Here is a 445,101-nt window from a genome sequence, read left to right as displayed (position 1 = left end):
AACATCTGCTCTCTAAAACGGTCCTTCCACACCAAAGTCTCCAAACTCTGCTCTTTCTAACAGTCCTTATATACCGCAGTCTCCAACCTCTTCTCTCTATAATTGTCCTTCTGCACTGCAATTGCCAACCTCTGCTTTCTGTAACAGTCCTTCTGCACCTCAGATTCCAACCTCTGCTCTCTGTAACAGTCCTTATAAGCCTCAGTCTTAAACCTCTGCTGTCTGCAACAATCCTTCTGCACCCCAGTCTCCAAACTGTGCTATCTGAAACAATCCTTCTGCACCCCAGTCTCCAACCTATGCTCTCTGTAACAGGTCTTCTGCACCCCAGTCTCCAAACTCTGCTCTCTGTAACAGGCCTTCTGCACCTCAGTCTTTAACCTCTTCTCTCTGCAACGATTTTTCTGAACCTCACTCTCCAACCTCTGCTCTCTGCAACAGTCCTTCTAAACCGCAGTCTCCAACCTCTGCTCTCTGCAATGATCCTTCTGCATTCCACTCTCCAACAACTGCTCTCTGCAACAGTCCTTCTGCACCCTAGTCTCCAACCTCTGCTCTCTGTAACAATGCTTCTGCACCTCACTCTCCAACCTCTGCTCTCTGCAACGGTTCTTCTGCACCCCAGTCTCCACACTCTGTTCTCTGCAACACTCCTTCTGCACCCCAGTCTCCAAACTCTGCTCTCTGCAACAGTCCTTCTGAACCCCAGTCTCCAAACTCTTCTCTCTGCTAAAGTACTTCTGCACCCCAGTCTCCAACAACTGCTCTCTGTATCAGTCATTTTACACCCCAGGAACCAAAATCTGCTCTGGGTAACGATCCTTCTGCACCTTAGTTTCCAACCTCTGCTCTCTGCAACGATCATTCTGCACCCCAGTCTCCAACCTCTGATCTCTGTATCAGTCCTTCTGTACCACAGTCTCCAAACTCTGCTCTCTGCAAAAGTCCTGATGCACCCAATTCTCCAAACTCTGCTGTCTGCAACAGTCCTTCTGCACCCCAATCTCCAACATCTGCTCTCTGCAACGATCCTTCTTCTACCCAGTCTCCAAACTTTGCTCTCTGTAAAAGTCCTTTTGTATCGCAGTCTCCAACCTATTCTCTTTGTAACAGTCCATCTGCTCCCCAATTGCCAACCTCTGCTTTCTGTAACAGTCCTTCTACACCTCAGTCTCCAAACTCTGCTCTCTGTAGAAGTCCTTCTGCACCTCAGTCTCCACCCTTTGCTCTCTGTAATTGTATTTCTGCACCCCAGTCTCCAATCTCTGCTCTCTGTAACAATCCTTCTGCACCCCAGTATCCCAAATTTGCTCTCTGCAAAGGACCTTCTGCACCCCCTCTACAAACTCTGCTCTGTAACAATCCTTCTGTATGGCAGTCTCCAAGCACTTCTCTCTATAACGGTCCTTCTACACCCCAATTTCCAACCTCTGCTCTCTGTAACAGTTCTTCTAAGCCTCAGTCTGAAACTTCTGCTCTCTGAAAGAATCCTTCTAAACAACAGTCTCCAAACTGTGCTATTTGTAACAATCCTTCTGCACCCCAGTCTCCAACATCTGCTTTCTGTATCAGGTTTACTGCAACCCAGTCTCCAAACTCTGCTCTCTGTAACAGGCCTTCTGCAGCCCAGTCTTCAACCTCTGCTCTCTGCAAAAGTCCTTCTACACCCCAGGCTCCAACCTCTGATCTCTGCAACGATCGTTCTGCATCCCAGTCTCCAACGTCTGCTCTCTGTAAGATCCTTCTGCACCCCGTTCTCCAAACTTTGCTCTCTGTAACAGTCATTCTGCACCTCAGTCTCCAACCTTATCTTTCTGCAACGGCCCTTGTGCACCCCAGTATCCAACCTCTGTTCTCTGCAGCTGTCCTTCGGCACCCCAGGCTACAAACTCTGCTCTCTGTAACAGTCCTTCTTCATCTCACCTCTAAACAGTCCTTCTGTACTTCATCTCTGTAACTATTTTTCTGCACATCTGTCCACAAACTCTGCTCTCTGCAATCGTCCTTCTGTACCCCATTCTCTAACCTCTTCTCTCTGTAACAATCGTTTTACACCCCAGTCTCCAAACTTTGCTCTCTGCAACGATCTTTTTGCAACCCAGTCTCCAACCTCAGCTCTCTGCAAAATTCTTTCTGCACCCCAGTCTCCAACATCTGCTCTCTGAAACAGTCCTTCTTCACCTCAGTCTGAAAACTCTGCTCTGTGCAATGATCCTTCTGCACCCAAGTCTACAAACTCTGCTTTCTGTAACAGTCCTTCTTCATCTCACCTCTCAACAGTCTTTCTGTACTTCATCTGACCTCTCAACAGTCCTTCTGTACTGCAGTCTCCAAACTCTGCTCTCTGCAACGGTTCTTCTGCACCCCATTTTCCAACCTCTGTTGTCTACAAGAGTCCTTAAGCACCTCAGTCTCCAAAATCTGCTCCCTGCAACAATCCTTCTGCAACTTAGTCTCCAAATTCAGCTCTCTGTAACAGTTCTTTTGCACCTCAGTATCCAACATCTACTCTCTGAAACAGTTTTTCTCCACCCCAGTCTCCAACCTCTGCTCTCTGTAACATTCCTTCTGTACTGCTATCTCCAACCTCTGCTCTCTGTAAGGATCCTTCTGCACCCCAGTCTCCAACTTCTACATTCTGTATCAGTCCTTCTGCACCCCTGTCTCCAACCTCTGCTCTCTGTAACAGTCCTTCTGTACCTCAGTCTCCAAACTCTGCTCTCTGCAAAAGTTTTTCTGCACCCCAGTCTCCAACCTCTGCTGCCTGCAAAAGTCCTTCTACACCCCATTCTCCAACCTCTGCTCTCTGTAACAGGCCTTTGGCATCCCATTCTCCAATCTCTGCTCTCTGTAACAGTGCTTCTGCACCTCAGTCTGCAAACTCTGCTCTCTGCAACAATCCTTCTGCACCCCAGTCTTAAAACTCTGCTTACTGTATCAGTCCATCTGCACCACAATTTCCAACACCTGCTCTCTGTAAGAGTCTTTCTTCACTACAGTCTACAAACTCTGCTCTCTGCAAAAGTTTTTCTGCACCCCAATCTCCAACATCTTCTCTCTGCAACAGACCTTCTCCACCAAATCTTTAAACTCTGCCTCTCTAACAGTCTTTCTGTAACCCAGTCTCCAACCTCTGCTCTCATCAACAGTCCTTCTGCACCCCAATGTGAACCTGTGCTCTCCGCTACAGTCCTTATACACCCCAGTGTCCAGCTTCTGCTCTCTGCAACAGTCCCTCTGCAACCCAGTCTGAAAACTCTGCTCTCCTTAACAATCCTTCTGCACCCCAGTCTCCGACCTCTGTTCTTTATAACAATCCTTCTGCACCCCAGTCTTAAAATTTTGCTCTCTACAACGAACTATCTGCACCCCAGTCTCCAACCTCTGCTCTCGGTAACAGGCCTGTTGCACCCAAATGTCCCACCTCTATTTTCTGTAACAGTCCTTTTGCACCTCAGTTTCCAACCTCTGCTCTCTGCAACAGTCCTTTTGCACCTCAGTCTCCAAACTCAGCTCTCTGCATCGAGCCTTCTGCACCTCAGTTTCGAAACTCTACTCTCTGTAACAGTCCTTCTGCACCCCGGTCTCAAAGCACTGCTGTCTGCAACAGTCGTTCTGCACACCAGTCTCCAACCTCTGCTCTCTGTAACAATCCTTCTGCACCCCAGTCTCCAAACTCTGCTCTCTGCAATGATCCTTTTGCACCCCAGTCTCCAACTTCTGCTCTCTGTAACAGTCCTTCTGTACTGCAGTCTCCAAACTCTGGTCTCTGCAAAAGTCCTTCTGCACCCCAGTCTCTAATCTCTGCTGCCTGCAAAAGTCCTTCTACACCCCAGTCTCCAAACTCTGTTATCTGCAACAGTCCTTCTGCACCCCAGTCTCCAACATCTGCTCTCTGTAACAATCCTTCTGTACCTCAGTCTCCAACCTCTACTCTCTGTAACAGTCCTTCTGCATCTAAGTCTCCAAACTCTGCTCTCTGCAAAAGTCCTTCAGAACCGCTTTCTCAAATTCTTGTTCCTGCAACAGTTCTTCTACACCCCAGTCTCCAAACTCTGCTATCTGCCACAGTTCTTCTGCACCTTAGTCTCCAATCTCTGCTCTCTGCAACAAAACTTCTTCACCCCAGTCTCCAAAATCTGCTCTCTGCAACAGTCCTTCTACAGCTCAGTCTCCAACCTCTGCTCTCTGTAACAGTCCTTCTGCACCTCAGTCTCAAAAATCTGCTCTCTGTAAGGTCCTTGACTAACCCTGTCTCCAAACTCTGATCTCTGTAACCGTCCTTCTGCACCTGAGTCTCCTACCTCTGCTCTCTGTAACACTCTTCTGCGACCCAGTCTCCAAACTCTGCTCTCTGTAACAGTCCTTCTTCACAACAGTTTTTAACATCTGCTTTCTATAACAGGAATTCTGCAACCCAGTCTCGAACCTTTGCTCTCTGTAACAGGCCTTCTGAACCCCAGTCTCCAAACTCTTCTCTCTTCAACGATTCTTCTCCACCCCAGTCTCCAACCTCTGCTCTCAGCAAGAGTCCTTCTACACCCGAGTTTCCAACCTCTGCTCTCTGTAAGATCCTAATGCACTCTAGTCTCCTACCACTGCTCTCTTTAACAGTCCTTCTGCACCCCAGTCTTCAACATGTGCTCTCTGCAACAGTCCTTCTGCACCCCAGTCTCCAAAATCTTCTCTTTGTAACAATTCTTCACCATCCCACTCTCCAAATTCGGCTCTCGGCAACAGTCCTTCAGCACCCCAGTCTCTAAATTCTGCTCTCTTTAACAGTCCTTTTGCAAACCAGTCTCCAACATCTGCTCTCTTTAACAGTCCTTCTGAACCCCAGTCTCCAACCTCTGCTTTCTGTTTCAGTCCTTCAGCACGACAGTTCCAACCTCTTCTCTCTGTAACAGTCCTTCTGCACCTTAGTTTCCAAACTCTACTTCTGCAACAGTCCTACTGCACCCCAGTCTCCAACCTCTGCTCTCTGCAATAGTCATTGTGCACCCTAGTTACCAACATCTGCTCTCCGCAACAGTCCTTCTGCACCCCAGTCTCCACCTCTTCTCTCTTTAACAGTTCTTCTGTACTGCAGTCTCCAACCTCTGCTCTCTGTTACTGTCTTCCTTCACCACAAACTCCAATCTCTGCTTTCTCTATCAGTTCTTCTGATCCCCAGTCTTCAAACTCTGCTCTCTGTGAGAATCCTACTGCACATCAATCTCCAACCTCTGCTCTCTGTAAGATCCTTCTGCTCCCCAGTTTCCAAACTCTGCTCTCTGTAACATTCCTTTTCCACCCCAGTCCCCAATATCTGCTCTCTGTAAGAGTCCTTCTTCACCACAGTCTCCAACATCTGCACACTGTAATAGTCCTTCTGCACCTCAGTGTTCAAACTCTGCTATCTGTTACAGTCCTTCTATACCGCAGTTTCCAAACTCTGCTCTTGGTATTGGTCTTTCTGCACCCCAATTTGCAACCTCTGCTCTGTAGCAGTCCTTCTTCACCTCAGACTCCAAACTCTGCTCTCTGTAACAGTCCTTCTGCACCTCAGTCTCTAACCTGTGCTCTCTGTAACAGTCTTTCTTCACCTTAGTATCCAACCTCTGCTCTCTGTAAAAGTCCTTCTGCACCTCAGTATGAAACCTCTGGTCTCTGCACGATCCTTCTGCACCCCAGTCTCCAAACACTACTCTCTGTAACAGTCCTCCTGCACCTAAGTCTCCAACCTCTGCTCTCTGTAAGATCCTTCTGCAACCAAGTTTTTAAACTCTGCACTCTGTCCCAGTCCTACTGCACAACAGTCTCCAACCTCTGATCTCTGTAACAGTACCTCTGAACCCCAGTCTCCAACCTCGGCTCACTGTAACAGGCCTCTGGACCCCAGTCTCCAACCTTTTCTCTCTGCAACGATTCTTCTCAACACCAGTCTCCAACCTCTGCTCTCTGAAACAGTCCTTTTACACCAGAGTCTCCAACCTCTGCTCTCTGTAAGAACCATCTGCATTCCAGTCTTCAACCTCTGCTCTCTGCACCAGTCCTTCTGAACCACAGTCTCCAAACTTTCCTCTCTGCAATGATCCTTCTGGACCCCAGTCTCCAATGTCTGATCTCTGCATCAGTCCTTCTGCACCAGAGTCTCCAACCTCTGTTCTCTGTAAGATCTTTCTGAACTCCAGTTTCTAAACTCTGCTGTCTCTAAAATTCCTGCTCCACCCCAGGCTCCAACCTCTGCTTTCTGCAAGTGTCCTTGGGCACCCCAGTCACAATCATCTGTCCTCTGCAACAGTCCTTCTGCTCCCCAGTCTCCAATATCTGCTCTCTGTAACAGTCCTTAAGTAATGCAGACTCCAACCTCTGCTCTCTGTAAAGGTCCTTCTGCACCCTAGTCTCCAAACTCTGCTTTCTGTATCAGTCTTTCTGAACCCCAGTCTTCAACCTCTGCTCTCTGTAACAGTCGTTCTACACCTCAGTCTCCAACCTCTGGTCTCTGTAACAGTCCTTCTGCACCTCATTCTGAATCCTCTGCTCTCCAAGATCCTTCTGCAGCTCAGTCTGCAACCTGTGCTCTCTGTAACAGTCCTTCTGGACCCCAGTCTCCAATCTCTGCTCTCTGTAACAGTCCTTCTATACCGCAGTCTACAAACTTTGCTCTCTGAATGGTCCTTCTGCACCCCAATTTCCAACCTCTGCTTTCTGTAAAAGTCTTTCTGAACCTCAGTCTCCTAACTCTGCTCTCTGTAACAGTCTTTCTACACCTCAGCCTCCAACCTCTGCTCTCTGTAACAGTGTTTCTGCACCTCAGTCTGAAACCTCTGCTCTCCAAGATTCTTCTGCACCCCAGTCTCCAACCACTGCTCTCTGTAACAGTCCAACTGAACCTCAGTCTCCAACCTCTGCTCACTGTAAGATTCTTAAGAAACCCAGTCTCCAAACTCTGCTCTCTGTAACAGTCCTTCGGCAGTACAGTCTCAAACCTCTTCTCTATATAACAGTCCTTCTGCACCTCAGTCTCCAACCTCTGTCCTCTGCAACAGTCCTTCTGCTCTCCAATATCCAAACTATGGTCTCTGGAACAGTCCTTCTGTACTGAAGTCTCATAATTCTGCTCTCCGTAAAGGTCCTTTTGCACCCCAGTCTCCAACCTCTGCTTTCTTTATCAGTCCTTCTTCACAACAGTCTTCAACCTCTCCTCTCTGTAACAGTCCTTCTGCACCTCAGTCTCCAACCTCTGCTCTTTGCAAAAGTCGTCTGCACCTTATTCTCTAACCTCTGCTCTTTGAAACAGTCCTTCTGAACAACAGTCTCCAACATCTACTCTCTGCAACAGTCCTTCTGTAACCTATTCTCCAAACTCTGCTCTCTGCAACAGTTCTTCTGCAAAACAGTCTCAAATCTCTGCTCTCTGTAACAGGCCTTCTGCAAGCCAGTTTCCAACCTCTGCTCCCTGTAGCGGTCCTTCTGCACCCCAGTCTACAACATCTGCTCTCTGCAACAGTCCTTCTGCATCTTAGTCTGAAAAATCTGCTCTCTGCAACAATCCTTTGCACCTCAATCTTTAAACTCTGCTCTATGTAAGATCCTTCTGCAACGCAGTCTTTAAAATCTGCTCCCTATAACACTCCTTCTGCACCTCAGTCTCCAACCTCTGCTCTCTGTAACAGTCCTTATACATATCAGTCTGAAACCTCTGCTCTCTGCACGATCCTTCTGACCCCAGTCTTCAACCACTGCTCTCTGTAACACTCCTTCTGAACCTCAGTCTCCAAACTCTGCTCTCTGGAAGATTCTTCTGCCACCCAGACTCCTAACTCTGCTCTCTATAACAGTCCTTCTGCACCCCATTCTTCAAACTCTGCTCTCTTTAACAGGCCTTCTGCATCGCAGTCTCAAAACTCTTTTCTCTGCAACGATCATTCTACACCCCTGTCTCCAACCTCTGCTCTCTGCAACAGTCCTTCTGCACCCTAGTCTCCAACCTCTACTCTCTGTAAGATCCTTCTGCACCCCAGTTTCCAACCTCTACTCTATGTAACAGTAATTCTGAACACTAGTCTCAAAAATTTGCTCTTTGTATCAATTCTTCTGCACACCAGTCTCCAACCTCTTGTTTTCTGAAACAATCCTTCTGCACCACAGTCTGCAAACTCTGCTCTCTGTAACAGTCCTGCTGTACCGCAGTCTCCAAACTCTACTCTCTGTATCAGTCCTTTTTCACCTCAGTCTCCAACCTCTGCTCTATATTACAGTCCTTCTACACTTCATCTCCAACCTCTGCTCTCTGCAAAGCTCCTTCTGCACCCCAGTCTCCAACCTCTGCTCTCTCTAAGATAATTCTTCACCCCAGTCTCCAAAATCTGCTCTCTGTAACAATCATTCTGCACCACAGTCTCCATACTCTGCTCACTTTAACAGTCCTTCTGCACCTTAGTCTGCAAGCTCTGCTCTCTGCTATAGTCCTACTTTACCCCAGTTTAAAACCTCTGCTCTCTGCAATAGTAATTCTGCACCCCAGTCTCAAACATCTGCTCTCTACAACAGTCCTTCTCCACCCCAGTCTCCAACCTCTTCTCTTTGCAACTGTCCTTCTGCACCCCAGTCTCCAACCTCTGCTTTCTGTATCAGTTCTTCTACACCCAAGTCTCCAACCTCTGCTCTCTGTAACAGCCCTTCTGCACCCCAGTCTCCAACCTCTGCTCTCTGCAACAGTCCTTCTGCAACCCAGTATCCAAACACTGCACTCTGCAACGTTCCTTTTCCACACCAGTCTTCAACCTCTGCTCTCTGTAACAGTCCTTATGCACATCAGTCTCCAAACTCTGCTCTTTGTAAGGGTCCTTCTGCACCCCATTCTCCAACCTCTGTTTTCTGTATCAGTCCTTCTGCACCACAGTCTCCAAACTCTGCTCTCTGTATCAGTGCTTCTGCACCTCACTCTGCCACCTCTGCTCTCTGCAAGAGTCCTGCTGCACCCAAGTCTTAAACCTCTGCTCGCTGCAACAGTCCTTCTACACCCCAGTCTCCAAAATCTGCTCTCTGCAAGAGTCGTTTACCACGCAACTCTCCAACCATTTATCTCTGTAACCGTCCTTCTGTACTGCAGTCTCCAACCTGTGCTCTCTGTAACGGTTCTTGTGCACCCCAGTCTCGAAAATCTGCTTTCTGTTTCAGTCCTTCTGCACCCCGTCTCTAAACTCTGCTTTCTGTAACAGTCCTTCAGAACCTCAGACTTTAACCTCTGCTCTCTGCAACAGTCCTGCTGTGCCTCAATCACCAAACTCTTCTCTCTGCAACAGTGCTTCTGCACCTCAGTGACCGAACTCTGCTCTCTGTATAATCCTTCTGAAACCCAGTCTCCAACCTCTGCTATTTGCAATGGTCCTTCTGAACCCCAGTATCCAAACTCTGTTCTCTACAACAATTATTCTGCACCCCAGTCTCCAACTTCTGCTCTCTGTAAAAGTACTTCTGTACCACAGTCTCCCATCTCTGTTCTCTGTAAGGGTCCTTCTTCACCCCAGTCTTCAACCGTGGTTTCAGTATCAGTACATCAGGACCACATTCTCCAAACTTTCCTATCTGTAACAGTCGTTCCCCACCTCAGTCTTCAACCTCTGCTCTCTGAAACAGTCCTTCTTCACCCCAGTCATCAAGCTCTGCTTTCTGTATCAGTCCTTCTGCACCCCAGTCTCCAACTTCTGCTCTCTGTAACACTCCTTATGCACCTCAGTCTCCAACCTCTATTCTCTGCAGCAGTCCTTCTCCACCTTAGTCTAAAACCTCTGCTCTCTGTAACCGGGCTTCTGCACCCCAGTCTTCAACCTTTGCTTTCTGTAGCAGTCCTTCTGCACCTCAGTCTGAAAACTTTGCTCTCAACAACGATTCTTCTGCACCTCAGTCTCCAAGCACTGCTCTCTGTAACAGGCCTTCTGCACCCCAGTCTCCAACCTCTGCTCTCCGCAACAGTCTTTTTGAACCCCAGTCTCCAACCTATGCTGTCTGTAAGATCTTTCTGAACACCTGTCTGCAACCTATGCTCTCTGTAACAGTCCTTCTGTATCACAGTCTCCAAACTCTGGTCTCTGTAAGGGTCTTTCTGTACTTCAGTCTGCAACCTTTGCTCTCTGAAACACTCTTTATTCACCCCAGTCTCCAAACATTGCTCTCTGCAACAGTTTTTCTGCACATCAGTCTCCAACATGTTCTCTCTGTAAATGTCCTACTGCACCCCCGTCTTCAACCTCTGCTCTCTGTAAAAGTACTTCTGCATTACAGTCTCCAAAATCTGCTCTCTTTAACGATCCTTCTACACCCCAGTCTCCAAACTCTGCTCTCTGCAACGATCCTTCTGCACCCCAGTCTCCAACGTCTGCTCTCTGTAAAAGTTTTTCTGCCCCGCAGTCTCCAAAGTCTGGTCTCTCTAACCGTCCTTCTGCACCTCAGTCTCCAACCTCTGCTCTATGCAACAGTCTTTCTGCACCCAATTCTCCAACATCTGCTCTCTGCAACAGTCCTTCTACACCCCAGTCTACAACTTCTGCTCTCTGCAACAGTCTTTCTACACCCCAGTCTCCATACTCTGCTCGCCACAATGATCCTCCTGCAACCCAGTTCCAACCTCTGTTCTCTACAAAAGTTCTTCTGCACCCCAGTCTCCAACCTCTGCTCTCTGTAACAGTCCTTCTGTACCGCAGTCTCCCAACTCTGTTCTCTGTAAGCGTCTTTATGCACCCCAATATCCAACCTCTGCTTTCTCTATCAGTCGTTTTCAACCAAAGTCTTGAAACTCTGCCCGCTGTAACAGTCCTTCTGCAACTCAGTCTGCAACCTCTGCTCTCTGCAACAGTCATTCTGCACCTCAGTCTCCAACCTCTGCTCTCTGTAAGGGTCCTTCTGCACCTGAGTATCCAACATCTGCTTTCTGTATCAGTCCTTCTGCACCACAGTCTCCAAACTCTGCTCTCTGTAACAATCCTTCTGCACCTCAGTCTCCAATCTCTGCTCTCTGCAACGGTCCATCTGAACCCCAGTCTCCAAACACTTCTCTCTGTAACAGTGCTTCTGCACCTTAGTCTCCAACCTCTGCTCTCTGTAACATCCTTATGCAACCCAGTATTCACACTCTGCTCTCTGTAACAGTCCTCCAACACAACAGTGTCCAAACTCTGCTTTCTGTATCAGGCCTTCTGCACCCCAGTCTCCAACCACTGATTTCTGTGTCAGTACTTCTGCACCCGAGTCTCCAAACTCTGGTCTCTGCAACGATCCTTCTGAACCACAGTCTTCAACCTCTGTTCTCTTCAACACTTCTTCTTCACCTCAGTATGAATACTCTGCTCTCAGCAATGATTCTTCTGCACCTCAGTCTCCAAGCACTACTCTCTGTAACAGGCCTTCTGCACCCCAGTCTCCAACCTCTGCTATCCGCGACAGTCATTCTGCACCCCAGTCTCCAAACTATGCTGTCTGTAAGATCTTTCTGAACACCTGTCTCCAACCTATGCTGTCTGTAACAGTCCTTCTGTACCGCAGTCTCCAAACTCTGGTCTCTGTAAGGGTCCTTCTGTACTTCATTCTGCAACCTCTGCTCTCTGAAACACTGCTTCTGCACCCTAGTCTTCAAACTTTGCTCTCTGCAACAGTTTTTCTGCACATCAGTCTCCAACATGTACTCTCTGTCAATTTCCTACTGCACCCCCGTCTTCAACCTCTGCTCTCTGTAAAAGTACTTCTGCATTACAGTCTCCAGAATCTGCTCTCTTTAACGATTCTTCTACACCCCAGTTTCCAAACTCTGCTCTCTGCATCGATCCTTCTGCACCCCAGTCTCCAACGTCTGCTCTCTATAAAAGTCCTTCTGCACCCCAGTCTCCAACGTCTGGTCTCCCTAACCGTCCTTCTGCACCCCAGTCTCCAACTTCTGCTCTATGCAACAGTCTTTCTGCACCCAAGTCTCTAACATCTGCTCTCTGCAACAGTCCATCTACACCCCAGTCTACAACTTCTGCTCTCTGCAACAGTCCTTCTACACCTCAGTCTCTATACTCTGCTCGCCCCAACGATTCTCCTGCAACCCAGTTCTAACCTGTGTTCTCTAAAAAAGTTCTTTTGCACCCCAGTCTCCAACCTCTGCTCTCTGTAACAGTCCTTCTGTACGGCAGTCTCCAACCTCTGTTCTCTGCAACGGTCCATCTGAACCTCAGTCTCCAAACTCTTCTCTCTGTAACAGTCCTTCTTAACCCAAGTCTCCAACCTCTGCTCTCTCAAAAAGTCCTTTGGAACCCCCAGTCTCCACTCTCTGCTCTCTGTAACGATTCTTTTGCACCCAAGTCTCCAACCTCTGTTCTCTCCAACAGTCCTTCTAAACATCATTCTGAAAACTCTGCTCTCTGCAATGATCTTTCTGGACCCCAGTCTCCAAACTCTGCTCTCTGTAACACTCCTTTGGCACCTCAGTCAACAACCTCTGCTCTCTGTAAGATCCTTCTGCCACCCAGTCTCCAAACTGTGCTCTATATTACAGGCCATCTGCACCCCAGTTTTCAAGCTCTGCTCTCTGTAAGAGGCCTCCTGCACCTCAGTCTCCAACCTCTTTTCTCTGCAACGATCCTTCTGAACCACAGTCTCCAACATCTGCTCTCTGCAATAGCCTATTGCAACACAGTTTCCAACCTCTGCTCTCTGTAATATCCTTCTGCACACCTGTCTCCAACCTCTGCTCTCTTTAACAGTCCTTCTATTCCGCAGTCTCCAACCTCTATACTCTGTAACGGTCCTTCTGAACCCCAGTCTCTAAACTCTGCTTTCTGTATCCCTCGTTCTACACCCCAGGCTTCTACATCTGCTCTCTGTAACAGTCCTTCTGTATTTCAGTCTCCAACCTCTGCTCGCTGCAACAGTCCTTCTGCACCCCAGTCTCCAAACACTACACTATGCACAGTCATTCTGCACCCCAGTCTCCAACATCTGCTCTCTGCAACAGTCCTTCTCCACCTCAGTCTCCAAACTTTTCTCTCTGTAAAATCCTTCTGCACCCCAGTCTCTAACGTCTACTCTCTGCAAAAATCCTTCGGCAGCCCAGACTCCAATGTCTACTCTCTGCAATGGTCCCTATGCACCCCAGTCTCCAACCTTGTTCTCTACATCAGTTCTTCCGTACTGCAGTCTTCAACCTCTGTTCTCTATAAGGTTCCTTCTGCACCCCATTCTCCAACCTCTGATTTTTGTATCAGTCCTTCTGCACCACAGTCTCCAAACTCTGCTCTCTGTAACAGTACTTCTGCACCTCACTCTGCAACCTCTGCTGTTTGCAACAGTCCGTCTGCACCCCAGTCTCCAAAATCTGTTCTCTACAACAGTCTTTTTCCACCCCAGTCTCCAACCTCTGCTCTCGGTAACCGTCCTTCTGTATTTCAGTCTCAAACCTCTGCTCTCTGTAACGGTTTTTCTGCACCCCAGTCTCCAAACTCTGCTTTCAGTATCAGTCCTTCTGCACCCCAGTCTCTAAACTCTGCTCTCTTTAACAGTCCTTCTGCACCTCAGACTCCAACCACTGCTTTCTGCAACAGTCCTACTGCGCCCCAATCTCCAACCTCTGCTCTTTGCAACAGTCCTTCTGCACCTCAGTGTTCAAACTCTGCTCTCTGAATGATCCTTCTGAAACCCAGTCTCCAACCTCTGCTATCTGCAATGGTCCATCTGCACCCTTCTCTCTTAACTCTGTTCTCTACAACAGTAATTTTTCACCCCAGTCTCCAACCTTTGATCCATGTAACAGTCCTCCTGTACCGCAGTATCCAATCTCTGTTCTCTGTAAGGGTCCTTCTGAACCCCAGTCTCTAAAATCTGCTCTCTGCAAGAGACCTTCTGCACCCCAGTCTCCAACCTCTGCTCTCTGCAACATTTCTTCTTCACCCCAGTCTCAAAACTGTGCTCTTTGTAACTGTCCTTCTGCACCCCACTCTCCAACCTCTGCTCTGTTTAACAGTCTTTCTGTACTGTAGTCTCCAACCTCTGCTCTCTGTAACTGTCCTCTTCCACCCCAGACTCCAAACTCTGCTTTCTGTATCAGTCATTCTGCACTCAAGTCTCCAAACTCTGCTCTCTGTAACAGTCTTTATGAAACTCAGTCTTCAAATTCTGCTCTCTGCAACAGTCCTTCTGCACCCCAATCTACAATCTCTGCTGTCTGCAACAATCATTCTGCACCCCAGGCTCCAACATCTGATTTCTGTATCAGTCTTGCACCACAGTCTCCAAAATCTGCTCTCTGTTAAAGTCCTTCTGCACCTCAGTCTCCAACCTCTGCTCTCTGCAACAATCCTTCTAAACCACAGACTCCAACCTCTTTTCTCTGCAACGATCCTTCTGCACCCAAGTCTCCAATCTCTGCTCTCTGCAACAGTGCTTCTGTACCCCAGTCCCCAACCTCAGCTCTCTGAAAGATTCTTCTGCACCCAAGTCTCCAAACTCTACTCTTTGTAACAGTCCATCTGCACCCCAGTCTCCAACCTATGCTCTCTGTAATACTCCTTCTGCACTTCATTGTCTAACCTCTGCTCTCTGTAAGATCCTTCAATACCCAGTCTCCAAACTCTGCTTTCTGTAACAGTCCTTATGCACCTTAGTCTCCAACCTTTTTTCTCTTTAACAGGCCTTCTGCATCCAAATTTCCAACATCTGCTCTGTGCAACGGTCCTTCTGTAACCCAGTCTCCAAACTCTGTTCTTTGCAACAGTCCTTCAGCATCCTAGTCTCCAAACTCTGCTCCCTGTAGCAGCCGTTCTGCACCTCAGTCGCCAACCTCTTTTCTCTGCAACAGTCCTTCTGCATGCCAGTCTCTAACCTCTGCTCTCTTTAACAGTTCTATGCACCGCAATCCCCAACCTCTGCTCTCTGTAATGGTCCTTCTGCACCCCAGTCTCCAAACTCTGCTTTCTGTATCAGTCCTTCTGCACCTCAGTCTCCAACCTCTGCTCTCTGTAACAGTCTTTCTGCACCTCAGTCTTCAACTTCTGCTCTCTGCAATTGTCCTTGTGCACCTCAGTATCCAACGTCTACTCTCTGTAACAGTCCTTCTGCATCTCAGTCTCCAACCTCTACTCTCTGTAAGATACTTTTTCAAACCAATCTCCAAAATCTGCTCTCTGTAACAGTTCTTCTGCACCCCTTGTCCAAACTCTGCTCTCTGTAACAGGCGTTCTGAACCCCAGTCTCCAACATCTCCTCTCTGAAACAGTTTTTCTGTACACAAGTCTCTAACCTCTGCACTCTGCAACAGCCCTTCTGCACCCCAGTCTCCAACATCTGCTCTCTGTATTTGTCCTTCTGCACCTCAGTCTGAAAATTATGCTCTCTTCCACGATTCTTCTGGACCCCAGTCTTCAACCTCTGTTCTCTGCAACAGTCCTTCTGCATCCCAGTCTCCCACCTCTGCTCTCTGTAACAGTCCTTCTGAACCTAAGCCTCCAAATTCTGCTCTCTGCAACAGTCCTTCTGCAACCCAGTCTCTAACCTCTGCTGTCTGCAACAATCATTCTGCACCCCAGGCTCCAACATCTGATTTCTGTATAAGTATTGCACCCCAGTCTCCAAAATCTGCTCTCTGTAACAGTCCTTCTGCATCTCAGTCTCCAAACTCTGCTCTCTGAAACAGTGCTTCTGTACCCCAGTCTCCAACCTCAGTTCTCTGAAAGATCCTTCTGCACCCAAGTCTCCAAACTCTACTCTCTGTAACAGTCTTTCTGCACCCCAGGCTCCAACCTATGCTCTCTGTAACACTCCTTCTTCACGTCATTCTCCAACCTCTGCTCTCTGTAAGATCCTTCTACTACCCAGTCTCCAAACTCTGCTTCCTGTAACAGTTTTTATGCACCCCAGTCTAAAACCTTTTCTCTCTTTAACAGGACTTCTGCATCCAAACCTCAAACATCTGCTCTGTGCAACGGTCCTTCTGTACCCCAGTCTCCAAACTCTGTACTTTGCAACAGTCCTTCTGCATCCCAGTCTCCAAACTCTTCTCCCTGTAGCAGCCTTTCTGCACCTCATCGCCAACCTCTGTTCTCTGCAACAGTCCTTCTGCATGCCAGTCTCTAACCTCTGCTCTCTGTAACAGTTCGTCTGCACCGCAATCCCCAACCATTGCTCTCTGTAATGGTCCTTCTGCACCCCAGTCTCCAAACTCTGCTTTCTGTATCAGTCTTTCTGCACCTCAGTCTCCAACCTCTGCTCTCTGTAACAGGCCTTCTGCACCTCAGTCTTCAATTTTTGCTCTCTGCAATTGTCTTTCTGCACCTCAGTATCCAACGTTTACTCTCTGTAACAGTCCTTCTGCATCTCAGTCTTTAACATCTGCTCTCTGAATTTGTCCTTCTGCACCTCAGTCTGAAAACTCTGCTCTCTTTTATGATCCTTCTGCACCCCAGTCTTCAACCTCTGTACTCTGCAACAGTCCTTCTGCATCCCAGTCTCCAACCTCTGCCCTCTGCAACAGTCCTTCTGCAACCCAGTCTCCAACCTCTGTTGTCTGTAACAATCATTCTGCACCCCAGGCTCCAACATCTGATTTCTGTACCAGTCTTGCACCCCAGACTCCGAAATCTGCTCTATGTAACAGTCCTTCTGCACCTCAGTCTCAAACCTCTGCTCTCTGCAACGATCCTTGTAAACCACAGACTCCGACCTCTTCTCTCTGCAACGATCCTTCTGCACCCAAGTCTCCAATCTCTGCTCTCTGCAACAGTGCTTCTGTACCCCAGTCCCCAACCTCAGCTCTCTGAAAGATCCTTCTGCACCCAAGTCTCCAAACTCTACTCTCTGTAACAATCCTTCTGCACATCAGTCTCCAACCTCTGCTCTCAGCAACGGTTCTTATGCACCCCAGTTTCCAACTTCTGTTCTCTCCAACAGCCCTTCTGTACCACAGTCTTAAAAATCTGCTCTCTGTAACAGTTCTTCTGTACTGCAGTCTCGTACCTCTGCTCTCTGGGGTCCTCCTTGACCCCAGTCTCCCACCTGTGCTTTCGGTATTAGTCCTTCTGCACCCCAGTCTCCAAGCTCTGCTCTCTGTAACTTTCCTTCTGCACCTCAGTCTCCAACCCCTGCTCTCTGTAACAGTCCTTCTGCACCCCAGTCTCCAAACTCTGCTCTCTGAAACAGTCCTTCTGCACCTCAGTCTTCAACAACTGCTCTCTGCAACAGTCCTTCTGCACCCCAGTCTCCAAGCTCTGCTCTCTGTAACTTTCCTTCTGCACCTCAGTCTCCAACCCCTGCTCTCTGTAACAGTCCTTCTGCACCCCAGTCTCCAAACTCTGCTCTCTGAAACAGTCCTTCTGCACCTCAGTCTTCAACAACTGCTCTCTGCAACAGTCCTGCTGCACCCCAGTCTCCAAAATCTGCTCTCTGGAACAGTCCTTCTATACCCCAGTCTCCATAATCTGTTCTCTTCAACGATTCTTCTGCACCCCAGTATCTAACGTCTATTCTGCAACAGTCTTTCTGCAACCCAGTCTCCAAAATCTGCTCTCTGTAAAATCATTCTGTACCCCAGTCTCTAATCTCTGCTCTCTGAAATGGTTTTTCTGCACCCCAGTCTCAAACCTTGTTGTCAAAAACACTTCTTCTGTACAGCAGTCTTTAACCTCTGTTCTCTGTAAGGGTCCTTCTTCACCCCAGTCTCCAAACTCTGTTTTCTGTATCAGTCCTTTTGCACCACATTCTCAAAACTCTTCTGTCTGTTTCAGGCTTTCTGCACCTCAGTCTGCAATCTCTGCTCTCTGCAATAGTCCATATGCACCCCAGTCTCTAATTTCTGCTCTCTGCCACATTCCTTCTGCAACTCAGTCTCCAACATCTGCTGTCTGCAACAGTCCTTCTCCAACCCAGTCTCCAAACTCTGCTCTCTGCAACAGTCCTTCTACACCCCAGTCTTCAACCTCTGCTTTCTGTATCAGTCCTTCTGCACCAGAGTCTCCAAACTCTGCTCTCTGTAACACTCCTTCTGCACCTTACTCTGAAACTTCTGCTCTCTGCCACAATCCCTCTGCACCCCAGTCTTCAACCTCTGATCTCTATAACAGTCCTTCTGTACTGCAGTCTTCAACCTCTGCTCTCTGTAACAGTCCTTCTACACCAGAGTCTCAAAACTCTGCGTTATGTGTCAGTCATTCTGCACACCAGTCTCCAACCTCTGCTCTCTGTAAAAGTCCTTCTGCACCTCAGAATCCAACCTCTGTTCTCTGCGAAAGTACTTCTGCACCCCAATCTCCAACCTCTGCTCCCTGCAACAGTCCTTCTGCACCTCAGTGTCAAAACTCTGCTCTCTGTAGGATCCTTCTGAAACCCAGTCTCCAACCTCTGCTTTTTGCAATGGTCCTTCTGCACCTCAGACTCCAACCTCTCTTCTCTGTAGCAGTCCTTCTACACCCCTGTCTCCATACTCTGCTCGCAACAACAATCCTTCTGCACCCCAGTCTCCAAACTCTGCTCTCTGCAACGATTCTTCTGAACCCTAGTCTCAAAACTCTGCTCCCTGCAACAGTCTTCTGCACCCCAGTCACAAAAATCTGCTCTCTGCAACAGTTCTTCTGTACCTCAGTCTGAAAAATCTGCTCTCTGCAATAATCCTTCTGCACCCCAGTCTCCAAGCTCTGCTCTCTTTTACAGTTCTACTGTACCTCAGTCTCCAAACTCTGCTCTATTCAACAGTCCTTCTGCACCCAAGTCTCTAACATCTGCTCTCTGAAACAGTCCTTCTACACCCCAGTCTCCAAACTCTGCTCTCTGGAAAAGTCCTTCTACACCCCAGTCTCCATACTCTGCTCACTCCAACGATCCTTCAGCAACCCAGGCTCCAACCTCTGGTATCTACATCAGTTCTTTTGCACCCCAGTCTCCAACCTCTGCTCTCTGTAACCGTCCTTCTCTACCACAGTCTCCAACTGCTGTTCTCCATAAGGGTCCTTATGCACCCCAGTATCCAACCTCTGCTTCCTGTATCTGTGGTTTTGCACCAAAGTCTCAAAACTCTTCCCTCTCTAACAGTCCTTCTGCAAGTCAGACTGCAAACTTTGCTCTCTGCAACAGTCCTACTGCACCCCAGTCTCCATTCTCTGCTCTCTGCAACAGTCCTTTTGCACACCAGTCTCCAACCTCTGCTCTCTATAACAGTCCTTCTGTACTGCATTCTCCAACATCTGCTCTCTTTAAGGGTACTTCTACACCCGAGTCTCCAACCTCTGCTTTCTGTATCAGTCCTTCTGCACCCCAGTCTCCAACCTGTGCTCTTTGTAACTGTCCCTCTACACCTTAGTCTCCAACATTTGCTCTCTGCTACAGTCCTTCTAGACCCCAGTCTCCAACGTCTGCTGTCTCTAACAAGCTTTCTGCACCTCCGTCTACAACCTCTGCTCTCTGCAATGGTCCTGCTGCACATGAGTCTCCAACCTCTACTCTCTGTTACAGTGCTTCTACACCTGAGTCTCCAAACTCTGCTCTATGTAAGATCCTTCTGCACCCCAGTCTCCAACCTCTGCTCTCTGTAACAATCCTTCTGCACCTTATTCTCAAACCTCTGCTCTCTGTTACACTCTTTCTATACCGCAGTCTCCAACCTCTGCTCTCTGTAACAGTCCCTCTATACCCCAATTTCCAACCTCTGCTTTCTGTAATAGTCCTTCTGCACCTCAGTCACCAAACTCTGCTCTCTGTAACAGTCCTGCTGCAATTCAGCCTCAAAACTCTGCTCTCTGTAGCAGGTCTTATGCACCCCAGTCTCCAAACTCTGCTCTCTGAAACAGTCCTTCTGTACGCCAGTCTGCAACCTCTGCTCTCTGTAACGGTCCTTCTGCACCCCAGTCTCACACCTCTGCTTTCTGTATCATAATTCTTCACCCCAGTTTCTAACATCTGCTCTGTTTTACAATCCTTCTGAATCTCAGTCTCCAACCTCTCCTCTCTGAAACAGTCCTTCTGCACCCCAGTCTCCCACCTCTTCTTTCTGCAACATTCCTTCTGCACCCCAGTCTCCAAGCTGTGCTGTCTATAACAGTCCTTCTGCACCGCAGTCTCCCACCTCTTCTCTCTATAAGGATCCTTCTGCAGCCCAGTCTACACCTCTAGTCTCTTCATCGATTCTTCTGCAACTCAGTCTCCAACTTCTGCTCTCTTCAACGATCCTTCTGCACCCCAGACTCCTCCTCTGCTCCCTGCAACTGTTTTTCTGCACCTCAGTCTCAAACCTCTGCTCTCTGCAACCGTCCTTCTGAACCCCTGTCTCCAACATCTGCTCTCTGCAACGATCCTTATGAACCCCAGTCTCCAACATCTGCTCTCTGCAACAGTCCTTCTGCACCCCAGTCTCCAACGTCTCCTCTCCTTAACACTCCTTCTGCACCCCAGTCTCCAACCTCTGTTCTCTGTAAGGTCCATCTGCACCCCAGTTTCCAAACTCTGTTCTCTGTAACATTCTTCTCCAACCCAGTCTACAACCTCTGCTTTCCTCAATGGTCCTGCTGCAACCAAGTGTACAACATCTGTTCTCTGCAACAGTCCTTCTACTTTTCAGTCACAAACCTCTGCTCTCTGTAACAGTCCTTCTGTACCACAGTCTCCAACCTCTGCTCTCTCTAACGGTCCTTCTGCATCCCAGTCTCAAATCTCTGCTTTCTGTATAAGTTATTCTGAACCACGGATTCCAACCTCTGCTTTCTGTAACAGTCCTTCTGCACCTTTGACTCCAACCTCTGAACTCTGCAACCTTACTTCTGCACCCAATTCTCTACCCTCTGCTCTCTGTAACAGTCCTTCTGCACCCCATTCTCTAATCTCTGCTCTCTGCAACAGTCCTTCTGTACTACAGTCTCCAACCTCTGCTCTCTGTAACGGTTCTTCTGCACCCCAGTCTCAACCTCTGCTTTTTGTATCAGTAATTCTGCACCCCAGTCTCCAACATTTGCTCTCTGTAACATTCTTTCTGCACCTCAGTCTCCAACCTCTGCTTTCTGCGACAGTTCTTCTGCACCCCAGTTTCCAAACTCTGCTCTCAGCAACAGATCTTCTGAACCCCAGTCTCCAACATCTGCACTCTGAAACAGTTATTCTATAAACCATTCTTCAACCTCTGCTCTCTGTAACAGTTTTTTTGTATGGCAGTCTCCCAACTCTGCTCTCTGCAATGGTCCTTCTTCACTTCAGTCTCCAAACTCTGTTCTCTGTAACAGTCCTTCTGAACCCCAGTCTCAAACCTCTGCTCTCTGCAAAGATCCGTCTGCACCCCAGTCTCCAACCTATGTAATCTCCAACAGTCCTTCTGCAACTCAGTCTGAAAACTCGGTTCTCTGCAATGATCCTTCTGCACCCCAGTTTCCAAACTCTGCTCTGTGTAACAGTCTTGTTCAACCTCAGTCTCCAACCTCTGCTCTCAGTAAGATCCTTCTGCAACCCTGTCTCCAAACTCTGCTCTCTGTAGCAGTCCTTCTGCACCCCAGTCTCCAACCTCTGCTCTCTGCCACAGTCTTTCTAAACCCCAGTTTCCAACCTCTGCTCTCTGAAACAGACCTTCTGCACCCCAGTATCCAAATTCTGTTCTCTGTAACAATCCTTCTGCACCTCAGTTCCCAAACTCTGACCTCTGCAATGGTCCTTCTGCACCCCAGTCTCTAGCCTCTGCTCTCTGCAACGATCCTTCTGCACCCCAGTCTCCAACATCTGCTCTCTGCAACAGTCCTTCTGTGCATCAGTCTGAAAACTCTGATCTCTGCAGAAATCCTTGTGCACCACAATCTCTAAACTCTGCTTTCTGTAACAGTCCTTCTGCAACTCAGTCTCTAACCTCTGCTCTCTGTAACAGTCCTTCTGAACCCCAGTCTCCAACCTCTGCTCTCTGTAAGATCCTTCTACACCCCAGTTTCCAAACTCTACTCTCTGTAAAATTCCTTCTCCACCCCTGTCTCTAACCTCTGCTCTCTGCAACGGTCCTTATGCACAAAAGTCTCCAACCTCTGGTCTTGGCAACAGTCCTTCTGCACCAAAGTATCCAAACTCTGCTCTGGGTATCATTTCTTCTGCCCCTCAGTCTCCAACCTCTGGTTTATGTAAGATCTTTTTGCAACAAAGTCTCGGAACTCTGCTCTCTGTAACAGTCCTTATGCACCCCAGTCTCAAACCTCTGCTCTGTGAAACAGTTCATCTGCAACGCAGTCTCCAACCTCTGCACTCTGAAAAATCCTTCTGCACCCCAGTCTCCAAACTCTGATCTCTGTAAAAGTCCTTCTTCACCCCAGTCTCCAACCTCTGCTCTCTGTAACAATTTTTCTGCACCTCAGTCTCCAAGATCTGCTCTCTGCAACGGTCCTTCTGCACCACATTCTCTAACCTCTGTTGTCTGCAAGAGTCTTTCAGCATGTCAGTCTATAACCTCTGCTCCCTGCAAAAATCCTTCTGCACCCCAGTCTCCAACTTCTGCTCTTTGCAACAGTTCTTCTGCACCCCAGTCTTTAACATCTACTCTCTGAAACAGTCCTTCTGCATCCCATTCTCCAACCTCTGCTTTCTATATCAGTCCTTAAGCACCCCAATCTCCAAACTCTGCTCTCTATAACAGTCCTTCTGTATCTCAGTCTCCAACATCTGCTCTCTATTACAGTCCTTCTGCACCCCAGTCTCCAAACTCTTCTCTCTGCAACAGTTCTTCTTCACTCCAGTCTTCAACCTCTGCTCTGAGTAACAGTCCTTCTGAATCCCAGTCTTCAAAATCTGCTCTCTGCAACCGTTCTTTTGCACCCAAGTCTCCAACCTCTGCTCTCTGCAAAGATCCTTTTGCAAACCAATCTCCAACCTCTGCTCTCTGCAATAATCCTACTGCACCCCAGTCGTCAACCTCTGCTCTCTGTAACAATCCTTCTGCACCACAGTCTCCAAACTCTGCTCTACGTAATATTCTTCTGCAACCCAGTCTCCAAACTCTGCTCTCTGTAACAGCCCTTCTGTACCCAGTCTCCAACCTCTGCTCTCTATTACAGGCCTTCTGCACCCCAGTCTCCAAACTCTGCTCTCTCTATCAGTCCTTCTGCACCCCAGTCTTCAAAGTCTGCTCTCTGTAACAGTCTTTCTGTATCTCAGTCTCTTACCTCTGCTCTCTACAACATTTCTTCTGCACACCAGTCTCCAACATCTACACTCTGAAACAGTTCTTCTCCACTCCAGTCTCCAAACTCTGCTCTCTGTAACAGTCCTCCTGTATTGCAGTCTCCAAACTCTGATCTCTATAATGGTCCTTCTGCACCTCAGTCTCCAACCTATGTTTTCTGTATCAGTCTTTCGGTACCGCAGTCTCCAACCTCTGCTATCTGCAACAGTCCTTTTGCACCTCCGTCTCCAAATTCTACTCTCTGCAAAAGTCCTTCTGCACCCAAGTCTCAAACAACTGCTCCCTCCAACAATCCTTCTTAACCCCAGTTTCCAAGCTCTGCTATCTGCAACAGTCCTTCTGTACCCCAGACTACAAACTCTGCTCTCCGTAACAGTCCTTCTGCACCTCATTCTGGAAACTCTGCTGTCTGCAATGATCCTTCTGCACCCCAGTCTCCAACCAATGCGCTCTGCTCTACGTAAGATCCTTCTGCAACCCAATCTCCAAATTCTGCTCTCTGTAACAGCCCTTCTGCACCACAGTCTCCAAAGTCTGTTCTCTATAACAATCCTTCTGCACCCCAGTCTCCATCCTCTTCTCTCTGTGACAGTCCTTCTGAATTTCAGTCTCCTACATCTGCTCTCTGCAACAGTCCTTCAGCACCCCAGTCTCCAAATTCTTGTCCCTGCAACAGTCCTTCTACACCCCAGTCCCCAACCTCTGCTATCTGCAAGAGGCCTTCTGCACTCCAGTCTCCAAATTGTGCTCTCTGTAACAATCCTTCTGTGCCTCAGTCTCCAACCTCTACTTTCTGCAAAAGTCCTTCTGCACCTCAGTCTCCAACCTCTGCTCTCAGTAACAGTCCTTCTGTACCGCAGTCTTGAACCTCTGTTATCCGTAAGGGTCCTTATGCACCCCAGTATCCAACCTCTGCTATCTGTATCAGTCGTTTTTCACCACTGTCTCCAAACTCTGCCCTCTGTAACAGTCCTTCTGCAACTCAGTCTGCAAACTCTGCTCTCTGCAACAGTCCTTCTGCACCACAGTCTCCATCCTCTGCTCTCTGCAACAGTCCTTTTGCAACCCAGTCTCCAACATTTGCTCTCTGCAACAGTCCTTCTCAACCCCAGTCTCCAACCGCTGCTCTCTGTAACAGTCCTTCTGTACTGCATTCTCCAACCTCTGCTCTCTGTAAGGGTACTTCTGCATCCGAGTTTCCAACCTCTGCTTTCTGTATCAGTTCTTCTGCACCCCAGTCTCTAACCTCTGCTCTCTGTAACAATCCTTCTGCACCACAGTCTCCAACCTCTACTCTCTGCAACGGTCTTTCTGCACCTGAGTCTCCAAACACTACTCTCTGTAACAGTGCTTCTGCACCTCAATCTCCAACCTCTGTTCTCTGTAAGATCCTTCTGCAACCCAGTCTCTAAACTCTGCTCTCTGTAACATTCCTTCTGCACCTCAGTCTCCAAACTCTGCTCTCTGTAAAAGGCCTTCTGCACCCCAGTCTCCGACCTCTGATCTTTGCAACAATCCCTCTGCACCCTAGTCTCCAACCTCTGCTCGCTGCAACAGTCCATGTGCACCCCAATCTCCTACATATGCTCTCTGCAACAGTTTTTCTGTACCTCAGTCTGAAAACTTTGCTCTCTGCAATAATCCTTCTGCACCTGAGTCTCAAATTTTTGCTCTCTGTAACAGTCCTTCTGTACCTCAGTCACCAACTTCTGCTCTGTATCAGTCCTGCACCCCTGTCTCCCACATCTGCTCTCTGTAACTGTCCTTCTTCACCTCAGTCTTCGACCTCTGCTCTTTGTAACAGTCCTTCTGCATCTCAGTCTGGAAACTCTGCTGTCTGCAACGATCCTTCTGCACCCCAGTCTCCAACTTCTGTTGTCTGCAACGATCCTTCTGAAACTCAGTCTCCAATCTCTACTCTCTGTAACAGTCCTTCTGCATCTCAGTCTCCAACATCTGCTCTCTGTAAAATCCTTCTGCATCCAAGTCTCTAAACTCTGCCATCTGTAACAGTCATTCTGGAGCCCTTCTCTAAACTCTGCTCTTCATAACAGGCGTTCTGCACCCAAGTCTCCAACCTCTGCTCTCTTTAAGAGTCCTGCTGCACCTCGGTGTTAAACTCTGCTCTCTGTAAGATCCTTCTGCAACCTTGTCTAAAAACTCTGCTCTCTGTAACAGTCCTTCTGCACCTCAGTCTCCAACCACTGTTCTTTGCAACACTCCTTCTGCACTCCAGTTGCCAACCTCTGCTCTCTGTAACAGTCGTTCTGTACCGCATTCTCCAAACTCTGCTCTCTGTAATTGTCCTTCTGCACCCCAGTCTCCAACCTCTGCTTTCTGTATCAGTCCTTCTGCTCCCCAGTCTACAAACTCTGATTTCTGTAACAGTCCTTCAGAACCTCATATCCAAACTCTGCTATCTGCAACAGTCTTTGTGTACCCCAGTCTCAAACCTCTGCTATCTGCAACATTCCTTCTGTAATCCAGTCTGCAATGTGTGCTCTGTGTAAGAGTCCTTCTGCAGCCAAGTCTCCACCTCTGCTCTCTGAAACGATCTTTCTGTACCTCAGTCTTAAACCTCTGCTCTCTGCAACAATTCTTCTGTACCCCAGTATCCAACCTCTTTCTCTAAAACAGTCCTTCTCCACCTCAGTCTTCAACCTCTGCTCTCTGCAAGAGTCCTTCTGCACCCCAGTCTCCAACATCTGCTCTCTAAACAATCTTTCTGCACCCCGGTCTCTAACATCTGCTCTCTGCAGAAGTCATTGGCACCCGAGTGTCCAAACTCTGCTTTAGGAACGATCTTTCTGCACCTCATTCTCTAACCTCTGCTCTCTGAAAGATCCTTCTGCACCCCAGTTTCCAAAATCTGCTCTCTGTAATATTCCTTCTCCATGCCATTCTCCAACCTCTGCTTTCTGCAACGGTCCTGTTGCACCCCAGTCTCAAACCTCTGTATTCCACAACAGTCCTTCTGCTACCCAGTTTCCAAACTCTGCTCTCTGTAATAGTCCTTCTGTACTACAGTCTCCAAACTCTGCTCTCTGTAAAGGTCCTTTTTCACGCCAGTCTCCAAACTCTGCTTTCTTTATCCGTCCTTCTGCACCTCAGTCTCCAAACTCTGCTCTCTTCAAAAGTCCTTCTGCACCCCATTCTCAAACTTCTGCTCTCTGCAACAGTCCTTCTGAACAACAGTCTTCAAAATCTGCTCTCTGAAAAAGTCCTTGTGTACCTAGTCTCCAACCTCTGCTTTCTGCAAAAGTCCTTCTGTACTGCAGTCTCCAACATCTGCTCTCTGCAACAGTCCTTCTGCACCTCAGTCTCAAACCTCTGCTATCTGTAAGATCCTTTTAAACCCAGTCTCAAAATTCTGTGCTCTGTAACAGTCCTTTTGCACCCCAGTCTCAAAACTCTGCTCTCCGTAACAGGCCTTCTGCACCCCAGTCTCCAAACTCTGCTCTCTGTAGCAGTCCTTCTGCACCCCATTCTCCAACTTCTGCTCTCTGTAACGATCCTTCTGCACCCCAGTCTCCAAAATCTGCTCTCTGCAACAGTCCTTCTTCACCTCAGTCTGAAAATTTTGCTCTCTTCAACAATCCTTCTGCACCCCAGACTCCAACATCTGCTCTCTTTAAGATCCTTCTGCAACACAGTCTCCCAACTCTGCCCTCTTTAACAGTCCTTCTGCACCCCTTTTCCAAACTCTCCTCTCTGTAACATGCCTTCTGCACCCCAGTCTCCAACCTCTTTTCTCTTTAACATTCCTGCTGCACCTAGGTCTACAATCTCTGCTTTTTCTAAGATCCTTCTGCAACCTTGTCTAATAACTCTGCTCTCTGTAACAGTTATTCTGCATGCCAGATTCCAACCTCTGCTGTCTGTAATAGGCCTTGTGCACCCCAATCTCCAACCTCTACTCTCTGTAACAGTCTTTTTGCACCTCAGTATCCAACCACTGCTCTCCTCAACAGTCCGTCTGCACCCCTGTCTCCAACCTCTCTTTAGAATCCTTCTGCATCCCATTTTTCAAACTCTGCTCTCTGTAACATTTCTTTTCCACCACAGTCTACAACCTCTGGATACTGCACCGGTCCTGTGGCACCCCAGTCTCCAAACTCTATTCTCTGCAACAGTTCTTCTGCTCCCCAGTCTCAAACCTCTGCTTTCTGTATCAGTCCTTCTGCACCACAGTTTCCAACCTCTGCTCTCTGCAACCTTACTTTTGCACTCCATTCTCTAACCTCTGCTCTCTACTACAGTTCTTCTGAACCACAGTCTATAACATCTGCTCTCTGCAACAGTCTTTCTGTACCCTAGTCTCCAAACACTGCTCTGTGTAACATTCCTTCTGTATTGCAGCCTGCCACCTCTGCTCTTTGTAACGGTCCTTCTGCACCCCAGTCTTCAACCTCTGCTTTTTTATTAGTAATTATGCACCCCAGTCTCCAACATTTGCTCTCTGTAACATTCTTTCTGCAACTCAGTCTCCTACTTCTGTGATCTGGGACAGTTCTTCTGCAACACAGTCTCCAAACTCTGCTCTATGCAACAGTTCTTCTGCACCCCAGTCTCCAACATCTGCACTCTGAAACGGTTCTTCTCCACTCCAGTCTCAGAACTCTTCTCTCTGTATTGCAGTCTCCAAACTCTGCTCGCTGTAATGGTCCTTCTGCACCCCAGTCTCCAACCTCTGCTTTCTATATCAGTCTTATGCACCCCAGTCTCCAACATCTGCTATCTGCAACAGTCCTTCTGAACATAAGTCTCCAACACCTGCTCCCTGCAACAGTCCTGCTTCACCCCAGTCTCCAACATCTGTTCTGTGTAACAGTCCTTCTGCACCCCAGTGTCCAACCTCTGCTCTCTGAAATGATCCTTTTGCATCCCAGTCTCCAACATCTGCTCTCTGCAACAGTCCTTCTGCACCCAAGTCTCCAACATCTGCTCTCTGCAACAGTCCTTCTGCGCCTCAGTCTGGAAACTCTGCTGTCTGCAACGATCCTTCTGCACCCCAGTCTCCAACCTCTGCTCTCTTTAATAGTCTTGCTGCACCTCGGTCTACAATCTCTGCTCTCTGTAAGATCCTTCTGCAACCTTGTCTAAAAACTCTGCTCTCTGTAACAGTTATTCCGCACCCCAGATTCCAACCTCTACTCTCTGTAACAGTCTTTGTACCTCAGTCTCCATCCTCTGATCTCTGCAACGATCCTTTGCAACCCAGTCTCAAATGTCTCCTCTACTCAACAGTCCTTCTGCACCCCTGTCTCAAACCTCTGCTCTCTGTAAGATTCTTCTGCATCCCAGTTTTCAAACTCTGCTCTAGTAGCATTACTTTTCCACCACAGTCTTCAACCTTTTGATTCCACAGCGGTCCTGCTGCACCCCAGTCTCCAAACTCTTTTCTCGGCAACAGTTCTTCTGCTCCCCAGTCTCTAAATTCTGCTCTCTGTAACAGTCCTTCTGTACCGCAGTCTTCAACCTCTGCTCTCTGTAATGTTCCTTCTGCACCCCAGTCTCAAACCTCTACTTTCTTTATCAGTCCTTCTGCACCACTGTTTCCAACTTCTGCTCTCTGTAACAGTCCTTCTGCATGTCAGTCTCCAACCTCTGCTTTCTGCAACCTTACTTCTACACCCCATTCTCTAACCTCTGCTCTCTACTACAGTTCTTCTGAACCACAGTCTAAAACATCTGCTCTCTGCAACAGTCCTTCTGTACCCTAGTCTCCAAAATCTGCTCTCTGTAACGGTTCTTCTGCACCAGAGTCTCCAGTCTCTGCTCTCTGTAACAGTCTTTCTGCATCTCAGTCTCCAAATTCCGCTCTCTGCAACAGTCCTTCTGCACCCCAGTGTCCAACCTCTGCTCTCTGCAACGATCCTTCTGCACCCAAGTCTTAAACCTTTTCTCTTTTTAACAGTCCTTCTGCACCCCAGTGTCCAACCTCTGCTCTCTGCAATGATCCTTCTGCACCCAAGTCTCCAACATCTCTCAGCAACAGTCCTTCTGCCTATCAGTCTGGAAACTCTGCTGTCTGCAACGATCCTTGTGCACCCCAGTCTCCAAAATTTGCTGTCTTTAACAGTCTTTGTGCACCTTGGTCTACAATCTCTGCTTTCTGTAAGATCCTTCTGCAATCTTGTCTAAAAACTCTGCTCTCTGTAACAGTTATTCGGCACCCCAGTATCAAACCTCTGTTCTCTACAATGATCCTTCTGCACTCCAGTCTCCAAACCCTGCTCTCTGCAACAGTCTTTCTGCACGTCAGTCTCCAACATCTGCTCTCTGTAAGATTTTTCTGCAAACCAGTCTCCAAACTCTGACATCTGTAACAGTCCTTCTGGAGCCGTTCTCCAAACTCTGCTCTCCGTAAAAGGCTTTCTGCACCCCAGTCTCCAACCTCTGCTCTCTGTAACACTCCTGCTGCACCTCGGTCTACAATCTCTGCTCTCTGTAAGATCCTTTTCTACCTTATCTATCAACTCTGCTCTCTGTAACAGTTCTTCTGCACCCCAGTCTCCAAACTCTGCTCTCTGTAACAGGCCTTTTACATCCCAATCTCCAAACTCTACTCTCTGCAACGATCCTTCTGCACCCCAGTCTCCAACTTCTACTCTCCTCAACAGTCCTTCTGCACCCCTGTCTCCAACCTGTGCTCTCTGTAAGGTCCTCCTGCACCCCAGTTTCTAAACTCTGCTCTCTGTAACATTCCTTTTCCAACCCAGTCTCAAATATCTGCTTTCTTCAACGGTCCTGCTGCAACCCAGTCTCCAACCTCTGTTCTCTGCAACAGTCCTTCTACTCCCCAGTCTCCAACCTCTGCTCTCTGTAACAGTCCTTATGTACCGCAGTCTTCAACCTCTGCTCTCTGTAACAGTCCTTCTGCAACCCAGTCTCCAACCTCTGATTTTTGAATCAGTCCTTCTGAATACCAACCTCCAACCTCTGCTCTCTGTATCTATCCTTCTGCACTCAGTCTCCAACCTGTGCTTTCTGCAACAGTCCTTCTGCACACCAGTTTACAACCTTTGCTCTTTGTAACAGTCCTTCTATACCGCAGTCTTCAACCTATGCTTTCTGCAACAGTCCTTCTTCACACCAGTTTCCAACCTCTGCTCTCTGTAACGGTCCTTCTGCACCAGAGTCTCAAAACTCTGCTTTCTGTATCAGTCTTTCTGCAACAAGGTTTCCAAACTCTGCTCTCTGTAACAGTCCTTCTGCACCTCTGTCTCCAACCTCTGAACTCTGCAACCTTAATTCTGCTCCCCATTCTCTAACCTCTTCTCTCTGCAACAGTCCTTCTTAACCACAGTCTCCAACTTCTGCTCTCTATAACGGTCCTTCTGCACCCCAGACTCAACCTCTGCATTCTCTATCAGTAATTATGCACCCCAGTCTCCAAACTTCGCTATCTGTAACATTCTTTCTGCACCTCAGTGTCCAACCTCTGCTCTCTGCGACAGTTCTTCTGCACCCCAGTCTTCGAACTCTGCTCTCTACATCAGTTCTTCTGCACACCAGTATCCATCATCTGCACTCTGAAACACTTCTTCTCCACCGCTGTCTCCAACCTCTTCTCTCTGTAACAGTCCTCCTGTATTGCAGTCTCCAAAGTCTCTTCTCTGCAACAGTTCTTCTGTACCTCAGTCTGAAAACTCTGCTCTCTGCAATGACCGTTCTGGATCCCAGTCTCCTACCTCTGCTCTCTGTAACAGTCCTTCTGCACCGCAGTCTCCCAACTCTTCTCTCTGTAAGATCCTTCTGAAACCCAATCTTTAAACTCTGCACTCTGTAACAGTCCTTTTGCACAACAGTCTCCAACCTCTGCTCTCTGTACCAGGACTTCTGCCACCCAGTCTCCAAACTCTGCTCCCTGTAACAGGCCTTCTGCACCCCAGTCTCCAATATCTTCTCTCTGCAACGATTTTTCTCCACCCCAGTCTCCAGATTCTGCTCTCTGCAACAGTCCTTTGCAACCCAGTCTCCAAACTCTGCTCTCTGAAAGATCCATCTGAACCCCAGTCTCCAACCTCTGCTCTCTGTAACAGTCCTTCTGCACCACAGTCTCCAAACTCTGCTCTCTGTAACAGTCCGTCTGCACCTCAGTCTCCAACCTCTGCTCTGTGTAACAGTCCTTCTGCACCCCAGTCTCTAAAATCTGCTCTCGGCCACAGTCCTTCTGCACCCCAGTCTTAAACATCTGCTCTCTGGAACAGTCCTTCTGCACCCCAGTCTCAAAACTTCGCTCTCTGCAACGATTATTCTGGACCCCAGTCTCCAACGTCTGCTCTCTGCAACAGTCCTGCTGCAACACAGTCTCCAACTTCTTCTCTTTGTAAGATCCTTATGCACTCCAGTTTCCAAACTCTGTTCTCTGTAACATTCCTTCTCCACCGGACTCTCCAACCTCTATCCTCTGCAACAGTCCATCTGCTCCCCAGTCTCCAAGATCTGCTCTCTGTAACAGTCCTTCGGTACCGCAGTCTCCAAACTCTGCTCTTTGTAACGGTCCTTCTACACCCCAGTCTCCATCTCTGCTTTCTGTAACAGTCTGTCTGAACCATAGTCTCCAACCTTTGTTCTCTGTATCTATCCTTCTGCACCTCAGTCTCGAACCTGTGCTCTATGTAAGAGTCCTTCTGCACCCCAATCTCCAACCTCTGCTCTTGGTAACAGTCCTATACTGCAGTCTCCAACCTCTGCTCTCTGTAAAGGTCCTTCTGCACCCCAATTTCCAAACTCTGCTTACTGTAACAGTCCTTCTGATCCTGAGTCTCCAAACTCTGCTCTCTGTAACAGTGCTTCTACACCTCAGTCTCCAACCTCTGCTCTCTGTAACAGTCCACCTGCACCTCAGTCGCCAACCTCTGCTCTCTGTAAGATTCTTCAGCAACCCAGTCTCCAAACTCTGCTCTCTATAACAGTCCTTCTGCACCCGAGTTTCCAACATCTCCTCTCTGTAATAGGCCTCCTGCATGCCAGTCTCCAAACTCTGCTCTCTGTTGCAGACCTTCTGCACCCCAGTCTCCAACCTCTGCTGTCATCAATGATCCTAATGCACCCCAGTCTCCTACCTCTCATCTTTGAAACAGTCCTTCTGCACCTCAGTCTCAAACTTCTACTCTCTGTAAGATCCTTCGGCACTCCTGTCTCTAAGTCTCCTTCTTGCAACGATCCATCTGCACCACAGTCACCAACCTCTGCTCTATGTAACAGGACTTCTGCACCTCAGTATCCAACCTCTGTTCGATGTAACAGTCTTTCTGCACCCCAGTCTCCAAACACTGCTCTCTGCAAAAGTCCTTCTGTACTGCAGTCTCCAACCTCTGCTCTCTGTAACGGTCTTTCTGCACCCCAGACTCCAACCTCTGCTTTCTGTATCAGTCCTTCTGCACTCCAGTATCCAACTTCTGCTTTTTTTAACAGTCTTTCTGCACCTCAGTCTCCAATCTCTGTTCTCTGCAACAATGTTTCTGCACCCCAGTCTCTAACCTCTGCTCTCTGCAACGATCCTCTGGACCCTAGTCTCCAAACTCTACTCTCTGCAACAGTTTTTCTGCACCACAGTCTCCAACCACTGCTCTCTGTAAGATCTTTCTGCACTCCAGTTTACAAAATCTGCTCTCTCTAACATTCCTTCTCCATCGCAGTCTCTAACCTCTGCTTTCTGCGAGGGTCCTGCGGCACCACAGTCTCCAACCTCTGTCCTCTGTAACAGTCCATCTGAACCCCAGTTTCCAACCTCTGCTCTCTGTAACAGTTCTTCTGTACCGCAGTCTCCAAACTCTGCTCTCTGTAACAGGCCTTCTGCATCCCAGTCTCCAAACTCTTCTCTCTGCAACGATCCTTCTGCACAGCAGTGTCAAACCTCTGCTCCTTGCAACAGTTCAACTGCACCCCAGTCTCAAACCTCTGCTCTTCGTAAGATCCTTCTGCACCCCAGTCTCCAACCTCTGCTCTCTGCAACAGTCCATTTGCACCCCAGTCTTTACTGTCTGCTCTCTGTAAGATCCCTCTAAACCCTAGTATCAAACCTCTGCTCTCTGTAACAGTCCTTCTGCACCGCAGTCTCCAAACTCTGCTCTTTGTAACAGTCCTTCTGCACCCCAGTCTCAAACATCTGCTATCTGCAACAGTCATTCTGCACTCCATTCTTTAACATCTGCTCTCTGCAACAGTTCTTCTGTACCTCAGTCTGAAAACTCTGCTCTCTGCAACGACCTTTCTGCATCCCAGTCTCCTAGCTCTGCTCTCTGTAACAGTCCTTCTACACCTCATTTTCCCAACTCTGCCCTCTGTTTCATCCTTGTGCAACTTAGTCTTTATACTCTGCACTCTGTAACAGTCCTGCTGCACAACAGGCTCCAACCCCTGCTCTCTGTACCAGGACTTCTGCCACTCAGTGTCCAAACTCTGCTCTCTGTAACAGGCCTTCTGCACCCCAGTCTCCAACCTCTTCTTTCTGAAACGATTCTTCTCCACCACAGTCTCCAGATTCTGCTTTCTGCAACAGTCCTTTGCACCCCAGTCTCCAGACTCTGTTCTCTGAATGATCCATCTGAACCCCAGTCTCCAACCTCTGCTTTCTCTTACACTCCTTCTGCACACCAGTCTCCAAACTCTGCTCCCTGTAACAATCCCTCTGCACCTCAGTCTCCAAACTCTGCTCTGTGTAACAGTCCTTCTGCACCCCAGTCTCTAAAATTTGCTCTCGGCCACAGTCCTTCTGCACCCCAGTTTTCAACATCTGCTCTCTGGAATAGTCCTTCTGCACCCCAGTCTCAAAACTCTGCTCTCTGCAACGATCCTTCTGGACCCCAGTCTCCAACGTCTGCTCTCTGCAACAGTCCTGCTGCAACACAGTCTCCAACCTCTTCTCTTTGTAAGATCCTTCTGCACTCCAGTTTCCAAACTCTGTTCTCTGTAACATTCCTTCTTCACCCAAGTCTCCAACCTCTGTCCTCTGCAACAGTCCTTCTGCACCCCAGTCTCCAAGATCTGCTCTCTGTAACAGTCCTTCGGTACCGCAGTCTCCAAACTCTGCTCTTTGTAACGGTCCTTCTACACCCCAGTCTCCAACCTCTGTTTTCTGTAACAGTCTGTCTGAACCATAGTCTCCAACCTCTGTTCTCTGTATCTATCCTTCTGCACCTCAGTCTCCAACCTGTGCTCTATGTAAGTGTCCTTCTGCACCCCAATCTCCAACCTCTGTTCTCGGTAACAGTCCTATACCGCAGTCTCCAACCTCTGCTCTCTGTAAAGGTCCTTCAGCACCCCAATTTCCAAACTCTGCTTCCTGTAAAAGTCCTTCTGCACCTGAGTCTCCAAACTCTCCTCTCTGTAACAGTCCTTCTATACCTCAGTCTCCAATTTCTGCTCTCTGTAACAGTCCTTCTGCACCTCAGTCGCAAACCTCTGCTCTCTGTAAGATCCTTCAGTAACCCAGTCTCCAAACTCTGCTGTCCATAACAGTCCTTCTGCACCCGAGTTTCCAACATCTCCTCTCTGTAATAGGCCTTCTGCACGCCAGTGTCCAAACTCTGCTCTCTGTAGCAGACCTTCTGCACCCCAGTCTGCAACCTCTGCTCTCAGCAATGATCTTACTGCACCCCAGTCTCCAACTTCTCATCTTTGAAACAGTCCTTCTGCACCTCAGTCTCAAATATCTACTCTCTGTAAGATCCTTCTGCACCCCTGTCTCCAAGTCTCCTCCTTGCAATGATCCATCTGCACCACAGTCACCAACCTCTGCTCTATGTAACAGGACTTCTGCACCTCAGTATCCAACCTCTGCTTGATGTAACAGTCTTTCTGCACCCCAGTCTCCAAACACTGCTCTCTGCAAAAGTCCTTCTGTACTGCAGTCTCCAACCTCTGCTCTGTAACGGTCTTTCTGCACCCCAGATTCCAAACTCTGCTTTCTGTATTAGTCCTTCTGCACTCCAGTATCCAACTTCTGCTCTTTCTAAGAGTCCTTCTGTACCTCAGTCTCCAATCTCTGCTCTCTCCAACAGTCATTCTGCACTCCAGTCTTCAACCTCTTCTCTCTGCAACAATCCTTCTGCACCCCAGTCTCCAACCTCTGCTCTCTGAAACAGTGTTTCTGCACCCCAGTCTCAAACCTCTGCTCTCTACAACGATCCTCTGGACCCTAGTATCCAAACTCTACTCTCTGCAACAGTCCTTCTGCACCAGTCTTCAACCGCTTTCTCTGTAAGATCTTTCTGCACTCCAGATTACAAATTCTGCTCTCTCTAACATTCCTTCTCCATCGCAGTCTCTAACCTCTGCTTTCTGCGAGGGTCCTGCGGCACCCCTGTCTCCAACCTCTGTCCTCTGTAACAGTCCATCTGAACCCCAGTATCCAATCTCTGCTCTCTGTAACAGTCCTTCTGTAACGCAGTCTCCAAACTCTGCTCTCTGTAACAGGCCTTCTGCATCCCAGTCTCCAAACTCTTCTCTCTGCAACGATCTTTCTGCACAGCAGTGTCAAACCTCTGCTCCTTGCAACAGTTCATCTGCACCCCAGTCTCAAACCTCTGCTCTTTGTAAGATCCTTCTGCACCCCAGTCTCCAACCTCTGCTCTCCGCAACAGTCCATTTTCACCCCAGTCTTCAACCTCTGCTCTCTGTAAGATCAATCTAAACCATAGTATCTAAACTCTGCTCTGTAACAGTCCTTCTGCACCTCAGTCTCCAAACTCTGCTCTTTGTAACAGTCCTTCTGAACCTCAGTCTCCAACATCTGCTCTCTGCAACAGTCCATCTGCACTTCAGTCTCAAACATCTGGTCTCTGCAACAGTCCTTCTACACCCTAGCTTCCAACCTCTGCTTTCTGCAACAGTCCTTCTGCACCCCAGTCTCCAAACTCTGCTCTCTGCAACGATCTTTGTAGACCCCAGTCTACAACCTCTGGTCTCTGCAACAGTCCTTTTGCACCCCAGTCTCCAACCTGTGCGCTCTGTAATAGTTTTACTATACCGCAGTCTCCAAACTCTGGTCTCTGTAATGGTTTTTATTCACCACAATTTCCAACCTCTAGTTTCTGTAACAGTCTTTCTGCACCTAAGTCTCCAAACTCTGCTCTCTGTAGCAGGCCTTCTGCACCCCAGTCTTCAAAATCTGCTCTCTCCAAGGATCCTTCTGCACCCCAGTCTCCAACCTCTGCTCTTTGTAACGATCCTTCTACACCCAAGTCTCCATCTCTGCTTTCTGTATAAGTCTGTCTGAACCCCAGTCTCCAACCTCTGTTCTCTGTATCTATCCTTCTGCACCTTAGTTTCTAACCTGTGCTCTATGTAAGAGTCCTTCTGCACCCCAGTCTCCAACCTCTGCTCTCGGTAACAGACCTATACAACAGTCTCCAACCTCTCCTCTTTATAACAGGCCTTCTGCACGCCAGTCTCCAAACTCTTCTCTCTGTAGCAGGCCTTCTGCACCCCAATCTCCAAAATCTGCACTGTGCAATGATCCTTCTGCACCCCAGTCTACTAACTCTGATCTCCACAACAGTCCTTATGAACCTCAGTCTCCAAATTCCTCTCTCTGTAAGATCCATCTTCACCCCTGTATCCAACCTCTGCTCTCTGCAACAGTCCTTCTGCACCTCAGTCTCCAAATTCCTCTCTCTGTAAGATCCATCTTCACCCCTGTATCCAACCTCTGCTCTCTGCAACAGTCCTTCTGCATCCAAGGCTCCAACCTCTTCTCTCTGTAACAGGACTTCCGTACCTCAGTCTCAAACCTCTGCTCTCTGCAACATTCCTTCTGCAACCCAGTCTCCATCCACTGCTCTCTAGAACAGTCCTTCTGTAGCAGGCCTTCTGCACCCCAATCTCCAAAATCTGCACTGTGCAATGATCCTTCTGCACCCCAGTCTACTAACTCTGATCTCCACAACAGTCCTTATGCACCCAGTCTCCAAGCTCTGCTCTCTGCAACAGTCCTTCTGCACCCCAGTCTCAATCCTCTGCTCTCTGCAACAGTTTTTCTGCACCCCAGTCTCCAACCTCTACTCTCTGTAACAGTCGTTCTGCACTTCATTTGCTAACTTCTGCTCTCTGTAGTATCCTTCTAAAACCAAGTCTCCAAAATCTGCTCTCTTTAACAGTCCTTCTGAACACCAGTCTCCAACCTCTGCTCTCTGCAACCATCCCTCTTAACCCCAGTCTCCAACCTCTGCTCTTAGCAAAAGTCCTTCTGCACCCAAGTCTCCAACAACTGCTCTCTGCAACAGTTCTTCTGCACCTCAGTCTGAAAACTCTGCTGTATTCAACGAACTTTCTGCACCCCAGTCTTCTACCTCTGCTGCCTGTAACAGTCCTTCTGCACCTCATTCTCCCAACTCTGCTCTCTGTAAAATACTTCTGCAACCCAGTCTTTGAACTCTGCACTATGCAACCGTCCTTCTGCAAAACAGTCTCCAATCTCTGCTCTCGGTAACAGGACTTTTGCAAGCCAGTCTCCAATCTCTGCTCTCTGAAACAGGACTTCTGCACCCCATTCTCCAACCTCTTCTCTCTGCAACAATTCTTCTCCACCCCAGTCTCTAACCTCTGTTCTCTGTAACAGTCCTTCTGCACCCCAGTCTCCAACATAGGCTCTCTGCAACAGTCCTTCTGCAGCCCAGTCTCCAACCTCTTCTCTCTGCAACAGTCCTTCTGCAGCCCAATCTCCAACGTCTGCTCTCTGCAACAGTCCTTCTGAACCTCAGTCTCCTAACTCTGCTCTCTGTAACAGTCCTTCTGCACTCCAGTCTCCAACCTCTGCTCTCCTCAACAGTCCTTCTGCACCCCAGTCTCCTACCTCTGCTCTGTGCAACTGTACTTCTGCACCCAAGTCTTCAAACTCTGCTCTCTGCTACAGTCTTTCTGGACCCCAGTCTTCAACCTCTGCTCTCTGGAAGAGTCTTTCTGCACCACACTCTCCAACCTCTTCTCTCTGTAAGATCCTTCTTCACTCCAGTTTCCAAACTCTGCTCTCTGTAACATTCATTCTCCAAACCAGACTTTACCTCTGCTTTCTGCAAGTGTCCTGCAGCACCCAAGTTTCCAACCTCTGTCCTCTGCAACAGTCCTTCGGCTCCCCAGTCTCCAACATCTGCTTTCTGTATCAGTCCTTCTGAACACCAGTCTCAAAACTCTGCTCTCTGTGTCTATCCTTCTGCACCTCAGTCTTTAAACTGTGCTCTCTGTAACGTTCCTTCTACACCCCAGTCTCCAACCTCTGCTCTCTGTAACAGTTTTTCTATACCGCAGTCACCAAAGTCTGGTCTTTGTAATGGTCCTTCTGCACCCCAATTTCCAACATCTGCTTTCTGTAACAGTCCTTCTGCAACTCAGTCTGCAAACTCTGCTCTTTCTAACAGTACTTCTACACCTCAGTCTGACACCTCTCCTCTCTGCATGGTCCTTCTGCACCTCCGTCTCCAACCACTGCTCTCTGTAACAGTCCACCTCCACCTCAGTCTCCAAACTCTTCTCTCTGTAAGATCCTTAAGCAACCCAGTCTCCAAACTCTGCTCTCTATAACTGTCCTTCTACACCCTAGTCTCCAACCTCTCCTCTCGGTAACAGTCCATCTGCAACTCAGTCTTCAAATTCTGCTATCAGGAAGATGCTTCTGCACCCCTGTATCCAACCTCTGCTCTCTGTAACAGTCCTTCTGCACCTGAGTCCCCATCCTCTGCGCTCTGCAACAGGACTTCCGCACATCAGTCTCAAACCTCTGCTCTCTGCAACAGTCCTTTTCCACCCCAGTCTCGAACCTCTGCTCTCTACAACAATCCTTATGCACACTAGTTACCAACATCTGCTATCTGCAACAGTCCTTCTGCACCTCAGTCTTAAAACTCTGCTCTTTGCAATGACCCTTCTGCACCCCTGTCTCCTACCTCGGCTCTCTGTAACAGTACTTCAGGACCTCAGTCCCCCAACTCTGCTCTCTGTAAGATCCTTCTGCAACCCAGTCTTTAAACTCTGCACTTTGTACCTGTCATTCTGCACAACAGTCTCCAACTTCTGCTCTCTGTAACAGGACTTCTGCACTCCAGTCTCCAACCTCTTCTCTCTGCAACGAATCTTCTTCACCCCAGTCTCCAACATCTGCTCTCTGCAACAGTCCTTTTGAAACCCAGTCTCCAAACTCTGCTCTCTGTAAGATCCATCTGAAACCCAGTCTCCAACCCATGTTCTCTGTAACAGTCCTACTACACCCAAGTCTCCAAACTCTGCTCTCTATAACAGTCCTTCTGCACCTCAGTCTCCAACCTCTGCTATCTGCAACATTTTTTCTGCACCCCAGTCTACAACATCTACTCTCTGCAACACTCCTTCTGCACTCCAGTCTCCAAACTCCACTCTCTGCAATGATCCTTCTGGACCCCAGTCTCTAACGTCTGCTCTCTGCAACAGTCCTTCTGCACCACAGTCTCCAAGCTCTGCTCTCTGTAAGATCCTTCTGACTCCAGTTTCCAAACTCTGCTCTCTATAACATTCCTTCTCCACCCCAGTCTCCAAAATCTGTTCTCTGTATCTATCCTTCTGCACCTTACTCTCCAACCTATGCTCTATGTAAGAGTCCTTCTGCACCCCAGTCTCCATCCTCTGCTCTAGGTAACAGTCCTATACCGCAGTCTCCAAACTCTGCTCTTGTAACGGTCCTTCTGCACCTTAATTTCCAAACTCTGCTTCCTGTAACAGTTTTTCTGCACCTGAGTCTCCAAAATCTGCTCTCTGTAACCGTCCTTCTACACCCCAGTCTCAACCACTGCTCTCTGTAAAAGTCCACCTTTACCTCAGTCTGAAACCTCTGCTCACCACGATTCTTCTGCACCCCAGTATACAACCACTGCTCTCTGTAACAGTCCACCTGCAGCTCAGTCTCAAACCACTGCTCTCTGTTAGATACTTCAGCAACCCAGTCTCCAAACACTGTTCTCTATAACAGTCCTTCTGCACCCCAGTCTCCAACCTCTCCTCTCTGTAACAGGCCTTCTGCACACCAGTCTCAAAACTCTGCTCTCTGTAACAGGCCTTCTGCACCCAGTCTCCAACTTCTGCTCTCTGCAATGATCCTACTGCGCCTCAGTCTCCAACCTCTGATCTCTGCAACAGTCCTTCTGCAACTCAGTCTCCAACTTCTGTACTCTGTAAGATCCTTCTGCACCCCTGTCTCCTAGCTCTGCTTATTTCAACGATCATTCTGCACCGCAGTGTCCAACCTCTGCTCTATGTAACAGGATTTTGCACCTCAGTCTCCAACCTTGGCTCTCTGCAACATTCCTTCTGCAGCCCAGTCTCCATCCTCTGCTGTCTGCAACAGTCCTTCTGCACCCCTGTCTCTAACCTCTGATCTCTGCAACAGTCCCTCTTCACCCCAGTCTCCAAACTCTGCTCTCTATAACAATCCTTTTGCACCTCTGTCTCCAAACTATGTTCTCTGCAACGGTCCTTCTGCACCTCAGTCTCCAACCTCTACTCTCTGTAACAGTCCTTCTGCACTTAACTCTGCAACCTCTGTTCTCTGTAGGATGCTTCTAAAACCCAGTCTAAAAACTCTGCTCTCTGTATCTATCCTTCTGCACCTCAGACTCCAACCTCTGCTCACGGTAACAGTTCATCTGCACCTCAGTCTGACAACTCTGCTCTCTGCATGATCCTTCTGCACCCCAGTCTTTAGGCACTGCTCTCTGTAACAGTCCACCTGCACCTCAGTCTCCAACCTCTGCTCTCTGTAAGATCCTTCAGGAACTCAGTCTCCAAACTCTGCTCTCTATAACAGTCCTTCTGCACCCCAGTCTCAAAACTCTGCTCTCTGCAACGATCCTTCTGCACCCCAGTCTCCAATTTCTGCTCTCTGCAATGATCCTACTGCACCCCAGTCTCCAACCTCTGATCTCTTCAACAGTCCTTTTGCAACTCTGTCTCCAACTTCTTCTCCCTGTAAGATCTTTCTGAACCCCTGTCTCTAAGCTCTGCTTATTGCAACGATCCTTCTGCACCCCAGTGTCCAACCTCTGCTCTATGTAACAAAATTTTGCACCTCAGTCTCCAACCTCTGCTCTCTCTAAGAGTCCTTCTGCAACTCAGTCTCCAACATGTGCTCCCTGCAACATTTTTTTCTGCAGCCCAGTCTCCATCCTCTGCTCTCTGCAATATTCCTTCTGCACCCCAGTCTCCAAACTCTGCTCTCTGTAACAATCCTTCTGCACCTCAGTCTCCAAACTCTGTTCTCTGCAATAGTCCTTCTGCACCTCAGTCTCCAACCTCTACTCTCTGTAACAGTCCTTCTGCACTTCACTCTCCAAACTCTGCTCTCTGTAGGATCCGTCTAATACCCAGTCTCAAACCTCTGCTCTCTGTATCTATTATTCTGCACCTCAGTCTCCAACTTCTGCTCTCTGTTATAGCTTTTCTATACCGCAGTCTCTAAACTCTGGTCTCTGCTACCATCCTTCTGCATGCCAATTTCCAACCACTTCTTTCTGTAACAGTCCTTCTGCACCTCAGTTTCCAAACTCTAATCTCTGTAATAGTCCTTCTACACCTCAGTCTCAAACCCCTGCTCTTTGTAACAGTCCTTCTGCAACTCAGTCTGACACCTCTGCTCTCTGCACGATCATTCTGCACCCCAGTCTCCAAACACTGTTCTCTATAACAGTCCTTCTGAACACCAGTCTCAAAACTCTGCTCTCTGTATCTATCTTTCTGCACCTCAGTCTCCAACCTGTGCTCTTTGTAACATTCCTTCTACACCCCAGTCTCCAACCTCTGCTCTCTGTAACAGTTTTTCTATACCGCAGTCTCCAAACTCTTGTCTTTGTAACGGTCCTTCTGCACCCCAACTTCCAACCTCTGCTTTCTGTAACAGTCCTTCTGCATCTCAGTCTCCAAACTCTGCTCTTTCTAACAGTACTTCTACACCTCAGTCTCCAACCTCTGCTCTCTGAAACAGTCCTTCTGCACCTCAGTCTGACACCTCTCCTCTCTGCATGGTCCTTCTGCACCTCAGTCTCCAACCACTGGTCTCTGTAACAGTCCACCTGCACTTCAGTCTCCAAACTCTTCTCTCCGTAAGATCCTTCAGCAACCCAGTCTCCAAACTCTGCTCTCTATAACAGTCGTTCTGCACCCCAGTCTCCAACCTCTCCTCTCTGTAACAGGCCTTCTGGACACCAGGCTCCCAACTCTGCTCTCTGTAGCAGGCCTTCTGTAACCCTGTCTTCATAATGTGCTCTCTGCAACGATCCTTCTGCACCCCAGTCTCCAACCTCTAATCTCTGCAACAGTCCATCTGCACCTCAGTCTCCAAATTTTGCTCTCTGTAAGATGCTTCTGCACCCCTCTATCCAACCTCTACTCTCTATAACAATCCTTCCGCACCCAGTCTCCAACCTCTGCTCTCTGTAACAGGACTTCCGCACCTCAGTCTCAGACCTCTGCTCTCTGCAACAGTCCTTTTCCACCCTAGTCTAAAACCTCTGCTCTCTACAACAGTCCTTCTGCACACTAGTTACCAACATCTGCTCTCTGCACCAGTCTTTCTGCACTTCAGTCTCTCAACTCTGCTCTCTGTAAGATCCTTCTGCAACTCAGGCTTTAAATTCTGCACTTTGTACCTGTCCTTCTGCACAACAGTCTCCAACTTCTGCTCTCTGTAACAGGACTTCTGCAACCCAGTCTCCTACCTCTGCTCTCTGTAACAGGCTTTCTGCACCCCAGTCTTCAACCTCTTCTCTCTTAAACGATTCTTCTCCAACCCAATCTCCAACACCTGCTGTCTGCAACAGTCGTTTTGAACCCCAGTCTCCAAACTCTGCTCTCTGTAAGATCCATCTGAACCCCAGTCTCCAACCTATGCTCTCTGTAACAGTCCTTCTACACCCAAGTCTCAAAACTCTGCTCTCTGTAACAGTCCTTCTGCACCTCAGTCTCCAACCTCTGCTCTCTGTAACAGTCCTTCTGCACCCCAGTCTCTAAAATCTGCTCTCTGCAACATTCCTTCTGCACCCCAGTCTTCAATATCTGCTCTCTGCCACACTCCTTCTGCACCCAAGTCTCCAAACTCCGCTCTCTGCAAGGATCCTTCTGGACTCCAGTCTCCAACCTCTGATATCTGCAACAGTCCTTCTGTACCTCAGTCTCCAAATTCTTCTCTCTGTAAGATCTTTCTGCAACCCTGCATCCAGCCTTTGCTCTCTGTAACAGTCCTTCTGCACCCCAGTCTCCAACCTCTGCTCTCCGCAAGAGTCATTCTGCACCCCAGTCTCAAAACTCAGCTCTCTGCAACAGTCCTTCTGCACCTTAGTTACCAACATCTGCTCTCTACTACAGTACTTCTGTACCCCAGTCTTCTACCACTGCTCTCTGTAATAGTCCTCCGTTACTGCAGTATCAAACCCCTGCTCTCTCTAACGGTCTTTCTGCACCCCAGACTCCAATCGCTGCTTTCTGTATCAGTCCTTCCATACCTCAGTTTCCAAGCTCTGCTCTCTGTAAGAGTCCTTCTGCAACTCAGTCTCCAACCTCTGCTCTCTGCAACAGTCCTTCTGCACCTCAATCTCCAAACTCTGTACTCTGCAACATTACTTCTGCACCTCAGTCTCCAACATATACTCTCTGTATCAGTCTTTCTGCACCTGATTCTTCAACCTCTGCTCTCTGTAGAATCCTTCTCCAACCCAGTCTCTAACCTTTGCTTTCTGTAACCATACTTCTGCACCCCAGTCTCCAAACTCTGTTCTTTCCAAGGATCCTTCTACACCTCTCAAACCTCTGCTCTCTGCAAAGATTCTTCTGAACCACAGTCTCCAACCTCTGCTCTCTGCAACAGTCCTTCTGCACACCAGTCTCCAACATCTGCTCTCTGCAACACTCCTTAAGCAACTCAGTCTAAAAACTCTGCTCTCTGCAACGATCCTTCTGCACCTCAGTCTACTACCTCTGCTCTCTGTAATACACTTCTGACAACCAGTCTCCAAACTCTGCTCTCTATAAAAGTCCTTATGCAGAATAGTTTCCAAGTTCTGCTCTCTGTAACAGGAATTTTGCAACCCAGTCTCGAACCTCTGCTCTCTGTAACAGGTCTTCAGAACCCCAGTCTCCAACCTCTTCTCTCTGCAATGATTTTTCTCCACGCCAGTATCTAACCTCTGCTCTCTGTAACAGTCCTTCTGCACCTCAGTCTCCAAACTCTGCTCTCTGTAACAGTCCATCTGCACCTCAGTCTCTAAAATCTGCTCTCTGAAACGATCCTTCTGGACCCCAATCTCCAACTTCTGCTCTCTGCAACAGTCCTTCTGCACCACAGTCTCCAGATTCTGCTCTCTGTAAGATCCTTCTGAACTCCAGTTTCCAAACTCTGCTCTCTGTAACATTCCTTCTCCATCCCAGTCTCCAACTTTGGTACTCTGCAACAGTCCTGCTGCTCCCCAGTCTCCGAGATCTGCTCTGTGTAACAGTCCTTCTGTACCGCAGTCTCCAAACTCTGCTCTCCGTAATGGTCCTTCTACACCAGAATTTCCAACCTCTGCTTTTTGTAACAGTAGTGGGCGGCTCCGGGTGGGGACACGGAGCCCCAGGGGGTGAGGCGCGCAGACTTGGTTCTTTACGGCGGGCCTCCAGTCGGTCTCGCGAGAGCGCCGGCTCATATCTCGCGATAAGTGGGCGCAGGCGGAGCGGAGGGAGATCCGAGCAGCGGCGGCAAGCGCGAGCAGGCGACTGAGGTGAGCGGTGGCGGGCTAGGCGCGGGGTCGCGGGCTCAGGATCCTGGGGGCTGGGCGGCGGGGCGGAGAGGGCCCTGGCCCGGGGCTGACCGCAGTCGGCGCGAGTGCCGCCCCCTACGTCCCAGCGGTCTGGAGACCCCACGTCCCTTTCGCACCGCTAGAGATTGGGACGCATCCCCTGCTGTCCTAGCAGGGTCCGTCGTTCTGTTGGGGTCTGCGCGTAGCCCTGTTCTGGAGACCCCTGGTCTACCCTCACCACCTGTCCTTGCCCCTGTCATGACGGGGTCTGTAAGCGCTTTGCCTGAGAGACCCCCGCCTGCACTCGCCCCCTAGCCGCTCTTAGTGATCTGGGCCAGTCAAGTTGCAGCTGTGGCTCCTCTGAGCATCCATTGGCATGAGGCCCCTAGGGAGCTAGAGACTGCGCGTGGAGAGAAGTGGTGACTGCTGTCCCCCTGAGCCGCCCCAGCTGTCTGCACTGGCCAAGCAGGCATCTTGTTGGCTTCTGGAGGCACCGTGTGCCCAGAGTCCAGCTCTTTGGGGTAGTGACGGGGATAGTGTGTGTTTAGAGAAGGCAGGATTCACCAGGGGATCAAGGCAGTGAGTTTTCTTGGACACTTCTTACTTTTAGTTTTATTTTTTTGATATTGGAGATTGAACCTAAGAGCGCTTTACCACTAAGGTACATCCCCAGCCATTTTCATTTTTTGAGATAGGGTTTCGCTAAATTGCTGAGGGTCTTGTTAAGTTGCCTAGGCTGGCCTCTGCATTTGCAGTCCTCCAAATGATTGGGATTACAGGCTTGCACCACTTTGCCTGGATCTTGGTCACTTATTTAAATTTTTTCTGCCATTTCTCTTTTGAGGCTGGAAGGGTAGTATGCTCCTGACTCCCATATCAGGGGCTGTCCAGAGGTGTTGGGGGTTCCACCTTCAGGTGGCTGGAAGGTTTTGAGCCTCAGGTGTGTATGGTGTGGATGGAGTAGCCTGGTTCCAGGAAGTTGAAAATACAGTGTTCTTTTCATTTTAGTATATTAATGGGTCAGTTCTCAGGGGATGGTGTTTGGAGAAGAGGATGGAAAGTGTGGCTCTGGTCTGAACTTGGAAAATAGATTTGGGCTTGGAGGGTAGAGCCTGTTTCCTGCCTGGGTTTACCAGGCTCACAGCACTGAAAGCGCAGATCGACTCCATTCTCAAGGTTCTTTTAAGTCAGAAACTTGGAGACAAGCTAAGTTATTGTTATTATTTTTTTTTCTTCTGGAGACAGGGTCTTGCTTTGTTGTCCAGGCTGGCCTCAAACTTGAGATAGTCCTTCCTCAGTCTCCTAAGTAGCTAAGATTATGAGCACCCAATCAAAAAAAAATGTTTTTAAAGGGGTTTGTGTGTATTTTCATTCTGATACCAAAGGGAAATGAACTAGCACTGCCCCTTCCTAAGGGGAGAAATAGTATGTGCCTGTGGGGGGAGTTCAAGCCTCTTGGCCATAAATGTACGTGGGATGTTCCACACCTTTTGGCTGGTGGCAGCTGGCATGACATGTAGGAAGCACAGGTGTTGAGGAAGCAGTTCTTTTACACATGAGCTTGTGGAATGCATGCTACCTTCAGACTAATCAGACCCAGCTTCTGATCTCTTCTGTACCTTTTTTTTTTTTTTTTGGTACTGGGGCTCATTACCACTGAGCCACTTCACCAGCCCTTTTTATTTTTTATTTTGAGACAGGGTCTTGATAAGTTGCTTAGGGCTTGCTAAGTTGCAGGGGCTGGCTTTGAACTTGTGATGTTCCTGCCTCAGCTTCCCCAGCCTCTGGGATTATAGGTGTGTGCCACCGCACCCAGCCGTTCTGTACTTTTTTTTTTTTTTTTTTTTAAAGATACCTCCTCTCCCAAGTTTACTGCAGCATTATTTATTGAGGATTTTCTTTTTAATATTTACTTTTTAGTTTTCGGCGGACACAACATCTTTGTTGGTATGTGGTGCTGAGGATCGAACCCGGGCCGCACGCATGCCAGGCGAGCGCGCTACTGCTTGAGCCACATCCCCAGCCCCTGTATCTTTTTTTAAATTATTTTTTCCACAATAGTTTTATTCTATTTATTTATTTTTATGTGGTGCTGAGGATCGAACCTAGGGCCTCACACATGGTAAGTAGGCGCTCTACCACTAAGCTACAACCCCAACCCCAGTCTTGTTCTGTACCTTTCCGAAGCTTCAGTTTCATCATCTGTAAAATTTCTAAGAAGACTGAATACACCAACTTGTTTTGAAGATTGAGCTGTTGTTTTCTAATGTATAAGCAGAGTGCTGGTCAAATGTGAGGTGACGGTTGCACAGTCTACCATTTGGGTACATGTGGGATGCCTCCTCTCTGGGACTTGGTTGGAGGGAGTGATGGCACTTACTGCTGTTGCTGTTAATATGAAATCACACTTGTGTTCCTGTGCCCACCATTGCCTTTATCATGCTGTTGCATGCTTTGTTTCTGATTTCCCAGAGGCTACTGGGCTGCTAAGCATCTTCTCTAGAGAGCTGGCTGTCCATTTGTTTTGTTGGCCAGTATTCAAATAGTGACTTGGTGACTGTTTTTTTTCCTCCAGTTCTGAGCATTGAACTCATGGGCTTGCGCATGCGAGGCGAGCACTTTGCTACTGAACTATATCCCCAGCTCTTTTTATTTTGAGACAGGATCTCACTAAATTGCTGAGGCTGGCCTCAGACTTGTGATTCTCCAATCTCAACCTCTTGAGTCATTGAGATGACTGAGCCTGGGGTTTACATGCTTTTATGCCTCTTTTCCTCTTGGTAAATTGGTGGCGTGTACTCTCTGTTTCCTTTGAAGAAAGTGGTTGTGGGCTCTGAGAAGGCATTAGGGCTGTCTAGAAGCATTGCTGATGGTGGCATCTGATGATCTGTGGAAAGGCTGACTCTGACTTTTTTTGTTCTCCCAGAAGGAAAGTGACCATGGAAGACCTGGGGGAGAACACCACTGTCTTGTCTACCCTGAGATCTCTGAACAACTTCATTTCTCAGCGAGTAGAGGGAGGATCCGGTCTGGATGTGTCTACCTGTGCCCCAGGTTCTTTGCAGATGCAGTACCAGCAGAGCATGCAGGTGAAAGGCTGGGTGGGGTCTCTGTTAAAGACACCTAGGCTCAGGTGGGGCCTGTTCAAGTTCTACACAATTGAGGTAGGTGAGTATTAGGTAGGCTTAGAGGCCAGTTGTGGTCTTCCAGATCTCATCCTGGGCATTTATCATTTGGGGTGCTAGTTGGAGACCAGGACCTGCCCTGAACTGTCATGGTTAAAGGCCTGCCTCATAAGCACTCCAAGAGTGGACATGTACATAGCTGTGGGTTCATACTGATATATTCATGGATGCCAAAAAGCCAGTCTATTCATTTAATTGAGGACAAAACCCAACTGCGTAGGAGCATGGGTGCCAGAATTATGAGCATACTGTCCCCTTGAAGATGTAACATAGAGAGGCTGTATTGTAAACACAGGCACCTGGTCGCCTAGTCAGCCTAGTGAGAAAGCCAGGGCAATAAGCGGAGGGACTGGATATTCTGTTTTAGCCTATAGGGGGCAATTTGCAGATCCTGTGATTTTTGCAGTTTTCTCTGATTCCAAGTTCTTGAGAATGCTCACTATGGATATAGTTGCAAAGGGTTCAGGTCTCCTGAAGGACTTCAGGCCCTAGAGAATCATGGGCTTAGTCCTATTCTGGGCTGGGACATCTGGGCCCCCAAGGAAAGAAGTGGTGTCTTGGCCTTGCCTGAGCCCTGTCACTGCACCATTGCTGTACCATCCTCCTCTCGGTCTTCTCTGCTTGTGTCTATCTTTCTCTTGTCCACTCTGCATGTGCTCTGGATTCTGTGACCCATGTCAACTGAACCAGGTAAGGCTCATGTACTGATTGGCAAAAAGGATGGTGTTTGTGTGGTTTATTCAGTGATGGGATTACTGTTAGTTAGAGCACTGAGCTGCACACTGCCCTTTCTTGGGTCATTATTCTGAGATTAGACCTATTATACTTTTTGTGGTTTAAAAAAAAAAAAATTTGTGTAACCTGGGAATTGAACTCAGGGAGCACTCTCTCACTGAGCACATCTAGCCCCCTCCAGGCGCCGCCCCCCCCGCCCCCCCCCCCCCCCGTTTTTTAAATTTTGAGACAAGGTCTCACTAAGTTAATGAGGCTGGCCTTGAACTTGGAGGTTCTCTTATCTCAACCTCCTGAGTCACTGGGATTATAGGTGTGTACCACCACTTTTATGAAGAGGCAGTGTTAATAGGTGGTTATTATCTTTGATTTCTGGCAAAATAAATTGGTAACTTTGGTCTTAAAAAATGCTATGATTTTAAAAAGTGGTATAATGTTATTGATGCAAATGTCTGGGAAATTTAGCTTGTCAAAATCCATGGGAAAATGTATGCCAGATATCGAGGCGCACGCCTGTAATCCCAGTGGCTCAGGAGGCTGAGATAGGAGGACCGTGAGTTCAAAGCCAGCTTCACGGTGGCAAGGCGCTTAGCAACTCAGTGAGATCCTGTCTCTAAATAAAATACAAAATAGGGCTGGAGATGTGGCTCAGTGCCTGAGTGCCTCTGAGTTCAATAATCCCTGATATAAAAAAAAAAAAAAAGGAAAATCATGGGATTTTTTAATCAGAATTGGACCTTGGAGGTCCCCATTGTTTACTGTTACAGACTTCCTCAGGTAGGGATCAGTGATCAGTCTGTACCCAAGTAAGGTAGGTAGGAATCATGATTACAGACCTGTCTGGGACCTGACTCTGGTCATGTCCTGCCCTGGATGCCAGGCATGGTTCTTTTTCTTCCTTTCAAGGCTCCCTGAGTTGTAGTGAGGGACCTGAGGACAATCTGGGGAATTTGGAGGCAAAGATAGATGGGGTGTCTTGTCTGCCAGGTGCCTGCCCCTCTTTTTAGCCCTTGTTTTAGTTGGGAGTGTTTAGTTGGGAGTGTATTAGAAAACTTCAGTGTTGTTTAAACACAAAGGAAAGTTTTAAGTTGTTCTTGACACATAGCCGGCGGGCAAGTATGGTGCCCTTGGTCCCTGTGTGGTGACATCCCTATAGACGAAGAGATTCTGGCTTTCTGAGACAGAGTTAAGAATGAGAAGGCTAGTGAGTATGAAGAATGAGCTTAGGAACCTCCAAATATCAACAGGTCAGAGTTACAATGAGGTGAAATGTAATAAGAATAAAGAAAGAACCCAGGTGGGAGGGCCAGGGGAGGAGCATTGCTTTAGCCAGGGCCCTCACCCTGTGGGCACTGTTGGCATGGGGCTGGGCACTTTTTTTTTTTGCAGAACTTTCCTGGGCACTGTCAGATGTTTAGCAACAATCCTGGGCTTCTGCCCTTGTGTATCGGTGGGCAGCAGCACTACTAATTCCATTCTGTAACAATCAGAAGTGTCTCCAGACAGTGCTAAGTGTCCCCTGGGGCAAGTTTGCCCCTGTAGGGGACCATGCTAGCCCAGTGGTTTACAGACTTTAATGTGTATGTGAGCCTCCTGAGAATGTGTCTAGAAGTGATTCTGATTCAGCTCAAGGGTCTGTGTAGGTTAAATGTTTGGGAGGTTCCAGGCAGCAAGGCTTTGGTCCCAGTGAAAACAGTGACTCTGAGAGACTGTGGGCATGTCCTCTGGGGCCCTTTGAGGCTTGAATCACCTGCAAGTACTTATCTCTTGTGGGCCTACTTCTAAAGTAGCCCCCAAATTCTGGCCCCATCGTAGACTCTAACCTTCTGGTTACTCAATTGAATGCTAACTTGGTGTTGTTGCAGTGGGATTTTGAAGATCTAATTAATGTTGTCAATCAATCAGTGGACCTTAAGTTGGGGAGGTTCCCTGGGTTTCTGATCTAATCACATGAGCCCCTTAAAAAGATTGAGTCCAGATGTTAGAGTCAGAAGAGTTGGACTCAGTAGGGGAGGGAGTAGGGCATGTGGTGAGGGGGGTGGGCAGCTTCCAGGTACTGACAGATAGCTGAGAAGTGGATCTTGTCTTTCACTGGTGGGCTAGCTAGGGGTTCCTGCCAACTGCCTTAATTTTAGTCTTAAGAGACCTTTATCAGAGAACCCAGCCACATGTCTGCACTTCTGATCTACAGAGCCCACCGCCTGTTAATGAGTGGTGTTTTTAGCTGTCCAGTTTGTGGCAGTTTATTATACAGCTATAGAAAATGAACACACCTTCTTTCCTAGAACAAGCTCACCCAATGTCATCTTAAAATGTGTCTCCTTCTGATTCTCTTAATCTTTCCTTGCTTGTTGCCTCTCACCCACTTCCCACCTGGGGACCAAGACCTTGCTGGAGTGGCACTTGGGGTGCATTGAGCGGAGCAACTTGCCTTGTTTGACGTGGCTGCTGAGGATTTTCTTTATCTTTGGGTACGACCTTCTCAGTTGGAGGAAAGAGCAGAGCAGATCCGTTCGAAGTCCTACCTCATCCAGGTGGAGCGGGAGAAGATGCAGATGGAGATGAGTCACAAGAGGGCTCGAGTGGAGCTGGAGCGGGCAGCCAACACCAGCGCCAGGAACTACGAGGTGGGTCCAGGTGGGCAGTGTTTGTCCAATCAGCCTCTGGGGACAATAGGCTGGATGCATGCTTACCAGGCTGTAAGAAGTCAGGAACCAGCCAGGGCCAACTGAGGCACTCTGCATGGGGATTGCCAGGTTGTTCCTCTGAGGATACCTATGGTGGGTCCATGTTAGCTGTGCTGGAGAAGGGTGGCTTGATATGGGGAGAGCCACAAAGTGGGAAGTCTCTGGCTGTGTTTACTGCTCAGTGAGGCCACAGTGCCAACAAATCTGCTGGGTGTCTTGGTTTCCTCTGTTCTCTGGAGAAATTGGAATGCAGATCTGGCAGATCTACCAAGTGGTGCAGGGGTGACAGGCTTAGAACATTACTGAGTTGCTTGAATTGTCTCACCAGGGTGGTTGTAGGACCTCAGGAAAGTGCCCTACTCTCGCTGCTGTGCTTGCTCTTGGCTTCCCAGGACAGCAGGAAAGTGCAGCCTTGCAACTCCAGGAAGGCTCAGTCCAAGAACCTTCTGTCGGCATCGCTTTGATTAACAGTCCTTTGCCAGGTTTTCACTAAGTGCTGATCAGTTGTGAAAAGGCTGCCAAGATTCAGCCAATGCCACAGACCAGGGAATCTCTCAGGCCTTCCTTCCTTTCTTTTCTGGCCCCCACTTGCCGTGTATACATGTACTCACAGTTTCCTGTCCCTGTGTAGATCTCCTCCAGGGTGTAATGCAAATTGGACTGTTAGAGCCAGGAATGTAGATTCCTGCCTTGGTGTGCTGTCTGGGCTCATGAGCCAAGACTTTGAAGTGCCATTTGTTGAGTGGACAGACAATACCAGGGGCCCTTGGACTGTATGAATATGCAGTGCTAATGGAAATGGTCCTGGCTCTCAGGCAGAAGGATGGGCCCTGGAACTATTGGAGTTTCTCTGGGCAAAATGCCTTGAAGGTAGGGCCTGTGTGCCTGCCCTGGATCTCCAATGTCTGGCACATTTGGTGGTGCCTTGTGAGTACCTAAGAGCATTTGAGTGAGGAGTTGCAGCAGGGTCTGTTAAAGCTCAGGGGCACAGAGTGACAAACTTGGGAACTTGAGAAGCTTTTCATGACCACAGACATGCTGAGGGGCCCCGGGAGCCATGGAAATTAGTCGTTTTCAGATTGTCCCTGGAGTCTTGGCTTCTACATTGTTTTTTCAGGGGCTGCCAGGTTGCTGGTAGGTGAGTGTGGAGGACAGGCACTCCTCTTCCTGAAAATGGTGGTAAGACCTAGGGTCTGAAAGCCTACCTGGGCTCCTCATCTGTGTTTGACTGGCAGTGCAGTAGTGATGTGTGGGAGGGCCCTGGGCTGACAGAGCAGTTTCTTTATTTTGGGGGGCTAGGATCAGGCCCATGTAGAACTCATGTGCTCTACCACTGAGCTATACCTCCAAGTCCCCTAATGGAAGATTCTTATTCTGTCTAGCAAAAGGGTCCCCTGGCTATTTTAGAGGCTGCACTTGAAGTTGCATCCCCTTGAGTCCCCTTGTGGTGGAGATTGGCCGTCTTTCCATAAAGCTTCAGCCCTATGTGTGTGCTTTTATTAAACCTATGTGTGTGCTTTTTGGGCTGGAATGTCCTAGGAAAGGGTGGCATAAGCGTTTACTCTGAGTAGGACCTGGGGGAAGTTCCTGGTGGTCCTAGGAGGGAGCTGGTGCTGGCAGCTTCCTGCTGAATCAGGCTGGTTGAGCTAGAAGGCAGGGTGCTGGGTGGGTGGCACTCACCATCTTTCTTCTTGGGATCTGATTCCTACTATCTGGTCCTTTTTCAGGGTCTGAAGGTGAACCCTTCAGGCCCTCATGAGTTGTCACAGTGGCATGTGTCCTAGTTCTATCCCTTCCTCACCAGCATAAGCAACATGGCCTCCCTGAGGGTAATGATATGTGGTATCTTTGAAGGGCCACGTGATCAGATACACTTGTGGCAGATCTAGCTCCCCTGTAAATGGTTCCGTTTGCAGGCTGACTTCCACCTGTCCCTGCTCCAGTCATTGGCTCGTTGGGAAGTGCAGACTCATTTTAATGATGGCCTGAGTGTAGTTCGACAAGATCTGCTGGTGCTGCAAAAGCTCAGCTTTTTTCCAAGGTCGATTCTGAATTTTACATTTTCCATGCTCCATCTCATCCCTGCTCATCACTGAGCAGTCAGTTTAATGAGTGTGTGGTGTCATCCATGCTGAGTGCCCTCCAAGGGCCCTGGTTTCTTTCAGTGGGAACTGTTATGCTACTGTGGCAGAAGCACTGGCACTGCCATCCCAGTCCCAGGTTTTCACCTGGTTTTGCTGGGGACTTGGCTGATGGTTCTGTCTGGCTATTCTGTGGGCCTGAATGGCCTAAGTCGGGTCTGGAGTGTCCTTGTCCTGATACTCCTTTGGGATTTCAACTCTCTCTGGCCATGATCTTCCTTCTCCATAGCGTGAGGTTGACCGCAACCAGGAGCTCCTGGCGCGTATTCGGCAGCTTCAGGAGCGGGAGGCTGAGGCCGAGGAGAAGATGCAAGAGCAACTGGAGCGCCATAAGCTGTGCAAACAGAGCCTGGACGCTGCCAGCCAGCAGTTGCAGGAAAAGGAGGATGGCCTGGCTACAGCCAGCGAGGTAAGCATGGGCCTGCATGCAGGCCCTGGGGTTTGCGTTCTTGCCTTCAGCCATTTTCCAAGGGAAAAGAACAAGTGACCTCCCAACTTCACCTAGTAGCAAAGAGGCATCCTTTAAACTATGCTCCTCACATGTGCACCTGTAGTTTTTGCAAGGTCATAATCAGAGTAAATAAATTAATTTTCCATTCTGTGATTTTCAATTAGTAAGTGGAGCCCTTTTTTGTTCTTTGTAAATATGAATTTTAATGGTTGGCTAATCCATTTTTGTCCTTTTTCCAGTGTTTGGTTTCCTTGTGTTTGCCCCGATAGCTCCCTGACAGGCAGTTTTGTGCATGCACCCTGTTTATTTCTGTTATGTTTTGTTTGGACAGACCCGAGGAATAGGGTGGCAGACCCAGTCATAGCTCTGTGGTGGTTGTTGCTAGTTGCTGGGTTGTGTTGATAACCACCACGGAGTATCTAGTATTGCTGTAGCTTTCACTGTTCGTAGATGGTGGTATATTCTGGAAATACTTTTTTCTTTTTTTCCAGAAGATGTAAGTAGGTGCCTCTGGATTTGCATTTCTTTGATTATCAGCGAAGTCTTTTAGCATCTCTCAGCATCAGAGACTGCCTTTGAACCAGGATGTATATGAACTGTAGTCTCAGGGACAGCTATGTATGTTGTAGAGACAGCCTGAGCGTTAGTGCTGGTGGGTACTGGACTCCTCTGACCTTCCTTGTCCCTCTTCTGTGGTGTTCAAGATCACAGGTGCCGAGAGGAAACAGATGAGAACCGCCTGAGGAGGGGGGAAACACCATGTTGCATCATTGGTATTCTGTCTCCATGTGGCTTTCTCCACTTGATAGATCCTCAGGAGCGGGCTGTAGGTTATTTTTGCCTTGGCAGCACTGGGGAGCATGTTAAGGTTGTTCCCACATCTGTCTTCTGAAGTGAGTGTTGGCAGGAGAGGAGATGTGATCAGCTTCCAGAGAAGCTGGCTCCTGCTTCTGGAGAAGTGGGCTCTCTGTGGGCCCTGGGATCTGCGTTTTGGGCTGTGTCGCTGTTCTGTGGTCAAAGGGAGCTATACATACACTTCAGTGAAGGGTAGAAGAGGTGGTCCTGAGTGGGGCCATGTCCTCAGAGAAGCCCTCTCTCATCACTCAGTTCAAAGTCATAGGTCTTCCCCGTTGACTGCCATCTCCTATCACAGTGCCCCAGTTTATGTTACTTGCCACTCTGAAGTTCTCCGTTTTATCTGTTTACTTGCTGATGGTCTGACTTTCCCCAGGATGTTTGTCCTCCATCAGGGCAGGCTGGCTCTGGTGTAGTGCTTAGTGCTCAGTGCATGTTTACTGAACTCAGCAGGCCATTGATGGATGTGTGTGTGTGTTTTTAAAATATATATATATTTAAATATATATATTTAGTTGTTGATGGATCTTTATTTTATTTATATGTGATGCTAAGAATCAAACCCAGTGCCTCACACATGCTAGGCAAGCACTCTACAATGGAGCCACAACCCCAGCCCAGTGGATGTGTTTTTAATATCTCCATTTCTTTTTTCTTTTTCTTTCTTTTTTTGGTATGGGGGTTTAACCTTAGGGCATCCCTAGCTCTTTTTATTTTTTATTTTGAGACTGGGTCTCACTTGTTTAGGGCCTTGCTAAATTGCTGAGGCTGGCCTTGAACTTTTGATCCTTCTGTCTCAGCTTCCTGAGTTGCTCTGATTATAGGCGTGAGCCACCATGCCTGGCACCTCTGTTGTTTTTTGAGTCCCACTGTGGTGCTCACTCTTGTGATAAAGTGAACCATACAGATTGTTGAGTATGGGGTGCCCCATGTGTGTCCCCTAGAGGGTCATGCTTTGAATAGCACCAGTGTGTTTCCCTGGGTCCTGGGTTGGGTACAGTTCTCAGGAAAAAGAAAGGAGTGCTGTGGCTTCTCTGCAGAGGATGCCACCTCGGGAGACCCCTTGCCCCCTACAGTTCTACCCAGTGTGACTTACTGTGGTGAGGTTGCTGGACCCACTGTCTTGCCCTCTGTGTGGGCTCCCTAGGGTGGAATTTAGGCTGTGTTAGTTTGCATGACAAGGAACAGGGCTGGTTTTTTGTGTTGGCTTGACCAGCATGCTCTTTCCCTCAGGAAGGGGTTGGTGGTGGATGAGGTGATGTCAGAGCAAAGAGTGGTGGTTCCTTCACATGCCTATTCTGTGGTGTCAGGTGGACTTGTCCCTCCTGGAAGCTGCTGGATGGGCCCTGCTGGTTTTGCTCTGGGACTGTCTCTTTCTGAGTACTGTAGCCAACCCAGCTGGTTCTAAACCACCTTGCTGGCCTGGGAGTGCTGCATCCTTACTGATGGTTGGAATTGTGGTGTGAGGATGGGTAGAGGAAGAATTCTGGGTTGAGAGCATAATGAGAGCCAAAGAGTGGAGGGAAGGCTAAGGTGGATGCATGGTGTAGGGACACTGTGGGCCTAGGATAAGGGGTATAGAGGCCACCAGGCCTGAGAGGCTAGGCCCATTCTGGCTAGTGGCAGCTTTGCTCTGGGAGTCCCAGGACTAGCTTTCCTCGAGGGCCTGGTTGTAACCCAGATCTGTCTGTCAGCTTGTGGGGACTATGACCCAGGGTTCTGGCCTGCAATACTTCTGAGAGTGTCTGTCTCATTTACCCAGGTGTAGGCTCCGCAGGGGTGGGCTCTGTTCCCACCCCATGGTAACAGGCAGGAAGTGATGGCTCTTCCTTTCACTGTAACTTGCCGGGAAGTTACGTTTGCATCCATGAGCCACCTGGAATCCCCTCTCCTTTCAGACCATCAATGTGTTAAAGGGTCGTGTCTCAGAGCTGCAATGGAGTTTGATGGACCAGGAGGTGCAGGTGAAGCGCTTGGAGTCTGAGAAGCAGGAGCTGAAGGAGCAGCTTGAACTGCAGCTCAGGTGAGGGAAAAGGAGCTTGGGGATGCGGGGCTTTGCCTCTGTGTCTGTGCCAGGCCCTGGATGCTTTTCTCACCACAGGCTGCAGGAGGGACTGACACAAGGCCTCTGAAACTGGGATTCTGAGTGCTAGGATAGGGGGTGTTTTAAATGTTTTTGAGCCAGGATGAGGGCAGCAGCTCCTCCTTCTCAGGGTGGCACACCTTTTCAGAGCAGGCTTCCAGAGAAGATCTTATGCTGAGCTAGGTTTTGAAGAACATGCAAGACGTCCCTTGAGTTTGTGTGGGCTGTTGATGGGAAAGGACATTTTAGGTTTGGGGGACATGGTAAGCAAGATAGATGTGGGAAAATCAAGAGGATGGTGTGGTCAGGAGGCTTTGGGTTCTCTCCTGAGGAGTTGACCCTTCCCTTACCAGCTGTAATCTGAGTTTTTTGCTTCTTGGGGAGAGGGGTGATCAGGTCTGAGTGGGTCCTTTCTGTGGTTGCATCAGGTCTGGTGATCACTGGTGGAGGGTGAGCAGTGTGTGGAGAACTGTGGGGTGCTGTCAGTGGCCGATGTTCATCCACGGCAGCACCATCCAGATGAGAGCCACTGCAGGGGCTACTCCAGGACCTGGGTGTACCCTTGTAGTGGCCTTGTTTGTGCCAGGAGCTTAGGCTGAGAGTATTCTTAAGGTGTTCCTTCATGTCATGCACTCTTCTCTGAACAGGAAATGTCAGGAAGTTAATCAGAAAATTCAGGAACTTCAGGCTAGCCAAGAAGCAAGAACAGACCAAGAACAGAAGATTAAGGTGGGTTGCTCTGTGTCAACCTTGTGTGTGTCCTGCAGGCATCTCAGGGGTGGTCTTAGCCCCTCTGCCACCCACTATTTGCAGGCCTTTCTGAGCTGAAGATGCCCTCAGTGGATGTTAGCCACTGTCCTATCTTCTAGGTACTGTGCTGGCTGCCAGGAGGCCAAGGTGAGTGAAATAACCATTTCTTTGTTTGTATGTGGTGCTGAGGATCGAACCCGGGTCGCACGCATACCAGGCGAGCGCGCTACCTCTTGAGCCACATCCCCAGCCCTGAAATAACCATTTCTGCTCCCAGGAAGCTTGTGTCCTAGTGAAGAAAGGCCCACTAGAAACACAAGGAAAAAGTGACATTGGAGATGGTACAAAGTAGACCTACAAAAGTTGAAACCCTGCCCATAGTCACATACTGGAGAGTCACTGAAATGGGTCCCCAAGCCAGGTCCATCTGATGGGAGCTCAGGCCACATGTTTCACTGTGGAGGGTGTTGCCAGAAAGATGATGCCTTGAGATCCCTTCCATGGCCTCTTGTTGCCTTTGGAGTAACAACCAGGCCCTTCAGGAGACCCGTGGCCATGGCTCCCTACAGCTTTCCACTGTGCCTGCTTGGGCAGGTTGTGCGCTTTGCTCCTGCTCTCCTTGGCTGCCAGCCTGCTTGGCACCCCCACTTGCCCCCCACAACTCACCTTCTTGGTTAGCTTCTCCTGAACCTTGTCCTTCCCTCTATGACCCTTAGCCCACCTCTCAGTCTTTGCTTGCCTGATTTGTATTCTGTGTCACTCTGCCTCTGCCTCTTGACTTAGCCCCTTACAGAGCTGGACTCTGTGACACTTATTATTATTTTTTTTGTCGGTGTAGGAGGGATTGAACTCAGGCACTTGACCACTGAGCCACATCCCCTGCCCTATTTTGTATTTTATTTAGAGACAGGGTCTTACTGAGTTGCTTAGCACCTCACTAAATTGCTGAGGCTGGCTTTGAACTTGCAGTCATCCTGCCTTAGCCTCGTGAGTGGCTGGGATTATAGGCATGCACCGCTGTGCTTGGCTTTAGTGGCACTTATTGATAGACCAATTTGGATATTGTTTGTACTCAGCCTGTTTGGTGATTGTCACTAAATGCCAGTGTGCTTCTGTTGAGTCCTAAGGTGACAGACGTTGCAAAGAAGTCTGTTCTTGCAGTTGAAATGGACTCAGTTGCTGCAGGAGTGCTGCTGGTGCAGAAGTGACTTCATGTAATGAGAACGTTATGTCCTTGCTGAGTGTCTTTGGTCCAGGTGTGCCAGTGGTTCCTTCTGGATAAATAAGTCTGGGAGGAACCAGATGGATGGATGCATTTATGTGGTGTGGATGGATGCTGGCACAAATGGGCAGGGCTAGAGGTGGCTGAAGAGGACACAGCCAGAATCACATCAGGTGCAATCTCAGGAGGGATCTGGGGTTGGGGCCTAATCCAGGGAGATTGCCGAGGTTCTGGTACTGTTATAACTTAGCAGAGGAACTTTGTGGTTCCTATGAGTAGACTTTATTTTTTAGAAAAGTTTTAGGTTCACAGCCAAATGGAAGAGAATATAAGAGGATTTCCAGACCCCTTGTCTCCCACCATCATCTCCCCGCAGTTAGCACCCGCTTCAAAGTGGATCATTACCACAGTTGACTAAGCCGCATTGACTCCTCATCACCTACTCCACAGGCTAAACTGGAGTTCACCCTTGGGGGCCACATTCTGAACAGATGCACCCTGACATGTGTCCCCCATTGTAGTGTCTTGCAGCCCTCCGAGCACCACTTGCTTTTCCTCCTCCCCCTGAGGACCACTGCTATCTCACTGCCCCATCCTTCTCTTCTCTCCAGAGTGTCCTGCAGGCGGAAGCCACCACATGTGCCTTTTCAGACTGGCTTCTCACTTAGCTGAGACTTGCGTTTCCTAGGTGTCCCCTGGCTGCTCACTCTTCTTTCTTTTCTTTCTCTCTGCCTGCCTCTGTCAGGACCTGGAGCAGAAACTGTGTCTGCAGGAGCAGGATGCTGCCTTGGTGCGGAGCATTAAGTCTGAGCTCCTGCGGCTTCCCAGGATGGAGCGGGAGCTAAAGCGGCTGCGGGAAGACAATGCACACCTGCGGTGAGGAGCTGGGATGAGGCCCAGCTGCTTCCAGATGCGACTGGGGTTCATGGGGTGGGTTTGTCCCCTGTATATGTGGCTGTGGGAGTGACAGTTTCTGGCCTTGCAGGGAGATGAGGGAGACCAACGGGCTGCTCACAGAGGAGCTGGAGGGACTTCAGAGGAGGCTGGGCCGCCAGGAGAAGATGCAGGAAACTCTGGTTGACTTAGAACTGGAGAAGGAGGTAAGGGTTCAAGTGGGCAAGCCATGCCTATGGGACTGTCCTTAGCCTTCTCCAGAGGACTCTGGCCATTTCCATCTTGTGCAATAGCTGGTTACCTGTAATGTACTTATTGTCATGGCAGTGTGGTAGGAAGAACAATGGCCCTCAAGGGGTCCATGTCCTAATTCCAGAACCTATGAATGCATTTGACAAGGTTGAATCTGCTAATCAGCTGGCCTGCAGTGGGGGAGGATCCTGGTTGTCAGGTGGGCTGCATGGTCTAAGGAAGTAGGAGAGGAAGACCTGCCTGCCATTGCCAGCTGTGAGGGTAAAGGCAACAGGTGTGGGCAGCCCTAGAAGCTGGAAAAGACAATAGATGGATTCTCTTGGGAGCCCCTAGAAGGAATGCAGCTGGCCCACACATGAATTTTAGCTCAGTGAGAACTAAGTGGGATTTTAGGCTTAAGTATTGTAGGAAACTATGTTGAAGCCACTGAGTTTATGCAGTTTAACTCAAGGCTATAGAGGACTGGCACAGAGGGTGTGCCAGCAAGGAAATGGCACACGGTGCCTACATGTGAGGACGTGATGGAGAGCCATGCTGGGTGTTTTCTTCTGATCTGTCATTGTAACTTACCAGTGACGCTGTGTGGGAAAATGCCATTGCTGTACAGTATTGGAAAGTCACCTTGTGGTTGGAGGAGGAAATGGAGGGTCAGTGTCCAGTGAGTTTGGACCAGAGCTAAGGATTCCTGGCTCCTGCCTGGAGTTTTTGTCCTTTTTACTGCTTCTCCTGAGTCACTCTGTTGCTATTCTACCCTGGTTTGTCTGATATGCTCCACGCCACTGTTCCAACCATCTTAACCATCTTTGGCCGCCCTGAATTACACTGGCTACTTCCTGACCTGGGGAGCACTCTTTGTCCTTTTTTGGAGCTTCAAGACAGCTCAGAGCCATTTGGGGCCACGGAGCCCTCTGAGCAGCTGCTGCGGCTGTTTGCCATCAGTGGGGCCTTCCAGGGCAGCTCCTCCTCAGAGGTAGCTTCTGTAGGAGTGTATTGGAAAGACAACTGTCAGCCAATTGCTCTTCTCTTTTTTCTCCGGACATAGTTATTTTTGAAATTGTTTTAAGATTTCGGGGTTTAGAATTACATTGCTTGTAGTTTGAAGTCCTGCTGTGGATGCTTGCTGGCTCTTTGACTCTGGGCCAGTTCCTTAACCTGTTTGTCTCTTCATCTGCAGAGTGAGGAATAGTGACAGTGTCTGCCTCATGTCAAGTGTTCAGAGCAGGGCCTGGTGCATAGTAACTTGACCAGCACTGGCTGTAGGAAAGTTAATAACCAAGCATGTGCTTGGTACATAGAGGAGATCTGGAAATACTCGAATGAATGGTTTGTAGTAGCACTCAGCTGGTTATGGGAGGAGGTGACAGGAGGTCAAATCCAAGTGGTTCTTCCTTCAATTGCTTCAATTCCAGAAGGGCAACTTTCTGGGCTTTGGGCCAGCATTGAACAGGCGCATTCTCTTGGGGCTTGCTGGTCCTAGTCTGCCATAGGATTGGGGAAAATTTGTCTGTTAGACTGAGTCCATCTGTCTGGGGCTTGGCATCCTGAGAGGTACTTGGGAGAGGGGAGAGGTGAGTCCTTAGGGTTCAGCTGCCCAGATCTGCACCCTGGGCATAAGAGACTGCAAAACCTTTGCACCCTCATGTTCCTTGTAGCTTGCTGGATTCACACTTGGATATACAGGTCCAGGAAGGAATGAGCTGTATGCCGCATAGCTTCAACAGCTGGGAATAATACCTGATTGCTTTGGTGCATCCTTGGAGCAGCCACACATCTGAGCTCAGAGATAAGGGGCAGATCCTTCCCTAAGATTGGGGGCTTAGTGTCTGTGTCATAGTGTTTTTGTGCCAGTTGTCTGACCCATGGTGATAGGAGACCTGCCTATACTGTTTTTCAGAGGCTGCTGGCGAAGCTGCAAAGCTGGGAGAATCTGGACCACACCATGGGCTTAGACCTCAGGTAGGTGGGCGCTGTCCCCCATCCCTACCTCTCTGGGTAGTTGGCTTCTGTATTGACAAGGCAGCCCTGCCTCTTTGTTCAGAGTCCTTTCCAAATAGGGGTAGGAGCTTTGGACTCACCCTGCCTGTGTTTAGTGAGGCATTTCACAGTGGTAGGGAAAGGGAACTGATGGACTCTTCTTGTCTAAGTCTCAGTAATGCCTTCATTGAAAACCAGATGTCCTTGAGCAGAGCAGGGGCAACTGTCCGATTGCCTTGCATTGTCAGACTTTGTTAGAGGACTCTGTACATGCCCAGGAAGTAATTGCTTTGGGAGAAATAATTTCTTTTGTGTGATTGTAACCTGAGAGGTTGGGGATGAACTGGATTTAGGGTTAAGCCATGATAGTGGATGTTGTCCTACTCGGGCCCCTGGAGCAGCCTCTGTAACTTGTCTGTGCCAAGCTCATTGCCAGTGGGTGGGTGGAGGGATTCAGAATGGGCTGCATGTTGGAGCTGCTGGCCATCATGTTCTGACACATACAAAGGGCAGAGCTGTTCCTGTTACCAGTCCCATCTGTCTTCTGTCCCGTCTTTCTGGGTACCACTGCTCATCTGATACAGCACTGGCTTTGTGGTCCTCTGCCTGTTAGCTGCTGTGGCCCTCTGCAGATTGATTGCCTCCCAGCCTTGGTCCAGCTCCCCCTTCTCAGTTCTCAATGTGTTCTAAGTCTCAGGGAGAGTGTGGATTGATCCTTTTGAATGAGTCATTGGACCCCAGAACACAGGCCTGTGAAGTTTAAGGAGCCGTTTGTTTTATTTGCTCAGGGGATTGTAAAACTTGCAGTTTCCTGGTGTCTTTCCTGCTGCTCTGGGAAAGTGAGGACTGAGACTTACTGAGCTGTCCTTTGCTATAATTATACATCGACTGCTGGCTCTGGAATCTGCCACCTTCTGATTGGCAATGTTGGCTTCAGTTCTGTTCCTTGACAATGCCTCTTGATTTTCTTTTTGTCTTGAGAAGTCACAGAGGACAGACCAGGCTGCTGTTTCCTCTTGAACTCCACCTGCAGAATCTGGGCTCATGGAGAGCTGGCCCAGCAGGGCTGATGCTGTTTGTTTCCTCCTGTTCTCTGAACTTGCTAGGTATCCAAATGGGTCTTGGAGCTTCTCTGATCACCCGACACATCTCCATTTCTTACATTTCTTGTAAGGGAGATAAGAAGCCCCTTGTGCCTGATTGGCTCTGTTGGAGAGGTCTGCCAGCAGCTTCTAGCATCAGTCAGATACGTAGAACTGATGTGTCTGGCTGCCATTCTGACCAGAATGGCACCAACTTCTCTGTCCAGATTGGAATGTCCAGCTGCTCCTTGAACCATTTGGACCCATCCCTTCTGTCTGGGGACCCTGTTTTGTGGCTGGCATGAGGGCGGGCTGGTTCTTGGGAGGCCACATGCTATGTGTGTTGTTCTTCCTATTGTCCCAAGTCCCTGGCGGTGGTGCCTGTTGCCATCCTGGGGCTGGGCAGGAAGAAGGAGTGGGCACTGCGGGCACTGTGTGTCCCCATCTAGGGCAAGTGGATCTGACCTTTGCCCCTTAGCTAGTGAGACCCTTACCAGGGGCCACACCACTCTAGGCCCCTCTTATCATGGCTGAAAATGAGCACAGTATTTCTCCCACTCAGTGCTTGTGAAGTAGAGCCAAATCGCATCCCTAGGACATGCCTCAAGGTGTTACTGTCCTTTTGGAAGGCAGAGGGGTGCCATCCTTACTGTGGTGGACCCTTGGGCTCCTGAGGTTCCCTTGCTGGGGGACATCTGTGACGGGCAGGTCTTTCTCCTGCTTCATGTGTTGTGCCTGGTTCTCTTTGGGCTGTTGTGGGGGCCTGGTATCTTGGAAGCCTCTGTGCTACTTGCTTACATTCCTGCCCCCCCACCCCCCCACTGCCACCCAGCTGTCTGAGCACCCACCTTCTTGGGGCAGGCTTTGAGCTCAGGTGATTTGAGGGCCATGGTTATGCTTGTCCTGTAGGTCTGGCATACAGATCAGCTGCATTAGATGAGGCCCTTCATCAGAGTCACCTAGAGCTTGGGCCCTGGGGTGCAATTCAGTGTCAGAAAGGTGCCGTTAGCATGCATGAGGTGTTGGGATTGATCCTCAGCACCAAAAAAGAAGAGAATAATTTCTCCACTTAAACTGGATGTGGTGATGAATACCTGTAGTCTATTACTCGAGAGGCTAAGGCAGCAGGATCTCTTGAACCCCTGAGTTTGAGGCCAGCCTGGGCAGCATAGTGAGACCCTGTGTTAAAAAAAAAAAATCATCTGGAGTTTGGAGAAAGTAGATTCCTGGGCTAAGCTCAGATCTAGTAGGTCAGCATCCCCAAAGGCTGGACTTAATATTGGGGTGACCTTGAGAACTGCCATGATGAGGATTTTGGCTTTTTTTCTTTTCTGGGGAAGCAGGTTTTGGGCAGTAATTAGGGCTTTCTTTGTAGGGTGGGTGATTCGGCAGAGCTTTGTACTTCCTGAGATTGAAGCTGGTGTCGGGAATGGGCACCAGGGGAGCAGGGAACAGTTGAAGCCCAGTGCTCTGACTTGGGGTCTTTGCAGGAGCAGTTGCATATTTGCATGTTTACACATTTGTGCAAAGACACACGACTCAGTACCAGTTTAGGGACCCACCACTTGAAATCCATCCAGGGACCTGAGATGGTCAGCCAGCTGTCACTGAGGAAGACTGTGTGGGAGTGGGTTTTGGTCTCTGACATTTAGGCTGAGGCTCTGCCATGATTTTGGGGCGTGTTTGTCGCTGGCTCTATGGGTTCCAGCCACCACTAGGTGGCACTACCCCCTTGGTGATCTGACTTTCCTCTCCGAGCCTTGTGGGTACCCTTTGCAGCCTGTCCTTGGGCCATTTGCCCTCCTATACAGACTTTTTCATTAATACCAGGGGTCTGACTGACCAGGGTGCAAGGATTCTTTTGTCCCAGTTTCTGCCATTTCTGGGGTGCGTTGAGGGGGCAGGCAGCAGCTCTCCCCTGTCAAGTGCCTGCCATGTCCTTGATGAGTCTCTCTAGGGGTCTTGAGCCCTCTGGGGTCTGTGTGCTTCTGGTGCTGAAAGCAGGTACTATCAGTGTGGGTGCTCTTCTGAAAACTGAGGTCTGGCTTTCCTGAGATTGTCAGGGGATGTGTGGCTTTAGACTCTGGCTTAACATCAAGTTCTCTATAATGTGACAGTGATCACCTTCCCAGTTTGGGATTTTTTATGTCTGAGAAGGCCAGGGCTGGGACTGGGGCTGTAGCTCAGTGACAGCGCTTGCCTTGCATGTGTGAGGCACTGGGGTTGTCAATCCTTAGCACCACATAAAAATAAATAAAGGCATGCTGTCTATCTACAACTACAAAAATATAATAAAATGAAATAAAGTAAGATAAATAAAGCCCAGAGATATTAGGAGAGATGGTTGGGTGAGTTGGATGAGTTGGCTGGGGTGGGTCTTTTGGCACAAACCATGAGGAAGACACTTTGGGCTGAGGTACTGTGTCTGTCATATGAGGATGTATCCAGTGCACAGGATCACATGGGCTAGGTGCAGATTAGGCTTCCTGAGAGTCCCAGGGAGGGAGGAAATGGCAATGTGTGTGTGATGCTGTGGCATGGGGTGACAGGGACCTGTGACCCAGCAGGGATGGAGAGCATTGGTGCTAGGAAGCATGTAAGCATGATATCCTCATCCTGAGGGGCTTTGAGAGTTTACTGAAGGATTCAGCACAGTGTGGGGTGGCGACATGATGAACTTGGTCTTTCAAGAGCTCTGTCTGTCTAGGGAATGACTTGAAGTACGGAAAGTGCACAGTTGGAGGCGGTGGTGACCAGGAAGGACTGCCTGGGGCCCTGATGGAATCGTAGAGACGGGCTGGTAGGAAAGATAGAGTGGAGTCCATCCTAGGAACCCAAGGGTGCTACTTTTTAGAAAATGATTTGAATAAGATTAATTAATAAATTATTTTAATAGAAAAATCCTATTGACACATTTCAAGATGAACAGAAGTATTTGTGAAAATTTAACAATTATGATTGAAACTCTCAGCCAGCTAGGAAAAGAAGGGAAATTCCATAAGCAGATAAAAGCCATTTGTGAAAAACAACAATGAATATAATATTGATAGACTGACCACTGCCCTGACATGGGGACGAGGCAGAGCTGTCATTGTACTGAATGTCCTCGCTGTGCAATCAGGTAAGAGAAAGAAAAGGTTAGACAAGCTGGATAGAACAAATGAAACTGTCTCCATTTGGAGACAACATAATTATTTATCTCAGAAGTCTTGAGGAGTGAATAAAAAAGTATCTAGGGCCAGGCAGAGGGAGGCTGAGGCAGGAGGGTTGCAAGTTCAAGGCCATTCTCAGCAATTTAGTGAGACCATTTCTCAAACAAACAAACATACAAACAAAAACTCTGGAGGTTCAGCTCAGAGGTAAAAGCACCCCTGGGTTCAATCTCCTGTATTACTCCTGCCCCTCAAAAAAGTACCTGGACCAATTAGAGAGGTTAAGAGGGTCATAGAATGCAGGAACAATATACAAAAATAGATTATATTTCTGTGTACTAGCAGCAAACCATTAGAAATACTGTTTGTGTTGTACTGTTTACAATAACATCAGAACCCAGTGGTGCATGCCTATAATCTCAGCTACTCCAGAGGCTGAGGCAAGAGGATCACAGTTTTGAGGCCAGCCTAGGCAATGTAGCAAGACCCTGTATTTAAAAAAAAGAGTGAGGGGTAGAGGGGGGCACTGCGGTTGTAGCTCAGTGGTAGAGCACTTGCCTAGCATGTAGAAGGCCCAGGGTTCCATCCTCAGCACTGCAAAACAAACAATCTACATGTAAAATACTTAGGGATAAATTTAACAAAATGTTTAAGATCTGCACTCTGGAACCCATAAGATGCAGCTGACAGTAATTAAAGATGACCTAATAATATAGGGAAATGGAGAGAAACCATAAGAGGAAAAAATAAACTCCCTGTGCTCTCAGCACAGCACTCCGATACCAGCTGTGGTTTTCCACACAGCAAGCTGTCCTCCATGGACACCAGTGAGTGGCTGCAGTTCAGTTCAGACACTGTCTACTTGGAGTTAGTGTCAGATTCCCCCAGGTAAAAGGCTAAGGAACCTTCAGTTGTGCAGCTGTCTGGAAGCTCTGTGGTTTTTGGGGGGCCTTCCTCTGTAGGCATAATCGATGGCATCATTGACCATTGTGGCCAGCTACCTCCTGCTGCTCTCTCCTTTGTGGAGGGTGAGTGCCAGCTTGACATCCTGCCTTGCTCTATCTTTTTCTTTTTTTTTTAAGAGAGAGTGAGAGAGGAGAGAGAGAGAGAGAATTTTTTAATATTTATTTTTTAGTTTTCGGCGGACACAACATCTTTGTTTGTATGTGGTGCTGAGGATCGAACCCGGGCCGCACGCATGCCAGGCGAGTGTGCTACCACTTGAGCCACATCCCCAGCCCCTGCCTTGCTCTTTCTGGTGAAGTGCCTCATCCTGAAGTTTCCTAGGGCAGCCCGTGGCCAGCTGTCTCATTAGCATACAAAGGACCATTATCCCTCTGGAGATTTCAAGGGTTTTAGGAACTTAAGTCAGGAGACAGTGAGAAAGACCAAATATGTTCCACAGCATCATGGAGTGATCATGTTTGTATTAGAAGAGCCAATATTGTTAAGATGGAAGTTCTCTTGAATTAATCCTTGTATTCAGCACAGTCTCAATAAACTGATTTCTAAAATTCATATCAAAACATTCAGGACCTAGACTAGCTGTAACAATTTCAAAAAAAGGTAGAGGGCTTATATTGGCCAATTTCAAGGCTAGCTATAAATGTAGTGTGTTAAAAGAGTATCGTATTGGTAACTCAGTGGAACAGAGTGGAAAATTCAGAAATAATTCTAGAATGCAGTATCAGTAGATTTTTGTGGAAATTGTAAAATAAATTTAGTGGGAGGTGCCAGGCTCTGGTGCACACCTGTAATCACAGTGACTGAGGAGGCTGAGGCAGGAGGATTGTGTGTTCAAAGCCAGCTTCAGCAACTTAGTGAGGCCGTAAGCAACTCAGTGAGACCAGTCTCTAAATAAAATACAAAAAAGGACTGGGGGTGTGGCTTAGTGGTTAGGTGCCCATGGGTTCCATCCCTGGTTCAAAAAAAAAAAAAGAATTTTGTGGGAGAACAATAATCTTTTCAACAAATGGTTGTAGAACAATAGTGTGTCTGTGGTGTGAGCCTGAACACTCACCTCACACTGAACACAGGATTTAACTCAAAGTGGGCCACATACCTATGCATTAAAGCTAGAACTTCTGTATTTGGCAAAGAGTTCTTAGGACATACAGAGCATGAATTATACATGAAAAAATTCGATAAATTAGACTTCATTAAAATTTAAAAACCTCTCAAAACACACAAGAAAGTAAAAAAAGCAGATCATGGACTAGGAGAAAATATTTGTAATACGTGTACCCAACAGAAGACTTGTATCCAGAACATACAAATATTACTTATGAATCTATAAGATGACCAGATTAAAAAGGGCCAAAGAGTTTGAACAGATGCTTTACATGAGAAGATATATGCATGGTAAATAAGGACAGTGAGAAGACGCTCAGCATCATTTGTCATTAGGGGAATACAAATTACTCATGTTGAAATACCACTACGTACCCAACAGTCTGCCCAAAAATAGAAACACTGGCCCTCCCAGCTGTCGGTAGCGATGGGGAACAACCAGACCTTGTAAACATTGCTTTTGGAACTAGGAGATGGTACAACCATTTTGGAAATGTTTTGGGAGCATTTTTACAATTAGAACATGACCCAGTGATTTTACTTTTAGATATTTACCCAAAAGAAATGAAAGCATGACTTCGCGAAGGCTTGTACAAGGATGTCCTAGGAGCTTTGTCCTGCCTGTCGGTAGGAGAGAGGAGAGTGTACCATGGGCTGCCCACACAGTGGAAGGCCACCCAACAGTGAGGAGTGCAGAAGCATGTGTGAGCCTCTGGCTGATAGAAGGAACTTCAGCTTGGACTGTACGACTGCATTTACTTGTAGTGTTAGAAAGGGCAACGCTGACCTGTAGTGACCGGAAGCAGGCCAGATTTCTCTTGAGATCACAGGGAGTCTTAGGGTGCTGGGAATACTCTAGCGTGAGGGAGGTGCTGCCTGCATGGGCATGTGCAAGTCAGGACTTGCGGTGCTGCAGCTTTAAAATGGGTATAAGAGAGGCCTTGAAGAAGCTGATTTGTATGTTGGAAAGCCTTTGGGGATTACTTGGACTGGACTGGAGAGAAGATGGAGCTGCTGTTTAGAGTCAGCCTTGTTTTGGGAAGGAGTCTGTCCCTTAGCTTGTTGAAGGCCATGGCAGCCTGAACCTCCTGGGCGGCTTTTAGTGCCAGGCTTCCTCAGTCTGTCTGGGTCTTTGGGGCTTAGGGCACTAGTGCTGTGGAAGTGGCATTGGATGAGTAGTGGCAATGTGGAGTCCAGGCGTCGGCTGCAGAAAGGCAATTTTGCATGATTGCCTAAAATCAAAAACAGTCATGTGGCAAATGTGAGTGGCTAAAATGAGTAGTATGGCGTGGTCTTCATCCGTCACCTCCACCAGGGGAGCTCATCCTGGGGTGGCTGTCCTTGCCAGCTTCCTAGCCCTGGGACATTGTGTTCTAATGTTCACGGATGCCAATCACACAACAGTAGAAGGGACAGTTTCCCTGTCCATCTTTCCAGGTAATGCCTGATAACTTTCTCATCTGTCTTTCTAGAAGCATGCGAAGGTGCAGCTTGCTGTTTGTGCATTTCTTTTTAGGTGGGGCTTTTTCTGTTTTGTTGTGCATCTGTTTTTCACCTAGTTTTTGTATTTTAGTGCCTGCAGTGAGGAGCTACCCAGGATTCCATAGTATGAATGGACTCTTATTACCTTCAGTCCTCTGTTGAGGAGACAGTAAGGTTGTTTCCAGTTTTTCCCCAATCAGCAGCGCTGTGTTGGTTGGATGAATTCTTAAAAGCAGAATTTTTAGTTCAAAACATATGCACATTTGAAATTGATAGCTCGTGCCAAATTGCCCTTCAAAACTGCTGTACATTTCAATCATCATATGTGAGTCTCATTGCTTAATTGGGGTAATGTGCTTTGGAAGGTTCTAGCAGATTCGGAGCAAGTCACAACAAAGTGAGATGAGCAGGCATCTTCAGTGGCTTGGCTTTTTAAAAAATTGATTTAGCGATTCTTATTGAGAGAAGAGCCTTATTAAATAGGCATGGAGTGGGGCTGGGGATGTGGCTCAAGTGGTAGCGCGCTTGCCTGGCATGTGTGCGATGCTGGGTTCGATCCTCAGCACCACATACAAATAAAGATGTTGTGTCTGCAGAAAAGCTAAAAAAAATAAATATTAAAAAAAAAATTCTCTCTCTCTTAAAAAAAAAAAAGGGCTGGGGATGTGGCTCAAGCAGTAGAGTGCTCGCCTGGCATGCATGCAGCCTGGGTTCAATCCTCAGCACCACATACAAACAAAGATGTTGTGTCCGCCAAAAATTTAAAAAAAAAATATTAAAATTCTCTCTCTCTCTTTCAAAAAAAAAGGGCATGGAGCGAGCATCGGGTCCCTTTGTAGTCAAGTCTCTGCTTTACAGAGAGAACAATTTGCCTGTGGCCAAGATACCTCTGTGGTTTGGCTCCTGGCCCTGTCCCTTTGTGCCTGAGCCTGGCCTTTTTTCAGATCCGCTGGTGGGCATCATACCTGTTAGGTGCATGGGGCTTGCTGGGAACCCAGGAGGGTGTGGAGGTTGATGGTGTAGGGGGATGGAGAGCAGGAGGTCTATGTCAGCTCTGAAGCCTGGCAGCTGTGACCACCTGAAACTGCTGACCCGTCACCAGGAGTCAGTGGAGAACCTCCAAGTGCTGACCTGGACATTTTCCCAAAACATTTGTAGCCTGGCCAGATGTCAGGTTTTGGGGACCTGCTTCCCTGATGTGCGAGACCAATTAGAAGGACAGCAAGGGGGAGTGCGTGGTCTCCTTCTAAGGAAGGAGCTAATTGACCCGCCGGGATGCTGTCGTTACCCTGATTTGTGTGTTCATGGTACATAATTACCAGGGCTTTGGGTTGATTAGTGCAAGGAGCTCTGTTGGTGCTTGGGAAGGTGGGTGAGCTGTCAGGTGTCTTGGCCCTTTGTCACTGGTCTTGGCTTGGTTTTCTTTGAGGCTCAGAATCAGAAAAAGAGGAAAGAAACATTCGACTCCTGGGTGCTTGTGGCCCTTTCCCCTGCTTTTCTTTTGGGCTCTCTCTTCTTAAAGTTAAGAGTCCTTAACTGTGAGCTTTTCCTGTCAAGCCCACAAAATAGTGAGGGAGGGACCTTCAGGCCCCTTGTCTGTAATGGGCTCATCCCACACCCAGGAGCCCCAGAACTGAGGGCCTCTTGAGCTAGTCGACAGCTCCTCACAGGCTCAGGCACCTTAAAGGTCAGCCTGTTCTCCTGTGGTAGAACTGGTTGCTTGCTGCTTTCTGTTTGGCTTTCTTTAAGTGCTGTCCTTTTAGCTGTTTGGGATTGAAAGGTAGGCCTTGTCTTCTGAGCCTTGGTGTGTGCATACAGCAGGCATTCACTGGTGTTGGGAGAGGGAGAGGGGTGTTCATATGTTAGGCGTGGTACAGGCTGGAACCCTCATCTCCCAGTGGGAAGCAGAGCAAGGGGAGCCCCAGGGAGGCAGCCCATCTGCTTCTTTGCCCCTTGTGAAGTTTGGGTGCCTGTTCTCGTGACATTGGTGGCCACCCTGATGTGCTGATGGCTTCAAGAGGAGAAAGACAGGCCATGGCTATTTTATTCAGGTTAAGTTGGGCAGGCTGGGATGGGGCTGTCCCCTCTGCTTGTACTACACCCTGAACAGATGTGGTGGCAGGGTGGAACATGGAAGAGAAGCTTTCCAGGAGAGACGCCTCCTGTGGCCCAGACAGTTGTGCACTCTGCAGGGCGAGTTTCTGACCTGGAATTGCTTTATACTTCTTGTTTTGTTCCTGGTGCCCTAAGCTCTTTCTGGGGCTTTCCTCCACATTTCGAAGATAGGGCTCTTCTACTGTGTCTCCTTTTAAATTGAGATAATAAAATCTAAAGCCAGATGGTAAAAGGATTTAGCTCTTGGAGGCTGTGATGATTCCCAGGGGATTGTATTGGAGGTACAGTGGCATTTCAGGTGTCCAGGTTCGTTTTGCCTCAGCAGGCCTGCTGGGTCCTGCCACTTGTTGGCTCTTCCTTGTCAGCTGCAGGGTCCTAAGACTTCTCTCTGCCCCAGGAAAACACGGAGAGCCTTGGAACCCAGCATGAGAAAGGGTCAGTTCATTCAGAGAAGCTGTGTGTGGGGGGTGGTGGTGGTGGTGGTTGCAGTTGACAGAAAGTTGAAGCCAGCTGAGCACAGGCTGTGCCCAGGTAGCTTCCAGATGACATGTGGCCTTTAGAGGGCCAGTGTCTTGGGCAGGTGTGTTTAGGCCTGGCTTTCCCCTTAAGCCTTGAGGCTGTGAGGGTCACCCTGGATCACAGGGCCCTGAGCCATGGTGTCTTTCCTCACAACATGCCATCACTTGCATCAGAAACTACAAGTCCTGCTCTTGCTGTCCTGCCTGTCCCAGCTTCCCATGCTGTCCTGCCTGGCCAGAGCACATGTTCCCTTGCTGTTGAACCTCCCAGACCTGGTGCCCAGGTCCCCTGCCTCCTGAGCCCTGCATTGTTCTGCCTGGGAATCAAGTTCTGGTCCTTCTGAGACAGGTGGGAGGTGTAGCAGGGGTTGGAGGGTGGCTGGCCACTGTGTACACTGTGGAAAGCTGGTGCTGTGGAGCAGGCTGTCCTTCAAGAAGAGTCTGTTGTTCAGACATATCGGGGAGTAGGTTTGTACTAACAGCTGTGAAATGAAATGATTATTTAAATGGCAGGCACAGGGCTGTCTGAGAGGTTGCAGGGCATTGGTGGTCTTTCTTGTTCTCTACATTTTCCTTTGTGATGTTTCCATTGGATCTGGGTGCAGAGCTCTGAGCTGCCCCTGAAGCCCGAGTTCCCATGTACATTTTGAACACCTGCAAAATGCCTTGTTCTGCATAAGCTCTGCAGCCTGAAATGCTGCTGGTATCTTAGGAAGGAAGTCTAGGCCTTCTGTGTGTAGGCTCTTGCCAGGCAGTGGGGCCTGCTGAGGCCATGGAGCTCTTATCTGATGAGGATCCCTGAGGGATGAAAAGGAGGAGGATGAGGTGAATGTGGTACCTGACTACAGGGATGGTGGGAAACAGCATGGGCAGGTGTGGAGTGATTTGGGTGGAATAGGGTGCTGTCCACGGGTCAGGTCAGTGGCGCTGAGTCAGCATCATGCATGGCCTGAGTGAAGCTTTACTCTCATTGAGACCTTCTGCTTCCCATCATGCTGACCAGCGGGAACATTGAGATATACAGAGGCTTTGAAGGCTTTGTTGTCAGTGACCATAGTGGAGTTCTCTGTCTTATTCTTCCTAGTGCCATTGGACTCTGGTTTAAAGTACTTTGCATTCCTGAGGAGGTCAAGCCATACTGTGTTGGGTTCTTTTTATGGCCTGGATGTGTCTATGTGTAGATCACTTGCTTTAGTGAGCTTTCTCTCATTGTAACAAATACCTGAGATAATCAACCTACCAAGAGAAAAGGTTTATCTTGGTTCATAGTTTTATAGGTTCCAGTCTCCAATAATTGGCCCTGTTGTTTTGGGCCTGAGGCGAGGCAGCACATCATGGTGGGAGCCTGTGATGGAGTGAAACCACTTATGTCATTGCCTAGAAGCAAAGGAGAGGAAAAGGAAGAGACTAAGATCCTACAGTCCTCTTCAAGAGCATGCTCCCAGTGCGCTAAGGACCTCCTAATGGACCCTGCCTCTAAAGGTTCCACACCCCTGCATGTAGTGCCACACTGAGGTCCATGCCCTTAACAGAGCTCTTTCAGGGGACATTTAAGATCCAAACTATAGCACTGCCCTTCCTTGTATCTGCATTGAGTTCTTTTTTGGGCCTGGATATATGTCTGTATAGGTAGCCATGCATTCATCTTGGCATTGTGGACTCAGGATGTGGGGGTCCTTGGGGTGGCACTCTCAAATTGCCACTTGTGATGATTTCTGGTGCATCTGTAGAGGCACAGATGTGGCATGACCCTTCCTCCCCACTTTCTGCTGGCCATGCTATGGATAGTACCCGGGGCCTGTGCATGCAAGGCAAGTGCTTGATCACTGGGCTGCACCCCATCCCTAGAGGCATGCTTTCTGAGGCACTGAGACAGAGGTACCCAGATTGAACTGAGCCTACCCTCCCTTCTGGGGCCTTTGTGGGGTAGTTCTGACAGGCTCTTTGTCATAATAACTCAGATGGCACCCAGACAGAACTGAACCAAAATTGCACTTCACCCACATGGACAAGGATGTGGTGCTGTGGACAAGTGCAAATTCCTGTTGAAGAAGAAAAGAGGGGCTAATTCAGTGGTCCCAGAAGACCTGAGAACACAGGGGTCTGTAGCAGACCTCTTGTGTTGTGTTCTGTGCTGTTTCTGCCTTGACTTTTGCTGCCTGTGCTCCCTGTCCTTGCAGAGGATGCTCTAGTCTAAAGGAAGACTGTGCCTGAAAAGCCACCTAACTCACAGTCTGTGGAGGTCAGGTTCATGGTGTGTGCATTGATTACCATTTTCAGTGCCAGTGTGTGATGTGGCAGGTTCGTGGGGTAAGTCCTGTAGCCTCAGCACTGTGGGACCGGGTCTGGAAGGCACAGTTGCCTTCAGGTCTGGACCCCTTTGTTCAGGTTCTTGCCCAGCATGATGTTGGGATGTGTGCAGATGAGTGGTGGGTTAGCTTGGGTCTTCTGTTGAGAGACAGGGCTGCAGCTGAAGAGGCCATCCTGCAGGACCAGGACTCAGGAGCAGGAAGTCCTGGGAGGTCCTGCAGCCTGTGGTGTATCTAGAAGATGGATTGAGAACTTTTTTGATTATTGTGCAGATTTTGTTTTCTTTCGGGAGTAGAGTCTCCCAACTTTGGGGATACTGTTTTGACACAGATCTCTTCTTAGGTGTTCTGTGAGGAGTCTTAGTTGAGAGGGAAGTGTGTTGGGGTACCATCAAGCTGATACCGTACAGGTGTGCTCTGGCCCAGAGGGATGCTGCAGGGAGGAATGTGGAGGGAAGACCTGTCTCTTGTCTTCAACTTGCACACACCACAGTGTATCTGTCCTTAGTCTGTGCGCACTGGCATCCTATGGTCTCTCTGTTCTCCTGGTGGCTGGGGTATTGGAGCAGTTACTCTGTTACTTGGAGTTAGAGAGGGGCAAGAGCCTGGAGGGAGCCAGAGGGTCTGACAGACAGGTGGTCATGAGAGCCTGTGACTGTCAGCCTTGCTGCGAATGTCATACAGTGGGCAAGAGGGAAATCCTCTGTGGCGGGGTGAGTCAGTGTCTGCCTCGTGGACAGTGGCTATCTTACAGCCTGGGAGAAGGCCCAGCATTTGTGGCCTGCACTCTGGACCCAGGGGGAAGTACTCATGGATGTTGAAAGTACCTTGGTTGCTCTTGGGCCTTCTGGAAAGCATATATGTGTCCTGCTATTTGGGGACAGCAGAGTGTCTGGTATTTATTTGCTCAGTAATAGGAGTGATGGGAGGCCTGTGAAGGAGCTGGGGTTGGCGAGAGCAGATACCCTGGGCAGACTTGGAGGGTTTGTTGTGGGAGTGTGCTTTGGGCCTGAGGAGAGGCCTTGACTTACCTGCCTCTGGCTTGGGTTCTGGTTTCTGGACTGTAGGAGGAAGATGGCATCTAAGCATGTGGCATGCGTCAGGTGTCTACAGAGTGATTGGTAGGTGGTGGCTGTTGTGTTTGTTGGTGACTGTCTCCTGTTGGGGTGAGAATAGCCCTGGCAGCAAGGTGCCCTGGGGACATTCCTGAACCCAGCACCTCAGAAAGTCTCTATATCTCCTTGAATGGACTTTCTTTGTGCATATGTTCAGTCTGAAGAGGAATCTCCTTCCCTGTCCTGCTATTTACCTGCATTGTTGAAAATGAGAGATGCCAAAGGTCAGGGTGGACCAGGTAGAGTGAGTGGGCCAAAGCGGGGGCTATAACTGTGACTTTGGAGGTTAAGCAGGAGGGGCTGAGACCCTGAATGGTGTCTGTGTCCATCTAGCACCTGAGTCTGTTAACCTCCTGGGGAAACTTGGCATGCTGACATCCAGCTCCTCTGGGGCTCTAGGGTGAATTTGAGGGGCAACCTCTTGCATTTATGTATGTACCTGAGACTTGGTGAACACTTCCCACTGTCTACTGCTACCAGAGGTGGAGGGGTTCCTGCAGGCACAAGGGAGCCCCAGAGTGCCTGTGGAATTACCAGGCTGGATCCTGTCTGCCTCAGGCTCTCCACTTCCCTGCCAGGTCCTCCTGTGCGGATCCTGTTCCCACACACAGGTGCTAGTATGGTGGGGGTGGGTGTCTGTGGGGACAGTGGGGTTTGCCTTCAGATTGATGGTCAGGATTGCATCGTGATGTCTCACATGATGCTTGACCTTCTTTTGTCCATAATAGAGTGTTTCTTGAGATCCAGGATGCGGCAGGCCTTGTCCTAGATGCTGGAGATGCAGCTGCAAGTCAGGGTTTGTTTCTGAGCAAATATCAGTTGGTGCCTCCCAGTAGGGGTGATGTTTGAATGCCAGGTGGGCGTTACAGGCAGGGTAAGTGGCTTAAGAGACTTGTATGTTTGGGAAATGTTATGTAGTTCCAAATGGTTGTAACCACAGTGCATGTGGGGGTGTATAAGCAGCTCAGGAAGCAGGCAGGGATCCATCAGGAAGGTACTGTGGGTGGTGCAGGGAGTTCAGACAAGTGCAGGTGATGGGGATTGACAGAAGGTTCTGGCCAGGGAATCTCATGCATGATGTTTGGACAGAGGCCCTTCCCTGGCTTCTCAGAGTGAGACCTTGCTGCTTGGCAAGGCCCTGTTTTGGATGTCCTAGGTTGTTTGACTCACTACAGATGCAGCAGTCCTGTGGCCATGGGAAGACAGGTAGTGCAGTCAGAGGGCTTGGTGGCAAGAGCAGTGTGTTAGTCGGTGGTGGTGAGGCCTGAAGAGTCGAGGTGGGGCTGTTCCGGGCTTTTTGTACTTCTGCATGATTCTGACGCTGACTGTCTTATTTCTTCTCCTGCTCCCTTGTGACCACAGATTCTGTTGGTAGCGCTGTGATTTTGGAAACCTCACTTATTTTCCTATTTTTTGAGCATTTGTTTGGGTTCCTGCCACTTGCCAGGCTTTGGGCAGCCCTGGGGATGTGGTCATGAGCACAGCATGGTCCCACATAGCAGGAGAAATAGCTTTTCTAAGTGCCAAGAATGAGGGGGCTCCTCTTGAGGCACATGAGTGGAGGAAACTGCGGGAGAGCTTACTTGGTTGGGGATAAACCAAGCGAGATCTGTTGTGTCTTTGCTAGGTTTGACGTTGGTGGGATTGGAGACCAGGCATTTTCTCTGGTCTGGAAGCAGGTGTTTTACAGAACACTCACGTGGTGTTCACTTGCCAGCAGATGAGCACTGTTCCCAGTGGTGGTTGCTCTAGAGAAATGTTGTGTAGCCCATTTCTAATTAGTGTCTACTTGCTTGATGGACTAGGCGGGGCCAGCTCTGATACCTCTACTTGACAGGGGAGGAACCAGAGGTTCTGAAAGGGACCAACTGGCCCAAGGTCATCCAAGTGACTCTGTTGCACCCTTGCTGGGTTGCTTGGCTGGTTTGGAGCATGGTGGGCTCTGCCCTCAGTAACCTCCATCCATCTGCTGGCTGCATGGTGCTGTGCAGCTGGTCCTGTGTCTTTGTGGCTGATCAGCCCAAAGCTGGCATGTTCAGACTCCTGCTGGGGGCCGCCCATTCAGTTAGCCTGAGCAGAACTCAGCTCACTGTGGCAGGAAGCCCACCAGCTGATGGCAGCTCTCGAAGACCTGCGGGCTCAGCAGCACCTTGGCAGGGAGGGCCTGCCAGCCTACGGCAGGGCTGGCCCACCAGCCTTCACTTGGAGGTGAGGGCCTCCCGGCAGGGCCTGGGCTTGTACCTCTGTGCAGGAGGCTGCACGGTCGAGCAAGAGTCAGTACTCGGGAGAGGAAGCGTTTAACTTCCGAGGCAGCAACACAATACTGTCTTGTTCGCAGAGGCGGCTGAGGTAGAAGATTAGCAATTAATTTTTTATTATGTGCACACTCCTCTTCAGTTCCATGGAATCAACAGCCCTCGCACAAGCAAGGAGGGGCAGGCTTCCACCTCGGTTAATTTTTCAGTGAGCTTCTGTATGTCTGCCTCTGAGCTGATAGGAATTGTTTACGAGTCTATGTGGAAGACATTTAGACACGCAATTCTCTGTATTCCCATTTGCCCCTTCTAGTTTTTACTTTTTTTGTATTGCTAGAGTTTATTGCACTTTGGTCTCAGGAGTATTTTGTCTTTTATTGGGATTGCAATTACAAAATGCAGGTATCAACCATCTTTTAGAATAGACAAGTCGTAGCATGTTTGTTTCAGAGTAGTTTCCTGTGAATCAAAGCTTCTCTCCCCCCTTTTTTTTTATTGCCTTAAAAGAAAATTAGAGTTAAGAAGGGAGTCACTGGTAGCTATTGCTTGTATTTCTTACTGTTGGGGTATTTTTATTGTTTACTGCAGCTTAGCTGCAATGATGTAGATATCCCAGTAGGGGTTGCTACTAAGTCATCTGCAAATGACCAAAGCTTGCTTGATTCTTTGGGTACAAAGACTTCATGATAGAAGATGTACTTTCCCTTGTTTCATCCATTTAGTAGATTTGGTTTTCTTTTTGTATTTTTGTAACTTAACAGTTGGTAGCTGTGATGGGATGGGTTTAGGGCAGAAGCTGGCGAGTTTTTGTCTATCAGACTAGTTTTCAAGATTGTGTGGAAATAGAATCTCTACAGCTCTGCACTTGTAGTACAAATGGGACCACCAGCCGTCCTTCTTTTCCCAACTAACGACTTTTGCCTGGGAGGCGGGACTTCAGGCACTGAAACTCGGTGGCCTAGGACAAAACAGGATCATTGGTTTTCCTAGTTTGAAAGCCACAGTAGAGAGTGTGTGAATGGATGTGGCTGTAAAATTTTATGTTTTTGCTTGCTGGGGATTGAACCCATGTGTGCTTTACCATTGAACTACATTCCCAGCTCTGTTTTAAATTTTTTTTTTTTTTTTGGGTACTTGGGATTGAGTTTAGGGACAGTTGACCACTGAGCCACATCTTTGTGTTTTGTTTAGAGACAGGGTCTCACTGAGTTGCTTAGCACCTCCCTGTTGTTGAGGCTGCCTTTGAATTAGCGATGCTTCTTTCTTAGTCCCCCGAGCTGCGGAGATTATAGGCATGTGCCACTGCACCCTGCACTTTTTAAAAAAATTTTGAGATAGGTTCTCACTAAGTTGTTCAGACTTACTTTGAACCTCCTGCCTCAGCTTCCTGAGTAACTGACTTTACAGGTATGGCTGTGTGCCTAGTACTAAAACTTTATTTTCAAAACAGTGGGGACTGGAGGTATAGCTCTGTGGTAGAGTGCTTTCCTATCATGTGCAAGACCCTGGATTTGATCCCCAGTACTGCAAAATAAGGAAAACTAGAACTCAAAATAGTCCATGGGAAGGTATGGCCTGAGGGCCCGAGCCTGCTGATTTTTTTCTTTCATTCTCTTGGCTGGGGAGAATCTGCTGTCAGGGTATGTCCTTGCCTGAGAGTAGATTCAGAGGGGTCCAGTGTCGGGGGTGGGGGGGCACTAGCCCCTAGCACCTGCTCTGGCTGGAATCTTGACCTGCAGCAGAAGTCTCATGCAGGGACCTGGAGTTATCTGAACACCAGTTATTTGTCACCTTACCATGAAGAATTCTGAAGGGCAAAACCCTTGTCCAGACTTGAGTCAGGCTCATTTCTGTCATGTCTTTTTCTGATAGCTAAGTTCTTAGGAATTGGTCTGATGACCAAATTCATTCTATTCAACAAATATTTGTTGAGAGCTTACAGTGTGATGTGGAGTTTGAGATGCAATAGAGAAGAGGAATTTGTGGTTCCTACATTGGCAGCCCATGCAGCACTGCGATGCCGGGCTCTAGGAGCTGAGAGTGGGAGGCCCTTGAGGGCTCTGGGCCTGGAGAGCCCTCTGGGAAGGAGAAGTTTCTCCTAAGAGGGGGTGGGCTCTTGGAGCTGGGGTGTGGAGTGTCTGTCTCACGCCAGTGGGTTGACAGTGGGTCTCTGGGGTGCATGTCCAGTTGTGAGCAGGGGCTGGCCGGGAGCTCCTGCTGCTGTTGGTGAGACTCTTCCCCACATGCTGGGCAGATGGTCCTGGGTCTCTTCTGGAGGGTGCAAGCCATACCATTTCCCCGTCTCTTCCTTGCAGGCCACCTAAGCTCTGTGGCTAAGGGTTGGGGAGAGGAGTTCCAGTCTTCCTGTCTCTCCTGGGTGAATGATGAGCTTCACATTTGTCTGTACAGTAAGAATTGCTTTTGTTTCCATCAAAAACATGAACCACTGTTTGCAGCGTTTCCATTTACTGACAACCCTTGCCAAATTAATTTTATTTAATTATCTCCCAGGGCTAAGCTTGAATACATTTTGTGTTAAATTCACAGTTTTTCCCTTTTCTAAACGAAATGGACTTAATATCCTTGTTAAAATCTGATTAAAACTAAAATTGAGTTTTTTGAAGTCTGATTATCCCATGAAATGGAATTTTTAAACCTAATTATGGGTGGATTTGCATATACTTTTCAGCACCATTGAAAAGAGATTTGAAATAAATTTATTAATGACATCCTTTTCTCCTGTTTCCTTGGGGCATGACGTTAGTTGGGAGCACGAGGGAGGCTGGGAGAAAGACTGCTTTTCTCCCCACCCTTCCTTGGGAAGAATTGTTTTTAAACTTGATTCCTGGAGAATCATTTCCTGAAGAGGTTGAGCTTGTTTTCTCTCTCTTGGCTGCTCTGCCCGTTGATGGTGTCTCTGGACTCTTTCCTGCTTCCCTGTGTTGAGAGCTTTAATTAAGGAGAGAAAGGGTACCTGATCTCTAGAGCCTCTCTCCAGCCCCAGATTGGGACTATAATTAACACCCTGCCTCTACCCTCATTCTGGATCACATTTGGATTATTAAATAAAACTGAGCTCATTCCTGTGCCATTGTGTGTGATGAACACGGGATTTCCAGGGTCACAGATGGTTATTTGCTGTGTCACATTTGGAGTCATAGCGCCTGCTCTGCTTTCCTATTGCTAAGTTAGGAGCAGATGGCGCAGCTTTACCTGCCCTCAGTTTGTCCCTTGCTGTGGTTCTTTTGTCTGGAATTATGTGGAGACGGGATCTTGGTGCATGTCCTCATCCAGGTGCTCGGTGTTTCCTACAGCACCTGCCAGTGTGGCCGCCTGGACCCATGCTTTCTCCTCCTCACAATGAGTGGATGTACCATCATATTTTAATTCCTTCTTTTGCTCTTCTGATAAAGCTTCTGTGAACATTTATGTACATGTCCTTGTACACGTTTTCCTATCTTTCAAAAGTCACCTAGGAGCGGGACTCCTGGGTGATTTGGTCATTGTATTTTAACTGTGGTAGAAGTTGCCTAACCCTTTTCCAGAGTGACTGTGCTCTTCTGTCTTCCGCCAGCGCCTATGAGTCCATGGTCCCCACCCTGGGCCTGTCCTCTCCCGTCTTCAGCTGTTCTGTGGGAGGGAGGTGCGTTGCACTGTGGTGTTTCTCCTGGGCCCTGTGACTGGTGGTGCCAGTCATCTGAGTGTTCTATGACATCTTGCGTCTTTGGGGATGTGGCTTCCAGAGGCTTTGGCCTGTGTCTGGTTGGTGGTGGTGCAGTACATTCCTGAATGGTGGCTCCTGTCTGGGGTGTAGGGAGCGCTTTCTCTTAGGCTGCAGCTTGCCTTTTCATTTGCTTAGTGTCTTTTGAAGAGTAAAAGGTTTTAATTTCATTCAGTTGGATGTATCAGCTCATTTCTTTTATGGTTTCTGCTTTTTGTGTCTGTTAAACTCAAGCTTCTAGAGGCTTTCTAGGTTTAGCTTTTATGTTGGTTTTGAGTTAATTTTTGTGTGCAATGTGATGACAGTTGAGGGTCACTTTTTTCAATCCAGATGTCTATTACCTCTTTGAATTATGCTACCTGATAGAAGCTAGTGAGCCACATGTCCGTGGGTCTGTCAGCAACCTATTCTTTCTATTGGTCCTCGTGTCTGTCCTTTGCTGGGTCTTGTCATAACTGTAACTTAATAGTAATTTAAAAAATAAGCATGTTAACTTTTGGAGGAAGCCCCCCACCTTTTTTTCTTCTCTGTAAAAATGGTTTTAGTGTTGTGTGTGATGGCGTACACTTGTAATCCCAGTGGCTCAGGAGGCTGAGGCAGGAGGATTGCAGGTTCAGAGCCAGCCTCAGCAATTTAGCAAGGCCCTTAGCAAGTTTGCAAAAACCTGTCTCAAAATCTAAAGGGCTGGGGATGTGTCTCAGTGGTAAAGCCCCAGGGTTCAATCTCTAGTACCCATCCCCCTCCCCCCAAAATTGATTTTGGCCATTTTAGGGATTTTTGCATTTTCATATAAATCATCTTTTTAAAAAATTATTTATTTTATTAGCTATGTATGACAGAATGCATTTTGATTCATTGTACATAATTGGAACACAACTTTTCATTTCTCAGGTTGTACACTATGTGTGCAGTTATACATGTACCTAGGGTAGAGATGTTGATCTCATTCCACTATCTTTTCTGCCCCCATGCCACCTCCTCTCCCCTTTGCCTAATCAAAGTTCCTCCATTTTTTCCATGCCACCCCCCATTTTGGATCAGCATTCACCTTATCAGAGAGAATATTTAACTTTTGGTTTGTTGGGATTGGCTTACTTCGCTTAGCATGATATTCTCCAACTCCATCCATTTACCCACAAATGCCATAATTTTATTCTCTTAATTTAATGCTGAATAATGTTGTGTATATATTCCACATTTTCTTTATCCATTCATCTATTGAAGAGCATCTAGGTTGGTTCCACAGTTTAGCTATTGTGAATTGAGCTGCTATAAACATTGATCTGGTTGCGTTACTATAGTATGCTGATTTTAAGTCCTTTAAGTATAGACCGAGGAATGGGATAGCTGGGTCAAATGGTGGTTTCATTCCAAGTTTTCTAAGGAATATCCATACTGCTTTCCAGAGTTGCACCAATCTGCAGTCCCACCAACCAAGTTGAGGGTACCTTTTCCCCTACATCCTTGCCAACACTTATTATTGCTTGTATTCTTTTTATTTTATTTTTTTTTGGTTGTTGTTTGTATTCTTAATGACTATCATTCTGACTGGCATGAGATGAAATCTTAGAGTAGTTTTGATTTGCTTTTCTCTAATTACTAGAGATGTTGAACATTTTTTCATATATTTATTGATTGAATGTATATCTTCTTTTGAGAAGTGTCTGTTCAGCTCCTAAGTCCATTTATTTTTTTAAATTTATTTTTATTTATTTTTTATTGGTTATTCAAAACATTACAAAGATTGCAGAATCACATTGGTTACACATCCACATTTTTACATAATGCCATAATAGTAACTGTTGTATTCTGCTACCTTTCCTATCCTCTGCTATCCCCCTTCCCCTCCCGTCCCATCTTCTCTCTCTACCCCATCTACTATAATTCATTTCTCTCCTTGTTTATTTTCCCATTCCCCTCACAACCTCTTATATGTAATTTTGTATAACAATGAGGATCTCCTTCCATTTCCATGCAATTTCCCTTTTCTCTCCCTTTCCCTCCCACCTCATGACTCTATTTAATGTTAATCAGGTTTTTCTCCTGCTCTCCCTCCCTGCTCTGTTCTTGGTTGCTCTCATTATATCAAAGAAGACATTTGGCATTTGTTTTTTAGGGATTGGCTAGCTTCACTTAGCATAATCTGCTCTAAAGCCATCCATTTCCCTGCAAATTCCATGATTTTATAATTTTTTAGTGCTGCGTAGTACTCCATTGTGTATAAATGCCACATTTTTTTAATCCATTCATCTATTGAAGGGCATTGGGGTTGGTTCCACAGTCTAGCTATTGTGAATTGTGCTGCCTAAGCCCATTTATTGATTGGGTTGTTTGTTTGGTGTTAAGTTTTTTGAGTTCTTTATATATTCTGGAGATTAGTGCTCTATCTTTTTTTTTTTTTTACCATTTTAACCATTTTTTAAAATTTATATATGACAGTGGAATACATTACACATCTAGAGCCCAATTTTTCATATCTCTGGTTGTATACAAAGTATATTCACACCAAGTCATGTCTTCATATGTGTACTTTGTATAATAATGATCATCACATTCCACCATCATTTCTAACCCCATGCCCCCTCCCTTCCCCTCCAGCCCCTCTGCCCTATTTAGAGTTTGTTTATTTCTCCCATGCTCCCTTTCCCTATCCCACTATGAATCAGCCTCCTTATGTTAAAGAAAATATTCGGCATTTGGTTTTGGCGAGGATGTGGGGAAAAAGGTACACTCATGCACTGCTGGTGGGATTGCAAATTGGTGCAGCCAATATGGAAAGCAGTATAAAGATTTCTTGGAAAATTGGGAATGGAACCACCATTTGACCCAGCTATCCCTCTCCTTGGACTATACCAAAGGACTTAAAAACAGCATACTACAGGGACACAGCTACATCAATGTTTATAGCAGCACAATTCACAATAACTAAACTGTGGAGCCAATCTAGATGCCCTTCAATAGATGAGTGGATAAAAAAAATGTGGCAAATATACACAATGGAATATTACTCAGCAATAAAAGAATAAAATAATGGTATTTGCAGGTAAATGGATGGAGTTAGAGAAGATTAATGCTCCATCTGATGTGCCTGTGGTAAAAATTTGCTCCCAAAATGTAGACTCTCTCTTCACCTCATTGATTATTTCTTTTGCTGAGAAGAAGCTTTTCAGTTTGAGTCCATCCCATTTATTATTTCTTGATTTTATTTCTTGTACTTTAGGAGTCTTGTTAAGAAATTCGGGGCCTAATCTAACATGATGAAGATTTAGGCTTACTTTTTCCTCTATTAGGTGGAGGGTCTCTGGTCTTAATTCCCAGATCCTTGATCCACTTTGAGTTGAATTTTCTGCATGGTGAGAGATAGGGGTTTAGTTTCATTTTGCTGCATATGGATTTCCAGTTCTCCCAGCACCATTTGTTGAAGAGGCTATATTTTCTCCTATGTATGTTTTTGGCAACTTTGTCTAGTATGAGATAACTGTATTTATGTGGGTTTGTATCTGTGTCTTTTGTTCTGCACCATTGGTATACATATCTATTTTGGTGTCAATACCATGCTGTTTTTGCTACTATAGCTTTGTAGTATAGTTTAAGGCCTAGAATTGTGATGCCTCCTGCTTCACTCTTCTTGCTAAGTATTGCTTTGGCTATTCTGGATCTCTTATTTTTCCAAATGAATCTCATGATTGCTTTTTCTATTTTTTAAAGAATGACATTGGGATTTTAATTGGAATCATATTGAATCTGTATAGTGCTTTGGGTAGTGTGGCCATTTTGACAATATTAATTTTGCTTATTCAAAAGCATGGGAGATCTTTACATCTTCTAAAATCTTCTTCAGTTTCTTTAGTGTTATGTAGTTTTCATTGTAGAGGTCTTTCACCTCTTTTGTTAAGTTGATTTCCAAGAATTTTTTTTTTTTTGAGGCTATTGTGAATGGGGTAGATTTCCTAATTTCTCTTTCTGAGAATTCATCACTGATGTATAGAAATACCTTTGATTTATGGGTATTGATTTCATATCCTGCTACTTTGCTGAATTAATTTATAAATCAGTTTTTAATATTTTTTTCTGCATGTTTTTTTCTTGCCCTGTGTACTCACCAAGACCTCAGTAGAAGGGCTGGGGTATAACTCAGTAGACAGCAACACTTTGCACACACAAGGCCCTGGGTTTGATCTCCAGCTCCACAAGAAAAAAGGCCTCCAGTGCAGTTTTAACCAGAAGTGGTGCTTTTTGTTTTGTCAGGGAAATGCTTAGTTTTTTTTTTTTTTTTTTTAAATCAAGTATGATGTTAGTTGCAGAGTTCTGATAGATGTTCTTTTTCAGATTGAAGATGATGCCTTCCTCATTTTTTTTTTACTATGGTAAAATTTACATATAACAAAATATACTGTTTTAACCATTTTTAAGTTTAGTGGCATTAAGAACATTCACATTGGGCTGGGGATGTGGCTCAAGCGGTAGCGCGCTCGCCTGGCATGCATGCGGCCCGGGTTCGATTCTCAGCACCACATACAAACAAAGATGTTGTGTCTGCCGATAACTAAAAAATAAAAATATTAAAAAAAATGTTTAAAAAAAAAAAGAACATTCACATTGTTGTGCTACCATCACTATCATCTATCGTCAGAATTCTTTTCATCTTACAAAATGGAAATTCTAAACACATTAGACTTATTTCCCAGCTCTGTGCCAACTCCTGTTCTATTGTCTGTCACTATGATTTTGATGGCTCTAGTGACCTCACAGAAGTGGAATTATAGTATTTGTCCTTTGTGTCTGGCTTATTTCATTTAGCAGCACACCCTCAAGGTTCATATACATTGTAACATGTGTCAGAATTTCTTTCCTTTTAAAGGCTGAATAACTTATTGTATGGACATACCACATTTATCTGACTATTATCTGTCCATGGGCACTTGGGTTGCTTCCATATTTTAGCTGTTAGGAATAATGATCTGACATGGGTTTGCAAATACCTCTTCAAGATCCTACGTTGAATTTTGGGTGCATGCCCAAAAGTGGAATTGAGAGATGATATAGTAATTCTACTTTTATTTATCTTAGGAACCACAATTATATTTGCTACAGTGTTCAGCTGTGATATAAGGCTTCAGAAATACTCCCACCCAGGCCCAAGTGCCCTTGAACCATGTGGCAGGAAGACTTGGGCCAGCAGTGTATCTGTACTTAGATGGTAGTAGAAGTCTCCTGTGAGTGGAGTGGAGGACACCTTGCCATGTTTGGGAATGAAGTCCCAGTCCCACCCGTGTCCTGGGATTAAAGGTGGCATCTGCTTTAAAGAAACCAGTTTCAGGAATCTTGAAGTATAGGACTGAGAATATATTTGGTGGTAGAGTCTGTGCTTAGTATGCTCAAGGCACTGGGTTTTGTCCTTAGTGTCATAAAACAAACCTAAACAAAAACAGCACAGAAATCTTGAAGCATGTGGATAACTTCAGCCGATGCTCTTGTGTTGCCAGAGGCAGCTCTCCTGTTTTAGCATGATATTCAGTACCGCCTTTAAACAGATACAAATGAGGTTGTTTAAATTTCCTTGTAAATTTTTATTTGTATTTATATTTATTTAATTTTGAAACAGGGTCTCACTGTATTGCCCTGCCTGGCCCTGAAGTTCTGGGCTGTGTTCCTCCCTCCTCACCCTCTCGAGTGCTGGGACTACAGGTGTGCCACTGTGCCTGGCTTCCTCTTTAAATTTTTGAATTGAGATGATAATTCCAAGCAGTGAAAAAGAAAAATCCTGTGATCCTAAGTTTATAATTCGACAAGTGTTGAAAACATGCCACCTGGAAGCCACATCCTCAGGCAGTGTGCAGAGCATTCCCTTACTCCTTCCTGTTCCTTCCGGGCAGTTCCTGTTTCCAGGTGATGTGGCCGTCCTGATTTCTGTACCTTGGATTAGTTTTGTCTGTCAAGATGGCACTCTGTTCATCCTGTAATTGCTGCCTTCTTTTGCCTGGGGCTGGGCCTAGGCCAAGGCCTGGGGGTGGGGTGGGGCGGCTGCTCCCAGTGTGGGGTTTCAGAGATGTCCAAGTCAGTACCTGGCATCTCTCTTGCATCAGCCTCCTCCTGGCTGTGCTCTTGTTCCATATAAGACTTTTGAAATTCAGCCCCATTTTGGGGTGTATGGGTGGTTCATTCTTCTTTGTTGTTGAATAGCCATCTATTGTATGAATACGCTTATCTTTCTTAGCCCTCAGTCCATTTTTGCATTGTTTCTGTTTGTTGGCTGTTGTGAATCTGGCTGCTGTTCATTTGCATCCAGATATGTACACGGTGTCTTCATTTCTCCTGAGTCAGCAGATAGGAGTAAAGTTGCCAGACCATTTAGTAATAAGCTTGGGTCCAACTCTATAAGCAGCTGCCAAACTGTTTTCATTGAAACTGTGTGATTTTATGCTTTTCCTGTAGTGTATGAGATCCAATGACAGTGTTTTTCATCAGTATTTGGTGTGGTTGTTTAGTTTTTAATTTAATTATTCCCGTGGTTTGAAATGCTAGCTATTTTGAATTTTAATTCACGCTTCCCTGATGATTGGTTCCTTAGTGACTGTGTTGAGCTCCTTTTCCTGTGCTTATTGACTTTGCGTATGTTCTGTGGAAAATACCTGTGTCTTTATAAAGTTATTATTATTATTTTTTCCTGGTCCTGGGGATGGAACCCAAGACTTTGTCCATGCTAGGTAGGCGTTCTACCACTGAGCTATATCCCCAGTCTTTTTTAAAAATTATATTTTGAGTGTGCATGTACGAATATGATGTAATGAAGCCCACTATTAAGTATAATTATAATGTACCAATAAAAATTTAAAAAGTAAAATTATATTTAGAGATAGGGTCTTGCTACGTTGCTCAGGCTGGCCTTGAACTTGTGACCCTTTTTCTCAGCTTCCCAAGTAGATGGCATCATAGGTGTGCACTACCATGCCCGTCTTTTGTATTTTTATTGAGTTGCTTTATTTTTGTTATTGATTCCTTTGTGGTCTTTATCTGGGTACAAGTCCTTTACGAAGTATTTGTCTTGGCAACACTCTCACTTGAGTGGTTTGCCTTTTCATTTTCTTAATTTTTAATTCTTGTTGAAATATAATATATAATCTGTAGAATGGACACTAAAGGTATGTGGTTTAGTAGTCTCTAGTGTGTTTATAAGGCTGTACAACTGTAACTGCAGTCTGATTCTATGATATCACTTTCATGATACCCAAAGTTACCTCATCCCTGGGCAGCTGCTGACCTGTTTTTGTCTGCACGCACTTGCCTGTGGTGGGTATTTCATAGGAGTGCAGTCATATAACATGTGGCCTTTGTGGATGGCTCCTTTCACTCAGCGTGGTGTTTCCAGGTTCTTCCACATTGTGGTGTGCGTCAGGCCTTCGTTTCTTGTCCTGGCTGAATGATAGCCATGTTGTGGATAAACCATATTTGGTTCATCCATTCAAAAGCTATGGATGTCTGGTTGCTTTGTTTTTTGGCTGTTTTGACCAATGCTGCTGTGAACATTCATGTACAAGTCTTGTAGGAACATATATTTTCAGTTCTCTTGAGTATATCCCTAGGAGTGAAATCGCTGGGTCATCATGTGGAAACTGCGTATTTAACTGCCAAACTCTTTTCCACAGTGGCTGCACCATTTTACATTCCTTCCTGCAGTACATGACAGTTCCAGTTTCTCCTCATCAACATTTGTTTTTATCTGCTTTTTGATTACAGTTATCTGAATGGACATGAGTGGTACCTCACTGTGGTTGTAGTTTGTATTTTTACAGCCTAACTGAGTGGATATTTCAGTGGCTACATTTGACAGAGATGCCACCATTACAGAGTTAGTTTAAAAAAATAAACTAGCAGCCACAGCCACAAACCCCAGGGAAGGTACAGAGTTGATCTCCAGAGTTGCCACAAAAATTTCAGGACATCCAAAGAACCAAGAAAGTATAATTTGTATATAGAGAGGGGAAAACAGTGAGTAGAAATATAATATCAATGAAAAGAAAGTATAAAAAGAAACCAAGTACAAATTCTGTAGTTAAAATATATACAACCTGACATGAAAATTCCATAGACAAACTTAAAAGCAGATACAAGCCTCAGAGAGAAAGGAATTAGCAAATTAGAAGGTAGATGAGTTGAGATTATCCAGTATGAGGAACATAAAGAAAAAAATGAAGACTAGAGAAAAGATACCTTTGCTAGTTTGGTTCAGCACAGGATTGGAGGTGCTGTCCAAGGCCTTTGTGCAAAGTAAGACACTGGAAGACGGCTGGACTGGAAAGGAAGAAGGAAACTCCATTTGTAGATGACCTGAATTTACACACACACACACACACACACACACACACACACACACACACACACGTTTTAACTAATAATTTGAGTAGAGTTGTAGGGTATAAGATTCTTTTTTCTTCTGTGGTACTAGGGATTGATTGAACCCAGAGGCATTTTACCACTGAGCCATATCCCCAGTCCTTTTAATTTTTTATTCTGAGACAGGGTATCACCAAATTGCTTAAGACCTTGCAAAATTGATAAGGCTGATCTTGAATTTGCAATCCTCCCGCCTCAGTCTCCCAGGTTGCTGGGATTACAAGTATGTGCTCCTGCACCCAGCATACAAGATTTGTATTTTAAAATAAGTTGTATTTCTGTTCACTAGCAATGAACAGTCCGCTAACAGTTGTTATCCTTGGAGATTTCTAAATTGCCTTTTTTGTTTTCTCTTTGGGTCCTGGGAATTGAACCCAGGGCCTCACAAATGCTAGGTAAGTGCTCTGCCACAGAGTTATATCCCCAACCCTTGTTCTTATTTTATTTTCTTGTTTTTTGGGAGAGGGTACTGGGGATTGAACTCAGGGGCATTTGACCACTGAGCCACATCCCCAGCCCTATATTGTATTTTATTTAGAGACAGGGTCTCACTGAGTTGTTTAGTGCCCTATTTGGTATTTTATTTAGAGATACGATCTCACTGAGTTGCTTAGTGCCCCACTGTTGCTGAGGCTGGCTTTGAACTCACGATCCTCCTGGCTCAACCTCCCAAATCTCGGGGATAATGGGTGTGCACCACCACACTCAGCTTTATTTTATTTTGAAACAAGCTATCAACTGAATTTCCTGGGCTGACCTCAAACTTGTAATTCTCCTGCCTCAGCCTCTGGAAGTTTAGTATTACAGGTGTATAACTGCCCAGTCTCTTAATTCCCTTTTGATTTTTGTTTCAGAAGCCATAGGGATTTCCTCAGTAATTGTGTTGTTCATATTACATAGTCATATCAGGTATTTCACATTTGAAAATTATTATTACAAAGTTAACCAGACAGTAAGTATCTATTTAATCTATGGATAGTTTTTATTTGACTCTGATGATTGACTGAAAGCTCATTGTAAATGATAGACTAAGGTCTATCACATTATAGATGTGTTTCAAAATGAATATTAGATTTCCTGAAATGACCATCTTTGAGGCTCTGGTGCACCTTGGGCCATTGAAGCTCTGCCTCAACCTGCACCTCCTGCTGGCTCAGAGACTGTGGGTGAGCAAGAGCCATTACAGGCCCTCCTGAGCATGTGCACAGCCTCAGTGTGTGTCTTTGGCCCCTAGGATTCCGGGAGCATACTGGAGCTTTTGCCATCTCCTGTGCACATCTCATTTCCCAACTTTTTCTTTTAAGCTTTTGTTGGTTTTTTGTTTGTTTGTTTGTTTGTTTTTGGTACTGGGCAGTTATACACCTGTAACACTGAGCCACATCCCAGCCCTGTTTTTTTTTTAAATTTATTTTTTAGTTATAGGTGAACACAATATCTTTATTTTATATTTATGTGGTGCTGAGGATTGAACCCAGTGCCTCATGCATGTTAAGCGAGCGCTCTACCACTGAGCCACAACCCTAGCCCTGCCAGCCCTGTTTTGTATTTTATTTAGAGACAGGATCTTACTGAGTTGCTAAGTGCCTTGCCATTGCTGAGGCTGGCTTTGAACTTGCCATCCTCCCATCTCAGTCTCCTGAGTTGCTGGGATTACAGGCGTGTGCCACCACACCTGGCTTTATGTACTTTTTGTTTGCAACTGCTGTTGTTCATCACCTGCCGCCTCTCTCCCTTGTCTTGTCCCCTCTGTCCTCTGAGCTGGTAGCCCTACATTGAGTCCAGTGAGAGAAAATGAAGATGAGCTGTCAGTGGGGTCTCTCACAAGTTAGGGGCTGCTCTCCTTTGGGAATGATGTTCTGAGTGATGCCAATCCTGAGCCCTTGTCCTGGAAATGAGGGCTGTGGTTTTTCTAGGCTGCCTTGGGGATCTGGACTGGGTGCTGGGACTGGACTGAACTAGGATACCATGAAGCTGTGTTCTCAAAAAAAAAAAAAAAAAAAAAAAGAAGCTGTGTTCTCAGGCTTCAGCTGACTTTTTTGACTTTTTTGGTATTCCTTGAATTGCTGTAAGCCTTTGGTTAGTTTGCAGAGTTTTAAAAGGTTGGTTCTGTCAGTTTTAGTCATTTAAATTTTTTTAAAAAATTTATTCTATGGAGGGGTGAATGATCATAATAAGCTCCTACTGTGAAATTTTTTTAAGGTCTTTAAAAACATTTATTTATTTATTTATTTATTTATTTATTAGTTGTAGTCAGACATAATACCTTTGTTTTATTTATTTATTTTTATGTGGTGCTGGGGATCAAACCTAGTGCCTCACATGTGCTAGGCGAGTGCTCTACCCCTGAGCCACCACCGCAGCTCTTAATTTATTTTTGAGATGGGGTCTTGCTGAGCTGCAGAGGTTTTCACTAAGTTGCTGAGTCTGGCTTTGAATTTGTGATCCTCCTGCCTCAGCTTCCTGTAACTGGGATTATAGGTGTGTGTCACTGCGCCTGGCAGTGGTTGGTGTTTTTTTTTTTTTCTTTCTTATTTTTAAAAATTTTTATTATTGGTTATTCTAAACATTACATAGTTCTTGACATATCATATTTCATACATTTGATTCAAGTAGATTATGAACTCCCGTTTTTACCCCTTATACAGATTGTAGAATCACATCGGTTACACATCCACTGTTTTACATATTGCCATACTAGTGTCTGATGTGTTCTGTTGCCTTTCCTATTCTCTACTATCCCCCCTCCCCTCCCCTCCCTTCCCATCTTCTCTCTCTCTACCCCATCTACTGTAATTCATTTCTCCCCCTTGTTTTTTTTTCCCTTTCCCCTCACTTCCTCTTATATGTAATTTTGTATAACAATGAGGGTCTCCTTCCATTTCCATGCAATTTCCCTTCTCTCTCCCTTTCCCTCCCACCTCTCGTCCCTGTTTAATATTAATCTTTTCCTCCTGCTCTTCCTCCCTGCTCTGTTCTTAGTTGTTCTCCTTATATCAAAGAAGACATTTGGCGTTTGTTTTTTAGGGATTGGCTAGCTTCACTTAGCATAATCTGCTCTAATGCCATCCATTTCCCTGCGTGGTTGGTGTTATTTGAGAAGTAAAAATATTTGATTTTGATAAAATCCAGTTTATTGTTGTTATTATTTTGTGATAGTGATTTCTGTGCTTTAGGGACTTAACTTTTCATGATTGCAAAGTTAATTTCTTATGTTTTCTTCTCAAAGCTTTACTTTTTCATCTTTTATACACAGTTTATGATCCATCTTATTTATGGCCCAAGGCTAGGGTAAGGCTCATTTCTTCTCTCCACTTTTATCAATTTTTGGCATTAGTTTTGAGAAGTTACTCCTTTTGAATAGCAGTGAGTATTTTTGTCACTATTGTCAGGTAAACCTGCTGTATGCGCTGGTCCCTTTCTGAAGCCTGTCTCATTGCAACAGTGTGTGTTTGTCTTTAGACCCCTCTGTTTCTGTCGAGGTTGCTGGAGCTTTAGCTGTTTTGAAAGCTGCTGGTGTAAGACTCCTAATTTTTTTCCCCCTTTAAGATTGTTCAACTGTTAGATTCCTTTGCTTTTCTGTGTACATTTAGAAATAGGTCATTGATAGCTACAAAACATTGTTGCAGTTTTTATTAAATTCTTAGGCCAGTTTGGAGAGAATTGACATTGTAATCTTGATCCTTCCAATTTGTGGTTATGGTATACCTCTCTATTTGTTTCACTTTTCTCAGAAATCTTTTGTAATTTAAAATATAATGGTCTTACAATGATCTTGTGGGTTCTGCTTATCTGTTTATTTATAAGGTGTCAAATATTTTACTTATTAATTAATGAGGAAGCTAGTATGGTCTTAGGAGTGGTCCAAAGAGAATTATAGGTACTGCTTATTTATCATCAGATAGGGCGTGATGAAGCTAATTTATGAATATTTGCCAAACTGGGGTCACCGGTCCAATATCCTCAGGCCTATAATCATTTGCATTGTGCAATATAGAATTTACCAAATTGTAAAATAGCTTTTAAAGGTGATGAAAGTTAGAAATAACCATGTGCAAGTTAGACAAGAGACCAACTCATCTTTTTCCCTCCATATGAGTTTTTCACTTTGCCTGCTTCTGTGTGGTTATAAGTCTTGGGAAAGATTATTCTAGGTCACAAAAGAAGGCTGGTAGATAGGAAATGTAAGTCTAAATCTCAGTAGATCTGACCTTAGTATTTATGTAGGTATACTAAGAATATTAATATAGCATATAGGCCTTTTATTTGGTTTTGAAAAATCCTAGGTCTGTGCAGTTGGTCAGTTGCCAAATTGACCTGTGGAAAGCTTTATAGGAATCTTGGCTTGGATTGTTAAAAGCCACTGTTTGGGCTCTCAAGGCTAGGGACCTTACCTCAGTTCAGCTGCCATTTCTGTACATTTGAGTGAATTACCCTGTTGGTTGTCTCCCAAATATCTGAAGGTTTCTGGTCTTCCAGAATGTGCCCTTACCTCCTGTGAGGCTGGAACCCTGGAAGAAGGCACTGGGGCAGTTTTTCCTGGGGGGTAGTGGTGTCAAGGCTGTCTCAATGCAGCCATCTTGGACCCTCAGAAGCAGCCTGCTGTGCTTCCTTGAGCAAGTGTTGTTCTCAGTGGCACTCAAGGGAAGGCAGTGGTTCTTGTTCAAGCTGTCCAAATAGTCATGCTGCCACGGAAAGTGGGGGGCAGTGGGGGGACTTGGAAGGGCTCCTAAATTCTGGACTGTAAGTAAGGGTCAGATACCACTTAGAATGTCTCCCTTTATTTTTATCAAAGCTGAATTCACTAATTCGTTGTAGGTTAAAAAGCTTTAGAAGAAAGCATAATTGCTCCCTTATGTATCCAGAAAATAGAACATAAAACCAACATCCACAAATGACCTCAATAAAATTTCCCTCTTTAGTTCATTCCGTTCTGTATAATTAATTCTTACTCGGTTACATCTTGGGTTAACAGTCTCCTAAAACCGTGTGCTTCTGGACTAAAAAGAGCTCAGAAGTCTTATCTCAGTTTGCTGATGTGTCTGGAAATAGTCTAGTGTTGCTTCTGCAGCCTGTGCCCTGTGTCACTTGTCCGAGGCCTGTGGTATCCCTTGCCTGAATGAGCCTCTGCATGTGCCCTTCTCTGTTGAGCATGGGAGCCCTGGTCTGCTGTTAACACCGAACTTCCAGGCAAGTGTTGTTAGAGCGAAGCAGAAGATGTCCAGAGATGATAGACTTACTGCCAATGGTAATTTATTACCGATAGTTTTCAAATGTGAAATGTCTGATATGGTTTTATAATAATAATAATACGAGTGACGAGGAAATTGAGTTGTTTCTGTGGCATCCAAAACAAAGATAAAAAAGGCAATTAAAAAATTAGACATAATATCACTAAGGATACTGATTAAGCCTGTTTCAAAGAAGTTCATGGTTGTTAATGTCTGATTCATCGAAATGGATGAACATAATTTTTGTAGTGAAAACAGTCTTGAGGTACAACAAACACAGAATACTGAGACAAAAATTCCAGGAACATGTGAAAGGCTATCAAACGAGGAGATTCAGCAAGCTGGGGGAGTCCCCAGCTCCCCTACCCCACTTTTTTTCATGGAACATCAGAGCCTCATCTGAAAGGCTGCCCTCCTTGACCCCCAGCCTATATGATGCTAGATTCTGATTAAAGGAAGATAATAGCTTAAATTGCACCTTTACCTTTGAGCTTGTGGTCTTTGACATGGAAAAACTTAACTGGATTATTTCCTGAGAATTTTGCTTAGTGCTTTCCCTGAGATTCAAATGGATCCCCGGATGTGAAGGTAATCACGGACCTCTGGGACTCCCAGCTGAAGTGCTATTCTGGAATATGCACTGATAACATTTTGCCTGTGCCAGTCCAGCCTTGAGAAGGCTGATGTCTCTTCTGATCTTATGACTCTTGTAACACCACTCACTTAGCAATCGTTTTTCTCATATCTTCTTATGAAGAGATCTTGCATACCTTTCAGTAAATTTAACCCTAAGTATTTTGCATTGCCAATGCTATTTTGAATAGAAGTTTATAAATGTTGCTTTAGGATATTAACTGCTAATAGATGAGAAACGATTTTTTAAAAATAATTTCTATGAAAGCAATAGTGATGTTTGCAGATATAGACAATTTTGCATCTTTTTGATCTTTATGTCTTTTGTTTTCTTTCTTTCTTTTTTTTCCCCCTTCTTCATGGTGCTGGGGATTAAACCCAGGGCCTCATGCATGCTGGACTGGTGATCTACCACTGAGCTGTATCCCCAGCCCTGTTTCCCTGTTCTTAATGTAACCCACTGTTCAGGACATACCAGCATTAGGCTGAGTGGTAGTGGTTCTTGGTGGTGAACTTGGTGGGTGCGTTCCCTGCTTCACTGTTGTATGTTTTATGGATCCTTTTTTTTTTTTTAAATATAGAAAATTTTAAAAAGACAATAGATATTTTTAAAGTTAAGAAAATAAGAATGACAGAATGACCTGTCTGGGCTGGGGTTGTGGCACACTGGTAGACCACTTGCCTTGCATGTGTGAGGCACTGGGTTTGATCCTCAGCACCACATAAAAACAAATAAAACAAAATAAAGGTATTGTGCCCATCTACAACCCCCCCCAAAAAAAGAATGATCTGCCATTCCAACATATAGGAAATCTTCCATAACAACTTAAAATACAATAGTGTGCTGTCAGATTTTTTTCCCCCCTAGGACCAATTAAAAAAAAACATTATAGGAAGGTATAATATAGAAGTAGATATTTCTTAATCTAACTTCCAGGTCTGCTGGACAGAAGTAACCTGCTTTAATGGTTCCTTTGCCTTCCTGACTTCATGTTTAACTGAGATTTTAATGTGTACATCTGGATTGCCAGATGTAATGGCCATCCACTTTTCTGTCCGGATACTGGCCATTGTGTCTTCTCTTTATCGTAATAATTATCTCTAGACATTGTCAGCTTTACTAGATTTTTTTCAAACAACTGAATTTTGACTTTGTGAATGCTCTCCATTGTATTTTTAAAATTTCCTTTGGTTTTAACCTGTGTTTCCTCTGCTTGGGTTATTTTGTATACTTTTTAGGTAATTGTGGGATTCATTGAGAACTGGAAGGACCAGAGCCTTGGAAGAAGGAATGATCTAGCCCCTGTTTCATGAATTCCTCAGCTTTGTCAGGTTCAGGTTCAGGTTCAGTGTGGGCCCTTCCTTGGGTGGTCTTCACATAAGCCTAAGGAATAGGCTTACTGGTGTTAGAAATACCAAGGTGCTGCAAGAAGTTTAACATGTGCTAGGGGGTGGTTAAGGCGACTTTACTTCTGCCAGAAGGGCATGCCACTGAAGCTGGCTAGCAAGTACACTTGGATAGGCAGTCTGCCTGCTTGTATCTTTGATGCAGTGTTCCCCCTTGCCCTATCAGGAGGAGCTCGAGGTTACAATCTCTGTACTTGACTAATTTTAAAATTAGGGTGGGCAAAGGAAAGGGCTGTAGATAAAAATGGCTACAGTTGGATATTTACATCCTAGTTATGGCTAAATACTATGTTCTGAAAATGGATCATTGAACTTTCTCATACTGGTACAATGTGAAATTGTGCTGTCAGATTTTTTTTTCCCCTAGGACCAATTTGGGGGGCAGAGAAGGGTATGGGAGAAACTAAGGTAAACATGGTGGATTGGATATACACATCTGTTTCTCATCTTCCTGAAACCTAATCCACAACAGTAAAGAGAGTTTGTTGTAAAAGGCAAAAGCTCAGTTGGGCATGGTAGCACATGCCTGTAATCCCAGTGACTTGGGAGGCTGAGGCAGGAGAATACAAGTTCAAGGCCAGCCTGAGAAACAGTGAGATACTATCTCAATATAAAGACAAAAGGACTAGGAATGTAACTCAGCACCCCTGAGTTCAATCCCCTGTACCCCAAAACAAATAAGAGCAAAATCTCATGTGAATAGGGAAAAAGAAAAGAAAGCAACAGTGTCTGTCCTTTGGAAGGTAGAATATGTATTAGAAGAGTTGGCAATGGACTTGAGAAAACCAAGTGCTAATTTGGGGGAGGTGAGAGCCAACTTGATTTATGCCGCTGAGTTTTCCCACAGCTCAGGAGCTGCAGCATCCCACCCCTCCAGACCACAATGATGAATAAGAATGATTTGTGACAGACTTGGTCAGCTGAAAGGTGGGCAGCGCCCCAGGGCTCTCACCAGCTCAGTGCCCTGGCCAGGCTACTCTGCCCAGCCCAATGAAGACTGGAAGGTCCTGGGCAGAGGGTGATGCTGCTGTCCCTGTGACAGTGCTCTTGAGGGTGGCCTGCTTCCTGGAGGTTGGGGGAGGAGGCGAACTGCATGTGACTGATGCTGAGGTACCAGCCCTTGTCCTGCTTGGTCCAGAGCCTTGGGAGATAGATTCTTGTCCACTGAGCAAGAGATTAGACAACGTGGCCATGTCAAGAAGGAGTACGCAGTGGTGCTGAGACCTCTCAGCTCTCATGTGGGGAACTCTGCTGGATCCGTGCCTGGAGAGGTGCGCCCAGGTAAAGGAACTTAGAGGAAATGGAAATTACGCAAGGACAAAGCTTGAAGGAAAAAACCTTTTGTAAATATCCCCCGAGAAATAAAAGAAGGTATTTTAACAGGCAAAGAATTCTCTGAAAGAAGAACATTAGGTGAACCAGGAGAGCCCTGGGAAATCAACACTGAACAGATGTGGGAAGAAAATCAACGTACGTGTTGGGAAGCTGAGGAAATTTCCCAGAAAGAAAAGCAAAAGGATGAAGTGAGAAAAACAGAAGGTGAGGGTCGATCCAGGTGGACCACGTTCAGATAGTACAGCAGAGAAATGGGAAGCACTTGACCTTGGAACAGTTCCAATATTCCCCAATATTCCCTAGAACTCAGGGCTGAAGACTGAAGGGGCCTGTCAGTGGATGAGAGTCGGCAATGCAGGCCATCACCAAGACACGTGTTGTGAGGCTGTGACTGCTGGGCAAAGCCCCTCTGCTGAGTTCTCAGAGGATGAGAGTAGAACACAGATTTATCTGGAGTCAGCATGGGCTTCACCCTGTCAGCAGCATCTGAGTCTAGTAGAGACTAGAGCAATGTCTTTAGGAGCTTGTAGGAAAAGAATTTTCATCTTTTTTTTTTTTTTTAAGCAATGTGGTTTTGCTAAGTTGCCCAGGTTGTCCTTGAACTTGAGACCCTTTTGTCTGGGCCTCTCCAGTGCTGGGACTATGGACGCATGCCACAGTGCCTGGCACTCAACCTAGATTAACAGTCAGTGGGAGAGCAGATTTATAAAGTCTCAAAAAAGTATCTCCCTCATATCCTTTTCCAGAAAGCTCCTATTGGAAGAGTGAGTAGCTGGTGAAGAGGAAGGGCTTGCGTGCAGGGGACAGGACCTTCCTAACCATGGGAGTAAGAACCTGAGATGCTGCCCATGCCCCTGGCAGAGGGTCTTCAGTCCTCCTTGGGGCAGCTTGAGGCTGAAACCGATAGACAACCTGGCATCTCTGACATCTTGGGAGCAGATTTGATAGTTCACAGAGCTCAGGGGGGCATTGGTAGTAACTACACAGACCAGCACATGAAAAACCTTCATTAGTTTTGGAGAAGACACAAAGTAGTGCAGGAAGTGGAAATAATCACACTTTGCTACATGGCCTCTGTGGGAGTGGATTGATTCTAGAACCAGACAAGAAATCTCCAGTCTTGGGGTTTAGCTGTGTCATTGACAACAGTGATTGGGGGGGGGGTGTTCCCATGGTTTGAGGACAGTGGTGAGGAGCAAGAGCTAAGTCCTGTTCATCCTGGGAAGTTGGAGGTGATGCTTCAAGAAAGCTGCAGTGCAGTCTGAGAGGAGAAGTCATTCCCAGTGGGCTTGGCTTAGGGGACTCCAGTGTGTGCTGCGAGGGCAGGGAACTGGTACAGGAGATACAGGGCAGCAGGGGCTACTGTTCTCTGATAGACCTAGTAGGCTGACTCTTTACTGTGTCACTTGGGTAGAAATGTCTCTACAAATGGGAGGAAAGGAGAGTCTACTGCCAGTGTTGGGGTGCCAGCAGGGGCTGCTATTGCAGCCAGAGGTGTACATTTAGGTGTCTGCTCTCCTGGGTCCTCCTGTGTGCACAGACTATTGAACAAGTGTTTCTGTGAGTTGCCTGGTACTGCAGCCTGTGTCCCTCTGACCTGGCCCTGCAGGGCCATGAGGGTCAAATGCAGCATAGTGAGCAACTGCAGGTGCCTGTCAATGCCCTGAGCTTGGTGGTGCCAACTTAGTCCTCCCTGCTACCCGTGAAGGTAGGCTTTGCTGATGTCAGACTCAGCAAGCAAATGCAGCAAGGAGAATTTGCAGCCATCCTAAGGATACAGCTTACCACGCCAAGGTTGAGGCTGGGTCCTGAATGCACTGCCCACCAGGGTCAAGGAACTGTGCCTTTAGTTTGTAGTTGTCATGTGGGGAATGACAGCCATCTCAGGCTGTGTGAATTAACAAGACAATTCTTGTGAGGTTTGGGTACCTGGTGCTGAGTGGTGCTGAGTAAATGGAATCATGCAAAATACCTCATGTGGCCTTTTTTTGCTTTTGTGTCTTGAGGAGACAAAGAGCTTCCTGAGAACTCCTGGCCTTGAGCTGTGCAGTGCAGTAAGCAGATGATTCTGGCTCAGCATTGCTGGAAAGTCTGCAGGATGCTGCCCTTCACAGCCTTCTTGAGGCCTAAGTTATTTGTTTTCTAGAACATCTGATGCTGGGGAGACAACTACATGAAGCCAGGCCCACAAATTTACCATGATTCACTCTCAGGGTAAGCAGGTGGGCAGCTGGGTTCAGGCATGTTGCACCCTCACGCACCTGTTCACCTGGGACATACGAGATATCCCTTCTCCCTCTGCAGCCCCCACCTCTGAGCCCAAGTAGTGTGATGTTCACACCCCATTGCTTTCCACCTTTTGTTAACCTGAGGCCTCCAGGTAACTGGAGAGAAGCAGATCAGGACCTCTGAAGCCTCCTCTGGCCTCTTCTACCCGTCCTTCACTATCCCATGAAGCTGGGATGGTTTTGTAGGACCTTGGTAAGGGTTGTTTCTGCTTCACAGGTTAGTGGGTTGGTGAGAGCAGCCTTCACAGTTAGGTCATACTCTGCCTCAGTAGCCACCAATGATGTGCCACCCAGAGACTCGGTTGTCTCATCTATTCAGCAGCCATGGGACCCCTGTCCTTCCTGCTTGAGGGTTGTATGAGGCACTATGTGGCCGGTGGTGTTTGTAACATGCCAGTAACTGAGAACTCTAAGGATGTGCTTTGGGATTTAGTTGAGTTTCAGACCCTGGAGGTACCTAGAGGTGCCTTGGACCCTACACCCTGTAGGTTTCCACAGGAGTTGGGAGCTGCCCAGTGGTTTTCTGTGTCCTGAAAAAAATATCTGTCTTGCTTTCATCTGCCTTATATTTGGCAGTTCCCCTTGGATTTGAGGAAAGCAGTGCCTGTTTTCTTTGAAAAAGGCCAGTTTGATATACAAAGGGCACTGCCGCAGGGGTGCCCCTGGGTGAGTTCCATGACTGTGCTCACTCGGCCCAGGCTCAGCATGGAGAGTGGCTGCAGTGGATCTAAGAACCCAGGTTCCGTTGACTTGTCTGCTGCATTTCCTCTGGTCTCACACTGTGTGTGGCATGTGCCCTTTACAGTGTGATGGGTGGGTTCTGTTCTTTCACTGGAGCCCTTGGAAGTGCCACAGCAGTGGAGCCCAGACCAGGCAAACCTGGTAACTGCTCACTTCAGCTGCAGTGCCTTTCTGCCGTGTTCATGTGTCATTGAAGCATTTCCCCCTGTAACCAGGAGGTGCTCTTGGGGGCAAAGTGACCACATGTGTGCATGCGCATGCGCATGTGTCTGCACTTTGGTTCCAGTGTCCTGGAAGGCAGACTGGCCTTTTGGCTTTCTGCTTAGGAGCCTGGTTTGCTCTTGCTGTTGCCTCTTGGCTGCGTGGGCCCAGGCTGGTTGTCAAAGCTCATCTGTACAATGGGGACAGAGAGAGCTCTGGCCTCAGGAGGCCCAGTGAATGTCCTACTTGCTGTTTCTTTTCAAGTGAGTGTTGGGATTCTTAGAGTCTTCTCTGTAGTTTTCTTTTCCCCTGAAAGTACAGCAGCGAGCTACACGGGGTCCCATGGAGGCACCGTTGAGTTCTGCCTGTCTTGGCAAATTATCTGTCTTCCAACAGTGATCTTGGAAATGCTAAAAAAAGGAAGCTGTTCTGCTGTTGAGCGCCTGTGTGACTGTCTGCCATGGCCACGGGCAGCCGTTCTCCTGTGGTCTCTGCTGGGGCTTGGCTCCATTGCTGTGCCCAGCCAGTTCCCTGGTCTTGTACCTGATCCCCCTCCTCTGTCTGCCTATCACCCGGTTGATTCTGTCCCTTCAACTTCTCTCAGGTCACTGCTCCTGGCCCTCCCCTAGTGCTGTCGCACCATTTATAAACCCTTCTCAGTGCAGAGCCCACCTGGTAATTCCTATCTCCCTCTGGGACTTGCAGCTCTCTCGGCACTCCAGCACCGAGGGGCCTTGAGGAGAAGCACTGGACCTGCAGTTCTGTGCAGAGCCATTTCGTGGTCCTCACTCATCCTGCAGTGAAGTCCTCATTTCATAGCCTCGCTGCCCGCACCTGCCCTCTTCTCCATTGCTGGGTGTTTGAGTTGTTTTCTTTTCCCTGCTACTAGTAGCACTTGGGTGAACCTGGGTGCTCATCTCCTTTTACAAAACCTCCAGAATATGGCCGCAGAGGTGAGCAGTCTAAGCATCTATCCATTTAGAATCAAATCTGGAATTCTGACTGCAGCCCCCCCCCCCATGTGCTCTGTGCCCTCTGCCTCTCCCTGCCCCAGGCCTGCTGTCTAAGCCTTCCCAGGGTCCCCCTTTTGTGGCTCTGCCTCAGGACTTTGGTCTCGCTACACCTTCTGCCTGGAGTCTTGTTCTCTTGCATCATTCATATAATCAGAGGGAACAGAGTCTTAGGCAGCTTTTGTTTTTGGAGAGAATCACAAATCAGGATGTGGCATCCTAGTTCATTACTCTCATTTAAAGATGCATAAACCAAAGTTCAGGAAGGTTAAGTAAGTAGCCCAGGGCCACACAGCAAGCTCAGGGCCAGCCTGCAATCACAGTTAAGCTCTGCCTGTATGTGGCTTTTGCTTTTCCACAGTTCTGAGACCTTTTCTCTCCTTTTATTACTCAGTGAGTTCAAAGAGAGCATCTTGCTAATGATGGCTTCTTTCTGAGTTTCTGTATCCGGTAAAGTCCTTTGTTCACACATTGCTTTGATTGTTTCCCCAGCAGCCAGATTGACTTGATTTTTAACTCACTGTTCTCCCTGATCTCCTGCCTCTCCCTGAAAGAAATCCTCAGAGGTAGAATAGTTGGGCCTCAGGTATTCGAGGAAGGCTTTCCTAATGCTTAATGTTAAAGGCACGGTGAGAGTGGGACTGTCAGGAACCATGCGCTGGGATCTCTGAAGTCACAGTGTGATTGGTGTCCCCAACTGGCTCCCAAGCTTACTTCCAACCACAGTTGTATTGCCCAGAGTGAATCACCACTGTATGGGGTGTCTTGTTTCACTTTGCACCTTGGATACTGTTGTCGGTAGTAGATGGGCTCCTATTCTGAGCTCTTGTGGCTTACCTTGGCACTTCAGCCCCACGAGCTGAGCTTGCCCCTGATGTGGAGGGAGGGTTCTGCTGTTCTACTGACCCCAGTCTCCAGCAGCTCTGGCCATTTCTGTGCGGGTACTTTGTGCAGCACTGCTCAGGTAGGTGTCAAGGATGTTCTCCAGGGCCACGTTGTGGGGATCCTCGGCTCAGGTGAAGGGAGAATCTGATCTTCTGCCCAGACCTTTCTCCCAGCCTTGCTGCACTGGCCGCATAGCAGTGTGTTGACACTGTGTAGTCTCAGGCCACCAGTGCTGTCCTGGAAGCCCAGCCTGCTGTGAGCAGTTGCGCAAGGCCTCTGTCCCTGCTCCTGTTCTGAGCTCCTCGCTGAAATTGTGTTTGGGGCTGTTATCCAGCTGCTATCTGAATGTTTAAAGCATTCAGAGGATCAACTTTTCCAAAGAGTGAGGGAAGTGGGAGAGAAATTACAGCATTTGTTTGAGAGGTTCTAAGAGCTTTTTTTAGCAGGAACAGTTCAAAGCACGCCTCTTGTTAATCAGAGGAGTGTTCCAGCATCCCTGCGGTGGTCACACTGGCTTAATTGGGACCCAGGCTGCTTTGAAGTCCTTTTAATCCTTCCTGAGCCGGGAGAAAGAATTCGAAGGCAGCAACTGTAAATTTGAAATTTCTTCATTTTATTTACATGTGTCTGGGGACCCACAAGGCTCATTTGCCTGAAGCAGTTAAGCCGCATTGCTGGCTTTGGACAGCTGATGAGATCTGGACCTTACGAGGCAGGGGGTGGGAGGCCAGTACCTGGCAGAGGAGCTGCAAAACCACAGCTGAGTGAGGACACAGTTGCAGGGTCCCCCTTCCTGCTCCGTCTTGTCGCTGTGCGCCTCCCTGTGGTCCCCAGAGTCACTCTGTCTTGCCCTGCCTCCAACAGCCAGCCCTAGTCTGCTGCACCTCCTCAGGGTTGGGAGTTTGCCACCTCACAGAGCCCTTATCTCCACCCCGTTCCATCCTGCAGAGCTGAAATCCACACATTTGTAATTTTGTGCCAAGGCTAAAGGTGTTGGTTCATTGTGAAGTCACCTGGGTACAGAATTTGCTCTTCCCAAGGTCATGTGCCCACTCCATGTTGCCGCCCGCTGCTCATGGTCTAGTTCTTCCAGCTCCACAGAGGTGGCATCCAGGTGGTGGGGTGGAGGGAGGTGGACCCAATGGTGGCAGCGCTCTCCTGGCTTTTCCAGGCAGTGTCACTCCTGAGCCATCTGAGTTGATGGTTTCTCAGTCAGACCTGAGTCTGTAGCATTCCCTGAGCCTGCCAGTGTGGCGCTGCACGTTTGCATACTGTGAACCACACAGGTGTGGGTGTGGCTCTCTGAGTGTGTGCAGTTCCCCTTGAGACAACACATTTTCTCTCTCCAAGAAGTTCTTTGGGTGGAATTCTCCTGTCACCCTGCAGCTACAACTCAATTTCACTTGACCTGGAGCCTCTGAAAATTCTTCCCCCTGAGCTTGCACTGCTCACTTCTGTGTTGCTTAGTCTGTGGAAGGTGTTACCTTTTCAGACATGGTTCCTGACCGCCTGTGAGCATTGCACACCTCACTCTTGTTACCTGTCCTCTTCCCCCGCTGGTCTTCCTTGGGAATGTAGTGCACATTGGGTTCGTCACAGTGACTGCCTGCCTGCCTCAACAGGTGGGAAGTCTCCAGGTCTGTGTATGTGTGTCAGAGAGTTCTTCAGGGCTTGGGACTAGACCACCATGTGGCAGTGCTCGCTGGATTTGTTGAGTGAGATTGCCTCAGATGCAGGATGCCCAAGTCTGTCCATAGGTGCTGCTGGTGAATCAGGGTTGTCCTTCCCATTATATTCTAAGAGTTGATTCTCCCCGCCCTCTGGCCCCCCTGCAGGGGTTTTACTTCTCGCTTACAGTCCACCTGTTCTTTCTACTTCTCTGTGAGGTTTTAGACTCTGGTTCTGTCATCAAACAGATTTACTCTCTCTGTTTTGTTATTAGAACCAATAAACCTGTCATCTATCAGTGCCCAAGCAACTGGTAGAGGTTTGTAGGGGTGGTGTTGGACACTGTCTGAGAGACAGAGATCATCACAAAGGCTCACAGAGGGCTGGATGTCCCTAATTTGGTAGTCAGGTTGGGAGACATGATCCTATTTCACGGACTAGGAAGCTGGGGCTGGGATGGGAATTGAACTTGAGCCTGGCTGACTCCAGGGCATAGTCTCACTGCTAAGCCTGGCTCTCTTTTGACATCCATTTTCCAGAGGAGGGGTTGAGACTTGGAGAGGTCTGCTGATTGGTTGGAGGCCATGTAGTTGATAGCCAGTGGAGTTAGACTTTGAGCACTGGCCTGGTTTCTGAATCTAAGATGTTAGCTCTGTTCCACCGCCCTCCCCCTTTTTTTTAATGCTTCTGAGGTTTGTGGAGTCTGTTTTTTGAAAACGAGTGTAATCTGTGTGTGTGTTGTTCTCTATATGATTCCTGTGGTCCAGATGCTGCAGTATGGGGCAGGTGTGTGTGGGTGGCAGAGTTGTAGCTCTGGACACATGGCTGACACATGGCTCTCACCAATATACTCTGTTCTCAATTCTGGAAAATTCAGATAGATCCTGCAGCACCATAATTCTCATACCAGTGAGTCATTCTTAATTTTTCTTTTTCTTTTGTGTTTTTTGGTACTAAGGATTGAACTTGGGCAGTCAACCATTGAGCCACATCTCCAGCCCTATTTTGTATTTTATTTAGAGACAGGGTCTTGCTGAGTTGCTTAGAACCTTGCTTTTGCTGAGGCTGGCTTTGAGCTCATGATCCTCCTGCCTCAGCCTCCCAAGCTGCTGGAATTACAGGTGTATGCCACTGTGCTTGGCCCCATTCTTAACTTTTTAAAAGTTTGAAATGTATTTCATATGGAAAAGTCTGTCTTCAAAGGCCCCAGGTAGTCATCTATGTGCCTACACTCAAGCTAGGGGCAAGAGGTGTGGCCTCCACCCACCACCACACTGGCATCTGTTTTAGGGTGGCCATTGCTATTGTCATTACATACTTTGTGAAGGCTGCTTCAGTGTAACAGAAGTCTTATTTCTTTGAATTTGAAGGTGGATCCTTTGCAAAGTCTTAAAGACAAATTCTTGAAACATTGATGTTGAATCAGACAAATTGACTATGAAAGACTAAGAGGAAAAGTTGTAAAATCTAGGAAGACTATAGGTGTCCACTTCAAAGGAACCAACCTAAAAGTCATGAGTTACTTGTTGTGTGTGTGCTTTATGAAAAAATATAAGGTAAAGCTCTAGTTGACCTGTATTTGAAGAAGACATTTGTAGCATAGGGAATACTTGTGTATTTTTATGTTTTAAGTTAAGATGTTTGAAACACATGTATCATTCCATTCCCCTCTTAACCAAGCACCTTTTGGGATCAGTTGCCAGGCTTAATTATTTTAGGTAGGAGGCCTTTCACTAATACATCATTGTCCTGTTTATGGTATTACCTATACACAGCTGAACATTTTTAAGAAATGATATCATTGTTTTGTTGTAAATGGTCATAGTTAGATTTCTATGCATTAATTTGCTGTGGGAATAATTTGTTTTCTTTTTACAAAATTTTCATTTAGCACCTGATTCTGCAGTACAAGATTACAGTGCTGAGCTTTGAGAAATTATTTATTGAATAGCTTTTATATGTTTCCTTAGCACAAAATATTTTATACATTTTAAAGGTATCTAGAGGTAAATCTCTCAGGCCATTCTTGTCCTCTTCTGCTGGAAGCCATTGTTATTTCTTCTTCATCCTCGAGTATAATTCAGTTACAACAATGTGTATTTTTTCTTTCATACAAATGACAGCATAGAACACTTACATTCTGTTTTTTTGTGTTTTTATTTAGCAGTGCATTTTGGAGATCTTTCATTTTAATATGTAGAAAGATTCTGCATTCTTTTGATTTTACACAGATACTGTTGTATGGGTGGGTGAAGTTTATTTAATCAGTAACCCTGGACTTAGAATCCAGTGGTCCGAGTTCTCACTTCTCAGAGCTGAGCTGCATGGTATTGCTCTGGAAAGGTATCATGATTTTTCCTTCATTTCACATACGTTTCTGGAAGCCTGTGATTGCGCCAGTGAAAACAAACAAACAAAATGTAAACTGTCTCTTCTTTTAGGGAGCTTTCATTGTAATTGAGGGAGAATGATGATAACCTGACAGGCAGAGTGGGTATCTGATGGTGGTGGGCTGCGGAAGGGATGCAGGGAGAAGCTGGGGGGTGGGGTCCACAGTTTCAGATAGGATGCTTGGGAGATCCAGCTGAAAACTTGGTGTCCTGTGACCTAGAGGTGGATGAAGGAGTGGGGTGTGTGGGTATCTAGGGGAAAGTATTCTGGAAAAGGGACATGAAGGTCCTGAGGCCGAGTGTGACCGTGCTGTTGGCTTTGGAAGGCAGCAAGTCTGAGAAGCAGCAGCTTGCCGCTCCCTCCTTCTCAGATAGTTGATGTGATTTTGTTTCCATTTGAAAATCCTTTTGAGGTGTGAGGGAGGGCCTTCCAGCCTTTGTTGCTGGGGGCCTTTGATCTTGGATGGGCCTGGAGGGAGGCATGGCAGGCCACTGTGCCTGAGAGAGCAACCAGCTCTGAACCGTCCACAGGGCTGGAGTGACCTTCTGTGCTGGAGGGAAATGGGTGCTCTGGAAGATTTGTCAGTGGCCTTGTCTATCAAGGCCTGGATGGTACAGAGCAACCCTGTACTCAAAGGGTGAGGTGGGCTAATGCCCTTTGTTGAGTCTCCTGAAGTCTGGGTAGCTATGACCTCAACACCAGACTGGGACCTCCTACTCAGGGAGGCAGTGACCACAGCCCCTGCAGGTGGCTCTGCCAGAGATGGCCCAGGGTGAAGCCACTGCACTGCTTAGAGTTAGTCTCTCCTCCCCAGGAAAGCAGTAGTTCCTCTCCTCAGTCCTGGGCACCCCATATCAGCCACATCAATGTCAGATCGGGGTGACCTGCATCCCTTTTCCCAAGCAGTTATGTTATATTATTGAGAAAAGTCTGGGCTGCCTGCAGGGGTTCGCAGCCCTCAGTTCTTGCCATTTCCTTGATTTTTAGCAAAAGTATTTGCTGTCTAATATTTTCCGTTCATTCCTGTTTTGGCATCCTTTTTGCAAAAACAAAAAGCCTATCTTGTTTGTGTTGTGTTCCCTCCTTTCTGTTTGGGCCCTGGCTGAAGCCCAGCCCCAGCAATATGGTGGTTATGCCCTGCGGGTTCCTATTTTTTGGAAAAAATATATAATAATAACACCTCGGGAGAAAGCTCAAGGCTTCTCATTTGGTTTTGTGGCTGTTGGTGCTTGATTCACTTTAGGCTTCGGTATCCTTTGGATCTGGTGTCTATCAGACTTGGGGGAACTGGCACTTAGGCTTCCAAAAGTGCTGTGGCATCTGCTATAGGACCCCAAAATAGCTGTGGCTGCAACTGCCTTTGCCTCAGGGGTAGAGCAGTGGGCATGATCCCCCAGCCCTCTTCTATTCTGCACACAGCTGAGTTTGCGTCAAAATTCAGCTGCAGATGGAACAAAAAGACTTTTTCCCTGAAAGCCCCCGTTAGGATGTGAAAGGCTTCGCAGCTGAAACTAGAGTTTTCCGCAGCAGGTGTCACAGCCTGGGCTGCAGTTGGAACTGTCACTTTCTTGTCATCTCTGTGTCGGAGGCTCCCGAGGCCTCAAATGCCTCCCACTTTGTAGTTGTGAAGTGCAAGTTTCAGAATGGACTGTCGGTGTTATTTTTAGGCCATAATGGCACTTGGCGTGACTCCTTCTAGTTACAAGCACTTAGCTAATCCCTGGAGCGCCCTGGGTAAGCATCTCTGAGTAGCTTTAACCACACACAGGTCAGGAGGCTTCCGGAAAATAAACACTCTTCCTGCCAGTTGGAGGTGTGTGGGCCCCTGGTCTTTGGTTTGAGATGCATGACGGCTGTGACTGTGCAGAAATCCTCCATGATCCACAGCTCAACGTGGACTCACCTCCTTACGTGGAGCTCAGGACAGGCGACAGGAGGCCAAGTTCTTCGCTCTCTTCTCCCAGCCCTGAGCTTGTTCTGAATCCAGGGCTTCTCGTGGTTTGTCTCCCTTCTTTTCTGTGTGCCCTTTTCTCTGCGCCCCTGTCTGGGCTTCTGCTGGGCTGAGCAGTGTGCACTTGGCACCCCCTATCGGCCAGGCTCCCTGCTCCCCAGCCTGGGAGCTTCTGGCGTCTTTCCTCACCTTCTGAGCCTGCTGTGGCTTTTCCTTCGTTTTTTGTTTGTACTCATACGTGTAGTACATGAATTCTCATTGTAAGCAGTTCACAGAGGCGCATGAAGTTAAAGACCCCTCAGCCTCAATCACTAGGCCCTGCTTGACATGGAAGTAAACTCCAGATAAACTTGAGGTGAAGCTCTCTAAGGGTGTTCCATACATCTTACTTATTTTCTGTGTACTTAGAAACATGAAGTTGTGCTTGTGGATTGGGTGTCTAGATGGAGTCACGCTGGGCCTGAGCCATTTCCTGAGTGTCTGTGCTACTGGCCCACTTGGGTGTGTCTTCTGCCGGAGCAGCCTCTCAATGTGGCTGGGCTGCTGTGACAAATTCACAGATGGGGCTTGGAGCAGGAGTTTATTCCTGTTTTTCTGGAGGCTGGTGTTCCGCCTCTGGTGAGGGCCCTTCCCACCTTGCAGATTGCTGCCTGTGCTGTGTCCTTGCATGGCCAGGAGAGAGAGACTGAGCAGTCTCTTGGTGTGTCTATCAGGATGCTGACCCCAGTGTGAGGCCCTCACTGTTCTGACCTCACCTAACCCTTATCACCTCCCCAAGGTCCCATCTCCAAATCCCATCCTGTGGGAATAGGGCTTCTGCATAGGAACTTCAGGAGGACAGAGTTCAGTCCTGAGTGTCTAAACCATGGTGAGGGTGGCTTACTTGTACCTTGCACTGCTAGGGCCCTGCCCATGGGGACCCCGGATACTCTGTGGCCCAGGGTGAGTGTCTCCCCCTATATAGTGTCTTCAGTGTTGGCCTGAGAAATGGCAGTAAGAAAGGCCACTGCTGTGGAGGGTGGCCAGCAGCACTCTCCTTGTAGCTTGTTGCAGGTTCTTCCTTGCATGGACAGCTGCTTTGCTGTAGCCAGAGTAATGGCCTCCATGATCCCTGCAGGGGCTCTTCATATCCACTTAGTGAGGTGGAGGGATACTTTGGGGGACAGAGCCATGGGTTGGCTCATACCACATGGCCCCATAAGCCCTGTGCTTGCTGTGGTGGGTGGAGAGGAAAGCAAGATGTGTCCTTGGCCTTGGGCTTGTGTGCCACCTACCATGCCATGTTGGGAGCTCTTGCTGTGCACTCCACATGTGTGTCATGCTACTCGTAAAGCTACCAAGAGTTCTGGGATATGTTCTTCTGTGTACTAGTCAGAAGATGTGGCTCACCTTGAGTTTAAGCTCATGGACCAAGTGGACTGTGGAAAGCCAGATGGCATCTCTGAATTTCCATTTCCTCATTGAAATATGGAAACATAAAGAATAGGACTGCTTTGCATCCACTGGGATAGTGAATCTGGAATAGTTCTGAGAATCATGCAGTAGCACGCGTGTGGGGCTGTGCCATTACTACTCTTGCTCTATTTTTTAAAAATATTTATTTTTTTTTAGCTTTAGGTGACACAATATCTTTATTTTATTTTTATTTATTTTTTTATGGATACAACACAATGCCTTTATTTTTATATGGTGTTGAGGATCGAACCCGGGTCCGCCTGTGTTAGGCGAACACTGTACCGCTGAGCCATAATCCCAGCCCCTTTATTTTATTTTTATGTGGTGCTGAAGGATCAAACCCAGTGCCTTATACATGCCAGGTGAGCGCGCTACTACTTGAGCCATGTCCCCAGCCCCTCATTACTACTCTTAACTCTGTGTGCATGCAGCTGTTTTGGAGGAAAAGCAAAGATAGGAGCTGTTGTGCATCATTTCCATGCCAGGAACTGGGCAGCACTTTGTGAATATCATTTCCTTGGCATGGTGACACCATTATGTGTCACCCTGTTTTTATAGGTGAAATAAAGCCAAGGCTTATGAAGGTAGCCTGCTGCTATTGCATGGCTGGTGGTGGGCTGTGGCTGGACTCGGGCTGTGGTTAGTGCTCTCTGCCTCACTCATGGGTCACATGATAGACTACTCATCCTGGTCTCTAAATGGCATGGTTTTGGACCTCTATTCCAGATGTGGAATTAGGCCCACTTCTGGGGACAGATGGAACTGAATGTGTGTTCTTTATCCCTCAGGACTCCAGAGGACCTCTCCAGATTTGTTGTTGAGCTGCAACAGCGAGAACTTGCCCTGAAGGAGAAGAACAGTGCCATTGCCAGCAGGTAGACCAGGTGTCTGTGGGGATGCATGTGTTCTGGGCACTTGGGCTTAGGCAGAGGGGTGCTCTCCTGTCTCACTGGGTAAAGTAGTCCATTTTCATTGCTATAGCAGTGTACCTGAGGCTGGGTACTTTTTAGAGAAAGAGGTATGCTTATAATTTTGGAGATCGAAAGGCCTGGCTTGGCTCTGGTGGGGACCTCATGGGTGGTAGGGCATATGTGTAATGGGGGAGCACTTTGCCACACAAGAAACCAGGAAGAGCATTGGGTGTGCTCCTTCTATGACAGCCCTCATGAGAACTTGCCAAGGGGTCCTGACAACTACCTTGATCCTTTCTGAGGACAGTACATGTGTAACCTGAAGACCTTCTGCTATGCTCTAACCCTAATACCGCTGCTCTGAGAAGTCCTGGGGAATAACTCAAACCACATGTGAGATGTGGCATTTGCGGGTGGCTTTTAGTTTGAGATGGTGGGGGATTGGAAGCTCCAAGTTCCCATAGTATGGTAGTGTGACTCCACTTGGGGTACTGTGACTGTTCTGACAACATGTACCTCTGGTTTCCTGGTGGCTTGGCTTTTTGACTTGGGGGTCCCTGCTTGGATCAGGACTATTCTCATCTTTCTAGCAGTGTGTGGGCTTGGAATGACCTTGTCATAGTGTAGAAACCTGGCCCCTGGGGATGCAAGTGTGTAGACTTGTGCCCTCATGAAAGACCTACAGAGTATGCCAACCATCTGAGGCCTTTGTAAGTGACAAAAATCTCGGCCAACTGGCTTGAGCATCGAGCACATTCTTTCTTAGCCCCAAAGGAGGCCCAGAGATGGGTGGCTACAGGACCTCATCCCAGGGCCTGGTGTTGGGTTTTTTCCTCCTGACACCAAATTTGTGTTCTTTTCTGCTTCTCCAGTCTTGACACCACCTCAGTGTCTTATGATTCAGTTCAGTTTCAACATTTCTTAGAGTTTGCAGGTTTATGCAGATGCCAGTCCTTTTATCTAGTTCCCAGGTTACCTACTCTGTCCAATTACAAATTCAGGGAGCTCCATGATCCCCTCTTTAGTTTTTTTTTTCTTTGTTCTTTTTAGATATATATGACAGTAGAATGCATTTTGACATATTATACATACATAGAGTCTGACTTATTCCAGTGGCTTGCTAGAGCTCAGGAAAGTGCCTTATTTACTATCCTGATCCAGGTCAGGCAGAGCCACATGGGAGGGTGCATGGGGCAGGAGTCAGGTGCTGAGCTTCCTTGCTTTCACCAGCTGTGCCCCTTCTGTGGTCACCAACCTAGAAGCTCCCGAATCTTGCTGTTTAAGAGTTTCCTCAACCCAGTCTTTAGTCCTCCTCTCCAGGCTGGTGAGTGGGGCTGAGAGTTCTCAGCTCTAATCACTGGTCTTTCTGTGCTCATCCCCATCCTAGTTAAGTAGGGGCCTGTCCTAGTCACCTTATTAGTAGAAACCCAAATCCTTACTAAGAAAGGACTTCCTGCCACCCAGAAGATCCCAAGAGTTTTAGAAAGATCCCAAGAGTTTTGCCAGAAACTGAGTCAAAGGCCAGAATAACGGGTTGCTCTGCTTTTTATGGTCCGTTTGTTTGCCAGCTGTCTGGTCAGGCTGGTTTCTCTTATGGCCTTGAAGTTCCTGCCCAGGTTTGGGTGTCAGGAGACAGAAAGGTGAGGCCTCTTTCTTGGGTCTTTTTGGAACAAGGAAATCTTTCTAGGACTGCTATCCAGCAGATGCCCCTCACTGGCCAAAACTGGGCTGTGTGCCTGTCCTAGACCAGTCAGTGATAGAAAAGATGGAGTTCCACCATGAGCTAGGAGTTGTCTGGTTTGTGCTTACATCTAGCGGGTGTAAAACCACATGGGACTGGGCTCCTGCCTTGAGCAGAGCCACAGGGAGAAGTTGCAGCAGTGACCATGGTGTGAGGCCTGGGTGTCCTGGTGGACTGACTGCTTGGCAGGTGAGTCTGTGAGGAGAGCCTGGAGCTAGCCTCTTCACCATTGATTATTAAACCTCAGTCTTGTCCTCCTGTGCAGATGTGTTTTAATAATTTATTAGTAGCCAGAAGGAAGGGTTTCTTATTTTGGGGACTGATGTCACTTTGAAAATCAGCTTTTAGAAGCATTTGGTTATGTTGGACATAATAACATCAATTACTTTAAAAAGCTCAAATGATAAAGATTGCCTTTTGCTTTCAAAGCTACTGTCAGATGAAACAGGCATGAAAAGTGATTTGGAATTAAAGCTTTAACACTTTGCTCTTCCATCTTCTTCATTTCATTCCACGAAGCAGAATGGACTGTTAAGGGAAGGGCACTCGCTGGCATCCTTCTCCTGCCAGCCACGAGGCACTTTTCTACTTTGACCAGTAGCCACAAGTTCACGTATCTACCCAGAGAGCCATGAAAGGTGGGGAGGCATCTGCATATAGCACAACACCACCTCTGTTTGTGGATGTGAATGGGGATTTTCTTTTCGATCAGTTTGGGATGGTGTCTGTGTCTCAGGAAGCAGCTTGTGCCATAGGTAGGTGGTCTGCAGACTTCTGGCCCACTGTCCACCTCCCAGGAGGTGCCCTAAGTTCCTCTGAGAGTCAGTGCACCCTGTGGAGATGTGAGCCTCAGGGCACCCTGTGGAAGTGCCCAGTGCTCCATGCTTATCTGTAGAGTGAGTGCTGTGTTGCCTTTGTGGTGGTGTTTCAGGGAAGGGACATGAGGCCCCACAGCTGTCCCAGCCTTGCTTGGAATGTTTTTTGAGGATTGACTTATTTTTGTGGGTTGGCCTTTTATGCTGCGGCTTCACGTGGGACATGTGATATGGCCCCTAGCCCAGTGTTAGCTATGAATGGGGCTGGCGAGCACCTTGTTGCCTGGCTTGATCTGTGTGCCAAGAACCATGCTGTTGGGATGGATGGGGAGAAGGATGTGGGTAGCCATCAGGTGTTGAGGCTGCCACTCTGATGGGGGTGACCTGGGACCTCTGGTACTCAGGAGATAGAACTGAGACCCTACATGCTGAGACTTGTGTACTGGGGCTGAGAGGTCCTGCCTTTTTGTTTATTCGCAGATCATAAAGCAAAGGTGGCAGGGTGGCACTGGCCTTGGTTGTTGAGATGGATTCCTCCAGCTTTGGCCTCTGCCCTCATGTTCTGAGCTGACTGTGTTAGCCTTAGGTGGAAGGTGTCCATTGTATTTATGGAGACCTTGTAAGACTGGTATGTTTCCATGGATCTCTTAAAGGCAATTTGATAAAAATTCAGATGGTGAGAAGGAGGTAATGTGGTAGAGTCAGACAGATGCCAGGCAAGTGCCCAGCAGGTGGTCATAGGTTCTGGAAAGGGCTTTTTGGGGTGTGCTTTGTCTCCTTGCGTGATGTGTAGTCATTGCAGAGCCGACACATGGTCCACCTGAGACTACAGTGTCATGGGGTGTGATTGTGTCCACATGCTTCCCATGGCTGTGCAGACCAGTGGCCTGGGCTCCCGTCGTCATGCAGGTGTTCTTACCCACTCTTGCCACCAAGCCATCGATTGTGTCCTCCTTGTGAATTGAACATTTATTCCTCTCATTTTAGTAGCTTTTTAATATGCCATTTTGTGGCTACCCTGTACTTCATGGGCCCACTGCTGGGTGTTTTTCTTCTTCCTCCTTATCTGCCCCCTTTCTGGATTTTAATTGCTGCTGTCATAGACTTTTTAAAAAATATATTTATTTATTTTTTTTAGTTTTAGATGGACACAGTATCTTTATTTTATTTATTTATATTTGGTGCTGGGGATTGAATCCAGTGCCTCCCATATGCTAGGCAAGTGCTCTATCCCTGAGCTACAATCCCAGCCCTGTCATAGACTTTTGTAGCATGGTCCTTAATTCTTTATGATGAATTCCTGCAGTGGGACAGTTGGTGCCATGCAGATCTCCAGGAGCTTGGCCTTCAGAAGACAAATGTTGCGCATCACCCCATGCGTTGCTCTGCCAAGAGCAGCAGAAACCCTTCATTCCTGAGCAGCACTCACCTGGGTGTCTTAGTTTTCCTCCTTTGCCGATCTGACAGAAGACTGCTACTTCCTGTGTGTGCTGTCTCAGTAACGTGGTGTCTGTCACTGCGAAGCTGGAAATCAGAGAGTGAGTCAGCGGGTCCTCCAGGTCCCTCTCCTACCTGAGGTTTCACTGTGCTGCGGTAGTTCAGGCTTCTGTTGGCCTCTCGGTAGTTATGTAATAGACTTTGGCCTGTTTCCGGGCAGAGCTGTGACTCTCCCAATAGGAAGAATTCTGAGTAGGGTCGGCCACTAAGCACGGCTCTGACCTGAGCTCTGTATGAATGAGGTGTAGGGACATTGAACATCCTGCACTAATGGATGCTGAGGGAAGATCAAATGATGTTGTACCCCAGAGCCACCTGCTGGCCGCCAGCCAGCTAGGAATGAGAAAGTATTTCTAGCATTGAGCCACATGTGGCTTCTGGCTGCTGTACTGGTACAGCACGATTCTGAACTCTACACTGGACTGAAATCATTATTACTATTTTTTTTTTGTGGTGATGGGCATATAACCTAGGGCTTCTGTTTGCTGCCACTGAGTTACACCCCCAGTCCTTTTTTATTTTTTATTTAGAGAGAGGGTTTCCCTAAGTTGCCCATGCTGGCCTTGAACTTGCAGTCCTCCTGCTTTAGCCTGTTGACTTCTGGGATTGCAGGTGTGCACCACCGTGGAATTCTGTCTCTTAGTGTTCTGAGTCCACAGAGCTGGGGTCTGGAAAGCTTGATGGTGGGGCTTGTGCTTCCTTTTGATCATGTCTGCCATGGAAGGGACAGGAAGCTTTATGAGTCCTTCTACATGGCAGGAGGTGGGAAGGTGCTACTTTGAGTAGATGTGGATTTACTCCGGTGCACTTCCTTATCTCAAAAGGGAGTGTCTGTCTGTAGGGCTGTTCTGAGGGCTGTGTACCTGGTGCCTCATGGCTGTCAGTGATCATGTGGCAAAGAAAGGTCCTTTGGCTGGCTGTGCAGCCAGGGGTTGAGGTAGATTCTTACTCTGCAGAGCAAGGGCAACATGTTCATACACACCTCATAAGGCTTTTGTGCTCTGGCAGTAGGAAGTGCTTTAAGGAGATCTGAGTGTTCATTTCCATGTGAGTCCTGTCATGAACCACCAGTCCAGGCCCACTCTGTTTTTCTTTTCTTCTCCATCTTTGGACACGTTGCTCAGGGGCCCTACAATCATGGATGTGAATGGGTCTCCAGGGCCTGTCTCAGAACCCTCTTCCTCTTTGGGTGGAATCTGATTATAGTGAAGGAGCCTTGCTCTTTTTGCTGTCCTTGTCTTGGTTTTGGTTCTTGGAGTCTGATAACATCCTTCCTAGTTATGGGGCTGGGGACAGGTGAGTCATTTAGAATGAGTGGTCAGGTCTGGATGCATCCTCTGCTTACTGTCCTTGCACAGAGCTCCCCAAGGGCTATCCTGGAGCACCCTCTGCCCTTGCTGGGGCTTGCTAGTGTCCAGGGGTCCCAGGGGCCCAGACCTGACTACATACCCCCTGGCTCTGCTGGCGAGCAGGAGGCTGACTGTGGCCATGCTAGTCATTGTTCAGACCCTGAAGGGTGACAGGTTGCTGTGCTCTGGAGAATGTTGAACCACTAAGATTGGGAAATTTGTGCAGGAATTCTAGGGATCTTGCTACTTGGGGGTTCTCTCCTTTCCTAGAAATGACGGTTATGGTTTGAAGAGGGGTGGTGGAGGGAACAGGGCCTCTCAGGGCCTGCCACAGTCCACGGTTCTGCTTCCTGTCTGTAATCATGATGATGACGAGGGTGATTATGAGAGCAATCAGTATCGATGGCATTTGCCTGAACGAAGTCTGTGCCAAGTGCTTCCCGTGCAGCATCTGACTTGAACCTTAAAGACAGCTCTGGAGCAGTCACGTTGATAAACCCCGGCTTGCAGATGTGACACTTGAATGTTGGGTTGATGTGCTAGGAAGTAGTGGAGACAAGACTTGAACACAAGCCCGTTTTCTCCAGAGCTCATGTCTCAGGTCCCTGAGCAGCACCCATATACCATCCAGACCCTTTTTACTTGAGGGTGGGACCCAGGTTCCTGAACACTGTTCAGATAGGCTGCCCAGGTTCCTGAACAGCACCTGGCATGTACCATCCAGGCCCTTGTGACTTGTTTCTCTACCTCACTGGGGCCTGGGGTGATGAATCCTGTGCACTCAGTGTTGTCCAGCTGGGCTGAAGCCTTGGTCACCTTCCTCAATTCTGATTTAAGGCAGAGCTGGCTCTAAGGCCAAGTGGAGAGAAGCAACCGAGGATGGTGGACACAGGGAGCTGGTACCTGCCTATCTGTTTTGGCCACTCCAGCTAGCTGGGTCAGGCACTTGGGGCTCAAGAGCCTTTGTCCCATCAGCCATCAAGTATTGCCTGCTCTGCCCCAGACTTGCACTCACTGGGATGGCTGCAGTTTGGAAGGTCATGTCTTTCTGCCTCTGTAGAAGAGCCTTTAATTGTAGTTACCAGGGTGACTAGGCTGGAAGCACCTGTATTGCTGTCCCTCCTAGGTGTCCATAGAGCCTCCTGATCCTGGGATGGGCTGAGCTGGTATACTTGCTTTGGGGCCACCTTCCCCTGGGGCCACCTCCCTGCCCCTCCCTGGGGCCTGGGCCCAGGCAGCATGTGGAGGAGATGTGTTCTTATGTAGCAGAGAGACTAGAGTAAATCAGTGGAAGGTTGTCATCCCCTCCACATCGCAGACTACCTGACTAGGCACTGGTTTCTGTGTTGCCTCCTGAGAGTAAGTTAAGGTCATCATAGTCATAATACTGTTCCCCCCTGCCCCACCCAGTGGTACTTACTGGAAATAGAATTCCCAGAGCTCTATTGCTGAGATACATCTCCAGTCCTTTTTATTTTTATTTGAGATAGGCTCTTACTGAGTCACCAAGGCTAGTCTTGAATTTGCGATCCTCCTGCCTCAGCCTCTTGAGTAGCTAGGATTATAGGCGTGCCCGGCTTATAGTCATAATTCTTTTTTTTTTTTTTTTTTTTTTTTTTTTAGAGAGAGAGAGAGAGAGAGAGAGAGAGAGAGAGAGAATTTTTTATTCATTTCTTAGTTCTCGGCAGACACAACATCTTTGTTGGTATGTGGTGCTGAGGATCGAACCCGGGCCGCACGCATGCCAGGCGAGCGTGCTACTGCTTGAGCCATGTCCCCAGCCCCAAATCTTTTTTTTTTTAAATATTTTATTTACATTTTAGTTTTCAGCAGACACAACATCTTTGTATGTGGTGCTGAGGATTGAACCCGGCCGCACCCATGCCAGAAGAACACGCTACCGCTTGAGCCACATCCCTAGCCGCAGCCATAATTCTTAATATGGCTCTTCAACTATTCTTTGTTCAAAGTAGTTAAGCCATCCTTTTAAACTGTCTTGTAGTTTAATGAGACCATGTCACCTTTGTCAGTCGATGTCTCCATGAGTTATGATGCTCTCAAGCTGTTCAGAGTCAGCAAAGCCAGTGATAGGCACATGAGATTCAGAGTGCTGGGCTGCATGCTCTGAGCATTGAGTGGGGGTCACGTTGTACCTGCGGTGATGGTGAGCAGTTCCCACTGACTCCACACATGGGCTGCCTGTGTTCGAATCTTAGCACTTTGTCCTTGGACAATTTAATCAGCCTTTCCCTGCCTCTCAGAATGGCGATGGTGAGGGTGGCTCTGGTGGGGTTGTGAGGGTGAAGTTCCCTCTACAGGATACAGCCTGGGGCTTGGTGCAGCAGGCAAGCTGTTGGCTCATTGCTATGGTAGTCTTTTGCTGTCTTCAGTGTTTGAGGAACCGAGTGTTTGGGGTATAGAACTGGGAGTACCCAGTGGGTGGCACAGGCAACAAGGTACATCAATGTGTGTGGCCAGCAGCAGTGTCAGGTTGGGTGATGGGTACATATCAGGTGGGGAGGGTAGGAATTCCTTTGGGAGATATGGTGGGTGAGAACAGAGTCAGTGATGGCGTGGCCTGGAGTGCCTCCCACAGCTGCTGCCTGCCAGGTCTCATGCTCATCAAACCAGTTTCTGTCTTGGCACAGGCTAGCACTTTGGATCGTCAAGGACATAGACAAGAGGCCTTCATGGTGTCCATTTGGCTTTTGATAGCACTTAATGTAAATTGACTTCTGCAGAAGGTGTTAGGCTAGCTTGTCTCTGACGGGTTGTTTTCATGTGTCCTCAAAGATACTCCCCTGCCCCCCAACCATACCTGTTTTAGAGACACAGTGGTACTTGCTCCCCATGGGCTCTGTACCAGTTCTTGATGGTGCCAGGCCAAGCTCTTACATGAGATGCTGGTCTTGAGTCCCAACTATTGAGCCAGAGACCTGCTGTGAACCCAGGGAGGACCACCCAAGAAGCCTACACCTCCCCTCTCCAGGATGTGGCAAGGAAATGACTCAGCAGACAGGGCTTTCTCTCCACCTGTGACTTGGCGTGCTGATAGCCATCCCTGTGCTGACTGTTGCCAGGCGCCTCCTAGAGTCTGGAGATTAAGCCTGGCTGGCTCTCTCTCCTGTTGCTTCAGTGCAGGTGCTGGGAATATGATCCCTTTTGTATTTTTGATACTTAGCACAGGCTGGCCCCTGCTCAGTTGCTTCTGAATGAAGGAAGAGTCATTGACTTATGCTCCTGCCCTAGAGAGATGCTATCCCACACCCTTGGTTTCTATGTTGCTACCTTTATCTATAGTGGCCCAGTCACCACAGGCCCCTGGCACCCTATCCCTGGTGTCTGCCCTGATGGTCCAGTCCCCACAGGCCTCCAGCATTTAATCTTTCCAGGTCTGGGGCCCATGGTTCCCTCTGTTGGCACTGATAGCCAGGTCCCCTCAGGCCACTGGCATCCCATCCTTCCTGAGGTTCATGGGTTCTCCGTCTCGTGGAAGCACATGCTCCTGGAGAATGAAGCACATGCTCCTGAAGAATGTACGCTAGGCTTCTGTCACCACTTTTCTTTGGAATGACAAGAATCTGTGACTCTGTTTTCTATATTTGCCCTCTCTACCACTTACTTTCCATGCAACTGTCTGAGGGAACCTTTATTTTTATTTTTTTGAGAGAGTGAGAGGAGAGAGAGAGAATTTTTAATATTTATCTTTTAGTTCTCGGCGGACACAGCATCTTTGTTGGTATGTGGTGCTGAGGATCGAACCTGGACCGCAGGCATGCCAGGCGAGCGCGCTACCGCTTGAGCCACATCCCCAGCCCCTGAGGGACCCTTTAAAAGTCAAGGTGTGTTATCCCCACAACTAAGCCCTTCTCTGGCTCCCAGGGCTCTTAGTGGGGAGCACAGGTTCTGCGTGGGCACACTACCTCCTGGCACTGCCGACCCCTCTCATTCCCCATTTCTTCCACACTGCTCTCCTTACTCTCTGGACACGTGCCCCACCTTGACTCTGCCTTCCCAACCTGTCTCCCCTAATTATACTTACGCTCTTTAGCTCTTAGCTTTTTATTTCCTCTGTGACCTTTGCAGATCTCATCTAGACGACGCTTTTCATTAGAATGTATGTTATGTAATTAAGTTTGCCTTCCTTTTATGTTTGTCTAACCTGCCTCCCTTGGACTAGGGCCATTCCTGAGTCATCTTACTCACTGTGACTCTGGTGAGAATGTAGTCCTGGCCCATGGTCCATATTCAGTGCAGAGTGAGCCATTGAGATGACAAAAGTGAATGGTCTGACTGTTCTTCCTGACGTATGGGCCTTGAACTTTGTCCCTTCCTTGACTATTCTGGCCTTTCTCCCATCCCCACCCAAGCCATCAGGAAGTCATTTGGGTTCTGTTGGTGGAGGGGTACACTACCTGCCCTGCAGCCCTTTGTCAGCTTCTGGTGGCCTCCTCCTGAGCTGCTCTGTGCTCAGCAGAGGGTCCTGCAATAGCAGCAGCAGCAGCAGCAGCAGCAGCAGCAGCAGCAGCAGCAGCAAGGGGGCTCATAGGTCATCCCCCTCTCACTCCCTAGGCCGACAGCCATGACACATCCTCTGATTCTTCATGGCACTGTGACCTCTGCCCTCACCTGCTGGTCCCTTCAGCTTTTCTGATTCTGTCTGTAGTTATATTGGTCTAGAGTGTGCTGACCCTGTCCCTGCCTTGGGGCTTCTGCCCTGGCTCACTTTCTTGGGGGTCTCTGCTCAGGCATTAGCTTGTTGGAGACCCATGTGTGTATTTTCCCAGTTAGAATGGGAACTCGGGGTGTGCAGCACTGTGCTCACTGGGCCCCTGTGCCTAATCCATGCCCAAGAGAGATTTGTTGGGTGACTAAATGAACATCTACTCTTCTCCCAGGGGTCCCATAGCTCTATGAGAGTGAGGGTGACCCTTTGGGTTCCTGTATGGCCGACCTTGTTAAAGTGGCTGTGGGCTGTGGGGTCATCCACTCTTCTCCTCCTGCTTTGCCCACTCTTCCTCCTCCCAGCTGCTGGATGGCCTGTTCTGGTCAGCAGCTGAGGTTGTTTGTGGGTTGGCACCTTGTGTCTCCTGTGGCTGGCCTGCACTGGCCTCTGTGGCTCCTTTCCTTTTTGTAGCATCTCTCAACTCTCAGCTACCCACTGCCTGTTTGCTCCAGCCTGTTTGTTCCTCTGGTGGCTGGTGAATGGTTAGAACTACTAGCGTGGTGTCCTGCTTGAGAATGTGCTTTCCTGCTTTACTTTGTGCTTTGGTGACGAGTTGTCTCATTTCCCCTCAGATGCACCTGGGAAACTGCTTCTGCTCTGGTCTGTGGCTGTGCCCAAGAGGAAGGGCCCAGTGTCCTGTTTCCTAAGGGCTTTGCTGTCCACTTGGCCTCTTGGAATTTTGGGGGAAAGACATGAAACAAAATAGAAAGTAGCATCAGAGGTGAAGATAGCAACTGGGCGACTTGGCCCTGGTCTCGCCTCGTGCAGTGCCAAAGCTCATGTGACATCTGATGGTTCTGAGTTGGCTGTCTTATGGGGAAGCACCTACTGCTGTTAGCTTTAGCTAGGGTCTTCTAGAACTGCCAGTTCCTGGGGTGCAGTCAGGCTTGGAGGCCCAGGTTGTGTAAAGATGTGAGGGCCACTCCTGGGAGTGAGGCTTGGGCTCTGGTGCTGCCCACTTCCTGGTAGTAGACTCTGTGATCCCTTCCTAGGAAGCTGAGGGAGCTCCAGCAGGCGGTGGAGACCTGTGTGATCCTTCTCTGTCCTGCTCCTTTCCTGGCCCTTGTCATTGGCGCTGCAGTAGGTAAGACCAGGGCTGTATTTGCCTAGTCTATTTTGCACCTGGGCTGACTGATGCTAGGCCTGTCTCCCAGGAGCTACCTGGACAGTGACTGATTTGCTTGCTCCGTGTGGCAGTGTTAGCTTCCCAGGTCAGATTGCTCTGGGACCAGTGGCGGCCTCGAGTGCAGAATGCAGCTCGGGCTTAGTGGTGCCCAGCCTGATGAACTAGCCAGGTTTGGGACTCAGGTGAGGGCCCTGCAGGCCCTGTCTTTCCCAGGATGGGGTTAGAGTGTGGCCATTGAGCACGGCACCTGGCCTCCTTCAGGAACTCAGTGATGCAGCTTTTGTCAGTCTCAGTACACCCTTGGGAGAGTCATCTTTTCTGGTTGGTTTCCTCTGCTGTAGGACAGACCCAGTGACCGACTGTCCCCATGCCTGCTGTCTTGCATCACACACATTTATATTGTCTCCTTAGCATATTGAGTGTCCCATGGCTGCATTGCTCAAGGGAACATGAGGAGCAGCCACACCTGTGTGGTCCCACCTGGTGGCTGTGGCAGGGCTGCTGCCTCCCAACATCCAGACTGCAAGGTGCTGCACACCCTGGGTTCCTGGCCTGTCACTGTAGTCTGCCTGTCCTCTTGATTCTCTAGCCCCTCTCTTCTTGCTGAAGGCTTTTGGCAAGAAAAGAGAGCCCAGTAGCACTATCCCACTAGCTGGCTGTGTGGCGGAGGTGGACCTTCCTTAGGCCTCAATGTGGAGCAGTTTGGAAGAGTGCTGGCACCTGCTTGCAGTGCTCAGATTGGACGTGAGATGGTGCCTGCAGCATTCGAAGCTACTTCTGTTCTCTACCAGCAAGAGCCTCTTTCCATGGCCTCCCAGCAAGGGGGTTGGTATCAAGCCTCTACATTTTGTCAATTGGAGGGAGCAGAAAGTCCTCGAGGTGAGTGGACCTCTGTCTTACGGGCCTCCCTGGGATTATTCTCACTGCCATCCTGTGCTGTGCCTTCTTGGTCCTCTAGTGCTTTCTTGGTCAGTGCTAGTCAAGTGCAGGGTGGGGGCAACATGGACCTGGGGCTTATGTTGCCTACTCTTTAGGTAGGAGGGGCTGTGACCCTGTATAGTGGCAAGCCTCTCCTTGACTTCGTCATAGGTTCTATCTGAGTTGTCTTCCTGTTACAGCCTGTAGCTGTCTGTTTCTAAACGTGAGATCAAGCCCAGGTCCCATCTAAGAGAGAGTCAAGCTAATCCCAGGCTCCAGAGCAAAATGTAGGCTCATCAACACCCTTGGCGGGATTCATGTCCATGTGGCCTGGCCCATGGACAAGCCCTACCGGTGGTTTGGCACTGGGGATGGGGTCTGTTTGGATGAGCTGTGAGGTCGAGGCTTATCCTGGGTTGGCCTCCGTAGGGGTGGAGGTCAGCTGTGGGCTGGGGTTGGGCCCTGTGTATGATGGGTGGATGCACGTGCTTCTTTTCAGGGCAGGGGCACTGCCCTCCTGTGACTGGGTAGGTTCCACTCTCTGTCGTCCTGGGAGCAGAGGTGGCCAGGGTTCCTGAGCCTGCCACCTCAGCCAGCTCCTGTTCTGTCTCCTTGGCAAGGCAAAATGCCATTAATATTTCACACTCAGACTGTTGCTTTGCATGTTTTGCATTTCCATATTTAAAATGGCATTTACATATTCATGGCTTTTTAAATAAGTTCTTATTGTTAAGGGATGTGGAAGTGGATAAAATGTGAAACTCCCCCTTTTATTCAAGCACTGGAAAAAATTCATCCCATAGCGCAGTCACTTTCAAAGTGGTTAGTTCTGTTGCAGTTGCCATAGAAAATTATCCTGGGAGCCATTGTGTCCTGCCCTGCTCAAGTGCAGAGGCTGGTGGTGCCCCCAATGTTCCCCACCTGCAGCTGGGCTCTAAGACTTGTCAAGCCTCAGGGCTTCTCCTGGTGTGGACCTTGCCCCCTGCTTGGACTTAGGGATAGGAGTTGCCCATGCCACCCCTTTCCCTTCTTTTGGACAAAAAAGTCCAAGGCAGATAAAGCTTATCATTTTGAAAGTGGTGATGCCAACACTTCCTTTCTCCTCCTGGTGGTTGTTGTTAGAGGTGCTTCTGTCACCAGTTGTCCCTGCACTGGCTACAGACCCCCCTTGCTCTGCTGCCACCAGCTGGGGCTTTGAAAGATCAGGCAGCCTTCATGCCATGATCCTCTTTTTTAGAAGGGAGAGGAACCTGCTCCCCTCTCCCTGCAGCATCCTTCTGAGGGCCATGGGTCAGGACAGGCTGGGGCTTCTCAAGCAGCTGCTAGTATTATCTCTGGGTGCCAACCAAGCCTTGCCCTTTGGTGTTTGCCAGGTGAGGAGCTTGACATTTGTGGATTGCCTCCAGCTTGGATCTTGTGTGGGTCAAGCACAAGTCAGGGAGTGACTAGGTACCTCAGGACAGAAGCTGAGAGGCCTTGAACCTGCAGAAACATGTTGCGGTCTCCTGGCTGGTGGGTGGAGCATGGCAAGAGGTAGGTGCTTTAGAGTTTGAGCAATGGATGTCAAACCAGAAGAGTCCTCAGAGAACCCAGAGGACAGACCAAAGCACAGGGAAGAGACTCCACCTACATCATGGATGTAATCAGACCTGGAATGCAGATTTTCCCTGATCTCTAGACTGATTTTATTTATTTTTTAAACATGAAGTTATTTTTTGTTGTCTCAAATATTAACCCACAACACCTTGGAGGCCATAGAAAACAAAAAGGTAAGTTTGTCTGTGTTAAAAATTTAAAGAAGCTGCAGCAAGAAGCACTACGTGCAAAGTGAAAAATCAAGCTGTGTAGTCTGTTTTTGAAATTGTCTTCAGCTCTTTCAGCTGCAGTTATAACCATAAGATAGGTTTGCTGTGTCTTTGGGGACCATTGGAATATAGGGCACAGTGCTGGGCTCTTGAAGGACCCCCATGGAGCAGTGTTACCTTCTCACCACCAGAAGCTAGTAAGTGCTGCTGGTTTTTGTCTCATGTGGCCTACAGTGCTAGGGTGGGGATAGGGAGTTGGCTTCCTCCAGGCACTAGGTGTCTGGTACACTAGGGGATAAACACTGGCTTCCAAGCTGCTGTCACATCCTCTGAGCAGAGAACCTGGTACTGGCTTGTCCTACAGCACCCCTTTCCATCCTGCCTGGATGTGCAGGCATGCTTCCTTACCTGGCTCGTAGGGTTCTCGGGAATCTGACCTCCCAGGGCCAGGACCCCAGTGGGCCAGACAAGAGGAGGCAGCCATGCTGGTCAAAGATAGAAGGAGTGCCTCCGTGCTGGGCCTGGGACAGGCAGCTCACCCTGCTTGGCAGCCTTGGATGCAGACCTCTGCCTGGAGGCAAGATTGTCCCTTGTGACCCAGGATGTCTGGAGCTGAGGCTGGAGCAGGGTGGGTCAGAGGCAGGCACATTATGGGGTGGGGTGCTGCCGTGGTGGTTCACAGGCTAGGGCCATCATGTGGGAGAAATCAGCTGTCTTTAGAGGTGCTGCGTGCTCCAGGTTCCTGGAACCTTTCTTCTTGAGATCCTGTTTGGATGTGGCTCCTGGTCCTCTCTCGATCTGCATAGCACTGACCATGCTCTCCTGCAGATAGGCTAAGCCAGATCGTTCTTCCCCTGCTGCTTGGTTCCTTCTGTACTGCAGTGTTGACTTTGAGAGTCCGGGGGCTGGGCCTGCCATGACTGGGCTCTAGGGCTTCTTTCTGAATGTGGAACCTGAGATGAGAAGTGCTTCTGGACACTTTGCTGCTGCTTCATCTGGAAAACCAGGTCAAGCCTGTTGAGGAAGGGAGGGTCGCGGAGGCTGCTGGCACCAAGTAGTGCTCAGGGAATAGCAGCTGTTGTTACCAGAGGAGCAGGTGTGTAGTCCTTGCCACTGGTCCCAGGCTGGCTCTGGATCCCACTTGTCTCTCTTGGCCTTAGTTTCCCTGCGTGCAACAAAGGTTTCATCCCAGCCTCTGTTGGTTTCTTTGAAGGTTAAGAGCAGCTCTGTAGGAGGTATGGGTCACATCAGTATTGGCATTCAGCTGGATCAGTGACTAGGGTGGGTTTTTTGGAGTGGAGGTAGGGCCAGCTGCACAGCTGCCGTGCCAGAAGACTAGCTATGGACAAGACCTTCCCGATCTCATGCTACAGACTTTATGTGTCTATGTCCCCTCCATGTGATGTTCTTTCCTTCAGTTTTGTCAGTAAAATCTTTTTTTTTTTTTCACCCTCTGCTTGCTGGAGCCTCCTTCTCTTGTCCCATGTGCTTAGGATCTGCCCGCACACACATCTGTGGCTGGGCTTTGCAGTCAGTATGTGCCTGGTCGCTAGAAATGTCAGGTAGCGTGGGGTGCAATAGGACAGACTTGTCCAGTGTGCCTGAGGGGAAGAGTGCTTTCCCCTGGGGAGGAGATGTCCCCTTTTTTGGAACTTGTGCAAAACTCAGCCCCTTCTGACTGACTGTAAAACTTTAAAAAAAAAAAATTAAGTTGTGGTGTGTTTCTGCCCGGTCCCATGACAGCTACTGCATCTTTGGTTGCTCTGCGCATTGATCTCAGCCTCAAGCTTCTGGGTACTGTGGCCTGGGGTTAGAGCACAGCATGGGGTGTGGTCCTGGGCTCTCAGCTGTGTGACATAGGTCTCCTGTTGCTCTGTGATCAGGAACCAGCAACAGTATCTGACTCAAAGAAACTTAAAGGACAGCTGGCATCATAAATGTGGTCATCATGGCCTCGGGTGGCTGCCCTCATGCACTGCTTGCCTGGCTTGCCTTGAGCAGTGGTACCCTGGAAGCACAGGCCAGAGCAGTTTCTGGGGTGACTTGAGGGTGTGGATGCCCTGGGTCTTCTTACATTTGCACAGTACTATGGTGCCAAGGGCATTATCCACCAGTAGTTAGTGCCTCTTGTGAGCCTTGGTCAAGTTCCCTGGTAACTGAGCTTCATAAATCCTGAGCCAGAGAGCTTCCTCCTCAGCTGTGATGCTCACCGCTGCTAGCTCTTTCCATGAACAAGCCCAGGAAAACACTTGTATTGATTCTCAGTGTATGAGTGTAAGTGGCCATTCTCTGATGTTGTCATGCAGTTAAGTAAGCTTTCCTTCTTTATTTGGGAAAGCATAAAACCAGTCTTGTGGCATCAACCCTGGGAGGCGTTAGAGGTGGGACATGATGGGCTGATAGAGTTGGACCCAGCCCCTCCGCTCAGTGCTTGTCTTGTGGCCTCCCATTCCCGTATCCCTGCTCAGGGCCTGCCTGTTTGTCTGTCTGTGGGTGGACTAGATGTGAGGGCAGTGTCAGGACTGGCACAGGGCTCCTGTTGGTGCCAAGTACTTCAAGGGGGTCTCTGGATCCTGTTGTGAAACTGGAGAAAGAATAGGAGCACATGTTTATTAGGTCCCCCAGGGTATCAGCAGCTCATACATGACCATACTGGGGTCCTTGTACTAGTTCTATGGGCCAGATAGCAAGCCTCTCGTTCCACAGTGGTCTCCCCAATGTCATGGGGCTGCTTCCTGCTGGTGTCCAAATGCAGGGCTGTCTATTTCCTAAGCCTGTACTCGCCCTCTTCACGTTGCCTCTTACAGGTGGTGCTTTTTCAAGCTTGCTTAGTGATGGGTCACTTCTTTGGGTCATGAGAACAGTTTTTATGGCCTGTTTAAAATACTGGGGCCAAGAAACACAGTCGAGCAGTCAGTAGAAAAAGTGGCATTGATGTAGCCATGACTGTGACTTTGGCCCATGCGCTAGTGAGTGCCAGCTGTCTGTGTGCACATCACTGCAGGGGCAGGGAACGAGGCTCCAGCTGGAGTAGAGAGCATGACTGTCACCAGAGGGTGGCCTTTGCTTGGGAGGGTAGGCAAGAGGACTCGTTGGGGACTGGAGAGGTAGACTTGTGGGTCCTCTTCTTGACTGCGCTTTCCAGAATTCAGAGCTTCGCAGGTCCCACTTACTTGCTGGAGGATTACATGAGGCAATGCCATGAGGATGTTTGGGGTCCAGAGCCAGGACTCTGTGACCTTCCTCTTTGTAAGGAGTGCATACGGGTCCTCTTCAGAGTGAGTTGGTGGGTGAAGACGCAGTATGGACCCTGAGCCCATAGACACCCTCATTCCCCTTCACCGGTGTTGCTGTGTTGGCCTCAGGGCCTTGACGCTAAACAGTTATTGAAAACAAAGAGGCTTTATTTGTGGGGGTCACATCAACAACATTTACCGTTTTTAGAAATAAAAATAAAACACTTATAATAATATTTGTTAAGTTTATAACTTCATTAAAAACAATTTATTACTTGAGAATATTCACTGTTTTGAGAAATGTGTTTTCTTAAAATGCTTCAAGGTTCAGAGAAAAAAAAATGCCCTTGTTTTATATTTTTGTACCTTTCCTCAGAGTTTGCTTGAAGGGAAGGCAGGGGATTGTCCACACCCGGTTTGCCGTGGTGGTCTGCCTTGTTGAAGGCTGTTAAGAAATTCTGGCCTCCTACGGATGTGCAGGTGGCTGACCCAGTACCCATGCCATCAAATGACCCTCCCACTTTGGTAGTGCTTAGCTTTGTCCTCATGTAGACTGACGACTGCCAAAGGGAGGGCCACTGTCCCTCACACCTAAAGCAGATCACACTTTTCTCTGATGTGCCTATTTAAACTTCTGACCTGAGTTAGAAGGGATTTTGTGGTGTCCCTCCATCTGGAATTCAAGGTCACCAGTCTTTTGGCATCTGGAAGATGACCTCCCTGGCTTTTCTGAGAAGGCACTTCTGCTGTCCAGGAGAAAAGGCCCATAAGGCAGTGCCTGGGTGGCTGGAGGTGGGTGGCTCAGTCTATAGGAACAGGGTGGCTTTTCTTTAGAAGATCTTATTCCAGGGGAGCAGTGGGCCAGGCTCCCGGATGTGAGGGTCACCCCCTCCGATTTCTGTGGAGTCCAGGACTTGGGTAGCCTCAGGTGCTCTCTGGGGCACAGTGGGGCCATCTGTGAGTCATAGGTTAGTCTTCTCTAGAGCTGCAGAATGCACACCGTCTTAGAGGTGACTGGCACTGCTTACATGGCAGATTTTTGTTGTTGTTGTGGTAGAGAAGCAAATTTCCTACTGCTTTTCAAATATTTCCATCTTAGAATCAAATAAGAAATTAAAGTCATCATCATCAAGTTCAGGAACAAGGCAAGGATGTCCCCTCTCACCACTCCAGTTCTGTAGCTCACTGGAAGTCCCAGCTAATATAGTAAGACAGGAAAAGGAAGTAAAAGGTGTGAGGTTGGGAAGGAAGACATAAAACTGTCATTGTTCACAGGTGACATGATTGTCTATGCAGAGAACCCCAGAGAATCAACAACAATCACCAAACTTCATGCAACTAACAAGTGCTTCAGATTGCAGCATAGCGATCCAGGCTGTCACACGTGGGGCTGACGCGCACAGGTCTGCTGCTTTCCTGGATGCCAGCAGGAGCTATTGGGGTTTGATATGAGAAACAATACCATGTGCGTTAGCACCAGACACACTGGATACAAATACATACAAGGTCTATATGAGGAGAACTTAAAAACTCTGATGAAAATAAGTCAAAGATCTAAGTAGTTGGAGAGAATTTTATGTTTTGCAAGGGAAGATTAAATACTGTGAAGCCATCAGTTCTTCACAAGTTGATCTATAGATTCCAAATCCCAGTGAGTTATTTTGTGAGAGACTCTAAAGCTTGTGTGGCAAGCAGGAGGCTCAGAATGGGCCACATGTCCCTGAAGAAGAATGAGGCTGGAGGACTGACACTATCCGACTGCAAGACTGGGCATGGAGCCAGTGTTTGTACTGGTGAAAGAACAAACCAGAACAGGTTAGAGAGCCCAGAAATAGACCCTCGCTAGTACAGTCAACTTTGGCAGCAGAGCAAAGGCAACTCAGAGAAAGAGCAGTCCTTTTAACATATGGTGTTGGAACAACTGGACACGACAGGAAGAAAACCTAGGCATAGACCTTCCACCTTTCACAGAAGCTAGCTCAAAATGGATCAAAGACTTAAATGTGAAACACAAAACTCTAAAACTTCTAGAAGGTAACGGGAGGAAATCTGGCTATTTGGTGATGATGTTATATGTGTGTGTGTGTGTGTATGTATTTGTAGGTGGTCACAATACCATTATTTTATTCACTTATCTTTATGTGGTGCTGAGGATCGAACCCAGTGCCTCACATGTGCAAGGCAAGCGCTCTACCACTGAGCTACAACCTCAGCCCTGAGGATGATTTTTAATATACAACACCAGAGGCACCATCCATGAAACAAATAATTGATAAGCTAGACTTCATCAAAACTAAAAATTTCTGCTCTGCAGAAGGCACTGTTAAGAGAATAAAAAGTCACAAGCTGGGAGAAAATATTTGCAAAAGATATGTCTCATAAAGGAACATTAGCTAAACTACATGAAGAACTCTTAACCAGAAATCTAGCTAAACAATGGGTGAAAGATCTGAATAGACACCTCACCAAAGAAAATACACAGATGGTAAATAAGCACATGAAATAACTCTGAGCATCACATGTCATCAGGACATTGCAGATTAAAATGAGATACCACTGTATGGTGATTAAAATGGCTAAAATCCAGAACACTGACCAAACCAAATGCTGGGAAGGATGTAAATAAACAGGAACATTTTATTGGTGGGAATAGAGCTTTGGAAGACAGTGGCCATTTTTTTTTTAAACAAAACTAAACATCATTTATATGATTCAGCAGTTGCACCCTATGGAATTTATTCAAATCAGTTGAAAACTTATGTCCATATACAAGCTGGCACCCAAGTGCTTATAGTAGCTTTATTCATAACTGCCAAAACCTGGAGGCAATCAAGATGTCCTTCAGTAGGTGAATGGATAAATAAACTGTGGCACACCCAGATAATGGAATATTGTTCAGTGCTAAAAGGAAATGAGCCATCAAGCCATGAAAAGACATGGAGGAGTTTTAAATGCATATTGCTAAGTAAAGAAGAGAATCTGAAAAGGCCATCCACTCTGTGGTCCCCACTGTGTGGTCCCCACTGTGCGGCAGTCTGGGAAAAGCAGAACTGTGGAGACAGGAAAAGATCAGTGGTTGTCAGGTTGAAGGGAAGGAAGGGTGAATGAGGGGAGCACAGAGGATTTTTAGGGCAGCAAAACTACTCTGTGTACTCTAATGGTGGATGCATGTTTTATATACTTGCCCAAGCCCATAGAGTATATAACACAAGGTGAACCCCAGTGTAAGCTGTTGCTGGGACGTTAGTAACAGTATATCTGTTTTGGCTCCCTATCTGTAATAAATATAGGCCACTAAGGCAAGGTGTTGATACTGGAGGAAAGCAGCTAGAGGTGAAGGGGACCCCAATTCCTATTCAGTTGTTTCGTAACCCTAAAATTTCTCTAAATAATAATGTTTACTAATGTAAAACAAAATTAACCAGTTTCCAGGTAAGACAGAGCTAGAGAAAGAGCTACCCAGGGGTCAGATTCTTGAAACAGATGCCCATATGTCCTTTCTCCTATCTGTGAGACTCCCCTGGCATCATGAGGAGTGAGAAGGCTGTGCTGAGCGCCAGGGGTCGTGTGGTTGGTTCTGATGCTGACACTCATCGGCACCGGCAGACTCTTCCCCAGAATTGCTCTAGACACAGTGACCATCCTGACCAGGACCTTCGACCTGCGGGTCCCTGGGCCGTGTGGGTGGCAGTGCTGGCTTCTGTGAATGCCAGTGCCTTCTCAGGGGAAGCAGATTTGTTTTGTGGCCCGAGGTACTGAGGTGAGGAGCTGTCTTTGCCGCATTCCTGGCCCCATGATGCCACTAGTGCTAGGGTGAAGGGCACCACCTGGGGCCTTTAAGGAGATGGGCGGCACAGGAGGGTATCCAAGAGGCCCTACAGTTCCCCAGCCTGCAGCCTAGCTGTGCAGGCAGGGAGGTTCAGACCAGTCTCTGGGTGGCACATTTGTGGGAACACTTGGAACCTCAGCAAGAATGTGGCTGTGCCTGGACAACTGTCTCCAGGGGTCAGCTCAGTAGGGAGGAGGAAGTGGCACTATGAATTTTAAATTTATTTAAATTCCTCATTCCTTCCATTTAGTACCCTTTTTGTCCGCTTCTGTTGGAGCGCCAGGGATGTTTAGTATCCTCTCATTTCTATGCTCTGCTAATTTTACTGCCTTTCCATATTTTCTTGCTATAAATTTAACAGATTTTATTGTGTTTAAACCATTTTAATATAGCCTCTCATAAAGGGCTAGAGCTGTGAGGGGCTTGTGAGTTGCCAGACCTGGGAACTCTTGTCTGTTTCTAAGTCTTTGGTCTAGGTTATCTGAGGAGAATTCTAGAAATACCCCTTGCCTGAGTGTCTACTATGATGCATGTCCACAAGTGCTTGGCTGGTTGTGAGGACCCAAAGGGAGCTGCTGTCCTCCTCTCCTGTCAGTAGCTCCAGGTTCAGGAGGAGCCATCAGACACATGGGTGTGTTTGGAAACTGTGGCGTTTCAGAGAGGGAGTCATCAGTTTGTGGGACACAGGTCTCTTTTTGAAGACATCCGGATCACAAGACAGAACTGCCTCTGGAGTCGCTTCTTAGTTCCAGACTCCCCAGTCTACTCACTCACTGACCTCTGAAGAATTCTTGGGGGAGGCTGTTAGAGAATGGAAGGGTTCTAGGTTTGGAGAGCTGGCCTGATGCCCTGTGGAACTGGGCAAGTCCCTCTCTGGCCCCATGAAGTACTGGCACAGTTGCACAGCCCAGGCCAGAGCTGATGGCCTGTCAGTGGACTCTGTTGCTCAACCCAGCCAGTTGCCTGCCTGGCTGCCCAAGTGGGGCCTTTTGTTTTCATTCTGTGATCTATCTTAAGCATCTGTGACTTTTTATGATTTACTGTATAAGGTACCTTAGTGTTAATTTAACAATAACTTCAAAAGTTTGTTTTCCGAGACTAAATGTGACCTTCCAGGGTTCTGTGCTACATTTGGCATTCCAGCACTCTGGCACCAAGGATGCCACAGTGGGCGGTGTTGCCCATACAGGGCTGCTTCCACCTGCACTTAGTTTTCCTCCTCTCTGTTCTGGCAGTTCAGGTTTCATTGCTGTCTGTCAGGCCCTTTTCCAGAGGAGTCCTGAGCTTTGCTGGCAGAGGCAGGAGTTTGCATCTTCTGGGAACTGGAGTGAGTGTAAGAAACAGGATGCCAGAGGTGGGCTGAGCCCTTACCAGTCATATCACCCACCAAGCTGAAGTCTGCCCGCTGCTTGGCCTGTAGCAGTCAATGGCCATGGTTGGCCTTGGGAAGCTCAATCAAGACACATATACCCATGTGCCTTCTACCCTAAGGGAGCAGAGCCACCAACAACAGGAAACCATGGAGGAGGGAGGGTGTCTGCTTTGTGAGTAGGGGCACAGTGCTGGGTCTCACAGACAGAGTCTGAGGTAGTCTTGGAGACCAGTCAGCGGGGTGATGAGCAGGTCCCTTGGGGTCTTAGTAGGAGCTTCTGTTCCTCAGCTCCCCTGGAGCCCTATCCTCAGACAGTGAGAAGGTGCTTCTGGGGTGGGCAGGTCACTGCCAGGCAGCATCTCCTGTGCTCTTGGTGCCTGCTTACCTGTCAGCCATCCTGGGACTTGCCTTCCCCTAGTGAGACATTTTGTTCACTTGCTGCTGAGCCCCAAAAGAATGGCTTTCCAGACTTGTCAGGGCTGCCCTGGCAGCATGTCCCATGGGCGCTGTGAGTCCCTCTATGCCCGTTGACCTGCCTCCTGCCTGTCTAACCTCTGACAGTGGAGGATGTGTTGAGCACCGTCGTTGTCTCTAGACAGGACCCTGGGGGAGGCTGTCAGCCGAGCCCAGGCTGCAGATCCCGCTTCTCGGATCTGCATTTTTTTTCCTGATCCCAGGCAGAGCCGGAGCCCGCGAGTCCAGCAATGCATCTCTTTTGCTTGTCTTCCTCTCAGTAGGAGGTCGAGGGTTGCCTGCCACCTTCCTCACAGTGGCCTCTGGAGGGACAGATTGCCACATGTCCTCCCTTCATGAGAGCAGTTGCCTGGGCTGGTATTCAGAGGGTTTTGTGAGGTCCTTCAATATCGTTGTCACTGGCAGGTGAGGGATTCAAACGCACAAAGGCAGCGATGTTGCCAGGCAGCCGTGGGTGTCGCTGGGGAGCCTTTTGGAGCCTTTGGAAACAGCACTTGACCTGTCTGCGTGACATGGTCTCATGGAGAGGAACCTTTTCCTTCCCCTCCTGTTATAGCACACCAGCTTTCTATAGAGCCGGGTACCTGGTTCTTCCCCTGTGGCAGGTGACCACCTCTTTCCTGCCCTCCCCACCTCCTGGCCAACCCCAGCCTGGCATCTCCAGCAGCTCAGGTGTCTCTGGCAGCTTGCAGTGCCTCTGAGGGTTCTGCTAGTATTGTTGCCTTGATGCTGCTCCAGTCCTGGTTCTTTAAGACTGATGAGCTGAGGCCAGGCTCTGGGTCTGGAGAGAAGGCCAGTCCAAGACCCTTCTATAGGGGTCCCTCGTCTTGATCTCCACTGTGGCCTTCTCTTGAAGCTTGGCAGAGTGGGGTTGGCATGCTGTCCTGATCTGGTCAGGTTGTTGGTGCTGGGCAACTTGCTCTCTCAGAGGGAGACCAGCACCTCCTGGTTTCCCTTTCCTAGTGGCCTTTTTTCTGGACTTAGTCCTCCCTGACCAATGGGAGGAAAGAGTGAGGCTGGAGTAGAGCAATGCAGTGTCCATACTCCTGGGCCCTGGGGAAGTCAGGTGTGACCAGAGGGTCTGCAGGGAGTTCAGGTGGATCTGGATCTGGGCAACTCCAGCTGCTGCTGGTCCTGCTTGCTGAGTTGGGAGAACAGGGGGCTGCAGAAGCTGGTAGACTGGCCCATGCAAAGAGAGTTGATTTCAGTGTCCATACAAGGTGGCTAGCTGCATCTGACCTGGTGCCCATGCCAGGGACCCTGCAGTAGATGAGGTGCTAAGCCAGACCTTCAGCCCTCTCTGACAGAGGGTGATCATGTTTTGTTGGCTCTTGCTGGTCTGAGGGAGGCATGCCTGGTGCTCTGTCTGCCAAGGCCCTCCTGATTAGGCAGCTCCCTTCACAGGTGTTTGCCTCGTGGAATCAGGCTGTCCAGGGCTGAAGGGTCATTTTCTTAGAAACAGCCTTCAGGTCTTGTGCTGTTGTGATTTTTCAGCTGATGCGCAGCTTGTTTTACGAGTGCTGAGCTGCCTGGTGTTCTGTCATGGCTTGGCCTCTTAGCCGCCCAGTACAGGGAGCCATGTGGGCGACTGCCAGGTTTAAACAGAGCCGTTGGTGTGATGAGAGGTGCTTGAGCAACTAATGACAAAAGCAGTTTAGTGACAGAAACATGAAATAATTCTCTGGGACCAGAGAAGTATGAAGACTATGTGGAATGGTGTGATCAGCCTCAGGAAGGCCACATGGATTGGGAAGTCATGAGTGTAGCGGCTGCCATGGCTGGTGTGGGCACTCACTATGGGCCAGCCAAGCCAGACTCCAGCTTATCACAAACTGGAGTTTATCACAGATGTGTTGTGATGATGGGTGTGACCCAAACCCTTTGTTCATTGAGTGCTGCTGCGGGTCAGCACCTCATCTTCATGTGTTCCAAGAGGGAGGCCCAGTCTGTCTCTCACAAGTTGGAGACTCTAGCCTGAGGTTAGAGCCTGTTCAGACTGGCTCTCAGACTGTCCATTTTTACCTCTGTCACTATTTTCTCTCTGTCCTGCAATATGCACACATGGGTAGTGGATTCTTGGGGACCCAGTGTCCCCCAGATTTTGTCATTCCCAGGGGTCTTTTACCTGACCCTAGCTCTAGAAATTGGAACTGAAACTCACAGTGACCAGCGAGCCCTCCCGCACTCTCTCAGTGTGGCATGGGCTTCACTGGGTGTGAAGGTGTTGATCCGGGTGTCTCCTGTGCACCTCAGACCTTGCAGCTCAAGGCTGCAATTACTCCTTCTAGACTGTGACCGTGACCACGAACTCTTTGCCTTCTCCCTTCTTAAGCTAGACCCCTGAGTGTCATTTCTCTGCCCTTCCTCAGCACTTACTAGCACTGAGTGGGGCTTGGCCTGTCTTTCCAGTCTTTGCCCCTGACCTTTGCTAGGTCACCTGGCTCTCTCCTCCTGCTTACCTCCACACCATAGACAGAGTGGCTTTTTTAAAGGCTGACTCTCCATCGCTTTCAGGTTGGAGTGCTAGATTCTTGACAAACATCTCAGAACTTCCTCCTCTTCTGCTGTCTGCCACCCCCCATCCCCCACTGCATGCCCCAGGTGCCTTAACCACAGGCGTTATCCTGCAGCTGCACTGGATACCTCCTCTTGCTCCTGATGGCTGCAGAACTGTCTGCCTCCTGTTGCAGTAGGCATGCCTGGTGAGGGTGGGGACAGCCCTGCCCTGTTGCTCCATCAGGCACAAAGAGCCAGGGCCCCACTCATCAGTACCGAGTGAACCTCTGCTGGGACAAACATGACAGGCCCATGGCCTGCTGTCTATTGGGCAGTTCCTAGAGAGGTGATGGGATCTTCTTCAGGAGCACTTGGGTATGATTGTCCAGTGTGTGTTTTCTTTCCAGGGCCAGGCCCTTGGCGTGAAGTGTCTGATAACTGGCTCTAAAGCGTTAACACTCACATTGACTGCTAATTCACCATTGTTTGAAGCACTCTGTTAGGTACAGAGCCGCTGTGCCCCACAGTGTGGAGTGGGCCATGGTCTTGAGGTCTGTTTCTGAGGAAGCCCAACTCAAGCGGAATCAGTGGGTTGTTGAGCACCCGCCTTGAAACTGCTGATGATGGCCTGAAAGAACCCGAGCAATTGCTGGGTCACTTTCTTGCACAGGAGCTGGTTAAACTGCACATTTAGCCCTGTGAGTGGTGAGGGCATCCAGTCCTGAGAAACCTCCCTGAGATTCTTATGCCTTGCATCTTGTGCCTCAGGTTTTTAGAAGAGTCCTGGAGGTTCCCCCATCCTGGCCCAGGGTCCCACCCAGGAGGTGTCAGGCACAGTTCTGCATCTGTTCTGGGGACACTTGGTGTAGTGTGTGCATGCTGTGTCTGGTGGCCTGGTCTGCTGGGCCAGGATGCTCCATTTGCCCTGTTCCTCCCCTGGCTGGAGAGGGGAGCAGGCCCCGCTGTGGTGCAGCTGGACCTTTGGGTCCTAGGACTTGTGCTCAGAGGGGTGGGGCTATTCCCAGGAATTGTACCCAGTGAGAAGGAATCCACATCTGGTCCCTTGGCAGGTGTCTGAGAGCACTGGTGTGTTTATTTGAAAATGGAATTTGAAGCTGCATATTTCTTGATCTTTTAGGTTAAGTCTTTTTTCTTTGACCAGTGACCCTGGAGCCTCTGGGTGGTAGAAGTTTCCAGTTGGTGGTATGCTCTGTAAGCCCTTGTGGGTATCCATTCTTGGTTTCCAGCATACTTCCGTCACCATTCTGCTAGGTCTCTACAGGAATCTAGCCATGCAGGTACCATCCATACTTCCTGGGTGAGGACCCTGAGGTACTAGCCCTGCCATGAAGCAGTGAAGGCCATGGCTGAGCCTGTGCTTTTGTGTCCACTGCTTCCTCTGCCCGTCGGCAGCCCCACTTGTGGACAACAGCTCAGGAGGATCTACCCTTGTCCTGGGACTTGCTGACCGCCGCCTGCTTTTCTCATCCACAGTGTTGTAAATGTCAGGCGGCAAAGGGACGACAGGCCCCACACTAATTGGCTGCTCTCTTAGAAGCTGGGAGCTGGCTCACATTTAAGTAGATGCTTTGAGCTGGCTTTACAGGTAGTCTATTTTCTTGAGATTGTAAAGCTGGACAAATGTCAGGAGTCTTTTTCAATATTGTCTTGTGTTTTTCAAAAGACCCCAGGAGGCCATTATTAGAGATGAAAGTGGCCTCAGTCCAGTCTTGAGAGTGTTCTAGAGAACTTGTGCTGGTTGGCCTCTGGACTCCTCCTGAGTGTGCTTCCTCTTCCATGGAACAAGATGGCCAGCAGCTAGTTATTGTCCAAGCTTGGGAATATTCATCAATCTCGAGCCTTCATGACAGGGTAGATGCTTCTTAGGGTAGAGGAATCCAGTGAGCCAAACTAGTCCCTTGGCTTATCCAGGAGGATGAAAACACATAAATATTCAGAGGATATTTGAAACTCCATGTCAAAAATCTTGTCCTAAAAATACAGGTGGCACCTCATTTCACAAGCTGGGGAGGGCATAATTGCCTGGCTTTCTGAAATGTTGCCAAGTGTCACATGGTGCCAGTGGACAGAGTGAAGGGCTGTCACAGGATGTCTTGGGTTTGGTGCTCACCAGAGGGTCCAGCCCAGGGTAGGTTATGCCTCCTCCCTTCCACTGATCTGTAGGAATCCCTGTGCCGCACTGTGTAGGTGACTGCCCTCTTCAAGTTGAGCATTTGCTGAGAGCACTAAGGGACACCTGGCTGACTATGGAGGTAACCTTTTCTGAGTTGGGCCCCCTTGAGGTTCCTTATAGCCCTGCATCTTTCCTCTCTTCAGCCTGCTCCTGTTCAGTCTTGGTTTCCCATGTGGGCACCCTGCCCCTGGTTTGTGGTCTAGGCCACTGGGCGGGTTCTAGGCATTGCTTTGTCCTGACTTTCCAGCCAGGTGCCTTTCCTGTGGCAGGCTCTTCTGTGTCAGGAGTTCTCAGGTGCCTGTGAGGACTAGATAGGCTGTGCATGTGGTATGCTTGCTTGGCTGTGTGCCTGGCTTACAGGAAGCACCTGGGACTGGCTTGACGGTTATACCTGCCTTCCTCAGGGACCCCCATAGCCCTTGGCCTGCTCACCCTTGACCTGACATGCAAGTGGGTGTTCCTATTCCTCCCAGGGTGCTGGTTCACCTGTCTGGGCCTGTACTCACCCCTGCCTCTCTTTTCTCAAGTTCCAGGGGGTCCTTGTGTGCCTTCCTCACTGGGGATGCCTCTGGTGCAATGCCACCTGTGGGGTTCAGAGATACCCTCCCTTGCTCTTGTGTCTGCTATGGTGCCCATGCCAGATGGAATGAATGCGGGTGTCTTGAGTGAGGGGTGGGTGTGGTGCTTCCCTGACTGATGTTGCTCCCCCGACTGATGTTGCTCCTGCCAGGTGGGCCCTGGGCGGCCTGTTGCATGGTGATGTGGTTGGGCTGGATTGCGCTGGGGGAGGGGGGAGGCCCTGGAGCCTCCTGCCCTGCAGAGGGCCTTCTGCTTTTCAAACCTTCAGTGCCACTTGTTTCTGGTTGGTCCTAGGGCACTTCTATGTGCCCCTTAAGGCCACAAACCCTCCCACTGGTGCTGCTTGAGTCTTTGAATTCCTGTCACTCTTCGACCCCTCCACTATGGTGGTTGGTGCTGTCAGCCCTGGGGTGCCTGATCTTCCCTGGGGTTCTCAAACTGAACCCACATTCACATGCCCACCTCTGATGTCTTCCCCATTTTTGTTTGACTGTTTTGCTGAAGTCACAAGGCCTTTGGAGCCCTGGTTCCTAGACTTGGAAGAGCAAGAGGAGCATTGGTGGTGGCTTGGGGTTTTTCTTTCAGAACTGGCCCGAGGGGTTTTGTGGCCTGCCCAGAATAACAGTGTATACATTGCCCGTGGTTCTGTTTCCAGCTGCATCGAGGGAGTGAATCTCACTCCCACATGGCTTCAGAGCAGATGGCATTGGTTACCATCACTGTAGCCCCTGTGTGGTCCCAGGCTCATCTACCTATACCCTGGCGCAGAAGCCCTCAGGTCATGGTGGGGTTTCTGTCTGTTTTCTGATATCTTTGTGTGAGATGGACGGTGCAGACCCTCTAGGGACTACCCTGGTGGGATGGACATGCTGCCATTTTGTCTGAGTGATGGCGTCATGATTTGACAGGGTGGGCTGAAGGAGGCCACAGCAGTGGGAGCTGAATGAGAAGCTGAGGATAGGAACTGGCACCGGGTTAGGTTTAAATACTCAGCTCTTAGGGGCAGAAAGCCAGGTCCCAGAATTGCCAGGCTGTTGGACTTGCCCAGGATTTGGGGTGATGTGGTCTGAACTAGTGGGGCTTCCTATTGGCTCCTGGGAATTTGTGCTTGGACTGCCCACCCCACTATAGACTGCATCTGGGGTCTCTGCCCACCCTGCCTCTTTTCCCCCCTGAGCCTGAACATGCCTTAGTGCCTTAATGGAAGGCCTCATGGGGGCAGTGACTTTTTGGAAGTAACTAAAAGCTCTTGCCAGAGAGACAAAGGGTACTGACTAATTGGTGGCTTTATTTATTCATCTCTAGGCCTGAATGGTAAACAGCTTTGATTCTTGGCTCAGCAGGAACAGGTTGGGAGGCCTCGGCTGATTGATTCCTCACCTGCAGGGGTGCATGCAGGAGGGGGGTATCGATTTGGTACCGTCTGCCAAACCCACTCTGAAGTAGGCTTAATTGCCTCAAGACCAGCTTCCTTGTACCGAGTTCCCATCAGTCTTTGCGTGGAGTTGTCACTCGCTGAGGTTTCTGCCCCTCCCTGGGATTGAAGTTTCTGTCCATGCGTCCTTGGAGGAGCCAGACTCCTCCTGGGTGCTGTCCTGTTCCTTAGTCCTGAAAGTCCAGGGTATGATTGTCACTCCTCTGGTTGTCAAGAGAAAAAGGTACAACTGTGTCCACCTTACACAGCTACAAAGCATGCTGGGACAGCCTCAGCCACAGGCAGAATCTAGGACTGCGCAGTGCCCCCGCCCTTCTGCCCTTGCCTGGTTTCCTTTGCCACCAGCTTCCTGCAGTGGCCACGAGGCTTTCTGGAGTTCATGTGTGTTGGGTTTTGTTTCACCTGCTGGGCTGGCTAAGCTCTCTTGCTACCCTATGAACCAGTTTCAGCATAGGGGGCTGACACCATACCCATTCATCTCCCCCCACCATTTTTTTTTTGTAGTTGTAGATGGACAGATGTCTTTATTTTATTTGTTTATTTTTATGCGATGCTGAGGATCGAACCCAGTGCCTTATACGTGCTTGGCAAGCGCTCTGCCACTGAGCTGCAGCCCCAGCCCCTCATCCATCTTTTCAGGTGCTCAGCCATGTGGCCCACCATTCTCACCAGAGTGTAGGGTGCCTGCGTAGCATGGCTTGAGACAGGAGCTGCCCACCCAGTGGTGGGTGGATATGCAGCTCTGGATCTGGATGTCTGATTTCTGCTTTGAGTGAGCATCTGCATCTTCCCTTGTGCAGGTGGGATCAGCATGTCCCCCACTCCACCTCTGCTTGTTCCCATTGATGGCGCTGCTCCTTGGCAGTCTGCATCCATGCCTCTTTCCTCAGGTACCAAGTGGTTTGCCTCATCCTTGGGTGAGTCCAGGGCCATGCTCTATCTCCCTCCATCTAACAAGGCAGGCCAGGACCAATTCCCTGGCTTGTGGTTCTAGGACTCAGTGATTAGACATTTTAAGTGACAGTTGTCAAAGAGCTAGAAAACCTTTTTAAGCCATCTTGTGTAAAACGCAGTGAGGCATGTGAGTAGCAAGTCCCAGTGGATAGCTCTTTGACTCAGGACAGTGCCCGTGTACCCTCCACCTGTGAGCAAGGTACGCTGCTGGCCCTGCTGTTTGTGCAGATGTGGCACTGCTCTGGCTTCTCCTGGTCTTGTTTTCTTATGGGTGAGCTGGGCTCAGGAGGCCGCTGTGTTTGAGGTGGAACTTTAACCTAGGGGTGCAGGCTGGGAACTTGGAGAAACACGAATGTCCCTCTCCTGACCTGTCATCATGCCAATGAAAACAGAAGGAAGCTAAGTTGAAGCTAAATGTGCATATATTTCTTCTCTATTTCTTGCTTATTTAGCTTAAAATTAAACCCATAGAAGTCAATCCTTATCCTGCATTTATATGTATGAGACTGTCCCTATTTCTCTGGTCTCACCCAGGACAGTCTTTTAATGCCTGGGGATATCTTGACTTTCCCTATCTTCTCCTGTGATCTGTGGCTCACCTGCTGCTCCCTTGGGTGTCCATCTGTGCCAGTCTGGCTGCCTGCTGCTAGGGTCGTGCTTACCCAGCCTGTGCTGGGTGTGGGAGTGAGCAGAGGACAAGCCACAGGGTCCAGTGAGGGAGGTGGCCAGAGACAACCCTTGTGCTTTTGGAAAATGCCACTTTTGATGTCCTTTTCCCTAAGTGGCCTCCCTGTGCTGTCCTTTTGCAACGGGGGGTCTAGTGCTGGTGGCTGACGTCCTTGGGTCTGGGATGGCCTCCTGCCGACGACAGTTCTAGGACTGTCCTAATACCCAGCGTAATCCTGTGCCTCCTCCTTCCACATTGAGCTCGGAGATGCTTATCCTGAAAAGCAAGAAGATCAATGCTTCTGCTAATGAGCTGCCCGCGTGGAGCTGTGAAGCTTTGCCAGCCCCTGTCAGGGAGGGTCCAGGCAGGAGAGTGAGTGCTCCTTGGCTTCGAGGGCTAAACGGAGTGTGGTATGTCCACAGCTTCCCCTTGTCCCTGCTGCTTTCTGCTGGGGCTGCTGGGGTCCTGAGCATGGCGTGCTTTGTGCCGACTAAGCTGTGGGTCAAGAGCAAGGCTCGAGGTGGGAGGGCGGATGCCACATGTGGGCCTCGCCCTCTTAACTGAGGTGAAAACAGGGAGCTAGTCAGCCAGTGGGGACAAATTTATCAGGAGACTCACAGCTGAAAGGGCCCTCAGGGACAGTTAGTCCAGGTCCATTCTGAGAATGGAGTCTGTGGTCTCTGGAGTGTCCATGGAGCTGGGGCATGATTGCTCCTGCAGGAGTCCTACTGTCACCATTGTCACGCTTGCTCTTGAAGCCCCCAGAACCCTGTGTCCTGTGGCTGCATAGTCTTTGTGGGCAGCTCGTGACCTCATGTCCCAGTGAGACTGAAGTGCCAATGACAGGCTGTTCTGTCTTCCTGGCTCAGCCTCCTCAGGCTGGCTTCTGTGTCTGGCACATCACAGGTGAACTGCAGTACCTGTGAGTGGGAGAGGGCTGCTCTGTCCTTGGTCATTTGCATGCAGAGGCATTGGCAGGCGGCACCTCCCTGCCACTGGACCTGGTCTCCATTGTGCTTGGAGGCCGCTTCTGTTCCACCTCTGTTGCTTCAGGCCCGCCTCTCCTGGCACAGGCTCCTTGACAAATCTCTTGAAATGATGATGCCAGATGACAGTTGGGTTTCAAAGAAGCTTGGTGTTGTGTTGTTGGGAACCAAAGCACAAAGACATGGTTCCTGGGTTGTAAAGCTCTAAGGTGGGGAGTGTGAGCATTTGGGGACGTGGCCTGGGAGCCTGCTAGTGCCCGCCCTGCATGTGCCTCCTCCCTGCCTTGAGGAACAACTCCACCCCTGCCCCGCAGGGCCTCAGGGATGGCAGTGTTGCATGGCAGTGCTCTCCCACTGCCCTGACGCTGTGATCCTCAGGCTCAGGGTTTCTTGGAGAGGGATTGAGGCTAGTGCAGAGGTCTGTCTGTCTGGAGCACTGCCTTTCTTATCAGTCTAGGAGGAGTTGTTCTGAGCAAGGGAGTGGTGCTGTTGGAATCGTTCCTCATTGAAGCGTGGTTGGGTGCGCTAGCCAGGGGCTTGTTGGGGTGGGTGGTAGCCAGTGGGGAATAAGTGGGAGAGCAGTGATTTGGGGCCAGAGAGTGTATAAGGAATGGTCGCAAGTGGCCCCTGTGGACTTGGGAAGGGCAGTCTGAGAGGACAGGGCCTTGGGTAGGGGCAGGGACATGAGAACATGAGGTGCCTCTAGGCCCTCAGGGAGCTGACAGCACAGGGCAAAGACCTTGGGAAGGAGAGGCTGGTTTTGAAGGCAAGTCTGAGTCCTGCACCCTGGCTCCTCTCAGGATGCAAGGCAGCCCTGGGGATCTAGGAGCCCCCGGCCAGGGCACTTGGAGGGAGAGTTTGACCTAAGGCTTTAGAATCCTGGACGCCAGTGAGGAAGGAGTGTTAGAGAATGTCCCTCAATGGGAGTAAGTCTGATGTTTCCCCATGATTAGATTGAGGTGTGTTTTTGGATAGAAATCATGAAAGGGATGTTGTGGCCTTCTCAGTGTGCCACATACACAAGAGAGCATGTCGCAGTCTCCGAGTCTCTTGGTGGAGGCAGTGTCTCCTGGGAGTCAATTGTAAGGTTAGGGCTTTATTTCTTTGTATTTAGTAAGTATCTTGGGAGAACTTCTTTGAGACTGTATCCTGTTTCTTCTTTTTTGGGGTACTGGAGTTTGAACCCAGGTGTTCTCTACCATGGAGCTACATTTTCCACTTTTTTGTTTCGAGCCTGACCTTGAACTTTGTGATTATCATCCTCATTCAGCCTCCCCAGTGGGGTGGCTGGGATTACAGGGGTGGCCCCGACTCCTAGAAATATCTTGTTTCATCTCAAAATTTCCTCCACCAGTTTTAGGCATCCATGGTGGATTTCACCCTCAGTAATTAACACTGGAATGTTACAGTGGTGGTTTTCTATTTGTTCATTTCTTCTTCATTTCTTAGTTGGCATTCCTTGAGGAAGAAGGTTGTCCTCCTATTTATCTGTTTGCTAAGCACTGATGCCATGCTGCGTCTGGAACCAGTCCTGTGGCTGCAGGTTGATGTGTGCCCTGTGAGCTCCCCTCCTTAGTTTTGAGTACTTTCTTAATTTCTGGAACATGAGATGCCCTATACTGTATTATTATTTTCCCTCTCCCTTTCTTGGGTTGAACCACCTTTACAAAGATCCCTGATTCCTTTTGCTGACAAGGGATGTTTTCAACCAAGATCCAGGTGCTTGTGGCCCTGGATCTTGGTGGGCTCTTGTTGGACATGAGTGTGCTTCTTGTGCCTGCAGCCCTGTTTGTGTCTGCATCTGCTTCTGCCTTATGCGCGTGAGGAGGCTGGAACACATCCTGGTTCCTGTTTCTCCTCCAGTGTCACTGACCGTCCTTACTTTCCCTCTTCCTTATTTGCAGTTTCAGTCCTTGATCCTGAGAAGCTAGGCTGTCGTTACACACTAGATGTTTCTTATTTGTCCAACTCTGGCGTATACAGGCTTTGCAGAATTGCTAATCTATAACTTGGGAGAAACAAGTTATTGACTAGTGTGGTGTTTGTGTGCCTCCGCCTGACGGCACGGGCTGCCGGGCTTCCCTTTCTGCCCGCTCCGTGTCCTCTTACTCATTGGGCAGAGCCTTAGGTTCCTCATTTAGAGTTTGACTTTCACTGAGTCTTTTCCATTTGGTTTCTGTTTTAAGACACACAGAGAAATGGTGGGTGTCCCTGATCTGTACTTCTGGGGGTTCACCTCTGTTGGCGTGAGCCCGCACCTCAGAGCCAGCAGCTCCTTAGCCCCAGCGTGCCTTTGAAGCCCACCTCACTCCCCCTTTGGCACCCGCTGAGGCACTGTCTATTCCTCATGCTTTGTGTTTCTTACAGTGGCTTATAGGTGGTGTCATGGAATAGAGTCCTTGGGGCCTGGCTGCTGTCACTTGACACAGCACTGAGAGGTCCATCCTGGGGTTGCATAACCCAGCCATGTCCTCCTTTATCGCTGCATGTGTGCTTCTTGCTGTGTGGGATGTGTGTCTTTCTCAGTGGAAGGACATCTGACTTGTCCTTGTCATTTTCCTGAGTAGCTACTTAGGAGTGGGATTGCCAGGTCAGGCACATTTTAACTTCAGGAGAAACTGCAGACGGATTGCAGGCACTGCCGTGCCCTTCTGCATTTGTGCTATGGTGGGAGTGCGGCTCTCGCACCCCCACTCCACCTCGCTCTCACGTGCTCTCCTCTGGGTTGCTCTGCCAGTCGTGGCCGTGGCCAGGTGTGTGCTGCCTGAGGGTGTCCAGGTGCGTGGCCCCTCCCTGGCTGGCGTGCTCTCCTGCAGTGGTTTCTCTGGCATTCCTTGTGCGGTAGCCCGTTTTCTCGTGGGATCCCTACGTCGTGCTCCAGTCTCAGGTGCCAGGGTTTGGTTCCGTTTCCTCTCCGTGTACGTCAACCACCTCGCCTTCCTTGGCGGTCGATTTCATTTATTTCACTTTTCATGAGACGTTAGGGGACATTGTCTGGAGTTTGCAGAGGTGTCAGCTGCTGACTGGGCAGAGTAGTTACTGGGCAGCAATGGTTCCAGATGTTCCCGGTACAGGGAGGTGTTGGCATCTGAGATGGTGCGTCAGGAGCCAGTCCGTGGAGAAGGAGGCTTGTGGGGATACTGGCTCTGAATCTGAGCCTTGGCAGAGGCTGCTGGCTGGATGTCTCTGAGCCCATGTCTTCTTCCTCAGCACAGTGACACTACTGAGCAGCGTGGCATGAGATGCATACTATGGGTCTCTGAATATGTCTCCCTGTTGACGTCTCTCCCCTGTTCCTTTCTTGTTCTCTCATTTATTGTTCCTCCAAGCACAGCCTTTCTGCTCCCCACAGGCTTCAGACTGAAAGGCTCTTCTGCTCTCTCTACTATGCTGTTTCCTGTTCAGTTTTTCTTTCCTTTAGTTGTGCACAGGACTTGAGGGAACGGGATGAAAGAAGAAACTCAGGGGCCTAGTGTGCAGTTTGGAGAAATGTTTACTTGTTCCACGAGTCCCTCAGTTGTGTTGGAAATCTTGTTTGTGGGAGACAGGTGTGGAGGGTCCGGTGACATCCTGGTGTCTCACCGGGGCATTGTGGACTGCTATGGCCTGGCGGCTCATGTCAGGTGGTGTGTCATGGTACCGAAACAGAATTTATTGATCAAGGAAACCCACATCATGGAATCTTAAAGTGTCTTAAAATTTCAAAACGATGTATCCTGTGAGATGAATTTCCATTTGGGCCAAGCAGAAGACACTTGAGACCAAAAGCCACACCTGTCCTGAGGACAGAAGAGGCACTTCCTGGGCTGTGTGTCTGAGCTGGTGCTGGGGCCTGCTTTAGTCAGCGTGGTGCTGGCTTCAGAGGGACATACTGTCAGATTGTATCGCTGAAGTAGAGGTTCATAGGAAGGGAGGTGACAGTCCTTCTGTCCCAAGAGTCACTCTTGAGAGGTACACAGGGACACTGGAGCACGAGGTCAGACTGCAGTCCTTTGTTGTACCCATTCATGAGGCACTGGGGTGCAACTACAGGGGAGGACGGCATGGTCAGCCTTGTAGTCTGGCAGCTGAAGGAGGCTTTAGGAATCTTTAAAGCCTTGGTATATGGGAACAAGGTGGGCCTTAAGCTTCCGTGTCACTTTGATAAAATGTGCAACAACAAGGAGAGGAGGAAGTCTTAGGAAATTTGGTTGAGTCTTAATGCACAGAAATGTCTGTCGCAGCTGATGAGCCCAGCTTGGACTGCCCCTGGGGCTGGAAAGGTGTGTGGACTCCTGACATCCTTGCCCGTGATGCTCTGGGCATCGTGGATTTCATGGCTGAGCTGTGCCCATGTTTGTACCCTGTTAATGGCCTGACCTCTGCCTGTGGGACCAAGGGTGGATATTATTGCCAACTGTGGGACTTTTCTAGTGTGTGCTCAGAAAGTTCCCACATGGATTCAGAGGATAATTAGTATCCTGTAAGATATGAATCTTAATTCCTAAATTACATATTTAGCAGATGGTCCAAAATAGCACTTGTAATGGCAACATTCAATTAGTGAGTTTAAAAAATGTATATTATTGCAACATTCTCCATGGGTTTTATTTAGAGGTTTCTAAATATAGTGCTATAAAAACACAGAAGTGTTTAAAACTATTTAGACCCACACAGCCGCAGTGGGCTCTGTGCTAAACTTCCCGTGTTAACCAGAGGATCATAGAGAAGCCTCCGGTTTATTCCTGAGAAGCTGAAGTAAAAACACTGTGTAGGCGGTCAGCAGTGTCCCCAGCTCCCTCAGGCCTTTTGCCTTGGTGCCTATGAGTTCTGACCTTTGTGCAGTCCTGGGACCCTGTTTCCTGGCTCCTGCTGTGGTTGATTGTTGTGGGGCCTGCCAGGGCAGTGCTGTTCCCTCTGTGGCAAAGTCGGGTGCATCTTATCTGTGTGGTGTGCCCTTGGGATCATAGTCTGCAGCTGACTTCGTGGGCCTGGGGGGCTGTCTCTAGACTTCTCAGTCCAGGAGGGATATAAAATGGGCCTGAAAGGCAAGGCCTGCCCTCTGGTGGGAGTCAAAGAAGTGAGACAGAGGACTGAGTGTGGACACATCAGGAGTGGCTGGGAGCCTCAGGGGTGCCTGCCCCGTGGTGGTTCTGCATCTCCCAGGAGCTCAGCGACATGTGCCGTTGGAAACAGGAATGGAATTTGGTCAAGCCCGATTCCTGGAGATCACGGGGATCAACTCCTGGCAGCCGCTCTTGGGAGCATCTGTCCCTAGGAAGGAGACACTGGGGCTGAGCAGTCCCTGTGGTGTCATTGTTGTTCCCAGCCTGAAAGGAGACCCAGTTCTCCTAGTTCTCCGATGCCACCCTGCTAGCCCTGGTCTTGCCGTGCAGGCCTTCCTGGTAATCAAGTGCGCATAGAGGAGGCTTTGTGCAGCCCTTTCTGGCTCTGTATGTTTAAACAAAGAGCTTTTTAGACCTAAACACAGATGTTCATTTGAAAATGAAAAATCAAATTAAGCGGAACCAGCCTTTGAAAGTTAATGCCCTGTAGCAAGTAAAACAAAGGAGAAGACACTGTGTGTAAATTTCACTTAAATAACTTCTTATCTTAAATAAAGTTTTAAACTAAAAAGTGTCATTTGAAAGCCGCTCATCATCCCCCTGTCCTCCAATGGAACATCTGTGCTCATTCTGACGCGATGAAAGACAGGAATTAGATGAGCCGCTGGAGTGCTCTCCACCATAATTGCCCCTCGCTCCTCTTGGAGACACAATGCGGGATGAAATGCCAATTAAGCTGGTGTACTGATGAGGTGCAGGCTGAATAGGGAGCAGGGCTCACGCGAGTCCCACCGAATGGATCTGCTGTGGCCCCAAGTTCCGTCTCCGTAGAAATGTCATCATACATAATGAAAATCTCCAATGCTTGCCTGTATTTTAAAATGATCTACTTTGGAGTTCTGTCAGCATGTCTTAAAATAGGTGTTTTCTGCCCACCTGGATGGGTGTTTTGTCCCTCTAAGCATCTCAAGGACCCGATCCAGGGGAGGGCTGCAGGGCTGCTGAAGGTGCAGCCCAGGCAGTTCCAGCTGTATCTCCAGGCCCCAGGCACCAACTGCAGGTCTGGGCAGCCAAGAAGCTGTGTTCTGCCCATGTTCTGCCCTCTCCTCACCCTACCCCAGCGCCTTCTAGCGAGAGCATAAAGAGAACCACAGAGAGGAGTTCTCAACTAAAGGGCTGGTGGTGTAGTTCAGTGGTAGGGAGTGTGTTTAGCACATTCCAGGCCCTGGGATCGAGCCCTACCACTGCAAAATAAAACAAGGAAAATTGTGGAAGAAGTATTTTGGGTGTCCAGAAAGCGTAAGATGAGGAAGGATAACTGGGGCAGAGAACATCTGGGCAAGCAGTGTCTGAGCAGAGGCCTGGTCAGCCCAGGACTGTTCTAGCAGCACCCAGACTGTGGGTGATGAGGTGGGTGGGACTTGGGGCTCTGTGGCTCAGGTGCTCAGCCATGTGCAGATTGGAATCGTGTGATTGACTTAGTTTACTTAAGAGGAGGAATCTAGAGAAGCAGTTTTGGGGGGTTGAGGAGCAAGAAGCTCATTGGTGAATGTGGACATGGTGTCACAGTGAGAGACTGTTGGTACTTCAGAAGGTTGTGCTGGAGGGACAGAGGCTACCCCTGTAGTGGCTAGAGAGTCCTCAGTGTCAGTCCATTCTGCTCCAGGCGTGCTGTCTCTCCTGACTGTCCCAGCTGCCTCTTGCCAGGCTTCTTATCACCAGTCACTGCCAACCAGTGGGAGCTCCTAACTCTGACTTGTCCCTTCATGTGAAGACTCAACACCTGCCTGGAAAGAACACATGACTTCCCTGCAGCTCGAGGGGAGGGGTGTGGGCCCAGCATTGTTCACAGCTTTATGGTGCCTTGCTATCCTTGAGACTTTCCATACCAGCCATTGAATATGGTGGTCTGTGCATGGGACCCTTTCTCATCTTTGTGACTTCCCACAGGTACCCCCAGTGCCAGCCCTCTGTGAAGATGCACAGCTGTGGGCATTGGCTGCAATTCTCTTTAGATTAAGGGCTTTGTCCTGACTCTAGACCTTACCCAGGACCTGTACCCTGCTGGAGCTTGGGTGGGGGTCTCCATCAAGACCCCTGTTGTGGGGTAACTAGCTCCCCAGCTGAGAGAGAGCCTGTCTTCAAATAGAGAAGTCCTGATTGAAATACTTCCTGTCAACTCATGGGGCTAGCTGTTTTTTGTTTTGTTTTGTTTTGTTTTTTTTTTGGTACTGGGAATTGAATCCAGGGCTGCTTTACCAATGAACTATACCTCCAGTCCTTTAAAAAATTTTTTTGAGACAGGGTCTCAATAAATTGCCTAAGGTGGCCTTGAATTTAGAATCCTCCTGCCTCAGCCTCCTGAGTTGCTAGGATTACAGGCCTGTGCCACTGTGTCTGGCTATAGTGTTTCATTAACTGCAAAAGGAGATTAAAGTGACTCTTTCTCTTTTTGTTTTGGCTGAGGCTCTAAAGGCTACAAATAAGGAGTCCATATTCTAGAACATGGTGCCAAATGTCTTGTGCAGGACTTGCCAAGGGCGCCACTTGAAGACCAGTTTGCCTTCCTGGCTGTGGTCTGAGCTGGAGGGGGAGGGGAGTATTCCCCCTTAGAGTGGAACCCAGCACTTCATCCTCAGGAGCTTTAAACTGGGGGCAGGGGCAACTCTGGAGAACCCATGTAGCTGGGCAGGTGTTCCCAGGAGGGTTAAAGTTGGGAGTGAAGCAGTGAGTATGTTGGGGGAGCCTGGAAGGGAGGGAGGGGGTGTGAGTGAATGCCTTCACCTTGGGAGCATCCAAAAAATAGTGCCTATGGGGACAAAGAGGGAGGGGGCAATGGGGAACGTAGACCCTGTGGGGGAGGGTCCTTGCTTTCACCCAGGTGTGCTGGTCTGGTGGAGGCAAGCTGGAGGTGTTCCAGAGCTGAGGGCCCTGTTCCCAGAGCCAGGCCAAGAAGGGGCTGGCCCTGTTGTGGGGGTGGGCCTTCTACCCTTGCTGTTGGGAAGACCCCGCCTGCCTCCTCTTTCAGGACCCTTGCTGCCTGTCTCATAGGTTTGCTCACTTTGTCAGTAACTTGCTCCTTGTTGCCAGAGACCTCCTCTCCCTGTCTGATCACTGCCATACCCAGTGAGTCAGAGACCTGTGGGTGGTTTCAGAGATGGTGAGGCCTGCCCAGTCTGCAGGGGCAGAATTGGCTTTCCACCACCAGATGGCCTTTCTGAAGGGTCCGTCCCTCTTGTGCCCAGCACCTGGGGAAAGGCAAGGCTCTGTCCTTAGGCAGTGACCCAGGCTCCAGACTGAATGCACATAGTCCTTTACTGTCTGGGAGGTGATTGGTCCCTTTGCCATTCTCCAGGTGGTTCCATAACCCAGGGATCAAACCTTGCCATTTGCATCCAGTATTGGAAGCAGAGGCAGCCACAGGCCTGGCCTACTGGGAGCTGAGATGATTTATGTGACCTGAGCTCGGGTAATTAAAGTGGGATTTGGCAGTGACGTCTTTCACAGAGGAGGCATTAGGGGTGTCAGAATGAGACATGTCAGCACAAAACAGTTATGTTTTCAGGTTAAGAATTTAACAAAGAGTAAAGAGCTGGCTGCAGGGAGGGTTCTCCACAGAGAGCCCGTCTGTGGCTGTCCTTAATGCTTGCATTTCATTCTCTTGTGTGTGAGTCCCAGCCCCTTTCCTTGGGGAGAACGCAGTTTCTGCGTCGCCAAGCGCCATAGCTGCCTCCTGGAGGCACTGGTGTGTTTGATATGTGGATTGAGGATCTAAAGCAACAGGCTCCTTCACGTGCCAGACCTACCCTCTGGTCTGTTGGCACTTCAACTATGATGGGCTCTACTCTGAGGCCAGGGAGGCAGGGTGTAAGCTGCCATCCTGTTTGTCTCATCTGCCTTCTGGAGCCTGTGGGATGTGACTTGGGTCAGCTGACTCTACCACTGCTAGGTGGGACTCCGAGTGTGCCTCTGGGTGGGAGTTGGCTGTTCTCTGTCCTGCCTTTGTCCTGGTTTCCGAAGTGGAGAATTGGCCTGCATTGGTTTCAGTTGGGGTTTCTGGTAGTCAAGTCACAGTAACTGTAATAACAGGTATCACCTGTCCTACTCTCCTGGGAAGCTCTGGTGGCTGCCATCTGATTGTAGCTGGTTTTGCTCAGGCAGCCGAAGCACACACTTCTTACTTTGGTGGGGTGATTTCACATGCTGGCTGCATGTTTAGAGTTTGCTCCATTCCTGTGGGTTCTGTTTCCTCCCTCTGAAAGGATGCGGATGTTTGGTGGCATGTGGACAGATTTAGGAGTGTGTGGTGATCTCCCCTGGCCTTTCTCTTCTTCCACCATATTCCCAGGTCCTGGGCACCATCTGTGAGACTGTCAATCTGTCTGGGCATGTAGTGCTTTTGGCTGTCCGATAGTGCCACAGGAATCCTGGGCAGGAGGGCCAGGACCTGCTGTCAGTGTGGCAGCCTGAAGCTTACTGCTGCTGTCTTCTTATTGGTCCCTCGGAATCTGGTCTAAATGTTCTCTCTCTGGGGTTCATAACTCCTGAGAGAGTACTGGAGCCATGGAGCCCATTTAGGGATCTCCAGATCCTCTTGGTGGTGCTCTGTGCCCAAGTGCCCATCTACCTCTACTGTCTTGCTGCACTGTGAGTACCATGGGAGGTGACCAGCCTTCTGACCTCTCAAACAGAAACATCCTTCAAACATTGCTGTCTTCCATCTGCTGAGGCAACACCACAGACATGCCCCTGCCCTCACTGAGCATGTGCTGTAGTAGAGAGCCAGCACTGAGCAAGGCTTTACAGGGTTTGTCCTCAAGCCCAGGTGTGTGTGTGACATAAGCTACAGCTGGGGGCCCAGCGTGGTTGGGTGATCTCCCAAGAAGGTATGGGAAAGTCGCGTGCAGAAGTATGAGTCAGCGCGTCCCTTTGTGGGGTTTTGAGGGCAGGATGGAGAAGAGTGTTCCAGGGACAGGGATCAGTAGCACAAGAGGCCCTAGGCAGGAGAGTGTGACTGAGTCAGGGGTAGCTGTGCAAATGAGATCGAGCATCTGACCCAGGTGCTGGCTACTTCATGGAAATATGAGGTTGTCTCCTCCAAGGTGAGGAGCCGATGTCCTGGAAGGAGGCACAGCTCTGTAATCTGCTTGGTACACCAGTCTTCCTCTGTAAGGAGGAGTCCCCTGGCCACATCCTCTCAGCCTAACCTTTGGATTGAGAAATGAACAGGTGAAAATACCATCTTTGGAAATTGTCCCTGGAATAAAAAGTGTACATAATGGTGCTAGCTGTGGTGGTGAAGGCGGCAGTGCTGAGGGTGATAGTGATGGTAGCCATGATGGTGAGGGGTTATGGTGGTGAGGATGAAAATGGTGGTGACTATGGTGAGGGTGGTAGTGGTGGTAAGGATGGCAGTGTCGGTGGTGATGATTGGCAATGAAGGTGATGATAGCCGTGTTGGTGTGAGGGTGGAGCTGTTGATGGTGGGTCTGGTGACAGGGATCAGTATCTGCTGACAACTCCCTTTATGTGACCTGGTGCCAGGGCTGCTGTTGACCTTATTCAACTTACTTCAGCCTCTTCTGCTGGGCAGACTGAATCCCATGTTCAGCCCGTGTTCAGCCAGGTGATGTGATCTGCCCACTCCCCCTGGAAGAACCAGGGCTCCATCTGGTTCCTTCCTGACTGTAAAGCCCATGCTCTTGACAAAGTCCCATGTGGGCCACCCTCCTTTCTATGTGAAGCTTGTGTTTTCAAGTGTGTCAGTACTGTGCTGCTCAAGAGCTGCGGTGATGACAGAAGCAGCTGTGGTGGTTTGGGTAGAGCTGATGGGCTAGTGGACAAGTAGAGTACCTGCTGTTCACTTGGTAAACAAACAGGAGACAGTGTCTGTCCATCCCTGTCTTTCAGTGACTGGGTGCACACTTCCCAGCTGGAGACTTGGAGGAACCAGCTCCCTGTCTCCTTCCAGGCCACAGTGGATGTGTCCCCTCTTGATGGTAGACCCTGTAGCCAAAGGACAACAGTGAAGTTGATGTAGTTAACATTCCCATAATTGGAAGGAGAATTTTTCTAGTCCCTTATGACCAAGGATTATAAATCTTTCCCATTAAAGGGGAGCGAGCTTCTGAAGGTAGGAAGAACGCAGTGGAAACAATTGGCAGCACCCCCCTCCTTCCCATTGCTGGTGGGGAAAGTAGTTAATTAGGTGATTTTTCTCTTCCTCTGACACGTGCAAATGAGACTTAGTTAATAACTGGGCTGTTACATAAATGATGAAATTTTAACACCAGTGTCAAGTTGTCAGACATGTCCGGACAGAGAAGGAGAGCTGGGGAGGTGCCGAGGCCCACCGCCCAGGCAGGTGGCTAGAGCAGCCACTCCTCAACCTCTAGGGCTTCCTGTGGGCTCCCTCTTGTCCTCCCTCCTTCCAGACCCCTTCAAGGCCAGATTAGTTATTTAAAAATGATAATAAAAACAGAACAAGTTGCTCAGATGAAGTTGTGGTGTGCAGCCAGGACCCGAGGCTGAGCCGTCATACGCCGCTTCCGTTTCTCACCTGCTTGCTGTGTACGGTTCTGGATGCCATTGTTTGTAAGGAGTTTTCTGTTTTGCAGCCAGAATCCAGGACCCTGGAAAGCCCCCAGGGCTCTGGCTCTGGGATACCTGCTGCTGGTGACGTGCCCCTGAGGTATTGAATCCAGAGGCTGCCAAGGAGAGCTGCGGAGCAGGGGCTGGGGAGGATGCAGGCAGGAGCAGCCACAGCGCGTTCTCTGCTGCGTGGGCTGGGCTTGCTGTGACCCCACAGAGCAGGACCTACCCTGACAGCCTCCATGCTGCCAGGCTGGGGGACACACCTTACCATGATCTGGGATACAAGTGATTTGTGCTGAGAAGACCTGGCTGGGACATTCTGTCAGAACGCCTGAATGGATGCCTCCCTTGAGTCTGAAATTCTGCCTCCTCTCTTAGGGCTTCAGGGACACATCAGGGCTCAGAGATCTGGTCAGGGAGGAGGTGGCGGCTCTGCTTAGAAGCAGGCCATTTCCCCTGATGGCTTTGACTAGAAAAACTCGGGCTCGCTGCTCTCGCCTTTGTAGGCCCGGCATGGTACTTACAGCTCTGTCAGCTGTGGGGTTTGCTTCGCGCTCTCATCCTAACCTGTGATAGCCTGTGTCAGGCACATCATGCATGGGTGGCCCCAGTTGTGTCAGGCTTCGTGTGCCTGAAGGTGAAGAAGTATGAGAATGATGCTTCCCTGCAAGGACAGGGAGATGAGAGTGTGCATGGGTGGAGAACTCGTGTGGCCTCTGGGCACGCTCTGCTCTTCTGAGCTCTATTCCTGTCAAGTGGTGGCTCACTGGGGGCCACTTCTCCCTGCCTGTGGTCAGTGATCTGGGTAGGGGAACAGCCTGCGCTTCCTGGGAGGCTGTCCCCATGGGCTGGTAACTTGTGGGGAGGCTGCTCACTGGGAGCAGTGGTCCTGCTGCCCTCTGCCGTGGAGGAGTGCACCCCTGGAGTGTGGCTGATGGGGTTCGTAGGGAGGAGGAATGGGTCTTCCGCTCTGTCTTCTCCCTGCCTCCTGCGCTTGCTTCCCTCCACAGCTCCTGCCTCTGGGTGGCAGATTGTTAGTGCAGTAAAGATCGGTGCCTGTCACTTTGGCAAATCTAAAATGAGATTTCATTTTTTAAATAAAAAGAAAAAAATTCTTTAACATTCGCAGCTGGGAGATAGCAGAGATTAGAAATGTTACTTATCTCCATTGCACAAAAGGCTGCAGAGGAGAGGAATCTGTCGCTGTTGAATACTAATGAAGTGGGGGTGGCAGGAGCACTGAGGGGAGAGCAGTCCCCTTTAAGAACTGGCACAAGTTGGTCAGAGTTTCAACTCACAGTCAGAGTTGAGGAGCGCCATGCACAGGGCAGGTGGATGTTCATGTTGGGTGAGAGGGTGGCCTTGACCTTATGCCTTCTAGGCCCTTTGCTCCTTTGCAGGGCAGTTGCAAAGCTGCCACCACCACACTTAGAAAGCTGGCGGGTCCACTGTTCCTGGGGACACAGCTAGGTCCCTTGGCTCCCTTGGCATTGACATTCTCCCTGTCCAGTGCGTCTGCAGGGCTGTCCGCTCCCCAAGTGTTCTATTCTTTGCCTGACCTTTCCTCTGCCTGGAGTTCTTCTTTCCCCCACCCCCTTTTGTGTGCTGGGGATTGAACTCAGGGCCTTGTGCCTGTAAGGCCAGCACTCGACCAGCTGAGCTATAACCCCCGCCCCTCTGCCTAGAGTTCCTTGCTCACTTTCCTGGCTTAGCAAATTCCAGCTTGGCCTTGGGGTCCAGTTCTAATGGTCTTCTCTGAACCCTTTATTTGTCTTTTCTTCTATTTCTCTGTCTCACCTAGGGACAGCAGGACTGGAGGTGTGCAAATGATGTATTTGGTCTTCTTATGTCCTTCCTTGCTGTGAAGTGGTCCCTTTCTCACAGCTCCTTGGCAGGGTGACTTGTGTTTGCCAGCCCATCTCTCTTCCCATAGGAGTAGAAGCCCCTTGAGGGTGGGACATATTTTTGCACACTCTGTCCGCCCCCCCCCGCCCCCTGTGATCAGAGCTGTGCTGGATACACAGGCTACAGTGATGTACAATTGCGGAGGTCCTCTTTAGTATAACTCACTGTCCTGACTGACCTGCCTGAATGTACAGGCACACACGTGCGCACACCAGAGTGCAAAGCCCCATGTTGCCATGAGCTCAGCTGCATCATTCAGAACTTGGGTGACTGTGCTGCTGTGCATGGAAGCAGAGTGGAATGACTTTGTGGTTGAAGTTCCCTCTCTGCCCAGGTCACAGTGTTCCAGGGGTGAAGATTTCTCAGTTTACACTTTAGGATCCTGAAGCTCAAAAAAGGGAAGCAACCTTGGCCCAGGGCATGCCTTGAAGCAAGGATAGGAGTGCTCTTCACTGCTGTGCCTTGTCTGTGTTCTCAGCCCTGACCTGGGCACAGGGCTGAGAGCAGAGGCAGCCTAAAACTGACCCATGTCCTGATGTCCATGGTGGGCTCCTTGGTGGGGCCTGAGTTGACTGGTTTGCCTGAGACATGTGCAAGAAGGTTTTCGGCAGCCATGTCCAAACTCACAGAATCCTCCTGTCCCTGCTAAGGGGCTTCCTGCCTCCTTCTCATAACCCAGAATAGGACAGAAAATGGGATGGTACTTAGGGAACCAGGAGGGCATCAAGTATAGAACCCCATGAGAATCAGCAAAGGGAAAGATGTGGCCTTCAGAGTGTGAAGACCAGAACCATATTCAGGTTTGGCGAGGGTTCTTTGTATCTAAAATAGGGAGGCATGTCTCAGTATACAAGTGGCCAGGGGTCAAAACCAACTCATCGCCCAGGAAGACCTGTTCTACAAGTGAGTTTCCTCTTGGAACCCTTGTTTGGCCAACTAGGATACCTGTGTTGACAAATCCCTTGGTGGCTGTCCCTCAGTGCCTGGAGTGCATCTAGATCACGAGCAGACCTGCAATGCTATGCCACATTGGCTCCATCCACCTGCCAGCTCTGCTAGCAGTGCTTGCTCACTCCTATCTATCTGTTGCTTTTAAGATGTTGGAACACAATTAAATCCTGATTGAGCTCAGAAGAATTTGATCTCAGCAGCCCCAAGACTCTGTCTCACCTGGCACATCTTCCCAGGATCTCCATCAATGTGCTCTCTCCTTCTTCCTTCTGCCCTTGAGGAGATACAGCCCACCACTTTCCTGCTTTTGGTTGCCCTTTTACATATCCAGAGCTGCCAGTTAATATCTTATTGTTATAGTAGTTCCCCCTTTTTCTGCAGTTTTGCTCTCTGCAGTTTCACTTATTGCAACCTGAAAATAGTAAGTGGAAATGTATAGAAATAAACAATTCATAAATTATAAATTGAACACTGTTCCAGGTAGCATAGCAAGACCTCATTCTGTCCTGTGTAGCTGTATAGGAAGGACATCTTTGTCCATTGTATCCATACTGTATATGCTACTCACCTGAAAGTCATTTAGCAGCTTTCTGGGTATTTATATTGACTATCACGGTATCACAGTGCTTATGTTCAAGTAATACTTATGTCATTAGTAATGGCCCATGGTACAAGAGTAGTGATGCTTAGAATATGCCAAAAAGAGAAGCCTCAAATCCTTCCTTGAAGTGAAAGGTGGAAATGCTGAAAAAAAAAGTCATGTGCTGAGGTTGCACTGATCTACGCTAAGAATGAATCTTCTGTCTGTGAAATTGAGAAGGCAAAGTAATTCGTGCTAGTTTTGTTGTTGTAGCTCAGATTGCAAAAGTTATGGCCATAGTGCTTAGTCATTCACCTCACTCGGGTATTGCATCCTTTCACATCATCCCTGGTGGGGGAGAGACCATGTTTATAGAACTTTGAGTACAGCATATTGTTATAGCTTGTTGTAATAGTTACTGTTGGTAATCTCCCTGTGTGCCCAATCTATAAGCTAAATCCCATCATAGGTATGTGTGCAAAGGAAAAACCAGTGTATACAGGGTTCTGTATCCTCTGTGATTCCAGGCATTCATTAGGGTTCTTGGGATGTGTCCCTGCCACTTCTGTGCTTCTTGTCCCTTCAGTTTGTCATGGTGTCTGTAGTTCTGCAGTTCCAGCACACTCCTGTGTATATGTCTGTGGTTCCTGCCCCATCCCACCCCACGTGCTTCCCTGCATCTTGGCTTTGCTGGCTGTCTCACCTGTTCATACCTCTGTGCCTTTCATTCATCAGGCAGGTGATCACACTGGCTTAGGAAGCACACCTGCCTTGCTCTCTGGGTGTTGCTGCTGTCCCACAAGCCTTTGGCTCACATTGTTTTCTAGTGACAGCTAGTGCCAATCCCATCGCTTCTCCATCCACAAGTTCCTTTACTAGTGACCGTGGCTTTGGGCCTGCCTGATCCCTCCCCTTGTCACCAGGCGGCAAAGCTGGCCCTGCTTTGCATCTCCTTACCTGAAATTAAAAGCGGGGTATCCTATAAGAGGAATGTGTGCTCTTCCTTTTTAAATTTTTAAGTCTTTGCAAAAACATTTTTTTTTAATTTTGTAGAATGTCTTACTGCTTATGTCATTTCAGTTTGAGGCATTAACTATTTTCTTAACATTTTACTGAAGTATCATATGTAAGAAGTCAAGGGTGAGCAGGGAACACAACTGAGCCACCAAGCGTCTCCTTCCTGAGAGGTCTGGCCTGGCTTCTGGCCTCAGGGTGGCCTGCTGTGGTGGTCATTGTGAGAAAGGGCTTCATGGTTGTATTCCTGGAAGTCCTCTGGCCTTAGTGTCTTTATGTGGGTGAGACTTGACCGTTCCATGGTGTACGCCTCGTTCTTTTATATCTTCTCCCAAGTGTGCCCTGGCCACCCAGCATGCATTTCCAGAATATTCTCTCCTGGGCTCTTCTCAAATGTTCCTCACCCTTTCATATTTAGCCTCATCTGGGCACCTTTGGTTAGCAGTAGGGCATTTGCTGCTATCTCTGTGGCTTTGGGGGTGAAGGAAGCAGAGCACCGTCCTTGGGGTGCCCGCGTTCTTCCTCAGGTTCTCAGTGTCTGCTTTCCCCACGTTCCTGCAGCTGCATCCTCACACCTGGGAGGAAGGGAAAGGAAGTGAAAGGATGTCAGCATTTTATTTGAATAACCTTTTTTGGGTCCAATTACAAAAGGAATCCAGTTTCATTTAGAGCATTTGACAATGTAGAGGAAACAAACAGAAAAGATGAGAATAAAGGTTTCCCATCATCCTCCTGTCCAGCGAAAACCACTGTAAATGTGTTGGCTTAGATTCTGCCTGCTTTTTATTTATATATAGAATGTGTTTTTCCGATGTAGTTTTTAGGAAAAATATAATACTATGTGCATTATTTGTTGAGTCTTCTTATTTTGTTTAATCTTTTGTGAACATTTCCCAAATTAAATTTCTTTTAAAACATACGTTTTTGGGGTTGGGGTGCAGCCTGGTTGGTAGAGTATGTGATTAGCATGCATGAAGCCCTGGATTCAATCCCAGAACCGAAAATAAACCTCAAAAAACAACTTTTTGACTGTAAACCATTCTCATTATGAATATGTTATTTAGTTACACTCTTACTGTTAGGTAGGAATAGTTTTTTCTCTCTTATAAACAATACTCTGATTAATATATGCCCCCAAATCTTTTCTTGTACGATTGCTGATTATTTCCTCAGGAAGAATTCTTAATAGTGCACTGATTCAAAAAGTATTCATATTCTTCGAGAAGCCAGCGGTTTCTGAACAGTCAGCTTGGGCCGAGGCACTGCCTTGTTAACACTCAGGGAAGGCCCTGCCGTCATCATCATCTGGAAGAAAAGGCAGGAGGGACCTGCATGGCCTTGGGTTGTGTGCTGAGCTTTGGTTACTGCCCAGAAGCAAATCAGCAAAAGAGAAAAAGCGATCAGTTTACCTTACTAAACAGCAGCTCTGTGAGAGATGCTGTTAAGAGAATGATAAGTGAGTCACTAGATGGGCTGGAGACCCACCCTGCTTGTGAGGAACCCCAGGTAATACAGTTGGTGCTCTCCCCGGCAGAGGTGGCCCTTTGTACCCTCTCTCCTGCTCGGCTAGACTTCCCCACTTCTTCCAGAGAGCAGAGTGAGGAAAGGAAAATCATCCACTGACCTCAGAGAACCAACAGCACCTTCATCAGGTGAGGCAGGTGGTGCCATGACATCACAGTGCCCTTGGTTCCACGTGGTGATGGGGGATGCTCTGCACAGTGGGGTTTTTCCCAAACTGGCAGCTCCAGTACAGTTGAGAAACAGGTGGAGTGACCCTAGTTGAGAGACATGCTAACAATCTCTGACCAGCACTCATCACTGTCAAGGTCATGAGAAACAAGGTGAGGCTGGCAGAGGAGCCTCAGTAGACAGGAGGAGAGATGTAGCAGGCCAGCTGGGGGAGGCTGGAGAGTCTGAGACTGCAGGTGGCAGCAGCATCGCCCCTGAACTTGGAGCACACTCATTGGCATTAGAAGTTAGTGGTAGGGCTGGGGTTGTGGCTCAGTGGCAGAGTGCTTACCTGGCATGTGTAAGGCACTGTATTTGATTCTCAGCACCATATATAAACAAATTTAAAAAAGGTCCATTAACAACTTTTAAAAAAAGATATAGATAGATAGATAGATAGATTGATTGATTTTAGTGTACAGGTGATTGAACTCAGGGGCACTTGACCACTGAGCCACATCCCCAGCCCTATTTTGTATTTTATTTAGAGACAGGGCCTCACTGAGTTTCTTAACGCCTTGCTTTTGCTGAGGCTGGTTTTGAACTCGCAATCCTCCTGCCTCAGCCTCCCAAGATGCTGGGATTACAGTTGTGTACCACCAGGCTAGCTAAAAAAATATTTTAAATAATTTTTTAAAAAGTTAGCACTGAAGAAGTTGTGTCTGGGGTTCATGGAACTCAGCATATTTAAGGGGCTTGAATGGAGTGAGTGTAGGTGGGCAAGAGACCTTGGGAGCTGCAGGGTCCAGGATGAGTGGGAACTGTGAGAGTTTGGACAGTTCATTCCCGAAGGCTCAGCAGCAGGGATGATGAGGCACAGGTGTGTTCTGAGATCCCACTGATGTCACCGGGGTTCCTCTTGCACCAGAGCCACAGCCCCTTTGCTCTCACAGCACTCCCTGCCCATTGCTGTGTGTGCATTTCTGCAGGGGAGAAGAACTTCAATAAAGTCTGAACCAGATCTCTTAGCTTATGACCACATTGCCCCCATCTTCTCCTAGAGCCCTGCCCACAGTAGACTGCCCATGGGACCAATTAGAAGGAATAGGCAAACTGGTTGATTTCTTAATATGCAAGAACTCAAGAATGTGATGTTAAATTCGTCTTTCTTTCACTACACAATGTGGTCACACACAGCCCCACACCAGCATCTTTAACTGCCAGTGGATCTCAGGCTTACAGAGGTGAAGGATTTGTCATGTTTGAAAATCAATAAAACCATGATCACAGGACCAGCTTGGCTAGAATGCTGGGGTTCCAACCACTGCCCCACCCCCAGCCTCCTATGTAGTTTTGGTTCAGTTGGTTGGCATCCTTGTGCTTCCCGTTCCTGCTCTGTTGGTGGGAATCTCTGTAGGGCCTACTGTTAGGACCCTGAGAGGGATGAAGGAAGGTGCATTTGGCCCTTGTACTGTTTTGTGGTAGTCCTTGGCGAGGGTCTTGGAGCACTTCAGAAGGACCCAGGTTTCTTGGTGCATGCCACTATGTTTGCTTGGTGCTATTTGGGGGACTGTGGGGTGCTGACATCTTGGGATCAAGCTGTTCTCTGTAGACAGGCAGTTTCTAAACCTACACTCCCAACTTTCAGCTTACTGTTCTTGGTCAGGGAACAACAATCCTTTTACAACAGAGATGCCTGTGGATGATTCTTCTGCCCTAACCTGGCAGGAAAGACCAGAGCTGGTGGCCTCATGGCATGACCCTTGCAGGGTTGTGTTTATGAAATGCTTTTGCCATTTGTGTTCCCCCTCAGTGGGCCCTCATTCTGATTACTTTTTATCTCCTAGGAGTGAAACTCTGCTGTGTACAGTTCTGTGGGTCTTGACCAATATGAGCCCCAGCACCAGGGCCGTGACACAACAGCAGCACCTCCCCGGGGGCTAGTGCCCTCCTCGGTGATCAGCCCCCTGTTGCCCAGCATCACACGCAGAGCTCTGAAGGGAGAGCTTCCCTGGGGCTGGAGCCAGGTCCTGAATGCACGGCCACCTCTTCCCTGAACTTCTCAAATTCCAGGGGCTCGTTTTGTCTTCAGGCCATCCTCCCCTCAGCTTACCAGGCTCAGGATTTTTGTCTGTATCTCCCTGTCCTCGGGCCCTCCATTCCTCCTGTTCTACCCTCACGTTAAGTGTGAGAAGATAACAGCAATTAGGGCCCGTCCAGGTCTAATCCATCACCCGGGGCAGCGTTTAAGGGACCTCTCGATGGGGTGGTGATGCTGGGTGCTGCCTGATGATCTCAGCCGCCCCTTTAGGTCTTTGTCCTGCTCCTCATCACTGGCTGAGCGATTTGTTGGAGGCTCTCATTAAAGGATGCTGGCAGCTCTTCTCCTTAATTACCGTGTTCTAAGGACTGACTGGGTTAGTTTGGTGGCTCTGGCATGAGTGAGGTTGTGTCAATACTCTAATGATTCCTCACCAAGTGCTGAGTCCTTTTTCTTCATCTTGACTTTGATTTTTTTTTCATCTTGACCCTCTCTGTTAGGTGCCCTGCCTTGTGCAGCCCCATGGGGGAAGCTTCCTCCTAGGAGCGTATTTACCTGACTCCTGGCCATAGGGCCTGGGAAGGGTGGTGGACTTGTGTACTGGGTAGTTGCCCCTGGCCTGCAGGTCCTATGTCCATGGAGAAGCCATGGACCTGGGTGCCATGAAATATGAGAACTAATTCATGTTGTTTCTACAGCATGTCAAAGCAGTGCTTCTGCCCTTGGATTTTTGGGGGGGTAGAAATCTGTTAGGTGAGAATAGTATATCAGCATGGTTTTTAAAAAAATCAGTACCTTCTTGAAGTGTGATTTACAGATAGTGAAAAACAGAAGCCTCACTGTTCTCCATGAGTCTGTACCTGGTGTCACATGTACAGCATGGCCAGCACCTCAGAAACTAGGCTGCTAGAGCCTCCTCATGTGAATGTGACCCCTGTTGGAACCTCCTCCACCACAGGGTTCCCACTTGTTCCTGAACGTAATAGGCAGGTATGGTACCAGAAAAAGAGGGATAGCCTCCAGTATGCCCACCACAACATAGGTGACCCTTGAACACAAGCAGAGGAAGCTTGTCTCCATTGGGGCAGGGCCTATGGTGACACGTGTCTTCGTGTGTCAGAGTGGTGTTCATGGTGCGAAGGACCCTATTTGTACAGCCATTCTCTTGCTAATAGACCTGTGGACTGTGTCTGGATTTTGACCTCCTGAATGAGTGTGTTTGTGCAGGTCGCTTGAGGACTCATGTGCTTCCCCCTTGCCCTCAGACCTGGGAACCCAGTCGTGTGGTGAACTTTGTGAGGCTGCAGATTTCCACCAGCAGCCTGGGAATTCCAGCTGTTCCCTGTGCCCACCAGCCTTGCTGTTGGCAGCAGGAGGCATGAGGTGTGTTGTGCGTGGCTTTACTCATGACTTCTAGTGCTGGTGTGTGCAGCACCTGTCCCTTCCTGGACCATTTAGGTAACTGGCAATGTGTCCAGGGATCTTTTAGTTACGTTTTTTCCTATCTGTAATCTTTATTTGCCTATTATTCTGTCTTTTTTAAAATTAATTTTTAGAGGAGCCTTTAATAGCCTAAGGAGGTTAGGCCTTTGTCAAAAAATATGACTTCCCAACTTGACATTTTCCCTGTTTGGTTACAGTTTTCTTCCAGATGCCAGCTTTTGATTCTTGGGTAGTCAGATATAGAAGCTGTTTCTTTTAGTGTTTCTGTTGGTTTTGTTTTTGTATGAATGTAGAAAGACTTTCTCTTTCCTAGATCATTAAAATTTCCTTTTATATTTCCCCCTTTTATGATTTCATCTTTCATGTCTAAAATCATTGATCCACCAAGACTGTCTTTTGATATAAGCTGTGTTGCATTATTTTCTGCTGCTGTAACAAAAAATTCTGAGCCTGGAAGGTTCATAAACCGCAGAAATCCATTTCTCACAGTTCTGGAGTTTGGACAAACAAGTCCAAGTCTCAGGCTCTGACAGACTCAGTGTCTGGTGAGCCACCTCCTGTCTGTGTCCTCCCCTGGGGTCTCAGAACAGGTGTGGGTGAGGCTCCTTCACTTCTGTTTCTTGATTCCTTGAGGCGACAGATAAAGGACTGTTCCTCAGGAATGTACTTTGGTGGAGGTGACCCACCACTTGCCATTCCTCTCCCATCAAGCTCCTTGTTCACAGGGGGATGATCAAAGCACTTCACTTGGGGCAGGAGGCAGAATCAGTGATATGATATACATCTAAGAGGTAAGGACTAAGAGGTATCCTGAGAGTGTAGCTGGTGGTAGTGACAGTGAGGATCTGTTGTCTGTTAACCTGGAGTGATTCTTACAGGGATCCAGAATAGCAATCCCTTTGCCTGATGATAGGGGAACACTGTCCCTGTCTTTTGGCCTTGTTTTTGTTGCCTCTTTTCCTCTGGAGTGGCCTCAGGCTTCCAGAGCTGTCTGGACCACAGGAGGTAGGAGGAGCAGCCATTCCAAGGCCTGAGGTAAATTCTAAGTGTCTTCTACAACAGCTAGTGAATTGCCATTGAGTGACGAAGATGAGCAGCAGTGGAAGTCATACAATGGCTCAGAAAATGTGTTTTCTTGTTGTGTGCTTGCTGAGCTGCATTTCCTGCTTCTAATCTGTGCTCAGCAGATGGGCCTGGCAGGGCATCAGCTCAGCAGCAGCCGCCCAGCTCTGCTCTTATGCTGCTCTCCTGCCATTTCTGAGGTGGGTGTGTGGGAGGCCCAGTGTGTACCAGCTAAGGTGGAGCTGGCAGGCAGATCCCTGGCCCTCCCAGTAAATTCAGGTCACCTGGGCCTCTTCCTTGCTGACACTGGGACATGGTAAAAACCTTGAACACCAGTGGTGGTCTCTCTGGTTGGTCAGGGCTGTCCCTTGCAGCCAGCCTCTCTGTCCGAAGGTCATGGACCATTAGAAGGTGAAATAGGTGTGCATAGTCACAGAGACCTTGATTTTCCTGCATTCCATTCAGAAACTTCTAAAACTTTCTGGATTTTTGACCAATTTCTCCAAATACTGTTGAATACTGTCCCCACCCTTGTTAATACTATTACCACGAAACATCTTTTAACTACACAGATGATGTGCTGCTCATTAATCTACAGTGAGAACTAGAATTCTTCCATGAGGTCATTGTCCTTTATGTGGCCTTTCCCCTGGTTGGGTTCATGGGGAGTCCATATCCAGTCTCTAAAGCTGATCAGGTGTTGGCCCTGGTCACTTCCTCCCATGACAACTTCCTGTTCCATACCCCTCCCTGGGGGTTGGGCTCTGCCTGTGGCCTATGCCGGGCAGTGGGTGGATGGCCAGTGTGATTCAGGAGCTTTGGTTAAAGTTTGCTGCTGTGTAGAAATTGCCCTTATACCTTCATTGCCTTTTCTTTAGTCCTGTGGGGTTGTGCCTCCTTCTAGCCTGTGAATGTCCCATCTTGGCTAGGGGCTGCCTCTGTTTGGCTGTACTGTCCCTTTTTCTCACCTAGGGTGGGATGTTCATCACTGGCACTGGGCTGGGACCTGCTTTCTTACAGCCTCTGAGCAATGCCTCTGCCAGGGAGCATCTCCCTGCCCAGAGCCTGCCTTCCTGCCTTCCAGACTCACTGTTTCCTGTCTGACCTTTGCTCTTGGCTCTTGGATAGAATGGCCAACCTGTGTCACTAAAGGCACTGTGAATTTCCTCAGGCTAGAGATGTCTTATTTCATTGTGCTTCCTGGAATACCCCATAACCAGGCCATAAGAAGGTTCCCAGTGGCCACTTGAGACTTGTCAACAAAAATTTCCAAGAGGCTGGGAGAGGGCTCCTGAGTGTCAGGGAACATATCTGCCTTGCCATCAAGAGCTTTTCTGGGAAGAGTTTGAGAAGCAGATGTTGGCCTCTCAGTGTCCATCTTGCTTGCCACTAGTAAGTGGTGGGGCTGGGCTTGGACTCACTGTGTGCTGGGGTTTGCAGCATCTGGCGCTGTTCCTCTTCACCCCAGGAGGTGTGATGTGTTTGGCTCTCTTGGCGTGTTTAAAGTCTCCAGATGCCTGTGCCACCTCAGACCTCCTCTGTTGCGCAGAGCGCCTCTACTCCTCGCTGCCTGCGCTCACGGGAGTTTGCCTGGCACCTCTCATGTTGTATACACAGAGAGGTTCTGCGGCAGTTCCGACAAGCACTAACCCTGCCTTTTAAAGGTCAATTCTGTCTCAGTCAGTTCTTAAAGTTCAAGAGGAAATAAACTGCTTAGAGCTGGCATTTCTCAAGCCAAGTGTCAACTCTCCAAGCCCGAGCCCGGGATGAGAGGAAGTGAGATTAATAAATGAGTGGCCGTGTTGACATAGCCATCGGTCAGCAGATGCCTCTTTCTGCTCCCAGCTCTCACTAAAAATAGTGGAAGAGAAACTAAGAATTCTGAAAATCTCATTTTCTCCTTTTGTTTTTATTTTCCAATGTGGGGAATGCTTTGGGGATTTTTTTATTAGTTATTGACAGCATTAACTCTGTTAGCCCTGGTTACCCACGATGTCCCCCACACAGAGAGATGGCTCTCTGTGCCGTGCATATGTGATTGACAGGGGCTGGGGACACTCCTCACCTTAGGAGAGATTGCAGAGGCCCTGGGAAGGTGCCTCACCCACCAGGGTATTGATGTTTGGGCTTTGGGTCCAGCACAGTGAAATCAATGGGAGAATAAACAGGCAGAATGGGCTTTGTTAATCAGCCTCCGCCAGGCGGCCGGAAGGATTATGATGGAGCACAGGTGCCGATCGAAGCTGGTCCAGTGCAGACAGGCCATCCCGCTCTGCTGGCCAGCGGGTGCTATTGATCGTGCGAGTGCTGGGAACCTCAGCATCAGAGCCACTAATTGGGCTGTTGGGTGATTCCAAAGAGAGAGATGTTGCTGAGATTATTCTGTCTCATCTCTTAACTGCTTGTCCGATTTGACTCACAATCTCAATTAAGCGTTGTGCCCTCACTTCTCAGAGCTCTTCTCGGCTTGGTCCTGCAGTGTGACATGCCATTCTTTCACTTGTCATGTGGACTCTTGTCCCCAGACATGGAGATTTTGGCCTAGCTCTGTGCCAGCATGTTCTGGGCAACCTCCTGGGTGGTGGCTACAATTGCTGCCTTTACAGGAACCCCAGCCGAGCTCTCTGGGGGCCCCTCTCGCCTTCCTGTATTCCACATGCACATGCTTAGATCTCACACTCACTATGCTATGTTCTGATCATCCCTCCTCCTCCGTGTTCCCACATACGTTAGTCAGCTCTCTGTTACTGTAATGAAATACTTAAGGCAACTAACTTAGAAAAGGTTTATTTTGATTACCTTCTGGAGGTTCCAGTTCAAAATCAGGTGGCACCATGGGTTTGGGCCTCTGGCAAGGATGGCACATCATGGCAGGAGCTCGTGGCAAAGCAAACCTATGTCATAAACCAGAAAGCAGGGAGCGACTGAGAGCCCTGAGCCCCACAGTCCCCTTTGTGGGTGCACTCTAGCTGACTAAAGGACTCAGTTTTGTGGAGCAGAACTGTCACCTCCTCCCACAAGTGCTGAGCCCCCCTACCTGGGACCTCTTAGAGTCCCATCACCACCCGAGGACCAAGCTACAAACTCATGAACTCTTGGGAGATGCAGATCATATCTGGACCTGGTGAGGGTCATTGCTTCTCCACCTCCATACGCACCTCTGTTTCCATGGGTCTTCAATCCTGGGGCTGTCACATGTGTGATCCCCTGGGCTGTACTGGCTTCCAAGTCTTGTGTAGCAGCCAGAGCAGCACACAGAGGACGTTCAGGGATGCTGGCCTATTGAGTGAGAGGAGGAGGAGAGGAAGGGGTCCTCAGCTGGCTTGGCAAGGAAGCTGCCCTCTGCCATTCTGTGCGTGGTTTGGCCCTGGCCCAGTGCAGGATTTCCCTGTGTGTTTTGCCTAGCTACAGGGGCAGCTCTGTTCTTTCTACATTCCATGCCCTGCCACAGGTATTTCTTCCATGTAGGACTTGTCAGGAGGAGACAGCTTGGCCAACACAGAGACACTTTGAGAGTTTGAGAAGCATTGAGAGTGGAGTTGATGACAGATGATTAGAGCTTTGTTTCTTTGAAGGTCTGTTTTGGGGAACTTGATGTATTTTTATTAAACTCATAGTCTGATGAAGAAGGGACAAGGAGTCATGTCCAGAGACCCTGGCTCCAGCTGGCCACTGCTGTCCATGTGCCCGTTGTCTTTTGAGACCCAGAGCCCCCTATCTGGACCCTCCCTGAACTTGGCCATTGCTGCTATTCTTTTCTCTCCTTTGCTGTGTCCCTAACCCTTGCCCAGGTCCTGGTCTCTCTTAAATGGTCACAGCAGCTCTTCCTTCTTTCTCCTTTTTTCTCCTGAGTTTGTGTCCAGGGTGGGAGATGGAGTCTGGATCTCAGAAGGCTGGGGGGCTGTGGAGGGAGTGAGATAGCTGAGGATTAATGAGCCAGGGTGCCCTGTGCCAAGGCCCAGGTCATGTCCCAGCTGTGTCTCCAGGTGCAGCGTCCCTGGGAAGTATCATACCCCTGTGTGTTTGTGGCCTTAGCTAGAGCATGAGGTAGAAATCCCTCCATCCCAGGCAGGGGCTCAGTACCTCTGCTTCATCAAACATACTTTCTTGGAGAGAGACTGAGAAAGGGGTTTCTACGTGTTTTCCTGAGCTGCTTCTCCGTGTCCTTTGATGGAGTCCTATTTGCAAGAAGGCAGTGATGTATGTATAAGTGAGTTACTAGGCGGGAGGAGGTAGTGGGTTATAGATTAGCAAGGTTCTTTTTTTTGTTGTTGTTGGAATTCATGAATTTGTGGGGTCTGTGGCTGGGCCAGGCTGGCAGGAGTGTCTTGTTCTGGGAGCTGCTCTCATGCCAAGATGCTGGCAGTGTTGGGATGGCCCTCAGTAAGGTGGAGCTCATGTCTTTATTTCTGTCGCTCTGTTGGTAACTCTACGTCTTTGGTGTGGTCCACAGATTGGTAGCCTTTCTCTGTAAAGGGCAAGATGGTGAATATTTTTGTTTTTTTAGGTCACACAGTCTTCCACAGGAAACCAGCCACATATAATATGTCAGTAGTGGGCATGGCTATGTTCTGATAAAACTTTATTTACAAAAAATAAGCAGAGGGCTGTTTGTTGACCTCTGGTGTGTGAAAGAGCATAGATGACCGTCTTGCAGCCTCGCTCTGCTGCCTGCTGACTCTGTGACTGTCCATGTCTTCCTTTTCTGCAATCCCTAATAGAAAGCCATGTGCTCAGAACCTTGTCCACGGGCACATCAAGGCTGAGATGCTACACATGAGAGTTCTCCTTCTCCTCTGCCTCCAGAAGTTGGAGCTGGGTGGCTCCAGGACATCTGGCATGTGTGCCTGCATCAGCCATCACTTCAGATCGTCTTAATTATCTATCTACATCTTTTTTTTTTCTTCCAAAAGTTGGGCAGGAAGATACATGGTAGTTGCTCAGTAAAGACTTGAGCCACTTATCAGCAACCTGGGGCCTACGCTTACTGTCCTGCTCCTGCCCAATGCCCTGGCTTTGGAGGCAGCCCCACCAATGGGATTACAGGTTGGTTCCCAGTCAACTAAATTGGGTTATGCATTATGAATTGAAATTGTAAGGGGCAATTTTCCTTCTCACATTTCAAGGTCAGATGAGAGTATTTACTGGGTGGCCTCTGTTTATCTGGGAATGCAAATTGAATTTGGTGATTCAAATTGATGAGATGTTAGAAACAGAGCACTCATCAGAGGCATCATCGGGAGCAGTGACCGGGAGGCCAGACTATAGCTTCGGAGCCTGCTCCCTCGGCCGTGCAGTTGATTGGTAATTATTTCAGTCTTTGCTTTTCTCATTCTCTGGTTTTGTTTCAGCTGTTTGGATTTTTATTTTTATTTTTTTCAGAGAAAAGTGTAATGACACTTGGAGGCATTTAAGATTGGAATTAGATGGTGTAAATAAAGACAGCTGCGTGCCAGGCTGAGCCTAGGCGTCGAGGGCGCCGGGGGAAGCTTGCTGCTCTGAGTCTGCGCTTGGGCACACGGTGTTAGGAGGTGGAGCAGGACTGCCTCTGCTCCCTTCTGTGTCTCTGGTTCCTTCTCGCCACTCGTTTCAAAGGCAACCTTGTCATAGTCTGTGGGCTTTGGCCACATGGGAGTGCCCATGTGGGTAGACAGTGCTCTGGACATGACTCCTGTCTGTGGCCCTGGCCAGGCTTGCTTCTCATCTGAGCTGCTCAGGTGCTTGTGGACACCACTCAAGATTATATGTGCAGTGGCATCCTGTAACCTTGAGGGCTTTGCCCCGGGGTGAGGGCAGCATACTTGTGCAGGAGAACCCTGCTGACCACCTCTGCTGCCACCCTCGGTCCTGCACAGATTTAGAAAAGGGGGTTGGGATGTGCATCTCCACCAGCTCATTACAAAGGAGCCACCCAACATACTGGACACAGATAGTTTACCCATCCCATTAAGGTGCGTGAAGAGACCCAGTGCTTGCTGGGTATTTACCTGCTTTCTACTTTCCCTATGTGACTTCTTAAGTGTGGTGTAGCCAGCTGGACTGGGTTGAGATCAGTGACTCTGAGTGTCAGTGAGAAGGCCGGAGGTTGGAGAAGTCTGTCAGTGTGCGGAGCCTCCTTGGGCGGATTCTGTGAGGCTTTGTACACATTCACTGGGCCCCTTGCTCCAGTGGAATCTCAGGGCCATGTCTCCTTGCTTCTCTCCAGAAGCAGCTATTGATTTCCTTCTCAAAAGTACCTAGACGTGAGCCCTTGCATTGGCCACGCTGCCTCTGTGGAACTGATTCCATGGCTGACCTGACCTACTCACAAGAAAGAATATGTATGTCTCTCCCCCCCCCCCCACACACACACATGACCTTCTGCGGTGGCAGGGAAGCGGTTTAGGAGCTTGGCATCAGTACAGTGCTGCCTTTGCCCTCTGGAAACCTTTGCCTGGTCTGTGCTCCATCTAAAATTTTACCACCTTTGTCTTTGCCCCTTTCAAGCTCCAGCGGTAGACAGGGGTTCTGCTGTATTGCTTCTTCCAGCCCCTGTAAACATGGCTGCTTGCATTTCCTGAAATGTAAACTCAGCATACTCTCAAGCATGTGCATGTGGTATGGGAGGTTGTCCTGGCAGACAGTGCTCTCTGTCAGAATTGGAGGATTCCTCCAGGCCCAGGCCAGGTGCATCCAGTGGACAGTCTTTCTCAGTCCCTGCCAGCCTCCTAGGCCTGCCTGCTGTCCTCTGTCCCAAGAACCCTGTGCAGAATGCTTCCTGCTTTTCCACTGTGCCCTCACCTGGAGCCACCTGACATACTCCTGCTGCTGTTCCCCAAATGGGCTGTAAATTCCACAACACCTGCTGTCTGCACCGTTCTCTTGAAGCCCTGGAACTCTGTCTCCTCTGCCTTGGCATGTCCATGAGCAGCCTAGTATTCGGTGAGGTGCTACAGGCTTCATTCCATGATTCCACTTCTTAGAGGTGGCCTGTCATCAGTATGAACTGAAACAACAGGGATTTGTTGAAGAGCCACTCTGCACGGCACTTGGATGTGGAGTAGAGATCTGAACAGTTGCCACCTCTGCCCTCTTGGCATGCAGGAGGGCAGGAAGGCATTAAGCACATAAATGTGTGTTAATATGGCAAGTCATGACATGGAGGAAAGAACAGGGGCCATGAGATCAAATAGTAAAGGTGACTTAAACTAGGTGGTAGGCAGGAAGGTGCTTGTCTGATGGGGGCATCAGGTGAGAGAGTTCTCTAGGATGCATGCACAGCCACCCAAAGCCTGAGGTGACAGGCGTGAATGTGTGGATAGGGAGTGTGGCCATGGTGCCTGGGAAGCAGCTGGGGGAGGCGGGCTTACCTGACCTGGTGCTCCTGCAGTGTGTGAGCAGGAGTCATGGAGAGGCTCCAGGGATGAGACTGTGCTGAGTTTACATTTCAGGGTCGATTTGGTGGCTAGGAGGATGAGTGGGGTCCATGAGGGCAGTGATGGCAGCCAGGAGGCCATGGAGTAGTCACACCCGAACCTGGAATGGAGCTTGGCTCTGAATGTTCTCTGGAGGCTTCACTGTACCCCGGATGTAGTAGGGAAGGGAAGCTCAGGGAGGCTCCTTGGTGCTGCCTGGAGGGGTTTGGTGAGTGTTGATCCCTTCACAGGGATGGGAAGATTCGAGGACAAGCAGGCCCTGGGGGGTCCTCTCCTCAGCACATGGACTGGGTGATATTTCCCTAAGTGGGAGCCTGGAGTCCTTGCTTTGGGCTCCACTCTTCCCCAGATACCAAGCCCATTTCTACCTCCTTCTGGCTATCTGGGCTTTGTGCTGGCCTGGGTAGGAATTTCTGTCTATAGAGCACTATTCAGACATTTATCCTTTGCTTTCTCTCTACTCTAATTGCCTCTTTCAAAGGCACTGATCTGGACATGCTCTGGATGGGCTTTGCCCTTCCTTGGACTGTGGACCATAGAAACCTCTGGTTTCCCTCCTGTCTGCTGCCAAAAGGAGGGCGCCGTGACTCTGGGTCAGTTGTCTGTGGATTGCCTTAACAGCCAGGACAGGGCAGGACTGTGGGGAGTGCAGCCCTGCTTTCCTGACTGCCCTGAGACCTCTTGCGGGGCACACTTGGGCCACTGGCTCCTACTGCCCATAGTACTTATGAGCTCCTCTGTGCTGGGTGCTGTGACCTATTCTTTATTGGCAATAACTTGGAAACTAAAACTTCTTTTGGAGGCAGTTGGAGAAAGGGAGCTTCTTACTCCATCTTCAGGCGAGTGCCCACCTGGAAAGGGTATGATCAGCTTCTTCCTCCTATTTTGCAGAATGTTTAGTCTCCTGTCCATGTGTTACTGGTTTTTCAGGCTACACCGGCCAGAAATAAAGCCCAGGTTCACCTGGAAATCTTAAGTAAGTCTTCTGAAATCTGGTCATCATTGATTCTCTGTGGGGCCCCGTCCTAGTGTTTGGCTAGCCACAGTGGTCTCTTTGTTGGGAGAAATTCTCACCAAGTAGTCTTTTCACCTTGGAGGGCTCTGAGTATGAGATTTCTCGCCCCTTGTAACCGAGCTGCTGTCTCCCGTTGCTTTTGCCTGTTCCCGCAGACCACCTGGAGCAGGCATCCCCGACACCGCAGGCAGTCCTCTGTGCTCTTATCTGTGTTCACTGTTCGTTTGCCCTTTCCTCAGTTGTTGGGGGTTCCCCTAGCACCCTTTTCTCACTTCACTGAGACTAGCCTTATTTATCTTTGCCCCTTTCAAGCTCCTTTGGCAGACAGTGGTTCTGGGGTCTCGTCTGCTGCCTCAGAGCATCATGCCGCCCCATCCCATTGGACTGCTGATCAGCTCACTGTCTATTAGACTCTGACATCCTCTTATCTGTCAGTGCCCATCTTGATGGAGTGTGCAGCTGTCTTCTGGGCCCAGGATGGGGGCCTGGCACACACTCCAGGTTTAGTTCATTGGTGGGACCGCTGGCCCTCACCCTGTCTTCCATTTCCTAATCCTGCCTATGATTCTTCCTAGCTAGATTCTTCTACTCACTAGACAAGCAGAGTTCTAGAATTTCTTTCAGCTCCTGGAGATTTCCTGATGTGCTGGGAGGGAGCCATGTCATAGTGCCCTGCTCCTCCTCTGCACAGTGGGGACTGTGTAGGTAACAGTGCAACAGATCCAGCCCAGAGGCCTGGCTCTGGGGTAGGTCAGCACCCTTGCATGGCCTGAGAGATTGTGGCATTTTATCCCTGAGGTAGGCATATGGCATGGCACCAGTTGGTGGGTGGCTTGACTTGGGCTGACTCTGGCTGTTGCCATCACTGCCGTGGTGCTCCAGGACTTGGTCATCCACAGAGTAATGAGAGGCTGTGGAGGACAAGCATTTGCTGTTTCCTGTTGGGGACACAGTGGCCTGACCCAGATGACTCAGTCATGTGGGTCTGCATTTACCCATTTGCAAAAAGGAGAATGCCAAAAATCACTTGTGTTACTGTTTTTCTTTCTTTTTTTTTTTTTGTTTGTTTGTTGTTTTTATATTTTGTGGTGCTGGGGAGTGAATGCAGGGACTCAAGCATGCTAGACAAGCAGTCTACCATTGAACTCCATCCACAGTCCTCTTGGTGGGCATTTTTTCTCCTAGTTTAAGTGTTAGTAGTCTTTTCCATATTTTTTATTGGTACATTATTGTCCATAATAGTAGGACTGTTAGTGGATTTTGATCTGTGTCTATGACTAAGAATAAAGGTGTTTTTAAGGACTTTGCAACAGTTTGAATTAAACTTTATCAATATTTTCCTGCAGAGTTTTATGCAAAAGAGCAATTACTGAAAACAATGTACCCATGCAATTATATTTGTAACTTAACCAATTGGAGACCACCCACAGATTGGCACACGCTGTCAGGGAAATGTTTGAGCAGCCATCAGAAAGCTTCCTGTGTCAGCTCTTGTCCAGGTGTTACGGATGAGAAGGTGATTGTAATGAATTCAGGTCCCCATCACAAAAGTACCAGAGTCTGGGACTCAAACAATGAGCATTCCTTTCTCTCATTTTTGGAGCTGAAAAGTCCTTGGCCCCTGCAGATCACTGGTGCCTGGCGAGAGCTGTCATGCTGGTTCAGTGTTGTTTCTCACTGTGTTCTTACAGCGAGAGAGTGGAGATGGGGAGGCAGGGGACTTCTTATAGGAACACTCATTCCAGCATGAGGATTCTTCCCTTGTGATCTAGTTGTCCAGGGCTACACCTCCAAACACTGTCATGTTAGGATTTAGATTCAAAATACAAATTTGGGGACACAGATAAATTCAGTCCATTATAGGGGTGGTGCTTAGCTCAGAGTTCTTGTTTTGGCTTTGGGACTGGTTGTGGCTACTGAGGCACCTTTGTGTCCCTGGGTTTGCACACCAGGCAGGGCTCAGGCACTGTGACCATGCAGCCCCTCACTCATCCCAAGCATGCAGGATGCACTGTACCTCCTGCCCTGCTCCTTTTCAGAGGCAGTCCCTCATGGTGGCCATGTTGTCTAGGAATCTCAGTGTCTGTTTGCACACATGTCCTTTCTTTGCCCTGTTAGTGCTTGGGCTGCCAAGCTGGAGCTGTGAGAAGACAGACAGCAGAGCTGGTGACATGCTGGGCCGAGCAAGGGAAGAAGCTCAGCCAGCAGTCTCTTGGAGAAGGTTGTGAAAATGTCTCCTGCCACTCTGGAGTCTGTCCTGCCTGTGGCCACCTTCCTTTCCTTGTTCCTTCAAGTGGATATTCTTAGCCTGAGTTTCTGATGAAGACTTCATAAAAGTGGACTGCAGTGGCCTGCCACTTACAAAGATGGCTTCTCAAAAGCATGGACTGTTTCTCTCACTAGATGCCGCCTCAAAAAGGCATCGATCGATAAACATGCCCAGCTTCTCCTTGAAGCACCAAGAGCTTTGTTTTGAACTCCCAAAGGCTCATGGAAATACTGCTGACCTTAGAGTTCAGCTTGTCATGGAGCTAGAAGTTTAATTTTTTATGAGCTCTCTCTTCTTCCCTTAGAAGAAAGGCTGAGCGTGAACAGAGGGAGCTTCCCAATGGGGATGGACCCGCAGCCTGGGAACTGGTGTGGGTTAGTGCTGTGGGATTTGGTCACCCAGTTGCTTCTGAGCCAGGGAGGCCCTCAGAAAGCCTGTGGGACAGAACGGAGAGGTCCTGTTCTGATCCAGGGTTACTGTCCCACCCACTTGCATCCTTGGGTTCAGTAGCACTTGCTTGGGAGCCTTTGGGCTCTGTGTGTGTGTTGAGGAGGGGCCATCCTCCCTCTTTTCACCATATTTTAGTCCTTCTCATTGTCTTGGGCCTTCAGGCGAAATTGTCTCTTCACTGCCCACAGTATTCTGCCTCTTCCTGCTTCAACAGGACCGGCCCCTGGAACGCGTGAACAACACTCTTCCACACTGTTTTCTGTTTTATAAGCAAGAGCTGGTCTCTTCTTGCCTATGCCCTCTACTGACCTAGTTTTGGCTCACCTCTGTGGCCTAGCAAAGGCCCCAAAAGGGCTGTCCTTGCTTTCTGACTTTGCTCCCTTTCATCCTCTTGAGTCTTTGTGTAGGCCCCTCCCTGTCTGCCCTGTGTCTCCCTTCTGATCCTCACTTACCTCCTGTTGGGCCGTGAGTCCTTCTTCTGCAGTGCTGCTGCTGGGCTGATGTGAATACCACCTCCTGCCTGCCCTTCTCCTGCCACCGACATGTGGTGCCCTTCCTTCCTTTGCCTGTGTGCCTTCAGTACCTTCCAGTATGCCTCCTGATGTGAGAACACAGCACTCATTTTTTCTGTCTTTGCCGCTGCCAGTTGCAAAGTTTCCTCTCAGTTAGAGTCCCCTTTCTGTGTTCCATCTTGCAGTGCTGGGACCTGCAGCCCTCTGCAACTGTCTGACTGGTGCCTTGTCAGCCCATAGTGGGTACTAGAGAGACATGGCCAGAATGGAGGAGGAGTAGGGGGAGGGGGAGGGGGCTGTGGCTGGGGCCCTGCCCTTGGCTTGTCCTGCCTGTGGCCACCTTCCTTTCCTTCAGACACTTCCTTATCACCACACAGCAGCTGTATCCAGTCTTCAGCTTTTCCAGAGTTCAGTAGCAGCAGCCTTTGCAAGCTTGGCCCTCTTCAGAGGCCTGGGCCCAGACCCTGCAGGGCTCCCACCTGGCTCAGACACCATCAATGCTCTATACCACGGGTGCCTCTTCTGAGGTTTCCAGATTTTAATTATTTCAGTCTTTCCCTTTTGTCATGAAGTCCAAGGAATTATAGCTGTTCAGTTGTTGCCTCCCACAGTCTTTGGATTGTTCCTTTTGCCCTGTGTCACTCAGTTTATGTCTGGTTAACTGTACATTGCATTAGTAAACTCTCTGTGCATGTGATCCATGTGGGTGGAGTCCATGAGGCAGGCCCTTGGCTGTTCAATGCCTCTTGTTTTTCTAGTGCTCCTGACCCCCAGCGAGGTTCTGCAGAGTACTCAGGAACTCAGTCTCCCTGTCATCTGCTGAAGTAGGGTTTTTAAGTCTATGTTTATCTCTTGGAAAATTTGGAAACCAGATAACTGCCCTGGGAACTGCCCAATAGATGTGGAACCGTGATTGTGCCCAGTCTGGTGGCTCTCAGAGGTCTTATCTCCCCTGCCACGGGCAGGGCAGTGGGCTGCAGTTGGTGCTGTCTTGCCTACTAGAGTCTCTTGTAGGACTGAGTATTCTTCTGGCTTATTTCTTTTCCTTCTCACTTGAGGAAATGCATTTTGCTCTTGAGAGAGCATGGATTTTCTTTGTGACCTGGTGAGTGAGCTTTTCCAACCTGGGTGTCGTACCCTACCCCTTAGAGGCCCCGTTCTCTCTTGTGGGGGCCATGGAGCACAGCTCCTGCCACCGCCTGCAGCTGCTGTGTACTTGGGAATCTTGGATCTGGGCAGAAGGCTTGGGTCAGGGCATCTCCATGCCTGGTGTCCTCTCCTCCCTATAGTGGCTGGGGCCCATCTATGTCATGCTAGTATCTGGCTCAGACTTGGTACTGGGTTCCTGGTGCCCAGTCCTGCAACATGACTCTGTGACACCAAGCACAGGTCCTTAGGATCACAAAAGAATAGCAGATATGGCATGGCCTCCTGTCCCTTTGCAACTGCAGTGGGTGGGGAGGGCCCAGCTCTCCCCACAGATATGATGATGTTGTGCTTCTAGTGTGTAGGACGTGGGGTTTGTCACTCTCTTTTCAAGCCTACACTAACCCCCTTGTGCTAAGGACAGCTTCTCAGAGTGTTTTCTTACCCTTCAACCCTATCCAGTGTCGTACTGTGCCCTGTCACCTTACAGACGCATTGCCACATTCCTTCCTCTGTGTATATGACTCTTCAAACAGCAGATCGAATGCTACCATTCTTCTAATTAAATTACCCACTTTGGAGCAGTGATTTAAGGTGCTTGTGAACCTCCCCACCTGAATTCAGTGATTCAAGAGTCGATTTCACAGTTCTTGATTATTAAATTGGTCTATGAATAGTTTTAAATTGAACTGGAACTCAAAATAGCCTCTTAATATATCTGTTTCCAGTGAATAATTGCACTTGTTTTATACTGTGGCTTTGGTTATGGAGCACCTAGAGGTGCAGGTGGCAGTGGCTGACTCTGCATTTGGAGTAGAGATCAGTGCCAGGCTTTCCGAGTGGGTTTATTGAATGAAATGCCAGCATCTTGATTCTGAGCCTTGGTTCCAGCTTCCATGGTCTTGCAGGCCTCTGGTTGGCTTGTCCCAGGCAGCCTACACCAGTGTTCCCTGCCACACTCAACAGGACTAAGGCCGTTACCAGATCCCTTAGAAAGTTCCATAAATCTTTGATTTACATTCACTTTCGAGTTATATTTTTGCTGCTTAAAGAATTTTACTAAATTATAATTTAGAAAATCCAGTAAGTACTCATTCATGTGAAAGAGAAAAAATTTGCAGTAGAGACTACCTCTAAAGAAATCGTTATCTATCGCCCTTATGAGTTAAGGTTTCCTTGAAATCATGTAATCAAAACAAAGAGAAATAATTGGATTCCAAAGATAATCTCAGACTGCAGATGTCCTTCACAGCCCATCCCCAAATTTCAAAATTTCAAAGTGGCCCCATCATTCTTATTGTCACCTCTCATAAATGTTATGAATGTCACCTTATATGAGAACCCTATCATCCTGTTCATGTTTTATTTTCAAGGATTGGTTAGGATTTTCTTTGGGAAGAAATCTTTGCCAGTGAAGGAGATAAACCCTGCTCCCTCTTCACATGCTAATGTGCCCTCCTGGTGCACTGGCCCTGCCTCACTCACTCTCTTAATCATGACCATTGCTTGTCCCTCCCTAGTGGATCTTAGGAACCCTTAAGCATTGGCTGGAGTTCTCTGGTGCTGACAGCATTCACCAGGGTCCTGAGCCGGCCTCTGAAGGACCAGCCAGCTTCATGCCTGTGCTGGGCATGGCTGTGGGGGAATTGGTGGCATTGAGAGATCAGGGGTCATGGCTCTCCCAAGCATACTTTGGGAGGTTGCCCTCTGCTTGGAGAGCTCCTGCCTTCTCTGGTCTGAAGAGATGTGTTGCCAGAGGATGGACCAGAAGGCCATCTGGATGGAGGTGGTATGATGCTGGGGAGACATGAGGAGACAGAGGCTGTGGGGATGCAAAGGGAAGGGGGATGTTGAAGCTGGAGACAGGCAGGAAACATCAGCTGGCCGCACAGAGGCAGGGAGAGGGCTCAGCCTGGCTGCACCCTAGGGTCTCTCCCACACTATAGGCCCAGTGTGTGGCCGAGAGGGTTTCGATGGGCAGAAAGTCTTAGGGACTGTGCAGCCCCCTCCATGCTGCACATCTGCGCCAACTGTGATTCGCATGGGAAGTGCTTGTGCTGGCAATTTAGCTCATTCAGAAGTCCCGTACTGAAGCACTGCATGGCTGACAATTTTTCCCATTGTGTGTGGAGTTGAGCTTCCCTCCCCCTCCTGCCGTGTGCTGGGATCACCCTGGACGTCTATTTGAAATCCAGAAACGCCTGAAAGGCGTTAAGTAGCTATTCAGGAGTGAGGAAATGACAGCGAGGCGGCTGCACGTGCAGCTCTATTTTAGAGGGCATCCTGGTGGGGCTCTCTGTGGGGAATCATCCCAGGGCCTTGGGGTGGTCTCATCAGACCTTATCACTCCCCTTTTGTCTTCCTTGCACAGTGCCCGGGGACTGGAGAAGGCCCAGCAGCAGCTCCAGGAGGAGGTCCGGCAAGTCAGTAGCCAGCTGCTAGAGGAGAGGAAGAAGCGGGAGACCCATGAGGCACTGGCCCGGAGGCTCCAGAAGCGTGTTCTATTGCTGACCAAGGTACAGGTCCACTGAAGTGCGGCCAGGCCTGCCCCACCACTTGCACACCTGTCCTTTTCTCTCTGGCACCACACCTTTGTGCAGACTTTTACATGGCTGCTGCCAGTGGTCTATGCCCTCATGTCTCAAATAGCATAGCATGCCACTGCCTGGAAACCACAGGCCGTGGGCAACACAAACCTTCTGCCAAAGAGGATGCATCTTGGCAGCTTGATCAGGCAGTTTGGTTAGGCTGTGTGCTCTTACCCCGAATTGTCAGGAAAGTCCTTGGAGTGCCAGGGTCTCCTCAATCCTGTATTTCCAGGAGGCCTTGCTTTTTGCAGTCTCTCTCTAGCAACCCGTGTTTCCTGGCCTGGTGCCACACCCTGGTGGAGCCTTTTGTGTAATCGCTGGTCTTTTGCAGGGCCCTGACTGGGGTCAGCATCCTTGAGACCCAGTGGGCAAGGCAGCCTTCCCATCCTTCACTGTCTATAAGTGTAGAGGAAACTGAAGTGGGCTTTGGTCTTGGGTGTAGAATGAGGCTGGTCCCGTGTTTCCAGCTGTGCAGGATGGGACACACTTGTTTTCCCTACTCAGTGGTTCTGTCTGGCCTCTGTGCCTTTTCTAATTGTTCTTGCCTGAGGGGTTCCAACATCTGGCGTGTTAAGCCAATGTTACTCAGGCACAAATGGTTTTTGGTGAGTATTATTTAATAAAACATTGCCATGGACATTGAAATTTCAAAAGGCAAGGAAGAAAAAGGCCAAATCTGTCCCCAAGCACACTCTGTGTAAGGGTGGGGCATCAGATTGCTGGGCAGAGACTCCCCACCTGTCCACACTGCTGTCAAGTGGGCAGAGGGAGCTGTGTTGACCCCCCACTCTGCCCCAGGAAAGGGGATGTGCCCAGGAAGTACCAGAAGCCGTGCCTGAACAGTGTCTGCCAGCTCTTGATCATGTCTAGTGATCCAGATAAAGCCAGGTTCTTTATCTCTGGAACCCCCTGCTTATGAAGCTTTCAGAAAACGAGTCATATTTCAGCTGCTACATGCTGCTGTTCCCTGGCCGCCTCTGCTCGCTTCTTGGCAGCACCTAGATATCTGTGCAAAGAAGACCTCATGTTTGTCTTGGCATCATGCAGGGCTTCCCAGGACTTGAGTGGAGGCCAGACCCTCTCTTCAGCTCCAGAGGCTAACTTGGGAGCCCTGGCCTTGCAGGTGGATCCCAGGGAGGTGAGTTCCCAAAGTGTCTTCATAGGTAGCTCAAAACCAGGACCTTGCTCCTTGAGAGAAGGCACTCAGATCTTGGGTAGCCATTCTGCAGCCTCCCCAGGCAAGGCTTTGGGCCTTAGTCACCCTCCCTTCTTTCCAAATTTGTCCACTGGTGTCAGTATGAGGTGCCTGTGATGTGACTACATGGCCACGGGCCTCACAGGATTTAGTCCAGTGGGAATGAGGCAGCAGTGATAATGCTCACTGGCACCCGCCCCTTCCTGCTAGCTTCCTGAAAACACTGCTGCGAGGACGCGGGAGGAGTTACCTGGTGTAAAGTTAACGTGCAGACCCGAGGAATTTACAGTTCATGAGAGCATGTGTAGACCAGGGAAGAGGAAGGAGGTTCATCATCTAAAAGCTGCTTTGGGGGTCAGCATACAGATATGTGTAAGCAAGCCAAGATGAACACCTAGTCCAGCAGCCGTGGGAGTGGGCTCCCTCAGTCCCTGCAACAGGGGGTGCATAGCATGGGCTGCCCAGGCAGTGCTGGCTATTGAGGGGCTTTGGGCCCTCAGAGTGGGATGGGGGGAGCCAGGCTGTGTGGTTGTTTGTTTGGCACCTTGACCAGGCAACCTTCCTGTGGCATGGGGAGTGGGAACTCAGGTCTGGGAGCCTGGCTTTTCCCTGGGATCTCAAAACCACCTCTCAGTGTCTCTGGGTCTCAGTTTCCCCTCTCTGCAGGATGGCCCCAGGGCCCTTGGAATGTGACCATAGTGAGTGGGTGCGTACGTAGCTTACCCATTCTCACTTGGGCAGCTATTTCGAGGCCCTGACAACAAAGCCCATTGTCCCCTCCCGAGGGAGGCTCTATGGGACTCAGATCCAGGAGACAGAGCCTTGCACACGTAGCCAGTGAGGAAATGGAATAAACTCTGGGAGTCATGGCTATGAGATGGGGAGGGGTGCACAGCCCTTGGGAGCAGAGGTGACTTTGGGAAGGTGTTTCAGTTTTTCCAGGTGCTGTAACAAAATAGCATGGGCTGGGGGCTTACACATCTCCAGTAATGATTGCTCACAGTTCCAGAGGCTGCAAAACCAAGAGCAGGGCGCTCGAATGACCTGGGTGAGGACTGCTGCAATTCACTGAGCCTCTGTCTGTTCCTCTCTAGGCAGAAGGGGTGCTCTGGAGCCTCTTCTACAAGGGCACTGATCCCATTCCTGAGGGTGCACCCCCATGACCTAAGCACCTCTTCCTAATGCCATCACTTGGAGCTAGCATAGGAATTTGTGGAAGGCACAAACATTCAGAGCATAGCACATGTCTGTCGGGTATGTTTAATATGCGGAAATCACACTGGTGGGAGTTTGGCCTGGTTGGATTTCACCTTGTTCTCTACCAGGTCTTTTTAGTTAATCCTGAGCCACCCACGACCTTCCACCATGCTTTCAAGGGCCCCTTGGCATGGCCCAGCACCCCTCTGACAACTTTCCCAGCCAAGGACTGCTGCTACCATTTACTTGCTGCCCACTCTCAGGCTGTGTTGCAAGCTCTGTGTGTGCACCTGCTTACCTGGGCTGTGTGTGTGCGCACCTGCTTACCCAGGCAACTTCAGTTTTTAGAACAGTTTCCTTTCCAATTTTTTTATTTGTTCCTTTTAGTTATATATGACAAGAACATTTTGATTGACAGAAAAATTAAGATTTTTGATTTACAGAAAAATTAAGAATTCAGAGAATTCCCTGTATCTAGTATCCCCTAGTAACACTTTGTGTTAGTATGACATGTTTGATATAATTAACTGGTATTCATACATTATTATTAACTAAGATGAATACTTTATTCAGAGTCTCTTAATCCATTTGTAATGTCTTTTTTCTCTGTTAGGATCCCATCTAAGATACCATGTGACATTTACTCCCCATATCTCCTTGGGGTCCTCTTGGCTGTGACAGTTTTACAGACGTTGTTTCTGGTGACCTTGGCAATTTGGAGGTGTGTTCCTCTTTGGAGATTTACCTGCTGTTTTTCTCATGATTACCAGTGGTTGTGGGTTTGGGAAAAAGAGGTTAAATTTCATTCTCAACACATCATGTCAAGGGGACATGCTGTCAGTGTGACTTGCCACTAATGATGGTGGCCTCGAGCCCCTGATGAGGTCTGGTTTGACAGGCTTCTCCTATGTCAAGTTCCTGTTTCCCAGTTTCTACCTGCATTTTTAGAAAGAGGTCAGTGTGCATTGCCTCCACCTAAGGGGTTGGGAGTTGACACTCTCTCCTTGGAGGCAGATTTCTCTATCTAAGTTATTTAGAATTCTTTAGCCTGGCTGGTGTTTCAGCCAGCTTTTGCATTGCTATGACCAGAATACCTCATAAGAACAGCTTAGAGGAGGAAAAATTTATTTTGGCTTACAGAATCAGAGGTTCAGTACATAGACAGCCAACTCCATTGCTCTGGGCCCAAAGTGAGGCAGCACATCATGGGGAAAGGATGTGGTAGAGGAGCTTTTCTTAGCTCATAGGGGCCAGGAAGTGGAGCAGGAAGGGGAAGGGCTGCAGGGAAGATGAGCTCTTCCAGGGCATGCTCACAATGACACTCCTTCTCCAGCCACCAGCTTATAGTTATCACCCCGTCAGTCCATTCAAACTAGGATGGGCTGATTCGGCTACAACTCCCATAGTCCAGTCACTTCACCTCTGAACATTCCTGCATTACCAGGAGCTTTTGGGGAACACCTTATATCCTAACCATGATGAGGAGTTTGTCTCTTCTCCCTCATTTATTATATCAGATGGACTTGTGGACATTTATTTTAGGTTTGGGATTTTAATCCATTACTACTTTATTCTGTGGCCGTAGCACTGGGGTCTTTCAGTTGAATCCTGGGTCCCTTTGATGTCATTGTGGGTTTATATGTGAGTTTTTCTTAATTAATTGATTTTAATTAGGTATATATGATAGCAGAATGTGTTTTGATTCATTGTACACAATTGCAGCACAACTTTACATTTCTAGGGTTGTACATAATGTAGAGTCACACCATATGTGCAATCATACATGTATCTAGGGCATCTCATTCCATCATCTTTCCTGTTCCCATGCACCCTCAATATCTTCCTTCCCCTTTGCCCAAAGTTCCTCCATTTTTCCCCATGTCTCCCCCCTCTCTGTTATGGATCAGCATCCACTTATCAGAGAGAACATTCGGCCTTTGTTTTTGTTTTGAGCATTGTCCTACTTCTGGCATTGCAAGATGCTCTGGGCTCATCCTGTATATTTCCTGTCCCAGTCATAGAGTCAGCCATTTTTCCAGGGGTCCCTGGCTGTTTTCATGCAGCCTGGTGTTTGGAAAGTGGGTCTTGCTACTTGGGTATTACCAATGGATGTCTGTCAGCCAGAAGAGCCAGGAGATGTGTGTAAATTGCATGTGTGCGTGTGAATGCATCTGTGGGACCATCTGTGTCACATTCACTTGAGTTCACACCGGAGTCCTTGACTTGCTCAGGCCCAGCCCCACATGGGCCATTCCGGTTCCTCCTTTTTCTATAGGCCCAACCCAGCAGCACGAAGCCTGGCTTCCACTGTGTTTACTTGGTTGAAAGTGTGTAGCCATGTTCCAAGTGGTAACCCCAGTTGAGGGCTTTTAAATTTTTATTTGAATTGTAGGTCCATAGGAAGTTGCAAAGGTGGTTCAGAGACGTCTCTTGAATCTGTCACCTCATGCCCCTGATGGTTACCTTTTACATGACTACATGCTTTTTGACTTAGGAGGGGGCTCATGTGCCAATAAACCTATCGTAAGTTGAAAATACAGTGAGTCAGAAAATGAATTTAAGACACTTCATCTACTGATAGCCCCCGCTCAGCCCCGCCTGCCTCAACATGCTCAGGACACTTGCACTGGCCTGCAGTCTAGCAGAGTGATCTCCACAAGGCTTGCTTGATAATAAAGTGTTGGATAGCTCATGAAATTTCACTGAATACTGTACTGAAAGTGGAAAGCAGACTGGGTAAAGTTATAATATCCCCAGATTTTTAAGCCTTATGATGAAAACTTGGGGACTGCACAGGGCATGGCAGCAGAACATGAGTTTAGTCTTGGCAGCATGTGTGTCCTGTGCCTGTCCCCCATCCCCTGCCTGCATCCTCTCCAGTCACTCTCACTCTCCCTCAGCACTTGACTTTGGCAGCTTCTGATCTGCTTTCTACTTTTGCAGCCCTGTCATTTTAAGAATGTTACATAAATGGAATCAGAACATCCTCTTTAAAAATTGGCTCTTCTCATACAGTGTGATAACCTCCTGAGCCGCCCAAGTTTTTGTGTGTTCATCATGTGTTCCTTTGTCACTGCTGAGTAGTATTTCATGGTAGGATGCACCATGGCCTTTTAGCTTTTGTTGCCTCCATGTTTTGCTATTATAGATAGAGCCATGGTGATGGGGGGAAGGGAGTGAACAGGGTGACACTGGTCACAGGCTTACTTTCTGAGCTCTTGCTAGAATCCAGATCATCAGTGGCTACTGGGCACTGGGGGAGAAGGCTCCTGGGAATGCTAGAGTGGTCTTCCACCCCTCACCTTGCCTTTGCCTTGGCTTGTCAGAGCTCAGTAAATCCTTACTGGGTTGTGGGACTAAGGGTCCTGGTTCCTCTCAAGACAGAAAGCCCTGGGGGCTGGAGGCTGTAGGAAGGCAGCTGTTCCTCTGGCACTGGGGTGTGACTTTCCATCATTGCTGTGGTACCTCTAGACCCCATAGCTGGAGACCTCACATATTTATCAGAGAGCTGTGTGGCCTGGGCAGGCATGGCTGGTTCCTGGACTCTGGTAGGACCTGCATGACATGATCAGGGGTTTCGACTTAGCCCCTGCTGGGCACTCACCTTGGGCTCTGCGGATCCTGCTTCTGAACTCACTAGGGTCACTGGCATAATCTAGTCTCTGCAGTCCCAAATCCTGGTCCTGGAGGCTACCGGAATGTGCCCTTCTGTTTCCCACCTGTCCTTGTAGCCCATAGAGGGTGGTGAAGACCCTCCCAGCCTTCAGACCTCTCCAGTTCTCTTCTTTTCATAGCCCCGTCTTCACTGGAGAAAGCACTGTTTTTCAGAGCTCCTGGGATTATATTGGCCTGCCTGGATGTCCAGAATAACTTCCCTACTTGAATGTCTGTAACTATAGTTGTATCTGAAAATTCCCTGTGTCTTGCCAGGTAACCATGGGCATAGGTGTGAGAGAACAGGATATGGGCATCTTTGAATGAATGTCATTTGAGTGAATGTCATTGTCAATGACACCAGGGGTCAGGGATGGGAGATATATAAAAGTCATATTTTGAAAACTCAGATGCCTGCCTCAGCTGGGGGAGTGGGCCTGCCCAGGTAGGGCGGGTTGGAGTGTATGACCCATTTGGGGAGGAGAGGGTCATGTGGTTGTCCTGAGGGATCTTATTTTCTCAGAAAGCTAGCAGTCTGGATGCATATATGGAGTGTTCCAAACAGCTGTGTGACTGCAGCTGTTCTTGGAGGCCAGATCTGGCCTGTGGCTCTGTGTTTCCTCTGCTCTGATTTGTGGCCTCTAGTTTACGTTATCAGAGTTACTTTGGTTCTGGTGGCTGTTCAGATCCCCTCTCAGGTTGGGAGTTGGTCAGAAAGAGGACCTGCTTTTGATGGTACTAGGGTGGCTCAATCTCTGTCCCCTGTGGAGTCTGAGCTCTTTATTGTCCCAGTGGGGTCTTTTACGACTCTGGAAGCTCGTGTCTGGCTTCCTAGGGAGTTTCTGTCTTTGACATTCACACCTCAGGCTCCCATTGCAGGAAATTTCCATTTTCTCCTCTACTTAGTAGATGAGAAGCTTTTGGTCCAAGTTGACCTCCTCAACTCACGCTGAGTTCATGGGCGTCTCTGAGTTAGCAGGAAGGTAGATATTGATTGCTTGACACTGACTGATTATTTATACTGACTGTCCCTGCAAGGCATGTTGCGATGAATCGATACCAATCGCCACGCAGCCCCTGGGCTGGGGATGCAAGGATTTGTCTTGCCAGCCAGCATGATGAAGCTGTTCATCAGGCTGCTCTGGGAGGGTGTGTTGTGCTTTGACGTGTGGTGTCTCATATAGGTGATGTCCAACTCCCAAGGACTCTGACCTGGGCACATCAGACCCCAGCCTGGCTTGCTTGTGATTGGGGAGTACCCCCTCTCCAAGATTCCCTGAGGTGGTTGCCATGGACCTCAGGTTTCTTTAAGAGGCTGGTCTTTCCCTTGCCTTGCTGGGGAGGCATCCTCGCCCTGTGCACCTCCAACCCGCCTCCCTGAGGGGAGAGCATAGCACAACCCGCCTCCTGAGGGGAGAGCATAGCACACCAACCACCAACAGGACCTGGATGTAGCCTACTGAGGAGCCCAGTTGATGGCTCTCAGTGTCTGCATCCCCTCTGAGGGGCCTGTTGGTGTGCTTGACATTTAAGTATTCGGTGCTTGGAATGCGCAATTTTATTTTGAGACCTTTATTAAGCGGCTCTGGTCTAAGGAGTTAATTGTTACTGATAGCTAAGAGTATAATTACCTTGGTAAAATATCATGACTATTTTAAGCAATTGAAAATTGGCTTCTAGAACTGGGTGAACACAAACCATTTTCTTATTTGAAATGAGCTATTTCCAGTGTGCCCTAATATTCTACAACATGGTTGCAGAATCTTATTTATAGAATGTAAGCAGTAAAAGCTAACTTTTAGCAAGAAATATGTTTAATGAAATGAAGTCTCCCTCCTTTTCTCTACTGGGCCCCACCCCCTTGTTCAGGTGGAGTGGTTCTAGGGACACTTCTCCTGGAGAATGCTGCCAAGTGTTTTCCCCTGGGCCCCTGGTATCAGGCACCTCTTGCTAATAGGGTGGCTGTAGAGCATATCACTCTGGTCATGGTGCACTGTGCCCCATGACCCCTGTGTGTGGGGCCTGGGGTACCTGGAGTTTCACGGGAACTGGGCTGTGCATCCTGGGGAGTATCTGCTCTACACTGGCTGCCCTGTCGTGCAAGCCCGTTAGCCTGAGTCAGCTTCTCTGGAGGTGAGAGCGGTCATCCTGACCCTTCCCTTCTCTTTGTCCTTCCTGCTTGCTGGGAGGCTTGGAACACTTATTTCTGTAAAATATCCTCAGTAAGCTAGAGAACTGCTCTCAAGCATCAGTGATTATCCTATGGTGTCAAGACCGCTGCTCTGGAAGGGTCACATGGGCCGCAGTGCTGTGCCCTGCAGCTCTATCCTGAGCAGAGGAGCCTTGACCCAGAGGCCAGGGAGAGACCTGGGCAGGGTGGTGCTTCTTCTGCAGTGCACATCATGACTGGTGTCAAATCTTTAAGGAGGGCTGAGGCACAGATAAGACTGGTCAGCAGAGGCAGCCGCTGAGTAAGTAAGTAAGCAAGCAAGCAAGCAAGGCAGCCGCCAAGTGGGAAACAGCTAAATGTGGGGTGAAGGCTGCCAGGCGAACTTGAGAACACCCAGGCGGGAAGTGCAAGGGGTCCTCTCCAGGGAGTTCAAGATGGGCTTTCCTTCGTGGAGTCCAGAACATTGTTCTGCCAGAGGCAGGTGGTGCAGACATGCTTATGGTCATTGCTGCGTTGTGCACCTTCCTGGCAGACGCCAGGGTGGGTTTTGGGCCTCCTTTTTCCATAAGATGCGGAAAATGTCCTTTCAGATCTCTGGGATTCTCCCAAGCTGTGGCTGTGTGAGATCCCATGATTCTTTTCCAACTTGCAGGAATGCAACTGGTCTCTCCTTGTGTGTGGAGAAGTCAAGGTGTGGCTAGGGTGGAAAGGGGAAGCTTCCTGGCCCTGTGGGAGCTGGACACCACAGACCATTCTGGGCTGTAGGAGCCCTGAATGTCTTTGAAGTGCTGTCCTAAGAGGAATGTGGGTTGGGAACCCTATCCTGTGGCCTGTGTTGCAGGCAAAGGCAGAAGTGCTGTGGATTGTGTGGGCTGCAGAGCCTGGCTGGCACCTTGCTCAACTGTCCTTTGCACAGTGGGGTTTAGGTGGCACATACTGCTGCAGTGTTTTTGAATGAATTATCTTCTCTCTCCTCTGAAATAATGTAGTGAAGTCACCTCTTACATGTGTTTGTGCTCCTGTAAGATAAGTGAGTAAAGGGGATGTGGAGGAGGATTGCATTCTATTTATATCATCTGTTTTATATTTACTCAACATTGGGAGCTTACACTTGGAGCCCACCCCCTCGAGGTCCACCTTAGCCTGCACTTTTCCTGGCATGGATGCCGTCACCATCCTCAGGAGATATTGCGATAGTTGGCTTCATGTGATCTACACCAGTGGTTGCTGAGCCTGGACTTGGGCAGTGGGAGTGGCATGGGGATGGATACAGACCCTCTCCCCACCCTCCCTCATGCCCTTTGTTTTGTGACATGTGCTTGTGAAAAACATTCATATGTGCAGAGACAATATAAAACTGATTCTTGTCTGGCCAGTCCCCAGTGTAGGAAGCAGGAAACAGCTCTGCTGAAGAGCTTCACCATTCCCTCCAAGATACGGTATTTTCAGATTTACCGTGTGTGTGTGTGTGTGTGTGTGTGTGTGTGTGTGTATGTATGTGTGTGTGTGTGTGTGTATGTGTCTCCACATCCCTGCTTAAATATTGTTCTGCTTTCCCCATGTATTTTATATCAAAAGAACTGTACTTCTTTGGTTTCTTTTTTTCTTTTTTTTTTAAAGAGTGAGAGAGAGTGAGAGAGAGGGGGAGAGAGAGAGAGAGAGAGAATTTTAATATTTATTTTTTAGTATTTGGCGGACACAACATCTTTGTTTGTATGTGGAGCTGAGGATCGAACCCGGGCCGCGCGTATGCCGGGCGAGCGCGCTACCACTTGAGCCACATCCCCAGCCCCTTCTTTGGTTTCCTTTGTATCTTAACCTTATACTTTTGGCCTTTGTCCATGTTGATGCTATTCATCCATTTTCCCTGCTCCTGTGACAAGTAGGGTATATCCACTTAAACTTACCTCATTTGTGAGTTTAACAGTTTGAAGACCACCCTAATGGGGTCCAGCTTAGCCTATGTTTTTCCAGGGACCCCACCATGCTGCCAATGTATGCTCATCCATTCTCTTCTGTTTGGATGTTTGGTTTTTTCTAGATTTGCTGTTTCAAACAGTGCGGTAGAATCTTCTGGAACTTGATACATTTGTCTACATTCTGCCTCAACTCTGCAATGTGCTTTTTCTTCCAAACAGTCTTTGTGTTGAAGTCTCTGCATACACACTGCAGATATAGTATAGACCAAATGGCCAGTGGCCCTCAGAGGCCCTGGGCCCCTTTCTCCTCATCAGCCTCTACTCTCAGAGGAGACCCTTCCTGATTTTAGTCCAGCCAGTTATTAATTCATGCAAGTGGAGGCATTGGCCTGTGCTCCTTTGTATCTGGCTTTTGTTACTTAACGTTGCGTGTTGTTATGTGGACCTGAGTTCTTTATTATGTTGCTGATTTTTTCACACATTGATTCTACATGGTATCTGGGCTGTTTTCAGTTCAGGATGTTACAAGTAGTGCTGTGAATACTTTACATGCATATGGCATTTGGTGACCCTGGCATCACTAAGGTGGGTTCGTCTAGGTGGGGCACATGCTTGCTTTCAATGGGACCCTTGCCCCCTGTGTGCTGCAGCAGTGTGTGCACTTGCATGCAGGCTGAGAGTGGGGGGTTGTCTGGATATTCTTGGTGTATGTGTGTGTGTGTGTGTGTGTGTGTGTGTGTGGACGTGCGCGTACACGCGCACCAGCACTTGGGATCTTCTGCCTCTGATTTTCCTTTCTGAGTTACAGGAGTTCTCTATTCTAGAATGAACCTTTGGTTGGAGGCAGATACTGCGGGGATGTCCTTAGTCTATGGCTTGCTTTTTCACTTAGTTGTGTCTGTTGATGAGTAGACACACGTTTTTAATTTTAAAGTGGTCAAACATTTTCCTTTTTACCTTTGTGCTAGTAGGGTCTTCATAAGCATCTTTGCCTGCCAAGTCAGGAGGACCTTAAAGAGAGTTCATTGTTTCTTCCAAGCACTCTGAGGCTTCAGCTTCTGTGCTTTTATCTGATGGGCTTCTGTCTGGAATTGAGTTTTGAGTATGATGTGAAATAGGTGTCTGGCTCTGTGGTGTCCTTGGTGAGTTCTGCAGTCGACCTGGCTCTGCTGATGGAAGGAGCATCCCATTGCCTGGCCTTCAGCTGGGTGGCCGCTCTGGGTAGACCTATTCGTGGAGTCTGTCTTGTTGCTCTGGTTAGTTCATCTCTGCTGCTGCCACATTGTCATGACTTCTGCTTCAGGATAATTTTGATAGCTGCTAGTGAAATCCTCCAAATTTGTAGTTCCTTGGCTATTTTGGCCCACAAAATGTCCTGGTGGGTTATGATCAGAATTGTAATAAATTATAAATCATTTTAGGAAGAAATAACATCTTAACATTCTGTCTACTAAACCATGAGTGTTATGTATTCCCCCTTTACTGAGAAAGTTTTTAATTTCAGCAAGTTTTATGGGTTTTAGACTACAAGTCTTACACATTACTAGATTTTTCTTTTCCCTGAGTATTTTCTGCTTGTGATGTCTTTTTTTTTTTTAATTTACTTTTTAGTTGTATACCATACCTTTATTTTGTTTTATTTATTTTTATGTGGTGCTGAGGATCGAACCCAGGGCCTCACACGTGCTAGGTGAGCACTCTACTGCTGAGCCACAACCCCAGCCCTTGTGATATCTTTTAAAAGTGTCTTGTAGACTTTTCTCTTTGCTGGTTACAGTCAGGCCTGGTGCATGAATACTCCCCCAGAAACCCTGTTGTAGTGCTAGTCCTTGACCCATACCATCCTGTCCTCTGTGAATGATCTGGGTGTGCTGATTTTTGCAGTCCTGGTGCTCTGACTCTGCAGGACTCTGCCACTTGCAGGCATGGTGGGGCACCTTGTTTCACAGAGGTTTCAGAGGGCTTCAGAATTCATCTGTAGGTGTGCTGAGTGCTGTGTGCATGTTCCCTTTTGAGTTTGTGAAATCCTCCTCTTGTTGTTTTCTAAGTTTTTTTTTTTTTTAATATGAATCTGTACCCCATGGATTTGATATGGGTTTTGTTATTATTCAGTTCAAAATATTTTCTGATAATCTTCCTGGAAAGGCCAGCCTGCATGCAGGATATAGCAGGGCCCAGGCACGTCGTGTAGGCAGATTGGAAAGCTGGAAAGGAAGACCCCAAGCACATTCTCTCACTTGCTTATTAATTTTTCATTCCACAAGCTCTTCTCTAGTATCTGCTGAGCGTGGCAGTGCGGTTCAAGTCGGAGCTCTAAGTTCTGGGGCTCTTTTGGGGTGGGACCATGAGCAGCCCTATGGGGTGGGGACTCTCCTGTGAGGAGGGTTAGGTCTTCCACATGGCAGGAGGGGTGAGCAGCCCCTCTCACCCAAGGGATGCCTGGGAAGGAAAGGGAACAGCATGCTGAGTCTCTGAGGCTAGCCTGTGGCCTATGAGATTTTGTTTTTAGAACAGTCTTGGAGCCATGGGAAGTGGTGACAGTAGAGAGATCCCACATGTCCCTCATGAACTTTCCCTGTGGCAGTACCTTGTTCTGTGACCATTGTGGAAGTGCCTGTGGCTGGCTCTCTATCATTGTGCTGCCTGGGTAGGTTAGTGTGTCTCCACAGCCAGGGACATGCAGGTCTACCCCACCACTTGGAGGCCTCCCATGTTGCCCCTGGGATCCACATGGCCCCTCACCCCACCATCTCAAATCTAGTTTCCATCTCTGGCGATTTGGGCATTTAAAGAATATTGTAAAAATGGAAGCATACAGAATGTGACTGTGTACATTGTAACCTTTTTTTTTTTTTAATTAATGAACTTTACTTTTCAGAGCCCTCTTAGGTTGATAAAGTCGAGCAGAAAGTAGAGTTCCCGGGTACCCCACCCTCCTGTCTCCCCTGCCATAGTGATTGGTATACCAGTGTGGTGGTGTCATCAGTATCCCTGAGGGTCACTATTGGTCCTGTGCCTTGAGGGACTAGCCAGGTGCATGATTGCAAGTGTCCACCCTTATGGGACTGTACAGGGCACTACTTCTGCCTTGAACTCCCTCAGGGCTCTGCCTGTTCATCCTTCCCTCCCCAACCTAGATGCCCCCAATAGCTGTTCATGCTTCTGCTGTCTCTATAGTTGTCCCCTTTCTAGAATGTCATTCCTAGAATCCATCAGCATAGCCTTGTTAGACGGGTATCTGACGTAGCAATATGTTTTTAAGACTCCTCCATGTTTTTTCATGTTTGATGGCTCATTTTTTCAAATCACCAAATCACCTCATTGTCTGAGTGAGCCACAGATTATGTTTTCATCTGCTACTAGACATCTTGGCTGCTTCTAAGCTCTAGCAGTTTTGAATGAAGCTGGGTTTGGGTGTGTGTTTTCGGTTCCCTTGGGTGAGCCTAGGGGCATGATTGTGGATTGTGTGGTAATACTGTGCTTGGGGCTCTGGGAACTATTCACACCAGCACACGAATACAGATTGCAGAATCACATCCTATCAACCCCATCTTGATTCTCTTCCTCACAGCTCTGGGAGTGGGGACGCTCCTGTGCTCTTGTCAGTCTCCTTCTTCATGCTGGGCATTCTGGGTCTCGGGGAGCAGGGAGTGTCCTGAAGGAGTGTGCAGATGCTTAGCAGCTGCTCGGACTTCAAAAATGGCCTCCTGGTGACCTCCAGGTTCCTGGTCTGTTCCAGAGTGCCGTGTTCCTGTGTTCCCTCTGGCAGTCACTCAGGTGTACGGGAGGGACCAGCACCCTGCCCCCTTCTTACCTCAGCAGATCAAGACTGAAGAGTAGCTCAGCGACTTGGCCAAGGCCGTGCAGTGGAAATGGATGCTGGATTCTTACTCTTTTTTCCCTCATCATGCTGTGTCCCCTGCCCCCAGTCTGAAACAGCCTCCACATGGTTTATTCTGTATGTTGATGTTTGCCTTACATGTAGCTGGTGAGAGAATATGTTCCCTATGGCCATCTGTTTAAGTTTGGGAGCCGCCTTGTTTACCTCTTGGCCGGGGTTGGGCTGACTTGACTGAGCTGATGCTTGGTGCCACAGTAGCTGCCAATGTTGTAACCCTCATAGTACTGTCCCTGCTCTCCTCCTCCTCTTGGGAGCCAGGGTCCTCTCTGGGGTCCTGGGCCTGCTACTCTGTCGCTGGTGTGCTGAGCTGGATCTGACTTGAGGTGGGCTGGGTCCCTGTTGCGGCACGCTGGCTGGGATCCTCTGCAGTCAAGCCTGAGCTGTTCCTCCTGACTGAGCTCAGGGTCTGCTGGCCTTTTCCGGGGCTTTGGCTCTCTGTGGGTCCCTCTTCCCTGTCTTGGTGCTCCATCTGTTTTCTAATTGTGCTTGATGATAAAGCTTGTGGGAAGGAGGCTTAAGGTGGGACTTGGGACAGACTCCCCCTGGGATCCTTTGATAGGTGAGTTACTGGTGCAGCCTATGTTGGAAATTTTCTGAGTGGTGGGAACGTGAGAGCTGATGTTGGAGAGACACTGCGGTCCTGGCAGCATGCAAAGTGTCGTGACCTGTCCAGAAGGGTAAGCCATCCACAGGGCTACTGATCAAGGTTCCCAGTGATCTGTACTTTAGAGTCTGCACTCTGGGCTGCACTCTTGGCTGGGGACACAGGTCATTTAGGGCACAGATCAGAACATACAAGGGCCATGGGAATCTTAAGATGCACAGGTTGACTTAGTATTCTAAGGTGGGATCTGTAGTCCTATGAGTATCCCTGTGTTGGTCTGTGGCCCAGTATTAAGTAGCAGATATCTTGTCCTTCTAAGAGGTGGACAGAGACCGACCGTGTGAATGACCATCCTGGGATTATACTCTGGCCAAGACAGACTGTCCAAAATGTGGCTTTCTGCTAGAGGCACCTGGTGCGACTGGCTGGCTTGGCATGTCATTGACCCACTAGGAGTGTGCCATAGCTGTCCCTTCTCACCTGTGCACATCTGGCTCTGGCACTTGCTCACACCTACCCTGGTGCCGTGGCCTCCACCTCTTCTCACCTCCCTCCTGTGTGTCTCTCTTTCACATACTGCTTTCTTTAAACCATCGATTCATTGCATACCATTTGCCAGATGCAGCTATGCTGCGCCTGCTCCCTCCTCCTCACCTTTGTGACTGAGTTCTGTGCCTGCACCAGGAGTGTGACTTGGTATTGTCCCCAGGTCTTAATATGCTGTTTGGCCATCTCTGGCATTTGATCTGGGCTGAGCTTTGCTCCTTGGTGGGTTTGGATCTTGGAGTCCTTGTGGCAGAACAAGGCACATCCCAGAGTACCTGCCCCTGAATAGCCAGGCAGGATAAGAGGTAAAGGCTGCCTGCAAAGTTCAGACCCAGACCTGCTTGCTTCTTAGAAGACACCTTCTCCTGCCTCTGCCTGATGTTGGTGAACTGCCTGGAGGAGGCTGTAGGTCCTCAGCCACGGTCCCTGGTTCAGCTTGCTGTGCTTGTCATGTAGTCCTTCTGTTTCTGCAGCAGGTCCCTCTGTGCTGTGAGGCCTAGAGAGCTCCCGCTTGGGTCTTTCTTGGCTGCCATTCCGAGCATCCATGAGGAAAGAGATTGTTGAGCTATGGAAAAGTGCCATTTGCAGGTACTAGAAAGCCAGCCTTGTCACCATATCAGTGCATTGTCCCACCAGGAGGGCAGCTGGAACTGGGTCATGGCAGGAAAAAAATTTCCAGGGAGAAAAGCAATTTTATGAAATAAAGTGAAATAAAAACAAAATGCCTTTTATCCCTCTCCAATTGGAAGATGGTTATTAAGATAGCGTTGGATTGTGGGCATGTGGTGAGAGGTGGCCGCAGGCTGCTCCTGCAGTTTCAGGAGGGCTGGAGTGGAGCAGTAGAAGCAAGGCCACCTTGAGCTTCCTGCTTGTGCGGCCATGCTGATGCTAGGCTGCTGTCCCCAGAGGCCTACCTGTGACCCAGGGTGGCAGAGTTTGCAGGCTGCCTTCTGCCAGATCCGATGAGCCCAGCTTTATTCACTCAGAAAAGGCCTGGCCTGGCCTGCCTCTCCACAGCAGGGCCTGGGCTGTCCTGGGCAAGGCTGTGGACTGCTGGGCCCTCTGAGGAGATTTGGTGTGAGCAGTAGTGGATCCCACAGCTGCCACCCCTCTCTCTTGGTCCCCAGCATTCTTAGAGGTGTGTTGTCAGGAACCTCAATTCTTTTTTTCTTCTCTGTGTTTCCTAGATGGCTGTACTGAGATGAGACCTTCCCACTGGGTCTCAGCATAGATTGGCAGCTTTATCAGGTGGCTTTCCAAGGGAGACCCTATTTATATAGGACCCATTTTATTTTGCTGTGAGTGATGGCCCATGCCCACTTCTCAAGGTAGTGAGTTAAACTTGAAGAGCTTAGTCACAGGAACCATCATATGCCCATTGCACAGACCACAGTGTGGGTCCCTGATCTCCAGCCCCCTGGCCTGTGGGTGTCCCTGGATCTGGGGGGTGGTGCTTTATACCCTGGAGCCATCCCACCCCTACACCATCTGCTTGGGGTGTCCTACAATCTATGTCTTCTCCTTCCCTGGTTGGACAAGGCTGTGAGGGAAGGAAGCGGTGGTGGGTGGGGGCGGGAATGTCTCTTACTCACTCTCCTGGTGCCACGTGCCTCAGGGCCTTTGCCTATATTTCCCTCCTCCTCTAGTACTGCCCTCACCCTCCCCAGCTCTGGCTCACCTGGCTTGTCTTCTTTTCTGGTCATTGTCCCCCATGAGGTAGGGTTCATTCCTGTCTTGTCCAGTGGGCACAGCGCCTTAAATGTCATAGCACTCAGTAAATCTCTGGGAATTGTTGGGCTCCTTCATCTGACAGGGAAAGGAGCTGAGGCGCAGAGAGGACAACCTACCTGAGGTCACACAGGGTCAGGGAGCAGCCCTACCTAGCAGTAAGGTCTGCAGGCCCTGCTCAGCCCTGCTCACTTCGCCCTAAGTGCCAACATTGCTTTTGCCGTGCCCAGTAGCTGTGCAAGGGCATGGAGGCACTACCCTGGCTCCTGGGACAGGTGCCCTTGTGGCTGCCATCTGATGGGATGTGGGGACATCTGAAGGTTCTTGCAGATAGCAGGTAGCAGATACAGATGTTTCTTGTTTTGATGTCATGTGTTATAATTAGCAACTTGGAAAATGGTGGTCATTGTCTTTTTTTTTTTTTTAGTATTGTTTAGTTGTCAAAGGACCTTTATTTTATTTATATGTGGTGCTGAGAATCGAACCCAGTGCCTCACACATGCCAGGCAAGTGCTCTACCACTGAACCGTAGCTCTAGACCCAGTCATTGGCTTTTAACTTTCCCAACAACAAAATTGAATATGTGGCTGTCTTTGGTGGATGAGGGAGGTGGGTGGATGGAGAATAGGGTGCCCTGTCCCTGGCTGTCCCGACTTGTTTGTCTTTCTCTGGGGTCAGCTGATACATCTGGAGTGAGCATCGTAGCCCTTAGGGCCTCCTGTGGCTTGTGCTCATGGTACGCGTGCTGGGGGGCGTTGAGCCTGCAGGATGGTGTCTTTCCCCCTTGTTCTGCTTCCTGCATGCTGGTGTGCTGCTATTCCCAAGGACACTGGTCCTTCGGTCCTCCTCAGAAAGTTTCTCCAGGGGAGTTAGTATGTGATGCTTTGGGTGCAGGAGGAGGCGACGCCACCCTGCTGATGATCCATCCAGGACACTCCACTGTGTGAGTCATCTGTGGTTCTGAGGTTCCCTTGGGCCCTGGGATGGGGCTGGTGTGATAGGTGAGGTAAGTCTTGGCAGTCTTCATGAGCATTTTTAGTACTTCGTTCGTGGACTTTTCTGTACTAGTTATGAATTTCTAAAGTACTCCATCCACACATTATAAATCTTGTTTGTGGAGCTGTGTGCTCTATCTTAGAGCCTGAGCCCAAAATATGCCACCCTTGCCCCATCACCACCTGGGCCTGAAGAACCCTTCGCCTCCAGCGTCCACAGCACTGCTTGGTGGTGGTTAAGAATCCTAGTCTTAAACAGGACAGTGCTCTTGAATTCCCAAGCCTGGGACTCTCATCTTACAAAAGAGACTGAGGCTCATAGAGCAGCAGGGCCTGGCCTCAGAGGGACACAGGGCCTCCATGGCCAGAGGAGTGTGAATGGGAGGTATAGGGAGGACTGGACTTGGAATCCTTGGCCCTGACATTCTGGCTTGCATCAGCTGGGCATTGCCCTTGCTCATGCTGTCAAATCTCCTCTCGTCTTCGGTGAAGACCTATTCCCTTTTTAACACAATTTTGAAGAAATCCAAATCTTTGAATAACCTTGATCCTGAAAGGAAAGGCGGCTGGCTGCAGGTGAAAATGGATGGTCGTGCTCAAAGGCATAGTTCCCTGCCAAGGCAGCCTCTGGAGTCTTATTTCCAAAAATAGCCACAGTGTCGTGGTGGTGTTTGAACAGCAGCCAGGCTCCTCTTGGAGACTGTTTTAAAGTTGTTAAAGATGCCACCCAGCCTCCCCTGCTGTCCCAGGCTCATGTATATCTGCCCTTAGCCTGCTGATGCCCAGGTGAGCACTGGGTGGCTATTCCTCAGCACCGCATTGAGTGACCAGTGCACTGACACCCAAGAATCCTATGAGGGCCCCTGTGTCTGTGTTGTGAGGAGGTCCCTGTGCTCACTGTCAGGAGCAGTCCTCACGCCCACTGACTGGCCAAGTCTCTGACTTCAGGGGGCGCCACAGGCTCCAACCTGTCTCCTGGAGGCAGAGCTTTGTCTGCCTCTGCCTCCAGGAGAATGAGGGAGGTTCCAGGACCCCATGACTGGCTCATAACTGGCTTCTAGTCACCGGGATTTCTGTGACATGGATTTGCATTTCTAGGGAGGATTCTCTTGCCACAGATTCTGGTCTGCCATGTGCTATGACCCCAACCAGAGAAGTCACAGTACTGCTCTTCATCAAATTAACTTATTTTCGTTAACTTGGATATAATAATTCTGCTTAAAATTATTTTGAAAATATAAGTAGAGCCAGGCACTGTGGGGTATACCTGTGATCCCAGTTACTCGGGAGGCTGAGGCAGGAGGATAGCAAAGTTGTAGGCCAGCCTCAGCAACTTAGCAAGACCCTGTCTCAAAATGAAAAGGACTATGATGTAGCTCAGTGGTAGAACACCCCTGGCTTCAATCCCTCGTACCCCTCCCCCCAAACAACAACAAAATACAAAACCCCAACTAGAATTTGCAGACTCCCATATTTATGGAGGAGGAATCTGTGGTGGCCAGGTTGAGGAGTGGCATGCCCCACGTGTGGTGGCTCCCAGTCAGCTGTGTCTGGCTTCAGGTGGCAGCTCCTTCCTCCCCATAATGCCTTCCACCATGTCACTGCCCTCTTGTGCCCCAGAGTTGGGTGTGTGAGACTGCTTGTTTGTGCACGTATGTGAGAACATGCATGTGTGAATGTGCATCAGTGTGCACATGTGTGCACTGTCCATATGTATGTTCACTAAGGAAAGCCAATTGTTTTATGCAGTTTGGCTGCTTTTCCCGTGAGACTCTCATGGACCATTAAGCCCAATAGAGGAGGACCAGCCCTCACCATTGTAATAGTGATTAAATAGCAATAAAACAGGATCAGTATTTACAGACCCAGGATGCTCCAATAGGAGGGTATTAAATAGCATCTATCATCAAGCGGAAAACAAGTCACAAGCCCAGATGCAGTTTGGAGTTGATGTTCCTTTGGTTAACTTTACCCACAAAGCACCAGACTGCCCCTGAGGAAGAGAGAAAGTCCTGCTAGGCCAGAGTATCGCCATGTGCTCTAGAATTGTATCTGTGGCTTACAGCATTGTTACAGGGACGGCTGTCAGTCTATACCTGATGGCACCTGTGGGTCTCTGTCCTGGATGAGCTTGCCTTAGGGGAGCTTATGGCCCTGTTGGGAGAATGGAAGAGAACTTGGAAATGATGCTACCTGCAAAGCCTGAGGTCTGCTTGCCTGGGAGGGGGGGTGCAGTGTGGAAGGTCTTCTTGGAATGGACTACCCCTGGGGTCCTGCTTGTCCATAGAGCCCTGAGCCTCCTATGTGTCTGAGAGTTGGGTGTGTCCTCTAGGTGTGGACAGCAGGTGTGACCTGGCCTGGTGTATGTGGTTACACTTCTCAAGTGGTTTAGGATGAGACTGGAGTGTTGTTGCTGTTTTAAACCAGAGACGGGATCCAGAGGCCAAAGATGCTCAGAGAATCTGTGAGGAGTTACTGTGAGTCAAGGGCCCTGCCTCCTCTTTGTTGGGGGTGGGATTTGGGTCCATGGTCCAGGAGCACTTGCTTCTTGCTTGACTGACACATCACTGCATAACTTTTTCTCTGAAGTCTGAGCTTATGTTGTCTAGCCTCACTTGCACATGCATGGGGTGGGTGGCTCTGGAAGGCATTCCAATAACCTGTGTAGGTGCTCTCTGTGTCTAGGACTCAGTTTCTGGGAAATAGCAAAGATAAGATGAACGTGGACAGTTTCTGCACTTTCCTCTTCCAAAGCTCATCAGTCCTTTAAGAGTAAAAGTTTCCAATGTGTTTGTAGTATTTCTTTTCCCACAATCATCTGTGTCTGGCCAGGGAGGTGGTGGTGCATGTCTGGTATATGGGTGAGCACACTTTCTTCTGACCAGGAGGAGGACCCTGGTTTCCTGGCTCCAGCCAGCTGTTCTGCGGGTGAGATGGTAATCTTGCATTCTTGTCTTCAGCCTTCCTGGCTGGTTGCCCTTTCAGTTGAGGGCAGCCTGGGACACTGCTGCATGCTGGCCTGGGAAGGGAGGGTGAGCAGGCAGGTGGATACTAGCCCCACTGGGGGCAGTGCCTGCCAGTGGACTGCTGGTATCCCAGGGTAAGGCTGGTTCTAGGCCCTGGGACCCCCCCCCCTACACTCCCAAGATGTGCTGGGTCCCAGTACTCAGCTGGTCTTCCCAAGGGAATGCTTTCCTTTCAGGGCCTTGACCTCTTTTCTGTAATAGGGCAGAAGCATGAACTACAGCTGTGGTGTACCAGGTGAAAAGGGGACTGTTACCAACTCTCTGGAGATGGCTTGGCCTCTTTGGGGTCCTCAGGAAGACATGGACTTCATTATTACTTGGTCTTGTCTTGTGCTCAGGGGCAGGCCTGTGGCTGATGCCTCCAGGATCTGGTCAGGGGCGTCTGCCCAAGGCTGGGCTCGTTAGGTGACAGATTGGCTGCTGTTTGCTTTCCCCCTTCCCTCCCATCAAGGGGGTCTGTTGAATTTTTCACTTTGCTCTAGGGCCTGCAAATCCCACTAAGTGACTGTCACTTTTCTGTGGCTTCCTCAGGCGCAGTAATAAGCTTTCATAAAGGGCTTTATCCACAGTCTTATGAAAGTCTCTAAATAAATTAGATCCACTGGTTAGCCTTCGCTGGTGATTTTTATTAACCTCTGGTTAAAGAAATATTTCTGGTTACAGAAGCGTGATTTATTCTTGTAGAAGCCAGCCTCATTTAGCCCCTGTGCACTCCCAAGAGGGACAGCATTATATAAATCCAAAACCCTGGGCCGACATGAGAAGCATGTATAGGAGTGTGCTAGGGACTGCAGGGGGTGTCCTTTTTTCAAGCAATGACCTTGAGGATAGGGGTGATGATCTCATGGCACAGCTTGGAGCCTGTAGCCTGGTGCTCTGGTCTGTGATTGGGCAGGTGCAGAGATTCACAGCCTGGACTTATGTACCTCTACAGGAGAAGAAAGTGTCTGGGACTTGGGTCAGGTTGGTGCAGCCATCCATGTCCTTGTCAGCTCCTAAAGGCAGTAGCTCCTTTGCGAAGGATGCTCGATTCCCATGGAAGGTGTCATCCCTTCCCATTCTGGGTCAGTGTCTGCACTTGGCAGGTTCGTGCCTGTGGCCAGCCTGTGCTGCTGGCCTCTTCCTCTTGTGCTGAAGCAGGTGACTTCTTTTCCTGGATTTGCCTCTTTTCATCCTTACTGAGCCCAGCACAGCTGAACAGAAGAAGTTTGCACCATGCAGCTTCTCAGTGCTCAGGAGGAGGGAGCAGTCTGCCCAGAGGACCCAGTGGCTTTTCACATTGTTGGACCCAGGCTTCAGCTGCTCTGAAGCTGCTAAGCTGGTGATCTGACATTGCTCTGCCCCCTTGGGGATGCAGTGCTGTGTTGAGAGACAGCTTCCACCATGTTTGTGGCACCCATTTTCTTCTTGTCTGTGCTGATGACTTGGGCATCTCTCGCCCCACATGGCCAGCCCTGGGGTGTGTCAGTGGTTGAGAGCATCCCTCAGGAACCAAGTGTGTCTGTTTAGTCCTGGCTCTGTGTCACTGCTGCAGGAGGCCTTGCTGTTCTACAGCTTTGTCATTGGGGGCTGCGGACACACCTCCTCTGGGTACTGCAGATTAATGATGCTCCAACAGGTGTCCCCCTGGGAGCAGAGCTACCCTGGTGGGCATGTGCTGCAGTGTTTTTCCAGACAGCCTCTGCCCCTCTCGGGGTGTTGGCTAGATTTGGGCAGCTCTTCTGCTCCGTTGCTCTCCCTTGTCGCCCTTCCTGCCCTTCTCTTTGGTCAGGCTTCTGCTGCCATTGCTGGACTGCTACCTGTGCCCGTCTCAGTGGCCCTGTACCAGCTCCTTGCCTGTGAGCTCACATTGCTGGGCTCCACCCTCGCTGTGCTCAGGTTTTTTCTGAGCTCCCACTTGCAATTCTGCTTTGCTGTCTGCAGGATGAGGTGGGCTGTCATCTTTCAGGACAGACACCTTGGCCTGCTGCTGTCCTGGGCAGTGCTGGTGCCGTAGCTCAGGCAGGGGGCAGAAGCACTGACCTTAGAGCTCCCAGGGGTCTGACCCAAGGCCTGGGCAGTGCTGGCTACCTTTAGAATCTTGCAGGGCTTGTCTGTAGGGATTTGGAGTGACAAGAGTCAGTGCCCAGCAAGTGTGTACCCCCATACCTTGCGCCAGGGCCTCCCCAGATTCCACAGTGTCCGTCCCAGCCCATTGGCCATTGTGGCCCCTCAGTCCTGGCCAAGCTGCCAGCCTTCTGAGGAGATCAGGCTTCAGAACAGATTGCTGCCTGGATTTTCAGAGGATTGAAGTTAATTAAGGAGCTCTTCCTTGCTTTCATTTTCTTGTATCTGTCAGCTATTTACATGCTAATGCAGCCCTGCCACTGAGGCCAAGGAAGGTGTCAGCTCCAGGCCCATCACTGTGCCAGAAAATAGTGGGAAAGGAGATGAGAGCTGCTGTATATGTTTACACTGTGTCCCTGTGGAGGGAGAGGGTGTTCCAAACCCGCCTGGAAGTCAGCTGCACAACCTTTCTCCCCCATGTTCCCGATGCGTCTATGTGACTGACTTGAGTTTCCTCCATTAGGGCTACATCTTACACTGTGTAATTGAATGCATTATGCATGGCAGTATCTTCGCATAAGCAATTTTGTAAATAAGACGATGCATAGAGGAGGAACAGATTTTCCAAGTTCAGGACTGTCTTTCCCAGAAGCCATCTTCCTTGGTGAAGGAAGCTATCAGTTGTGGGTCAGCTGTGGCTGTGTCCTCTGGCTCAGAGGACCCTTTCTGGATTCACAGAGCATCCTAATGTGGAGAAGGTGTGTGTGCTGGGGCTCACCACGTGTTGGTTGAATGAATAAATGAATGTTGGTGCCATTGTGGGATATACTTTGGCTGCAAGAGTTCAGAAGCCATGACATAGGGGTGTGGGGGGCATGGGGAAGTGGGCAGTGGGCATCAGGTGCCTTGCTCACTTGCCTGTCTTCTCTTTCTTAATAATAGACAGTCCCTTGGTGCTGTTCTGGGGACATGTTCTCCCTGTCCTTTGCTGGTGGAGATGCAGCTCGGCTTTGCCTCCCTGGGCAGAGCTGGCACGTGTGGGGAGCTTTGATGGCAGCTCCGCAGAGCAGGTAGATACTGGAGTGGGTTTGGTTGAGCATCCCCTCCCACTGTGGCCCACCTTGTTGTTTCTTGGCACTTTGGAACTTGGAAGTAACCCCTGTCTTGATGGAGTCCTCTACTCTCTGCAGGCAGAGGGTATAGTGACCTGTCGCTCCATTCTGTGTCTTCAAAGCGCTTCCTCAGCTGGGTTCATTCAACATGCATGGGGTGTCACTTGTGAAGCATGTCAAAGGAATGCGCAGCCGGGTGTTGGTTCCAGTGGTGAAAACAGGTTTTATTCAGTCGCTGCTGACAGTGGGGAAAAGGACTCTGCTTTATTTCGATTTGTGCAGAGGTGACTGCCCTTTTAAAGGGAAGCTGAGGGACTTGGTGCCCAGTTGGAGTAAGGGAAGGGATAATGTACAAGAGCAGGTAGGGTCATCACCGTGAATGCAGTGAGGCTGTGCCTGCCCACTGGCAGCTACAGAAGGTGGGCTCCCACCCTACACCCAGGTTGGGGGACAGACCTATCTTCCCACTGTGGCACTACAAAGAAATGCTCTGAGCCCAGGTACATACAAACAAACATACCTCAGTAGATGAAGGAAGGAGGCACAATTATAAACTCTTTTTCCCTTTTTTTAAGTTAGTGTTCTAAGAAGGCAGACTGGGACAGGGGCTTGTCCTCCGGTGTTGGCGAGAACAAAGGGCACATTCTCTTGAGTTCTGAATTTTTTCATATAGGAACACAGAGGGGGCTGACTTGTATCCTGGGCCTTGGAAAGCCCTCAGGGCTGGGTTTGTCTCTGTGCTGGGCTTTAGACCAAGTTGTCACATGCCACGTCTTCTGTGGTCCCCAGCCATGAGCACTGCTAGATGGTGTGGCTGGAACCAAGCCTCCTAGGGCAGCATCCAAGCAGCAGGCCACACTTAGCACTATATGCTGAGGGAACTGTTTTAAAGAACAGCGAATGCTTCTGTTTGCAAGAAGGAGTAGTAGACATATTTTTCCTTGTAGCATTTCTGAAGTACAAGTAAAAACCCTGGACCCTATTGAAAAAACAAACATGAATATCCTCTGGCAGGTGGAGTCCAGGGACCTTGGGGGAACATGTGGTGAGTTTTCCTCTTACATTTCAGATCTGGAGCTGAGGAAACAGGTCTGAAAGGCCAGAAGCTCAGACAGAGAGAGCTCCAAGGTGAAAGTTTTCTATAAAAAACTGAAATGCAGACTTAAAGGAAGAGGTCAGTAGTGGAATAAGGGGAACAGAGGAAGGAAGCAGGGGACTGGAGACACAGCAAAGAGCATGCACTGGAGGAAGGGAACAAAGCACAAGGCCGGGGAGAAGCTCTAATGTGCTGGTGGGAGCAGCAGCAAGACTGGCATATGGGACTGATTGTCCTCGGAGGTGCCTGGAAGCATCTAGTTCCTTGCTCAGGCTCTACCTGCTGTTTTTGTTTGTTCAGAGTTACAGTTTTTCTTGAGTCAGTTTTGGAACCTTGTGTGTCTTTAGTCATTTGTGCCTTTGCCTTGGTTATCTTGTCTTTTTTTTAAATATTTATTTTTTAGAAGTAGTTGGAGATAATACCTTTATTTTGTTTATTTATTTTTATGTGGTGCTGAGGATCGAACCCAGGGCCTTGCACATGCTAGACGAATGCTCTACCACTGAGCCACAACCCCAGCCCCTGGTTATCTGGTCTTTAGCATCCAGTTATTCATGGTATTCCTTTATAATCCTCCTTAATTCTGTGAAGTCTGTAATAGTGTCTCCTCTCTCTTTTTTTATTTCAATTGTCCAAATCTCCTTTCTTGCCCGTTGATTGCTCTAGCTAATGGTTCTTGTCAATAATTTTTACCTATCTTTTCTCAAGACCAGTTTGTGGCTAGGTTGATTTTCTTTCCTCTTCTCTATTTCACATTTATTTCTTATCTAATCTTTACTCTTTCCTTTCTTCTGCTTATTTCGAGTCAGATGATTTTTGAGGAAGTGCAAAAGCAATTTGGTGGGAAAAGGTAGATTTTTCAATTATTAGTGCTTGGAGCAATTGATCCTCGTTGGGCAAAAAAACTACCCATGTATCTAACCCTCATGTCTTACTCTTGTGATTGAAGTGTGAAGCATCTAATGATAAACCTTTCATTGAGAAATAGGAGTAAGTATTACATTCTACAGAGTCCCTATACTTGACACCAAAAGCATGGTCTATAATGTGAACATTGACAAATCAATTTCACCAAAATTAAAAACTTTTGCTCTGTGAAAGACCCTGTTCAGAGATGACATGATGAGTTTTGGAATTAGAGAAAATATTTGCAAGCCACATGTCAGACAAAACTCTTATCTATAATATATAAAGAACTCTCAAAAACTTGATAGTAAAAACAAAAACAGAACCTAATTAGAAAACCAGCACAAGACATCTGCAGACATTTTTAGCAGAGAACGTTTCTAGATGACAAGTCAGCTCTTGGAATGGCGTTCGGCATCATTAGCCGTTGTTGAATGCGAAGGAAAACCACAGGGAGGTGTTACCGTACCCCTGTCAGACATCTTGCAGTAAATGTAGTGACACCACCAAATGCTAGCAAGGATGTGGGGAACTGGATCTCTTGTCTATTGCTGGAGATGCAAAGGGGTGCAGCCACTCTGGAAAAGTTTACAGTTTACCCCAAACTAAATTCAGTCACCATCTGACTCAGCAGTTGCTTTGCTAGGCCTTTATTTCTGAGAAAGAATGTGTTTCTATAAAACCTACACAGGAATATTCCTAGCTCTTTACATGTGCATAATAGCCCAGGACTGGAAATAACTCAGCTGTCCTCCAAAGGTGCAGGTGAGCATCTTTATGCTGGGGCAGTACTCGGTAGCATCAAGGGATAAACTATAGGTGCACTCGGCTCGAATGGGTGTCTGGGCCCTCAAGTCTAGTGGAATGCCCAGGCCCTAAAGGTCGAATACCTCATGATCCTTTTCACATGACATTACTGAAGTTCTAGGAAGGGTGTGGATATTGGTTGGAGGGGGCATGACCCTCAAGGATCAGACCCATCAGCTCTGTGGTGGAGTGTTGTATCTTGACTGTTACTGTCCTTGTCGTGTCCTGCTGTTGTTGAGAGTGACATCACCATTCGGGATTCTGGGTAAAGGATAAGTATGATCTCTGTGCTGTTGTCTATAGTAGTGTATGAGCCTGTGATGCTGTTAGGATAATAAGTTTACCGAGTGACCAACAGCTGCCATGAGAATAAACTGTGTTGTGTCATTCTGCTGGTGTAGAGCAGAGGACATTGTCTTTTCATCCAGATTAGCAGCATTGACTTTCTCTGTCACTTCCCCATGGGCTTGGTCCACACAGTGCTTTAACTGACCACCATAGGCACCTGTCAGGAGTGTGTATCAGCATGTCCAGCAGTGTTCAGGGAGGGGTGATGACAAAGGTCCCTCTAACTGCAGAACTTCTGAGACCATCCCTGGTCAAGCATGACCCTCTGGGCCGGCTGCTCTGCAGCATGCTGTTGCCCACCATCCTTCCCAGGCTCCACACCTCAGGTTTACAACAACAGAATTGCTTTTGGTGGATGATGTTAATATGTGCTGAGGATTTTTTAAGAAACAGCCTATAACTTGATTCATCTACTGTAAAGACACTGTGAAGGCTATATTTGCTGCATCACAACAACCCTGGAGGTCCTAGGAAGAATTGCAGTCCAGATTTCTTGTCCTAAAGAATTGTTCTTTCCTGTTCAACTGACCTGTGTTGCTGTTCATTGACTTGGTCACCAGCCACATTTCTCTTTTCATCCTGCCTGCTAGGAGGCTTCAGTCCAAATCTGTGACCTGCCGTAGAAGCTACAAATCATCACAGCTGCATTTTGACTGGTTACCACCCTAAGGAGAAGGACAAGGTGATTGTTAAGAGTACTTTGACCATGCCCAAGTGTCCTGTCATACCTCAGTTTCCCTGTCTTGACTGTATGGAATCAGAACGGCACTTCCCTCTCTTCCCCTTCCCCCTCTTCTTTTCTTTTCTCTTCCCTTCCCTTCTAATTCTTCCCTCCCTATTTCCCTCCCTCCCTTCCTTTCAAATCCAGGGGTGCTGTTCCACTGAGCTATATCCCTAGGCTTTTAATTCTTTATTTTAAGACAGGGTCTTGCTAAATTGCCCAGCCTGGCCTCAAGCTAGCAGTCCCCTGCCTCAGTCTCATGTGTCTGTGAGAATACAGCTATGGCCACTGCACCTGGACAGACAGTACTTTTCTACAGGGTTTTGTGATGATAGATCTTGTCGATACTCATAAGGTACTTGAATAGTCCCTGGCCCCTGGCGAGCGCTCAAGTACCAGCCATCACCGCTCTTGTTCGTACTCTTCTGTTGACACACACTGCTTTACTGCCCTTGTGCCTTTTAAAGTGACCTGAAGTCTGTTAATTTTGTGGGCCATAGATAAAACATGATGTGTCCTAAGCAGGGGCACATACAGTGCTCTGCTCTGCAAACAAGACAGCAGCCATTGAGGTGTGGCACTGGGGTGGGGGTGGGGAGTGCCCCCATGAGGGACGAGTGCAGTCTCTGAGGCTATGACAGGCAGTGCTGCTCCCGAGTGCTGTGCTCTGGTGATAAAGCTCCCGGGAGCACAGGCTACCTCATAGGAAGCTCCTGTGCACTTGTGCTAGAATTGAATAATTCAGCATGCGAACAGCAGGTGTTAGAAGCTGGGGTTCACCCTGGTGGAGCCCAGCAGCAGGGTGGGGAGGCCAGGGTGACCTGTGAGGTCCTGGGTTGAACTTGGAGGCATCCTGTGAACTGATGTTTAGATTTCTGTAGTCACAGTGGGATAGACATAGAAATATTTATAAGTAACATCAGTACATGAGTTTGTCTACACACACACCCCTTGCTGTCAGCCGAGAGGGCCTGTATGCAGACTCCCCAGTGGCTACAAGAACTGCCAGCTCCTAGATTGTGCTTTCTCTAAATGGTTCTCCAGGAGAGTAATCAAGGATCCTTTGAGATGTGACTGATACTAAGACTGGAGTAGGAAATGTTCAGGTGACCTGGAATTTGTGTAGTGCCAGAAAAACCAAAAACACACCAACAATTGTGCAAGCAAACTGGGGCATGTCACAGTGCACAGGAGCCACCTGAACAAGCCACCAGTGGCCAGTACTGGAGCCACTAGAGGTAGGATTCGAAGCCATGTTGGGTTATCAGTCCACATCTAAGACCCTGATCCGCAAGACCATGCTGATAGGAGTCAGAGCATGAGACAGCAAGTTCAGGAGAGAGAAGGGCCTCCTGTCCTGGAGAACTCTGAGTAGTTGTGTGGCTACACACCCTCGAGCAGGGGAGCAGCTACCCTCTCCTGCGGTGTGGGCTGTGTGTGGTGATGGAAAAAGAGGGTTAGCTGATGCCACCTCAGCCAGGTGGTGGGCCTGATTGTCATGCTGACAATATGAGCCTTGATGTGGCGTGAGGACCACTGCACTTGCTTTTGTGACCTTCCTCCTGGTAATCCATAGACCCAGTCTTACCATGAGCAAAGTACAGGATGAGTCCCAGGAATGGGACGTTTTGCCTGATGCCCAACTGTCCTCAATGTCATCAGGGTCATTAAGAACAGAGGAAAGTGTGAGGATTGGCCAAAACAAGAAGGAACCAAAAGGCACAGGACAGTGTAATATGGTGTCGCGGATGGAGGCTGGAGAAAGGACATCACCCCAGTGCATGTGTCTCCTGGGTGAGATGATGGTCACAGGGGAGCTGGGTGTGGAAGTGTGCGGAGCCTATGGTCTTTCCATTCATTTGCAAATCTCAAACTGTTCTGAAAATTAAAATTATTGCCATGGGAAAGAACGGGTGTGGCTTCTGTCTGTCAGAGGCTCTGAGAGGAGCTGTCTGCTGCATGCACAGCCTGGTTCACGTTTGCTGGGCACCTTCAAGGCTGTGTCTGTGGGCTGCCATGGAGCAGGGGCATATATGAGTGAGGGATGTATGGACCGGGCTGTATCCTTTGAGTGGCCTTCAACCAGATTGGTCCCCATCCTGAGAGGTCTTGGCTCTCATGTTTCTGGATTCATGTTGCCACTTCCTACATGAGTTTGGGCTCCAGGCATCAGTGGGGTTGTGTGTTTCTTCCTGCACATCTGTGGAGACAGCTGCTCTGTCTATAATGCCTTCTACTAGGAACTTCTGTCTTGGGAATGGGGACGGAGACACCTCTGGGCCACAGGTATCTTTGGGGATGGTTCTTCCTCTCTCTTCCTTTTAGGACCTGGCTGCTGCCCAGAGGACAGCAGTAGATTCAGACCTTTGATTTGTTGTGCGGAGCTGTGGGAACCCTTGGCGATGGCCTGTGTTTCTGTGACCTTAGCAGAGTCTGATACACAGTGTTTGTATGTGAGAAGAAGTGCCCTCATAAGGCCAGAAGCTCTTCACCTAGAAGGGAGCCAGGTGCCCACTTCAGGCTCTTTAGGTTTGGAGCTGTAGTTTCTGGGCAGGTGGGTGCTTAGCGTCATGCCCGCAGGAGCGGGAGCCCCCGGGCACATGTTCTTAACATGTTCTTGGACCCCATGGCCTATGTCTTCAGTGGCTGTACAATGCTTTTTTGTAATGTAATCTTAGATTGCCTCTGATTTTTTTCATACTCCTGCTAATGTGATGAGCAATGTCCTTGACTTGGCTCTGAGTCAGTTTTTAGGGTGGAATTGCTGAGTTCAAGGTGTGAACACTTTCAGGACACTTGGCCAGGGTCGCCAACCTAGTTTTCAGGATAGCACCTGTGGCTTCTCCCTCCCACAGATGTGGTGTGTGGCCCTAGTGTTCCGCAGCATTGTACCCTTGCCATTGTGGGTGAAAAATAGGTTTTATTGAATCTTTCCTCTGTGTTTTCTGTCAATCATCTTTTCTGTTGAAAGTTTGCTTTTTTTCTCCCTAATTTTCTATTTAGGCATTAGTGATTTTCTCACTGATTTGTAAGAGATTTTTTATATATTAGTGGCATATCTTTCCCCCAGTTTGTCTCTTGGCTTTTATTTCTTGATGAAGTTTTGGGACACCTGGTGCTTCACATTGCTGCATGTGTTGCTGCTTTTCCTTCATATTCTCCTGTGCTTGGAGTTGCCCATGGCCTTGAGAGCTGTTGAAGATTCACCTGTTTTCTTTTGGCTCTGATCCAGGATTTCAGCCAGCACAAGGGCCGCGCAACCTGGCCTGGTCCCCGGATCCTGAGGTGACACCTGGGCCCATGTGGGACTTTTGCCCTGTGGCACTGCAGTTATCTGGCTTATACAGGTGGTGGTGGGGGTGATAGTGCCTGCCACAGGTGGCTAACTGTTCAGTGCCGTGCTCTGCCTGGTGGTGGGTATGGCACTCTTTCTGCCCTCTGCACCCCTTTTTTTAGGTGCTCAGGGAAGAAGTAGCTTCCTCAGTTAGCCAGATGTTCCACCAGTTACCCTTTTTCTTTCTGGTTGCTGGCATTGGGGCCAGTTTATGTGTTGCCACCAAGTGAGGGTTGGGAGGGGCCTTGGTTTCTCACTGTCTCCTGGCAGCTAGCATGGCCTTCCAGGGACTGTTTGGGGTTGTCACCACAGTGACACCATGACTTTAAGGGAGACTAAGTAGTCTTGATGTATTGATTCTGACCGCCTCCTTCCATCACAACTCCTTCCCAGAGTCCAGGCAGGGGTCCGTGTCACTCCTTGTACTTATTGTGGTTATGTCATGATGGCAGTGACAGCAGTAACTCTAGGAGCACATGCTGTGTTGTGGAAGTCTCTAGAAGTCCCTGCACGTTCATTCCACTCTTATCTTGGGCAACATGATTTTTACTGTGTCTTAGGAGCTTGTCCAGGAGGCATGTTTGCAGGTGTGTGGCTGGATTCCCATCTCCAGTGTCCAGCCCACTGCAGGAGGAGGCAAGTCTACAAATAGGCAGGGTCAGGGTCACTACAGGTAAAAGCAAATCAGGTATCTGCAAAGTCAGATTTACATAGTAGTTACCTAAGGGGCAGATCCTTGACTTTATGGAAAGCTCTGGTCTGTGACTTCTTTAAGTGACCAGGCCATATCCTGCGTTTATTGCTCTTTGAGTTGGTGGCAGTTCTGGGTCTGTAGCTTTGCATGCCCTATTTTCCAGCTGAAGGAGGCCCCTGAACTTGGATTTGCAGTGCTGCTTTCCCCGTTTGTAGCAGTAAAAGAATGTAGAGATGTTCTGCAGATCCCTTCCGGGGCCTGGAAGCAGCTCTTTCACAATCTACCTGAGCTCTCTGCTGGTGGAGTGTGTGACTTAGGTTCCTCCAGGTGGACTTCTTAGCTGCCCTTCTGCCCTCCTCAGCAGGAGTCTGGGCCTGAGCCATCCAGTGGGCGGATCTTCCTGTGGGGTGTTTCCAGCCTGGTTTTCCCTTGCTCCACCTCCCCTTTATTTCAGCGTCTTTACACAACGCCAGGCAGCCGGAGCAGGCGGTGGGGCTGCTTGCGTGTGCACCACCAGCTCTTCTTGCTCTCATTGCTGCTATGGTTCTTCTGGAACCTGCCTCCACACTTCACAGCAGTTGAGCAGAGACCCTGGGTCTTGTTGTTGTTTTGGGTACCGGGATTGAACCCAGGGGTGCTTAACCACCGAGCACAGCCCCAGCCACTTTTTACATTTTATTTAAAGGCAGGGTCCCACTGAGTTGCCTAGGGCCTCACTAAGTTTCTGAGTCTGGCTTGGACTCATGATCCTCCTGCTTCAGCCTCCAGAGCTGCTAGGATTGCAGTCCTGCACCACTGTGCCTGGCTGAGACTCTGGTTTTCTTACCAAGGAACGCACGAGTCACCTTGTCCTTCCTGCACTTCTCTGTGATGGATTTTGTTTTTCTCTCTAAATAAAGACTCAGCCATTTTAGGGTAGAGCAGCTGTGTCCTGTGACGGGGGCACAATCCTTCTCATGCTAATTTCTTGCCCCATCAATAAGCAACAGGCCAAAGAAAGTCAGGCCAAAGCATCCCCTCCCTGAGCTGTGAGCTGGACAGGGGCAGTGGGCCCAGGCCTCACTGGGGTGCCTGTTCTTTTGAGAATGAGCACTTGCAGTTGGTCAGAGCAGATGGTTTTGCTGTGTGTCCCCTGAGACCTGGAGTTTGTGCAGATTTAGTGGTTACGGTTGCCCTGTAGGCAACTGTATGCTGTCCCATAGTCAGTGGGTGTTTGCACTTAGAGCTGGGATGTGACTTTGGTTTGTTAAGCCCTTTACCATCAGGGTGTTCATCCGGCCTTTTAGTGTGACACTAAGAGCTATGGCTGCTGCCTCACATAGTATATGGCCCTGCAGCTGATTCTTGATGACCCTGGGGACATAACTTCCTCTGAGGTGGTTCTGAAGCCTGACTGACTGATTGTTTTGTTCATTTTCAGTCCAGTCAGTATTTACTAAGCATTTGTTATGTCCTGGGCCCTGATCTGGGGGCTGGGTGTGCAGCAGGTGGAACGTGAGGGGAGTGATGCTAAAGTGGTGGGGTGTGAGCCGTGGTTCCCCCCATGAAGCAGCCATTTCAGTATTGTGGTGTTCCAACACTGAGCTGAGTAGGCCCAGTCCAGCCAGCCCAGTCTCTGCCTTGCTGGTGTGGAAACAGGCCTGGAGAGGCCACAGCATCTGTCCGAGGCTGGTAGAGCTGACTGTGAGCCAGGGCTTCAACTCTGTTCAGTAGATTGGGCCTTATCCCCAACCCTTCTTTCTGTGTCCTGCCAAATAAATGGTGCTTAAATAACACTACCCTAGGCCTGTGGTTCCTGCTGACATTCTGTGTTCTCCTTACCTTTGTGGTGGGGACACACTGCACAGACCACGTGTGGGCTGTGTCTTCCTTCCCCTGAGGACCCTACACAGGCAGCCGGGCCATTGGTGAGGCTTCCCTTCAGGGTGGCCTTGGCACCTCCCTGGCTGTTCTCGTTGCTCCAAGAACGCCAACTCAAATGTAGCACCCATGTCATCATCTATGCAGGGATGAGGAACTGCTGTTAGGAACGCTCTGCTGGCTCAGGGTGGGTGCTGGGACTACATTATACAACTAACATAAATGAAATGGAATTTGTAATAGAGCAGTGTGAAGTCTAACTAAAATTGCTTCGGGAAATCTCAATTGATTCCCACTCCTTCCTACAATAGGTGTTGTAGAGCTTTTTATCAGGAGGTTGAAATTGCGAGACTGTGGCTTGCTGGTGAGAAGCACAGAGCAGCATGCTCATCCTTCTGCCCCTCCAGCTAAACGCGGGAGGCGGCGGGGTGGTGGGAGGGCAGAGCAGGTGAGCAGTGACTCACCGTGCTGGGGGCGAATGCTCTCTGCACTGGGTTGCCTGGCGAGGTAGAGGGCAGGGGAGCGGAACAGGGCCTGGAGAAGACCTTGACCCTCATGGTGAGTGGCCGTGTTGGCCTCCTGCTTCCTCAGGGGAGTGCTTGTGTCGGGCAGGTGTAGCTACAGGAGAGTGTGCTTACTGCTTGACTGACGTGTTTTGGAGTTTGGTCACCCAGCAAATGGAGCTCAGCCCTCAGTACACTTGGCTTATTGGCCAGATAAGATCATCTTGTAATGAGACTTAAGGAAATTAAGGGAATGTAATAAAAATAGAAGGAGGTGTTAGAGCACGGTGGGAGTGTCATTGAGTATTTATCAAGGTTGCCAATTGTGGATGCAGGGCAGTGGACACAACAGAGGGCTAGAATGTGACCCAGGAGCCCTGCAGCTGTTCCCCCACCAATCTCTGAGGACAGTTTTTCAGAACATAGTGAATGATGCCTGTTACCACGAACCAGTTCATTAGGCATGGCTAAAGTTTCTCGTAGTTCTCACCTTCCCCAACCCGGGTGATGTCTGATTTGTCTCAGAAACATTTTCATCAAGCGCAGTTGACAGCGTTCACCACTTTAAAAGGGTTGAGCGGCCTCGTGTGGGAAACCCAGCTCTTCCAGAATGCACCCTACCAAGGCTGGCCCAGACCTTGTTTATATAAAGTCTCTAATTGGTCTAAGCAAGTGGTGTGTTAATTCTAAATTAGTCTTATCTACTGATAAAAGAAGCGAAGCAAGAAATGCATTGGTAACACTTTGTTCGCACTTTGTTCAAGTTACTCTACAGAAATTAATAGAATTGCATTCTGCTGAAATTATCCTCTTCGTCAGCCATCATCAATGGAACTGTTCTTACCCAATTAACTGCAGTTAATGAGCTTTGACAGCTCTGAACACTTGTGTCACCACAGAGTTGTTTGTACCCGTGTCCACCCTGCATCATCAGGGGACTGTCCCTCTGCCTGCTGTTTAGCTTCTGATGAGATGGTTGGTGTGTGGAGGAGCCATTGTCTCTTACCAAGTCTAATGTTTCTGTATCCCTCTCTTCTGTTTGGAGGACTGTGCAGACAAGACTGGGTTTACACAGACATCTCTGGCAAGAAATTTGGACCAGTTGTACAAATTGTTATTTGCTCCCATGTATCCCTCCCAGATTCCGTGTGCTGGAAAGCCCTACACTAGCGAGCCAGTGTTCTTGGGACTCGGCAGGAGGTGGTGCCTGTGCCAGGCCCCAGTGCCACAGCTGAACTGGGGGACACACTTGTCTGCCCTCGGATTCTGTATTCTCTTCTGCTTCATCTTTCCTTGTCTCTTTCCTTCATGTCATGTAATCACAGCCTCTAGATTAATTTTTCTAGATTATACTCCTTGTCCAGAAACCTCTTGGTTTCAAATGTTTGCATTCTGGGGTCATGTGCTGCCCTGCACTTCCAGTGTCTCCTTAGCCCTCCCTGGATGGGCATGCTCAAGTGGAGCCATGTGCTCTGTCCTTCAGGCTCTGGGACCATGGCTCTTGGGCAGGTGGTCAAACAGGCTTACTGTAGGCTGCAGATGTGACTGGGTAGCCATCATGTTTCAGAAATCATGGATTATTATTTTTTTTTTAAAGTTTCTTTTCAGCTGCCTTTGGCATCCAACACACATTTTCTGAGTACATGTTGTGTGCTGTGGTGTCAGTGCATCTCAGGTCCCCTCCAGGACCAAAAAATAAAGCATTGCTCACACCTGGTGACTCCCGCCACCCCCAGGTTCAACACCACCGTTAGCGGTATCCACTTTTAAATGGACTTATGCAGCATGTAGTATTTTGTATTAGGCTTCTTTGTTCACAGTTAAGTGGCTGTGCAGTTGTCTTGTTTGTGTTGGCATGAGTGTACCACACTTTATCTTTTCCTCCTGCATTTTCCAGCACTTGTGACTAATGCCACTGTGAGCATTCTGCACTCGTGCAGGTGCATATGGATTTCTATCTGGTATCCAGAGTGTGGCTGCTCTATTCGAGGGTGTGTTATATGCTCACCCTATGTGTTAGTCAGATTTTCATCATTGTGACAAAATAACTGAGAAAATCAACTTAAGGAAAGATTTATGTTGTCTCATGGTTTTGGAGATTTCAGCTATGGTTAGCTGACTCTGTGCTGTGGGCCCATGCTGAGATAGAGCATGGTGGCAGAGAGGGTGTGGTGGAGCAGAGCTGCTCACTTCGTGGCAGCTGGGAAGCACAAGAGGCCAGCTTAGCTGTCACACTCACCATTAGAGATCATGGTGTGTATAATATGTATAGAAAGGAAATCTGTCCTATCACTGGGGGAGTCTCTATTTTTCATTGGCTAAGAGCGTTGTTTTGTTGTTTTCATTGTAAATAGATATTGAATTTTAATCAAATGCTTTTTCTGCAGATATCAAGATATGATCATATGATTTTTCTTCTTTGTTCTGTTAGTGAGAATTGAAATTAAGTGACTCTCAAATGTTGCAAGAAACCTATTCTAGGAATGAGCATGTGGGGTCTGTGCATGGTGCTTTGTGTGCAGTGCTGCATTGGTTTGCTGGTGAGTTAACGGAGGATCTTATATCTGTGAGCATTGGGGAGTTTCATCTTTATCACTTGTCCTGTCAGGCTTTGGTGTCATGGTCTCTTAGGCCTGAGGAGTTGGAAACTCTCATAGTGGCCTGCCAAGGATGGTATTATTTTCTCTTAAAGAATGCATAAAAGAAGGCTTCTGGGTCTGGGGTTTTCTTATTGGGGAGATTTTAAATTTGGGGTTTAATTTTTAATAGCTTTGAAACTTCAGATAATCTTTTACGTTTTCTAAGATAGTCCATTTTATCTGAAGTTTTCAAGTTTACTTGTGTCAAGTTTTTCATTTTATGTTGAAATATTTATATGATGCATAGTTATATCATCTTTCTTACTCTTATTATTTATTTTTCTTGATTGCTATCACCAGTTGCTTTTCAATTTTATTAGTTTTTTTGAACTAATCCACTTTGGGCTATATTGGTTCTCTTTTGCATATGTTCTATTACATTAATTTCTCTTATATGTTATTTCCTTCTGTCTTTGGGTTTCATTTGTCATTGTTCCAGTTTTTCGAGTTGTACATGTAGATAATTTGTTCTTATCCTTTCTTCTAACATGTATTTAAGGTTATAAATTTAGTTGCATACTCTATGTTTTAATATGGTGTTTTTTCCTAGTGTTAGTCAGTATTCCTTCACTATAATGAATACCTGAGATATTCAACTTAGTTTTATTTTGTCTCACAGTTTTGGAGGTTCCACTTCATAATCAATGGGCCCTGTGGCTTTGGGCCCCTGGTGGAGTAGCATGTCATGTCAAAAGAGTGAGGTGGAGCTGAACTCTCACCTTGTGGTCCAGAGACAAAAGAGGGGTTGAGGATGGGGCTGAGGTTCCACTGTCCCCTCAAGGGTGCACCCCCAGTGACCTAACTTCCTTCTATTGGGCTGTATCTCCTTGAGATTCTACTACCTCCTAGAAGCACCACTGCTGGTGACCAAGCCTTCAACACTTGGGCCTTTGAAAACTTGTAAGATCCAAACTGTGGATCAAAATATTTATCCATTTCCATTCTGGTTTTATCTCAACCAATGGATTACTCAGAAATAAATTTCTTAATTTCCAACCATTTGGTGATTTTTTAAAAGCTATCTTATTATTGATTTCTAGCTTCCTTGTGCTCAGTTTATACACTGAATGGCATCAGTCCTTTAAAAATTATCAGGCTAGCTGGTACGACGGTGCATGCCTGTAATCCCAGCAGCTTGGGAGGCTGAGGCAGGAGGATCACAAGTTCAAAGCCAACCTCAGCCAAAGTGAGGTGCTAAGCAACTCAGTGAGACCCTGTCTCTGAATAAAATACAAAATAAAGTTGGAGATGTGGGTCAGTGGTTGAGTGCCCCTGAATTCAATCCCTGCCCCCCTCAAAAAATTACCGGGCTATACCTTATGACCCCAATATTAGTCAATTTTTATAAACTACCCATGCACACTTAAAAATAACATGTATTCTGTGTTTGTTGAGTGCACTATTCTCTAAATGTCTGTGCCCATTGTTAATTGTTCTATTCAAGTTTTCTTTATCCTTTATAAAGTTTTCTTATGGTTCCTGAGAGAATTATATTGAAATTTCCATCATGATTGTATGTTTACCTATTTCCCTTTTTAATTTTCCCAATTATTGAGTGTATGTTTGGATGCTGTTTTATTAGGCACATACAAATTGAAAAACATTGTCTTCCTGGTGAATTTAGCCTTTTATTATTATGAAATATCCTTTATGGATTCTTTTAATCATTAAATCTCCTTTGTGGATTTATCAGCTTCTGTTTTTTAAATCATTTGCACCTCTTGCTTTTTCAGCTTTCATTCTGAAACTTTATTCATTGTTTCATTATAAATGTTTCTCTTATGTACATGGTAAAGATAGATTTTGTGGTTTTTTTTCAGTCTGAAAATCTTTAATTTTTTTTAGTTGAAGTATTTATTTTGGTTACCCTTAATGTAATGAAACATTTGCATTTAAATCATACTTCTTATAGTTGCTTTTGTCAGTGTTCTTTTTCTTTTCTTTTTGTGTCTTGGAGAATAAAAAAATTTTTTTTCTTAACATTTTGTCCTCCTCATTATCTTGGTAACTATGTAGCTTTTATATAGTTTTTTAGTAGTTACACTGGTGATTATAAGATAGACTCTTTATTTATCAAAGTCTGGTAAAGGTTAGCTCATCCATCTCTTCCCAACGAGCCAGGCTCCTAAAAGCTCTTGATTCTGCTTACCTTTACCTGAACTGTAGGCTGTTACTTCAGGGTATGGTGCACACATGTTTGGAGGTTTGAAAAGATATTGTTTTTACTTCCATTTATCTTCATTTTAGTTTTACACTTGTGTCAGTATTAACATCCTGTGTTACTGTGGTACATTTGTTACAATTGATGAACTAGTATTGATAGATAACTTATTACTAACTAAAGTCCATAGTTTATAGTAACATTTACTCTGTGTTATATAGTTCTTTGGTGTCTTTTCCTTTGTTCATTTTTTTATCTTTTTTTTTTTTTTTTTAACAAGACAGGATCTTACTGTGTTGCCCAGGAGGTAGTCTCAAACTCCTGGGCTCTGATGATCCTCCTGCCTCATCCTCCCAGGTAGCTGGGATTACAGTGTGCATCACTGTGCCTGGTTAGTTATGTAGGTTTTGACAGGTGCTTGTTGTGCATCTGCCTAACAGTATCATGCAGAATAGTTTGCTCTTTTCTGAATAGATTATAGTGAATTGGTATCGTTTCTCACTTAAATATTTGGTCGAACTCATCAGGAAAACCATGTGGGTCTGGTGTTTTCTTTTTGGGTAGATTATTAATTACTGATTTATTTGCTTTAATAGATACAGGCTGTTCTGTCTTACTGAACCCATGGTTGGAGTAGCCCCCAAAATAGCAGCAGGAGAGTTTCTACAAGGCATAGCCCCAAACCATCCCTAGATCAGGCCACTTGACATTCTAAAGGAAGAAGCCTTCAATACCAGGCAGGTCAGTGCAAAGCATTCATTAGTGGAAAGGCATAAAGTGGGGTCTGCAGCTTCCTTGTGACAGACAGCAAGAGGTTGGACTGTGGAGTTTACTGGGGGGTGGTAAGGGATTTGGCCCAGAATTGGGGCTGGTTTCTACATGTTCAGCAGCACGTTTAATCTTTCTGTGTTTTGGTCAACAACCTTAACACATTGGTTAGTGCTTGCTTGGTTTCAAGTCTGCAGGGCAGATGAGCATTAGGACGGAGGCAGTGGGGAGTCCTGTGAGCCTCTCCAGAGGCCGATGCTCATGATTTTTCTTCCTCTTGTGAGTTTTGGTAATTTGTATCTTTCAGGGAGTCAGTCCCTTTCATGTGACTTAGCAAATTTCTAGGTATAGAGTTGTTCGCGATATCCTTTTATTATCCTGTCATTTTACAAAGGATTCAGTAACAGCCTCTTCTCTCCATGTTAGTAATCTGTCTGTTCTTTCTCCCTCTTGATTAACCTAACTAGAGGTTTATTCACTTCACTGACCTTTTTGAAGAACCGAATTTTATTTGGGTTTTGTTGTATTCTCTCTGGATTTTCTGTTTTCCATTTCCCTTAACTTCTGTTCTGATTTTCATTGTTTTCTTTTCTTCTGTTTGCTTTAGGCTTAACATTGTTCTTCTTTGTGTCATTTCCTACCTGGAAGCTTGGATGATTGATTTTAGATCTTTGTTTCTAAATTAGGCACTTGGTGCTATGAATTTCCCTCTGAGCCCTGCTTTTGCTGCATTCCACAAAATTTTGAAAAATTGTATGTTCATTTTCTTATTCAAAGTCATGATTGAATTTCTCTTGAGACTTATGTTGACCCATGTGCAATTAGAAGTAGATTAATTTCCAGATATTTTGGGACTTTCTGGCTCTCTTTGTCATTTATTTCCAGTACAAATGCAATGTGATCTGAGAACTTACTTTATGTGACTTGTCCTCTTTTGTATTTGTTCAAGTGGTGTTTTATGTTCCTGTATGTGATCTGTCTTGTGAACATTTTGTGTGAGTTTGAGAGGCACATGTGTTCTGCTATTGGCAGATGAAGACAATTAGACTCAGGTGACTGATGGTGCTGGTTAATTGGGCTGTGTCCTTAATGATTCTCTCTGTGGATCTGCCTATTTCTGTTAGAGGTGTCAGAATCTGCAGTACCGATTGAAGCCCCATAAGGAGGGCAGCTATGCTCTTGTAATGTCAGTAAACATCTGGATTTGTGCATATAGGTTTGTTGCTTTGCTCTTTATTCTTATCTCTGAGATATGATCATTTCTCTCATTTAGAAATATGTCCTTTTTTGGCTGGGGATGTGGCTCAAGTGGTAATGCGCCAGCCTGGCATGTGCGGGGCGCTGGGTTCGATCCTTAGCACCATATAAAAATAAAATAAAAATGTTGTGTCCACCGAAAACTGAAAAATAAATATTAAAAAATTCTCTCTCTCTCTTTCAAAAAAAAAAAAAGAAAGAAAGAAAAGAAATATGTCCTTTCTGTTTTTGTCTGGCAAGTCTTGTTGGTGGTAAGTGTTGACCTCTTTTCCTCTCACCACATACACCCGCCCACGTGTCTATCCTTCCTGCACTTGCCTCTGGGACCCACATGGCTCCCAGCCTTGTTCTAACCTGTCAAGGTGTGCCAATTTCCCGTCCTGACTATTTGCACTTGTGGTGGCTTCTCAATATGAAGTTGGCTATGGTTTATCGATTCTGGAAGGTTCTCAACCGTTATACCTTGATGACTGCCTCTCTCCTGTCTCCTCTCCTCTTTCTGTGATTTTGGTGAGAGACATTTTAGACTTTGTTTTTCTACCTTGTATTTCTCTCAGCACCTTCATATTTTCTGTATTTGTCTTTTCCTATTCTTTCTGGCTTATTCTTTAGATTTATCTTTCAGTTTACTAAGTGTCTCTTCAGCCACATCTAAACTGCTGATTTACTTCCTACATTTAAGTGTTTAAGCATTCTGTTTTAATTTTGTTTGGCTCTTCTTTTTGGTTATAATCATTTTTATTTGTTTATTTGTTATTAACTTACTAATAATTTAAATTCCTTTATTGACCTAAACATATTAGGTATACTTATTTTCTGATTATTCTAGTACACTGTGGGTTTCTTTCTCCTAAATTTTGTATTGTTGGTTCATTTTCATTAACATTTTGTGAATTTATACACACATACACACACACGTTTTAGTTGTAGTTGGACCCAATACCTTCATTTTATTTATTTATTTTTATGTGTTGCTGAGGATCGAACCCAGTGCCTTGCACATGCTAAGCGAATGCTCTGCCACTGAGCTACAGCCTCAGCCCTTACATTTTGTGAATTTTGATGATAATTTTATACATTTAGGACTTTGTCCTTGGGGTTTATTCGCTTCAAGGAGTGAGTCATTGCTGTCTAGTAAGGACCTGTGTTAGTTCCTATTTGTGTTTGGTCTTAGACACTGCATGTGTTTTCTTCCTGGGGTTATTTGCTTGTAGGTTTTATGAGTGTAGCCTTGTAGTCCACAAATTCTCAGCACTAGAATTTTATGTTTTTCCCACCTATACAGCCTCTAGGCTAACGTGTGCATATACCATTGACAGTATGGTGGTCTGTTTAGATACAAGCTTGCCCATTGTGGATAGTGGCTTCTCTGTCCAGGTTCCTTCATCTGATTGTCTATGTTGCTCAGGCACCACACTTCCTTCCTTTCCCTATCTGCAGGCCCAGGCTCCACACTCAGTGTCATGCTGCATACAGGGCCTTGTGTGAAATCTCCCTAGGAAGCTTCCTGCTTGGCCCAGGGCTCCTACCAGCCTGGAGATTATGGGCCAGTCTGTGTGATGTGGGTGCTTGTTGCTTGCTTGGGGCAGAGTCTGCCCAGCATCTTTGCACAGTGAGGCTTGTGGAGTATGCAAGGCCTATTCTATGGGCTCAGGAGTGGACAGCCTGTCTCACAGAAATGGGCAGTGCAGACATCATGATGAAGGCTTTGATGAGTCTTGTCACTTCTGATGTCTGCTGTCAGGGTTAGGAACACTGTGGAAGGCAGATCTTCTGACCCTGTAAATAAGTTTTGCTTCTGCTTAATGAGTCCTTTTCCAAGTATGATTTTTAGTTCCCAGTGAGTGCCAGAGGAAGCAGACAGACATAGGTGCCCCAGGAAGTTCTCCTAGGACCGAGCCTGCCTAGGCTTGGTCCTTGTGCTGCACATGTTTGTCTGGGGCCTGGGTCAGAACCCTGGCATCTACAGGCCAAAGGGCAGACTGGTGTGGATCAGAGAGGAAGCCTCTTAAGCACTAGCGCGGCACCTCCTCTGCAGCTGCCCACCTCCTCTTGGGTGTGCGTCCTCCCCTCCTTCTCCTCCTTTCCAAAGCATCTAATAGTGTAAGGAAGTCCTTGGAAATGGTCCTGCTCTGTGTGGCCAAAGGGTCCTGGTGCTGGAGACCCTGAGGATCCCTGTGTACACCAAAAAGTGGGGTCTGAGGAGAGATTAGTGATAGAAAAGGAGGCCTAGGGTTGGCAGAGCGGGCAGACCTGGGTTTTTCCTTGACTCCATGAAGCTGCTGGCCAGGGTGCCATGGGGCAGGTAGGAATAGGGCTTTGCAGCTGCACTTGATCATAATTTCCTTTTCTTAAGAAAAACCTTGTGGAGGGACCAAGAATTGAGTGCAGGTAACCAAGTTGGCTGACCATGCTGAGGCTATGGTCAAATGGCCCTGAGAATGCATGGGTGGTCAGAGAAGGTAAGAGACCCAGTAGCCCTGGCAGCAGAGACCAGGGAGAAGTGAATGGAAGGGCCACTGCTTTGCCCAGAGGAGAAATCTGAGGAAGGGACCCTCTTGCATGCAAATGCCACCAGCTCAGCTCGGTCTCTCTGGGCTTACCCCTGCTTCCTGGGGACCTTCCCTGGCTCACGATCCTGGGTGGGCCCTTTCTCTCTTCAGTCACTGGTTACTTCACCATGAGGGCTCAGAAACACTTACATGCACCTGTCTCAACAGAGCACCTAGTGTCTTCTCCCCATTGGAGAAACAAACAGTGGGAGGAAGGGTCATGAGGACAGCAGTGACTCAGCACCTAGCAAGTACCAGAGCTTCATGTGCAGCTACATGTGAACTCAAGGCTGGCTGGACACTTTTTGCCCTTTCCACTTCACGATTGAACCTCCTGAGGCACACGGAGAGCTGATTATTCTTGCCAAGGTCATAAGCAAGTTGATGTCCAGCTAGGATTTGGGCCTTGTTGGGCCTCTGTGACCTGGGAGCTAGTCCTGGGCTTGCACACTTCATGTCACTGGAGGGGTGAAGGGCTGCAGTCTGGGAAGGTGGGAAGAAGGAAGCTCTGTGACAACTGTGCCGCATGCCTCTGTTCCCATCAGCCTGAGGTGCTGCCGGCCACCTTGAATTATCTGTTTCCCAATAGACTCCCTCGTGGCTCCCCCTCCCAGACTGGGACTGTGGCTCTCGCTCTTGTCTCCTCTATGTCACTGCGCTGCCCTTCTCCAGCCCGGGCATGAAGCTTGTCTTGGTGTTCCCTGCAGGAGGCAGACTCCTCCCCAGACTTGTCCCCCAACTATCTCAGCAGGTGTGTGGCACCCCACTGCCCAGGTGACCTACTCTGGCCATCCGTGTATGTGTGGTGGATGTCTCTTCATTCCCAAGCCACTCCTCAGTGTGTTCTGGCACTAGTCTCAAGAGCTCAGTGGAAAAGGCCTCCTCTTGACTGAGGTGGCTAAGGGGTAATCACCACTGTCCCTGTTATTCTTTTGCAAGGCACACTGGGGACTGCCCACACTGTGCCCTCTGCCTGGTGTACCTTTCCCTCTATGCATCAGCTGTAGTCTACATGCTGTGGTCACCCGTGTCCACCTGGCATCTCTCTAGCACTTGGGCCATAGGTCTTTTCTGTGTTCTCTGCCAAAGGCCTGTGCTCCTTCTCCATACCTTCCCTGGCTTCTCTTCATGGAATCCATGTTTGGTGAATATATGAGCAAAAGGATAAAGGATGAACGTACTGGGTCTTCCGGTAGCAGAGGCTTCCAGCAGCCCTTGGTGGTTACACAGGTTCTCCTGGAGACCTGCACCCCAGCAGGACTTGCCAGGGTGCCATGGGGCAGCAGTAGGACCATTAGGGCTAGGAGTGTCAGCAGCATGGCTCCTACACTCTGCTGGCCACCTCTGGGTCACCCAGTTAAATTTATTATGTGCACTTATGGTCACACAGATATGCACACATGTGACATGTGCTATCTTCAAAGAAGCCCACCTTCTCTATGTTCTGTCTTGTTCCTGTCACCTCCTAGGGACTTCCTCTTCCTACAGTCCCTCTTCCTCTGTCCCACTGGTTGCAGCTGCACAACCTGAGTGGGGGAACCCTCCCCAGGTCCTTGGTTGGCCCAAATGAACCTCAAACTGCTAGGTGTGGGAGATGAGGGTCGGATTCTGTAGGGAGGAGCTAGTATTGCAGCAAGACTTTGTATACCACAGGTAGTAATGCTGTACCTGAAGGAAGGTGGTCCCATTGTATTCCTGCTGGAGGAACTTTCCGGGCCAGCCTTGAGGGAAGCAAAAGCCTAGTACCTGTGGGGGGAAGGTGGCAGCTATCTAGGATGGGCTTTGGATGTCCCCTGGGGTAGCCTAAGTGGCAGTGAAGAAGTAGGGTCAAGGAGGGTGGTTTTGTATGGAGAGATTTGCCACAGGGGGGTCCCCTGGGCAGGGCTGGGGGTGCTGGGCTCAAACTCTTCTTTGCACCCTCTACTCACCTGACGTGTCCTGGTGTATTTGTTTCTGTGATGGTGTCAGCCCGTGGGTTTCTCTTTGATCTCCCTGAGCCCATAGTTCCCTGCCTCCCAGGACTCTCAGTTCCACCCAGGAGCATGGCTGACCAGCTCCTACACCCCTGCTTGCTGCTCTTTGTCCTATGGTGGTAGTCTATGCCCCCTGCTGGCCTCACTGCCTGGTCTGTGCTCAGATAAATTTATTTTAACTGGGAAGCTCAGACACCCATGAGCAGTGAGTGGATGCCTAGGGCCATGGACAAGTGATTCTGCAGTTCCATACCTCAGTTTCCTTCTAGAAAATTCCTGTCTGGCCTTGACCTTGAAATTCTTTTCCAGCTTTATGATTTTCTTTACCATTGGGCACTTTACTCCCTTAGCTTCCTTCTTGAAGGGGACTCAGGACTAGGATGGCCTCTGGCTGGTCACCACAGGCATAGAAAGCACTCACATCCTGTGGTTGGTTTAGGGGTCTCCAAAGGCACAAGGCCCCTGGTCCTCCACTGGCTTCTTCAAAGGTGAGCCTGTCTCCCAGCTTTCTCTTCGAATTGCCATTAATTAATGGGGTGACAAACCAACTCCATTGCTCACAGACAGGACCGTTCTGTACCCAGGAGAAGCACTCAGTGGAAAACATTGTTTTGTTTTGTACTTCTCCAGCAAGTCTTTAAGGCTTCTGTCAGCACAGCCTGGGCGCCTGTTTGTGCAGCGATTAATCGTCTGTGTTTGCTCAATTGGAAACGAAGCGAACTTTACCACAAGTGGAATCAGTCATTAAAAAGTCGTTACCAAATCACACCAGCACAGTGCCTGCTCTTCTGCTAATGACAAAACAATTTCTTGAAAAGGTACAAACAACAAACTTTTCACTTTACATTTTTCTTCTTTGCCAGCCATTGCTAGCCTGGAGATGTAATAGAAGAGAGCCGTAGTGAAGGGCAGCATTTTTGAGATTTATTGGTCAATAAAGGAGACAATTGTAGTTTGTTTATGAAAGGAGATCCCCCGCCCCAGCCTCGAGCAGCATCGACACTCTGGTAATGATAACTCGGGTAACCAGCTTGAGACGATAAAAGTCAATGGGAAGATATAGGATTTCAATAAAATTATGACACTCCATAAACCTTCCCGTGGAAACAAATTTTCCCCAGATATGTGACCAGTTCCAGTTGGATTTGTAACTTTAATTTCTCACTTATTGAATTTTTTTGTCATCAACTAATTACAGAGTCCACACTGGGGTGACAACTGTGTCCCTTGCCAGTGAATGCAGAGTGCCTAGACACAGCAGCCCAAGGCTCTGAGGGCCCATCATCTCAGGAAGGAGAAGGCAGGATTTCCTACACCCCAACATGCTGCCTGTCTTTCTCACAAAGGAGGGACCTGTGTTCCTGCTGGAGGTGGCTGAGCCATGGGCCTGGCCTCTCCTGGGGACATGGTTGGGCAGCAGCCTGTGGAAGTACACACTGAGAGAATGCTACCTGCATGGGGACCTTGGTGGTCATGAAGACCTGTTTCTGTGTGGAGGTCTTGTTCCCCTGGAGGTCTGAGAGAGCAGGTCTCCATCAGGGCCATGAATTGCCCTTTGAGCCAGGGCTGGGTGGTAGGGAGGGAGCTGCTGGCCAGGGCACAGAGGGAGGTGATGAGGGGCTAGTCTGACCTTGGCCTCTGCTCCTTTCCCTGGATTCATGTGTTGGGTAGGGGCATGTGCCAGTAAGTGTGTAAACCTGCTTCCTCACTTCTTAACTGCTAGTGTTCACCAACATTGATACAATTCTATTCTTTCATGAGCACCAAGCATTTACAGGGCAGTTCTATGGACACTTTGTTCACAACAGTGTTGAGTTACATAGCTATCCTTCATGTCTCCATCTTACTGGGAAGGATCTGAGACTTGAGGTCAGAGCTGGGGTTTGAACTAGGGTCTCCCAGAAGCCATTACCTTCTTTGTGGCCTGTGTTGCTCCAGATTCCTCATCACTGGCCCTAGAAGTGGGCGGAGCCAAAAAGGGGGTCACTGAGCACACTAGTAAGGTCTCTGCATTGCAAGGTGGCATTGTAGCCAGACCTGCCTGCCCTGTGGAATCTGAGTCTACCTTCTGCAAGACCCCCAGGGTGTTTGCATGCACAGGTGGTCAGAGAAGCTGTACGCTGACACACCTGGGCTTCTGAACAAGGGCTCCCCTATCCCCAGTTGTGTAGTCCACTGAGTGCAGGGGGGCAGCAGGACAGATGGGAGGAGCCCCTGCCTGGTCCTGGATCTGTTGGATGGACCTTCTCCACCTAGGAATCGAGTATCTGAAGCCGGGAGAACCCCGTGGCCCTGTGGCCTTAGGTTCACATCTGACAGCCTCAGTCAAAGGAGGAGGAGGAGGCAGCTTCCTGTGAGGCATGGCCTTCCTTAGCAGTTCAGCTCCCCACCAGGCAGCATCCTCTGTCTCTGCAGGCCCCCCTGCTGGCTTAGCAAGACTTTTTCATTCAGGCATGTGTGATGGATCTTTCCAGTCTCAGGAAGGAATCAGTCTCAGTCTTGGCAGGGGAAAAGCCACCCATTTCTCCCAGGGTTCCTGACTTCCTGACTCTCACTCTGGCAGGGTATAGGTAAGCAGTGATCTTGTCTAGGCTGAGACTCCTGGCTGTGTGATCAGTCTGTTGTCTCAGGAAACTTGGGTCACTGCTTCTTGTGATTGCTATCTTGTGTCAAGAGAGGAGGCAGGTTGCTTGGCATGGCTGGTGGCCCAGTGACACTCTGGTGACCTCAAGCATCCATGAGGAGTCATTTGCTGATGGATCCTGGCCTTGTGTTTAGAGTCAGGGTAGTTGGGCAGAGCAGAGTGTTTCTTATCCCAATAGGTTGCCAAGTATCCCTACTCGTATGGGTGCCTCCTCACCCACCAGAATGCTGGCTGATGTCCTTGCTCTGAGTGTTACTGTCTGAGATCTAGTGAGAAGTCAAAGAAAGCGGGTATTCAGCCTGACACAGGGAGAGTAAGCACTGAGACTAGGACATGCTGTTGGGATTGCTGGCCTAGGTGGTGAAAGGCCTGGGAGTTCTGAGCACCTGGGCCTCTGGGACAGGAGCTCTGGAGGTGGGCACTGTTGGCAGGTAAGCGTGAAACTGAATTCTTGAACTCTTTGAGGTGCTGCATAAGGGAGCTCCCCAGGTTCCTGTCTCCATGTTCTGCTGACCAATTGTCCTCTGTGCCCACAGGAGCGGGATGGCATGCGTGCCATCCTGGGGTCCTATGACAGTGAGATGACCCAGGCTGAGTACTCACCCCAGCTGACACGGCGCGTGCGGGAGGCTGAAGATATGGTGCAGAAGGTGCATGCCCACAGTACGGAGATGGAAGTAAGTCTGAGCCATGGGTGGGTAAAGGGCCCATGTCCCCAGATGGTCATCCTCCTTGGACCAGAGACTATGGGGGAGGGTGTGGTCATGGATGGTTATATTGCATACATGGTCTGCTTTAATTTTCTTCATGGCATGAGGTAGTTGGAGGGATCCTAGATAGTCCTGTCCAGATGGCAGGTATTGTAGGATGTCAATTTGAGGGGTGGCCTTTGCTGAGTAGAGTTCCCTCTGGGGGCCTCAGAGGTAGCCCTGAGGCCTAGAGTGTGGGCTTGGATCTGTGTTTCCCATGTCCCTGGGTCAGCGGTTTCTCCTTGTGTGATTTCCCTCCAAGTCTCTGTTCTGGGATGCTAAACAGTCCTCTGGGTAGAGGGCAGCTTCAGCCTGTGGCCTCTTTCTTCTTTCTCCTGCTGCCACCTGCATCACCTTTGTGCCCTCTTTGATGCCCCATGTCCTCTTCTAGAGGAAAATGGATGGAGGGCAGATCTGTCTTAGCATGACTCATTGGCTCCTGAGGCTTTCTGCTGATGAGTACCTGGGCTGGTCAGAGCCCTGCATGGCCTCTCTTCCCTGGACAGCTTGTATCTGCTCTGAGCTGGGATCTGCCTGAAGGGCCTGAGAATGCAACATTGCATGCCTGGTCACAGCTTCCCAGCAAACCATCCCACCCTGAGGTACAAATGCCAATGTTTCCCTAGCAGAGCTGAGGAGGGGTTTGCTCCACTCCATGGCAGGAGCAGCATAGCTCTTGTGGGCATGGGCAATGCCTCCTCTTAGGTAGGAAAACCTCCACAACCAAGTTGGCCAGCATTTCCAGCCGGCTGTGCACTTTATTTCCATCTCCAGAAGCAGGTGCTGTTGTTATCCTGATTTTCCTGAGGAGGAAGCCAAGGCCAAGAGAGGCCTGGGGGTGTGCACAGGATACTGAGCTGGTATGGGACAGTGCCAGACCTAGAGTGCAGCCACAGCACTTGCTCTGCACCACTGCACTGCCACTCCCAGAAGCTTCTGTGGTATCCTTTGGTCTTGGTGCTCACTGTCACCATGATGGGCCTGGATCCACAGTGTGATGGTGATGCAGATGAGAGGTGTTGGTGTGGCTCATCACACCATGCAGGGTGCTGTCTACATTTCTCATTTAGCCAGTGTTTGGAGATCACCTCTGATGTCCCAGCTGGACAGATGGCCAGGGTCTAGAGGGGAGAGCCAGGATTCCTGTGTGGCCACAATTGCTTCCCACTGGGCCTAGTTCCATACAGGGGAACATTCAGCAGAGTTCCTGCCCCTTTGGAGCTCAGCTGATAGGTGAGGGAGATGTCTAATAAACAAGCTTCACCTGTTTAACAGGTTAGGGGTGCTGTGTTGGGAGAACAAGGTTCATATGAGGGAATTATCTTGGACGACCTTGATTCCCCTGGAGGCTGGCACGTCCAGGGAGATGGGGGAAGGTGGTTGGCAGGTCACCCAGTATGTGAGGAGGTACGGGGAATGCCAAGACTAGGGCTCTGGGTGTGGCATGTGGCAAAGAGGCGCCCAGAGCTGTGCTTGTGGAGGGTGGAGCTCCTCTGGGGAGACTTGGGAAACTGGCCAGAGGAGTCATCTGGGCTCTATCCTATGGGAGGTGGGTGTGGGGTCCCAGGGTCCCTGCTCCACAGCAGGAGGCTGCAGACTGGGCTGTCCTCACATCCTTTCAGCCTCTCGCTTATTCTGAGGTCCCTGCAGGCACCCTGGGGGCCTATACTATGTCTCTGCCTGGGGTCAGCCCTCAATGGCACTCTTCAGCAGAGTGAACCACGAGTGAGAGAGACCTCTGGTTCTGTATTGACCTCCAAACCCCATTGGTTGGGAACTCATTCTGCTGCTTCAGTGTCTGTGCCTAGGAGCAGGCCCTCCATCCTTGGCTGCACAGAGTGAAGCCATCATGGACATGAGCGCGTTAATAGCTACCCTGTTACCACCCATTTGACTCCATATGAAATGCTAATGAAGAGAGATATGCAGGGACGGCTCGACATCTTCCATCATCCCTAGCATTTCTCACATTGAGAAATCCCCATCTGTGTCGGCCACATGTTCTGCACAGGTCATTATGAGCCCAGCATTTGAGCACAGCTGGTGCCATGTGTTCGAGTTCTGTGTCATGACCCAGGTTTTAATATCAGCACTCACTGACCAGATGTGCTCACTGTACTACCTGGGGCAACTTGGTGGATCTCAGCCATCGCCTGGTTCATGGGTGTGTGTCAGGAGACCCTTCTCACTTTCTATTTTGGGACATATAAGGGCAGGTTGCCCGCTTCTCCTGTGTCTCCTGAAGTTATGGGGGATTTGCCAGACAGAGAGATTAGAGGCCCAGCTGGAGTGCACTTTGACACCAGCTGTGCCTTCCAATACTGTGGGGTTCAAGGGGCCAGTCCAGGTGCAGGGTGGGGTCTGAGAGCTGCTCCCCGCTCCTTACCTGGGGTCTCTGTCATGGCTGTTTCCTTCTGCACACAGTCCCTTGGGCCCTCCAGAAGTGATCTGACCTCTCGCTAGCCTTGCTCCTCTGGACCTGGGCTTCAGCAGCCCATGGCTGTGTTGAGGTAGAGACCCACATGCAGTGCTCTGGACCTCCTCGCCCTCCTTCCAGGTCCACCAGTTACCACTTGCTGCCTAGAGTCAGTGGACATGCCACCTACTCTGCTGTTTGAGGTGGCCAAATATTCTGGCCTGGCACCTCATCTCCCTCAGGGTTCCACGTGGTAGACGGCAGCCTTCTTTTGTAGAACTGTCCCTGAGGGGGCATGCTGCTGCCTGGCAGGGGGAGAAAAGCATGGGCAGTGGCATCCCCAGCCCTTGGGAATGCAATAGTGGTTGGATTGAGTGTGAGCTGGGGGGACATACTGGATGCCCCTCTGAGTCTTGTCCAAGTACCTAGATCCACAGAGGTGGGAAACTGTGGGCTTCCTGCCACCACCAGGTGGCAGCAGCTGCAGCCCTGTGGTTTGCTTCTAGGCCTGGGGCAGGTTTGAGAGCCCTCAGATGGGTCTGCTGTGGAGGAGCCCCAGGGAGGGTTTCTCCTCAACATTGTTTTTATTCTCCTGCTCAACCGGGAACACCCCCTGTGCTTTCCCAGACAGGAAGCTTGCTGGGGAGAAGGCTGCCTCTCCCCTGCCCCCACTTTTCATCTTTCCTCCCCATTGGGTCCTTCTCCCATGGACCAGACCTCTGTGGCTGTGCTGAGTCAGGTGCTGTGGAGTTCCCTGTTCAATGAGGGTACAACAGGTCAAGGTCTGCTGCTAGGCATAGGCAGTGAGGCGCCAGAGCCTGTGCTTGTGGAGGGTGAAGCTCCTCTGGGGAGACTTGGGAAACTGGACGGAGGAGTCATCTGGACTCTATTCTATGGGAGGTGTGTATGGGGTCCTAGGGTCCCAGTGAGGCTAGAGGAGGTCTCTGCCTGGCATAGCACTGCTCCTAAGAGGCACCCAACAGTTCCATCCTGGTTGCAGTTCCTCATGCAGAGCGGTTGCTCTCAGGTAATTTAGGACCAAATGAGGTGTGAGGTTTGAGAACTCCCTAACTTTCCCAAGAGATCTGCTTTCACTCACAGTGAGGTGAGGGTGGCAACACAACCTTATCCTATGGAGGATAAATTGGCTGTCTAGATTGGGGATGCTGACTGAGCAAGGGCCAGTGGAACTGGGGGACTTTCTCCCAGCCCTGGGTAACATCACAGAAGTACCTCCACACAGGGAAGCACACAGGTGGTGGCTGTTTCTCCTATAGTTTGTTAAGGGTGGTTCATTTTTATGTGGAAGCGTGGTGCTTTAGAGAAGAACTGGGGAAAGCAGGGCAAACACGGGCTCCTGCACTGTCCAGCGGCTCCCCAGGGTAGAGGCCTTGCTGCCTGGAAGCAAGAGCCAGGTCAGTAGGGGTACTTCTGATCTTGGCATTAGGTGTGGTTCCCCAGGCAGCTTCAGGTCCATAGTGCCCTCAGGGGAAGGGCCTCTTAGATGTTCTCTGTCCCCCACCCCATGTTCCAGCCTTTAGCACCAGCCCTTTGCCCTGGGAAGGCAGTGTTGCCCTGGCAGGCCCGCATCCTCCTGTTCCCACTGCAGGGCAGCCCTCAGTGAGAGGCTAGTTGGGGGCCACTGGCTGGCCACAGGAGCTTTTGAGGAAGTCCCTGGGCCCAGGCAGTTGCCCAGGGGTACCCTATGCTTGGTCCTCCTCATAGGCATGGCACAGGTTAGACTTCAGGAGAACACGGCCATGACAATGGGCACCAATAAGCACATTGACAAAGAAGAGGCAGAGCCTGGTGGGAGGTGTGGAGTCCAGTGAGAGTTGGGCTGGGCTCTGCCTGAAGTGGCCATGCCCCCACAGTTAAGGCTAGCCTCAGGGACGGGGTACCAGTCACAAGACTCAGGGTGGTGTCCACATCTCCAGCTTCCACTTACTATGAAAAGGCCTTGATGTCTTGTGAGATCTGGTGGTTGCATGGGCCTGGTGAGGAGGGCTGTGGGGCAGAGGTCTGACCTGGGTCCTCCTTCCAGCCATGGCGAGGACGATTGCTTGCTTCCCACACAGGAGAAATGGAGAACCTAGAAGGTATCTGTGGCTGGTGCAAACTGTAATAGCTGAGTCCACCCAAGGTGGGAAGCTTCCGGTCTCATGGCTCCCATATCCCATGGAACTGTCCAGTGGCCATAGCAACCCCTGCCCACTCCAGATGAGGCCGTGAGTTGTGGTCTCTCCCCACAGGGCTCTGACTTCTGAGCCACCAGTTGACTATTCTTAGTGCTGAGGCTGCTGTGGCAGAACCTCCCGGGGTGTCCGGGGCCCCATTGCCAGGGAAACTGAATAGAATCCTGGATTGGCAAGGACCAGCCAGGGGCCAGGAATAAGCCAGCTGTGAGGTTATAGGTTGCTCTTTCCTGTGACCTGCTATCAGCCCACCCACACTCTGGCCCATAGATCCAATGCCCAGCCCAGTAGGGGATCCACAGTCAGAACCTTCCCATCTCCAGCCCGGTTCTTTCTAGCGAATGGGACTCTGGGCAGGTCATCCCTGGACCATGAGCCCATTTACTGAAGTCTGCTGTCTCCTTTGTGCTGGTCCTATTAATGAAGATGTCACTTACTGAGTGTCCTGTGGGTGCCACACTGTGGCCTGCATAATCTCCTTTAACTTCTTGCCATCCATGTGGGATAGGGGTGAGCCTGTCACAGTTGAAGCCACCTAAGCAGAACTTCCTGATCCTTGCCTTGCCCTGGGGGCAACACATCGGACACACCCCAGTCCCTGTCCCAGGTCTGAGTGCTGAACCCACCATCAGTCCTGGCCCTAGGGACATGGGCACTGAGTGTAGGGCAGGACAGTGGGGCAGGTGTTTGCGCTACTTGAATCCCCTGCTCAGGTTGCACTGCTGGGCTGCAGTCCTAAGAGGCCAGCTCAACCTCACCTGGCAGTCAAGAGCAACTGGACACTGGTCTTGGTTGCAGGTGGCAGGGCTAGTGCCCTTGAAGTCTTTGGTGGGTGAGTTTTTCAATTGTTTATTGAATAGCAAAATTTCACACATTCTAAGTTCTGGAAGCCACCCATGCCTGGAGCACTTTAAAAGTTGTTCCAAGCTGCCTGTTAGGAGCTTGTTGGTCGAGGGTCCTATACTGTCGCACAGTGAGATCATGTGACCTTATGGAACCCAGAGGGCCTTCAGGGCCTCTCAAATGGGCAAACTTCACTAGTGACTGAGATTCAAGCTTCTTCTGGGGGGCAGGGAAGCTTGCAAATGAGGTTCACATCCCTCGTGGTGCTCAGTTGTCCTCAAGAGCCAGAGGGTGGCTGAGGTGCCTATGGGGACACTCCTTACAGCTGCAGGGATCTGATTGGGCATCCAGATCTGCAGTCAAGAAACAGATGTGTGTACCCCCCAGTTTCTTGGTCTGAGAGGTGGGCTCTGGGCATCAGGTAGAAGAGTGCCACTGGATGGTGGGGTTCAGAGGCCCTCATGGGAGTGGGGCTGCTGCTTCCCTCCACTCTCTGCCTCCGCCCCGGCCCACTCATTTCTTCTTTTGTCTCTAGGCTTCCCGTCCTCCCTACTTTTAGCTCTCATGTCTGTCTGATTGCTCTGCTCTGTCCTTCTCATCCCACCCCATCCTTCACCCAGGCTCCTGTTTGCTTTAATTTGGGGTCAGCAGGCTTTTTGTTGGCTTGTGCCCACCAGTGTGCCCTTGGGGCCTGTGTGAGTGCTTGAGGGCACAGGGCTCATGTTCGCAGATGGGCAAATGCAGGCTCCAAGCCTGGCAGCCACAGGGAATTCACTTCCCCTCCTCTCAGTGCTCACATAGCCTACTTAGCTTCCTCCGTCTGCTCTAATGTGGGCAAAAACATTTCAGTAAAACAAACTGGAAATGTCGAGCTGGGAGAATCCCAGTAGCCCGTCTCTGGTGAGGTTGGTGCTGTTCTGCATGGGTTTTATTTATTCCATTTATAAAACAGCTGCAGAAGTTGGTAGCAGATGTCATGAGTCCTCTGTCGATAGAGCTATAAATATAAGTTTGTGGCACCTTCATTCCACTCATCGGCCTGATCTGCGTTTCCAGTTTATTTAATTAAAACAGATTACAGTGCTGCTGGCTGTGAGGCGTGTTGTGTGGAAATATCCCAATTTCAGATTGCAGCGGAGCTGGAATAATTTCTGACTTCCAGCTTAGAAAAATCAGACCATTCCCTCTCTTCTTTTCCTCCCCATTACTTCTGTGGGGCTCAGATGGCACTGCCCTCGCAAAGGACTTTCCTTTCTCCTGAGTGTGTTTATTTACTGCTCTGCTGTGTGAAGAGCTAGAGAAGATCACACCGTGAAAAGCAGGGACGAAGCATGATGGGAAACCTTGAAACGGTGAGAGGGCGAGCCAAGGAAAAAACACCTGATCTCCAGGCTGAGAGCTGTCTGTGTTTGAGCACAACTAGGAACTTGGGGACAGGTTGAAAGCACTGGTCCTCAGCACGTAGCGGAAGGCTCCAGCGCACTGGGACAGAGGCATGTGCCAGGAGGTGAGCCTCGTGGGTAAAGGAAGTCTTTCTTCCTTCCCACTGGTGGAGCGTGATTCTCCACACCGCCTTTCAGCAAGGACACCTGCTGTGCCTTAGCCAAGTTCTCACATACATTCTTTTTAATTCTAAAAACAACCCCATGAGATAGGGATGGTATGCCCATCTTATAGATGGAACAATAAGATTCTGACAGCTGAGCTCATCAGATTTTGTGGAAATTACCATTGGTTGAGTATGACATTGTTGACAGGAAGAAACATCGGAATTTGAATTCTGGTTGTGTGGCTTTAAATTCAGTCTCCCCAGCAGCAATTCTCAGACTTGGGCTTGCATCAGCATCCCTACAGGGCTGGTCAGAACACTAGACCCTCCCTCTGACTCAGAGCATGAGGACTGGGGCCTGTGATCCTGTGCTTCTAACAAATTCCTGGTAATGCTGGGGAGCCAACCCAGGCCCACACCTTCGACCCAGTGCCCTGCAGAATCGTTAACATTGAGCTGAATGTGCTAGGGTATTCTGGGGCAGGGTTCATGTCCTCCACCTCAGCAAAGCCCACTCCTGCCCACTAAGTTTCCAGACTGGCAGCCTGTACCCTAACCAGGCTCTGCAGACCATGCACCTGGCCATGGAGCTGCCTGCTTGGGAGTCAGCTCTCTCTGCAGCCAGTGGAAGCTAACTGTCTTCTAGCCACCATTCATAGGCAAGAGTACTTCTGCATCCATAGCCATAACCCAAGGCCACTGTCTTGCAGAGAAGGCACTCGGCCTCAAACGAGACCTGATTCTATGGCCTAGAAAGATCTCTCAGGATGGCTAGCTTGTCACATTTTGTCATAGGTCTGTGTCAGCTAGACCAGGAAAGTGGGCGGCCTGTGGCTTGAGTTTCATCAAGCCCCTCCCGTGTTAACTGTGACCTTGGGGAGATCTACCTGCATGGGCTACAGCCTCTACGTGGGGCTTACTCTGCTCTCAGGGTCCTTCCAGCCAGCCATCTTGTGATTGGACAGAAGCTGTTGCCAGCCCCCATCAGGGCTTTGAGGTGTCCTGTCCCAGCTTGCGTCCTCCTGCAGGTTTTCTTGCCACGTCCTGGGCCTGCTGCGTGCTAGCAGGGGTGCGAGATCATCAGGAGCCACTTCACACTTGAGTGAGGATAAAAATAGCCCTGTTGAGGTCCTGGCACAGCATCCACGTGTCACAAATGATGCGTGTGTCTAGGGCTCGTGTCCGAGCACACACAGCACCCCATCATGGCTATGTGTGTTCCTGCAGTGGATGCTGTACTGGCAATGTGCCACCTTTGCCACACGGTCCCTGAAGACAACACCTTCATACTGAGACCTGCCTTGTCAGTTGTCCCTGAGATAGCTCTTCACCTCTCCAGAGAATAAACAGGGGCTGCCGTGGGGACTCCAGCACCCCACTCTAGGGCCTCAGCCTCCCTGTCAGTTGCAGCCTTAAGGTCAGGTCTAGCTTTCTTCATGGTGGTGATATCTTGGGCAGAGCAGAAGCTTTCTCAGCTTGAGTGGAATGAACATAACCGATGGCCATCAACACCAGGCCACTGGCTCAGATGTGCACATCAGCTGTGGCATTCAGGGAACAGCTGGTGGGCAAGATACCTTGGTGGGGTTTTTCTGCTTAGAAGGCAGCCTGGTCCTAGCAGGAAGTTTTAAGGAGAAGGCAGCAGCAGAAGAAATGTGTGGCCGGCTTCATTTCCTGAGGTCATTGCAGAGGCAGCAAGAAGAAGGCACACTGATGCCCCTAAGAGCATGGAGGAGATACTGTGGAGCTGAGCCCAGCTTCCACTGTCTCTACTGACTCCCCACCACATCAGGAACAGCATTGCTAAAGGTACTGCACATGAGCTTGGGGAGAAGAGCCTCCCCTGTCTGCCCTTTCCTGGTGACTGCTGCTATATGTCTGTCTAAGGTGAGAGGGTCCTTATTGCACAGACCCTACAGGGCTGTTGGGGTGATGGTCTTGAACCTGTTGTTCAAGTGCCTCAGGTGAACGAGATTCAGGACCTTAGGAAGGATCTAGTCACTATCCAGATGTGGACAAGCTGACTGACAGGGCCTCCACTGTGGAGCAGACAGGGCCTGGTTGGGCCCATGTTTTCTTCCCCCCAGTAGGTGCCTTTCACCCTGCTGCTTGCCCAGGCCACATGCTCAGGAGGCCTCTTTGCCAGAAGTGCTTGACTGAGCCACAAGATGTGACATATCGCCCAGTGCTCATCACATATGTACATGGCACATTCACAGATGTCTGGTTCTGGTTGACTGTCCTACCGAGGCACAGCTCTGTCTGGAGTTGGTAGTAATCGATGGGACATGTCTGTTGATTTGGGGGAGCTTTCTAGGTTCCTGCTGATGCTGGTACTCGAGCAGGCACTGTTTGTCTCTCAGATGCGGGCACTGTAGTCAGAAAAGGCAGCTGCTGCTCACCATCTTTCAGTGGCCAGTGGACAGAGGTAGGGTGGTCAAAGCATGTGTAATAGTTGCTTTGAATATATATTTGGGTGGAATTACTGACTTATAGGTTATGCAGATTTAAACTTTAAGACCAAATTGTTTTCCCAATAGTTTTCCTTCCCCATGTCCACAGACAAGACTCCATTGACTTACGTCCTTTCCACTTCTAGTATTGTAACTAGGAGTTCTGAATTTTGCAGTTTTTGTGTCTCCTTGTTGGTCCTGATTTGCATTTTCCTCATTATTGCCCATGTTAATTGCCTTCCAGTGCACGCCGTCATATGTTTCCTGTTCTGGGAAGTGTGCATCTTGCCCGCTTTTTTGTCGCATAGCTTATGTTTTTGTATTGCTTTGTAGATGTTTGGAGTGTGGTGGGGGTGTCAGCATCTGCTGTGCTTCCCTTGCCCAAGAAACAGCAGCCTCCTCCTCTGGGCAGAGTGGAAGAGTTGTGCACCGAGAACAGGCCCTGGGACTTTGGCCCCCAGCTCCCCTGCCCTGGTCACTGACCACTGATCAGGCTTGCGGTGGGATTTGGCTTCTAGGCTTCAGTTTTCCTTCTTTGCCAGGATTGTGAAGAGGTGGCTAACAGCAGTCAGGAGTCGCCATGCTGGGAGCCTCCATAGATGCTCGGCTGCCCTCCCTGTCTGCAGGTGCCTCTCGAGGAGGAGGTCCAGTTGGTGCTACCTCCTGAAGGTGGCTGCCCAGGAGTCAAATTGGAGGGATGGTTCCTCTAGCCTTTTAGCCTTTTGCAGAACTTCCAGCACAAGGAGTCTGCCTTTCTGGGGTGGGCTTTCTCCCTGGCTCTGTGAAGATGACCATAGTTGTATGTGGTCGAGTCACTTTATGGTGGCTTTAGAGACAGAGCCCATGCTGTTAGCTTTAGGGCAGGGGATGTTCCCTTGCCGGCATCCTCCCTTTCTCCATGTGTTGCTTCCTGTCCACTAGAGGCAGCCTGGACAGTGCCTGTGGGGGCTGTGATCTATTCTCACTATGTGATCTTACCCTGACCTGAGGACATGGCCAGTGAAGAGGCCACGTGTGTCTCTGGAGGCCAACCATGCCCATAGGGCTGGGTCCCTGTGCTGCCACTCTGGGATTAGTCTGTGCTTCTTCCCAGGTGGCCTCAGGAACTGCTGCTGGGCCTCACATAGACAGCTTCTCGTTGCTAGATTGCTTCAGCAGGTTCCAGGCAGCCTCAGGGATGCTGGTCTTGGCTGGAGTCGGAGCTGGTGATGTCAGCCCCACAGCTACGGCAGACATGGTGCCTTCGTGCTCATAGGCTCTTGGTCAAGAGGAGTACAGCTCAGGCCCAGTACAGCCACCCTTGGCTCATCTGGTCAAGAACTCCCTGCTTCTTTGCTTGGCCTTTCCATGGCCCACTCAGAACAGGCTATCTGGAGTTTTAGGTTTGTGTGGCATGTAGCCTATCAGCACAGCTACATCAGTCAGTTTCTCTAGAATGTGCATGTGCCAGAGGGAGGTGGATGGTTTCCTCCATCAACTGAGGGCACTGAGCACCCCATGCCAAGTGTCTCCTATCTCCATGCATAACCCAGCAGCAGGGTTTGGGACAGATTTTGGGTGTCATGTTACCAGACTATTCACTCGGTTACATTCATCAAACAAGGATCCTGTCCTGTCTGTAGGGGCAATCAACCCTGGCTGACCTGGTCTGCTGCCTGCTGCCCAACTCCCAGCCCTGCTGGCCCAGCAGGGAGAGGAGGCTGCAGTGAAGGTGGGAGAGGGTCCTTGCTGCAGCCCTGGGAGGGAGTGCTCACACACAGCCTCTGACCATCCTGGTCTTATTTTGCAGGCCCAGTTGACGCAGGCTCTGGAGGAACTGGGAGGCCAGAAACAGAGAGCTGACATGGTGAGTCCTGAAATGGTGCTCAGCTGTCACTGTGTGGCAAAGGGCCGCCCACAGTTTACTGCTTTGATCCTGGGTCTAGAGTCCTATCCCTGTCAGGGCTTGTCCTGCAGGCATGCGTCCTTCCCTGTCTTTGGAAATGGTGTGGAGAATGGAAGAGTGGTGTGATGGAAAGTGAGTTCCAGTTGTGCCAGTAGCAGACTGCTGGCCTCTGCTGGGTAGCTCCCACTGCCCCACATGTGCAGCAGGCGCTGAAGGACGCGTGATGCCAGAGATGCTCAGGTGAGCCATGAGGAGATGCAGTGGGGGCTGGGCTCCTGCTGGCCCTAGCAGCACAGGTGGGGTTGGCCCCAGAGAGGTCTGGTTGAGTCCCTGCTGGGCAGAAGCCCAGATATGGGGCTGAGCAGAGCGGAGACGCCTGTGGGAAGCTGTGCGGAGTCTTGGCATGTTCGCTGTCCACTCAGCAAGTACTAAAGGACAGTCTTGGCTTCTCTGGGGATGCAGCAGCCAGCAGCACAGGCTCCTGCCCTCCTGGCTCACAGTGGAGGGTTCCAACTGTGACTGCGCAGAGAATAAACAGCAAGATCTGAGCTGCTAGTGAAGACAGGACTGCAGGGAAAGGGAGAGGGGGCCAGGGCCGAGGGGCAGGGGATTAGGATGGTGATAGGATGATGGTGGGGGGCCATGGAAAGCAGGGCTGGCTTCGCTGTAGGGAAAATGGCACAGGTGCTGTAGAGAACCTGAGGACCTGCGCCAGGTTTAAGTGGAGTCCTGTGCCCTGGGTGGCGTTTCTGTCCTGGAGCAAGTGTGAAGCTGGAGGGAACCAGAGCGGAGCCTGTTTCTGGGCACTCCTGCATCCTGGCCTCGTATCCAGGCAGAAGCTGTGAGCCAGGGCTCCGAGGGGGCACTTTTGTTTCAAGTCCTGGAGAAGGAAGTGTTTCCTGGGAGAGAGGCTCCTTCCCATATCCTATCAGGAGAAGCCATGAGGGGAGAAGGCTGTCCCTTGGAGATCCCCAGAAGCGCCATCCAGGGCAGGTAGGGCTGGTTTTTCGGAAGTGAATGTGGATAGCAGCACTTAGGTAACAGCCCTGAAGCCTCAGGAGGTCAACTGTAGAGGGACAGCAAGGGGTCCTGGGAGGACTCCTTGCCCTCATGGTGGATGGTGCAGTAGCACGCTGCTGTGCTGAGGCAGCCTTCCAGGAGGGCCAGGGTGGGGCTGCAGGCCAACCACATCTGGGTGCCAGTGAGGAGGCAGGTGGCAGGCCGCAGCACAGCTCAGCGTCAGGAGCATCATTCTTACCACCTCTTCTGAAACCTCCCGCATCCACTCTGGCTGCTGCTGCACTGCGGTTCATAGTCTGCGGCATCCTCCGAACTCTGGCTGCCAGGTTTCAGCATCATGGTGGGCAGCTCTACCCCCTCTTCTTTGGCCTGTGGACATTCCACACTTTGTCCTCAATAACTGAGTCCTCCAGGCAGTTCAACAAGGGCCTGTTTCGCGTTGACTTTGAGGAAGCCAGGGTTGAGGTAGGGGCCGGGTGTTCCTTGAGGACTGGTGCATCCATTTACTGAGCCCCAGGGAGACCCTGATGTTCTGTGTGTCAACATGCATGGTTTCCTTGGTGTTGACGTGAATTGAAATGAGCCCAAGGGCCTTGTTTTCATAATGTGCACGAGGCCAAGAGGAATTAGAAATGAGTTGTGCTAAGCACATGCCAGGCCTGTGGCTTTATGACTAAGCAGCTGGCTGGTCACTCACTGCTGCCCTTGAATTTGGACCCTCTATTTTTCCTCAGGAGCAGGAGTGCCTTGACCCTGACCCCTGCCCTCCCCTGTTTCCATGTGGCTTTGGAGAAACTGCTAACCCTGGGTCTCTTCTCAGGGAGGTGAGAAGATAGAAGCTTCTTGGGCCCTTAGGCCAGAGTGGGCATGGGCAGCCCCTGTGGCACAGGTGCTGCAGGTCTCCTCCATGAGCAGGCTCTGCACCTTGCACCGGGCATGTCCCTGGGGTGCAGGTGGACAGGGTACAGGTTCCTCATGTGGGTTTCCTTCAGATGAATGTTGACCGCAGGTTTTTCTCTCTGCCTCTGACTGCCCAGACCTCAGCTTGTTTCTTCTTGTTTATTTTACTTCTCTCTCCTTCTTTCTAGTTAAAAGGAAAATAAGACATGGCAGTGCCTGGAGGCCAGGGGAACAGCATCTGCTCTTACCTCTGACCTTCCCACCAGCGCACCTGGGGCCAAGGGGTATCTGCTGCTAAGTCAGGCCTCATGCTGCCCTTGGGGAGGCTGGGCGGGGAGGCAGGGGAGAAACCCAGGGCCTGGCCATCTGTGTTCAGATCCTGACTCTGCCACTGTTTCCTGTGGGCTGTGTGACTGGCCCCAGGCTCCTCTCCAGCAGGGACTGTCTGTCCTCACTGAGCCTGCTAGGTGGTTTCCCCTGAGCCACAGACCCCAGGCTAGGCAGCCCCATCCTATGGGGCTATTCTCCATGGGAACGTGCTTTATCTGTGCCAGCTGTTAGGGGAGTCTCTGGTCATGAGTGTTACTATGGCTAGTACTACTGAAACTCCAATTGACTTTTCAGTTTTAATTATTTTAGTAGCCCCGTGTAGCAGGTGGCCCCAGATTGCCCAGGCTGCCTGGGTGATCCCAACAGGACATTCTGTGCCCTTCCTCTCTAGGCGCCTCTCAGCGAGGCCATGTGGGATGCTCTCTCCACCCTCCCGCTTCCTGCGCTCCCGGGTCCCTTTGCTGCTGGCTTGCTCTGCTCCTTTTGTGGATTTAGCTTGTGTTCCCAGCCTTGTTCTTTTGTTCTGACTTGTGGTCTCTTCTGTGCTGGCTCCCAGGGGATGAGGCTGACATCTCTGGCTGGCTCCTCCTCCTCTGGGGAGAAAAGTCCAGAGCAGAGGGGCCATGGGAACCACAGTGGGGCAGGGGGACAGAGCTGTCGACCTCAAGTCCACCCCTTCCATCCTGCTTGCCTTGGGTCTGAGGCCACAGCCATGGGCTCTGCAGAGTGGACTCCAGGTCTCATTCCCCTGGCTAAACCAGAACCCCTCACTCCTGGAATTCGAAGTAGAATACATACCAGAGTGCTGCTGCCATACCCACAGGACCAGCTCTTCATCCAGAGATGGGCGTGGATAAAGGCAGCCAGAGTTCACTGTGCCACCAGCTCTGCCTCTGAGGCCCCCATTCCCTATGGCAGAGATGGCTTTTGGGGTACTATCTGGCACCTTGGGCCCTCAACAGTGGGGTCAGGTGGCCCATCTGGAGAACTCCTTACGCAAGGTGTCCAAGGCTGCTGGGGGAGGCAGCCCTACCTCCATGTCTGCAGCCCCTCTCTCAGCGCATCTGCCAGGAGGAAAAGGAGAACTTTAAACATCTCTAGCTAATTGCAGATGACAAGACAAAGGCAGTTTGACTTCCCATTATTAACCAGCAAACCATACTAATTAGTGAACATAAGTACAGTTCATGCTTTTTTCTTTAAGTGCAATTAATATCACAAGGAAAGAAGTCCCGGGCCACAGTCCTGTCACTAACACACCTCATCCTAATTAGATATGGCTAGTGGTGGCTGAAGAGATGAAAGTTTTCATCACAACTATAAAAAGTCCTCAAATATTTTATATACTTGAGAGAGTGAGGATTGAGAGTTTATTTTCTGGTTTAAGAGGCATGACACCCCTCACAGCTTGATGTAAATAAGCATCTGTTTCTCTCAGTTTCCAGTCTCCCCCAGTGGGGTTCTTCTTTGGCTCCTACTCCTCACTCCTCACTCCCACAAGAGCTCTGAGGTAGGTGAGTCTGTCTCAGGAAAGTGCTGTGGCTGCAGCAGAGCCAGGGCTCAACCAGCCCTCCCGTCACCCGAGTCTGCTCCCTCCACAGTCACCTTCATGTACGGAGGCTGCTTGCCCTGGGTAGAGAGTGTTCTACAGAGGGTCCCACGTCTGGGACCTCCAGTAAGGCAGCCCTGTGTCTTGTGTGAAGGCCCCGGGCATCGGGCCCTCATGTGCAGGAGTGTGCCGTCTCTGGAGTCCACTTGGTTTCTTGGAGCCTCAGGCTTCTTGTTATGTGCAAGGAAGAGCTGGACTCATCCTAGGTGGCCTTGCTGGTACACTGTCCTCCTTGGTGCTGATGCCAGGTTGGATCTTGGACCAGAAGCAAGCTGGTTCTTCAGTGTTTGTGACTGTTACCTGTCCATCACGATTCTGCTCTTGTCACAACCTGCCAGCTCGGCCCCCACCGCCCAGCCAGTAACTGTGAGCCCTTCCTGGTAGGGAGACTGGCAGAGCAGTTACTCTATGTGAAGGTCCTGCTTGTGACTGGGCACCAGGCTGGAGAAAATTGATGTTGGTGAGCTCTAGAGAAGAACTGACTGCAGGATGGATGGGTGACACTGAAGGCTAAGGGCTGTCCCCTGGTTTGGGCAGCCAGTTCACTTTATGCCACACAAAGTGTGTCCCAAGTGAGTCTGGAGAAAGGTTTGAAGTCTGAGTCTCTGGCCTCCTTCCACTGGCCTCCCTCCCATCCTCGGAGTGCCCGTTTCACACCTAGAGCCTCTCACGTGCACACAGGAGCAGCCCTCCCTGCAGTGTGGCCACAGGCAGGCACTTTGCTTGCTGAGTTTCTATTTATTTTAATTTTTATTTTTTTAAGTATGACATAGAATCTTTGTTTTCATTTTATTCTTAGCTTTATTTTATTTTTAATTGTTGTTTGTTTAATTAGTTATACATGACAGTAGAATGCATTTATGCACTTTGATATATCATGCACAAATGGGGGATAATTTCTCATTTTTCCTATTATACATGTTGTAGCTCCCTGAACGTTCACTGCCTCGTCCCCAAATTGGAGGGAGAGGAAGTTCCTTGGATGTCTGGCAAATCTGCCTGAATGTGTGCGTTTGAAAAGACCCAGGCCTCTTAGTGCAGCATTGCTGGGGGTGACCGTAGCCTGGTCCTCATTGGGCGCCATGGAGCTGGCACAGGGCTCTCTTCCTGTGCCCATTAGTCTGACTTCTGCCTTTAGTCTTATTTCTGGCGTACATGTCAAGGCTCCTCGGTGCGAGGGAGGACTTTTACAGACTGAGGCAGACAACAGGTTTCCTTTAAGCACCTCTTGCATTCAGGCTAAACTTACCTGATGCAGTATTTACCAAGTGCCTCTTCTGGATCTCACTCTGAAGGTTCAGGGAGGCTGTGACTGTGTCTCAGGACTGTCTCCCTGCTATAACAAAAATGCCACACATTGGGTGGCTTAAAGAAATATAAGGCTGGCAGTTTTGGAGGCTGGATATCCAAGGTTAAGTGTCTGGTGAAGCTCCTCCCTGGTTCTCGCTGTTGCTTAGTATGTTGAGAGGGGTGATCAAGCTCCTGGGCCCCTTCCTTGAGGGCACTGGTCACCCTTCAGGATCTTATCATCTCCCAGAGGTTCCTCCTGAGACTACCGCCCTGGGTGAGATTTTAGCACGTGGATTTGGGACGTAGACAAGCAGTCTGGCATGTTCTCATCTTGAGTGTGGCCAGCCTGTGTCTTCACCTAGTCCTTGCCACCTGGCAAGGGCGTACCCATACACGCTCCCTCTTGCGCTGACCCCCAGCCCCTTGCCTGCTCTAAGTAGCCCTCTTCTCACACTTCTCGTGCTGTCCCTTCTCCTGGAATGTGCTCAGTGTTGCAGAGCCCAGTTGTCCCTTCAGGTGAAGATGTACTTTGCCATCCCTCTTCCCTGCTAGTCCCTCCCTTCATGCAGACATGCTCATTTTTTTTTTTAATTGGTTGTTCACAACATTACAAAGCTCTTGACATATCATATTTCATACATTAGATTGAAGTGGGTTATGAACTCCCAATTTTACCCCAAATGCAGATTGCAGAATCACGTCGGTTACACATCCACAATTTTACATAATGCCCTATTAGTAATTATTGTATTCTGCTACCTTTCCTATCCCCTACTATCCCCCCTCCCCTTCCCTCACGTCTTCTCTCTCTACCCCATCTACTGTAATTCATTTCTCTCCTTGTTTATTTTCCCATTCCCCTCACAACCTCTTATATGTAATTTTATATAGCAACGAGGGTCTCCCTTCATTTCCATGTAATTTCCCTTTTCTCTCCCTTTCCCTCCCATCTCATGTCTCTGTTTAATGTTAGTCTTTTCTTCCTGCTCTTCCTCCCTGCTCTGTTCATAGTTGCTCTCATTATATCAAAGAAGACATTTGGTATTTGTTTTTTAGGGATTGACTAGCTTCACTAAGCATAATCTGCTCTAGTGCCATCCATTTCCCTGCAAATTCCATGATTTTGTCATTTTTTAGTGCTGCATAATGTTCCATGGTGTATAAATGCCACATTTTTTTTTATCCATTCATCTATTGAAGGGCATCTGTGTTGGTTCCACAGTCTAGCTATTGTGAATTGTGCTGCTGTGAACATTGATATGGCAGCATCCCTGTAGCATGCTCTTTTAAGGTCTTCAGGGAATAGTCCGAGAAGGGCAATAGCAGGGTGAAATGGTGGTTCCATTCCCAGCTTTCCCATGAATCTCCATACTGCTTTCCAAATTGGCCGCACCAATTTGCAGTCCAACCAGCAATGTACAAGTGTACCCTTTTCTCCACATCCTCGCCAGCACTTGTTGTTTGACTTCATAGTGGCTGCCAGTCTTACTGGAGTGAAATGGTATCTTAGGGTGGTTTTGATTTGCATTTCTCTGACTGCTAGAGATGGTGAGCATTTTTTCATGTACTTGTTGATTGATTGTATATCCTCCTCTGAGAAGTGTCTGTCTGTTCAGGTCCTTGGCCCATTTGTTGATTGGGTTATTTGTTGTCTTATTGTCTAATTTTTTGAGTTCTTTGTATACTCTGGATATTAGGGCTCTATCTGAAGTGTGAGGAGTAAAAATTTGTTCCCAGGATGTAGGCTCCCTATTTACCTCTCTTATTGTTTCTCTTGCTGAGAAAAAACTTTTTAGTTTAAGTAAGTCCCATTTGTTGATTCTTGTTATTAACTCTTGTGCTATGGGTGTCCTATTAAGGAATTTGGAGCCCGACCCCACAATATGTAGATCGGAGCCAACTTTTTCTTCTATCAGACGCAGAGTCTCTGATTTGATGTCAAGGTCCTTGATCCATTTTGAGTTAACTTTTGTGCATGGCGAGAGAAAGGGATTCAGTTTCATTTTGTTGCATATGGATTTCCAGTTTTCCCAACACCATTTGTTGAAGATGCTATCCTTCCTCCATTGCATGCTTTTAGCCCCTTTATCAAATATAAGATAGTTGTAACTTTGTGGATTAGTCTCTGTGTCCTCTATTCTATACCATTGGTCCACCCGCCTGTTTTGGTACCAGTACCATGCTGTTTTTGTCTATTACTCTGTAATATAGTTTGAAATCTGGTATCACTATACCGCCTGATTCACACTCCTGCTTAGAATTGCTTTTGCTATTCTGGGTCTTTTATTTTTCCATATGAATTTTATGATTGCTTTATCTATTTCTACAAGAAATGTCATTGGGATTTTGATTGGCATTGCATTAAACCTATAGAGAACTTTTGGTAATATCGCCATTTTGATAATGTTAGTTCTGCCTATCTATGAACAGGGTATATTTTTCCATCTTCTAAGATCTTCTTCTACTTCTCTCTTTAGGGTTCTGTACTTTTCATTGTATAAATCTTTCACCTCTTTTGTTAGGTTGATTCCCAAGTATTTTATTTTTTTTGAGGGTATTGTGAATGGAGTGTTTTTCCTCATTTCCGTTTCAGAAGTTTTGTCGCTGATATACAGAAATGCCTTTGATTTATGCGTGTTGATTTTATATCCTGCCACTTTGCTGAATTCATTTATTAGTTCTAGTAGTTTCTTTTTTTAAATTTTTTTTTAAAAAGATAGAGTGAGAGGAGAGAGAGAGAGAGAATTTTTAATATTTATTTATTTTTTTAGTTCTCGGCAGAGACAACATCTTTGTTTGTATGTGGTGCTGAGGATCTAACCCGGGCCGCATGCATTCCAGGCGAGCGGGCTACCGCTTGAGCCACATCCCCAGCCCTGAGTTCTAGTAGTTTCTCTGTAGACCCTTTTGGGTCTTCTAGGTATAGAATCATGTCATCCGCAAATAGTGGTAATTTAAGTTCTTCTTTTCCTATTTTTATGCCTTTAATCTCTTTTGTCTGTCTAATTGCTCTGGCTAGTATTTCAAGGACTAAATTAAATAGAAGTGGTGAGAGAGGGCATCCCTGTCTTGTTCCAGATTTTAGAGGGAATGCCTTCAACTTTTCTCCATTCAGAATGATGCTAGCCTGAGGCTTAGCATAGACAGCTTTTACAATGTCAAGGTAAGTTCCTGTTCTCCCTAGTTTTTCTAATGTTTTGAACATAAAGGGATGCTGTACTTTGTCGAATGCTTTCTCTGCATCTATTGAGATGATCATATGGTTCTTATCTTTAAGTCTATTGATGTGGTGAATAACATTTATTGATTTCCGTATATTGAACCATCCTTGCATCCCAGGGATGAATCCTACTTGATCATGGTGCACAATTTTTTTGATGCAGACACGCTTTTTTCATACTGCCTTTGTGGGACATGATTGTCATCACCACCACCATCATCTCACCATCGCATTTTCCTAGGCACAGTGATCTTAGGGTAGCCAGTGTTTGCTGCTGCACATTTTGTTCCAGTCACATACTCAGTGCTCTGTGTGGCTTATTTTACCATGACCCTCCTGGCAAACCCGTAAGTTGGTCAAATTGTGGTTCCAATTATTCCGAGGAGGGAACAGGCTCAGTGAGGACTGTGATGTGCCCATGTTTACATAGTTAGGAGATAGCCTGCTGGAGCTCAGTCCCAGGTGCCTCCAAACCCTGGGAACCCTGTACTGCAGCCATGAGGTGCCATTTCCAAGTGTCCTGTGAGCTCCACAGAAATGGGGGATCTAGTAGAACTCAGTCTCCGAGCACGGGCCAGGGCCAGGCCAGCAGCTGACTGATTAGATGTGGACATTTAGGAGCAGGTTGTCCATGCACCTCTGTCTCTTCCCATCAGGTCAGCAAAGGTCCAAGACCCTGTCACCTTGCAAGGGTGCACTTTAGAAACAGTAGTCTGAAGTTGTTACCTTAGCCCAGAAAATAAGTTTCCAGTGGCTTAATTTCTGGCCCTTAGCCATAGAAGGTAGGTGGATCCCCACTCACCTTCAGAAAAGTAGAAGAAAAGTTCCCTTGTGGAAGGAGCCCTGCCGCCAGGACATAGATTCTGAGTGGCAGAGCCCTATGCTGTGTGTGGTGTCTATTCTGTGAGACCTTTCTGTGGTTTTCTTTTGCAGAATCGCCCTAGGCATCCTCATGGTTTCTCTTTCAAGTGAACTTCAGAGTCAGCTTCCCAGGGTTCCTAGAAACCCTGTTGGAATTGTATAACCCATGGGCTGACTCCCATGAGGTCTTTGCAGTGTGGACACCTCATGTGCTTCTTCCCCATGTTGGCCTCTCTGTCCTTCCCTCCACCTGGAGGTTCTTGCCCCTCTGTTAGGTGTACTTCTGGTGTGTGTCCCTTGGCAGATGCACTCCCAGGTGTTTGTAGTTCCTTTTGCTGGCAGGTTGCTTGTTTATAACCCCTGCTGGGCTTAGGGGAGGGAGAGGAGAGAGGAGGAGAAGGTGTATGCTTTAGCAGAAAGAACCCCTGTGGATTCTACCAGACAAAAGGTAAAAAGATTTAGTCTATAATCACAAAAAGAAGAATTGGTTAATTTATCTTTAGAAAGCTGGGAGTAATTCCACCAAGGGGCGGGTCTTGCCCTCATCCTAGTTCTAGGTACTCAGTGCTTTGTGATTTCAACTCTGGGCACCTTTGGTGGCGCTCTCTGCTCAGCTCTTTTCCAGCTACCAGTTTCATGCTGTGTCAGCCTTCAGCACTTCTCCTCTGCTATGCTGCTCAAGCCCCCAGGCCCCTCACTCACTGTCCTGAGCTCCCTCTTGGGGTGGAGTGTCTCGGAGAGGGCAGGTGACCCTGCCTGGTGCAGGAGCAGTTCTCCTTTCTCTGAAGAGCCTGCCCTGCCAGCTTTTCCAGAGTCACTTGCCTTCGTTCCTGAGCCCTGCCAGCAGCTCCTCCCGGGCACGTCTTGCCCTCCACACTGCTCCGCAGTCCCAGTGTTGCTTGATCCTTGTGCACCTGGGCTTTCCCTCCAACCAGGGAGCATGGGGCCATGTGGATGCCTGTGTCAACTGCCACTAAGCTCCAGAGAGCCCTTGCCAGGGTAACCTATGCATGCAAGGTCTTCCAAGGACATGGAGCCTCCGGATTAGAGCAACTGCTTGGTGGGGAAGCTCCTTTCCATAGGGGCTTTCATGTTCAGTTGCTTCTCCTAGGTAGATTTCATTGTTCTGCATCCAGCAGGCAGGAAGTTAGCTGCAGACCCTCGCTTCTTACCTGCTGTTCTAGGAAGGAGGCACCTCATTGATTCTGGTCAAGCATCAGAGTCAGTGGAAGCACATGTGCACCGACTTCACTCATCAGGCCCTGGAGCCATTGTTCTTCGAGGGCGGATGGGGTGGCAGGAACCCCCTTAAAGCCTGTTGGCACTCCTCCATGTGCCAGGTAGCACTGCTTCTAGACATGCACTGCTGTTGATTTTATTCTGTTTCACCTCTCAGTACTGGCTTCCTCCAAGTCTCGACGGCTCTGCCTTCTGCTGCCCTAGAGCAGAGGCACAGTTGGCTCAGGACTTATCTGTCAGTGGCCATGTACCTACCCCAGACCTTCCAACGCTGACAGTACAGCACTATCCATCCCTTTGGAGCTTAGTCACTCTGCTCTGCAGAGGCCTCCTCCCTAGGGTGGCACCAAGGACCACTTCAGAGCAACGAGCTGGCTGTCCCGGGTGGAAACTATTGGGTTCTAGCGGGGCTTCTTTTTCTGACAAGCAGTTATTTCCCAGCTCAGGGACTGGCTGTGCTTAGCTGGTGGTGTCTGTGTGAGCTGTCACTGGCTATACAGCCTCTTGTAGCCCATGTCTCCCTCCAAGCTGGAATGGAAATGGTAGCGAGGGCTTAATTTAAGATCCCTCCCTCACCTTACCAAGAAGCAGAAGCCTCTCCAGAGACCCTCCTGGTGATGGGCTGGACGTAGAGCAGGATGGTGGCCTCTGGGCAAGGTTCCCATCCTGATCTCAAAATCACCTCTTGGAGACATGAGCCATTTCTTCCCAGATTGTGCCCTAGGGAGCCCGTTGTGGCCTCAGGGCCTTCTAAGACCCAGCACTCGGTGTCGCCAATGTCGTCGAGTTCCCTATTTAATGGTCTTGGCATCCTTGTTAAAAAGCAACTGAGTCAGGCACAGTGGTGCATGCCTATAATCCCAGCGACTCAGGAGGCTGAGTCACGAAGATCGCAAGTTCATGTGACACTGCATGGGTGTGTGCACATGGAAGAGCAATGCTGCCTCTGGTGCCCAGCAGTGGTCACGTTAATTAGAATTGCTGTTGAGTGTGGGGGAGCAAGTTGCCCAGCTTTTCCACTGGTTATTACTTTGTGGAATTAGGTAAGGCCTCTGGGATCAAACCATGCATCCTCTCAAATTAAACTGGAATACACAGTCTCTATTTAAAGATTTTGCCATGTGAGGGAGGCAGCCGTGAGCACTATTAGCATTAAAGTTCCATGAAGCTTTGGGGCTAAGGGCACAGCTGGCAGGCTAGGCCTGCGCAGAGAGGAGGGACCTATGGACAGGAGCACCAGGCAGGTTTAGGGCACTGGGCTATCATGACCTAGGGAGGCTCCTGGGCTCTGTGCTGGTGTGGGCAGCTCTCACAGGAGTCCATGCCTGGTTCTGCTGCAGTCTGGGTTTTATGCCATCTGCTTGGAAAGCTCCACCTTAAAGTGTTAGCTGTTTCCTGCTTTGGGTATCTGGACTGTCCTGGCCTTGGCCCCACTCTCTACTCCTCTCCTAGAAAAACTGCAATTGTCCTACCTGAAATTCAGTTGTTTTCATCTTATTTGCATGTACCTTTGGATTGTGTAAATCAGATTCAAAATCTGGTCTGTAAGATCAACCAAATTGATAAACCCTTAGCCAAAGCAATCAGGAAAGAAAGTGGGAAGACAGAAAGTACCATATCAGGAGTGAGAGAACTAACACTCATTTTATGGTTTGTTTTTTTGTTTGTTTGTTTGTTTTCAGATTGGAGCCATCCTAGTGGGTGTGAAGTGGTATCTTATGGCTTTGATTTGCACCTCCCTGGTGGTCAGCGTGTGCCTCCATGCCCGGCTCCATTGCCCATTTTTAAACTGGGCCATCTTTTTGTTGATGAGTTGCAGGAGTTCTTTGTGCATTCTGAATACTAAATCTTTGTCAGGGTTATGATTTTCAAATACCTGCTCCCTATCTGTAGTGTGTCTTTTTATTCTCTTGATAAAATGCTTTGGTTATACAGAAAGTTTTAGTTTTGATGAAGTCTTATTTTATCATTTTTTTTTCAGTGCCATATCTTAATAAGTCATTGCCTGATCCAAAGTTAGGAGGATTTACTCCTATGTTTCCTTCTAAAGAGTTTTGTAATTTTACCTTTTACATATAGGTTTTAATCCATTTTGAGTTAATTTTTTAATATGGTGTGAGGTAGGGGGTCTAACTTGATTCTTTGTATGTGGATGTTCAGTAGCCTCAAAACCATTTGTGAAGAGACTCTTCTTTCCCTGTTCAGTGGTCTTGGCATCCTTGTTAAAAAGCAACTGAGTCAGGCACAGTGGTGTATGCCTGTAATCCCAGCGACTCAGGAGGCTGAGGCATGAAGATCGCAAGTTCAAGGCCAGCCTCAGCAACTTAGTGAGGGCCTTAGCAACTTAGTCAGACCTTGTCTCAAAATATAAAAAAGGCTGGGGATATGGTTCAGTAGTTAAGTACCCCTTGGTTCAATTTCTGTGTTATGGTTTAGGTCTGAGGTGTCCCCCCAAAACTCACATGTGAGACAATGCAAGAAGGTTCAGAGGAGAAATGGTTGGATGGTAGGAGTCTTAACCTCATCAGTGATTTGATTCACCTATAGGGATTAATTGAAGTGGTAGGTGTGGCTGGAGGAGGTGGGAGTTGGGATATGGCTACAGGGTATATATTTCATATCTGGAGAGTGGAGTCTTTCTCTGCTTCTTGATCACCGTGATGGGAGTTCCTTCCCTGTACCACCCTCTCCCGCCATGATGTTTAGCCTCACCTCCAGCCATGAGGAATGGAGCTGGCCTTCTGTGGACTAAGACCTCTGAAACTGTGAGCCCTCAAATAAACCTTTCCTCCTCTATAGTTGTTCTGGTCAGATCCTTTAGTCAACAGCAGTGAAAAAGCTGACTAAAACATTCTGGTACCAAAAAACCAAAAGAAAACAAAATCAAGTGATCGATCATAGGTATTTAGGTTTATTTTGGGACTCAGTTCTGTTCTGTTTATCTTTCCTTATTCTATTGCCGGATTGTTTTAATCACTGTAGCTTTGTACTAAGTTGGGGAAAATCTGTCAACTTTATGTTCTTTCCTTTAAGATTGTCTTGGCTATTGAGGGTCTCTTGCAGTTCCACATGAATTTTAGGATAAGTGTCCCCCCCCCAATTTCTGGAAAAAAAAAAGTTTTCATTTGGGATTTTGACTGGGATTGCATTGAATCTGTATGTAACTTTGGGGAATCTTACTGTCTTAACAGTAATAGTGTTCTAACCTGTGAGCATGAGCACAGAAAGTCTTTACTTATATTGAGGTTTTCTTTTAATTCCTTTCAGCAATGTTTTATAGTTCATAGCATTACAAGTCTTTCACCCTCTTACTTAAACATACTTGTATTTTATTCTCTTTGGTAATATTAAAAATGGAATTGTTTTCTTAATTTCCCTTTTGATTTGTTCATTGCTAGTCCATAGAAATGCCTCTGGATTTTTTTATGTTAATCTTGTATTTTACAGTTTTGCTAAATTCATTTATTAGTTCTAATAGATTTAATTTTAGAGGTTTTCTTTGTTTTTTTTTTAACATGTGAGATCAATGTTATCTATAAGTAGTTTTTACAGTTTGAATGCCTTTTTTTTTTTTTTTTTGCCAGTGACCCTAACTGGATTTCAGAACAGTGCTGCATAACCATGGTAAAAATGAACATCCTTTTCTTGATCCTGATCTCAAGAGAAAACTGTCAGTTTTTCATCATTAAATATGCTGTTAGCCATGTGTGCTCATCTTTGTCCTTTAACATGTTATGGAAGTTCCTTTCTATTCCTACTCATTGAGTACTTTTATCTTCAAAATGCATTGGATTTTGTCAAATGCCTTTTCTGCCCAGTTGCCCAGCCCAGCCCTTTATTTAAAATAAATAAATAAAAATTTGTAGTTGGATAGCATGCCTTTATTTAATTTATTTATTTTTATGTGGTGCTGAGGATCAAACCTAGTACCAGGCAAGCGCTGAGTTTCTTTTTCCATGGAGTAGTCTAGTTGGACTGGAATACTCTGACATGTGGATCTCCATCTTCTCTATGACTTGTTCTTGTGTGTGACTTGGCCTGGCAGGGTATCCCTCGATCCTGTTGGCCCCAGCATCCCCCTTGAGAATGAGTAAGTTGTAATGTCCCCTTCCTTGCCTCCTGCACCTGCAGTATTAGGGGTAGCAACATCTGTACTGGTCCTAAGTGTGAGTAAAGAGGAGAGTGATCTATATGTACTGTGTGTGTCAGTGTATGGACTTGGGCACAAGGTCACCAGGATTCATGGCAACGTCCCCTGCGCCTGTGGGGCCGCTGCACTGCAGCCGCTCTCAGGACTGCTGGCTGAGTGGGTTCTGCGGGAGCTGCCGACACTTGCACCTCCTGCCATCCACACAGGTTTCTGCAGTGATGAGTAGCTCGTGGCTGAGTTCTGAACAAAAAGAACTGGTACTTCCTCAGCACGACTACAGCTGCTGCTCTGAAGAATGTGCTGATACTAACAGTGCACAAGAACATATTTTGTGATTTTTACCAAAGGCGATGTTTCTCGGGCTAGTCTCAGATAATTATAAATAGCTTTGGCACCAGTGTGAATGTTGGCAGGACGTTCAAAAGTTGTGCTTAGTGCAAGACAGGTCTTCCTTCCTCAGGTATGTCCAGTGCATTACGGGTGGACTGCTTGGAAGTGCCAGTGGAGACCCTTTCTTGTCTGAGTGAAGCGCTGTCCTGTGAGCCCCTGTGTCAGCGCATGCAGGTTTAGGGTTGTTAGGAAGGCTGCCGTGTGGAGCAGGCTGGGTAAGTGCTGAGTGCTGTCATTCCAGCTATTTCCACAAACTGTGCTCTTCAGCTTTTTGGCCATTGTCCTGATTGACATTTTTCTCATCCATATGGTAATGGTTTGGTCTGGGTCAGGAGTGAGCAGACTTTGGCCCACAGGCCAAACCCAGCCTGATGCAATTTCTGTAAGTAAAATTTTCTTGGAACTTAGCTGTACTGGTTCACTAGCAGCTTGTGCACTGCATGAGCAGAGACCATGTAGTCTGCAAGGTGGAATCCATAGGCCCTTTCCTGCAGAAGCTGTCTGACCCTGGTCTAGGTGATACATACAAGTGGCAACACCTTCAGTTTCGGGTTTGATGTCAACTGTAAGCCTGGGCTCTTGTGTCTGAAACTAGAGCCAGAGTCCTGCCACCTCTACTGAGGCTTCCTGAATAGGGCCCCTAGTCTGACAAGACATAGCATAATGTGGCGGGGTCTGGGTCCCCCAAGACCTGGCTCTTGGTAGACCCAAGAGGAGCTCAAGAGGCAGCACTTGTCGCTGTTGCCCTGCACACACCCAGGCCCATTCTTGCCCAAACAGAAGCTATCAGTTGAAACCAGAGTTTGGGATGAAACTAGATTCTTCGCTTCTGCTAGGGTGGGTGGGGTCTGCATAAGCTGAGGGCCTCTGTAGCTGAGAAATGGGTTGCAGTTCTTAAATGGTGGGCTCTGCCCTCCAGTGTTACAGCAGACCTCAGCAGCTCACCACCAATTTCTTTATGAGTTCTTGTCTCACATATTTGAAGAATGAAATCCACTGATGAGGATGAGTGCAGATAAGAGTAGGATTTATTCAAGTCTGAGTAGAAACAGAACTTCCAAAGAGTGAGAGGGGACCCTAAAGTAGTTGCTGCTTGCATGTGCTAGTCAAGGGGTTTATATAGCACTTGGGTCAACATAATTAGTCCAAATTAATGTTATTCAGTGTTTGGAAAAGTATCAATGCTACTGGTTAGCCCTGCAATCCCATTCGGGTCTGACCCACTTCTGTTTTCCCTGCCACTCATGGGGAAGAGGAAGGTCAAGGTCGGCAAACCATGAATGCACAGGCTTTCTGGGCTGTGGTGCTATGTGGTGCAGGTGTCTGCACTGTGCCTGGGCTGGGGCACCACAAGATGACAGGTCATCATGTCCTGGCTTGCTGTGCTCTGATGTGGCGGTCTCTGCAGGGCCACAACCCATGCTTTCCACCTGTGCTCCTGCTTACCTGGGCCACCATTCTGCAGCTCCATCATTGCTTTATTACCAGTTTTTGGTGGAGATTAATGAGCAGGCTAAATGACTTGGTGGCTAGGGGGGGCCATAGCAGAGGGATACCTTTGCTTCATCCCGGTTTATGAAACAGGTGCCCAGGGGAGACAAGGGACCCTGCTAATGGCCCCTCCCTGCAGCGTGGTCAGAATCCACAGAATAGGCCACGATTATGAGGCTACCCACCCCCAGTTACATCTGTCCACGCTGGAGGCAGAGAGGCAAGGTGGTGAACTGGCTCCAGGAGCCCATCATCCCCCAGACACAGCTCGAGGAGTTTCCTCATGGTATTCTGCTGCTGGGAAGCAGCATAGGAGGCACGCCATGTGCAACTCCATGGGCCACCCGAGTGTATCCATGCTGCAGCCTTCGTGGTAGTGTGTGTGCTGTTAGGTTCTGCCCATGCTGGGAATGTGTGTGTTTCGTGTTTACTTATGTTTTGGCAAACAACATATGAACTTGGTGCAAAGTGAAGAGAGGGGAGAAACAGGAATAAGTGGTCTTCTGCCAGCCCCTGTCCTCCAGGGTGTTTGGCAGATAGGTTCGTTTGCTGGCCTCTTCAACTTGCTGTCTGACTTCTTCCATAAGCAGCCCTGTGATAAGGCTCTTGGGCCCGTTTTAGGGAATAGACAAAGCAGAAGCCCAGAAAGTTCTCTGTAATTTGCATCTGGGTGAATGGTGGGCCAGGTCTCCATTTCTCCGTGACTTCACTTTTTCTGTCATTTTCAGAACAGCCTGTCTAGGCTCGCTGAGCTCTCCCTGGGGACGGGCATGTTCCTTCAGCGGGTCCTGAAGACCTGTATCCTGTGTGGCTGCTGGCAGGGACATAGTGGTGGGTGAGGAGCCCTAGTGGTGGAGCACATGGGTGCCTGGTTTCAAAGGCTGGTCAGCCTCCCTCTCCCCTGCCAGCCAACCTGGGTCAACTCCTGCTCCTGAGTCAGAGCTTTCAGCACAACGTAGCCCCTGGTGTAGTCCCCGAGGTGCTTGAGCCCAACTTACTGAGGGACTTGCTGCTACCACATTGGTCACTGCCCCGGGGCTGCAATTGCCAGCTCTTTTCCACGGGCCCGTGATTCATTTGGACCAGGCACTGTTGGGAATCATGCCTCTTAATCTAGAAGAGCCTGTCAGAGAAAGGAATATCAATTTGTATATTAGCCTCAGAGATTGCAGTTGGGCAGCACAAGCCCTCTCTTTAGGAGATTAAATTTGAGTGGAACAGGAGACATTCAGGGTAATGTGCACAAATTGCTCTTTGGCCATGGCAGGCAGTGAGCCCCTGCCCCTGTGCCCTGCCTACTGTGTCCATGCTCACCTGGTGGCCTGTGCTCAGGCCCAGCCTGTTAAAAACCTAAGAATATCGCTTCTTTGGGGTCTTTGGCAGGGAGGAGAGCTTCAGTGTGGGGCTGTTTGGTTCTAAGGCATTTGGCAGAGTCTCTCAGAAGGCACAATCCAATTAGTCCTTGTGTTCACTGTTCTTTTAAACCGACTCTAAACACAAATTTTTCTCAGTGAAGTATGAAATAGGTAGTTGCAGCCTGCAATATTAATGCATTTTCAATTTTTTCTGTCCTTCCTTTTGGCCAAGTAATAGCAGCGTGGATTAGCTTGGTGTGTCTGAAAGAAAGCTGGTAATGGATGCTCTCTTGGTGTAGGCTGGCCTTCAGAGTGAGGGCAGGTCCCCTGGCACCTGAGAAGCCTCATGTGCAATGTACTGGGGCCCAGAGAGGAAGACAGGCCGTGGCCACACTCAGCGTCTATGAGTTTGACTGTATGAGTGTGAGAGCTCTAGACAGTGAGTGTAAGAGCGTGTGTTGGATGGGGGAAGAAGGCCTGGGTCGCCATATGGGGCAGGGCAGGTTCATCTGTTGTCTATCCCCTGCTCGACCTGTGCCCTGACCCAGGGCCTGTAGTCTAGGGTTTCCCACTTGGCATTGAAACCTCGAAGACAGGTGGTCTCATCCACAGGTGGCGAGTGGGGTGCAATCTGTGAGAGCGACCCCAAGGACCTTGTGTTTACCCTGCACCCACCTGCCCAGGTGTGAGAATCCAGCTGGCTTGGTTATAGCCTCTTCTGGGCCTGCTCTGTGGAGCCCCCAGATTGTTGCTGAACCTTAGTGATAAAAGGACAAGGAGGGGGATACGGGGCATCTCAGGGCTTCCTTAGCGTGGCCCTGGCTGCACAGCCAGCAAAGCCCCATGGCCGATGGCAACTAGTTAACGCTGAGAGCTGTTTGCTGGGTCACTGGGAACCCTCCTCAGGTCTCATCTCAGTATCTTTCCACACATTGCCTCCCTTTTAAAAACTGGTAGGTTTAGATTGTTTCTTAAATGGGGTGGCTAGTGTGTTGAGTCTAGGTTCTTTCTTCCAGTGCTGGCTCAACTCCCTGCATGTGTACTCTGTCTGGCAGAAGCGACAACGGGAGCTAGACAGTGTGTCTGGGCTTCAGGCTCCTGGGAGGAGCTGGTGTCCCAGTTCACCCTGAGGCTGGACGGAGGAGTGGGCTGCAGCTGCAAACTTTAGCCCTGGGTGTATCTTGATGGCCACTGTCTCGCACCGCGGGACTGGAGGAGGGTGATAGAGTTGTGAGCCAGCATGGCGGCATGGGCAGGGCGGGCCTGTGGGTGTGTGAGGAAATGGATTGCCTGACAGGGCTGGGGAGGTTTTCTGGTATAGGCTCAGGGGGAAGAGAATTGGCCCAGTGAGAAGAACAGAGCTGAGCGTGTGTTAGTTATGAGTCTAAGTTACAGATTAAAATTAAAGGGCTCCATGTTGGTGTTGAACATAAATCACTCCATTTCCGGAAATCATTCAAAAGTAAGAAGAATGAAAACCAAAACAACAAAATAAGAACAGAGCTAAGTCTACACCCTAAGCAGAGACAGGTGGCCCCGAGTAGAGGAACACGTAGCAGCATGTAAGTATGGGCACAGGGAGCCGCCAGGGCACGGCGCGCAGGAAAAGAGCTTAAGAGGCTAAATGACGCTCACCTTGCTGGACAGGACCTTATGAGAGGCAAGAACAGGCCTTGGTGAAGTGGGTCCCTTGGCCCTGTGTGGCTCCCAAGATAGCAGGGAGCTGTGTGAGGGGCCCCTGAACCCTGTGCCTGAGCAGAGAAGAGTAGTGGTCACTCTGATGAGAGTTCACAGCTTCCCCTTCTTGCTGGAGACAAGTAGTGGCTCTTGATTGAATTCACAACACAATCAACAGGTTGGATTAAAGAAAAGAAAATGGCCCCAGCCCCTCTCCAGTGTGACCTCATGCTAAACAGGATGTGATAAAAGTCATCTTGCATGATGAGCAGTGAAAATCTGGATGCCCATTTATGAGACAGAAGGAGAGAAGCAGGAAAAGTCACAGACAAAGAAGTAGACTTCGAACATGTGATTGTATGCACACATTTTGCCAAGAAGTAAAAGCTCATGATCCAGTAGAGTGTGAGTGCCCCCAAAGCCAGAGGAGAAGGCCATGGACCTGAGGGCCTTGAACAGGAGAGGGGCAGGAAGGCAGGAAAGAGGACAGACTGGAGGTGCACAGGAAGGTAGTACCCCCGGGAAACCCGCCACAAGAGCTGCACGGAGTTAAGAGAATAGTAGCAGTGTACCTGTTACACGTTCTGGTGTCAAAGGGCTTGGATATTTAGTAGAAAGTATTGAGATAGGAGAGGAAGGGAGAAATGGGTTTCTTATCATTAGTAGCTGAAATTGAAGACATACCCTAAGGAGAGCATTGAGTTGTTGAAGTGTGTTTAACTGGGTGTTAGTGGTTTCCAGAGGAACAAAACCTGTCGATTCATTTGTCTGCCTGGAGAGACTAGTGGTTTGATTGGTTATGAGGGATTGGCTCATGTGATACGGAAGCTAGGAAGTCCTGTAGTCGGCATCTAAAAACTAGAGACTTAGAAAAACTAGTGGTGGAACTCAATCCAGGTTTGAAGGCCTGGTCCACGAGGCTGAGATGTCCCAGCTTAAACTGGGAGTCAGAAAAAGAGAGCCTCACCTTTTCTTGGTTCTGTTCGGCCTTTGGGGGATTGGATGCTGATGCTCATGTAAGTGTCAGGGAGGACAGTCTTCTGAGTCCACTGATTCCAATGCTGATCCACCCCGTGGCCTCAGAGACACACTAGGATGTGAGGTTTCACCTGGGCACATCTGGCTCAGTCATGAAATTAACAGTGACAGACACCACAGAGGTGAACAAGAGATGGGCCAGACAGACACTGCACAGGACATGTGATGAGCACAGCCTAACACGGGGCGGTATAGGCACAGTACCAGAGAGCCTCTGCTATAAGAGCAACCAGTAAGAAAAATACAAACTGTTCTGAGTATCAAAACTTAACACATAAAACAGTAAATAAGATTAGAATGCCACGGAGGGATACAGGTTTTATAAGACAGGAAGTACAAGAACATACACAGAAATAGACACACATATATCAAAATATAGGTGGGTTAAACTCTTCTATTAAAAGGAAAAGACTTCCTGATGAATTACAAAGCAAAACCAAGAGGCTGAAACATGTGGGTTGTGGGGCCATCTGTTAGTCCTAAACACAGAAGCAGGGGTTGTCGTTTTGGTCATGTTCAAGTCTAAATTCCAGCCATAAAGCAGTGTAGAATACAGGATGGATATCAGTGTGCCAGAGAACAGCGCCACTGTTCAGGAAACTGACATGTGCAGAGGGGCAGGGAGAGACGGTTGAGGATGTGAGCAGCAAGTAAGTTTACCTTCTTGTCTGTGACATAGCAAGTTGTATTGTGAGTCCCCAGTCCCCAGAGTTAGAGGACACATTCTTTAAAGAGTGTTCGTAGAAAATGTCCATAGATTAATCACACATTGGGTAATAAAGAGAAGCTTTATAAACTTTATAAACCTTTGTAAATTCAAATAAAACCTCTTCTAATGGTGATGTGATGAAATTTGAAGTCACAAACAAAACTAGAAAAAGAAAAGGCTCCTATTGCTTGGAAATTCAAAAACAAAACAAAGACAAACAGAACAAAACATTCTGTCTTAATTCTTGGTTCAAAGAAGAAATGCAATTCAAAAGTGCGTAAAATCTAGAAAACAATTGTATTGAAAGCAGTCCTCATCAGAGCCAGTGGAAACATCTAAATTCATGGTTTAAATATTTATACCATGGGACAAGAAATCATGAATATACATGGACTAACCTCCAGCTGCAGAAGTCAGAGATGCAGTAAAAGAAAACCCCAGTAAGACAAAAGTTAGGAATCTAATGGTCAAAGCAGTGGTTAACAGCAGAGCAAGAAGTAGTAGAAATAATAAGAGTCCAGGTGCCTGTTACTTGAAATGAAGCCAATAAAATAGATGAATTATTCACAACTCGAGTAAAATGTAATAGCATCACCACCCAAAATAAGAAGCAGGACTAATTATGTTCAAGCTTCTGGCTGGGGAAGGCTTAGAAAGCTTCCGGTGCTGAGGACTCTATGTGGCCAGGTGGGGCCCCCACACCCTACACAGAATATTCCCAGCTTGCACCCATGGCTTAGACCTCTCTGCATATGTCAAACCTCTATAGTAAGGTAAGTGACAAGTAAAAAATAACCCTAAAAAGAATATGGTTTCTACATGACTTCTGTGCAAAGAATTATGAACCATATTGCAAGTCCTTTTAAATAAACACAAACATCTGGAATAGATAATATTTTCCTAGAAAGTTTCTCATCAATTCTGAACCCAGAAAAGAAAATTCTAAACAGGCCACTTATTAAAGAGCAAAGTTGGCACGAAATAGCTCCGGTTGTCTTGCTGCCCTCTCCCAACAAAGAGAAATGGAAGATGCATCAGGCGGAGCCAGTTTCAGGGAAACTTCTACCAGATTCTCAGGATAGGCACCTGCAAGGTATATGGACGGCCCGAGTATAGAGGAAGGGGGAGGGCTCTTTGGTAGTGAGCAACTGTGTCGGTAACAACTGTGGTTTGCACAAGGCCTTGCACAAGTGCACACCTCACAGAGGAGACATGTTAGTGCATGTTAGTGTCAGCATGCTAGGAGTGAATGTCATTGGCAAGTTGAAATACATTGTCTTGGTCCATCGGTAGCTGCTATCACAGAACACCAGAGGACAATAATTTATAATAAACAGTTATTTCTGCCACCTACGTTTCTGGAGGCTGAGAAGTCCAAGGTCAAGGGACCACATCTGGCAAGGATGAGAAGGGTAAGGGCACCTGAGAGCTGCACTGAGGAGTGGCCAGACTTTGTTAGCAGACAGCCTCTGAGCTGCAGCTGCGGCACAGTTTCGGGCTCCTTCTAGGCTGCTCCTTGGAATCCTGGGGCCTCCTTAGCTAGCCCATGTCTGGGTGGAGAGAGGAGGTTAGCTCTGAGTGCATGTCCTCTGGCTCCTGAGGTCCCTGGCCAGTGGCTGGCCATTGACAGTACCCATTCTCAAGCCTGAAATTACTGGGACTCCTCATATCCACCACTCCCTAACCCTCCCACCCTGATGTGTCCAAGTGTTATTACAGTTCACTTTCCTCCTGGAGGAGGCCTTCAGCTTCTGTATTCTATAGAGGAATCTGAAGTAGCAAAAGAAAGAAAATACTGTGACTGTTCATTCAAAGCAGTGGCAAATTTAGAATATGTTCTTTCCAGTTACTGTGTCCCTTTTTGCCCCAGAGATTTTGGTGTCTCTCCACATTATTCCCAGAATGACTGTGACTCCATGGCTAATCTGCAGACAGAAGTGTTAAGGAAGGGAAAGGGTGATTTTTGCAAGAGGTAGCATGCTGGTGGCCTTGCAGATTCAGGCTGCTGGGATTCCCAGGAAAACAGCCCCCCGTCCTATGTTCCCTAGCAGGAGGAGGGGATTGGGTCTGGGGAACCTTTGAATGGTGCTTTTGGGACCTCTGGGGCCAGGCAAGGTTCTAGGCTCTGTGCTGTCTGTAGGCCTGCAGAGCCCCCTGCACCTGCTGACCCTTGGCCCTGTGTTTTCTCGCAGCTGGAGATGGAGCTGAAGATGCTGAAGTCCCAGCTGGGCTCTGCTGAGTCGAGCTTCCCGTTCTGCAGAGAGGAGGTGGACACACTCAGGTACGCTGTGCTGGGGCTGGGGCTGCTGGCAGTGGGAGTCTACTAGAACCCCTTCCTCCACTGCCTCCTGGATGGCATTTTGTTCCTCAATCACATTCCATCCGCTTGGGTTCCTCTGCAGGGACACTCATCTCCACTGGGCTGGACCTTTTCCAGTATCCTTTTCTTGGCCAGCACTGGCAGACAGCTGGGCCTTGCAGCCTCCCCCATGTTCAGGAGCTCGCAGACACTCTTGTCGGGCATCTGGTAGGACCTGCCTTTGCTGCCAGCAAGGTAAAGCAACAGGCCCATCTTCTTGGCTTGTGCAACTCTAGAGGCAGCAAGGAATTTATGAGCAGTGGAATACTGGGAGGTGCAGATGAGGAGAACTGCTTACAGAAGCAGTAGCCCGACCAGATGTGCTTTCTGTTGTCAGCTGGGCACCTTTGTCCATTATTCAGGACGCGCTCACTTGCCCTGAGCTACTGTTTTCCTAGATGCGCTTCCTGCACCTCCGCCATCCAGCACCTCTCACTTCTCTGTAAGCAGAGACCGCGGGCTGAGATTGTTCCCAGATCTTATTTCCTTTCTCCCCAAGACATGTCAGGGTCCTAAAGGAGATCCAGATGTGTGGGTGGGGTGCTGAGCAGCCCCTCCTGACTGTCCCCTGATGCACACTTCAGCCCTACCATTCAGTTTCTAGTCGAAGTGGCAAGTTTCCAGTTCTGGCATCTCTCATGGGAGACAGCAACTGTGGATGCAGAGTGAGTGTGGCTGAGTGGCCGTGCCTGGGGAGCCTCCCTTCTGCCCTAAGTGTATGCCATGGACCAAGTGTCTGGCATCCAGGGCTTCTCACCCAGGGAGCTGTTTCTGGTGAGTGAAATGAGAACAGACCTGGGAACCAGGACAGCCCCAGTGAATACCAGGTGGCCCTTGGTGAGGCCACTGGTGCTGGAGTTTTAATGGCCCTCCCTGGGTTGTGCAGCCAAGGCCCAGCAGACTGGAACAAACCCTGGTACCCAGGGCTAAAGTGGCCTCAGCTGTTTCTCCCCTGTGGGTTCCGTTTTCTCGTGGGTAGTGTATGGATGACCCCAGCTTTGCAGGGTTGTTGAGTAAAAGCAAGAAAATATGTGCGCTGCCTCTGGTCCAACCAGGCCCAGAAGTGTTGAGCCAAAAACAGTTATGGTCCCTTCCAGGTTTGAGGTTTCCTCCCTCATTTCTGAAGCATTTCTAATATATGGACGGAGGCCTTATAAATAGCACTTTGGAGACCTGCCAGATCCCAGGCTGTTTGTTTTGCGCTCGTTCCCTCATTCACTCGGTAGACACCGCGTGTGCGCCGTGGGCACCGTCAGGGCTCAGCACTGAGGATGATGGAGTGGTGAGCAAGACGCACACTCTCCGTCTTCATCAGTTTTGTGGTTTAATGGGGACTTGGGGGGACATTATTCACAGGCAATCCTGGCTCTGTAATTATGGATGGAGAGGAATGTGGTGGTGCTGTGAGAGCAGGTGTCTGGGGGCAGGGGGCTCCCCTGGGAAAAACGTTTGTGTGTGGCCATGGGTTAACCATAGGATGGCAGGGGAGCTGGAGGCCAGGCCTGGGCCCCAGTGAGGGTTTGGTCTTTATTCTCTGAACAATGGGAAGCCATTATGTGTTTGAAAGTAGAAGAGCAACATGATTGAATTTGCAGCAGCCAGCACCACTGGCCTCCAGGGTGGGCAGCTCTCCCCAGCTGAGTGCCAGGCAGCATCTGCTGTGGGACACCCTTCCAAGCTGAAGTGACTGTTCCCAGCCAGAGGAGGGCCGAGCATATCTCCTATACATATACCCCTCAGCTCATGGAGCAGCCCTATCTGTGGTGAAGAGCTCATAACACAGAGGTGTGAGTGGTGGTGGTGGTGTGTGTGTGTGGGGGGGTGTTCAATGCAAGAGGCTTTTGAATGAGACTGGGAGGCCCCAAAAGATGGCTAGCAGCTTAGGAGTGCATGCCGCCAAGGGCCACAAAGGCAGGAGAGCTCAGCTGGTGTCTGCCATGAGAGGAACAAGGGCCAGGAGCTGGCCGTGGAGGAGGCATCCAGAGAATGCTGGGCTGATGGAGGCCCCAGGTCAGCTCTCATGGAGGAGGCACCAAGTGCTCAGGAATCAGCATAGTTGGCCCCTCACCTGACAGAGTCCTTAATGCCATGCAAGACAGGTATGTCCTGTGGTTGTCCCCCCCCCTTCCACCCCGTGTCCCTGGGAATCCTGTTATCAGGTGATGCAGTGAAGGGATTGGATTTGGGTGTTGGCAGGTGCGCCTCAGGGTGTTAGCCAAGGGGGCAGAGGACAGTCTGCCCCAAGGGCCTGAGGCTGTCAACATGGGCCAGCACTGTGTTACTCAGCTCTCCTGTCACAGACTGGCATCCTGTCTTCTGCCAGGACTCTGGCTGCCCACAGCTCTCATGCTGCGGCTGACAGGAGCATGGCCAGGCGTGGGTGGGGCTTGTGTGGGCTGGAACGCTTTGGGTTTATTTTTTAAACTTCAAGAAAGAGCTTTATTGTTGACATCTTTTGCTCAACGATCAAAGCTTCTTGTCCCCATTGTCTCACTTGGAAAACGCAGCTGTGGAAAGAAGCAGCTTCGTGGCTGGCCGCTGGGAGCTGGTCGGCATGTGTCGAGAGGCTTTGGTGGAGTTTTGCACCACAGTTCTGCAGCAGCACTTCTGACTTCCAGCCAAGGAGCAGCTGAGGGTGGAGATGGCTGTCACACAGGTACCTGCATCTGGGTGGCTGCTCCACACTTGGGTCATGTGTGACAGGCAACCCCAGGTGAGCAGGGGCTCTGCGTAGTGCACTCAGCCAGGGAGACAGTGTAAAACCAGGACTCACAGAGCCCAGGTGGCTCCTCTGGCTTCTCAGGGACAGATTCCTGTGCAGGTGGGGGAGTCCTGCTTGGCCACGGTGCTGACCCGCCTCTCCTTCCACAGACCTGTCTCTCTCTTAAGGTCTGTTCCTTCTACTGGGTGGGCTAGCACCTCTGGCGCTCCCTGCCTCTGCCCAACCCTGCAATGGCACCCCCTGTACCTTCTCACTTTCCTCCCACGACCCCAGCCATCCAGGCTCAGGGCAGGCACATGGGTTGTGCCTCAAGTGTCCCATAGCATCACAGGTAGGCTTGGTGTTCTTGAGATAGCCATATTTGTAGCTCACTTTTGTCCTGAACGAGGAGCATATTGTTGTAGTGAGTTTTCTTCAGACAACATCAGGCAGCCCTCTGGCTGGGAAGTAGTGACAGAGGGGCTGGGGCCAGCTGAACGAGCAGTGTCTCTAGACACCAGAAGCATCTGCCCCAGCTCCCCTGGGGGAGACACCAGTGCTGTCAAGGCCAGAGGGCTCGTCATTGTTTCCCTGCAGCCGCAGAAGAGAGGGGAGACTTAGATGACCCCCTTTGAACAAGGGTCTGTTTCTCCTTTTGATTCTCACTTCTGAGGTTGAAGTGCTTTTCCTTCAGTCCTCTGAAAGTTTCTGAGGAGTGGTTTTTGAAGTGGTTGGTTCAGAGAAAGACAGTGGACACGAGGGCCCTGCTGCTGTCAGCCAGCCTTTCCCCGTGACCACAGTCGGCCAGCTGGTCACAGGAGAGCTGGTGGGGGAACGAGGGGGACAGCACTGCCAACCTGGGTACTGGGAGTTCATATGTGTGTGCATTCACCTAGGTTACATTTGCTACACACAAGAGAGTAGACATACTTACTTGTTTTGTGTAAGTGACACACATCCCTCACACCACATCATCTCAGCACAGAAAACGGAAGTGTCAGTACAGATTTAAGTAGCAACAGCTGAGGCCCTTTCAAGTGGAACAAATCTGGATTCGTTATTTTCTGCTGTCAAATAGCAGCTCTGGCAAATCCTAAATGTTGTCTGTGGATTTAGCAACTGGGTAGACTTTCAGTGATTCCAGAGGCTCGTGTGTCTGTGCCAATGCCTGTTAGTCACACTCCGGAGCCTCTCCGTCACGGCCACGCTTACTGCCTGCCAGGTCCCACGGATGTGCTGGCTAGGCCCCAGTCCACGTGGGCAACCCCAGGCTTTGGGGGCTGAGGGAGCCCTGCCTGCTGGTGCTGGAGATGTCGGAGGATAGTGTGGTACTCTGCAGTACCCACTGGTACCCTGGAGCCCTGGCTGCACATTTAGGAGTGAGGTTGCAAGCACCTGGCTAGAAACCTGGGATTTGTCCCCGTGGCTTTGCTAGGAGATCCCAGCTGGGGTCTTTCACTTGGTGCCCTCAGAATTATTATTCTTTGGTTTCTTCTCAGCCTGGCATATCTTTGGAGACTTGGGCCTGGCAGATATCAGCCTGTTACCAGCTCCTGGGAGCTGGGTGGGGGATGGTGCTGGAAGCTCAGCATCATGGTGGAACTTTAATGTCCCATTGACCTGGGGGATGGGGTCATCCTGCTGTACCTTAGCAGAGGACTTATCCCCAAGCCCAGAATCACTGTTCTTTGAAGAGGAGGGGCCTGTGGTACTCGGCAAAGATGTGGCATCACTGGCGTGAGGTGAAGTTAGGATGAGGGGTGCCAGTTTTCAAGAATCTTCAACATCCAGTTCAGTTCCTCGGCAGTCCCCTTTCTTCCCAGGTCCAACTCACACCTGCAGACCTAGACACACACAGCCAGCTGGTGGAGGATGCCTTGCAAGATGGAGGAAGGCAGTCCAGTGGGGACCTCAGGACTGGGGACAGTGAGGTGGTAGTCCCCTGAGTTCCCAGAATACCAGCTGTATGTCCTGGACATGGAACCCTCAAAAGGTTGAATGCACAACCAGCCATAGACATAGACCAAAGTCTCCAAAGACGTTCACTCCCCCAGCCACAGGGGTGCCACCTGATAGCGGGTAACCTTGAATATGCCTTTCTGACTTTGGCTGATGCCAGGGAAAGAATTGTTCTCCACCCCACTGCCCCACAGAGCCCCTGCCCAGTGAGTCTACTTCCTACCCCAGCCTTCACAAGTGCCCCTGCCTGGCAGTGTAGCAGGGCTGAGTAGGTGGGCAGGCTGTGTCCCTGACTAGGATTGTCCTACCTTGGTTGAGTCAGGCTGACCAGGTAGCTGAGCTTCTATCCCCATCTGGCACTGGAGAGACAAAGGTGAAGGGGCTCCTTACTGCCCTCATGAACCATGTCTGATGCTAGCAGGCATCTCTGCCATTAGGATGGGAGGCCTTTTTTCTGCAGGCATCCCACTTTGTCAGGTTGGTATCAGCAGGGCCCATGGCAGCCCTGCACCTGCCCTGTCGTGTGTATACACACCATTCAACAGAACTTCAAAACACAGGAAGCAGAAGCAGATAGAACTGAGGAGAGAAACAGACACTCAAGCATTTACAGAGAACACCCATGCACTGCTGTCCACAGTTGGTGGGGGGCCAACAGAAAAGCAGCAAAGATCTGGAACTGAATGTCACTGTCAGCTAACAGGTATGGTCAGTGTTTGCAGAGCACTATCCATTCTCTCTTAAAGTCCACTTGGCACATTTACCACAGTGGATTTTATCTTGGGTCACAGAACAAACCTTAGCAAAATTAAAGGAATCATATTCATGTACAGTATGTTCTCTGGCTACATTGAGCTCAAAGTAGAGGTCAATAACAGAAAAACAACAGAAAAATCTCCAAACAATCAGAAATGACACAAAATCTCCAAATGTGCTTCTGAATCCTCCACATGTCAAAGAGGAATTCTCAAGAGAAATATACACAACTGAGTGATAATGAAAATACAAAACTTTGTCAGATACAGTGAAACCAGCACTGAGAAGGAAACTTTCAGAGACATTCACATTAGAGAAGAAAAGAAGACTCTTATTTATGTGCTAATTGTGAGAACCTGAGGGAAGAGCAGAAGCAGCTTAGAATAGGCAGAAAGAAATAATGAAGAGCAGAAAGAAATGAAATTGATAAAAAAAAATAGAACGGAGAAAAAATCACTGAACAAAATGCCATTTAAAAAAAAATCCATAAAATTGATAAACTGCTAGCAAAACTGACAAGTATTAAGAAGCCACAAGACACACATCATCGGTATCAGGGCTGAAGCAGGGGCTGCTGCTGTGGATCCTGTAGTGTCACAGGGCACGGCAGACGGCTTCATGCTCAGAGACTCATTCACTTGGAAGCAAGAGATCAGTTCTTCAAAAACCTTCAACTACCAAATATGAAGTATGCCAAATATATATACCAAAATATGAAATACATACCAAAAGATATGTACCAAATATATACCAAAAGATGAATAGATTATCTGAATAGTTCTAGGACATTAAAAACCTGAAGCCATTATTAAAATGCTCCCAAGAAAGGTCTCTGCAGGCCCCAGTGGTTTCCCTGGGGAATTCCACTGAACAGCTAGAGAGCTTTTGGTGGCAGGTCACTCAGCCTCGTCCAGGAGACAGAAGAGGAGATGGCCAGGGTGGGGAGGAGTGCCCATGTCTACTAGAGACAGCCGGGTGAGCCTGTTGGCATCTTGCTGGGGGGCAGGAGCCTGAGAGCCCGTGACCTGCAAAAGTCAGGAAGGCAGTGGCAGCTCTGCTAGCTAGCTCTGATGCCCCACTGAGGTGGACACCATCCAGGGAACTGAGTGAAGAGGGCAGCAACCTCCTTGTATTAATCTGCAAGTGCCTATGAATCATAAATATTCCTAAAATGCTGCCTTAAATGAAGGCCTTCACCCCTTCTCCAGCTCCAACCCCCTTCTTCCTGCTTTTAGACATCACCCCCCCACCCCAGGGGACACTTCCTAAGGCTTGGTGGCATAAAGCCTCTGAGCTCATCCTCTCCTGGTCAGGGACTCAGCTTTTTGGGGTCACTGCCACTCACTGTCTGCTGTCTGACTTCTAAGGCTTTGTGATGTTGTCTCTGTTATTTTCTTGTCTTCAGCAGTAGGCCTGAGGAAAATGAGAAAGCCTTTACTTTTGATTTTGCAGCATTTTGAGGGAGTGCGCGTTAATGAACCCGTTCAAGTCACTGTCGTAAAGCTCAAGGCTTTGTTTTTCCATTTCTGTATATATTTGAAAAGTGAAGCAGATGATTGAAGGCTGTTTCTCCTCCTTATGTTACAAATTAGCACCTTCTCTGCTTTCTCAGACCTTTTGTGTTGCCATATAGTTTGCTCCACTGTGTGGTCCATTAACCCCTTCTGAGCTTCAGTGACTTCGTGCTCTCAGCTATTCAGGAACCATGGCATCTTCATGGGCAAACTGCTGGCATGTTGGACTTAGGTGCTCTGTCCCTAGAGCCTATCTTTATTTGACTACGGGAGTCTGGTTGCTTCCAGGATTCTGATCATTCTGTTTCTGAAAATGGTGACAACTACTCACTTTAGTAGTAGCTGTCAGTAGCAAAATTGTAATAAGTTGCCTGCTGCCGCTTATTTGGTGCACACCGTGGGCCACATCCCACATGTGCATTCTTGCCTTCTTACACCATCCCAGGACAGTTTCTAAGAAAGATGCTCACTTCATGGAGGCCTGGGTTCCATACAGTGGAGTACATCCATTTTCAAGCGTGGTTTAACCAGCAGTATTGAGAGTTGGGTGGTGGCAATTGTCTGTGAAAGAGCAGGTCTTAAGACACATATCATCTTCTGAACTCTAAAACAATGAGAAAAGCAGCTGGGTGTGATGGTGCACACCTGTAATCCCAGTGACTTAGGAGGCCGAGGCAGGAGGATTGCAAGTTTGAGGCCCTGTCTTAAAAAGAGCTAGGGATGTAGCTCAGTAGTAAAGCACCCCAGGGTTCATCACCAGTACCAAATAAAGAAAGAATGAAAAAAGCCAAATTCAGTCTACCTTTTCCTATCACTACATGCATCCATTTCTGCAGAACATCAGTGATCACTCTCCTCCCAACTCCACCCACACCATGGTCACGCTCTGAGAGGTGTGTACAAGATTATGTGATCACTACACAGTAGGTTTTAGGACATGTCCTAGGATCATCTTAATTTTTTTCAATCGTTATGTAGTAAAGTTACTGTTTTTTAGTGGTGAATTTTAATCACCCCATAATCAGAGAACAAAATAATTTCATCACCTCCCAAGCCCTTGCTCTCCCTTTTGCTCATTCCTTGTGTCTCTTGCTCCGCCCACCACTGCTCTGCTCCCCAGCCCTGCTGTCCTGGGAGACAAATCCTCTGCTGTCACCTCTTGAGGCTTGCGACGTCCACACAGCATCACAGCATCACGTACTTGAGCGTCCTGATTGCCAGTGTGCACAAGTCCACCCTTCTTGATCACTGTGACTTTGCAGGAAGCTTTGGGATCAGATGGCACGAATCTTCAGATTTACTGCTCTTTTCTGGATTGTTTTGCTGCTTCTGACATCTCAATAAGTTTTCCTATCCCTGAACACTAGTGTCTTAAATTTATTTGGGTTTTCTTTTAGCAGTGTTTGTAGTTTTTAGGGTCTGATCTAATATCACATTGGATAAATTAATTCCTGAGTATTTTGTTCTTTTTGATGCCATTGTAAATGGAATTTTCTTAATTTCCTTTTCAGATTGTTCATGGCTAGTGTATGGAAATACAAGTGATTTTTTTTTTTTTATTTTGCATGTTGACTTTGGATCTTGCAGCTTTGCCAAATTCTTTGATTAACCGGGTTTTCTTCTTTCTTTCTTTCTTTTTTTTTTTTTTTTTTTGCAGATTATGTGTGGTGTTTGTATGGCATCTGTGAATACAACAGTTTACATTCTCTTGTGTGCTGGATGCCTTTTATTTCTTCATCTTGCCTAATTGCTCCGGCTGTGTTGAATAGAAGTAATAGAAATGGGCCGTTTTGCCTTATTCCTGATCTTAGGGGAAAGCTTGCAGTCTTTCGATGTTGGGATTGATGTCAGCTATGAGGTTTTGGAAAAAAATGCCCTTTATCATGTTGAGGAAGCCCCTCTGTTCCTGTTTGTTTTGTGTGTTTCTTGTGAAGGGGAGATGGATTTAGTCAAGTGCTTTTTCTGCCTCCACTTAGAGGAGACTTTTATTCTATTAATGTTGGGTGTTACACTGGCTGGTTTCCAGATATTGAGACAGCTGTGCACACCTGGTAGCACCCCTTCCAGTTTGCTGAGTTGGGGTTAAGGATTTCATGCCTGTATTCATCAAGGTTGTTGATCTCAGTTTTCTTTAGCTAATCTTTGACTTCAGTGTGAGCATAATGCTGTTCTCAGACCAAATCAGGCAGGGTTCCCTCCTCATGAGCTTTCTGGAAGAGTTTGGGAAGTATGAGTGTTAATTCTTTGGATGTTTGGTAGAACTCAACAGTGAGGCAATCTGGTCCTCTTTTGATTACTGATATAATCTCTGTATTTTTTATGGATTTGTTGATATTTTCTATTTCTTCTTGTGTCAGTTTTGGTAGTTTATATTTCTTGGACTTCATTTGTGTCTCAGTTATCACATTTGTTTTTATATGTGTTTATGTATTCTCTTATAATCCTTTTGATTTCAGTGAAACCAGTAGTAATGTCCCCTCCCTCATTTCTGAATTTCATAATTTGAATCTTCTCTCTTTTTTATTAGTCAATCTGGGAAAGATTTGCCAATTTATTGACCTTTTCAAATCATCAGCTATTGGGTCTATGTGTTTCTCTATTGCATTTCTGTCCTCGGTCTTGCTCATCTCCGCTCTGATCATTATTGTTTTTTTCTTTCTGCTGGATTTGAGCTAATTTGCTCTTCTTTTTTCTAGTTTCTTAAAGCCATACTGTTAGATTATTGACTTGAGAGCTTCCTTTTTTAATTTAGGATTTATAGCTGTAAGTTTCCTTCTTGGTTTTGGTCTCCAGGTATTTTCTAATTTCCCTTGTGAGTTCATCTTCAACCCATTGTTGTTTAAGAGTGTTGTTTAATATCCACCTATTTATGAGCTTTTTATTTTCCTTCTGTGATTGATTTCTAATTTCATTGCAGTAATTCCATTACATTAACAAGTTTAACTTAAGACTTGTTTCAAGGTTTTATATGTGATCTATTCTGTAGAATATTCCACATGCTCTTAAGAAGAATGGCTATTCTGTTGTTAGGTGTATGTCTTTATGATCTAAGTGATTTATAGTGTTGTTCGTCTCCTTTTCCCCACCTTTTTTTTCATTAAGGATTGGAACCAGAGGTCCTTTACCACCTGAGCCACATGCTCAGTCCTGATTGTTTATTTATTTAGTGGAACTGGGGATTGAACCCAGGGCCTCTTGTATGTGAAGCACTTGCTCTACCACTGAACTACATCCTTGGACTTACTTTTCATTTTTTATTTAGAGACAGGGTCTCATTAAATTGCCCAGGTTGGCCTTAAACTTGTGATCCTCCTGCCTCAGTCTCCCAAGTTGCTGGGATTGCAGTCATGTACCACTGGACCAGGCTAGTTCCTTTTCTTTCTTACTGATCTTTCTGACTGATCTGGATATCTTTCATTCCTTTTTATTCCTAAACAATATTGCAGGATTTTTTTTCTTTTTGTGTGTGTGTGTATATATGTGTGTGGTAAGAACAATTAAAATTTGTCCTTTCAGCAGTCTTTATGTGTGTTTGATACATTTGTTGTTCTTGGCTGTGGTCACCATGGTGTAGAGTAGGTCCCTGAGCTTCCCACGCCTGTGTATCCTTTGATCAGCACCTCCCGTTCATCCCCCAGCCCCTGGTAACCACAGTTCTAGTTCCAGGGCCTGCTGCCCTGGGTTCAGATTTTTTTTTTTTTTTTGTACCAGATTGAACCAATTCATCTGTTGAAGGACACGTGGGTTGGTTCCATAGTTTAGTTATTGTGAACTGAGCTGCTATAAACATTGACGTGGCTGTGTCACTGTAGTATGTTGATTTTACATCCTTTAGATATATACCAAGGAGTGGGAGAGCTGGGTCAAATAGTGGTTCCATTTCTGGTTTTTTGAGGAATCTCTATACTGCTTTCCAGTGCAGTTGCCCCAATTTAGTTCTTTCCATTTCTCAACATGAATAGTCCTGTAGTAAATATGGTTGTGCAGATATCTCTATGGCATACTCATGTCCTTTATTTTGTGCATGGATCCAGTAGTGGGATTTCTGGATCATATGGTAATTCTATTTTTAATTTTTTGAGGAATTTCCATACCTTTGTTCATAATGGCTATACTCATTTATATTCCCACCAACAGTGAATACGGGTTCCCTTTCCTCCTCATCTTTACCAGCAGTTGTTATCTTTTGTCCTTTTGAAAATAGCCATTCCAGCAGGTGTGAGATGATGCTTCTATGAGGTTTTGATTTGCATTTCTCTGATGATTGCTGACAATTGATAATGAGCATTTTCTCATAAACCTGTTGGCCATTCATATGTCTTATTTTGCAGTCTGCAATAGAAACCTTTTTCATTTCTGATATCATGACTTTGTGTCTTTTTTCTTTTTCAGCCTTGTTGGGACTTTACAATTGGATTGGTCTATTTAAAGTACTAGTTTTCAGATTCTTTAATTTTTTTTCCTCTATTGTTTTTCCATTTTCAATTTCATTGATATTTGTTTTATAGTATAGTTTTCCTTCAGCTTGCTTTAGGTTTATTTTTTCCCCCTTTAACTTCCTAAGGTAGGTGCTTGTTTTCTTCCTCCTTTTTGTTTTTGACAGTACTAGGGGTTGTACCCAAATCTTCGCACATGCTGGACAAGTGCTCTACCATTGAGCTACTTCCCAAGCCCTTTTTATTATTTCTTATTTTGAGATAGGGTCTTCCTAAGTTGCTGATGCTGGCCTCAAATTTGCCATCCTCCTGCCTTGGTCTCCAATCCCCCTGGAAATCAGGGTACCTGGTGCAGGTGGTACTTGTGGTCTCCTGTGCAGGGTGCCAAGGCTTTGGGGCCGTGGGGCAGGGAGCATGTTGTTTGGAATCCTTATGTACAGCAGCCGTGTCTCCTGCATGGGTGGATACAGATTTCCTATGTCACAGTCCAGTATGTCACAGTCTACTCTGTAGTTTGCTGCTCTTATCCCCCTCTTTTGTCTCCTGAGCTGTTCTTCCTTACATTGATACCTTGAGGGACCCAGGCTCCTAATGCCCAGCTGCAGGAGCTGCCCCTTCCTTGCAGGCCTGGGTCTTCTTATTGCAGAGGGTGCTTGGAAAGCACAGTGGGGTACCAGGTGTGGGTGCATACAGGCCTTCTCAGCCTGCCCACACCGCTGGTGTCCACACAACATAGACAGTTCTGTCCTTGTGCTGGGTCAGTTTCTCTTTGCTTGGGTCTGCGTGTACCGCATGCAGCTGGCCGTCTCAGAATCCCATCTTGGCACTCATGCTCAGCGTATATTATTTGTTTCCTCTGTGTTGCCTGAGTCTGCTCACACCTCCTGCTTTCTGCTCGGTTATTTGGGCCACTTTTGGCGTTCCATCTAAATTTCACTGCGATGCCCTGGACTCTTTTCTCTGTTTAACTTTTGTGCTTACTCTGGGGCTCCAGGGAATGCACTGTGCCTCCTGGGTCAACTCTTTCCCATTGCAGTAAACCACAGAAGCTGCACCTCCTCATCAGTACTTCACCCTCATCCTTCAGCGCTCCACACTTAAGCCTGCATTGAAAAACCTCAGCTCTTGATGGCATCTGTCTTGTTTCTAGTCTTAACTCAGTAGGAGACAGCTTATTATATGTAACAGGTGGCCAGGGTCCACAAGGAGGAGGCCAGCTGGGCAGCACAATGAGCTTTTGAACAAATGTGCATAAGCGTGCAGTTCTGTATCGCTTAGTGACTGAATGTGTTCTGAAAACTGTGTCGTTAGCTCTCTTATCAAGAAGTGAACATCAGGCTGCGTTTATATGAACTGGAAGGCTGTGACATCACAAGGCAATGTGATCTTACAGGACCATCCCAGTGGCTCTATGGCATGTGACTATACTTGTTATGCGTTATTGCTTTTTTGCTCCCTCTCTCTCTGCGAGGTAATAGTTTGCCTGAAAAGGTAGGTTGCAACAGAAAGCACACCCTTTTCAAATGAGCAAACAAATTTGTCTTATGTGGGTCTGCCCTCTGACAGCTCGCTGGGATGGAGTGTGGCCAGCCATTCTATTCAGATATGTCTGTAGCTTCCAGTGTGGCTTAATGACATTTAGCCCTCAAGGCCTTCTGCCTATGCAGCTTCAGAATGCACACTATCCAATTTTAGCATGTCATCCTGAGGGGTCCTTCTCAGCTTCTCCTAAAGTGAGAAGTGCCTCCCTGCAGAAGATCCTTCTTGGAATGGCCCCAGAGGCTGTTTGTGCCACATGCCCATAGAGTCATCATGGGAAACCCTGCGGTACAGCAGCCAGAGTGTCAACCTGAGGCCATCTGCCAGGCCTTCTTCACCAGCCTAGTGATCAGGCCTGCCACATAACCTCACAAGTCTCAGTTTCCCTTTTTAAGCTGGGGAGTGACAGCAATGACCAAATAATGTATGTACTTCACATACGTGAATCTGTAGGTAACTGTCACCTGTGGCACATAGCACATCTCACCCTGCATGTTGTTTCCAGCAAGTCAGGGCTGCCTTGGGCTGCAGCCAGAGTCATCTGTGCTTAGGGCACTAGAGTGAGCAAGGATACCCCCTGACTCCTCGGAAGGGCATTTGGTGGGGTCCATCAGATGAGAGAGGTGCACACCCTCTGACTAATGGCTCTGCTTCTAAAAGCACATCCTGGGTTGGATGCTGTGCTGAGTTTTCACACACATGCACACCATGTGGGCCATCACCACACCTGGGACAGGGAACCCCCAAACATTTCCTCTTGCTGGGTTGTAATCCCTCCCCTCCTCTTTCTCTTTCATACTCCCTGACACCTACTGATCAGTTTTCGGTCTCTGTAGATTGATTGACATTGTATAAGGTTCTAGCAGAATGAAACCACATGACGTGTTCTTTTCTGTCTGGCTTCTTTCACTCAGCATGTTTACTTTGCATTAGGACCACACGCACAGACAGTGATTGTTTTTGCTGCTGAGTAGTCTTCTGTTGCGTAGATATACAATTTGTTTATACATTCCTCTGTCGATGGACATTAGATTTCTCCCAGTTTTTGCCTACGCCTCTAAAACAGCTTTATATTACAAATAAAGTCCTTGTACAGAAATACTTTCTTTTCTCTAGTGCAAATATCTAATTGTGCAATGACTATGATTATGTGTTTGACCTGGGAAACTGCCTGCCTCTCGTCCACAGCGGTGTAACCTGTCTCCTTCACACTGGCACTGGGTGGTCCAGTTGCTCTTCACCAGCATCTGGTGTGGTAGGTCTTACTTTCAGTCCTTCCGACAGGTGTGTAGCAGTGTCTCATTGTGGCTTTAACGTCCATTTCCCTAATGACTAATGATGTTGGACACCTTTTCATGGTTTATCTATACATCTTCTTGGTAAAGTGTGTGTGTTCAAATCTTCTATTTCATTCTTGATTACTTGTTTTCTTATTGAGTTAGAGTTCTTTATATATTTTGGGTAGAAGTTCTTTGTAAAATACTTATTTTGCTTTTCAAAGAGTTTTTGTTTTTGATGAGGTCCAGTTTTTTCGGTTGTTTTTGCATTTGTTTGTTTTTGTGCTTTGTTTTGTTTTTGGTACTGGGGATTGAACCCAGGATTGCTTTACCACTGAGGTGCATCCCCAGCCCTTTTTATTTTTTGAGATAAGGTCTTGCTAAGTTGCGGAGGGTCTCACTAGGTTGCTGAGGCTGGCCTCAAACTTGAGATCCTCCTGCCTCAGCTTCCCCAGTCACTGGGATTACAGGTGTGTGTCACCATGCATCACTCAGTTTTGTCTTGTTTTGATTTGTATTTTATTTATAAAAATCTACAGAATTTTTCTTCTGTATTAGCAATTTTCAAATTGTTGGTTTTACATATAGGTTTGTTTGTTTACATAAAAAATTTTTTAATATTGTACATGATATGTATGGATTTCAGTTTTTATTTTTCCCTTTAGGAAAACACATTTGTTTCAAATGAAAAGACCATTTTTTTCTACATTGGATTGCCTTCATCTATTTATCAAAAATAGGTTTTGGTGGCTCTGTGGTACAGCATATGCCTAGCATACATGAGGCCATGGGTTTAATTCCTAGTGCTGAAAAACAAAACACAAAAAAAATAGATTGTGTGTGTGTGTGTGTGTACATGTATTTGTCTCAGGTCAGTGCCACACTATTTTGATGACTTAACTTTAATGTAACTCATTGAAATTAGATAGTCCTCTGCTTTCATTTTATTTTTGTTTGATTAATCTAAGTTCATTACATTTCTATAGGAATTTTAGAATCAGCTTGTTGATTTGTACAAAGAAACCTGTGAGATTTTGATTGGCATTGATGTGATTCTGTAGATGAATGTCAGAAGAAGTATACTACTAACCACGATGGTTTTCCCAATTCTAAGCAGGGTCTTTCTCTCCAATTCATAGGTGATCGTAGACTCTTGGTAGCACTTGCAGGTGTCAGTGTACATCTTCCATGGCCTGGTCATATTCTCTCTTAGTTTTCATGGATTTGGATGCTGTGTAAGTCATATTTTTCAGATAGCTCTCTGGTACTAGTTTCTGGGGAATTTGAATACAGTCAGAACATACTAGAGCTACTCAATTCCTCCTAAACATATTGAGCCTTTTTTTATGGTTTAGTATGTAATCTAACTTGGAAAATTTTTAGAGAACATTTGATAAGAATGTGTATTCTGCTGTTACAGATGAGAAGGTGTAAATTTTATGAAAGTCAGACTGTTGATAATGTTTTCAAGTGTCTGTTCCCTGATTTGGCTAGTTATGTAGTGACCCTGACTAAGGACGTGTTGATTTCTCCCACTGCCCTGTTGGTTTTGCTCATTTCTTGTGAAGTTGTTTTGTTTGTACTTATGTGCTCCAGATCATATACCCTCTCCTCTCCTTCAGGGATCTTTTCACTTCTGGGAAGCAGCCTACTTGGCAGTAGGTTATACTCTGAAGTGCATTGTCTGCTTGAAGCAGCCTGTTCACTTTCACTTCTTGGTTTCCTAGTGACAGCATTATTTCTTTTTGTGTTTCATATTTTAAGTGTGTTGTAGTCAAAAGTCTATAACTGGTGATACCTTTTAATCCAATTTCATGGTCTCTGCCTTTTAGTTGGGGTGGTAGGCGCATTTACATTTAGTACAATTACTGAAATGAGTAGGTTCCATCTTGCCATCTTTTCTTTTTCTTTCTCACTCTTTGTCCCATCTCTTCTTTGTTCCTGTTTTTCTTCCCTTAAAAAAAAAATTCAGTGATTCAAAAAAATTTTTTTCACTGTTACTTCAGAGTTATTTCAGAGTTTTAGTGTACATCTCTGACATGGTGCTGTCCAGGTATACAGCATCCAAGTGATGCTGTATACCTTCACATATTGCATAACCACCACACTGCTGTCATCTTCTCCTTGATGTATGCTACTGTTGTACATTTTACTTCTATTGTCTTAAACTCAGTATGTTTTTGTTAATGATTTAATTTTTTTTAAAGCTATGAAAACCCCCAATATCTGCCCTGTATCCACTGCTCCTCACTCCTGTGCTTGGATCCTTGTTTTCGTCCACTACCTCCTCCTGCCTGCCCAAGGGCTGCCCTTATCATTTCTTGGAGAGCAGTTTTGCTAGCAAAGAATTCCTCTGTCTTTATATGTTTGAAAATCAACAGTCCTTCTGCATCCCAGTTTCCAACCTCTGCGATCTGTAACAGTTTTTCTATACCACAGTCTCCAAACTCTGGTCTCTGTCACGTTTCTTCTGCACCCCAATTTCCAACCTCTAGTTTCTGTAACAGTGTTTCTGCACCTCAGTCTCCAAACTCTGCTCTCTGTAGCAGGCCTTCTGCACGCCAGTCTTCAAAATCTGCTCTTTCCAAGGATCCTTCTGCACCCCAGTCTCCAATCTCTGATCTCTGCAACAGTCTTTATGCACCACAGTCTCCAACCTCTGCTCTCTCTAACAGTTTTTTTGCACCCCAGTCTCCAAACTCTGCTCTCTGTGAGCGGTGAGGGGAGCGGGGGCAGGGAAAGGAGCCGTCACCATCTGCCACCTGCTGAACCAGGGACACTGGCTGCCCAGGAGACCAAGCGGACCCGCCGTCTCCAGTGAGCAGAACACCCGGGGGATGGGCATCCCCACGTGGCACAGGACTCCCATAGAGGGAGCGGCTGTGCTCCCGTGTGCCACTCACTGTGAAGCCTGTCACCTTTGTGGCTGAGGGCTCCGTGGGAGGCAGCGAGCTCGCAGCAGGTAGCGTGGCTGCTGCAGGGTAGGTTCCCTGAGCGTGTGGCTATGTGCTTGCTGCCCAGGCTCCCAGGGTGGCCATCATGATGCCATTTTGGAAGCGAGGAGGAGGAAAGGGCCGGGGAGGCCGAGGGCAAGCTCCAGGTGGCTCAGGGCTGTGCCTAGAGATGCTCCACAGGCCTCTTGGGTGACTCTGGGCGGGGAGAACCCAGGTGGGGCCGCTGAGAAGGGTCAGCGCTTCTTGCTAGCACTGCACCAGCTCCCCGGGGTGCTGGGGTCCAGAATCCACCAGACAGACTCGCTGGAAGGGAGGAGATGACAAACCCACCAGGAATCAGACCAGAGGCGGTGTGCGGAGAGCTTCCCGAGCCCTCTGCTCACGGCCCGTACATCCCGCAGTGTCACCCAGTGCGGGGCTCCTGACTTCTCCAGACCAACGACACTCCAGGTCTTCCGATCTTCCCGTAGGCCAAGCTCTCCTCAAGCGAGCGCACTCGACCCTGACGGCAACCTGGGGGGCTCTTTGGCTGTCCCCAGAGCAGGCCCTGAGTGGCCTATCCCAGAGCACTTGCTTATTTGAGAGGGTAGGAGGAAGATGGAGGGGAACAGAGCATTTGGAAGGGACATAGCAAGCCAGTCCCCACTGTGGTGTCCAGAGCTTAACCCCACAGGGGGCCCATGGGAAATGGAGCCAAATGCTGATAAGGTGGTGTACTATGATGGCCAAGAAGACGTGGTGGTGGTGAAGGTGGTGGTGGTGGGAGTGATGGTAGTAATGATGGTGGTAATGGTGATAGTGGTGATTATGGTGGTGATGGTGATGGTAGTGGTGGTGGTGGTGATGATGGTGATGGTGATGATGCTGATGAATGTGGTGGAGATGATGATGGGGTTGTGGTGAACATGGTGATGGTGATGGTGATGACGGTGATGGTGGTGGTGGTGGTGGTGTTGTTGATGGTGGTGGTGGTGGTAATGTTGGTGGTGATGGTGGTGGTGGTGATGGTGGTGGTGATGGTGGTGGTGGTGGTAGTGGTGATGGTGGTGATGGTGATGACGGTGATGGTAATGGTGATGGTGGTGGTGATGGTGATGACGGTGATGGTGATGGTGATGATGGTGGTGGTGGTGGTGGTGAATGTGGTGGTGATGATGGTGATGAATGTGGTGGAGATGATGATGGGGTTGTGGTGAACATGGTGATGGTGGTGATGGTGATGGTGATGATGATGGTGGTGGTGGTGGTGATGGTGGTGGTGATGATGGTGATGGTGATGGTGGTGATGATGGTGATGGTGATGACGGTGATGGTGATGGTGATGATGGTGGTGGTGGTGGTGAATGTGGTGGTGATGATGGTGATGAATGTGGTGGAGATGATGATGGGGTTGTGGTGAACATGGTGATGGTGATGATGGTGGTGGTGGTGGTGTTGATGATGGTGGTGGTGGTGGAGGTGGTGGTGGTGGTAATGTTGGTGGTGGTGGTGGTGGTGGAGGTGGTGGTGGTGGTGGAGGTGGTGGTGGTGGTAATGTTGGTGGTGGTGGTGGTGGTGGAGGTGGTGGTGGTGGTGCAGGTGGTGGTGGTGGTAATGTTGGTGGTGGTGGTGGTGGTGGTGGAGGTGGTGGTGGTGGTAATGTTGGTGGTGGTGGTGGTGGTGGAGGTGGTGGTGGTGGTAATGTTGGTGGTGGTGGTGGTGGTGCAGGTGGTGGTGGTGGTAATGTTGTTGTTGTTGGTGGTGGTGGTGGTAATGTTGGTGGTGGTGGTAATGTTGTTGTTGTTGGTGGTGGTGGAGGTGGTGGTGGTGGTAGTGGTGGTGGTGGAGGTGGTGGTGGTGGTGGTGATGATGGTGGTGGTGGTGGTGTTGATGATGGTGGTGTTGGTGGAGGTGGTGGTGGTGGTAATGGTGGTGGTGGTGATGATGGTGGTGGTGATGATGGTGATGGTGATGATGGTGATAGTGATGGTGATGTTGATGATGGTGGTGGTGGTGGTGGTGGTAATGTTGGTGTTGGTGGTGGTGGTAATGGTGATGATGGTGATGGTGATAGTGATGATGGTGATGGTGGTGGTGATGGAGGTGGTGGTAATGGTGGTGGTGGTGGTACTAAAAATCTCTCTTGTACGAGTTAAAACATGTGGGTTTAGGTGGGACTGCTGACTCCACAGACTCAATGCTTGGCTATTGAAAGCCCAAACATGAGACTCTGTGAAACTCTTAAAGAACTGCCAATATGAGAAGACACAAATACATCCAAAGATCGGAGCAAATGTTGGTCTTGTGGATGTCCAGCCTCCCTTGATCTACCTGTGTGGGCTCTGGGCATGTCTGAAATGTGCTGGTTTTCCCAGAGGCCAGGGTCAGAGTGAGAGATGACGTGGTACCCCCAGGGGACAGGGCTTCCTGGACACAGGCCCTCTGCTCACCAGCACCTTGTGACCCTGAAACCCCTCTCCAGGGCCTTGGGGTGCCCTTTGAAGGGCCCCTGATGGAAATCTCTGCTGACACCCTATTTGCCATCTGCCTGAGGTTTCAAAGTGCCCGGGAGGGCAGTCCTCCCAGGCAGGCGTCCGTCTCCCTGGGTCTGAGTCAGTGGTCGCAGGACAGGCCAGCCAGCACTTGCTCACTGGTGGGAGCTGGGTCATGACCTGGGGCGTGAGCGAGTGTGCTGAGGACCAGGTCAATCCTGTGCTGCTCACCAGCCATGCAGCAACAAGGCCTGGCCACCTGGAGGCCAGGCCAGGCGGGGCCCAGTGTCCCCAGCCAGCCTCCGCTGCCAATGTGAAGCTACCAGTGTGCAGCCACCAGCCCTGGTCAGGGCCAAGCTCCCTGACCTGGGAGTCAAAGGGAAAAGTCTTCAGGGTCTCAGAGGAGATCAGCAGCAATTGCTTCAGGGAGTGCAGAGAAAAACGTCTGCGACTAATAAAGAGAAAACCAGCTGTGAGAGCCCCAGAGAGCGTTCAAGCTGCCCCCGTCTGTCTCCTGGGACCCGGGACAGTGCTGAGTCCAGGCCCATCAGCCAGGATGGTACTCCGAGGAGCAGAGGGACTTGAGACACTGGCCTGGGGGAGGGAAGTGAGGCTGAGGGAAGTGAGCTCTGGGTTTCTTGCAGGACAGGGGCATAGGCTTCCTGGACACAGGCCCTCTGCTCACCTGCACCTTGTGACCCGAAGCCCTTCTCCAGGAAGGCCTGCAGCAGAGTGACCGGCATTCTAGTGTGCCCAGTCCTCAGGGGACTTTAGGCTGTGGGACTTTCAGTTTCAAAGCTGGGGCAGTCACAGGGAAGCCCCAGGCTGCAGGACTTGGGCTACAGCCTGGAGTCCTGGGGCTCAGACAGGCTGGTGGCTGGCAGCTGGCTTTCCCCCACTGTGGCCAAGACTCCTGACGGGAGCAGCTCACAGGAGACAGGCTGACTTGGGGCTCCTGGTTTCTGAGGTCTCCCACCATGCAGGGCCACTCCACGCCGCTGGCCTGAGAGCATGGCAGAGGAAGGCCACCAGCCCCTGGCGGCAGGGAGGCGAGAGCAGGTGCCAGGGACAGGTGCCAACGCCAAAGGCCCCCAGTGACCCTCCTCCTGGGGGCACCTCTCACTCTAACTGAGGACAGAGACTGAGCTCTCCCTCTGCGGGAACCCCATGTCCCCAAGTGGCTCGCCCAGCCCTGCCCATGTCACGTCCACTCGGAGTGTTTGGTTCTGCATGAGCCTGGTGAGCCCTTCGCCTGGGGCTCCGTGTTTGAATCAGCCTCCTACAGGGGGAAGGAAAAAGGCCAGGTGGACCTGCCAGAGGGTGTAAAGCAGCCCTTGCCAGGTCGCTGTGGTCCAGCGGGAGAGTGCCACGTTCCCTGGAGGAGGACCAGGGAAGGGTGCCTCTTCTGTCCCTGCCCCTCGGCCTCCCAGGAGGAAGCTTGTGCAGAGCCGTGCCCTTTGCAGGTCTTCCTGCCGGCATCTGCCTGTGGACGTGTGGGAGGGAGGGCAGCCGCTGGGCTGGCCTTGGTCTGGTTTACTCAGATGTGAGACTGACAAGGAGAAGACTGAGGAGAGAACCCGTCATTCACAGAGACGCAGACAGAGCACCTCGCATAGGGACATGCCGGGAGGGACGAGGACAGAGCCACCTGTGCTGTGGTTAAGGATCCTGTGTGGGACAGGGTGGTTTCTGTATCTGGCCTGGTACGCCCAGGACAGGTGGACCTTGGCTGTAAGTCAGCAGAGCAGGTGGGGGTGGGCTCTTGGGAAAGGCCTCCAGGGGCTCCTGGTTTCTGAGGTCTCCCATCATGCAGGGCCACTCCACTCTGCTGGCCTCAGGGCATGGCAGAGGAAGGCCACCAGCCCCTGGCGGCAGGGAGGAGAGAACAGGTGCCAGGGACAGGTGCCATCGCCAAAGGCCTTCGCTGTCTCTAGGTATTGGCTGCCTGTAGGGCACGTCACATCAGAGAAATAGAAACCTACGATGGAGAAGAGGAAACCTGACTTGCAGACTGATGCTCACTTCCCAGTCCTGGGGCCGCACATGGCTAAGATGGCGCCTGGTGATCAGCCAGAAGGCGTTATCGTGGGTTATGACGAAAAATCGGACCACCTCTAGGATAGGCTCAGAACCCTTCCGCCCTCGTGGGCAGCTCCGTCTCCTTCACTGCCTGTAGGATGGGTGTACACGTGAGCTCTCCCCACCCTGCTGACCTTTATCCTGATTGGCTCCTGGGCCTCATATTAGCTGTGTGTGCTTCCTCAATAAACGAGCTCCAGCCTTGACTGGTCTCCCTGATGCGTCTGATTGTCCTCTGGCGAGGGAGGGCTGAGTGCTGGCGGTCAGTCGGCCCTCTCCTTTCTTGGCTCATCCTGGCCAGGGCGTGTTCTTCCCATCTCTCCCGCAGGTCGGGAGGGAACAAGGGCTAAAACCCCCGACATCTGGTGCCCGAACAGGGACATGGAGAAGTCGGTTCACCAAAGCGAAAGTATCGGGGAGCCAAGCCAAGCAAGTTCCGAGGTCAGGGTCTCCCTGAAGAGATGGGGAAATCTCACACTAAGCATGGTGCTCTGGCTCTTAAAGCGCTGAGATTCAGGCTCAAAAGGCGAGGTTTAGAGATCTCAGATGCCCAGGCCGAAAGGACTGGGAAACCTTGGCACACACTGCACCCAGGTTGGTGGATGCCAGTCTTTTGGATTGGCCACCTGGGACCGAGCAGAACAACTGGTGAGGAAGAGGGAGATTACCTTAAAGGACCAACTAATAAAACAAAAAGGCGGAAGCAACCCCCATGAGCGATTAAGGTCAGCCATGCTTACATTATTTCAAATTTTTCCCAAGAGCAACCTCTGACTGCTTTCCAGAGACATTGGTCTAATCAGACACCTTATTTAAAGGTAGAGGTCCGATGGAGGGACCCCTTACTGGATCATAGCACGGTGCTGATCCCCTCATTAGTGTAGGGAGGGGATTTGGATGTGATTCCCGATTGGGGAGCCAAGTCCAATTTGGGTCCCCGCTAGAGATCTAAAATACTGTTTGCCAGAACAAAAGTGATTTCCCAAGAGCACCCCCTCTTGAGGTATGATTCTTTATTTTCTCATTTGAAATGAAAAGACCATTCTGGACGCTTTGCCTGGTTGTGACTGGACTCCTCATTGTCTCCCTCGTGGCATTCATGTTTGTTGGGGGATACATGCTGTGGGAAGGCACACTTTGATGCTGTAAGTGGTGGTAAGCCAATTTGTTGGTCCTTATATGCCCCTGCCCCCAGGAAAGAATGGACCCTTAAAGGCTACTGCCATTCCTGTTTGGTGGAATATAACCTCACCTCTCCCTAGTAGATGCCCTATACTCCCACCCCACTCAGAAGTCCTTTTGCCCTTGGTGACCATGCCTAATGTCATCTGTCTCACTAGAGACAGCACTCTAGATGTGGGGACGTTGAATCCCCTCTGGTGTGGAGGCAATAGGTTTTTTGACGGATCAGTAGGTGGTATGCTCTGTCCTCCTAAGGGTACTGCCTTTCTCTGTGGGGATATGGCGCACGGTGTCCTACTGGGTAATTGGAGGGGGTCTGCACTGTGGTCCTCCTCCTCCTGACACTGGGATCCTCCTTAATGACCAGTCCCTGCCTATACTGCTGGTGATGATTCCCTTTCCAGGCCCCAAAGAGCCATTCATGCTGTTCCTTTGCTGTTGGGCCTGCGGGTGGCCACGGGGATGGGTACTTGACCTCTGGCCTCGGTACTTCTTCGCAGATGTACAATAAGCTTTCTCAGCGGATGATAGGTGACATGCACCATGTTGCAGCCCTATCTTGGACCTGCAATCTCAACTCGACTCCTTGGCTGCAGGAGTCCTCCAAAGCCATCATGGCCTGGACCTGCTTATGGCCAGAGAGGGAGGACTGTGCCTGTTCCTTCAGGAGAAGTGCTGCTTCTATGCCAGTCACTCTAGTATTGTTCAAGATAAGATTAAAAGGTTAAAAAGACCTTGAAAACTGTCGGAATGAGCTGCAATAAAGCTTTCTGTGGACTGGGCTAAATGGGTGGCCCCTTTACCTTCTCCCCTTGGTAGGCCCCTTGGTCACTATAATGCTTGTGTTGACATTTGGACCTTGTGTAATCAACAGGCTCCTCCAGTTGCTCAAGGATCGAGCCAAAGCTGTTCAATTGATGGTGGTCCAGCAGCGATAGGCCGTCTTACGAGATACTGACTGGGAGCCCTGTGAGGTTGGCCATGGGCCCTACCAGGATGTGCAGGTGTAAGTCAGAGGCAAGAGGGTCTTCTTCATAGGCCTAAGTCACCTCCCCTCCTTGAGGTTTCCCACTGGGTCTGCCGATCCTGCAGGTGAACTGCCTGAAGAGCCAGAGTGGTAGTCAGTGACAGGTAAGAGCCCCAGAGGGGGACAACCTAACACAGGCACACTCTCCAGTGAAAGGTAGACACTGGCCAATAAAACAAAACGGGGGAGATGTAGGGCACGTCACATCAGAGATGGAGAAGAGGAAACCTGACTTGCAGACTGATGCTCACTTCCCGGTTCTGAGGCCACACATGGCTAAGATGGCGCCTGGCGATCAGCCAGAAGGCGTCATCGTGAGTTGTGACGAAAAATCGGACCACCTCCAGCATAGGCTCAGAACCCTTCTGCCCTCGTGGGCAGCTCCGTCTCCCTCACTGCCTGTAGGATGGGTGCACACGTGAGGGAACTAGGACTAAAACCCTGGCAGCCACCCTGGCAGGGGCAGCTCCCCAGGCCCCCTCCCTTCCTGGGCACAAGCTGCACTGGGGTCTGCACACGGTGGCTCATGGGGTGTGGGTAGCATTGTGCCCTGTGCCGAGGAAGACGCTGTCAGTGGGCTGTCCACAGTCATATTGCTACAAGTGGCCCCTCAGGTCTATTGTTGGTCCCTATCCCCTGCCTGGAGTCCCCGCCAGTGACCTTCACCAAGGTCCTGGACGGGGAGTCCACCTCCCCCCTTGTTCCACCCCTTCCCATCCCACCAGAGTCGGGGTTGTGCTAAGCTGATTGACAGCTTGGTCCCCTCTGCAGAAGGGCTCCGAGTGGCCCCCAGGTTCAGGCGCTGGGAAGCAGAGCCGCTGCTTGTCGAGTAGGATCTGGGGCTGCCAGTGCCAGCAGGGACCTGGGCTGGGAGAAGCACGAAGCGCGTCCCACAGAAACCAATACCTTGCTGTTAGATAGATGTGGCCTTTTAAGTGCAAGGGAGTGGGACTCGTTGCTCCCGGGGATCCTGGTGTGGATGAGATGCTAATTTTTCCCAGGCTCGCTCGGTTCCTGTGCCTGGAATTGCACAGATGGATGGGCTGCGTCTGGACAAAGGCACAGCAGGGCCTCCAGGGCATGGAGCACCTGAGCCACCACCTGAACTTCATTTCCAGGCTCCTCCATTCACCACCTCCGCAAAAGCGCAGCCTCCTGTGTGGCTGGTGCTCGCTGGTTTCTCCATAGGCGCCCCCCACCCTCGGGGAGCAGCAGGGCAGCAGCTGACACTTGTCCAGGAAGCCCAGGGACGTAGGACATGGGGCCGCTTCCCCTCCTGGCCGCATATAGAGCCCTAGCCCTGGCCCCCCACTCCCCGCACTGCAGCCCCACCCTGGAGGAAGGAGGGGTGACCCAGGGACCCGGGGGCCATGAGTCTGCCACCTCCCTGTCCAAGGAGGTAGCTGGAGACTGGCCCCTCTCCTCTGACCACATCTTTGCTGCTTGGGCTTCCCTCTAGGGCCCCAGCCACACAGGACAGGCAGGGTGCCCTCGTGGGATCCCTCTCCACACGAGGCAAAGGCCAGAATCCCCACGTGGCCAGCAGGGCCCCATAGCATGTGCCACAGCTGCTGTCACAAGCTGCCACAGGCTGAGGGACTTGAAGTCACGGGGGCTTACTTTACAGTTCTGGAGGGCGGAAGTCCCAGGACCAAAGCGTTGGCAGGGCCAGTGCCTTCTTGAGGTCCAAAGGGGACGCGCCTCCCGCCTGATCTGCAGCCCCCAAGGACACCAGCGCGTCCTCAAGGCCAGCAGTGGTGTGCCCGCGTCTCCCAGGCTGGCTCGGCTCCCATCGAGAGACCAGGAAACAGTCTCTGTCCTCAGGTGTGGTTTCTCTCTTCCTCTGCTGTGCCGGGAGGCCATCACACACACTGTCCCCTCCACAGCTAAACCTCCCCGCCTGGGGCCAGCCATCAGCATCGATGTCCACCTGGGAGTGAGGGTCCCCCTGTGGCCATGCTGGCTTACTCCTGAGTGATGGGCACTAGGTTCTCCTAGACCATCATGGTCCAGGGCAGGGCATGGCCCACAGGCACATGGGGGACAGGGGATTTGCTTTATAGAGTCCACGAGCTGCCAGAGCCGGGGGACATCCGAAGTCCCCCAGGTGGGAGCGCCCAGAGAGAGCTCCAGGGGGTGGGGTGCTATAGCAAGGACAGAGGCAGCCTGCTCGGGGAGGCCAGCTCCAGCAGGTGGACCCAGGCTCAGGCCAACCTCCAGGGACGGATCAGCTCCCCAGGTCTCATGGGCTGAGGGCCTGAGGGTGGTGGGCTACTTCCCCCAGGGTGCCCCCTGAGGTCTGTCTGGAGGTGAGAGCAAAGGCTCATCTCTCCCACACTGCCTGGACGTTGTCACTGGTTTGGCAGATTACAGGGCATAGTGGATTCTCAGCGCCCACCAAGGTGCCCCCTCTCAGGAGGGGGCCCTGGTCCCGGAGCCTGCTGTATGCTGGACCCTCATGGGCTGTTACTTCCTATGTATAGCAAATCCCATGTTCCTGCAGGCATGAGTGTGTGTGTGTGTGTGTGTGTGTGTGTGTGTGCATGTGCGTGTGTGTGTGCACACATGTGCATGTAGCTCAGTCTGGAATCAGGACATGGGCAGGGCAGTCACAGACTAGAACGGTGACTACCTACATGTCACATGGCTCTGGCTGCGCAACACAAGGGTGACTTTCCCCACAAGATGGGGGTCTGCTGCTCCCTGAGCATGGCCCCACAGTGTCCCGGGCTCTGATCAAAGCCAGGCGTGGAGGACACAGTGGAGCTGGTGAGCTAGGTCTCTCCCTCCCTGACCCCGCAGAAGTGCAGTCTCTCCTGGTGGTCCTCCTGGCCAGCCCGGCCTGTGGCCTCCATCTCTGGCTCCGGCTTGGAGGGAAGAAGGGGGCTGGATGCATGTCACTCATCATGGTGCCCATGAGTGGTGGCCTGGGCTTCAGTCTGAGCAGGAAAGATAGGCAAGGAAGAGGAGGCGTAGGGGCCTGCTGTGTGTGGACCCAGGGCCAGGCAGGGGCCACAGTTGGCCAAGTGAGTGCTGCCCTGGGGTGCCGCTGGGCTGACCGACAGTAACCCCAACTCTCATTTTGCTAAGGGGTAGAGGCCAGCTGCAGAGAAGGGTCCCTTGACCCAACCAGGGTCAAACAACTTCCAGGATCGCAGGAAGGCTGGCTCCAGGGGGAGCTTCCAGGCCCGTCTGCACAGTCGTACTGCAGAGGGACGGCCAAGCCCACTGCTGTCCAGCATGGTCAGAGTGGGTCCACACCTCCACTCCCCGGTGTCCCTCTCTGCTGCTGTCTGCAGCAGCCCCTGGCCCTTGGCACTGACTGCAGACCACAGGAGGCCCACCTGAGCTCTCACCTGCAAGGGGTGCTGCATCGCACTAGCCTTCCTGGCTTGTAGGCACAGTGGACTCTGCAGCAGCCAGTAGGCCATGTCCACACAGCAAAGTCTCAGCTCTCAGCACCTGGAACACCCGATGGCATGTGGCCCTTGGGCACACAGGAGGGCAGAGCAGGCAGCCCTGGTGTCCCTGGACTGGAGTGAGCAACTGAGGCCCAGACAGGCCCCTGAGCCTGCAGCGCCGGGAGGTCTCAGCTGGCCTCCAAGCCACATGCAGAATGCAACCTTCAGGCTCCCTCCTACGGTGGGGAGGGCGAGAGGGACAGAGAATCAAGTGCCATCGGGCGCTCCTGGCCCCCGGGGTGAGCTCCGGAACACAGCACAGACAGCCATCATTACTGTGGCAGAATCCGGCCGCTGGGAGTCTGGGGCAGAGAACGGAGACAGCGCTGGACAGAGCAGACCCAGAATGGGAGTGGACACAGGCGCTCTGCTTCTGCTGGCTCAGGAGCTGCTGTGGGGCTCCGTGCAGCCCACACCCTCCCAGAGCCGCAGGCCTCCGCGAAGGGCTGCCGGGGGAAGGACCCGGTGCTGGGAGGACAGCGTGGGCCTCAGGTCCTCCAGTGGCGTGGCTGGCTTCTCCAGCTCCCTCCTCGTGCCCTTCCAGGGCTTCCGCCAGCCTTTCTCCAAGTGACGTGCTTCTCTTAAATCTGGTCCTGTTCCTCCATGACCCCTGGTGGCTGTGCCAAGGCCCTTGGGCATCGCTTGTCTGGGGGGTGGTTTAAAGGAGGGCCTTTCTCTGTAGTCTCTTCAAGAGCTGCGAGACCTTGGTAGAACCTACCAGAACCCACTGGAACCTGCGTCTCTCTCACCTTCCCTCCAAGTCCTCTCAGCAACCATCTGGACCTTTCTGTAGAATGTGGACACTGGGCCCCTCTGATGTGGGAGCCAAGGAAGAGCCTCCCTGGCCCTTACAGATGCGGCCCAGGCTGCTTCCTGTCCCCATGGAGGAGGTGACAGGCCTTTGGTGATGGCAGCATGTGGCCTGGGGGTTGAGGGGTGTTCATCTGGTAAAAGGGACCCCACATGCAAGTTGCCCGCTCGGAAGCCAAGTGCCAGCGTCAACCCGGGCCATGACTGGAGGAGGCAGGGGCCGGTGGGAGCCAGCTGCTCTCCCAGCAGCGTGGGGACCCTTCAGTGGCCCACAGGAGAAAGGTTCCTCCTGCTGCAGCTGCTACAGCGTCTTTAGGGTGGAGGGACAGGGCGACGTGTCCCCAGCCCCTGCTGTCCCCTCTCCTTTGGTGGGGGTGCAGCTTTAGATGGGAGCATCCTGTGTCTCAGGGCAGGTGCGCCTCCGGGAGAGGCTGGGGGGCCTCCCTGGGGAACAACTCCACTTTCTGTGACTTTCCTGGACCTGAGAGACCGTCCTGTGCCTCCCATTGACAGGGTCAGTGCCGGGGAGGGACACAGCAGAGACCACGCCTTTCCCTTCCTGAGTGGAGCCTGCTGCGGGGAGCCGGTGGCAGAGGGGACATGAGCCAGCTGGAGGCCTTTGAAACATGGGCTGGAAAGGCCCCAGCAGACAGGGCCTAGCCAGGCTGTCACCGCCTGGGCATGTGTCCTCGGGGACAGAGACGCAGCCCTTCCTCAGAGCTCACACCACAAGGGGGCTCGACAGGGAGGGACGGGGAGTGTGTGTCTGACCTTGTCTCTCTCGGTTCAGTACAGAACTAGGGATACAGGTCCCTCTGGGCTTTCTGGACAGGGCTCCAGGGCCCTGCCGTCCAATATGGTGGCCACTAGCACAAGAATTTAGATGAATGAATTAAGTCAAAATTAAACTCCTCAGCCACTCTGGTGATGCTCGGGGCTCAGTGGCCGGGTCGTCTGGCAACAGCGCTGCGTCCTAACCTTCCTCCCCACCTGCTTTACAGTCCCTGACCCCCCCGCACTGCCCAGCCAGTGTTCAGAAGATTCTTTGATTTCTAAATTCAGGCCTCTGCTCACACACTGATCTGGTTCTAGTTCCGTCTCTCTTTGCACAGTTCTGTGGATTCCAGTGATGAGCCCTACACACCTTTTGCTACGTCTAGTGTTATTATAAATGGTTCATTTTAGTTCATTTCCAGTAACTGCTGTAAGTTATAGAAATGGCAGTTTTTGTATATTAGTCTTATATCTTGCAACTTTACTGAATTTACACCTTGATTTTAGCAAATTCTCTGGGTTCTGCGTATTCCATCAATCATCTGGGCAGGAGGGCAGTTTAGCAAGACATTGCCAGTCCTCGTGCCTGGGCTTTGTGGGATGCTGTTGGCAAACCTTCACCCCTCCTCCAGGCACTGAGAGAGAAGAGGACCTCCCTGCCCAGCTGGACTTGGGCTTGGCCACGGGACCTATTCTGGCTGACAGAATAGAGTGGACCTGAGGCAAGCTGAGGCCAGAAATTCACTTGTGCAGTTAGGCCTCTGTGGTCTAGGATCTCAGGAGAAGAGCTTTGAACTTGCACCTGACCCGCAGTCTCCAGCTGCATGAAGCAGAGAAGTGGAGTCATCTCCTGGTTCCTGGCTGGGTCAGCCAGACCAGTCACCCTGTGAGGTCATGAGCTCAGGGTATGTGCTAAGCTGAGAACCCAGGGGGGTTTGTTACACAGCATTTATGTGGCTGTTGCTGACTGATACAGCAAAGCTAGACTTGAGTCTTTAACCTATTATGTGTTTAAATGGGATCGCCTGGTGGGAGGGCGCTGTGTGAATAAGGAGCTCAGGGGAAGAGGAGGAGGATTTAGCCCCAGGAGAACTAGAAGGGGCAGCAGGTGAGTTATGGGGCCCACAGGCTGTGGTGCTTTCTAGTCTTAAAGAAGAAATTACTTCCTAAAGAAAAGGCACCAACTTAGGAAAGCAGAAGATCAACCTCTGCCACAGGCCTGAGCTGTGGGATGAGGCCCCAGGCTGCCGCTTGGCTCTCTGCCTCCACCCTGCCCGCGTCCCCGTGAGGCGACTGGTTCCTCTCAGCAGTGTCAAGCTCCGTGCCCTGCGCTGGAGCTAAGGACTGGGGCCTTCTGGAGCTGGTGCAGGCAAGCCAGGGTGCCGCTTGGCAGCTGGCAAGGGACACGAAATGTGGGGTTGCATCCTGTCCTGTGTCCAGCCCTCAGTGCTGCCCTGGGCAAAGCCGGGGCCTGGTCTTTGGAGGCACTCAGGCCCACCCCTGCTACCCAGAGACACCGTCACTGATGTGCCCCACCTGTGCAGCCTTCTGCTTCCAGGGGCCAAGTGCACCCTCCCCTGGGCACACAGGAGAAAGAAGTCCTCCAGCAGGACACCGAGGTCCCTCTGAGTGAGGCGGCTTGTGCCCACCCACCTCTGCTTGGCTCCCTCGGTGTTTGGAACGGCCCAGCTCTGCAGTCCCGGCTGACGAGACTGTCCATCTCTATGCCCTGAGACCTGCCCCCTATCTTTCATGGTCCACTCCCAGAGGGGACGTGGAGGGGTCACCCACATGTTGATGGGGATCACAACAGCGTAACGAAGTGGAGGCTGGCGTGTGAGATGCCACCTGGAGACGTGGCTCCCGGGGAGTGGGAGAGCATATGGAACCAACCTCCAGGACAGGCCAGTGTGGTGGGTGGGCGGCCCTGGTGACCACGGGGGGCCTAAACTGAGCACTTCCACCTCAGGAAGGAAAGCGGGTGCTGTGGGACCCTCTGTTTCCAGCCAGAGTTGTCCTACTCAGCGGGAGATAAATACCAGCCTTCACACTCCAAAGTACTAGTCCTGCTCATAACTTTTCAAACAAGGAATAAAGACGAGGAGACACATAAAAATGGTTCTGTCAATTTGGCCCAATTTCAAATTATCTAATTAGAGGAGAGCCAGAGCTTCCTATTTCTAGAAGCGTTTACTGAGGTTGTTTCCCAGCGAGAGGGTAAGATGAACAGAGGGAGGGCCGGTGGCACAGGGTGGGGACAGTCAGGACCAAGGGCCTGGGCAGCCATGGCCCAGCACGTGGAACCACCAAGGCTTGTGACGCCAGTCAGGGGTGATCTGTCCCTCTGCCAGTGAACAGCAGATGGTTGGCTGGGACGATAACGCCCTGCTGGTCTGTTGCACTTAGACGGAACATTCTGGATACCCGGTATTCTGCAGCCTTCTTACTCTTCCACGACACCTGGGCCACTCCCTCTCCAACTGTGCCCTTCTTGGGACAAGGTGACACATGCAGTGAGTAGGAGAGCATTCACCATGCGCAGGTGAAGGGCCTCACCCCCGTTCCCGTTAGGACCCCCTCCAGGCACCAACCTGCGCCCCATTCCCTCCCGCCATCTTCCAGGCTCTGATTCACCCCAGCAGTTGGGGTGTTGAGGGGCATGGGGTGACAATGTGTCGGGAAGTGACAGCATCGGTCCGAAGAAGCCCCTTGTCTCAGGAGGCTGTTGGCCATGGCCTGACCACACCGGGCGGCAGGATACTGCCACGTTCCTTCTCCGGAGTCCGTCCAGGCCCACGGGGTGGTGCAGACCCAGGTGGACAAGAGCACCCCTCAGGACCTCTTCCACGGTCCGACAGCAGCTTCCACATGGCACAACTTCAGCCGCCAAGGGGGTCTGTGCTTGTGGTCACCCTCCAGCTCAGGCAGAGCCCCAGCTGCCAGTCCAAGCCACAGTGTGTGCGGTGCCCACCTGTGTGCCCTCTTCCTGGCAGATAGTCCCTCTGGCCTTGGAAGAGGGACCTGAGGCTCCCGGTTGAGCCTGTACTGCTATCTGGGGGCCCTGCTGGGGGGTGGGGGCACACTCAGAATGCTGCCCACCCAGACCAGGTCACGTTCATGTGCTGGGACAGGTGCTGAGGCAGAAGCACTGGACACAACGGTTCCAAGGACAGGCTGCTCCAGCTGGGGCAGGAGACAGGTCAGCGGTTTCCAGGGTGGGTTCCATGTGCGGGAAGCCCTGGGCGTGTGGGAAGGCCTGGTCCCTAACAGAGCAGGTGTGGGGCTGTGCCGAGGGACAGCGGTGGCTCAGGTGGGCGGAGCAGAGGCTCCGAGAGCAAGGCAGGCCACAGCTGTTTCCCAGAGGTTGTGGGAGGGGACCCCTGGTGGCGGCCCCCGCCCTCACCTGCCTGTCTCATCTGTGCCTAGCAGCTCGCTGCACACCTGGGGGTGTCCTGATGTGAATGTCACCTGTCACACTCCCAGTGGGGTGGAAGGCTGGGATGTTGTTTGGTTAGATAGCTCTGGGCTGCAGGGGTGAGATCAGAGGAGGGGGCAGGAGATAGCGGCCAGGGCTTTGGGCAGCCCCAGGTGAGCAGGGCGGGGGACATGGAGGTGGGGAAGGACCTGGGAACGTCTAAGAGGGAAGACTGGCCTCCTGTGACCAGGGTCCGGGAAGGAGTACTCAGGAAAGCTGAGGAATTAGAAGCCACATCTCCGGTCTGGGGCTGGCCTGAAGCAGGGAGGGAGCCCAGTTGCTGGCCGAGGCCCAGGGTGCCTCTCTGAGGGCCCTGCGGAACCACGGCTCTGGCTCCTGGGGGCCCACGGCTGCCTCTTGTTTCTGACCCTGAGGAGAGCTCCTTCCAGAGGACTGAACCCCACTTTTAGCCTCTGCAGGGATCGTACAGCCCACCCCCAAAGTCCCTTCAGTGGGAAAGACCCTGAGGCCCTCCTGGGCCTGTCCAAGTGACGTGCTTTCTGGGGCTGGAGGGACATTCTGCTCCGTGGGGCGGGTGGTGACTCGGGACTGAGCGCGCTCTGCCGGCTGCAGGAGCAGGGTCCTGTCATTTCCCTCTGGAGTCTGCGTGTCCACTGTGGGCAGGGCTTAGAGGGGCCCTGCCGCTGTGCTGGGCGGCGGGAGGGCAGTGCCGTCCTTTTCCTTCAACAGGGCTGCTCCACGGCGTTTCCGAGGATCAGTTTTGAAATGTGCAGTGATTAAGGACTGTCCTGGCCACGCGGCTCTTCTGCCAGCAAGACACAGGCTGATAAGGGCCATCTGTGGAGGTGATTCCAGTGGGCCCCACGTTGGCCACCGCAGGGCCAGCCTGGCCTCATCCAGTCTCCAGCCCACTCCTGTGGTCAGCCGAGCCAGCCTGTCCCTGTGGTCTGAAGGCACGTCAGCAGAAGTCACCCAGGGGCACGCAGGGAGACTCCTTGTCCCCCTAACAGGGATTTTAATCCTGCACAGCCAACAGCCCGGGGAGGGGCGGCCACGCAGAGCAGGGGCCTCGCAGCCAGGGCTGAGGCACGTTGTGCAGAGCCTGCCTCTGAGGAGAGAAAACGGGCAGGAAGAGAAGGGGACGAGGATGAGGGGGACAGCAGAGAAACAGGAAGGGGACCGGCTGAGTGGCAGGGTCTGCAAGACCAGCTGAGGAAACAGTGATGCGAAGAGCACCTTATTCCAGATGGGACATGAGACAGGTGACAAGGAGGGCACACGGGGTGGGAGTGGGGGTTCACTCTTGCGTGTCCCTGGGGGTGCCATGCATTTGGTAGCACATGGCTTTGGGTGTCTGTGAGGTCTTATTTCAGGGGATCAGCTCTTGAACTCTCTCTTGGTGGGCCTCACCCAATCAGTTGAAAGCCTGAAGAAACCTAAAGGGTGAACCTCCCCTAAATAAGAGGGGATTCTCCTATGCCTAAGAGCCTCCAGACTAGGTCATCAGATGTTTTCCTGCCTCAGACTCGAAATGAACAATAGCTCTTACAGGTTCCGAAGACGCTGGCTGAAAAACACTCACACTATCACTGTCCCTCCTGGTTCAGTGATGGCCGAGTCCCTCTCCAGATCCCGGGTGTGCCTGCCTCTGTAACATGGAGCCCGAGGCTCCCGTAGCTCTTTCTGTGAGTACAGTGTATTGGGGAAAGCATTTTAACAACGCGTCTCAACTGAACGTGTGGACATCTTCCGGCCACTGTTTCCCAGACCGCGCAGCACCTCAGCTCTTCACGACCCCCGCTGCGTGGGGTGGTGCAAGTCATCAGAGATGGCCTACTCTTGCGGAGCTTCTAAGCCAGCGCTGTGCCTCTTTACATGACGGGCCTGCGCCTCGTGGACTTTGGTGTCCGCAGGGGTCCTGGGACCAGCCCTGCAGCCCACCAAGGGATGGCTGTGCCCGCTCTGCTGTGGACTCGGTGTCTCTGGGCCACGGCTGCTGAGGGGGGCGGGGGAGCAGGTCCACCCTCAGGCCATGGGGAAGGCCAGACAGGACGGGGAAGCTGCTCTTCTTGGGGAGGAGCCGGCCCCCCAGCACCGTTGGAGAAGGAGGGTGAAGCAGGAGAGCAGAACACGGAGTTCCGGAGGAGACAACAAGGACAAGAGCCGTTGTCCCCCCGGCAGCGCAGCGGCCAGCCTGCGGGCAGGGCAGAAACTGGTTTGGGGAGGGTTCTGTTCCTTTGCCTTCCCAGAGAGGAGCCAGCCAGTGGGTAATGGCCACAGGATACAGAGCGCATCCTCCCGTTCCACGAGGGCCTCATAGCTGAGGCTCCCTTCAGTGTGTCTAGTCTCAGTCATCCTTCTGTCAGGAGGAGGGACAGCGCTGGTCGGCAGGCGACGGCCCTGCAGAGGAGCCAGGAGCAGGGCCTCCTGTCCCTTCCGGCCTCCTCCACAGCACACGGCCCCCAGGACCCCCCTCTCTGCACCACTCCTCAAGGGCCCAGGTGGCCTTTGGGACTGGGGGGCAGGGGACTTTCCCAGGAGCAGCTGGAGGCCTGGCATGGTGCACCTCCTGCCCAGTCCACATGTCACAGCTGCGGGACCGGCCCAGGCATTGGTGACGACCCCCACAGCAGACCCCCGGCACACGCCTGGAAGAGCCCTGCTGTCTGAGTGGTGGCAGGCTCTGTGGCCAGAGGGACAGGAGCAGCCTGGGGTGCTATCCACAGTGACCAGCCCAGGAGGCCATCTGCCTATGATGACCAGCTCTGAAGGCCAGCCTATCCACAGTGACCAGCCCTGGAGGCCAGCCCATCTGCAGTGACCATCCCAGGAGGCCAGACATGCCCAGTGACCATCCCAGGAGGCCAGTCATCCATAGTGACCACCCCAGAAGGCTGATCTGTGACTAGTCCAGTGGCCACTCCAGGAGTGGCTCTGGCAGAGGAAGGAGGGAGGTGGGCCCAGGTGCAGCAGGGGGCAAAGGGTGGGGGAGGTGGACGGAAGCTGTGGGCTTAGGTGCGTGACGGGGTGGCCAACAGGTGGGCCTGGGGCAGCAGCGAGAGTCTGGGATTCCCGGGTCCCTGGTGAGGACCTTTGCCAAACTGAGGCCTGTGGGAGCCAGGCTGCTCCAGGCAGGTGGCTTCAAGAGGCCTGAGCTCTCCTGGTGGGGATGGCCTGTCCCTGTCACCCTCGAGGGGTCTGGCATGTACTGGACAACAGTGCTGCAGGAAGCCAACAGTCCTGTGCTGTGGGGGACGAAGCTCCCTGGAGCCGGGCGATGGCTAGCAAACCCGTGTGTAAAGGAGACCGCATCCACCCAGTGGGCTGGGGAGGCGTGACACCAAGCAGCCAAAATCGAGCCTGGGGCAGGCTGTGGGCAGCAGGGGCCAGCGCTGCGTCCACTTCTCAGGCGGTCAGGCCTGCTCCAGCCACACAAGGAGCCCAGTTGATTGGACAAGCTCCCAAGAGCGCTAAAGGAGAGGCAGGCCTGGCTGCCCTGCCCACTGCCGCCCTGCGCACAGCCAGGCCTGGGTGCTTCTGCCCGGGCACAGCGGCAGTCCTGTAGGGCCGAGGTCATTTTAGATTAGGAAATTGAGGCTCAAGGGTCCAGACTGTGCCTGAGATTCACTTCCATGGCTTCCCGCAGAAGATCCATGCCTTCAGGGAGGGGGTGCACTCAGCTGGGGACTTGTCACCGGCCTCCCTGGACTCCTGGTTTCCCTGCAGGAAGAGGGAAAGGGCTTTGAGGGGGCGGGGGAGGGCAGACGGGCTGCAGTGTGACCATCCCCAGGAATCTCTGACCACGGCATAAGTCATCCCTCCAAGGCCAAAGGCCTCTCCTCCCCAAGAGCCCCACTTCCTGCTGGCTTTATATGGAGCTCACCCCGATGTGCCTCCCAGGTCTGTCCCCCACGCAGCCTGGCAGTGAGGGGCCGTGGTCTTCTGCCTCGCTGGCACAGAGGGTCCACTGAGCTGTGGGTGAGTTTTGATATTGGACAGACGACGTCCACTTCCTAGGAGCAGAATCATCTAACGGCTCTAATCTCCAGTCTGTTGGTTTCATTATTTAAACCAAAATGAAATGTGACCCAGAGTGAGAAACAAGACCAAATGTGCGGCCGAGAGCCGCGACAAGGCAATTACAGCCCAGCCGGCGAAGCAGGGCCCCCTCCAGGGACAGGATCAGGAGTCCCCCAGGTGGGAAGGAGACATAAATGGCTATTGCCAAAGCGAGCCTGTGGGAAATCTCACCATAATCGCTCATTTGGGGAGAACAAATCAACTCCCAGGCTGTTCCGACTGCGGCCGTCCAAAGCTGGCGGCCTGGCAGATGCGCCCTGCCAGCTCATTATCACACGACTCTCATTTCCAGCCCTGGAGGGCTTTGTCGTCACTCTCCAGAAGCCCAGGATGACTCTCTGCCAAGCCAGAGGGTGAGGCCGGAAGTCCTTGGGGGGCATGTGCCTCTGAAAGGGAGGGTCATTGGGGTGCCCGGTGCAGAGGTTGGGACCTCTGCTGTGGTGTCCCACACGTCATTTCCAGGTGGTGGGGGGGGGGGCCCTGGAGGTAGAGGGTGGCATGGCGGGAGTGTGGGGTCTGAGGAAGAGCAGGGTGGAGGCAGGGAGCCTGGGCGGGGAGGAGGGGCCTCTGTTCTCCTCTAAGGGCAAGTCGACTTCAGCTCACCTTGACCCCAGGGTCTTTATCCAGTTGGTCCCCAGAGTCCTCTGACTGCTACTGTTCTCCACGTCTCTCTCCACCTGCCTCATGGGCCTCCCCATCCCTCTCTCCAATCCCAGTGTAGCCCGTCTCCCAGAGACTAGCTCAATTTCTATCTTCCAGGATACAGCAATTATGATAATGCTGAAGATGATAGTGATGGAGGTGATGATGTCAATCAAAGTGGTGGTCATGAAGATGATGGTGGTGGTGATGATGGTGGTGGTGGTGATGGTGATGATGAAGATGATGGTGGTGATGATGTCGATCAAAGTGGTGGTCATGAAGATGATGGTGGTGATGATGGTGGTGGTGGTGATGCTGATGATAAAGATGATGGTGGTGATGATGGTGGTGGTGGTGATGAAGATGATGGTGGTGATGGTGGTGATGATGGTGATGGTGATGATGAAGATGATGGTGGTGATAATGGTGGTGGTGGTGGTGATGAAGATTATGGTGGTGGTGGTGGTGGTGGTGATGAAGATGATGGTGGTGATGATGATGGTGGTGGTGGTGATGCTGATGATGAAGATGATGGTGGTGATGATGGTGCTGGTAATGATGGTGGTGGTGGTGGTGGTGGTGATGAAGGAGGTGGTGGTGGTGATGATGATGGTGGTGGTGGTGATGCTGATGATGAAGATGATGGTGGTGATGATGGTGCTGGTAATGATGATGGTGGTGGTGGTGGTGGTGATGAAGGAGGTGGTGATGGTGGTGGTGGTGGTGAAGATGATGATGGTGGTGATGGTGAAGAAGATGATAATAATTACACTACTAAATCCCTGACACTGTGCTTACCAGGCGTTCTGTGTAAGACCTCACTTAATCCTCATATTATTCCTGTTTTACAGGTGAGGACACAGAGACCTGTAGAGGTGACTGCCCATATTCATCTGACTCCCTGCTCTGATGGCCTGTCACCACGGGCACTTACTCAGGCTGACCCTGTCCACCTTCTGACACCGGGAAGCATGATGTGTATCTTTGGTGGCCAGATCTTCTTTCTGCTCATCTGGGCTGCCAGTGTCCCGCCCACTCTTGCACCCCGCCAGGCTGTGGGGGTGCCTTCCTGCGTATGTGTCACAGGAACAGGGGCGATCTTGACCAGAGGGGTGGAGCAGAAGGGGGGCGTTGGGGAGCAGAAGATGGTGGCTTGTGCCTGTACAAGAGGGCAGACCGCGAGGCTGGGGCAGCGGGAAGGGCGAGTGCACACGCGGGAACCCAGGGAGGGGAGGGCTCCCTGGGTGGCACGGCGGCAGCAGTAGTGAACTTCACCAGGGGCACCTTTACCCCAGTAGGCCCGGCCCACCCTGCCAGCCTTCCTGGGGCTCCCAGACGCGGGCCTCTGGTTTGTATTTATCTTCCTGTGTCCTGGTGAGGTGACTGAGGGACGCTTTAGCCTCTCCGTCCCTGGGGACAGGAGGACTTCTGAGTCGGACAGGAGGAACCATTTATTTTGCTTTGCTAAATGCCATGGGCACCTTCCCGTGCCCACGTTGACAAGCATGTGTCAAGGTAAGCATCACAACAGTGCTGGGCAGGGAGGGGGGAGGGGAGGGGCTGCCCCCGGACACTAGAAGCCTCACCGATTTCGGGAAAAACTCACTTGAAACTGTCACCACCAGAAAAGCACTCGTTTTAATTTATTCCTCACCTGAGTTCACTGGCTTGGAGAGCCCTGCTGCGTCAGACTACTCCTGGTGCCTCAGAGCAATCCTGTGAGGGACATGAGCGTCACGTCCGCCCTACAGAAGAGGACGCTGGGCCCAGAGAGCTTCAGCAGCTTCCCAGGGCCACAGAGCTGTCGGGGCGGGCTCCTCTGAAGATGTGCCCCCCACCATTCCTCTCCGAGGTGCCTGAATCCAGGCACAGGGACTCCTACCTCTAACTGGAGGGACCACACCTTAAAACACAAGGGGAGTCCTGAAGGACAAGCTACGGGGGATGGTTGGTGCCAGCCGGCTGTCCAGGTCAGGAAAGCAGAGCCACCAGCTGGTCCTGCAGGAGCCGAAACCAGGCAGCCCTGCAGAGAGAAGCCTGGGCCTGGGGTCTCCTCCTGGGAATGGAGACAGGAAGCTCAGAGCGTGTGCTCAGGGAGGGCAGGGCAGAGACTGGCCACTCCTGACCTCCAGACACTCCTGCTGTTCCTCTGAGGCCACATGCCAGGGGCCGTCTCCTGGGTGAGGTCAGTAGGATGGGTCTCCAGAGACTCTGGGCTGGGGGCCACAGGGCCTTGGAGCTTGACATCCTTGTCTCCCCCCAACTGTGGTCAGGCACTGGCAGGCAGAACTGTGATTCTCCTGAGCCACGTTGCCCCCTCCTCTCTCCATCTCTTCTCTGCCCTCACCCTGAAGGTTCTCCCGAGGCTTCTACCTCTGCCTGCAGGGGGAGTGCTTGTTGGGGCTGGTGGCAAGGGTAAGGAGACTCTGGGCAGATGGGCAGTGGGACGGGTAGGTAGCTGTCCAGGGGGCTCCCTTAGTAGGGACCTGGGGCTGGCAGGGGATGAGAGGGTGCCTGTTGAGAGAGGTATGGGGGGACAGAATTTGGGAGAGCAGGTAAGAGAGGAGGAGCCCGTGCCAGTAACTGTGGAGGAAACTGTGCCATGGGAGCCGGAGGGGAGGGGAAGGGATTGAGTGCTGCTAACCGTCTCCAGAGCCAGAGGCTTTGCTCTTAGCACGTGCTGGGTTTGAATGTTTCTCTCTCCAAGCTCATGCAGAGCCTAATGCCCACTGAGCTGGTGTTAAGAGGTGGGTCCTGCCTTTGTGAAGGGGATTTATGCCCTCACTGAAGCGGCTCAGAGAGGCACTTGGCCCTTCTAACTCTCCATGTGAGGAACAGCGTTTGCGCCTCCTGCCACGTGAGCACGCAGCAGAGGGGCCACCGTGAAGGAGAGCAGCCCTCAGCAGATGTAGGAATCATGTCTTGATCTTGGGCTTTTAAATTCCAGAACTCTGAGAAATAACTACCTAGATTACAGGATTTTGTTAGGGCAGAAGAAACAGGGTTTGTATTAGACTGAAGGGTGTCCCCCTAGACACTGGAACCTCAGAATGCGGTTTTATTTGGAAAGAAGGTCTTTGCGGAGGCAATTACGGCAAGGCTTGAGATGACATCATGCCAGATTAAGTGGTCCTTAAATCCAATAACTAGTGTCCCCATAAAAGCTAGAGAAGAGACCACAGCGGAAGGCATGAGAGATGAAAGCAGAGGTGGAGGTGCTGTGCCTATAGCACAGGGCGCCGAGGATGGCCAGCATCCTACTTGGGGTACACTGCGTACGAGCTGTGCTTCTCTCCAGAAGGATACCCAACCCTAACTCTGTGTCTCACTTCCTGCCTGTGAGATGCAGGATCCATATCACTGAGTCATTTTGAGGGTTAAACAGATTTTTTTTAAATCTATGTACAATGCTCAGTGGGCTATCTCAGACTTAGCAAGAGTTCCCCCCCCCATTGTTCCACCTTGTGCCTCAGGAATTATTCATCCTGTTTCACTTTTGATAAATCTGGGACTCGGGCAGGGTACCTGAAAACCCCCACAAGATCCCTTGTTCTTCTCGAGTCTTCTCCTTGGAGTAGAAAACACCTCATGGGTTGGCTCTTTCAGGAATCCTGTTGATAAATTTTGAATGCAAAGAAAAACCAACACATTGTCTTCAGTAAGTAGCCAGGTTGAAAGTAGAGACGTGTGGAGCCAGAAAATGCTCAGGGGCCTTTATTGAAATAGATGACTGTTGGGGTTTGCATCTCACATGTATCCCAAAGTGCATGTGTAGAAGGCTTGGTCCTCAACAGAAGGTGCTGTTCACATGTTGGAAACTTGAGGAAATTAGGCCATTGGGAGAGTGCACTTGAAGGGGGTATTGTGTGCCAGTCCCTCTTCCTCTCCTGCTCTCTTTTCTTCCTGCCTGCCATGAGATGAGAAGCCTTTCCCCACCACATGCTCCCCACAATGATGTCCTGATTCTCTAGAGACCCAAGGCAATGGGGCCAAGTAACCCACTGGACTAAAACTTTGGAAATCATGAGCCAAAATAAACATTTCCTCTTTGTAAGTTAATTTTCTCTGATATTTTATCCGAGTGTTGGAAGCCGACTAACAGAAAATCAGTGCCAGGAGTGGGTCTGTGGCCTGATCATGCGTTTCAGAAAGCGTTGGAAGTGGTTCTCAGGAGGAATTAGGAAATATTGGAAAGTGTCCTAGGAAAAGTCTTAGATGCTGGAAGCAGAGCTTAATGGTCATATCTGTGGGAGCTCAGACCAGGATGCTGACCGAAATGTGGACAGTAAAGACTGTGCTCATGAGGTCTCCTATGGAAAGGCAGAATCTACTAAGAATTAGATTAGAGGCCATCTTCATTACCTTCTGGCAAAGAACTTGTCTACATGTCGTCCAAACCCTGAGACTTTGGGTGAAGCTAAATTTAAAGGTGATGGACTAGTTTATTTGCTGGATGAAATTTCAAGGCAGCCTGGCATTCAGGCAGTGACATGGATATTGATGATATCATTTGGCCATATTTACAATGAGAATCAGGAACAAAAAGAAAAGCAGAAAAATTTGAAAAACTTTCATTTTTGCACACATGTGCACACACACACACACACAAAGTGTATATATAGTTGCAGATAAGGAGAATGTGGTACTAAGTATATTAGCACCATTAAAAGGAAAGTGATTAATTTACATCAGGACAATAGGAAAGAAGCTTGGAGGGTGTCTCAGGAATCAGCGAGACAAACAGCAGGCTCAAAAACTTGTTTGAACAGAGAGCTCTGGGGCACCCTGCGTGCATGGGGTTACTAGGAAGCCCTTGTGACTCTGGTGTGCTTGGCTTTGTTCAGCCACCTGGGCATTCAGTGTTTGCTGCACCTGTGATCCACAGAGACCTGGCTACTGCTCCCACTGGTGCTGGACATTCGTGTCATCTATTTGATAATTGTTTTGCATGAATGAGGAATGCAGGAGTTGTAGGGTCATGGAGATTTCCACCGAGATTTCAAAGGCAATTCTGGAAAACCAGGCAGTATGTGATGGGGTTGGAGTGCCTGTGGGCAGTTCCAGGCAGGGACATGCATGCAGCCATGGGAGTGAGGCCGAAGCAGGGACCACGAGAAGTTAGAGATGCAGGAACATGTGACATCTGCCAAGGGAGACAGAGGGCACGAGCAGAGCAACCTGAGAAAGAGCCAGCAGGTTGTGGTGGGGGTCTCTAAGCCCCTTGGCGCTCACATGACACCACTGTGTGCCATGGGTGACAGATGTGGAGCGACAGGATTCAACGTTCACCCGCTGGGTTTCAGTCCCACCCTTTCTCTGTATGCCCCATTCCTCTCTTTGGAATGGGAATGTTCACTTTGTCCCATTGGGCATGTAACTTGTTTTTTTTTTTTTTTAATATTTATTGAGGCTTGTAGCTCAGAGTTTTCCTTGAGTCTCAGAAGAGAAATTGAGTTTGAACTTCAAAGAATGCTGGAACAGTTAATAACGTGGGAACTCTTGGAGGTGGACGGAATGCCTTTTGCATTTTGAAATAGACATGAGTCTTTGGGGGACCAGGGCTGGGAAGTTATGGGTTGGATTTTAAATGTCACCCAAAGGCTCATGAATTAGACTTGGCCTCCAGCCAATGATTTTCTTGGGACGTGCTGGTAATTTCAGGAGGGGAACTTAGTGGCAGAAGTCGTCACTGGAGGTGTGCCCTTGAAGGGACCCTGGATCCTTCTTTTCATTCTCTTTGCTTCCTGGTCACCACGAGGTGACTTTGCTCTACCACTTGCTCCCTGCCATGCTGTTCTGGTTCACCCGAGGCCCAGGGTGACAGACAAGCCACCGGGGTGTGAACCTCAGGGACCAGGGGCCAGAATGACTCTTTCTTCCTTTAAGTGGATTATCTCAGACATCCTGTGATAGAAAGATGACTGACAGGGACCCTCAAGTCAAAGGTGGGCCCTGATATGCCCACCTTCTGCCCCTCCAGGCCTGGGGTAAACTGAGGGGGTAGATCCAGGAAACCCACCCCAGAGGAGACTCCAGTGGATGAGGATGAAATTCTGGCCTCAGTCCTGAACTCACTGGTGGTGAGTGTGGGTCTGCTCGTGTGGTCAGCTAGCCCATTGTTTCTCTCCCCCAAGCTTGGGACTTGTGTGACCACGTGCAGGAGTTTGGGGAAGCTGAAAAGACCCAAGAAGATGGAGGCTGAGTAGCGGAGGCTCCCAGGGGCAGCCAAGGAGCACGTGGAGACGAGGGTCTTGTCTGGGGCGGGGGAGGGGTTAAGGGAGCCAGGAAACTGCTCTCTCCTGGGGCAAAGGGTGAGCCATGCAGCTGAGCACAGGAGCTGGGGTTTCTCTTCCTCTAGAAGCACCTCTGTGAGCAAGGAAGGGTGTGATGGGGGAGAGGCGTGTCTTTCTCTCCCTGACCAACCCCCTCCCCACCCCATGAACCCAGTCTTGCAAATTTTGCCTTCCCACTTGCTGTCAGCCCTGAGCTGCTGCTGAGAGACCTGGCATATGCAGAACTGGGTTCTGGGACCAAAATTTGTGGTGCCAGTGTCATCGTACCAAGCTGAGAGGGAGCTGTGGCTTGATCTATTTCTTTCTGGCTTCTTGTTAGGGCCAATGTGTCCACCAGAGTTCAGATGCTGAGTCTTAACCCTGGAGCTCAGACTGGACTGCAGAAGGACCCAACCTCGGAAGGTGCAATTTACACGTTAAACTCCGTCATGCTGCAGAGTTGGAATCATTCGGTAGAAGCTGCACTTGGAACGTTGAATCTGATCCTTCCTGGGTTGGTGGCATGGGTGAGGTCCTGTTTTGCACAGCTGGGCAGTTTTCTCAGCCCTGCCACCACCGGGGGAGCAAGTGACCCTCTCCAGCGTGCCGTGCTGCTGAGCGGGCTCTTGGGTGGATCCGGGGCATTTGATGCATTTCGACTCAGTGTATTTTCAACTTACAATGGACTTATTGGGGGTGACCCCTTCATACGTCAAAGGGCTTCTGTATTTGGTGTGTTTCCAAAAATGATTAAGCGGTCACCAGGTGGCCTCACCCTACAAGACTGGTGTCCTAAGAGGGACAGCCATGTGAGGGCTCAGGAGGGGATGTCCACGGAGGGGCCTCAGAGGAAACCAGCCAAACCTTGATCTCAGACTCCCAGCCTCCAGGACTGGGTTGTTGAAGTCACCCAGACGAGGGCACTTGGTCATGTGGCCCAAGCAGATGGGCTTTCCACCCCCCCCCCACCCCCACAGGTTGAGGCCATTAGCTCTCAATCTCTGGTCGACACCATAATCACCTGGAGGCTTACTTAAAGGGCAGATGCAGGGGCCCGGGGCATGGCCGAAACCTGCATGCTCACTGGTGCATGCTACTGATGCTGACACTGGACCTCGGGTGGGATACCCTGACATGGGACAACAGGGACTTGCCGGGCCACCCTCATGTCCCTGGTCCCCACAGTCCTGCCGGCTCCTGCCATCTCAACTTCAAAACGGTGAGGCTGAGTGTCTTTAGACTCTGTTGGTTTTGCCTGCAGGGCCCCGGGCAGGGTCAGGGGATGCTGTGGCCAGCAAGCCACGGGCTGAGGATGCGGTGGAGGGAGCAGCTTTCTCTCTCCCTCAGGACACTTTGTAAAGTCAGAAAGCAGGAAGGGGGTGAGAGAGCCACGGTAGGCGCAATCCCACACGGAGACCCTTGTTTGTTGACGGAGGGGTCAGACAGGGGACAGGGGGCTGTTATCTCTGGAGACCTTTGACAAAGCACACATTTTCCTTTGAGGAAGCGCTCGGGGGCCGGGCCTGGGTTTAATAATGGAGCCTTCACACAGGAGAGGTGAGGTCTGGACGGCTCTTTCTGCTGAGAGCTGTCTAATCCTGATAAACAGAGCCCCGTCCTTCCCAGTGTGAACAGTTCTGGCGTTAAACATATCAATCCTGTTTGTTACCTTCTCTGATCCGCCAGCTGGCACCTGGCCGGCCCCTGGGGATGGCCCTACACAGGAAGTGACAGGGTTCAGCAGCAGAGACCGGGATAATTGCTTGTGGTGCGGCCCCGGGGGGAGGTGGCCACAGAGGGTGGATGCTGTCACAGAGACGAGGTCGGGGAGCTGCAGCTCACTGGGGATCCTGTGATGCTTTGGCAGAAAAATGTTTCTGAAATAGATGCTGCTCCTGCCCCTTCAGGCTGGCAGCTGTCTCCAGGCTGAGCTGTGCGGGCCTGGAGGACTGCTCCTGGGGTGGGAGCTGCCTGGCTGCAGCCCCCCTGCAGGGTACATCCCTGTTGACCGGTGGCTGACTCTGTGGCCTGTGTCAAAGGGCCAGCACTGCACCTCGGGGTGTGGCCAGTGTGGGCAGCTCCCACTCCAGCCTCCAGTCACGGCCTCTTCCTGCTCAGGCCCCTTGCAGCGCCCCTTCCCCTGAGAGAGGGACTTGGTCACAGGCACCCAGATTTCTCTCCTCCCCATGGCAACGGCCCCTCCCTCTTGCATGGCCCCTCCCATGGCAACGGCCCCTCCCACTGCAAAGTTGCCCCTTTCTCTCTTACAATCGTCCTCTGAAGCGAATTGCTCCTTCCAGGCAAAGATGGTTTCCCTGGGCAGGTGTGTCACGGCAGGTGTGTCCTAGGCTGCTGGCCCCGCCTGGTCGCTGTTTATGCTGTACCTCCAGGTGTGCCCTCCCTCAGCCAGGCCCGGCCCCCTGGGAGGTCCACACTGGGACAGCAGCTGGCCGGATGGAGGGGTTGGGCCAGGGGCTCTCCCCATCCAACTGGAACCTGTCAAACCGGGAACGGCACCTGCTGTCCGAGTCTTGATCTCAAATGTGAACACAGAAGCTTGTCCCCATGGCCTGGCCCCTGGAGGGACCTGGTCATCAAAGGAACTTTTAGGTCCTGATCAAAGACACTGAGGGCTGCATGTCCTTGAATTAGCCACCCAATGTGTGCACGGTCCTAGGCGGTTCGTCCTGCAGGCCTTGGCCTGGCTTCCTCAGCTGCCCTGTCCCCAGCCCCCTGTTTCCTCCTGACCCACTGACTCCAGCCCAAATCCAGTCTGTGTGGATTCCATCAGAGTCTCCGCTGTGACGGGGGCTGGCCTGGGACAGGGGATGGCCTCTGCTGTGACGGGGGCTGGCCTGGGACAGGGGATGGCCTCTGCTGTGATGGGGGCTGGCTTGGGACAGGGACTGGCCTCTGAAACCTCAGGGGCTGGCAGGAGGTGCTTCCTGAGATGAGGGACAGCTGAGGGACACTGCCCTGACCCCAATAGTGGAGCGCTGCAGAGGCCACCTGCTGCTTCCCAGAAGGGCAGTCTGTGCAGGTCTCCTCTGAAACCCATATGGAGACTTGCGCATCCTGTGAGGGGTCCCCAGGGGGGTGGGGGGACAGGGCTTCTGTCACCCAACAGCAGTGGGTGAGGCTCCCTGTTGACACTGGTCATTTTGACTCTCTCATAGCATGGAGGCAGTGAAGATGGCGGTGGACTGGTCATCCAGGAGTGACGTGCACTTGTGATTTCCCTGTGCCTGCCTTGGGGGATGCGGTCACCCTACCCCTTCCCTGGCTCTAGGACCCCACGTAGAAGTCGTGAGTATCTGGCCCCGAGCCCTGGTCTTACTTGAGGCAGACACAGGTCTGGGTTCAACTCCTTCCTCCTTCTGGGTCTGCCTGACCCATCTGGGCTTGTCACGGGCACTGACTGATGGCCAATGGATGGCCACCTTCTCCTGCCTCCCTGGAACGGCTAGAAGTCAGCATCAGCCAACAACTTAGGGCTCTTAGGGCTGAGAAGAGGAGCCTGGGGTCTTTAGTGACCTGCTGGTCCTGTCCCGGCACTACCCGGGCATTGGGGCCCTTCTTCCTTCCAGGACGCTTGGTTCCCTGCGGGTCGTGGCCATCAGAGGGGAGCAATTCCTATTTTTTATTATTATCATTTGCTGCAGACGGACCAGTCACTTCATAAACGTTAACAATGAGAGATCACCAGTGCCAGCAACACCACAGTCACATGATGACGGTCATTACCCAAGGGCGGCTCCATGGGCCAAGCAGCAGGAGCCGCCACCTAGCCAAGGCAGGATGGGTGCCTGAGCAAGAGCCCGGGGACGAGGGGGCTTGGCCATGCCAGGAAGGGTCCCTGTCCTCCACCCTCGGGGACAGACGGGGAGTAGGCAGGGGAATGGCCACCAAGGTCCCTATGCAGGTTTCCTGAGCTGCCATGTCAAGTCCCCGTGCACTGGGCAGCTCACACCAGCAGAACCCATTCTCAGGACCTGAAGCCCCGGTGTGGGCTGGGGTGGTGCTGCCGAGGCTGGGAGGGAGGATGGAGCCCTTTCCCAGCCTCTCTCCGGGTTTCAGGTGGCTGCTGACATCTTGGAGACCTGGGCTTGAAGAATGTCACTCCTCCTCTGCTTCTGTCCTTGTGTGGCCTGCTTTCCTGGGTCTCTGTGTCCTTTCTTCTTCTGAGGATGCCAGTCATTGGGCCAAGGGCCACGAAATCCTTTATGGACTCAGCTTGATGACATCCACAAAGACCCTGTTTTCAAATAAAGCCACATCCTGGGATCTGGGTGGACATGATTTTGTGGGATATTGCGCTGCCCACTACCATCACTGAGTTAAAAGATGTTCACCTGTCCACGTGGGCACCATTGCCGGCCACATGAGCTGGTGGTTTGCTCTGTTTGTCACAAGGGGTGGACATAGTGGAGGGAGGCCCTCCCAGTGTCCGTCCCTCTTGCCTGAGTCCAGGTCCTCTGGATTTTGAGGAGGCTGGGAACCTCCTCCGTTGAGGATTTCTGGGAAGACCAGACACACAGGCTGGGGAAGGGAGAGGCTGGCCAGCCACCCCTGGGACCACAGGGTCTGCCCCGTGGGGGGACACACAGGCTGGTGGGGGGGAGGCTGGCCAGCCACCCCTGGGACCACAGGGTCTGCCCCGTGGGGGGACACGCAGGCTGGTGGGGGGAGGCTGGCCAGCCACCCCTGGGACCACAGGGTCGCTGAGCAAGGATCCAAGTCAGAAGCCTGTTTAGTGGGTGGGGGACCCTTTAGAGACCCCAGTGACTACAGCAGCAGGGTCTATGGGAGGGAGGGGCCTCAGAGTTCTCCTGCTCTAATGCGTATACGGTCACTCCATGACCACTTTGAACACAGGTCACAGAAGGACCAGTTGCCCCAGCCTGACCAGTAGGAGTGACAGCACATTCTTCACCAATCAAAGCTCCACCCTCACCCACTGTCCCAACCTTCTACATTCAAACAATGAAGACAGCAGACACCGAATTACCCCCACTCTCCGGCAGTACCCAATCCAGAGCAAAGCCCTGCGTCCCCCAAACCCTCAGATCTCCTAATGTGACCTTAAATCTAGAAGGCGCTCTCCTGACTCTCAGGGACGTGCCCCAGGGCTCCCCACGGTGTGTGATCCTTCTGTTGCCAGGAGCCATAAGCCCACGCTGACCACGGTGAGTTCCTGCTGGTCTGTGCTGGCAGGACCTAGACCTGGGGAGACGGCCATGTGGGCCCTGCGCTGCCTTGACGCTGACCCGTGCCCTGCATCACCATCTTGCGGGATCCTCCTCCTCGGGCTTCTGGTGGGTGCTGTAGGTGGGAACCCGAGGCACAGGGGCCACTCACACAGGGCCTGTGTGTGCTCAAGGCCACCTGGGCCACGTGTGCCCACATCTACATGGCTGTCTGTATCTGTGCTGGGTCACCTGTGTCTGCACCTGTGTTCGCACCTTCCTTGGGTTGTGTGTCTGTTCCAGTGTCCACGTCTGTGTTCGTACCTGTGCAGGTGTACGCACACCTGTGCAGGTATCTCTACTTACATGTGTGTTTTAGAATTTATCAAATACCTTAGATGGGGACACTGAGGCACAGAGCTGTGCCTGGCTCTCCCCAGGGCAAACCGGTCAGCTGTGGGCCTGTGGTCCAGGAGGACAGCCCGGTGTCCACTCTGCCTGTCCTGTGCTGGGCTGCTCAGCACCTGCGGGTCATCTCCTGCTGGTAGGAGTTAAGTAAGCACTTGCTGGACGAGCGGAGGCAGGAAGGCGGGCGGACTCTCCACTGTGAGCGTGGAGTTGATGCAGCCCCCAGGAGAGTAACTGGATTATGGGCAGTAAAACTGAAACCGCTCACTTACTGCCACCCTTGGCCTCTCTCCTGGGACGGTGACCAGAGGCACATCCACACGCCTGCTTAGAGACCCGCAAAGAGCAGCCTGGCAGCCCCGTCTAGGGAGAGCCGGGGTGCCAGGCTGGGCTGCACCACTGCAGGCGGGGAGTGGAGACGGTGGGGGCTGGGGGCTGGGCGAGGAGAGGGAGGGGCACGAGAGACAGGAGAGACAGCGCCCGCCCGGGAAAACACACGGACCCATGGACGTTTATCAACGTGGATGGGCCACAGTCAGACCCTGACAACAAAGCAGCTTGCTGAGTAGTCGCAGGATAGGGTGCTGTTTGTGAAACTTGCTGAGTACTCCTGACACCCCACGGGGCAGAGGGAAGAGGCAGGCGGAGAGTGAGAGGTGGAAACAGGGGCAGGAAGGAGGCAGAGGGGGCAGAGGCTGGCCGTAGGGCCTCCGGGCTCCCTGTGCTGCACTGGGGTCCCGGGCGGGGTCTGAGGCAGGGGGTTCTCTTTCATGTGTTTAAGTCTTTCCAAGCTGAAACCCTGTTAGAGAGAAAGGGACAGAGTTGAAGGGGAGTTTGTGGGCAGCGGGGAGGGGAGAGCCATCCAGCAGAGGGGCCGAGTCAGCACTGCCTCCATGGCTGGGGCCAGCGGGAGAGGGACCGGGCTGTGGACGGCGGCCACGCAGGGCCCTGGAGACTCAGCGCCTTGAGGATTTGATCTTTATTTTGTGTGTGATGAAAACGGGAGGAGCCTGAGCACAAGGGCCAGGAGGAGATTGGCATTTTAGGGTTTATTCTGCTCGTGTCCTGCAGCTGCTGGAACCAACGTCCACACCAGGGGACTCTGAACCACAGAAGGCTCTTCTTTCAGAGGCCCAGAAGTCTGGAGTCCAGGTGTGCAGGGCCAGCTCCCGCTGCAGGCACTGGAGGGTCCTCCTGCCCTGCCCAGCTTCAGTGGCCAGTCCCTGCTGCTCTTGGTGAGGAGCTGCGCCGCTCTGCTCTCTGCCTCCTCTGTCCTGTGCAGGGCCTCTTCCCTGGGCCTCTTCCCTGTGGGTCTGAGTCTTGTGGATACTTCATCTGCCCAGAAATGACCCAAGTGTGCAGAGCAGGGAGGGGCTCACGGAACCCGGAGGTGACTTAGCTGTCCTTCGGGTCCTCTTGGCCAGCTCTTGAGAAGGACAAGGGGTGTGGAGAGCAGAGAGCAGCTAGAGAGCAAGGAGATGAGGAGGGAGGGAGGGAGGGAGGGAAGGAGAGGGAGGGAGGGAGGGAGGGAGGGAAGGGGAGGGAGGGAGGGAGGGAGAGAATGGGAGAAAGAGAATGGGAGGGAAGGGGAGGGACGGCTCAGCGCTGGCCGAGAGGCCAGGTTGGGAACTCCACACAGGAGCCCCCTGCAGCAGGTTGGGTCAGGCTCGGGAGGAGCTGACCGGCCAGCCCCTGGCCTCTCCCACAGGAGGCTCCTCTCAGTCTGTTGCACCCTCTCTCTCCATGTCCATGACATTTTTGGGTCCTGTTCCTTTCTCCAGGGCCCCCTCAGCTGGGGTACAGTCTGGGCCAGCCACCAAGTGCTCCCTTGGACACGTTGATCAACTTCCTCCAGTCTCAGGAGAGTTTAAGCACCTGGGGTCAGAGGTGAGCAGGACCAAGGCCCTGGCTGGAACTGGGGTCCAGGTGTGTGTGGGCGCTGGACAGATTAGGGGAGGTGGGCCTCAGCAGGGCAGCCAGTGTGGGCCAGGGCCTTGGGGCCGATGCTGAGAGCGGTGGGTCTGGAGGGGTGGGTGGTTCCCCAGAACTCCACAAGGACAGGGAGGCAGGGATGGTTTACTGGCTACTCTGTGTCCAGCACCTAGAACAGCACCTGGGACATGCGTGGTGAATCATCCTAAATGTCAGCTGACCAAGCCAACGAATGGGTGGAGAAGGGGAGTGACAAGCCGCCCCCACAGGCCAAGCTGGGCTGCTACAGGTGTGCTTGGACCTGGTGGGAGTGGACGGTGTCCAGAGAAGCAGGGAGAGCTAATGCTAGTGGCTGGTACAGGCAGTAGGGAGCTGTGGGAAGTGATGGAGCAGGGGAAGAGCAGAGCTATGCTTTTAGGTGACAAAGGAGTCAGAAACCTGGCCATGAGCTGTTGAGATGGCCTGGATAGAGGCTCTCAAACCTGCGCCCAGGTGACACCGGGAGGCTGGCAAGTAACAGAAAGCCCCATTCCACGCACCATGGCAGCCACCACCTCTGCCTGCCCAGCATCACTGCCGGGACCTGGAGGAGGACTCCGGAGGCGTTTCTTGGACACCTGAGTTTGCTAGCTACTCTGTGTCTTTGCAAACGTCCTTAGGAAGGGGGGTCACACTGGATGAGAGGGGCCCTAATCCAGCGACTGGTGCCCCTTTAAGAGAGAGGAAGGGGCGCAGAGGGAGAAGGCGGTATAGAGACGAGGGCAGGGGCTGCAGTGAGGCCCATGGACAGGGCGGGAAGGGTCCTGCCCAGAGCTGTCAGGGGAGCCGTCCCTGCTGGCCCTGGACATCAGAGGCCCCCCAGGATGCAGGGCGGAGCTTCGCTGTTTTCAGACCCCCCACCCGTCCAGTGCAGGCACTGACAGGGCCACCTGGCTGGTCACAGCCACCGGAGGACCCTGCCCTGTGCTTTGGGTACTGCTGTCAGGCTCTTCGTCTCCTTGGACCTCGCTGGGTCCTGTGCGCAGTCTGCAGGCTGTTTTCTCATCTGCTTCGAGGCTGAGGAGACGCAGGGAGGTGCAGGCGGGCCCCGGCCATCCACCCTGGCCACCAGCTTGGCTTGGCACACAGGCTGCGGGGAGCTGTTGGATCGTCGGCTGCGAGTCCCCCACTGCCACGGGTCACAGGCAGGGCTGTGAGTCGACTGTCCGTGAGGATGGGGTGGGCCTACAGAGTCACAGTCTGTTTTGCAGGGATGCCCTGTGAGGTGCCCCAAGGTGGGGGGCCGCGTCCTCCCCTGCCAGGTGGCCCAGGCACCCGCTGATAGTGGAGCTTGCGCAGGCTCGGGAGCCTGTGATTATCATTGAAATAGCACTGTGTACTTGGTGGTTGGACACGGCCCCACTGTAAAGAAAACACATGGGGCCGTCAGTCAGCACGCGGGGCGGGAGGTGCCTGCCCAGGACAACCGCGGGGCTTGGAGGAGGTTCCTGCACCCCTGCTCCAGTCTGAGGGTCTTCCTGGCAACCTGGAGGGACGACTCCATATGGGTTGGAGGACCGACAGGGCAAGGTCCACCCAGGAGACTCAGGCCCGGGGCCTCTGGTGGGCGCTGGACAAGGGTGGGCGGTGGAGGGCCCTGGAACCCGGCTGCCCTCCGACCCTGCGGCCCAGGGCCGGGGCCAGAGGGCGAGCCCAGCACCTTCCCAGCAGGCTCTGCGTGCTCACTGCCCTCCACAGTCCTCTCCTGGTGTCGTTCTGGGGCCCAGCGGCTTGGTTCTCTCAGGGACGGGGGAGCAATGCAGGCTCCTAGGCCTGCCCTGTCCAAGCCCTGGGTCAGAGCGCTCCTGCAGGGATCGAGTGACGGGACTCTCCTCACCTGTTCTAGACACACCTGGACCAGGTGTGCGGGCTCTTCCTGCCAACGCCACAAGGTCATGGGGACACATCAGAGTCAGGGCCCTGGACATGACCTGGGCTGGTAGCCACGGCTGAGAAGGGCTCTGGGCAGTGCCTGGATGGGCTGTGGCTCCTCCCGGGGCCCCTCAGAGACAAGCTGACCCCTCCTGCTTAATCCCAGTTCGGGCTCATCTAGAACTTTCTCATAACTGTGTTCGTCAGGGCCTTAGCCGGCCCCCGGCTGGCCTCGTCAGAGCTGTGTCCCAGCTCCTGCGAGCTCTCCATTGCTCTCGGCTCAGACCACCATGTGCCCTGCTGTGGGGGGTCCCTCCGGCTCCCCCGAGTCTCCACCCCTGCTTCCCCTGCAGAACCGAGTCTGGGTGGAAGTGAGCAGAGGGCACAGAGGATGGCGGATGTCCTTAAGAGACAGAAGGGACACAGACACAGAGGAGAGGCCAAGAAGATGGAGGTGGAGACAGAGTGAGGTGGCCACGGGCTACGCCAGGCCTGGACCCCCAGGAGCTGGAAGAGGCAGGGGACGCGTCCCTGGAGTGTCTGGAGGGAGCATGGCCCTGTGACACCTTGATTTCAGACTTCCGGCCTCCAGGCACCAGAGGAGGGCTCTGTGCCGTCCAAAGGCGACAGGTTGGTGTGATGTGGTGCAGCAGCCCCAGGACGCTGACGGGGCTCTGTGCTGCTTTGGCCAGGACAAGCCCTGAGTGACGCTGGGAGGGGCAGGTTTCAGAGGAGGCTCTGGAGAGGGCCTGGAGAGGCATTTCAGCTGCCCCTAACATCACAGGACGGGACAGGAGAGAGGTCTGAACGGAGGTGACCGCCTGTCCCGCCTTTCTCGTCATGGGGCGGTGACACTGTGAGCTCTGGACTTGGACCCTGCCATGCTTCGGAACAAGCATGGGTGGGGGCTTGTGAGCCTGGGTGTCTCTCAGGCTGTGGAGAGCTGCCCTCTGGCCATGTGAGCTGGCCCTGCTCCCGTGGGGTTTTGCTTAGTTAGGGGGTGACTTGGGTGCCAGCTCCCCTTGCAGCTGATGTGGCCCCAGGGCTGTGCTAGAGCCTGTGGAACATTAGTGCATGTGGGTGGAACCTCCCGGGAAGTGACTCTAAGGGAGAGGCACACATTCTTCCTTTGTGCCTTCTTCATGCTGGCTTAGATGCAGCTGAAATGGCTCAAGCTAGAGCAGCCATCTTGAACCACAGGGCTCTCTTGGGAGACAAGACTGTGGCGAGCAGAGCAGCAGCAGGCAAGGAGGGTCACCCCTGGGACTTCATGCAGCAAGGCTGCCAAACAACCTGGGCAGCAGAAGTAAAGCTGTCCCTGTGCAGCCTCTGCTGTTTGTGCTGGACATCGGGGGCTCCCAGGACCTAAAATCATGAGCGTCCTCAGCCCTCAGAGCTAGGCTGCACGCAGTAGGGTCTCAGAATACTTCTTGGATCAGTGAAGGAGTGCACAGTGTCAGGTGCTGCCGTCTAACCACCGGGGATCTTTCCGCTGGGCTCATTTTGCATCTGTGTGTGACAGACAAACACCGGGTCACGGAAGCTGGATCCCCGTGAGCATCGTGAGGGTGGCTTGTGGCCCTGAGAGGGGAACTGACCTCACAGGTCCGTCCAGGGCGGCTCTGGTCAGGACGCATTCTGGACTCTGAAATGCAGCTCCCTGGCCACTGGGGAATGGGGGTATCTCCTGGCCCCTCCCGCCAGCCCATCAGCTGGCCTGTCCCGATCTTCAGGTCCTGGGATAGCTCCCTCCTCTGAGCTGCTCTGGGGGCATCCACTGCGCGTCCCACGGGCTGTGCTGTGGCTGGATGGTGTTAGCCAAGGCTGGGGCCCCATGACCCCTGTGACCTTCCTCCCACCAGGTCCCCCCTGAAGGTTCTGGCCTCCAGCAGCACCACACTGGGGACCAAGCGGTTCCAGATCAGACCCTAAGAGACAGTGTCCCCCGGGGATTCCGCATCTGGAAGTCCCTGTGACTCTGACCTACTGGGGACACCATACAGAGGTCAGCCAGTCCCCTCTGTGGGAAACTCATCAGGCCCGTGAGGGTGGCCCTCCTCCCACATGAACAAGTGCCAATACAAAGGGACATTTGGACACAGACGACTGGGGAAGAAGGACTTCAGCCATGGCCACTGTCAGGGCCCAGGCCACTACGGCCCCAGATGGACCTCCCCCTGCATCTTGGCCTTGGACCTCTGCCCTCCAGGCTAGGACAGGAGAAGTTCCTGAGGTCAAGCCCCTGGTCTGTGGCACTGGTTTTTGTGGCCCTGGAAACTCAAAGGGACACCTGGGAGGGTTCCATCCTCAGCCAGCCGGGAGCCCGCAGGACGTCAGGAAATGCAGGACGGGCCGCTCTGGGCTTCCCCCGTCACGGCCTTTAGTTCAAGGTGAATGACAGGACACAGCGGAAGCTGCCCTTGGTGAGGGAGAGGGGCTCCATGGCCCACGTGTCCCTGTCCCCACCTCCAGTGGCTGCTGAGGCCATCTGCGGTCTCTGGGCTACTGGCCAGCGTGGGCAGCTGTTTCTGGGACACTCTGGGAGCCCTGCTCATCTTTTCCAAGCACAGGAGTCACCTGGAGCACCACTGGCAGAAGGAGCGTCCCCTCCCCCCGCCATATGGCACCGTCAGGTGACAGGTCTGGAAGATGACGCCAGTTCTCCACGGGACATGGCTTCCCCTCAGCTAGGGACGCCTCTTGCCACACGCCCTGTTGACAGAGGCCCTGGGCAGGGCAGGCGTTGCTGTCCAGCTCTGGGTTCCGCTCCACGCTGATGCTGCGCTGGACGTAGCTGGGGTCTTCAGGGTCTGGTTTCTGCAAATTGAGTTCTGGAACCATCTGCGCCTGCCCAGGCCAGGAGAGCCGCTTGGCCAGTGCGGCTCAGGCTGAGGACTTTGTAAAGTGAGGTTCTAGCAGCTTTCTCCTTGGGACGTGTGGCCAGGTGCTGGCCAGGGGCTGGCACACAGACAGATAAGAGGAGGGCCCAGCGGGTTCCGTCCCCTCCCAGGTACAAGTGGCCAGCAGTTTTCAACTCAGGGCCTGCTGGGACGGCCCACAGGGTGACCCACAGTACGAGGCCCTGCCCAGCTGGTGCCAGGTTCAGGGTCAGTTTTGGCAAACGTGTCTGGCTTTGCCCTGTGGAAGAATTTAAGAATAAACCAGGGACCATTCCAAGAATCCAGGTGGGAGCGGCCATCACCCCACGCCGGACGAGGAGGACCCAAAGCAGGAGAGAAAGAGGAGAGCTGGGCGGTGGGCAGGACCCACCCGTCTGTCCCTGAGATTCTGGGACATCACATTCCTCCTCCTGCTTAGTCCCCGAGGATGGCTGTGTCCCTGGGGCTTCTCCAAAGGGCCAGGGAGTGCTCTGGCCTCCCCACCTCTGGGCTTGAAGGCACCGAGGACTCAGCTGTTCTCCTGGGGTTCTTTGGGGTGTTCCAGGGACCCCAGATGCCCAGAGCTGTGTCCAGGACACAGGCATGGCATGCCCCAGGGAACCAGCAGGGTGATCCCCGGGAGGATGTGAGTGGACACAAAGGCCCATATAGAGGTGGCCGCTTGGCTGCCCCGTCCAGGGAAGGGTTCCTGAGGGGGCGGCTCTGCCACAGCTGAGGGCCACAGGCGTGTGGGGGAGGAGGGAAGAGTGGTCCAGGGCCAGCGTGGTGAGACGGCCCTTGCTGGGCTCTGGGGGATGGGAGGGCCGTGGGAGGGCCGTGGGAGGCGGGAGTCTGTCTCCCTGCAGCCGGTTCCCAGGGCTCTGTGCCGGAGGTTTCTGAGCACCTCCGAGGCCAGCCCCTGCCTCCAGGGTGGAGGACAGACTTTGGGCTCCCTCCCTCCTCAGGGCCGGGGATCCCCTCGATGGGGGATAATGGCTTTCTCTCTCTCTGTCTCCCTCGGCCGCCCAGGCCCTGGCTGCACTGCCTCTCCACTGTAATCAGAACTTTAATCTGAAGTACTTCAGAGCCCTTCCCAGCCTGCAGACAGGCTGATTTACAGAGGAGCAAATGCCACCAGAGCCTCGGTGGCTGCTCTTGGAAGGCTGGTCTCGTAGACCGCGTAGACCACACTCGCTGGGCAAGCAGCAAGCTGGCCGGGGGGTGGTGATTAGGATACTGGCCGGGAGGCGGGCGGGGAGGGGTGGCGAGAAGTCTCACATTTCCTGGACATGGCCTCGGCAGGCTGGAGAGGAGGATGGGGTTCCCGAAAGGTCAAGCTGTGGGGATCACAGGAGCCTCGCGTAGGGCGTCTGCCACTTCTAGAGCATGGACAGAAACCAGAAGGACATCCTCCTCTCTGAGGTCGCCTGGAACAAGAGCCGGGAGCCAGGTCTTGGTCGTTCGGAAGACGAGCGTCTCCTGTCCTGAGGGCAGCCGCGCCTCGTGCAGTGGTGGGCGGGGGCCGAGCCCTTCCCAGAGGACCCGGAGGGAGGTGCTCACCCCCGAAGGCCTCAGTGTCCTCGTTAAAACCAGCCCAGGGCCTGGCTGACCTGTGTGCAGGACTCACTCTGCCGGGTTCTACTCCAGTTGCTTCATGGGCCCACTCATGGGGTCCTTCCGAATCAGCGAAGCTGGTGCCATTATGTCCCCACGTACAGGGGGGGAAGCTGGGGGACAGGGAGGCCAGTGACTCACCCTCAGGTCCCACGGGTCCTCTGATGGCCATTATGTCCCCACGTACAGGGAGGCAAGCTGGGGGACAGGAGGCCAGTGACTCACCCTCAGGTCCCACAGGTCCTCTGACGGCCAGGAAGCCTATTGCAGAGTTTAGGCAGGTTCACTCAGAGCTGGTGGGACGTGGGTTGTGCAGTCAGGGCAGCAATGTCCTCCTCACAGAGGGGTGCGTGTGTGTGCGTGTGCGCGTGTGCGTGTGCATGTGCACATGTGCGTGTGTGTGCGTGCGTGTGCGTGTGCGTGCCTGTGCATGTTTATGTGCATGTGCGTGTGTGTGTGTGCGTGTGTGTGCGTGTGTGCGTGTGTGTGCGTGTGTGCGTGGGTGTATGTGTGTGTGTGTGTGTGTGTGGCCGGGAGTGGGGGAGTTACATGCGATGGGGGGATGTGTGGAAAGCACCTGTTATGGTTTGGATCTGAGGTGTCCTCCCAAGCTCACGGGTGACACAACGCAAGAAGGTTCAGGAGACATCACTGGGCTGTGGGAGCCTTGCCCCAGTCGGTGACCTCATCCCCTACAGGGATGAGCTGAGTGGTCGCGGAAGGCTGACGGGTGTGGCTGGAGGAGGCGGGCACTGGGCTGTGGCTGGGGGGTGTCTGACTTTTATCTGGTGAGTGGGTCTCCTCTCTGCTTGTGTCCTGGTCACCATGGGAGCCACTCCTCTCCACCACACTCTTCTGCCATGATGTGCAGCCTCACCTGGAGCCCCGAGGAATGGAGCCTGCTATCCGTGGATTGAGGTCGCGGAAACCATGAGCCTCAAATGAACTGTTCCTCCTCTGCAGCTGGGCTGGTCGGGTCTCCTAGTCCCAGCAGCAAAAAAGCTGACTCAAGCAGTACCCAGCCCAGAGTCTGGGGCAGGGTCACCCCTTGAGACATGGTGGTGATGGTGGGATGTTTATGGTGATGCTGGTGGTGACAGTGATGATGCTGGTGGTGATGGTAATGATGATGGTGGTGATGGTGACAGTGATGATGGCGGTGATGTTTATGGTGATAAGGTGATGATGGTGATGCTGGTGGTGACAGTGATGATGCTGGTGGTGGTGGTGATGATGATGGTGGTGATGGTGGTGATGGTGATAGTGATGATGGCGGTGATGTTTATGGTGGTAAGGTGATGATGGTGATGCTGGTGGTGACAGTGATGATGATGGTGGTGATGGTGATGATGACGGTGGTGACACTGATGATGGCGGTGATGTTTATGGTGATAATGGTGATGATGGTGATGCTGGTGGTGACAGTAATGATGATGGTGGTAGTGGTAATGATGGTTGTGGTGATGGTGGTGATGATGATGGTGGTGACAGTGATGATGGTGGTGACATTGATGGCAATGATGGTGATGATAGTGATGGTGATGCTGATGATGACAGTGATGATGATGGTGGTGATGGTGATGATGATGGTGATGATGACGATGCTGACAGTGATGATGGCGGTGATGTTTAGGTGATAAGATGATGATGGTGATGCTGGTGGTGACAGTGATGATGATGGTGGTGGTGGTAATGATGATGGTGGTGACAGTGATGTTGGTGATGATGACAATGGTGATAGTGATGGTGGTGACAGTAATGATGGTGGTGACTATGGTTTGGGGATGAGTTGTGGGGCTGGGGTACATGCTGGAGGTGACCTGTGGTTGTGTTGATGGTCTGGAGTAGGCAGGGCTCTCAGCCTCGGCACTGTCCACACTCAGGGCTGGATCTCTGTCGTGGGGGTCTGTCCTGTGCCCTGTGGGCTGTCTAGAAACCCTGGCATCTACCCTTTCCCAACCAGTAGCATCCTTTCCTCCCCAGTTATGACAACAAAAATTGTCTGTAGGTCTTACCTAATGTTCCCCAAATGACTAGTCAGCCCTGGTGCCAGGACGAAGGGACAGCAGATGATCCTCAGGCCTTTGACCTGAGGAATGATGGGTGCTGCTGACCACTGCTGGAGGGATGTTGGTCTCTTATTCACTGCAGTGACCACAGCACCTAGAACAGGGCCCAGTCCAGAGGAGGTCCCCAGTGGGTGAGGTCCTCAGTGAGTGGGATCTGGTGGACCAAGGGCTGTGTGTGGCGGGGCCACTGGAGACATCTGTGGGCTATGCGTCTCATTTGTCCCTCAACCTGATGGGAAGCTGTGAGTTCATATGCTCAAGGACACCGTGAAGTCACACTGCAGCAAGTGGCAGGGCTGGAACATAAATCCAGGTCACACAAGGCCCAGGTCTGCCTCAGACACTGTGTTTTATCCTGGCCCAAAATCATGGGCATGAGAAACCGTGTAGACATAGTGGTGTCCCTGGAGGCTGCCCCAGGAGACCACTGAGCTGGCCGTGCCCCTGGCTATATGAATGACACCTGCCCATCTTTCCTTCTAATGGACGGTGGCCTCCTGGAGGAAAACCTGCTCCTTTGAAAGCACCTGGAGCTCTGGCCAGGCTGACTGTCCCCTGTGCCCAGCCTCTTTTGAGTCTCACAACCAGGGTTGGTTTCTGGAAGCTCAGCAGAGCCCTGCTGTTGGACAAAGAGCAGAGAGACTCGATCCCCACCATGTGTGACCAAGGACGTGAAGCCAGGCAAGAGGTCGCAACGGCAGCGAATGGGGCCATTGTCGGGGGTGCCCGCATGCCTGGAAACACCTGGAATCTCCCGTCTTTACTCAGGAGCCAAATGCATTTGCCTGCGGAGAGCAAAGTCTGTCTCCTGGCAAAGAGAAGAGGAGCCAGTGGAGAGAGGAAACGCGTTTCTGTTCGCCCGGATCGCGCTTACGCACAGCTCTGGACAGCACGGGGGCCGAGGGGTCTCTTCCCAGGGCTGGGTCCAGGTGGGCACTGACCAGGCTGCAGCTGAAGGGCCAGCACAGGCCAGTGAATGGGCTGTCAAGTGCACAGACCCTTCAGATGACCTCCAGAGGTGCAGACGAGGACTGGAGGCGTCCTGAGCCGATCCCCAGCTCCAGCCCTTGGCAGCCGCCCAGGTGTGACTACTTTCAGAGACGAGTGGGAAACTCTCCGGTCTACTGTTACCTTGCTCTAGCCTGGGTCAGTGGGGGGCCCTCCTGGGCACTGCTGCTCTCCGGGAGCAGGGCAGTCTTCCCGCTGAGCGACTGGCCTGAGATTGGTGACTCCCCTTCTGGGGATCTCTCCCGCTGACATGAACCTAGAGGCAAACTTTGGGTGGGAACAGGGTCAGAGCAGCGTCCCTTAAACCAAGGGCAGAAGTGAGAAGCTGATTCCGTCAACCGGCTCCTTCCTCCTCTTCCTGGCAGAGAGACCTCCCCACAGCACGTCTAGCTCACCATCCTGCACTAGTGCCCTAAGCTCATCTCCGTGAGGGTGGATGGACTTCCCAGCACCCGCCCGTCTCCTGTGAGCCTGCGCGCTGCTTCTGTAGTCAGAGACACTGTGGGGTGCCACCCATCAGGTCGGGCTGCCCGGTCTCCCTGCTGGCCTCTCCAGCCTCCCTGTTTGAGGGCTGGAAACACACGGTCAGTTGAAACAATGATCCTTGGAATGGACGCGATCGCCTCGGTGCCTGATTCTCCAAGTGACGGATGGTCAATTCCTCTCTTTTCCCACTTTTCAGAACCCTCTTCTCTGGGTGGTCCCTGGGCTGGGTGTAGTGATTTCATCATGGCCTCTAGGACTTGGGGTGGGGTGGGCTGCCCAGGTACACCCCGGAGTTGGCATTGGTCAAAATGCCAAGATGAGGCTGCGGGCAGAACTCGGGTGAGTGATGCCCCATCTCCTAAATCAACAGGTGGAGCAGAGAGGGTCGGGCCAGGGCCTCTGGGGGCTCACCCTGGATGGGGGCTCAGTGCTCTTTCTGCCAATCTCTCTGGGAGAAGCCAGGTTCGTGCCAACAGGGTGCGGTGTGTTTGTGGGACGTGTTTTCCCTCCACCCGAGGCCAGTGCCCCTGACCCCGCTGCCCTGGCACACTGGGGGGCGGCCTGGGCAGTACCGTTTGCTTCCTACCACCTGGAGGCCAAGTCCAGAATGTGGGGGGTGCTTCATCCCTGGGCCTCTCTCCTCAGCCACAGACAGGGGCTCACCCTGAACCCCAGGGCCGTCCCTCCGTGAGCCTGGGTCCTGGTCTTCTCTTCTGATAAGGGCTCCAGGCGGACTGGTGGGGGCCACCCTAGTCCACATGACCTTGCCTAAACTAATCTCCTCTACACGACCCTACACCCAGCAGGGCCTGGGGGTCGGGAACTCAGCCTAAGAATTGGGGGGGGGCACAATTCAACCTGTAACCCCCGCTGAGCGAGTTTTGATTGTTCAGCAATGGCTCCTGGCGCTTCAGCCCATCTACTTAGCTAGATAACAGCGCCTTTTGAATATTTAAAAATGGATTTGCGAGTCTTCAGGTTCCTGCACAAGGCTGGGGAGGAGGAGCTCTCATTGGGAGCAATGTTTGATAACCGACCCTGGATTCTGAAGGGAAGGGGTCGTCATGAGGCTCGCCCCTCCCTGCAGCCTGCAGCTGCCACTCACTGGGACTGAGAGGCCCGATGCTGCAGGGGTAGCTCTCTGTCGAAGGAGACTATTGGAGACAGAATGTCTCAGGCAGCGGTGTGTGGTCACCCATGTCCACACCTCCATGATGTCCAATAACTCTGCCACAAATTCTCCCACGTGTCTCCTTAGGTGTCCAGAACACACGCACCCTTCACACGGGGATCGCAAGCTGAGGTCACAGTGTCGCGAAGACTGCAACCCACCTGAACACAGGTCTGCCCGTTGTCCTAGTCCTGGGAAGTGGCCTCGGCCCCTTGTCATGTCCTGTGCTGACAGCCTGACCTGTGGCAGGCCCCTGGCTACTCCATGCTGATGAAAAGACTCAGGAAGGCCGCTGGTCAGGCCAGAAAGACCAGGATGGAGGCTGGGGGTAGGGGACAGGGGCTTCAGCTGACTTCCTGGAGGGGAACGACAGGAGTCAGAGTGGCCACGTGGCTGGTGACCAGCCCATTGAGTGCTCGGGAACTCTGTGATGCTCAGGCAGGCTTCCCCGATGGGTGGCACTGGTGTGGAGGGTCACACCTTGGTACTGGGGCGAGAAGGCCGGGGGACACAGGGCTTCGCACTGGGCACTCTCCCACCCTCCCTCTCCACCACCTCTCCCCCAAGTGCTTCTAGACGGTATTTTTTGCTGTCACAAAACCCTAAATGCAGGCGTTGCTGTCCTGTGCTTTGAGTGTTCTGGGGAGTTACATGATAGTACTTTTGGGGACACTTTCACATCTTCAGCCAGGGGTCTGCAGTGAGGGTGCCCAGGGACCCCTGCTTTGTAGCTGGCCTGTGAAGCAAGGTGGCCACGGAGGACTCTTCCCTCAGACTGCGCAGCTGGCCTCAGTCCCTTGAGATGCCTCTTCACAGAATTCATTTTAAAAAATTTATTCACACACTTGTTACCATTCATACTCAGGTTCATAAAACCAAAAACGTTTTAATTATGAAACATAAGAAAAGAATGTTTAATTTCAAGGCCAGACTGGCCTCTGATCCGCCTGTGTCGTCCAACAGTATTCAGCAGGTGCCTACTCAGGCACGCTGGTCGGTAGGTGGGGGTCAAGGCCAGTGGGCAGGAGGCAGGGCCCCGCGGGGGACTTGAGAGCACGTTTCTGTCACTCAGTCTCTGAACAGACATTATGGTGTCATTTATTTTGAGCTGCACGGCTTTACCCATCTGTCATGGGCTCCCAATTTATGGTGCTGTGCTCAGATGTGTGGGGGGTGGGGGGACCAGGCTCCTCTCCGAGCTGAGGCGCCCCTCCCTGTCCCGGCCTTGCTGGGCGGCTGGGGGCTGGGGGGGAGGAGCGAATGGAGGAGGGGCAGGTGGGTCTTGAGGGCTGCCAGCAGGAGCCCCAGGGTCAGGGATTCTCCGAGGGCCGGGTGGCTGCTGTCCCTGCACCTGCCTGACCACCAGTGAGGCCATCAGGCTCTGGGTTACCCGGGGGCCTGGGGGCGTGTTCAACGCGGGCCCCACCTTGGCTGTGGCTCTAAGTCAGGATCCTGGTGGACCCCCCCAGCTGCCAGGGCTCCCGTTCTGTTCTTTCTCTCTGACTCGTATTTTCCTGCCAAACCATCCACTTGTTCCTAAGTTGGGGGTGGGTGGGAGGGTGTCCCCAGTAAGACAGGTTGTTCCTGACCCCCCATAACCTTCCCTGGAGAGGAAGTCAAGCTGAATTGAAGTCATCAGGGTGGGCCTTCATCCCATGTGACTGTCCTTATGAAAAGGGGAATTTGGACCCAGACCCACGCAGGGACCAGGCTGTGTGAAGCCACGGGCAGAGGTGGGGGTGAGGGTTCTGCTACCAAATCACCAGTCACCACCAGGAGATGGGGAGGGGCCTGGGTCAGACGATCCCTAGAGCTGTTGCCTGCTGGCCCTTTGTCTTGGACTCCTTGTCTCCAGAGCCGTGGGACAATACCTTCTGTCACCTAAGCCACCCACTCTGCCGTGTTTGCCGGGGCATCCCTACAGGGGTGAAGGAGCGGGTGTGTGTCTTCTGAAAACCTCCCACCCTTCAGGTGACTCCCAGGTCCTGCTGGCACCAAGAGCTGGACCCCTGAGGTGTCCCTGCTGGGCAGCACTATGGTCCATCTCCCCACCATGGAAGACCAGGAGCCTCCCCAGCCAGAGGGGGAAGCCATGGCTCAGGCTGCTCCTAGGTGACCAAGAAAGATGACTTAGCAGGCACGGTCACCACCTCAGTGTCACTTCTGTGTGGCTGAGAGTTCTAACAGACTCACTCCAGGGTTGCGAGGTGGAGTGGTGGGCTCTGCACCCCGGGGGCCAGGTTCCCCAGAACTGCCGGGCCAGGCTTGGGGTGGGGAGCTGCAGAACAGGACTCGGGGTGAAGAGGGAGGTGACTTCCTGTTTTCCTCCTGCCCCTCCTTAGGGTCTGCTGTGGGCTCTCCCTTGCCCGTAGGTCAGGACCACGGAGAGCGTCCCAGCAGCTCCCTCAGGGCAGGCCTGTCCCCTTTGGGCACCTGGAGGCTGGGAGGCTCTCACTCCTCAGGGAGACCCACTGGGGGAGCACCCAGGACAGGCGCGTCACGTCCCAGGAGCCAGCAGTCAAGGCCGGGTCCAGGGTCTGCCGTTTCAGCATCACCATCGTGTGGTCTAAGGCCCGCAGGCTTCCATTTTCCTTCTTCCACCAACTGCACAGCAGGAATGTCACCATCCAGGGACAGAGGCCACCTGTGGTGTTCCCAGGCAGACCTGGGTCCACGTCCATTCCACCGGGGCGCAGTCCTGTGCCCTAGCTGCAGAGCTTCTGCCCAGGAGGAAACGGGAGTGGCCTGGGGACAGGACACGGCAGTGTGTCTGCCCTGGTGGACGTCTCGGGGGCTGCCTGGGGCCAGAAACCCCGGGAAAGTGCTCAGCTCTGGGAGCCTGCCCTGGCCTTCAGGAGTCCACCGCTGAAGACGAGCCTCATCAAAACGCTCCCACAGTGAGCTCCTGCTGTCCCCTGCCACTTCCACCCTCAGAGGGTGCCCACGCCCAGCAGATGGAGAAGGGAGCTGGCCGGACATGAGGGAGTCCAGGGGAGGGCAGGGCTGGTCCCTGGAGCTGTGGGGAAGGGGACAGGATTTGGGGGCCACCAGGGTGCCCGGGCTCCCCCTCAGCACAGCTGGCTGCTCAGTGCTCCAGCTTGAGCTGCACAACTGTCCCTGGCGGCCCCCAGGCCCTGGAGCTTTGGCTCTGCCTGAGCTGCAGGAAGCTGTGCCTGCTCCATGCCAGATGGTGGCTCACAGGCAGCGTCTGCTCTCACCGTCTGGAGGGCAGAGGTGTGAGCGGAGGTGTCGGCAGGGCGCGTTCCCTCGGTGGGAGGAGAGCGCGTCCCGGCTTCTCTCCCAGCTTCTGGCGGTTGGCTGCAGTCCCCAGGATGCCTGGCTGGAGGGACAAGCGGCCTGGCCTCGCCTTGGTCTTCCCCCGGCTTCTCCTGGGTGACAGGCTGTGTTCCGTGAGCCTTTGAGGAAGGAAGTCTGCATCACTCCTCTGTGACCTTGTCCTGGTCAGTGACATCTGTGAGGACCCTATTTCCAAACAGAGGAACATTCAGAGGCGGCAAGGGCGGGCGAGGACGTCAATGGTGGACTTTGGGGGAATGCAGCTCAGTCCCTACCACAGGCCAGATCCCAGGAAGAACTCCAACTGACGTGATGGCTCGCCCTGGTCACCAGGCCCCAGGACTTGAACAAGCAGTGGGAGAGGACAGCAGGCACTTTGCCCCACGCCCCTGTAGGGAGAACCCCCTTCCACTCGGAGAAGCCAGGACTCCCGTGGACAGTCCCCTGGGCCTTCTGGTTGGCAGGCAGGGCTCTCCTGGATGCGTTTTGGCTTTGTCCCCTGAGAGCACCGGGGTTCTGGCCTGGAGGGGGGTCCCCCCTCCCTCATGGCTCCTGGCTTTTCTTCTCTGAACAAGGATGTCACCTGGGGTCCAGATGAAGTTGGTGAACACCCACTGACTCAGCTGGTGACCTCAAACAGGAGGCTGGAAGCCCCGTGCCCAGCCCCTTGGCCTCGACCCTGCCCTTGGGGATAGAGGAGGGACAGCCCCCTCTGGGTCAAGGCCCTTGGGCAGCGGATCTTCCTTGCTGTGCTGTGGAGCAGCCGCCTGAGCGCCTGTGCTTAGACTGACCCGGGAAGGCTGGTCCGGCCCAGGAGGGCCATCCCCAGGGTCTGACGAGGCCCAGGCTTGAGCAATTTACAGCCGTGGAAACTGAGGCACGGTGAGGTTAGGGACTCGCCTGGGTCACTGGCTGTGTGGGCTGGAGCCTGGTCGGAGCCTGGATCCTCTGTCCCAGGAGTGAGGCTGTGAGCCCCACCTTCCCTTGAGCCTCCTGGGCCTTGGTGTCCTTGTCCTCGTGGGCTTGCTGTGTTGACCACGCGAGTCAAGCTGCCCACAAGCCACCTGCTCCAGTCTGCGGTGCTCCCCTTCACTGGGGCTGGGGGCCGCTCCTGGCCTCTCCAAGTGGACCTGCCTCTGAGAAGGCTGGGGTTGGCTTTGGCTTCCTCGCTCCCCCAGCTAGAAGCCCCTTCTGCCCGGCCACCAGCAGGCCACCTGGAGCCACCAGCTGGTCATGGCTTTGCACCTGGGCTCGGCAGGTCACCGGTACAGCCTGGAACTCAGTGCCAACAGCAAGGCTGGGCAGTCGACTGGCTTCAGAAGAGGCCATCCCCTGCCGACGCTGGAAAGGCCACGTGATCTGGTGGCTCTGGGGCTGCAGGTGGGTGCCTGGGAGGAGGAGGAGAGGGTGGTGGCCTTCCCCATCACCTCCCAGTGCCAGCTGCCCCGGCCTGGGACCCGCCCTGACTGCTTTCTCCTTCTGGCCTCCTTCTCCTCATGACCAAAGCTCGTCTAGAACATTCCATGCTATACCTGCTGCCCCCAAGCCCACCCCTCTCCAGCTGTGTGGTCAGCTAGAGCCGAGGGCTCCCCGTGGGCCCATGAGGGCCACTCCTCTCTCACCACCCCCTTCCCGAAGTGTGCCTTCAGGGGGCTCAGCACCTCACTCCAGGCAGGTGACAGACTGTGGAAAGAGGAGAGTCGCCAGCGCTCCTGCTGGGGCCTGTGCTTGGCCCTCTCTGGGGGGTGGTTGTCTAACAAATCCTCACAAGAGGGTGTGTCCTGCACCCGGGAGCCACAAGGCTCCGTGATGCTGTGGTCCTAACAGATGTGCTGTGACTCCCCAAGTGGACTTCTTGGGGTGCCTTTGGTCACCTGCACTGGCTGTACTTCAAGTGTTCACAACCATGTGTGGCTGGTGCCGCCATGTTGGACAGTGGCCACCTAGGTGGTTCCACACCACAGGAAGTTCCACTGGGCAGCCCAGCCCTGGATGGCCCAACGGTGCCACTGACTTAGCTGCAGAATTCTGTGAGTGTGCATGGGGTAGCCCTCCTGGGTAGCCATCCAGGGAGTCCACGGTCATCTCCAGCTACCCAAGGGCATCCCCAGGTGGAAGATCCAGCACCATCAGAGCTGGCCCATGCTGTGTGACCCGGAGGCAGGCCGGGAAGGACTCTCCTGGGGACACCTGGGTGTCAGCACCAAGCTACTGGGCCATCTCTGACTCTCACCATGGAGAACGAGAGCAAGGCTTTGGAAAAGTCCTGACTCCTGACAAAGAGGTCAGACTCCTGATGGAAGGCCAGGGGAGCCTGGAGGGGAGTCCCCTATGTCCCTTGGTGATCAAGGGTCTTTCTTGCCAACTCTTGGTGGACTTGAAGGGGTGTCTTCTGGTCCCACAGCCCTCCTGGGAGAAATACAGCCCAGGTGTTGGGGAGCAGAGGCCCCTGTGTGGGGTAAGCCTCTCTCTTCCCTCTCCACCAGAAGAGAGCTCCGGAAGTCCAATAATAGAGAGCTTATCAAGCTCTTGAGGTCGGGCTGGGTGAGGGTCTGCCTGGAGCACAGGCTGCTGCTAAGCTGGACGTGAGGTCAGGAGATGCCACAGATGGAGCTGAGACCTCACATGCTCAGCCAAGAGGCGGTGGGGCAGGAGGCACAGTGGGTGGCCCCATCAGCGCTTACAAACACTGTCCAGGGCTTTCCTCTCGGGGTGCAAACCACCCAGGGGGTCCATGCGGGGGCCCCTCTCAGCAGCCTCTCTGTGTGAACAGGCCTTCCTCGACCCCTGAGGCTGTGGGTCCCCAGAGCACACGCACACACCCACACGTACACACACAGATGCACACGCCCATATGCACACACACAGAGGGGTGGAATCCCAACTCACAGAGGTGGAAAGGCTCCGATTCCTTCTTCCGGTCCCCACAGCACACGGCTGGCGTCCCACTTTGATTTGGCAATCATCTTTTCTCCTTTCAATAGCTGTCAACTGCCAGCTGGTCCTTTGAAAATAATACTGAAAAAAAAAATGAAAAAAAAAGCACATGAGACTTTTCAGAAAGTTTTCCCTGGACAGCCCAAGCCGATCAGTGGCCCATGAGGGGCCACTCCTCTCTCACCACGCCCTGCCCAAAGTGCACCTTCAGGGCTCATCACCTTACTCCAGGCAGGTGACAGAAGGTGGAGGTTGGACTGTGGTAAAAGGAGAGTCCTACGCGCTCCTGCTGGGGCCTGTGCTTGGCCGGCTGGGGGGAGGGGGGTCCTCTAACACCCTCCTCCTCACCTGCTGCCCCACCTGCCCTGCAGCTGCCCCCCTGAGCCGCCTCCTCCCTGTCTGCACCCCCTGGCACCCTCCGCTCCACCCTAACTTCCTGGATTCCTTTCCCGGGTCCAGTCCACTCCGGACACAGCCCACAGCTGAGAAGCCCCAGTCCTCCCAGTCCTTCCGGGTGAAGTCCAGGAAGGAGCTGGCCTGGTCCCAGAAAAACAACTGCACACCTCACACCTCACACAGCGGCTTACCCGATTCTGACTGAGATGTTAATGGGATCACGGGGTTTATTTAAATTGTAAATGACAAATAATTGACCGCATTGACTTCGCTGCTCTTCCTGGAGGCCTCCCTGCCGACTATTTTGGGGTCCCCAGGCCTCAGAGGTTAATTATCCAGGATGCTCCTCCTCAATATGCAAGCCCCAACCTCAGTGCCTGGTCAGTGCTGAGTGTCCTTCATAAACACCGCCGCCCATTCAGGTTTCTCAATCAATGTCACTTAGAAGACCAGGGACTGCGGCATGAGGAACGCTTAGCTCACAAAGTCAGTGTGTGGGGAGCCCGTGTTGGAGGAGGGCTGGAGGGAAGCCGGGACGCCCCGACCCTGCAGGGGGCCCCCAGACCCTGCCTCAGGCTCCTCTGTGACCCCCTTTCCGAAGTTCAGCTGCCTCCCCTCCGGGCCTCCTGCTGGTTTTAGGGGAGGAGAAAGAGATCATTTAGAAACAGCACAGTTCTGACCCACACCAAAAATACCCACATCAGAGCCTTACCCGTGACTCGGCTGGTGTGAAAGACGGCCTCCTTGTCACGGCTCAGTCACATGAGCTCAGAGACCAAAATAGAATGTTTGGCAACTAGTCAAGTATCATCCGCCGCTGCACAGGGAAGGAGGGAGCGCCAGGTGCCCGGGTGCAGGGGTGGGGGCTGCGGGCTGCCTGCCACATGCCCTGCGCTGGCCCCGGGGCCTGGGGCAAGGCAAGCCCTGCTTTTGTCAGGACAACGGAGACCGAGGGTGGGTGCCCTCCACGGACCCGCAGAGGAGGCTCACGGTGGGGGATGGCCCACTGCCTCGGAACATCTCGGGCCGGCATCTTCTACTCCCGTGAAAGTGTCGAGAATCCAGGTCCCACGGAGACAGGGAGCCACCTCAGCTCCTGAGAGCCAGGCCTCTCCTTGTCAACCGTGCACAGCCGTCGTCAGTCCATCAGCCGAGAGGGTTGAAGACCCAAAGCACAATAAGGTGGTCCTGCTTTCCAGAGGGCAGCTCAGCAGCAGGGTGACCACTTCCCCCAGTCCAGCTGCCTTGGCTCCCCTGCCCTGGCACCCAGTCTTGCCTCTGGACACCGTGTGGCCTGTGCAGGGGCCCTGCACCCCAGGGCTCCCTCTTTCCCCTCCGGCACCTCCTGGCTTTCCCCACGGGGCCCTCCGCATCCACCCCACATGCAAGCGGCCCCCTTTCTTCTTCCTCCGGCTCCCGCTGCCTCCTCACATGGTGCAAGGACGAGGGTCTCTCGGGCCTCTTTTATCAGGGTGCTGAGCCCTCCTGTGAGACTCGTGAGCCACCCCCGAAGCCCCACCTGCTTCACCCCTGCGTGGGGTCAGGGCTGCACATGCTGAGGGGCCGTAGCGGCCCTCACACCGCGCCCACTGCTGTTCTCCTGGTCTGCTCTTCCCGTATCGTCACCTGTGAAACCTGCCTGCTGGGGTTGGATGGGGTGGCCCCCCCGGGTGGATGTGGAACTGGTGGGGGGTCCTCAGGTCGCTGTGGTGTGCCCAACCCTTGCGAGACCAGGTTACTGGTAGAAGCCTGTGCCTGGCCCTACCCAGCCTCCCAGGCCTCCCATTTCCAGATGTGATGGCTCCGCCATTGCCATTGCCGAGAGGTGGCACAGCCAAGAAGGCCCTCCCAGAGCTGGGCCCACGCAGGAACCCCATTTGAACCTCCCAAACTGTGAGCTGAACAATCTCCTTTTATCAGCAGCCCGCCTCAAGTATTTAGTTATAGCAACAAACGCTGATGATACGCTGCCCAACGTCTAGACCCAGTGACGGTCTTTAGCGGTGCTACCGACGGGAGCTCCCTGGTGAGACGTCCAGCCACCGTCTCCACACCCCAAGCACAGAGGCTGAAAGGGGCTCCCGGGTACAGATCACTGCTGCAGCTGTTCACTCACAGACCACGTACGCCCTTGGGAGGGTTCTCATCCCTCAGTGGGTTCTCATTCCCCTCCCGCAGGCCTGGGCACAGGGTCTGCGTAGCTGGGCTCAGCCATGACCCAGGAACCCAGGTCCACTGGCCCAGCCTGAGATGAGCAGAGGGTGAGCCTCCCAGGCCCTGCTCCTGGCCTTGTGATTGGTACCTGCTGACGCAAGGGTCCGCCCCTTTCCCACTCTCTCCTGCAGTGCGTGAGGGTCCTGCCGCTCCACATCCTTGCTGGCCCTGGAGCGGCGGTGTCTTGGATCTGGTCGCCCTGATGGGGCTGTGCTGGCATCGCATCGGCACTTCCCTGGTGCCCTGCATGTCTGGCGAGGCGTTGTGAGGTTTTCGTGTTCTCTCCTCATTTTCTTACTGCTGAATTAGAGTCCTGGGCACGACGTGGGTAACGGTCTTTTATCAGATGCATTTTTTTGCAAACATTTTCTCCCGGTCTATAGATGGTTTTCTCGTTTTTTGACATGTTTTTAATCTTGCACAGGTTTTTAATCTTGATGAAGTCAGCTTATCGGTTCTCTCTTCCATGGATCGTACCTTCGATATTGCTGTTTAAAAAGTTACCACCAGACCCAAGTCACCTGGGTCTCCTCCTGTTATCTGCGGGGAATTCTGTAGTTTTACATTGCACACCTCGACCCCTGATCCATTTGGGGTTGATTTCTGTGGGGGGAAGGTCTGTGTTCACATCCAGCTGTGCCAGCACCATTTTGAAAAGACAATCTTTGCTCCTATTTCAACTCTACCCTTTTGTCAAAGATGAGCTAACTGTATCTATGGGGGGTCCACTGTGGACTCTCTATTCTGTTCCATTTCTCATTTGTCTTTTGTTTTTCCAATCCCACACCGTCTTGTAGCTTTATGGTCAACCTTGGAGCTAGGTATGGACAGTCCTCAGACTGTGTCCCTTTTGCCTCTCCAGCTAAACTCTAGGATCAGTGTGTTGATGACTACAAAATAACTTGCTGAGTGTGCCATCACATTTCCATGACTGTGACAAAAATATGGGAGAAAACCAACTTAAAGGAGAAAGGTTTGTTGGCTCACAGCTCCAGAGGTCTCAGCCCACACTTGGCTCCATGCTGCGGGCCTTTGGGGAAGTGGCACTTCATGGTGGGGAGTGTGCAGCAGAAGAGATGAGCTCACCTCCCGGCAGCTAGGAAACAGAGAGGAAAAGAAAGAGATTAAGGGAGTGTCCAGGGACAAAGTGTGGTTCCCAAGGGCACAGTCCCCAGGACTCTCTCCCCTCCACTGAGCCCCACCTCCTGTAGCTTCCGTCACCTCCCTGTATCCCATCAGGTTATGGGTCCATCAATGGGTCGATTCATTGATGATGTTAGAACCCTCACGATGTCATCATTCCCCAAAGCCCCTCTTCTGAACTCTGCTGCACTGGGGACCAAGCCTTTGGGAGTCATTAGAGATTCAAGCCACAACACTGAGATTTGAATTGTGATTGTTCAAATCCGTAGATCAAGTTGGGAAGAACTGATGTCTTGGCCACATCGAATCTTCCTATCCATGAACATGGGATGTCCACTGATTTAGTTCTCAGGAGATGTCCTTCTCTAGAGTCACATAGCGTTCCTCATACGGCTCATGTAAAAATGGGCTTAGCTTTATCACAAAATATTTCCCTTTGCGAGTGCTCATATACATGGTAATGTGTTTTTAATTTTAAAATCCATTTGTTCTTTGCTGGAATATAGAAAACCAATTGGTTTTTGCAAATTAACTTTGTGTTGTGCAATGTCTCTATATAATCAGGTATTCACTCCAGGAACTTTTGTCAATTCTTTGGGGTTTTCTACATAAATGATCATATCTTCTGTACACAAGGACAGTTTTATTTCTCCCTTTCCAAACTGTGTACCTTTAATCCCTTTCTTGTTTCCTTGCAGTGTGTAGGCCTCCCATGTGATGTTACAGAAGATTTGAGAAGGGGAATCCCCCCCCCTCTTGTGTCTGATCTCAAAACCATTCTAGAGTCAAGGCTTCCTGCAGAATGCTGGTTCTTGGAGTCTCAGCAGAGCAGAGGCGAAGAACTGGCTACTGCTGCTTAGTAGGTGAGGTGAGGCACGGCTTGGCTCACCAGTAGCCAGGCTCATGGACAGGGCATGCTGGGCAGCACGGTTAATTAGCTATCCACTTTGCCATAGCCAACTGGAAGCTTAGAAGTGTGAACTGTGTGGACTCAGGGGGAAAACCCAGCTCTTGCTCATGGGAGGGCTAAGCAGGGAGAAGGCGGGCAGGATTGACAAGCTCTTGAGAGGTTGGTGTGACTTCCCGTCCCTGGTTGAATCCGGGAGCTCAGCCCCAAAAGAGATGCTGGCCCCTCTGAGGTGAATGTAGGAATGGTCAATGGGAGGGAGGGGACCCTGGTGGCTCAGGGCACCTTCTCGAGAAGAGATGTGGAGGGGAAGATGTCCAGTCACAGCACCCTCGAGGGCAGCCAGAGGGCAGAACCCAGTAGCTGGGATGCTGAAAGGGTGGACACATGGGGCAGTCCTCAGGCCTGTTCCTTGTGTCCACTCACTGCTCCTCTGGGGAACCCTGGACATGTGCTTGAGATGGGGGGTTCTGTAAATGTGGGGGGCGAGGGACAAGGTGTAAACAGAGCCAACAATTGGAAGGAATAAAATGAGATTCTTTTTTTGAGGTGCAAAAATCAGTGCCCGGCAAGGACCTGACCAGCCCTCCTCAACATTGTCAAGGTCACAAGAGACAAGGAAACTCTGAGAAACTGTCCCAGCCTCAAGAATCCTAAGGAGGTCTGAGAGCCGAAGGTCACGTGGGACCTGGGAGGATCAGGTGAGGCCTGAGGAGGTCCCGGTTCAGCCTGGGCCTCAGTGGATGGTATCCCATCTGAAGGGCCCCTTCTGTATCGCAGATCAGCAGCCGACTCCTGATGCTAACGGCAGGGGACACAGGCTGTGAGGTGCAAGGGAACCGCTGGTCACTGTGCAGATTTTCTGTAAGTTCATGACTGCTCCGAAATAAAGCGTTTCTTACAAATCTCCCTCCGTTTATCTAGAGTGTTCAAATTCATAGACGCAGACGTAGGGCAGTGGCTGCCAGGGGCTGGGGAAGGGGCACCGGGAGCTCGTGTCTGATGGGGACGGAGGAGTGCTGTGGGTGGAGTGTGGGGACGGGGCGCAGCAGCTGGGCCTGCTGGATGCCGCTGAGCTGTGCAGGCAGCCTTGGCCGAGGTGGCCTGCTGCACTCGTGTGTGTGTGTGTGTGTGTGTGTGTGTGTGTGTGTGTGTGTGTGTGTGCCGTGATTGATGGTTTTTAATTCCCTCCTTCCTCCCGCTGTTGCAGCCCCACCCTGTGTTATGGGCTATTCTGGAAACCCGCTGGCTGGCATCTGTCCTCCAAGCCCTGGGGTCCTTGGGGTGCTCAGCTCAGGAACGAGCATCTACACCCAGTGCTGTCTTGTGCTGGGAAGGCACGTGCCGGCCAGGCGTCTGCACCCCTGTCTGCAGGTCAGCACCCCGTGGACCCAGCCTGGTGCTGCACTGCTGCTGGCCACAGCTTCACAGCCTCCCAGTGTCCTGCGGAGCATCCAATAGGAAGGTATGTGGCCGCCTGTGGTTGATGGTGGCTTCTTCAGGACCTTCATGGGGGGACTCTGCTGGGGGACTCTGCTCTGGGCCTCTCCATCCCTGCCACAGAGTGCGGAGACCGTTTTCCTCACAGTTTCCCTTTCCTGCTTTCACGGTGTCTTTCCCACCCAACGTCCCCTCCCCTCTGGTGACAGCCGTTCACTGCTGGTGGCAGGCTTCCTCCGGGCGTGATAAGTCGTCCTCATTGTCTTTCCAACAGCCCCACAGCCAATAAAAACCAGCCAAACAGTGAAAGGACACTCAGACTGGTCCCCAGAGGGCCATGCAGACCTGAGATGTTGCTGGTGGTGATCAGGGGTTCTGTGCCTTTAAACAAACAGCCCAGTGACAAGGAGCCTTCAGTGAGCAGGGGCAGCACCTGGGGGCAGGCGGGGCTGGGGCTGGGTGCACTGGGAGGGGTGGGAGCTGCCTTGGGGGTGGCCTAGGACACAGGGCTCACCCAGCCACTGAGGGGCAAGGACTGCTCTTTCTGTCCCTGACTGTGTACCTGTGGTGACTGGGCGTGGCACCCCTAAGTTCCCAGGGAATGTTCACAAAACCCACGTCCAGGTCTTGGTCTCCTCTGCTCTGGGGCAGGTGCTTGGGGCGGGGGGCGGGACTGCCAGGATCTGTGGCTTGAAAGGCAGGGTCACCAAGGGCAGCCAGGTGAGGTCACAGGGCAGCGACCTGGGGCGGTCAAGCTCATCTCCCTTCTCAGGTGCCTGGCTGTCATCTGCTCCCCATCTTGTCCCCCTCAGCAAGGGACAACAAGCCCTCTCCTGTCTCACCAGACGTGGGAGGGGAAGGAGAAAGTGCAAGCTCTGCCCGATCCCTGTGCCCATCCAACTCCTCTCCCCTCCCAGTCCTCCCTGGGCCTGGATACAGAGGAGGACCTGGCAGGGCAGCACACCCAGGTCCCTCCTGGCCCTGCAGCCCACACCTGTCCACGCTGGGGTCCAGGATGAGCCCTGCCGGGGTGGGGCCAGCAGAGGCTGCAGCAGTCCGCCAGCCGGGCCTTCCCGGGGTGAGCGGCAGAGAGGGCTGCCGGGGGCAGGCTTGGGGTGGGACCTGAGGTCCTCAGAGCGTCCAGAGAGGGCAGGGTGGGGGAAAGGGCTGGGGTGGGCGTGGGGGGAAGAGGAGGGGAGCTCCAGCGGGCTGTAGGGGTTGACGGCAGGCCATCTCGGGGCACGAGGACACCCAGAGAGCTGGTGGAACACTGCTTCCAGGAGCCTCAGTGAGGGCGTGTCCCCAGGAGGGTGGCCCAGAAGTTGTGCCCTGAGCAGGGCCTGGGTCTCGCCCTGCCATCGCTGGGGTCGGGATAGAAGGGAATGGCAGAGTTGGGGCCCTCGTTCTCTCCTGGCCCTGGACATCAGGAGCTGCAGAAGTGTCGTCCCCCTGGGCACGGCCCATCCGAGGTGGCTCAGTGGAGCCACTGCCCAGTCTCTGGCACTAAGGACTGCCTCGTCACCCAGGGCTGCGGGCTGCACAAGTCCATCTCCCTGGGGGGGCGCTGAGCCCTGGCTTCCTTCCCCCTCATAGGACTCAGAGGGACACGCAAGCTCCAAACAGAACCCCGAATAGAGACGGTGGACAGAGGCTGCTGGGCTGCTTCTAGGGCAGGCAGGGCCACAAGTCCTCATCTTTGTGGCCCTGCCTCTGGCCTGTGCAGGACCCTGGGCCAGCTGCGTCCTGCTTGAGGCCACAGCAGTGGCCCATCGATCCCATCTGTCCCAGGAGTCAGAAAAGGACCTGGGACTTTAAAAATCCCCAGCAGTTGACACAAAAGGCCCTTTCAGGGCATTTCAGCTAACGAGGGACCTGAAGTCCAGGTCCTGAGTGGCCGATCTCTGTCCACACTGCCCTGAGAGAAAACAGACATCAAAGTCAGCCAGGCCCACGCTGCAGGTCTCCCTGGGGGCAATTGCTGAGATTTCCCCCTTCACCACACAAGCTGAGTGTCTGGATGTCAGCCGCCCTGGGCACCCACCTCCATGTAGAGCAGATGTGCAGACTGGTAGCCCAAACAAGGTCAGGTCAGCCACCTCTGACACCGTAAGTGCTGCCTCCAGTCAGGCTGCTTTCTTCTGCGGGATCTTTGGGGCCTCCTTTGACGTGGCTGCGGGCACAGGGCTTCCATCCCGCAGAGACGAGCCAGCATCCAGAACACAGCTCTTGGAGTCAGTGATGGATGGGGTCATTTCTGGAGCACCCCAGCTGGCCCAGCTTGGCCTGGACACGGACCCTTCTGCCTCCCCATCAAGGGCATTGGTGGAGGCTGTGGGATCCACTCAGGTATCCAGTCATTGGAGCTCACGGGGCGTGGTGATGCGGTTCACACTACCAGCCCCTGTTGTGCACACGGTGGGCGTGGAAGGAGGTGAGCACAGTCCTGCCCCGCTCCACGTCTGTGCGCAGAAGACCGGAGGCCATTAAAGCACACCAGAGACGAGCCGGCTGTTAATAGAGAGGCTACTCAGTGCTCCGCACTGTCACAGGCAAGTGGTCTGAGGTTTGGACACTTGGCTCCACTCACTTTGTAGGTGGGGTTTGAAGACCCCAGAAGTGGGTCGGGACATGGCCTCTGCCCTCACTCTCCCATCAGAGGTGGCTGTCGCTGGGCTGTCTCCACCATCAGCCAAGGGAAGCCCCGGCAGGGATGAGGGCGGGCCCAGGTGGCTCTCGGGGATGAGCAGAGGCTCCTGGCACTGCCAGCACAGGGCACACGCTGGCCAAGGGTGGGTAGGGTTTGGACAAGAGGAGAGGGCCACTGGATAGGAGGCGAGAGCCGAGAGTGGAGCCGGGGTGGTGCTGGCCGCCGTCAGAACCACAGGCTTGGAGTCCCCGCTGCGTGCAGAGAGCAGCCCAGGAGACCAGGGAGCCCTGGCTCACACCGCGCAGTGGACGCCCCCACTGGCCACACCTACTGGACCACGTCAGGACTCTGCAGAGCCGGAGGACACAGAGCCCTGGCCCCGGTAGGGACCCACAGCTCAGGTCCCAATTCCCGCTGCTCTGCCCCCAGACTAGAAGGGTGCTCTCCAGGGAGTTTCCCACGGGTGGAGACCCTGCCCAGGGCCTTGGCCACAGCAGCCAGCTCCTTCCTGCCTTTCAGCCTCCTGCCAATCCAAGCCCAGTCCCCGGGTTGCCGTCTGCCACAGCCGGCCTGCTCCCCACTGCAGGCTGCTGGGTGCCGGGCTGTTAGTGCTTTACGTTAGTTTAGTGCAGTTGGAGTCCAAGTGAAAGGAAGCTGGCAAAGCTGAAGCCCCAACTCTGCTTTGGAAAAAAGAGGCAAAACAATTAAGTTGTACATAAACGTATCAAAAAAGTGCAAATAAAGAACTTCACAATGATAAACAGTTATTAGATCTGTGGTTAGGAATGACCTTCAATATTGCTACAAATGATGATCTGTTAGAACACATAAAATAAATACTTAACACTTAATATCTATATGCAACACATTTAAGATATTATGCAATATATTAATATATTAATAACATTGATATATTATGCAATATATTATAGTGAATTTAATTTGATCATATAATAAAATACTTTGCATAAGAAATTGCTATTCTATATGAAATAACTAAATTTGTCTGACTTAAAAAAATAAGTTAAGAAAACATCTTCACAAAACAAATATCCTTCAGTTTTTCTTTTTTAAAATATTTCATTGCATATATGACATACTGGGGTAATAATGATGCCTGATACTGACATACCCCTGAAGACTGCAGAATACTATTTGGTCATTATCTTACACAACATATTAGATACGTGATCTCAATCCTAAGATTTTTCTGGCTCACTTTTCTTCAAATTTAACTACTGTTTAAATTTAAATTTAAAATTTTAGCTGATAAAACAAAAAGCACCATCAGTCAGAAGTTCACAATGATTTCTGATAATTTTTCATTTTAAGATGGATTTTCCTAGTGGTACAACTGTTACTGGCACTGTGACAACATTGGGATAAGTTTCTGATATTTTATTTCAAAATATAACCTTTAGTATATCTAGAGCCGACGATTCTCACACAATTTTTCTATCAAGATTTAACTCTCCATACAAATCAGTTTTAATTAGATTCAGTGTGAATCCGATTTTAAATATAAATAAACACAGTAGCATTTTCCCTTACAGACACTTATTTTTCTTACAATTATTCAGCCATATTGATTGCACAAATCAGTGGCTTCCACAGCTGTATATGACCCTCCCTCCAGCCCTCTCACCCCCTCCCGTCCCCTCGCTCTTCCCCAAGACTCTCTCTTCTATTTTCCTGTCGTTTTCCCCACATATGAGAGAAAATATGTGATATTTGTCTGTTTCAGGTTAATTTTTCTTAATATGACTTCCTCCAGTCCTATCCGTTTTTCTGAAAAAATGACAGGATTTCATTCTTTGTGGCTGAATCATACTCTATTTTGTACATTTACCATTTTTTTGCAAGAGTTAAAGGAGTAAGATGTATTCAAGAATAGAAATAGGAGCAAGACTCTCGCAGGGTGAGAGGGGACCCGAACAGCAGGTTTCCATATATATATAAATGTGAGTGTGTGTGTGTGACTGTGTGTGTGTGTGTATTTGTTCAATTCCCATCATATACATATACATATGATACTGGGAGTTGATGCCAGGTATGCTTAGCCATGGAGTGGCATCCATAACCCTTTTTAAAATTCTATTTACAGACAAGGTCTTGCTGAGCTGCTTAGGGCCTCGCTAAGTTGCTGAGGCTGGCTTTGAACTTTCGATCCTCCTGCATCAGCCTCCTGAGCCTCTGGGATTACAGATGTGGGTCACTGTGCTCGGCATACCATATTTTTTTAAAGCCATCCATCTGTTGATGGGCATTAGGCTGATTCCATATCTTGGCTATTGTGAATTGTGCTGCAATGGACATGGGTGTGTAAGTGTCTCTTTTGTAAATTTTTTTTTAGTTGTAGATGGACACGATTAATTGATTGATTGATTGATTTATATTTATTGACCATTTGTACTCCTTTGAGATGGGCGCTCAGATCACTTACACGCTCTCATTCTTTTCAGCCTTTTTGAATCCTTTGTATCCTCTGGATAGCAACCCTCTGTCAGACGAAGGGCTGGCGAGATTTCCTCCCCGTGCAGGCTCTCTCTGTACTCTGTGGACTGTCTCCCTGGCTCTGCAGAAGCTTTTTAATTTGACGAGATTCCATTTGTCAATTCTTGCTTTTAGATCCTGAGCTGTTGGAGTCCTAGTCAGGAAATTGTTTACTGTGCCTACATCTTGAAAGGCTACCCCTGTTTTCTTCCAGCAATTTCAAAGTGTCAGGTCTTACATGAAGGTCTTTGATCCATTTTGAGTTTACTTTTGTACAGGGCGAGAGGTAGAATCCAGTAAGGAGAAGAAATTATGTACGTCCCATCACCAAGCTCATCTTTGCCAGTTTGGTTCCTTTTTATTAAGTGAAGGGTTTCACTCTTCTGTTACGGGTTTTCCAGCGGATTCTGGTTCCTGGCTGTTGTCCTGCTTGGCTTCTTACATGTGCTGGACACTGAATCCTGCAGAGGACTTGCCACCTGTATCCTCCTAAAGGCAGATCCTCCTCATCAACAAGAATCCCAGTGCCCTCAGTTCTCTGTCACCTACCTGGAGAAACAAGCTTGACTCCAGACTTGTTACTACGTTGTGAAATAGGGTTTACCTTTTTTTGTCTTTTTGCACCTAGATTATTGGTGAGGTTGGTCTGGGATTTTCTAGTCTCACAGTGTCCTTGTTCAATCCTGATCTCAAATCATGCTAGTGTCGAACCGAGTCAGATATTTTGTTTGTTTTATCTATTCTCAGGTACAAGCTGTGTAAGGGAAACAATTCTCTGTTCATTGAAGCTTTCGTAAAATTCTCTTTGAAAAAATCACCAGAATCTGGCGTCCGAATGATTTTTATAAATTTGGTTTTGCTTACAATGCTGTGTAAGTTTTCAATTTTACTACCAGAAACAGCTACTGATGATGTTCTCGATGCCTAGCGTTCCTGATGCGTCTGTGAACCCTTTCTATACTCCTCCTGTTCCTGCACTTCCTATTTTATTCCCTTGACCTTGACCTTCCTACTCAGTCGATTTTTTTTTCCATTTGTTTCCAAAGAAATAGCTTTGATTTTATGGATCGTCCACAGTTTGTCTGACTTTTTGTTTGTTAATTTCTGCCCTTATTTATTATTTCCTTTTTCTCTCTAATGGATCACTCTGTTTTAGAAGGTTCTGAAATCAAATAATTAACTGGTCGGCTTTATAGCCTTATTTTAAAAATGCATCAAGAGCTATGAGTTTACTTTTAAGGGCTGCTTTAGCTATGTCTCAGGAGTTCTAATGCCAAGTGGCACTTCATCCCAGCAGTTTTAGATATTTGGTTATTGACACCCTGATTGGTTCTGTGATCCATGAAGTATGGTTTAGTGAATCTTTTTCTAATTATTGTCAACTTTCTCGGCTACTTGGATTCCAGCATTTCTCCCTCCAGGGGCACATAGAAGGTTCGTGCATTATCTAAGTAGGTAACACAGACTCCAGAGGCTTTGGAAGGTCATTTGGCCGCATTGACCCTGCTCTACCCAGTACTTGCTCATGTTGTCTCCCTGCCATGGCTCTGGCCGCAGGGATGCAGTTTTAGTGATCCTGTCTGGCTCTGGTTTGGGAGCCATTGAACTACCTCTCCCCGTGTATTCAGTCAACTACAACACAGGGTTCTACCCAGCGTTTTCACGACTGTGACTGAGAATCCTGACAAGGGCCATTTTAGAGGAGGAAACACCTATTTGAGGCTCGCCTTTTCAGAGGTTCTGCCCACAGGTGGCCGGCTCTGCTCCTCAGGGCTTGGGCACGTCATGACGGAGAGCGGGGCGGAGGGAAGTGCTCCCAGGGTGATGGGGAAACAGAGACTGAGCTCAGCTCACCCATATAGAAACCCCAAAGCCACCCCCAGGGACCCACCTCGCTCAGCCACACCCAGTCCATCCTATGGGGGATCAACCACTGACGGGTCAAGGCTCTCCTGACCCAGTCATCTCACCTGGGAACCGGCCTCACTGTCTCTTCCATGAGCTTTTGGGGGGCACCTCTTACCTAAACCACAATAAACACAAGCTGTTGATATGACAATGTTTTATTTTCCTAATTCAGTCTCAAGTTATTTCATCTTTACCTCCTTCTCTCGCTGCTCTCACCCCATATTTTGATTCAATTTTCTTAAATAAATAATTCTCATCAGGGGTTCAATAGATTGGCCACAACCCTTTTCTCCATTCCTCTGCCTGGGATTGTCTGTAGTGGGCTGCTCTGTCCCCTGCGGTCACTTATCTTCTGGCTGGACTATGTCCCCTAGCAGCTTTCTCCTTAATGATCTCCAAGGGGGAAGCTTGTTCCCCTCTCTGAACTCTGAGGACCTCCTCTGCCCTTGCCCCTTAACAGCAGTTTCAGGGAACTCCGAGGACCATATCCACAGTCCTCCTGGCACGTCGAGGCTGCTCACTCCTTGTCCTCACACACACATCGCGGCTGAGGACGCTGCGTTGCAGTCTCGTTGCTCTTCTTTTGGAATGCCTTTTCTTCCTCCTTTCTGCACTGTAACTGTCATCGTGACCGACACACTTCCTGCCTAGCACTTGGTCTGCTCATTAACTCAGAGCTCCTGATTCTTTGTCCAACCTCGAAGATTTCTGGCCACCTGTCTTCAAATGTCGCTCCTTTGCTAGGTTCTTATTCTTTTCCGTGTGTACGTTGGAAGCTCATTTCATTTTCTGTATCTCTTCTCTATTTGAAGTAAAAAAAAATCATCAATTAGATATGAACTAAACATAGATCCATTATTTTAAGAAGCCAAATTAAGGATCCTAGGAATAAAAAATAGAATCATTGGAAAATCATTTTTTAAACCCCAAGTGGAAGTGAAAGAATTTGTGAACTGGAAAGCGGCCCCTGAAGCTCATTCTGAATAAAATACCTGGAGGCAAACCTCAAGACGTGGGGGGTGAAGAGATCCAGAAAGCGCACTGGGCGGTCAGTCCCTGGCCCTCACTCCTGGTGCTGGGTCACTCTCGGCTTCAGGTGGACTTTTGTCGGAGCCCTTGTCTCCTCTCCACCACGTGCTTCTTCTTCCGGTCCGGGGAGGGCCGTCTTCGCCGTCTGAGTGTCGATAATCCCTGATATGTGTAAATGATATACATGTAACATATGGCAAAGGAAAGGTGTTCCAAAGAGCAGCGACGGGCGTGCGGACGAGGAGGGAGCAGCGTTGGAGAGGAGGCACAGTTCCAAGTCTGAACTGGATGCCGAGTGTCCTGGAGTCCAGCCCCAGGACCCTAGGCCTGCTCGCTGGAGGTGTCTGGGCTGAATGAATGCGGAGGAGCCACTTCTCCAAGCCCCTGACTCCAGGGGCTCTGGGTCGACTCCCTCTGAGGTTGAGGCTGCAGAGAGCCAGCCTCCGGTGCCAGAGGGGACCAGGGCATGGTGCATGTCCAACCCCGAGGCCACCATGACGGGGTTTCCTGCCTGCGTCTTGAGAGCAGGCTGCTGGGCAGCCTAATGAAGATGGGGTGTGAGGCTCTGCTGCAGTGGGACCCAGCGAGGCTGCATGGACAGGCCAGCCAGGCCGCCTTTCCCATGGGGCACAGTGAAGCTGACCAGACCGACTGCACTGACCTGAAGAGGTGGTCAGCCAATTCCCGTCTTGAAGTCCATGAATCAGCTGCTGCCTGGTAAAGAAACACTTGATCTGTCAGTGCTGTGGGCTGGCCAGAAGCGGCCGGACTGCTGAGGGTGTCCGCCATGGCAGGGAGAGGTGGATCCCCAAGCCGGGCATGCTGCCCCTCTTGGTAGAGGTTGCAGTTACAGATCAGCGTGTCCCACCTACTTAGAGCCAAACCCAGGACTTCGTGGAAATTAGTGAAATATTTGTGCCAAGGGGCCCCTGCTGAGTGCCCTATGGAGACAGTCTGCCATGGGGCAGTGCTGCCCTGACTTCAGGGGACGTGGGAGGGGGGATAGCAGCACGGGCACCAGGTACCTGCACCATGCATGCTCAGCACAGTGTGACATCCGTTCTCCATGCCAAGGGGACTGACGGGCATACTTGCAGCAAGCGGAGGCTGAATCAGTGGCCAGTGAAACAGTGGCCACACCTTGGCCTTCTAAAAATCCCATCAGTTTAATCTCATTTAACCCAAACCCCATCCTGGGAGGATCTGCAGGCAACTGAACGGCGTTAGGCTGTGCTGAGCCGCGAATCTGACTTAGGGAAAAAGGTAGAGGCTGCCTCAGCCAAAGCCCAGCCACTTGCCCCCTGCGAAGTCCTACCTGCACCGACTCTGGTGGACGAGGACCCGTCCCCTGGAGCATACCTGCAGCTGGAGCTCATCCTCTCAGGAAATGATGCTGAACCTGGGTTCTGTGTTCTAAGATATGCTGGACATGCCTGACGCGCTGGTGCTCTGGTCACTTGGCATCAAGCCTGGCGCCAGCAGGTCACATCTGCAAATGAGCAAATCGATGAATCAGGCGGTTGTCAACTGCCTGGTTTGGTGGTGACTTTGAAATGACCTCAGCCATTACCCTGGGGAATCGACCTGCAATGTCCCCTGCTCCTTTCATGTACCCTGGGGACCTGCCCCACGGGGGCCACTTCCCGAGGGTGGGCTGTCTTGTAGGTCACCGTCCACTGCGATGCCCTGGACGCCCGCATCAGCACAGGCTGCCGTTGTCTTGGAAGTGCGTTGCTCCTTCTGCAGTGAGATAGCGGCTTCCGTGTGGGTGCCTGAAACCCCCAGCCCCGGGCAGTGCCACCTCGGGTTGGGGTGGGCAAGCCAGGCCGGCTTCCTCATCTGGGGTTCCCTCCATGCTCTCCCTCCTGCAGGTGCCATCAGAAAATCTGGGCCCCTGGGAAAGCAGGAGGAGAAGGCTTCTCTCCGTCTCCCAGGAAGCCCAGCCGTTGTTCTCATCAGGCTCAGAAGAACAGGACCCAAAGGAGCCGGGCAGCTCCTGCTCAGCCCTCTCCTTCCCCCTCCCCCCCCGGGGGGATGATCAGCCCCCGATGGAACAATGCAGGAGAGGATGCCCCAGGTTGCACTCTGACCTCCACCTGTACCTGCAGTCACTGACCTCCACTGGCAAGTCAGGGCCCCAGGCCTGGAGGGACTTTCTACAGCACTTTCCAGTAGATGGGGTCTCATCAGTGGACGTGAGACAAAGCGTGCGGCAGCTGCGGGCCTTGTCAAGGAGTGACTTAGAGACAGCACAGGGGACAGAGGGTGGGAATTCTTGAGTCCGCACCCTCTGTCCCCATGGGTAACTCCTTTGGCCCTTCTTTGCACGATGCCCTTCTATGGGCCGCCAATGCGCCAGAGCTGCTGCTCTTACCTGCAGACTTTGAGTCCGGGTCAGGCAGCACGAGGTGGCTGACCTCCTCTCGGAGCCCTGGGAGCTTCTGGCCGAGCGGGAGCGGCTTTCCCTGTAGATCATGTGACACACCGTGGCAATTGAGGGTAGAGCTCGACTGTGTGCCTCAGGTCTTTGACCTTCCATTTTCTCTTCTGCAAAAGGGAACATGGACCCCGAAGCTCACGGTTGCAGAGCACCTTGCGGGTTTGACAGTGTCCCTGAATGCTGGCCGGCGATGGCAGCTCTGGTGGCGGCTACCACGGGGGGTCACTGGAATGACACAGTGCTGTCACTTTGTGCAGGTCCTGTTGGTGAGGAAGGCTCCGTCACAAACATTTATTGATCAAATACCTGCTTCGTGGGGACAGCACAGGGTGCCCACGCCACCAAGCCAACATTGTCCTCTTCTTCTTTCTCTCAAAAATCTCCAGTTGGGTCTGATGATAGAAATTTGCTCGGTAGATAATGATCCTCCAAAGACGCCCAAGTCCTAATTCTAGGACTACCTTGCCTCATGCGGCAACTGGAGATGATCCAGGATTCTCTGGGTGGTCCAGCGGAATCTCAGGGTGCTCACAGTGAAATAGGGAACCGGGGAAAGTCTCAGAAAGAGGGCGGCAGGAGAGACGGGTGGGTGTGCTGCCTTTGGATGGAGGAAGGGCCCTGAGCCCAGGGTGTGGGCACCACTGGACGTTGCAAGGGCTGGGGGCTGTGTCCTGCCCCGGAGCCCCCAGGAGAGGCTGCCTGCCCCACCCTAATGTAGCCCACCAGGACCCACCTCTGACCTCTGACCTCCAGAGCTTTGGGCTGCTTTGTGCCACTGTTTTGGGGCACTTGGTTATAGCAGCCATAGACACGAACCCACTGGGAATCTGACACAAGTTCCCTATGTCCAGCCAAAACTGGCCAAGTGCTTGCTATAGCAGCCGCTGTAGCAGCTGCTGAATTCGTGGGAGGAAGGGGCCAGGGCCAGGCTCTGAGCCCCCGCCTGTGTGGAGCTCACGGTGCCACGGGAAGACCGTGTCCAGCACGTAGTGGGACATCTGGGAGGGATGTGTGCTGGATTAGGGCGTGGGGAGTCTTCTGTGGTCCCAGCCATGCAGCGGTCACTGAGACACTGTGGCCCCACCCGGCCACCTTCCCTTGCTGGCCACAGCATGTGGGCAGAGTCGGGGCTGGAGGCCACGGGTCCCGGGTGCTGGGAGCTGAGCAGGGGCAGTGCTCCATGGAGCCCAGCACCTGGCCGGTCGCCCCTGACTGGAACCCCTTTCTTCTTCTCCCTGCGCTGTCAATCAGTAGAGAAGACACAGAGACATCTAGGGAGCGCGGCTAATCAGCCAGGCACTCCATTAATGAGGCACCATTTTCTGCACTTGATTCTCATTACAGTGAGTTTATTTTCGTTTCTTGTGTAGGAGAGAAAAAAACAGGTGCTCACATTTAGCCTCATCAGCTTCCTGTTACTGTTTGATTCACTTATTATTTTTAAAATAGGTCTATTTTGGAGGAAATGTGACCTGGAAGAGACCCACGGTATTTACTCCGGCGGCTGCTGGGCTGCTGCGGGAGGGCGTGTTCCCGGCGGGGGTAGGAGGAACCAGGGAGCCAGCTGCAGCTGGCCACACACGCTGGCCGCCGCTGGTGTCCTTTGTCTGTCTGCACAAGTTCCTTCTCTTCCTTTCTCAGAGGGAAGGGCCTGCGTTGACATCTCCAGGTCAGATGACCAGGGCAGGCCCAGGGCAGGCTGCTGTGTGTGGGGGAGTTGCACCAGTTCCTAAAATGGGACCCTCTGTTCCCAGTCAGCTGGGCACCCTCCCTGAGGGCTCTGAGCCCACAACTAACCTCCTGCCCTCACCTGTCCCTGTCCGCAGTCAGGGTCCCTGTCCACCTGCAGATCCCAGTTTGGAGGTGCAGCTTAGGGACTGCGGTCCTCCCTGAGGGGCAATGGCACACAGTGACCACAGCTCAGAGTCTTCTTGCAAACAGAAGGGACGCCCCGTCTGCCTGCCCATGCGGGATCCGCGACGCTGGCCTCTCGTTGGAGCGCAGATGCGCCATCTTTCAGCCTCATCCCAGGGTCGTCCCGGCCTCCCGCCTGCCCTGTCTGTTTCCTTCGTGAAGGGCGGGCTTCATATAAAAATAGCCCTCCCGGGCATCGTGGGGCTCCTCGCAGGTTCCCATAGAAACCAGGCAGTGCAAACATGTGGAGGATTTTTTCTCAAGTGAGCCCAAAATTTTATCCTCCAAAGATTCAGGGTCATTCTGTCTCACAATTTGGAAGAACCCTTGGCTGCTTACAGAAGGTCTTTAAAAAGGAATTGATAAAGTGCCCTCGTCCTCTCCGTTTCTCCTGCACTCTCACACACTGGTTTTGTTCCATTTTAGAGGAGCCACAAAATGTCACTTCCTGAGGTTTCCAACTCACCCCTCAGGAGCTGGGAAAAAGCCCTTTTGAGATAGAACTCCCCAGACTCGGAAGGCAGAATGGGAAGAGATGCGTCACTCCTCCCGTTTCAGAGCTTGGCCTCGCCCGGGTTAGGTCACTGGGAAACTGTCCATCAAGGAAGGGAACCTGGCCTCCAGCTCTGAACGGGTCGTGGGAGGCAGGTGACATGGAGAAGCAGGGCCCCTCACGGCCTGGGGCACCCTGCCTTGCGCAGCCCAGTTCAGTTGAGGTCAACTGCGCTTGGTCAGCGGAGGCCTCTTCAGGGCGTCGAGCTGGAGGGTCAGGAAGACGTGGAGCCAGGGCTTTCGTCCCTGTCCCTTGGTTTTCTTGGAGCTCGTACTTGGCACAGGCGTGGGGGGCCGGGCCGGCAGACAGGAGCAGAGCCCAGCAGCCAGGCCATGAGGTCATCCCTCCAGGCCCAGCCGTCACTAGTGGAAGCCGCTCCTTGCAGGGAGGACAGCCCTGCAGAGGTGTGCTCCGGCTTCGCCCTGGGACCAGGCCAGGGCCACGCTCCTCTGAGTCCCCCTGGCCCAGGACAAGGGCATGGCTTCCCTGGACAGCAGCCCCTGACTGAGTCCAGCCCTGACCTGCAGAGGTCCTCCCCATGGGTATTTTAAAGGTAAAGGAGCTCTCTCTTGGGTGGGGTGGCTTGCAGCCCCCGTGAGGAGGAAGTTCTGGCTCCCTGGACCTGCAGCTGTTCGGAGAAGGAAACAGGGTCTTGGTAATGTCAGGTTGGGCCCGTCCAGGGCGGCCTCAGCCCAGGAGGACCCGCTGTCTTGGTCAAGGCCTCCATCCTCCACCAGCCGCCAGTCACACTTCTTCCCTGAGTCCTGGTCACCCTGACCTTGACCGTGGCTCTGCCTTGCCTGCAGCCTGCCCGCCCACCCTGCCGTGTGCTTTCTAGAAGTCTCCATCCACCAACCCCCTGAGCCTCTCGCTCCCCCTCCCTGAAGGGCTCTGCTGCCCTGGGTGGGGCGCAGCCCCTCTGTGTGGGCACCTGGGGTCCTCTTCTCTCCTGTCCACAATTCTTCTCTGACACGGAAAGGGCACAGAGGGAGAAGGACCCTCACACACCCGGGGAGGACACCATGTAAAGACAGCCATGGCCGGGTGGCGGCCCTACAGGTAGCAGGGCCAGCAACACGCAGAGCTGGGGGGCTCGGGGACAGGCGCTTTCTCGTGGGCTCACAGGGCCCAGCCTGCCTACACCTTGACCAGGGACCACAGGGCTCCAGAGCCTGGCGAGGACCCATTCTGCTGGTGAAGCCCCCAGCCTGGGGTACCTTTGATATGGAGCAGGGCTTGCCTGCTGCCCAAGGCACCAGACGCCTGCAGGACGCCTGCAGCACTCGGTTCTGCACAAAGAAAGCACTTTCATTGAAGGCTGACCCAGGAGGGGGGCACACTGGGGCCGCCTCCCTCTCGGCTGGTGGTGGAGGAACTGACACATGGGGAGGGGAGTGAGTGGTTTGAACAGGAGTCCTGGGAGCCGTCCATCCCCGCAGCAGGAGGTCGGTGCCCAGTGTGCCACTGTGGTGGGACTGGGGCTACTTAGGGTCCCTCTGCAGCTGTTGACGACACCCCCTTCTTATCCCCCCCGGGGACCCGCGCTCTGGCCTCGGGTCCCATTCGTCAGAGACCTCAGGTTGCACCCGACTCTCACGTCACCCCAGGCCAGGCCTGGGTCTGAGTCTGGTCCTGAAGACGCTTCTCTGGGCATCGACGTTGCCGTTTCTAGCTCGAGCCTGGGACTGTGTCTTTCATCTGGCCTGTGCATCCCGGGCATCATGCCTGGCCCCCAACCTTGGCCCTTCTTGGGTAACTCTGAGCCCCGGGTCATCAGTGCCCAGAGCTGCATCCCCGCAGGATGTGGGTGGGGGGCAGCAGGGTGCTCAGGGAGCCCAGGCTGGTGGAGGGCTCCACTGGGAAGAAGGGGCTGCCGGCTGTGTGCAGAGGGGCCTCCTTAGAAAGCCCATCTCCCCCTCTGCAGGTGTGCGAGGAGCACTCACCTGGGGAGACCTTGAGAAGCCATGTGCAGCCCGAGTCTGTCTGGAAGGAAGGGCGGGAGGGTGCCTTCCCCGCAGGCTGCTCCTCAAGGCACTTCCCCGACTTGAAAGAGACAGCGCCCAGTGCTGCACGGCGCTGCCCGCCCTTGGAGGCACTTCTCCAGGGGAACGGCGATGCTCAGCTGGCTGTCAGTCGCGGCCCGTGATGGGCCGGGGAAAGCGCTACGCTGTGAATTAAGCTGACTGATGGGGACGCCAGTTTTATTAGCCTTCTTCCTTGGGTGATAATTTCCATCTAGGAGGATGAGTTACTAAAGAGGTCCTGCAGGCGCCTGTTTGGATGATGCAGGCGTTTTAATAAAGCCTGCCTTTCCTCCTTCGCTCTGGTTTTGAATATTTGATCTTTGTTGGGGGAATTGTTTCCATGCTGCTGGCCCAGGATTGGGCAAGAAGTCGACAGCGCGGGCCGTTGGGCGTCTGGCCACCTCAGCGTCGAGACTCACGGCTGAGGGGCCACAGTCCTGGGCAGGGTGCCTCTGGAAGAGGGTTACGGGAAGTCACAGGAAAACGGAGAAGTGGCGCTCAGACATCAGCGGTTGGCCGCAGGGACTCAAGCCCAGACAGGAGTGTCCTGTGTAGTGAGAATATTTCAATGTGTGCGTCTACCCCCCATTTCCTGTGTGTCCCAAGCCAGGAACCCACTGAAAGCTCCGTGGACCCCTCCCAACCCCTGCAGGGACCCCTTGCTGAGCAGACCCCACACCTTCCCCTCCAGAGCCGTCCGCTCCAGTGTTGGGCTGTGCTGGTGACCGTGACTAGAGCCTCTAGTAGTTACCAATCCCCCGGTGATCACCCGAGTTGCCCCCAGCCAGCCAGAGGCTTCACCTGCCCCCTTCCAGCGCGATATCTCCTGAGGTCTGCCCCTGGGCCTTTGCCCTTGCTCTACCCTCCTCCCTGTGCACCATCCCCGGAAGGCTCCATGGCTCCTCCCTTGTTGGCTTGTTCAGTGTCCATTGTCCCTCAGAGGCAGCCTCCCTGAGCTCCATCCCACAGCTCTCTGCTGTCGGGAGTCACCCCAGAGGTGGTTTGCACCCGTCTCCTGTGCACTGATTTCCTGCACATGCTGGAACACCCTGGAGGGGTGGGGGGACTTGGCCCTGGGTCAAGGACTGGAGCAGGGCTGGCACCCACGGGAGCTGCTCATAGGTCCTCTGCAGGCAAAGCCATCCTGGGGGCCTCAGTGGAGGACAGGACCCTGTGACGATGTGACCTGGCTGCTCCGGAGGACTTAGGTCTTACCAAGAGCCCTAAGCTTCGTCCACGAGAAGAGCAGATGCCCTGCTATCAGAAGGGCAGCCGGCCCGCTCTGGTCCCGGGTCTGTCCCCTGACCAGCCCTAGGAACGAGGGCACAGGGATCAACACTCTGGGCTCCTGAACCAAAAGGCCTCTACCCAATTAGCCTCTGGCATCATTGTCCCCCCAAACCAAAGCCTAGACAGTGCGTGTCCCCTGCTCAGGGTGACCCTGTTCACCTGACCCCGTCCATCAGCCATGATCACTCCTTTGATCTGCACACACGGCTCAGCTCTGCACGTGTGATGGTGAGAGGCCGTGAGCATGTGTGAGAGCCGGCTTGAGTGTGTGCAGCAGGAATGGGAGGAGAGGAGAGTGCCAGGTGTGAGGGCTGTGGGTGAGCAGGCGGGTGTGCGGGCCCTCTGGGTCTCGGCAGTCTCGGGAAGTGTCAATGAGGGCGTGTGTGGAGTGAAGTGTAGGTGGGTGTGAGGCAGTGTATGTGTGTGTGACAGCCTGGTGTGTCGGTAGGAGTGAGAGATGCTGGGTGTGATGACAGAGGTGTGAGGAAGGTGTGAAAGTGCGTGTAAGGTGGGTGTGTGCACTGTGCCAATGTGCACGGTGAGTGTTCACCCAGCATGGTGTGCATCCTGCCATGATGTGTGTGTGTAAAACAATACCCTGCAGTGTGAGTGTGCACATGGTGTGGGTGTCGATGTGTGTGCATTGTGTTACACACGTGTGTGCACAGGTGCGTACAGTGCGTGTGGCCATGGGTAGGATATACAGGTATGCATATGTGGTCTGTGGATAAACGTGGGGTGTATGTGCAGTGTGAGTATAAACATGCCTTATGCATGTGTGGGCACATGCTGTGTGTGAATGTACATGTGTGACATGTGTGCACATATCAGTGTGTGTGCAACCCACGTGTTATCTAGGTGTGCACACTTGGTGTGTATGAGCATAAACTTGTATTTTAATACACATGGTGTGTAAGTATGTGTGACTGCACACATGTAAACACCACATGATACACTTGTGCACACACCTGGTGTTTGCCGGAGACCCTGCTGCTCGATGCACAGACGTCTCACTCCTGCCCCTGCAAAGGAGCAGTGGTGCCGGAGAGCCTTGTGCCTGGAGTTCCGTGCTATGTGCCCGGTGCTGGGCCCGTGGCGGGGTGGGCTGAGCAGTCCTGATGTGGCTTCTCTGGCTGCTGAGATAGCCGCAGGCTGTCGTGTGCCTTTGTTTCCAGGAACTTCACCGTAGACACAGCAATTGTGCCTTGTGAGCAAAACCAACTGTCCACATTTGGTACTATTTAGTTATGTTGAAAAAGTCCAGCCTTTTGCACTGGTGCACTGCCGAGTGCCCTGTGGTCCTTGCCCGGTCCCCACGCTGCAGAGCAGGGGCTGCCCCTTGACATGCTGTGCTCTCTGCAGTCAGGATGTGCATGGCGCGGCTCTGCAGACAGGGCCACCTCTGCACCCTCTGTGCCCTCTGAGCCCTCTGAGTCCTCTGAGACCTCTGTGCCCTCTGTGCTGGGTGCACCCTTTAGAGGAGCAGGTCCTGCCTGTATCATGCAGCCTGGGGACGGCTGAGGACGTTCCAGGGCTCATCTCTGGCAGAGAATTGTGACACCAGCCAGGAAGGGACTGGGAGCTTTGCAGTCTGGTGTCGAGTTGGGTTTTCAGCTTTTAATCTCACAAGATCTCTGTGAAATAAGAAATACATCTGTGCATACATCTCTGTCCCCAGTTCCTGTCACACTGCACCTCACTTGTCACTCCATGAGTGTCAGGGGCCAGGTGAGCCTTTTGTTGGATAGTTGGTCTCTGCCCTGGTTCCTGCAGCAGAGCTCCCGACCCCGTGCTGGTTGCCGAGTGCAGGGAACATTTTCCATCCCCGTGAAACAGGGCTCCTGGGCTCCTGGGCTTTGGCTGGCCCTCCCGGGCGTAGCCGGCCACCACAAGAGCCCAGCGGTGGCTAGAAGCCTGGAGCCATCAGGGGCCCACTGGATCAAGGGGAAAAAACATTCTGGTGGGTTCCCAGGTCACTGGCGGGTGACGTGTGGGTTTCCAGGCTGAGGTGGTGACAGGCGCTCGGCTCACTTTGGGAGAACTGGGGGGCAGGCCAGTTCCTGCCTTCTCCCCCAAGGGTCCTGTCTTAGGACAGGTCTCCGGGACTCCAGGCGGCCAGCAAGGGTGGTGCCCCAGGTCCTGGCGTGATGGGACCAGAGTCTGCGCCACCCAGATTTATGGGAAAGCCTCACCCCGGGAAAGGCTCTGGCTGTCGCCAGGGAGGAAATTACAGAAGGAGCAGCCCAATAACTCAGAGCGCATGAAGGGTGACCTACCGAAATTTGTGCTCCTTCTACCCGCCACTCCCTGGCCTTTCCCCCCCTCTGGCTTCCAGGGGGCCATTTTTCAAATATTCCAAGCACCTTCAGACTTGCTGCATCTGCAGTCTCTGGGGTTAGAGGACGGAGGGGAAGAGAAATGGCTGAGCTGCCCCTTAGCCCCAGCCCCGGGAGAGGCGCACGCAGGCCGGCCCCACCGCAGCGTGTCTTCAGTCATTGACGTGGAGGGGCCGGGCAGGGTATGGGGAGGAGGACGAGAGGCCCGAGTCCCTGGTTCTGAGAGCAGCTCTGACCCGGGCAGCTGGTCCCCATAGCGCCCTCTCCTTGTCCTCAGAACGTGACTGTGTTTGGAGGCCAGGGCCACAAACGGTAAGGAGGTCTGTGGTGTGGCCCTCTCCTGCAGGACCGATGACCTTAAAAGACGGGATTAGCACACACGGGAAAGACCACGTGAGGACCCAGGAAGAAGACGGTGCCGCAAGCCCAGGAGGGACCCCGGAGACGCCCGTCTGCTGCACCTCGATACCAAACCTCCAGCCCCCAGATGCGTGGTCGAAGTCCCCTGGACTGTGGCTTCTGTAGCACCAGCCGTAACCAAACCAGGTGGAGAAGTGGCTGTAATTGTGGAATCGCCCATTAACACAAGAGTGAGCCCAGGCTCAGCTTCCTTCTGGCCGGGTCCCCAGGGCCTGTGGCCTCTCCACCAACCCCCAGGCCCAGTGGCCTCCTCCACCAACCCCCAGGCCCAGGGTCAAGGTTCTGTTGACAGAAGACTCAGTGGAAGAGGCCAACTGTGAGGACGCCCAGCTTCATTTCCATGGACGTCCTGGTGAGTCCAGCCTTCAGCCAGCCCAGCCCGGGGCCAGCTGGGCCGCCGTGGTTTTGTAAGGCCCCGATGACGGGAGGGTCCTGAGCAGCTGGCCCCCGTGGGAGTCGGCTTCTTTGCCAGGCATCCAGCCAGCTGGAGGCTGAGGGGGACGCGTCAGTGCCCCCCGTTCTGCTGCATTGTCCTGGATCCCACCACCCATTTGCTCAGAAGCTCCGGGATCCTCCACCAAGCCCCAGTCTAATACCCACACCGTCTGCGGGATGATGGACGGTATGAGAGCTCTGGTGGAATACAGAATCCAGTGACCGTGGGGTCTGCACACCGAGGGAGGAGCAAAGGATGGTGTCCACAGAATGGTGTGAGACAGAGGTCAGAAATCTGAGAGCCCCGGGATAAAATCACCACAACAGTTTGCGGGTCTGCATTTTACAAGGCACTCGCTGGCCCAGGTGTAGACAGGTGCCAACAGCTCTGCCTCAGTCCCTTAGGGCTGTGAGGCCTGGAGTGCCATCCTCACCCGGGGCCTCCCCTCTCAGGCCCAGGGAGATCCCTGCCCCCAGCAGGCGCTCATATGGAGGCTGAGCCCGGGACAGGGTCAGCCTTTCACTGCCCGTGTCCTCCCGTGTTTCACAGCAGCCTCGGGAGGTCCGTGGGGCAGGGAGCAGAGGGGGAAGGCCTGTGACCAACTGTGCCCAACGTCACCCAGAACAGAGCCAAGTGGGCCGAGGCTGAGTCCTAGGGGGTGCACCTGGAGCCTGGAGCCAGGGAAGCACAGGGAACAAGAGCCACTCCCCGGGGCTCCAGCCCACAGGGACTCCTGGCCAGCGGTCACATGGCTGGGGGACAAAGGAATCCCTGCCAGCTGCCTGGGCCTCAGAGTCCCTCCACCTCTTTCCTGGACGGTGTCATATACCCGGAGACCGACCATCCCCGACCTCAGCTCCAAAGCACTGGGTGGGCTTCTGGCCCCCAGCGTCTCTGTGGCCTGTCCCTAACCTCTCCAGGGTGACCCACAGATACTCTGTGTCTCAACATGTCACCACGTCCAAAACAGTCAGCGTCCCCCACCCCCACAGGAGGCCTGCCTCTGTCCCTAGGGAGGGGAAAGGTGTGTGTGGCCATGTGCAGGACATACATGTATGTACATGTGGACTGTGGGTCAACGTGGGGTGTGTGGAGGGCGAGTATAAACATGCCTTATGAGTGTGTGGACACGCACTGTGAGTGAATGCACATGTGTGACATGTACGCACATATCGGTGTGCGTGCAACCCACGTGTTATCTAGGTGTGCACATGTGGTGCACATGTGAGTGTAAACGTGTATTTTAATATACATGGTGTGTAAGAGCGTGTGACTGCACACATGGGGGGAAGGGCACCTCCATCCACGGTGGCTTGTGCCAGAGACCTGGGGTTTCCCTTGACCCCGTATCTCCCTTGCCCCAGAGTGGACCCCTCTTCAGGCCTTGCCAACGTGGCCTCCTACTCAGCCTGGATATTGGCTGGGAGATGGTTACCTGTGTCATGGACCGAGTGCCCCTGTCCCCAAGGCCACATGGTGAAGCTGGGACCTCCAGGATGGCCGTGTTTGGAGATGAGGCCTCTGAGGAAAGACTGAAGTGGAGTGAGGATGTGACAGTGGGCCTGCGTGACAGCACTGTGTCCTTACGAGAGGGACTTCCTGTCTCCCCAGGTCAAGCACAGAGAAGAGACAGGACTGTGACCGCCTGAGGTCTGGGCATGGGTCCGCAGCCCCGGTCATGGCAGCTGGAGTGAACAGACAGAGACAAAGGTCAAGCTGTGGTTTTTTATTACACTGTCTCGTTTTGTAAGAGAATCTTTCCAGAAGCCTCGTATTCTAATGTCGTCAACGTATCCATTTCTTCTCAATGATTTTCCTCTTGCATCTCATTTAAAAACACTTCTTCTCTGTGTGGCATGACCCTCTGTGTTTCACTAGAGATTCTGCTACCGACTCTCATACCTCTGGGATCTGCCTGAGGGGTGTGTGTGTGTGTGTGTGTGTGTGTGCGCGCGCTCACATGTGCATGTGACAGAGGGGCTCTTCTCCCACTGTTTCTGCCCACTGCCCCCTGGGTTGGGTCGCTTTGCCACCCCTGTCCCCTCTGTAAGTTTGGGGCCGTCCGATCGCAGGTTTGGAGAGCAGCCCTGTCTGGTAACTTCCTTTGCTCTCAGGAGCGGCTCTCTGAGCACTCCCTGGTCCTCCAGGGTGGTCCATGCTCTACCAGAGGGAGGCTGCCTGCCAGCGTATCTGGGACTGGACAAGAGGCCCGGCCACCTTGAGGAGGCCGTTAGAGGACTGCTCATTCCTGCGCTGGCTTAGCCCATTTCCTGCAGCTGTAACAAAGTATCAGAGATGAAAGTCTATTCCGTTCTCAGGTTTGGAGGAGGAAAGCCCAAGGCTGGGCAGTCCATCAGGTGGCTTAGGAGTGCGTGACTTCATGGGGGTAGCGTGTGTCAGAGGGACATCCCATGGCATGAGAGGAAGCCAGAGTCCAGGACCTGGGGTCCTGGGGACACCCTCAGGCCACACCAGCCGGCCCTCCAGCTCCGTGCTCCCCAGAAATAAAGTGACGTTTGGTTTTTGCAGAGCTTTGTTCTGCGGCTGTTTTCCTGATCCACGTGAGTCAGGGCAGTGAAGGGCTCGCTGTCTCGTTCTGTCCCCAGGAGGTGACATGCAGCAATGACCCGTCAATGAAATTCCATCATTTTCTCCATTGTCGCCATTCACCCTGACCTGGTGGGTCCGTGGCCTCCTCGCTGCTCCGTGGCAGTCCCTGTCCTGGGGGTGGCGGTCTGCGTTCCTTCTGTGCCTGAGGACTGGACCACCTGTCCACCTGTCCCAGGGAGAACCCCTCTTCGTTGCCTGGTGTTCGGAGGCCCTCCGTGTTCCCAGCTCTCCCTTCTTCCTCGTGGCTCTCAGAGCAGGATCGTTGATTCCGTGAAGAGCCCTGTTTGGGTCTTTACTGAAGTGCGTGGGCTCTGGCCATGCACGCGGCGGGCGATGCCCAGAGACTGCGCCTTTGTCTCTGTGGAGCTCTGTGCATGGCCCCGTCGCGGTCTCTGGGGGCTTACTGTCCGCACCTGGGCTTGTCCCCTGTTGCCGAGGATGGGTGTTCCAAGCGCTGGGTTTGGTGTCCTTCATCTCTGGACAGAAGGCATCGGTGCTGGGCTCGGGTCGCTGCCTGGACAGGCCCTCTCATCTGGGCCAGAGTTGACCGCCGTTTCCCTGGGCTTTCCCTGTGGCTGCCAGGCCACCATGGACAGCGCTGACCTTCGCTTCTGCCTCTCCAACGCTGCATTGGTGGTCTGCTTCTCCGTGCGCAGTCTGGGCAGACCTCCAGCCAGGGCTGGGGACGAAAGCACGTCCCTCTCCGTCCTGACTCGACCATGACCATGGCCCCCAGAATGTCGTGCTTGACCCGTGTTCTGAGCAGAGACATGACCACAGTGGCCTTCACCGCAGCAAGACACGGTGCTGCATGACAGCAGCAGACGCTGCCGCGTGTCCTGACAGGAGCCACAGGAGACATGTCTGGCCGACTGCCCTACTCTCCGCCCCAGCCCGCCGGCTCTACTGCGAAATGTGCTGAGTTCTGTGAGGTCCCCTCTCTTGGCCCCAGGTGCAGGATCTGAGGACACAGCAACGGGGCTTCGCGGTCTGGGGAAGTCCTTCTGCCAGGGAGTGTGTTGTGATTCAGTCACGAGTGGACCCGCTGGGAAGGCTGGGAGGCCGGGTGGGGGACTCCGGGTCCCTGGGTTGGGGTTGGGGGCTCCAGAGCTTGAGATTCCCACCAGGCCCCCGGGGGGTGTGGGAGAGGCCCAGATCAGCTCCTTCCCGTCAGCCATGACTTTAATTTGGGGGAGCCAGGCCTTCCAGGACTATGGGTCCAGCACAGTCCAACTGTGCCCTTCTCCTGCCAGCAGTGTCCCGTGGCTCTGCCCTCAGACTTCCCAGGCCTGCGAGCTGTCCCATCGCCCTGGCCCCGGCCCACCCGGCCTTCTCCCAGCTCTGCCCCTGCTGCCCTGGCCTCCACGTCCCCAGGGCCCAGGTCGGGCCTTTGTGAGGAGTCCGGGAGCAGGAGGAAGGGCTGTATGATGCATATTTCTCCCTGGAGGGGCCCTGCTCCCCAGCGCCCGGGCAAGCTGGCACTGTGTGTGCGCTGCTTCCCACACTGTCACTGCCGTCCCCTGCCGGCAAGGGCTGTCCTGACCTGTTCCATCTCCTCACCGCCTCTTCGGCACCCGTAAGGCTCTGTCCAGAGGCTGCCTCCTCCAATGACCCGCTCTCCTGCCCCAGGAGCCTTCCTGCCCAGGGCTGTGACCTCCACTCTGGGCCAGAGGCAGAGACAACCGCACCCCGCACGGTGCACCTCTGCCTGGCCCTGCGTCTCCGGAGCCTGGCGCTGCGGGTGGCACACAGCGTGCGTAGAGGCTGGCACGGGAAGCTGGGCGGTGCGATGTCCACAACTGGGGCACTATGTGACTGGGTTCTGGGTTCTGAGTTCTGAGTTCTGTGTGACTGGGTTCTGGGTTCTGGGTGACTAGGTTCTGGTGACTGGGGTTCTACGTGGCTGGGTTCTGGGTGACTGGGTTCTGGGTGACTGGGGTTCTACGTGGCTGGGTTCTGGGTTCTGGGTGACTGGGTTCTGGGTTCTGGGTTCTGGGTGACTGGGTTCTGGGTGACTGGGTTCTGGGTTCTGTGGACTGGGATTCTGTGTGACTGGGTTCTTGTGACTGGGTTCTGTGGACTGGGTTCTGGGTTCTGGGTGACTGGGATTCTGAGTGACTGGGTTCTGGGTTCTTGGTGACTGGGTTCTGGGTGACTGGAATTCTGGGTGACTGGGTTCTGGGTTCTGGGTGACTAGGTTCTGGTGACTGGGGTTCTATGTGGCTGGGTTCTGGGTGACTGGGTTCTGGGTGACTGGGGTTCTACGTGGCTGGGTTCTGGGTTCTGGGTGACTGGGTTCTGGGTTCTGGGTTCTGGGTGACTGGGTTCTGGGTGACTGGGTTCTGGGTTCTGTGGACTGGGATTCTGTGTGACTGGGTTCTTGTGACTGGGTTCTGTGGACTGGGTTCTGGGTTCTGGGTGACTGGGTTCTGGGTGACTGGGATTCTGAGTGACTGGGTTCTGGGTTCTTGGTGACTGGGTTCTGGGTGACTGGAATTCTGGGTGACTGGGTTCTGGGTTCTGGGTTCTGGGTGACTGGGTTCTGGGTGACTGGGTTCTGGGTGCCTGGGTTCTAGGTTCTGTGTGACTGGGTTCTGGGTGACTGGGTTCTGGTGACTGGGTTCTGGGTTCTGTGTGACTGGGTTCTGGTGACTGGGTTCTGGGTTCTGGGTGACTGGGTGACTGGGTTCTGGGTTCTGGTGACTGGGTTCTGGGTGACTGGGTTCTAGGTTCTGGGTGACTGGGTTCTGGGTTCTGGGTGACTGGGGTTCTGGGTGACTGGGGTTCTGGGTGACTGGGTTCTGGTGACTGAGGTTCTGGGTGACTGGGTTCTAGGTTCTGGGTGACTGGGTTCTGGGTTCTGGGTGACTGGGGTTCTACGTGGCTTGGTTCTGGGTTCCAGGTGACTGGGTTCTGGTGGCTGGGTTCTGGGTTCTGGGTTCTGGGTGACTGGGTTCTAGGTGACTGGGTTCTGTGGACTGGGATTCTGGGTGACTGGGTTCTGGGTGTTTGGGTTCTGGGTGACTGGGTTCTGGGTGACTGGGGTTCTAGGTGGCTGGGTTCTGGGTGACTGGGTTCTGGGTGACTGGGTTCTGGTGACTGGGGTTCTACATGGCTGGGTTCTGGGTTCTGTGTGACTGGTTCTGGTGGCTGGGTTCTGGGTGACTGAGTTCTGGGTTCTGGGTGACTAGGGTTCTGGGTGACTGGATTCTGGGTGACTGGATTCTGGGTGACTGGGGTTCTGGGTGACTGGATTCTGGGTGACTGGGGTTCTGGGTGACTGGGTTCTGGGTGACTGGATTCTGGGTGACTGGGGTTCTGGGTGACTGGGGTTCTGGGTGACTGGGGTTCTGGTGACTGAGGTTCTGGGTGACTGGGTTCTGGGTGACTGGGTTCTGGGTGACTGGGGTTCTACATAGCTTGGTTCTGGGTTCTGAGTGACTAGGTTCTGGGTTCTGGGTTCTGGGTTCTGGGTGACTGGGTTCTAGGTGACTGGGTTCTGTGGACTGGGGTTCTGGGTGACTGGGGTTCTGGGTGACTGGGTTCTGGTGACTGGGGTTCTACATGGCTGGGTTCTGGGTTCTGGATGACTGAGTTCTGGTGACTGGGGCTCTGGGTGACAATTCCAGACATGTGTACAGTGTGCACTGATCAAAGCCAGCCACACTCTTTCCACCCCACCCCAGCACCCTTCCCAGGCCCTGGCCACCACTTTCCCACTTGGAGGCCGACGCTTCTTCAGTGTTCACCTTTCTGTTCTGGCTCACTTCACTTAATGTCCTCCAGCTCCATCGAGTTTGCTGTAAATGACAGGACTTTGTTCTTCTTTGTGGCTGAATAGTACTCCATTGTGCATGTATCCCCTGAATTTTCCTGTCTATCCATCTGTTGACGGGGACCTGGACCAGTTCCTTAACTTAGCAACTGCGGATGAGGCTGCCATAAACACAGGCAAGTGTTTCTTTTGCATTCTGATTTTTCTTTCCTTTAGATTCCCACCCAGGCATGGGTTGGCTGGACCAGGAGGCAGGCTGTCTTAGAGTTCCCAGGAAACTCCAGGCTGTGCCGACTGCTACTCCTATCAGCAGTGCCCGAGGGTCCCTCTTCTCCACACCCTTGCCAGTATATGTTTTTTTTGTGTTTTTTTTTAAATTCACATTTTAAAATGCATTCATTTACTTGTTCCAGCTGGTTCTACATGAGGACAGGATGTCTTTCAACTCGTAGTACACAAACGGAGCCCAAGTTTTCATTTCTCTGGTTGGACACGAAGTCCAGCCACACCATTCATGCCTTCATACATGGACCCAGGGGCTTTTTGGGTGCTGTATTTCCATGGCCCTGTCCTGGTTGGAATTTCATTTTGCATTCCCTGTGGACAACCCCACCCATCACTTTTCTGTGCACAAGTCGCTGTTTGTGTTTCTTCTTTGGAGAAGAGGTCCACTCAGATCATTTCCCCTTTTTTTAAATGGGACTGCCTGGGTTTCTGTCACGAGGCCCTGGGTTCCTTGCAGATTCTGTCACTGACCCGCTGGCCGATCATGGCAGGCAAGACTTCCTCTCGTTTTCCAGGTCATTTCTTCTCACTGCTGACTGTGTCCTGTGTGATGCGGGAGCCTTTTAGTTGGACGTAGCACCATTTGTCGAGTTTTGCTTGTTGCCTGTGCTTTGGGTCCTACCCAGAAGGTCTCTTTCTGCACCGGCGTCTGGAAGCATGGCCCCCTTTTCCTCCGGTTCTTTCCTCCTTCACACCACCAGCCCCTGGCTGCTGAGCTGGAGGCCAGGGTGTGCCTGCTTTCCCAGGTTCTGCAGCACAGCCCTGCGGGGCCCAGGGAGGGGGCGCTCAGCCTCCCAAGAGCTGGGTCCAAACTGGAATCTTTCAGCAGCGCTTAGGAGCCTGGTGAGTCCACTGCCTCGCTAAAAGGAAAGTTTTCCGGAACTCTTTGTTCAGGAAGTGGGTTTGACTTTACTGACGGCTGATTCCCTGCGGGTAACAGGGAATTGCAAAAAGGCTCTGGAGTTAAGTGTCCACTTACTCTCAAAGACGAGGCAGATATGCATATAAAATGTACAGTCTCGTGCTTGAGCACTCTTGGGGAGGTGGCTTTTAAGCCTCCGTGGCTCTTGGTGCCATCTCCCGAAATTTCCCACCCTGCCACCATGGTCATGCTGGGGCTGGGGGGACGCCATGTCTGGCATCCCAGGGTCCTGGGCAGGTCTAAAGGGAATTCTTGATTCAGAAATGGATGAAATAAATCCAGACCAAAAATACTGCAGTGCGGGGGTGTGCACGTGAGCTATTTGTGAGAAATTTCAAGTCTTTTGAGGTAAAAATCAATTTATGAAGAAAACAAGCCCAGCCAAGGAAAGTCACCAGTTCTGTTCACTCTGGGTCCTATTTGCATAGAAAGCAAGCTGCCGATGATGCTTTAGCCGAGCGCAGATTAACACTGGATTTGCATACTCTCGTGCCTTCCATTTCTGGAGAGGTTAAAATGAGTTGCTTGATTAAGCCTTGGTCCATCTCTTTTAATTTATTCGATTTTTTAAAAGTCATCAGCTCTGTTTAAGGTGGAGCACCTCGGAACCTTGGAATGAAGCACTGGCTGGTGGGGTGCTTTGTCCCCTTTCATAACCAGGTGTGACCCACTCCCACTCCTACAAAGGTGTAAGGGTCTGGCGAACGATGGAGGAAGAGACCACCAAGAGACCGACTCATGCAACAGCAAAAGGGGGTTTATTGAGGATCCAGTGCACTGGGGCTCCAGGCTCACTCAAGAAGGGACAGCGGCCAAGAGCCCGGAGCAGGGGTTGAGCAGTGCTTAAGTACAGTTTTTGGGGAGGGTGGGGGCTTTGCATACATCACAGTAAATCATCATGAGGTGCGGGAAAATCAAACAACGACTCTCAAACATGATTAGTACATTCATTGGCGGGAACAGGTCGGGCGGGAGTGATAGTTCACTCCTAAGGAGGGGGATACATTCAAACTGATTGGTTTGGGCCCTGAGGTGCCTACGTGCCTAGCTGCACAGGGTCCAAGTTGTTAAACAACTAAGTGGTCAAGGAGGATTATTTAATGGGCAGTCCCGGGAATTGTCCTAACAGCTACAGGAATTTCAGGCTTTGAGTGTAGCATAGAAACTTAACAATACCTGGTCCTTTACATTTTAACTCAGGCTTTGCAGCTTAGAAACTCTACAATACCTGGTCCTTTACATTTTAACTTCAGTTTCTTTTATCCTTTCAAAGGGACCTGTAAATGTTGAGGTGGGATTGCAATAAATCACCCAGTCAATCTCTAAGCCGGGAATGGAAACTTTATTCACCAGCCTGTGGTCCAGATCCACCAGCAGGCAGGCCAAGGGCAGGCTGCAGGTCTACACCCTTCAACCCTCTCGGGGTCTGAGTACAGCTTTTATAGTCCAAAACCATCTTAAAGTAGAAGTGGCTGTTGATATGATTCAAAACCATAAACAAACGTCATGAGATCTAAAATCATAAGCAGAAAAGGGAGTGGCCAAAAGGTCCCTAGTTGTGTACAAGTTACAGAATGGTCACCAACGTCTAGAGAGTCAGTCTCTGCCAGGGCACATGGTCCAGGGAAGACGGGAACCCAAGAGAGAACACTTTTACATTGTGTAAGAATCGCCATTTTGTGTTGGCAAACATGCTATGCTAGGCAACTGTTGACAGGCGCAGAGGCAGGGTTTTCCCTGGGAGAAGGCTTTCTAACATGACGTGGAGGCTCAGGGCAAAATGGAGTCTGTTTGGTCACTGCCCACATAGCCTGGGCCATGACATAATCGGGCCTCACAAGTTCTTTTGTTGTTGTTTTTTTTTATTTATTGTAATTTGTTATACCTGACAGCAGAGTGCATTATAATTCATATTACCCATATAAAGCACAACTTTTCACGTCTCTGGTTGTACACATCGCAGAGTCACCATCCATGTCTTCATGCATGTACTCGGGGTAATGATGGCCATCTCATTCCACCATCTTTCCTACCACCCTGTCCTCTCCCTTACCCTCCCTACCCTTTGCCCTATCTGAAGCTCCTCCATCCCCCCATGCTCTCCACCCATCCCCTTAATGGATCAGCATCTTTAGGTTTTTTGGGGATTGACTTTCTTCTCTTAGCATAATATTCTCCAACTCCATCCATTTACCTGCGAATGCCTGGATTTTATTCTCTTTAAATGCTGAGTAATTTTCCATTGTGTATATGTACCACATTTTCTTTATGCATTCAACTATTGAGGTGTATCTAGGTTGGTTCCACAGGTTAGCTATTGTGAATGGTGCTGCTATAAACATTGATGTGGCTGTGTCCCTGTAGGATGCTGTTCTTAAGTCCTTTGGGTATAAACCGAGGAGAGGGATAGCTGGGTCAGATGGTGGTTCCATTCCCAGTTTTCCAAGGAATCTCCTTACTGCTTTCCATATTGGCTGCACCAATTTGCGGTCCCACCACACCCTCGCCAACACTTACTGTTGTTTGTCCTCACAATAGCTGCCGTTCTGAATGGAGTGAGATGATGTCTTAGAGTAGTTTTGATTTGCATTTCTCTAATTGCCACAGATGATAAACATTTTTTCATGTATTTGTTGGTTGATTGTATATCCTCTTCTGAGAAGTGTCTGTTCAGGTCCTTGGTCCATTTGTTGATTGGGTTGTTTGTTTTTGTGGCGTTAAGATTTTTGAGTTCTTTATAGACCCTGGAGATTGGTGCTCTGTGTGATGTGTGTTGGTAAAACTTTGCTCCCATCCTTAGGCTCTCTATTCACCTCATTGGTGGTTTCTTTTGCTGAGAAGAAGATTTTAAGTTTGAATCCATCCCATTTATTGATTTTTGTTTTTAATTCTTGAGCTATAGGAGTCTTATTAAGGAAGTCAGGGTCTAATCCTACCTAATGGAGACTTGGGCCTACTTTTCCTTTGTTAGGTGCAGGGTCTCTGGTCTAATTCCTAGGTCCTTGATCCACTTTGAGTTGAGTTTTGTGCATGGTGAAAGACAGGGGTTTAATTTCATTTTATTGCATGTGGATTTCCAGTTTTCCCAGCACCATTTGTTGAAGAGGTTGTCTTTTCCCCAATGTATGTTTTTGGCTCCTTTGTCTAATGTAAGATAACTGTAATTATATTGGTTAGTCTCTGTGTCCTCTATTCTGTACCCCTGGTCTATAAGTCTATTTTGGTGCCAATACCATGCTGTTTTTGGAACTAACAGATCCACCCCAAGGCATATCATAATGAAAATGCAAGACATACAATATGAGGAGAGATCTGTTGTGATTTTGTACATTTGGCATCCTATAAGCGTCTTGTATTGGATTTTCCAATTTATTCTTCATGTTTGGAAATTTTCTAATATTATTTCATCGAATAGATTGCTCCTTCCTTTGGTTTGGATCTCTATGCCTTCCTCTATCCCAATGATTCTTAACTTTGGTCTTTTCATGTTACCCCACAATTCTTGAGTGTTCTGCTCATGGTTTCTTACCGTCCTCTCTGTGTGGTCAGCGTTCTTGTCAAGATGATATATTTTGACAAGAATTGTCTGAGCTCCTGTCTTCCAAGTGATCTAACCTGTTGGTGGTGTTGTCTATTGAGCTTTTAATTTGGTTTATTGTTTCTTTCATTTCAAGGATTTGTCTGTTTTTTGTTTTTTCAGAACCTTTGTCTCCTTATTGAAGTAATCTTTTGCTTCCTGTATTTGCTTATATAGCTCTTTATTAAAATGGTCTTTTGCTGCCTGGATTCGCTCTCTTATGTCATCCTTTAATTCACAGAACATTTTAATCACGTAACCCTGCACTCCTTCTCTGTAATTCCTTCTGCTGTAGTGGCCTGGAGTCTAATAATGTAGAACCTTGGTTGGTTTGGGGACACTTTCTTCCCTTGTTTTTTTTTTATGTTGTTTGTGTGCCTTCCCTTCTAGTACTGCAATCTGAGGGTTTATCGTTTTCACCCTACAGGCTTATAGTGTCCTTGCAGGGTTTAATACCTGTCCTTTGAGGGGGAGGATAATCTTAACAGACCCCAATACAACCAGTACAACCTGAAACCAAATAGCTGCTATGAAGACGTATACAGTTTGGTCACAATGTTCGGAAATAGTTCAATTATTATCTTCAATATAAACAGTAGGTTTGCAAAAGGGTCTACAGTTTCTGATGTGAACAAAGAACCGGGGGTTGGGGTTAGGATGAGATGTTGAGGGGGAAGGAGGTGAGGATAGAGTTATTACATCTTAGAAAGCCTGAAAAAGGAATCTAAGGGAGTTGGTTAGTAGCAGGAGAAGAGAGCTGAAGTGATTGGGATAGACAAGTGAGCAGGAGGATAGTAGAGCACATGAAACAAACACACACCAATATCAAGAAGAATAAAAATGTAAAAATAGGAGATAAAAGAAGAGACAACACCACCGGAATGCACTATTCAGACCTCCCAGTCCTCGGTAGCCTGGTTCATGAAAAGCAGTTGGTTTCACAAATGTTGGGGACGTGAGGGCAGGAGAAGAAAGAGCAAGAGGAAAAACCTCGAATGAGGAAACCAGGATTATTTTTGTTGTAAATCAGTATCTCTCCTGCTTCCCTTCTCATCCTACAGGGGGGTTGTCTGTCCTTAGCTGGTTTCTCCACCCTCAGGATGGTGCAGGTTATTCGGGTGGGAGAGCCGGTCTCAGGTGCGGGGCTTCTGGAGGTGGGGGATGGCACTTGCTCTTCCTGATGGGAGACAGCACCCCAAGGATCTCCTCTGGGACCCGCTGGTCTGATGTGGGCGCCTGGTCTTTCTCCTTATATCACCTGTAGACCTCACGGTTCCCGGTCTCTAGTTTAGTCTCTAGTCTGTATCCCACTCACCCCTCCCTCTCTACTTCCTAACTAGGGACCTTTCTCTCCTAGAGGTCTTGTGGGCTGAGCCCTGGGGACTGTGCACCTGTCACCGGAGAGCTGTTTTGTATCGGGCAGTCACTGTGCCAGGTGGCAGGTGCCGGGCAGACGGGGAGGCTGGATACTGTCAGGACCTGCCCAGCCGGAGTTCCAACCTGGGAGTTGTCCCAACTAAAGATGGTGATGAAGGTGTCCCAAGATGGAGGTGGCTGCTTTCAGCGATGAGGAGAGGGTTGTGGTGGACATGGTGTTGGGCAATGTGTCATAGACGTGGCTCTGTGGCATGCAGTGTTGTGACTGTCGGCTGTCTCCAGATGTGGGTGCCTGTGCGATGTCCTCAGTTGCAGGCAACCTATAGCGTGTAGGGAACTATGGTAGTGGCTGCAGAGTCCCAAGATGGAGGTGACCGGAGGAGCCCCACTTTGGTGGATGGGGGTCCACATGGGGGTGGCAGCCAGGGTTCCTGCACAGGGGCAGTGGCAGGTGTCCTGTGTGGGAGTCGTGCCAGGATTCCTGCTCCGGTGGGTGGCCGGGAGCCCTGCTCGGATGCTGATCCCGGTAGTCCTGCTGGGGCACCCAGGGTCCTGCACTGTCGCTGAGGCCTGGACCCCTGTTCGCACGGCAGCCATGGTTCCTGCCCAGGAGCAGCTGTGGGGGTCCTCTATCACTCGCAGAGTGGAGCCACACAGAACATCGCCTCCCTTCAGCAGGGTCTTGCGGCTCCTCCTCGACAGGTTCTTTGAAGCCCATGGATTACACTTCCCTCCCACGACCCCCGAGGGCCAGCGCCATGGGTGAACCGGTGTGCCCGACTAGGGGTGCCCGACTAGGGGTGCCCGACATGGACTTGAACCCACTTCCTGGTAACGAGAGCTTTGTGAGTTACCAGCTGCCCTGTGCCTATTCCCTCCCTCGCACAACATGAGAGGGTGTGGGGGGCGGGGGGTGCCCTGCAGCCTGGGTCCCTGGAGCCCTGAGCCTCACCCCCGCAGGCCTTCAGGAAGCTCGGTGATGGCCTTGCAGTGCCGCTGTTGGGCCGGCCACCCTATTGGCCTTCTGGTCATTTGCTTTTATCCTACGTCTCCACGGGATCAAAGTGGCTTTGAGAGGCACTGGTTGGTTCCTGTGAATCCAAGTGGCATTATTTCTCTTTTCTAAATTTCTTTTGTAAAGTGACAAATAAAAATTATATATGTTTATGGTACGTGGAGCCGAGTTTGAAATACGAGGGACGGCCCAGTGAGCTGATGACCAGGTGCATGGTGGTGAGCAGCGTTGACTCTGCATCTGAGGCTTCAGTTAAGGACACATTGTGGTCCCCACATGCTGTTGAACCTGCTCTTCTAACTACAATGACCCACACTCCCCACCACCCTCCAACCTCAACTGGCACAGGCGGCCCTGACTCTGAACCCTCCAAAGACTGAAATGGATGCTCCCTGGGCACGTTTGTTTCAATCAAGAAAGACTCTCATTGTTCCCAGCTGTCCAGAGTACAGAGAGAGGCCACTGGCCCTTGGTGAGGGGAGGACATGGTCTTTAGTCCTGTGTTTGTGCCTGGACCCTGTCTATCTGGGCACCAAGCACATGCTTGCAGGGCGATTATTAAATTAGGTTCACATCATCAGTGTGCAGTGGGGACGGGTGTGGGCAGAGAATGGGGGCTTCCTCAGGTCAGTGCCCAGCTGGGAACTGACCCTGGAGCTGCCAGCAACCTCCACCAGCTGCCATGTGGCTTGACAAGACCTCCGAGGTGCAGAGTGGGAGGGCCCCAGCCACACGCCCTCCATGGCCCAGGCCTAGCCCCAGAGTCTGATCTTCCTTCCTTTGGACCTTCACCACCTGCTCAGGATCAGGGGTCCCCGGAGTTCCAGCCTGGGGCTCTGACCTACAGGATTCTCCGTGACACGCTGCCCATGGCCCCCACCACTCCCAGGCTTCAGTCCTACCTCGGACATGGCCCCGTGTGGACGTTGACAGACTGAGTGAGGCAGAGGCCATTTGCTCAGAGCTTGCAGGGAGGGGCCACTGGCCTCACTGGCATTTGGAGACACCCAGGGGTGGCAGGGGAGGAGCCCCATGGGAGACTGCTGCCCTGGGCAACTGGAGGTGACACAGGGAGACAGGGTGTCCTGAGGGGCTGGCTGGGAGCATGACTGTCTCTGGGGTTCCTGAGGGAAGCAGGAACAAAGGGGCAGGTGTCAGCAATGAGGACGTCCCGGCTGCTGGAGGCTGCTTGCCGCAGAGGGTGCAGCTGGGCACTGAGTGGGTCGGAACTCTCCCTCCACGAGCGGACTGGTCTTTGCACCTTCAGCCACACTGCTGAGCCTCGGAGTCCACGGCGCAGTAAGAGGCTTGCCACCTGTCCCCTGCCCAGGGCAAGTCCCCTTCCTCCCTCCCAGGCCTCCCCCAGCCAGGCCATCCAACCCCGGGCCCTGCTGACCCCTCCTCCCAAGTATCTCCTAACCACAGCCCCTTGCCCCTGCCTCTCACTGTTCAGAAACCCAAATCACCTTTCTGGGGCTGCTGCTCTCCCTGCCCAGACCCCTCCCCTCCAGACTTGTCACCCAGCTGTGGGTGGGGGATCCCCCTGAAGCACAACCTGGTCAGGTGACTGCCCTGTCTCCCTGGTGGCACCTTGGCTCCTCTTGAAAGGCCCATGGCATGCAGCAGGTACATGGCGGCTGGGGGCAGAGGCTGGCCTGGCCTGCGGGCTCCACTCCTCACTGGTCTCCTGGAGCACTCCAGTGGGTGGCATAGACCTGCGAGAGCTCCAGTGCTGGCTTCCGGCTCCCCAGTGTCCACTCTCCAGCTCAGGGCCTTCACCCACATGTGGATTGAGGGCTAGGGAAGGACAAGGGACCCTTCCCCTCATGTCTTGGTGTGGATGACTTGGACGAGGTGGGCGGCGAGGGCTCTGCCCTCCTTCAAGTGGCAGCCTGGCAGGTAGCCCTGTGGGAAGCCCGCCCCTCAGGGACGCCCCAGCTCTGCTCAGGGATCCCCAGGAAGTGGCTCTGGGATGACCTCATTCTGCAGTTAGGCTACACCTGGCCTCAGGTGACTCTCCTCCTCTCTGAAGCCCCAGTGTGCAGCGTGGAGTCGGCCCAGCAGCTGCAGTAGGTGCTCAGAGATCACCTGTTGCACGAGCAGAGCCCATTTCCCCCAGCCCCCTGCATCCTGGGACAGACACCTGCCTCCTGCAGGGCTCCACAAACAATGAACAGGAATCTTCTAGAAATCCAGACAAGAAACCCAGTCCGCCACCACCGCACACGGGCCCCATCACCACCGCCCCTGCTCTGCTCATCCCAAAGGGCTCAGTGCACTTAAAGCCTGGTGTGCCTCAGAGGCGCCCCCTCATGGAGAGCCACAGGAGGCGCCCAGGCCCCATGCAGGAGGTGTCGGGGTGGAGGTCCTGCACCCCAGCAGTTGTGCCATGTGTGAGCAGGGGGCGGGGTTTGGCCTGGAGCCCCTGAGGAGGGCAGTGTCAGAGTCCATGCTCTGCAAAGGCACAAATGGAGGCAGGAAGTCCTGTGGCCAGGGCCCTAGACGGGGAGCCAGGCTGAGCAGGGGTGGAATCTTGGCTTCAGAGCCACGTTCTTCACCGACAGTGGTGATCCCCCCACAGACCACGGTTACAATTTCACACACGGTTCTGAAATTTGCATTTTCATTTAACAGATACATCATGACTACTTTTCCATATATTTGAATATTCTTCGACAACATAATTTTAAAGCCATATAGTATTTCATGGCATGGATGGAGTGTAATTCATCTTACCAGGTCTCCATTCTTCAACATTTAGGTTGTTTCCAATTTTTCAATGGTTATAAATATCACTGCGAGAAGCACCCTCACAGATAAATCTCCTTCCTTCTCTGTGGTTATTTCCTCTGCAGAAAAATCTTAAAAGCAACGTGGTTGGACCACAGAGTTTGCCATTTTAAAACTATACACACATTTGCAAATGTGAATTTGTGAATTTCGATGATCAAAACTGTTTTTAAAACCTGTGAGAATTAATGTATCAAAATACCATTTGCCAACTCCCGTGGAACAAGGAGTTAGGTTCTATTCACACTGGAATTCTGAACACAAATGGAGGGTACGGCAGGTCATAAAACAAACCAGCGGCAGGACTCACAGGTTAGCCAGAGTCCAGAGGGGATTATCTGAGAGTAAGATGGTGAAGATGACAAAGGTGGTGGTGATGGCAGTACATCTGTGTGGACAGTAAGGCAGCCTGACATGCTCAGCACTTTACTGTGCTCCTCATTTGCTCCTCCCAGGAAGCAGGGGGGTGGCAGAATGGCCTTCAACACAGACCGCCTGTCCCTTCTGCCTGCCTTGCCCAGCAGAGCCCAGCCTTGTTGTGTGTGGACAGTGCCTGTGCTGGTCAGAGACCCTTGTCCCAGTCTCCCTTGCTGGTGGAAGTGGCTGCTGGACTAAGTGGTCACCAACCCTTCTGGAAAGGGGATGTGAGTTCTCGAGACCCTCTACTCCCCCCCTTGCCCTCCATTCTCTGGATTGTGAGGAGGACATGGCGGGCTGGCCTCCACCATGCAAAAGGGACAGTTCCCAGTGATGGGACACTACAAAAAGCAGCATGGGAGAAACCCTGGTCTCATTGAGCTCACAGAATGAGGCCACCTGCCTGTGTGTGGTTAGGTGAGAAGAGGCAAGCATTCATCTCGGTGCAGTTTTGGGTCTCGCTGAGCAAAACAATGTGCCTCCGAGACCAGTAACTGAGGCCAAGAGCCCGTGACCAAGCAGGGGCGGCCAGAGCCCCTCCAGACTCCGGGAGGGGCTTGCTCACCCCCAGCCTCATGCCCAGAACTTCAGAGAGAAACAGATACGAAGGCTGGCCAAACCCTGGCTACTTTAGAACAGTCCTTCTGGAATACTCCTTGGGGAGGGAAGCAGGACCCAGATGCCACAAGCCTGTGCCTGAGTTCTGTTGCCATCACCTTCCAGGGACACTGGGGGGCTCCTCAGGGCATCACCAAATGTGGCCCCTTTGAAAAGGTGACAACGTGTACATCTCAGTCTCCTCTCTATGGAGGGTGAACACGGAAGACAGCTCCGAGGTTTGGAGCAAAACCTGAGATACAGAAATGGTTCTCCAATGGACATTTTAATTTTGTGAGACCTTCACCCTCGGTATCCCTGGGGGATCAGACTGCAGGACCCCCAAGGACACCACGTCCACCGAGCTCTGGCCCCTCATTAGCCATGTTTGCGTGGCACCTGCAGACAGACCCCCTGCTGTGCATTTTAAAACCTCCCAGAGTTGGTTACCGTGTCTGATTCAAAGTGATGGCAGGGTCGACAGCTGCAGGGCCTCCTGGTCTGGGTGACATGCGTGTTCACTGCCGATGCTACGTTTCCACAATGTGTTGGATTCAAGTTGGGTGAAGCCACACAGGCGGGGCCTGGGGACACTTTTCCATCAAGCAGACACCCAGCCTGGTGCTCCCCATAGCTAAGCCCTGGGTGCTCCCCATACCTCCCAGGGTGGGTCTTGGCGCCTGGCCCTGGGCCCCCACTGGCTTGTACTGGGCAGGAGTTGGCCCTGTGGGCAGCCTGAGCTGACCTGAGCTGGCCTGAGAAGAGGCGTGGGTGTGCAGAGCTCAGGAGCCAGGGCCAAGTAAGCCCCTGCCCACAGATCAGCAGGGAGACGTCGCTGTCCTGGGTTCTCACCCACCACGCCCCTGCCTGGGGACACTGTGGCCAGCAAAGCAGGTGCAGCAAGGTCCCTCCAGTCTGCCGCCTGGCCTTGTGCTTGCATTGAAGTCCTCAGGACACTTGGCAACACGATGAAGAGAAATGAGGCAAGGAGGAGGAGAAGGCCGAGGGAAAGGCCACACGATCACCCTGTCACTATTTATTACGGAGTGTAAAGCAGGAAAATTAAAATGTGCTTGCAGCTAGTAGCTTAATGTGATTGAGCGCTTCAGAAAAATGAAACCAGGGGAAGGACAGGTGGTGAACCTGACTGAGGGGCAGGAATTACCTTCCTCTCCCAAGGAGAGCGGCCCTCACCGGTGTGGTCCGCCGTCTCCGCATCCTGCATGCAGGGGAAGTCTCTTCCAGACCTGGGGAGCCAGGGGCAGGTGCTGCCGCCCCACTTGGCCTGTGGTCCTCATCCTGCTGAACCTGGTGGAGCCTCGGGGCTTGTGGGAGTCAAATCAGACTGCGGCAAGCACAGAGGCCTGTTCCCAGGAAGGGCAGAATGTTCCCGAGGGCAGGCACCAGATGCCGGGAACTTCTGTTGATGTCGGGAAGTTCTGTTGCTGAGAGCCAGCCCTCTGCAGTCAGCCGGCCTGAAGGAGGAAGGAGGGGGAGGCAGGAGGAGGCTGTGGGTCAGCCAGGCTGAGACCACAGACACACGGCGAGCGAGGGTTTGCACGTTGACACCTGGGAGAAAATGCGTCGCTCCACATGGGACAGAGAAAACTACCAAATCGATATTAATAGACTTTTAAAAGAAATAAGAAATTTCTTTTCCCCAAGAAGGGGAAAAACAACCCAGATGTACGGGAGACGTGTTTGTCATAGACTCGGCAACAGTGACCACAGCCTGGGACAGCAGGAGTGGCCCAGCCTACAGTCCCCCTGGGGGCAGGCACGGGACAGGGCTCATGAGCGCAGGAGCGGGACATGCTGGGTATTTTAACTCTCTGGCCCCCAGCACCCTCCTTCTCCTATGGCCAGGGAGAGCGCCAGGGTCCCCTACACATTCCTGCCACAGGGCACAGTCCAGCCACCTCCATCTTCTCCTGGAAGTCTCTGGAAAGGGTGTCTTTGGTGGCTGGGGCACCACCTCTCCTGAGCCCAACTGCAAAGGGCAGAGGACTCACCGTCCTGTGGTGGGCAGGACCACAGGGCTCTGCTCCTTCGGCCTCCAGGGCTCCTGTGAGAAGCCCCTCCTGGGGTTCTGCCTGGGCTGGCCTCCAGGATGGCAGCGCCCACCCCACCTCCCTCACCTTTGTCCCTAGCACCTTTTAAACATGACATTCTCTAGCCATTTACTCTGCTGTGGTCTGTCTCCCTGACAAAATGTCAGCTCTGAGTGAACAGCAGTTCCCCTCCCCTCCCCGTCTTTCCGTGAACTCTCTTCCCGGGACCTAGGACCGTGCCTGGCACACACTAGGTGCTGAGAGAAACTCCCCCAGAGTCCTGAACGCCCTGGGACTTGCGCTCCCAACACTAACCTTGCTCTTCTTCACCTTTGGTAGGTGCAGGATGACCGCGACGTGAGCGCTTGCTCCCCTGTGTCCTGGGTTCCCACAGCCGCCTGCCTCTCAGGGACCCACCCCCAGCTCCCAGATGGCGCCTTGGAAAGGTGGAGTCTGGAGCTGGTTGACCTGAGCTCTCTGGAAAAGCCCCGAGCCTCAGCCTCAAGCAACTTGGCCCGAACTTGGCGGGTTTGTGCAGGAAGGGACGCAGGGGCCCCCTTTTCCTGATGAGTGACCGTGTGTAGGAGCCCATGGGTGACCCAGAGCTTGCACTGGGCAGCAGGCAGACTCAGGACGGCTCTGGGGACTGCGCCCTGGCCTAGTGGGAAGGGGAGCCCTCTTCTTGCACCCGGTTCTCCCCTTCTAGCCCAGGTCCCTGCTGTGACTCAGCTGGGCACCTCCTGCACATCCAGGGCTACTAGGGCCATGTTGGTTGGGGATCAGAAAGGCCGAGCCAGCCCCGTGGGTGGGACAGCCAGATCTGGGGCTTGGTGCTGACCTCAGGGTGGAAGAGGCCAGCTGGGGATTTTGGAGGTGCACATGAGCACTGTGGGCGAAGCCCACGGCAAGCCGAACGCAGAGGCTGCAAAACCAATGTCCAAGCAAGGGGGACTCGAGGGCTGGATGGAATGCCCACCACCAGCTGCCCGGAGCTCTGGTGTACCTGCAGGGAGTGAGATCTCCAGGTTTTGGGTCTTCTTGGTCCTGTCTCCCACCCATCGGCCACATCAATCAGGCCCTCCCTGGCAGGCTGGGGTGGGGGCTGGACTGTCCCCAGTAGGTGCCTGGTAGGCTGAGCCCATGGCCTGACCTTGAGCTCCCCTCCCACCCGGCTGGTCCCCTGGTCAGCTGACCAGCTACACCTCCCTGGTCCTCAGCCAGGGAGCTTCCCCCTCCCCTCGAGCCCTCAAAGTTGATCAACAAGCCAATCACATGCTCCCCCAGGACCAGGGACATCCTACCTCCCTGTCACTGCGAGGCCTGCCTCCCATGCCCTGCCTGGTCACTCTGCCCCAACTGCACCCCGTGTGGCTCTGCATGGCCAGCCCGTGCTCCTCCCTGGCTGTGAGTCTGGTGACTCACAAGCTGCTGATCCCACTGCCACTCCAGCATCAGGTGGGAGTCCTGTCCCCACCAACAGCTTGGAGCGGAGGTGGTGGTCAGATCCGTTGCACAGGAAGAGAGTCTGTCCAGGACAGGAAGGAGATGGACAGCAAGCCTGTGCCCACCAGCTGTCCTCCAGGACAGGGAGGAAGGCCGGGGTGAGGGACCCAGCTCGCCCATGGGATCCAAGGACACAAGCCCGCGTTCCCAAGCCCACTGTGACAGCCCCTCACGGCTTTCCTGCCCACTGGGCAACCAGGCTTGGAGGAGGGACTGGGCTCTTCATAGCTGTGTCCTTGACTCTGGCCTGGGGCCTGTGAGGACAGAATGATGAACAGGGAGGAATGCGGGGTCTGCCATGACGCTACTGTCCCAGCCCGCAGGGAAGGAGGGAGCTAGGGGAGAACCCATTGGTGACAGAAAGGGCAGGGAGCTTGCGAGTCCTTGTGCCCAGTGTGCACTGTGGACTGTCACTTGGCCATCCAGAGAAGGAGTCCTGGCCCAGTGCAGGGGGGAAGCTAGAGGAAACAGGGGCCTGGACGGCAGCCTGGTATGCGGCTGTGTGTACGTGAAGTGGCCGGAATAGGCAGGTCTACACGGCCAGAAATGGACCGGAGGCTGCCTGGGCTGGGGCCGGGGATTGGATGGAGAAGTGGCCACCAGGGTGCCAGGTTTGGGAGTGAGCGTTCAAGATGGGGAGATGGTTGAACTACTCTGTGGTGTGTACACGTGGGGGTGTTGGGCTGTGGGGGTTGCACCCCGGTAACGTGTGTAAAATGTAAAAGAAAAGAAAAGCAGTCGGCAGAGTCAGGATACAGGGAGAAGACGCTGCTGTGTTAGCCGTGGTCTGTCCCTGGGACCACAGGTCCGGACGAGGGCAACTCAGAGAAGTTTGTTCTGCGTCAAGGTTTCAGAGATCCAGTTAGTAGCAGGGCAGCCCCATTGCCCTGGGCTCGGTGAGGCAGCCCATCATGGGGGATGGCAGGCTGAGGAGCTCTTCTCTGCTCAGGGTGACTGGGAAGCAGAGAGGGGAAGGGGCAGAGGACAATTCCAAGGCAGCCCCCGCGAGCCTCCTCCTCCAGCCCCTCCCACCTGCCCCAGTCAGGCCCTTCAGACTGGGTGGACAGATCAGAGTGCAGCCCGCACAGTCCTGTCACTTTGCCTCTGAATGCTCCTGCACTCACAGGATGGGGACCCCACAACAGACAGGAGCCACGGGAGAACCAGCCTGTGATCCTGAGGTTCAGCCTCTGGAACTGTGAGGCCCTAAGTCTCTGCTGCTCCAACCACCCCGTCTGGCTGCCGTGCTAACAAAGGCCGCGGGGGAGCCCACCTGGCCCTCCGCGGTGCTCTGAGATGGTGAGCCTGGGGCTCGAGGTCAGCCGGCCCAGCGCACAGCCAGGAGATGCTGCGGTAAGGGCTTGGCTCCTCTGTCCTCTGGGCTCACCTGACAGCACCCGGGGAAGGAGTTCTGAGCAAAACCTGACCAAAGCCTCATTTCATGCAGAAAGGATCCTTTTAAAAAAAAAAAAGTAATTTTCCTTGAAGTTTTCTTCCAAACCTGCACATTCTGGACTGCTGGGGGGACTTCTCCAAAGACTCCTCTGTGGTGGTTTCCAAGAGGAGCTTGGGCAGTATCAAGGTCTGGAGAGACCACAGCGCTCTCTGCTCACCAAGGAACCGCAGGTGTGGGCTAATGCTTGTGGGGGATTAAATATGACCACCAGTCCCCTTTAAGAGGTGCAGTCCCTTTCCCCTCACCTTGAACCTGGGGGGTGTGGGGAAATGACAAGTGGATTTAGGAGCTACCTAAGTCGGGGATCCACAGAAAAACAACCCACAGGACACACGCACACATACACGCACACGCGCACACACACACGTACACACACGCACATGTACACACACGTACACACACGCACATGTACACACACATACACACACGTACATGCACATGTACACACACACATGCGCGCGCACGCGCATGCAGAGGTCACGGTCCCTGCAGCCCTGGAGCTGTGGACATGAGCCATGGGGATAGAGCCCCTCTGCCTGCGAGCTGGTGCCCGGGTCTAGGGGGGCAGCTGCAGTCTGGGTCTTGGCAGTCCAAGGCCAGGAGAAGACTGATGTCCAGCTCCAGCCCTCGAGAGAGCGATGGCGCCTTCCCCCGCTCAGGGCAGGTCATCTGGAAACACCCACAGGTTCACCCAGAAAGAAGGCTTAGCCAGACCCCTGGCCACCGCGGCCCAGCCCCGCTGACCAGTGACGTGACCACAAGGAAGGAGCCTCGGCCTTTGTCCTGAGTGCTTCCTGAGACCACCTTGCCCAGGAGGACTGGAGAAAGAAGCCCAGGTGGTGCTGCCCAGCCCAGCCCAGCCCTGCTGACCCTGGAGGAGCCACCCCGCAGGAGGCCAGCAAGGCCAGCCCAGGATGCCTGGTCAGCCCAGAGCGTCCCAGGGACATACAGCCACCACAGCTTCACGCCACTCCCTGGGGCTGGTGTGCACACAGATGGCTACAGTGGATCCACAGACGTCCCCCCAGGCCCATGTGTGGAGGCCGGAGTCCCAGCTGGTGGCTGGTCCAAGGAGGTGGGGACCGGCAGGAGGGAGGAGCGAGGCTCTGGGGTGCGCCTCTCTGGGGGCTTGGGGGCCCCAGCCGCTCCCTCTGTCTCTTGGCTTCCTGGCCCCTGTGAGGCCAGCAGCCTTGCTCCACGGCACACTCCAGCCACGATGTTCTGCCCCACGCAGCAGAAACCCGCAGGCCCAACCGGCCACAGCGGAACCTCGGAAGCCAGGAGCCATGGTAAGTTGTGGTGAGCCGCCTCTGCCGCTTATGCAGATTATGGTCGCCATTACAAGATGGCGCTGGCTCCGCTGTGGTTTGTGACAAACAACTCCTTATTTGGGAGAGTTGACGCATGGCTTTTCAGCACCCTATGAGAAAGTTCCACGTGGCAGCTTCGCATTGGGGCTTGAGATGCTACATTAAGGCTGGGAGGGGCATCCGAGGGAGTAGTAGAAGAAATATCAAGGGCCTGAATAAACCGCTGAAGGAAGATTCCCGAGTTGCGTCTTCCTTGCGCGGGCAAGGGATGGCGACAGTAAGTAAACCTTTCCTCCTTTCACTTTGCTCTCTCAGGCTCTTTGTCCCAGCAGCGGAGAGCTGACGGAGGCGGGAGCTCTTCCAGTCAGTCGATGAAGACGGAGAGCAGACCTCAACCTGAGGAAAGTTGAACTTCCAGGATTCAAATAAAAATTCTAGTTATATTCTTTTTATCCCCAAACTAATGGAACAAAGACATCGTCCAACAAAATTGCTCAGGAACACGGGGCCCTGCAGTAATGGTGTGGAATAATTTGTGATGTCTTATTAATCATATCCAAATGGTGCTTCCAGGGCTGGGAAACAATTGATTCTTTTAATAATTTAAACAGTGCTCCTGAAATTCTTTGCAACATGGTTTACTTAGCAAAATACTTTCTCTTAAATCATTTAAGGAAAGTCTTTGGTCTCCCACAAATTGGTAACATCACCAATTCCCCCACTGCTCCTGCCCTGCAGAGCTCCCTTCCCCTGTGGGGACCCGCCCTCTCCGAGGCAGAGCCACACACTTCCCAGGGTCACGTCCGATGAGGTTGACCACGACACCCAAACGAGGGGGGTTGGTGGCACTTCCTGAAGATGCTGCTGGCACCTAATCCATGGTGGGTGCACATGTGTGTGGGGCGTCTGTATACGTGTGTCACTGGGTGTGTGTGTACCTCTGTGCAAATATCCACGTACACGTGTCTGTGTGTGTGTGTGTGTGTGTGTGTATGCCTGTCCCATGTATATGCATGTCCTGTGTGTATGTGTGTCCCATGTGTGCGCTCCCTCTAAACAGCCTGAGCTCTGTCTGTTGGGCAGCAGGCTCAGACCGATGAGGTGACATAGCATGGGGGCTGGGCTAATGTCCCAGACCAGATGGTGTGGCTGTGGGGCCGTTTGTGACCTGTTGGTTGTCCACTGTGTCATCCCCCCAGGAATGCAGGTGCCTGCAACAGGATGCAGGGAGCTGATTTAAAATAGGAAAATCCTTAATAACCCTGATCTGACCTTTACGCATCAAACATGCGAATGGCATTATCACACCGAGCCTCAGACACACGCACAATTAGTGCATGTCAATGAGAAGCACTTTTAAAAATTGTAAAAGGAACCCTTCTGGCCCTGCAAAATCAGGACCAGAGCTATTGGGGACCTTCACCCCTGGATGCCTGGCCCTCTCTGGGGAGTCCCTGGGCTGGGAGACCTGAGGGGGCACAAAGAGCACTTCATCTGTGAGACTCGCAAGGACGGGCAGATGGCGGAGGCTGGCCTCTCCCCCGTCAGAAGGGCTCCCCTGAGCTGTTGTGGGGTCAAGAGGCTCCCCGCCCCCATCCGGCAGGCCATCCCTTCCCTAATTAGCCCGAGGCGTGATGGGATTCATGGCTGAACGGAGCAGCCCCTCTGCTGGTTCTGGGGAGAATGATCAAAGAGGGATTTAATTAAAGTTTCATATTTAAATTTCTTCTTCCATTTTCACTGCCTCCTTTTACTCACAAGATGCTATTCTCTAGGAGCTGAAGAGTCGCCCAGGAGAGCAGAACTCTGTCGGAGGGAGGGAAACGGGGACTTTATGGGTTTTCTTTAAAGGGCTCCCATCTCCCATCTCACTCAGCTCAGAAGGTGCACCTAATTTAGGGCAGCAGCGTCTGAATTATGAATCGACTGCTCGCGCTCGCACTGTGAATTAAACATGCAGCCCACGACCTCCCCCTCGGCCTCCTCAGGCGGTGCAGGTGGAGTCATTCACACCCAAACCAGGCTAGAGCCGCGTAGGAGAGTGCAGGGGGCACAGGAGGGCACAGCCCACCACCTTCACCCAGCCAGGCCCGGGGGCAGGGGTGCCTCCATTCACGACCCTCACGGTCCACAACGCGGTGTGAAAATGCACGCAGGCTTCCAAGGAAAGCGTGATGCTTTATGGGGTGCTATGGGGGTCTGCAGGGGGTCGAGGGCCTGCCTGTGCATCAAGGAGATGGATGTGGTGGACAGAGGGTCCGTGCTGGGGAAGGGTGTGCCTCTGTAGCTCCCTCATGGAGAGGGTCTGGGCGGGCAAGAGCCCGCCCAAGCCAAGGCGTGCAGCAGGCCAGGTCAGCGGAGGAAACTTCCTCCAGCCTGGGGAGACCGCGTGCTCGCTCATGATCCCTGTACTTGTTGCACATCATTCTCATCTGCCCGTTAGACCAGCTGTCCCTGGGGACAGCCTCCCGCTACGCACTCGTGTCACCTAATTGGAGCTGTGTTTCAAGTGCAGGAAGGGCCTGTGGGGTCAGGGGAGGCACGGGTCCGGGTCCCTTAATTCTGAGCCTCCAGGTGTTGTAGACCCAGTGCTGAGACCGAGTGACTGGCACACCTGCAGCCAGGTGAGCTCTTGCTCCAGGGTGCTGGCGAGGCCAACTTGCTGCTGTGGTTCAGCTGTAACTGCCGAGTCCATGAATGTGGTTTCACTTAGGGTCTCCGCAGATGTGATGAAGTGAAGATGGGGTCATCCTGGACCAGGGAGCACCCCAAATCCTGTCCTTGTAAAAGGAGGAGAGGACACAGGGAGGAAGGAGGCTGTGATAAGACAGAGCAGAGATGAGAGCAAGGCAGCCAACCCCAGGAACAAGGGATGGCAGAGCCACCGGGAGCCAGCAGAGACCAGGAAGACCCCTCCCCAGAGCCTTGAACAGCGCATGGCCCCCCCGCTGACAGCTCCACCTTGGACTCCTGGCCTCCTACAGGGAGAGATATATGCCAGCTGCTAAGCTTCAGCTCAGGATGCTTTGTTGAGGAAGCCTGTTAGTCAGCTGGTCCCCACTGTGACCAAGTCACCAGCAAGAAGACCCGAGAGCAGGAAAAGTTAACTTGGGCTCACGGCTTTGGAGTCCATGGTCAGCTGGCTCCCTTGCCCAGGGTCTGAGGGGAGCAGACCAGCATGGTGGAGGGGCCTGGTGGAGAGTGCGCTCAACTCCAGGCAGCTGGAAGGAGAGAGAGAGAGAGAGAGAGAGAGAGAGAGAGCGCACCAGGGAACAAGACATGACCCTCAAGGGAGGCCTGGCCCCCAGTGACCTATCTTCCATCCACACCCACCACCCACAGTTACAACCCAGAGGTCCATTCAGACTATTAACTCATGCACTGGATTAATCCACTTATGAGGTGAGTCATTCCACCTGAACCTTGCTGTGTCATCTGACACATGAGCCTCTGGGGACAGTCCAGATCCAGCCACACACAGTCCCTTTCCTCCTCCAAAATCAAGACCTCCCAGACGGCAGCACCCTCCTCAGACCCCGGTCACCTCCCACAGTCCCTGTGAAGTGTGGGGACCATTCACTCTTCCCTCTTAGAGAGAAGACCCAAAGCCAAGAGGCCAGATGACTACCCAGGAGGGAGGTCGTTGGGGACAATTGGGAAACGGGGTTCAACTCAAACCTGGGTGTCGTTACCTGCTCCAGGAAGAGAGGACCCCTGCTCTCAGTCCAGGTGAAGCGTCCTTGGAAGCACTGGGCGGGGGAACAGTGCCTGGGAGGTTCAGGGCCAGCTGGATTTGGAGTCAACTGCGGAAGGGACCCCAGGCCGAGTGCCCTCAATGTCTGTCTTGTGACCTGCCTTCTAGGGTTGTCTGGCCACAAAAGACCCAACTGACTCTATGCGTAACTTAGAAACTGAATTCAAGGTGATGGTGGTGACGTCAAAAGCACAGTGACAAGGGCAGGCAGCCTGACAGGCTCATTTTACAGTTAGATCAGCCCCCGGGGTTTGGGGAGGAACGGGCCCGACACAGGAAGCCAGTCTTCTCCCGTCCCAAGGCTCCCTCTGCGGTGGCAGGGCACCTCCTCTCCCTTCAGGACACTGTTTCCAGCCGAGGACCAGGGGCCACAGGCAGCCGCTGCAGGGACCTCTTCAGAGGTCTGGGCTCTTCCAGGGGACCATGATGCTGCCTTTAAGGCTCCAGCAGTGCAGTGGCCCTGCTTGGCCTACGTCCCCGCTGTCCCCAACCTTCCCCTGTGGGGGTGCTGTGTCTCCCTGGGAGCTCTTGCCCTCTCATCTCAGCAGGAGGGTAGGAGCGGGAAACCAGTCCCACACTCCACTGGGGCCTGTGAGAAAACCCTGACAGCCTCTCTGAGCCTAAGCCTCCCGTCAGCATGAAGAGGCACCGTGGGGTCTCCCTCCAGCACAGTTGGGGGATTAATGGGCAGGAGGCGCTGTGCAGGGCCTGCGCTGCTCTAGAGGCCCACAGTGGCCGGCCCTTCTCTCCCCACTGGTGCTGCAGGCTGGGTCTTCCGGACTCTGCTCTTCAGCAACCGGAGAGGGCAGGGCTCCCCCAGGACACTCACACTGACTGCTGTTTTGTGGTATGGACACGGTCCAGTGCAGGGGCTGAGATGTGGCTGCCAGGGCAGGCTCTCTGGCCTTGGATGGCCCATGCTGGCCTCTCCCCAGTCTGTGGCCTCGGTGTCTCCATAGCTGAGTGTCCACCTGGGAGGCAGAGAAGGCGAGGGAGTGGCTGAGTGTCCACCTCGGAGGCAGAGAAGGCTAGGGAGTGGCTGAGTGTCCACCTGGGAGGCAAAGAAGGTGAGGGAGTGACGCAGCCTCACTGGGAGGAATCTAAAGCTGCCCCTCGTGTGAAGTAGGAGCCCAGCAGTCCTATCAGGGCCACTTAGAGGGAAGAAGTGTGCTCAGCTGCCCGTGTTCCCACCAGCAAGTCCCGGGCACCTTCCTGGCTGTGGGTTTACTGTGAGCCTGGTCCTGCCCTGAACGCCGGGCCCAGCAGAGGAAGCAAGAGACACACGGTCCTCGTCCTCCAAAATGGATCCTAATGACCCAAAGGCCCATGTGCTAGACTTGGTACCTGGGTGGTGCTGTTGGAGGTGGAGCATTGGAGGTGGTGGGACCTGGGGGCGGCGGGGCACAGGGGGTCTCCGGGTCTTTGGGGTGTGCCCTGGGGTGCACTGTGGACACTATCCCCCTCTTCTCTTGCTTCCTGTCTGTGAGGTGAGTGGCCTCGCTCTGTCACAGGCCTGGAAACAAGGGGGCCAACAGACCACAGCCTGGAACCCCCAAACCCCTGTGGAGGTGGGGCAGGGCAGGGCCTGCCGCAGATGAAAGCCACGAACACTGGGCAAAGGCTGAGCAGTTGCTGCCTATCCGCGACCTTGTCTCAGCTACTTCTGACTCCGTTGGATGGTTGTAGTCCACCCTCTGCTGGCATTTTCTCCTGTTCATTCAGCTGTCTACCTTCTATCAAGCACAAGCCTGTGACCAGGGCATCGTTCAAGCCTGACCTTCCCACAGCGCCAGTGTCCACAGCGCCGACGTCTGGGGCCTTCTTCTGTTGACTCCTTTACCTCTTGACAACAGATTGCCTTATTCTCACTCTGTATGTGGTTCATGGCCCTGTAAATTAAATGCCAGAGAGGAAGTAGGAACAGAGTAAACAGGGTCGACACTCAGAAATGGTGATCTTCCTTATCTGTCTGTGAGGTGAGTGGCAGAGACAGAGGAAGCCCCGTCTGGTGTGGAGGGGTGGGGGCCACCAAGGTCATCACAGTGCACCAGAGACTCCACACCCCCATCCCCGGGCTCCAGCCACCTCAGCAGCCTCTGTCCCCTGTGTCATGGGCTGGGGTGTCTCTTTCCCTACTCTGGCTGCCCCCCAAGACAGAGGGCGGTTGCTGCCCTAACCCTAACCCTAACCCTAACCCCTACCCTGACCCTGACCCTGACCCTGACCCTGACCCTGACCCTGACCCTAACCCTAACCCCTGACCCTGACTCTGACCCTGACCCTAATCCTAACCCTAACCCCTGACTCTGACCCTAACCCTAACCCTGACCCTAACCCCTAACCCCTGACCCTGACCCTGACCCTGACCCTAACCCTAAACATAACCCCTGACCCTGACCCTAATCCTAACCCTGACCCTAACCCTAACCCTGACCCTGACCCTATGAAAGTGTGGGCGTGGGAGATGCCTCGTCTCCTGCTGTGGCCTCGTCCAAGGCCCCCTGAGCCTTGTCCCAAGCAGGTTTAGCTCAGTCCCTACACAGCATGTCCCTCCCTGAGGACCTGGGAAGAGCTGGTGACTGTGGGTGGACACAGCGCCCTGCCACACTGCCCTCGTGCCGTCTTCAGAACTTGCTAAAAGTTCAGGGCTTTTCTGCTCCCTTCTCTGCCTGGGGCCACCTTATCCTCCGGTGCATCTCCAGACAGGCAGCTCACAGGTCCCCTCTCTTAGCAGAGGAGCTGTTGCCCTTGGGGACCCAGCTCCCTGGCTGTCTGGCTGCCCCACCCCCATGGCCACCGGGAAGGGTGGGACCTTGCTGGATTCCCCACCTTGCCTTGTCTCTAGGGTGCCAGCAAGGCTGGCCCCACTGTCACACGGAGCTTCTCCAGAATGAATGTGTTCAGCCTCCTGAGAGATGTGCGAGGCCGCCGTCCTGATGACTTCTGTCTTACAGATGTCAAGACCCAGGCACAGGGAAGCATACTCACTTGCCCTAGATGAGCGGCTCCCGGGAGGTAGAGCCCAGTTTGGCTCCAGAGGGTCTCACGGCCCCACGACACTCCACCTGGGGGACAGAAGCTGATGTGCTGCTCAGTGACAGAGAGGGTGTAGACAGGAGGCAGAAGCCGGGGGGAAGAGGCCCTGCACCCAGTCCTGCTCCATGCTGGGTGTCCGAGCTCTGCAGGCTGCAGATTCCAGAGAGTCCCATTCCTGTCCCTTAGCATCTGCGTGACACTGGGTGAGGTGTGACCTCTCACGCTCTCGTCACCTCATCCACAGAACAGACACCACCACAATCCCACCCTGGAGGTGACTAACTTCTCAGACAAACCTGGTGAACAAGAGTCTGCAGCAAGTGGGGCTGTGCCGTTGTCACAATGGTGTGTGCGAGGACAGCGGGAGGCCTGTCCTCCAGGCCCGAAGATGGACACCCACGTGCTAAATCCTCCCCAGCTACAGCAGACTCCCAGTGTCCATGGTGTCTGCTCCCTGCCGTCACCTGTGGTCAGCATGGCACAGTGAAGGAGGGACAGAGGAAGTGCCACCTCGGAGCGTCACGGCCGTCTCTTGTCCCAGCTGTTCTATTTTATGATCAGCCGTCCTCGCTCATCTCTTCCTGTGCCTATTTTATAACTCAACGTCACCACAGCCAGGCGCAGGCAGGAAAAGAAAACCACAGCACTTATAGGGTTTGGTCCCATCTGCAGTTCCTGGCGTCCCTGGAGAGCTTGGAACGAAGTCCCCGAGGGCGAGGTGGCTCATGTGGGTGAGTCGCTCACTCAGCCACTCAGCGGTGACTCCTTGGGCACGCACCGTGCTCCGGGAGCAGCAGGAGGCATGGGCTGTGCCCTGAAGGCAGAGACCACCTTTCCCTGCTGTGCTCCTGCAGGGGACGTGGCCAGCAGACGGAGCTGAGGGACTAGAGGCCTAGAAAGCTGCTTAGACACAGAAAGGTGCCCAGTGGGAGCCACCTCTTAGCAGAGCGGTCGGGGGGAGCTGGCCTCCGATGGCGCGGGGGCTGATGGAGGGTGAGGGCCACCCTGCACTTTCCGTCCTGACCTCCTGGTGCTCCTCGACGCTCCAAGGTCCTTGCTTCCTGGTCCTTGCCCTTGCTGTCCCTCTGCCTGGATTTCCAGGTCCCTCCTTGTCCCAGCAGAGCCTTCCCCACCTCCCCATCTGGAGGCCCTGGCCCACGCAGGGCACCCTGTCACCCCGTCTCCTCTTGTCACTCTCAGTACCTGCACTTACCTGCCCGTAGGTTGATGGCTTTGGGCTGTCTGGCCTAGGACTTAAGCCACACGGGAGGGTGACCTCCTCTCTTTCCCCACCAGCGCAAGCCCCGGCAATGCCCGTGGATCTCATCTGGAAAACCCCTGACCAGCGGGCTGCTGGAGATGCCGCGCGTGGATGGGGACCCCAAGCAGGTTTGCTCCCAATGGCTTCCTGGGCGGCGGGGCAGCCCCTGGGTGGACATGGAGCATCCGAAGGCCAGTCACACTCCCTCTGCATGGGGATCCTGAGAGCCCCGTGTGAGGAAGGAAGAGGTAATACCAAGGAGCCTGCTCCTAAAAACAACAGCAACGCCCAAACGGCCACCAGCAGAGGGCCAGGCCTCGGTGTGCAGCCCACCTGGCCCCCGAGGCTAAGCAAGCAGCCCTGCCAGAGAGAGGCTGAGCCGCACAACAGGGGCAGGGGCCACCTGCTGGCACTGACCAAGACAGGAGGGTGTCTGCTAAGGTGGAAGGTGGTAGTCCTGCCCCTGACCAGGCCTTGCCGCCCCTTGGACAGAGCAGGGCCTCCCAGGGGCTCCCAAGGATCCTGAAAGTGACATGTGAATGAAGTGACAGCCCCCATTGGCTCCCAGAGGTGACATGTGACAGAAGAGAGTGCTCACTGAATCCCAGAGTGGCATGTGACTGGGGAGGCAATCCCTTGCGCTCTAGAGACCTTGAGGAAAATGGCGCACTTGCTGGGGGGCAGGTGTGGGGCCATCTGGGCTGTGCCCCAGCCAGAGCCAGGGGAGTTTCTGACGGAGCCAAGCTCCTGGGCTCATGAATAGGGACCCATTAATGAGACCTTGGTCCTGGAGGTGGACGGGCCCCGTGTCTGCAGCGTGACTCAGTGTGGTGAAGGAGCAGCTCAGGTATTTGCATCCTTGGTGCTAATCAGGGCAACACAGAACCTACCTTTGAACACTCACCAACAAAAGGAACTAAATATACCCATCAGGGCCTTCATCATCTGCCTTCATATCACAATAAAATGTCAAAAGAGAAAAATGGAAGCAGATTTCTGATATTATTACTTTGAACTTTCCTTGGTTATTCTCCCTTGGAGCATGACATTTACTGGAAAAAAAATGGAGACTAAGTGGGGGGTTTGTGGAGCTGGTGCTAATCATGCTTGTCTTCAGGACTCAGGCTCGAATCCTTCTGAACTCGGTGGGAGTCTGGGCTCTGGCTCTGGGGATCTCTTGCTGTAGCACAGACCACTCTGAAGCTCACGGGCTGGGAACAGCCAGGTTCTTGTGCTCACGATCTCGTTGGTTTTGCATTTGAGATGTGAGGAAGACTCGACATTGGGGTTTGTTCCTGGATGATGGCTTCCTGGCTGGCTCGGGCACTGGGCCCCAGCTCTGGGATCTGCATGTGCTCTCTCTGCAGGGTCAGCATCCTCCCTGGGCTTGGCTTTCACGGTGTGGCTGAACCTGGGTGTCAGGTCTGTTACAGGGTGTCTGACTCCCTGCCCAGCAGGAATCCCAAGAACCCATCTTCCACAAGGCCCAGGTGGCCGCTGTGAGCTTCTCATGACCCTGCCTTGGAAGACCCAAAGTATCCCTGGGGCTGTGTCAACCACCACGTGGGGCAGCAGGGCCTGCCCAGAGCCAAGGGCAGGGACCAGATTGCGGTCAGCCGAAGCCACCGAAGTCCTCGGTCAGCTTCAGTCTATCGGGACGTGAACACTACTTTCCACCACAGAGGGGCGGCTCCCAGAGGTTCCTGCAGACCACGGCCATGTGTGGAGGGCAGAGTGGGGCCTGCCCTCACGTGCCACCTCCCATCACCTGCCACCTGCGAGAACCCCTGGGCCTGCCTTCTCATTTCCACGCTGGCAGGTAGCTTTAAAACCATTGCAAGACCTGCTGATTGGCCACGCAGTGCTGGCTGCAGAGGGCACCCTGCCTTTGATGCGGCTTTTGATGGGATTCTGCACGTGAGAACTTGGTAAGCTCCCCCTGGGAATGCCACATCAGACCTTCTCCGACCCCCACCTGAGCTCCTGACACTAACCACTGGGCTTCGGAGCTGGTGTAGACTCCCCAGTGTTGACCGTGGCAGGCCCCCACCCTGTGATGCCCAGAGAGCTTCCTCCCACTGCCACGGTCCCCAGAGGCACTCCCAGGAGACTCCCCAGCCTGGCCCCTGCTCCGGCCCTCCTGGGAACCCCAGCACCGTCCAAGGCAATGGTGCTTCCCCCTCCTGCAAAAGGTGCCAGGTGCCCGTAGGGGTCAGAGGGACACTGTGGAGTCAGGTCGGAGCCTCGGGCGCTGGCTCTGGAGAGCACGTGGGCCAGTGTCGATGAGGCCCGAGTCCAGCCGAGCACACACCGTGCGCCCCCAGGGAGAAGGCCGCTCGGAGAGGACAGACAGTCTTGGGGACACTGCTGAGGAACAACCACCACACCTGTTGCTGAGGTCCTGCCTGAGCCGTGTGTCCAGGCCTCGCAGCTGACACACAAACAGTCCTGCTGTGCAGCCACCTGCAGATGCCCAAACGGAGGCGCCTGCCTCCAGGGCTGGAGTCCAGGTGTCGCAGGCAGGGAGACAGGCTGCTCAAATGGAACGATGGAGCTACGAGGGGCAGAGGGCAAGGACTTGTTGAGCACAGAGGAGAACCCTGAACCCAGGGCTCTGGGGCAGTGTCCAACCTGAGCCCCAAAGGCTGAGGACAGGGCTGAGGAACAGGGAGTCCTGGGATGGACGAGGGATGGCTCCAGGGAGCTGGAGCTCCGAGTGTGGGGTGGATGGGTGTGGGGACTGGCATCCGGACGGTGGGCTAGACCAGGACTTGGACACTCAGGCCAAGCCACATCTAGACTAGTAACAATCGGGTGGCTTGATTGAATTCTCTTCCGTTGGAGGAGGCCCCTGTTTACAGAGGGCCTGGAAGCCTTTCAGCCTCTGCACTTCAATTAGCAGAACTGGGACGACGGAACTTGCTTCCCCCCACCCCGCTCTGCTCGGGGAGCATCAGAGGAGATAATATACGAAAAGAGGCTTGGAAATGGCCTAGCGGGGAGGGAGGGCACCCAGAACTGCCCAGGTGCCTGGCACACCCCCCAGGTCTCCCCGTCGACCCCGGCAGCCCCTTCCTCACTTTGTGAGAACTTGTCAGGCTGCAGGGTCAGAACCGGCCGACCCTGAAGGCTGGCGCTTAGTCCTCAGACCTCCCCTCCTTCTCCACCAATCAAGACCCACCCAAGAACCAATTCCTCCCTGGCTGCACTTAGGGCCTCTGGCTCCCGGTTGGGCTCAGCGTTTGATCTATATAAGTGAATCCAATTTAGCTGATTCATCTCTCGTGTTTAATTTTTATGTTAACAAGGTTATGTAACCGAACATGAGAGGCCAGGGACAGAATCTATAATTTATGAGTGGCGGTTACAGTTTTAAAAGAGTTTCTGAAAGAAACCGGTTGAAAAGCCAAGTCCTCTGACCAGCGTTTTCTCTTAGGAGCCTGGAAAGCTTTCAACTGGGTTTAAATGTTAGAATCAAAGCGATTGGCATTTAACAGCCCCTGTCTGAAAGTCAGGGTTGACTAGACCCAGCTGCCGAAAGAGGGTTTCCCAGAGTAAATGTATTTCCGGGGCCTTATCCCTGGGGTAGGAAGGCTACGTGCGTGGAGAGAGACTTCTGTGTCCCTGGGATTGTCCAGAGTTATGCGTCCTGTCCACAGGATTCTGCAGGACAAGGAAGCCCGAGCGTCGTCCCCTGTTTTCTGGGGCTTTGAGCTGTGGCAGGGGAGGGTCCTCCGGGGCCCCTCCTGACCTAGGCCCAGTCTTTCTCACACCCTGAGCCTCCCCCGGCATATGGCGGACGTGTGAGCTTCTCCCAGCGATCCCGGGTTCTGAGAGCTGGATGGCTGTGGCCCCTGGAGAGCTGAGCTGGTCAGCACCGTTTCCTGGGTGAGTCACCCTGGCAGGCGGAGGTCACGACGAATCAAGCTTCATTTCGCTCCTGGATCTGGAGGTTCCGCATCCGAGATGGAGTGGGGGGCACCAGTTGGGCCTCTGGGGAGGAGCCGGTGGCAGACGGTGGCACGACAGGGGCCATGTAAGAGAGGAAGAGGCTGCCTCCTGACACGGGGTCAGAGGACCTTCAGGGGACTGGCTGCCCTACCACCAGGGGCTCACTGGACAGCGGCCTTGCTTCTTCCTGTCATTGTCCTTGGTTTGTCCCCCACAGATCCCACCTCCCAACATCCCCATGCTGAGGGCCACTCCTGACACATGAGCCCTTGGGGACATGCTCAAGTCACATCTAATCCACGGGCAGGGTGCCCACCCAAGATCCGAGGACCACCACCAAGAGCAGGCCTGGGTCCACACCCCAGGGCCACGACCTGGGGGCCTTAGGCACCCCACCCTGGGGGGCTTTGGGCTCCCAGGAGAAAGGGCCCTGGGCTCGCTTCTCTCCCCCAGGCTTTATGGCACAATGTCCTGAGTGGACGTGCAGATGCCTGAGCCCAGCGCCAGTGGCCCAGCTGAGTGCTGACCAGTGCCCAGAAGGCCCAGGGCACTGCTGGCCCTCTCTCGGGTGAACAGGGGCTCCACACCCCAAGAACAGAGGGCAGGGTCTGGCCTCCAGTCTCCTTCACGGAAGCCACTCCGCAGAGTCCCCAGAGGAGAGCTGCACAGGGACCTCCTGGAGCGGGAGGGTTTTTATGGCAACACATGGCCCTGCGTCTCCAGAGGGGGTCAGCCCAGGCGGCGAGGGAGGTGCTGGGAGGCAGAGGTCACCCTGCAGAGAGCTCAGACCACACGGATCTGCACGTGTGCAACTGGTCAATGGCTGGTGGGGGACCCTTACCCACGGCAGCACCAGGCAGGCTCAAGGACAGTGAGGGGATGGGGTCTTGGCCTGGACTCAAATGGGAACTTACAGTTGCTCCTGCCAGCCTCTGAGCAGGGCTGTGGGCCAGGTGTGGGGACCTCTGCAGTCCCTGTTCCCACAGTGGGGAGTTGTGTGGTGCAGGAGGGGGGTGTAAGTGGGGTGCTGTGGGGTGCAGGCGGGGAGCTGCACAGTGGGGAGCTGTGTGGTGCAGGAGGGGGGTGCAAGTGGGGAGCTGTGGGGTGCAGGAGGGGGTGCACAGTGGGGAGCTGTAGGGTGCAGGAGGGGTGCACAGTGGGGAGCTTTGGGGTGCAGGAGGAGGGACCACATGGTAGGGAGCTGTGGGGTCAGGAATGGGCCAGCATGGAGGCGGGGGACGCTGCCAAGGGCATCACAGGAGAGCGGGCACAGGGATGCCACCCAGCACCCAGTGCAATGGGGCAGGTCTGAGAGCCCTAGGGGGATGTCCACTGGACTCCGTGTGGATGGAGGGAGGATGATGCTGGGGTCCCTGGGGTGAAGGGCCAGCTTTGGGTCCCTGGGGACAGGCAGGAAGAAGGTCTCAGTAGGAGGACCTGGAGCTGCAGGAGCCTTGAACTGACCCTACCCTGCGACACTCCTGTCCCCCCAACACATCTGTGTGTGGGGTCTTTTCCCAAGGCCACCTCTGCCCCAGCCCCCTGGGCACACAAAGTGGGCAAGGCCTGGTGGCAACGCAGGCTGTCCAGGAGATGTGGCCCCTGGAGCTGGCGTCCACCCTCACGGGCTCATGTGGGTCAGGACCAGGGCCACCGAGCGCTCACCCCAGCCGAGGATGCCCCTGCCACCTCTGGTGTCTTTCAGCACTCAAGGTCATGTCGCATCCACTGATCCTTCCAGCAGCTTCCAGGACGGGGCAGGAGCAGCCAGGTGGCCCTCAGACCTCCTCCCTCTGTGTCCTCGCCCAGCTCCTCACACCCAGGGGTCACGGGAGCACAGCAGCGAGCTGGAGGGCTCCAGTGCCCAGCGCGTGTGGCTGCCAGGAGCTCTCCCGCCTCCTTTCTGGGCACAGGCAGCAGGACGAGGCAGGACAAGGCAGGACGAGGGGTCCCCAGGCCAGCTGGGGACAGGGCAGCTGCTGGGTGGGGCGTGAGGCACAGGTTCTCTTGCCTGCGGGTGCTGGGGCGCGGGGACCACCCTGGCTCTGGGTTGGGTGAAGACCTCGGGGACTCCTGGGCCGTGGCCTTGGAACCTCGGCTGCCTGGGTCCTCACCCATGTTCACGTGCCCAGGTGCTGTCTGCTGCGGCCTCTGGGGGGCCAGCCTGGGGCCATGCTCCTGGCTCAGGGAACAGGGAGAACCAGGTGCCAGAGCAGGTGGTCACTTGGCCTCAGAGGTGCAGCACAGAGCCAGGAGGCAGAGGCAGGCTGGCCACCAGCCTGGAAGGCTGAGGGCCTCGGCAAGGCCAGTGGACAACTTGGTGGCCCCCGACCCCTGGTGTCCTCAGTGGGGAGGAAGCAGAGCCCAGCAAGACCCCGGGAGGACCAGGAGTCCCTGTGGCCATGGCATGTTGTGTCAAGTGGAAGAACCTTAGAGACCAGGCCGACCCTGGGCCAGGGGCCATGGAGCCGCAGCTGACAAGGGGCCTTGGGACGTGCTGTGTCGAAGTCCATGAGTTCACCAGCATCCCATCCCTCCTCCCCTCTGCCCAACGCTCCTTGGTCTTTAACTTGTTTTAACTTTTTGAATTTGTTTGTATTTATTATCTATCTGTAATGCAAAAAATAAACGCCAGGCGGCCAGGGCTTGTGTTCTTATTGACCCCTGTAGCCCGGATCAGTTTCTGGCACTTAGTAGGTGCACTTTGTTTGTTGAATGAATGAATGAGAGTCTTTCTGTCTGTAAAGCATCAGTGTCCCCTTCACCTGGTCATGTTTGGGGGCCCTGCGGCCTGTCTCTCTCCCTCTGTCTCCCTGACAGTCAAGACTCATCTGCAAAACGGTCCCTCTGCCTCACCTCCCCCTCCACGTTTCCCGCTCCTCCCCGCACCTTCCATTCCACACACACCTCCCGCAGGGTCATCTGTATAAACATGACCAGACACCAGGTGGCTTCATATAGACACGTTTGTCCCCTCCCAGCTCTGCGGCCACAGGTCACCCTGGCTGAGAGAGCTCATCCTCCCCGCAGCTCCCTGTGGCCCAGGTAGCCCTGGGCTTGTGGCCACCTCGCCCCAGTCTCTGTGTCGGTCTCCACAGGCCACCTCCTCCCTGTGTGTCCCTCCTTTTCTCATAGGACGGCAGTGAGAACAGCTGCATCCCCCGATATCAAAGATGACTCCATTTTGACTAATCCACCTGCAAAGAACCTATTTTCCAATGAGGCCCATTCTGAGGTGTGAGGTGGAGCTGTCGGCTCACTCTGTCCAGGACGGCCAGCAGCTCCAGCCCAGGCACCCCTTGCCCGGATCCTAGGCCCCTCCCCTCCTCCTCTGTATTGCTTCTCTCTTTTCTGTGGCCTCACCCTCTCCTTCCCCATTGTGACAGGTCCCCTGGCCTCTCTCCTGAACTATTTCCATCAAGGGCTGCACCAGTCCTGTGTCAGTGTCCTCTTGGTCCACTGCCTGCCCCTCTGTGGGAGGCCCTGAGAGCATTTCTGTAGAGTGAGCGTTTCTCGGCTGCACTCTCTCAGGCTCGCCTCCTTCCCACAGCATCAGCCCCAGCCAGAGCCCCAGGAGGGGAACTGCCCACCAGCTTTTCCTGGGGACCGGCTGGCACACTGCTGTCACCTTGATTTGCTGGTCCAGTCCCTGCTAAGGCTCACCCTGGAAGTGGCCCTCTCTGTGGCACGGCAATGTGCTGATTCCTCCTGGGACCGTCTGAACGGAGGTCCCCCTCCCACGTCCAGGGAGGTGGTTTCTGACCAAGATGAGACCCACACAGGCAGCTGGGAAGGGGCCCGGGCAGCGGGCAGAGGTGGACAAGAAAGCACAGGACAGCGCTGGGCACCCAGACCAGGGCTCAAGGGGAGGGTCTGCTTGGAGCCTGGAAGTGTCCCTGGGGTGTGGGCTCCTGTGGGTGGGGTAGGGGGCTCAGGCCTCATGCTGGTGGGAGGGGACCCAGTGCCCTGTGACCACTGACCAGGGGTCGTGTTCCTGTACAGGTTTGTTCCAATGCCAGTTGGTGGCATTTGCTGCCCTCGATGCCCTCTGCATGGTGGTCTGCTGGCTTGTTGAGGATGGCCACAGAATGCCCCACAGAGGCAGCCCGGCCGGTGCCTGGGGCCACCCAGTCTGCCACCAACACAGGTAACGTGGGGTTGCAGGGGTCGGGGGTCATGACATCTCATGCTGGGAGTCCCCGCGTCCTGGTGGGCTGGGGGTGGGGGACATTGCAGGTCCCACCATGGTGGTGGGCCTCCAGCAGCCCTGGCCTTTGTGACAGCTCCCCCCGTCCTCCGTGTCCAGGGTCTGACATCCAGAGGATGGGATGTCTGTCCTCTCAGGCCCAACGCTGGCCTCCTTGTCCAACAGGCAGGAGAGCTCTCCTGGGCCTCTGGGGCAGTCAGAACTGGGCCAGGGGGAGCACCCAGCACCAGGTGGCGATGGAGCCCTTGGGGTGCCCCATCCGCCCCTCCCTAGCATCTCATTCCTTCTCTGCTCAGTTTGGGGACACAGCAGGCGTGACACCAAGATGGGTGACTCGGGTTTCCTGCTCCCTTCCTTGCCTCTGCCACGGGAGACACCTCAACTCCAAGGATGAAGGTGGGAGGCTGGGGGCAGGAGCTGGGGGCAGCACCCGTGCACGCTGTCTCTGCTCAGAGCTCCTTCTCGCCTCCCGCTCGGGCAGCCCAATCCCTGGGCTCCTGCCCCTCTCCAGTCTTCCAGTGAGAGTGGGTGACCCTTCCCTGCTTCTGCCCACTGGGAATGAACGCCTGTCCATGCACAAAGCCCAAGAGAGTCCCTGCCGCTCCCTGCTCGGGCTCCTCGCGGGGCAGGCGGGGCGAGGCCGTAGGCACCTTTTCCTCCTCCTGCCCTGGTGGTGGGGTGCTCCATGATGGTGGGAGAAACCAGGGGAAAGGAGAGGGTGTGGTCAGTGGGTGTGCCCCTAACCAACCAGCTCCCTGAGAGGGATGCCCGTGGTCCCTGGCAGCCCCTCTCCACCTCTGCAGGTCCTCTTCCATGGACTTCAAAACTGCAGGCGGAAAGTACTCAGAAAAACATCTTGTCTCTCCCTAAGCAGAACCCGGGGCAGGGACTATTTACGTAGCGTTTACACACATTGGGGCTTGTAAAGAATCCAGAGAAGGTTCAAAGCATCGGGAGGCCATGCACGGCCATCTGCAAATCACCACTATTTTATGAGCGACTCAACCCCAGATTAGTGCTCTATCACTGAACCACATCTCCAACCTGAATACGGAACACTTTTAATAATTTTCTGGTGTCCCCCTTCCTGGCCCCCAAATCTCCACAGTGCAGGGTGGATTTTCAACAGAGAACTGAGTAAGCACCTGATCCTCTGTGAAGCCTAGAGCTGGGGGCACTGACCTGACTGAATGGTGGCATCAGCCACCGTGGCCATCAGGCTGCGATTATGATCAGCGTGTCAAACCTAATGGCAAAAGCAAAGTCCATTAAGAATCAAGTGAGAGGCATGTCAAGCTCAGGCTCTGATGGGTCCCCAGAAAACTGAACCAACAGCTTATGTGAGATAACTAGCCAGTGCTAAAATTCATTTCTGGAACTTTTAGGTCACTGCATGGGAAGCAAGAAACACTAGGCTTGAACCATCCCATGATCATCCATTGGCTGCTCTGAGTCACCTGCAGAGATGCAGGAATCACTAACCCACATCACTTCGCCTTCCACCAAAGTCTATACTCGTGAAGAACATTTTTATTTTTCTATTTTTTGGGCACCAGAAATTAAACCAGGGGTGCTTTACCACTGAGCCACATCCTCAGCCTCTTTTTTTTTCTCCATATTTTATTTAGAGACAGGGTCTCGATGAGTTTCTTAGGGCCTTGCTAAGTTGCTGAAGTTGGCTTTGAATTCACCATCCTCCTGCCTCAGCTTCCCAAGACACTGGGACCACAGGCGTGCACCACTGTGCCCATCCGGTGAAGAATACTTGCAGAATGCACAGTAGGTCTTTCCTGGTATTAATTTTACTATGTGCATTACGACTTAATGGAAGTAGAATTCATCGTGCCATGACTTTCCTGACAGTGGTGCTAAAGGAGAAGAAAACACCGACCAGGTCCCCCCCCCCAGCCACGTGCACTTCGGGAGAAGTTTCCTGGCACTAAGAGCAGTGGTCACTGGGGTCAGACCCCGCCTAGCTGTGCACCACCAAAGTCAGCCTGCGGCTTGCATCTCTGTGCCCTGCAGAGCTCGACACACAGCAGCTCAAGACGCACCGGCTGGCACATAGCACCAGGGCTGAGGGTGGAGACCAGCGGCCTGGAGAAGGGAAGGCTCGTGGGAGACATATCCACCACCCAGGGGAGGGCTAGCCAACAGCCCGCTGGCCAGCCACACAGGCTGAGTTTCTGACAGTGAGGTTAGGGAGCGGGCCTAGGAAGCTGCCAAAGGAAATGCCTCCTTGGCCATGATGTTCTAGGATGCCTGGCCTTCATCCCTAGTCTCATGACCTGAACGCCTAAGAGCCCTGTCCCTCCAGTGATAAGTGACAGAGGTGGAAGGAGCATCCTTTGCTATTCATCACAAGCCCTTTTTCAACCCCACCTGAGCTTAATGAGGTCGCCCTGGGAAAGCCCCTCAGGATGGGGATGTGAATCCACAGGGGAACCTACCAGGGGATCAGAGAGCTAGAACTTCCAGCCCCACCCTCATCCTTGCCCCCCTACCTCTGGGGAGGGCAGAGGGGCTGAAGATTGGGTCGATGACCAATGGCCAATGTGTAATCCGTCATGCACACATAACGAAGCCTCCACAAAAAAAAACAATAGTGTTGGGGGAGCTTCTGGGTTACTGAGGGGCATGGAAGGGCGCACCTGGAGAGGGTATGGGAGCTGCGCACCCCTTTTCCTGCACCCTGTACCTCTCAGTCTGGCTGACCTGAGCTGTACCCTTGTACAACAACCAGAAATCTAGTAACCGAAGTGTTTTTCTGGTCACCTCTGATTTATAGGCGATCAGTCAGCATCACAGGTGTTAATGTGGACATGCAGTTGGTGTCTGGAGAGAGGACAGTCTTGGGGACTGTCCTCAGTCTTGGCTCAGCCCTCAACCTGTGGTATTTGATGCTAACTGTGGACAAATTGTGTCCAAATTTAATTGAATTGCAGGACACAAAATTGACGACCAGAGAGTTGGACAGTTGGTAGGTGTGAGAAAAAATAACACACACTTGGTGTCAGAAGTATTGTGAGTGACCATAGGTGGGATAGGGGTGGATCACCAGGTTGGACAGGGCAGAGTGGGGGGAAGGGAGGGGCTGGGAATGGGAAAGACAGTAGAAGGAATCGGACGTAACTTTCCTAAGTTCATATATGCATACATGACCAGTGGAACTCCATACCACCAAGTTCAACCACAAGAATGGGAGATTATACTCCATGTATGTATAGGTCCAAATACATTGTACTGTCATTTATAACTAAAAAGAACAAAATTTTTTTTTAAAAAAAGAAGTATTGTGAGAAAGTAGAGAAAAACATTGGGCTTCCTTCTTTTAAAGATCCTTCCCAACTCCAGGATGTCAAGGTCTGTGGTTCTCATTTTAATTAGACAGTTCAAATTGACTTTGGGAAGTTCGGCCTTTACCCACACAGAGGTTTCCCCTCCAAGAGCTCATTATAAGATGCCTCTACACAGGTGGAGCTTGGAGACCTGCAGCCATGTCTCTGAACTTAACAGGAAGTCCCCTGTCCCCTCCCTAGGACACACACTCACCAGTTCCAGAACTGCTTCCTTTCAAAATAGGCTCTGGGCTCATGCGTGTACAACTTCAGGAGGATCTCAAGAACTACAGAGAAAGGAAAAGCCACTCGGCTAGGAGATGAAGGGGTTCTTCTCATCCAGGGCAATTAACATGGCGTTGATTAGAATGACGACATCATAAACCCAGACAAAGATCCTGCCTTGGGGGGAGAGAGAGACCCTGTCACCTGCATTTCAGCGAAACGAGTGCGATCCTCTTTAGGGCCCTACCGGAGAGACTTTATTTCTCAGCATCCCCAACACACACCACTCCTCACCCAGGAAGGTTCTAGCAGAGCTGGAATTCATCTGCCTCTGCTACCCTGGTGCAGCCTTCCTTTCCCAAGAGGAACCAAGGAGGGAGAGAGGTGCAGCTTCCCCAGGCTCCCCTAGGGGGCAGCACCTGGGTCAGATGAAAGCTGAGGCAGAATCAGGGGGCAGGGAGGTGGTTAGGGTTCGGTCCAGGATGTCCCCAGGAAAAATCGCAGCCTTAAATAAGAGAGCTTCAGAAAACCTACTCCCCATGCACACCTTCCAGGTCTAGCTTCCTAAGTTTGGAGACAAAGTGGGTGAACAAGCCAGCCTGCCAGCCCCGCTTCAGCTCCCCCTCCCAGCTCCTGCACAGCTGCCCCAGGTGTTCAGGTGCCCCAGGGAGCCTGCCATACGCACAGGTAGGGGACAGCATGGAGAGGCCACCCTAGTGTCCTCCCCTGTGAGGAGCACTTCTGTGATTCAAGATTGGAATTGACAGAAAAGAGTCTCCGTGTAAAGATCTTTGATAAATTCCAAATGCAGGCAGCTAACAGGGACATTCACCTGTCTCAGGGGCTTCCGAGCCATTTGCTTTTATGAAACATTAAAGAAAACAAGAGGCCACTATGGCTGAGAATAGGCCGCACACGTTAAAAAGAAGGCCTTAAACCAGGATAAATGGCTCTTTCCAGAGGCCATCGGCTAGAAAATTAAGGGATACACAGTCCTCCTTTAGCAGTTATCCCAACAAAGCTGACTCATCAGTCCTGATCATAATTCACAGAATCAAAGTGCCAGGTTTGTGTCAACTTCGTGTTTATGCTGGTGGGGCCAGGACCTCCTGAATTCAGAGAGGGGTCAGCTTCCCTGGCTCAGGGGAAGATTGTGGTTGCATGTTGCCTAATGCAAGTTATTGAGTTGAAGTTGCATTTGTTAATTCTAAAATATGGAAGGAAGTATGGTGTTTGGTCCACTTGAGGATTCACTCAATAGAGTATCAGACTTTGTTTCTTTTTTGTGGCACTGTGGAAATGTGAATGAGAACAAGTTGGTGACATCTTTCAGGTGGAAGCATTGTCCGAGGACGCACTCATCAAGTTGGCCAAGAAGCCATTTTGTGAAGCCCCTGTTGTCTCAAGGCTTTTGACGATGAATTCATGTGTGGAGACGGTAATTCTTCATGGACCTTTGCATTTGGTGAGTCACGGAACGTATCTGAGTAGATCATCATTTACCAACATGTCCACAATAATCTCACATATTATGCATAACAGGTCATGGCTGGGTAAATATTACCATTTCCTTATTTGCTTTTAAGAAAAGTAATAATGACATTATATTTTCTCCTTTTTTGCCTTGAAGTATGTCAGTGTCTTAACCAAGCATGATTGTTGGTAGGTAGGCTAGCAAGAACTTGAACTCAGGGATTTTACTGTCATGTAAATCTATTGTTTTTCATTGATTTCTATTAATATATCCAGGTTGGCATCCATTACCTTTTAAGCATTTCACTTTCCCAATTGTGGGCACCCTGACAGCCCTCAACCTTCAGTAAGCACAGACAACTCTATAAGGAACCTGAGGATAAATTTCCCTGTGCATGTCCCCTTGTGAAACTGCTTAAGCACCACCTGGTTTACACACAGGTGGCATTTCTAGATCAAAGTGTGCATGTTTACTTCTTTGACTAAGCACTGCCAGGTGGCTCTTCTGAATAGCTCTACCTGTGGCCAGGATTGTATTATCTAGCTTTCTAACTTTTGCATGTGGAGTAGATACATAGTGGGAGCACACTGTTTTTGTTGGTATTTTTCTTGGTATCTATTCTGATGCTTTTCACTGGGGGATTTTCTCCTGTGAAAATGGGCTTCCTCTGGATGCCTCTGCCCGTTCCTCTACTTGACCTTATTTTCTTCTTCTTTTTAAAAATTTTTCAATGTGACTTTTTAATTTTAGTTTTATTAAAGACATTGTCCTTTGCTTGCATAGTCTATACCTAAACACTAATCCTTGCTCCAAGGCCCAGCTTGCTCTCAGCTGCCCCGGGAGGGGAACGGTCTTTGGTGATAGCCAAGAGACACCCCTGTAGGGGGCACAAGTGCTCTGGCCCTCTGGTGTCTTGTCAGCAGTGCTTCCCATGCTCACAAAGGGTTTCAGACATTATAAAATTGAATGAGTTCATTCAGAAATTAGAAGTTCTATTGAAAGATATTTGCATGAGCCAAATAAAACCTATTTCTAGGCATCCTGGTGAAGACAAGGTTTTATCTTTATGTCTATGTTTTTTTCTATGTTTTGTTGTTGTTGTTAGAATGAAATTCATATGTTGCCAGACCATTCTAGCAGATGTGTAACTAGATGACATTTAAATTACCCACTTTTAAATGGTAGACATTTTTTTAATGAACACTGCCCGTCTGCACCTTTTTTAAAAACAGGACTGGGCTGAGAAGCCCAAATACCAATGGTTAGCTGGAATATATTTTTTCATTTGGCCTGTCAGTATTCCCTGAGGTCATCTGTGCAATCAGCTTCGTTACTCCTGCTCCCTCACTGGATTTCATAGAAACCATATGCTATGTATGAATCAGAGACACCAATCCCTGATTAGATGCTACCCTACTTTCCAGAAAAGACTGGGCACACCATGAGTTGCACAATGATAGGACCAGGGTCCAAAGGCTGCTGAGAGGGAAGGACTGGTTGTGAATGCATTTTTGAAGGCTCCAAGCTGGAACTCTAGAGGCACCAAGCAGGGCAGATGCTGGTGGGGGTATTTGGGTAGTTGTTGGTGAACACATGCACACCTGAGATGGGTAGGCATGGAGGAGAAATCAGCAGCCCATAGGGCTTTTGAAAGTGATCTTATGTGAAAAGAGGCTCAGGTATGGGCACAGGAAATGACATCATTGCCTTGACAATGGATCAAACAGAACATGGAACCCTGGTATCCAGGCACCCACTTAACTGACCGAGCTCATTTGGTTGGAGAAACTGGAGTGAGAAGGATGTTCCCCTGTCCTTGCAAACAATGCCGAGCCTCAGGCTCCCAGGAATCTCAGGGGGGCCAACTAGCCCTTTTGTGGATGCACTGGATGAGGCTTCAACTTAGACGCCAGATCCTCTGGCAATTGTCGCAGAGGGGGTCAAGAGTAACAGTGAGTAGCACAGGGCAGGTGAGCCCAGCAGGCCATCTAGTCTGATCCCTGATGAATGGCCCAGGACTCCTATTCTGACTGTGTGTGTGTGTGTGTGTGTGTGTGTGTGTGTGTGTGTGGTGTGTGTGTGTGTTTGTACTGATGGGAACTGTCCCATTGTGCTTTGACTCTAGTGTATTGGCACAAATCATTTTTCTGTTTGTCACCATTTCCATTTTGAACCCACCATTCTTGGTCCCAACGCAGGGTGAAAATGATGAGAACACGGAGGAGCCCTTCAGGGTACAGAGCCTTGAACCTTACAGGCAGGACCAACTTAGGAATGAGCTCCTGCCTGTCATTTGTGGGAGGAACCTACATTTCAGCAGCAACATGGGGTTAATCTCCTGGGATTCCATCCCCACCCAGCAGGTGCTGGATCTCTTGTTCCCAAGGTAAGCACCAGACCACCAAGCCCAAGTGTGTAGCCCCCTCATGCCTGGGTCTTGGGGCTGCCATGTACCTCTCCGGGACCCAAAGGTTTGTGATACCTAATGAGATAGAGGACCACACTCATAGTGGAATTTCAGCCCCGAATGGGACGAGTCCTGGAGGTGCCTGCCACAGCCTTGCACGGGGAGTGAACTTTCCCTCTTAGGCAGAGAAACCATCCTGACTCCAGCTGATCCACAGAGGTCTGTGGAGCAGTCCCCACACACCTGGCACCACAGGTCAATGGTGTGCACTGAGCTCATTCCCAGGTGGACTCAGCGAGGCCAGGTGGTATTTCTGGTGTGATATTGGCTTCTTGAAGAACGTAGATCTGTGCCAGAGGCGTCTCAAAACTCGGGCTTTGGGAAAAGCACTTTTGGGTTAATAAAGACATGTTAGTTTCCATAGTGGGACAGAGCATCCTAGCTGGGACATAGCTGGACAGGGGCTTTGGACATGGCAGCTCCCATATCCAGAGAGATGTGGGAATCAGCAGTTTGGGCTCATTCACTGATGAACATGGAGAAAGCACCCACTGTGTGAAAACACGTTTCCAGTCACATTTCATAATTCAGTGAAAAATGGAGTGCAAATGACCGCCATTGTGTCCCTTTTCATGGGGGTCAGCCTAAAACCGCAGGTGCCATGAGTACATATCCTACATGTGACTGCATCCCTGACTCCATGAGGCATAACTGCACGTTGTCCTCTTCAGTGACTATGGTGGACCCCTGGACCAACTTCAACATAGAATGGGCTTGGGGTCAAGAGGGTGGGCTCCTGTTTCCAGAATAGGGACCTGCAAGGTGATTTGACTTGGGATGGCTGAGGAAAGACTGCTCTCCCCAATTCTGTGTTCTGCCTGCAGTGTAAGGTGTGGAGCTTCAACAGTAGGAGGGGTAAGGCGGGGAGTTGTAGATAGTCATGGTCTACTGGGGAAGCCCCTGGGACAATGGATCCCCCCACACCACACCTCCCTGTTCTCCCCCAGGGCCACAGAGATGTGGTCTGCACTCATGGGAAAAGAGAGGTCCACCGCTACTCAGGGGGACTCAGTGAGAGCTCACAGAGAATGAGGTAGCATTGCAGCCCATGCCAGGGGAGGAGGTGTCTCTTGAGCCCTGAGAAGAGTGGGCAGGAGGACAGACACTCCTGGAAGGTGCATTCCAGGTTGGAGAGCACGTAGCCAAGAGGAAGAAGAGTGTCAGCCCTGCCCAGAGGAGGGGAGAGCTGGTCATATCATGGATCTAACGCTCCTTCGTTGAAGGTTCTTTGCCTGTCCTGTCCCTGCCTGTACAGCCACTGTGTCTGGTCTGAGGTGGACTGGTGTGTTCAGAACCAGGGACAGTTCAGAAGTGTAGGGTCAGAGGTTTTCTCTGGAGGCCATGGCGAAGGCAAGGCCAGGGTTTTGCTGACTCCACACCTGCCTCCCCACAGTGCCTCACCTTCCTTCCTGGGGACCTGGATTAACTTCTACACCGAGGCTTCCCATCAGCCTCCAGGCTCTCTGAGTCTGCAGCAGCTGCTGCCATATATGGGGCTCTTGCTGGTTGGTTTGTACCTGGAGCATCAAACATACCACCTCCTGGCCACAACTGAAGATGGCATATCAAGCCAGGCAGCGCCTGAGAGCCAGGCGGACCGGGGTGAGTACCTAAGGGTATATGAGGAGAGGTCCGACTCTTGTCCCACTGCAGGGAGTCTGTATGCCTGGTGTTGGGCTGGAAATTAGGATAAGCCTTTGTCCATTCAGGAAGTGACCCCAGTCTGCAAAGAGGTCCTGTGTGGGCTAAGGGCCTGAGTTCTTCCTGGCAGCAGGGGTATTGTCTGTCTGTGGGAAGGTCAGGGCAAGGCAGTCATGTTGGCATCTTTTCTCCTCTAGCTACAACCTCAGTTCCTGTATCGGCTCCTCAGCCAACCCCAGAGCCAGAGCCTTCTCCCAGGGAAGGGGTAGAGCCGGAGTCCAGGACATCAGGGGTCTCCACTCGGTACTCCCCACGGCCCCAGTACAACAGGCGGGTGAGAGGCAGGTGCCTCATTCACGTCTACCTGGAAAATGAAATGACAACACAGTATAGGAGCATCCTGGTGAGTCTTCGAGCAGGGGAGTCTCCTGGGAGCCCACAGTGGGGAAGACCGAGTCCACAGCAAACACCTTGGACTAGGCCTGTCTTTTTGAACTAGAGCTTCTGGAAGGTCAGGAAGGAGAGCATAAAATGAGGAAGAGGGAGGCGGGAGAGCAGCAGCATGCCAGGTCTGGGTGCGAGTGGGCCTGCGTGTTTTGGGGTGTGCAGGTCAGAAGTGCAGGAGTGAGTGCTGGGTTCAGAGGAGGTCAGAGAAATATCGAGGGTACAGGCCATCCTCTACTGACCTTGGTATTGAGGAGGAGTATATTGAACCGTGGAGGTTGAAGCACAGGAGTTGGCAGTCATTTTCTTGTGTGTGGGAGGGGATATGTTGCTGGTTGAAGGGAAGGGAGCTATTGTAGAATGATTAGGGTGGATAGGTGTGGGTCACAGACAACTGGGGGCCTTGGAGGGGCCCATTAGTGTCCTAGTTTGCATGTATGTGAATAGAGATTTAGCAGCTCTCTCTGCAGAATTTTCCTGGGTGTGGAGTATCCATCATGAGACTCTGGTGTCCACCTCCAGGGGAGCCATGTTGAACCACGGCACCTGCTGAGTCCAAACCTCCTGACACCCCAGCAAGCACTGACACTCTCGAGCCCAGCAGCTTCCATGCCTATCATTAAAGAGTCCTAGTGTGTGTTGTGCCCTGGCTGTCAGGACCAAAACACCTAGGGTTTGTGCCTGGTCCACACAAAAATGCAGCTGCATCCCAGACCAGAGCAGGGATATGGAAGTCCACTGGACCATTCCTCCAATCTTGATGGGAGTAGAGTGTGTCTGTACAAAGCCTTTTGGTCCTTATTCCCTTGTCCCTGTAGGGCATAGCAGGTTGAAGCAAACTCTTGTACCAAGATTGGACTAGAGGCTCATAGGAAGACCCCACATGATCACATGAAGGCCTCAGGTAGCAGGGTAACAAGATGGTGCCCTTGTGTTGAGAGCTCTCTTGTCTCTGATTGTCCTTGAGCACTGTCCTCTGGGTAGCTACTCCCAAATTCCCTCTCTGATGAGCCTTCTCCAATCCTGCTCAGGTGACCTGCCAGGACAGCACTCAAGTCATCATCCGCAGGGCCTTAGATGCACACTTGCTCCAGCAGGAGGATCCAGAAAGCTACGAACTTCTGCAAATTGTCTCGAACCATCAGAGTAAGTGGAACCATCAGAGGGTAGGGAGCAGTGAGTCACAGTGGGCTCAGGATAACTGGGAGCCAAAACACAGTGTGCATTGACCCAATGCCCAGGAAGAGTATGGTGGGACTTGTGCACAAAACAAAGTGTAATGATGGGGCATAAATCTGCAGGTTCTTCATGTTCTCCAGGGGCTGTGGACCTGCCTATCATGTGTTCTTTCCTTGGCCTGAGGAGGCATTGCAAAGCTATTATCCACAAGGGGCCAAGAACACAGGCTTCTTTGTCTTGTGTTAAAGAAGACAGACAACCACAGGATGCCTACTTTGGCAGCCTTTCCTGACCTAGACGAGTACATGAGAAAAGCAGTTCAATGAACAATCATTTCTGGCTTCCAATCTTTCTATTCCTTGCAAACTGAGTCCACTTAGGACCAGAGGCCATTTCTAGAGAGAAGTGTGTGGTAGAATAGAACCCTTCACAGCTTGTAAACCCTTCTTGGAGAGAGAGAGGGGGGGAGGGAGGGAGGAAAGAAGAAGGAGGAGGAGGAGGAGGAGGAGGGTGAGGAAGAGGAGGACGAGGAGGAGGACGAGGAGGAGGAGAAGGAGGAATAGAAAAATGAAAATAAGTTGAAGGAAGAGACCATGAATAAGAAGGTCAAGATGACTATTAGAAGAAGCATGAGGAGAAGATGAAGAAGAACAAGAACAAGAAGGAGAAACACAAGCCAAACAAGAAGTATAACAATAAATTGATTAAAAATGTGAATGAGAATTATACTCATGAGGAGGAAATGCAGAAGTGGGGAACTCAAGAGAAATATATTGCTCTGGATGGCACAGCCCTGCTGTGGACATCCTCCACCCACGCTCAACACACCTGCAAACCACACCCTCAAATTAGTGTAGCTTTGTATGAGTGGATGAATCCACAGGCAAGGTGGAGGCACCCACCATCAAGTGCTTTTCCCCAAACCCACCTGTGATCATTGCTGCAGTGGGGAGAAAACCTTGAACACATGAGTCTTTGGGGACCAATCCAGATACAAAGTCTAGCTGTTTGTCTTTGGTGGGTCCAACATGAACTAAGAGGGTCTGGGGTACAAGGGGCTATTTCCTTGAAAGGTGTTCCTGTAGTGGACCTCCTGTGCATAGAGGGTCCTCAGGGAGGAATCAGTGGGGAGTCTTTGGTGGAACAGTAGCTGGATTCGGGGGCTCTCAGGTCTGTGTGTGAGACCTGAGCTGGCAGAGGTTCTCAGTTGTGGGGGATGTTGGGTAGTATATTACTTGATTGTCACCTACCACGCCTCTGCCCCTGCCTCTCCAGAGCTTAGGATCCCTGCTGATGGGAAAGTATATTACGACCTGGATGGAGGAGTGGATTATAACTTTATTCTTCGGGAAACAGCTGCCAGCAAGTCGTTGACGGTCAAGTCAAATGAGGTAAACAGCCACCTTCTTCAGTCTTTATTCCTGGTGCCACTCCACATCCTCCAAGGGGACAAGAACCTCAGGTTCTGGATGGATGTTGTAGAATGCCCACAGAACCAACTGCCAGGCTGGGTGGGGTGCAGTTGCTGGGCTTTGCTGATGTTGTCATCCCCCACAGTTCTTGGAGCCTTCTGTGGCAGTGGCATCCAGGACCCCAGCAGCTGTGAGCAGCAGCTCTACAGTGGCTGCAGGATCATTGCCCCAGGCCACCCAAAGCAATGAGTGCTGCATGAGAAAAGTCACCAGTAGCAGCTCCTCACTGCTTCATTCCAGCGAGCAGGTGGAAGACAGCCACTTTGTTCACGTCCTCCTAGAGGGACAGAGCCTGAGGGAGACAAAGTGCATCCTGGTAAGCCCGACAGCAGGGCTGCCTCTGGGTGTCCACACAGCGGAAGGCAGGAGACACAGCCAATTCTGGGGCTATGGTGGGAAATAAAGAAGAGAGAGGTCTGTCTTAAGGGCCTGACCTGAGGAGGGAGAGCCTCAGCATGCCCAGCTCCAGTGGTGAGTGGGCCTGTGTATTGTGGGTTTTGCATTTGCAGGCCAGAAGTGCAGACGGAAGTGCTGTGGACAGATGAAGGCAGAGATATGTCTAGGGTGTAGGCTGCAGTGCCTAGAACTTGGTATTCTCAATGAGTGAGGTTGGAGCAGAGGAGGTGGCAGTGATTTGTCACATGTGTAGGAGGGGATGTGTTCCTGGTGGCAGGGAAGAGAACCTCCTTAGCATGACTAGGTGTAGGAATTTGGGGTCGGGATCACCTGGGGGGTCATGCCAAAGCTTCGGAATGTTAGCCTTTGCATGTATGTAAATATGGAGCTAAAGGGGTTCTGGGCAGAATTTCTATGGATGTGCAGTAGACACACTAATGCTGCAGGTGTCCAGCTGCAGAGGAGACATGTTCAGTGACTGCCAGTGCTGAGTCCAGTACATCATTACAACCAGACCCGCACCAAGCTTCCAGAGGCCAGGGCCTCTCAAAGCTGTCATGAAGCACTCAAGTGCACACTCTTGTATCTGAGTCTGTTTTGTGTAGTGGCAGTCAGGACCAAAATTTTCAGTGCATCTGCCTCTTTTTCTCCTGAATGTTTGACCACAGTCTTCTGGGTAGCTCCTCTAAAAGCCATTCTCTGATGACATTTGTCCCACCCTGATCCAGGTGACCTGTAAGGAGACGGTGACAAGCCTCATCCGCAGGGCCTTGGACCAAAATTTGTTGCAGCATGAGGATGTGGACAACTTTGAGCTGCTGAGTATGATGTCTGAGGATGAGAGTAAGTAGGACAATCAGACAGTGGGGAGACATGATCCACAGTGGGCTCAGGATAACTCACAGCCAAGAGAAAGTGGGCCTTGTCCCCAAAATACCAAAGTGTGGTGGGCCTGGCAGAGACTCTCAGGGGTTGTGGGTGTTTTGTGGTATAATCCTTGAGTGCCACCTAACAATTCTCTCCACTTCGCTCTGCAGAAATCAAGGTCTCTGACCACTCACTGGTGTGTCTGTCCATGAATCCGGAAATAAAATATTTCATCGTGAGGAAACGCCCCCAGGTCAAGGGAAAGGAGGTAAACACCTACCTTATTCAAGCTGTACTTGTGCTGCCATTCCACTCCCACCTGGGGAAATAAGAAGCCTGAGCACCTGGACATATGTGCTAGAAGCCCATAGAGCCAACTGACAGGCTGGGGTGGCTTTCTGTTTCTGGGTTTGCTGATGTTCCATCCCCCACAGTTCTCAGAATCAACCTGCAAGTCCTCCAGGCCGCTTTCCCACAAGCAGGTGGGAGACACCTGCTTAATTCGTGTCCACTTAGAAACACAAAGTCCAAAGATGGCCAAGACTGTTTTGGTAAGCCTGGGAGCAGGGGTGTCCCCTGGTGCTTACACCTGGGTGGGGAACAGACACTGGTCCAATACCATGGACTACTCATGCCCTCTTGAATTTGGAGCTTCTGGATGATCAGGAGGATAGAGGGGAATCAAGAAGGGAGAGGTCAGTGTGAAGGGCTGGAGCTGAGATGAGGGAGAGCAGCAGCTTGTCCACTGCCATATCTGAGGGAGTCTGTGTGTCAGGTGGCAGCATGCAGTCCAGAAGGGCAGGGACAGGTATGGGTGACAGATGAGAATAGGATAGGACCTAGGTTGCAGGTTCCCTTGTATGGGATGCTGACATCTATGGAGGAGGACAGCAGTGTGAGGTTCTGCATGTTCCTTGAACAAGGAGCTGAGAGAGTCTCTCTGCAGAGTCGATATGGATGTGGAGCAAGCACACTAAATGTCCAGGTAACCCAATGACCATGCTTGCCGGATGAGGTGCCCTCCTACATCCCAGCCAGCACTGAGCCTCTGGAGGCCAGGAGCTCTTGTGGCTATGTTTCAGCACTCCTGTGTGTGGTCATGTTCCTGGGTCTGTTTTTGGCCCTGGCAATCCAGACCAAAGCCTCTAGGTTTTGTGCCTAGGCCATTCCCAATGCCGCCTGCATCCTCGGGCAGACCTGGGATCTTGGAGGCTATTGTCCCATTCCTCCCAACTTGTGGGATGAGATTGCATCTGTATGCAAGTAGTTGAGTCCTTTCACTTCGAGAGGAGTGCAGCTCCACAAAGAGCAATGGCAAGCCCAGGAAGTCCTATGTACAAGGATTGGGCTAGTAGCCTATGGGAAGAGCCCACGCGATGAGCAGGAGGTCACCCTCAGGTAGTAGGGTCATGGATGATGCCCTTGTATTTAGAGTGGAGGTGCCTCCAGAATGACCCTGCCCACTGCCCTTGAGTAGTCACTTCAAGGCCCATTTCCTGAAGGCCTGTCTCCCATGCTGCTCCAGGTGACCTGCCAGGATAGGGCTCCTGTCGTCATCCGCAGCGCCCTCGACCTACACTTGCTTACTCAGGAGAAACCGGAGGATTATGAGCTGGGCCAAATCATCTCTCACCGTCAGAGTAAGTGAGACAATCAGATGGCAGAGAGCAAGGGTCAGGATGTGGACTCAGGTCAACTCTTAGCACCAAAGAGTAGTCTCTTACCCCCAAGAATACTCCAACAGGGTGTGTTGGGTTCTTGCACAAAGACAACTGCACTTCTGCTGGTGGAAGTTCTTGAGGTCTAATAGTGTACCCCAGTGGATATTGCGGCTCCCCACCAGGTGACCTGCCCAGGACATAAACAGGCATACAAAGCTGACATCATTGAGGAGTGAGGAGGAAAGCCTCTTTCCAGGAGCAGTATGCTTTCATGGTCTGGGATAGGAGTGGTTTCAAAGAAACGTGGGAATGCATGGGCTAACGATGGAACTGGCATTTTGTGGACTGAAGCAGTACTATTGAAAGCCTTCTGTGTGACCAGAAATCCACTGCCTGGGAAGAGCATTGCCAGGATTCTAGCAAGCAGTAACAGGATGAAATTGGGAAGAAAACACAGCCTGGGAGACAGCCTGAATCATTTGTTTTTGCATAAATTCCATGGTCTTCCGCACCTGAGTCCACTTGCCAAGGAGTGATCACAATAGCCGGGTTGTGCTCCCTAACTAAAGTCAGATGAGGGCTTCCTGAGCACGTAGCCACAGAGCTCATCTGATAATAATGCCAGTGCTTTTTTGTTGGTTGGTTGGTTGGTTTTTGTGAGCCAAACACCACAGCATCCATTATCCGAGCCTATGTACACTGAAGACCACCATCCCAATGAGTTCTAGGATCACTTGTCTCCTATCTTAACCTTCTGTTAGGTTAGTAGAGCCTATGAAAGAGGAAGTCTGTGTGGGGCCTTGGTAGCCTAAGAAATTCATAGCAGAGATCCCCACATCCAACCCAGAAGGGATGGATAACAGGCTCTAGGTTAGAGGAGGGTGACAGGAAAGAGGTGTTCAGAGGAAGGAGAAGCAGGCTGTTGTATTCCCCCACTTGGGGTCATGGCACCACTGGGCCATACACCATGTTGGAGGGAAGCAGTCCCTTTGCTGGTCTTTGGAACCATTGTTCTCAGTAGGGCAGCATTTGGAATGTGGCCTCCATTCTCAGAAGCCTGGTTCACATGGAGGCAGGCTCCAACAACACAGAAGCATGGCTCTAATGTGGTATCCGTGCTGGTCAGCCTGTCCTCACTGTGGCCATACTTGAGGAAAATAACTCAGAGGAGGAATCCTAGGCCTTTTCTCTGGGTTTCATAGCTTTCTCTTTGGTTGTGCACTGAGGCTGTCCATAAAGCTCTAGTCTGTGGCAGTGGAGAGCTCCTCAGCCCTTGCCACATAGGCATAGACTGGGAGAGAGAGAACGAGGGTGGCAGAGAGGGAGAGAGAGAAAGATGGAGAGGAGGAGGAGGACCTCTACTTGGAGAATGAGGATTCAGTGGAGCCAACAGGAACAAGGTACTGTTGCCCAGGGCGCAACCCTGTTTAGGTCTTCCTCCAACCATGCTCAACCTTTCTTCCAGTCCCTCCCACCTACCAGTAGTGTATTCATCTTGAATGAGAATTTCATGTTGACATCAGAGCACTCACCATCCAATGCTTCCCTCCAAACCCACCTATGAAGATGGCTCATGTGGGGACTGAATCTTCGGCACAGGAGCCTTTTGTGGGAGATTTCAGATGTAAATCTAGTGGTGTGCTTTGGCAGATGCAAGAGGACCTGAGATGTTCTGGATTCCAAAGCCTTTGGTAGGACAGACATTAGGTGTGTTGAAGTGCTCTGCTTAGTTCTTCCTCAGGGAGGACTGTGGAGGCTATCTTTTTGGTATTGGTGCTGAATTGGAGAGCTCTCAGGTGTGTGGCTCTGGCCTTTTCTGGCACAGGCTCTCAGATGTTGGGGTGTCCTAGGGAGCACCTCCTGAGTGCCACCTTCTTTTTGTACACCCCTCTCTCCCCAGAGCTGAGGATTCCAGCGCAGGCCAACGTATTTTATGCCAAGAATCCTCACAAAAAATCCAACTTCGTGCTGAGGAAAAGGAGCCTCTCCCAAAAGAATGATGAATGGATCCAGCCTCAACCTCCCTCTCGTCCTGCAAAGAAGGCTCCAGCCCTCCTGAGGATGCTTGCAAAAATCTGCTGCTGTGTGCCTGGGCGGCGCTGAGGCAGCCCAGGAATATTTACATTGATTACTATTTGCTTCAAAGTTTGAATCTATAGTTTGCCATTGTCTTTGACCTTGTTAGTAACACAGTTGTTACTCTATCCTGTATTTTTTGTTTCCATTAATATATTATTATTTTAAAATATATATGTTTTTGTTACCTAATCTACTCTGATGATTTGAGTATACTAAATGTAGCAGTGTTTCCTAACGGACACATCCAAACCAACAGGAAGGAATGTTTCATTCTATCAGCAAGAACTTCGGTATTTAGGAGTTTGGCAGATGGCATTATCTGAGTCAGTTTTCCAATGGGGGCAATGAAGTATCAGCTATCATGGTACAAACACAAACAAAAACACACAAACACACACAAGAGCGCACACACTCACTGAGAGATAGATAGACAGATGGAGTTGGTCCCTGCTGAAATACTTTGGAGACGTGGTTCTGATTTCTCCTATTTTGGGGTATTTTCAATTGCCCAAGGTATCTTGCAAATGAACCCATGTCTGAGGAAGACATGCATGTGTACTTCACATGCCACTTTTCACATAGCAGGGAGGTCATGTCATGTAATATTTTTCATGCAGCTGTGTTTTGACTGTGAACCATCCCATGAGGTCAGCTGTGGAATTTTCCACTGGTAGCATCACAATGAGGATCCACTCTTTGGATTTGAGGATATTTCCGATTTTCTTGATTCAGATTGGAATGATATATATATATATATATATATATATATATATATATAATCATTCCAATCTGAATGATATATATATATATATTCCAATTCCAACTATATATATATATATATATATATATATATATATATATATATAGTTTTTGATGAAAATTCTGCATTTGATAGTAATGAATGCCATGCATCTAGGAATCTGTAGACTGCAGACAATGAATGGATGCCTACTATTGCCTGGACTGGTCTGAAAAGACCTGTAGCATCTGAGCATGTGTGAGGGCTGTACAGGTCTTGCAAAAAGTCCAGGTCAGATGATCCTGCACAAAGCTGAACTCCTAGTGGTCTCCACAATAGTGTAAGGGCCAAGGAGAAACACACTTCCACACAGAAGATGGGAAGCTACCTTATGAAGGTGATCATAGGTAAGGGATCCTCTTGGTAGGACCCATTTTCCATGGGGCCAGAACTGTGCTCTGAATGTGGTTGCTGAGAACTTGGAATTTTCTAACTGAAGCAGTTCGTGCAAGCTGCTTTCACTTGCAGGAACAAAGTGTGTTCTCGTTGAGCACTTTAGGCTGTCCCTGGTTGAACTAGAGTGTTAGAAGGACTTGTAATGATTGGCATTCACAGTTTCACATTGAAGCCTCTGTGCCATCTGTCAACCACTGATGGCTGCAAGTGGGGAATGGAAGCCATTTGCTGCAAGCAGTTTCAACTTGCAGGACTAACTTTGTTGTAAGTGGGCACATGGTGTTTTTCCTGTGTGAGCTAGAAGAAAGCAAAACTGCTTCTTACAGGTGACAGGCATGCTTTCACATTGAAGCTTTTGTGCCATTGATCCAAAACAGTTCACTCATGTGGGCACCTGCACTTCAACTGTATGTGGTAAACAAATGTGACAAATGGATGTCAGTGAGACTTTGGAGAACGGACCTTCTCAGCTGGTCCTCTTTCCTCCTGCAAGTTGGTGATCTCTTTCTGTCACACTTTGTGTTTCATGCCTGAACTGTTCTCTGAATGTGCTTGATGAGAACAGTTTAGAAGTGCAGAAGTGAAGCTGTTTGCAGAAGCAGCTTCAAGTAGCACAAGCTAACTTGTTCTCAGTGAGCACATGGAGATTTTTCCCTGGTTGAAGCAGTGTGAATGAGAATGGCTTCTCAGAGCTGGTAGGCATGTTTGCATTTGGCAAACATTGCCATCTATCACCAAGAGTTCCTTGCATGCAGAAACCTTCTTTTTAAGTGTTCTCAGAAAGGTCTGATGAGTGGATTTCCATGGAATTCCGTGGAATTGATCTTTTCAGCAGTCCTCATTGGCTTCTCAAAATTGGTGATCCTGGGCGCAAGGACTCTCTTGCTAGCCAACATTGTATTTTGGGCCTGACCTCCGCTCTGAATGTGCTTACTGAGAGTAGTTTGGGAGTGCAAAAGTAAAGCAGTCTCTCAGCAGCTTCAACATTCAGGAGCTCATTTTGTTCTCAGTGAGCACATTGGGGTTTGTCACTACTTAAACTAGCATGAAGAACCACCGCTTCTCAGAGGTGGCAGTTTCCCTCTGAACCGTCTGTACAGTTGGTCAATGCGAGTTCAATGCAGGCAGGCACTTGGATTTCAAGTGAATTCTGTGACAAACAATTGAGCAATGGATTTCAATCAACCTTGGGCAATTGCTCTTCCCAGTGGGCTCACAGTTCTCTTCCAGTTGCTGAACCTAGGTCCAAGGGCTCTCTTGCTAGCACTCTTTGCATATGGGCTGAAACTGTGCTCTGAGTGTGCTTCCTGAAAATATTTTGGAAGTGAAAAACAGAAGAATTTTGGCAAGCAGCTTTCATATTAGGAAATGACTTTTTTCTCTTCGTGCCCATTGAGCTTTGTACCTGGCTGGAGTAGCCTTAAATCCAATGGCTTCTGAGAGCTGGCAGGCCCAGTTTCCATTGGAAGCAACTGTGCTCTTGGTCAATGGCAAGTTGGTTACTGTCAGGTACCTGCAGTTTCAATGAGTTTTTAGAAGAAGGAGACCAAGGGGATAAGATGAAACTTGTGCAATTCATTTCCTAATCAATGTTGGTGATGCTAGAACAGAGTGGACTTTTGCAATGATACTTTCTCATGTTTTTTGCAGGGAATGTGTTCTTAATGTGCATCCTGAGATGCATTTGTAGGGGGCAAACAGAAAAAGTTTGTGCACAAAGTAGATTTGTTCTCAGTGAACACGTGGTGGGTTTTCCTTGGTTGAACATGCAGGAAGCAGAACCTCTTGTCAGAGCTGATGGCATCATTTCACTTGGAACCATCTATGCACTCAATATTAAGCAGAGGTCATTGCAGACAGGCTCATGCAACTTCAAGATAGTTTTCAGAATCCGTTTGAGGAATGGATTCCAAAGAATCTTTGAGGTATTGACCCACCCATCAGTCCTATCACTTCCTCTCTGAGCAAGTGCTCCAAGGTACAAGGGCTCTCCTGCTAGCACACTTTGGATATTGAGCCTGAACTGTTCTCTGAATGTGCTCAATGAGAAGAGTGTGAAGTGCAGAAGAGAAGCAGGGTATACAAACAGCTTCAATTGCAGGATGTAAATGTGTTTCTAGAGAGCATATTGGGATTTGGGCTTGGTTGAACTAGTAGGAATTGGAATCCTTCTTAGAGCCAGCAGTTATGGGCTTTACTTAGAAGTTTCTGTGTCTTGTATAAAGCAGAGTTTGTTGCTCATGGGTACCTTCGTTTCCAGTGAGTTTTCAAAAAATTTGAGAAAAATATTTCAATGAAACTCTGGGCCATTAATCTTGTCAACCGTCCAATGTTCCACGTGAATATTGGTGATGTCCCAAGGGATCTCTGGGTAGCACAATTTGCACTTTCACGTCGTCTGAACGTGCTGGCTGAGAAAAGCTTGGAAGTGCAGAACAGAAGCATTTTGTGCAGGGAGCTTCCAATTGAAGGAACCATCTTGTTCCCTGTAAGCACATTGAGGTTTGTTTCTGGTTGAAGCTGCATGAAGTGGAACCGCTTCTCAGAGCCGGCACTCTCAGTTTCTCTCTGAAGCATCTGTTCCATTGGAAATGTAGATTCCCTTCAATAGGGCCTCATCTAGGGAGCCTTCCCATGTGTCTCCCACTTGATTCAAACTTCTCCAGTGCCCTTGTTGTCAAAGCAGGGACTCTAGGAGAGAGGGGCTCTACATTCTCCACACTGAAATCTCTCAGCAGGGAGGACTCCTCCATGCTTGGATGGCAGGGCTGTGATCACCTGGAAGGTGGAAATAGGAGGCTTCCAGGGGGCTGGTGGTGTTCCTAGCCAGGGTGCTGGTCACTGCAGTGCATTTAATCTATGGATCTCAAGGAGACTTATGCTGCAGATTTGTGTAATTCTGCATCTGTATGCACACAGTTCTTCATGTGGGGAAAAAGCAATGTTCTCAAAGTTTGCTTTACATTATACTCAACTGGTAATTTACAAACCCCAGTGTCCCATCTTAGCCCAGAGCCATTCCATCAGTCCAGGGCCAGTGGGTAGTCCAGCGGTCAGTACTATGCACAGCTCCCAGGTGGCTCCAGTGTGTAGCTGAATTTGACAGCCAGTGTACTGTAGGATTTGCCCTTGAGGTTAGAATTTATTGACTTCCTCTTATGTCATTTGACTAGTCAGGATGTCTCATTAACTATCTGTGAAATCTTCAAGTTAGCAATCTCTGGTCATTTCTACCCTCTGAGGCACTGGTTCAACAGTTGGTCATGGTCATGGGTAGTCCTGGGTCACAATGAGGGAGAAGAAGACAATAATGTAGAATGGTGGTGTAGAGAGTCAGGGTGGGGCCAGAGCCCACACTGTGGTTAGGGTAGGGAAGGGATCTGAAGAGACTACCTTGAAAGTGAGCTCTGGCTGCAGTTAACCAGGAATCAGGGCCTGGAACTGGAAGCCATGACATGGCTTCTGACTAGAAAGTACACATCTTTCTGGGCTGAGTTGGAGGTCCATCCAGGCAGAGGCAAACAGAGAGGATGCAGGAGAGGGGGATGGTCTAGATCACAGAGCAGCTCCATCATCATATAACACAGAGTGAATTTTTTTCTTCCAGTTGTTGGTAAATGCTGATTTATTCACGTGATACATTCACATCTACCTTGTGCATTGGAAAGGCCGCTCAACCACCACAGGCGATGATATCTTGCTGGATGTGTGCATTCTAAAAAAAGATGAGGTTGGCGCCAATAGAGTGTGTGGGCACTCAGGCATTGGCAAGCTTGCTTTGGAGAGTGAATCCTCTAAATGTTATTGGGCTGGCTTTTGAGAGCTCCTGTGGTTTGGCTAGACGTAGAATTCTTTCACACAATTTAGCATGGTGTATATTTTAGAGAGCATGATCACTGAGGGGCAGCTTGCCGGTTTGAAGCCGTGAGCATTAACATCTATCAAGTTTCTCACCTGGAGTTGGCTACCTACAACTGGTGACAGTGTTTTACTACTGCTGAGCAATACTGAACAAGTCTGGGCCAGTAATCCATTGCTGAACTACATCACCAACAAAAAGACACTGAGTGAAGGTGAGGACCAGAAGAGCCCGGGAACCACCAGACAGCAGCCTTGAAGTCCTGAGCTCTGGCACATCATATGCCAACTCAACTGGGTATCAACCTCTTCCTGGGCTCATTAGAACTGTGTGCTTCAACTTTCAGAAGCAAATGCAGAATGATAGAATCTTCTCTGAGGACACTTTTCTAAGTCTTGTTTGCAGCACATCTTCTAAGTCTTATTTGCAGCATGTCTTCACTGGAATGAGTAGGCATTCGGCATTCTGTTGTACTTAAAATTCATTCTACCCCTACTTGGTAGATTGTGTGAAAGTGATTCGGCCTGAATGCATTTTACATGCCAAAATATGGCTTGTCTTTTCTCCTAAACTTATCTGGGCAGTCAGAGAAGCCAAGGAGTACTATAAATTCAGGCATAAAATGGCCAGATAGACTTGGATCACTGTACATCTTTCTAGAATTTTCTTTCATGCTCTGGCTTCCCTGAGTGTGGGGACTCTGTGATCCAGATTTGTTAGCAAGTAGTTTCTTGGAAGGCGATGCTAGAAAACTCCAGGTGGGAACAGGAAGTGATTAGGAACTGGAAGACAGGGTGTACCAGCCAGTTGTTGTCACTAAGTGAGTAAACACAGTTCTGATAAGGAGTGCTGGAGGTTCATGTAAATCATGTTATTAATAGAACCCTTCCTACAGGTGAGAGAGCTAGGGGTTCTCCAACCACTCCTGCCAGCCATGGCAGGATTCTGCTGCTGGCCTTCACTGTAAGCAAATGGGCCATGGTGCTGGGGGCTCTAGGTCAGCTGGGGTGTGAAGAAATGGCATAGTGATGGACAATGTCATCCAGCTTTGAATCCCCAGACTGGGATCTTTAGCAGGGCAAGGTCAGAGACTGTACTCAATGCAGCATCTACTTCTCAGCATAGTGCCAGGCACACAGCAGAACTTCATCAATACCCGTGGAATGCACTGGCTCGCCCCAGCCCTGCTCCAGGCCTCTCTCAGCTGAGCTCTTTCTGCTGGTCCTGTCTGTTCTAGTATATTCAGCTCTTGCTTCTTTGTATTTCACTTTCCTGAATTATGTCCTCTTTTTCCACACTCCTGTGGTCACTCTTTCTCCACACTCCTCTGGTTCCAAATGGCTGTCTGGCGGGGCTGTGGCAGAGAGATCTCATTACTACCAGAGATGGAGTTTTTAAACCAAATAAGACACGTGCTCTGCTGCTTAGGATTGTCTTCAGCATAACGTGAGGTAGAAGGTTTGAAATTAGGATTGTCCTCCCAATCTTAAGGCATGTCATCCCTGTGTGCACACCAGGAAGTACCCTGGGAAGAAAGGCAGGTGTGGGTTTGGAATCAGAGACCAGCATGAGAAGAACACTTTCACTGCTTACTAGACAATGAGCTTGGGCTTGTTCTGTAACCTCTTGGGACCTCAGTGTTTGCATATCTGAAATGGGGATAGTTGTATGCCTGACTTCAGGAGGTGGGTAGAGAGAATCCTAGAAGTAGAGGAAGAAAACACACAGCATCTATGAAGCACCCCGCCCCCATCTTTAGTCTTTCCATGATTTTCTAAGCGTATGTTGATTGACTGTTGTTTACAACAGCCTGCAGATCTACCTGAGGTCCCATCTAATCCACACGGATGGAGAAGCTCACCTTTGCTCAGTTGCCACATTTGCAAGGACACCTTCTAATAGAATCGGATCTAGGAAGCTGGGGTCCCTTTGCAGAACATACAGGATCCACAGCAAAGTTCAAGCCCCTGAGACAGAGGGCTTCTGCTGGTGTCCTCATGTCCTCGTGGGCACTGCAATGCCTTTCTCCACAGATGTTCATTGAGAGCCTGGTCCAGGCCAGGCAGGGCTTCCTGCTGAGGATGTGGCAGAGAATGAAGCACATGCCTGGCTGTTGTAGGGGAACAGTCGGGGGCAAGACAGGCCAGTGATGGTGAAGACAAGACTAGTTAGTTGACTTGTCCGAAGGTCTTGGAGCCAAGCACTCTTCTAAGCACCTTATCATAAAAGCTTCCTCATCCCTCAATAGTTGCAAGAGGAACAGTGCTTTGGTTGTCCCCATTTTCCATAGGTGACAACTGAGGCACTGAAAGATCAGGTCACTTGGCCAAGGTCATGGAGATAGCACAGGGGGAAGTGTTGGCTGCAAACCCTCCCAGGTGGCTACTGCTTTGGGCTCTTTAAAACCTGCAGCCTGCAACCTCTTGGTCATGCTGTGGCCCCTGTGACTGGTCTGTCACCAAATAGTGATTCACTGCAGGGCCTTTCCTGAGTCCTCTTCCATCTCAGAGTGCCTGTGTCTCACAGAGAGTTAACCAATTTCCTGGGCCCCACTGGAGTTCCTGGTTTTGCCAATCTGGTGCGGAGTCTGAGAATGTGTGTTTGTAACAAGGTCTCAGGTGACCCTGAAGATGATGGGTCTCAACACAGGTGACTTTCCCCCTCCCCTTGGGTCATTTTACAATGCCTGGAGACCTTTTATGTTATCACAAGTCAGGGGTGCTGGTGCAAAACTCAGGTAGAGGCCATGGGTGCTGCTGAATGTCTACACTGCATGAGGAAGACCTCTACAGACTAAGAAGGATATGGCCTGATGGGCCAAGGGCACCCAGGTGAGGAACCCAGTGTGGAGTACAAGCACATGAACTTGGGTGTGTGAAGGTATGGCCTTGGGGCTTGTTTCAAAGGTGGCTTCTATCAGTGCAAAACTCCAGCACCTCTGAGTGGCAGCATTTCTGACAAGCTCTGAGCGGGGATGCTGGTGCTGCTGACCAAGCCACCCCACTTTGAGTAGCCAAAGTGAAGTGGAGTTCTTAGGACACCATGAACTTCTCAGAAATGCAAAGAGGACATCTCCTGTGTTAGATCAAAAGAAAAGAAACTCTGAGTTGGAATAAACCCTTTCAACTCACCTAGTTGCAAGTTTGCCCCTAAAGCAGCGCTGAGACAGCGGGGTCAGGTGGGGGACAGAGCTCCACTCCTCTCCTAGCCACAGGCAGAGGCCTGCTAAAAATTAGGAGGGTGCAAAGGTGGGTGAGAACTGCCTTGCTTCAGTCCCCAAGTATCCAGTCAAGTCTATTGTCACCTGGAGTGGTGGCTTCTTCTCCAGGGCCCACGCTAGCATTGGGGTTTGCATCTGCCTGACTTTCAGTTCTGTGAATGGAAGGTGGGAACTGGCTGCTTGAGACATGGTTGCTATTTTGGGAGAGGGTATGGGAGAAATGACAGGACGCCCAGCTCTCCAGAGCCCGCACCCCTGCCCCTGTGATAAATGGCAGCATTAACAAGGTTTGGTTGAGAAGGTCCCCCAGATTTGTGACTTCCCATGTCCGCCAGCAGATGTCACTATGGCTGGCAGAACAGAAGGCCTTTCAAGAGTGAGCTGGGGGGAGCAGAGAGGGGAAAATATCATCAAATAGAAGGCAGAAGCCAAAAGTACCCTTGGCCTAGCGGGATATGGTCCATACTATCATTTTAGGAATGGGGGACATTCTGCAATAAACCCACTATCAGATCGTGTCATTGAGGTTTAGCTTCTGAGATTTAGGCAGAAACTCTCCAATGAAACACAAAGTTCCTGGCTTCTCTTAACTGAGAAAGTCTCCAGGTTTTGGCTCCTGGCCTATATGTATCAGGAAACATTTTCTTGAAGGAAACAAACACGTTGCACTGAATAAACATATATTTGTTGTAGCTTACCCTGATACATCATATTGACGGGATTTAAAAATTGATTCATTTTACAAATTCAGCAGCTTATTCTGAAGTTCCATTGCCCTCAAAATCCTTATGATTGGCACATTAGCCAACAAGCAGAATTCTCTGAAGCCCCAGCAAGAAAAAAATAAAGTCAAATTCCTATTTGTTGACATTTGAGGAAAACAAGGGAGAAGCAAGGGGCCCCACTCACTGGTGACAAGGTCTGGTTGAACATCTTTTATCTAATGCTTACCAAGAACGGTAGCAGAAACAGCACTGGTTCCTCAAACAGGGCAAGAGAGAGGTTGACACAGATGAAGAAGTACGTGGCCATCTGCATGGCCCAGTGATTATAAAAATTGTAAAGTCTGGAGAGGAAAAACAGTAAAGGTGGTTATAACCACTGAGCAGGAGTTATATAACACTCAAACTTCTGTGCTAAGATGAACAGGGGCCGGGGCTGGGACGGCAGCTCAGTGGTAGAGCAGTACCCAGCACGCACCAGGTCCTGGGTTCCATCCCCAGCACTGCCAAATAAATGGGTAAATAAACAAATAAATAAATAAGACTCTTGATGGGTCACATGCCCTTTAGGTTCTCAGGAGCAGGGGTGATATCACTTTAGCTCAAACTATAAAACACTAACAGAAAACATCAAGACGATGATCATATCTCATAGCACACTTGGTGGACAGCCAGCTTTAGCACCTTCTTCACGGAGTTGTTGTGACAGTAAGAGAACACTCTGAACCAGAGACTGACAAGGTGAACCCTCAGTTACAGTGACCTAATGCCATGTGGGCGTGGCTGAGTCCAATGTGAAAATGTGCACAGCCCGTCTCAACGCGGTATACTCAGGACAGATGTGGCTGCCACACACCAGATCCCTGCAGGGTGGGACAGTCCCCCACTCCTGCTTGGCAGTCTGGGCACATGAGGTGTTTGTTTCTTTTGGAGACCCTGATACCGAGTGCTGATGTAAGAGAGGGTTTTTCCTTACTCTAGCCAAGGGCTTGGTCTTAGTTAAAACTTTAGGGGGAGATAGAAAAGGCTGGATTCCCAGGAAAGGAGAGAATGTGTGGGTAGCATTAGGATGTGACAGAAGGGAAAAGAGAAGCCCTCTTTTGCAGTCCAGGTAACGCTGGCTAGGAAGAAAGGTGGCCATGTGCGTCCAGCTTGGGCACTCCATCTCCTGGCCCTGGTGGTGTCCATTACCCCTGATCTGCTCTTAACTGACCGGATGCTCCCTGCACGTGGGACACTGTGCTCTTAGAACTTAACCCAAACCACCAGGCTCAGGGGCTGGGCTGCAGCTCCGTGGTGGAGCGCTTGCCTAGCACAGGCTCGTCTCTGGGTCGGCTCCCAGCACCGCAGAACAAAACACTCTTGGGTTTTACCCAAATTATGTGCCGTACCTAGACCCCTCTGAAAAGTTTCTGTAGAAAGAATGCCTCCAGGTTTGTCTCAACCTCTAGAACTTAAGGTGGACAAGTGGACAGCTAGATGATTAAATTACCTGATAGCCTGAGGGAAAGTTTGGAATGAAACGTTCCTGTTGTACTGGGCATCAGAAACATAGGCAGCTCCAAGAGAAGGTTCTGGAAGGGAGAAAACGTCAGCACAGGAACTAAACTGCTTTTTCCTTGTGGGAATGCATCAGGCACGGAGGGGAGCCCTGCCTGTCCACCTCCAGCCCGGCTCCCTAGAGGTTGCCACCATCAGCAGAGCCATAGGTGCCTTTACTGGTGGGTCCCCTGGGACCAAGGATCCTGCAGCAGAGCTGGCCACATGCACACTGCATTTTCTAGAACTCAAATACAGGTTCTCATTTGAGGAAGGATAATAAGAAATGAACAGAATATGCACTGAACAGAATATGTACATGGCTTACGTGGCATATTTACACATAAATAAAGGTTCCGTCTGTCCAAATATACATATGAGTATATGCACACAAACCCAAGTATAGAAACCCCAAATTATATTTAAGCCACTTGGTGGGTGATTGAAGGGATTTTTGAGGCGAAATCTGACAAGTGAATTATCCATGTCTTCCAAATCTACTTAAGGTAGATCTCTATACATACATGGAAATGAAAACCAGTCACAAGGCTTTCATGTAACTCATGGTGGACACATTTCAGCCAATATATTCTGGACTTTACCCCCTGTCAGGACACAGAGTTGTATTCTTCTTAACAAGCAACTTATCATTCTGATAGTACTCATTTTTTTTTCTATTCAAACATAGTTGCATTACATATTCTTATGGAGGTGGGTACGACGGAACTCAGGAAGCTTAACCACTTTGCAACATCCCCAGTCCCCCCTCCCCCCACCCCCCACCCCCCGCCTTGAGACAGGGGCTTGCTAAGTTGCTGAGGCTGGCTTTGAACTTGCAATCCTCCTACCCCAGCCTCGAAGTGCTGGGATTACAGGCGTGTGCCAATGTGCTCAGCTCAACATTCTTTTGTATATTATACACACACACACACACACACACACACAAGAATATCACACGTGCACACATAAATATCTTGGAGCCCTATGAGTGTTTTTGTAGGATTAAAAAAGTGCATTACTTCTTGATGAAAGAAGACATAGATATCCCACAGGCTTCCAAATGGTATGGGAAAGAAGACTTGTGCAGGTAAGCATGCGCGCGCGCCCAAACACATACACATGTGCGTGCACGTTCTCCTGCTTGTCACTAAGGGTGATGTGATTTTAAACAGTGTCTAACACCGACCAGCCAAAGGGGCTTCTAGAGACTTTGTTTGCCTTTCCTTAGGACCAGGACTGCTGCCTCCCTGTGTGATGATTCACATTCTGATTCTGCATCGATGAGATAAGAACATACACACACTGACCAGCTATTTAGCCCTTTCCATAGACTTCAGAAAGAAAAATAGTCTGATAAGCTAATTGACTGCCTGAGCTATCCACTGTAAACAGAAGCCATCTTCCGGCCTGTTTTGAATGGGTGTCTCTTACTGGTCAGGCAAGTTAATCTTAAAAATGCATCACGTATTCATAGGGTCAAAAGATTGCCAACTGTATGCAGATGGTCAATCATAGTTCTATAAAGTTGTTAAAAATTATCCAAACAGAAAAGAAATGCTTGAATTAAAAGTTGATGCAGAACCATATCCTTAGAGATGAACTCACTCTTGTAAGAATGGATCGCTTTTGGAGTCTCACGCATTCCAGGGCAGGAGGACACTTCACAAGGGCACATTACCAAAACCTAAGATGCACTATCTATGTTTTTGACACATTATACATTTTTCTTTAACATATCTAATAAAATATTAATAGAAAAACTATTAATATCAATTATTTTTCCATCAAGCATCTTTAATATTGAGCAATAAATAGTTTCCCAGTATACTCTTAGAATTCTGTTTTAGGTAAAAACATCTTGTATCAATAAGAGTTGATTTGTTTCTAGCTTTTTGAGTGCATGCACATCAACTTTAAGAAAATTCTTTACCTTATATAAATGTTAAAATAGATTCTACTGTCTTTTATGCCTAAAGAAGAAAAAGAAAAAAATAAATATATGTTTAAAAAAAATAAAGTCCTATTAAACCTCAGAAAGATCATACTGGGGCAGCAAAGAATTCTGACTTTTTAAAAAAGTATTCACAGCAATATCTTTTTAAAGTTCTGCTGTTCCTGGTTTGAGAAGATGACGCAGGGTTTGGTGTAGAGTGTGTGCTCAGCGTGTACAAAGCCTGGATTTGATTGACACCCAGGAAAAGAAATTTAAAAAATGAAACTATTAACATCCTTATGACTGGACCCTGAGACAGGAGCCCTTTGACACTCACAAGCTTGAGGTAGACCATTCACAGGCCCTCCAGAGGGAGGATGGGGAAAACCACTCCCACCAACCCTGGGAGCCAGGCCAGGGGGTTATCTCCCTGAGACATCACCCAGACACAGACCTTAATGAGACAGGTTTCCCTCCAGTGCCCCTGGCCATGCGGACACCCCTGGTTGTCAAGATCTGCTCAGGCTCTGTAACACCAAGCCTGCTCCAGGACAGCCCACAGAAGTGCTCTCGAGGCTTTCCCTGCCTTAAGAGGAGGTACATTTCTGACATCTGTCTCCACTTGCAATCTCTTCTACTCTGCCTTCTGGGCCTACTTCCCTCCTTCCGGTTACTGTGCAACTTCTTTCTCCTGCCCATTTCACTTGGGAGATGTTGTTCTCAGCAGATGAACTGTAGTAAGCATGCTTACTTGTACTAAAGCCATTTGTGTCTTCCCAGAAAACAAATTCTTTTCATCCAACCCAAGAATGTGACCTATCTTAGACACCCCATTCTAACACTTTATACTTTTCAAGTTCATATGGTGTATTAGTTGGCTTTCTGCCACTCTAAGACCTGAGGTTGCTCATTTATAAAGAGAAAAAAGTTTATTTGGCTCACAGTTTCTATATCCAGTTCACATTTGATTGACCCTGTTGCTTTAGACCTGTAGTGAGGCAGCACAATATGGCAGGCAGTGCATGGCAGAGCTACCCACTCACCTCACGGCAGCTGGGAAGCAGAAAGAGAAAGCCAGGAAGGGACCAGGGTCCCAACATGCCCTTCAGAGACACACCCTTAATGACCTAAGATCCCCCAATGGACCCCACCTCTTAAACATTCCACTACCTCCCAGGAGAGTCACAGGCTGAGGATGGAGCCTTTAATATATGGGACTTTGGGGAACATTCTAGATCCAAATGATAGCCTTTGGGAACCACTGAAACTTTGGTTACCATGAAAATGGCAACCACCAAATACAGATGCTCCCCTGGAGGCACCTCCTACAGGCTGCACCAGCCCACAGAGGGCCCTGGTGGACACAGGGGTTCTCAGTCCCCATGGCAGGGGTCCACTCCCTGGGGAGCTCTCAAAGACCCTGGTGCCAAGAACACCCCACACCGGCCATGTCAGACCCCACAGGAGGCGATACCTGGGATCCGCTTTTTAAAGTTCAAATGTGACTTGACGGTCCAGTGACAGTGGGAAGCAGGGTCTACACTGGCCTTTCCCTGCAGCTTCCCTCCTGAGGTCGGTTCTCACTGCACCGTGAGGGATGCACCTCCCCGACTCCCTTGTCTCCTCTTCTCATAGCTGTGACGTTTCCTCTTCTCGAGATTGAAAACTGGATTTTGAACAGTTGTGTTTTCTCCCTCCCCTCCTGTCCCAACTTTGTAAGCCTTAGAAGGGAGGGGAGAGCACAGAAAGGAGGCACAGATGATTCCAGAGGTTCTCAGGGGAGAGAAAGGACGTTCCTTCCAAACGCCCAGCAGACACCCTCTTCCGTCTCCCCTGCCCTAGAAGTGACCACCACCAGCCCCAGATTCCGTCAGGCAGGCAGGTGACAGGAGCTGGGAATCTGAAGCTGCTGATGGAAGCGCTTTGAAAACACACTAACATGTCTTGATGATATAGATAAGAAAATCAGCAAAACTAGCCCTATCTCAAGGTCAAGAGAAGTCCCCACATGTCTTAACTTACATTCTTCCACTCGGGTTTTTCCTCCCAATGCCAATGCTCCGTCTGTCACTACAAACAGTCTTGCCCCCGTCTTGCCTGACTCCAGTCCTGCCATAAACTCATCCTGCACGTGGATAAACAGAGCAGGCCCCTGTTTCTCAGGGCCCCCTGTGCAAAGCTGCCAGTGACTTCTCTTCCCTTAGAGCTACTCTCCTTTGCCCAGATAACCAAGTGGGAAATCCTTGGCTTGGCCTTTAGGGGCCCCACAATCCCCTCTCTCCAACTTTCTCTCCCTGGCTTTCCCTCCAGGAACAACATTCTCTGGAAAAAAACAGATGGGATTCCTTGTCCACTGCCCTCCATAGGCTCCCCCTCCACGCCTGATCTCATGCTCAGGCGCTACCCTCGCACTGTCCTTCCTTGGACTCCATCTCCCACTGCAGTCTCTCCAGGAGGACGAGCGATCCCACATTTCCACATGGAGAGACCACCCGGAGAAACTGGGGAAGTGCCCGTGCAGTGCGCATCCCGTACAGACAGCAGCCACAGGTGGAGGGCACCGGCCACTCTGGCAAGAAGGGTGAGTGAGTGAGTGACGGCAAACAGGCATTAGGACAAACACCTCGTGTCCCTCAGCATAGCCACTTGCAAACCAACAACCCACAGGCCAAGTGCAGTCTAAAGGTATGTTTTGTTTGGCCTGTAGAATGTGTTTACAATGTTGGCTACTAATTTAATTTTTTTTTAAAACTGGAACTTACACAAAAATTTGAAATTATGATTTCTATTTAAAAGATTGATAACATCTGGCAAAGTGGGGCTGTGTTATGGTTAGTTATTGCCGTTCGCCCCAATACTTCATCACCTGAACTTCATATTTTCCCGGGTTCTGCAGGTCAGCTGGGCAGTCCTTTTGGAGTCAACTTAGCTGATCCTGAAGGTCATGAGCACTGGGTGTTCTAGGAGGATCTTGCTCACATCTCTTGGCCGTGTGCGTCCAGAGCATCCAGAGAGCAAGCACCAACACTCATGGGCTTCCCACACCTCTGCTTGTGGACATCTGCTAATGTCCCATTGGCCAAAGCAAGTCCCATGGCCAACTGCAGGTTCAAGGGCTGCAGAAATGGACCCTAACTGTATGGAAAGGAATGGCAAAGTCACCTTGCAAAGGGGCCCGCATTCAAGGATCAAAAGACTTGGTGAGCATTTTTGCAATCTATGATCAACCCCATGACACAGCTGGAGGTGGGTGACTGTGCTTTTCTTAGGGCAAGGGATATGCCTTCCAGATCATCAGAAGCCCTGTCCCCTCTGTCACTGAATTATTCCCACCTAGCTGGCTGGTTTTATGGTGCTCTTGAGGGCACTGCAGATTAAACCCACACTGCTCTCTGGTGAGCCCAGGGAGCCCTGGCCAGCCCTCTGCAGGCTTCTGGAAACTGCCATCTTCCCCTGACACGAACTTCTCTGCAAATGGCTATAAGGTAACATCAGAAACCCAAGAGCTTGAAGACAGAGTAATCACAGACCTGCATGAAAAAGTTGAAGAGTGAGAACATTCAAATAGAAGCACACAAAATATCAAGAGGTGACCACAGAGGACAGTTGACAAGAAACAGCATGGGGCACAGGCTCTCAGCCCTGGCTGCACCTCAGAATCCCCTAGCAGCCTTAAAGTTACTGGTGGCATGAGCCACATCCTGACCAGTAAAATCAGAATCTCAGGGGCAAAGCTGAACAAAGTACCTTCCTAAAAACTTCCCAATGAGTCTGACCAACAGTGAGGTTGGGAATCCCTAGCATTGGGATATTTCTATTTCAACTCTGAAAGTGAGGGATGCTGATGCATTTTTCAGGAACTATGCAGTTTCCTGTTCTGTGACCCAAAGCTAACTTACAAAAGATTAACCCAGTCAACTGGCCACCCACCTCCCCAGATCTAGATGTTCTGCCGCCTCAGAAAATATGGGGCTCTGCTGAGGACTGTCTGTTGGTACCCTTAGTGCCTGATGCCTGGAGGAGGTCTCTGAAAGACCTGGAGTCACAAAATCTCTGGCTTCTGTAGACATGCATTAAACAAAACGGCTCACACTGGAGTCAGCCAGGACTCTGACTTATTTTCTGTTCTTCTATTTGCTAAGTTGCTGAGGCTGGCTTTGAACTTGAGATCCTCCTGCCTCAGCCTCCCTAGCTACTGTGATTTCAGGCCAGTGCCACCATGCCCAGCTGTATTTCTTGATCTCTCAAAGTATTAGTCATTTGCATGTGTCTCTTATTTAGACAAAGAAATATGAAACACACAGAGGAAGGGCATCGAGCATCTCTGGCTAAAATGATTTTCACTCCACTGAAGTCTCTCATGATCACAACGAAGCCTGTCATTTTGTAGATGCTGGGACCAAGGGCAAGACTGGGAACCAAGAAACCATCTCCTCCTCCTGTCCTTTGCCTGATCACTCATTCATTCACCCACTCACTCACAGAGAGGACTTAGTAGAATCCACCTGTTGGAAGGAGCCTAACTTCTGTGGGAGAACAGCAGGCCAGATGAAAAGCCCAATGTTCCACCCCACAAATAAGGGCGCTGTGGACTCTCTCCAGCAGGCTACTAGCCCACTGGGAAGCAAGGGAGCAGGGGATACCATTCAGCCCAGAGTTTAATGACAGGGCCAGTCCAGGAAAGATGGGAAGCAGGACTAAAACACTCTGACCTCCTACACACTTGCATGGCCTGAAGGAAATGCCCAGCGTCACTGTGTGCCAGACACTGGGCTGGACCCAACCTGCGTGGTCATCCCACAAAGTGACTGTGATTTACCAATCCCACCTTACAGAGGCTCAAGGAGGAGACCAGCCCGTGATCTGAAAACTGCTCCATCAGAACAGGGGTTCTTGCCTCTCTCTCCACCCTCTATTTCTTATCCCTCCAAAAGACGCAGCCTAAGAGCAGCTGCTTGGAAGCTCCAAGTCATCCAGAGGAGCCTGTCTGTCACAGCAAACACACAGAGCCCACTGTGGAGCTGGGTCCCATAGGCCCAGGAAAAGCCAGGGCTGCAAACCCCATTCTGCGCTGGGACCCTTGGTTGTTTTCCTTGTGTTACACAGCGCAGTGTGAGGCTCTGGAGCCAGGCCAGCAAGACCTGGAATCAGGTCTCCATGCAATCCAGCTCAGTCCCCGCAGATGGGAGGCCTCTCCTGTAGCACAGGCTTGACAGCTCCAAGTGACCCCAACTCAAAGGGCTGCCCTCCAGCCCACTGTGCGCTTCTTGGCTTCGCAGCTCTCCAGAGCAGCCAGGGCTCTCTGGGCGCAGAGGGGCTCCCTGCCTCATGTCCCCACAGAGGCCCTGGTTCGCAGCAGCTGGTGCTGGCTTTTAGCTGGTTCGTTTTCTTTCGGGGCTTTTCTCTGGGGAGGCGTCTGGCGCGGGGAGGGCGACTGGACGCGCTGGGATCCGGGCGCCATCGGGCACCAGGGACAGCGTCCCTCTCCTTTTGGGCGAGAGGCTAATCGCGGGGCTCCAGACATAAGCGAGTCACTCCCGCGGCTGGGCAGGTCAGGGCATCCCGGCTGCGGTGCACCAGATGCTCCAGTGTCTGGGCCGCGCCAGGGGACTCTGCCCCAGCAGGCTGGCAGAAGGCCCCAGTTGCGCTGGGCTGTCCACGTGACACAGCGAATTGGCCCAGGGGCGAAGGACCTGCTGTGGCAGGAGGATCTGAGGCGGGTTTAATTAAAGGATGACTTATAAAAGGACAGGGGCTCTAGAATAATCTTTAGGGCTAGCCAGGCTGATCTGGCACCCTCCTCAGCCCCTCCCCAGGTCAAAGGGAGAGGGAGACGCTGCTGCTTCCGCAAGGAGGAGCAGGGAGGATGGAGACATGTCTGTGTTCAGAGGGGCCAGAGCAGAGTAAGAAGGCAAAGCCCTCTGTCCAGAAGGCACGGTCACCTGAGAGGTATTACAGTGTCTTCAGGGGTTCCTCCTCCTCCCCTCTTCCTCTCTCACGTTTTCCGTTCTCCTTCTCTCTCTCTGTCATGTTGCTTTTCATTGACTATTTAGAGTCGCACTCCCTCCAGAGAGGTTACAGACCCTCGCAGGCATCTGCTCTGGATCTTAGCAGACCCTTCCTCCCCACTGCAGGGTTCTGCTGCCTCCAGCCACAGGACTGGGTGAATGTGTCACGCCCCAGCAGGAGGCGAGCAAGTGGAGCCAGGCATCCTCCATTCCCAAGAGCTGCCACCCCAGCCAACATGGCAGGAAAAGCAACCCCCCAGGAATTAAAACCTTCACCCCAGGATGCACCAGGCACCCGCAGGAGCTGGGGAAAAGGCTCAACCCTTCAAGAGGTGCCTATGGAAATGGCCAGGGTGCTGCCGACTTGTGGGATGGTGGAGAACGGCCACAGCCATGCCCCAGGTGTGGGCACCCTACCCTAACCCCCCATGCACCCACACCTTACCTGGGGGGTAGCATGGCAGCAGTTGCTGCACCAGGGGAGAAGGGAAGGCCATGTGAGGCCAGGGCACTCAGTGGGAAAGCAGGTGGCTGAGAGCCCACCTTGGGAGATGGGCCTCTCCTGAGGCAAGGCTCCAGGTCCTGGCACATGCTCTGCTATCCCGATTGAACTTCCTTTAAAATGCAAACTCAAAGCAAATTATTAAGAATTTCAGGATGGCCACTGCAGAGCCAGGGCCATTCTGAATGTGGGACCCTGTGTAGCTGTGCCAGTCCTACACCTATGAAGCCATCCCTGAGAGGAGAGGGACAAGACCAGCTGGAGATGACACCCTAGAAAGGCAGTCAGGGAATAAGACCCCACCTTCGCTTTCCTCCCCATTTCTGGGTGGGTCTCTTCAATGGGAGAACCCAGATGCCAGCCAGAAGGCAAGATTGCCAGTGGAACAGAATCCACAGAGGTCAGCCTCCTGGGGCCGATGGAAGGACCAACGATGTGGAGACTCTAATCCCACCCAGTCTGCACCTTCGCGCCTCAATATTCACTCTTTAATATGGGTGGGAAAAAGCTACCATATCACTGGAAGCTAATGTCAGCTTGGTCATTGGTATGGTCTGAATGATTGTGTCCCCCAGATTCATGTGTGGATCCCTAACCCCCCATATGATGGTCTTAAGAGGTGAAGCCTCAGTGACATGAGGGTGGGGCTTTCAGGAATGCAACTGGTGTCCTTATAAATTTCCATTGTTTATAAGCTACCCTACCTATGGTAGTTTGTTACAGTCACACTCCCACCTGAAACAGAAAGGGAGCCACCAGCCACATCCTCTATATAAAGTAGTGGGACTGCAGGCAACAATGAAGTAACAGCAGCATGACTGCAGAAACCCTGCTTCTGTAGCTGGTCCCAGGACCCACGGGGTAATGACATCCCTTCACCTGCTCCATGATCCCCTCAGCCTTTGCTAAACAGGGATCTTTAGCTGGCAGAGTGATCCCACCTTCCTCTCCTATGGGAACTCCACTGGCAGTCCCGTCTTACTTGGGTTGCTATATTTTTTTCCATAAACTTGTACAGTGGGACATGGAAATATAATAAGAGATGTCCAATGCACCTCCAAGACTCCAGACCTGGCTCTCCCTGCCCCACTGTAGAGCAGATCTTCCCTTGGCCATTGGGACTGCTAGCATAGGCAACATAGCACCCCTCCCCGTGCATGTGGTTTGGCAGCACGAGGAGCCCAGAATAGGCAGGGATATTCCACTTGCAGTGCTTTGGTACCTGGTAGAGAGAGTCTCCCTTAAGTTCCAACCTGCTTTGGTTTGGAAGAGTGTATCCCTCAGGTCCATGAGTTGGAAGCTGGGTCTGCAGGGTGATGCTATGGGGAGGTCCTACGGGCCTTTAGGAAGTAGGGCCTAGGTCACTGAAAAAGCACCCCAAGGTACATTCTGGGACCTCATGCCCATCCTCTCTTTTTCTTTGCTTCCTAGCTCATGATGTCAGCAGTTTGTTCCATTGTGCAATCCAAAGCCCCAAAGTAGTGGGGGAGTCACAAGGTCTAGGGATAGATCCCCCAGAACCATGAGCCCAAATAAGCCTTTGGGCTATTATTACCTTCTATCCCTGGCTAAAGGACCACCTTGCACAGCTCCGTGTGGGAGGAGCCCGGAAGTAGCGCCCTGGAGGCGGGGCTGCAGCTCCGGGTGTGGTGGGTCCGGCTCCGGGATCCAGGAGCTGAGAAGGTGAGCTGACCCGGAGCGGCCCTAGGCGCCCACACGAGGGTGGGACCCGGGAGGACTCTGCCGCCACCCTGGAGCCTCGGTCCCGGGCTGCCTGTCCCCTGGAGCCGCCGGGGCGGTCCCCACAGCGCCCACCGCCCGACCCCGCTGTCCGGGTTCTCACCTGAGGGCTCTCTTCAGAGGAGCTGCTGGTCACAGCGGGTGGGTTTTGATTTGCAGGGTCCTGTTCAGGATGCGGTGGCCTCAGCAGTGTGGCCTGCGCCGTGGACCTCAGAGAAGAGGTGGCCTGACCCGCAGGCCCCCTGGAGAGGGGAGGGCGACGGAGGAGCCCAGGTGACCTGGGGGCAGGAGGCGGCTTAAAAGACAGACCCGCCCAGGTATTTCAGGTGTCACTGACTCTGTCCTTTTGTTTTCCTGTCGCACCTGTGGATTCTGGGGTTTAAGTCCTCGCTTTAAAAACCCTCTCCTGGTTCCTTCTGTGTACCTGACCCATCATTTTAAACTATGTTCCAAGGTCACTTTTTGGTGTATGTGTGGTTCTGGGGATTGAACCCAGGTCCTTGAGCCTGTTAGGCAAGTGACCTACCTGAGCTCCACCCTCAGAGACCCTTGTAATTTTTCCCCCTTGGCCACAAGGTCTAATTGCCAAGGCTGACCTCAAAGGTTCCTCTTCCTCAGCCTCCCTGGTGGCTGGCATGACAGGCATGCACCTGGGACTGCCACACTCTAGCCTGTGATGGGAACTCATGTGCCTCTGTCCAGGGCTGAGCATGGTTCTGCAGAGCTGTGCTCCAGGCTCCCTGCAGGGCTGTGGAGGCTCCTGCTGCCCAGCAGCCCTGGTGCCATGGCCAGTGCTCCTCCCAGCCTGGGGCATCAGCTGCCCATTGCTGTAGGCTAACCGTATTTTCTTCTTATGGCACTCGTACATTCTCTGGAGTATGTTGGATGGTTTGTCCATTAGGAGTCTAAAGTTTAACAGTCCACTGTTTTCATGAGTGTCTAGTGGGAGTATAGTTACATTGCTGGTAAGAGAATTAAATGGATTTAACACATAAGAAGGTTAGTTTGGTAACACTGATTAGTAATGCAAACACACTGACCCAACAATTCTGATTCTGGATATTTACCCTCCAGTATCCTGCAAATATGTATTCATAAGCTGTGGCATGCACTAGATAATCTTTGTGCATACATAATTAGACATAAAAATGTTAGATGATGAAACACTGTCATGAGAACGAGATAAGCCATAGACTGGGAGAAAATATTTGCAAAAGAAATGTGATGTGTCAATATTGGTTCATTGATTTCAACAAGTGCAAGACTCTGATGTGTGCGATATTGATGGCAAGGGGGTTTTGTGTATGTGAAAGGGCCTATGTCAGTGTGGTAGCCATCTTGGGATGCCATAGCAAAATGCCACAGACTGGACGGCTTAACCAACAAACTTTTCCTTCCCAGGTTTGAAGGCTTGGGGGACTAAGATCAAAGTGCTGGCCAATTCAGTTCCTGATGAAGGCCCTTTTTCAAATGGGTATCTTCTTGCTGTGTCCTCACACAGGAGAGAGAAAATGGAGGAGGAGGACATTCATTCAGTCCATGGCAGGGAACCCTGTTTACATTCCATTTAGTTTTGCTGTGACCCTAAAACTTCCCTACAAAATTAAAAAAAATGGTGATGACAATGAAGAGACCATCAGGGTGACAAGGTAGAGTGTGCAGATGGAATGAGTGGGCTTCTTGTCTAGTATGAGATAACTGTCTTGATGTGGATTTGTCTCTGTGTCTTCTATTCTATACCATTGCCCTACATGTCTGTTTTGGTGCTAATATCATGCCATTTTTGTTACTATAGCTTTGTAGTATAGTTTAAGGCCCGGTATTGTGTTGTCTCCTACTTCACTCTTCTTGCTAAGGATTGCTTTGGCTATTCTGGGTCTTTTATTTTTTTAAATGAATGTCATGATTGCTTTTTCTATTTCTATAAGGAATGATGGGATTTTAATTGGAATCACATTGAATCTGAATAGCACTTTGGGTAGTATGGCCATTTTGACAATATTAATTTTGCCTTTCAAAGAGCATGGAGAGTGTTCCATCTTCTAAGGTGTTCTTCAATTTCTTTTTTTAGTGTTCTGTAGTTTTCATTGTACAGGTCTTTCACCTCTTTTTTTGATTCCCAAGTTTTTTTTTTTTTTAGGTTATTGTGAATGGAGTAGTTTTTCTAATTTCTTTTTCAGAAGATTCATCACTGATGTATAGAAATGCATTTGATTTATGGGTATTGATTTTATATCCTGCTACTTTGCTGAATTCATTTATTAATTCTAGAAGTTTTCTGGTGGAGTTTCTTGGTTCCTCTATAGAATCATGTTGTCAGCAAATAATGATAGTTTGAGTTCTTCTTTTCCTATTTCCTATTTTCATATTCCTTTAATTTCTTTCATCTGTCTAATTGCTCTGGCTAGAATTTAAGGACAATGTTGAATAGGAGTGGTGAAAGAGAGCATCCCTGTATTGTTCCAGTTTTTAGAGGGAGTGCTTCCAATTTTTATTATAATTCTTGGAATTGAGTAGATTAGTTCCTCTGCTTTATTTGCAAAATTATTTTAGTTTGGGTTAGTTAGCTGCTCAGCACATGCTGAGTGTGTGTGTATACACACACACACACACACACACACACACACACACAGAAGAAAAAGTAGTTTTGGTTATTCTAATTCCTTTGCCTTTTAAAATAAAATTTACAAAAACAATCTTGACAGGCCTTTGATAGAATTGTGTGAAACCTGTGTGTCAGTTTGGAGGAGAATTGCCATCTGAACTATTTTGAATATTCCAATCCGTGAACATGATATGTCTCTCCATTTATTTAAGTCTTTTTTAGTTTTTCACATCAACATTGAAAACTTTTCTCCATATCAATCCTGATATATTTTGTTGGATTTGCATTCATGCATTTCACTGTTTTTTTGAGTGATTGTAGTTTTAATTTCTATGTGTAAATCTTCATTGCTAATCTATGGAAATATGATTAATTTTTGTTTATCTTATGTCTTTCAAACTTACTTGGAATATCAAGAATTGTTTTTGTTCTTGTTTTATTCCATGGGATTTTCTACATACGCTATTATATCATCTGTAAATTGAGGGAGTTTTACTCCTTCCTTTCTAATCTGTATTTTTTTATTCTTTTGCATTCCTTAATACAGTGACTAGAATTTCTAGTATTCTGTTGAATAAGAGTGGTGAGAGTGGAAATCCTTGCCTATTCTTGTTCTTACTGGGCAAGAATTCAGTCTCTTACTATGTTGCTAAAATCACAGCTGTAGACTTTCTGTGGATGTTCTTTCTCAAGTTCACATAAACTCTTTGCTCTTTTTAATTGAAGAGAGACTTTGTTTTGTTTTAATCATGTATGAGTGTTAGGTTTTATAAATACTTTTTCTGTGTCAACTGAAAAGATGTGGTTTTTCTTTTTTAGTTTATTGACATGGTGGATTGCACTAGTTGACTTTTAAATGTTGAACCATCCTTGCATACCTGGAAAAAATCCTACTTGGTCATAATTTTTATACATTATTAGATTTGGATTACTAATATTTTATTGATTTTTTTGCACCTAAGTTCGTAAAAACACTTATGCAAGTTATTTTTGTTTGGGTTGGGGCTGTATCTCAGTGGTAGAGAATTTGCCCAGCACATACAAGACTCTGTGTTCAATCTCCAGCATTGTAAACAAACAAACAAAATATAAATTATCTTTGTCTGGTTTTGCCATCAGGGTAATACTAGCCTCATAAAATAAGTTGGAAAGTTTTCTTTCCTCTTCTATGTATTGAAATAGTGTGTGTAAAGTTTGTGTTAATTCTTCTGTAAACGTTTGGTAGCATTCTCTAGTGAAACCATCTGGGTCTGAAGACTTAATTTTTGAGGGCTTTTAAAGTATATAATTGAAGTATATTAATGAATAAATTATATTAATACATAATTTTTATTATATGAAATGTAGCCTTACATTTATACAGCTTCATATTTCCAAAATAGTTTTTTTTTTAAATTTTCCCAGAGGAAGGATGTCAGAGGAGACCATGCTTCACCCTCCTGTCCCACCCCCACCCCCACATGGCGTTTTTCCTTTCCATCTCTTTGATGATTTCAAAGTGAGGAATTGGGAGGTCAGGAAGCCTCCTTGTGGGTGCCCCAGGTGTTTCCTCATAGGGCTGACTGTGGCTAGTACGTGTGAGATGAAGGTGTATCACCAGTGTCCTACATTAGAGAAGAGGCAAGGGAATCAGATGGGGTGTTCCCAGAAGCCCCCCGGCCCCATTTCTTTGTGGTAAGAGGGCTTGATAACAAACAGCAGGTGCCAATATGGAGATAGGCACAGAGGGCCCCAGCTGTCCCCTCACTCCACTGTGCTGTTGATGTTATCACTGTGATTATAACAGCAAAGAGAGGCAGGTGTTAGGCATTAAAATAGGAGCATGTAAAATGGAGGAGAGAGGATTTCAGTAGAGGGTCAAGATCACTCTGGGGTTACCTGCAAGGTTACGCTTTGGGGTACCCAAAGTCCTTATGAGAGTAGATTCAGCTTCACAGGCTTCTTTCATTCTGAGCAAACCATTCTGGGTGTACCGCACACATCTATGTGAGCAGATACTTATGTCCCAGATTGGCTCATGGCCTTGCAATTGCTCTGGGGTGGAGTCTCTAGGCTGGCTTAGCACCTCTTATGACTGGACTCACTTCATAGCTGACCCGAGCCTGCACTCCCCACCTGGAAGCTGATGGCCCATTTTGCACTGTTAGAGGTCATGAAGGGATGTGCTTTCATACCAAATGTTGGCATGAGCAGGAGAGGAATATGACAAGAAGCTGGCAAGAGCCTGCATGGGTTTGCCACAAAGGAGTGGGAGGCTCAGGTTAATTCAAGTTGCTTAAGGTGACATAGCACATGACTGCTTCAAAGCCTGGAATAAGGGCCTGTCATAAGCAATGTCCTTCAGGGTTAATGTCCATAATATATAAGGAATTCAAATAGCAAAACAAACAAAACACCCAAATAATCTGATTGAAAAAATGGATAATAGATCTAAATAGACATTTATTTTTAAAAAGACACACAAATGGCTAACAAGTATATGAAAAATGTTCAATATCATTAATCATAAGGTAAATGCAAATCAAAACCACAATGATTTAACACCTCACCTTAAGATAATATCATTAATCATAAGGTAAATGCAAATCAAAACCACAATGATTTAACACCTCACCTTAAGAGTGACTTATCAGGGCTGGGTTGTAGCTCAATGGCAGAATGCTTGCCTAGCATGTTTAAGACTCTGGGTTTAATTTCCAGGACAGACCAAAAACAAATGTCTATTATCAAAGAGATTAAAGATAACAAGTACTGACAAGTATGGGAATATTTGCACACTATTATTAGGAATATAAATTAATATAGTGATTATTGAAAACTGTGTGGAGCTTTCTCAAAAAATTAAAAAATAAGACTACCATATGATCCAGCAATCATACTACTGGGTATATATCCAAAGGAAATGAAATCAGTATGTTGAAGAGATATCTACATCCCTGTGTTCATTGCAGCACGATTCACAATAGACAAGAGATGGAAATAACCTAAATGATTAATTTATAAAAAGACAAAACTGTTGTACATGTACAGTGGAATACTGTTTGTCCATAAAAAGGATGAAATTATTTCATTTGCAACATCGTGGATGTAACTGGAGGAATTTACTTTAAATGAAACCAGGCAGAATCAGAGATATTACATGATCTCATTCAGATGTGGGATCCCAAAACGTGGATCTCATAGAGATTTAGAACAGAGTGGTGATTACCAGAGCATGGGGGGAGTAGGAGAGAGGGAGGGAAGAGGAAACAGTTTGGCCAACAGGTACTAAATTATATTTAGATTTGAGAAATCCTGATATTTTGAATGGCAGCTATTATGAAGACAACAACCATAAGTGTAGGGGAGGATGTGGGGGAAAAGGCACACTCATACATTGCTGGTGGGACTGCAAATTGGTGCAGCCAATATGGAAAGCAGTATGGAGATTCCTTGGAAATCTGGGAATGGAACCACCATTTGACCCAGCTATCTCTCTCCTCGGGCTATACCCAAAGGACTTAAAAACAGCATACTACAGGGACACAGCCACATCAATGTTTATAGCAGCACAATTCATAATAGCTAAACTGTGGAGCCAACCTAGATGTCCTTCAGTGGATGAATGGATATAAAAAAAATGTGGCATATATATACTCAATGGAATTTTACTCAGCAATATGAGAGAATAAAATCATGGTATTTGCAGGTAAATGGATGGTGTTGGAGAAGATGATACTAAGTGAAATTAGCCAGTTCCCCCCAAAAAAATGCCGAATGTTTTCTCTGATATAAGGAGGTTGACTCATAATGGGGTAGGGAGGAGGAGCATGGGAGGAATAGATGAATTCTAGATAGGAAAGAGGGGTGAAAAGGAAAGGAAGAGGGCAGGGGATTAGCAAGGATGGTGGAATATGATGGACATCATTAATCAAAGTACATGTATGAAGATACAAATTGGGTGTCAATATACTTTATATACAAACAGAGATATGAAAAATTGTGATATATATGTGTAATAAGAATTGTACTATATAAAGACATGAATTGGTGTGAAAAAAATTCTGATATTGCACAGTAGAGTGAGTATAGATAATGTATTAGATATTTCTAAAAGGTTGGAAGAAAGGACTTTGGATGTTTTTTCCCCACAAAGCAATAATACATGTTTGAAGAGATAGATACTGATTTGAACATTACACAATATGTGTGTGTATCAAAGCACCATGTGGTAGGTGTACCATAAATATGTACAATTTTTATATGTTTGTTAAAATAAGTACATACATATCATGCCTATATAATAGGGTTTGGTTTTCTCATTTGTATAGTGGATGAACCAATGGTCCTTAGTCCCAGTAGGGTAATGAGGATTAAAGGAACAATCTAGCACATAG

At 50.8% G+C, this 445,101-nt stretch overlaps 2 protein-coding genes and 6 long non-coding RNA genes across 33 annotated transcripts; 6 read left to right on the top strand and 2 right to left on the bottom strand.

Moving 5' to 3' along the window:
* Positions 1–44,773: 44,773 nt before the first annotated feature.
* On the top strand, positions 44,774–314,061 carry LOC144364729 (mitotic spindle assembly checkpoint protein MAD1-like). Of its 20 annotated transcripts, XR_013432398.1 has the most exons (20): positions 44,823–44,862; positions 46,801–47,002; positions 47,807–47,965; positions 51,284–51,424; positions 53,855–54,034; positions 56,830–56,954; positions 57,662–57,743; positions 59,732–59,862; positions 59,972–60,086; positions 62,027–62,088; positions 112,301–112,387; positions 182,107–182,251; positions 231,216–231,356; positions 242,674–242,730; positions 266,241–266,329; positions 266,451–266,484; positions 268,880–269,063; positions 290,150–290,281; positions 291,304–292,126; positions 304,357–304,493. XR_013432398.1 is itself a non-coding variant. In XM_078035773.1 (18 exons), the coding sequence occupies exons 2-17, from the start codon at positions 47,000–47,002 to the stop codon at positions 269,016–269,018; spliced, it is 1,773 nt and encodes a 590-aa protein (XP_077891899.1). In that variant the 5' UTR covers positions 44,823–44,862; positions 46,801–46,999; the 3' UTR covers positions 269,019–269,063; positions 312,954–313,076. The 20 variants fall into 20 exon arrangements, 9 of the variants coding, with proteins under 9 accessions (XP_077891896.1, XP_077891895.1, XP_077891899.1 ...); XR_013432403.1 differs by lacking the exons at positions 290,150–290,281; positions 291,304–292,126; positions 304,357–304,493 and adding exons at positions 312,954–313,083; positions 313,855–314,061; XR_013432401.1 differs by lacking the exons at positions 290,150–290,281; positions 291,304–292,126; positions 304,357–304,493 and adding exons at positions 312,954–313,083; positions 313,440–314,061.
* A 131-nt stretch (positions 314,062–314,192) lies between these two features.
* On the top strand, positions 314,193–327,398 carry LOC144372377 (uncharacterized). 2 transcript variants are annotated; one of them, XM_078035779.1, is made up of 6 exons: positions 314,193–315,092; positions 316,443–316,606; positions 317,153–317,258; positions 318,359–318,495; positions 319,568–319,844; positions 321,077–327,398. In XM_078035779.1, the coding sequence occupies exons 1-5, from the start codon at positions 315,015–315,017 to the stop codon at positions 319,587–319,589; spliced, it is 507 nt and encodes a 168-aa protein (XP_077891905.1). In that variant the 5' UTR covers positions 314,193–315,014; the 3' UTR covers positions 319,590–319,844; positions 321,077–327,398. The 2 variants fall into 2 exon arrangements, with proteins under 2 accessions (XP_077891905.1, XP_077891906.1); XM_078035780.1 differs by lacking the exons at positions 318,359–318,495; positions 319,568–319,844.
* Positions 327,399–329,302: 1,904 nt separating this feature from the next.
* On the bottom strand, positions 329,303–335,933 carry LOC144372378 (uncharacterized). 5 transcript variants are annotated; one of them, XR_013432409.1, is made up of 4 exons: positions 335,784–335,933; positions 335,109–335,700; positions 334,628–334,756; positions 329,303–331,924 (listed from the first exon to the last, which is right to left on the bottom strand). It is a non-coding gene; the product is annotated as an uncharacterized LOC144372378 (long non-coding RNA). The 5 variants fall into 5 exon arrangements; XR_013432412.1 differs by having other exon boundaries at positions 335,263–335,700; XR_013432413.1 differs by lacking the exon at positions 335,109–335,700 and having other exon boundaries at positions 335,784–335,906.
* A 5,343-nt stretch (positions 335,934–341,276) lies between these two features.
* Positions 341,277–344,183, top strand: LOC144372379 (uncharacterized). Its single transcript, XR_013432414.1, has 2 exons — positions 341,277–341,853; positions 342,369–344,183. It is a non-coding gene; the product is annotated as an uncharacterized LOC144372379 (long non-coding RNA).
* A 239-nt stretch (positions 344,184–344,422) lies between these two features.
* Positions 344,423–362,116, top strand: LOC144372376 (uncharacterized). Its single transcript, XR_013432397.1, has 2 exons — positions 344,423–360,181; positions 361,877–362,116. It is a non-coding gene; the product is annotated as an uncharacterized LOC144372376 (long non-coding RNA).
* LOC144372375 (uncharacterized) lies at positions 347,963–350,316 on the bottom strand. 2 transcript variants are annotated; one of them, XR_013432396.1, is made up of 4 exons: positions 350,168–350,316; positions 349,514–349,566; positions 348,816–349,014; positions 347,963–348,625 (listed from the first exon to the last, which is right to left on the bottom strand). It is a non-coding gene; the product is annotated as an uncharacterized LOC144372375 (long non-coding RNA). The 2 variants fall into 2 exon arrangements; XR_013432395.1 differs by having other exon boundaries at positions 350,212–350,316.
* A 20,205-nt stretch (positions 362,117–382,321) lies between the features above and the next one.
* LOC144372374 (uncharacterized) lies at positions 382,322–384,393 on the top strand. Its single transcript, XR_013432394.1, has 2 exons — positions 382,322–383,929; positions 384,266–384,393. It is a non-coding gene; the product is annotated as an uncharacterized LOC144372374 (long non-coding RNA).
* A 15,528-nt stretch (positions 384,394–399,921) lies between these two features.
* On the top strand, positions 399,922–409,278 carry LOC144372380 (uncharacterized). Its single transcript, XR_013432415.1, has 4 exons — positions 399,922–400,099; positions 405,056–405,187; positions 407,395–407,582; positions 409,057–409,278. It is a non-coding gene; the product is annotated as an uncharacterized LOC144372380 (long non-coding RNA).
* The last annotated feature ends 35,823 nt before the right edge of the window (positions 409,279–445,101 follow it).

This window comes from Ictidomys tridecemlineatus (assembly GCF_052094955.1).
Source record: "Ictidomys tridecemlineatus isolate mIctTri1 chromosome 12 unlocalized genomic scaffold, mIctTri1.hap1 SUPER_12_unloc_8, whole genome shotgun sequence".
NCBI classification, from domain to species: Eukaryota; Metazoa; Chordata; class Mammalia; order Rodentia; family Sciuridae; genus Ictidomys; species Ictidomys tridecemlineatus.
This window is presented reverse-complemented; position numbering and strand designations above follow the sequence as displayed.

Excerpts from the sequence above, each read along its gene's own strand:
- LOC144364729 (XM_078035769.1), top strand. The coding sequence starts at position 47,820 with ATGGAAGACCTGGGGGAGAACACCACTGTCTTGTCTACCCTGAGATCT. Across the intron at positions 57,744-59,731 it reads ACCAAGAACAGAAGATTAAG|GACCTGGAGCAGAAACTGTG; the intron begins GTGGGTTGCTCT and ends TGCCTCTGTCAG. Across the intron at positions 112,388-182,106 it reads AACAGTGCCATTGCCAGCAG|TGCCCGGGGACTGGAGAAGG; the intron begins GTAGACCAGGTG and ends TTCCTTGCACAG.
- LOC144372377 (XM_078035779.1), top strand. The coding sequence starts at position 315,015 with ATGTGGGCCCTGCGCTGCCTTGACGCTGACCCGTGCCCTGCATCACCA. Across the intron at positions 315,093-316,442 it reads TCCTCCTCCTCGGGCTTCTG|CTGCTGGAACCAACGTCCAC; the intron begins GTGGGTGCTGTA and ends CGTGTCCTGCAG. Across the intron at positions 318,496-319,567 it reads CACGGGTCACAGGCAGGGCT|AACCGAGTCTGGGTGGAAGT; the intron begins GTGAGTCGACTG and ends CTTCCCCTGCAG.